General features: G+C 39.4%; 35 protein-coding genes and 3 long non-coding RNA genes across 77 annotated transcripts in view; 19 read left to right on the forward strand and 19 right to left on the reverse strand.

The window, feature by feature from the left end:
- Positions 1–134979, forward strand: part of Nlg3 (Neuroligin 3) — a 266900-nt gene extending 131921 nt beyond the window's left edge. Inside the window, exons 2-11 of one of the 2 annotated variants that reach the window (XM_076539725.1) lie at positions 91248–91406; positions 101753–101950; positions 112093–112208; positions 115885–116117; positions 121358–121570; positions 121717–121855; positions 129382–129533; positions 129621–129733; positions 132044–132174; positions 132296–132461. In XM_076539725.1, coding sequence (XP_076395840.1) covers positions 91248–91406; positions 101753–101950; positions 112093–112208; positions 115885–116117; positions 121358–121570; positions 121717–121855; positions 129382–129533; positions 129621–129733; positions 132044–132174; positions 132296–132316 — 1475 coding nt within the window. In that variant the 3' untranslated portion in view covers positions 132317–132461. Of the gene's footprint in view, positions 1–91247; positions 91407–101752; positions 101951–112092; positions 112209–115884; positions 116118–121357; positions 121571–121716; positions 121856–129381; positions 129534–129620; positions 129734–132043; positions 132175–132295; positions 132462–132583 lie in introns of those variants that run through there. The other variant, XM_076539723.1, reaches the window with a different exon arrangement.
- Positions 134980–136330: 1351 nt separating this feature from the next.
- Rab6 (RAS oncogene family member Rab6) lies at positions 136331–144544 on the reverse strand. Of its 2 annotated transcripts, none has more exons than XM_003699957.3 (6): positions 144282–144544; positions 143604–143662; positions 142805–142964; positions 142526–142731; positions 142383–142449; positions 136331–139816 (listed from the first exon to the last, which is right to left on the reverse strand). In XM_003699957.3, exons 1-6 carry the CDS (start codon positions 144349–144351, stop codon positions 139743–139745), a joined length of 636 nt encoding a protein of 211 aa, XP_003700005.1. In that variant the 5' UTR covers positions 144352–144544; the 3' UTR covers positions 136331–139742. The 2 variants fall into 2 exon arrangements, with proteins under 2 accessions (XP_003700005.1, XP_003700004.1); XM_003699956.3 differs by lacking the exon at positions 136331–139816 and adding an exon at positions 140350–141956 and having other exon boundaries at positions 144282–144540.
- Positions 144545–144855: 311 nt separating this feature from the next.
- LOC143263902 (uncharacterized) lies at positions 144856–147943 on the reverse strand. Its single transcript, XM_076539734.1, has 2 exons — positions 146395–147943; positions 144856–145375 (listed from the first exon to the last, which is right to left on the reverse strand). The coding sequence occupies exons 1-2, from the start codon at positions 146725–146727 to the stop codon at positions 144893–144895; spliced, it is 816 nt and encodes a 271-aa protein (XP_076395849.1). The 5' UTR covers positions 146728–147943; the 3' UTR covers positions 144856–144892.
- Positions 147944–148081: 138 nt separating this feature from the next.
- LOC100875027 (protein FAM8A1) lies at positions 148082–150560 on the reverse strand. Of its 4 annotated transcripts, none has more exons than XM_012295072.2 (6): positions 150423–150560; positions 149593–149804; positions 149329–149475; positions 148962–149082; positions 148767–148890; positions 148082–148706 (listed from the first exon to the last, which is right to left on the reverse strand). In XM_012295072.2, the coding sequence occupies exons 1-6, from the start codon at positions 150452–150454 to the stop codon at positions 148368–148370; spliced, it is 975 nt and encodes a 324-aa protein (XP_012150462.1). In that variant the 5' UTR covers positions 150455–150560; the 3' UTR covers positions 148082–148367. The 4 variants fall into 4 exon arrangements, with proteins under 4 accessions (XP_012150462.1, XP_076395848.1, XP_076395847.1 ...); XM_076539733.1 differs by lacking the exon at positions 150423–150560 and adding an exon at positions 149957–150404; XM_076539732.1 differs by lacking the exon at positions 150423–150560 and adding an exon at positions 149946–150404.
- A 45-nt stretch (positions 150561–150605) lies between these two features.
- On the forward strand, positions 150606–188233 carry krz (beta-arrestin protein kurtz). Of its 5 annotated transcripts, XM_076539730.1 has the most exons (9): positions 172163–172547; positions 173542–173785; positions 174562–174934; positions 175461–175754; positions 177117–177254; positions 179352–179495; positions 182323–182409; positions 182666–182806; positions 183210–188233. In XM_076539730.1, exons 1-9 carry the CDS (start codon positions 172539–172541, stop codon positions 183283–183285), a joined length of 1506 nt encoding a protein of 501 aa, XP_076395845.1. In that variant the 5' UTR covers positions 172163–172538; the 3' UTR covers positions 183286–188233. The 5 variants fall into 5 exon arrangements, with proteins under 5 accessions (XP_012150441.1, XP_076395845.1, XP_076395842.1 ...); XM_012295051.2 differs by lacking the exons at positions 172163–172547; positions 177117–177254 and adding an exon at positions 150606–150815; XM_076539727.1 differs by lacking the exon at positions 177117–177254 and having other exon boundaries at positions 172164–172547.
- A 1325-nt stretch (positions 188234–189558) lies between these two features.
- On the forward strand, positions 189559–216550 carry 5-HT2A (5-hydroxytryptamine receptor 2A). 3 transcript variants are annotated; one of them, XM_076539726.1, is made up of 8 exons: positions 189559–190291; positions 196964–197684; positions 198137–198428; positions 211185–211409; positions 213387–213711; positions 214387–214554; positions 214669–214965; positions 215918–216550. In XM_076539726.1, the coding sequence occupies exons 2-8, from the start codon at positions 197373–197375 to the stop codon at positions 216156–216158; spliced, it is 1860 nt and encodes a 619-aa protein (XP_076395841.1). In that variant the 5' UTR covers positions 189559–190291; positions 196964–197372; the 3' UTR covers positions 216159–216550. The 3 variants fall into 3 exon arrangements, with proteins under 3 accessions (XP_076395841.1, XP_012150423.1, XP_012150430.1); XM_012295033.2 differs by having other exon boundaries at positions 189560–190291; positions 214339–214554; XM_012295040.2 differs by lacking the exon at positions 211185–211409 and having other exon boundaries at positions 189561–190291; positions 214339–214554.
- Positions 216551–218737: 2187 nt separating this feature from the next.
- Positions 218738–283469, reverse strand: LOC105663782 (uncharacterized). 2 transcript variants are annotated; one of them, XR_013040426.1, is made up of 4 exons: positions 283296–283469; positions 282672–282842; positions 281984–282090; positions 218738–218890 (listed from the first exon to the last, which is right to left on the reverse strand). XR_013040426.1 is itself a non-coding variant. In XM_076539493.1 (2 exons), exons 1-2 carry the CDS (start codon positions 221440–221442, stop codon positions 218833–218835), a joined length of 1038 nt encoding a protein of 345 aa, XP_076395608.1. In that variant the 5' UTR covers positions 221443–222201; the 3' UTR covers positions 218738–218832. The 2 variants fall into 2 exon arrangements, 1 of the variants encoding a protein (XP_076395608.1); XM_076539493.1 differs by lacking the exons at positions 281984–282090; positions 282672–282842; positions 283296–283469 and adding an exon at positions 220463–222201.
- LOC143265751 (uncharacterized) lies at positions 233618–269443 on the reverse strand. Its single transcript, XR_013040427.1, has 3 exons — positions 269157–269443; positions 266519–266590; positions 233618–234564 (listed from the first exon to the last, which is right to left on the reverse strand). It is a non-coding gene; the product is annotated as an uncharacterized LOC143265751 (long non-coding RNA).
- Jra (Jun-related antigen) lies at positions 272936–281040 on the reverse strand. Its single transcript, XM_012295090.2, has one exon. It carries the CDS (start codon positions 280475–280477, stop codon positions 279662–279664), a length of 816 nt encoding a protein of 271 aa, XP_012150480.1. The 5' UTR covers positions 280478–281040; the 3' UTR covers positions 272936–279661.
- Positions 283470–283613: 144 nt separating the features above from the next.
- Positions 283614–287540, reverse strand: LOC100877238 (uncharacterized). 4 transcript variants are annotated; one of them, XM_076539480.1, is made up of 10 exons: positions 287380–287540; positions 286704–286828; positions 286493–286635; positions 286274–286424; positions 285965–286206; positions 285823–285883; positions 285543–285745; positions 284282–285447; positions 284073–284204; positions 283614–284002 (listed from the first exon to the last, which is right to left on the reverse strand). In XM_076539480.1, the coding sequence occupies exons 2-10, from the start codon at positions 286804–286806 to the stop codon at positions 283984–283986; spliced, it is 2220 nt and encodes a 739-aa protein (XP_076395595.1). In that variant the 5' UTR covers positions 286807–286828; positions 287380–287540; the 3' UTR covers positions 283614–283983. The 4 variants fall into 4 exon arrangements, with proteins under 4 accessions (XP_076395595.1, XP_012150500.2, XP_012150493.2 ...); XM_012295110.2 differs by lacking the exon at positions 287380–287540 and adding an exon at positions 287168–287373 and having other exon boundaries at positions 285965–286197; XM_012295103.2 differs by lacking the exon at positions 287380–287540 and adding an exon at positions 287168–287373.
- Positions 287541–288381: 841 nt separating this feature from the next.
- LOC100875363 (lymphotoxin beta receptor inhibitor) lies at positions 288382–289449 on the forward strand. Its single transcript, XM_012295118.2, has 5 exons — positions 288382–288494; positions 288643–288690; positions 288776–288933; positions 289014–289162; positions 289231–289449. The coding sequence occupies exons 1-5, from the start codon at positions 288387–288389 to the stop codon at positions 289407–289409; spliced, it is 642 nt and encodes a 213-aa protein (XP_012150508.1). The 5' UTR covers positions 288382–288386; the 3' UTR covers positions 289410–289449.
- Positions 289450–289694: 245 nt separating this feature from the next.
- Positions 289695–292786, reverse strand: LOC100877350 (uncharacterized). The gene is made up of 9 exons (XM_003700060.3): positions 292491–292786; positions 292215–292381; positions 292047–292156; positions 291521–291979; positions 291389–291449; positions 291146–291320; positions 290917–291088; positions 290584–290846; positions 289695–290331 (listed from the first exon to the last, which is right to left on the reverse strand). Exons 1-8 carry the CDS (start codon positions 292776–292778, stop codon positions 290584–290586), a joined length of 1695 nt encoding a protein of 564 aa, XP_003700108.2. The 5' UTR covers positions 292779–292786; the 3' UTR covers positions 289695–290331.
- LOC100877464 (uncharacterized) lies at positions 292686–307679 on the reverse strand. 7 transcript variants are annotated; one of them, XR_013040424.1, is made up of 5 exons: positions 307040–307679; positions 296732–306642; positions 296423–296662; positions 296196–296324; positions 292686–293158 (listed from the first exon to the last, which is right to left on the reverse strand). XR_013040424.1 is itself a non-coding variant. In XM_012295137.2 (5 exons), the coding sequence occupies exons 3-5, from the start codon at positions 306557–306559 to the stop codon at positions 296271–296273; spliced, it is 10122 nt and encodes a 3373-aa protein (XP_012150527.2). In that variant the 5' UTR covers positions 306560–306642; positions 307040–307180; positions 307398–307679; the 3' UTR covers positions 295944–296270. The 7 variants fall into 7 exon arrangements, 5 of the variants coding, with proteins under 5 accessions (XP_012150527.2, XP_012150521.2, XP_012150536.2 ...); XR_013040423.1 differs by lacking the exon at positions 292686–293158 and adding an exon at positions 293196–295937; XM_012295137.2 differs by lacking the exon at positions 292686–293158 and having other exon boundaries at positions 295944–296324; positions 307040–307180; positions 307398–307679.
- A 420-nt stretch (positions 307680–308099) lies between these two features.
- On the forward strand, positions 308100–310500 carry CSN1b (COP9 signalosome subunit 1b). Its single transcript, XM_012295166.2, has 5 exons — positions 308100–308256; positions 308518–308610; positions 308715–309836; positions 309912–310046; positions 310121–310500. Exons 1-5 carry the CDS (start codon positions 308230–308232, stop codon positions 310175–310177), a joined length of 1434 nt encoding a protein of 477 aa, XP_012150556.1. The 5' UTR covers positions 308100–308229; the 3' UTR covers positions 310178–310500.
- Aldh-III (Aldehyde dehydrogenase type III) lies at positions 310442–321070 on the reverse strand. 10 transcript variants are annotated; one of them, XM_076539486.1, is made up of 13 exons: positions 321004–321066; positions 318920–319043; positions 315623–315660; positions 315382–315525; positions 315213–315308; positions 314865–315086; positions 314612–314775; positions 314305–314535; positions 314028–314228; positions 313555–313670; positions 312384–312519; positions 312100–312301; positions 310442–311532 (listed from the first exon to the last, which is right to left on the reverse strand). In XM_076539486.1, exons 1-12 carry the CDS (start codon positions 321004–321006, stop codon positions 312124–312126), a joined length of 1653 nt encoding a protein of 550 aa, XP_076395601.1. In that variant the 5' UTR covers positions 321007–321066; the 3' UTR covers positions 310442–311532; positions 312100–312123. The 10 variants fall into 10 exon arrangements, 9 of the variants coding, with proteins under 9 accessions (XP_076395601.1, XP_076395602.1, XP_012150567.1 ...); XM_076539487.1 differs by having other exon boundaries at positions 312148–312301; positions 321004–321065; XM_012295177.2 differs by lacking the exons at positions 310442–311532; positions 313555–313670 and adding an exon at positions 312877–312992 and having other exon boundaries at positions 311589–312301; positions 321004–321068.
- Positions 321071–323062: 1992 nt separating this feature from the next.
- Positions 323063–328345, reverse strand: LOC100875588 (glycerol kinase 5). 2 transcript variants are annotated; one of them, XM_012295267.2, is made up of 12 exons: positions 328097–328345; positions 326474–326567; positions 326299–326398; positions 326049–326208; positions 325738–325852; positions 325388–325581; positions 325268–325316; positions 324431–324535; positions 324211–324305; positions 323890–324053; positions 323675–323808; positions 323063–323301 (listed from the first exon to the last, which is right to left on the reverse strand). In XM_012295267.2, exons 1-12 carry the CDS (start codon positions 328190–328192, stop codon positions 323159–323161), a joined length of 1449 nt encoding a protein of 482 aa, XP_012150657.2. In that variant the 5' UTR covers positions 328193–328345; the 3' UTR covers positions 323063–323158. The 2 variants fall into 2 exon arrangements, with proteins under 2 accessions (XP_012150657.2, XP_003700011.2); XM_003699963.3 differs by having other exon boundaries at positions 325190–325316.
- A 959-nt stretch (positions 328346–329304) lies between these two features.
- Positions 329305–331932, forward strand: nAChRa9 (nicotinic acetylcholine receptor alpha9 subunit). The gene is made up of 8 exons (XM_003700065.3): positions 329305–329488; positions 329842–330023; positions 330268–330312; positions 330368–330477; positions 330653–330866; positions 330950–331127; positions 331192–331344; positions 331492–331932. The coding sequence occupies exons 1-8, from the start codon at positions 329434–329436 to the stop codon at positions 331842–331844; spliced, it is 1290 nt and encodes a 429-aa protein (XP_003700113.1). The 5' UTR covers positions 329305–329433; the 3' UTR covers positions 331845–331932.
- A 135-nt stretch (positions 331933–332067) lies between these two features.
- nAChRb2 (nicotinic acetylcholine receptor beta2 subunit) lies at positions 332068–334909 on the forward strand. Its single transcript, XM_012295236.2, has 7 exons — positions 332068–332894; positions 332961–333005; positions 333068–333177; positions 333242–333464; positions 333551–333728; positions 333796–333948; positions 334020–334909. The coding sequence occupies exons 1-7, from the start codon at positions 332661–332663 to the stop codon at positions 334388–334390; spliced, it is 1314 nt and encodes a 437-aa protein (XP_012150626.2). The 5' UTR covers positions 332068–332660; the 3' UTR covers positions 334391–334909.
- On the reverse strand, positions 334644–336663 carry LOC100875776 (neuralized-like protein 2). Of its 2 annotated transcripts, none has more exons than XM_003699965.3 (3): positions 335863–336663; positions 335455–335778; positions 334644–335378 (listed from the first exon to the last, which is right to left on the reverse strand). In XM_003699965.3, exons 1-3 carry the CDS (start codon positions 336206–336208, stop codon positions 335257–335259), a joined length of 792 nt encoding a protein of 263 aa, XP_003700013.1. In that variant the 5' UTR covers positions 336209–336663; the 3' UTR covers positions 334644–335256. The 2 variants fall into 2 exon arrangements, with proteins under 2 accessions (XP_003700013.1, XP_012150618.1); XM_012295228.2 differs by having other exon boundaries at positions 334644–335375; positions 335863–336662.
- Positions 336664–336769: 106 nt separating this feature from the next.
- On the reverse strand, positions 336770–365211 carry LOC100878133 (hydrocephalus-inducing protein homolog). The gene is made up of 76 exons (XM_076539788.1): positions 364779–365211; positions 364582–364720; positions 364367–364494; positions 364106–364307; positions 363794–364007; positions 363611–363735; positions 363455–363548; positions 363100–363323; positions 362969–363036; positions 362457–362749; positions 362160–362399; positions 361867–361994; positions 361603–361789; positions 361248–361486; positions 361071–361190; positions 360933–361016; positions 360685–360866; positions 360234–360472; positions 359979–360176; positions 359767–359920; positions 359510–359709; positions 358872–359081; positions 358071–358307; positions 357741–357896; positions 357617–357683; positions 357226–357408; positions 356782–357038; positions 355821–355960; positions 355182–355335; positions 354902–355119; positions 354251–354795; positions 353974–354138; positions 353736–353917; positions 353230–353705; positions 352678–353113; positions 352072–352255; positions 351749–351799; positions 351624–351704; positions 351453–351545; positions 350507–350625; positions 350127–350319; positions 349978–350073; positions 349442–349887; positions 349125–349225; positions 348614–348740; positions 348436–348546; positions 348078–348320; positions 347799–348022; positions 347620–347740; positions 347424–347560; positions 347015–347255; positions 346635–346970; positions 346210–346470; positions 345482–345806; positions 345120–345401; positions 344808–345052; positions 344236–344532; positions 343816–344092; positions 343504–343732; positions 343122–343349; positions 342616–342920; positions 342246–342405; positions 341887–342082; positions 341021–341254; positions 340643–340812; positions 340387–340591; positions 339287–339858; positions 339059–339194; positions 338590–338970; positions 338317–338529; positions 338147–338257; positions 337856–338089; positions 337537–337764; positions 337320–337465; positions 337077–337260; positions 336770–337018 (listed from the first exon to the last, which is right to left on the reverse strand). Exons 1-76 carry the CDS (start codon positions 364900–364902, stop codon positions 336854–336856), a joined length of 15696 nt encoding a protein of 5231 aa, XP_076395903.1. The 5' UTR covers positions 364903–365211; the 3' UTR covers positions 336770–336853.
- A 635-nt stretch (positions 365212–365846) lies between these two features.
- Positions 365847–366854, reverse strand: LOC105663811 (uncharacterized). Its single transcript, XM_012295280.2, has 2 exons — positions 366544–366854; positions 365847–366329 (listed from the first exon to the last, which is right to left on the reverse strand). Exons 1-2 carry the CDS (start codon positions 366612–366614, stop codon positions 365981–365983), a joined length of 420 nt encoding a protein of 139 aa, XP_012150670.2. The 5' UTR covers positions 366615–366854; the 3' UTR covers positions 365847–365980.
- Positions 366855–367034: 180 nt separating this feature from the next.
- LOC105664107 (uncharacterized) lies at positions 367035–370716 on the reverse strand. The gene is made up of 3 exons (XM_076539478.1): positions 370497–370716; positions 369987–370440; positions 367035–369742 (listed from the first exon to the last, which is right to left on the reverse strand). The coding sequence occupies exons 1-3, from the start codon at positions 370508–370510 to the stop codon at positions 367232–367234; spliced, it is 2979 nt and encodes a 992-aa protein (XP_076395593.1). The 5' UTR covers positions 370511–370716; the 3' UTR covers positions 367035–367231.
- Positions 370717–370973: 257 nt separating this feature from the next.
- LOC100878475 (beta-hexosaminidase subunit alpha) lies at positions 370974–378394 on the reverse strand. Its single transcript, XM_012295291.2, has 11 exons — positions 378121–378394; positions 376843–377065; positions 376188–376309; positions 375583–375955; positions 375045–375337; positions 374467–374726; positions 373412–374205; positions 372649–372778; positions 372181–372385; positions 372035–372111; positions 370974–371880 (listed from the first exon to the last, which is right to left on the reverse strand). The coding sequence occupies exons 1-7, from the start codon at positions 378298–378300 to the stop codon at positions 374028–374030; spliced, it is 1629 nt and encodes a 542-aa protein (XP_012150681.1). The 5' UTR covers positions 378301–378394; the 3' UTR covers positions 370974–371880; positions 372035–372111; positions 372181–372385; positions 372649–372778; positions 373412–374027.
- Positions 378395–382662: 4268 nt separating this feature from the next.
- On the forward strand, positions 382663–438292 carry brp (ELKS/RAB6-interacting/CAST family member bruchpilot). Of its 3 annotated transcripts, XM_076539472.1 has the most exons (19): positions 382663–385228; positions 402208–402357; positions 406294–406390; positions 407937–408064; positions 415065–415253; positions 417676–418623; positions 427365–427532; positions 428010–428177; positions 429792–430055; positions 430310–430699; positions 431377–431679; positions 431831–431983; positions 432250–432438; positions 432509–432648; positions 432771–434988; positions 437134–437391; positions 437470–437657; positions 437730–437787; positions 438154–438292. In XM_076539472.1, the coding sequence occupies exons 1-19, from the start codon at positions 384443–384445 to the stop codon at positions 438187–438189; spliced, it is 6831 nt and encodes a 2276-aa protein (XP_076395587.1). In that variant the 5' UTR covers positions 382663–384442; the 3' UTR covers positions 438190–438292. The 3 variants fall into 3 exon arrangements, with proteins under 3 accessions (XP_076395587.1, XP_076395589.1, XP_076395588.1); XM_076539473.1 differs by lacking the exons at positions 415065–415253; positions 417676–418623 and having other exon boundaries at positions 382671–385228; XM_076539474.1 differs by lacking the exons at positions 437470–437657; positions 437730–437787; positions 438154–438292 and having other exon boundaries at positions 382664–385228; positions 432771–433510; positions 437134–437296.
- Positions 438293–438974: 682 nt separating this feature from the next.
- LOC143265749 (uncharacterized) lies at positions 438975–448832 on the forward strand. The gene is made up of 6 exons (XM_076539481.1): positions 438975–440136; positions 440209–440753; positions 440835–440995; positions 441073–441220; positions 441278–441450; positions 441534–448832. Exons 1-6 carry the CDS (start codon positions 438975–438977, stop codon positions 441556–441558), a joined length of 2214 nt encoding a protein of 737 aa, XP_076395596.1. The 3' UTR covers positions 441559–448832.
- On the reverse strand, positions 448604–449385 carry LOC143265753 (uncharacterized). Its single transcript, XR_013040429.1, has 2 exons — positions 449118–449385; positions 448604–449045 (listed from the first exon to the last, which is right to left on the reverse strand). It is a non-coding gene; the product is annotated as an uncharacterized LOC143265753 (long non-coding RNA).
- A 94-nt stretch (positions 449386–449479) lies between these two features.
- Positions 449480–460852, forward strand: LOC100878991 (adenylate cyclase type 10). The gene is given in 27 exon segments (XM_076539789.1): positions 449480–449640; positions 449702–449977; positions 450112–450235; positions 450513–450706; positions 451563–451697; positions 451759–451978; positions 452351–452654; positions 455172–455293; positions 455361–455519; positions 455575–455680; positions 455788–456204; positions 456449–456540; positions 456594–457075; positions 457129–457269; positions 457365–457514; positions 457575–457656; positions 457721–457947; positions 457949–458149; positions 458227–458342; positions 458399–458722; positions 458894–459030; positions 459089–459378; positions 459446–459644; positions 459738–459877; positions 459948–460059; positions 460116–460254; positions 460307–460852. Coding segments are annotated over 27 exon segments (5184 nt in total). The 5' UTR covers positions 449480–449492; the 3' UTR covers positions 460454–460852.
- A 6785-nt stretch (positions 460853–467637) lies between these two features.
- LOC105661746 (uncharacterized) lies at positions 467638–480100 on the forward strand. Of its 4 annotated transcripts, none has more exons than XM_076539475.1 (4): positions 467638–467714; positions 471979–472061; positions 473162–473252; positions 476535–480100. In XM_076539475.1, exons 1-4 carry the CDS (start codon positions 467638–467640, stop codon positions 479428–479430), a joined length of 3147 nt encoding a protein of 1048 aa, XP_076395590.1. In that variant the 3' UTR covers positions 479431–480100. The 4 variants fall into 4 exon arrangements, with proteins under 4 accessions (XP_076395590.1, XP_076395591.1, XP_012150846.1 ...); XM_076539476.1 differs by having other exon boundaries at positions 473165–473252; XM_012295456.2 differs by lacking the exon at positions 467638–467714 and adding an exon at positions 469428–469695 and having other exon boundaries at positions 473165–473252.
- LOC143265750 (uncharacterized) lies at positions 473265–476525 on the forward strand. Its single transcript, XM_076539482.1, has one exon. The coding sequence runs from the start codon at positions 473656–473658 to the stop codon at positions 475738–475740; it is 2085 nt and encodes a 694-aa protein (XP_076395597.1). The 5' UTR covers positions 473265–473655; the 3' UTR covers positions 475741–476525.
- Positions 480009–483917, reverse strand: LOC100879101 (uncharacterized). 2 transcript variants are annotated; one of them, XM_012295423.2, is made up of 6 exons: positions 483742–483917; positions 482512–483003; positions 482154–482401; positions 481489–482059; positions 480926–481145; positions 480009–480834 (listed from the first exon to the last, which is right to left on the reverse strand). In XM_012295423.2, the coding sequence occupies exons 2-6, from the start codon at positions 483001–483003 to the stop codon at positions 480677–480679; spliced, it is 1689 nt and encodes a 562-aa protein (XP_012150813.1). In that variant the 5' UTR covers positions 483742–483917; the 3' UTR covers positions 480009–480676. The 2 variants fall into 2 exon arrangements, with proteins under 2 accessions (XP_012150813.1, XP_076395599.1); XM_076539484.1 differs by having other exon boundaries at positions 480695–480834; positions 480926–481140.
- Positions 483918–487458: 3541 nt separating this feature from the next.
- LOC100879214 (uncharacterized) lies at positions 487459–491498 on the forward strand. The gene is made up of 4 exons (XM_012295372.2): positions 487459–488573; positions 488907–489011; positions 489167–489346; positions 489615–491498. The coding sequence occupies exons 1-4, from the start codon at positions 487762–487764 to the stop codon at positions 489700–489702; spliced, it is 1185 nt and encodes a 394-aa protein (XP_012150762.2). The 5' UTR covers positions 487459–487761; the 3' UTR covers positions 489703–491498.
- Positions 491499–495890: 4392 nt separating this feature from the next.
- On the forward strand, positions 495891–505119 carry LOC100879326 (uncharacterized). The gene is made up of 4 exons (XM_012295356.2): positions 495891–496148; positions 500018–501027; positions 501256–502782; positions 504178–505119. Exons 1-4 carry the CDS (start codon positions 496134–496136, stop codon positions 504299–504301), a joined length of 2676 nt encoding a protein of 891 aa, XP_012150746.2. The 5' UTR covers positions 495891–496133; the 3' UTR covers positions 504302–505119.
- Positions 505120–505224: 105 nt separating this feature from the next.
- LOC105661759 (odorant receptor 9a-like) lies at positions 505225–508163 on the forward strand. Its single transcript, XM_012295329.2, has 7 exons — positions 505225–505617; positions 506368–506634; positions 506748–507234; positions 507291–507390; positions 507465–507596; positions 507739–507894; positions 508023–508163. The coding sequence occupies exons 1-7, from the start codon at positions 505605–505607 to the stop codon at positions 508098–508100; spliced, it is 1233 nt and encodes a 410-aa protein (XP_012150719.2). The 5' UTR covers positions 505225–505604; the 3' UTR covers positions 508101–508163.
- A 493-nt stretch (positions 508164–508656) lies between these two features.
- On the reverse strand, positions 508657–513046 carry LOC143265752 (uncharacterized). The gene is made up of 6 exons (XR_013040428.1): positions 512980–513046; positions 512701–512809; positions 512480–512595; positions 509252–509361; positions 509097–509163; positions 508657–509016 (listed from the first exon to the last, which is right to left on the reverse strand). It is a non-coding gene; the product is annotated as an uncharacterized LOC143265752 (long non-coding RNA).
- Positions 508688–511204, forward strand: LOC100879440 (odorant receptor 22c-like). The gene is made up of 6 exons (XM_076539496.1): positions 508688–509033; positions 509269–509719; positions 510418–510517; positions 510588–510710; positions 510772–510927; positions 510982–511204. The coding sequence occupies exons 1-6, from the start codon at positions 508688–508690 to the stop codon at positions 511036–511038; spliced, it is 1233 nt and encodes a 410-aa protein (XP_076395611.1). The 3' UTR covers positions 511039–511204.
- LOC100879551 (uncharacterized) lies at positions 511327–512939 on the forward strand. Its single transcript, XM_076539495.1, has 4 exons — positions 511327–512043; positions 512252–512363; positions 512482–512635; positions 512714–512939. Exons 1-4 carry the CDS (start codon positions 511873–511875, stop codon positions 512856–512858), a joined length of 582 nt encoding a protein of 193 aa, XP_076395610.1. The 5' UTR covers positions 511327–511872; the 3' UTR covers positions 512859–512939.
- Positions 513047–513099: 53 nt separating the features above from the next.
- Prosalpha7 (proteasome alpha7 subunit) lies at positions 513100–514433 on the forward strand. The gene is made up of 4 exons (XM_003699967.3): positions 513100–513259; positions 513345–513427; positions 513561–513952; positions 514032–514433. Exons 1-4 carry the CDS (start codon positions 513239–513241, stop codon positions 514298–514300), a joined length of 765 nt encoding a protein of 254 aa, XP_003700015.2. The 5' UTR covers positions 513100–513238; the 3' UTR covers positions 514301–514433.
- Positions 514434–514545: 112 nt separating this feature from the next.
- LOC100879662 (green-sensitive opsin) lies at positions 514546–520613 on the forward strand. Of its 2 annotated transcripts, XM_076539494.1 has the most exons (8): positions 514546–515009; positions 515117–515335; positions 515508–515691; positions 516979–517073; positions 518014–518124; positions 519032–519291; positions 519577–519692; positions 520335–520613. In XM_076539494.1, the coding sequence occupies exons 3-8, from the start codon at positions 515608–515610 to the stop codon at positions 520539–520541; spliced, it is 873 nt and encodes a 290-aa protein (XP_076395609.1). In that variant the 5' UTR covers positions 514546–515009; positions 515117–515335; positions 515508–515607; the 3' UTR covers positions 520542–520613. The 2 variants fall into 2 exon arrangements, with proteins under 2 accessions (XP_076395609.1, XP_003700126.1); XM_003700078.3 differs by lacking the exons at positions 514546–515009; positions 515117–515335 and having other exon boundaries at positions 515353–515691.
- The last annotated feature ends 3091 nt before the right edge of the window (positions 520614–523704 follow it).

The following is a 523704-nucleotide window of genomic DNA, read 5'->3' on the forward strand; positions in this document are numbered from 1 at the left end:
ATTGCAAATAGGGCACGTACATGTTATCTCTTTGAATGTGTCAATTTTATTTTGATGTTAGGCAAGTTTTTTATTAGGAGAATATATTATAGGAAGATTATTATTGTAGGAACTATTATTGTAGAAATATTATTGTAGTTGATATGACATTAAAAGCAAGGATCCAATTTTTAAGATTTGAAGATTATCAAGTTAATTCTTTAATTTTGTTGACAGCCCTAGACAAATTTATGGAAGAACATCATTCAGGAAGTAGAAGATGAATTCTTGATTCTACAAATCCAATTTGTAGATATTATAAGAAATTTCTAAATCAGATTTCTGATTAAGTATTAGATGAAATCCTCAACTCCTGAAATCTCCAAATTCCGAAATTAGTCCGTCGCATCCCTAATTATCAGTCCGTTGATTACTCGTGACTAAATTGAGCACTTTCTCGCAACTTTTTCGATCTGAAAGTTGAGCTCACGTCCCATTTCCATTGAATCCCTCGTGACAAGGGTAAGAAGGCTTTACAAGTGAAATCCATGTTGAATAAGGCCGCATGCCTCGGTAGATACTTCTAATTGGCAGTAGCTACCACTAATTGCGCCGGTTCGAGGTGAAATAAGCCATTAAATTACCGGCAGCGGAAGAACTTCGGAAGGGTGAATGGCAAGGGTGGGTTCGAGCAATGAAAAGCCAGCGTGTCTTCTTCTGAATACCGATAGGAGGCTCGAAACTTTCGAATTATTACGTCACGCACCCTCTTTGCTCGACTCGATGACTCGATCTATTGTACTCGATTGACTGACGCCTTCGGGAAACCTATCGCTCAGTTTCGCTATTGGAGAATTGCGAAGACGTTTATAACTTCTGTTGCTGAGTCAATACTTGTTTCTGTGCTTCCAGCATCTCTGAATATTTAGTTCTACAACCCTTATAGAATGCTACACCAATTTCTGTATATTCTTCAAGTACTGGGACTTCAAGTATTGGCAAATAGACAAACATAATTTCTTCAACCCTTTGCACTCGAAATTTGACTGTTTGCTAACAGCAACTTTAAAACTTAGTTAAAAAATTAAATGAATTCTTTTGAGGTTTTATTATTTCTCTCCGAATAATTTCCACTGTTTGTTTCACTATTTATACGTCACACGTGTCATATTATATCAGTTAAAAAATGCTCATTTCAAATTATTGTATTAAATAAAATGGTGACTGAGAATCACCTCTCGCAAGGGTTAATAATTTTCTGATTTCTTAATCTTCTACTTTTTTAGCAAAGTGTTGCTCCTTAGAGATAAGGATACCATAAGTCCACATTGACCTAAGTTTAAACTTGCTCAGTATTTTCTTAGATCTACATTTGAGTCTACACAGTTTTCTTCACAACTACAAGTAAAGAACTACTTCTTTTTCTTGATGTAGAGGATTCCGGGTCGACAAATCGGATTCTGGTTTTCGAATGTACACCGGAAGAGAAGCATGTACAAAGGAAACGTAGCACGGTGCTGGTCCACCAAGTGTGAAGTTTATGGTTTACAGATAACGGGGGTTAAGTGCACCCTTTCGATCCCGAACTCCACGCTGCACCGACTCCTTTCGCCGTTCTGATTTTATAACCCTTTCAGTTTCTTTTATTTCTTCCGCCCTATTGATTCTCTTTGCCTCTTCCTCGGACCACCTTGCACAATTCACGTGCTTCGCGAGTGTTTGCTCGTTTATCCGGCTGTTGCTTCCCTTTTTCAGAATCTCTTTATTCCACAGAATGAATCACTAGCTTTCAGATAAAATGTTTCTAAATATTTTTCATGTGGATCCTGTATTTTTTTATCGTAGTTTCATAATTTATACTAAAGAAAATATGGGTTCTTAATAAAATTCGAAGGGAATCTGACCCCTACTATTATAAATCCCGGGTTTCCAATCTGGATTGTGGGTCGTGATCTTTGCTGGGGTCGCAAAGTAATCTACGAAGGGTCATCGAGGTTATCTTCACCTGCAATCATTCTTACAAAACGCCTATTTCTTCGAACATTCTCCTACCTTGTGACTTTATCAAATTCCAATGCGGAAATAAAAGTCGTCCCAATTTTTGTTCTAAAGAATAATATTTCTGAGTTACAATTATTTTTACACATCGTTAGCTTAGAAAATTCTGATCGAAGAAGCTCGTACAAAATTGCAAAATCTATTATAGCAAAGGTTACCCTTTTGACGATACACACGTGTCCTACATGATTGACAAAAGCGAGTATTTCCGTTTGCGAAACACTCGAGGATCCGCAAAAGATCCTTGTTTAAAAAAGGAGCTTTAACGACGCACAAATCAACCACTCGAAATACAAAACACGTTTCTTCGTCCTCTCGACGGTTTCAAAGCGACGAAAGGAATTCAATAAATCAGCGAGTTTCCGGTGCTCCACGGATTAAATAAACCACTCTCATAGTTGACTAACTTGCAGCCTTCGTGAAGGGTTCTCACTGTCGATAGGTTTATTTAACGTCGGGGAAGGTGAAAAGATGATTTTGTTAAAACGTAATCTTTGATTATCATCCCATTAAAACGAAACAATGGAAATGGTATTTAACGAAGTAGCGTAAAATGCCTCAAATGGTCGTATTACTCGATGGCCGGTAAAGTTATAATGCATTAATATCAAAGTTTCGAAACGAAATTAAACAGAATTCATTTAAAAAATCCCATCGTATGGTATTTCGTTCTGGCAACTTTCTCGATAACTCTCGGCCAACTTTTAATAGAATAAAATTAGTTTGGAAACCAGAAATGTACTTCGGGTTCCGCTGTTGTTTTTTTCCAAACTTCCGGAAAGTTTTTGAATACAGCGTTGATACTTGTTAAATAATCCGGTTCTCCGAAGGTTTCGTATTTTTAGCTCGTGGCAAAACGTATAGAAAAGGGAGACGCGGGGCAATAAAGTAGAATACAACCGACCAATATCAGCGCGGTACACCATTCTCTCGTAATCCCGCAATCTTTTTCGAGCCGAATAGCCACCCTCCTTTGTCCCGTTACGTCCTCGCGTTTCCCTTCCTGCAATCTATCGATAAGTCGATGAAACGGCAGAATAAACAGGACTTCCTTGGCCCGTGACGAATTATCTTTGATCCTTTTACCAGGGAGATACTTGTTTATTCAGCTCTCGTCTCCGGCAAGATCTGATCTGATCCTGAATAATTAGCAAGCTTAAATTGCCGGAAACACGGGTAATTAATTTCCAAATTTAATCTTTCAATTTACCAACCTCGTACAATAACCTGCTTGTAATATTTTCCCTCTACACTTATTAATTGGCCGATTAAATTTGAAGCACCAGCCACTGATAATTAACGTGTTAAATGATTAGTAATTAATCCCTTTCGACCCCGTTGGGCGAGTTGCATTTATTTCGATAATTAAATTCGGCAACGTACTATTTCGTGGTACGATAAATAAAATTTTATTGTTAGAATATAAAGAGCGTTAAACAGAGGTAAAATAATCGGGCAGAATTAATGGAAGCGGAAGGATATCAAGGATATTCTCGGTGGCCGCGTTAAAAGCGTCCCAAGTGGAATGAATTTAAAGAAGTCAAGAAGAAAAGTAATTTATTCGTGACAAACGGCGAAGATCGTGGCGGGAACGTTATTTACTTTCCCACGAAGTTCGGCGCCGAGTTATTACGGCTGTTTAATAATTCTTAAGCAGAATAAACGGGGATAGTGGATTTAGCTTATTCCATCGACGATTCAACGGCGCGATTTAACGGAGATAATGGTTGCTACGCGTTTTCAAAGTTTTACGGGGAACACGGATTACACCTGTTGTTTCTGCGTGGAATTCTTCTATGTTGCACTGTTTAAAATTTATTGAGAGGTCGGAACTTGGATAAAACTTCGGAAATGGGAAATCTGTAATACAGCCGCAGATTAAGAAAATCTGTTTGGTATCAATTTTCTGTGGAATTACTCGCCTCCCTTATTAACGACTGCGCTTCGCTTTGAAAAATTGCGGCCAGGTAATGGAGAACGGTTTTATTATCAATTTTTCATTTCCGTTTATCATCTGTACGGATTTAGACTACTTGTTAAATCCTCTACAAATTTGCACATTTGTATTATAACTTTGTACGAGTTCTCTTGATTTATATTTGTGAGCTATTCATTTTTTAGTGGACTCCAAAATAAATAATAATATTGCACATTTAAAAATTCAGTGATAATATTCATATCGTCCACTGTGCTTCTCGTAAAAATATCATGTATGTCACTAAAAATGATTTATTACATATGTTATGCAACTGCCAGTATAATATAAGTATTTCCATAATTAAAAAAAAATATAATTAATTGTAGTGAAGTCTATCGAAGACGCACCTGGTGCGTCACTGACTAACACGCATAAAGATCCCTCAACTGATTAAAAACTTGATCAACTTCATTCTCAGACGTCAAGTAATAATTCAGAAAGGGTGATACAGCCTTATGGCCATACTATTTTATCGTACAACCCCAAGATGAAAGAATCTCATCAGGCAGCAACAATTAAACGAACAGTCCCAGAAGTTACATTGCTTGCCGAAATTGAGCCGCAATCGATCGATAGCAATGTTTGCCGGGTAGCAGAAAAGTGGGTGGTACGGGTGGTGTGATTCGAGTTTCCTTCGATCGTTGAAAAATTTGTGGCCCACCCGAATAACCCGTTCAATTAATTGTTCCACCGATTGAAACGTCCCCTCCCATCGAGCTTTCTTCCGCTTGTAAACGCCAGTAGTCGCAGCGAAATCCCCGTCACTGGATATCGATGGACGATAAATCAAGGGCCTGGATAAATCAAAGCTGCGAAGAGAACGATCGGTTCATTGCGGTGCTAGTTCTCGCTCGCGGCGCATTTTTATACGTCGCCAACCGGCTGAATAAAATTCAATCAAACCCTGTTCCCTGACCGAGTGGAACAAAATCATACCTTCGGACGTAACCTATATCTCAGTTATATGAAAAATCGATAAGGTGGAGCGGTGGGTTACCGTCAGAGTAGAAGGACACTAACTGGACTACATATTTTTATTTCCCAAATATTAGATTTTAAGTATTATCTTCTTGTTAAAATGTCGTAGATAAAATTTGACAATAATTGTAACACTGATGTCATTGCACCTCTCGAACCTAACTTACCTAACTCTAACTTAACATAACTCTAACCTAACATAATTCCAATTCTAACCAAACCTAAGTCAAACCTAACCTAACTCCAACATAATGTAACTCTAACCTAACATAACTCTGACTTAACCTAACTCTAACCAAGCCTAAATCTAACGCAAATTAACTCTAACCTAACCAAACTCTAATCTGACATAACTCTAACCTAACCTAACTCCAACATAATGTAACTCTAACCCAACCTAACTCCAACATAATGTAACTCTAACCTAACCTCACTCGGACTTAATCTAACTCTAACCTAGCCTAAATCCCACGTAAACTAACTCTAACCTAACCTAATGCTAACGTGACCTAACTCTAACCTAACCTAACTCCAACATAATGTAACTCTAACCTAACCTAACTCCAACATAATGTAACTCTAACCTAACCTCACTCGGACTTAATCTAACTCTAACCTAGCCTAAATCCAACGTAAACTAACTCTAACCTAACCTAATTCTAACGTGACCTAACTCTAACCTAACCTAACTCCAAGATAACGTAACTGTAACATGACCTCTAACCTAACTCCAAAATAACGTAACTCTAACCTAACATAACTCTGACTTTAACTCTAACCTAGCCTATGTCTAACGTAACCTAACTGTAACCTAACCTAACCTAGCCTCGAAGGGTGTAAAATTAGTGTCTCTCGAGGCAATATTCGCATTGACGAGCAGCGAGAAATGAATTTTTGAAAAATACAGGTAGTGAGAAGAGCAACTATCCGTCAGCAACGTTTCATCGCGCATCAACGACGATTGATTCGCGTGAAACCGCATCGCCTGCCGGATACACGCATGAAACTTCAACCCTTGCATCCGGAAAAAATGAAAACGTCCTCCGGAAACGGAGCTCGTTCACCGGCTGCGAAAAAAAATCTCGAAAAACGATAGAGGGATCGGAGTTCGAAACGAAAAACGACGGCGTGCATCATTAATCAGGTAGAATTACTCGTAATTAGCCGGGGCTTCGTTAAAGCGTCGCTTGTTCAGCTAAACGGTTTAACGGGCTCACCGACGGCCAATTATATTTTACAATTTTACCGATAATGCGATTCCACTGTATTTTCAACGAGTGCTGTTCCTGTTGAAAAGCTCGACAAGGAAATCCCCGTGATAGTGTACCTCTTATCAGGTACAATCGGGTATTAACGGTGACGCGTTAACGTTCTGTTGTTGTTCGCCGTTGATCCTTGAACGAAATGCTCTTTTTCGATCCTCCGGTGTATCGATATGACGCTGTTAACACCTCGAACGCCATTAAAAACTTGCCAAAGGCCATCAGGAAGTTTAAAAGAAAACAGAGAAGATACGCCGGTGTAGAAATTGTACAAGTTTTCAATTAAACTTTAAATCTACAAAGGAGATCTTTGGCTAATTAAATTTGGAGCCTCATGAAATAATAAGTTGAAAGAGCTCGTTCTGGTGCGGGTCGACCCGGGATGGTCTAATACTCTAAAATATGGAGCTGCAGTGGTTACTCCAGGATTCAGAGCAATTAAGGACAATGGACAACCGGACGGTTGTTCTATAGTTTGAGAAAGGTGGAGTTTGCGTGGGACGGTCGAGTTAGGTTTCGCAATTGAATTCCGGCTAATTCAGTCATAAATACATCATAATTCTCCTTTGTGAATGTTGTACATGTTTGAGGATAGTGCATTTCGAATTATGAGAATGTAACTTTATTCTGGAAGCAACTCTGTTAACTCATTCAAATTATTGTAATTCTACTAATTGGAGCTTTTATTATTCACACCAAAGCCCGTCAAAATTCGACGTGACTTTATTTTTCTCTTTCCAAACTATTTGATAATTCTGCTAATTTAAGCTTACGTTGCCACAACCAAACTCTTATCTCCCAATGGAAATTCAACATGACATTTATTGTGCTAACACCAGTTCCAAGTTATACTAAACTCCGGATCTTATTCGAGGCTTTTCGATCAGAGATACAATTCCGAAGTTTGCTCGGTTTGTGGTCAAGGACAGGTGCTCCAATTAGTTCGCATGTTCCAGACAAACACCGGCAATGTATCCGTTTGTTAATATTCGGGAATTCAACGAAGCCTGATCATAATTCTTAAACGAAGAAGACCTTTCAGGACGTCTGTCAGTCGTAAAGCGGACGCAATGGTATGAATACAAAGTGTCTCATTCAAGTATTTACATCAGGGTGCTCGAGAACGGGTCGCCGAGAGAGATAAAACGGGGGAAAAGGGTGAAAACGAAGGAACCAACGAGTTGCGCCCTTGACTCTGACGCTGCAAGCCTGGATTCGAGTCCCGACCCACTTCTTACCACTGCGACCCCATTTTTTTTATAATTCACGACACGTAAATACGATCTTGAAATTTCTACATCCTCGTATACTATAAATTTTGAGACTCTAGCATCTCGTGCTTCTCATTTCCTGCTGTTGACCTTCATTTCCTATTCAAGTTCTCGTAGAACTTTTTTAAAGATAATTCTTCTGCTGGGAGGAGATTGTATCTCGAAAGTTGCGAGAAAAATTTAAACAGTTGTTACAAGAGAAACACTTGTTTTGCAACGTTTGAAGTCCTGTCTGACTAATTTTCTGTTGTACCACTTACTGATTTTGATTATGAATGTTAATTGATTTGTATGATTAAAGATAATTCATCTGCTGGGAGGAGATTGTGTCTCGAAAGTTGCAAGAAGAATTTGAACAGTTGTTACAACATGAACACTTGTTTTGAAGTCCTGTCTGACTATTTTTCTGTTGTACCACTTACTGATTTTGATTATGAATGTTAATTGATTTGTATGATTAAAGATAATTCATCTGCTGGCAGGAGATTGTATTTTGAAAGTTGCAAGAAGAATTTGAACAGTTGTTACAACATTTGAAGTCCTGTCTGACTATTTTTCTGTCATACTACTTACTGATAGATAATTTTGATTACGAACGTCAATTGATTTATATGATACTTGATGAGAACGATTTCGTGAAAATCGGAATATATTTAATGATATCATTATTTGGTTCAAATGAGAATAAAATGAATCCTGTAATTCTATTCCTGTAATAATAATGTAATCACGAAAATATCGATTCGGCGATGAGAGAATGCATCGAATTAATTTATCCATAAGTGCATTCTGTTACAATTATCTAATACAATTAGTATCGATTTCAGCAGAGATAACGAGACAGTATACAAACCTGATTTATTCGGTATTCCTGTAATAATTGTGTATTAATATCGATACTAATTTCGGTCTAAATAACGAGGGAATATCTAAAATAATTTCGTGTTTAATTATAACAATACACCGAGAATTCGTTGAATTTATAAGAAACGAAAGTTGAGCAGAAATCGAAGGCCGATCAATTGAAGCCCGTTTCGTTCAAAGTGGCCTCATTGAAAAGGAAATGGTTGGCACACAGAGACGTATTACGCTAAGCTGTTTCCTGGCACTGCGGCAAAAGCGAGCGAAACAGCGAGGGATCTGAAGGAAAAAAGGGAGAGGGAAACGTCAAGGGGGTTGGCTGACGAGACGTTGGCGAGAGAGGGTTATACTCTCATCGCCAGTTTCCTTGGCGAAAGTCGCGACTGGATACCTCGAACCACGATGACCCAGTTTCCAAGGAGATGCAGGACAAGGGGTGGCAAAGAAGATCCATAGGGAGGACTGCCAGGTCGACCCGTTAACTTGGCGAATAAATTATCCAAAGAGGTCGCGGTGCTATTTATCGTGCGTCGCGAAATCACGACCACCCAGTGTGCGCAGCCACCTCTAAGTAATTAATTTCTCGCTTGACAAGGATCTTCGAAACGGGTGTGGAATCGTTGAGTGGAAAGTTAACGCGTTAACTGTTACATAGAATGCGCCTGTATCGTAACTTGCCAAAATATGTGGATTAATGACACCCATAAACAATGACAATGGTCAAAATTATAACATGCTGCTATTCTTTGCGGTTATGCTTCAAGAATAGTCCAATGGCAACTTTGTCTGTTGTACTTTAAATGATTTTAGTATCAAAGCGCTTGGCTGCAAGAAACGAAGAAGTATGTTTTATGGATCTGGTTTGATAAATGAACTACGACGTTTGCGGAATGACATTGGCGCTAAAAAGTTTGGAGAACACAATTTCAATAGGAATTATGTCCTGTTGGAGTAAATAAATGGCCTGTATGATATGCTTTTTGAATTTCAAACTAGCTTGCATTCAGTAGGAGATAATAAAGAAGAATGTACAGGCGATTCGAACATTTGATGCACATTACGCGAGTCCGTCACCTTTAATTAGCCCATTGTGTTGCTCCGATTAAACTGAACGCTTCCTGAAATTCAGACGTATCCGTTTGTCGTGTATTACTAGCGTAGATTCTCGATCGCTACAAAGCTGGCATCTAGATTATCGTTCTCGATGACTATCGACACAGTTGTAGACATATCTTGGAAACCCATCTAATCCCAGATCTAATCCAGACCTAGCTTCTGATCAAAGGGTGTATGAACAATTCTATTTCACAAGGTACGTAATGCATCGACGTTAGACCGCCACGTGTGAGGCATGTATTAGATTTCAATATGGCAAAGCACATTGCGTGGGACTTACACACATTGGATAATTACGTGTTGGATATTGACGCACTAAATTGCGTTGCATTCCAAGCACTGTAGTCGTAAAGGAACTCTCATATGCCTAATCGCTGCGCGGCGAATATACACGCACTGTATCACCACGCGTTGTAATATCAAGCGCCGTATACCCACGCGCTGTATCCCCACGCGTGGTAGCCTCACGCACCATATCCCCACGCGCCGAATCCCCACGCGCTGTATCCCCACGCGCTGTACTCCCCACGCGTGGTAGCCTCACGCACCATATCCCCACGCGCCGAATCCCCACGCGCTGTATCCCCACGCGCCGAATCCCCACGCGCTGTATCCCCACGCGCTGTACTCCCCACGCGTGGTAGCCTCACGCACCGTATCCCCACGCGCTGTACCCCCCACGCGTCGAATTCCCACGCGCTGTATCCCCACGCGCTGTACTCCCCACGCGTTGTACTCCCCACGCGCTGTATCCCCACGCATGGTAGCCTCACGCACCGTATCCCCACGCGCTGTACCCTCCACGCGTCGAATTCCCACGCGCTGTACCCCCCACGCGTCGAATCCCCACGCACCGTATCCCCACGCGCTATACCCCCCACGCATCGAATCCTCACGCGCTGTATCCCCACGCGTGGTAGCCTCACGCACCGTATCCCCACGCGCTGTATCCCCACGCGCTGTATCCCCACGCGTCGAATCCCCACGCGCCGTAACCCCACGCGCTGTACCCCCCACGCGTCGAATCCCCACGCGCTGTATCCCCATGCGCTGTAACCCCACGCGCCGTATCTCCACGCGCTGTAACCCCACGCGTTGTAATCTCACGCACCGTATTCCCACGCGCCGTATTCCCACGCGTGGTATTCCATCGCGTTAAATTTCTACGCGTTGAATTCCTACGAATTAAATTCCTACGCACTGAATCCCTACGCGTTGTATTCCCACTCATTCCTTGCTCACGCATTAAATTCCTACGCATTTAATCACGACGCACCGAATCACCACTAAGCCCACCTTCCAAATCTCTCATATCGATTTACCAAAATATAACCACCACTTTCATACGTCCCCAAGTCACGTCGAAGTTTTCGTACATTTCCAACTCAAACATTGGTAACAGTGAAATAATAAATTGTTCTTAAAGCAACTTGGAAAGTAAGCTTTGGATAATTTGGTCAACAATTTCTGCCATTATCAGTAGGGCGCAGGTGTTACCAAACGGCGAAGCGTTTAGTTCTCTGTAGAAATTGACTAGCATCGATTTTCCTTCCATGAACTCATGCAATTCACGTACACTGCCAGCTACGTAATGCGATCGTTTTCGAAAGAGTTTATACGCGTTCACATAAACTTCGTGGCCATTCAATGAGGTAAACATGTATTGATTCGAAGGTAACGATACGTTCGCAAGGAATACCGAGTTCATTTAATCAATGGGTACACTTAAATTTTCTTCCCAATTTTCTGTTCTTGTTTCCGGGTAAATTGTTGCCGATAGGATCACGTTTGTGACTTTCGTAACTGAAGCTGTAATCCAACCTTTCATAGTCATTTATTAAAATTGGAACAGTAACGTTGAATGAATATAAACTAATCCTTTACCGAATTGCAATAATTTTGAGTAATAATATCGCGTGTTTTCGTATCCGGACGGAGTTGATCTTTCGTGACAACCGTTCTTAGGTTACGCAAACCCTGGATCCAAACTCGGTCGAAACTTGCTACAGAAACAACAGTTGCTCCGATATCGTAATTTCTGAATCAATGAGTTCCAACAAGTTTTGTTCGGTTGTTCGATCGGGGATTACCCGTTTTCGATCTCGATTGTTTCGAAAATCGGGCGAAAGCTGCGCCGGGGTATTCGGAGGAAGGGCCGGGAACGTAAGCCGCCGGTAAAAGCGACCTATCGTGGTCAATCATCGACGGATTACCGTTTAATTAATCCGTGGAATTCGTTTTTGCGGGATCATCGACGGCACAATGGCGATCAACAATCTCGTTTATCCGCGGTGGAATTATCGACCCCCGGTACGAAACCGCATGTGCACTTGTAATTGCGTGGCCAACGCATTTCTGGCGACACAGTTTTATGGGTTATTACGGGCTTAGTCGCTCGTGATTTGCCGGAAGCGATCCATCATTTCAATTCACGCCACTTTATGGTGTTATACGCTCTTCCTGTTTTATCGACGAAAACCCATTGAATTTAACATTTTGTTACCATTTATGCACGTTCGGTGCATGTTTCTGATGGTTCATTAACTCCTGCAATTTATGTAAGAATACTGATTCAAAATTTTCAGAGTCATCAAAGAACCCATAACCCAAAATTTCAAGTCTCCTAAATTTTTTCAATTTGATAATTTTTTAACCCAAACTGACCAAGAGGTGAAATCTGTTTTCCCAGTGCAAAGGTCGTTAGAGTACAACGCGTTTTACAATCAATTGATCAATAATTAAAGAACGAAAGATTTATATCGACCGTGGGAAGTTTCAATAAGGTATTTTTCGTGGCGGTGGAAAGTTGCTGATATTTATGGGGCTCATATTTCGCCGCTGTGTATCTGAAACGTAAGTGATCGCGCTAAAATAATTCTTCATCACGGAATTTTTCTCGTTCACGATAAAGGAGATGCGGGATTTACGAGCGGCGAAAGGTTGCGTGTTCCAAGACAGCGTTAACCACTTGAGCGTTCGGTTCTTTTTCCTTCGGGAAGACCGATGGCGTTCTTCTAACAACCTTCTTGCATCTCCCAATTAAAAATCCTATTTTTCTTGAATTTTATCTCTGATCCTCACACTTCAGTTTTACTGTTATTCCCATTATTTTTACAATTGCTTAACATAATTATTTTTTAATGTGTCCCATTTTGATGTTTACACATATGTTCACATGTTTGACACACTTGTGCAATTTTACTGATATTTTTATTGCAAGTTCAATATTTGTTAATTTATAGAATGAGTAGAAAATAGTTACACATTTTTAATGTTTGCTTTTTATAATGTTTACACATGTGTTCACCACATGTTTCACATATCATGTGTTCACCACATGTTCCACATACTTCTGCAATTTTACTGTTACTCCTACTGCAAGTTTAATATTTATTACTTTATAAAATGCATAGAAAATGTTACACATTTTCAATGTTCGCTTTTTACAATGTTTACACGTGTGTTCACCACATGTTCCACATACTTGTACAATTTTACTGTTACTCCTACTGTAAGTTTAATATTTATTAATTTATAAAATGCATAGAAAATGTTACACATTTTCAATGTTTGCTTTTTACAATGTGTACACATGTGTTCACCACATGTTCCACATACTTGTACAATTTTACTGATACTCCTACTGCAAGTTTAATATTTATTTATTTATAAAATGCATAGAAAATGTTACACATTTTCAATGTTTGCTTTTTACAATGTTTACACATGTGTTCACCACATGTTCCACATACTTCTGCAATTTTACTGATACTCCTACTGCAAGTTTAATATTTATTAATTTATAAAATACATAGAAATTTGTAAGAAGTAAAATAGTCTCATAATTTTTCTACAAAACAAGAATTTTCTTTTCTCACGAAAACATTCACAGTGCAAGAAACCCGATATATGCGGATGAAACTATTATCCGGATTTAAAAAAAGCAGCGGAATTAAACGGACTATAAAAGAATCTAGCAGTTTACGAGCTCGCCTAAAAAAAACGTAAATTCAACCCCTCGAAGCTTTTGCACTGCTTGCAAGCTCCACGTTCTTCCGGAACAAATTCTCCGCCACCTTTTCGCTGCCTACGCACGAATTCGCGTCTACCCCTTATTTGCCAGCCCGTTTCCGTACGAAACAAGATAGAAGCACCCTTCTTCAACAGCTCCACCCTTAAAACCGTGCTGTTTCAGCTTCGTCCTTACCACCCCTGGTAAGGGGTTATTTTGATCCTGGATTTTCTGCGTCGAAACTTTTCCGACCGTCTACTTTGTAACTGTTGTTTTGCTCTCGTGTTGTGCTCCACCGCTTTTGGGGGTGGAAGTGCACTCACCGGGCTCCGCTTTAGAAAGCTTGTTGTGTGTTCTTGCGACAAGTTTTTGACTTGATGCGAGAGCTTTTGCTCGTCTTTTGATAACTGATTGCTCTTGGTGTTAATTGCGTTGCCTGATTGATCGTTTTATATACAAGTTTCTCCACAAAATTTCCCTTTCTTGTTATTAAATTCAGGATGTAATTTTACAGACTGATTGTAAGATATACAGCGATTACGACGCTGTAATGATTCTGTTTAAAAAAGGGGTTGAAATTTACATAATTGTTTAACATAAAGCCGATCAGCTATAAAATAGCTAATTATTATAATGAAGCGGAAGAATGTTCATAGTTGATTCCCAAAAGAGGCAGCGCGGAATCATCGATGTGTCAACGTCCTCGATCGGCTGGAACAAATCGGTAACTGGAAGACGGGTTCCGCAATTTATTTGTCGATCGAAGCGTCATTAAATCAGCGCACCTGCGCTCGCGAGACGTTAACGAACGAATAACCTTTCACGATGCATCGATGGCCGTGAGCGAACGAACCGGAAAAAAGGAGAAATCCTCCTGGAAAAAGGGATGAAACGAACGGAGGTTCCTGGTTGCCGAGTTTACAGGTCGCGAATTTCCCGGGGCCGTCCATCGGGCCGAGTTGCAATTCCGTTTAAGTGGAAAAACTCTGGCTGCTCGTCGATCACTCGGCCGATAATATTCCGCGAGCCTTGGAAAATCTCGTGAAATTTTCACGACCTACAACTGCTTACCTTTTTCTGAGTTCGACGCTTTCTCGTAAATGATTGCGATAAAGTTACCCATCCGATCGCACCCTTATTATAGTCAAAAACACACCCTAAATGTGAGGCTATACATGAAACTTGATTGACGAGACGCAAAGTGTATTAGTTATCCTTAATTTTCCATTTCAGTGGGTTATGGACGAAGCTGAAAGGATTTTTGAAACGCGGTAATTCAGCAACTTGTCGTTCCATGGCGCAAAATTGAAACAATAAATGAAAGAACAATGGCGAACCCTCGAGATTAGTGGCAGTATAAAAGAGCATCGAAACAAAGGGTAGCAAAGAAACAATGAAGCGTAAAGTTAGGAAAACAGACTGAATTAGTTCATCAGCAACCGCGGAGGACCGTTTCAGTGCCCATTGACTTCCACCCTAGCGAAGAGCCCTTCAAACGTATCCCTAAATCCCATTGAACCTTGAAAGGGAACAAAGCACCGTTTAGTCAGTAGGTAAAAAACGGTCAGAATTTTGTAGAAACCATATCGCTATAGGCCAGGCGTATCTGGTGTACAAAACCCCGGGTGACTACTAATTCGCGACGGCGCGCACGATAAAGTCACCCCCACGGTCACAGTGATTTCCTGCAGCTTAAAACAGCTTTTAAAATCCACCCGAAAGCCTGGCCCGATATCGGAAAATGTAAATACACCCCTTGGTTGGCGTCGCGGCTTGGAGGGTGGGAAAAGGGGGCGAGATCGGTCGGTTCTGTTCACCCCGAACCTCGCCTTTATTTGTTCGGTCCGTGTATCCCCGTGCTCGCAAGTGGATCGTTGCCGATGGTACGCGAAACAAAAGAGAATGAACCAGAGAATATCCGAAAACAATACATTGTGCCCGCGATCGACTGACTACCACACCCCCCTCGGCTTCAACCCCCCCGGAACACGGGCTACATAAATATCTGGATGCCCTGGCTATTCGGCATGATGCACTGCTAGCTTCTGTTGCGGCGAGGATGCTCGTTTCTTCTTGCCAAAATGTCTGCAACGGACCATCCGATTTTTCCATCGGTCATCCCCTAACTCCGCATTGTTTGCGGAAACGGGAAATCGGGGCTGTGTTGATGCTACACGCCAGATTTGCCGAATACGGTAATTCGCTTAGGGTGGACAGTTAGTTAGAATTGCATGAGTTTGATTAGGGGTGGTACAGAGTTTGTCTTGGGGTGAAATAATTGGGAGTCTGTCATCGGATGGCGTGTGCATTTTTCAACCTCGTGCTTTCAATTTTAAATACATTTAGGGGTGGTTAAATACAACAGTTAGGTGATTGAAAAGACTCTTTGTATGACTACTTGATTGGGGAGTTTGTAGAACAAGTAGTGGCTGCTTTATGATTGACTCATACTACTGATTATTGTGTCTATGTTCATTTAAGGTATTCTATCAATTTATATACTTTGTCTAAAGTGTGTTAAGGTTAGGTTGAGTTATACTGAAGTATCATTTGAGAAAATACTGTAAACATTAGCTGACCCATGTCTGACCAATGCTTGACCTATTCTACTGATTAATTCTTCGTTATTAAACCTTCCTCTATTTTTGTTACCAATGTGAACAAGAATTCAGCTCTCACCCCAAGTACTAACATTAAGCTCAACTTCTACAAGTTCAAAAACTACGATCCCTATTATTCTTGAAAACATAATACTTCTACGCAGTCAATATTTACCATCTTCTTCGAATTCAACCGACTGTTGTATAAACGAAAATTTGAAGTTTACTATACGATTTTGCATGATCCGTGCAAACTTCTGTTTGCACAAATCCCAGTCGCGTTGGATATTCTTGCAAAGCGTTCCGAGCGAAATGAAAATCACGAGCCGAGCTATTTATCACGGCAGATGGATAGAAAAGTTGCAAATCGTTCTGCGGTTGAAAGCAAAGTTGGAGACCGCTTTGGTTCGGTTTATTTAAGGCGAACCATCGACTTCCATCGAGTTTCGAGCGTGGATCCGATAACAAGGGATGAAAAGTGTGTAAACAGATAGCAGGTAAGCGGATACGGGATTGACGGCGATATTTATGGGGACTGTTGACAAAAGCGGAACAAAAACGTAGCAAAGTGGAGCAGGAAATTGAAGCGACATATACTTGAGGGTAAAAAGGAGAGACTTGTTTGAGATGCTTTCGGCGATCACCTCGGTAATTGAAGTTCATGAAAAAGAGTCAATTTCTCATTCTCTCAGAATATTTTGCGAAACCCATCTCCATAAATTAGATTCTAACCTCGAGAAGATACAAGTACTTATAAAGAAGGGGTGAATATAATCGCATTCAAAGCAACTTCGACCAAAACGCTGATAGCAAGTCATCAAATCTCCGTAACAATCTCGAGATGGTATCGAGAGCAGCTTAATCCAAGTCGCCAGTTTGTGGACCGCAGTAGTCAGGTGAAACCTCTTCGTGAAGGGTTTCGAGGGTCCAGGAAGACCGTTCCCAGCCACTTATCCGACGTACTTAAAGCGGGCTCCGTGGCACGTCGACGACGAACTCGAAATTACGAGATCGAAACACGAGTCGTGATTCGGTTGCTGTCCACCTGCAATGATCCGAACAACGATTTAGGAAGTTCCTCGTTGCGGTGCGAAGACCGGAGACAGGAAAGCATCGTCAGCCGGAAACTAGACTGTCCGGGACAGAAATCATTTAAGGGGACGTCCAGCAGTGGAGTTCGGACCGAAGTTCAAGGAAAACGACGATAATTTGACGATTTTGTCCTGAAACAGGATTCGTGGGCAGTTTGCAACGTTGATTGATGTAATTTTGGAGGACATTTCAGTTGTAATAATTGGATGTGCAATAGATTTTTGCTGACAAAAAATTAAGTTTGTGATATTATTTCACATCTCCATCTTTTGATTCCACATTAGACTCCACATTTGATGCCACATTTTTTATTCACCACTGATAAAACCCTTCATGAAACATAACTAATGATCTTTTCGTAGGAAGATCTCCACTTTGTCAATTAAAACTTGTCAGTCATATTAATTGCGTACAGAGGCTGTCGCCTACGATTGATCAGCCCCGTCCTATCGCACTCGTTCACAGTGTCAACCGTGACGCGTAAATTTATGCCGCCATGCGTTACACCGTTGCCAGCGTGTTATTTTTAACGAGCTTGAACATTTACACGAGCCAGCCAACGAACCGGGTCCGGTTACGAACTTGAAACGCTTTGCGGTCGCCGCGTTTGACCCGTCCTTTTTCACTCGGCTGACCACCGTGTACTGTTCCCGTGCACCTCGAATTAGACGAACACTTAATTTGCACCGTAACGTTCCGGAAGTTTTAGTTTGCTGATACACCGCGACGGAAGAGTCATGTTTGCCCAGCAAACGACCCTTTGTTACGCTCCTAAGCGGAGGGAATATTAGTATTCTCCCTGGGGTTCTTAACTCGACCTGTTTGCACTGCTATTGCGGTGCAGGGAAGAGTGAAAAAGACCTGTGTAACCTTGATTATAAACCGTGCGACCGACGCGGTCATTTATGGAAAGGGAACTGAAATGGATTCTCACGCGTTTAATTATTACGCGTTGGATCGCTCTTTAGATCGGTACTCGTATTAACGTCGCGTCAAATGTGCTTTAGCCGTGTGTTTAACATGAGGGGATTCACGTGGTGGGTTGCTGTTGCATCGTGAGGTGGACTTTCACGTGGCGACCATGCATTGGATTCTCACACGTTGCATTTCCATGCGTTGCATTCCCACGCGGTGAACTTGTATTTGCTGCACTTTCACGCAGTGGAACTCTACGCGCTGAATTCCTACGCGTTGAGTTCCCACGCGCTGAGTTCCTACGCGTCGAGTTTCTAACGCGCTGAGTCTCTACGCGTCGATCCCCCACGCGCTGAGTTCCTACGCGCCGTACCCCCACGCGTCGAGTTCCTACGCGTTGAGTCTCCACGCACCGATTCCCCACGCGTAGAATCCCCACGCGCTGAATTTCTACGCGCCGTACCCCCACGCGTCGAGTTCCTACGCGTTGAGTCTCCACGCACCGATTCCCCACGCGTAGAATCCCCACGCGCTGAATTTCTACGCGCCGTACCCCCACGCGTCGAGTTCCTACACGTTGAGTCCCCACGCACTGATCCCCCACGCGTAGAATCCCCACGCGCTGAGTTCCTACACGCCGTATTCCCATGTACTGAGTTCCTGCGCGCTGAATCCCCACGCACCGAATTCCTAGGCGTAGAATCCCCACGCGCTGAATCCCCACGCGCCAAATTCCTACGCGTTGAATTCCTGCGCGGTGAACCCCCACGCGTTGAGTTCCTACGCGCCGAACCCCCACGCGTTGCACTCCCAAGCGTTGAATCCCCTCGCGCCAAAATCTAGCACGCTAAATATCCAAGTACTGAATTTAAAATAGAACGTCAAATTTCGAAATAAATCTTGCATCCACAACAATATCTTTGACGAAGATATACCGCATCCAGAAATCCAATACCACCGTTATTAAATATCACGAAGTAAACAAGTAATTTTTGTTCCATTTAATTTTTCCCCGTCCATTTTATTCACCGCGAAACGTTATTACCGACGTATAAAGTAATACAGCGACGTGGTTTGATTAAAGAGGAGAATAAAAAGGGAAGAAAAAGGTGGACGTAATTGATACGAATGAAAATAGAGTATAGTAGGAAATACGGGTGCAAAATGCTCGGAGAATTTGCAACAAAGGTACACGTGAATAATACATGGAAGAAAGTCAACAACAAGTTGCTTGACAAAGTTAAACAGCGAGTGGCGTGCGCCAACACCAGTCCGCGATGTAACACGTGTAGAACTCGTTAAACAAATGAATACGTGCAAACGGAGGAAAAACCGCAGATTTCGCGGTACGCTGCTAAATTCGCGAGCCTGTTTTAAGAGTTTACTAGAACAAATATACTACGGCCAGTGTTTACTTGGAATAATTCGGTTGTGAAACGGGGAATCGAGGTAACCAGAACAACCATGAACGTATTACTTCGACATATATTCCTTTTGTTTATTGATATAACTTTGTTTGTATTTTGGCAAAATAACTTTTCACTTTACTCACTATGTATGGCTAACAAAACTAATTTGCGGTTACCCCGTTAATGAAATCTTAACTACAATTTCCAAAAGCAGCAAATTCTTGGTGCCTTGTTTTAGCGAGTAAATCCGTAAATAAACGCCTCGTATTTTGAACTCGTTTTCACTTTTGTTTGCAAACTGCTGTTCTCCGCATCAATTATTTGCATTAAGCGCAGATTGAAGGTGCAGCGGAATGCGTTGGTCGCCCGAATCGAAGGCAATTAGGCGGACAACTTGTCCACGTCGAGAGGTAAATTTCGAAGCGGCACGTAGCTCTGGTAGGCACGGTCGGATAATAGATCTTGAATTATTAATTAGACGTCAGTGAAGCAGAAATCGAGACGTCGCATTAGCGAATTACATAGGGTGCGCATGCGCGCGAATTAGAGCGTGAAAGGCAGCGTGGATCTCCTGTGCGATCGCGTCCCATCGCGTCCGCCTGTGTCGGATAAATTAGCCGTGTTGTTCCTGCTGTAGCCTAGCTTCTCCGACAAATCACTACGAGCAGTTGTGCGTGTACTGCTATTCTATTATACCGGAAATATACCCGGCTCGTACAATTTAAAATAATTTGTACGGCGGTCACGTTGCTGGCTGCGGTGCAACCATTGACTTATACTACTTGCTGTAGATAAATACTTGGTCAGGCAATGCATTCTCACTTGTATTAGAACTTGTAGCTACCAAACAACCATAAACCACTACTTATAATCATAGAAGCCATAATTTAAATAATTCTTTATTAATTTTTATAAGACATGAAGGGAATCAATTCTGTAAGCGGTGCAAGCATTGACTTATACTACTTGCTGCTGAGTAGGTAAGCAAATACTTGGTCAGGCAACACGTTCTCGCTCATATTAGAACTTGTACCAAATAACCATAAACTTATAATCATAGAAGCCATAATTTAAATAATTCCTTATTAATTTTTCCAAGACAATGAAACGAATTCTGTCTGCACGAACAATGCGGGTTTATTTTCAGAGAATATTTGTCAGCAGAATCTTTCATAAACGCAAAGATGCATCATAAACCCCATAAAGGCGGACGATTATGATGAATAACCGGACCCGTTGACAGGCTGTTCGACGTAGAAAGCAGAGAAATTTATCAACTACGGAAGTTGTGTAGATAGCACTAAACCTTTTCGGGTCGATGAACGGAGGGTTGAAGACGAGCAACCTCGTGTTTTATGCGTGGCTCTGCTCTTTCGCGGCCGGTAAGCCGGGAAAGGGTTCATTTACATCTCGTCGAGCGCGTTATCATCAAATATTGAATGGTTCCCGCAGGATCATGCCTTGGCAAAAGTAGCAGATGCTTTGCCAAGGGTTTCAACTTCCTGAATCTTCGGGCTACCAATTAAGTCAGGCTGCCTGATAATATTGTACACGCCGAAGGGACCCGCTTGAGTGTCGAGTTTATCCCTGTAAGAACTAAGATATACGATGCCTGCTTTTGAAGGGAAACTGGGTTTAGGGGAGGTCTTTGATTATCCCGAGCGTTGGAAATGGCGTTGATGTTCGACTAAATTGTAGGTTTGTTGATGAGTTCCTTTCAGCTGAGACAATGCACGGTTTAGTGTAGCCGCAAATAAACGACCTTATGTTATCAAATTTACTTTGAAACGCGGAGTCACGAAATAATCTTGGAACATAATTAAATTCTTAGATGTCATCTTTCGTCAGATTTCATCGCTTTCAAATTTCCTGTTTTATTGATTAAATTTACTAGCACTACACAACTGAATTCGTACTTTCGTACTGACAGATGGGAAACTCTTAACAGACGTTATGGAAAATATTTAAGGGCTCGTGGAAGATATGCGCAAACGCAACGCGCAAAATTGGAAAATCATTGATCACTGAGGGAGGGGTTTGTAGGAGGGGTGTACGCAATGCGTCATGTCATTTGTCGTTAAAACAATAACACACACCGACCGATACCGATAAACTCAATTTCGGCCGGCGTCACGGGTTGGTTCATATCGACCGGGAACCGGGGATAATGAATTATACCGATCTCTATCTAAAATCTCGACCGCATACGTTAACATAATTAAAAACGAAGCTAGTTTCGGTATACGTATTCGACAGGACAATTAATACGATTTCATGGCTGCTAAGCGATGCACGACCCGATCACGTTAAAACCATTCAAAGAGGACAAATGAACTTCTGAACGACATTACGTGTGTCCACATTTCGATCGAATTTTGGCATAAATTAGCTATGAGAAAGTATCAAGCTTCACTGTTATTAAGTTACAGTTTCATGTTGTTATTAATGGGTGCACCAGTTTATCTGATGAGTTGCTGAATGTTTCTGGACATTAAATATTAGAAACACATATGTGAATACTCACATTAGATACCTGACTGGTATGTTGCTTACTGTGAAATGATCAACTAAAGTCAAAAGACACAAAAGTACCAATCTCTAATGAATTCAGAACATAATTTTCTGCAAACCTAAGATCTCAAAGATCAGAAATTAAAAAATTAAAAAATTCCTAACATCTGAAGGTTCTAAAGTTCCAAAGTCCCAAAGACCTAATCATCGAAGATCTCCCCAAAGACCCAACCTTCAACATAATTTTCTGCAAACCTAAGATCTCAAAGATCACAAATTAAAAAATATAAAAATTCCTAACATCTCAAGGTTCTAAACTTCCAAAGTCCCAAAGACCTAATCATCGAAGATCTCCTCAAAGACCCAACCTTCCAAAAGTCTACCACCTTCCATACTCCAATAACCCCATACGAAACTTTAACTTTGAATGTTGCAAAATCCTAAAATCCTAAAAGAGAAAAAAAGTACGAAGCAAAGAAATTTCATTGAGTAGCGAAGGAAGGTTGCGTCGTTGATTTCCATGTCGATCGAAGTCCCGGTTCGATTTCGACGACCGCACAGAATAGCTTCATGGACGCCTCTGTTAATCCATGCCACGAGGATCTGTCGTGGTCATACGAGCGAGCATTAATGTCACTGGCGGCGCGCTAATTGATGACATCATAATTATTATGCACGATTATGTAGCAGGAGCCGGACCGTGTGCGGCCGAGACATCAAGTTGCGGACTTTGGCAATATACTGCCCCGCCGCCGGTACATGTAGCCCGCATACCAGGTTCCTGGACCAAATTTATACCGGGGCAAATCAAAATTTAGCGCCGGCTAGAGGAACTTCTCCGCGCGGACCGTAACTCAGTCGCGACGATATTGTGGATCTTGCTCGCGGATGAATAGTCTGGTGGCCGGCTGCTGCAACGTAATAAATCGCTCAACCCACTTCGAGACAAGCTGTTTCTGTTCTTTAACGTCCTTTGATATGCTGTGTCTATAAATTTTACTTCTAATCACCTCCATTTGAATATCTTGCTGGACGTTTCATGGATAGAGAGCATAATCAGTTCCATAGGACATAATTTCTACTGGTTGGCTGTTAAATGTTTTTGATTAAAATTGGATCATTGCGAGAATACTATTGAGACCAAAATTTGTAGATAATTGATATTTTATAGATAACTAGCCTTCTAAAAATTGTGAACCATTCAACCTTAAATCATAGCATCTTTGCAATCTAAAAATTGTTCAAAAAATCCGCTGCAGTAAATACACCTTATTTGGAAAATTAGCTTCTTGGGAGTTCTAAAGCTCTTTATCGGATCTTGAATGCCAAGACCCGCAATTTAAAATTCCGCATTCGCAAAATCCACTTCTCGGTAATTATGAAGTTTTCGATTCAAGCTTGAACTCCACCCCACTACAATTTAAGATTCAGAGTTTCGCCGAATACTAAAATCGTGATAAATAAAAATTTTCAACAAAATTCTCTTGCAAAAATTATGGAAATAATGGAATTCTTTTAAAGGTGACGACGTTTCGATTCCGAACGGTTCGATATATCAAGATTCAGCCGTCGTTCGTAGATAATGATTGCGACGTGTGTGGTCGTAGGATGGTGCGCGTGGAACGTGACTGTGACACATTGAGGTATCGTATGTGCGAGACACATTACGCCGTCAGTGCGATCTGAAACCGATCGACTGTGACCTAGAAGGATAGTTAATCCCGAATCGCATGCATAGGATCCAATTAGGAGTTGAACGGAATGTTGCCAGCACGTACAATTCAACACCTTGTACCGTTGCTAACGCGATTACTTCTTTGGTCGCAGTTCAACTGTAAATTTCAGTTCGCTATTACGTCCTCTAGACTTTTCAGTGTCTATGAAAGCAGTGTACCTTTATGTCATCGATTCGTCTTTCAAAAGCAACCATTTGATCCGAAACCTATCATAACCTACCTTGCGCAAGTTCAAACAACCGGCTTTACGGATCAAAGCCTTGCTGATCAAACGAAAAATAGTGAAAGCTCGAACACCAAAATACGAAACTATTTAACCCGGAATCCCAGGTAAACCGAGGAAGTTTCGTCGTCGGGTACACTCGCGTCTAGTTTAAACTAATGGTAATTAAAATGGACGCGGCCGGCCACGTGATTTCCACCTTATTGTTAATTCACAACCGACGGAAAAGTTCTGGCTGAATTCTGCGAGCGGTAGTCCGTCGTTAATTGAATTCCCGGCGTTTCGTTATTTTCCGTGTCGTCCGCGAATTAGGTCGTCCAAGTCACGGCGACCGCTTACGGTCAGTAAACTTTCCGCTTTTGCCTGGGAGCTCGCGTGATCATCTGAACGACGTTTCAAAATTCATTTAATTTCAATTACCGCAAACCACGGTTACGGTTTGTTCTTCGCGCCACTTAACCGAGGTAACAGTAATTAGAACCTACTACTTCCTGTCCTCCCAAAAACGTATACATTTTATAACCGACGATAGAACTTCCTGCGGATTTATGCTACTTTTCATGAATTTTCAAGTTCACAATTCCGAAATGAACAAATTTAGAAAAATAAAGAAGCTTTAACTCAAATTTATCCGAGGCATAATTGTGCCAAAGAAAAATCGACGATTATAATTTACCTGTATAATTAGCGTCGTTCGAAGATTACGTCTAATCGGATTGCTCCGCAAACGAGAACAACGCCGAAAGAAAAACAGGAAGAAAATGGAAAAACGAAGAGAACGCTCTTGACTTAATAATACCGTGGAACGTCGAATAAAAGGCGAACACGCTATTTACATGTAAATTGCAATCATAAACTGAGCGATCAAGCGTGGTCTACATAGAATAGCGATGAGTTCCTAGGAAATGCTTTCAAACAGGTATTGCGATATTCCTCTTCCTTACGTTAAATCAGGGAAAACGATCTTTTCACTCCTGACTTGAGATACAATTTATCGTTACCATTCGCTTTCATGTGCATCGTTAAAACCTGAATCACAGGCAGTTGTAAAAATGTTCATTTTCTAATTCTTATCGTTACGCTGTATTACTGTGCGTTGCGTTACTGACCGCTGGATTAGTGGCCGTTAGGTTACTGCCCGCTGAATTAGTGGCCGTTAGATTACTCGCATCTGTACACGTTAAGCTTGCAGCTGTCGATAAAAGTTTCATTTGCAAAACCGTGGAAGAAGTTCAATCTTCAAAATGAAATAGAAAAGTGATAGCAATAATATAAACTGTAGGTTACGCAAGAATGAGAAAGAATGAGAAGCAGTGTTCGATACGAAATCGTATAACCGAAGAAATTGAAGAATTCCCGTCACAGTTTCTCGCTGAACGATGTAAATTAATACTTCCAACTGGCTGCTTGACGCGAAACAATATTCGTGCTCGAGGGTGAAGGGGGTTGTTACGCGTTTCGACGCTTTGTCACCAAGGAGAAAGCAGGGCAAAGGGGTGAAACGTAGAAAAAAAAAATAGGGAATGAAAGAAAAAGGAGGAGCAACGGGGCGGGAAGAAGGTTGGGGAGAATGAATAAAAGAGAAAGAGTAGCGAAGGCAGAAAGTGAAAAGGGATTAAAAGAAAGGAGAGAGGGGGAAAAGAGGAACCGAGAGAAAAAGGGGCGAGAGAGGTGAGCTTCACCGGGTGAAATAAAAGCATTGTTCCGAATTATTATCGCGAAACAGCGTGGAGCCGGTACACGCGTCTCTGGACGAGTCCTTGAAACACTGAGAGGATATTACCTTCATTATTCGGCTCCCTTTTATTCCTGTGAATATTCTTCTCTCTCGTCGAGAGGCGACGGCATTACACGCTTTATATTTCAACGCGAACCGCGATGACGACTCGATAAACGGGGATTCTAACTAAAGCGAGGAATATTACTCTTGACACCGCGTCTCTCGAGACGCGAACGCGCACAATCGTTTACGGATGCTTAATTATTAAATGGCACATTCTATTCGGTATCGATCTTAATTAAATGAGGCACTGTTTTGATGAAACTATCGCCTCGAAATAAATATCTTCCCCGACCAATTACACGAAATTTGTAAGCATATAACGAGGGAGAATGAACAACGGTCGAAAACAACAGGTAATGAACCGAGAAGCCTGACGATTACGCAAAGGCAGTTGGAAGACGTGGGAGCAACCATGGCGCATGAAAGTTGGGTCAGAATTAATGGCGGGTACAGGATAGAGCATTCCTTATGCTCCTCCACTCCTGGCTCCCCTACTGACAACAGTCCCGGTAACAGCCTTCCTGTACTTCGTCCTTTACCAGCTCTAAGGAATTATCGCTCTCTGCTGTTGCAGCCATCGTGTCTACACGTACACGCTACCTTCGTACACATACACTTCCGGTCAAAAGTTTCCTAACGTTACGTACACTTGGGATGTACGGATTTAGAGGAATCTAGCCATATAGCGATCGAGGATGTAGGGAGGATATGAAGGTTTAGAGTTGTAGATACTTAAGGGATTTATGGTTGCAGTATGAAGATATAGGTTAGAGATACAGAATTATAGGATGTAGTAGGTATAGGACATAGATTTTGGCATTTCAGTATACTCTGGATAGTGATACAGGAATTTAAATATCAATGTGAGGAAATCTAGTAGTATCACACGTTCCACGCATATCGCGCTGTAATTGCATGCGTCCAAATTGCACGCGCTATAATTTCACTCATTGTAATTTCGCGTATTCCACCGCACACATTATCGCATTCCACAAGTTGCATCTCTCTGTAACTCCACATATTATACCAAGTTATTCCACACACTATAATTTCACGCATAATTTCTCGCATGCACTCAGACTGCAACTTGCAGCTAGCCAATTGCATAGCCAAGTATCTGAATATATTTTAACTCCTTGCACTATTTTGACGAGTCAGACTCATGACGCACTCGTACTTCGACCGTGATCAATTTTTAGTACGCTTCAGTTTGAAGTTCAAGTCCAATTATAATTTGCATAGTCAACGATTGCATAGTAACATATTGACATAACATTTCAATTTTTTTGTCTGTATTAATATTGTAGCTTACATTAGTCAGTTCTGACTGACGCACATAGTGCAAGGGGTTTTGATCTGACAATCTGACAATTTGCGGGACAAAGCTTAACATAATATTTTGTTATAAACGAGCAAGTGAACGAAAACTTTTGGCGAGTACTGTATGTGCGGGAGTGTGCGTGCGCATATCGGTGCAACAGAGAGTAGCGTACATGTAGCCAGACATTCCCGTACATGTGTGTCTGCGCACACAGAAAGCGACGAAGCCTCGCGGCGCTATGCGACCGTATATTTAGAGCGGCGTCAGTACTTTGTCTGACCGAATGAATGGCTCTACTACTGGCGGAGTGGCGGATGGCGGGCGTAGCCTGGTGGTATCACTGGCAATAAAGGACAGCCAGGGAAACGTCGACTGCTCGTGGATGCGTACACTCGCGCGAGTAACTGGCCACCAGCGAGGAGGATTAATATTCATTTCGACGAAATACGAGGCCGATGACGTACGTTGATGCATGGTTCGACTGTTTCCGTCCCCGTATAAGGGCCGTCCACGTTTTCACTTTACATCGACGCTGACTACGGCTTCATCCGAGATTGTTCCTCCCTCGTGATGGAAGAGGTTACCTCGAAACACCGGTTCCTGAAACTAGCCTTCGATAGATCTCGGAAATTTGTCAATTTGAGGTCGCTTCTTGTCTTTCCGAATCATTTTATTTCCAAATATTCGAAAGCAGGCTACCTTTAAGTTTGTCACTGTGGATTTCTTCTGCGGGTTTATTTGCGGAATATTCAGAAGTTTGCGAGCCAGACGTATTGGCTCTTCACGCAATTCGGTTTTCCCTCATCAGGCATTCCCTTTGATGTATTTATGGGATCTCGTGGTACGAAGAGCGAATGTACAGTTGAAAGCTCTTTAACCTGTTAACCGAGTTACAGTTGAATTGAGGAGTCGCCTTTCAAAGTGCGGAACTTAATGAAGCCAATTTATGTCGTTTATATATTACAAGTTATTACGAAGTATCTTGTTACTAATTACCGTATAACGTATCGGAGAGCTTTTCCTGGTCGTGTTGTTTAAAACACCTCGCTTGCACGACAGTGGGCATAGAATTTCCAGCTAGCCCATGGCGACACTTTTTCTTTCGTGTTTACCTTTCATTAACTTCGCGCCGTGTTAAAAATGGAGAAACTATGTTTTGCGTCTCGATTACGTAGTCGTGGTTCCCGTTACAGGAGATGGGAACTTTTTCTCGCTGCAGGCGTAGCTCACCTCGCGATCGAGTTAGCCAAGTTTCTTCGCGAAAACAAACGCCTCGGGCTCTCGTCCGCGACTCAACCCTCTCTGCAAGTATGTATTTTATACTGGCTGACTTGCGAAACTTCCGCGATGTGTAACAAACTTTCCTCGTTCCATTGAAATTCACCCGTTAAAAAATATTCCTTTCGCTTCGTCATTTGCCAAATTCGCAAATTATACGTTCGTTTTAAATCGATTACTTTAAATACCTCAGAAATACCTTAGAATGCACTAAAATATTTATCTTAAGAGATTTTGCTATTAGAAAGGTGTTTTTGTAACTGTAGACAAGAATACCAATGTAGATTACCAAGATAGTCTAAACGAGTTTTGCAACCTAACATTCTGACTTAATTTCATGACAGAAAAGTTTAACAGAATAACACTTGTGATATATCAATTTAAAGCTTGAAGTGTAAGGAAAATGACAGTATGTATGCTTCATGGATATTTCTAACACAAAATGCTTAGCCACTGAATCATTCACTAAGGTACAGTGCTGTAACATAGATTAGTCCTTGTTTGCTTCGCTGAAGTGTCAGCCATTTTGTATTTGAATCATCGATAAAACCCTTATGCAGTCATTTTCGTCAAGCTTCAAGCTTTAAATTGATGTATCATAAGTGCCATTTGGTGAAACTTTTCTGTCATGAATTTATATCAGAAGTTTTCGGTTTTGTATTTTGCTACTTGATGCTAATAAAACTACAGGCTGCTTCATTTATAAAGCACCAATTTTTTATTAAAAATATTTATAAGATGTTAAATAGAGATACTATTTTAGAACATTTTTGTGCAAGGTATATTGCAGTATGTTTAAAATTTGTAATTTAACAAAGTAGTCTAATAAATTTTCCAACGTCCTCGAATGGCGAAAATGACGAGCAAGACGGAAGTCGGATAACAATGGAACTCGGTCGTTACTCGACCCGAAATAAAAATTAGACTTTGTCGAATGACTGGGCAATGGCTGAAGCGTCGGATTAAACATTGTCCCTTTGAACTCGCTCGGTTCGTTTGGGCTCTCTTTTCCCGGCAAAGTGGCAGAAACGTACGAAATCTCCAGATTCAGCCATTGTTTCGAGACTCGCCAAGAGCCTCGGAACGTTGGATTACCCGGTTCTGTGACAGTGAAACGAATGAGACCCGAAACTTCAAGATCTGGCGCTGCTAATCCGTCATTTTCAAACGTATCGCTTTTCCTCTAGTGCGGTCCTTTACCGGCCGGTCATTTACCTAGCGTTCACCTCTTGTATTACGCTTTACTGAACATACTAGACGTATAAAATTATTATCTGCTACAATGTGATAACCGATGAATATAATTGAGGTTCCATCGATATTCTGACACTTCGAAAATTATTATTACAAACTGAAAATTTATAAAAAATAAAAATATGAGAAAAGTTGACAATATTTAAATTGCAAGTGCGTCATGTAGGACGTCATAGCGCAAGGTGTTAACAAGAAATAAAGAAAGAAAGGAAGATAGTTTCTGAAAAAATCGTTTTGAACGAATGTGTAAAAAGTCCTGAAGAAGTGGTTGCACAAATGGCGTCACGAGTGTGGCAGAAATTCCCAGAACGTTAAGGGAATAGAAGTTCCATGGCTTCCCGGTTCTAATTAGTGGTAGGAGTTTTGACGTTGATGAAACTCCGGAATCAAATCCTTGGCAGGAGGTTTAAAGCCACGCAGTCAACAATGCCGGGAATTCGGCCTATGTTTAACATTCTCAAGTTTCCGGCAAAATATTCGACCGAACTTGATCCCCTCAGCGGTTCCGTTTCACCAATTTGCGAAACGCGTTGCTCGAAAGCCATCGCGATCCGTCCGAAACTTGCGGGCTTTCTCTTTCGTCTGTAATTTCGCCTATCTGGAGCGATGATGAAAACGGAGCCCCACGGCAACGCGCCGAAGGTGAAATTCTCGAGACCGATTGGTAAAAAACCTCTCCATTTATCGGGTTGCGCCTCCGGTCCTTACCTGAGCGATGCTACGCAAGCTAATCCATTAAGCAGCCCGCGTACAAAAGCCAGCTTTCGAAGCCGATTTTGCACGAGTCTTGTCGATAACGGCTTGGCCGATATCGATCGAGGCGAAAAAGCAGCGGGTCAACGAGCTCCGTTTTCTGTCTTTCTTCGATGTCGTTCTTCAGACATGTTTGCCACTGTAATCTGTCGGAATGATGGATGAAATTCTGCACAGTCGCGTACTTCGATAAGATTGTTTAAAATAGTTGATATGTTCAATCATGCATACACCATGTAATTCGTTTATATACGCTTTTCTGGGTTCGCTATTATTGGTAATTCTATTCTCGCTCATTTAATTGTGCTAAATGGAACTTTTAGTGTCTATCACTGTCGATCATCATTTGATTAAGAATTTATTTTACCGAGAATATGAAGTTACCGGTGGCTGTTTTTAAAATTCCGTTGGGCAGATGTAGTTGTGTAGGTTCAATTTTATTAGCGGATCATTCTGATCTAGGTGTTGATGTAGCTGTGTAGGTTCAATTTTATTAGCGCATCATTCTGATGTAGGGGTAGATGTAGCTGTGTAGGTTCAATTTTATTAGCCGATCATTCTGATCTAGCTGTAGATGTAGCTGTGTAGCTTCAATTTTATTAGCGGATCATTCTGATATAGCTGTAGATGTAGCTGTGTAGCTTCAATTTTATTAACAGATCATTCTGATCTAGCTGTACATGTAGCTGTGTAGGTTCAATTTTATTAACAGATCATTCTGATGTACATGTGGATGTAGCTGTGTAGGTTCAATTTTATTAGCAGATCATTCTGATCCAGCTGTAGATGTAGCTGTGTAGGTTCAATTTTATTAGCAGATCATTCTAATCTAGATGTGGATGTAGCTGTGTAGGTTCAATTTTATTAACAGATCATTTTGATCTAGCTGTAGATGTAGCTGTGTAGGTTCAATTTTATTAGCAGATCATTCTGATCCAGCTGTAGATGTAGCTGTGTAGCTTCAATTTTATTAGCAGATCATTCTGATCCAGCTGTAGATGTAGCTGTGTAGCTTCAATTTTATTAGCAGATCATTCTGATCTAGCTGTAGATGTAGCTGTGTAGCTTCAATTTTATTAGCGGATCATTCTGATCTACGAAGAGCTTCCTTTTTACAAATCAGTGAAAAAGTCAGTTAGCTCAGATTTTACATTGTGTAAATATATTTGACTTAGTCTTTATTTAGAAACGAAAGGTAAAAATCACGGTGAAAATTGGTGAGCGAATTAAAGGGTAACGAAGCCTACGAATCAATTGCTGTGAGCCGTTGAGACCGTTTCAATCGGTTCGAACGCGACGAGGGAGAACCGTGAAAACCCGGGCCAGTGTCAATTTCAATATCGAAAAAATCTCCGTGGACGCGTGCACACGACACGTCCTCGCGGGAACTGTAGGCCGAAGGCCATCTTTGATTTCGAAACTAGCGCAGCTGTCGGTTTCCGTTGTGCTCGTCCCACCGCGAATATTCGATCCGGAAGATTATAACTAGATATTCCTAAATTTGCCGAATGTCCGAGGCTCGAAATTCCCGAATTCCTGGAATCTCTAATTGGTTGAGCCTGCCGTGGTAAACAATCGTGAAAATCCTGAGGTAAACAACAGCGAATTTGATCAGCAACGTGCAATATTGAATTACTAATCCGTTCGCGTACGTCCCGACAGCGGCATAAAGCAGCCATAGCGCGAATATGATTCATAAATTTCAGTTATGGAGGTAAAAAAAACGAAATCCCTTTCTACGCCTGGAGAAAATTAGATCTCGCCGAAACACAACGGCCACGACCGGAGCAACCGGTGAATTTTTTAAAGCCGCAAATGAGCTCCCTTGCTTATCCTCGGCCGCGTTATACCCACAGGGAAAACCCTTCTCCATGATGAAGTATTTACCCGGGGTTAACCCTTTGCGTGAGCCCGGCGTTAAGTGGTACGCTTTTCATCTGGCATTCGTCAGGTAGACTATTCTTGCTTAATCTCGATAATAATGTACGTTAGGTTCCCGCGGACGACGTGGAATTCTCTCCCTGGCGATATTTTTAGAACGTGTTATCTCCAAAGTCAAGTTTCGTTGACGTTGATTAAGAGCTAACATTAATTAGGTACTAATTCTAATACTTGTTAACATGTTAGAGTTCACATGCTTGAGTAAGGATATTCTTCATCATATACGTTCTAGGAAAAGACGTACCACTTGAGAATGTTATTAAGTTCATTTAACCACAGAATTATTAACGTTCATTAGCTGTAATTCTCTGTACCATTAATATGCACCTGAAGTAAGATTGAATCACTTTGAATCAGACTACATCTTGCTTCGTGATTAATTTAAATTTAATAACCAAGAAGGCAATCCATAATGCAACTACAAAGTCTGCTAAAAGTTCACAAAAAGGAAACGCAATCAGTGAGAGTAATTTGCAAAAAGCATCGCTTCTTGCGCTGCTTTATAAACGCACATAGACTGACTGTCATCAAGCGTTTTCAAAAGAACAGCTCGAACACCCCAGAATCGGTACAATCCTTTTACAACGCAATCCTTCCGGCCCTGTGGCTGGTTTTCAACGAGAAATCGACCCGAAATAAAGCCCCGAGCCACGTTTCGAGGCCTTTATCTTCGGGCGTGCCGATCGATCGTTCGAACCACGGTTCTTTCGCCTCGGTTCTTTTCCTCTTGTTTCCGCTGAGCTTTGTTTTCAACTTTTTCATCGCCTGCAAACCATAAAAAAACTGGCCGGGAACTCGAAGGAGGTTCGTCGAGGAAATCTGGGAAATTTCGACGGGGCGTAGGCGTCTAAGTACCTCTTCTAAAGTTTTGCAAAAGAGTTCCGTGTTGTTCTGAATAGTACGGGTATATTCGAGTATTAAAAGTTAGGAGGAGTATATTGTGTGTCGAAGTACGACGAGGCAATTTAGAATACTTGACGATGTAGTACGGTGACGATGTAGTACCGAAGTGTTGTAGTTAGTGAAGCACGATGACATTCATGGATTAATAAATGCGTCGATTACTCAGTACGTCGGCTACTCGGTGAGTAGATTACTCAGCGCGTCGACTACTCCACGCAAGGTTACTCCACGCATCGAGTACTCAGCGCGTAGATCTCCCCACGCGTCGACTACTCCACGCATCGAGAACTCAGCGCGTAGATCTCCCCACGCGTAGACTATTCAGCGCGTAGATCTCCCCACGCGTCGACTAATCAACGCGTAGATCTCCCCACGCGTCGACTACTCCACGCGTAGATCTCCCCACGCGTCGACTACTCAGCGCGTAGATCTCCCCACGCGTCGACTACTCCACGCGTAGATCTCCCCATGCGTCGACTACTCTACGCGTCGACTAATCAGCGCGTAGATCTCCCCACGCGTCGACTACTCAGCGCGTAGATCTCCCCACGCGTCGACTACTCAGCGCGTTGATCTCCCCACGCGTCGACTACTCCACGCGTAGATCTCCCCATGCGTCGACTACTCAGCGCGTAGATCTCCCCACGCATCGACTACTCCACGCGTAGATCTCCCCACGCGTCGACTACTCCACGCGTCGACTAATCAGCGCGTAGATCTCCCCACGCGTCGACTACTCAGCTCGTAGATCTCCCCACGCATCGACTACTCTACGCGTAGATCTCGCCACACGTCGACTACTCCACGCGTCGACTAATCAGCGCGTAGATCTCCCCACGCGTCGACTACTCAGCGCGTAGATCACTCCACGCATCATCCACTCAACGCGTACACCACTCTATACGTCACTTACTTCACGCGTAAATCACTCAACGCGTGTTCAAGTACGATCGCTTTTGAAGTTATCCACTATCGGCCAAAATCGATCAAAAGACCGCGACCACAAAAGTGGGAGCTTAAAAATTCAAATCCAAGCGGCATTATTCAGAGGTATCCATGTCGAAAATCCTTTCAAGAGGTATACGGCTGTTGTAAATCTGCAATGGCTAGCGCAAAAACTATTGACTGTGCCCAGAATACTTTTATCTCCGAGTTCAGCAAGAGATATCTATGGGATCGGAGAAAACTTCAATGAATTTATAGAATGTACATTGTTCGAGCAACGCTGGAACGCAGAATTGTTCGAGGCCGTCACTGGACACGGATGCCCAGCGAGTAATTAAAATTTTTATTCGTAATGTAATTTATTTCTGCGTATTGGTCTGTCATTACACGCGCACAGTTCCCTTGGACATTTTCACGGCTCAACGATCGAGTTTCTACCTTTGTGCTTTCGAATATTTCATTATGAAAAATATTGCCTTTATAAATGCCATCGTAATCGAGTTAGCGTAATTTCCAGATAACTTTGTTATTCGATTAACTTCCATCGTATGGTGTATTCTAACAGCTATGAGTGTTATGAATTGGGTTAATTGTTCAAAGAATGCTACATATTAATGTGATGTTTTTAACTTACAAAGAGATGCGTATTCAAATTGTAACATCCAGCCGGATTAATAATTTGATTCTGAGAGCGCTCCGAATTCTTCTGCTGGAAAATTAAAAATTCCTTTGTTTTGTGCGTCTGAAGAATTTTTACCAAAGAGACATCTCCGAGTTGCTACTTGGCTTATCAATTTAATTAAAAGTCTCCGTGCTGTAAGATCCAGTGATGGATCACGAAGGGCTCGCTTTAAAATTTGAAACTTTTCGGTAGTGTCACTCTCTAAATATTTTTCTAAACTATAAAATTGATGAACAAGAAAATGTCTCCATGATTTTAAATTCTTGAATTTGTAATTTGAGGAGTGTAACTTTGTATGGACATTTACTTGTAACTTTCTATGTACTAATTTATGAAATACATTTCTGTAAATATGAATGGGGGTAAAAATATGAAAAATTCGTAAACGAGGAAATGTAATGATTCCGTTCCTGAATTTTCCAAGCGGCGTGTAAGTTTGGTGAGAGACCACGAACACGTTCGCAATTTGCAACCCTTCCTTTTGCCCACGTCGCCATTCCCTGCGATTCGTTTCCGTGTAGCTGGAAAACGCTCGGCCAGCTTGGAATACGTTACAGAGTGGAAAAACGAGCCGGAGATGAAGGCAAAACAAAGGTGTTTCAGTGACCGGAAGAGGAAATAGCCAGTAAGCCGAGGGGTGGCTGGCGCATCTATTGTCCGAGAATCGAGAAAACGTTTCGAACTCGAGCATTCGAGCATCGATGATGTAGGAACAACTTAGGTGGCGGAAATGGAATCTCGTTTCGGCAAAAAACCTCAGGAAAAGAAAGCCTCGAACAAATCTTACGTATGCGGAAGTACGGAATAAAATAGCCATTCCGAGTAAACATGAGCTACCTTCTAAATTCTAGAAATAACACGAAGTTTGCTTCGCGAGCAAATGGTCTAATTCAAACGCGGAATTTCACGGAGATTAACGTTGGTTAGGCGCCGAATGCGAAGATAAATTTAAATCTCCTTTCTAATCTTCGCGACGGATCTTTTGTGGAACGTTCATTTGCAGTCTTTCAATCTTTCGACGGAAATTGCGAGCTGATTGCCGCATTAAAGGAGGATTTTCGAAGACTAATTTCGTCGATTTTTCCGGATGGATCCGGTAAATTGAGAATTCCATTGCAATAAGGTGATCGGACCACAAAGTCCATCTTGATGTTCAGTTGTCATCAAAATTTAAACAGAAACTCATCTTAAAACTCATCATCATCACTCTTCATATATTGTCAAAATAGCAATTTTTTAGAGAACAGATAAATAAGATATTAAGTTTGAATCTTTTTTACAGAAACAGCAGAATAAAATATCTTGAGATTCGTACAAACAGAATTGAAGAAAGATAAATGGAGATAGGCGATATCTTTTTCCAGGTAGCATTTTTTAAACATATATTTCGATCGATTTTTATAAAATGTAATCCGTTTATACGACGACGAGCTCGCTATCCCAAAGAAAAATCACACCGATTCAATTTGTCGCGAACTTCATCCTCCGTTAAAACACGATTCACACCGAACGAGGATCGAGTAAAAGGGACCAAGGGGTAGGCAGAAGAATGAAAAAAAAAGGAAAAAAAACGATATTCAATCGAGCGAAATTCATTTTTCCACAGGAAACTACTGGGCGCTCGCGACTTCCGGCGTTTATCTTTTAATAGCGTTCACCGGCCGGAGCTAAACGAGAAGCTTTATCGATTCTGTCTCACCTGTCCCTTCGTTACGTCTCGTCGACGACGCGTTGAACACCGGTGCCCCGGTAACAGCTTCGATCCACGTCCTCCGATGGGGATTACCGATGCGTGAATTAAAAATTGAATTCCGCTGGCGAATACGTTTCACGGCTCCACGTTTCCGAGACACTTGAACATGCCTTGTCTTCTATGATAAATTCCAAACTTTTTCATTCTCATGTTTCATATTTTCTGATTTCATTCTTGAATTTCTGGATAATTAAATTTCGCTATTTATTTATTTTTTAATTTTAGATTATGTTAGCTAGTCTAGTTTGAATGGTCGTGTTAGCTAATTCCTGATTTACCAACTTTATAAATTCCCTTTTACAAATACCGAACCTGTAGGGTTGCTGCACGGGACGATGGAACGCGTGATATCACGACGTGTAGAATTACGGTGCGTGAGATTACACCGCGTGCAATTACGGCGCGTGACAGTACAACGCATGGAATTACGGTGCGTGAAAGTGCAACGCGTGGAATTATGGCGCAAGAGATTACACCGGGTGGAATTACGATGCGTGAGATTGCACCGCGTGGAATTATGGCGCGTGAAAGTGCAACGCGTGGAATTAGAATGCGTGAGATTACACCGCGTGGAATTGCAGCGAGTGAAAGTATGGTGCGTGACTATACGTCGCGTGGAATTGCGACGTGTGAGATTACACAGCGTTGATTTATGGCGCGTGGAAGTACGACGCGTGGAATTACGATGCGTGAGATTGCACCGCGTGGAATTACAGCGCGTGAAAGTGCGACGCATGGAATTAGAATGCGCGAGATTACACCGCGTGGAATTGCAGCGAGTGAAAGTATGGTGCGTGACTATACGTCGCGTGGAATTACGACTTGTGAGATTACACAGCGTTGAATTATGGCGCGTAGAAGTACGACGCGTGGAATTACGGTGCGTGAGATAACACCGCGTGAAATTATAACACATCATAGTATCAAATATCCATAAGATCAAAATGTTAAAAATTGAAAGATCCTCTTAACAATAATTCCGAAACTAAAAGTAACAGCGAAGTCTTTTCTCCAGAAAAAAACTTGTTCCGCGATAAATGGAGGGAAAATCCAATGAATAGCTTCGATAAGTGAAGTCACAAGTTGTTCCGAAACATTTGTCAGGGAAAGTTCGATCATAATCCAGCTTGTTCCATGACAAGCGATTTTTCTTGTACCATCAGCTTCGGGAAAAGAAGAGAAAAGTTTTTCGTAAGAAGGGCTAGGTGTCGTCCTCGGACGATGAAAAAAATTTTAATTAAACCAGACGGTTGGTCAACTGAAGCTGACGGTGTTTGCCGTTTCGCGGATTTCCTTCTCTTTTTCTTGACGAAACTTTGCCGCCGGATGCGCTTCTTCGCTTTTATTGGCGAACGCGTTTCGCGAATGTTTGTGGCCTTAATTAATCCGGCCAAACTGGAATTCCGTGCAGGAATTCGGATCGTGAATCCGCCGGTAGTTCGCTCTTTTAACGCGAACCGTTTACCTTTGGAATCGTTTGATGCCGTTTTGGAATTTATTTCGTCGGTGAAAAGAGCGACTTCACTCTTCTTTCATCTAGGAACGCCGGTCATTTTTTGCTACGGCGAACGCATTCAAGGAACATTTAATTAGAATAACGCGAAAAGATCTCTTCTTTCTCAATTACCACCTCTCGGTTTCTCCTGTTAATCCGCTCACGAAATTTAAGGTCCGTTTAGACCCGCTATTCTCAGCTCGGATGAATAAGCTCGGCGTACAGCTGCCACGGAAATTCAAATATTTGAATACTCGCATTTTCAAACATTTGGAAATCAATGATATTGAAGCGATGCTAAAATATTCGAATAACTCAAACAATTCGAACGATCGAAATAACTCAAATAATTGGAATCCAAGCTTTACTTTTCATTACTCGAAAGGTATGCTTCACCGCTTTTCCCTGTCAGGATAAATCCACTGTTTCCAACAAGCCTGGTGCGTATTGATGCTTTAGGTTGAATAAAACTACAGCGAAGACAATGTTGGGGTGAATGGTGTACGGACAAGAGCGAATGAAAGAACCCCCGTTAAGTAGGCAGTAATTGTAAAAGTGGGTGGATTTCTTTCTTCCTCATTTTTGTCTTATTCCTCTCTGTCTTCCACGAAGATGTTCCTAGAATCTCTCTTTTATTCATCTCCGACTTTCTCATTTTTCCGTTGCAGCTGCAGCACGGTTTTCCTCAAAACAATATACCTTCGAAAGGTCGTATTTGCTTTATTTACTACACAAATTTGACAGGATTTGCAAATATATATTTTAGAAATATTTCAACTGCAATGTCGAAGTTTATTTTCCGCATCCAGATATAAAGGACTCGCAATTATCTTGGCTGCCAGTTTTTATTAACCGTGCGGTAAAGTCAAGGATATCTGATCAAAAGTATGCATCGTGTTTCGGTTTCATCCACTGATGGCCCAAGGCGGAAAGCCGGAAAGAAGCCTCGTATTTTATCGTGAAATACCGCCAAGATCAAATATTAATGCTAAGAACGCAATCTCCACGGTTTGAAGAAGGATATCAGGGTCGTTCCGCTCGGTTGGAACTGGGATGATGCTGCTGCACGTAAAATGACGCATCCAACATCTGGAAACGGTATCCGAAAAACGAGGGCTCGTAAAGTTCAACTGTCTCGGTTGGAACCGCTATCCTATCGATCCGTTATCGGACTACTTCTTATTCCTACGCGCCGTAATTCCATGCGTCGCACTTTCACGCACCGTAATTCCGCGAGGTATAATGTCACGCACCGCAGTTCCACGCGTTGTACTTTCACCCGCCGTAATTCCATATGTGGTAATCTCAAGCGCCGTAATTCCACGCGGTGTAATCTCACGCATCGAAATTCCTCGCGTCGCACTTTCACGCACCGTAATTCCACGCGGTGAAATCTCACGCACCGTAATTCCACGCGGTGTACTTTCACGCGCCGTAATTCCACGCGGTGTAATCTCACGCATCGAAATTCCACGCGTCGCACTTTCACGCGCCGTAATTCCACGCGGTGAAATCTCACGCACCGTAATTCCACGCGGTGTACTCTCACGCACCACAGTTCCACGCGTTGTGCTTTCACCCGCCGTAATTCCACACGTGGTAATCTCAAGCGCCGTAATTCCACGCATCGAAATTCCACGCGCTGTAATACCACGCGTCGTAATTCCACGCGTCGCACTTTCACGCACCGTAATTCCACGCGGTATACTCTCACGCACCGCAGTTCCACGCATTGTACTTTCACCCGCCGTAGTTACACACATGGTAATCTCAAGCGCCGTAATACCAACAATTACAATAGTTAAACTGCTGTTGACGAAATTAAAATGCGACCGTGTGATATTTTACAGCGAGGTAGAATTTTTTAAACCGAGACAAAACATGTTTCTAACTGTGCATATTTTAGTGCAGAATATGCAGGCAATATTTTCTTGCAAAATATGTGGAATGAAAGTCTGGTAAGAATTTTGAAATAAATAATAAATTGTATGAATAATTTCGAAATGCTTTCATACGGATAGATTTAATTAAAGTTTGAAAATTCGAGGTTTAATTTTATCGGGCATTTTTGAATACAGTATCATAAATTAGTGGTCGACCGCGATACCGTTGATGCGTGATTTATTTGTTTCATTAAGTAACGCGGGTCGCTTAATGAGATCGTCACAATTACCCGCTACAATGTGGACGCCAAAAACACCGCACAAACGCGTCCAATTTATAGGGACCCTTTTTTTAATCTCTCCACGGTGGACGAGACAAAAATCTCGAATAATAATAATAACCGGCCCTAATGAACTTTCCACCCTAGCTATTGGCGCTTCTCGTTAGCGGCTCTAGGTATTCGCGTTCCTCACTGCGAGACGCATTGATGCTACTCGTTAGCGACTCTAAATTCTCTCGTTTCGGTATATTAAATACCGACGTTTCCAATTAAAAGTATCGTAACACCGTACCCGTCTCCTACTCCTCGTCCCTGTCATTCTGTTAATTAAAACGATGCCACGGAAATAAGGCGGGCTACGTGCTTTCCACGTTGGACGCGATGGAACGTGAAACTGTTATTACTTATCTAGTTAATATTCTTATTTGCTCCTGAAACCTATATTTATCTTCCGACCTCTAAACCTAAAATCCCAAATTTCAACTTTCATTTTACTCGTCCGAAGCTCTAAGTTCTAAATTTTGAGGCCAAGTATCAAATATCCTAAAGTTCCCCAACGTCCAAATATCAATTACATAAACAACGAATTCCTAAATCTTCCAAGTTCTGCTGGAGCATCTCAGGTTTCTGAGAGGCCGAATGAAACATGATACGAACCATGAAGAATCAATTTCACGTGCATAGACCAATTTGTTCCTGTCGCGGCTAGAGCAGTTACCAATAAAAGGCTTTTCTTCCAGCGGATGGATCGTTTCCGCCAAGATTTTTCAGTCTCCGTCTTTTCAACGATCTCTCTCGTGTTCCCCGGTCTGTTTGATGACCGGTGCTCTGGCGGCTGTTTGAACAACGATGCTCGGTGAAATCGGACTTGCTGTTTCAATTACGTTTTCTTTACTCTCGCTGATGTACCCTGTAAAATTCACTAATCATCGAAATTTGAAAACCTGCTTTGAAATGCGAAATAACTTCTGGAAAACTAAAACTAGAATAGAAGATACAAGACTAGAAATAGAAATTAATATCCTACATGATACATTTAATATACGTTTACAGTGCTCATGAAATAAATAATGAAAAGAAGCCATCTCACAAAAGAACGTAAACATCTAACACTTTTACGTCGTAGTTACTTCCAAAAAGCGAAAGGGAAGTTCGAACCGCCTTTAAATCCAAAGAATCCTCTGAACATCCCTCTGGATCTTGCACCACTTCTTCCCTCCCTAAGTAACTCGTTTCTCTTGGAGCAATGAAACCTAATAGCCTTTAGGTTCAAAGTAAACGCTCGTAAAATCTACCAACTTTAATGGCTACCGGAGGGGGGCTATTATTAAATAGAGAGCCGTAATTCATTCTGCCCGTTGGGGTCGAAATAACCCCAGGATCCGAAAAACGTATTATCCGTAAAGTATTTCATTGCTTATGACAATTGTTCGAACATTGAGTCACAATGCGAAAGGGAGATGAGGGGGTGATTCACGTCGTTCTTGATTATTTTCACCCCTCTGATGGATGTCTTTTTGTGTAAAATAATTGAACGATGAAAAGATGTTAATTGGTCGTTGTGAACCACGTTAATGCGACGTAATTCCACGCGGTGTAATATCACGCGCCGTAATTCCATGCGTTGTACTTTCACGCACTGTAACTCCACGCGGTATAATCTCACGCACCGCAGTTCCACGCGTTGTATTTTCATGCACCGTAATTCCATACGTGGTAATCTCAAGCGCCGTAATTCCACGCGGTGTAATCTCACGCATTGAAATTCCACGCGCTGTAATTCCACGCGTCGCACTTTCACGCACCGTAACTCCACGCGGTACAATCTCACGCAACGCAGTTCCACGCGTTGTACTTTCACCCGCCGTAATTCCACACGTGGTAATCTCAATCGCCGTAATTCCACGCGGTGTAATCTCACGCATCGAAAGTTCTCGCGCCGTAACTCCACGCGGTATACTCTCACGCACCGCAGTTCCACGCGTTGTATTTTCATGCACTGTAATTCCACACGTGGTAATCTCAAGCGCCGTAATTCCACGCGGTGTAATCTCACGCATTGAAATTCCACGCGTCGCACTTTCACGCACCGTAACTCCACGCGGTACAATCTCACGCACCGCAGTTCCACGCGTTGTACTTTCACCCGCCGTAATTCCACACGTGGTAATCTCAAGCGCCGTAACTCCACGCGGTACAATCTCACGCAACGCAGTTCCACGCGTTGTACTTTCACGCACCGTAATTCCAAGCGGTGTAATCTCACGCGCCGTAATTCCACGCGGTGTAATCTCACGCACCGTAACTCCACGCGCCGTAATTCCATGTGTAATCCCACGCAACGAACCTGCAACAATCAGTAAATTAAGTAATTTTTTAACCTCCTCGATCCGTTAGTTTTCGAAGATATCGCGGCATCGATTTAGGTTAGATAAGATTGGGTTGTCAGTTTGAAGGGTGGTTATTGGGTAGAGATGATCGAGGGTGATTGAAATCGATTTTCTACGGTGCTTACATGATTTTCGTTGAATTTCTGTATCTTGACAGGTCAACGATACTTTAAAGTGATTTATAGATTCTTCGTTTTTGAAATATGATTCTATTTTCCTCGCGGATTTCGAATGAAATATTCTCGCGCTCACAGATTTAATATCAGGCTGTTGCATATCGAATGGCAGAAACATTGAAAGCCTCACAGAATTTCGCGACATAAAAGCAAAATAGTACTTACGACACGTCAATTTATATTTAAGGGATTTATGGAAGCCATAATTTAAACTTTTCATTCGGTTCTTTTATACAAAATGGCTGTCCCTTTGCAGCAGCAATAGTTTCAAAACACATGTTTCAAAGCATGTTCTGATACGATTTCATGACATAAAAAATAACACATGCGTTGAATTTAAAATTTAAAGTTTAGTGAAAAGAACATATGTGTCCCATATGTGTCATATTCGTATTCCTCACATAAACTGTTGATTCATAGAAGAATTCACAAACAGACAACAATGAATTGTAAATTAACTGCTGCAACATAGATCCAGCCATTTTGCATTAAAAATATCAATGAAATGTTAATGACCATTTAACTGTACATTGATATGCCACAATTTTACATTCCTTTTATGTTACGAAATCCTATCCGACTTTCCACGTTTCGAAACCCTTTGTAGAAGATTGAATAGACTTACGGCTCTCGTTTATTAATGTTTGAGCACCACAAAGCCAACCTTACACGTTCCTAAATATGCAGCCGTTTCTTTCTCTCATAACGCAGTATTTCCGGTAGAGGTTGAAGGAATTCAAATTATTTTAGAATTAACGGGTTCCCGCAATTAGCAGCGCGAAATTTACATTCGCTTACCTTGCCAAAGAGGAGAACGATTTGCATAGATTACCATATATATTACATTACATGTACATATCTCGGCTTACTCTTTTTTTTCTCAGCGATTTTAAATTTTAATTACCTTTGAGTCCCTTCGTTCTTAATGAATGCAATTTTCATTAATCCATCAACCCGAAATCCGGGGACTAAAACATTTTTCCTGTCCGCCCGAAATATGTCGATACTGATCAAAAACAATTACACTATCGACAGACTATCTATCGTTGATAAAACGGGGATTCGAGCCATTTAAAACTCGACAAGTTCGGGAATAGACACCACGAGTTACAGGTCCGCGTGTTGTCGATTAGAGTTGTTTGCAATTATGATTAAAATGCGCGCTTTTAATTAAAATTCTTTCGCATGAAAATCGAAATTAGGTCTGAAACCGAAACTCACCGGAGAAAAAAAGGGAAAGTAGAATTAAATTGCGACGTGGCATCTTTAAATTTGCATGGGAATTTATGGGTAGGAAGATGGCGGCCAGGGACAATGTGCAAGTCCTCCCGTTTTTGCCGGACAACCACGGAAGGAAAAACTGCGGAAGAGGATGAAAAAAGAACGTTTGATGAATAACCATACGATGACGTACAAGGTTCAACGGAGAAAAGAAGCATTACCGTTTACGAGAGGATCCACCTTTTTTTCGACTGCGGACTTTTGCGTAGGATGCCTCGACGATTAATTCGAGCGTTGGGTAAAAGTCGCTCGCGAGTTCTTTTTGTTCAAACCGATTGATTCATTGGCTAATTATGCGGGACTGTCTAATAATTAATTTATCAAGATTTCGCAGATCATGACTTTGAAAGTCTAAGTTTAGAACTTTGGAGTTTGAAATTTTTAGATGTTTGTAACTTTTAGTGATGTGTTTGATTGACTCGAACATGTGTTTGCGTGTAAATCAGTGGCTGATCGTCGAGACTCGCAACCTTCACGCAATGATAATTTACCCTAATCCAACGTCATCCTCAGGATTCTTGGACTGGCACCTTGTGTTCCTGACGCCAATTGCTCTGTTTACGGCTGACAGTTACATCTGCTCATATGTCTGACCCTCGTGCTGCAGCTTGAAACAGTCGCTCGATTAGGGCGCCATTCTTCATCGTCAATTCAATGATCTTAGTGCAACCACTCTATGCTTCAAAGCACTTGCTGTGGTTTCAAATCGCTGAATCTTTTCGTATTAAGTTATTCAAATAAATTGTGCCAACCTATTGCATTTATTTAACTAAATACTTTTTTACTATATTTATCCGGTGATCAGATTTCTAGATATTTTCCTCGTATGTCATATTTTATAGAAAAACACTCGATCATATTTACTAATCGATTTTGCATTCATAAATATATGCACGAAGCGAAAGTTCGTGTGCAGCGAGCGTTTGAAATTTCAATTTAATATCGACGAGAGCAAATTGTATTGGAAGTATACTTGAAATAATATCGCGAGGCAATTTGACGGTGAAGCACGGTAACCATCGGGCATTTTTCAGCGCGCTCAAAATCAACGTATTTCAAAAGAGTTCATTAGTCGCATATATGTTCGTCGCAAAAATATTGTATAAATGTTAATTGAACGTGAAAAAATTTCGTTTCGAGACCGAAGATTAAATTCAAATCAATTATTCAAGAATTTTTCTTTCATAAACCCCGCTTTCGGTAGGATTGAAAAATACCGCGATTCAATGTTCGAACGAATAGAGTCGAATTTCATAATTGCAAACACGAACGAACAAGAGGTCGGTCGAAACAATGGTCGCGATAAGTTAACAATTTCAAACTCGAACGATGTCGTCGTAGCCGAGTACTTTAAGATCGTAACATTTGTCACCGTCACTTTTAAGAAGTCCTGACTTAATTACATTTTTAGTAGGTTGTTCGTCATCCCTGTCAGGAAAGTATCTTCAGCATCGACCTCTTCACGAACGTAAATTAATCTCAATTATCGTTACGTAACTTCTGGAACGTAATTATTGCTAAGCCAGGAGGTGCTTTGTTCGGAAAATAGGTTCGTGCTGAAGTTTGGAAGAGTACGTGGAACTTGATGGGATTACCTTTTATATCATTCAACGTTAGTTTTCAAGAAACTTTTGCCGCAGCTCTGTAAATCGAAAATGCTTAATAATTTGTTAAATTATGCTCTGAAGCAATTATGGAAGTAGTGACACTGTAAGTAACAACTAAATGTAAGAAAAAATTCATTAAAAATTAAATTGACTGGAAGTGATCTGTTGGTACGTTTCGATCATCAGGTGCAGCAACATCGGCCGCGATGTACACTTGGGATGGGTGCACGTTTTTTTCGGACGATCAATACTTCATCCAAATACAAATTTTTCGTTGTTTCTTTGGATACAAATGTTGCATGATCAAAGCGTTGTCAATGCAACACAACGTTTGGTGATACAACACGTGGAAATACAACATTGTTAGGAGTACAAACGTGTTGTGGAAAGTGCCATAGGTGGGTGGAATCTACGGTGTTTGGGGATTATACACAACGCTGTAGAGAGAATCCCAACAGCACCTCTGAAGTTGTATTCGAAATACAACATGGTGTAGAATTTGTACAACGTTGTTTGAATACAACACAATGGTGAAACAGCACCATATAGGAATTCTAAGGATATACAAGGTGTAAGGATAATACAGTGCGTTGTACAACTCGTAGAGACGGATCCACACATGAACACAACATGGCTATGAAAAATCATTAGAACCAAAATACAAGAAAATCTATACTAACGTCTCTACACAGTATTACTTGAAATCTCGTATACTTTTTCTGTTTAATTAGTCAGCCATGTTAACTCCGCTCCACAATAGATTCACCGTCGTACTACTTCATGTTTCAGTTAATAACTTACTGAAACCCAAAAGTTCGTTAATAGGTATTGCGATTGTGTTGGTTTCGTGTCTATTAAATGAGGTATTAGGATGACAAGGGTCCGTTCGTACGAAAACAACAGGCAACAAACGTCAATTACAGCGTGGACCGAAACCAAGCGATACAAGCACACCACGCGTTGTAATAGAAAATATTAATATTCGCTCGTTAACGTCCACGGTCAATCGATATTTTGTGGATACATGTAGCGTGGAAAATGGTGAGCACCAGACACGTACTAACACGTATTCCCAAATGTTCCGGTTCAGCAGCGAAACCAAACATAGCTTTTATTCATTACATAACTGATGTCCACTTCCATATTCTGATTAAAATTCCTTTTGCAATTTAATCTAGAAACACTATTATAGTATTTTTAATCTAGTTAATGTAAAATATTTTTAATACGTTCTTCCAATTTATGATTCATCAAGAGTATATTTTTTAACTCCGTATATTTTTTTCCTCAAATTAGAAGCTTGATGTCGATCAAAGCAGTGAAACTAATTTGTCACTTTAATCACCTTCTTCCCCTCAGTGCGTTGTCAGCTAATTTCTCAGACTATGCTAGAATCGATTCAGCCAGCCGATTACGAAGCCACGGAGCCCGCTGCCATTCGCAAATTATCATTGCCTCTATTGGTGTCTGTCGGCGTCAAACCGCACCGTGCCGCGCCGATATTCATGCAAATCCGAGGAAAGTTCGCAACAGTGGAAGGCTCGAGCCAGGACTTGGCTACGAGCCTTGCTAATAGCGGAAATCGTGCGAAAATCGCGAGACCCTTGGAAATCGTCTGCGAACTTCGACAGCGTTTTGTTAATGCAGTATGCGCTCGTCCCCCTTCAATCGAGTTATCCGACCGAACCGGCGACTGACTTCTGTCTACTTCCGTGAAATTCGATTCGATCCCCTCTATTTCGTCGCCTCCAATTCTTGTCTTTCTTGCACGCTCTGTATCCGTCCGAGTTTATCGAGATAATTTCATATATTGGGATTTGGTAATACAAGAACGCTCGGATTTGCAAGATCGCAAATTTGGGAAAAATTTGACAACGTAAGGACTTCTGGGTGCAAATTTGACACTTTAAGATATTTTATAACCCTTAGGTCTGGAGGTAGATTTGGAGAGGGTAATTTGAAGTTTGTGAACATGGAAGAGCAAAAATTTAGAAATTTGAAAATTTACAAGCTTCGAAATTAAAAATTTTCTGTACTAAAAAACTCCTAAATAAGATTCTCCATTTTAATCTTATTTGTCTACCCAAATTCCTGTATTTGAATTCATGATTCTCTCTGAGAAACAGATTGGTCGACCGGTCTAAGGCTGACAGTCGCAATGCACGTGATTAATAGACATCGATATGCGCGACAATGTTGCACGGAAATTCTGGTGATTCGTGGTTGAACCCCGAAAGCAAGCGGACTACGTCCGGCAATATGTCTGTAAATAAAGTGTGTCTCTCTTCTGGCTGGATGATCCTTACTGCACGTTTCGGTCGAATTATCGAACGCTAAATTATTCCTGTGTTCGTGCGCGTGACATCGATGCTGTTTGCGACGCGACCGAAATGTGCATTAAACGCAGCAATCGCTTGAATTATTAATTTAAACATTTACCTCGATCACCTGTGATATACGCTCGTTAATCGTGACGAGCTTGATTGCCCTTCGATTGACTGTCCAGGATCCATATCTCCCATCGTCCATTTACTTTTTGATCGCGACTTTTTAACTGTAATTTCGCACGATAATTACATATGCTTTTAAATGATTACCTGCGTAAATGGACGTTTCAACGGACGTCCAGATATTTCTGGAATCAGTGAAAGTCACTTTATTTAATGGTAGAGTTTTCGATTTTTAAGAGTAGAATATTATGATCCCTGAAATTCATTTTTAATTCAAATGTACCGACTAAATGCCTTCCGCTTTAGATATTCAGTTTAATGAAGAGATATTTGCTGAAAAAAAAGCGTCAGATTATATTCCGGTAGAGTCAAAAACGGGAAAGCCTCGCGCAGGAAATTTCCATGACTAGTTGGAAAAATGATTCTAGGTCCAGCAAACTTTCTCAACGCTGGAAGCCTTTCGCTCTTTTTTTTTACGTTGAACTGCCGCGTTATTTGATATTAGCCTCTGGTCCGTGCAGGATTAAATTTTTCACGGAGCTTACGTCAATCCTCGACAACGGGTTTTTACGAATGGACCGCGGTAAGGAAAAAGCGAAGAAGACGGACGGCGTAAAAAGAAGAAAAATGAAGCTGGAGATGGAAAGAACCTAGAGAAGAGAGTTAGATTAAATGACAGGACGAGAGAACGAGAGATGTGGATGGATTCTGGCGGGGTTAGAAAGCGGCCAAAGTGGGATGGGAATCGAAGAGAGAAACGGATGAGGCAAATGGGGCGGTAAAAGAACAAAGGAGGAAGTGTGTTAAGAGGAAAACTAAAGGAAGAGGAAGGCAAAGTTCAGGAAAAAGAGTCGAACAGGAAAACCAAGGGATACAGTTACGGAACAAAAGTGAAACTGGGTGAGGAGGGAGACGGGGGAACCGAGTTTCATTAAATGACAAGATCAGAAGGCGTGAAACGTGAGGAAAGATTCAAAGAAGCAAAGGAGATAGAGGGATGAATTAAAATGGGAAGAGCGTCTCGATGTTGTAAAGGAACGAGAAAGTGTGTCAAAGCTGTTTCTTACCGGCTAACTGAATCGGTGTGACGCGGAAAACGATCCTCTCCGATAACGCTAATTATTATCCAGATTATGCTACAAGCATAAAATTTTTACGTGACAGTTTCACTGACAATTTTCAATTTTCAAAAGTTTTCATTTAAAATTACCCATCTTTCAAATTTGCAAATCACATCCTAAAACCTCTCACTTCACAAATTTTTAAATTTTAGATTACGTTACCTAGTCAAGTTCGAATGGTCGTGTTAGCTAATTCCTGATTTACCAACTTTATAAATTCCCTTTTATAAATACGGAACGCGTAGGGTTGCAGCACGTGACGATGGAACGCGTGGTATCACGACGTGTAGAATTACGGTGCGTGAGATTACACCGCGTGGAATTACGACGCGTGAAAGTGCAACGCGTGGAACTACGGTGCGCGAGATTACACCGCATGGAATTACGGCGCGTGACAGTACAACGCGTGGAATTACGACGCGTGAAAGTGCAACGCGTGGAACTACGGTGCGCGAGATTACACCGCGTGGAATTACGGCGCGTGACAGTACAACGCGTGGAATTACGGCGCGTGACAGTACAACGCGTGGAACTACAGCGCGTGAGATTACACCGCATGGAATTACGGCGCGTGACAGTACAACGCGTGGAATTACGACGCGTGAAAGTGCAACGCGTGGAACTACGGCGCGTGAGATTATACCGCGTGGAATTACGGCGCGTGACAGTACAACGCATGGAATTACGACGCGTGAAAGTGCAACGCGTGGAACTACGGCGCGTGAGATTACACCGCATGGAATTACGACGCGTGACAGTACAACGTGTGGAATTACGACGCGTGAAAGTGCAACGCGTGGAACTACGGCGCGTGAGATTATACCGCGTGGAATTACGGCGCGTGACAATACAACGCGTGGAACTACGGCGCGTGAGATTACACCGCATGGAATTACGGGGCGTCACAATCTAAACTCCTAACTTAAATTCCCAAACCCCTAAATTACCAAACTCTCTAGCCCTGCTCCTCCAATACCCCTGAATCCTACCAGGACATCACCGATCCACAAATGCAGAAATATATGTCTCCACACACCCACGTTACACAGCAGAAAAGCAGCAGCAGAATAAAAGAGGAGGAAAGACGAGAAAAGCGGGTTAACGGGCGACAACACGAGCAGGTAGCTGCATAATTTGTCTAACTGTGCTCGCACGGTCTGATGGTCAACGGGATTGCCGTGGGTGTAATTCGGTAACAGCTTGTAGTGGTTCCGACTCCTATTGCCTGGTCGTGTACTATTGCCTGTCCATCCCCCAACCCCTGCACACTGACTGACCGCTCGTATTACACCGTGGTATAGCTAATAATCGTTAGACGACAGAGACATCGAGGACCCAGTGTGTCACGGAGGCTGGCTAATTAACGACTCCAACAGAGCGTGGACGGGAAAAAGGACCGGCCAAATATCTGACGGGCAAGGAAGTTTTATTTTCAAACGGTGGACGTTAATTGACCGACAAATGTCAAGTCGAATTGACGTCAGTTTTGGCCGCGGAACCATTTGGGAACATCTGATAGTGCGGCCTGACTTTGATGTACGAGGCATTTAATGCAAAAGTGGTGCAAGTATTAATCATTGAAGGATAAATTGAAAACGTTCTGGATGCTCTGGTATTAGGATCTTGGAATGTGTGTTCGATAAAGTAGAAGAAAATGGTATTTTGCGAACAAAAAGTCTCGTTCAAAAATCACAGCGAAAAAGAGGTTTGCCTATGTAAAAGGACACGTTCCAAGTTTTGTGCAAATAAACGTTACTTAGCGTCGTCGAGGAAACACGAAATATCTCTCGTGGGAATTTCTTTCCTTGATTATAGCAGAAGGAGGGAGAGTGCTTTTATTCCGGGAGAAGTAAAAAGCCGGACCAGAATGCGCGAGATTTTTAAGTCGCTGGATTACAAACGTATATGAGAAAAATCTGCTCTATGTGTTCCCCCCCTTTTAAATGAAACGGGCCGTTGTATTTCGTTGTAAAAGGGAAAAAGAATTCTACTAAAAATTCTGGGTTCGATCGCCGAATATCCTGGAGCAAACGGAAAATTGATAAGTGTACTCGGTGGAAGTTGTAATTTCGTCCAATTTGCTGATAAAATTTCAAAAGAAATCGATGTAAACGAGGAAGAAACCGAGAAGGGTCCGAGGATATTGCCTGATACTTAAAAACATTAAGGCAGAGCTGCTCGGAAGTGCTGTTCGGAAAAGTTTAAATTAACAAACTTACCGGCGAATGTACAGCAATTATTTAGAGTGCTCTAACGTCTCGGTAGGTTTAATTAAATGAAAACGAACGAATTACCGTAGTGATTATCGATCACACGGAAAAATTCGTATCTCAACAGGTGGAGCAATAAACGCTGTTTATAGATAACAAGAAAAAGGAAAAGTTATCGAACTTCGTAATAGCTTTAATTCTAGACTGCTGAATAGAAATGTGAAAACGTTTGCGGATGCATCGTCAGTGGTTTTGCAGCGAAACAATTTCGTAGTCACGTTCAAACATCATACTCCCCGCAGGGTTAATTACACCAATGTAAATATCAATACACGTGTGCTACGTTATTCAACGATTAACATGCGGCTGTTAAAAGGCTGCGATATAACATTGTTCCTTCCTGGAAATTTTGGACGTAGACAAACATTTAACGTGGTACAATGCTTGACAATTCTGTTCGCCCGTGGTAATATTATGCTGAGAGACAAAATATGTGGCAATTCGACACGCGGTAATTCGGCACGTAGTAATTTGACACTTGGTAATTTGATACGCGACGATACTACGCGTGGTAAGTCGATACGTGACGATACAATGCGCGGTAATTCGATACGTGATGATGCAACGAGTGGTAATTCGATACGTGGTAATTCGACGCGCTGTAATTCGATACGTGGTAATTCGACGCGTAGGAGTCTCACGCTTGGTAATTCGATACCATGTAATTCGACGCGTGGCAATTCGATGCGTGGTAATTCGATACGCTTAGGAGTTCAACGCGTGGTAATTCGATGCGTGGTAATTCGATACGCTTAGGAGTCCAACGCGTGGTAATTCGATGCGTGGTAATTCAATATGCTTAGGAGTCCGACGCGTGGTAATTCGATGCGTGGTAATTCGATACGCTGAGGAGTCCAACGCGTGGTAATTCGATGCGTGGTAATTCAATATGCTTAGGAGTCCGACGCGTGGTAATTCGATGCGTGGTAATTCGATACGCTGAGGAGTCCAACGCGTGGTAATTCGATGCGTGGTAATTCGATACGCTGAGGAGTCCAACGCGTGGTAATTCGATGCGTGGTAATTCGATACGCTGAGGAGTCCAACGCGTGGTAATTTGATACGTGAGGATACCACGCGTGGTAATTTGATACATGATGATACCACGCGTGGTGATTCGACACGTGATGATACCACGCGTGATAATTCGATGCGTGGCAATGCTATGCGTGGTATTCCTACACTCAGTAATTTACTGCTTGATATTTCAATACGTAGTGACGCTACACATGATAATTCTACGCATGGTAGTCCTACTCGTAACAATTTCTACTGTAAACGTGTTCGACAATATTCTAAAAAGTAAAGCACCCTAAATAACATTCCCAAGTTCCACCATATCATGAAGCCAGTAAATTAAAAGACCCGACCTCCATCATTTAGACAGCCTCGTACCATTGTTAATAATCTTGGGTCGATCTTCCCACAAACGAGCCACTATCTCAAAATTCAACTTCCCTACAATGGGTTGAAGTTACTTCCCCTATAAATTCGCCGTTGTTCGAATAATTATACGCTACGGCGTTCCATGTAGTGGGTTGCATCCAGTTTTCTGGAGGACGCAGTTCCGCAGTGCGGAATTTTAAAGGAGTGGGGTGTTTCCCTCGACTTGCATCGGGTCATTGGTTCGCCAAGATAAACAAGATAATTAAAAGATAATTAACGGAGAACAGGAACGTACGTGACCATGCCAATCCTGGAGAGATAATCTTGCTCGCCTTTCATCGGAGTCTGGAAGGGACGGATAAAACCGGTTGAACAAGATACGGAGATAAAGGCGAAAGGGGTGGACAGGTAGATGAGGGTGGATAAGAATCGAGGGAGGAACCGGCGAGAAACAGATGGAGATTAAAATGGCGAACAAGGGAGAATAGAAGGCGATCGGTTTTGGGTTTTCAGGGAGAAGTAAAATCAGCAATGTGTAGGTAGAAATAGATCAAGAATAATTGAGATGGGAAACACATAAATCATTTGGCATAGCTTTCAATTAAACTTCCGATTTTTGTCAGTGTTAAAAATTTATTCAGAATATAACTACTTTTATGTGTGTACTTTAATAATGCTTTCCTTGTAAATTTTCAACTTCAGCTAATAATTATAAATTACGGTGGTATATAAATTAGAGTGTAAGTAGTATGTACAGGGTGTAAGTGGTAGAGGATCGTTATTAGTCAGACGCGAGAGAGTGGCAGTAGAAGTACCCTTGTTTAACTCCGACATACTATATGGATCCCACAGTTTGCTTTATATTATTATTATAATTTTGGTGATATTTAGAACAACCTAAAGTCTTCCTTCCTTAATTATATATAAAGTGTGCAATTTAGCATCCCCTTTGTAACATTTTTCACAATATTTTTTAAAATGTTTGAAGCACAAGAAAAGTCTCTGTCTTCCACCTGCAGTAAAAGAACTTTTGTAAAAATGTAACAATGGTGGGCACTTGCATTGTTCTACAATTTTTGTAAACTTTTCTGCTATTTCTGATGCTGCTCACAATGTTTTCCTCCGGCAAAGCAGCTGTAAATCCTCGCGTTAAAAATAGAAGATCAAGTAGAAAGAAGTTCGATTGGCCATAAAGATGAAGCCAAGCAAAAAGAAACGCAGTGGAAATTAAGTGTAATAAATTGCCGCGAAACAGGGCGGAAAGAGGGGTCGTGTCGATAAAACGGTTTCGAGTGACCATTTCGACAATCACAAGCGAGAAGCAATGAAACGAACGGACGGAATGGAAGTTCGATGTTTTTCGTAGAGGTAAGCGGAACTCAGCTTCTCATTTCCGTCGCGAGCTCTCGCAGGCAAGCAGGATCTGCGACGGTGTAAAACGATGCAAAGAAGATCGTCGAACGGAAACGATGCTTGGAGGAAGTTTCGCAAGCCACGCTCCCTTTATACAGCTATTCGATTAAGCTTATACCGGGAACTTCGATTCGATCACGACTTCGTAGCGCCTTTCTACGATCCCCATTGTTGTTAGACGAGTATGGAACAGCGTGGAAGGCTCGATTCCTTCCTTTTTATTCGATTAGATCGAACATCCCGTCTCGATGGAACAGAGACGAGAGCTTTAAGAGGGTTTTCATCCTTTCTCTACCTTTCATCAATGACTTCTGATTTGTAAATAAAAAATTGGAGCACGAATCATTCAATACAACTTAGATTAAAATTTATTTGGACCCAATATTTTTATAGGTGATGATACTATGCGAGGTAATTCCATACGTGACGATACCACGCGTGGTAATTCGATAGGTGACGATACCACGCGTGGTAGTTCGACGCGTGGTAATTCCATACGTGACGATACCACGCGTGGTAATTCAACGCGTGGTAATTCGATACGTGACGATACCACGCGTGGTAATTCTACGCGTGGTAATTCGACACGTGGTAATTCGACGCGTGGTAATTCTACGCGTGGTAATTCGATACGTGACGATACCACGCGTGGTAATTCTACGCGTGGTAATTCGATACGTGACGATACCACGCGTGGTAATTCGACGCGTGGTAATTCTACGCGTGGTAATTCGATACGTGACGATACCACGCGTAGTAATTTGACGCGTGGTAATTCTACGCGTGGTAATTCGATACGTGACGATACCACGCGTGGTAATTCAACGCGTGGTAATTCTACGCGTGGTAATTCGACGCGTGGTAATTCGACACGTGGTAATTTGATACGTTGCGATACCAAGCGTGATAATTCGATACTTGACGATGCAACGCGTGGTAATTCGATACTTACTAATTCAACACCTAGTAACTTGACACATGACGATACAAACCCTCCACTTTTTTCCCAGTTTTTACACAAGTATTTTTCAACGAATTCGATGTAAATGCAGAGTAGTATCGGACGTCCAAAGGGGTTGAAAATCGTGATTTTCTGGATCGTCACGTTCGATGGGGCCGTAAATCAGAGTTTACAAGTTCACCGGGCAGCCCTCAAGCCCGATAAATCGTGGCCCTTCGTCGGATTCAGTGTCAGCAAGATGACGCACCGACGTGGAGCCAACATCGCGGGGGATGATGAATTTCGGCAATCAACCCCCACGGCGACGGGACGAAAGAGCGAGCCGCGTGTCGGCCATTTCGCAAAACACGCTCGAACGGTCCGGCGAAATATGTATTCAACGCGAAAACATCCTGCGACACGTTCTACCACGTGAAAAAGATCCGTGACGCATCGTTAAGCTCCGTGTCGCTTCATCCGCGAAACAACTTGGTCCGCGCGAATTTTTCGAGGATCGTAGACGATTTTGTTCGTCGCGTCTATGAATAAATGCGAGTACAGTTCACGAGTTTTCAACACAGTTGACAATTATTCAATTGCAAAACCCATAAACTGTAATTAATTATGGCATTTAATTTGGAGTTTATTCAGTGTCCATATTAATGATTGAACTGAGTAATTATTTAACTAGTTAATTAATAATTAACAGCAAAAGAGTTGACTTAATTACACATTACATTATTTAACAAATATTTACGAGAAACCTGTAATTAATTAACACAACTCAAACGTTCATAATTCTCCAGTTTGTATTTTATATTTTTACTCAACGTTTTACAGCCATGAAATGAAGAGGTATTCGCGTTTCACAAACATTTAAATCTGAAATTCGAGATCCATGTAATATTTAAAATAATGCTAGCAGGATTTTTCTATATTTGCGTTTCGGTTTTTAAGGACTATCCAAAATTTAATATGTATAAATGATTGATGGAAACTTTCCTCCGACGAAATAATTGCGTTTTTAAATTTTTATCCTCTGGTGTTTGAAATTCTGTGCACGCTGAAAAATACATTCTTTATGTGTGCACAACAGTGCTCGGAAAAAAAATAGCAAACAAATAAACTCTCGACCTTTGCAACAATTAAAAACAGGAACGAGTTTTGCGAGTAAAAAAGTTGCCATAAAACTGCATTCACCTGTATTGAACAACGTAAACGATGAATGCATGCTGCTAATAATTTCAGTTTTAAATTCTCATGAGAGCCACCGGTTTTGATTAAAAATTATATTTTAACATTATCCTATTCATAGCTGATAGATCAATTTTTGAACACGGTATAAAATACACAATTTTCTTTAATGACACTGTTTTTATTTTTCACGTAGATTGAGTTTCCAAAGCACTCAGAATAAAAAAATATTTCGATAGTACGTTAAATAAAACAACGATCCGTGAGGTATTCCAAATTTTCGACACGAAACACCGCCTCGCAAATTGTTATATGTTTTAAAATCAAACCCAAACACTTTTTTGTGCAAAATGTTTGGAAAAATCGATTCGCGCAAACAAAAATATACAGTTCTATTAAAAAAGTGCTACCTCGCTATTCGTGCAGTATTCACACTCGTTCAGCAGTTTCTTTCGATCATTAAATTCTCACATAAACTATGTACAATAAAAATTCAATAACCACGTCAAAAGTGACCACAGTGTCGTCCTGCAGGATTATTCGTTTCAATTAGTCGGAAAATAAACTCGTGTATTTTTATTAACAGAATAACGATATCTACAAAGAAGACAATTTCGCGAAATATAACGCGCTGAAAAACCGTGTTACAAGCTCCAATTAAATTACAATATTTCCCGCAGCCGGTGTTTTGCTTACCCGATCCCCGATGAACGTTCCGGGAACGCGTTTGTCAGTGACGTCGCCGTGCGCCACTGAAACCACAGCCCTCTATTTAAATTTAAACACAGTTTATTAACCTGTCTCACGGGTGCAGTGGCGGACAATGGAAACACCGGTAGCTTGCCGGCGCAGTTTCGCAGAATCGATTTCGAAGTTGCTCGCTGACAATCAACAACCTCTGTATTTTCCACCTGCGACGAGATCAGAGATTCGAACTGCTTTGCTTCGTCCAAACGGAAGATTCACTCGACTGCAAGTTTCGATTCGAAGTCTTGATTAAAGATGAACAGTCGAACTATAGTAGACTCACGTTATATTGCCACCTTTGTCCTTGCAACGTTTGGTAGCTATTAGAGGGTTGTATTTGCGATGCGTTGAGTTAGCGATGCCTCTGCAACGCGTTGAGTTAATGACGCTGCAAGTTAGAGGCGCGTTGAAATTGCGCATTCAATTTGCGACGCGTAGAAATAGCGCGGTGAGTTAGTGACGCGTCAAATTTGCGGCGCGGTGAATTAACGGTGCATCGAATTTGTAACGCGACGAATCTGCGATATGTTGGAAAACGGCGCATTGAGTTAGTGGCGCGTTGAACTACTGGTGCGTTAAATTTGCGGCGCGTTGAATTAACGGTGCGTTGAATTAGTGGCGCGTTGAATTAGTGGAGCGTTGAATTAGCGACGCATTGAGTTAGTGGCGCGTCAAATTACTGGCGCATCGAATTACCAACGCGTTGAGTTAGTGGCGCATCGAATTACCAAGACGTTGAGTTAGTGGCGTGTCGAATTACCAGCGCGTTGAGTTAGTGGCGCGTCGAATTACCAGCGCGTAGAGTTACTGGCGGGTCGAATTACCAGCGCATCGAATTACCAGCGCGTTGGGTTAGTGGCGCGTCGAATTACCAGCGCGTAGAGTTACTGGCGGGTCGAATTACCAGCGCGTTGGGTTAGTGGCGCGTCGAATTACCAGCGCGTTGAGTTACTGGCGGGTCGAATTACCAGCGCGTAGAGTCAGTGGCGCATCGAATTACCAGCGCGTTGAGTTACTGGCGTGTCAAATTACCAGCGCATCGAATTACCAGCGCGTTGAGTTAGTGGCGCGTCGAATTACCAGCGCGTAGAGTTACTGGCGGGTCGAATTACCAGCGCATCGAATTACCAGCGCGTTGGGTTAGTGGCGCGTCGAATTACCAGCGCGTTGAGTTAGTGGCGTGTCGAATTACCAGCGTGTAGAGTCAGTGGCGCATCGAATTACCAGCGCGTTGAGTTACTGGCGTGTCAAATTACCAGCGCATCGAATTACCAGCGCGTTGAGTTAGTAGAGCGTCGAATTACCAGCGCGTAGAGTTACTGTCGGGTCGAATTACCAGCGCGTTGAGTTAGTGACGCGTCGAATTACCAGCGCGTAGAGTCAGTGGCGCATCGAATTACCAGCGCGTAGAGTCAGTGGCGCATCGAATTTCCAGCGCATTGAGTTACTGGCGTGTCAAATTACCAGCGCATCGAATTACCAGCGCGTTGAGTTAGTACCGCGTCGAATTACTATCGCGTTGAATTACCAGCGCTATATTTGCAACGCACTGAGCAACACATCGAATTAGTAGCACACCAAGTTATCGGCACGATGAATTACAGACGTGTTGATTTAGCGGCGCTGAACTACCATCGCGTTGCATTGTACTTCCACACAATGTTACCAATTGTTCACGTTACATTGGCCAACACGTACATCCTCGCCACAATGCAGCACGTCCTGAAATAAAAGTAGATACCAACAGGAGATTGAAGGCTACTCGACAACCGCAGGAACCAATCTTATAAATCACTCTTCGACAACAGCTTCCACTGTGGTTCTACCATAGCCACAAAGTTACCTTGCCAAATACGTCTCTTGTTCGGCAGCCACGATCGGGGTTATAACTCACTAACAGTTCACGAAATCAGACCGGTGAAGTCGCTATTTGCGTTCGTTTCACGTATGACACGTCGGCTGGTTCAATCTACTCTCGCAAAAAGAGATCGAACCTGGCTTCCGGATCCCGTTGACCCGGTATCTCGGATCGTCGAGCGATCTCCTCCAGTAGCCGTAGATAGGCGACGTAGATTTGCTGGAACGAGGAATTGTCCTCGGGAAATCAGAAGAAAGGAAAAATGAACCTGTCCTGACACCTCACATGCCAGCGTTGCCTATCCACAACCTGAAAGCTTCCACTTTGGAAGGATAAACTTTGTCGTTCCCGACAATTTTCGTCGATAGGAGAGGTTGAGAGCTGTTGTGAGCTCTGATGTCGAGTCTTAAGTTACTCTGAAAGTTTTGAGAATTTGTGAATAAAGTGATACAGGCTGCTTTACTGCGATAACGAAATAGATGTGTGGAAAACTGGAGTGTAAGCTTCGTGTACTAGCAAGTCGTTAAACGACATCTTGAGAAAAGTCTGTCGTTCAGAATCGAACCGGATCGAGTCCTCGATTTCTCGGCTCAACGCAGTACTCTCGGTAAGCTCAGGAAACCCTCGAGGGTACTTGGCGATGTTTATCGTTCGAAAAACGCTTCGACAAGCTCCGATGTAAATTTACTGATAAAATACGATAATTCGTGATTCGTTCGAGCGATCAGCTCGTTGCGGGATAATCTTTTATTCATTTATTTATGTATGATAAAACGTTGTAAGATGGAACTTTCAAGCAGCTATTATTTATGCTAAGATCCCATAATTCTATTTTATTCATTCATCCATTCGATGGGAATCATCTCCTTTGTAAATGCGACTAGGAGTATTGCCATTTCATTTTGTATTCCCAACAAAAACATAGTTTAAGAAATGATTTTTTATTTATCAGAAGAAATAAGCTCGTTTTATTAGGGGTATAGTAAAACGTCGCTTTCACGTACCATCAATTTAAATCCCAGTCTCCTGACCGTCGTTAATACTTAACTATCCGAACGCAATTTCTTCTAGCGTGAAAGGGGGTTGGAGACGGTCTATTAAGGCTCCTTCGTTAATCAACCCGTTGACGAAGGGTTGGAAAGCAACTACGACGATCGAAGGTAGCCCGATAAGGTAATATCCACGGCTTGTTACGCGTCGACAGTAAAATTGCCCTTCGTTTTCTTCGATCGAGGGGTGGTTCGCAGGGGGGTGAACTGGCCGTGGGATATAGTTCGATTCAGCAAGCGCGAGGGATTATTCGATTGAATAATATTGAAATTCCACAGCCAGTGGTCGCTGCAGAACGCTCGGATGGAATTTCATCCCTCTGTTAACCCTCTTGACGTCTCGCCCCTTCCGTGGAAGACGCCGCGAGCAAAAAGGAGCAGCCACGATGGAATTGGTCCGAAAGACTGTGTAACCTTTATCTACCAAGGGTGGTCGACCTTTGTACAGTCTTTGCTCGATCAACCCTTCTCTGTCTACCCTTTTCTTTCTCCACGGAATCTTTCGGTCCACTGAAATCTTTGCAAATAATCAAATACCGTCTGGACAGATTACTGAAATTACGAGATAACGGGATGAAGGGGTGCAATTACGGCAAGCCGTGTTTACTTGCTCGAAGATTTTAATCGATGGAAGTTCGAGAAAACTTACAGGGGTTGTATAATTCATTCCTTTCTAGAAGCATAACTTCCGTTCTCTTATTTTCCTCGTTCCGCTCCGCGTTTGTATTTTCATTCGAGTAATCCTTCACACTGAGTCTCGCAATTTTAACCCCTGAATGTTAATTCCAAACGGAATAACCCCTTTGATATTAAGGAAATATCACGAGAAATTCTGTTGTGCTCCAGCGTTTGTAATTTCTAATCTTCAAATATTAACCCCAAAGAAAAATATTCAACCTTACACAAGAATTAATCATATTACCAGTATTGTAACTTCAACGTGAAAATTGAAACGTAAAACAACGTGTTGGCGTTCGTCAACAATTCACTTCCGTTCAAATGTTGATTTTAATGTAAAAATCAATATCCAACGCCCCCTTAATTACATCATACCCCATCGCGACCCGCTCCCCTATCATTTGCAACGTTACATTTTGAACCTCCGAATATTGACTCTGACGGGAAAATAAACGTCCAACCCTCGCTTTAAGTTGCATGAAACTTCGCCGTCGATGTCTGTAAACTTTCACAAAGCTACGCTTCCGACGTTCCCGGCGATATTCACCCTCCTTTCGCGACGTGCAGCGACATTCTCGATTGTCGTACCGATAACAACGTCTGCATCCACGGAAGAAGGGATGAAACAGCGGACAGAGGGGTGAGCAACCGGACGGCGCGATTCGATTCGACGACATATAACAATGTTATCGCTGCGTCAGACAGTTATGTGGAATTTACGCGAGGCAAACAGGGCTCGGAGACACGATCGTGTAAGTGAAATATACCTCAGCCACCCTGCACCAGGCATCCTGATGCCGCATCATGCTCTATTTTAATTTCTGTCGATGCTGATTTAACGCTACTCAAAACGACTATCTCTGAATATCTTGCTGTACATAATACACATTTTCGCATATGACTTTAGCTAAGAGTTTTGTGATCACATGATTGAATCACAGCACATTGAATAATAATATCAAACAATCGATGACCCCAACTAATCAAAGCAGACTAATATAACAGATCGTGTGAATATTTTACGTATTCCAGTAACTACCCATTTCTTACACAAACAGTAAGTCCCTTGTCACATGTTTCAAGCTAACAATTGCAAAGCTGGCTCGGGTTCTACCTAAAAGCTGTTCGCAAGTTCGAGTAGTTTTTCACAGAGGAATACCCGCTATCTTCCAATGGTGTCCGTCTACGGAATCCGTAATACGCGATTGTTATTCATCGTTCGTTTCGAAACGTCTACCGCTATTAAACTCTAGGACGGCCAGTTTAGAAGTGAATCCCGGCTAAGAATATTATATTAGGTCGTACGTTATCTGGCCGTCCGATTTCCGACTGTTCTATCTACGAGTCTGTCAACCCCTATATCTTCAGGATTATCCTGTGTGGACGCGTGCCGGTTTGTAATTCGCATTCGGTTTTAATTTGGGTTAATTAACAAGTTGGTACATGAAGGCATGACTGTACAGTAATTATACTATTTGACGTTTAACGAATATCAGTTTGCAACAAATTCTTGTTATGTTTCATAAAAAAAGACCGCGGTCAGTGGACGTCTACGAAGGTCTCTCGTTTAGAATGCAAACGACCAGGCTCCTTCGGCCGATTGTAAATCCTTCAGGCTTAAGCAACGGGCGTCGTTCGCACGCGGACTCTAAATTGCTCGATTCTGCTCGCGCGGAATTTTCCGACGGATTTATTCGCGCATTATGTTGAAAGCGGTGGAAGTTTCGTGAAACTAACGAGTGCCCATTCTTTCGGCGTGCCGATTATATCTTCACCCTCTTCGATCTCGTACGCTTTCTTTAGCTTTACGCTTCATTTCGTCCTGCGGAATGATTCGGTACATTTGCACGTGAAATTTAGTGATCAACTGGTCATTATAGAATGTTGGAGAGAACTAAGAAATGTGTAAACGATTCACCCTGCATAATTTTAATGTAGAAGCGTCAGTAAATAAAGATCGATCCAAATTTATCTGTCAGATTAGAAGTATATAAATAAGCTTCCTTCGATCAATTCGGAAACACAATTTCGGCCACATCGAGATAGAAGTTTGTCTTTCATCCCCTCGTGCAACAACAATCACGAGAGCGAGGGTGGACGAGGGTGGTACGTTTTATCCCGTGCGGTTAGCCTCGACGACCCACCGGCGGCGATAAACCAAAATTCCGAGGTAATCCCGTCTGTGTCGCGATTCTAGATACCCATCTCTGGCACAGCGGACGTGGCGGGTGATTCGAATTTTCATCGGGGCTACAGGGATTTCGACTGCGATTGCGCCTCCCTCGTTTTCACGCACCTGTCTGGTCTCGATTGGGTAGGGGGATGTAGAGTCGTTGTTGCGAGGGCTCGAGTATTTTGATTGCGATATTTTAGTTATTCGTGAAAAATGGAGATTGAAAGAGCAGAAATCGAAACATGGCTTTTTGCGCTGCAGCTGTTACGTTAGGTCAAATAACTCGACACAGTTTACACTCTTTTATTATCAACTTGCAAAAAACGTTACTGTGATCACTTTTCGTTTTGCAATGTTCATATTGTTCACATTTCATGATGTTCATAATGTTCACATTTTATAATGTTCACAATGTTCAAGTTTCATAATGTTCATAATGTTCATAATGTTCAAAAATGTTCATAGCTCATAATGTTCATAATGTTCACATTTCATTAGGTTCATACTGTTTATAATGTTCATAATGTTCATAATGTTCATAGTTCATAATGTTCATAATATTCACAGTTCATGATGTTCATATTGTTCATAATGTTCATAATGTTCATAATGTTCATAATGTTCATAATGTTCATAATGTTCATAATGTTCATAGTTCATAATGTTCATAATGTTCACATGTCATGATGTTCATGCTGTTCATAATGTTCATAATGTTCACATTTCATGATCTCCATAATGTTCACATTTCATGATGTTCATACTGTTCATAATGTTTATAATGTTCATAATGTTCACAGTTCATGATGTTCATATTGTTCATAATGTTCATAATGTTCATAATGTTCATAATGTTCATAATGTTCACATTTCATGATCTCCATAATGTTCACATTTCATGATGTTCATACTGTTCATAATGTTTATAATGTTCATAATGTTCATAATGTTCATAATGTTCATAATGTTCATAATGTTCATAGTTCATAATGTTCATAATGTTCACAGTTCACAATGTTCATAATGTTCACATTTCATGATGTTCATAGTTTATAATGTTCATAATGTTCATGTTTCATAATGTTTAATATTTTTAAACTGCGTGATACGAAAGGAAAATAAAAGTTACAGTAAAGGTAAGTGACAGCAATGAAGCAGAATTGGCAAAAAACAATTTTTGCGCACTCTCTACAATCTGCAGATCACGCCAGTAGTTCTTAGCGAAGAGTACACGTACGAGCTGAAAGACGAAAGAGTCGCTTTGAAGTCCTGCGACAGAATATTCCCGAGATATTTGAATAAAATCCTGAGAAAATGAACATCCACCGGTGACACCGGCGTGAATATAAAAGAAAGAGGCACCGAGAGATGAAATATACGAAGGTAGGGAAAAACTTAAAGAGTGTAATGCCGCAGCCACGTCAGGAAGGTACATGTTACTTCGGGGGAATAGAACGAATGTGAAATACGGTGAACATGTAGATTATGTGGAGACAAAGGAACGAAAATATGCACCTATAGAAAATAACAGGGCAAATAAGACCAGGTTGAAATGAAAGGAGAAATAAGGGTGAAATTCACAAGTTGTAAATTTGAGAGGAGAAAAAGGAAACGAGATCAAAAGCATTTTTGATGCCATCAATACACCTTTAATTACATTACGGCTTGCAAAAGACTCCCCGAGTATGGTTAAAAATTTCAATCACTTTGTGTACTCTAACACTGTTGCTACATGTTTCGTGGCAATGAATTAATTGAAAGCTTTACGTCCAGCTATTCAAGTTGCAAACGCTGTTTGCGAAACTTGAGTATACTTCACAGCTCCGAATTTAAAGTTCACAGGTCGATGCAACGTCATAAGTTAGGGAACTTCAGAAATACTTGATTACATTATTGTCCATTGAGAATTTACAAGGGATGTATTACATGGTGAGTGATTTGCAACATTGTTAGAACTTCAAGCACACTTGGCTGCTTAGCAGTTCGCGATTATTACAGCGGAAGTTCACTGATACAGTGTAATATATGGTACATTGTTGCAACTTGCCGCAACATATTGCAGTTTTGGCGCAACATATCGGGGCTTGGAAGTGTACAACAATATTACAGTGTGGATTGATTCGCAACGTTAATGGAAACTTCAAAACCTTAACTGGAAATTTACCAACCGTTTTGCACATTGTTGCACACTGTGCAGCTGCAGAATATTTGAGCACACAAATATTTTATACCAGTCGAAGCTTATGGGATCTGCAGTACCAACGTTGCAAGCTGGTTTAGACTTTATGACATTAATCCAGTGACATTGCAGCTCCAGGGATTATCTGCAGCATCGGTTTGCAACATTACAGCTTCTAGACTTATAATTAAATACGAGAATTTTCGTGGCAGGATTCTAACGTTGCTGTAAAGATGTCGTTCGGATCTTTAGAATATAATATTGCCAGGATTCCGAAGCTTCTTGGGTGATTTCCAACATCCTGACAAGTTGAGAAGGTATCAGAGCTTAGAAATATGTGACATCAAAATGGTAGCTTTTGGACACCGTCCAAATGTTAGTGTGTGTTTTTCAACGCTGTTGCTGGAAACCTTTGAAATATATAATTCTACATATCTGCTCGAAATTTAATTACGTGTTCTGCAGCGTTGTCAAAAATCAAATTGAAAATAAATAGATATAGTTGCAAATATTGACACTAGTGTTAGGACTTTGATCATTTCTGGAGCTCTGCAGTTGCACGTCAATTTTTAACACAATGATTTTTAAGCTTATTATATTATCCAACATCTTACGTGCTGCTATAATAACATTACCTGGTTCAATATTCTCTGACACCCTCTTTGAAACATTGTGGAATTTTAAGGAAGCAGAAATATTTGAGATGGTATATAATATTGTTAGCAACAAATTTGGTATTCCACGCAAATCCGTTTCGTCTAATGCCCAGATACGTGTGAACCGACGGTAACAAAGAAGAATAACGATTTCACAGGTGACAGATATCAACAGTATTCTGTTGGATTTGTTTGGCAGATTTCTCAGCGCCAGATGTGTCCAACCGTCGTTTTATATCTTCGATACGAGCAAACACGTCGACCTCCCAAATCTGGCTGAAAATCTCGCTCGCACTGGTAATTGAGAAATTTTCAGAATCTCCTCGTTCGCGAACTAGCGAGCTCATTATAATCGCGTTTAATGAAGTCTCATCGACGTCCGTAACAACGTTGCAAGTTTAAGCAGCCTTTCTAAATGAAGTAACACTCGCGACCGGGAACTTAGAAACACGACTGGAATTACAAGTTTCAGCCGAAGTTCGTTGTAACTTCGTTGTCACCCCTTTAAACGGGCAGCAAGTCAAACAGAAATACGTTTACTGAATCCTAGTACAAGCGTCCGAACTTGTGCCGGACTGCAGAATTGATTTAAAAGTTTTAGCGCGAGAAGCTTGGACGTCTGGATGGAAAAATACTGCAGTAATTACCCGGTTTTCAAATATCTATTAGGTTATTTAGATTGTGTGAATAGTCCACTGGGACGAGGAAGTTCCACTCGATACGTGACGATACCACGCGTGGTAATTCCATACGTGAGGATACCACGCGTGGTAATTCGACGCGTGGTAATTCCATACGTGACGATACCACGCGTGGTAATTCCATACGTGACGATACCACGCGTGGTAATTCGACGCGTGGTAATTCGACGCGTAGTAATTCGATACGTGGCGATACCACGCGTGGTAATTCGACGCGTGGTAATTCGATACGTGGTAATTCGACGCATGGTAATTCGATACGTGGTAATTCGACGCGTGGTAATTCGACACGTGGTAATTCGATACGTGGCGATACCACGCGTGGTAATTCGACGCGTGGTAATTCCATACGTGGCGACACCACGCGTGGTAATTCGACGCGTGGTAATTCCATACGTGGCGATACCACGCGTGGTAATTCGACGAGTGGTAATTCGACGCGTAGTAATTCGATACGTGGCGATACCACGCGTGGTAATTCGACGCGTGGTAATTCGATACGTGGTAATTCGACGCATGGTAATTCGATACGTGGTAATTCGACGCGTGGTAATTCGATACGTGGTAATTCGACGCGTGGTAATTCGATACGTGGTAATTCTACACGTGATTCATTCAAGATCCTTTTCGTAGGGGCACAAATGACGCAGGGGTTAATCGACGTTCCTTACAATTAACCCTGTCCAACATTTTCGACCCAATTTACCCTCTTCCGATAGCCAGCGACAGACTTTCTCGAGGGAGTCACAATAGATCGTTTAAGGAAACCACCCCTAAGGATGAACGAAAAGGTAGCCCTCGGTTGACTCGAATCGCGATTAAAATCGATGTCTGATCCGATCATAGAAACCCTCCACTGTCATCTGGGACGATTATCGGCGAGTTTACGGCAGCCCGGTTTCCTCGAAGCGGCCAAGGGGTGTGGCCACGTAAAAAGTTAATGGAGATTCCGGTTGAAAGTTTACTGGGGACGATATTGCGTTATTTTAACAGAAAGTATACATCACAGAATGAAAACAGTAAATGAATTTGAAAGATAGGGTTTGAATGATCGAATTATGTATCGGAGAAGTGATTTCCAACCCTTCAACGTTATCCACGGTGTAATGTGATCATAAAGAAAAAGGGATAAGGTTGATTGACTGAAAGTTTCTTTTCTTTCTGACCCACCTACTTCACGGTTCGCTTGTTACCCTCCGATGACTTTCATCCGACAACCCTCGAGTATAAGGGAATTACGTAATTCGAGTTTGGGGGATGAGTAATCGGTAAGTTAAAATCTGAAATACAGCGGTCTGACGCCTCAATTTGTTAATGCGTTGGAAAGTATTTTAGACGTCTTAGCTTTTCACAGCTGTTTCATTTTCAATTTTCTGAGAGAGGAGGAAATTACTCAGAGGGCAAATGACTGTCATTTTGTGAAGGGGGTTATTTGATCATCGTGATCAGCAACGAAATTAATAGTCACACTAATTCAAAGGTAAAAAAATAAGTAGTTATACATGTACACATGAGTACACATATGAGTACACATATGAGCACACGTGTACTGCAATGAGTACAGATGAGTTCACATATGAGTACACATGTATTGCAATGAGTATACATGAGTACACATATGAGCACACATGTACTGCAATGAGTATACATGAGTACACATATGAGTACATATATGAGCACACATGTACTGCAATGAGTACACATGAGTACACATATGAGCACACATGTACTGCAATGAGTATACACGAGTACACATATGAGTACACATGTACTGCAATAAATACATGTATATGTAATTTATGTATATGCAGTTTTACTGTTGATTTATGTTTTAACAACACAGCAAATTATATGATAGTATCCACCCCTTGAGGTAATAGCCAAAAATTGCTTCAACGTCACTCTCGACCAAAAACGTCAATTTCAACGTGTAATGTGCTCTAACATTTACTCTGTACACATGCCTACAGCGTTTGCATACCGCACATTTACCTGCGTTCCGCACATACTCAAACTTCCTCATTTCTTAACGCGTTGACATGCCCTGGGGATCATTAGTATCTAGCATTACAAATTAACGGTGAGGAAATATTGTCTTAAGCGTTGCTATTGCAATAACACGCTACCACAAATTCAAATTTCACGTTTGGTAATTGCGTATGCTTTCGCCTGACAATTGCAATTTTAGTATATGTAGGACGGTACATTTAAAAATTCCTAAACATACATTCAAAAAGATCCTCAAATACTTAAATCACCAAATAAAATAAGTTCTATTAATTTTTATCTGTATTTCTATTGTTTTAACAATATAGGAGGTTGAAGATTTCAGTCTCTAAGTTTATCGATCGAGTGACCTGACCACTCATTGCTGGAACAATCGCTTTCCAATAATTTCGCAGTATTCTATGAAAGCAGCGATACACAACAATTCCCATAACAATTCGAAGATCGAACGCCCCGTGAAATCGAGATCGTTTCATCATAAGACGGTAAATCTTCGAATGATCCTCCTGTGGCCAGCCTATCTTTCGAGCCACAGTCTCACCCCTCCTGGGTATGGAAGGAGAACGTAATCTTCTTAAGAGCGTGCCGATCGACCGGACCTGATCCACATTTTTCCGGTTGCTTGTCTCCTTGAATTTCCACTTGTCTGCAATCCTGTCGGTTCACAGTCATCGAGCTTCTCCGATATGACGTTTCTGGTCTCCGTTTCACCACCCCTTGAATATTCTTCTGACGTCGAATTGCTGATATTTAGGTATTGGCAAATTTACGAAACAGCAGAAATGCTACTGAATCTTTCAAGCTTTCGAATTACTATTTCAGACTTTTCTCAATTTTTGAATATTTAGAATTCACATCTGTAGTCCACCTGACATAAAAATCAGTCACGAAACAAGGGTAGAAAAGTTCGATTGAAATCCGACTATTCGCAAACACGAAGTGTTCTTGGAGTCGAGTATCCGACGAGGGGTTGAAAGTTTCCCTTTGAATTCTAGACACTTAACGCCTGGCCCATTCGTCAGTCTCGAAATGTTTCGACCCATCCACTTTCGTAATACCTTTATTCAACCGTTCTCTGTACGAGAAACGATGAGAGAGCAGAAACGTTTCATCCCCTCGGTGTCTGTGAATTTACAAGATAATTTGAAAGTCAAGAAACGCTGAACGAACCATCGGTTCGGTAAAAATCAATGAAGCCCCCTGTTGTCTTTCTCCCTTTTTTTTATTAATAAAACTCTATGGACGTTATAACTCAATTTAAATCACTAAATCCCGCGTTACGAGTCGAACTTGATTCGATGGTTGCGACTGTGCGGATAAGCTTCCGGGACGGCTATCTCTAACGAACTCGTTATTTTTAACGGCCTCTTTCGCTGTCTGCCTCTGGTTTGTTTTTCCTTTTTTATTAGTCCCTCTATTTGCCGTGACGTATTTTTCTGATGTTAGAAACTCGTGCAGAAATGGGGCTTGTTTATGGGTTATCGCGGGTCAACAGAATGTTTAACAATTTTCCCTCCGACGGTTTGCGGTGTATCGATTGTGCGAAACGCACGTATTGTCTCGTCGGTTATTGAACAAAGGAAAATTCGATATCGAACGGGACAGAGGCAGCGGTAATTAAAAGCACTCTGAAAAATCAGAATTCCCAGACATGCGACATATTAAAGTAAGCTGATAACGAAGACCGATATTCAAAACGTAGATTCAATATGATCAGAGAGAAACCAAAAAAGAATAAATTCATTTCGTGACACGGATTGAAATGTGTAGTGATTAATAGAGGACCTTCCAACTCTGGAAACAAAGAAGATTGGATAAAACCCATCGACGCGAAGGAATGTAAAATATTTGATGCCAATACATTTAATCAATGTATACTATCAATCCGTGTTCGACAATATCGATGAGAAAAGAAATTTAATATCATGTTTTATGTCGCAGGGTTGATTCTTTGTTGGACACATCAAACTGGAAGAATATGGATTCAATAAATTCCTAACTAGCCATGAAAATAGCTTTCGAATATAACAATTCCGTAGGGAATACGAGGACAAACGTTCCGATACTGTAATTAAATTTGACTCAATCTTCCATCTGGGACTGCGTTTGTAATCGATGATAAAATGTAATTTTCGAATGTGGGTGTTCGGACATTTTGCAGAGCAGATCAACAGTGATCTTTGAGACAAAGTTAGCTTATGTACATGTCGCTATTCGGTGGGTTGCTACTAATACGCTCTCTAGTAATATTCACAGCTACTACTACGCTCCCCACTACTACTCAAAGCTACTACTACGCTCCCACTACTACTCACAGGTACTACTACGCTCCCCACTACTACTCACAGCTATTACTACGCTCCCCACTACCACTCACAGCTACTACTACGCTCCCCACTGCCACTCACAGCTACTACTACGCTCCCACTACTACTCACAGGTACTACTACGCTCCCCGCTACTACTCACAGCTATTACTACGCTCCCCACTACCACTCACAGCTACTACTACGCTCCCCACTACCACTCACAGCTGCTACTACGCTTCCACTACTACTCACCGCTACTACTACGCTCCCCACTACCACTCACAACTACTACTACGCTCCCCACTGCCACTCACAGCTGCTACTACGCTTCCACTACTACTCACCGCTACTACTACGCTCCCCACTACTACTCGCAGCTACTACTACGCTCCCACTACTACTCGCAGCTACTACTACGCTCCCACTACTACTCACAGCTACTACTACGCTCCCCACTACTACTCACTGCTACTACTGCGCTCCCCACTACTACTCACAGCTACTACTACGCTTATGGTACCCTAAACCTAACCTCTGTTTATGAAATATGAGAATAAATTGGACGGGGTGTCCATTATCAGACCTGGAGCATTTAGTCCATGGTAAAATTGTGAAACAGAGAAGGTAGAATGTCCGGCGATCCCTCGGGACCCCGAAGACCAAGGGTGGTTAAGTAACGACGCTCTTCGTAGCATCGTAACAACGTCGACTCTCGGCCGTTGCGAAGGCAGCGCCAATTATATCGAAGTGTTATCCGATTACAAATTTCCCCTCAGCCTGCTGCAGGCGTTGCGGCAATCTCGTGTTTATACGCGCACCAACGGTAGACAGACAGACAGACAGAGACAGGAGCAAGAGAGATAGAGCCGGAGGATTCTATCCAGGGCTGGCTGCTCCTTTGAGCCTCTCCAGAGACGCAGCCTCGGAATTTAATAGGCTTCACTTTGAAACTACAGCGAAATTGATCTCTCCGCGCGTCCCAGCCGAAATTTTCCCTTAGCCAGAAGCGAGTACGCTCCATCCCGCTTGGGAGCTGGCCGACTAATTTTATTTAAGGCTTCTAAGCCGGTAATATCCGACCTCTCCCCACTCCAGCAGTTTACGCTTTATTGCATGGTGTCGTTCGATCCCCCAACGTTGGATACACTTCCCAAACCCGACCGAAACCGGGTCATCTCGAACTGATGGCTGTTGCTCAGGTATGCGATGCGTTTGGCTGATTTTATCGAGGTGCCGTGAAACTTCTAAGTTGCTCCACGCTGATGAAAGTGGGATAAATTGGAGTGGCGAAATAGTTAGATTGAGAAGCGGAGTGAATTGTTGCGATGAAGGTTACTTTGAAAGTTTTGGGAATGCTGGATAACATGTATTCGCACTATCAAGTCGAAACTCGTGTGGATTACGAACTTTCCATATGTGTGAATCTCTACACCTTCAGATCCTGGCTTCTCAGATTACTGGACCTAGCCCCTAGTTCCTAGATTTCCATCCACATATCCTTAGGATCATCAAATTTCCATGCTCTCATATCTCTGTATACTTCCAGATCTTTGTCGTCAGATTCCTACATGCACTTGCATACCTCTAGATCCCTATATCTGCCACGTTCATATGTTCCCAGATGCTCATTACTTCAAATGTCTTTAATGACTCCTTAAATTATCCGAGGCTCCTTCTCTAAATCGTTCGAAGTTAGAGACGATTTTAACCAAAAAAATGTTATTTTATCTCCAGCCAATAGGCTTTGAAATAAAGATTCGTACAAAAATAAAGTTTCAAACAAAACTGGTATAAAAGTAGAATTTTTTGGTTTTAACGGAACAATACGCTGTTCCGTAGTTTTTCAACGAAGCGGTTCAGTCGCGTGCCGAATTTCAAGTACCGTTTCGCAAACTGGACCCTCATTCTCATTTCCCTTCCACTTTCACAATTACCCGAAACAACTGCCGGCACAACAGCACTTCCAAACAGCCCACGGTTCAACGATTATCAAACAACTTCTCGTTCTTCAATTTCCGTTCGCAACTTGATTTCACCCTGCTAACCTAATCGCTTCGTATTGTGTACATTCGCGTAGATAATAAAATGGAAGGGTACAGAAGATTACTCTTAGCGTAATTAACAGAGATCAAAAGAGCGGTATGCAACGGTGTCACGAAAGTTAGCCCGTGTTTCGAAGACATAGTCTGACATAGCCAGGTTTAGCATGCAATAAGTGTATCCACGTGGCGTCTACAGGTTGCACACATTGCATATGGATATCGTTATCGATCCTGCAAATTGCATCGGAGATGTTAAACGCCCGTGGCATGTCGAAATTCCTTCTATCATTTGGATTTGAATTCCATAATATCCGAATTGTGAATACTACATCCTGCCGGTTAAAATTAACGCGTGTTACGTCAAACGCCTCGATGTAAATGGATGTATACAACAAGACGAGATATAATTGCGTAATGTGCAATTATTCCAACACGTGATAATAACGAAAAAGTTCTGAATTTTCATGAGGTATTATGAACTTCTGCTTTTGTTTGTAATGAACGGGTGATGTGAAGCGTGGAAACAATATGTTGCTGTTAATACGAATATGTGATGCTACATGTGGGCGCAGCTGCTATTACTACGGGTTGGTATACGTGCCGCTACAGTGATACATTGCTGCTACTTAGTGCTATTATTACGTACTGACGCTAGTATATGTCGCTGTTCTGTAGGTTGACACTGCTGAGCTCCCACTACTGCTCACAGCTACTAGTACGCTCCCCACTACTACTCACAGCGACTACTAGACTCCCCACTACCACTCACAGGTGCTACTACGCTCCCTACTACTACTCACAGGTACTACTAGGCTCCCCACTACCACTCACAGCTACTACTAGGCTCCCCACTACCACTCACAGCTACTACAACGCTCCCCTACTACTCACAGCGACTACTACGCTCCCTACTACTACTCACGGTTACTACTATGCTCCCCACTACTACTCACTGCTACTACTACGCTCCCCACTACCACTCACAGCTAATACTACGCTCCCCACTACTACTCACAGCTACTACTAGGCTCCCCACTACTACTCACAGCTACTACTACGCTCGCTACTACTACTCACAGCTACTATTACGCTCCCTACTACTACTCACAGCTCCTACTACGCTTCCCTACTACTCACAGCTAGCACTACGGGTAGATACTGCTACGCGTCGATATTACTGCTTACTGAAACTATTTCGCATCGATACTACTACTCACAGCTGCTAGTAGGTACTGATACTACTACTCACAGCTGTTGCTACGCGTCGATACTACTATCCACAGCCGCTAATGAGCACTGATTCTACTATTCTTAGCCACTATTACATTCTAATATTACTACTAGCAGCATTACTACGTGCTGACATTAATATACGCTACTATTTCTACACGTTGATATACATCATACCAAAAGGGTGACCCGCGAACAGGTTAGTGTGCGACAAAATGGTCTCACCAAATTTTCGATGTCTCTCCGAGATAGTTACGGCTTGGTTTCCCGCGATTCGTCACGTTCGGACAATAAAACGTTTCCCTTCGTTCCCTCACGGCTCTCTTATATTTCAATTTCGACGCGGCAAATTGTTTGCGGTGTATTTAAACGAGTCGTTCAGCGTTTTAACACGAGCTCCTGCCTGTATTTCGCAATTTCCAGTTAATCAAACCTGATGGAAACTTTTATCCCCGTAAACAAACATAAAAATTGTCACGATATCCATCTAATTGAACTTCATTCCATTTTATGCGTATCATGCGTAACGAATGAAATATCAAACACTGTGACCCTTTCGATGTATATCAATTAGTTTAAAATACAACTCGACAGAATATCAAATAATACAAAATCATTCGATACAGTATAAATTGAAATAACATTTCCTGTCGTCGAATTAAAGAATTATTCTTCATCCAAGTCAATTAAGAAATGCGTCCATTGGAAGATAAACTTTTGAATCGCGGTTAAATCGATGTAAGGAAAAAGTGGATTGATTGCGCCAGCAAGAGTGCCGCGGAGCATAAGGACAGCCAGGTGATAATCAACGATTTGGTATTCAAATCCTCAAGCATCCTGCTTAACGAGACCGAGATCCGCCTCAGGATCTCATAGATCTTACGCTCGCAAATTTCGACGAATGTAGAGGACCCACGACTTTGGCTTAAATTCCTGCGGTTAACCGGTTTAAACGTTTAAACCACCCGCTAAATCGTAAGGGAGCAGATAAACGTGTATGTTATGGGGATCTCTTTTGCTTAGTTAAGAACCAGATTTCCCATCAAGAAGGTTAATCTTCAGAATTGTTCATAAATTTTTATCTTGAGTTCGCGACTGACTCGTACTTCGACTGTAGACAATTTTACTGCAATTTTTTTGTTGTCTTTAATATTGCAGCTGTTCTGACGTACCTGATAGGTCATACAAGGGGCTGAGATTAAATCTAGTTATATTGCCGGTTCTCAATTTTTCAAAATAAACGAATTGCACGAACTTGTATGGTGTCTATAATGAATTTACCGAAATAAAAGTGTATGGAATTGATGAAATTTGGTGTATTTGCTTTTCATAGCTCATATTTCCGGCGAGAGGCTTACGACGAAACAGGTTAAGCGTGTTCCCTCTCACAGTATCACAAACCCTCTTGATCCGCCTCTCTCCGCTCTGCTTTATTGTTTACGTTTCTCTGTTCTCGCCGTCTGCATCGCTTACCATCCCTTTTCCTGTCGTCTTCCTTTGGGAAAAGGCGCATGGTCGAAATGCAGCGCAGCTACGCGACAAATGGAGATTATTCGTTGGCGGAGAACAAGGACGCGACGATTCCTTACGATTTTCCGAGTCGTTGCCGTTTTCCCGCCGAGATAATCTTTTCGCTCGATCTCAGGGATTACCGTTAACGCTGCGACGCTCCTGCAGTTTAAGACGCCGGCGAAATACTCGAAACACGGCTGCGAACGGATGAAACTCCTTCTACGCATTTCTTCCGAGTGAAATTTAGATACCGGTCACATATCTTTTGCTTAACCGAATTTTATGGGGTTGTTAAAAATAGATATATGTACAATAGATAGATAATTAGATATACTATAGATGGAAAAGTCAAAATTATAGTAAATATTTGACCAGAAATTTAATAAAAATTTGAAGTTATTTCTGCTATCCAGTTTGCCTTGGGTCTCGAAAATAATTTAAGAAAGTGCAGAAGCGGGTGATTTAGTCTGCATAAATCATGAGGGGTCGTTGGTGGTCCGTTTGCCCGATAAATTATTTAATTTAACACTAGAAAGGCAGTTCGGGGCCAAGAGAGGCTCGAGCGTGAAGTACGCGAGCGGAAGAGAGACAGCCATAACAGGGTCGGACGTATGGCACCTCCCTTGGCGTGTACCGTATTAAATTTATGCCACTCGTATAGCTTTCCAGAGTCTGCAAGACAGAGAGGTTATGCACGCTCGTGCAAATGAGAGGACGAGGGGGTAGGTCGAAGGAGGTCTCCTTCAACCCCTGCCAGAGACGTGTACCTTAATTCGTTCAATTTCGTGGCTCCTGCAAGAGTAATCGCGGCAGATTGGATGGCATTACTGGATCATAAAGGCCCCTAAGGCAGGACAATTATGATAAGAAAAGTAGGCCAGCGTTGCTGATGGCAGCCACGCACGAAGATACGTTGAAAACACGGAAAACGAGGGCCATTCGATTCGAGATTGGCCAGACCCCGATATAATTACGTGCAGACCGTTTTATGGATGGGATGATCGGGCGGTGTAGCTAATTCTTAACGTTGGAATGGTTTATGGTCCTCGCGAAGTGGTTTTACGATAAGGACTTGCAAATGTATCTTCCCTGTTTTGTTGGCGCCAGCAAATACTGCTTTTAAATCTTCTCTGCTGAAGATGTGTCTTGTTCAAACTTAACGTTTCAGATTAACACTTTATAATAGATTTTCCAACTTTGGTGTTCTGAAATCTTGTTCAAGACAATAACAATCGTCGGGCTTAGTATTAATCATAATACAGATCAATTATTCTTTAATTATTGCCTTCTGTTGCATTCCTAAAAGTAATTTCAACTTCAAGATTTCTGGATAGAGTTCCACACTCCTCGTGTACTTTGCTTCCATTCTTCTTTCTGCTTCGCAGATTACCAGAAGTGTTTCCTCAGGAAGGAGAAATTAATCTTCATTTGAGACAGCTAGGTTTCCAAACTTCCGGTTGCCAGAACGAAAACAGCGTATTTCAGCTCTGAAGTTCTTACCACTTGCATTACTTATTTATTTATTACATCAAATGAATCAAGTGTGGGATTAAATTTCTACAAGTCTGCATCTTTCATCAGCAAGATCGAATTCAATAATTTTTACTATCAAATGACCGCTGCACAAGTTCCTTATTATAAGCTACTCGTTTCGTTAAAATACATTCTTTGAAATCATAATTAATTTTCATCAAGCTAAAGAACAAATGTGTGTACTAATTTATGCTTTGTCGTTTGTATATTTATTTTTTAACTCGAAATTAAGTACACATTATATGCCGGTAAGTTTAATTAACTTTCTGCCGAGCTCAATCAACGAAGCGATTCTTTGATAAAGATTAGTGGGAAGTGCCAATAAAGGGGTTGAAATTATAGAAAAGTAACAAAGAACGTACAGGTAGCAATAGCGGTACAGGCAGGATTTAAAAGAGGGTACGAAGGATGTTCGCGATGTAATTTCAGCTGGTTGGTAGTCACGGCTTCCTATTTAATTCCCGGACTCCTTTCGCTGCGGTGAAATTAAAATACACGTGGAAATGGGAACGAACAGGGTACCGGTAACTCGCGGCAATTGATATCGCGTTCCCGCGCTGGGTAACTGTTACCAGGAAATTTAATTTCATTACCGGTCCTTTTCCGGTTTACTTTTTTCCTCCTGGACGGCTAAAAATATCGACCAGCAAGGAAATTCTTCCGCGTAATTTCTACGGGGCTTTTTTTCGCGTCGATCCGTTGTTGTCGTTTTTAAGTTTAATTGAGTTTAATGACCGTGTACGTGCATCTTCCTACATTTTTCCAACTTCTTTCTTTCATTAAACTTGATTAACTTTCCTTCGTATATCAGCGTATACTTCGGAACCGATAGTTTAGAACTTTTAATTAATTTTTTAATCCGATGGGTCTAAATATACAGTGTAACGCGTCGAACTCGAGTGGTTCAATTATTACTCGGTGTTCTATCTTCATCTCGCAATTAAACAGGGTTTACCTCAAAGCGAAGAACGTCGATAAATATTAATCGCTCGAACCACTTAAAATCGAGAGCTCGATCGACAGCCATTATACCACGAGAATTCCTTGTGTTGCCTCGCAAACAAAGTAGAAGCTGGTTTTTTTTTTCGTTTATTCCTTTCGTCGTGGTTTCTCGGTTTAATTAGCATAAGTCTGACCGAGTCTAGTTGCCGGAGAATAGGAAAGGTTCCTATCCTCGGGGAAATTACCGCGATTGCTGTGAAAATGCGCACCCTAGAAAACTCGTCGTTCCTTTGCTCTTCTTTCATCTTCCTAAGGCCACGAGAGCCGTTGTTGTCGAGTCTGATGCTTACTAGATGAAAGAGGAAATGGACTGATTATACGTTGGAATCATGAATGAATCAACAAATTCTCTGTTTCAAATTTTATTCATTCTCAAACTTATTTGTTTTACTTTTCTAGTTTTTAATTCTACATTTTGTATAGAATTTAGATTAATAATACAACCACGAAACGAAAAACGTGAATCCTATTTAGGTCTTTTATAGATCTGAACGTTCAAACAAAGAGTATCCTTTTTATTGTAAAATCGATACGATCGTTTGGAGACCAGTTTATTCAATTTTTGTATTCAACGTTCACCAATTGTAAATCTTACTGTCCCGTATTTCATGCGATCGTCAATTGGCTTCGATCCAAATTTCAAACTCCATCGATTCCTTTATTCGTGCCAGCCTTTTGTGGGCTCGGGCGAATTTCACAGTGATATATCATGGTATAATTTTGAGCTGTATTCGTGGATTTCGGTTTCTATAACTATCGTTCGTTTGCACAAATTTTACCAAGTTATTGTTCTTTGCTCCTCTTCAAATAGTGTGACAATAAAAAATATTTTAGTTGCAAACAATTTAAATGAAACATTTTATGTTCTTTGCAAACCTTTTGAAACGTCTAATACTACGATACGGGCATTGAGAACAATGTGCTTTCCTAGAAAATCTGCAGTGATATGGAGCTAATTGCGTCACTAGCCATTGCTATCTGTTGCCATTGTTATTTCTACCCACCGTCATCATCATGTCCGTCGTTATCAACACACATCGCTGTTTGCATTCACTGTTAGCCTATCATTAATTATGTCCATAATTTTCTGCACCCACTGGTTATACCCATCACTCTCAGCCATCACTCCTTGCACTCATCATTCTTAACACCCATCATTCTCAACTCTACACATATTGATCATTCCCTGCACTCATTAATTCTTGCATCCGTCACATCCTGCAGTCATCATTCTCTGCACCCATCCTTGCAGTCATCATTCTCAGCTCATCATTTTCTGCGTCCTTCTGCACCTACATTCTGCATTAATCATTCCATGCATTCAGTAATTCTTGCATCACTTCCTGGTACTGCACCTATCATTCTCTGCAGCCATCAGTTGGTGTAGACATCACTCTCAGCGGTCATCAGTACGCCCACTATTCTCTGTGCTGGTCATTCCGTGTATTCGTGCACTGTGCTACGGTTAATTCTTGCATTTGTCACTTCCTATAGCCATTATTCCTTAAACGTATTATTTGCTGCGGTGATATCTCTTTGTGCCCATCACTACTGTGTCCACTTGCGGCGTGTAGCCATCACTACCAGTGCCATTTGCAACGTGTAGCCATCACTACCAGTGCCACTTGCAACGTGTAGCCATCACTACCAGTGCCATCTGCAACGTATATCCATCACTACCAGTGCCACCTGCAACGTATACCCATCACTACCAGTGCCACCTGTAACGTATACCCATCACTACCATATCCACTTGCAAGGTGTACCCATCACTACCATATCCACTTGCAAGGTGTACCCATCACTACCAGTGCCACCTGCAACGTATACCCATCACTACCATATCCACTTGCAAGGTGTACCCATCACTACCATATCCACTTGCAAGGTGTACCCATCACTACCAGTGCCACCTGCAACGTATACCATCACTACCATATCCACTTGCAAGGTGCACCCATCACTACCAGTGCCACCTGCAACGTATACCCATTACTACCACATCCACTTGCAAGGTGTACCCATCACTACCAGTATCACCTGCAACATACACCCATCACTACCAATATGACCTGCAACGTATACCCATCACTATCAGTATGAACTGCAACGTATACCCATCACCAGTACCACCTGCAACATACACCCATCACTACCAGTATGACTTGCAACCTATACCCATCACTACCAATACCACCTGCAACGTATACTAGCTTGGTATCACCACCCATCACAATTTATACCCTTCGCTACACTCATCCGTACACCATGACCTACACGAAGCAGTAGTGCTGACGTCATTCACCGCGTCACTGTTATTTTTACCGGCGTAACAACAACGACCAGGCTTATCTCGTTTAGCATAGCGCTTCTCTCCCATGCATGGAGCGATCGCAGGTCCGATAAGCGGCACCGTCATCATCCTTATCTGCACGCCATAATCCTGGGTCGTGTCACGGCGTGGCGTTGCACTACGAGCACAACGGGGGCTTGTTGCTTCGCGGGTCGTTATCCGGTTAAACCTAGCGTTAACCGCACTCCTCGACGGTGTTCGAGCTCGCGAGGCAAAGCGGAGAAGTCGCGGGGAGTCGCCACTTTGAAAAGGAGCCACGATAGAGGCCGTCCTGCAGGAAAAGGGGATCTCGTTGCGCAGAGAGTTAATTAATGGCTGGAGTGTGCTCGAGGATAAACGAGGTCCTTCAGTCCCTTTGCCCGTGGAATTCTTCGGACCCGTTCTCGAGCTGCCAGGCGGTGACGGTGGTTTTTGGTCGAGGATGGTTTCAGCGTGTTTGAATGGGCTTGAATCAGTCTGCTACGATACGAACTTGTCGTTGGTGGTTGTGGCTTATTGTGGAATTAATGGGAAGCCTGAAAGGAGACGGAGAAAGTGGATCTTGAGCTCGTTTGCCCGGGTTGGAACATGTTTGAGCGTTTAACGAGGAACGATCTTGTTCGGGTGATTGTTAATTGTGTTGCACAGTTATTTCTTACGCGTATAATTGGGGAACTGGAATGTTTACGGCGAAGATTCCGTGGTGAACCAACTACGAAACTATTCGGTCCAATGACATTCAATGCAACTTGATCCGAATTAGACGCGATTAAATTTCGCCTTAATTGCAATTTCGCGTGATTCGAATTTGATATGGATTAAACCGAGTTCGAATTCGGAGCTTCAATTCGATCCAAACTCAACCCGATTTAATTTGACCCAGCCTGGCCTATATCCGAACAACCTTTATGCGATTTAACGATCAATTGTCCAGAAACCATTTTTATAATTACCGCTATGTAACCATTACCTGATTCTTTCCGCAAACATTGCACTTTTTTGTTACGAACTCGCGCCGTTGTATAACCACATTTATATTCAATTTATTTTACATTTGTATTTTCAGCCGCATTTTCACGCAGTCGCAATTCAGTATAAAATTTGTTGCAGTTTGTTTTATGGCACACACGAGCAAGCTTTTTTTCCACAACTGTGTTCTCTCGGGAACCATATTTTAAATCGTAAAACAAACAACTACCTGAGTATTGATGGGAAAATAAATAAAGGGAAAAAAATCAAATAGAAATTGGTACCATTTCGTTGCTGTATTAATAACCTTTCTTTCATCTCCGTTCGACGTAAACAATTGGGAAATATTCCGTATAAATTATCGAAAGAAATCGGAGTCGTAATGAGTGGACGAATGGCGCTAGAATTAATGAAGGCATTTACCCCCGTGACCACAAAACGTCGAACAACTTTCTTCAACCCTTCCACACGATCGATCAAAGTTCATGTTCCCGCGATCTTGCTCCTTTCCCGTGGAGAAGATGAGACCGTGGGTAACAGATGGTGGCCCATCAGGGTTAAATGAGCGTTCAAAAGAGAATGGAATGGAAACAACGTTGCGCGTGGAATTTTGTTCGGGGATGGTTGTTGACGAGAACAGAACGACTCGGTGCCTTCCGTCTCTTCGGTTTTCGAGCTTACGGTGAAATAAGAAGGGACAAAAAGGCAAGCAAAAAGGCCCCGAGGAAATGTCAACTTTTTTATTAAATATCTCGCGCACCGACGCCCAAGGAAACTGGATGGGGAAGAAGCAAAACGAATTGGATCCGCTTCTACCCCTCGCCAGTCAATCGAGTTTCACGTTCACGCCATCCCTTCTGTACCTTCACGTCGACGTCGCGACGTCTGGCCTTCGATTTAACGATACATCGACCAAGGTAACTCCTTCAGTCTCTCGCACCACTTTTTTTTTGTTTTCCTTCGTATCGCAAGCTGAAATTGCATTTTTGTCTTCGTGCGAGAAGGATTTTCTTTTAAATTGATTTCCCCGTGAGGGGAATAGACGCTACAGACACAGATTTGCAGCTGAGTTTTGCGGAGTTATAATCGAATTACTGAGAATTCGGGTCGAGGGAAATTCGGGTTGCGAATCGGGTCAAGTGCAAGTCGAGATATCGGGTAATATTGTGCTTGAGATGTGCCGAATTCGGATCGGATTCAGGTCGCGTTGATTTCGGGTGATATTGACATGCGTTAAATTTGGAACGACCCGAATTCAGAACGCGGTGAATTCGGGTCGTGTCAAATTCGGGACGTGTCCAATTCAGGGTGTGTCAAGTTTGGGACGTGTCGAATTCGGGGCGTGTCGAATTCGGGGCGTGTCAAGTTCGGGGCGTGTCGAATTCGGGACGTGTCAAGTTCGGGGCGTGTCAAGTTCGGGGCGTGTCAAGTTCGGGGCGTGTCAAGTTCGGAACGTGTGGAATTCGGGGCGTGTCAAGTTAGGGGCGTGTCAGGTTCGGGGCGTGTCAAGTTCGGAACGTATGGAATTCGGGGCGTGTCAAGTTCGGAACGTGTGGAATTCGGGGCGTGTCAAGTTCGGAACGTGTGGAATTCGGGGCGTGTCAAGTTCGGGGCGTATCAAATTCGGGGCGTGTCAAGTTCAGGACGTGTCGAATTCGGGGCGTGTCAAGTTCGGAACGTGTCGAATTCGAGGCGTGTCAAGTTCGAGTCGTGCCGAATTCTGCACTTGCAGTATTCATTCACATCAAATTCAGGTCGTATGAAATTCAAACGAAGTCGAATTGAGTCACTTCAAGTTCGTGTCGAATAACAATCTCGTCGATGTCAAGTCTAAATAAATCCCATCTTCACCTGCAATTCGAATCTAATAAAATGAAATCTGCAGAAAGATTTCAATCCCCAATTAGCAGAAAAATTCGCAAACAACCCGAAAAGTTCGTGAACTTTTCTTATCGTGTGAAGCAGCATATCGCGAAGAGGCATGAGAAGTAGGATTAGAAGGCGAATGAAAGGGGTGGAATAACGCGGAACAGTTTCAGATTGTTTCCTGGATAAGGGTGGCCACCCTCCGCTCGGACTTACGGGCGAACATGCAGTTAGCATGCTAAGCAGAATTACACCGTGTTAGTCCAGTTTATATCTCGTAATATTCCCGGCAACTACGTTGTCGCAACTGTGTAGCCTGCTCGGTGGAAAGGACGCGTCGATGAAAACGGAGCTTGCTGGTTGCATACGAAACCGGATTGTTCGACGGATGTAACAGGTCTGTCGTCGGATAGTTTGGTATCGGATGAACAACTGGAATATTCCTGTTCTGCGACAATTGTTCACGCCATTTGTACGACGTGTTTAGTGCGATGAAATTGTTTAGGTAAAGGTCTAACCTCAATCAACGAGCACGTAATTGTCAACTCGAATTATACATCTCTGAATTGTTGTTAATATGTTGTGTGGTTTAATTTGGGGTATGAAATTGACTTCAAATGTAGTTGGAATTCACTTATGAAATCAAATTTTGGTTTGGACAATGATGTGGATATGTGGACAGTATGTGGACAATATGTGGATGTTGATTAAAAATATCAGAGGATGATGACTGTTAGCTTTAGGATTATTTTTAAGCAACACTTACAAAGATGCAAATTTGTTGTGGACAATGATGTGGATCATATGTGGACCATATGTGGATACTAATAAAATTGACAAAGGATTATGGCTGTTAATTTTAGTCTTCTTTTTTAAGGAACACTTACAAAGATGCAAATTTGGTGTGGACAATGATGTGGATCATATGTGGACCATATGTGGATACTAATAAAATTGACAAAGGATTATGGCTGTTAATTTTAATCTTCTTTTTTGAGGAACACTTACAAAGATGCAAATTTGGTATGGACAATGAAGTGGATCATATGTGAACCATATGTGGATCCTAATAAAATTGACAGAGGATGATGACTGTTAATTTTAAACCTTTTTTTAAAGAAGGATCACACCAGGATATAGTTAGCTAGCAATTTGCCCAAAACTACCGTATAATTTTCGTGGCTCCGTCTTCCACACGAGTTACCAAAGGGCCCCAGGTAACGCGAACTTCCCCAACTTCACTAACAGCCAATTCTTGAAACTAGTCCCAAATGTTTTGAAATCCTCACCGGTTAGATAAGCTCCGTTGACAAGTTTATGATACTCCACAGCCTTCAGCACATTTTACTCCACATATCAAAATCATCTTCTCACGATCATATTTATAAAGAGATAAATTGCAGACCCTAAAAGGAAATTTTTGAAGCACCCTGCGAGAAAATTTGCTCGTAAAGATGTCTCAAGGATGTTGTCTCATGAAGGGGTGTCTGAAGGCGATTACAGTGGGTCTAAGGATTTGACGAATTTTGAAATTCAATTGAAAGGTTATAAAAGTTTGCGTCATTCTAGCAGTTTTGCAGTTACGCGGTCTAGGTGAGGGGTTCGTAGACTTTAAAACGACGGAAACGCACGAAGGATCGTCACGTTCGGTGCTTTCGGTCCATCGTAAAGAATAAACCCGTCTGTGACGATGGTTGTTCCTCCAGCGTTACTCGTATAGATGGCCTCGTAAATATGGGTCAGGCTACGTGATCGAGCAAAGGAACACGGAAAAACTACGTTCTCCCAGAAATAAGATGTGTATCTCGCAAAAATAGACGATTCGTTGATCTGCTCTCTTATTTCTTCACTGTCTGGGGAGGAATGGATGATATATCAACCCCTTTTATACTCGCGTGACACGGGAAATTTTATTTTTCCCCCGCTGTTTGGACAACGAACTCTTTCGTGTGCAGCGTATGCGCTCGCCATAAATTACTTCTCAAATTGCAAGGATCATTTTCTACACTTTCCGTTTCGGGAACCTTTAAGCAAATCTTTTTGGAAGTTCCATTTTATCAGGAAACACAGTCTCGGGGGAGGTTCGCGAGACTTTAAACGAAATGGAAGGAAGGTACTTTTGCATTCTGAAATGTCTGTTCTTGGAAGCGACTTTGCGGACACTTACAGCGAACAAAGTGAACTACTCTATCTTTTTGAAAGGTAGAAACTTTCTAAGATAACTTAATGAACAATGCAATCGTGTTTCATTCTACATTGTGTACGTTTCATTTCAAACGCAAACAGCCCTTTGATGACCTTGACTGACCTTGGTATCGAATATGCACTAGGTTCATGCGCAGTAAAGTGCATTCGATCAATACACTGCAATAGAGTCTAACTTTATAAAAATCTTTTATACAATTATATTTTTATATCCCTATTCCTGTTTGCTTTAAATGTGAACAATTTTAGTGACTTCACTAGACTTACAAATGAATAATGTTCACTTACGAAATTAAAAATGATGTGCAATAAATAAACGAGTATACACATTGACTTTTAATTTTGAACATCAACATAGTCTTCACTTACGAAATTAAAAATGATGTGCAATAAATAAACGAATATACACATTGACTTTTTATTTTGAACATCAACATAGTCTTCACTTACGAAATTAAAAATGATGTGCAATAAATAAATGAGTATACACATTAATTTTTAATTTTGAACATCAACATAGTCTTCACTTACGAAATTAAAAATGATGTGCAATAAATAAACGAGTATACACATTGACTTTTAATTTTGAACATCAACATAGTCTTCACTTACGAAATTAAAAATGATGTGCAATAAATAAACGAATATACACATTGACTTTTTATTTTGAACATCAACATAGTCTTCACTTACGAAATTAAAAATGATGTGCAATAAATAAACGAGTATACACATTGACTTTTAATTTTGAACATCAACATAGACTTCACTTACGAAATTAAAAATGATGTGCAATAAATAAATGAGTATACACATTAATTTTTAATTTTGAACATCAACATAGACTTCACTTACGAAATTAAAAATGATGTGCAATAAATAAACGAGTATACACATTAATTTTTAATTTTAAACATCAACATAGTCTTCACTTACGAAATTAAAAATGATGTGCAATAAATAAACGAGTATACACATTGACTTTTTATTTTGAACGTCAACACAGACTTCACCAAATGAACAAATTATATAAAAATGAAGAACTTATTCAAAATAAAAAAGTTACAAAATGGTTCGTAAAATTTTAATTGATCAGCAAGTGATAATCCGAAAGCGAAGAAGCGAAAGACGCAGAAAATAAAGCGATTCCGACAGGATGCACCCGTAAGGTTGGTCGTCGTTTACCATCCGCGATCAAAGTGCGGAGCACGGCTTTATGAATATGTAAAGTCCGTTAGAGGCGTTTCCAGCACACGAAACTGTTTGCACAACGTATCAAATATTGACAGTGCTCCGGCAAATTTATTCGCCGGCTGAAATAATGTATCGTGCACGGCCGATAAAATCGAATGTCCCACGCGCGCCTTAACGCCAACCTCCGCGTCGATCCACCAACCCCTGTGCGTTGAATTTATCATCGTCGATCGCCGCCTGTCGTTCTGCCCGTATATTGCGATCCAGTAAATTTGCTAGCCGATTAAAACTCTCCTTCGAACGTCGATCTTACGCGTGCTTGTGTCCCGCGATAACAAACCGAATTTCCTCTTTAAGTGACGTTCGGAGAGTCTGACGATTTTGTGAGGGAGATTGAGTGGTTTTGAGGAAGTTATTTTGGATATGGCTTGAAGGAATAATGAGGATTTGGAATTTAAATTGGGGGTTGTTTGCAAATGGGTGTAGGGAGTGTATCGAATTGGGAAGTGTAATTGTTAGTATGGGAGGCTTGGAAGTCTCTGTGTACCAAACTTGTCACGTACTGAGTTCACAGGTGTGCGAATCCACACGTCCGGAGTCCACACATGACCAAATCCATACGTCCCGAGTCCACACATGACCAAATCCACACGTTCCTAATTTGACTCGCCCCGAACTTGACACGCCCCGAATTCAACAAATCTCGAACTTGACACGCCCCGAATTCGACACGTCCCAAACTTGACACGCCCCGAATTCCACACGTCCCGAACTTGACACGCCCCGAATTCGACACATCCCAAACTTGACACGCCCCGAATTCCACACGCCCCGAATTCCACACGCCCCGAATTCAACACGTCCCAAACTTGACACGCCCCGAATTCCACACGTCCCGAATTCGACACGTCCCAAACTTGACACGCCCCGAATTCGACACGTCCCAAATTTGACACGCCCCGAATTCCACACGTCCCAAACTTGACACGCCCCGAATTCCACGCGCCCCGAATTCGACACGTCCCAAACTTGACACGCCCCGAATTCCACACGTCCCGAACTTGACACGCCCCGAATTCCACACGTCCCGAACTTGACACGCCCCGAATTCGACACATCCCTAACTCCTCACATCCCCAAGTTCCCACATCTCCAACTTCTCACATCTCCAAAATCTAAAATTTCCACATCTCCAAATCCCAAAAATTTGAAATCCCGAAATTGAGTCAGCAAAAATAATGATATTACAAATTGCCTATTAAACTCCCGCTTATCGAGCAATCGTATCCGACTTTCGAGAAAGCTTTCCCAAGCTATCCCGCAGAAACTCGGAGTAACAGACAAGAAACGGGAGCTCCGTTTCCAATAAAATGGACGAGATAGAATTACGAGAGGACATATTTCTCGCAAAGCTTCGCGGTTCATTTTGCCAAGATATTTCGAAAGCGTTGGAGGTTAGGTTGAAAGAACGTCGCGCAATAAAGGGACGGAGACAACGGTCGATCTTAAAAGGCAAGATAGTGAAAACAGAGGAAACAAGATCAAAGGAGATCTGTCGGAAACGGAGGAACAATCAAAAGAAAATACACTCGGAAAAAGGAGCGGCGATGGAAAGTGAGGAAGTGGCGGCAATAAGAAATGTACAATTACAGATGCGAAAGTCGAGTTTTCACGGAAATCTGTATTCCATTAAAGACTGTTGTTTACGTGAAAATAATCCTTCACGACGGTTCTCTTTCCCATGCCATTGTACGGTTTTCTTTCTTCTTTCCCTCCTTGAATTATCACCTTTTCATTTTCCTGCTTTTGAACTTTGTATTTTTGCTACAAACAATAGCTTTTAATTCCCCTGAAGATGTTTTTCTTCGTCATTAGATCCTTTCATCACCAAAGGACATTATTGAATTTCTTTGTTACGAATACTTGTTTCTTCCCACCTGAATGGCGAAGCAATTTGTTTTTACGGTTTTTCGAACCCAGAATATAATTGTCATTTATAACTGAAATTTTATTGGATTTCTATTCGAAGGAAAACGTTCTCTTTTCATTAGAAGAGTGCCGCTTTGGTTTTCCGCGAAATTTAATAAATCGAGCACAGAGGATTGATCAAATATTAATTAAACTTTCTGTATTTTCCGAGAAGATTATAAATTAACACAAATACGTATTTGATCCTGTTGCTGATATTTCAATTCACATTAAATTATTTAGAATACGTATTAATTTATACTCGCATATTTACCTCAGACCATTTTATTCTCCGAAGCAATTTTTTAATCCACGCACATTGAATTCCCTTTTAAACCACTTTCTACAGAGAACAGCGTTTTCCAATCTGGAAATTTTCGAACGCCCATTCAGATATTCTGATTTTCCCGGCGGAAGTGGGCGCAGGTAAACGGTGATTCCAACGAAGGGAAACGGCGCGAACTGCTCGCAGGAGTATGGTGACGCGTGATTTGTTGAATTATGACCGAGGCTGACACTCGCCGCAACGATCATGCTCACATGTGTCCCAGACCCTGTATTAGCATACTAAATCCGATTGACGTACTCGGCTCGCATGAGCTTCTCGTTTTAATTACCTCAAACGCGATACGTCGCGTGTCGTCGAACAGATAACGCTCCGCGAGTCCTGTTCAAAGGATTTCACAGGAAAACCAGCTTGTTTGAACTGCGCCGGTGTCAGCTGCGATTGGAACACTTCGACGTTCCATATTTGCAAATACTCCTTGTTTGCCTTGAATTTCAAGATCAAATCCGGGAATTGTAAATACCAGACGCTGATATTTACGCTTATATTCTCCATGTGTGATTTCGGGAGATCCATTTTCAAGTTGATTTGCTGATAAGAAGCTAATGATTTGCTCCTTCAAATTGTTTTTTATTTAAATTTGTTTAAATGCGTAATATTGGTTCCCTTTTAAATATTGAGTGAAGTTTGAATTCACATATTCTAGCTTGAATTTAAATATTCTACCCTGAACCTTTGGGTTTCCTCAAACATCTCAAGCATGTGTGATTTCGAGAGATCCAATCAATTTGGTGATCATAAGAATAATGATTTGTTTCTTTAAAAATTTTTTTATTTAAATTCATTTAAATGCATAATATTGGTTCCCTTTTAAATATGATCATATTGAGTGAAGTTTGAATTCACATATTCTACCTTGTATTTAAATATTCGATGCCTTGAACTGAACGTCTTGATCCTGAACATTTTAACGCTACCTTAAGTTTAAGATAGAGTTTTTTATTTAAGGTAAAGTTACTCCACAAGTGTCTGATTACAAAATACACATTTTGTTAAAAATTCCTTGAAATGTTGCATTGATTTTCATCAAGATAAAAGATAAACATATGTTCTATTTTATGTTTCGTCGTTTGTTTATTTATTTATTAACTTCATTTTTAATATCAAATTAAGTGTACACTATATACCTAGCTTCAGTGTTTGAATTCACATTCTAGCTTGAATTTTAAATATTCTTAAAATATCTACTTTAAATATCTTCCAAAAATAATGTATTTCTTATATAAACATTAAGTCTCTCGTTGTAAATAGTTTATCGAAAATCAATTCAGTACCCACAGCAATTAACCCTGACGTGTTCATTACTCCGGTAAACTCGAATAATAGCCCTCAGCCTTTTATATAAAAAACGCCGACGAAAGCAAAGTCTCGATCTTGAAACCCGAGTACCCTTAATGACCAATAGAGAGAACGGCGCGTAAAGAGACACTCAAAGAGAAAAATCAAAGAGCCTTAATAACTATTGTCACGACGTGGCCACTTTTGCCTCTGTCTAGGGTGCCGCGAAATATAAATCGACATCAGACGAACAGTCGATAAATCGAAGCTTCAGCCGGGATGGAAAGGGTTGGATATAGGGTGGCGAAAAGCCCGTCCGCTTGTGAAATGTTAATTCTCTGTCTACGGAATGATCGAATCATTTTTAAACTTCATTTTCTGCTTATTTGACACTGCGATATTTCGATCTACTTTTGAACGTGGGACTGTTTATCCTTGAATTTTTGTATTATTTCAAAATGGTGGACTGTTGGACTCAGATTCTAGGATCCCTTAATAGTGAAAACACTCTAAGTTCTTCCTAGACTTTTCCAAAGAGGGAACTCATCCAAATTTGAACTCTTAATCCTCAGATTCCGATATTCTTAGTTTCTCCCAAACTCTAAACTCCCTTGGTATCCCTAAACCCCCAAACTTCAAATCCTAAACTCTGTCATATCATTAAGATCTCCATAAATTGAGGATCACCATAAAGACAATCAAGAAATCTTGCAAGTTAGTATCCATTTGTTAGGGAAATGGGTAGACTATCACACGTCAGTATAATCACGCCTGAACTAACTGATAATCTTTTACTACCCCGTCAGAACTTCACAGAACACCGCTGATAAATGACCGTTTAAAGATGCTAGACGTAAACTATCGAGTGTCAACGTAGCTGATCGATCATGAGGATAATTTTATTGATTACAGCCGGCTCGAGGGATAGCGGAGGAAGAAGGTATCCAGTGATCGTTTTCGTCCACGGAGAGAGCTACGAATGGAGCAGCGGCAACCCCTACGATGGCAGCGTCCTTGCCAGCTACGGGGGTGTCGTCGTCGTCACCATAAATTACAGACTAGGCATTCTGGGTGAGTGATTCCATATTTCTTCTATACTGCTGCTTTCTGTCATAATATTTCCAACTTTATTATCGAAAGCTTCATCCTTTATGATTTATGGCGTGTTTAAGGGACTTTATTTTTCTGACACTTTTATGATGATTCGTGGTCACTTGGATCAAGTGTTCAAGTGGTCAATCAACTTGGATCAACTCCTTGTCAGGTGACACGTGTGACTCATATTTTCATACGTGTCAGAATTCACGTGTCACATAGAATTTTGGGATCTGAGGGCTAACATTTTTTCTTCAGCTGTCTTTGCGTTGGAGGATTAGCTAGAAGGCAACTGTTCAGTTATCTCAACTGCACAACGAACTTATGTTTTTAATTTGTACCGAACCCCACAATTCCTTAGATACCTAGCTCCATATTCCCAATTCCCTGTGTCCACATCCTTACATCTCCAATTACCCATACTCTGAGTCACTACATACCCAATTCTCTATGTCCCCAATTCTCCACATTCCCAATTCCCTATACTCCCAAACTCCCACATTCCCAATTTCCTAAACTCCCATCAAGCACCCGGACCTCCAAATCTTCAGATCTTCAAATTCTCAAATTTCTGACCCTCCAAGTTTCCCAACATAGGCCAACATAGGCTTTATGTCCCTAATTCTCCACATTCCCAATTCCCTATACCCCCAAACTCCCACATTCCCAATTTCCTAAACTCCCATCGAAGCACCCAGATCTCCAAGTCTTCAGATCTTCAAATTCTCAAACTTCTGACCCTCCAAGTTTCCCAACATGGGCCAAAATTTCCAAAACAAGTCTCCAACTGACCAGATCTCCAAATCTGCCGACCTCCAAGTTCCCTAACCTCCAAATTCCCTACCCTAAAAATTTCCACGTAAACAACGTCTCACTGACCCAGTTAAATCTTAATATTCCAGTTCCAGTTTTTCCCAGTACCGTCCTAACAGAAACGAATAACTAGTTTCGTGTACCAGTCGCCATGCTAATGACTCAGGTCTGATCGGGAAGGGTTGTAACCGGCGTTCGCACCCCTGCAGAAGTTCACGCACGTAATTAAGGCGGCGTTCGAGGCGCTAACGATCGGCTTCTGTGTCGTTCGCCGGATGTAGAATTTCCAGAAACTGGGTGACAAAGTTTAAACTCGCTGCCAGCTCGTCAAGGGGATCGGAATTAATTCGACCCCGTAGACATTGTCTGTTACCGAGGGGGGGCTGAAATCGAATTTTCTACGGAGACGGTGTGCCTCGTGAAATTCCTCGGCCGGGGGGGTTGATGAACCCCCGGTTGAACGGCCGCGGTGAAACCGGGGCGTCAGAGAGGTATAATGGGTCCGCTTATTTTGTCGCCTGGGCGAAGAAAACGCGTGAGAATTTAATTACGTCGACGTGGAATTTGATGGAATTTTCTTGAAGCTTAATCTCAGTCCTGAAACAATCTGTAGCGGGAAAATTGTGTAAGCCTCTTAGGCATTAACGTCCGCTATAAAAGGATCTTTAATCCGGGGAAACTGATGGCCCGGGAATAAATTAATTTCAGTTTTCGTCTTATTTCGTTTGTTAAGCCTTTTAAGAGATCGGTAAGTTAGCCTTCGAGATACAAGTTCCATCAATTGTCACAAAATGTGGATTCAAACTCCGCACAGAAGCATATACAGGTTATCTCACAATTAGTGTAGGCCCTTTATCTTCATTCACTCAACTTATGTCGTAGACTTAGAAAGATTCTTCTAATTTCACCTCACAATTAAGTGAAAGATGTCTTAGAAATCAAATTGTCGAAGGTTCACATGAAATACAGAAACTGAGTAAACGTGAGATTTGAAAAAGATGAAGTCCCCGGTGAACGAAATCTAATAGGAAACTCATTACTAGGTCTTCCGTTTTGCGAAACTAAATTCTTGAGTCTTCGTTTCCGAGAGAGGCGGCTTTGACGATATACGCTGCACGTTATGATATTCGAGCAACGTCAGCGCGATTCTTCGACGCTCAATGAGGACTCCGACGACAGAGCACGTACTCCTGGTGACGGACGTCTACGGAGATTAATCGCAGTTTTACGCGAGCCATCGTCGGTTAACTTCTTGCAATTTATTCTTCGATTTGATAGTAGTTTGACAAAATTTTATTTGACGCGCGGTTCAGTTTGAACTCGATTCAAGTTTGATTCAATCTGGCAAATAAAAAGTTAGGCAACAGACGATATGAACGATTTGACGAACACAAAGGTCCGATGCAATAATGACAGATGGTGAAATATCCTCTGCAATTTGAATATAAATGAAACTTGAACAATCCTTTTGTAGAGTAAAATAAATTGCGCCCATTCGAAAACTCATTTCCGTAGCGCGTTATAAATGCGCGAAAACAAAGCTGAAAAATATTACAATATTACAGGAAGCCTCTGTCGAAATAATATCGAGTGAAATCACCACGTGCAGGTTTTTATTGTTACCGCGCAGATTAAATATTTTCGTTCCACTTGTCAAGTTGCAGAAAGAATAATTGGAGGGATATTCAACTCTTCGGGCAAACAGATTCCAGCGGAAACCAGCTGGACGGCATAAACCCGAATTTTTAAGCTTGGCCAGCGTTAATTTTCCATGGAAATGAAGCGGAATCCAGTTTCGCAATGTCACGAACGCGTTTCCTTTTTTTTCATTACCGTTTCTCTGCTGTCCCTTGAAGTGACGTGGCTCCGCGTGTTACACGCCGCATGCGGCGCACGCTGTAACAAGGTTCCGTTTCTTGAATTACATTCCAACCGTTTTTGTACATCACTGGGATTTTCGTTTAACGCTGAATATTGTCACGAGAAATTTAAACCTCCATTACAATTTTTACCGAGAAATTTTCACTTTACAAAATATCTCTGTCGAGCTTTTGTTTAAATAATGAGGTTGTTTAAAATCGAAATTGACTAATTATTTATTGGGTAGGTTTTTGTGGAATGAAGATAAAAGGTGAGAACGATAAAATTTCATTGGTTAATTCAGATGTCTCTCGAACGCCTTAGTTCACGTATTGAACGCTAGATGTCTCTGCACGTCGTGTTTCTCGCAAGTGCTCCATTCGAAGATTGTCACCCAGCAACACAACAGTCTAAGACAATTCTCGTTGCATCAATCTATTGACAGAGTGCTTCGACAATTCTCAATTCAATAGGTTTCATGCTTTGTGACTCGTTCCAATTCAACTCGATTAAATTTAATTGCAATTTGATTAGAAATCCCATTCGACAATTACTCAAGTTTCAAATATTTGCAAGTTTCAATCTGACTTGATGTTCAACATTCAAGTTTTATTGAAATCTTCAGCCATGTTTGAATGCAAGCTTTTTTAATTCAATTCTGTATTTTATTTCCCTTTGAAATTGCAAAAATTAAAAAAGGTTTGAAAATGTTTTCCGACTATCAACTCTTCAATTTCCGATTGTCTCTGTTTTTAACTGGAATGAAAGAGGGTAATAAAACGAACATTCGTAACAGAAAAAGCGATGGATTCGTTTGGTGCAGGCGAGGCTGAAAAGTAGCATTGCGTGTCAGCCGTAAAATAAAGAAATTTCGTAGTTTGAAAATATTGCATTGAAATGGAACGTGCTATGAGTTAGGGGAACGAAATTTCGTTCGATGAAAAAGTAACGGGTGGCAGTGCGAATTGCTGCGTTCCATTATGCCACTTGCGAAACTAATAAACCAAATTTTGGAAACACAATCGACCCGTTTGTTGAATGACAAACATTCAATCGCGACCTTACATTATTGAAATGATACTGTTATACAAAACTTGAAGCACGAACCACTATAGCACGTTAAAAAAGAGGAAACCACTTGAAACCCATAACTCATCGAGTACATGTCGTTCGATGAAAAAAAATTGGCCAACTGGTCTTCAAAGGATCACACTCGAACAGTATGAAAAAAAAGGGAGTAAGGGATTGGAGTCGCGTAAAATATCGAAATTTGATTCCATCGTTGCTCTGTTCAAACGGAAGAGGGCTCGGTTTCAGGAAGCACATTCCTCTCGCGGCCGCAATTTTCACTGTTCATTTTTCTCGTTTTTCTTCGGCCGGCAAAAGTGACGCGGCGCTTTGTACCGAATGGGGAGCGACGCTGGGAGGGATGGAAAAACGGGGGGGTGCGATATCCAACAGCCGCGGCTATGCACACCCATGTACCGGAAAATTTAAATCAACGAGTAACGTTCAGCAGTTCCATTGTAACGAGAAGAATAGGAGACACGGAAGTGCAGCGCGACAGATACGCCGGAGGTTGAATATCAAATGGGATATGACCAGTGGTTTATTTCTATTCTAGTTTCACGCGTATCGCCCACCATCCCCCTCCAGTTTACCCTCCCTGATAAGCAGTGCCTTTTTCAATCCCGGTATTTATTCCCTTTCTGTATTTTCGTCGGAAGATCTGTTCAAGTCTCTACCATCTTCTTTTTTTATTTTTACAAGCGCTGAGTACTTTGAGCGGTAAGGATTCCACGCGCTGAGTATACTAAGCGCTAAGTATTCCACGCGCTGAGTACTCTAACCGCTAAGTATTCCACGCGCTGAGTACTCTAAGCGCTAAGTATTCCACGCGCTGAGTACTCTAAGCGCTTAGTATTCCACGCGCTGAGTACTCTAAGCGCTAACTATTCCACGCGCTGAGTACTCTAAGCGCTAAGTATTCCACGCGCTGAGTACTCTAAGCGCTAAGTATTCCATGCGCTGAGTACTCTAAGCGCTAACTATTCCACGCGCTGAGTACTCTAAGCGCTAAATATTCCACGCGCTGAGTACTCTAAGCGCTAACTATTCCACGCGCTGAGTACTCTAACCGCTAAGTATTCCACGCGCTGAGTACTCTAAGCGCTAAGTATTCCACGCGCTGAGTACTCTAAGCGCTTAGTATTCCACGCGCTGAGTACTCTAAGCGCTAACTATTCCACGCGCTGAGTACTCTAAGCGCTAAATATTCCACGCGCTGAGTACTCTAAGCGCTAACTATTCCACGCGCTGAGTACTCTAACCGCTAAGTATTCCACGCGCTGAGTACTCTAAGCGCTAAGTATTCCACGCGCTGAGTACTCTAAGCGCTATGTATCCTACGCGCTGAGTACTCTAAGCGCTAAGTATTCCACGCGCTGAGTACTCCAAGCGCTAAGTATTCCACGCGCTGAGTACTCTATGCGCTAAGTATTCCACGCGCTGAGTACTCTAAGCGCTAACTATTCCACGCGCTGAGTGCTCTAACGTGGGTATCCCAAGCGTTGAGTACTCTAAGCGCCAAATATTCCATGCGTTGAGTACTCTAACGTGAATATCCCAAGCGCTGAGTGCTCTAAGCGTTAATTCTACCTATTACAAGTAATAAGTCCTAAGTATTAAATGTAACTCTATAATCCCTCCTTCGTTCCTTACTTTTCAAAGACACAATTGAGAACATAAAGTACTTGTTTCTTCAATGTTCTTTCGCTTCCCGCGCATTTTCCTTCTAATTAGCCTTGAGCCTCTTATTATCAAAGTCCTTTTGCTTCATTCCTTCAATCGGTAATGCTTGTAAATTATGGAAAACGAAGTTCCGCTTTTTTTCCACCCTCGTCTTCCCTAAGAAACTTCTCATTTTGCACTCAAGAGTGACTACAGGTTCAAGAAAACGCTGTTTAATATTCTCCTAATAAATTTTCATGTATTCCCTTATCAAAATCTTGCAATTTTATTTTTCACCACAAAATGTAGATCTAAGAGCCTTTTGGGCGACCCTATATTATTCTTCCCGCGCTTTCTAACCTCATTTACATCTTCCATAAAACTCGCGATTTTTTTCAATCCTGTTATTGCAGTCTTCCCCTTTCGCTAAAAATTGAAGGAAATGTTTCTCCCCTTTGTTTCTCCACGCCACGGAATTTCGTTGTATTTTTTAATTTCGAACGAAGTTTGGATCTTTGTGCTTCTTTTTTTGTGGCTACAATTGACTGAAGATTGAAGAAGAAGATTTAGTGTTCTCTCTCAGCACGCTACTTTCTCGAGTATTATCGTAATTTATTCTCCCTGCTTTTCATCCGAAATTAACTTCAGATTGAACGAAGACTCTTTCGATTTCTTTTCTTTCGGAACGATGCGTTCGCGTGACGGAGGCTCGCGTGCATTTGGCGATCCACCCGAGCCACGATATCGCCGGAAACATTGCAAACACGATTGTATCATTAGTATTTTATGCGTACGAATAGTCCCGTGTGTCGGAAGTGTAATTAGGGGTGGCTCAGATCCGGTCATCAAAGCGCTCATAATTCGTCCCGCAAGATAAACGCGCAACAGTTTAGAAACACACCACCGATCTTGCTTTTAATTTCAAACTTATTTCTCAGAAGAACCATTATCTCGCGATGCATGAAATGAAGATTTTAAAATGCAATCGTACAAAATACGTTTCATAACGCTTACGGAAGCGTCATCGATCAAATGTAACGCGGCGAAGCGTACAGGAAGCTTAGAAAATCGCGATGCAATATATTATCACGGGAAATTGAGAATCGCGCATGCATATTCAACAAGGATTGTTTAGGACGTATGCGCTGCTTTATATCTCGTTTTCATCGATCATTTTACAACTCTACGGATTCATCATACACGTCAGAAGCATTTGTTAACGTCTCTATGTTAACGAATGAACACTTTCTTTGGTCATTTGTTAAGTCGTTTTGTTATGCTCCGTTATCTACGCTTGTCATTTATCAAATGCTGAAACTGGGACAACTTTGTTTCAGCGAGAGCTTATTTTATTTGTGACTTTATTTCGGACTGGAAATTTGGCGCTTGGAATAGTTTAGAGCATGTTGCGATTGGAGTGCGTGAAATTAAATTGGTGTAAAGCACTCAGCGTTTAGAATACTTAACGCTTAGAGCACTCAGCGCTTAGGAGGACCACGTTAGAGTACTTAACGCGTGGAATACTTAACGCTTGGAGCACTCAGCGCTTGGGATACCCACATTAGAGTACTCAGCGCGTAGAATATTTAACGCTTGGAACACTCAGCGCTTGGGATACCCACGTTAGAGTACTCAGCGCGTAGAGTACTTAACGCTTGGAGCACTCAGCGCTTAGGAGGTCCACGCTAGAGTACTCAACGCGTAGAATACTTAACGCTTGGAGCACTCAGCGCTTGGGATACCCACATTAGAGTACTCAGCGCGTAGAATATTTAACGCTTGGAGCACTCAGCGCTTGGGATACCCACGCTAGAGTACTCAACGCGTAGAATATTTAACGCTTGGAGCACTCAGCGCTTGGGATACCCACGCTAGAGTACTCAACGCGTAGAATATTTAACGCTTGGAGCACTCAGCGCTTGGAATACCCACGCTAGAGTACTCAACGCGTAGAATATTTAACGCTTGGAGCACTCGGCGCTTGGGATACTCACGTTAGAGTACTCAGCGCGTAGAATATTTAACGCTTGGAGCACTCAGCGCTTGGGATACCCACGTTAGAGTACTCAACGCATAGAATACTTAGCGCTTAGAGCACTCAGCGCTTAGAATACCCACGTTGGAGCACTCAGCGCTTGGAATACCCACGTTGGAGTACTCAACGCGTAGAATACTTAACGCTTAGAGCACTCAACGCTTGGAATACCCACGTTGGAGCACTCAGCGCTTGGAATACCCACGTTGGAGTTCCCTACGCAAAGAATATTTAACACTTAGAGCACTCGACGCTTGAAATACCCACGATAGAGTACTCAGCGCCTCTAACACTTAGCGTTCAAAGCACTCAGCGCCTAAGATACCCAAATTATCATAGTCCACGCGTCGAGTACTTAACACCTAGAGTTCGCAGCGCTTAGAATACCCGAGCTAGAGTACTCAACGCACAGAATACTTAGCACTTTGAGTACTCAGCGCTTTGGGAGCTTAGCAAATACAGTATCTACTGCTTAGAACATCCTGCGTTTATAATAACTAATTTTGTAACTGCATCCACAGTGCTTATACTACACAATTTCTGAATTCATGATGCTTAAAGAGTTGAAATATAAAGTACAATGCTAATAAGGAATTAAAATGAAATGCTCAAGGTAAATACATTATTATAGATCTTAGTTGCTTTGAAAGTTAAAATTGCTCAAGTCTTCGGTTCTTAAGTGTTCAGCTTATAGTATCAAACTCATTAAACTCTTTATAGCGTACGCGTTGCAACAGATGTCTGAAGTCATCAGAGCGAAGTTGAAACTCGATATACGTAATTGAACTGTTATAAAATCGTGAATGTATAATACGAGAGAAGTTAGTTTTCCTAGCTTTGAAAAGCTACACCGCTTGTGTACCGAAAAAAGAGAACTTTCGAAATTACCATACCATTATTCCGCACGGTGTTTTTATCTTGAACGTTTTATCCGGGGAAAAAAACCACGCAATTCGTAATAATGCCTTTCCTAGAACGATGTACCACTATGAATTTGGTCCACGTTTTCCGAGCAACCGAAACAAAACGTTTTGTTTGCTACGAACGACACCCAAAGCGACATAAAAAATTCCATCGACAATAGCGGCAGAATGACGCGTTCGTTAATAGTTGCGAAAACCATTTCCGTTCCAACGAGGGGAAAAATCGCGGGAAAATTCTGGGGACCGTCGGGTCCAATTAAACAACGATGAATCCGGAACGCGATGTTCGTCGATCAAATAATCGAACGATTTATTCGCTGCTACCATCGCAGACGTGTTCTATTTTACATATCGTTCGATCGTTAGACGTATCAGTCTGGACCACTCTAACCGTATTTATGGCACACGGAAACGCGGAGGACGATGAGTTTGGATCGATATCTAGGCTTAAGATTTATGCTTCGATGCTGTTGGCTCATGTGCATTCACATACCATTGTCTATCATTACAGTACTTTATTTTAAATTTAATTATCATCTTATGCATGTAAGGGTATTTTTGGATTCTGCTTTGTAAGTTCGAGATTTGAAGGTATTTTCAGGATACCGAAATCAAATTTCACAAATTCCCAAGGCACAGAATGTTAAAGCTTGCAAGTTTCATGACTAAGGTCCTAAGTCTGAACGTCTAAAAATTTCTAAGTCCCAAACTTCCATGGTCCTACCAATACTCTCACAAATTCGAACCTTTACAAGTTCCAAAGCTATCAAATTTCAAACCTTCACGAGTTCCAAAGCTATCAAGTTTCAAACCTTCACGAGTTCCAAAGGTATCAAATTTCAAACCTTCACGAGTTCCAAAGGTATCAAATTTCAAACCTTCACGAGTTCCAAAGCTATCAGATTTCAAACCTTCACGAGTTCCAAAGGTATCAAATTTCAAACCTTCACGAGTTCCAAAGGTATCAAATTTCAAACCTTCACGAGTTCCAAAGGTATCAAATTTCAAACCTTCACGAGTTCCAAAGCTATCAGATTTCAAACCTTCACAAGTTCCAAAGCTATCAAGTTTCAAACCTTCACAAGTTCCAAAGCTATCAAGTTTCAAACCTTCACGAGTTCCAAAGCTATCAAGTTTCAAACCTTCACGAGTTCCAAAGGTATCAAATTTCAAACCTTCACGAGTTCCAAAGGTATCAAATTTCAAACCTTCACGAGTTCCAAAGCTATCAAGTTTCAAACCTTCACGAATTCCAAAGCTATCAAATTCAAATCTCCCCAAGTTCCAAAGCTATCAAATTTCAAACCTTCACAATTTCCAAAGCTATCAAGTTTCAAACCTTCACAAGTTCCAAAGCTATCGAATTCAAACCTTCACAAATTCCAAAGCTATCAAATTTCAAACCTTCACAAATTCCAAAGCTATCAAGTTTCAAACCTTCACGAGTTCCAAAGCTATCAAGTTTCAAACCTTCACAAGTTCCAAAGCTATCAAGTTTCAAACCTTCACGAGTTCCAAAGCTATCAAGTTTCAAACCTTCACAAGTTCCAAAGCTATCAAATTTCAAACCTTCACGAGTTCCAAAGCTATCAAATTCAAACCTTCACGAGTTCCAAAGCTATCAAGTTTCAAACCTTCACAAATTCCAAAGCTATCAAATTCAAATCTCCCCAAGTTCCAAAGCTATCAAATTCAAACCTTCACAAATCCAAAATCCCAAAAATCCCGAATTCCCAAAATCCCAAAAATTGAAGTCCTCAAGTTCCCAAAATTCCAACCCTCCAAAGTTCCCGAAGTCTACCTCGAATATTTAATTAAAAACAGAATTGTGCGATTGTGGCAATTCACGACGGTGCAATTTGAGTTAAGCGTAATTAGTATGGGGTTGTGGTAATTTCGGTAGCGGTAACAAGCCTCCCTTCGGACGACAGCGGCCATAAGCGAGCTTGTTTTCATTACAGGCTTTCTAAACGCCAACACGGATTCGCACTTACGGTCTCCGGCGAATTACGGGCTGATGGATCAGATCGCGGCGTTGCACTGGGTGCAGGAGAACATCGGCTACTTCGGTGGTGATCCTAGGAACGTGACGTTGATCGGCCATGGGACTGGTGCCGCTTGTGTCAACTTCCTGATGACCAGTCACGCTGTGCCTGATGGTGAGCCTTCTTCTTTTCCTTTACTGTTATTCTGTTCATTCTTTGCCTGTCAAGATTAAAAGCTTTAGACTAAGGCTAAAATTCTATAGACTCAGAGAATTCGAGACAGAATGCTTTTATCAGGAAAATTTGTGGAAGACAAGATAAGTTGCAAATCTTAAATTATAGTTTTATTAATTATGGAGGAATTGTACATTTTAGACTGAAATTATATATTTCTATATTTAATATGTACCAGATACTTAATCGTTCTTTAATTGATTAAGTGACGTTCCTTAATAGTCTTAATATTTTAATAATTTTACAAGGAACAATTGATAAATATATATTGAAGGTACTATTAAATTTATGCAAAATGGCATTCATGTGATTTGGTCGATGACTCATGAGAGAATATAATGTACAAGTTTATTATACGTTCCCATACTCATATTAATTTGGACCACATCAGAATCTTCGCAGCATCAAAGAGTTCAATACATTTATGCAGGATCGATCGCTATCGACGAGCAACTCCCAAGTACTAATTAGAATTTGAAGTTTCCTTGCTCCACAAAGTTGAATTGGAAAAGTGAGCCAGTTCTTAATCTCAGAAACAGCAAAACTTCCCCGCTGAACCCAGTTCACTTGGCAGACCATTAAGTCATTCCATCAATGATATTTAAAAGAAAAACTTGTCCACTAATGAAAACTTTTGCTCTCGATCTCCATTAAACTGTCCATCTGTACCACGATCGCTTCCATCTTGTTAACCATGAATCAACACTCGAAACTTCAATCATATCGATTGAATAACCACCTTACGATAAAACTTACAGGCTAAAATTTTCTTAAAATCTCACATCGCACAGACTTAGGTATTTATCTGAAAAATATTTGCAACCCATACGCAATTAAATTGCACAAAGGCGTAAAAGAAGCTTTCGACAAATACAGATGGAAACACGGAGGCGGATCAAAAGAATTTCTCCGGTCAAGGAGTCGCGTCTCTTTAATCGAGTTACAGGTAATTCACCCCTCCGGAGCGTGTCGGTGGCAGGGACGGTCGTGTATTTTATTTCTGTCGTGCTCTGGGCTCTTGGAATAATTAACGTCGGCACACGCTAACCCTTTTAACATGCCTCGTCTAGAAATAACTGACGGAATATTCAAGATTAAAGCGTTAGATGTAAACGAGGGTCGAAGGCGGAGGGGGTGGTCAGACGACCAGCCATAAAAACTGTCGCCAGCTTCCGGCTGACGTTTCGAACACGATTTACCCTTGCTTGGATTCGTCGACAAAGGGGTTGTTCGACGAAAATTTGAAAGCTCCTCCTCAAATGTTCATCCCTTTATCGTGATTACGGTTACCTTCGGTTGGCTTCGTGAAAGATGCCCGGGCTTTTTGGAGCCTTTGATTCCACCTATGATCATGATCATGGAAGCAAATTCGGTGTTAAATTCTTAAATCTAGTACGATGGTTTTTTTAACAAAGCTTCTACATTATTTCTTTGTCAGTTTAAAATTTTTGTATAATTATGAGAACAGATGTTTGTTTGAAATAATTTTCAAATATATTTTGAGAACTATTTTATATTTTTTTAAAGAGAAAGTTATGCAAAGGCTTGTTCTTTGTGATTGAAAATAGAAAACATCGTGTTTGGAGTAAATATGGAGTTCACATTGGTTACTGCATATCGGGTACCGTTCTTAGGGTGATTTACCACCCGCGATAAATTAGGGAATGAATCAACCGACCTAACCCCTCATTGACAGTTCCCAGCTGTAGTGAATTATCGTTCGGTCGGGTTAATGATATGCTGGAACCCTCAAGCAGATTACTTTGTTTTTCTCTACCCACAGAAGATCGATCTCCTTCATGCACCGAAACACCACCCTTTCTCGCTCACGCGATCGTCTCGAGGAAAACACCTGAGAAATAATTTTCATAGGGGTTTCGTTATTAATTTCAGCCCGCGATACGGCTCTGCGTAAGTCGTGTTCGAAAGAAATTTATGAGCTGCGAGATGGTGTTCGAGGAAAATCAACCATATCGACCCAAACGAACCCGAGATTAAGAGTAGTGTTAGCCTTTGAGATAACAAATAATTGCATAATTTATTCCTGCAAACTCTGATGCTTACAGAGAAAGAATCGGAGAATTATTCATATGGCTGTTACTCGTAATCGGATTATTCAATTTCTACCGGGAGTTATTAATCCTAGTCTTGCATGACAGATCTTATTTTGTCGTTTCATTAATCTTATTTAATATGGATTGCTATGGTACTCGATAATTTTACTTATGCATTTCTCTAAAAATAAGGAAATTTAAGTGATAGAATCATGAGAGCCAATTCGAGAGCTGATATTCTAGACCTAATGAATTTTTTCCTCAAAAAGCCAATCCGTAACCGCACCACATTTCCAGCACGTGTATTCGTATCCCCGCAATTTCGTGGCTTTATCGAAATTCATTATAAACTTACAAGTATCCGAGGTATTCGGTCGCAATTACGAAAATGCCACGATGAAACGTTACCGTAGCCGTTCGAGCGACCAATTCGAAATCGGCAGCCCACCCTCTCTGTTAGAGGGGCGTCGCCCTCCTTTAACCCGGCCGTGCTCTGATGGGATCTAATCCGTCGAATTTAATCTACGCGGAACGACGGATCCGAATGGATAATGCCCGCGGTTAGGAACTCTCTATCAGGTGGCAGACCAAACAGAATCAGTATCAGCTACGACCCGCCAAAGGGGACCTCTCTCTCGTCTCGGCTCTACATAAATACTCGGCCGGCATCGGTGCCATTCACACGAAGTTTCTACGTCCGAAGCGGATTTTCACCATGCAATTAACCGCTTGTTTTTAACGCGAGACATTTAATCGTTCATTAAAATTTAATTGTTTGGTAAATATTTGATGGGGCAGATGGGACATGTGTTGGATTTGAAGCTGGAGTTGGTAGATGTGGGGTGTGGACATTTGGTGGGGAAATGTAAGAGCTTGTGGGTGATGTGGAGCTGTAGGGATATGTGGGTGTAATAGATCTGGAGATTTGGGGAACTGGAGATGTGGAGATGTAGAGATATGGAGATGTACAGGTGTAGATGTACACATGTGAAGATGTACACGTGTGGAGATGTGCAGATGTAGGAGATGTACACATGTGGAGATGTAGAGATGTGGAGAGGTGGGAGATGTACACATGTGAAGATGTACACATGTGGAGATGTGGAGACGTGGGAGATGTACACATGTGAAGATGTACACATGTGGAGATATGGAGATGTGGAGATGTGGGAGATATACACATGTGGACATGTGGAGATGTGGAGATGTGGAGATGTATACATGTGGAGATATGAAGATGTGGAGATGTGGAGATGTGGAAGATGTACACATGTGGAGATATAGAGATGTGGAGATGTGGAGATGTAGAAGATATACACATGTGGAGATGTGGAGATGTGGAGATGTACACATGTGGAGATATGAAGATGTGGAGATATGGAAATGTGGGAGATGTACACATGTGGAGATGTGGAGATGTGGGAGATGTACACATGTGGAGATGTGGAGATGTACAGATGTACAGATGTGAAGATGTACACATGTGGAGATATGGAGATGTACAAATGTAGATATATGAATATGTAAAGATGTACAAATATAAACATGTGCAGATATAGAAATATGGATATCAAATTTCTGATAATAACATCGGTATCTAAGAACACATCAACCTGAACATCCACAAACCTAAGAGTTATTGCAACCAGAAAATATGTATCCTATCATCTACAATCCTGACCACCCAAGAATCTAAATATCTATCTAGACACCTAGATACTTGATTAATTTCCCCGAGTGATTAGTGTCCCACAGAAGTACACAATTTACGATCCCCACTATCCAAAGTTCCCGAAGAAGAGGGTTAATCGAGGGACATGAAACTGGGCCGATAACATCGATTCCTGTATACCTCATGTTTTATTGAATACGCTCGTTGGCCTACCTCCTCTTCAACCCTCTCGAGCCGGCACTCAAGCAAGAAAGAAATCATTTGGTCGTCGACTCTCACGGTCAGAAGCGCACCACGAAATGACCTCGTTAGGTCTGCGATTCCATTCCCGCCTTTGTCATGTTCGTTTTGGCTGGCTCTTTAATCCGCGGATTCTTTTACCTCGAACAGGAGACTCAAGTGCCTTCTGAAATTTGATGCTTATGTTTTGTGTCTCTTACCCTAAACTCATCTGAATGATGTTGAAGACTTTTTGAAAAAAATTCACACGTTAATTTTGGGGATTTAAAGTATTTCAGAGGGAAACTTGTTGAATTAGGATTTGTAAGTTTGAAAGCTTACGAAAGATTATCTGAAAGTTTGAGTGGCATTTTTTTTACGATCCCTTCACCCGATCCGATCTAAATTTTTATTGTATCGAGAAGTTCTTTTTTCGAGCGTTAGCGTTCACCGTCACAGGCGAGTAGGAGAGTTGAGCGTTAGTTGGCGTGCAATGAGGCCAGATGTCATCTAACTTTCCGATCGAGTTGCAAATTCGCTGGTAACTTCCTTTGAAATTTAGTGGCTGGGAGAGCAGGACGACATTGTTACGAGTTCATTCGTACACCTTCCGGTAAATTGGAAAATACATGGCTGCTCTGAAATCCATTGAAAATCGTATTCTTTCAGCGACTCGAAGAATTCACTTAAAATTCGCCGCAATAAACATTTCACACAGATTTCACGTATTTTTATTGCTAGAATATCGAAGTTTCAGGAAGATAATCTGATGTTGTAATTTGGCTGACGATGGAATCACGTGCTAAGTTGCATTCTAGACACCATTTTGTAACTACTGATTCTCAAAATGGCGGAGTTGATGAGGGTCTCCATCAAGGGTACAATAAAGCAATAGATTTAATAATAAAAAGAAACATCAGAGAGTTTGTTCATTTTCGCATGAGCAAATTTTATAGCTGAATTTTAAGAACATAGCAAAAGTGGAGTTTAAGATATTTAGGATTTTGAATACCCAGTATCTTCAGTTCTTACATTTCACAACATACTTAGAGCTTAAAGAACATGGCATATGGAATAGTCACTATCGAATAGAATAATATGGAATAGAGGAGTATGAAATAGTCAACGTATAAAATAGTTAATATGAAATAGAATAGTATGGACTAGTCAATGTATAAAATAGTAAATATGGAGTAGAATAGTATGGAATAGTCAACGTATAAAATTGTCAATATGGAATAGAATAATATGGAATAGTCAACGTATAAAATAATCAATACGGAATAGAATAGTATGGGATAGTCAATGTATAAAATAGTAAATATGAAATAGAAGAGTATGGGATAGTCAACGTATAAAATAGTCAATATGGAATAGAATAATATGGAATAGTCAACGTATAAAATAGTCAATATGGAATAGAATAGTATGGGATAGTCAATGTATAAAATAGTAAATATGAAATAGAAGAGTATGGGATAGTCAACGTATAAAATAGTCAATATGGAATAGAATAGTATGGAATAGTCAACGTATAAAATAGTCAACATGGAATAGAATAATATGGAATAGTGAACGTATAAAATAGTCAATACGGAATAGAATAGTATGGGATAGTCAATGTATAAAATAGTAAATATGAAATAGAAGAGTATGGATTAGTCAACGTATAAAATACTGAACGTTCATAACTCTCAGCACTAGTCAGACACTTAAAGTCCAGATGTGCTCAGCCATAAAATCGCAGCACTTCAATTAAGAATATTTGAACGTCGCATTTCGTTAATTTAAAGTCCCCATACAAGGGCGTTGAAACAGCGCAGAGGGAGAGAAAGGGCGTAGAGTTAACGACGCGCCTGTATGAAAGAGGGTGATCGTAGTGAAAAAAAAAGTTTCGAGGCGGCATCGCGACGCCTGGCCGCGGGCACTTTCAAAGAGGAAAAGGCAGCAGGATGGAAGACGCAGAGGAAACGATGGATCGATATTGCTTTATAACGTTTGGCTGCCCATTACCGTGCTGCGAAATGACGTATAGCTGCCAGCGAAGCAGCAAACGCACACTCGGGTACCTCTGCAATAATCATGTGTGCACACGCCGTGTGTATCGATTGCAACATTGTCTGATAGACTCTTTAAGGTCGTCGTTAACGAATCTCTGTTACTAATGGTTCCCTGTGAACCGACTAGTTATGCGCGAGCTACCATTGCGATCGAAGTGTTTAACGAGGAAGGTAAATTGTTTCTGAATACGAAAACTCTGCCATACGTGTGTCAAATGTATGACCTGTAAATTTCGAGACAGTGGAATATCGTATTTAGAAGAAAAACTTGGGTAATTTAAATATAGACCGCATAAACATTGCAGCGGGAAGGTAAGCCGCTTGCAACTTATGAATATTACCGAGCTTAAGCTTCTGCTTCCTCCGCGTATTTCCGTCAGGAAAACATCCTTGATATTGATACATGCGTTAGCGAGAAAAAAGAATTGAGTACCTAACGAGTTGTAATTGGAATTCGATTAATCAGCCATTATTTCTTTTGTTGCAAATATGACGTTGAAAGCATTATTCCGTGAAATGTATTGTCTCGAATTTTTATTCGGAGACAGTTGAGGAAAGAAGAGCGATTCGAAGTAGGCGTAATAATGGCACGCGTTACGTCGCTCGTAACTCGCACGCTCGCATTTTTCTGTGTCATGTAGGTTATCAGGATAATGTATACCACGGAAACTGGTTATGAAGTGTCACGGCTTCCTTTTCTCTCTGTTTATGTACACGCTCGGAATTTCAACAAAAGAGCGGATCAATTTATGCCTACGGCTTTAATGTTAACGACTGTAATAAAAACTCGGGAGATTTTATAATGCCCGGGGATGAAAACTTAAGACAAATAAAAGACATAATCTGACAAATAGACTCTCTTCGTTTTAATTAAATATGAAAGGTTCTTCAGGATACTCGAGCTTTATTACGGCTTCTTTACGCTCCTTCCAAGTAGTACAAATCAATAATTATGACACCGTCCGTGTTGACGCGGTCTTTTGAGAAACTTTGCGAGTAAAATATGTCGTAAAACGTGGATTTACTTCGTTAGATTCATGGAGGACTTTTACAAAGTTGAAGAATACAGCAAATCTGTTTAACTTTCTTCTGATCGAATATTAATGACCGAGTTTTACCGAACCTTCAAATAACTGTATCTTTACCGAACAAGTAGTATAAGTAAATAATTATGTAAACAAGGTTTCTGTTTTATTCAATTTTGAATCGATATTCCAAAATTTGGTATACACTTAAGTGACGGATGCAGTGCGCCATCTTGCCAGGAACCTAACGGGACACATGCATATTAATGGGTGAGTTGACAGGTTAATTTTCCCATGACTGGATATCGAGCAGCTACAGCCCGTAATAGCATCCCGGCGAATATTACAAAACAGAATCTTTACCTTCACGGCTATGAAAATGAAAACTGTCGAGAGCATTTTTCCACGGTATTAAATACGGTATTAATTTTCTCAGTTTGACGACAAGTTAGTGGAAAAGCTTATGGAGCTCTTTAACACAGAAAAATGGAGTTGCGAAATTTTTCGTGTTAGCAACCTTATGTTTGTTCGTTTAATCGTTACACTGTTAGACTGCTACATAATAATTTAACACTGTTAATAATTTTATATAATGAATTTGATCAACCTAACCTAACCTAACCTTATGTTTATTCGTTTAACCATTACGTTGCTACGTAATAATTTAACACAGCTACATAATAATTTAACAGTGTTAACAATTTGATATAATGAATTTGATCAACTTATGATATAAAAGTAGAATACTTATGAATATTGTTAAGATCACATTAATAATGTGAAATAGTTCACAATTACTCAAGAGTTGCTCAGATTGTATCAAGAGTACAATTTTGGAGAACTTGAGGACTCTGATGATAAGAAAGAACTTGAGGACTCTAATAAATCTAACAATGAGGTCATTGAAGTAGATTATTCATTTAACGTTCAATTTTCTTAAGAGTACAATTTTTTGGAGAACCTGAGGACTCTGATGACAAGAAAGAACTTGAGGACTCTAACAAATGTGAGGTCACTGAAATGGATTATTTATTTAGCGTTAAATTTTGGAGAACCTGAGGACTCTGATGACAAGAAAGAACTTGAGGACTCTAACAAATATGAGGTCACTGAAATGGATTATTTATTTAGCGTTAAATTTTAGAGAACCTGAAGACTCTGATGACAAGAAAGAACTTGAGGACTCTAACAAATGTGAGGGCATTGAAATGGATTATTTATTTAGCGTTAAATTTTGGAGAACCTGAGGACTCTGATGACAAGAAAGAACTTGAGGACTCTAATAAGTCTGACAATGAAGTCATTGAAATAGATTATTTATTTAACATTCATCTTTTCCAAGAGTAGAATTTTTTTAAGAACCTGAAGGCTCTAATAACAAGAAAAAACTTGAGGACTCTAATAAATCTGAGGTCATCAAAGTGGACTATTCATTTAGCGTTAAATTTTGAAGAACCTGAAGACTCTAATAACAAGAATAAACTTGAGAACTCTAATAAATCTGAGGTCATTGTGAATTATTCATTTAGCGTTCAATTTTGAAGAACCAGAAGACTGACAATAATAAAGAACTTGAAATCTGAGACCATCGAAGCCTATTTATCTAGCGCATAGCCGTCAGAACAATGTATGCAAATAAGAGAAATGTGTACGTACTAAGAGAAACCGTCAGTCACCGTCAGCCACTTGACTGACGGACACTGACGCTGCAAAGGGACGTCTAAGCTGCTTGAACGTAGACATTGATGATAGCTTAAGCTAATGGGATAGTGGATCTTGACTGGCGATAAGTAGCATATTCGAGTAAGGTTCTCGAACGCGTATCGACAGGTTTCACCGATTCCATGAAATCGTTCATACAGACTGTCATCGAGGATCATGATCGTTATCCTCGATACATTAAGGTCCTTAGCTATACCGTTTAATCTGTGTGTTTGATACGCTTCGGCTGTTGACTTCGCACTCTCTGTTATCTCGGATTAAAAAGTTTATTATTCTACTTTCCTATTCGTTAAGTTTCGCGAGTGTTCTCATTTCTTCTTGGCGAGTTTAATATCAACTTTGTTTGTCTCCGCTGTTCTAGATTCTCTTCGTGATAGCAGTTCTGTGACTCTTGTGCTTCAATTTGTAGTTCTGTTTTCGGACTCGAATTGAAGTTTTAAACTTGTTAATTAACAAAGCTTGAAATAGGTAAATTAACAGATCGAGTCACATTTCCTACCAATTTTTGAGACCTCCAGATCTCTAAATGTTTAAATTTCTATATGAACTTTGCACCACCACAGAGTTAAATTTGAAAAATGTATACATTTGTAAAGTTCCACCCCCAATTTTGAATCCTAAGTGAATCGTAGATAGGCAAAAGTGTTATGGCGTTGAATCCTTTGACCGGATATGAAGATTAACGACTCCGAAGTTTCCGTTTAAACAACCGGAGGGGTTGAAGCTTTTGTTCGTAACAACGTTATCGCGATCGTCTAACGAAGCCAGCCGAAACCGCGATAACCGGCTTATCCTGAAAACACTCAAAGCCTGGTATCGAAGCTTCGAAAGAACGGGAATCACGGGCTCTCTTCTTGATAATGATGTATCTTCGCTAACTGTCGCGATAGGATTACTTCGTGCTCGACGAAACACCATTTTGCCGATGTACGAAGATTAACGATGCCCGAGATTTAAGTGACTCCGGGAAGAAATCCTGGATGGAATGGTTATCGGCTTGCCAACGTCGGCTTCGTGAAAAATAGCGTTTGATCAGTTTCCGCTGATGAAAACGCTATTTCTCACGGAATTGATCGATCTATTTAGATTTTCGAATTTGAACAAGTTTGCTGTTTGGCAAGCAAATTCGAGTGGTTTTCGCATAACCGTTTAAAACATTCGTAAACTGAAACGTATGCCACTTCCATGCCAAGAACGCGATAGTTGGCTCCAGTACTTGATTTTTCTGCGATAATAGCATATATCACATTTTTTGATGCGATTATTTGACGCGTTGCTTTAATCAAACGTAAGTTATGACCGTGGGCTTATTACTTTTCAATTGTTTCAGGTCTACTATTTCATCGCAGTGTTCTAATGTCTGGCAGTGCGCTTTCTCCATGGGCACTGGTGAGAGGAGCCGCAAATTACGCTCTGCAAGTTGCCAAACACCTAAATTGCTCGTGGGTGAGTACCGCCTGGAGTGCATTACATTAAGGTCTCCAGTTCGGTGACAACTCCGCGGCGAATAAACCGCCGGCAGGCTTCTCCTGCAAGGGAAACAATTTCCCTGCTACCTTGCTTAACGCTCTGAACGATATTTCACTTCTTTCAAAACTTGCGCCGACTTTGTTTAAGAAACTCGCCGGCAAAATTGTTTACAAAATTAGAGGAAAATTAGATTACACTATGAATTGAAGATGTTGAAAAATTTAGAAAAAGAAACTGAGTTTGAAAGATATTGAAAGTAACTAATATTGGAAGACTAAGGTAAATTAAAAATATGTAAAATGTGGAGGGTTTTATTTAAAAGCGTCAGGTGTTAAACTATACTATAAATTGAAGATGTTGAAAAATTTAGAAAGAGAAACTGAGTTTGAAAGATATAGGAAGTAACTAATATTGGAAGACTAAGTAAATTAAAAATATGTAAAATGTGGAAGGTTTTATTTAAAAGCGTCAGGTATTAAACTATACTATAAATAGAAGATGTTGAAAAATTTAGAAAAAGAAACTGAATTTGAAAGACATTAGCAGTAACTAATATTGGAAGACTAAGTAAATTAAAAATATGTAAAATGTGAAGGGTTTTAATTAAAAGCGTCAGGTATTATTTCATATATTCAAACATCGTTTCCAGTTTAATTGTATAGGACAGGAAGTTATATCTAGTGTTGTATCACTCGCGTTAAAACGTGCAACGCGACAAACTCCCAACGGGCGAGTCGCGCGATGTCCAGAGCGTATATTAGCTTAATTGAAACGCGTCGTTAATATAATTGGTAGTGTACAACTAACGGACACAAAAACAGTCGTTCAGTCGGCTTCATTTGATAGTTTAATTTATATCTACGTTTTCCCATGTGTAATTCGATTCGTCCATTTACGATCATTCCAAGTGTAACTTGCACTCGTTCTTCAATTTTACTCGAATTTTTAAAATGAAGTCCAAAATCGACTACCATAACATTTAATAATGTAATATTTTGTTACACTGAAACATGAAACTTTCTTTGTGATATGATTAGTTCATACAGCAAGAAAATTAACCCCTTGTACTATGATGTTTTTGTCAAGTGCGTCAGTCATAACTAATTTCAGCTATAACATGAAAACAGTCACAGAAACTTGAAATGTTATGTGAACTTGGTATCATGCAGTTGACTATGCAAATTATAGTTGGACTTGAACTCCAAATTGAAATGTATTCAAAATTCGAGTAAAATTGGTCACAGTCAAAATATAAGTGCGTCAGTCTCGTCCAAATAGTGTAAGATGTTAAGTAAATTCTTGAATTCATAAGACGATCGATAAATTTACTCTGAACACATGAATAATATCTGCTAATTAAATAACGAAAAGCAGGGTAATAAAAAGCGCAGTTCAAATTTACAGAGTTTTTAAAAAGTTAACAGCAGCTTGTAACGGGGCTCGCTTTTTAAAAATTAAAAGCATTTCAAGCAGAGGTAATTTAATTTCAGTTTATTTTAATTTTGTAAGACGACGCTTTAACGGAAGTATTCTGTACAATTTTAATTTCATTTCCTTTTAGCAAACGTTGGATTTAATTTCCTTTATGATAATTGATGAAATAACTGTAATGAAAGTTTGTAAGAGTTCTTTTGTAAATGAGTATCATTTGGAGAAACGTTCGAAGCTAAGGAATTCTTGCTGGAGCTATCAAGTCGTTCTACTTTTTAATTAGTCTCTAATGTTTTAATTGCGCGTTATAACTTGTTCACTAATCACTTCTCACAATCTTTATGTTCAAATTTATCAATTTCGAAACCTTTCCTGTCTCCCAAATCCGAATTACTCTCTCAGATTTGTTCAGCAATTTCCCTGAAACTCGATTCTGCAACGGTGTATGTATCTCGAAAGAATCGCGATTTTATCGAACGCTATCGAGAGGCAATAGCAGCGTGGCACGGATACTTGCAACCACTTTGCTGTTATCCAGAAAACACCGTTCCAGATAGGCGAGCCTAAACAGCCTCTCGATTTTCAGCCGATTGAAAATAACGATTAAACGCGAAATCGGGATAAGCGGGCTCGTGGATTGTTTTCCAGACCACTCCTCCGACTCTGGCCACCCTCGTCTCTTGTTTCAGGTCGAGTAGGGGAAACAAACACAAAAAAAAGAATGAAATCGCGATGGACGAAATGGAAAACGGTACGGGATTATGTTATGCCAGTCGATACCCTCGCTGGAATTGATTGAATTTGTCGCCGGGAAAAATGACGAAATTAATTTCGTTCCGGGATTTGAACGACTGGTCGACGCAGTTTTAGAAATCGTTTCATTGTAAGCGGTGCTTTGAATTTAGGTCGATGATCGCGTTACGGGGACTTCTGCAGGAAATATTAGTATGGTCTTTGTGAAATTTTCAACGGGAAAACTATGGACTTTGATCAGATTTTGAGATCTAGTAGAACGGATTTGATTTTGCTCTTCCGGAGCGCTGCTAGTAGTACAAGTCAACGGTTATGCCGACATTCGAAAAATCAAGAATAAGTGAACTTGCATTATTTACATATGAAAAGTTAATCTTAAATATGGTTTAGCTTTGGTACACGAACAGCCATGATCTTAACAAGCATTGAAGGTACCACTGGTAATAAAGAAAATTTTGTATTAATAATCTAATGTAATTTCGCTTTCCTTTGACGTTGTGCGCGATCGAAGTAAGGACAGTGAATCGATTGATCTGTCTAAAAATCTCGGGTAGCTGACGCGTTCTCGGAAACGCATTAGCGAATCAGGGTAAATGGGAGTTAGCGTGACGCAATCGCGTCGTTCCAAAGCGACGATTCACTTTAATTCGGCTGCACGCAAATGAATTGCTTTAGCGTCCGCCCTGTAATCGCCTTTGGAAATCCTGCTCGAGGCGGATCGCCGCAATCGAATGTCGAGCCGAGCTGTCGCGTCGTGGAAATTCGTCAGGGAAAACGGCGTTACCCTCTCTGCGATCACAGCTAGCAGCGTGTGAGAGGGTGCAATCGGCCACGCGAGCGATTCGTTCGCTTAACGAATTTAATCGGCGGCTTAATATGGTCGAGCACGCTAGCCGGAAACACCGATTCCGCGGAAGAGTTTCCAATTTTCGATTGAACACTGTTGGTACAGAAGAGAGGAAGGGTGAGGCTTGACAATTTCGTTGGAAAACCCTCTCTCTCGCTCCCCTTTTTTTTTGGAGGGGTTGAAGCGGCCTCGTTTCGCGCTTCCCGATTGGTATTCTCTCGCCTGCAGCCCTCGCACAGCCTCTCCAGCAACTAAACCGTTAAATTAGACTTTTGTTGGAGCTCCTTTTTTGTTTGAGTTGCTGGAGTGCTGTTCGTTCTTCTCTCTCTTTTTTTTTCGTTTTTCTGTTTTCTGGTTTTTGGTACTTTTGTGAGGTGGTTTTTGAACATTGCAGTATGCTACGAAATTCTACAGGATGTAGAACTTTCGGGTTTCCGCTGGTGGAAAAATTGGAACGACTACTTTATTGATCCGAACTACGGTTTTTATGCTTTCTTCTCTGCTATGATATTTTTGTATATACATTTTCAAATTCTGGGGTCCTCAAACTTCGCATGGGGTCGCACTAGAAGCTCAAAGATCTCTCGCAATCGATATAACTCATTAAAATTTCCTTTTCAGGCGGCGGGAAATTCGCAAGCGTTACTCAGGTGTCTGCGAGAGGTGCCACTGAACGCCCTGGTGTCGGTGCCGGTGAAGGGGTTGGAGTTCGCCCCTGCGTTCGGTCCCAGCATAGACGGGGTCGTGATAGATCCAGGAGATCCCGAGGATCAGGACTTCACCCTGCAGGTCGACACGATCAATACGTTAAACAACATTCTGCTACGGAAGGACGTCGTGGCCAAGCTCTCAAGGTATTTCCGCACCCTCTTTTCACCGTTTCCACCCTCGTATTTTCTCTCGATCAACGGTTCGTTCCGTCGGAGGAGTACCACCCTTCTTTCGCTGCCAAGTTATCGATTTTTCCGGCTGTACAGCGAGTTGAACAAGAAACGGAACATTCTTTTTACTTCCTTTTTCTTTCGTTGCACGAATGCGTTCGCTGCTTTACGCGCCCCTTCAGTGATATCGTTTACTTGTCTGACAGAGATTAGACGGTTTAACACCTTCATTTTTCTCTCTTAAATTTTTATTAACAAGATTCATTTGAAGTTCACGTGAGGGATGAAGTAGTTCTTAATTATTAAATGAAAGTTGTAACCATTTGGAATATTTAATTATCTAAGCTTAATTATCAAAGCTAAAAGCATCGAAAGCTGTCAGGTTTCCCGTCGTGCATCAACGTCAGAAATTTAGTACGTATCATCTCTCAACAACCCCTTTACTTCTCCGTTTCACCGTCAATCGCACCGCGGAACGCAATAAACGCTCGAAAGGAAGCAATTTCTCCCGCGGCGACCGCTGAAACCAGCCACGAACAAAACGAAAAGAAACGACTCGTTTCGCGAGAACGAAGATAGACCGATTGAATCAGCGAACTGTTCGCGAAACCTCTAATTCCCCGACGAATTTCGTGCACCGCCATTCGATACCTCACGTCGAGGAGCTGGCTTTACGACGCAACATTTCGCTTCCACTCTTCTTAACCAAACATTCGTTTATTATAAAATTCCACATCGATACACGTTTATTTTATAGTAACATTTAACCTGGAGTCTTTATATTCCCAACCGCAAAATTTGTGGAGACTCGAGTACCTTAGGAACCTGGAGTCTTTATATTCCTAACCTCAAAATTTATGAAGACTCGAGTATCTTAGGAACCTGGAGTAGTGTTTGTATTCTTAACCTCAAAATTTGTGAAGTAACTTGACAGTGACTCGATAGAAATTATTTCGTTAGGCTTATTTGAAGAATATTCGTGAACTATAACCTTTTCACCCCTTTTTCATCTCCAGTTTTGACGCGCGCGTGCCCCATTTCCTTTTTTGTCGTTTCATCTCGACTGTCTTAGGGAATCTCGGAGTCTCTCTCCTTCTTTATCGCCTTCCGTGACCGTGTACTTTTCTGCTGTCTCTTTTTTTGTCTTTCTGTAACGTTTATTCTGGCCTGTTCTCTCACGTTCCTCCATCGTTGCGCCAGATTACGACTCTTTCCGTGACAGTTTTTATGACTCTTTGTCTCTAACAATTTCCTCTGTCCGTCAATTTTCCATAGGCACAAAGAATGAAATTAAACAACGCAAAGAGAGTCATTCTATTTACGATCTTCTTTGTCCACGATTTTATTTCCAATTAGTTCCATTTCGGTGGCAACTTTTTTGTCCTGCCGGAATATTTTACGCGGACAGTTCCCGGTAACGAAGCACCACGCAATGAAATCCAGATTTTTCCCCGACTTTTCCAACTACCTTATCTCGGTGGCTTTCCCCGCCAGAACTTTGTTACCTCCGACAATTTTCACCGACGTGTCCAAACTCCTCCGGGAGAAAGAAATTCTCTCAGTTAAATTTCCCGTTTAACGAAATTTCTCCGCTGAATCAAAATGTCGATCCTACACGTGGACAATTTTCGGCGCGGAAAGAAGTCGCGAAAAACCGAGGGAAGATCGGTTTACGCCCGCTGAAAACTCATTACTGGACTCTGGTTAAGGGAGGATTCCAGAGGGGTTGTTCTTTCACGACTGTGATAAATAGAACGTTTTTTCGCGAGCGTCACTCTATGGATTTCTTCGTTTCACCCTCGACTTCTCCATTTTCTACTTTGCAACCTGCTCTCACCCCCTCGCACCACTGTTTCATCCCTTCGAATACATTGTCCTTTGGTCTCCTCCCTCTTTTTTCTCTTCCTTTATCTGTTGAACTCTTTGTCCTCACCCTTGGTCCCGTTTTTCGCTCGTCATTTTTCTTTTCATTCGAAGACTCGTTTTATCATTCCTATTCGTTTGCTCTTACAATTCCACCTCGATTTTCAATTTTTAATCAATAATCTCTTAACATTCTTATTCTATTTACTTTTTTCTTTCGTTTTTAATACGGTTAATGTTACGTTAGCAACCTTATAATGTTTTCACAGTAATAATTTCTCTATTATATTTCTATTACATTTCTATCAACATCATTTCTGTTATAATACTTGCGTTATTATTATAATACTTCAATCATCCAATTGCATGATCAATTAATTATTCAGAACATCATTTCTGTTATAAATAATAAATTTAGAACATAATTTTTATTATAAATTATCTTCAGAACATCATTTCTATTATAATACTTGTGTTATTATTATAATACTTCATTCAATCATCCAATTGCATGATCAATTAATTATTCAGAACATCATTTCTGTTATAAATAATAAATTTAGAACATAATTTTTATTATAAATTATCTTCAGAACATCATTTCTATTATAATACTTGTGTTATTATTACAATACTTCATTTAATCATCCAATTGCACAATAAATTGATTATTAAGAATTTTTTTTAAATTGTTACCTGTCCCATGATAAATTTTAAATTATTATTTAAATAATAGACCATAATTCCCAGAAACAGTGATTCTATAAGTCCAACAAGAAGCGTAATCAAAATCGTTTGGGTACACGCTCGCTTAATTACTGTTTTTCCGTGTAGCATAGGCATTCCGAAAACACCATTTCGCTTGCTAAGGTAATTCAACAATGGCGTCCGTGCTTGGCAATTTAACGTGGCAAGACTGAATTCGAGTATTTACGGAGCACCGTGCTGCCAAAGAAAAATGTTTTCGCTCGCGAGAAAAAGGGAAAGGAAAAACAGAGAACTCGCACACATAAAGGCAAACGTGGCCTGTGATGAACATAGAAAGTTAAACACCGTTCGAGATTTAATTTCGCGAATATCTAGCGACAGCGGCGATGCTTGAAAAAAGTCTCTTTGCGGAGATTCGTAAGAGAAAAGAGTCTGCGGTATAAAATCATTTCGGTGCTCACGAAATTTGAATACCTCTAAATTCTGCTTTTTATCGTCACAAAATGTTACGCTTCAAAAATGCATTTTTATATCCTACATTCGAGCACAACATATTTTTGTATTCTTCTTATCTCACATGTTGTGCAAATGACATTAATATCATAAAATATATTTTTGTATATATTCCTTTTATATAGCAAGCCATGCAAATAACATTAACATCACGAATTAAATAAATGAAATAACTTGTTCGAGCAATTCATCCTAACATTAAACTTGCAGATGTTTTTACGTTTACATTCCTGAAGACAATTGAATTCCATGAATACCCCATGGCCGAATTTGCCTGGAAGGGGTCGAACGAGTGAAAAATGCACGTCACGAAGCGGGTGGCAAGTTAAATTTTCATTTTCCCGGAGACGAGCGAGACGAGACTCTCAACACTAGGATGACCGCCTTTAATTCAAAAACGCGCCACGCTCTCCACCTGAAGTCCGTGCCGGCCAACTTGGATACCCTTGTTTTTCCATTGAAAGGATACACGGTGTACGAAAGCACTTAACAAAATGGAATTAGAGAAGCCTTTCAAGTTTGCAAAACGGCACCCCTGTGAATTGCGTAAAGTGTTACGAGACTCGTGAAAAGAATTCGAGAGTGTTAATGCATCGCTTGCAGCATCGAAACGTGCGAATTATTAAAATTTGTGGTAGGGAACGATTTCTTTATTTTAGGCGGAAGTAAGAAATTGTGAACTTGGTGGTATTTCCACGCGTAGTATTTTCACGCGTGGTATTCTCACGCGTCGTATCTCCATGCGTAGTATTATCACGCGTCATATCTCCACGCGTAGTATTTTCACGCGTGATATCTCCACGCATGGTATTTCCACGCGTGGTATTTCCACGCGTGAGATCTCCACGCGTGGTATCTCCACGCATGGTATTTCCACGCGTGAGATCTCTACGCGTGGTATCTCCACGCATGGTATTTCCACGCATAGTATCTCCACGCATGGTATCTCCACGCGTGAGATCTCCACGCGTGGTATCTCCACGCATGGTATCTCCACGCGTGAGATCTCCACGCGTGGTATCTCCACGCATGGTATTTCCACGCGTGAGATCTCCACGCGTGGTATCTCCACGCATGGTATCTCCACGCGTAGTATTTCCACACGTCATATCTCCACGCGTCGAATCTCCACGCGTAGTATTTCCACGCGTGGTATCTCCACGCGTCGTATCTCCCACGCATTGTATCTCCACGCGTCGTATCTCCCACGCATTGTATCTCCACGCGTAGTATTTCCACGCGTCGTATCTCCACGCGTCCTACCGTCCCACCGTCCCGCCCTATATTCCCATAATCCTCAGAACGTCCTCTCCTATTTCCCGCGAAAGAAATTGTGAACTTGCAAAAAGCATGGTGTCTTGAATTTTGAAAAAGAATGCACCTAATCAAAAGAGCGATTAAAAAATCTGAACATCGTTTTGAACGACCTTCGGTGTCCCAGAGTTTTTTCTGTTCGGCTCATCCTTTGTCAGGGTAACCCTTTGTTCCTTTGTCATCGCGTTTCTTTTCGATTCTCTCTCGTCCTTTGATTCGTTCCCTCCAGCATCCACGGATTCTCTTCTTCGCTGCACTTTGCAGCCCCTTTGGCCCTGTTCCCACGATAAATGAATGCTCCGCCGGGGTTTAACGCGACCAGACGCGTAACGACGATGTTTAAAGGGGAATGGAAATCGTCGACGAGCGTTCTTTGCACAGACGTCCTTGAATGCCTCGCGAATCTCAATTCCCCAGGAACCGATGAATGCTGGATGTTAATTTGTCGCGAATAGACTGTCTGCGGTGAATGTTTGCCGAAGAATTGCGGGGGAAATAGAAGGCTGAACCTCCCTGTAAGACTACGTATGTACGCGTGTGTAATTACGTTGTGAAGTTAATGAAGGATCGAGTGCAGCGAAGAGAACACAATATACTTTGATGAACACTCTGTGTACCTTGTTTCTGTTAAGATATTAAATCTCAAACGAGACTTTCATCAACGGCGGACCGGATTTATCCCTCTGTGATCATTACGTGTTCCACTTTCTGTTCGCACGGGGTTACACGAATTCGAGCTTAATATGCTCAATTTATATGACATTGCGTTCACAATTTATATAAATTTTTTATCGAACTTTTGTCCTGTGTTAAAGGTACGATCTGATGATTGGTGTGGTGCGATCAGAGGCGTATTTCGCTTTGACGGCAGACGATGCACAATATGGGATCGAAGCCGACAGGAGGACAAAGATTCTGAGGGAATTCGTGCGAAACACCTACACGTATCATCAGGCGGAAATTCTGGCGACGATAATTAACGAGTACACGGACTGGGAACGACCCGTGCAACATCCAGTCAACATAAAGTGAGCTTCTGAAATAATCTCGCACTATTTTTAATTTACACATTACAATAAAATCTTCCTAACTTAAATCTATATATTGTCCTCAAAAAGTATTCGATTTTGAATTTAAAATATTTGAATCGCCAAAAAAATGTGAACTTGTTCAGGGACGAAACCTTGGAGGCGTTAGGGGATGCAAACACGGTGGCGCCAGCAACGAGAACAGCGGACCTACACAGTCAATCGCATAAAAACTCTTACCTGTATGTGTTCGATTATCAGACGAAGTTCGGGGACTACCCTCAGGTAAGTTTACCAGTAAAATAAATATAAGCGTAAAAGGCTGTGAAAATAATTCGTAATGTAATCACGAGGCTGTCATTAACCCACATTTCGCATATTTTATTGCTAACGATGATACATTACGCTGTTTCATCGTACATTCACCGCGCACCCTCGTTCATTCAAATTTAAATCCCATTCTTCATCCCCGTACATCCGTTTCCACCCTGACGTTTCCTACCTTGGCGAAAGACGTTCTCTATTGTTGGAACGTGAACCATGAAATTAAGGAAAAATTGTCGTATATTGATGGCAGTTCGATCCTTTCAAATTTATTTCATTTTTTTTGTTCCTTGTATGGTGGTGAAATCTGCTGTGAAACTTTTGAATGTTTTGTTTGAAGATCTTGCAATTTCTACAACATTTCCACTGCTTCGTTATATTACTGCTTCAAGCAATTAAGTATTTCGACTCAAGGGGTGTTTAAATAAGAACTCGCGCTTCTGTGAAAAATTTACTCGTTATCGTAAATACGAAGTTCGTTTAAGGTAATATAAATTAAAGGTACAGGATTTAAATTAACAGTTTTTCCTTCGTTTAATAAATCTGTTCACCAGCGTAGACATCGTAATGCAGGAAAATAAGGAAACATGGAGGGTATTTTTCAACCGAAAGCAAATCTTTCCATGAAGAAATAACGTAGGAAATCGTAGAATTTTTAATGAAAATGTGAAAGGGTTCTCTCATTTCCAGAGTTTCACAACTTTCGTAAATTTTCATGTAAAATTTTATCTCCATTACATTCTTTATTGTCGAATAAAATTGTCGCTTTTATTTCGCCGCAGAGATGAATATATCATCTTGTAAAATTTTTTTACCATAAATAAAAACCTCCATTTCCCTCCTGATTCCAAGCACAATTTGCATACAGAAAACGACGAAAAAACCTTCCATTTTTTCGGGAAAGAAAATTCGTTATTAATTTAGCACGTTATTTCTCTCGTCGTCCAATCTATTTTACAATATCCGAGACAAAAAATTGTTTCCTTTCTCCCGAAGCAGGGTTGCCTCCTTATTACCAGATGTTGATTATTAAGCGCGACACAATTTGTTTGCCTCCTGAGGCAGGTAATTTTGTGGCCGACAGCTCGAAGCCATTTCAAAAATGAGCCCTGCAATGGGTGAGGAAAGGTAAGGTCGACGGGGGTAAGTCGTTCGAGGATTCGTGGCAATTTTCTGAAAGGGTGGCTGCGCCACTTACGCATCCAATATGCCGCGGGGCGTATGTTCTCCACGAAACTGTGACCGCGGAGCAAATTTTTCGCCGGGTGTCTGGTTATTTTCCGTCTAATTACCTCGTTGCCGCGGATAAAGTGTCGCGAGGGGGGTGTAAGGCGAATTTTCGACATCCCCGAGCTAATTTTTCCTCGATGTAAACTTCGGATGGGATAGAACGTTCTGAAGGTTGTGAGCGTAGATGGCGGGACGGTGGGACACGGGGGAATAGAGGGCGTGACGGTGGGACGCGTGGAGATAGAACGCGTGACAGTGGGATACGTAGAGATACTACGCGTGGAGATACCACGCGTGGAGATACCACGCATGGAGATCTCACGCGTGGAAATACCATGCGTGGAGATACCACGCGTGGAGATACTACGCGTGGAGATACCATACGTGGAAATACCACGCGTGGAGATACCATGCGTGGAGATACCACGCGTGGAGATCTCACGCGTGGAAATACCATGCGTGGAGACACCACGCGTGGAGATCTCACGCGTGGAAATACCATGCGTGGAGATACCACGCGTGGAGATACCATGCGTGGAGATACCATGCGTGGAGATACCATGCGTGGAGATACCATGCGTGGAGATACGACGCGTGGAGATACACCGCGTGATAATAGGACGCGTATATGTAGAGTATGTTCTTCGATCATAATCTTAATTATCCACGAATTTGTATATTATGATAAAAGTGATAGAAGACGAGTGTTAAAGAACGTGTTATCTCATAGTAGTCGGAATAAATCCGTGAGTGACGTTAAGATGGTGTCCAGTTGCATTTACGCGACTAAAAGGATTACGTTCACGTCGTCGTGCACGATGACCTCGTTAAAACGACGAGCAACGGTCGGAAAGGTTGTTAATTTTTTTCCTGATTACGTTATGCCTCGTGTTATACCTCTGGTCGTTACGATAATTAAGTTTATTGTCCTCGTTATCGTTACTTTCAGCGAATCTCGCGAAACGCACCTCTTCGGTTGCAGACCTTCCTGGGTATCTTCGATGTTTTTAATCGTCCACTTTCGTGAAACCTCGTTTCTTCCTTTCCTTTTTTTTTCCTCTTTATTTTTAACGTTCTTAGAGACGAAAGTTTCGCTTTGAAAGGCGATCAAACTCTACAGCTGCATCGGGGCCTTTTAAGTTTTCAAACTTTTACCGAGGCTACACGCGATGTAAAAGATTTGCTTTGCCCGTTCAAAGTTAATTTCAGTTTGGGGGAAAAAGGAGAGGTAAATGGGATTTCTGACGCTGAAAGGATTCCGCGATCGATGCATTTTTCGATCAACCGTTGTGTAAGCTTTTTTGAAAGCATTCGTTGCAAATAAATGAAATATTTTGCAAGAATACCGAAATTGCCGTGTTAAAAGAAGTCTAAATTAAATTTCGCAATTTATAGAAATCGTTTGTTAATTTGTCCTCCGGTTTTTGTTATCATTGAAATTCGTAATAATTATCGGGACACGGAATCGTTAATGTATTCCGGCAACGTATTTAATCCTGCTTATCGGTTTCAAAATTGATCAGCGCATCGTTACTAAATAATCTGTGAAACGAGCGTGGCGTCCGTTCCTTTTTTCCTGCAATTTTAATCCGTTACGATAACACAGGAAATCACGAATTATAGATGCAAATTGTTCGTCGAGCTGCGACCTGCAATATTCATCAGGAGGATTTCCGTTTATTAATTATTCGTTTTCGGAATTCATTGACGCGTCCGATACGTTCGAAAAAAAAGGGATCGATCATTATCGGTCCGTCAGCTTTCCCGTGAATCCCTTAATCTGTAGAAATAATTCTTCGTACACTTCCGGCGAAATCAAACACCAGAAGATTTCTCGATAGCAAAACGCTCGCAACGAGAATGGCCGGCAACTTCTCGAGAAGTTTAAATTCAGCCCCTCCCTCGATCGTCGCTGATTTTCCTTCCCTCTCTATCTCCCCACTTCCTGTTTCCTGTTTTCCTTTTAAACTCCTTAATCTTGAAAAATAATCCCCGCGCTGCGGAGAAACTAAAGCGATAAAAATCTTGCCGTAACAAAATGTTTTCAAACCGGGAAATCTCGAAACTTTCGAACAAGTCAAATCTCGCTCTTTCTTCCAGCGCAACTAAGATCTTAACTTTCTGTTTCGTCCTTAGGCTCTCTTTTTTTAAACATTTATCACCGAGCTACAACGTTTAGAAACGTCCTTTCAAAGGGACGAAGAATAACGAGCTTTCTGAACAGCTACATTTTCACGCGCGCACGTATCGATTTTCTGAAGCTTTTCGTTTCTTCCTTTCTCTTTTTTTAAGGTTACGTCGAGCGCAATCGTTCGCGTTTCACACGCGCGAATCTCGGAACTTTTCGGTTCTTTTCAATTACCGCACCCTTTAAGCCATTTGTGTACTGGGGCGATCGGGGAATAAAAATTGAATCTATATTGTATCGTCGCATGTAGTATCTCCACGCGTGGTATCCCCACGCCTCGTACCTCCACGCGTCGTATCTCCACGCGTGAGATCTCCACGCATGGTATCTCCACGCATGGTATCTCCACGCGTGGTATCTCCACGCGTGAGATCTCCACGCATGGTATCTCCACGCGTGAGATCTCTACGCGTGGTATCCCCACGCATGGTATCTCCACGCGTGGTATCTCCACGCGTGAGATCTCCACGCGTGGTATCTCCACGCAAGGTATTTCCACGCGTGGTATCTCCACGCGTGAGATCTCTACGCATGGTATCTCCACGCATGGTATCTCCACGCATGGTATCTCCACGCGTGAGATCTCTACGCGTGGTATCTCCACGCATGGTATTTCCACGCGTGGTATCTCCACGCGTGAGATCTCTACGCATGGTCTCTCCACGCATGGTATCTCTACGCGTGAGATCTCTACGCGTGATATGTCCACGCGTGGTATCTCCACGCGTCGAATCCCCACGCGTGGTATCTCCACGCATACTACCTCCGCGCGTAGTATCTCCACGCGTCGTTCCTCCACGCGTGGTATCTCCACGCGTCGAATCCCCACGCGTGGTATCTCCATGCGTAGTACCTCCACGCATCGTATCTCCACGCGTCCTACCATCACGCCCTCTATCCCGCGTCCCACCACCCCGCCATCTATCCCCATAACCTTCAGAACGTCCTCTCCTATTCCCCGCGAAAATAATAATCGTTAACCTCGCTGATAAACCAACATCCGCCGGCGAACCGAGACGGAAACGCCGAGTTCTAACGTGACACATAACCGATCACGTTACTCGTTGCATCCCTCCAGCAAACTCCTAGTAATTTTACAATTTCCCCTAGCGCATCCGTTTCCTGCGCGAGAAGCGACGCGACCAAGATTTACCGCGCGATGTACACTCGTGTACCACCAGGGGTGGCAATAATCGTTCCCGGAAATTCATCTCCCCAGTTTGAAACTGTTCCTCTTTTGGGATGGGGTGTGTAGTTTCAGACGTCAGATACGTAAGGGGCGTGTCAACGGTGTCAGCGTCTAGGAAGAGCTTGAATTATTACACGGAAAACTTTCTTGGAATTCTTGGAGACGTGAAGAAAAGCGTCAGGTTGACAATTTTTGTCGTTGTTTTGACGTTGGAATGTTTTAGACCGTTCCGGGAATTTGTGAAGTTTATTAGATTTTTGGGGAAGTTACGGGCGAACGTTTGTAACGCGATAACGTATAATAGTGGAGTATTAAAATGATAATAAAGGAGCAATATAATGTGATGTAATAACATTACGTGGTACAATAACATAGCGTGATGAAATAATTGAATGCATTATGAAAATATATGAATTGGGATAGAGAGAATTAAGAGTATTAAATTTTGTTTGTAATTATGCATATTTTAACACGGTGCAATGTATTAATTATGTTTAATAGATTTTAATGTATTCCCAAAAAAGGGAATGTGTTATAATTAAATTGTAACAGAAATCGCAAACAGCAAAGTTTAGAATCGAAAGATGATTAACGGAGTTGATATAAACTCTTTCAGCGTAGATTATCCGCTTTTATATGAGGGTGTTAATGCTCTTCTCTATGGTTATTGCTCGAACGCTCGAGGCGGCGTTCAATCGATGATCTAAATTTAAATTTAAACACGCTCCCGCTCGCCTTTGATGTTCCCTCGCTCTCGTAACACGATCATCTTGCACGTTTTTTCACCGTTTTTCTTGTTCTTCTGCCCTTTTGTCGAGCGCCAAAAAATTCCTTTCGTTTTAACGACGGCTGATTGTTTGGATAAAAATAACTTTCAAAGCGATCGCCTTTTCTCTCGAATCCTCTCATTATCGAGATCAATTACCGACGGTTGAAATTTCGTCAGAGGTTTCAGATTTACTGCATCTGCCTCGGATATTATTTCTCGCGAATAAAATATCAAATTATATGACACCTCTCTATTCTGCGATTTAAAGAACTGCATTCATTGAAACGACAAAGGATATCGATAAAACTGCTCAAATAATTAAAAGTAGCATATTGGTTCAATTAAAAACATTTGAATATTCGTTGAAATAAGAGAAAATGGAATTGTAAGTAGTCGAGGTAAACGATTAAGTCTCACTTTAAATTTATAACTGACAAAAAAGATTAAGCTGCTAAATTAAATGATCATTCATTCTCGTTACGTGGCTACATTTCCACAGTTGCGGCTCATGTTTGAAATAATTATCCACGACAATTTACCTTCATTATTTATGAGTTTATAATTTGCAATGAAACGAAGATTACCTTGTTGCGCTGCTAATTTAAACAATTACGTTAAATTTAATTGCTAATGCAATGTGTCTATACAGCTTCGCTAGCCAGCAAATATACGTGAAGCCTGTGTAATGATTTAATTAAAAATTATATTCCTTATTTATTCAAGAGTTAAATATTCAGGAACATGAATTGAAAAGTGAAGATTATTTTAACAAAACCATTGTGAATGTATAATATTGAGATAATAATCCATCAGAAATTTCCTTCCTGAATCTGTGTAGTAATTTACAAAGGATGTTTGCAAACATCCATTTTGACTCGGGGTAACAGTTTCAGTAGTAAAATCGATATGTCCTCCGGACACGTCGATATCCTCGATGATCGAGGCGTCCTCGCCATTACAGATGTCTCTTCCGGAGTAGCAGCTGTTAGAGCGAACTCTGTTCAACTTTCGAAGCAGTTCCGCCAACTTTCATCCCCTGGTGCGGCTTAAGATCGATCAGCGTGCAGTTTCGAAGCAGGTGTACACACGATCCTCGCGTTCCTCCCAATCCGCGAGGACAGGTCTCATCCACATCTCTGTTCTTTTAGATCGCTTTCAAATTTCCTTAAAAATCTCGTCTGAAAATCGAGCTTCATCAACTTTCATCTGGATAACTTTGCTAATAAACATTGTCACGTTACTATGTAAATATGATTCACATATGTATAACATATGATTCACATATGTGATACATTTCAACTTGAGAATTATTTTATTACACCATTGCTGTAATTACAGTCTTCTACCAATCTCTAATAACATTTATTAGAGATCCTAATAAATGTTATCCACACTAATTTTATTAACACTAATTTTATTGACAGTAATTTATCACACAAACGTTGCAATAAAATTAGTAACATTCCTATAAAAAAATGTGAGAAGATAAAAAATTGCAAAAGTCTATAAGAAGCAACGTCAACCAATTGCTACAAAGAGTTGTTTCCGTCAGAAGGTTGATTTTCCCCACGGAAAGGTTTCGTGTTATTAAATAATCTTACGTACCCTTTCTTCGCCGGTTTTCACGGACCGGTTGCTTAATTATATTTCGCGAAACAGGCCGGGTTCTTCTATTTACCCCGCAGCTTTCATCCACGCTCGCCACTCTGTATTTCTTCGTCCGTTTTAATTACGAATCGCCATTGTTTACCGCGGCCCGGGCTTTACCAGATTAAATTTATTCTTCGGCTCACCTGACCCACTACAGACTATTTGCTTGCCGCCAGCTAACATTGTACTCTTCGTCCGTGAAGATTCGATTCTCAATCTTTTATGAGGTTGTTTCTAGCCCTTCACGGATACTGCCTCTTGTTAGCTCTCGGCTTTAAATCGATACCCGTCCGCTACGATTCGTTGCACGCTCAAATAAGAACTGAAATTGAATCTTCAGGTTAGAGATATGTGTTTTAGTCATTTTATGATGTTCGAAAATTTTGAGGTTATTCGAAGATTTGCGAATTTGTGAATTTGTACTTAAAAATCTATCAAAGTAAATCATTTAAAAATTGCAGAAGCCAGGCTGCATCCACGGAGAGGATCTGCCATATTTTTTTGGAGCACCCTTAGTAGGAGGTTTGTCTCACTGGCCGAAAAATTACACCCGAGCGGAAATAGCACTGTCCGAGAGTGTGATTCTCTACTTAACGAACTTCGCACGCACCGGGTGAGTCATTGAACAGCAATTTTATCGCTGGATATTGGAAACTACGGTCCGATAAGAAACTAACGATTATCCATGGTGTCTCGACAGGAATCCAAACGAGGGTACACCGGATGTCGGACCTCTCAGACCCGAGAGAACGAAGTCGAAGAACATCGAATGGATCGCTTACGAGGCGGTGCACAAGAAATACCTAAGTATAGGTGAGTCCTTAGAAAATAGTTTTTAGACTGAAGTTGAAAAGAGCTTTTCGATCTACTAGAAATCTTCTCGAAGTTCTACAAACAAGAATGTTCAATTTTTTTTATAAAAAGTAGACGTTTAAAAAAAATATTTTTGCTAAAATTAAATCATTTTTTGTTAGAAGACCAATGTCGTTCTGAAAACCTCAGTTAATTTTCCTCTCCAGTTTGCCTTCGAATTTATGGTGATTTCATTCAAGAAGAAAATTTCCCACATAAAGTCGCATGATTTTGCAACGTACGATAAAAGCTTTTCGTAGGAAAATCAATTTAGTGTGATGAAGACGTGTCACCCTTCAAACAATTCCATTACAATTTCTCCCATCTCCATTTCCAACATTTTGTGCTGATTTAACGCGACATTTTGTATACGTAATTATGCATAAATAAGCAGCAACTTTCGCAAAGTCTCTTGATAGTGTTAGATCTGAAATATCCTGTTAGGTGTAAAGGTCTGAGCTAATAAAGTTAAGCAGTAAACTTCGAGCTTACCAGCGTAAGTCTTTAAAAGCTCCGCTTAATGAAAGATATTGATTTTTACCCTTCAAACGTGAAGCTTCGGAAGTGGTTATACTCATAATTTATGGATCAAACACGTTGCTACATTCGCCTTATGCAAACTCTGGCTGCTATCATACTTAATCAACTTCTACCGCTGGTACTCCATATTTCGATTCCCATGATGCCCTTCTACCGTCTGCAGTTTCAAACTCGTTCCATTTCAGAAATGTACGATACGTCTGCTCAAAATGGGAACTGCGCCCTTTATAATCATGTAGCTATTCAATGCGTAGCAATTTAACACGTGGTGATTCGACGAGTAACGATTAGAAGGTGTGGCTACGCGGCGCGTGAAATTGCAATACATATTACACCGCGTAGAATTTTGTAATGGCCGGAATGTCGCGTGGAATTTTGCACCTGGATCTCGTGGATTTGCAACGGAATTTTATAAACGAAATTATTATTAATGGACGGAATTCTTGCGCATTACGAATGAAATTTTATAACCGGGATTATAAGACAAAATTACGATGCGACCTAAACCGGGAAATTACAACGCGTGGTCTTACAAACCGTGAAATTACGAAGCACGAAATTAAGAAACTTAACTGCGATAACTTAAAGGCTAATAATGAGATTAAATTCGAAAAAATGCTATTTCCTCCGGCAACGTTTCGCAAGAAGATCTTGCAGGGTCTGAACCGGAAGCAGGAATCATGATTTAATCCGATTACCGTCTAAAGTGTGTATAATGAAGTGAGTCTCAGGTATACGGGCACGCACTTCGTATATGTGTAACTAAGAGGATCAGCCATGATTTATTTGCATAATTCTCGTTCTCGACGAGGAACGAGAATGGCAGTCCGTCACTAACAAGCCCCCAGTAACCGAGAAGTTCACTTTCGCACTGAATTTCATGCTGCTCTTCAAATTGCATCCATAACTTTGAAATGAAAAGGCGACGATCTAGCGTCACCTGTGTCCCCGTGGATTTCTCGTAATCTTTCGGCAATCTGAACCCTTCCTCTTCGTCGAACCCCTATTTCCGTTCCCGGAGACCCAGGGAAAAGATCGATAGAAAACGTTTAGCGAGTTATTACCCTTCAAAATTGAAAGCACGTAAATTCACGAGACATTTTTATAATTTTAATCACCCTATTCTAATCTGGATTTTGACTTACAAACCTACGTTTCCAAAATTAAATCCAATCCCGAAACAATAGAATCGTAACATGGCGACAAGAGTATCGCAGTTAGGTTTTCGCGTGGTTCCATCTGCGTCGAAATCGCGTGTCGCGTTAGCAAGAACAAGCGAGAAAGAAAAGTCTGGCAGGAGAATCAGCAAGCCGAGAGAGGAATAGCGTCGGTTGCAGGGAAGTTGGCTGATGCTCGAGCTCAGTGCGGCTCAAACTATGCCACGGTGTGACCGCAAGTAGAAAAGTCGACGCAAAGCCAGACCGGAAGTGGGGTAACCGGTGCCTTCTCTAAGCTTGTCTGCTCCCGTGGCGTACAGAGTCGACAGTTTCGAACTTTGAGGCGCACTGGCTAACGAAGCTGCCTTCTGTACGAGATTACCACGCGACAATAATTAATTACCCCGCTGTTAATATGAAAGGGCTCCGCTGGCAAAGCGGCTTTTCGAGGTTACCCTGCGACTAGGTTGACCCGGTACGATTTGCTGGCACGATTCCCACGAAGAAAAGAGACGTTTCTTCTCGTTTTCCTGCCTCTTTCGCGAAATCCAATTGAGACTCTTCCTGCTTACAGAGCTCAAGTCGAAACTGAAGAACCACTATAGGGCGCACAGGCTCTCCTTTTGGCTCAACCTGGTGCCTGACCTCCACAAACCTGGATCCGACGATGTTCCCAGGTCACATCATCTTCTTGACACTGAACAGGTAAATTTTCATAGATATATTTCAGAAATTTCACGAGAAGCAAGATTATTCAGGATAATTCTGTTGATATTTGCCGGGGAAGATATGTTTATGAAGTTCCAACATTGTTCTGACGTTGCAGCTATCTCCGTCAAGGATCTGAAGACTGACAGAGCTAACTCTCCGTCTTCAAGTCCTTTATGTAACCTACATTGCTGACGAATCTCATCTCCACAGAGACCCTTTCAACGATTAACCGACATTCTGTACATTCATAGCTCACAGTAACATCTTCCCAGAGAAGCATAATTTGTAAATTTCAAACATTTTAAGTTCACATTGAATTCAAGTTCCTTCAAGCTGCCTTGGTCTACCTCGGTTTATGTTTGACAAACTCCAAATGAATGTCCTTAACTCCTCCGTATTGCAGGTGCCGCCCAGGTTCATCCAGAGGATACCAACGACAACCCGGATGACCACAGCGGAGGTGACGCTGACGGAGCGTCCCCAGAACGCAACAACCGCTATACCGAGTGAGTTGGCGTTCGAAGACTCCACTGCCCAACCCGAAGACGGCTTCGCGGCTTACTCCACGGCCCTCAGCGTGACGATAGCGATAGGCTGCAGTCTCCTGATCCTAAACGTGCTGATATTCGCCGGAGTGTACTACCAGCGCGACAAGAGTAATCAGCACAACTGTTCGAAGAAGCGGCAGGAGAACGGGCAGATGCCGAACAACATCTGCGGCGACCTGGACACGAAGACCGCCGAGAGGCACCACATACAACACATTCCCCCACCGGAGTTCGCTGATCTGCAGAACAACAGTTGTCACGTGCCCATGCCACCGCCCCCGCCGAAGAACACGAAGCCCGGGAAGCCCGGGCAGAACCTGATCATGAGTCCCAACCAGCTTCAGCAGGAGAGCATGGCGATGACCGGTACGGGCACCCTGAAGAAGGGGCATAATCATCAGCAGCAGGTGATGGACGAGCTGAGGGTCTGACTCCACGAGTACCTCGCAGTTGACGCCGGGTCGTGGACCTTCGGTGAAAAACTGGTCAAGGTGCTGCGAAGTGCGTCGTTTTGATCGTGTACGCGAGGCTGACCTTGAGCCTTTGTCGTGAACTTCTTGGCAGCTGTGGAACGAATCGGTTATTTTGTAGCCGGATCATTGGATATCGAAATTTATCCCGGAGGATGCTTCGAAATTAGCGGAACTCGAGGCAGGTTTTTCTTTCGGTTCTCGTCGTTGAAATTGATGTTGTATTTAATGTAATCATTCGTTGAATTTGTATCGCTGTCAACGAGACACGGAGCCAATGTGTTCATTCACGACAAGGACGAAATCGATCGCGTTCTTGACGATTCTTGACGATTCACGAGAGATCCTTGAAAGTCATCAAGAACGTTCGTTGGAATTCGAAAATGATAGGAAGCCCTTCGCGAACGGACTCACTCGTACGAAGTGAAAGTGCCGCCTAATTTGTCAGACGTTATCGTTTTCTACTCACCGCCAGATACAGAATGCATTGCGACCAACTGCCGACAAATCGCGTAACCGTGTTGTAGCCAGATTTATGTAGAACCTTCTCGAGATAACGCAGAATATATTTTCCAACGATCGCCTAATCGATTTGCCAAACGTTTTCCAGAAGAGCGTAAGTCAAACACTCGAGACTGCACCTTTTGTAGTACCCTTTGTGGTCCAATCATTCTTTTCCGTTTATGTTCTTACTGAATTATACACACTATTTAACACGTTGGATCTATACAACAAAAATACAAATATAATAGGTACTGAAAATGGTAGGCTTGTCTGAAGAAAATGGCGATATAGAGAAAGTGAAACGTGAAAGATTTAAAAATTTAGGAATCGAAGAAATGTAAAAAATTTGAGAATTGAAAAATGAAACAAAATTTTGACTTGAACGCTGTCCAACGTGTTAAATATAAAAAACAAGGAACTAGACCTTCCAATAATTGCGTTCATAGAATAAATCTACATATGGAGTCAGATCAATTACAAAACGCACTCTTTGGACAAAGAGTGTGATTGGTCCCGTTTCCAATAAACCCCTATTGAATTCCCATCAAGCGATTTACAAAAGCGTTCTATTTTCAACAAATCTCTCCATGTACATTTGTTCAAGCGTTGACGGTTCTTTCAGAAAAAAATGCTCAATAAATAAAATAAAAAACAGAGACGAACGAAGAAGCAAATAAGAGAAAGTTCATCGACGAAATTGTATAATTGAGAACTCGAATCGAATGACACCGGGTACAGTTTTTTAAACCCAGAAAGGATTGTAGCAGATGAAACAGCGAGATCAGTTTGCGATTTATCATTAAAAAAATAAACAACATATACTGCCAAACGAATGGAACGGTCACTTTTAGCTGACTACGTGAAATCAATACGAAGCAGCGTAGCTACTTCGACAGCGAGAATCGATTAATCGATTGCGTGTATAGGTTGTGGTTCAAAAGAGTGGATGAAGAAAAAACGAATGAATCGTTTTTAGAAAGGTTTCTTTTTTTCTAAGAGTGAAATGTTGGACGAGCGAGAGAGAGATTGAATGAGAGAGAGGGAGCCATGAACTCTTGACTGAAGAATGAGTTTAGACTGTAAATAATGAATAATTTAAAACTTAGTGGTTCGTCGAGTCGCTGATATTGAAAGGAGGAGCAAGGGAGAATGGAAAATCCGATTGTAACTGCACTTGTCGAGTAACGTGGTGGTGTGACAGCGTAGAAGCACTGGACGTAATTTTAAATTTGTATATAATTGACATTACAATAAACCATGTAAACAATTACTATCAACCACAGCGTTGTAAATTCTTAGCAGACAAATTTTCATCCCCTACCTCTTGGTGTTTTCACCAATTTACCTTCACCTTACCTTCACAGTTTTTTACCCAAATTTATTTATAAAACTACATTTAGAATCTTAATAAATTTATCTCCCCAGTTATTAAATTTCTAAATGTTTCCTAAGTTGTGAACCTTCTGAACTTTCAGAGTTGAAAATCTCTAAATGTTACGTAAGTAGATTTCCTTGTCTTGGAACTTTAAAGAATTCCCTGACTTTTCAGCTTGATACTAGAATCAAAATCCCTGTGCATATTTAAAATGTTCTTCCAGTTTTTCGACGAAATTTCTGTGTCAGGAATTAGCAAGTCAAAGTATAGTTTGACTGTGGCCTCTTAAAATACTCTTGTTCGCCTCTTGATATGAAAGCTGCCTCTAAAAATTCAGAACGCTATTCTAGTCTCGGGATATAATTAAGTTTGAGGATACTTTATCCTCTAGGAGAGATAAGAATTTTATGAAAATCGTAATTGGATGAAAGGCGGTACGCAGATGGTTCGTCAAAGAACCATGAGGAAAATGCAAAAATAGCAACGATAACTCGTTTCGTCTTTCTGCATGCACTTTTTAAATCATCCATAAGATATCTCGGTTTAAAATAAAAATCTCCCGAATCGACAAGAATAAACACAACCACGGTATCAATATTCGACGATAAATTAATCAGACTCGGGATCAATATTTTATTCGTTTATTTATTTAGACGTATCGGGTCAAGATGTATTGATTAACGCGGTACAATTATTTGAAATTTCAAGTGTCAGGAAATGAAAAATTCAAGAAAAATGTAGGAACTGCAACTGAAAGAAATGTAGAAATGGTTAAGAAAATAACAGTTCAGTAGTACAGGTCAGACACAGTAGAATAGTTCATGGTCAGACTAATACCGTACGTCGGTAAGTGATCAGATGAGTAGATGATCAGACTACTAAGCATTTGCAAATGACCCGACAAGTAATCGGGCTAGTAAATGTCAGTCGATTATCAGACAGGTAGGGAACGTTTATAGACTAATCAGTAGATAATCAGATCAACAGATAATACTGGAAGATTAGCTATTGGTTAGACTTAGAATACACCCACCAGGATAATAGCATCCCAGAGGTATTCAAACTAGTAGCCACTATTGAACAGACAGTAGAGCAGGATAGTATGTGGTCAGACATGTTTAATTTTAATTTAGAACTCCCTTAGGATCTCCCAAGCTCTCCCTACTTTCTAAATTGTTTCTAAAAGTAACCTATGTTGTAACTAAATGTAAAAATATTAAGGGTGTTCTGATTTTTAAATGAAGTCACAGATGTTTGTTTTCAATTATATTTCTGCAAGATCTCGTTTGATCACGTTAAACAAAAGCGTACATTAGTTCCTATTTTATTATAATGTATCGGAAACTTAAAGCCTTGGTACTTAACCCTTCGAGAGGTGAATTCCTTCGTCGAATCGAAACACGATAAATCGAGACGGCTACGGAAAACGATACGAATCATTGTATAAAAAGTGAGAAAATGAACACGCAAGAAAGTACATACCGTAAAAGCTTGCCTTTCCAATGTATATATTAAAAGCTACGTAACAAGTTATGAAATTGAGCTAGGCTACGAGATAAGAATCGAGGAATCTCCACGAGTCGAAGGGTCAACGTTACAATCAATAAATATCGCACCCTACTGCTACGTTAAGTTTGACAATTGAATTGCAAAGAGACGATACAGCGAATACCTCTATTTAACTAAGAAACATCGGCTACGATAAATTTAGCCACGGAACGCGGCTGCCTTGCAAATTACATTCACAAGAGTCCTTTGAAATGCTACAAATCATCGGTCGCTACACGACTATCGAATCTCCGCTAACCCTTTCGCCACGAAGAGCTTGCTTCCCGAACCGACTCAACAAAATTATTGCTCTTTTCTTAACATATTAACTTATCGTTAAATATTCCCCTACAAACAATTACATTGTCAAATGAACATTAGGTTTCTGAAATTAAAGGTTTAGATAAGTAATCAAATTACTAGAAAAGCAGTGAGACAAGTGATCACACAAAATGTCTCACACCTGTCTGACTACCTGCCTAACTACTTCACTAGCTACTTGTCTTCTCTAAACGCACCCTAAATGTACACTACAAGCTTATCACTAAAACTGAGCTCAATAAATATCAATATAAGAGTACCGTACCTAACAGGAAAAGTCTAATCATAAAAAAATTTGACCTACCCTACCGTGACGAAAGGGTGACTTGAAACCGAAACACTGTCAATCCCACCGCGCCCCCGAAAAGCAAGCACCGTGGATCACCGAACGATCATCGCATCGTCCCGACTAGATCAGCGTATTTCAATTTATCCTATCTTCGCCAGAACGGAGGAGACACCGCTCGCATCTTGTGTGATGAAAGATGATTCTCATTTAGGCGTGAGCTTTGCAATTCAATGCGGAGAAATGATGAAATATCACGAGTCACGAATGCGAAGAAAATGCGAAGAAGTGTCTCCTCCGCTCGCGAGGTCGAAAAGAAAATATACGCTTCGTGTACGCGATTAAAATTTGTGATTCACATTGTTCTCGAGGCTTTGAACGTAACGGGAGGACTTTGAAGCGTTCAGCGATACGAGGTCATTTCGTTCGAAAGCTTTTTGCAGTCTACGAACTCTGTAGAGCTCTGCAAAATGTGGGACTCAGGGGATTTTGGAAGTTTTGGAACTTTGGGGAATTGGAACTTGGAATTTTGGGAATTTGAAACTTTTCCTAACTCTTCCCCCTCTCTAGCTAATGTTCTCTCAAAAAGTGCTTACCCATCACAATATCAATTACGCAACTTAGAGAACTAGCTTAGACTCGTATCAGTGAAGCTTCAAAGTCCCCAAGCGCAGCGCACGATACATAATGGCGCGAATCGACGCTACACGACACGTTATACGAAAGGGGTTGCGCTAGAGAGACAGTTGAACGTTGAGAAAATGGTGCTAGGGCACGTAGAGCTCGCATTAAGCACGGCGGATTAATGAGTTACAACGCACGACTCAACTTCTGTTCCGTTTTCCCGAGGAATAAGAAGCCTTATCACATCAAATGTACAACGACGACACCGGAGAAACCTGCGCCCGTCTCGCAACACGTCGACGAGCGAAGCTTTCTCGTCCTCGCGTTCTCTCCTTCGCACGCGTCTACGGATTTTCTTGTTTTATCTTTTCTCTAAGTTCTAACATAGCAGGTGCAAAATTGGCCCGCTTCTCTCGTGGCACTCTTCTCACCCCCGTTTGCACAACTCGACCGCTCAAACCCTCCTCTCTCGATTTCGTCGCATTTTTAAAAAGACGTTCGCTCGCAGTACGTTCTTATGGGCCGCTAAAGTTTCTTTGATTCGTTCGTTGGATAGTTTTAAATTAGCACTCAGTCGGTCGACCCGTCCACGCACTCCTTCGCTACTGTTTCTCGAATTTCGTAGAAAGAAGACGCGTCCGACTTCCGCCTAAATTAACTAACAATTTCCCTTTCGATAAACGCTTACAAAAGTGCGTGACCGCAAAAAATGAAATTCGCTACGAATTACAACAGATTGAGCATAGTTCCGTTCTGAAAGTAATCTGGGGTCACTTTTGCTCTCCTAAGCGCGTCTCCTTTCTCGACTTCGGCACGTATCGAGTCGGTCGCTTATTTTTAATCAAGAGATATCGAAAAACGTCTATAAATATCGTTTAATTACGAGTACAGTATCATACATCCGTCAAACGATTTCGCCGTCGAACAGATTCGTCGATAAAACTCGTTCTACGCGAATTACAATATTACGTGGTTCGCAACTGATCAGAAATAGGTCGTTCGATCGTGTTCCTCGACTACCGGTGGGCTACTAAACACGTTTTTTTACTTTCAGTCGTTTCACGTTTACTCCTAGGTTCTCGTGTGTTCCTAAAGTATCTCGTCTAAAGCATTTCTCGGTGTCTTGTGCGTGTTGGGTAGAGATCTTCGCGATCAAACGAACGATGATAGGATGAGGCGAGACTGGTCTATTCGGCAACATCGATCTTCATCGAATCGAATGAAAACCGATGTCATCATCGCGATATCGGTATGAGAATTATGCTTGAAAGGTTCGCCACATCGGAAATGGTGATATGTCAGAAAAAGCTGTTGCGTATTGCTTCGTTTGCCCAAGAACACGGGTACAAAGATGTCCTGAAGGAAAGGCCACCCTATCATCGTGACAGAAAGTTTGACATTAATGCATGAACAACGCTCATTAATTTTAGAACAACGATTTCCGGTTCACACAGTGAATGACAGAAGAATCGGTAGCTCTCGTTGAAAAGAGTATTTCTCGGCAGATACAAGAACGTAACTATACGCACTATATAAAACGCACGAAGCTGTTCGTTATCGTTATATAACAATGATTAACATGAAAACGCAGCAACGTATCACACGCTACAATAAAGACGACGTTAAAACGAGACTGGATTCAGGGGCAGAAGTAGTCGGTGAGAAACGGTGTCGATGAGACGTGTGTGTTGTTGTTCGTGTCCTCCATCTTGCGAGTAACTTATTTGGGCCACGATGTAGACATCAGAAGAAGCCAGCATCCCGTTAATAGTACTTGTGATGAATTTCTTTTTTTCTTTTTGTTTCTTTCTTTCTTTTTGGTTCGTATCTGAGAATGTCTCAAGAAGTTTAGCATTAATTAGCTGCACTGATTATTAACCACCTTCCTAGCAGATGCAGCCGCTCTCTCCCTCCGACTCGGAGCCGTTCTGCATCGGTGATTGATTCTGCAAATCGACAGCTGCTTTCGTGTGTTAAGGCGTTATCACAGTAACCATTTTGATTGGGCTTCAAGGATTCGCGGGTTTACAGTTACCGCTCCATAAACACCTGCTAGCTAAATACGCGTTACAATCTTCCCTCTTGAAATTTAGAAATTTGTGAATTTAAATATATATATTCGTCGTTCGAGGTTTCCGTGTAGCTACACAACACGCTACATTGCAATTAACAGTAATATGTGGCAATATAGATTGCAGGTATTTATCAAACGGTTACTGTACATCTTCCAATAAAATCGCTAACGTTCCCACTAATCAGACTTCGTTCAAACATTCGTTGCATCGAACAATTTGTGTGGACTTCTGGACTTATCCGCGTAATATTAATAAAAGATTCATTAACGTTACAATGTAAAAAGAATGTATTAGGCCTTAAAAATTGTAGTATATAAAGTCGAATTGTTTAAGCAGCATAAAAAAACTCACAACTACTCCTTAAATGTAATTAATCTTTAATTTAGTCCCATTACGTTTGAGTAGAAAATAAGTACGATTTCAATTATTATTCTTTATTCTTTTTTGGCTTTTTCAAAGCTAGAATAGCTGTGTAATTAAAAAAGCGTATAAAATTTAAACGGTTCAAAAAACGGGACGGACCGTTCGCTCGTGTTTAATTGTAAGTGAAATGTTTTACAGCCACGAAGCACCTTAATTAAAATTATACAACGAGTGCTGTCTGTCACATTCATACAATATGATACAGAGTATTTGTATACGTATAAATCTTAATTAAAACATATTACACGGACGAAATGAAATCTTGAAAACATTCATGAAACTAGGAAACGCGTGTAACAAGGAGAAATGGCAAGAAAAAAAAATTATGGTTTTCACAAAAAAATCAATATATAAAAAAAAATTAAAAAATGCTATTTAAGATTTTTTATATAAATTAAAATATTACAATAATTATTAACAAAAATGTCATAATATTAGGTATAATAGCATTCTGTCTATCCACATCCCAAAATTTTAAGTTAATATATACAGTCGAAATTTTTTAAGTATATCTTTTTCCTTTTTGCTGACTACTTGCTCTATCTATGTTTTTTCTTTTTGTCTTTACGAATGAAAAAGTCACTTCGAAATATATAAATAATACTTCCACAGGAAATGCAATGTGTTAATTTATGCAATGGTTGTTCCGATTTGCGGAAAACCTTAATGCAATGAGCAATGTATGTTCTTAAAGTAATCAGTTTTGTAAATTAGACAATGTTATCTGCTGATTTTGCATTGTTGTGATTCTGTTTCTCTCTTTTCCTATGTTATTAGCACGCACGCAGGTACATTTCGTACAAGTTCTCTTCTTTAGTGTACCGATTCGAATTTAATTTTAATAAACGTACAAAATTCTTATTGCTCGTATTTACGATCAGTTCGAATGAATAAAGAATTATAGCTGACTAATATTTTGACTGCATTTACGCAACACGTAATTTCACGTATTTCCGTAATCTGACGGTTTATCTCGTCGCAACTTATATATATACATGACTATAAATATATATAAGTGCACCATATCATGCAGTTGCAGCACTGATCATGCATAGGACTAGTATCTCGGTCGATGTTGTTTCTTTTCTTTAGAATGCAAAACACAGAAAGTCTCATTACTTGTAATAAGTACACGCGATAAATAAAATGTTTCTTATGAAAATGTTTATTTTACAGTCAAAAAAAGAGGATCATAGCACTATCTAGAATGACAATCCATTAGCCATTGACATATTAAAAAGCAAGCAGCTCCAATGCAATTTGCGAGATTAAATAATTTAGATTATGTTGATGCTGTAACTTACTAATACATATAAACACGTTATTGTGTAAAAGCAGTCCGCTTAAACTACCGTGTGATATTTATTTTTCATGAAGGAAAAAGAAATTATAGCTATCTAATACAGTGCTGATACTTTTCACGTTGTAAATTGTGGAAAAGACACGGACTGTAGGTCACTGTCCTAGCATTGAGAGTTTAATTTATAATTTAACTTAAATCAGTGTCTTATCTACCGTTAGGCTGATCGGTGGTTTAACATGCACAACTGCTCTCCGATGCTTTCAGTTCAATTGGTGTATCCTTGAGAACTACTTCTTGCACTACAGGTTTAGCAACACATTAAGGAAAACACAAAAGATAACGGAAACAACTTAAGTTGTTAATAATGTTAAATAATAATATTAAAAATAACATATTCGAAATGATATTCAAAGGATGAATAACAGCTATAAAAAATTTGAAAGATATATAGAAATATATAAAAGTGATAATATGATATGTTTGAGAATGATTTTGCTGTAAGAAATGTTTCAAAGTTAAATGATCAATAATCCTTTCTAGAAGATAAGCTGAAATCAGAAAAGAATTAATAAGTTTCAGATTATGTAACAAACATAACTGTAGTCAAAATTGAGGATGTAGGATCTGGTTCTTATCACTACTTTCGAAGAAAGAAAACCTGAAACATGATTCTGTGTATATATAACATGCAAAAGTGTGCATTATGTATCTTACTGAAAGGATACTGTCTTCAGGAGGTTTATTTTCAGTGGAATCCATGCCTGGTAAAGCTGCTGCTACTCTTCTAAATAGCTGAAGAAACAGATAAAATATGTTTATTATTATGTTAAGATTTTTAAAAGTAGCAATCAATACTAAGGTAGTATACCTGCTTCACATTATATCCAGCTTTAGCACTAGTTTCAATAAACATTACATTTAATTCTTTAGCTTTTCGTTCACCTTCTTCCATTGATACCTGCCTTTTATCACTCAAATCTGTCTTATTACCCACTAACATAATAATTACATCACTTCCTCTTTCAGTCCGTACATCATCAATCCACTTTGATGTTTGATGAAAAGAATTTGGATCTGTATAAACATTCTGTCTGAGCTTTCCATAATTACCAGATAACACAACACTTTCAATTCAAATTAAACTTACTAGTAATATCATATACAACAACTGCTACCGTCGAATCTCTGATGTAACTAGGTATCAAAGATCTAAACCGCTCTTGACCCGCAGTGTCCCATAGCTGTAATCTTACAGTTCTATCCTCCAGATACATAGTTTTGCTTAAAAAATCTATACCTATTGTAGCCTGCAACAAATAATAATATGCCTCATTGCTACTTTGCACATGAAACATACTCCATATGTTGAGACTTATTTAATGAACTTCAATTTGAATAAAAAACATCACTGAATCATTGTATTTATAATATTCTAAATGTTGAGATTCTGTTCAAGGAATAAAATAGAGCAATGTAATCAATATTCTCAAGTAATTTTACAATGTTGTTTGTTTGATTCTGTCTATTAAGAAAAGTCAATATCTTGACCTCTCTACTATCTCTCCTGCTAGCATCTACCCTAACAGCTGATGTTGACCATTTTAGATAATAAAACTGTATCTTAGCTTAAAATTATTAGTAAATTCAAAGGGAGTAAATAGAACAATGGATGAAACACAAAAACTTGCTATGTCTTCATATGGTAATTGGAAAGTGTGTCATTGAAATATGGATGATGTCAGAAATTCAAGGTGTGGGTTTAATGCATAATAAAGAAGGTAAATAACAATATAGTCAAGTTGTTACAAAAAACAATAAAAATGTGATGACATACATTATTGAAGTAGGACATTTGGCTTAAACTGTAATACTTAACTATGAGCAAACTTAAATTTTTAAGTTACATATACGTATATGCATATACCACGAAACCATTAGCTTCATACCTGATAAGTGTTGTCAAAGCTGTCATACATAAACCGTGTGATAAGAGACGTTTTTCCAACTGCAACATCAAATCACACGATTAATGCAAAAAAAATTGATCAATTTATAAAAAAATATTAAAATCAAAAGCAGCAGAGTATTACAATTCTGAATGATTTTATAGAAAATTTAAATAAATACATATTCATAATGAAACAATCATTTTCTTTATTTGTGCAATTTATTTAAGTACATTTTTCATGACTACATTTTATAATTGGATTATACCGATTAGTTCCGCGATCTTTCGAAAACGGGAAACAAATATAACGGAGAGAGACGTACGAAGGTGGGTGCATAAATTATGAATTTTAATGGTTAATAAATATTTCTGCGAATACTGATGAGAAAAAGGTAGATTTCTACAACGAAACATAGACAAAATCACAGAAATTAGTAGAATTGAATGTAACAATAGGACGGTGACAACAAGAACGACGCCGAATTCGATCGCACCGATAAAGTTGCACGGTGACCAGAAATATTGATCTAGAACCTAGAATGGTTATTGGTACTGATACGTGTCATTAAAATTCTGATGTTCGATGCAGAAGAAATCATCATTAATGGAAAAGCAACAACGCGCAATGCCGATATTGATCGAAAATCAACGGAAGTATGTGCGGACAAATACTTACCGCTCTGTTCACCGAGAAAGACAAGCTTGAATTTACGCAACGGGTTTCCGAAATCACCCGAAGACGACATTTTTCGTGTCTGACAGACCTACTGCACGATGAGTAATCGATTATAAGCACACGGCAACAACTTAATCAATGCGACGAGTCATTAATTTTCACAAAGATATCACTTAATTTGACAGATCGCTAAGCCACTCCTTCGTTCGCTCGCAAGGCAGCCACGTTTAACTGGGAAGTGACGTCATTGGTTAGTTGCTAGTCTTGTGAATTTCTGATAGTATTCCTCTAGATGGCGCTTGAAAACTTCAAATACATTACCACAGACGAGAATATAGGATATAGACCACTCACACAATGCATTTTTATGTCACACGATTAGGGGAACTACGCAGACCCAACCTAACCTTGCCCTCTTACCATTTTCAGGTCACGTTCTACTGTATCGATCGAGACTCGAATCGCAACAGCGCCTTTGGCGGCAAAAATTCAAATTGAAATCATTTTCCGCGCGAAAATTTGAAGTTCAATAACTTTCTTTTTTAATTTAGAGATTTTCAGTAAAATGAATAGGTTCAAATAGGTATAGTTTTATTCATAAGATATAGCCATCAATTAGAAAGGTAATCTTGTACATCTAAATTTTCTTGTTTAATATTCGTTTGCGTATTACAATTTTCTATCGTGGATTGCGGGGAAGTTCGAGGGGTGTTGGAATCAGACGAAGATCGGAATGAAGTGTTTGTAGGAACTGTCTTATTATTTCGGAGGTAGCTTAGGCGGGTGTTAGAAATAAGGGATTGAATGTCCGTTTGCAATTGCAACGCCATTTCTAAGGGAAGACTTTGCAATTGAAAAGCAATCGAATTTCCAAACGCGATGAATTCGTTATGTACGAACGACACGACGTGCGCCCTGTGAAGTGTGGCTCCATTTTCTGGGTGTCCTACATTGAACTTTTTCGTTGGATGAGGACCTGTCACAGGATTGCTGTACTGTGCAATCTCATCATTTGACTCTTGCGAGTTGCTATACGTATCAATGTCTGAAGTTATTATTTCATGTTGACTTGCATCTTGGGAATCTTCTACTTCCTGTAACGAAATATTAGAGGGATCACCTTGGTAGTTCAACCAAATTGGCGCCAATTTTTGGTTAAATTAATTTGAACAATTTATCATGTTACAATGAAAGTAAGGGAGATCTCTTTGTAGTTTCTGATAAGCGAAACGGTAACGTGTTAAGAAATCGCGAACCGTTTGAAACTACCCGATCAGATTTAAACTTGCAGTAGGTACTTGCACACTATTAATATTGACCGTGACACGGGATCATATCAAGTCACCTATCAAGGGAGGTAAAAGTGGTTCCAAGAAATCTCCAATGAACGTTTCTTCTCCGTTGCGTGCAAGTAAAAAGGAACCCACAAGAAGTGACACCGGGTGATGTCGGACCCGCGCACTATATGTATAGCGGTACCGATTGATGTAGCCGCAGACAGGGCCGTATCATCTTGTTTTTATGTATATCTTGCATCCATATTCTACTAATCATACGTAATTTCTTTTTAATCTCGGTAACAGGAATTAAAATAAAATTCGGACGTCAAGGGAAAGGAAATGGAACCCTAAGAGAGCATAAATTCTAAAAGTCACATCAATGGTCCCTTTTTAATAGTTCAATTTACGACTCGGGCTTATCATGTTAGTCCTGAATCAAATGTGTTAATGTGTTAGGGTGGGAAGTGAGAGAATTCTCTTTCGTACAGAGACACCAGAGCGCGTACGGTCCTGAGTGACGTTACATCAATCGGTGCCGCTATGTGACTCGGCGCCTCTTCTTCAGGGTTGTTTTTCATTCGTGTGCAACAGAAAAGGAACATGTACCGATGTAGGGCCGTCATTACAGTTTGTAGAGCCCGGACCAAATACCCGGTACCCTTAGTTTAATTTTAGTCCCAAACAAGGCAACATTTAAAAAAACAATTATAAAAATTATTCATAAAATAAACTTGAGATAAATGAAATGATAAATTATTTAGAGGATTTTCTGAAACATTTTATTGCTTAATACATATAACAATTCACTTCCACAACATAGATGTTTACTTTACCCAATTTGTTTCGGCGTACAGTTCCGTCATCGGTCTCAAGAACTTATCCGCCGTTTCGAACCAGATAAGTCTGGGTTTGTATATCTTTTTGCCATTCTTTATCGAGTTTCTTATTCTCCTTATTTCCGTGTTATAAGTACCGCGAATACTCCTCATTTTCTTTTTAAGGAATTTTAAATTGTCGATGCCAGTTTTGCGCATTAGGACCTCTTCTGCTTGGTTCCTCATTTGTCTGTCTTTATAATGCACATGGCCCTTATCCCAAAGACACGGGTGTTGTTTGTATTCTTTTAAAAAACCCTCCACGTCAAAGCGTTCCACTTCGTGTTCCATGTTTTTTGAACCGCGTATACTACGAGGATTGTACGCACTAGAAAATATCTAGAAACCTAACGCACGCACATTTAAAAATTACCTAGGTACACTGTAAACAAGTTGGAAAGCAATGATTTCGCGAAGACGATACAGTTAACTGTTCGCTGTACAGCGAAGGAAAGAACCCTTGGATTCTACAGTTTCGCTTTATATACGTTCACACCGTTAAAACACACACCAACACGAATCCCCAGCTATCGTGTAGCACGTGCATTCTCGGGGATCGCGGTCACCCGAAAGGTACGTTTTCACGTGACAGTAAATCGCGACTTTTATTGCCGCAGCACGAAATGCCATGACTTGCATCGCGAAAAGCAGAAAGACGCTGTCACGATATTGGATTTACGCGTCGCGACTTCCACGCAATCAAATCTTTCATGTTACATTGTCACGATACGAGATGTCGTGACATTTGTCATCGTGATAACTATTCACAAATAAATGTTGCGCTATCGAGATTTTGATTTCTAATGTCACCGGATGGTGTACATGTAAGAATATGTACGTCTTTTTTCAGAAACAAACCTTGAATGTCACAGTATTACAACGGCAAAATGTCGTGACTTTTAGTATCGCAAAGGTACAACTGCGGGCAGGCGTTTGAAAAAATGTCACGCCAGTAGAAGTCTCAACTTTTGATCGCGGCGCTTTCGATGAAATGTGAAAACATACCTTAATGTCGCGACACGAAATGCAATATCGTGACAACGCGATATTGCAGGTCCCAGGTTTTACAACATAAAGGTTATGACATTTCGTGACTTAGCGATAATGCCACGCAAAAATTCACGATATTAATTACCGGATATGCAACAACACATTCGTTTGACTTAATCTCTTGACATTTACTTATAATGTTAATAGTATTCTCAGATAATGTTCGATTCGTTTGAAGCGCTAAAATCGATAATTTAAAAAATTGAACTTCGCGGGTGTCTAAAGCGCTACCGTCTAGCGCAGTGACGTACGAATGGCGCGCTTTTGTGGGTGTTGATGGGTAATTTTTCTGCATTTGAAAATTTAAAGTTCCGCTGCGTACCCTGTGCACGCTAGTGTCCCTAAAATCTAGGGCAGATATTTTATTTATCCCTCACTAATACAGTAATAGCTGGAAGAAATTAATTGAAATCTAGGTTAACATTCCCGCCACTTCATACTTGATTTTATAGCTTGTACTCAATAGATCTTATACCCATCGCTAGATAGCGCTAATAGTTCCATTCTCACAAATATTTTTATCTACACCAATACTATAAATGTACCCACAATTAGGGTAACATATTATAAAAAATTTTAAGAGTTTTAATGCAAATAAATTATAAAATGATTTATTAATAACTGCAATAGTCAGATTTTGTACAGTTTGTATCATAGTGATGAAGTGTGCCTTTTTAAACAACCTGTAAATACCTATTTCAATAAGCTGAATAATTTGTCTTGTTACATTGTTACACATACAAATCAGAGTGTACCATAGAAAAATATTTTGTAACAGTGTTATATTCAATTTAAACACTTATGTACATATTATATACGCCCGCGCACACATACAACATAACTTAAATTCAACCCTTTTTTTTCCAAATTTATAAAACAAATTACTGTTGATGGAGTCTATTATTATTTAAATTTCTGTAGGGATCCTCGACCACGATAGAATTACAGATAAGATCATAAACAGTTCTGTTAAATCTGAAGAAATATAATGCGAAACATAATGGAAACAAAAATGCTAGAATTATGTTTTTCACTACCGATCGTCCAAGCGCAAGTGGTAAGCCTAAATCTGTTCCTGGAGAAACAAGTACAACGTCAGGATCATCGGGTCGATCGACGGGTGTAACGCTACGACATTGGACGACTCGTAATCCCATCATAGATTTTCCTGGCGTTGTACCACCGATACGACCATTCACGCCATGCTGGAGCCAAAATGCCTAAAATATTTCTCCATTAGACAAAACATCTATCAAAGTTACTTATAAAGTTACACTTACTTCAAAAATGCACACTATCAAACGATGAATGATGTCTAATACTAATATTCCATATGTCATTTCTAAAGCCATCTTGTAATCGATACGAAAATTGGCTCTTACCAGATCTAGTTCATCTATGTCTCTGAAATAAAAATCAATGGTAATAAATATAAAAAAAGAAAACACGTGTTATAAGTCACTGAGTTTACATACATGAAATCAAAAACATCAATTGCAATGAAAGTAATGCACAATTTTAACAGAAACAACATTGTTGAATCTATAAGTTCTGCAGCAAATCTTTTCCATATTGGAGGTATACGATATTCAAAACCTAAAAGAATTATTTCTTTACATTTCGCTAAATAAAGTTACTGCTTAATCAGATGATAATGGTGAAAATGTACACTTCAAAAATATTGCACTTATAAAATCTAATTCAAGAATACAGATAAATTAGCTGAATGCTGAGATAATAATCTTATAAAGTGCAATACTTTTGCGTCAGAAGCACATATAGTACTAATTGAACCTCTCTTGGAATGTGATGAACACAGGAGTTATCGTTATGACCTTCTACCTTCAGCTCCAGGAGGTTGGAACGGGGTTCCTACGGTATCTTGGGCCCTTCTCTGTCTGAGCTGATCATTTTCCTGACTGTTCGTATTGATAATTAACCTATGCGGATTTGTCACATTCGGTATTTGTGACGGGAATGGTGGCACACCTACAATTATTCTATTATATAGAATGATTTTATTACACTAAGAAAATACCACAAGCAGTATGTAAACTAAATGCAAAATATAAATAAATAAAAAACAAAATACAGCAGAATTCTTACCAGTAGTTGGATTTATTATTTGGCCAGACATAAGGTAGTACGGAAACATTGCAGCTACACTCTGCCAAGCATAAGCTTCGTGTAACCATTTTTCTAATTTTTTGAAATATTCTGATCGTTCTTCTGCAGCTGTCATCTTTGAGTGATTTTCATTCTCATTAGATTTCTCTGCTTTCGTATCGTCGCTTTTATCATTTACCATATTGCTGTTTCTAATAATTGGAATTAAAATTAATGTCTTTAAAATAATAAATAGGAGTATTTGATTGCGACAATTCTTAAGAATCGAAATATAAATAAATTAAACAATCACTGTTATTTACAATTAATGGGCAAAACAATCGTGTAATTACGTCTGCCGTACATCCACGCAGTGAATTCTCCTTTTGGAACCTAAGTGCTTAAAACTGACGTGGGCAATAACATACAGGTACTCATTGATTTTCCATAAATTTCACCAGTAATATCAAGCAAAATTTATCACAACAATTTTGTAATACTTTTCCGAAGACTATAGGAAACGTACTGTTCAAAAATATGCTATAGGCTAATTTATCTGAGTAAAACATACAGAGGCACCAATAAATTACGACGAAATGAAATGCACAAACACACAGATGCAATTTTATATTATTTTCTTTATATAACAAAGCGATATAAATTTATATACGAATACATAAAATACATGAAACAATTTCGTTTTGCTTGAAAATGCAGCTTGAGATAAACTTGAGAGTCGCAGTTAGGACGTTCGTGAACGATCCGTATTCGTAATCAAATTTGTTCTGTAAAATGAAATGAAAACAAATTAAATCGAAAAAAATACCAACCCGTCGATCAAAGAAGATTGACACGGGATCATTGAATAAATGAACGAATGTAAACAAAATGTGACCGTGTATTGGTACTGTTGAATTGCAGTAACGAAAAAACCCTAGCGCCTCCACTACCCAGGTGGCAGCGTGCGGTAGTTCACGTTGCGGCGCTAGTTTCTCAGGACATGACGTACTCGAGGCATTCGCGCAGTAATCACAGTCGGAGGACGTTTCTGACCACTCGTCTCCTCGTACTTTTCGCGTTTTCGTAATAAATAGAAGCGAAACTGTAGGTGTGGTGAAGCAGTGTGTCGTGCCGCGAATCCGTGCGCGATCCAAGGCATTCCGAGTGACAGTTTCAGATAGTCTTGAAAAGGGTGTGGGCCACGACGCCAGAAGAAACATTAGGTAAGATCAAATCTCCTTCGATCGCGAAATAACATTTTTGTCGGTCGTATTCTCGACAATTCGGTCGAGAAACGATTCCCTCGACGAGATAGCCATCGGTTTCGTTCGAATACCTGCAATTTTTACGCGCGAAAATCCAACCGCAAGTTTCTCGCGGACGCGCGTCAATGCGATGGAATGTCGCGCTAGAATTCTGAGAATACCGACGGATCCGTTGCGTTTAAAAATCGAATCTCCCTCTTCGCCGTAAACAATTGCCTCGATATACGCGAATTTCATTTTACGGTTGAACACGCGCCTGTCCGATCTTCGATCGGTTATGCACCGACGGCTACTCTCGGCGAGTTCAATTAGTGCGCGAAATTCGGAGCTCGATTTTCCGTGCCATTCAAAAACTTAGGTTAGGTTGCCAAGTTTTTGAGTGGTTCCTTTCATTCAAAATATTATTTCTGTAACTTCTTGGTGCATGTATCGCGTTACGAACACGCCTTTGCGATACATCGAAACGGAGCATTCGATACGTGTCAGGTTAAACGATATACGATCGAAACGAGCCGTACTACTATACACAGCGATTTCGCGGTCCACGTGCCGTCGAGATATGTATACGTACTATACGGGTGCATGTCCTTTAAAGAGCAAATAAAAAATCGTTTGTAAACGAGCCTAACGTTGATCCGTCGGACGCGACGTAGCCTCGACGTTTCGAGGGAAAATTGCTTGGTCGAGATTTAGCCGGCGTTGTTGAGGATCACTTAAATCCCCTTGCGAGTTGAAACGAACGCACGCATGGTCTACCATAGCGATCGATCCGCTTCTCGAAAGCCCGGTATCTGTGGGAATCTCGACGAGTAATGCGAGAGCGTGCTCCGACTGACCGATCCCGCGTGAAAAATACGAGAAAGAGAGATTCGTTTGTAAAGGAGGCGATACCAATTAACGAACGTTCATTCGATACTCTCGGGAACTAATTTTCGAGTAATTCAATCGGTATAGAATTGCGAATCGAAACAATTAATATTTCTTATGGAATCTCTTGAGGCATTGTTCTAGTATTGATTATTTGCAGAATTGTTTATAATATATTGTTATATAGGTAAATGTTTATTAGCAGTAGGATGTTATCGTGCAGTTTATAAATGAATATTAATTAGATGTAAGCATATGAATGAAACGGGTGAATTATTCTTATTTCATAAGAGTATGAGGTCAAGCCAAATTAGCCGCGATTAGTTTTTAGGATGGGTGACCGCGGTACTGCTGACACGTTACGGTTTTTTTAAAAGTAATAACCAAACGTTCCAATTATAATTACGTTGTTTAATTTCGAACACAAATTATTCGATAAAACAATCTAATATTGAGAAATAAATTGAAATTTGTTGAATTCGATCTACGAGTCGAGTTCTGAATCGTGTGAAATTAGAGCACACGAATTGCTCCGAATTCTCGATCAGTTCGAATTGAATCAATTCGAGTTAAATTGCCCCAAATTGAAAACAGGGGTTGAGTTCCTAAATCGAATTTCGTCGAGTTGTAATTAACTCTTCCAGAAACGAATGTTCACGCAGTATCGCGTGCACGGTCGACAACACTTGAACTGTTTGGTAGAATGCGTACGAATAAAAGCTAAGCTTTCCCCCAAATCGTGAGGAAGGTGAATGGCCGCGACTATACAGAGTCCCATTCACGTGTTGTAGCTCCTCTACGTTTTCGGAACCGGTTGCACGAAATCTATGGGAAAATGGCCGAGCACCGTGGGAGCCTGTACGTCTCGTGTGGCTTTTCTCAGCCTGTTCTTTCGTTCATTTAATTTGACGTGGTCGAACGTGGACTACGCCGCGGTGCACCGAGTCGCATACTAATTTCGCGGTGACCAAGTTCGAATTAAATACGAAACACTTTTAGTTCCCTTCATTTATTTTATTTCTCTGCGCTTCTAAAATTTTTATCGATCGGTTCATGATTTAACACCGTATTTTTCTACGAAAGAGGGCAATTTTGTATCCGACAGAATGTTTCTCCTTTGAAAGTAACAGAGATAACTTCTCCTCGTAGATGATCATAATTCTTCCGATATTACCGTGGTATTAGTTTTCAGGTATCCGAGTAAACGAGTTCAGTCATGATATCTTTTATAAGGAGAGAAATTTTTCATCCTGGCTACCGATACACCTCTTATTACTACCTTAATCCTGCAGATCCTTTTTCCTTTATTTCCTACATCGCTTTCCTGCTAGAATATCAATACACTTCAACTTGTTTATTCCTCTGAATATTCCCCTGTGACTAATATTCTTATCTACTTGATATGTAGATGGCTTGTTGGGTCACTTTGTTTTTATTGTTTGCCGCTGCTAAGCTAAGGCTTTACAAGTCGCGAGAATTGAGACGGTGGAAGGTTTAAAGATTTGAGGTGGTTTGGAAATTTTGGAGGTAGAGAATTTAGAGGACTTCCACCTTCTCAAATTCCCACCTTTCCAAATTTGTAGACACCCCAAATTCCAACCTTCTCAAATTCCTAGACCCCCAAATTCCCATCTCCCTAAATTTCTAGACTCCCCAAATTTCCACCTTTCCAAATTCCTAGACCCCCAAGTTCCCATTTTCCCAAATTTCCACCTTCCCAAATTCCTAGACCCCCAAATTCCCACCTCCCCAAATTTCTAGACCCCCCAAATTTCCACCTTCCCAAACTCCCACCTTCCCAAATTCCTAGACCCCCAAATTTCCACTTCCCCAAATTCCCACCTCCCCAAATTTCTAGACCCCCAAATTCCCACCTTCCCAAATTCCCTCCTTCCCAAATTCCTAGACCCCCAAATTTCCAAACCCCCCAAAATTCCACCTTCCCAAATTCCTAGACCCCCAAATTTCCACCTCTCCAAATTCCTAGACCCCCAAGTTTCCACCTTCCCAAATTCCTAAACCCCCAAATTTCCATCTTCCCAATTTCCCAGACCCTCAAATTCCACCTTCCCAAGTCCCTACAGTTCTCCAAGAAGAACATAATTCAATAATGCATTACCAGAAGATTGAAACTTAGATCAGACTCAATTTGATGCACCGTCTATTTGCACAGACTATCGATTCGGGTATGCTAACTTTGACACTATTATCGACAACTTCGGTGCAAGGATAAGTTCAAAGCTATAGCCCCGATTCATCATTTGTCGTTCAAGTTTCGTATAAACGGAGCAGTTGATTAATTTTTAAGCGACCATTAACTTTTACCATGAGAACTACCAAGGAAATAGTGTATAGACTAAACTAGGGTTACGGTTCTTGTATGAAAAAATCCTCGCGAAATCACTTAACTAAATTACCGGTGTTGAATAAAAATTTGACCCTTAATGGGTCAAACTCTGATGGTTATTCATTATCGTAAAAGCTACCTCCGGTTATCGCAAGCTTTTTATTTCGAAAAGTGGAACAATCGATAACCGTAATGTAGCAAAAACGTAGCGCACGAATTATAAATAAACCACTTTACGAATTCTTCGGTATCTTTTTCGAGGGGAATCTGGTTTAATTAACGAGAGAAAAATTGATCCCCGTGAATAAGAAAAGGTGCACGATCATCGAGTGATTTTGAGTTTGAGCATTGATTTGCATGCGCTGTTCAACGAGCGAAACGAATGAATTACGGACGCAGAGTTTATTATCGAAACGAGAAGCGTCTGTCCGCAAATCGAGCAGAACGATGGAAGTATTAATTCGTGATTAAATTGGCCGGTTATAGCGAGTACTGTCACTCCGCCATCCGGACCGGTTATTAATAATCGACGATCGCAAATAATCGTGCAGTTTCATCCTCGTCACGATTAATATGGAAATATACATATAATAGCATTTCGAAATGGGCAACATGCTGATATGAATTTAACAATTATACGAATGACTGCGTTCTGAACGTTTATGCTAATGCCTTTTGTTGGAAAATGCGGTTGAAAAGGATTTTTCATGTCATCTTCTGGAGCTGAAACTTTACGAGTTGCAAGAATTGGAGACGGGGGAAGGTTTAAAGATTTGAGGTAGTTTGGAAATTTTGGAGGTAGAGAGTTTGGAGATCTCCCACCTTCCCAAATTCCTAGACTCCCAAATTCCCACATTTCCAAATTTCTAAACCCCCCAAATTCTGACCTTCCCAAATTCCTAGACCCCCCAATTCCCATCTCCCCAAATTTCCACCTTTTCAAATTCCAACTTTCTCAAATTCCCACCTTTCCAAATTCCAACCTTCTCAAATTCCTAGACCCCCAAATTCCCACCTCCCCAAATTTCTAGACCTCCCAAATTTCCACCTTTTCAAATTCCAACTTTCTCAAATTTCCACCTTTCCAAATTCCAACCTTCCCAAATTCCTAGACCCCCAAATTCCCACCTCCCCAAATTTCTAGACCCCCAAATTCCAACTTTCCCAAATTCCCACCTTCCCAAATTTCCACCTTTCCAAATTCCAACCTTCCCAAATTCCTAGACCCCCAAATTCCCACCTCCCCAAATTTCTAGACCCCCCAAATTCCAACTTTCCCAAATTCCCACCTTTCCAAATTCCTAGACTCCCAAATTCCCACTTCCCCAAATTTCTAGATCCCCCAAATTTCCACCTTCCTACATTCCTAGACCCCCAAATTCCCACCTCCCCAAATTTCTAGATCCCCCAAATTTCCACCTTCCTAAATTCCTAGACCTCCAAATTCCCACCTCCCCAAATTCCCACCTCCCCTTGAAGAAATTACAAAAATTGTAACAAAATAAAGAAAGTAAAAATCAAAGAATCTATAAAATTGTACAAACCCACTAAAAATTGAAAAAATAGTAGAAACTAAAATTGAAAAAAAAAAAGAAGCTAGAGAAGTGTTTGAGTTAAAAAAGCAGTCCATAAAATTGACAAAAGTGGGCCTATTGAAGACATGAAAATTCATCGCAAACAAACGTTCACTTTCTATCGAGGTTCTTCCCCGTTACGTCAGAAGGTTTTTATTTTCCCCGGAGAGGTCGGCATTCCTGAAATGCCTGTCAATTAACGAATGAATCACACGCTTCGCGATGCAGATCGCTGTTCCTTGCGTCAGCTGAACAGTGCATATCTCGAGATCGACGCATCTTCAAGGATCCATGGATCGTCGATTGCGCACACAATGCATCCACGATGCTATTGTACGATCGAGATATCCTCGATTCCAGTCGTCGATAAAGTCAAGAACCATCTGTTTAGGAAGTGCATTCTTTCCGGGTGAAAACGCTGCTGGGCTCAATTTTAATTGTCTTCTATTTTTTCAATTTTTACTGGGTTTTACAATTTGATAGATTTTTTCTTTCTTTAGTTTGATTCAGTTTTTTTACTTTCTTCGAGGCTTCTCAATTTTAATAATTTCTTTTATTTTTTCAATTTTTACTGGGTTTGTATAATTTGATAGACTCTTTGATTTTTTCCTTCTTTAGTTTGATTCAGTTTTTTTACTTTCTTCGAGGCTCCTCAATTTTAATGGTTTCTTCTATTTTTTCAATTTTTACTGGGTTTATACAATTTGATAGACTCTTTGATTTTTTCCTTCTTTAGTTTGATTCGGATTTTTTACTTTCTTCGAGGTTTCTCAATTGTAATAGTTTCTTCTATTTCCTCAATTTTTACTGTGTTTGTACAACTTTAATATACCTTCATTGATTTCCACAAGCTTCTTTACTTTGTATCAATGTTTTACTTTCTTCAAGTTTCCTCAATTTTAATAATTTCTTCAAATTTTTCAATTTACACAAAGTTTGAACAATTTTATTATAAGTGAAGTGTAAACTAAAACATCATTAATCAAGTTTGTAAAAATTCTTCTTGTAACCAAAGAACAAAAATATAAATCATCTCAAAGCAATAGCAAAATCAATCTTACATTCTCTAAAACAGTCACAAAGTAATGAAACTAATAGTCGATAATTAAAATTGCTTGAAAGAGATCATCAATTTTCGATGAGGAAATCGTTTATCGTCGATGACGCCGGTGGCCTCTTGAACCACAAAATTCTCTATTTAATTTGATTTATCGTTTGCGTAATGTCTGACGTATCGCAGATCGACGAACGGCCGATCGCAATGGCGGGCAGAATAGTCGAAAAACGTTTACAAAATGATTCATCAAGTTCGAACGGACAGGTGACGAAGTAGTTTCGCGATTTAATCGAATCATGACGTCTGCCGTCATTATCTGCTGTATTTGCTCAATCGATATATCATATTGCGATACAAATATCGAGGGGAACGATGGCACAAATCGAGAAATAACAGCAGCGTGTATTGATAAACGTTTGTATTTTGTTAAACTCTTGTGCTACCCCGTTCTGTTGGCCAGTGTAATATCAAAATTGTTATATAAAAATTGGATTGTTAAATTAAATTGTTTGATAAATTAAAATTATTTATTAATAATAGTTATAGCTCTTAAATATATTGGTACACTTATGTTAACAAGAAGATCACATTTATATTTGTTATAGTCACATTTATATTTTTTATAAATCTTGTTTTATCACAGAATTATTTTATCATAAAAACAGAAGGTTTTCTTATTAAAAAATTTCTCGCTTAAGAGTGTGTCCAGAAAACAAAAAGCAATTATCGAAGGACACGAAGATAATTTTCTGCACGTGTGTAATATGCGGAAAATATTTCCTTCGTGCGTTAAAATGCAAATTTCCCGGGTTATTTTATTGATCGTAAAGCAAAGGAAAATGCCTCTCAGTAGACTCGCAAAATAAAAGCATTTTTACGAGATGAAACCAATAACACTTCCGTCGCCATGTTGCAATGAAAATACATATTTTTTGTTCTATAATTTTTATAACAGAGATCTTTTATCCTAAAGCCATCATCGTTTCAAAAACGAGTTCTCCGAAAGAGTCATAGAAAAAAATTGCACGGTCATGCACACCAAGTGGAAGCTTTCAGCCCGTTTATTTCAGAATTTCCTATTTACTTTGTCGTGTGACTGTCAGAAGCAAACTCGAACAGTACACGTAGATCGCAGACGTTGCGGCGCAATAAACGAGCGGGGAATTTTGCTTCTCCCGATGGCGAGCAGAAACCTTCCAGCCACGTCGTTTCCTGTTTCCAGCAACAAAGGGAAGCCAACTCGGCTCATTTCTCCAAGGAATTCCGTAGATACTCGTTTTCACCAGTCGATTTCGACACCCGACAACCTCTGTGCTTGTGGAACGCTCGGCGAATATTGCGAATCGTTTGAACATTGAATACCTACTTTGACTATGGCGAGTGTGGGATACGAAGTTTAGCGAATTTTTATAGATTTCGATTCTTGTATTTGGGAATTTTTGGGTGGGGGGATTTGGAGATGAATTAGTGAACTTTCGAATTGGGGGATGGTGGAATTTTTTAATTTTGGAATTTCAAGGTTTGCGGATTTTTGTATTTTTGAATTTCTACTCTTTCGAATTACTACTCTTTCGAATTTCTACTCTTTCGAATTCCCACTCTTCTGAATTTTCACTCTTCTAAATTCCCAGTTGGTGGAATTCCTAAATTTCCAAATTCCTACTCTACCGAATTTCTACTCTTCCGAATTTCCACCCTCTCGAATTTCTACTCTTCCGAATTCCCACTCTTCCGAATTCTCAGTTGGTGGAATTCCTAAATTTCCAAATTCCTACTCTTCCGAATTTCCACTCTCCCAAATTCCCACTTTCCCAAATTTCTACTCTTCCGAATTCCCACTCCCCCGAATTCCTAATCGGTGGAATTCCTAAATTTCCAAATTCTTACTCTCCCGAATTTCTACTCTTCCGAATTTCCACCCTCCCGAATTTCTACTCTTCCGAATTCCCACTCCCCCGAATTCCCAATCGGTGGAATTCCTAAATTTCCAAATTCCTACTCTCCCGAATTTCCACTCCCCCGAATTCCCACTCTCCCGAATTTCTACTCTGCCAAATTCCTATTTCCCCCAATTTCTAATTAATAGAATTCCTAGACACCCAAATTTCCACCTTCCCAAAATCCTACATCCCCAAAACCCTAACCCCCCAAATCTCTACTCTCCCAAATTCTCACCTTCCCAAATTCCCAAAGCTCCAAAACCCTAAACCCCCAAATTCCAACCTTCCCAAATCCCCAAACCTCCAAATACCAAACTCCCCGAAAAGATACACATCTCCAATCTGTCCCCACATATCGCCCCACAATTACACCCTGTCCATATTAAATCCATACGAGACATCTTTCTTCAGGTTTTAATTTGTTTTCGGGGATTCCTGAAAAGGGGATGATAGCCATGACACGCATGCGCGTTTGGAACGTATCATAAACTGGGACAGATAACGAGACAGCGCTGTTATCGTGGCACAGCCTGAAGGCGCCTAGTTCCAGATAAAGCTCATTCATTGGTTCCCGTTACGTTTCACGATGTTCCTGGATTCTACGATTCCGCGATCGTATCGCACCCACGATTTATGAATTGCTTATTCAGCTTTGCTATCGACGATCGATTGCTTTTCTACGGGCTCTTTTTAACGATACTGGGTTTGTTTTGGATGGGGATGAAATAGTGATTGCCTTTTCATAGCTGCATTTCTTCTCTCAACAATGATTTTATTTATTGGGATTCTTAGGGAGGATAGTTCAGACATGTTCAAACATTTGAATATAATTTTAAAGACATTTTTAAAGTGACATTTTTTACAATTTTAGTTAATTGGTTAAACATTTTCTTTACATAAGTTTGAACCCTTTGCACTTCATTATTTTATCTGACAAAATGTCTGCAATACTGAAACAAAATCTTGAGGTACAAAGAGTTAAATTGTTCATCTAAATATTACTCTTATTTTTTTAATAAATTTGCTCCAGGATTTGTGACTATAAATTCAACAATTTTTCTACATAAATGTTCTCTGTTCAACTTTACAAAATTTTTCAATCGATGCTTCGATATCGAGACAAAATATAAAATGCTTATTTGTTCGAATTTCTCGAACTGTTTGCACCAGTTACATTTTTCTTCCAAACTTTTCCGCTGCACAAATACTAACTTCTGACAAAGAAAAACTTTAATCAAGAATGATGCGTGAGAAAGTACAACGAAAGCTGTTCTTTTTTCGTACATGAAGAATATTCCTTGGATATTACATTGTTCTTCGGTTGATGTCGTAAAGTTTTAATGAAAAGTCCGAGGGTTGGAACACCCTTGAGCTGCGATTCGAAGGAAACGACATCGCCGCTTCCATATTCCTTCAACGATCCTGGGAAACGAGCTGTGTCGTTTTACGATCGTTTCGCTTCGTTTGCCCCTCGAAATTCTATCAAAATGAAGGCTTGTGTGGTCAATTTTAACGATTGTATAGAGTGCTGCTATTTTTGGGGCTGTATTTCGGTTTTTTAAAGGGAGGCACTTCACATTTTTAGATTTGTTGGCTGTTAGTTTAACAAATTTATAAATTTGCAAGTTTTTTTATTTTTGAATGTTGAGATTTTCAAATTCTCACATTTTCAAATTTTCATATTCCCAAATTTTTATGATTCCAAATTCTCACATTTCCTAATTCTCACATTTCCTAATTCTCACATTTCCTAATTCCCACATTTCCAAATTGTCACACTCCCTAATTCCCACATTTCCATATTCTCACACTTCTTAATTCCTACATCCCCAAATTCTCACATTTCCAAATTCTCACATTTCCTAATTCTCACATTTCCAAATTCTCACGCTTCCTAATTCTCACATTTCCAAATTCCCACATTCCCAATTTCTCACATTTCCAAATTCCTACATTCCCAAATTCCCACATATCCAAAATTCCCACATTCCCAACTTCTCACACTCCCCAATTCTACATTTCCCAAATTCCTAAGCGTCCCTATCCTTGCATCCCCAATTCCAAAATTTCCAAACCATATATAAGAATTCCAAAGTGTCCAACCCAAATTCCCCAAATTCCTCAACCTTCTAAACCAAAAACAACCCAAAAATTCCACAGTTCCCCTCAAAATTAAGACAACTCCAAAGAGAATCCTTTAACAAATCCTTTAAGTAACTTGTGGATAATAAGGCAGCAAGATCGATCCACGATTATCACGGAACAAAGGCAGCAACGAAAGAGGGTATTAAAGTGACGGAGACTGTTTTTTTCTATTCCCCTCAATCGACTCGACAGAATAATTTCATCCTAATTAATTGCACCGCCTTTCACGTACCCCTTCCGGTGCTGATGAACCTTCCGGTCAGATTGACGATCGCCTCTCGGTCTACTGACTCCTTGAATAAAGAGCAGACCGAGAGGCACGGAAACAGGTGGTGTTCCGTCAGAGGATGATGAACGATACGCAACCAACTGTGGCCCGAGAACCAGCAGCGCGAAAATTCATCTCGAATCCACCAGAGACACTAGATCTCCCACGGCTATCGGTTGTTTGATCCTTTCCGGGTTACGTGTTCCGACAAAAACACCGATTTCATGGTGTCTTAGTTTTAATCCGATATTCTACGGGCAGTGATAATTAATACGTTCTGCCGTGTGGTGGAGTATGGATATGATTATTAGATGACATGGTTAATGTCATCATTTCAATTTTAATCTCTTCGAGGCGATTGCAATTTTATTGGAGTATTCATTGCGTTGTGTGTTACTATGTGTAGTTACAATTGTTAGAGGATATGGTTAATGTGATCACTTCAATTTTTAATCTCTTCGAGGTGGCTGCAATTTTTCTGGAGTATTAATCATTAGGTTGTGCGTTGCTATGTGTAGTTACAATTGTTAGAGAATATGGTTAATGTGATCACTTCAATTTTTAGTCTCTTTGAGGTGACTGCAATTTTTCTGCAGTATTAATCATTAGGTTGTGTGTTGCTATAGTTACAATTATTAGAGGATATGGTCAACATGATCACTTAAGTTTGTAATCTGTTTTTTGAGGTCACAATATTTTGTAATGACACTACAGGTGCAGTTTATTTGATATGATCGTTTGAAGAGAACATATTAATATAGTAATTGTGACGCATTGGAATCATAACATATGGATGCACAGAAGATGCACCGCGAATTATAATGATTTAAATTACAACGCGTAGAATTTCAATGCGTGGAATGGTAATGCGCCGAGTTACAATGCATAGAAATTGCAATGTGTCGAATTAGGAGACATAGAAATTGCAGCGTGGCGAATAACGATGCATAGAAATTACAGGGCATAGATGTTACTATGCATAGGTATTGCTGCGCGTAGAAGTAATAACTCGTGGAAATTTCGGTGTAAGGGAATTATGACGCGTGGGATTACGATGCGTGGAAGTTGCAGCGCGTGGAAATTACAACGCGTCGAATTACAACGCGTGGAGATTACAACGCGTCGAGTTACCACGCGTGGGAATTACAACGCGTCGAGTTACCACGCGTGGAAATTACAACGCGTGGAGATTACAACGCGTCGAGTTACCACGCGTGGGAATTACAACGTATCGAGTTGCCACGCGTAGAAATTACAACGCGTCGAGTTACCACGCGTGGAAATTACAACGCGTCGAGTTACCACGCGTGGAAATTACAACGCGTCGAATTACAACGCGAGGAGATTACAACGCGTCGAGTTACCACGCGTGGGAATTACAACGCGTCAAGTTGCCACGCGTGGAAATTACAACGCGTCGAGTTACAGCGCATAGAAATTACAACGCGTCGAGTTGCCACGCGTGGAAATTACAATGCGTCGAATTACTACGCGTGTCTCATTACACCCCGCAGGAATTGCAAAGCGCTGAAATTACAACGCGTATCACAACGCTTTGAAATTACCGCTCAAATAAGAGTGCATCATAATTGCAACGCGTCGAAATTGCAGCTTGGTCAAATAACGCGTGGGAATATAACGAGACTACATTTCCACACATTCTATTTTAAGACCCCTAAACCACGTACCATCAAAAACTTTCCACAAAAGAATTCGCCTTCATTTCGAAACCTAAAAATTAACTAAAAGCGACGTAATTCTAAATTTCAGTGAATTCCTCTTCAAAAATCGCATCCCGACTTTAATTACCGAGCAGTAATTACGCAAGCTATCAATCTGCTGAAATTGAAAACTCACACGCGGAATAATTGCAATTTCCAGCGCGTCGATCAACGCGTTACATTTTTCTAATCCGCGGTTTCGAATTAATATTGTAATCCTATTTATTTATTTAATCGTATTCGCTCGCTTTTGTCGGTATTACCGTTCCAGTTTCCCGCGGTAATGGGAAAAGTGTTGGAAAAATCCCTCGTGACCCGGTCAACCTGTTTGCAATGCAAAGCAATACCGATTTGTCGATCTACATGGAAACTACCAACCTGCGATTTTTTACATGCCTGAATTGCACGCGATTTCTATTTTACAGCTTTCGATGGCTCTAGACGAATCGATTAACCTCATTTTCGAACGTTTCTACTCATTTTTTATTTACAGGCTTTTAATCTCATTTTCTGTGTTTTTGCTGGACTGTGGATGTTGAGGTTTTTAATTAATTATGTTAGGGTGGTTTTTACATGGTTGTGGATGTAGGGTGGTTTTTACATGGTAGTGGATTTTAAGGTGGTTTCTACATAGTTGTGGATGTTAGGGTGGTTTCTACATGGTTGTGGATGTTAGGGTTATTCTTACTTAATTGTGGATATTTGGTTCAACTCTACTTGAAGTTAGACTCCACACTTGATTATGAATGTTTCTTATTTGATATGTTAGGGTGTTGTTAGAGTCCTTCACCTAACTAGTTAAGACTACGCAAACATCCACAGCCTAACCACCCTTAATTTGATTTTTGACATTAAGGTTCGTCAAATATTGATCGATCGATTAATTTGACAGGAAACAACAAGCAGCGGAAATAAGCACTAGATGCGAGTGTCTGTTCTATTTCAGCGTCGTCTAGACCTAGAATAGCTTAGACACCAAGTACTCTCAACGGAGACAAGCTGTCTCTCGTACTCATCTTCTTGGTTGGTGGCTAGAATCTTGGCAAACTCTTGTTTCGAAGTTCATGCAACGAGATACAACACGCTATGACTCTATTAATATTTTTTATCTCGGAAGAACTGTCTTTTATTCGCGAACGAGAACACTCTTTTTAACTTGGGCCAAGTCTTTCCTGGGAACGTTGTTTATTTAGAGAGAATGCTGCGAATTCCCATTGTTTGAATTTTTGTGAAAACTTTTCGAATTTAAAATTTCATAGAAAAATACAAAGGGCATGTTCTGATGAACCAGAGGTAGTGATCAAATTTATTATTCGTCCAATTCGCTCCTATGGAACTTTCCCCCTCATATGGAACTTTCATTAAAATATCACATGCAATGTAATAAAAAATATTGTACGATTCTATTGAATTTACTTAAAAAATCATGATACTTAATAAACTGAAATTTTATTCAACTTTAACATTTCATCCAAAGTACACTCGCAGTGATATTAAATAAAATACTGCATCGGATGCAATATCTCGATTAATTTCACAGTACAGAATTAACAATAACATCAATAACAATACACAGAGATATTAAAATGCATCCAATAACGAAGAATCCAATAAGAGATCCGTCGAAGCTGTTTAATAATAAACGACAATGTGTCGGGACGAAAAATACACGTCGTTCAAAGGCGAAGTCTACATCCTAAAGAATTCATGTCGTCGAACAATCTGTTCTCCACGTTCCCTTTGGAGGTCCAACTTCTGAACACGTTAGCGGGTGAAAATTTTAATAGCGAACCGAAAATAACCCCGGCATAACGAGCCGGTATTCCGACCGCCGCATGTTTAACGTTCAAATCCGCCGTTAAGATTCTTGGAAGTATTCCTGCTATGAATATAACAGGCGTACCTTTCGGTTGCGTCACGACAAAAGCACGAAACCATGGCCTTTAACGTAAATTCAATTTTTTGGTTGCTTCTCAAATATTTTTGCAGATTGATTTTATGCTGGATGACTGATATGTGGATATGGGTTGGAGATTTTTGGTTTGGGGAGTTTGAGGACTTGAGGATTTAGGATTTGAGGTTTGAAGATTTGGGGATTTGGTAATTTGGAGAATTTGGGGATTTGGAGATTTGAGGATTTGGCAATTTGGGGCATTGGGGTTTGGGGATTTGGAGATTTGAGGATTTGGGGTTTGAGGATTTGGAGATATGAAGATTTGGCAATTTGTGGATTTAGGGTTTGAGGATTTGGAGATTTAGGATTTGGAGATTTGAGGATTTAGGATTTAGGGTTGGAAGATGTGGAGATTTGGTTATTTGGGGAATTTGGGGATTTGGAGATTTGAGGATTTGGCAATTTGGGACATTGGGGTTTGGGGATTTGGAGATTTAGGATTTGGGGTTTGAGGATTTGGGGATATGAAAATTTGGAAATTTAGGTTTTGGAGTTTGTGGACTTAGAGATTTAGGATTTGCAGATTTGAGGACTTGTGGTGTGAAGTTTTGGAGATGAGAGGATTAGGACATTTAGGGAATTGGAGGTTTAGAACTTGGTCTTCTGGAATTTTAAGATTTGAAGATTATGGGACTTGGTACTTTGACTATTCAAGGTTTGGTGACTTGGTAATCTAACACTTTCAAGATTGGAGACTCAAGAATCCTTAATTCAAGGATTGCATACTTATAAATCTTGCAATTGAGCAATTTAAGGATTTGGATTTAAATAAAGTTAGGAATATGAACATTTGGAGACTTGAACATTTGTGTTCTGATCTATCTGGTCACATAAGAATCTAGCACTTAGGGAGTCCATTGAACATCATCATCTTTAAAACCTTTTTCTTAGAAACCTTCATACAAAAACTAATTTAGAAATTCAACTCAGCATAAGCTCAATCAACGCCAGCAATTAATTTCCAGTACAGCAAGAAAGGCTGCACCACAAAAGTAGCTCCAAAGACAATCAATAACAATTTATCGGCAATTGAAATCCCTCGAAGCGAAAGGCTACAGTACATGTAAATCGTTTGAATCGCAACAACGTCAATAACAATAATTTCCCGTACAATTAATTTTCTCGTCGCATGGAAATCATATCTGGAACAATGAGTCGGTAACAAAGGTGGCAGACAATCGATGACGATTTATCGTTCAGGTGCTTTCAAGCGAAAAACAATGACGTAATATGTATAAATCGACTCGATCACAATATGTATCAATGAGAATGATTTTCTGAGAAGCATACAGACAATTCCGAGAGAATTTCTTTGATCCGGTTACGTGTCCGAGTCAGTCATCGAATACCCGCTAATTCAAGGCCGGTCGGTTCGCGGAGCCAGCGGTCCTTGATCGATTTTGCAACTTTCTCGTATCCGCGAAAGCGAATTTTTCGGTCATCGAGCGTTCGATGATTCACGATTCGACATTTTTTTTTTAAATTAAGATAAATGAAGCAATTAGATCCTTCGTTTTTTATCGAGCGGAATTCGAAGTCTACTAAACGCTATCGATCAAAATAATCGGTCTCCATCGATTATTATCATTGTGTCTTTATCACGTCGTTAAATCGTTGCAAAACAAAGAAATAAAACCGGAATGATCAATAAAATTGCGTATCCGTGATCTTTGGTATTCATGTCAATTTACAATACGAATTTTTGTAATGGATATTTAAGAAATTGGGAACATTAAAAATATGTTAAGGCAGGTAATTGAAATAATTTCGAAAGTGGATCACAACCTTGAAGCATGATCTACCGATGCAAATGAAATTCAGGAATACACGTTTTTTACCTCAAGTCTTCCACGAATCCGAACGTTCGAACCATTTCGTTAATTATATGCACAAACGATCTTTGTTCTCGCGATTAAATGCTTAATTACGCTCCAGCGAGCCCATGTGCACACGCGAAATCGAGCCACTTTTTGCACGCGATGTTACATGCAATCGTGTTAGTTTTCTCGTTAATTAGCGTGGAAAAGTAAAAACGAACTAATACCTATTATAGCCATATTTTTTAGCGTTTAAAATTACGTCAGTGAACTGTGACTTCAACTTTGAATTAGACTGCAATTTCTGCTGGGTACATAACCTAGTACATAACGCATATTATACGGTGCATAATAAGATATACAGGTATACATAAGAACAAATAAGATAAATAAGGAGACACATAACAAGATACATAATACAGATTATATGCTACAAGATGTACATGTACTGTAAAATAAATAAACACCTATTTAAATGTGTATAATCTTCATACTCATCCGAGGACCACATGCAAGTCCACATGTGGCACACATCGCAACTCAAATCTGAAGTAAATGAATTCTAAAACCATAATTCAGTTTCACAGTTTTCGAACAGCTTTGCAGGGATATACCGGATAAAGAGTTTCGAGTTTCGTCTTGTTTTCCGTAATTTGCAATTCACTTCGTCCTAAGTGAAACTTTGGCAACGCTTTGATCGCTCGCTCCTTTGGTCGACATTTTTGTTAGCTCTTTTTGCTCAACAAAGCGGAAGAACTCGGTGGAAATTAAAGGCAGGTCACGGAGTCACAAGTTAAAAGATCGAAAGCCCGATAGCTCGATATAATGTTTGAAAGAGTTACACCTGTTTGCAAGAATTTTTACAAAGCTTTTCAATAGCGAATTTGATTTATAGAACAAGCAAACTTATTTTAATTTTTGTAGCTGCTCTTGCAACAGTTTAATTTGTCAAACTTATAGTTGAAGAATAAACAAGCTTATTTTAATTTTATTTTGCAATTGTTCTTGCAATTGTTTAATTTGACAAACGTGTAGTTGATGAATAATTTGCAAGCTTTTTTATTTTGATTTTATTTTGACTGTTCTTGCAATAGTTTAATTTGACAAACATATATTTGATGAATAATTTGCAAGCTTTTTTATTTTGATTTTATTTTGATTGTTCTTGCAGTAGCTTAATTTGACAAACATATATTTGATGAATAATTTGCAAGCATTTTTATTTTGATTTTATTTTGCATTTTTATTGATTGCTTCTGCAATAGTTTAATTTGACAAACATGTAGTTGATGAATAATTTGCAAGCTTTTTTATTTTGATTTTATTTTGATTGTTCTTGCAATAGTTTAATTTGACAAACATATATTTGATGAATAATTTGCAAGCTTTTTTATTTTGATTTTATTTTGACTGTTCTTGCAATAGTTTAATTCGACAAACATGTAGTTGATGAATAATTTGCAAGCATTTTTATTTTGATTTTATTTTGCATTTTTATTGATTGCTTCTGCAATAGTTTAATTTGACAAACATGTAGTTGATGAATAATTTGCAAGCTTTTTTATTTTGATTTTATTTTGATTGTTCTTGCAATAGTTTAATTTGACAAACATATATTTGATGAATAATTTACAAGTTTTTTTATTTTGATTTTATTTTGCATTTTTACTTTGATTTTTCTTGCAATAGTTTAATTCGACAAACATATAGTTGCTGAATAATTTACAAGTTTTTTTATTTTGATTTTATTTTGCATTTTTATTTTGATCGTTTTTGCAATAGTTTGTAAGAAATAAAGTTTTCAAACTTCCACAAAGTAGATCTTCAATAATGCGGAGAAACATCGAAGCAATTTAATCTTCCCGAGTCAGCTTTTGTGATCGTTCCACGAACGATGCGTGCAAGCTCGTGCATATTCCCGACAATAACTAATAAATTTTGCAATTTACTACAGTGGGACGTCCATTACCTCTGCACCCTCGTTCGGTGCACGTGCACAAAGTGTCGTCGTGTAATCGTCGTGCAAACTCTAACCGTATCAAAGCAGCGGAAAATAAACGTTCCTTTCCAGACAAAATTGCGACAATGTTATTAATGCGCGCGTCGTCCCGTTTTTACATAACAATAACAAAAAATTTCTACGGCTCTTGAAATTCTGCAATTTTTCAAACTGACGTAGTTGCAAATGCGAGGTACTATTTCTGTACGTCGTTCCAACTGCATTTTACAACACTTGTTACTAAGAATAGACTCGCTTTGTCGCCAAAGCAAACATTGCTTTTTTACTTTTTTCAAGAATGTCTTTCGTGCTTGTTACTTTTGAGCAATTTTGGGATTTAGGGGAGTGGAAGTTTGTGAATTTTGGAGTCGAGAATTTGGGGTTCGAGGATTTGAAAAATTTAGATATTGGGGATTTTAGAATTTGGGGTCTGAGGATTTGGAGAATTGGAAATTTGGGGTTTGAGGATTTGGAGAATCGAGAATTTGGGGTTTGAGGATTTGGGATTTGAGGATTTGGGGTTTGAGGATTTGGAGAATTGAGAATTTGGGGTTTGAGGATTTGGAGAATTGAGAATTTGGGAATTTTAAAATTTGGGGTTTGAGGATTTGAAGAATTTGGAATTTGGGGATTTTAGAATTTGGGGTTTGAGGATTTGGAGAATTGAAAATTTGGAAATTTTAGAATTTGGGGTTTGAGGATTTGAAACCTTCAGAAATTGTGGATTTTAGAATTTGGGGTTCGAGGATTTGAAACCTTCAGAAATTGGAAATTTTAAAATTTGGGGTCTGAGGATTTGAAACCTTCAGAAATTGGAAATTTTAGAATTTGGGGTTTGAGAATTAGAAACCTTCAGAAATTAGAAATTTTAGAATTTGGACTTTCACAAATTTAAAGAATTGAGAATTTGGAAGTGTTCAACACCCCCTAGGTCCACATCTCTCCACCGAAACATACTTAACACCCCACTGCACATTTCTTGTTCGCCGACTTCCACGCAGAAAAATTTTTCCGTGGAAATTGTAGGATTTATCAGTTTTACGTATTTCCCGACTGGCGGTTCCTCTTGGCGCTAATTTCATTTCTGCTCGACTCGTCAGGCGATTGAATTGTGCAGCGACGTTCACGAAGAAGCAACTTTCATCTCCTGTGGTTTCTTGCCTTCGTGTTCCGCGAAACGTCGTTTCTCGCGGAATAATTTGCCGCTCCTTGTGACGTAACGTTGGAAAATTTCAGAAATCGATAAAACCTCGTGCACACAAACCGAACAGTTTCTGTTCCTCGGAAAATCGAAGCTGAAATTGAACCTGACAGGTAATAATAATGCTGATAGCGTTGTGATGGAATCTGACTGGCCGAGACAACGAATTTGATCGAACAAATGGATACAGATGTTCGTTGAAGGAGACAGATATTTCTGAATAAATAACTTCCCCCTTTTCCAACTTAAAAATTGGGTTAAAATTAACATTTCTGTTGTACACTGAATTACGTAATCACATCTTTTGTTCTATTTTTATTCATTAATTTTCTGGGTGAAGGCACATTTCATTTCCATGAACTGTTCTGGACTTTGACTGTTTTGTTCAGAGTTTTCCATATTGAAGCAACATAAACACTGTAACAACTATTCTTGAATAAAAATTATGTTAACAGGACCATAATTTATTTCAACCCAGTTGCTGTTTAATTCTGAAGTCTCCATGTCTATGTAGAAAGTAGAAGTTGAAAATGGACTGGCAACATGTAGGTCCGATGTTAAAGAATTTCTTCGATTTTCTAAACCTGGTTGAACACGTAACATTCAATCTCGAAACAGTGGTCTTTAGAGCACTCACGTGTTGCAGAATGTGTTCGAATCAACGGTCGTTTAATCCTAGCCGGCCTTAAATCTATTGTGCCATTGTACCGTAATAGTCCTCTGGAGAATCGCTTGAAAGTACCATTGGAACTTGAAAGACTTACACACGTTGCGGTTGTCGGAAACGGTTTATCCCTTTGCAAGCTTTACGTGTTCATTTCTGATTTATGACTGATTTATCGATTCTGAGTTGACGAGTTTAATCACCAACCCAGAGGGTTCTACCACAAGTAGAATGATACACTCACTGATTGGTTAAATAAGATTTCAGTCACTGTCAAATTAAGACTCGACTATCAAAGTAGGAATTTAATCAGAACCAAAATATCACTATCATGTTTTCTATTACACTCAGCAATTTTAACCTACTTGAATGATAATGTAAAAGATAAGTTATTAATCTACTTTCACGAGTACTAGATAGAACGTTCATTTGCAAGTTCTAAAAACAGACTTAAAGAATGTACCTCCGGTCCTGGCAAAGGGTGGTATTATTCGTTGACCTAGTACCAGGACGACAGGTATGCACGCAATGCGAGTTTGCATCATTCGCGTGTTCCAGAATGTGTGCTCGATTCATCGGAACAGGTGTGCACGGATGCGTTGTTGCGCAAACAAATAGATAAATATAAATAATTGGAGAATTTTTCTGATCAACGCTTATTAGTCAAATCATTCGGTGGATAAGAATGATGATTCGGTATTCTTACTTAGCTATGTGTGAAATGTTTCTCAGAGCAACTTGCGTGCCGATATGTTCGATCATACATTGCGTGACGATACATTGCATGGCAATATAACGCTTAGTTGTACTAATGGCGATACAATGAATCGTAAATGTAAGATGTTGTGATCTAACGCGTTGTAATGCAACGTGCAGTAATCTGAGAACGCGTGGTAATTTAACGCGTTGTAAAGCAACGTGCAGTAATCTGAGAATGCGTGGTAATCTAACGCGTTGTAATGCAACGTACAGCAATCTGAGAACGCGTGGTAATTTAACGCGTTGTAATGCAACGCGTGGTACTCTAACGCGTTGTAATGCAACGCGTGATACTCTAACGCGTTGTAATGCAACGTGCAGTAATCTGACAATGCGTGATAATCTAACGCGTTGTAATGCAACGCGCAGTAATCTGACAATGCGTGGTAATCTAACGCGTTGTAGTGCAACGCGCAGTAATCTGACAACGCGTGGTAATCTAACGCGTTGTAATGCAACGCGTGGTATTCTAACGCGTTGTAATGCAACGTGCAGTAATCTGACAATGCGTGGTAATCTAACACGTTGTAGTGCAACGCACAGTAATCTGACAACGCGTGGTAATCTAACGCGTTGTAATGCAACGCGTGGTATTCTAACGCGTTGTAATGTAACGTGCAGTAATCTGACAATGCGTGATAATCTAACGTGTTGTAATGCAACGTGCAGTAATCTGAGAACGCGTGGTAATCTAACGCGTTGTAATGCAACGCGTGGTAATCTAACGTGATTTACCACGCGAATCAAACTCACAGTTGCAATTAATATCCAGCGTTCTAATTCCTAAGACAAAATCAAAGATCTCGATTGTACTAGAGACCAAATTGCACTTGCAATTCATATGCAATTTGCAACCGATCTGCCCGCGCACTCGCGTGCCTCAACGAGCAGAAATCATTCCGTAGATCACATTAAGAATTATACCAGCGTCGATTGAAATTGACATCCATTTGTCAAGGCCCGTCTAGTCTGTGCTCGACACTCGCGAGGGTTGTAGCTTCTCTTGTCTACCATTCTTCGATCGAACTTTACATCCACGTCTACCAAACTATTTTAACTCTTTTCATCCAGAAAATTAGAACGGAAACAGTGATTTTATCTGAAGTTTGTAGACGGTTCGGGAAACGTCGAACGGTAAAATAAAAGTCGTGTTGAGTAATCGTGAGTTCACGGAACGTGAAATCAGCGGAGAAACGTGCTGATAATAATCGGATTATCCAGCAGGCTTTAACGAAGTTTGCAGGTTTTAAAACGCGATTACTTAGTCGCCTTCTTGCGATTAGATTATTTATCGCGCCGACGCTGCGGATTCTTCACGGTTTGAAGAGGGAAAACACCTGTACGCCTGAGAAAGCGGCGAATTCGAGCATGACGAAGGTGAAAACTTAAGCAATTTTTTATACGTTTCAAAAAAACAGATTCTGTAGTAAATTATTGCAAGTTCACAATTATTTTTATTAAAAAATGAGAACAGACATTCAGAAATTTATACATTTCAAATTTTCTGCAAGTTTCCAAATATCCAAGCAAACGCGATATATTCTCTGTAAGATCAGAAACACATCCATTCTTCCGTCACGAAATTGTTTAAATTCTCTCTCGGGACTTCTCGAACCGTATCCCGGAATCCGGCAACTATTGTCGAAGAGATTCAACTCGACGTACAGAATGAAACTTCCGTTTGAATATATCCGTCGCAACAAAACACCGCGTCAGAGTGCATCACCAAGTTCTCCGAAATGTAAGCTGCACGACACCCTCCGCCAAATGAAGTACTCACGGTTCAAAAGCTTCTGCCGTTGAAGAGGGAACGAAATAAATGTATCGAAATGTGTACGGTCGACAACGTTTCCTCTCGACGTTCTCTTTGCTCGTTCTTTGACGCTGCTTCGATCAAAGGGCCGTTTTTTTACGCGCGAATACGTGCGTCGGGAACGATGATGCATGTCCTTTTTGGCGGGCATTACGTTTCACGGTATGCAGCAGTTGGCTTTGTTGATTCACAATGCGTGCGTGATGCGTGTTCGAGCAGAGACGAATGCCAATGTTGAGACAACGTCAGACGAAATACGTGGCCATATTTCGCTTGAAAGTTTGCTAACTTGAAGGTGTGGGTTCGTTTCGTTCTGTTTCTACTTCCGTTCGATTTCGCTGCCGGACTATAGATTAGGCACTGAGAATTCGTTCATCAAGATTATAAGAGAATAACTACATATCTAGTCATTATTCTTAATGCAAAATGTTATTAATGTTACGCAGACTAGTGTAACATACATGTTACACAAACACATAGTTATGTATGTAGTATAAGTCAGTACTTATATGATAATTGTGATTTAATGACTGATCTAACGATGAAATTTTTGTGCAGTGGGACAGTTCAGAATCCGAGTGCTCAGAGGCTGAAGACTCAAATGAGTTAGGGGCCACAGTCAGCCCCGAGATCTGCGCGATGGACACTGTGGACAGTGCCAGCAAACGGTCTGGAAGCCATAGCGGCCAGAAGGTTGTTCCAGCTACTCGAGTCTTCAAGAAATCCAGTCAGAATGGAAAGATCACGGTGTACCTTGCTAAAAGAGATTTCGTCGATCACATAACCCACGTTGATCCCATCGGTAAGTTAACTTCTAACTTATTAACTCAGGGCATCAGTTCCTAACTTCCCACTTGTGAAGTTCGAAGTACCAGATTTCACTTCAGGATTCCTTAACATCTATCTATGAAACTTGTAGAGGTCTAAGTTTTAATGTTTCCAGGTGAAAAGTTCTTAGAACCTACTGGTTTGTAATTTCGAAGTAAATGATGTCCATGAAATTATTATGTTCTTCAAATAATACTCAAGTTCCACTATAATTACCTTCGTTAATCTCCCTGTGGACCTGAAATTATTCCAGTACTCATTACAGCATCTCTTTGAAGATTAATCCTTAATTCCAGTGTAACGTTCCAAAGTGCACTTTGTTGTCCATGACATTAATTATTAGGTGTTCAAGTGATCCTTAGTGTTCCTTTCTAATTATCTTCATTAAACCGCTTGTGAAATTTCAAGCATACCAGAACAGAGTTTCGCGCGTTGCTACAGTATCCTTAACATCAGTGTAACGATCCAAACTTCGCTTTGATGTTAGTGAAACTGATAATTACGTTCCTCAGTTAGTAGGTATCGAACTGATCCCCGATGTTCGCGTCTAATTATCTTTAATAGCCTACCCGTGAAGTTTCCGATACCCTTAAACCGTGGTTCCCATTCAGAAGTAAATCCCCAGCGTAACGTTCATCGAAGTTAGCTAACTGGCCTCCGATTGGAAAATTCGATTTACTTAACCAGTCCAGTTAATCTGAAGCGTCAAGGCCACTTAAAGGCTCACCGATCGCCGTTCGATCATTACAGACGGGGTCGTGCTGATTGACCCGAACTACGTGAAGGATCGCAAGGTCTTCGGCCACGTTCTGGCCGCCTTCAAGTATGGCAGAGAGGATCTGGACGTTCTGGGTCTAACCTTTCGCAAGGACCTTTTCCTGGCCGCCGATCAGATATACCCAGTGGTATCTGGCTCACAGCGTCGGGAATTGACTCGATTGCAAGAGAGGCTCATCAAGAAGCTAGGGAATAATGCTTATCCTTTCTACTTCGAACTACCGCCACATTGTCCTGCCTCGGTCACGCTGCAACCGGCGCCTGGCGACACTGGAAAACCCTGCGGTGTCGACTACGAATTGAAGGCGTTCGTAGGTGAGACGCAGGACGACAAACCTCACAAACGGTACGTGACTTCATTTATGCAATTTAGGGAAAATTTTGGGCCATTAGGAAATTCAGGTTTGGGACGAGGTTTTTGGTAGAAGGGTATATCGATGCAGATGGGCATGTGAGCTTGGGGTCTAGGGTATGGGGATTTGTCACATTGTAGACGTGGTGATTTAAAGCGTGGTGATTCCACACGTTGGTCAATCGATACGTGATAGTTCACCACGTTCCATACGTAAAAATTTTATCCTGGTGATCGCACAGTAATTTCACGCACCATCAATTCAACGCATGGTTCCAGACATTGGTAATCCAATGCATGGGAATTCGACACGTGGTGATCTAACGCGTTAATTTCACATCTAGACGATCTAATACGCGTTAATTCCATATGTAGCCTATCTAACACGTTGATTTCACATTTACGTCCTCCATCTGGGTAATCTAACGCATAACATTCCCACGCGTGTGATCAAATAACGTACATCACGTACGATGCTAAATTTCTTAATACCGAAATATTAATGGAGCATGAATTGCAGGGACTCCGTTAGACTAGCGATACGGAAGATCATGTACGCGCCATCGAAGCAAGGTGAACAACCGTCCGTCGAAGTGAGCAAAGAGTTCGTGATGTCGCCGAACAAGCTGTTCCTGGAGGTGTCCCTCGACAAGCAGCTGTACCATCACGGTGAGAATATCGCTGTGAACGTGCACATCGCGAACAATAGCAACCGGACAGTGAAAAAGATCAAAGTGTCCGTGAGGCAGTTCGCGGACATTTGTTTGTTCTCCACCGCGCAGTACAAGTGTACGGTCGCTGAGGCAGAGAGCGAGTGAGTATCATTCAATGCACACTATTATTTCGAACCGCGTTAAATTTCCGTCGGTTGGGTGCTGCGAACTGCGTGGTCGTAAATGGATTCTCTACAATGTTGTGACGCAGATCGGATACCAACATGTTTGGTAATCGATGAAAGTTGCGCGTAGATGTAACACGATTGTCTGGGGAGTTTCAAATATTCTGTCTGGAAACTTTAGAGATAGGTGACGTGTTTATCAATGTTGTAAGAAGATTGAAAATGAAATAATTACACAGTTATCTACATACATTCTGACACGATTTCATAAAAGTCTCATATTGCATATTAATTCAAAGCTTGAAGCTTAATAAAAGTATCTATGTATGCATCATGTTGGTATAAATATAAATATTGAATAATTGAATCCATTTATCGTACAACGTTCGCAGAATCCATTTCGAGTTTTCCTGAACAAAAATAAATGTACCTGACGCGTCACCAAATTCAGTCAATCAAAATGACAGTCACGTGTTTGGTCAGCGTTAATCAATCGATATCGAACACCTGGAAGACGTGCCCCAGAAATTGTTGTCCATCTTTCCGACTGACATCCCTAAATAACAGGCGGATACTTTATACGCCGTTGCGTTGCTTACGGAAAATTTACGAGTAACAGATTGTACAACGTGACCAGACACGGGACTGCTCGAGATCTATCGACTGTAGCGCAGGAAAGCATAAATTGCTACGTGCTGTAATAAATTTCAATCTTACCCGAGAAAATTTGCATCGTGCCGAATTAATACGTATCAACGATAATTTGCATTGGTCTGCGCGTCCCTCAATTGAAAAAATTCACGGAATAAAAATGAACATTTAAGGAAAATCGACGAGCGTTACGGGTTTTGTATTTTCATGAATTTTACATGTTTTTGGAATCGAGGGAAAGCTCTTTTCATTTACGATTATTTTAATTTTTCAAGTTTCTAAATTTGTGATTTTCTAAATTTCTGGATTCTGAAGTCCTTTGTGAATCGAAGATCTCGCTCCAGTTTGCTGAATTAAGTTCTCAAACCCCCAAATCTCTTAATTTCCTTTCCAAGTCAAATTTAAATTTTCAAGTTTTACGTGAACGTACAAGAACCCAACATTCGCTCGATTTTCTCCCCGACTCGCCGAAAAGAAGCTCGAGAATTGAGAAGGTCCCATCCCAGTACCAAACTCGAAGTAGAATAGTTAAAACGCGAAAAAAATAAATCACAAGAAGAAAGGAGACGCACTACATGAGACTGTCCCGATTAGTATTAACGCTAGGTGTACAATGATATGAACGCGATACATGCCGAATGGAATTGTGACATGACGAAACGGAAAATAAGATGATTGCACTGGCAGTATAGGGGTAGCGCCAGGATTCACCCTGAGCAAGGTCTTTTCTCTAAGGCCGACGCTTGCTGACAACAAAGACAAGCGAGGTCTTGCTCTAGACGGTCAGCTTAAACACGAGGACACCAATCTAGCATCTAGCACAATGTGAGTGCTCAAACCATTGGACGCGTGCTACTTTCTTTCCATCTTTTTTTTTCTTTCCTTTACATCAAGTTCGATAATGAAGATTGCGAACGGGCCAAATAATACGTGGATTGTTCTTCATATCTGTGTGGACATTTGGGGTGGAGGGTGTAATTCGATGCTCATTGATTTTCCTCATTGTGAATTTCCTCTTCGACTGATGGACTGTTTGAAAAGGATGCACGATGTAATATCATAAATTTAGATGAAAATTTTCACTGAATGGCTGTGTTAAGTCAATGCAGACGTGTACCAAAATTTGATGCTGGCAGAAATGACTTTTATTTTTAATGAATTACTTGAACTGATATATTAGTAATGTATATGTTTGATGTGATAGTTTGGAATACTGTTCCAATAAAAAGATGGAATGCAAAAGTATGATCGAATAAAACGATCGCCATTATTCCGGGCAAACAATGCACCCTCCAGAATCTCGCCATTTTTCCCCGATTTCAAGATTATCGAGGTTTCACGAGAAACGAAGGCAGTCGATATATCGAGGCCCGTTTGCAGTCTTCGAGAACGCGTTGTTGAAAACGGAGTACGATATTGTATGGGAACATCGTTCCAAAGTGGAATGCCAGTATTTTCCTTGATGGCCTTTTTTTGCTGGGGACTTTTATGGATATGGAATTTCATCGGTGGTGGTCTACTTTCCTGTACACAGGTCACGTCCCTCTCTCTCTAACTCCTACCACCCTCTTCACTTTCTGTTATCTCCACTTTTTTGTCATTTCACAATTGATACATGCTGATCGATCAAACGACATCTGTCCTTCCATTTTTCTCTTAACGTAGCCTGTATCGCAGTGTGACGCACAAGCTAATGTTTCATGTACATGCACTAGTCTATTCAAGTTATACGATTCACTACTTTTTTCATACGGAGATACTCTCGTTATATTGCCACGCATTGCTATGTTGGAGCTATTGAGTTGCCTTCATTTACAGCGCTTTCGCGTTGAAATTGCAGCGCGTTGACTCACAGTGCTTTGAATTACCATGTTAGTATCTCGACGCATTGGAACGTGTCAAAATAGAGACACGTTAATATTTTGGCGCGTTGAAACAGTGCGTTGATTCGCAACACGATACAGCGGTGCCACGCGTTGATTCGTCACGCATTAATATTTCAGTGCGTTAATTCGCTGCGGGTTGATATAGCCATGCGTTGACACCCGTCACATCTCCACGCATCGCTCCCTGTGAATACACCACCTATCCACGGCAATATAACGAGAGTGCATCGAAAACATCACATCTCTTGGGCAGACTATGTCACATGTACATGTACATTTACAGTAGAGCTGTCAATTTACAAAACGCCATCTGGCCCAGGTACTTTGGGTATCTGGTTCAGAATCATATGATAGCTTATCGTTTCTAATTTTTCTCGTGATCGACTATTTGTCGATCCACGAAACGTTTGGCTTCTTCGAGAAGGGATGATACTATCACGCGGATGTTACGCATCACCGGGAAGTCAGCAGAGCTATTTTCGCGATATTTCGAGCACATTGATCCGCGGTTTCGTTTCGTTTTATTTCGTTCTCTGGTTGGAGGGAAACCGTGCGGTGTACAGCGTCGAACCGTGCTTGTCGTTTTATTTGGAAATAATATTTGCTCGATTCCACGATTGCTATCGAGTGATTCTCTTTGGCGGAAATAAACGATGAATTTTTGTTTTCTGTTTTTTCTGCAAAATACGTTGCTTTTTTGACCGTCGAACAGTAACGTGGTGACACCGGATGTATTTCGTTCGAACATATATCTTTTCATATTTAGTTCGTCAAATTATTCTGCATACAAAAGTTCGCGGTTCCTCACGAAATGAAGGTACCTTCTCACGAGGTACGTTTGTCATGAGGCACAAAAATAATAAATTTTATGTAAACTGATTGTACTGTGGACTCAGGAATCGTTATAGCGAAATTACTTTTTGAATTTTACGACCAAAGTATTGTATCGTTGTCGATCAATCGAGCCCGACAGTGTCCGGATGTATTAAAGTCCCCGACCACGTTTACCCTCACACTTTTGCTACGTGTTTATCAGGGAAGGGTGCCCGGTGGGGCCAGGTTTCACGCTGAGCAAAGTGTTCTCTCTGACACCGCTTCTCGCCAACAACAGATATAAATGGGGTCTTGCCCTCGATGGCCAGATCAGAGACGGGGACACCAATCTGGCGTCCAGCACCCTGTAAGAATATCGCCGCTTCTCTCATGGAATTCAATACACAATTCTGGATATGTTAAGCCCAAAACAATTCTTTAAAAAAACCAGAACGTGGTCCGAGAAAATCCAGACAGTCGGGTCAAATTAGGATCCATCGAATTAACCTTTTCAAACTTGCTAAATTAAATAAGCAGAAACAGCACATCCGAATTCGTCAATATTATATTTAAGACTGTTCAGGTTAAATTGATGATAAGTTTCTTTAACGCGTTCCAGCCTGTGATAACAGGTGCAGAGGCTGTCATTCTGAAATGTGAAATATTGATCGAAAGCGTTACAGCTACCACGTTCTGCTCGTTTTTCTCTGTTTTGAGCTTAACATACATATTTATTGAAACGTCGTTCCGAAGTTTGGGTGCAGTTGCAATTTACAATGTTTGTATTATTTATATATTTTTTACCTTTCTGGATTCTGTGCGTTCGTTTTTATCAATTTTCGAATCACAAATTGTGTGATACATCTGTTATAGAACACCGAAAATGTATTCCAATTTTACAACAATTAATTGGTATATTAAAGTCACTTTGGCAAGTTCAATTTTGGGATTGTAGTTGTCTCAGTGTGTATCTGAAAGTACCTCACTGAAACTTTCACAATAATGTTGAAATTCATCAAATAAAAATTGTACCAAAAAATGCAGAATCTCAATAATTATTTTTGCGATTTCGATAAAAGAAAACATTATAATAATTTTGTATACCTGTGCGTAAGGTAATTAATCGCGATACGAGCAATAAAATTGCGCCCAAACTTTCAATCAACCACGTGTACGTGCCTCTGTATCTCTCTCTCTTTCTTCTTTCTTTCTCTGTTTATACACGAGCATCAAACGGCTGATCACGCGTGCAATCACGACTTCTCTCTGTTTGCGAAGCTGCGCGTGTACGAAAATTGCGGTCACGTGCGTCAGAGAACCTGTAGCTTTGCGAAACAAGGCCTGTTTCGATGTTATCGATCGATCGTCGAGCTGTCAGGGGCCGTTTCAGCTGTCTACTATATCCCTCCTCTAACATCCGATCAATGCTGACGTTTCGATGTTTCCTTGTTTGTTCGAAGAATAATGTACACATACAGGAAGCAATATTTTATCCGATTGGAGCTGCGTCAACTTAGGCTTTTATCTTACTTGCAATTGGAGATGTTCAATCGACTCTTCATTCATTTCGTTAATTCGGAATATTTCATCTTGATAAGGGAAGTACTTAAATTTGGATTTTATGTATTTCAAGACAATTAATGTATTAAAGAAATTATCAAAATTAAGTTCCCATAATTTGTACAATTTTGCTTCTAAAGTGTCCTTCTACATAAAAAAAATTCTGTAACTATTTCCTCTTCCCAAATAAAATAACATTTCAGCGTTTCGATATTTTCTTCTCGTGCAGCTCCCGTTCTGAACGTAAACCGTGTTCATCATTTATAAACCAACGTTTCGTTGCAGTTTCATTGATGTCAGAGAAGGCATTGATAGTGATTAACGTTTGTGAACGTTGGCAGACCACGAGGTTCCATGTGTTTCAATATCCTGAAACCGATAGCTGTTTTCGTCTTTTGGAACGAATCTCGACTATTCTTTTGGATAACCGAAGTACACGCACGATTATTGATCTTACGCAACGAGACTTCTAGCAGGATTTTCTCGTACGATACCGCCGAACGCGGTTCTACGATTATTTTGAATGGTTTTGCTCGATCGAAAATAGCGTTACTCTGGCTCGTTTTCATCGCCTCTTCCGTTTGCACGGTTATATTCAGAACGCGTTTTCTTTCGTTTTCTGGATTTCACCGTCTTGCAACTTCGCACTCTTCTATTTTAGAAGATGTAAATTTTGTCCTATTTTGGAAGATGTAATTTTCTATTGAAGATTTCTGTTAAAGAAAATAATACGTAATGTAAAAATGTGTGTTCCTTGTTATTGTAATAATTCCCAATGTAGAACATTCCGAAGTGAAATTTTTAATATAAACAGAACCGTAAAATGAAATTGTAATTTAAAAGATCCAACGTTCCATGAAATAACGCGTAATTATGCGAACATGAGCGAGAAGTCGTGAAAACGCCAACGATGCGTGCTCTTCCGGTGGCTCTGTACTTCCGACGATTTTCTCTTCAAAAAATATGGCTGACTGGCGATGGTAGCGGACTGGCACGTTTTTTATTTTCCTTAGATTCACGAAACGGAACTTAGGTATCATCACGTTAGCTGCTTCGTAGAACACTAGTGCGAATTTCTTTTACACTGCGAAACAGTGGTCGTTCTAGAAGATAATTCGATTTTTTCCCGCGTTAGAGAATCTCTGCTTCGTCGACACTGCTGCGAATCCTCGACACCCCGATTGAGAAGCGTTTACATCCAGAGGATTGTCAAATATTTTTCTTTATGCGAAAATCGAGTACAAGCTCTTTCGTTTCGATATAAACTCGATCCGTTTATTTGACACTCCCCTATCACCTGCATTCCTCGCTTTCATACGGATTCCAAACGCGTAAGCAACGATGCTTAAATCAATACCCTACTCCTCCGCTTCTTGAATGGTTGTCGCTTTGCACTTGTTGCTTCCGAATTGCACGATCCTATGTTTTTTTATTTACGGAGCATCGTGCTGTTTTGCCTGTCTGTCTGCGTTTGACAAGCTTTTGGTGTTCATTGAATGTTTACCGCTCGTGCAAAGGACTTCCCGGTGAAACCGCGTATGTGTGTGTGTGTTGTTCTAACGGTGCATGCACGGCTTGGTAATTAGAAGATAAGAAGAGAACCGGAAATCGATGGTGATTATGTTGTTTCGCAGCGTGGTGGATCCCTCGCAACGTGAGAACCTGGGAATTATCGTTCAGTACAAGGTGAAAGTGAAACTTTGCCTCGGTGCTCTCGGAGGGTAAGTCAATCCTTTGTATCTATTTGGAGAAATATCATAGAAACCCTCAAATAATTCGAGAAGTCATTTCACTAAAATCCACGTAATAATTATTCAGTAAAAAAATAATTTCAGTACTAGTTTTTATAGGTCACTGTAAAAACTAATTTCGAACGAAATTTCCACCGGGTTACCTATTTTATTTCTCCAAACTCGCAGTGACAAAGTCGGGAAGTTCGAGGAAACGAATTTAAAATTTCATTGTGTACCGACACAGAGAACTGGCGGCGGAGCTGCCATTCACCCTGATGCACCCGAAACCGGAAGAAGAGGAGCCAGCACCACCCACTGCACCACCGACGCAGAAAGCGGAGAACGATGAAATAGCGCTCAACACGAACCTCATTCAATTGGACACGTACGTGGTCAATATTTCAGTATCCCCTGCATCTCGTACTATTTTCACCAGGCGAAAACAGTTCGATCTATTCGCTTCCCCGAAATCGATTGTTCATTCGCTTGCGTCAATGATTCTTTCATTCGATCTGTTTCGTTGGATTTAAACACTCGCAGTACGAGTACATATGTAGATAGATGATTCTTGGAAATTGATAATTGGATACGACGCAACGTAATTGGAGAATTCATGGGTCAATTGTTTGGAGCAATATTACTGCTTGCACATTTCTGTGACAAGCTTCCTGTTTAATAGAAGCAAAAAATATTTTGTCCCGAAATATCTAATTGGATTAATTAATCTATCTACGTGAAATTTCACGTTGATTACGGAAATGAGTCTTCACAGTGAATGTTTGTTGCAGGGAGGTCGACGGCGACGACGACATAATCTTCGAGGACTTTGCCCGCCTAAGGCTGAAGGGCGAAACGGATGCCTGACCACGTTGTTCGAACATCGTCAACCTGTACGACACAGCGAAACGTCCGATATACGAGAACGTCGTCGCGTCATCGACGAAAAACGCGAGCCAGTTGATTCTGTAACCAGTTTCGACGAAGATGGACCTTTTTTTGTGGAAAAAAAAAGAAAACGCGAACCACCAAGTGTCGCGTTCGGAAACGACTCGAGCCACAATGAGAGAAGTCTGCGAGTTATCGACCGACGATCATCGGAACGATGTTTCTCTTCCTCGAGATGTATTTGCTGTCCGATTTGAAAGGGGACACCTCTGGAATGGTACTAACTTGCTGCACAGAGAATCAAGGATGCACTCTAAGAAGATTGCGGGAGAACGGATCGTCAAGGGATCGCGAATAACGTTTATGGGAATGATGAAGAAACTTACGAGACATCAATGGATGAATAAATACCTAAATGATCTTTCGCCGATGTATTTATCGATCGCTTTGATCGACGACGGATACTTTTTTTTTTATCGGAGACCGAGGTCTCTTTATCAAGACTATACTAACAGATTTTTAATACAGATTTGTTTTCTGTAAGCTTAGTCACATGGCCAGTATGCAATGCAGTCAGTATGTTTCGCGTTGATTCGCGCTAAATTCTGTTTGCCGGAAATATGTTTCGAGTGCACGTGGGGAGAAATTTGCGTCCGTTTTTATCGCACACCGTTGTTTATTCGATTTTACCCTTTTGACTCACTATTTTACGCTTTGGCTAATAAAAGTTTCATCGCAAAGCGCTTTGATCTTCATATTTGCAGCATTTCATCGTGGTTGATGTTGGTAAAAGGGGTGCATTTTCAATTCTCTAAACTTCAAAATAGTAATATATGGTACAGTGTACCGATACTGAGTCAGAAGGGTATTTTAATGATTTTAAAAATAATTGGTCTAGATTGCTGTTTGTGCAAAATTATATTTACGAAAACTATCAAAGGGAGACGTCAAAAGTTCCCTTCCTTTACAAAAGAATTTTTTGATAAGTGAAGCGTATATATAAATGTTGAATTTCTAACATGGCAATGCCTACGTCAGAGACTTGGATGTGAAATTAAAACTTGTATAAGGAGTTAGAAAACACGGTGTGTTACAAGATTAAACGATTTACCGTTGTATAAGGATGTTTGTTTTCTGTGTAATCGAACGGGATTTCCTTAAGAAGCATCGCAACAAATTCAACGAATCCTAACCCTTGTGTTAATAACCAAGATGTTCACAGTTGTTCTAAGTATTTTAAATCTAATGAAACACGGACATTAAAATGTCTAAAGTTAAAATCTAGAGCGATTTGAAAGTTTTAAATTCTCTTTAATATTAATATTGAAATGGATATCTGAGTACCTGGGTATTGATGCAAGGGTCAAAATGTTACAAGTATACAAATATATAGATTTAAATATAGATATGTATACACGTATGTGGAAAATTTTACTCACTTAACCCTTTCGTTATGACGTTTCTATGCAAGTGACAAAATAATTATTTATTGAACGATTCATCGAGTTTTATTTGGCACAAGTTTTTTCTTTCGAATTGTTCTCTGGAAAGTTTCAAATATTTTACATCCGACGATTATATAGACTATAGTCCATTATAGCGAAAGGGTTATCGAATTAACTCTAGAAAGACAAAACCATTCATTCTTCTTTTTATTTAATTCCTTTACTGAACCTCTTCTTCATTACTTCGAATAATAATTAAAAATTATTAATTTTCCTAAACGAAGAAGGCAATGTAGTTTTAATATTTTTTAATTAATGGTCTTGAGCTCCCTCTTAGTCTTTCTAGGGTTAAAGGGTTTCAAACGAACATTAGAATTTCAAGGTTTTAGCTTTTACACGTTTTATATCGAGATCGAGAAGGTATTTGGATTTTTTGCGAATCGAACGAACAATCTAATCGTACGATTTTCTATTCCTTTTTTTACGCGTCACGTTTTTTACCGAACGAAATATATGTATAGTGCCATCCTGACCACACCCCGTCGAGGATTCTTGTTCCATTTTTCTGTTTCGAAAAAAAATAAATCGTGGACGAAGATTCAATTTTATTATCGTTCATCAGACGTATCGAAGACTGTTTTTCGCGAAATCGTACCACCAATTCCTGCGATAAGCATCGATCTCGAAATCACGAGTTTATCGTTGGGTCCTTTTGGCGATTTTTCATTTCAACGTTCATCGTTGATTCTCTTACAATGAGACGAATTAAAGAACGAACTTGTCGAAGAATTCCAAACGCGATCGAGAGAATGGAATCATTCCAGGTGCACGTGGTTAATCTGTATTCCTGCGGGAGCTAACGTGGAATAACAAGTATTCTTTGAGTGGCAGGATCAGAGTACAGTGTTTTTGAATCCAAAACATTCGATGAATTGTACTTGCTGGATTACGTTTTTTATTGTTACATCGAGAAATAAAGAGTTCACATTATGGACATTAATTAATACTTCACATAATTATTTTCTTCAAACTTTATTTCATTAAAATTGGTCAGCCATTTTGTATCAAATGAAAGCTCTGTACATTTCTGTCTTTAAGCTTTAAATTGATGTAGGTGCTACTTTGAAATACTTTCTTCAAATAGCCTAGTTTGTCGAGTATAAAGTTCCATTCATTAATATTTTTAATTTTCAAAAAATAATTTGGTTTACTTCGAGTATTGGATTTAAAAACATTGTTCGAAGTCTGCAACTTAGGAAGCACATTCAGTGTGTGTGTATGTGTGCGTGTGTGTTACGTTAGCACGATTCGAACATTAAGGCGTCCGCTGTCAATTAATCTAATTTACTCTGTTCGACGTCGACGGTGTTCACGAGGGCGCCGTGACGACAGCGAGCGCGTTAATTCTAATGCAACCTCTGCGTGTCGACGAGTGTAATTTGCGTGCAAAATAAAAAGATAACAAATAAAGTTAGCGTTCAAATTCGATGTCTCAAATGGCTCAAAACTGAAGAGATCAAACCTGCTTATAGCCGTTTTACGTCGTCCAATCTGTACGAAAAAATTCTGTTCCCGTAACACGAAGTCAATTCGAAAAGGTTGAAACGGCAGGTTTATAAGATCACTGACTCACAATTTTAATATTATATATAATTTAGTCAACTAAACGATGGTAGTTCATTGAACTTGCACATCCCTCAACGGCCATATAACGAGAGTACATCAACAGCAATTAAAAAAGTATTTTATCGAATTGTATACGATATTAAAATGGCGTGTCGCTTGTTAATTCTTCAAGTTTGAGCCACAAACACTTTGGCCAGGGCAACGTCGATCGTGCCCGGCCTTTTGTAATCGTGCACACGTGTATGTATATAGGAGGCAAGGAGAAATAGTATTTTTTATCGATTTAGCATTTACAGAGTGTATTTAGGAGAGACTACGATTATACCAAAGCCAGCAATCTCTCTCTATCTCTCTCTCTGTTCAGTGTTTCGCTTCTCGACGAACCGAGGAACACTGTTTACCTCTAGACAAATTGTTCGGCGAAGCAATTATCGAGCCCGTATTAAGTAATTGTAAATGTCGAGTTAATGTTTCAGCTATCTAAGAGTAATTGAATGTATCGATCATAAGTTTGGGGTCACTGTTCCAAATTATCCTCGTTCATAATTTTATGAAGACAAACTTTATCATCGGCGAATGTTGAATGGAACATTTTATTAAGTATTGATACTCGCATCAATAACTTGAATTATTTACGCACAAAGGTCAGTGTTCAGCATGAAAGTTTCGAGTAATGGTTTGCATTCTCGACCCCAAACTTGTGCGCACAACCCTAGAAAAATGACGAAGGAACGCAGGCTTGTACAATACGCGCGAGAGTATATTTTGTATCGGAGCGCGCGGGTGCGCGCCAGTATTTTTTGTATCATATTGAGAATCAGACATCACTGTATTAAACGAGTAGGTACAAGAACAAGGGATGGAAAGGATCGTTGCAGTACAGAAATAATGGCAATGCAACGCGTTGCTTCCACAGTCAATAAACAAGAAAACGGGTAATAACTACCCGACCTGTGTTAGATATCGCTAAGATAACATCATTAACCCTTTGCGATTATTTTCCACGTAATCATAGAATTTTATGGCGGAATTTTACGTTGGATTTGAGAGCCTTGTAAAATATTTGTCGTGACTGGATTAAGTGTTGAAACGGTCAAAGTAAAACTGTGACCACAAAGGGTTAAACGGAGGAGCTATCACTGGGTGATAAGGCAAAGGTACTTGCGGTAAACCTTTAGATCACACAGGGAATAGTTAGCGATTAAGTAAAAGAACATGTCCAGGTCTTAGCAGCTAATAGATTACGCTAATTGCTAAGCGTTCGATCTCGTGTACACTCAATGTTGACTTTCTTTGGTTAAGTTGGAGGAATATTTATCCAAGTTAATTAATTCCAACTTAAATAATTCCGTAAACTTCTCCAATTTCTAAATCCCGAAATTCTCAATTATCCAAATCCCAGAATCCCCGAATTCTCAACTATTCAAATGTCCAATTTCGCGAATTTATGTAGAAATCCCCGAGTGCCCAAATCCCTAAATTCCCAAACACCTAAATAATCGTAAACATGCAGTAAAACCTCCCTCCGTTAACCAAAGGAGCCTACGTTATATCCGATTACGAGTGTACGGTTTGTAACGAAAGAGGAAATTAGAACACAGTTGACGGTATTGTTGCGTGTAAATTGCGTTTTCGGTGGTTTAATTTATTCATCGTAGGAAAACGTTTCGTTTCGTGAGAGAATGGGTTACGCGAGTTTAAAGGAGGCATAATTGGTGGAGCGTGTATAAAAAGAGAAGAGAAATGGAAGAGGAGAGTAAATAGCGAGATACGTAATATATTATAATGTACATGTAAAAATTGTGTATTCTCATATAATAATAGCTGTAATAATTTAATAAATCTTGTATATCGGACCTTCGTTCATGATATTTTAACCCTAAAATTAGTCAACTCCAATGTGTCCTTCATATTTCACCTCCCTGTTAATATTCAGTAATCGAAATTGCAGAATTTTTAATTTACAGATTCCACATTTGCATAATCTGCTAAATTATTTTGATGATATTCAGATAGCCTGAATTTCGCTGGAAATAACGCAACCAGCAATATTAATGATGCTGTTTACTAATTAAACACCATCTGGCTATGATCGTTTTTAATTTTTCAATATCCGCTTAATTAAAACTTGATGATTAATGAAAACACAAGGGACTTCGACTATTTATCTTTACATATGTTTCGTAAAATGATCGATTGCGAAAGCGGAGGCAATATTCCGAAAACGTTTTGTGTAATATTCCCTTATTTAATCAGTCTTAATTGTCGGAGCAGTTTTCAGCATTCTTCCTTTCTCGGTTAAATGCTTCTTCATTTTTTAAGACATCAAAGTCCCTCTTTTTATACCCCACTGAAACTGTTTAATTAAACCCGACGTTCGAACAATAGGAAGTGCATCAAGGTTTCATTCCACGGACAAAGGAACAAAAGGTGAATCTTTTCCCTGGAATTACAAGTTGCAGCAAGCACGCAGAACGTCGTCATTTATCATCGGACCGTAGAAATTCCCGACGTGGCTAACGAGTTGCTCACGATTCAAATTTCCACGAAAATTTATCGCATTCGATTAAGTTACAAATGATACTTTACACCAAAATTTACAAATGAAAGGTCTTTGCATAAAAACCGTAATTCAATAAAGACTGCAAAATATTTCATTGGATGTTTCAACTATTGTGACAGATAATAATCGACCTTTTATCGGTTTTACAAAAACTAGACGCAAGAAATATGTTCGTTAATTACGAAATGGCTAAGATATTGCGGGGAAATCAAACATGAAATATTTGTACAGTAGGGGAAATTGTAACGTGTTTGCAGAAGTGAAAGATAAATTATACGTGTAATAATTAAATAACACTTTTTATGAAAACATGTCGTAGGAAAAAAACACCACCAAAAAATATACTCCAGTAAATTATATGAGTACACGTTACAAAATTGCAGGACATACCCTTTTATGTTATGCAAACATTGCTTTAGAAAAAGAGCAGAAAGTGTTAGAAGCTTGTTACAGGCTTGTTATTACAGCGCTGAGTCTTGTAAAAAATTGTGGAAGTATAATAAAATTGTAAGACATGCATAGTTCATTCGATATGTCTAAAAAACAAAGACGATTTGGCGCGCATTGTAGATATTTGTCTTTGTCGCTCTCATGCGATAGCGCCATAACATCTGGACCGGTCGTCAGTTCGAACCACGCGGCCGAACCGCGAGGATGTATCCTAAGGGTAGTTTGTGTCTTTTTATTCGACATTACAAATAACTTTCACTGCACAAAATGCTCTTCCTCATCTAATTATCGCCTTATAATTTAAATTAATTCAAATTTTGTACAAATTCGTGCCAGTGACTATGTAAAATTCAGTGACAACTATTAGTTTTGAGACTTCTAATTTATGCTAATATTTTTAGAACAATTACAATTCAAGAAACATTCGAAACGACCTCTGGCGATTTATTTCCCGCGAAAAATTTACTGCACAATTTTCGCAGTCGATTTATCCTCTGATTCGATTAAAATTAATTCGAATTCTGATCAACAGTTCTATAAACATTGATGCACCGACTCGACGAAGAATCGATTACAATAATCGTTCCACTTTTCGATTACCCGTTTATGTTCTCCGCTTTGTCACGGTTTAAAATTTGAAACGTCATTGTTGCAAGAAGATCATTTGTCACTCGATGTTGCTCGTGCAAGAAACTCCAAACGCGGTTATCGTGTAAACTATTTGACTATCGATTATCGATCAGCGATTTTTCGCGGTGAAGTCGTGACAGTGCAGTGACGATGCAACAAGCTTTTGGAAGAATCGTGTGAAGTGCGATGAAGGAGATGAAGTTTCAAGATCAAGAATGGATGCAGAAAGAAAGATACTGGAACATGGAGATATTTGCAGTAAACGTTTTGGGTTAGAAAATTATTTTACCTTGTTTAACAAACGTTTATTATAAATAAAAATTCATTGTCACATTTTTATATTTATAAACATATATCTTACATTATATTTATTATTACATATATGTTATATTTTTTTGAAATATCACAGCACGTGTATGTACCTCATTTTTCTTATGTCTTAATTTTTTCTCATTTTCTGCTCCTTTAATTGATATTAATTTTACAAGAAAAATGTTGCAACTTTTTCAGAAAATCAACTCTGAGGAAATAAAACAAAATTGACAATGTCCACATTTTTTACTTGTTAACAATTTTTTACAAATATTTTGTTAAATATTTGTTCAAAATATTTTTACAAAACGAACATCTATGTGTAATTAAAACATTTCCAAAAAAGCACAAAGAGCATTTTTTAAAAAGTGTAAACATTTCGAACACGGTTTCAACATCGAATCGGAAATGTGCGCAGGTGTAACTTAACGAAAAATATTTCTAGGTGGAAATCATGAATCGAATTATTCTACCGTGTTTGCAGAGCTTTTAAAGGAGATTTATATTCGAGAGCCACTGGCATTGTCGAGCGCTTTTAAAACGATGCGAATTAAATTGACCAAACTACTATTGCGTGAAACCGTATTATTTTTTCGCTAAATGCTAAATAAAACCGCTCTTTTTCCAAAGTATTATTTGCAGGACCATGCGGTTACGACTGTACTACAAAATGTACAAATGCATTTGTTTTGATTGCATTTTTAAAAAATCAAGATATCCAATATAAAATTGTTCATTTCGTACAAGCATTTTTTGTACAACTTTTTTCTTTGCTGAATTATTAATTAATTAGCCCCTTTAAATTCGATTCCGAGTTCTAATTAAAAGTCCGTCTGAAATAACTTTTTATCGAATTTTGAAGTCTGAAATGTTTGCGTCTAAACTATCCCGCACAAAGTTATCGAAAAAAAGCACAACTTCCGTAATGAAAAAAAGAACTTGACCCGCGGGCTTGTTGATTAATCAGCACCGTCTTTTCGCAGGAAATTCGATCAATTTAAATTTCAATCGGAATATCGCAATTTAAAGTCCATCTAAAGTATCTTTATTTAATTTAAAGTTCGTTCGAAAGTATCTTTTTATTCGGCGTCGTGTAATATTGTAGATTCTATCATAACGAAGTGCAGCGTCGTGAAAACGAATCTGTTGCCCCTTTATAACCCAATCTGGCCCGGAAGTACAAGCAATTTATACCATCCCGTCGTTTATTCCTTTTTTGTACTCTTGTTATCGATGGAAATGCATCCTCGTCGAATATGACGCATCTCCATGGGCAATTTTACGAAAATCTTGTTTTAATTACCGCTCTTAATTTCTTTTCTTTGATGAGACCCGCCTCTAGTTTAATTAAACTATGATTGGAACTTCATCAGACGTTTTTTAAAGTATGATTGGATCTTACTCGCACATTGCTAACTTAATTATTCGATCGATTTCTACATTTTTACGATACAAACTTTTGTAGGACGAGGTACATTAAACGAGAGCGATGCTGGGTCTGTAGGGACAATTTTAAAGGGGGCTGAAGAGTGGGCAGTGCCACTGGGTTTTTAATTTATGGGGTGGATGTTTGACGGTGATGGAAATTTTATAATTTGGGGATTTTGGAAATTGGGGTGTTGGGATTTGGGGGTGTAGAAATTTGGGATTTTAGAAATTTGAGGTGTTGGGATTTGGGGGTGTAGAAATTTGGGAATGTAGGGATTCGGGGGCGTAGGAATTTTAAAAGTTTGAAATTTGGGGGTGTTGGAATTTGGGGATGTAGAAATTTGGGGGCGTAGGAATTTGAAAATTTAGAAATTGGGGGCGTAGGAATTGGGGGGAGTAGAAATTTGGGAGCGTAGGAATTTGGGGACGTAGGAATTTGAAAAATTAGAAATTTGGGAGCGTAGGAATTTGGAAATGTAGAAATTTGAGAGCGTAGAAATTTGGGGGTGTAGGAATTTGATAAATTAGAAATTTGAGTGCGTAGGAATTTGGAAATGTAGAAATTTGGGGGCGTAGGAATTGGGGGGAGTAGAAATTTGGGAGCGTAGGAATTTGGGGGCGTAGGAATTTGAAAAATTAGAAATTTGGGTGCGTAGGAATTTGAAAAATTAGAAATTTGGGAGCGTAGAAATTTGGGGGTGTAGGAATTTGAAAAATTAGAAATTTGGGTGCGAAGGAATTTGGAAAAGCAGAAATTTGGGGGTGTAGAAAACTGAGGATGCAGAAATTGAAGACACAAAAATTCCAAAATTCCAAAATTCACGAATTTATATAACAACGTGATACTGAAAATTCCCAAATTTTCACACATCCCCAAATTGCAAACCATCACACTACTAATTATCTGCAGCTCGCTCCCAAAAAAAGTGCAGTAGTCGCAAAAGTACATTTACATATTCTGAAAATTAAAACCCACCCTCTCCACTGTTAATTAAAATCTTAATACACAAATTGGCGGTTTTAATTTACGCGATTATTTTTGGTTTTCCTGTTGGACGAAAAAAGGGAAGTACTTTGGAATGAACGACTTATTCAACACAAGGCAACCACTCGTTTCTCTTTTTTATTTTGTATGCTCTCCAAACCATAGAAAAAAATTGTGCTTTGAAGTTCATTCGTTTACCACAAGCTTCTCATCGTTCTAATATTTCTTTCGACTTTTCGACCACAATACTCTTATATTAATAATTAAAAAGTTTATTGAGAAGATTTAACTGTTTATCTATCTGGGAACAGAATTGGAGCAACGAGGTAAACATTTGTTTTCTGCGGAAGCTAAAATCTCGAGTGAAAATTAATTAAAAAACGTAATCATTTCTACAAATATGGTCCTGGAGATTTAGGTCGAAATTTAAAATTCTCTGTAAATGATGAATATATCAAAATCCTCTGAAATTCGCAGGAAATGAAAAATTGATCGGTTTCGCCTTCAAGAAGCTCTGTACAATCCAGTTTCTCCATTAATCTCTTGCGATCCATTTATTCCGTATAGCCAGCTGTCAATGGATCATTATTTCAACCCATGCACCAGGTCAACTACTTCTGAATCTATTGTATCAAAAGAATGTCTATTGCAAAATCAGTTTCTTGCACTTTATGGAATTACAGCTTTAATCACTTTCAAATTTATTTCGGAGTCCTTAAATTCCAAGTTCAACAAATTCTCAAATACCTAAGTCAAATCCCCAAATTCCACGTTGAAGTAACATCGAAATTCCCAAATTCCACCGTCTCTAAATTTGAACCTCTAATGCAAAATCTCCACAAATTTTAAGTTGAGGAGTTACAAATATGTAGCTCAAAAATTGTGAAACTAACTATTAAGAAATTGACTTGAACAAAAAAAGAAATTAGAGAATTTATTGTATAAATTATTGGCCTTAGTGCATCCACGTATGTATCGGTGGTATTATTTTCGTAGCAGGTCCGTTAACAAATTACATCCGTATCTCGTTGCCATCGGTCGATGTCCAATCAGCTAAATCCAAGCTTTATCCCACCGTGACACCGGCCAATGCTCTCTGACCGTGATTACCCTTGCGTCTAATTCGAAGATACCAGTGAAATCGTCCCTTAAGAAATTTGCATGAACAAGTTATCCGAAATTTCTAAGATGCTATCGTGAAACGGATGATCTCGCGGCAGACTGGAACGATTTGTCGTCGGTAGCGGACCGTAATTCTTCCGACATTCGTCCCGGGTTACGCGGAAATGAAAAATGGCGCGAATGTAGGGGGAATAGGGAAAGAAGCTGGAACACAATGTACTCTTCCGGTGATATCGATAAGACCGAACGAAGGTCGTAAAGTTCAAACAGTTCTAAAGAACGATTCTTTTGGATTTACAGACAACAATCTTCTCTGATTCTTCTCGTGGTTAAATTGTTCTCTCAGACGTTTCTACGTATTCGAGAGACAAAGTAATTTTTCCTTTCTTTCGCTGAAACGATCTCGTGACATTCTTTTACTTCTGTCTTTTGGTCGCTTTTATATATTCACGTTCTTACATTTCAATATTTGGTATATTTTTAGCATTCTCGTATAGTTTCTTAAACCTAATTCGATCAAGTATTTTTATTTTTTGTTAAGCACCTAAATAACTCAACCTGTAATTTGTGATATTCGCAATTGAAAAATTGTCACAAAAATACAGCCACTCTGAAAATTCTCTTCACGACGTTATCAGAGAAATGAATAAAATATAATAGCGAAATTTAATGTCAGATAATCGATGTATTGTCAGATTCGAGACTAATACAATTAGCACTTTGTACGTCAATCAAGCTTCCTATAAACGATTTTACTACGACACAGATTTGCGCGGATTGCAGGAGAGCTTCTGCTGAATCTGATCGCATTAATTATCAGAGGATGCAACAGATTACTAATTTACGTAATGAAATGAACCCGCGATATGCTGAATAGGAGAGAACGAGGAGGGCTGAATAGACTGGTTCGTGAATGGATAAATAGAAGAAACGTTATATAATTCTGGTAGCTCGTCTCGTATGCTTAATTCAATTAAGCTCGCGTCCACCGTAAAAAGCTTTAATCACTGAATTGTTCGACACTCTTTAAATTCGGAGATTTAACTTCTGCGTTCAAATTTTCGGATCACAAATTTAGGGTTTCAGGAATAAGGTTCTGGGACTTCAGTATTTTAAAACTTTCGGACTTCTGTATTTTAAAACTTTAGAAGTTTGGGACTTCGGTCACGTCTTGATTTTATAATTTTTAATCTTAATTTTAAAACTTCAGAAATTCGCTGTCTTAAGACATTTCCGAATTTGTAAAATACACCGCGAACAAGTGGGACACAAAAAGCCATCATCTCCAGAAGTGGCTTCCGACGACACGGTAAGGGGTTGAGATTGACATCCGATTAGAGTTAATCCAAATTTTATTCCCGGATAACGGCGACTGATAGCAGAGGGTAGCAAAGTATCTGTCAGAGGGGACGATAAATCATTCGATGATTCGGGGAAGCAAGTGTGACACACCCTTGAGGAGTTTCATTATCTAGGTGACTAGCATCACCAAGCACAAGACATTATAGAGAAGGAAGTCCATGTCGTTCCATAAAACAAATTACCTTCTTGTTCAAATGTGGCCCTTGAAACTCCATTTTAAACGTGTTATAAATGCGTGTATTAAAGAGTATTTACGTACATGTGGATATTTATGGAGATAGTTACGTCTGGTATTCGTATCGTTATTAAACTTCATAGGGAAGAACGTAAAAGAATATTCCGACTATTTTACCCAGTTATTTTCGTAATTTCCGACTCGATCGATTTCTGTGAATCAACGGAAGTTTTTAATAATTACGCGTTAATTATTTGAGACATTTGACGATTGCTCGAGTCAAGTTTAACTAGTTTCGCGTGGTCGCAAACAGTGATTATTTCGCCCTTTAGACGATGAATATTACAACGAGCATTAATTACAAACTGTTCACGCGCTATAGTTGATTCGCCGTGAATGCAATATCCTGAAGTTAGAGGCTCTGTTGCTTTTAATGAAGTTCGCTATTGTTCTGCTGGGAATATGTTTATCAATGATACAATGAATAATATGTATCATTGGATTAATCGTTTAATTACACGCGAATTAATTTATGTTAACATTTGCATTTTAATATCTTGGACATTCATACACGTTGAATATTTAATATTAATCATTTACATTTTGTTTTTATATTTGGTTGAATATATTGATTATTTGTGTATTCGTTAATAATTTATTATTATCAGTACACACTTACTGATACATTTGATCGTATATTTGCGAAGGGATCTTCTTTTGATACTACTATGTATTTAGTCATGAATCAAGAAAATCCATAAATAGGGCGATTTTTTGTGTCTATCGTCGAGTCTCAGGGTGGCCGTGATTTATCGAGATGCTTTCGGGGGTTATATATCGACAGCGATGTCACTTTAAGCTCGCCTTACTCCTGATCGATGCAATATTATTATATCTTCGATCCATCGTTGACACGTCCTGAATAAAATATATGTTGTTCCTTCTCTATTTCCACGTTTCCTGGAAAACTCTCTTTCAATATTAATGACAAATTGCTGGGGTGTGTCGAAGCTTCGGAATTTAGGGGAATTTAAAAACTTCTTGCGGAGGACTGGGAATTTAAACATTGATACCATTTAAAATTTCGACCATAGAAACTTGATAATGGCGTACTTCAAAGAAACGATCCATTTTCATAGCGATTCAAGGGAAGCACCCGAATCGTGAGGTATTCAGTGATCCGTAAAATAATTCAATTCGTATCCGCCCTCCCATCCATTCAAATCAAAGTTCCCTCACAGCGCATCAAGAGAAAGAAGTAACATTCGAAACAGCAGTGAAATAAAAAAGGAGTATAGGACATCCAATTTAAAAGCATCTCCGAAACGACAAAGGTCTCGGTGTCCCAGCGGATCAATGTCTAGAAACAGTATTCCAGTTTCTTCAACGATCCCCGATCTAATCTTTCCTCTTGGTCGAAGATTTTTTACAGTTTCTAGCTCTGTTGATGGGTGACTCGCAGGATTTTTCGTCCAGCTAACTGAGAGGCTAATAATGCCCTCCGCGAAATAAATCGATTCCCTCAGGGGAGAAGTTGAAACTGTCATCGTTTGTTCCAGATGGAGGCGAAGAGGTCGTTGTCTGAACCTGGTCGTAAAGTCGAACCCGAGGAATCCATAAACTGGTCGGGCAACGGTGATATCGTGCTGATGTCGTAGCTGCTATCGAATTAAACGCACCCTTCTTATCCTGATCGTACCCTGTTCCTGGTCCCTGGTCGATTTGGAAACGATGCTGGCAATAGAACCCTTTTACGAGCCATCGTGCTCCCCGTTACTCGACAATCCGTTACACCATCTTCCTCTCGTCGATTTGCCTAACGAACACTCCTGGGTCCATTTCGTCCCGCCTGACGTGCCCGGTGACTCGGATCGATGACTATGACAAACAAAAGACAAGTTTCCTTTGTGGACAAAGTGTCGTAATCCAGTGCAAATGTAGATCAGAAATGCTCTGAAGAGATAGTCCATGGGAACCATGGATGGAAATCTGACGAGCTTTTGGACGGGTAATCTGACTGCTGTGCTGCATCAGTTACCCTGCAATGATAGCCTCGTCGGATGTGTCGACCAGTGCGCGATGGATCTCGGATTCGATCATCTATGCACCGTCGACAAACCTACCTCGATGACCCTCTTTTGTACACCGTGCGATTACTCTCGCTGCGACGTTAACGTCTCCTTGGTCGTCGGAGGACTCGACAGCTTCGAGGGCGTCTTCCTCTCTAGGATACCCAGGTTCAGGTGCAATGGGACTCTGGATACTAATCTAGAGGATCAGGTGAGGTCTGGATAGCAATTTCATTCTCCTACATTTTTGTTACCTTCTTAGATTTTAGGGACTCAAACACACTGGTAGATACTTTGGTACAGCCTATTACTCTACTACTCTTACTCTCCTACTCTGTTACTCTTACTATTACTCTATACTCCATTACTCTTCTTATACCGCCTCATCAATGTACCCTCTATGTACCCTCTAACAGTACACCACATAACTTCCTATATTAGCTACAATTCATATCTACAATTTCATCAAACACACCTACAATTTCATAATCCCCAAGAAGTAATCTTCCACAAATAAAAAATCCTCAGTAATAAATCAAACTGTATCCCTCTCAAAAATGTACCTCTTGGATGAGTCGTCAGTCATCAGTGATTTGATCATAAAATTAAAAGTGATAAGATTCGAATCATTTACAGTGTCCTTTTGTGTGATTGATTTAATAGATCCTAGAGTGCACTCCATCAGAGAATTCGACGACAGAGGACCTGACGATCTCTTGTTCGCACCGTGCGAAATTGAATTCAGCGACGAGAGGTCGTCGTTTCGACTGGGGCTTCCTCTTCGTGGCGGTGTTCATCGTGGCAGGTGGTTTGGGCAATATACTGGTCTGCCTGGCGGTCGGACTCGACAGAAGGCTGCACAATGTCACGAATTACTTCCTTCTGTCACTGGCCGTCGCTGATCTGCTCGTCAGCCTTTTTGTGATGCCTCTGGGCGCCATCCCGGGCTTTTTGGGTGAGTTTTCGAAAGTAACGGGAGCTTCGCTTAATCCTGCAGTAATTATATCCGTACGTTATTCGTTTTAAAATAAAATCTCGCAGGAAAATTCTCGTTGGATTATTATGAAATTTAGTGTAGATATTTGTAATTTTATACGTGAACGGACATATTTGACCACAAGGGTTTTATATGGTCAATAAAACAGAAGCCTAATCGAAAATTTATCCCACAGACCCGGAAATGGTACACGATTGTGCCATTTCATCTTTTCACCGCCTTCCTTCCGGCAAGCAATAGAATTCGTACGACGGACACTGATGGTTTGGAATAATGCCAGCTCGACGAAAACAAGAGCTCGATTAAATCGAACTAATTAGACCTCTAATAAAGTTTCGCAATTTGCTGATTCCCACAAAATTTTCAAGTTTTAATTGCTCTAATTAGAGGCATTTCTTCGGACGAAAGCGTAAATCGTTCGGAAGAAATTTTTATAAGTCGCAAATTATAGCTTTTGTATGAACTTGTCATTGTCCGATCAGCTCGAAAGTTTGCCGCTAAGAGTGGCGACTTTTGAGGAGCAAAGAAAATTATAAAGCGGCGCGCGTGGTTCGAAGACGATAAAGTTCTCCAAGAAAACTCGATGCGGTGGAACTTTTCGCATTTTCGACCGTGTGCGTTTACGGTATCGTTTCCGTTTTATCCGATAATCGCAATCCTAAACGAAAACTTGTCCAAAGTTCCCACTTGAAAATAAACCTCTGCAAAATCATCGAAACCTTCCACTTAAGATTATATTCAAAACTGAAGTTTGTCAAGAGTACCGCAGGTATCGATCGTTCCTAATTAAGCAGATAATTTGACGTTCGAAATTATCTCGACAAAGCATTTCATTCTGTTCAAGTTAAGATTGATTGCCACTGTTTCGCTTTGATGTAAGGAGATTACACGTTTACCTCTGATTTGGTGGGAATCGTTTGTCAGCAGTTTGAGAAACAGGAACTGATCAGGAATTCATCGCCTCACCTTTGATATTTTCCAACCACCTTGAGACTGGCGTTTCCTTGATTTCTCTGTTCCACCACTTTTTATGGATGAAGTTCGATGAGTTTGATACGTAATTTCTTACTCCATCATTCTTCATCCTATTTACATGGGCTGGCATCAAATTGAAGTTCTGCACGAAATTTCAGTATTGCAGATACTTTATCAAATTTTATATAAAATACATATGTTACTAATAAGACATGCATGTTAGGAATGGAACATTTTTGGTCAGTGATCAAATGAACACATAATGACACATATGTAACATGTAGGTCACTAGTAGGACATGTGTACGTACAGGTCACTAATAAGATACATATGAGTACATATATGTCACTCATAAAATACACATATGGTTTAATAGTAGAACATAGACATTTTTTTATGTAGCATATATAAAATTTTTATAGTAAAGTATGTTTGATGTATTAACACGTAATCCAATGTATGAGGAACATGTCACGCGTGATCACATATGAGAGGTCACATGGTATACTTAACACACGAGCTTGTGAGTAACATGTGAGAAATCAGTCACATGGGGTAACACATTAGAAAACAGAGATACCTAACACATGAAGAATCACATGTGATATTCCACACATGAGCACATGTAGCAACGTATGGAAAATCTAACACGTGGAAGAGCACACGCGAAATCTAATGCATGAAATTTATAATAAACCTAGCGGAAAATGATTAACCTGGTGGAAAATCTCTTATGAACACAACGCAGTGTTTCCACAACCAAAACGTAATTAAAATTCCCAAAGATACCCAAGATAATTTCCAGCACGTTGAAATTTACTTGGAACGTCAAAGATATCGGTTGAGTTATAAGCTTCCCCAAGGTATTTGTACTTTTGAGAAACGGCGAAAAGTTCCATAGCTAGGGGCCTCGATAAACGTTAGAACGAATAGGTACAGTTCGTCACGGGGTTACGGCTCCTATACGGTGTTGTTCCTTATGATTGAACGGGCTTCGTTGGGTACACGAAGAAATCCAGCTTGAGAAATAGCTCGGGAAACGAAGTTTACCAAAGCGAACTTTAAATGGGACACACACGGCCGAATGTAATCGCACTCGCCCGTATACAGTGTTTCGTGAACTTGCTATTCGTGTGTACGTCGATTTACCGCGGAATTTACTTCATTCTCGATTTGTTTGTTTAATTTAACGTCCGCCGGAGTTCGCTGTTTGTATGCGGCGCTGAAATTATGGCCCTAGTCATAGCCGTCTGGGGAAATTCGGGATGGATAGCGTGTCACGCTCGACTAATTGCTTTTATTTTATACAAACAGCTTTATTATGCTAAATTGTTTACGCTTCATTCAATTCATTTTTGCTATTTATGGCTCCTTTGATATCTCAATATTCTGCTGTCTTCATTTTACGCTCTGATCATTCTTTTGCTATTGGTTGATTATGCTGACTTGTGCTTCAATTTATATAACTATACGAAATTATAACATATAACCATATGAAATCTATTTAAAATTACATGTGAGTAGATTATACAAGAATTGTAAAATTTGATCACGTTAGAATTTGTTAACCAAGCAAAAATGTACCGAGACAACTTTTATCGACCTAACCCAGTAAGTTAAGTGGAGTTTACGTTAACTGGATTATGTTCGATACAAAGTAAACCCGCAGCAAAGTTGTTTTTGATAGAATTCAGCACTCGTATTAAAGAACCTCGACTAGGTATTTTGATTTTGAACGTGGTGCAATTTTGCAGCAATTTCTAAACGTTAATTAACACCCACTGTTGCTTGCCCGCTCGTAAACACTCTAATGTCCTGTCTCCATAAACTTTCCTAGTTTCCCTGCGCAAAAGCGATTTCGCTTAGTTTCGATGGAAACACCATAACGACCGAGTATAGAATAAATGTTGCTTCGGAATTCGGGTCATAGTGCTTTGCCTCACCTGCACTGTGTTGCAATTAAGCACGTTCATCGATTCCACGTACTTCTCTTCTTACAAACTTTCTTTTTCTCTTTTAGTAAGTATTATTACTTCGAATTTAACACGTGTTCAAGTTAATTTGAAATTATATTTATGTTATGTGCAGTGTGGCTCATATTTGTCTTAGACCTTCTAGGTAGTTCAGATGAATAGATTGGTTGAATATATTTTTATATTTACTACTTATAATGTTGTGTGGAGTGTGGCTCACATTTGTCTTAGACCTTCTAGGTAGTTTAGATGAATAGATTGGTTGAATATATTTTTATATTTACTACTTATAATGTTGTGTGGAGTGTGGCTCACATCTGTCTTAGACCTTCTAGGTAGTTTAGATGAATAGATTGGTTGAGTATATTTTTATATTTACTACTTATAATGTTATATGCAATGTGGCTCACATTTGTCTTAGACCTTCTAGGTAGTTTAGATGAATAGATTGGTTGAATATATTTTTATATTTACTACTTATAATGTTATGTGGAGTGTGGCTCACATTGGTCTTAGACCTAAATAGTTCAGATGAGTAGATTGCTTGAATATATTTTTATATTTACTACTTATAAGGTTATGTGGAGTGTGGCTCACATCTGTCTTAGACCTAAATAGTTCAGATGAGTAGATTGCTTGAATATATTTTTATATTACTACTTATAATCTTATATCAAGTGTAACTCACATCTGTCTTAGATCTTCCAAATAATTCAGATAAATATATTGGTTGTATATTTTCATATTTACCAGTTATATTAAATGAAAAATGTATTTATCGCATAGTCCTGCAATTTTAGAACCTCTGATTTTATAAATAAAGTTGATGAAAGAACGAGGTTTGAAAAATGGCTTTTCCATGAAATTTGCATATGTGACAGTGTTAAACAGTGCGACTACCGATCGTTATAACGCAGAATTAATGCATCCATTAGTATCTGTGTTCCGCCGACCACAACAATTTAATGTTTCCGCGGAATTCGCGGATCCGCGAAGAGGAACTTGATAAATGGGCTTGTCGAAAAAAAAAAAGAGTTACACCGTGGCCAAAGCGACAGCTGCGATGGCCGCAATTGAGATATATTTCGTTTTTATAGGCGGACAGTCGGCCAATACAGCGAGGTTCGGTTTTTGTGCTTGTCAAAAATGGAAATTCGTTTTGGCCAACCGGTAAAAAAGTCAGCTCTGCCTGCCACACTGGATTTCTCTCGGCTTGATAATTAATTTTTTCGCGCTATATGGACGTTCCGCTGCGGGGCTTCGTTTGTACGTTGACTTTACTGATTGTTGCAAAAGAATTTTAGATAAATTCGTGCTCCGATATTTCTAATTCATTTTTCCATGTTTGCACTTTTATACCTTTCAAGCTTCGTATTATAATCGACTGCATATTTCTTTACTTTCATATTTTTTTAAATATGTAGTTTCAGAGTTTGTCAAATATAAGCTATCTTGCTCTACTATATTTTTATTCACTCTGATTCTATTTTATATTTTATTAATTACAATAGTAGACTTGTTTAATATTTTCAGAAATATAAACCATAACTGCTGTCCCATGGAAGCTCTACAATTATTCTAAACTTTGTACTAGAGATTTTTTAAAATATACTCGATTATTCAATCAAGAGAAGCTTGCAATTTGAGTACCATTTGAGTGCAAGTTCGAACACACGTGACAAAAAATTGTGGTTAGAAGATTGATAGTGTAAGTTAGAAGTTTGAAGGATTGATAATTGGTGAAAATAGTTGGACTCCGATTCGGAATGCCAATAACGAGCCAAGCAATGTTCCCAAGCGTAAATTCGGACCTCTCGCATTAGTGTGCAATTTCACGATAGACAGCCGTCACTTGGTTTCACTCGAGATATTTGCTTGTCATCTGTGTTGGATGCTCTCTGATGCCGGTGTCTGCGTATACTTCCCCTTTGGCCAATTTCAGCTTCGAACGAATACTCGGATAATGAATATTTGTTAACGATACATTGGCTGTCGATCGATACTCTTATTTCTAATTAAATGCGTTCGTAATAAATTTACTGCTCTTTATATCAGACTGATGCTCAGACAAATTATATATACATACAGACAGATAATATATACATACGTACATGCAGAAAAATAATATATACATACATACATGGAGACAAATAATATATGCATGCATACATGTAGACAAATAATATATGCATGCACATGGACAAATAATATTATACATACAGACAGACAAATAATATATGCATACATGTAGACAAATAATTTTATACATACAGATAGACAAATAATATATGCATACATGTAGACAAATAATTTTATACATACAGACAGACAAATAATATCTACATACATATAGACAAATAATATTATACATACAGATAGACAAATAATATATGCATACATGTAGACAAATAATATTATACATACAGACAGACATACAATATATGCATACATATAGACAAATAATATATACATACAGACAGACAAGTAATGTATTCTTTAACTAACTGCAATTTTAATAAATATTTGTCTATGTCGATGAAGTCAAACATTTCTGACCTATCTTCTCAAAGTCTGAAGGATAAAAGCATAAGAAACAAATACTATATGTACATCAATTAAGTAAAACATTTGTGCTCTTAAAGGAGAGTTTCAGAATTGAAAGGAGTTGCGTACAGTTTATCGAATTCCTACAATAAGGACATCGTTATGTCGAAAGCAATATCTGAGTGAATTCGATGCATTCGCAGACTTTGTTTCTACTTCGTTTGAGTACGGTTCGCGGTATGATTAAATGACCCAGTTCGAAAAAAAGTTCTGCATCTCCCATGTTTCTGATCCGACGATGATGCATTTCTCGAGTTCCGTTTGCGAAGAATATTTGCTCGTAACTTTATTGACAAAAGGTACGACTTGCGAAATTTTATAAAGAGTCTAATTTTGAAACCGTCACTAAATATTTCGTGTATTTTAATCAAGAATTTTTACCTATAAAATATAACGGGTCGAAGATATTTTAACGCAGAGAACAAATTTACTAAATTTGTTTATCCGTTGACGAATTCCGAAATTGCGATGCATCGTGTTTGCGCGTGTATCGGATTCTGCATGAAAAAAACACTCGCAATCCTGCAATCGATTGTTTGTAAATATACAGATAGTCCCAAACCTGTTCACAAAACCTTTTGTGCGAGCAAACAGGAAACACAAGAAACCGTGTTTGCTCGGTGGAGAGCAATTTTTCAGACTAATCGAAGAAATCATTTTTATGGATAAATAACATTTACGAATTTTATTGCTCTACTTTCAAAAATTCATGCGACTTGTCAACTTTTGGATTTTAAAAGTTTGGACCGGTGGAAAGTTCAGACAGTCATATATCTCTGCTGTAAACTTCGCAAATATTTTTTCGTCACGCTAACGAGCCATTTTTACTCATTCTTCAGGTGTTCATTAAATAGCGTTCTAGGCAAACCGTTCACATTTACATCCACAACTTTCGCGACAGAATTCATTGAGAAATTGCAAACTTGTTCTCTAAATTTCACTTTCAAAGTTTCATCTTGGTTTCTAATTTTCTGTCACGTTTCCAAAGTTTATATAAAAAAAATTAAGTTTTTGTTCATATAATAAATTGTAGCAGTGAAAGTACAATTTGTATCCAAAAATACACCTCTTCAAATGTATACACATAGAATATGTATCTCAAACTACACCTCTTAAAATGCACATACCACAATGTGTGTATAAAAAAAAAAATTAAAAATACATATATCAGAAAATAAATAAAAAAAAGTGTGGCACATCGAAGCATACAGTAAATACGCACCATTAAGCTCCGAAACTCTAAATTAAGCTCGAAGCGTTTGCTGATGGTGGAAATGAGGGTTGCTCGTTAAAAAATCGAGTGGTGACGAGTGGAAGTCGAGGCTGACGATGGCTGAACATTTCAGCGAGTCGAACGAATAGACTTTTAAAGTGTTTCCTTGCCTCTTTCAGCAAACTCGTCCTGCCACTTACCGGGACTTTCGTCGAATGTAACGGCAGTATAGAGTAGCGAAGTATAATGGGCACGGTTAATGGGGTCTCGAAAGCAGGGATGGCACAGGGTTGATTGAAATCGTGTCACCTTTGAGAGACTGCAATTTTTAAGCGTCGAAAAATATATACGCGTTGCTCGAGAGGACTTCGAGTAATATTTGGTAGCCGATTTTTTGTTCTGTGTCTTTTCTTCGGAGAGTTAGGTTAATTCTCTGGGGGGTCCGCCATGTTTATTGCCTTGTGGAAGCTATTGCTAACTGGAGGATTATACTTGCAGTGTCTTTGTTTTATTCTAGAGTTGAAGTTGGTTTCATTCTAGAGTTGGTTTCATTCTTTAGTTCATTTACTGTGGACTCAAATTTAAATATATTCTATTGCCTGCAATATTATATTAAATATGCGAGTTCCTAAGTTTTCTAAGTTCCTAAGTTCCTCCAGTTTTCACAATTATTTCCTGTTAGAGGTCTAACTTACGCAAGTATATAAATTTACAAGATACATTTACGTGGTGAAATTTTTTATGATAAAAATTTGATAGGTAACGGGTTAATTTTCTTATTATAGTTTATATATTTTCCTAAATTACCAAGTTCTCAGAGCCTGAAATTTTTTCATTCTGAAAGTGCTGTTATATAGAGCAATATTTGCAGAGGAAGCTATCGAGCTAACTAGTGTAACATCATCTAACTGCATCAGAGAATGGCCTGATTCCCCTTGTCTGACCACATACGGACTCATACTACTTGCTCCACAAGACTGCTATTTGTCTTACTCGCTTCCATGAAATTTATAAAATACTTCCGTCTCAAAAATGGAGCAAATGCGAGCAGAATACATTACACTGCGTCCTAACAGTATTTTTCATACTAATCTGACTTAGGATTACCACCTTTGCTACATTAAGATTGCTTACGTACGACTTTTACAATTAACCCTCTCATTTTTACGTTGTGTTACAAGGAAAAATGAGTGTGTTTTAACATGTGTGTCGTTTATAAACTCCTATATACCGACTGCTTAATTTTCAAAGTTGTCAAGTTCCTAAATTCATAATATTCCAAAAATTAGATCACCAAATCATTAAATTCTGACACTTCCATATTCAGGTCAAATCCACATCCATATTAGCAGATCAAAATTTTTACAAAGTCTAAATCTTCCAAATTCTCAAGTCCCCAATTCCATGCATCTTAAAATTAAAAATTACCCAAATTCCAAATGTCCCAAATCACCAAATCCCCAAATTCTGACACTTCCACTTTCAGGTCAAATCCACATCCACATCACTAGATTAAAAATTTCCCAAATTCCAAATCTTCCAAACTCTCAAGCCCCCAAATCCATGCACCTCAAAATTAAAAATTACCCAAATTCCAAATGTCCCAAATCACCAAATCCCCAAATTCTGACACTTCCACATCCAGATCAAATCCACATCCACATCACCAGATCAAAAATTCCCAAATTCCAAATCTTCCAAACTCTCAAGCCCCCAACTCTCCTCATCTCCAAATAAAAAATGATCCAACTCCCAATCACCAAATCCCAACTCCACAAATTTGCAATTAGCACATCATCCCCCAACGTCCTCACGCCTCCAATTTCTAAATTTCCAATTCTGACATCTCGCCAAATTCCCGAATCCCTAAATTCTAATTTCGAAGCGTCTTCCACTCGAAAGTTCCCTGAAATTCCACCCGTACGAACTATGTTTCATCCGCGAAGCATGCCGTTTACCAAAATTCGCAAGCCCCCACAAAGATTAAATTTCGCAGTTTTCCGACAAACTTTCCAATCTCGATGCACAAAGGCTTCGCGCCGATAAAAATCGTCCGGATGCAACTTCTCGTCCCACTTCAGGATTATAACACAGCCATCGGAATTTTCTACGAATCTCGTTAATCGAGCGAAATTTTCACCCTCCATTTTCTCTGATCGCTGCCAGTAGATCGGACAATCTCGTTTACCCTACGATCAACGATTCTTTGCGCTTGTAGATTGTCGCATGAATTATTTATAAATCCGGGAAGATCGGTTCTGGGAAAAAAGGAAGATCCTTCGCGATAACGCGATAAGCTCTCGCGAAAGCAAACGTGTAAATCCAAGGGTGCGTTTGTTTCGCATTTTCGAGATTGTTTGTTCTGTGTTCCGGGATATAAGGTTTATTGGATGGATCAAACAATGTGCTAAACGGTACCTTTTCTTTGCTGTTTTACGGTCAAAGAAACGTTCTTTCGGATATTAGATTTTAAGCCGTACGTAAATATAATTTAAGTGAACTTCCTATGTATCGTACTATGTATATGATGTATGTACTTTATGTATGAGGGAGTTTAACCTCTTACTGTACTTTGACGAGACGGTATCGTGAGGCACTCAATGTTCAATGTAGGAATTTGCAAATGTAATTATTTAAAAATTTAGACATTTGGGAAGGTAGAAATTTGCAAATATAATAATTTAGAAATTTGGAAATTTGAGAGAGTAGAAATTTGCAAATATAATAATTTGGAAATTTGGAAATTTGAGAGTGTAGAAATTTGCAAATATAATAATTTAAAAATATGAAAATGTGAGTGTAGAAATTTGCAAATATAATAATTCAAAAATTTGGAAATTTGAGAGTGTAGAAATTTGCAAATATAATAGCTAAAAAATTTGGAAACTTGAGAGAGTAGAAATTTACAAATATAATAATTTAGAAATTTGGAAATTTGAGAGTGTAGAAATTTGCAAATCTAATTATTTAAAAATTTGTAAATTTGGGAAGGTAGAAATTTGCAAATACAATAATTCAAAAATTTGGAAATCTGAAAGTTTAAAAACTTACAAGTCCACCACTTTATAAATATACGAGCTCACTAAAGCAAAGACCTGACCACATAACAGCTCTGAATAGCAGCTAATTAAATAATATCCCGATTAGCGCGTTATTTGCCCACAACTGACTCGATCCAATTATCGGCTAAAGTCGCTAATCTATCAAATTGGATTTCATCGATTCCGTCAGCAACGCTGTGAAACGATCGCATTCAGAAGCAAATCGATGTAAACATACGTTGGTAACATTGATGTTCTTTGATCTGCTTCGTTTTCATATGGTTCATACCGAATTGACGGATTTCCGTGTTGCGTTTCGTAACACCGCCTAAATTCATGAGATAGACGCGCGAATGAACATGTTGTTTGCCAGCGAACAGCGGGAAACAAAACGTTCGTCGAAACCGATCGATCATATCGATTCACGAAAATAATGAAGCATCGAAATGCTCTCGGCTTCTACACGTGCGGCGTGGAATAACAAGCAGCGGTCGTGTAAACCGATCAAATAGAAACCTTGTCTACAATTTTACTTTGCATTTGCGTTTTGTATTCCAACACGTTTCGCTGTTGTTTGCGACACGTTTGTCAAGTTTCATAGTTCACTGTTTTATCGCGTTCTTTTAATTGCTTTTTCCATTACACCAGTTTCGTTCTGTACTCTTGAAATATTGCTCTATTTTGCAAACTTCAAAATAAAGTGCATTCAAAATTTGAGTATAATTGATTATAGTCAGACGAATGTATCACTCATGTGTCACGAGTCAGACAAGTGCGTCATGAGTTAGACAAATGCGTCACGAGTCAGACAAGTGCGTCACGAGTTAGACAAGTGCATCACAAGTCAGACAAGTACATCACGAGTCAGACAAGTGCGTCAAGAATTAGACAAGTGCGTCAAGAGTCAGACAAGTGCGTCAAGAGTCAGACAGGTGCGTCACGAGTCAGACAAGTGCGTCAAGAGTCAGACAGGTGCGTCACGAGTCAGACAAGTGCGTCAAGAGTCAGACAGGTGCGTTACGAGTCAGACAAGTGCGTCAAGAGTCAGACAGGTGCGTCACGAGTCAGACAAGTACATCACGAGTCAGACAGGTGCATCAAGAATTAGACAAGTGCGTCAAGAATTAGACAAGTGCGTCAAGAGTCAGACAAGTGCGTCAAGAATCAGACAAGTCCGTCACGAGTCAAACAAGTGCGTCACGAATGCGTCACGAGTCAGACTCACTAAAAGGACTAATCCCTTGCACTAATACATTTAAAACATTTAAATACATTTAATCTATATATCTCATTCCTGTTCCACTTAAATGTCTACAGTACTTTAATCTTTGAATACACATTTGAACTTACATGACGCACCAGGTGCGTACAAGGTAAACAGTAACAATGTGCGCCATAGCAAAGGAATGCGATTGAACCAAAACGTTCCAGAGACAAAAGTTAGAATTCGGTTGAACGCATTCGGACCGTGTTACTCGCAGATAGCAAGCCATTCAAAGTAATCCGGTTAATAATAGGTTCAACCTGAACCTAAGGAGTTTCGTAGCGAATAGGTCAGACAGGTTGATATCGTAACGAACAGTGAAGGTAGTCAAGCCTGAAGACAGAACGAGCTTCCTTCGGTAAAATTTAATTAAACGTTTTCAGAAATTCTTGCTCTTTACGGCAGCGTATCCCGATTCAACGGATCCTCTCGGATTTTCAATGGAACTGCTTTTATGAATTTAATGGCGCAATTTTATGATATCGTTCCACCTCCGCGATTCCGGACCACTCTAACATCTTCGATTCTATTTTATTAGGAAAACTTTCCCATTTATTTTAGTGGACGATAATAGATTTTTTGGATTATGTTCGATCCTGGATTAGGTGGAATTATTGCTTTCCGTTAGCGCGATGATTGTTCGGGTATCTGAGAATTTGTGCGTTTGGGGATTTATGGAGCTGAGGATTTGGGGATTTGGGAAATTTGGGGGAGGGGAATTTGGCAATTTTAGATGGTGGCAAATAGGGAATTTGGGGAGCTGAGAATTTGGGAAATAGGGGATTTGGAAATTTTGGAATTTGGGATGTGGGGAATTTGGGCGCTTGAGAATTTGGGAAATAGGGAATTCGGGCGCTTGAGAATTTGGGAAATATGGAATTCGGGCGCTTGAGAATTCGGGGAAATAGGGAATTCGGGCGCTTGAGAATTTGGGGAATATGGAATTTGGGCGCTTGAGAATTCGGGAAATAAGGAATTTGGAAGCTTGAGAATTTGGGAAATATGGAATTTGGGCGCTTGAGAATTCGGGAAATATGGAATTTGGGTGCTTGAGAATTTGGGAAATATGGAATTTGGGCGCTTGAGAATTCGGGAAATATGGAATTCGGGCGCTTGAGAATTTGGGGAATATGGAATTTTGAAGCTTGAGAATTTGGGAAATATGGAATTCGGGCGCTTGAGAATTTGGGAAATATGGAATTTGGGCGCTTGAGAATTTGGGTATATGGAATTTGGGCGCTTGAGAATTTGGAAAATATAGAATTCGGACGCTTGAGAATTTGGGAAATATGGAATTTGGGCGCTTGAGAATTTGGGAAATATGGAATTCGGGCGCTTGAGAATTTGGGGAATATGGAATTTGGGAAATAGGGAAGTTGGACGCTTGAAAATTTGAGAAATATGGAATTTGAATGCTTGAGAATTCGGGAACTATAAAATTTGGGTGCTTGAGAATTTAGAGAATAGGGAATTAGGAAATTTGAGAATTCGGTACACAGAGACCTTACCCTTATCAGGTCAAGAAACAGTAATAATCCCTTCCTAAAATTGTGACCCAATTTCCACCACTAAATATCCGAAAATGTCAGCCTATAAGGTTAATGATGGCGCACCATTTAACAAGTCTCCTTCTGCCTGTTCCAGGATACTGGCCATTCGGTGTTCTCTGGTGTAACGTTTACGTGACCTGCGACGTGTTGGCGTGTTCTGCGAGTATCATGCACATGTGTTTCATCTCGCTTGGTCGTTATTTGGGCATCCGTAACCCGCTGAGAACACGGCACACCTCCACTAAACGAATGGTCGGTTTCAAGATCGCGGCTGTTTGGCTGCTCGCCATGTTGGTTTCCAGTTCTATTACAGTATTAGGTAACGAGCATATTATTTCTTGCGAAAATATAATACTCCCTTGTTTTCCTTTCGTGCATCCCTTCGAAACAACTTATTTTGACGGGAAATCCGGATGGTTTATATCGTCGTCATTCGTGAAACATTTATGTAGTTATTTTTATCAAACTTCGAGCTGCGGGTTCGTGTTGCATGAGCGCCATTTTGTGAGACTCTTCTGTCATACGGTGGACGAAACGCGGTTGGAAATAGATTGAGTAAAATTAGTTGGCAGCCATTTTTTATAAGGAATATCAAATATATTTTTATGTAGGTGCTTTTGTGGATCTTTAAGCTTTAAAATGATGTATTACAAGTACTATTTTAAGATACTTTTCTGTCATAAAACTGTGTCGGACTTTATCGTTTGGAAATTGGTTCACTGCTCGCTGAAATTAATTGTCAGCCATTTTGTGGTTGGAATATCAACGAAATCTTTACGTAGTATTTTTCCTTGGTCTTTAAGCTTTAAAATGATGTATCATAAGTACTATTTTAAGATACTTTTCTGTCATGAATTTGTATCACACTTTCCCCATTAGAATTTTGGTCCACTGTTCTCTAAGATTAATTGTCAGCCATTTTGTGTCCCGAATATCAACGAAACCTTTATGCAGTATTGTTCCTTGGTCTTCAAGCTTTAAAACGATGTATCATAAGTACTATTTCAAGATACTTTTCTGTCATGAATTTGTGTCAGACCTTGTCTTTAACAACCCAGTTAGTTACATAAAATGCAATTGCAACAAAAGTTTCTTGAAATACCTTTCATACGTCCCTGACAAAAATCCGAAACTACTAAAATAGTGAAACTTTCCAAAAAAAGTTCGAAAAAGAAATAAACTTAAGAAGTTTGTCGTTGATCGTTGCGATGCAAACAGTTTCGAGAAAGCCGAATCAGGATCAATCGTATCGGGGAAATTGATTTCCGGACTAGGAATAGCAGTTCCTTTTTTTTCGTGTCGCTTCCGGTCCAACGACAGGGTAAACGGGAAAGTTGCGCGTACTGGGCTTCTTGCCTTCGATATTCGAAACTATTCCCGATACTGTGACCCAGGTCGATAAGTGATTACGTTTTTGCACGAATCCACGAGTTGTCTGTGCTCGTTCTCGGAATCAAATAATCCAGTTGAATAAAAAAAGTAGGCTGCATCGTGATTGTGCTGTGATTACTCTACGGACATTCTATTTCGTTGCATCTTTTTTGAACAGACTTCCTTATCATTCATTTTGTTTTTCTACTCTTCTAATTTTACACTTTACTGCTCAATTTTATAGTTTTATAGTGAGTTGGTTTTGGAGACGTTCGATTTTATTTTTTATAGTTATACATTTTTGGAGGTGTTCCATTTTATTTATTTTTTTTTTTATTGTAGCCCATTGCAGGTATGCAATTTTATAGTTTTATAGTTACGCTCTTTTGGGGGTGTTCAATTTTATTATTTTATTATTGTAGGCCTTTGCAGGTATGCAATTTTAGCTTCATGATTATTCAAGTTTAGTATTGTTCAGTTTTATAATTTTGTTACTGTACACCTTTACAAGTATAATTTTATAATACTACATCTTTAAAATTGTTCAATTTTATAATTAAACATCTTCAATGTTGTTCAATTTTATAATTGTACATCTTTAAAGTTGTCCAATTTTATAATTTCAACATTATACACCTTTACAGGTATGCAATTTTACAATTTTATAGTTGAACATCCTCAGTGTTATTCAATTTTATAATTTTGTTATTATACATCTTTAAACCTATGCAATTTTACAATTTTATAATAGTGCATTTTTAAAATTGTTCAATTTTATAATTTCATCACTGTACACCTTTACAAATGTACAATTTATTAACTCCATAATTGTACTCCTCTACAATTATACAATTTTAGAATTGTTCAACTACATTGTTTTACAGTATCAGAGTTTGTAGAGAATTTCATAAAATCCTCCTTGCAGGTATAATAAATCCATCGAATATAATGCCACGACCGGGTGCGTGCGTGATCAACAACAGAGCTTTCTTCGTGTTCGGCTCGCTGATCGCTTTCTACATCCCCATGATCGTGATGGTAGCCACGTATGTGCTGACGGTGCAACTGCTACGACAGAAAGCTCGTTTCGTAGCGGAATACCCTGAGAGAGATCAATTTCGCAGACTAGGTGGCAGATACTCTTCGACGGCGAAAACCTCCTCGACGTCGACGACAGGAACTACTACCACGGCGTCGTTATCCACTCGACACGCCTGGAGGACTTCCGGTACCGGTCTTGCTACCGATAGGTAACAATTCGCTATTCAGACTTTCCTTACCACTCCATTCTTGCTTTGCAATTTATTCTCGAGCACTCTCCTTCACATACGCAGTCTTTTTTTATTAACGTTTCGCTTAGAGACGTTTCACTTAGAGAATTTCACTCAGAATTGTTTTAACGAAGTGGAGGAATTAATACTAGAGGATCTATATTAATAATAGCAGTTGATATTGTTCATGGTAACCCTTTGCAAACTTGTTAATTTCCTTCACTTAATTTATAAAATTGTTTTGACGAAGTGTAGGAATTAATAGTAGAGGATCTATATTAATAATAGCAGTTGATATTGTTCATGGTAACCCTTTGGAAACTTGTTAATTTCCTTCACTTAATAAACTTGCAAATGTAGTTATAAACGTTGTACAAAACATTTGCAGAGTCGTTAAAATTGCAAATACGTAAATGTGATAATACTCTGCTAGAATTAAATCGAAATTGCAAGTTGGCAAATTGTAGCTTCGACTCCGAGCGTGTTAAGAATCGCGTGTTATTAATTAACGGCGTCGTGCGTCGGATTCGAAGGTGCATGTCTGTGTAAAGCAACGGTGGGTTTAACAGAGTTATATACAGTGCACCGTCGGTGTAAATATCGCAGATGCAAGGGTGCAAGAACGGGCAAGCAGCAACCGCAGTTGAATTTCAGCGTGAACGGGGCGGGCAGTCCGACCGGAAGCACCGTCGGGGCGAAACAGGGCTCGAAAGTGGATCAGGCCACTCAAACGCCTGAGAACATTGCCCGCGAAACAAGAAACTTCACTCTGAGAGCTTTGAAGCTGCAATTGAACGTCACGCCTACTACCCTCAATCTCAGGTGAATTTTTACCAGACTCGTTTATCCTTTTATCTCATCCTACGACTTTAAGTCTTGCACTATTCGACTCACTGTACTTTTCTTTCACAATAAAACTGATGGATTTGTTTACAGGTTTCTAGCTGGTCGCACGAAGAGGAGATCCATGGCTGCCAACGCTGTGGCGACGGAACAGAAAGCTAGCAAGGTGTTGGGCTTAGTCTTCTTCACTTTCGTGCTCTGCTGGGCGCCATTTTTTCTTCTGAACATCTTCTTCGCCGCTTGCCCTGAGTGCTCGGTGCCCGTGCACGTGGTGGACACGTGTTTATGGCTCGGATACATGTCCTCCACTATTAACCCCGTTATTTATACCATATTCAATAAAACGTTCAGGGCTGCGTTCATCAGGTTGCTGAAGTGCAAGTGTTCTAGGTGAGATATGGTACTCTGAGGTACTTAGGTTTGGTGTAGGGCTTTGAGAATGTAATGAGTTACAAATTTAAGGATGTGGAGTTTAGAATATGTTGAGATTTGAGGTTTGAACAGATCAGATTGTTAAGATTTCATGTTTGAAAATGTATAATTAAGTTCCAAACTTGTAAGTCTTAATTCTGCATTCAATTTGTACCAATGTTACACTGTAATGTTAAGATTTGATGTTTGAACATGTACAACTAAGTTTCCAACTTGTGAGTCACTGTTCTGCATCCACTTTGTACCAATGTTACATTCTAATGTTAAGATTTGATGTTTGAACATGTACAACTAAGTTCCCAACTTGTGAGTCTCTGATCTGCATCCAGTTTGTACCAATATTACATTCTAATGTTAAGATTTGATGTTTGAACATGTACAACTAAGTTCCCAACTTGTGAGTCTCTGTTCTGCATCCAGTTTGTACCAATGTTACATTCTAATGTTAAGATTTGATGTTTGAACATGTACAACTAAGTTCCCAACTTGTGAGTCACTGTTCTGCATCCACTTTGTACCAATGTTACATTCTAATGTTAAGATTTGATGTTTGAACATGTACAACTAAGTTCCCAACTTGTGAGTCTCTGATCTGCATCCAGTTTGTACCAATGTTACATTCTAATGTTAAGATTTGATGTTTGAACATGTACAACTAAGTTCCCAACTTGTGAGTCTCTGTTCTGCATCCAGTTTGTACCAATGTTACATTCTAATGTTAAGATTTGATGTTTGAACATGTAGAACTAAGTTCCCAACTTGTGAGACTCTGTTCTGCATCCAATTTGTACCAATGTTACATTCCAATCAATGTATCTCACACAATATATCTCACACAATGTATCTCATACATTAATTATTAAACATTAACAAATAACCTTGAAGGTTCTAATGATCAAATGTTTCCTAGATCGGCAAGGCCAACAAGATATCGTTCAGTGACAGAAGGTGGACGTAACGCGATGAGTCTGTGCACGCCAACAGCGCTTCCATTGGCCATTAGTCTTCAGGGAACGCCATTGTTGACCCCGACAACGAATCCCGCAGCAACCCCGGCTTCAGGAAGCTCGTACATGACGATGATGCATCGCACCCCCAGCTCCCTGTACCGTGACACCTTCCGTCAAGTCGAGCATGATCAGAATTGCTGAAAAGCCCGAGTGATTTTACCATGTAACGGATCTTGAATGTTTGTAGAGAGGAGATTTGTATTTTCTTGTGGTCGAATGATCGAAACTAAAGATTATCGTTAAAGAAACCCCGTAGCAATGTGGCTGTTATAAAAAGAATAGAGGTCAAAGTTTATGATTGCATGAAATAAACCAAAGAATAGAGTATACTGTTTCCCACCGTGAAATCATGTTGAACTTTCCTCGCTAACCTCCAGTAACTATTGTCTGTGATATCGACAAAACAACTCCCTAAGTTTATCTACCATTGTCTGTCATGGTGTACATTGTTGAAGATCATATGGCATTATTATAAAAAAGTAACGAACGTTGATACACATGATACATGAAATAAAATAGTAATTTAAATATTATTGTGGATTATGGACTATTTCTTCCTTTCAATTAATTGTAAACTTTTATATCTTATCGTTTGAGGGTTTTTAAAAAATATCTAGTAAGTATTAAATGTAATATAGGAATATATTAAAAAATAAAGTATTAATTGTGTATGTGTTTTGTGTTTAGGTATGGAAAGAGTTGAAGAATCAAAGGAAAACTTGTGGAAGAGGATACATTAGTTTTTAATTAATTAATCTTTAATTATTGTAAATTAAAAATGTGGTGTATACTTGACGTACAATATTTCAAGTGTAAAAACTGTGTACATCGTATTTTATATTAATATTATAAGCTGTGTTAATTATTTACAACTTAAATTACACTATTTAATGTAGAAAAACAATAAAAATATGAAATAAAGGTAGAATATGCTTGTATATTTATTTAAAAGCACCTCTAACAAAAATAAATTTCGTAAACTGAACATTAGTAACATTCAAATTTTCGCGCGACTCTCAGAAATACAAAATTGCATTTTTTTTTTAAATGAGGGATTTCTGCGCTATACTGACGTTAGAATAGTGTTCTCTGATGAAAATGCAATAAAAGTAATGCTGCAAAATTGTTCAGGAGGCCCTAGAATCAATAATTAAAATTTAAAGCATTTCATGGACTAAAAAATTGCCGTCCATCTAGCGGTGAAAGTTGGAACTAACGAAACAGAAAATTTCGATTTTCTCGAAAACTAGGGACTTTTCCGAAATTCTGAGATATACAAATTGTTCCTGGTCGCCTACCGAATCGAACGAATCTAATTATAGCCCGCTAGGATTATTATTAAAGAAAATAGAAAAATAGCCCATTTCATGGACTAAAAAATTGCCGTCCATCTAGCGGCGAAAGTTGGAACTACAAAAATAGAAAATCTTGATTTTCTCGAAAACTGGGGACTTTTCCGAAATTCTGAGATATACAAATTTTTCCTTGTCGCCTACCGAATCGAACGAATCTAATTATAGCACGCTAGGACCATTATTAAGGAAAATAGAAAAATAGCCCATTTCATGGACTAAAAATTTGCCGTCCATCTAGCGGTGAAAGTTGGAACTAACGAAACAGAAAATTTCGATTTTCTCGAAAACTAAGGACTTTTTCGAAATTCTGAGATATACAAATTGTTCCTGATCGCCTAACGAATCCAACGAGTATAATTATAACCCTCTAGGACGACCAGGAAAGAAAATAGAATTTAATGCATTTTATGGACTTTTTCGCGGTTTAGTTCCAGCTTTCACCGCTAGATGGCGATGCGAAAAAAAGTCCATAAAATGCATTAAATTCTATTTTCTTTCCTGGTGGTCCTAGAGGGTTATAATTATACTCGTTGGATTCGTTAGGCGATCAGGAACAATTTGTATATCTCAGAATTTCGGAGAAGTCCCTAGTTTTCGAGAAAATCGAAATTTTCTATTTCGTTAGTTCCAACTTTCACCGCTAGATGGACGGCAAATTTTTAGTCCATGAAATGGACCTTTTTTCTAATTTCTTTCCTAGTGGTCCTAGAGGGTTATAATTATACTCGTTCGATTCGTTAGGCGACCAGGAACAATTTGTATATCTCAGAATTTCAGAAAAGTCCCTAGTTTTCGAGAAAATCGAAATTTTCTGTTTCGTTAGTTCCAACTTTCACCGCTAGATGGACGGCAAATTTTTAGTCCATGAAATGCATTAAAATTCTATTTTCTTTCCTAGTGATCGTAGAGGGTTATAATTATACTTGTTCGATTCGGTAGGCGACCAGGAACAATTTGTATATCTCAGAATTTCGGAAAAGTCCCTAGTTTTCGAGAAAATCGAAATTTTCTGTTCCGTTAGTTCCAACTTTCACCGCTAGATGGACGCCAATTTTGTAGTCCATGAAATGCATTAAATTTTAATTATCGATTCTAGCGCTTCCAGAACAATTTTGCAGCATTATTTCTATTGCATTTTCATCAGAGAACACTATTCTAACGTCAGTATAGCACAGAAATCCTTTATTTTTCCAAAAAATGCAATTTGCTCTTGTCGAGCGACGCGCGAAAATTTGAATATTACTAAAGCTACATTTTCAGTTTACGTAAGTTATTTCTTTTCAGAGATGCTGTTAAATGAATATACAATTATGTTCTATGCTTTATCTTTATTTTATCCCTTCTGAACAACATGTAACAACATAATTTATATCTTAATTACTTTATTTACAATTAATATACATCAGAACTTATTCTATTTTCACAATTGTCACAATATTACAAATAATACACTATTAATTTTAATTTAAATTGCACAGGAACTTCAAGGGACGTCCACTTCCTTCCCCATCTCTTAATCTATAACAAATAAATTAAATATATATTAATAAAATGGAATAATAGCAAAGGAAACATTGATTTTATTTATCATACGTCGATAAGAGAGCTATCTGCTTTGTATTTTCATAGTATTTTTATTTTAAAAATTAATTTAATGGCAGAGCAAGTATTTGATGCTGAAGATTAAAAAATTAAAAGTGTCTTCAAAATATTTGAGTTTCAAAATATAGTAAGAATAGTTATTTAATAGTTTTTATCTACTGACTGTCGGTATGTCAGAGAGATGATGCTGTTCAACAACAGATGGTACCATATCATATTGAAATCCTATTTATAAAGTAACATGAAACTTTGATACCAATATATATCTTCCTTTGTTAAATTGATACCCTATCAATTACTACACGTGCACATTTTGTGAAGTCTGAAACACCCATCAAAATATTCAATTACCTCTCCCTATCAACAACCACATCAAAATTTCAACATTCACAAATCACAAAACAGAAATCACAGCATCTTTTCCTAAAACGTTTGAACATTTTTAATAAAGTTGCTTTACTATCTCCTTTATTCAATGTTTAATTCTCCAAACAAGAATTCCAAAGCAGAGGAAAAAAAGCGGTATTTACAATGGTGGGAGGGAGATCACAGGCTCTATTCTTCCGTGTCGTCACTCGTTTCATAATTATTTTAAAATCAAGGGAGCTACCCTTATTTACACGGTGCGTTAACCCTCTCGCTATCCCCTCGATCGCGACAAAAATTTCAATGCACCCTTAATGACGTTTTGCGTCGGTCAAAGTACTCGAATTATAATAATCTTTGTTTATGAAGTATCAATAGAAAACGAGATCCATCATAAAACTTATATAAAAAATGCCTGTATAAAGCTGTTGAAGAATTGAACAGTGACAATTCAATTTTATATACTGTGACAGATTCAATTCTGTATAATTAAATAATTGGGTTCATTTGTATATATGATTGTAAATAAATAATTATGTTCATGTCCATATAATTGAAAATAAATAATTACTTAAAAAGAAATGACATAGAATTGAATTTTGAATTGAATCAAGTACTGTCAGAATTTTGTAGAAGCAATTTTGTATAGTTGAATGTTGTACAAATTGAAACTCATTAAAATTGAAACTTGTGTATCAAGTCTACTCATGAGGAATTGAAATGTGTAGAATTGAACGTTCTGGAATTGAATTGTATCAAATTGAATCATGTTGCAATTAAATCAAGTGGAACTGTCACTTGTGGACATTAATTGTGTGGAACTGAATCACATGGGCTCTTGTGGAAATTAATTGCATGGAATTGAAATGTGTCAAGTCAAATGGAAGCACATTGAATTGCGTGGAATTGAACTTTGTGGAATTGAACATTGTAGAGGTGGACTGTGTGGAACTGAATTTTGTGCAATTCAACCTTGCACAATTAAAACTTGTGGAATTGAATCTTGTGGACTTGAATTTCTTGGAATTGAACATTGTGGGAATGGACCATGTGGAATTGAACGTTGTAGAAGTAGACTGAGTGGAATTGAACCATGTGGAATAGAACTTTGTGAAATTATACCTTGTGAAATTGAAGCTTGTGGAACTGAACCTTGTGGAATTGAACCTTGTGGAAGTAAATCTTGTGGAATTGAAGCTTGTGAGATTGAAGCTTGTGGAATTGAAGTGTGTGGAATAGAACTTTGTGGAATTGAAGCTTGTGGAATTAAACCCTGTGGAATTGAAGTGCGTGGAATAGAACTTTGTTGAATTGAACCTTGTGCAAGTAAATCTCGTGGAATTGAAGCTTGTGAAATTGAAGCTTGTGGAATTGAAGTGTGTGGAATAGAACTTTGTGGAATTGAAGCTTGTGGAATTGAAGCTTGTGGAATTGAACCTTGTGGAATTGAAATGTGTGGAATTGAAGCCTGTGGAATTGGAGCTTGTGGAATTGAAGTGTATGGAAGTGGAGCTTGTGGAATTGAACCCTGTGGAATTGAAGTGTATGGAAGTGGAGCTTGTGAAATTGAACCCTGTGGAATTGAAGTGTGTGGAATTGGAGCTTGTGGAATTAAACCCTGTGGAATTGAAGTGTGTGGAATTGGAGCTTGTGGAATTGAAGTGTATGGAAGTGGAGCTTGTGGAATTGAATCCTGTGGAATTGAAGTGTGTGGAATTGGAGCTTGTGGAATTAAACCCTGTGGAATTGAAGTGTGTGGAATTGGAGCTTGTGGAATTGAAGTGTATGGAAGTGGAGCTTGTGGAATTGAACCCTGTGGAATTGAAGTGTGTGGAATTGGAGCTTGTGGAATTGAACCCTGTGGAATTGAACCTTGTGGAAGTAAATCTTATGGAATTGAAGCTTGTGGAATTGAACCTTGTGGAATTGAAGTGTGTGGAATTGAAGCCTGTGGAATTGAACCCTCTGGAATTGACGCTTGTGGCACTGACTCTTGTGGAATTGAATTCTGTGGAATCGAACCTTGTAAAATTGAACCCTGCGAAATTGAACCCTGTGGAATTGAACCCTGTGGAATTAAATTTTGTGGAATTGAATCTCATGGAATTAAACCTTGTAAAATTGAACCTCACGGAAATTAACCCCGTAAAAATATACCAAATCAAATTGAACCCAGCAAAACTTACTCATATAAAATTGCAGTAAATAGAAAAATTGAATGCAATACTCTGCATCCAACAAGCTTCAAGTACCAGTCTTTCAAGTACCCCAGATAATTGGGATGCCAAAGGTCCATCGATCCTGTCGTTTCAGCGAATTACAAAGAGCGTCCGTTTTAACTTGTTTTTTCGCTGACTGATTCTTCAAGGGACGCCCACGTTGTACCATTTCAGAGATATCGATTTACCATGAACAAGTGATACCGTTTGTCTCGCAGAAAACAACCCTGTAATTGCTCCATTATGCTTTCAGTCGATTGAACGTCGATTCAGAGGATCGTGTGATTGGATATCTTTAATTGATCCATTGATTAATTAGAGATCGGATATGACCGCTTGATTAGTCGATCAGGGTAATAATGCTTTATCAAAGGATTCAGGTTTAGAATCGTAACGAGATAAGTGTCGTTCAGAAATCATTACTTTAAATTACACGTTAAATCAATGAGCAATTGATCACAATATCGATTAGGGATAACATCGTTTGAGAGTTGTAATAAATTAGCTTCGGGAGTAGAGTTCAATTTAAATCAGGACTAACTTGAGTCAGGTCTAAATTGATATCTGACTTACACTAATTATTAACAAATTAAGTTGTCATCAAAATAGGTGACACTAATTATTTAAAATTAAGTTCAACTTCATATTATAATATAATTCGAATTACATAAAAATTTCTATGTAATCTAATATAAATTAAAAAGTCAATCAAGAAGTTAATCTTAACAAGATTAATATTAACAGCAAGATAAGAAGTTGAAATTTCACTTCAAGAAATGCTTGATTACCTTCGCTCTCTTCAAGTACCAAAAGTACAAAAGCAACGCAAAATCGTGCATTTAAACCCACCATAAAATCCTCCAAATGTCTTCAAGTCTTTCTGAACCTCCCCTATTCAAACATTTCCCCCCAGCATCCTTTTTCCTTTTCAGCTGGTTTTTCTGTAAGCATAGAACGGAGTCTGCGAAAACGACGAGCTAGGTGGGCGGATCGATGACCTTGAATCTCGGTGGAGCGACCATGAGTCACACTGCGGATCTCGTGTTTCCAGGAAAATTTTCCTGTAAACGCGACAATCGATGCAACCGACTTCCTGCAAGGGATCCCGCTGCTCGCTCATAATTTATCTGACTCATCGCCACGAGATACGTGCTCCTTTCGAAAGTTTGCCAATTTTCGTTTATCTACTTATACTAGCTGACATTATGCTTACATGTGCACATGTGATACAGAGGGAGAAGCTGATGATGGTACGTAGATGAAGATGGTATAATGGACGAATCTCTCAGAGTTCCAATTATCTCAAAGTCCTAATCTTGCAAAGTCCCAATCTCCCAGAGTCTCAATCTCTCAGAGTTCCAATCTCCCAAGGTCCCAATCTCTCAGAGTTCCAACCTTCCAAAGTCCCAATCTCTCAGAGTTCCAACCTTCCAAAGTCCCAATCTCTCAGAGTTCCAATCTCCCAAGGTCCCAATCTCTCAGAGTTCCAATCTCCCAAAGTCCCAATCTCTCAGAGTTCCAATCTTCCAAAGTCCCAATCTCTCAGAGTTCCAATCTTGCAAAGTCCCAATCTCCCAAAGTCCCAATCTACCAGAGTCCCAATCTCTCAGAGTTCCAATCTCCCAAAATCCCAATCTCCCAAAGTCCCAATCTCTCAGAGTTCCAATCTCTCAGACTTCCAATCTCCCAGAGTCCCAATCTCCCATAGTCCCAATCTCTCAGAGTTCCAATCTCCCAAAGTCCCAATCTCTCAGAGTTCCAATCTTCCAAAGTCCCAATCTCTCAGAGTTCCAATCTCTCAAAGTCCCAATCTCCCAAAGTCCCAATCTCTCAGAGTCCCAATCTCCCAAAGTCCCAATCTCTCAGAGTTCCAATCTCCCAAAGTCCCAATCTCTCAGACTTCCAATCTCCCAGAGTCCCAATCTCCCAAAGTCCCAATCTCTCAGAGTTCCAATCTCCCAAAGTCCCAATCTCTCAGAGTTCCAATCTTCCAAAGTCCCAATCTCTCAGAGTTCCAATCTCTCAAAGTCCCAATCTCCCAAAGTCCCAATCTCTCAGAGTCCCAATCTCCCAAAGTCCCAATCTCTCAGAGTTCCAATCTCCCAAAGTCCCAATCTCTCAGAGTTCCAATCTTGCAAAGTTCCAATCTCCCAAAGTCCCAATCTCTCAGAGTTCCAATCTCCCAAAGTCCCAATCTCCCAAAGTCCCAATCTCTCAAAGTTCCAATCTCTCAGAGTTCCAATCTCCCAAAGTCCCAATCTCTCAAAGTTCCAAACTCCCAATCCCCCAAACTTCCAAAGTCCCAACATCCCAAATATCAGCACCCAATTTCTACACAAGATACAACACACCACTCAGCGGAATGCACCAAAAGTTCCACTATTGTCCCACAATAGTTTGGGGCATTCCCTGTCTACTGATCCCTCCACAATCTTTCCCAACTGTTCTCACACCAGGAAAGGTAAAACAGAAATGAAGGTTAGTTCGAAATAGGCGAACGGTATCAATTTGTACAAGAGCAACAAATGTTTTATCAGTAGGACATTATACATGGTACCGTCTTATCGGCCTAAACGTGGTATTTAGGACGTTGCTACAGGCTGCTTCAAAACTGAACGACTCCAAAAAATTCCACTCAAAATATTCCATCATACTTAAGCCTTGCAACTAAATATCCCCGTATAATTCTTTCTCTTTCACTGTAACCTAACTTAGGTATAATTCTTTCTCTTTCCTGAAGTAACCTAACTTAGGTTAGGTTTACCATAATTATTTCACTAATCGTAACTGATACAGTGAACAACCGATACATTGAGTCTGAACTCGTTCGGATGTAGATTAAACAAATCGATCTGTATCTTTACGCTACTATTTGTATTGCGATAGCCGTTCGGATTCATTGAAAGGAAAATACAAAGTGTTCTCGGTAGCCCGATAATTCGATTCTAAATACAGGTCCGTATTGTCAGGATAATGTTGATACGGTTGATCGCGAGTGACGCGTTTGATACGGTTATCAATCTGACAGAGTATCATTATTTAATGGTAGATATAACAGTATAGTTACGAGCTATGGTATGCAACGCATAAGAGAACGATAAGAGCAGCATTCCTCTCTCGGGCAATCGACGCGATTAGAGAATGGTAATGGCATTTAACGCCTCTCTTCTTTCTTAATTGCCAAACGGCTTTCGCCATTTTACACATCGATTTTCTCTACAGATAATTCGCCTAATTAACTCCGTTTGCGGCGACTGTTGATATAGATGCGGCTGATAAATCGATAATAGAGTACGACGTTTGCTGATAACTTTGAGTGGCGGATATTTTCCATCTACTTCTGATAGATCTGTCAATTTAACTTTTTTATTAGAGAATATATATAATGATTAACATTTTCATCTGTGACTGATCAAGCTTCCATCTACTTCTGATAGATCTGTCAATTTAACTTTTTTATTAGAGAATATATATAATGATTAACATTTTTATCTATGACTGAGACGATCAAGCTTCCATCTACTTCTGATAGATCTGTCAATTTAACTTTTTTATTAGAGAATATATATAATGATTAACATTTTTATCTATGACTGAGACGATCAAGTTTTCATCTACTTCTGATAGATCTGCCAATTAAACTTTTTTATTGGAGAATGTGTATAATGATTAACATTTTCATCTGTGACTGAAACGATCAAGCTTCCATCTACTTCTGACAGATCTGCCAATTAAACTTTTTTATTGGAAAATGTGTATAATGATTAACATTTTTATCTATGACTGAGACGATCAAGCTTCCATCTACTTCTGACAGATCTGCCAATTAAACTTTTTTATTGGAAAATGTGTATAATGATTAACATTTTTATCTATGACTGAAACGATCAAGTTTCCATCTACTTCTGATAGATCTGCCAATTAAACTTTTTTATTGGAGAACATAAATAATGATTAACATTTTCATCTGTGATTAAAACGATCAAGTTTGTTGATCACATAAAATGCAGTACGCAATGTAAAATATATAAAGTTTACATTAAAAGAGTATGAACACACTTAGCGATAAAACAGTCTCACTGAAGAATCTCAAAAATGTTCTTCCACCTTGCAAGAATAACTACATTTCTTGATAACATAAAACATAATAGAACACCGTCAAATTATTAACACGCCTAACCCGAAGCATCCCCTATTCACAAAAGCAATGAATATTTCCTCCAACAATCCACAATCAAGAAAGAAAAAAATTGCTCCATTCAGAGATGAAAGATTCTTGTCCTAATCCATCGAGCATAATCCAAACGTCCATTCACGTAATAGATGCATTTTAAAGGGACAATCGATCCAAAGGAATCGAAAGGTCCGATGTGTCAGAGAAGGTTGGTCGCGAGCCAGTGTCCGTTGAATGAACAGCTCTGAAAAAGAAACTGGATCCTCGACGTGTGTTTCCTCAGGTGTAAGAATGCACGTATCGTTGTGTAAGTGGAATGTGAGTCATCCAGGTAAAGACGCCGCTGCAAAGGGGAAGAGGGATCGAGAGGAACGATCAACATTCCCGGAGTTACCCCATGAGTCACCGACTCGTCATCCCCTGTTGGCTACCTGCAGCCACCTGTTGCATACACTTTCTGGGTCGTGTACGACAGTTCAACCCCCTCTTGCGTTCCTTAGCCTCTGGATTTCCTCTTTACAAAGTGAAATTTCAACGCGGACATTCAGAAAAGTTTTACTGCAGCCATTTGCTGTTTTATTTCTTTTGATTATTTATTTGAGTTATAGATGAGTGTGGATGAGTTATAGATGATTTCTGATTAGAATTTCAGTGTTTAATGTGGCATGGAAGTTTTTATTTACATATCTACGAGAGGAAGGCTTTAATATATTTACGCGCCAAATTTGAAAGATTTCTTGCGCGCCATTTTTGGAACTGGCGCGTCAATCTATCACGCAATTCAAATTCTACGCATAGGTACATTATCACATGTAAACTCTGCAACATAGTTGTATAAATTTTTAATTCAACACATTACAATTTCTCGCATAAAAATATCCACATGCCTAATTTAAAAAATTACCAATTTTGATGAGTAATGTTTTAACTATTAAATATAGCACAAGCGGAAAAATAAGCGATAATCTATCGATCGGTGTTTCCGGTATCGATTCGAGATCGACGTCGCACGATACGCGTAACTAGACTCAGTTCAAATATTATCGAAAACACTTGATCTATCGTGGAACATTGTTTACCCAATTGGCGAGTACCTGAGTCACGTATCTATGCTATAGAATCGATACATACCATCAGGTACGAATCACTTACGTGATTCTCAGCGAAGCGACCTGCGGTCTGCGATTGGCGTTAGAACAGTCCTCGTAACAGAAGCACGAAAGTATCGTTAAGTATGTTAATTGAACAGGTCGAAGTTGCGGTGCTTACATTTCTTTTTTATTTCGGGTTTTCCCTGCGAATTAAACAGTTCCCGCGAATTGCGAATGTAAATCTTTTGAGACAAGATAAGAATTCGAGAACGAATTTCTTGGAATTTGTTCTTTAACTCTGCCTGAAAAGTTCCAAATAATTTCTTTTGATTTTATGTATGAACGTTCTTTAATTCAATAATTTTAAAGCTTTTTATTATAAAAACGTGACTATTCTGTATTAGAATTATGAAAATTTCTGATTAGAAATATAGAATGATTTTTCAAATTTATTTATATTCAATGGAATTAAATATAAGAAGATGATAAGGAGTTTAAAGGAAACAGGTTGAGGTCGATAAAGAACGTTCATTTTCCTTGAAGTGCGGTAGAGTTGAGGAAAAAGGCGGGAAAATACCGATCAACTAGGTTAGGTTACATTACAACTCACTTTACTGTTATAAAGTTATTACAGGTATTTCTTTACAAGTTTCCAATTAACCAGAAACATTCAACGATCTTTGAATTTCGATTGCATTCAACGAATCGAACTATTATCGGGTCTTAAAAATGTCAAGGAAGTCGGTAGATATAAAATTTCCTCGAAGCGCGAAGTAAAAAAGGGCGGGAAATCGATGGTTGAATAGGTTCTCGGAAGAAGCGATTTCTGAATGGGTCAGGAAGTCCATAGACAGGAATTCGTGGCGTGAATCATCGCGAGAGAAACCGGAACTGTGCTCGATGCGGCTTTGCCGTAAATCGTGCGACCGATTCTCAATGAAATTTTCTCGGAACTCGGAACACGTCGGTTGCGTACTACTACCGCATCGCGTTTCTTTCATTCCAGTCGAGTTCTACGAAAATTCTAGACACTGGCCATTCGTTACGTACAAACCTGACGTGAATGGGTTTCACGATCAACGTTATTGTCTTCGGGATAATGGGAATCGATTTACGCACACTGTATCGATTATTAAAAATTATTAAACCGATGAATTTCGTTGATTCATAAGTTTCTATAGGAAATAGACGGTGAAATAAAATAATACTGAGTTATGTTTTAAGAGAAACTTTTATTTAAATTGGGAAACTCAGAAAGCACATCTTTACTGGTCAAGGAGAAAAGTCGTCGAAGGAAAATTCGTCACGAGTCTATAGACTCTATGGGTCCTATAGTTAAAATAAACATCTGCATCCTCTTTGAGTCGAACCTTCAATGATTGTGAAAGTTTACGATCCGATGATTTTTGTAGAAAGACACACTCAGTTTCTGTTAAATAAATCTAACAGTTTCAAATTTAGTGGAGTGGTGTGTTGAAAGGATTAAAGTTAGTAGAAATTCATAAAGAGCAAGTTTGGTGCGTTTGTGTATTAAAGTTTCTTTCAAAGGGTACATCTACGCCGAATTTGAAGTGTACGATACACCTTCGCACCAAATCTGAAATGCATGGTACATCTACGCGACAAATTTGAAGCATAAAACATACCTACGTGCCAAGTTTGAAGGTTAGGATACACCTACGCGTAAAATTTGAAATGCATGGTACACCTACGCACTGTATTTGAAGCGTGCGATACACCTACGCGTGAAAGTTCAGGCGTAGGGTACACCTACGCGCCAAATTTGAAATGTACAGTACACCCACGCACCGAATTTGGAACCTTCGATACACCTACGTGCCAAATTTGAAGTTTAGGATATACCACGCACCAAATTTAAATGCATGGTACACCTACGCACCGAATTTGAAGCGTGTGATACACCTACGCATCAAAGTTCAGGCGTAGGGTACATCCACGCGCCAAATTTGAAACCTTCGATACACCTACGTGCCAAATTTGAAGTCTAGGATATACCACGCGCCAAATTTGAAGCGTACGATACACCTATACATCAAATTTGAAATGCATGGTACACCTACGCACCGAATTTGAAACGTGCGATACACCTACGCGTCAAAGTTCAAGCGTAGAGTACATCCACGCGCCAAATTTGAAAGGTACAGTACACCCACGCGCCAAATTTGAAAGGTACAGTACACCCACGCGCCAAATTTGAAACCTTCGATACTCCTACGCGCCAAATTTGAAACGACCGATACTCCTGCGCGCCAAATTTGAAACGCACAGTGCGCCAACGCGCCAAATTTAAAATTCACGACACCTACATACCAAATTCGAACCTCCAAATATACTTACACAAAAAATTTAAAGCCCCCAACCGCATCAAATCTAAAATTTACAAGTATAAACACTTGTAAAACGATGCGATAAGAAATGTGCAAGTCACGAGTAAATGCACTCGTGCGGTATAATTTGACAATTAAACTGTCTGTTTAAACCTTCTTCAAAAGTGTTCGCAATTTGTTTATCAACGCGATAACGCTGCCACGAAGAAAATTATTTATCTGGAAGTCCATGACGCGTAAAGGAATTCTTCGATACGAAGACATTGATGTATCGCATTTCGGCTGTAATAAGAATTTCGTGCGATAAGGAATTTGAAAAAATTGGAGCACAGAGTGCAATGCTTCTACGCCGCGCTGAAGGAAAATAAAATGAAAAGAACAAGAATTCCAATTATCTGTTCCTGTTGCGGGACAAATGTTCGCTGTTATCAGCACGATTCGCTATCGTTATCAGTTGACTGATTACATGGTAATCGTAGACTCCATTGCACGACCTTGTTTCCCTCTTAGTTACTATTTCATAACGTTGCAGCAATTTTTCTGAAGTTAATTAATCTTTGTAAATAGATGTGACATTGCAAAACAAAATACTGCAATGTAATAAACAAGATTGCGAGTTCAAAGCCTCGGCAACGTACACAACATCAGGGATTTATCAAGATTTTACTTCTGAATAATAATGTTCTGACTGCTATTGACAGTCGTTTCTGTACAAATACTCCGTTCATAAACAAAAAACAATTGTCTAAAAATAACGTACATAATCTTTTATTTTCTCTCGGGTTAAAAAACAATTCGATTAACAAGATAAGGGAACTCGAAATAAAAGCGATGGAGGGAAACTGTAGTTAGCCGATTTAATGAGCAATTAATGCACTTTCGCTGTTTGGCAAACGGTTGAAAAAAGAAAAGAGGAATCGTTTGTTTCGTTAACGAAGCGTTTGTACCTTGGAAATCCATCACGTTTCTATAGCGTAACGATTACGACACCCGAACCGACTAAGCATAAATCCTTACGTCACGGTTCTTGCGCGTACTTTCGCGTAATTGACGCAAAAAGACGAACTTTTGCTGTCGCGACATGACACTGTCATATTCAAGTATCCGTGACTGTTGCGGAACCTTGGAACCTGCGATTTTCTTCCACTTGTTTCGATTATTTCTGTTCGATTGTATTGAGGGAGATAAGAGTGGAATTGGTACGAGTATTCGAGTATTCGAGTATTCCAGTACTCAAATTTTCAAGCATTCGAGTATTCAAGTATTCAAATTTTCAAGCATTCGAGTATTCAAGTATTCGAATTTCAAGTATTCAAGTATTCGAGTAGTCAAGTATTCTAGTATTCGAGTATTCGAGTATTAAAATTTTCAAGCATTCGAGTATTCAAGTATTCGAGTATTCGAGTTTTCAAGTTTTCGAGAATTCGAGTTTCAAGTATTCGAGTATTCAAGCATTCGAGTTTCAAGTATTCGAGTATTCAAATATTCGAGTATTCAAGCATTCAAGTATTCGAGTATTCAAGTTTCAAGTACTCGAGTATTCAAGTATTCAATTTAATCAGATTTGTATCGAATTCAGTTCAACGTTGAATTGAATCTCCCCAAGTTCACTTATCCCAAATTGAATCGTATCGAATTTAATTGCCTTGAAGTAAAATTCCTCAACTACTAAATTGCTCCGAATTGAATTTCCCCAAATTGAACCGCGTCGAATTCCACCGCTTCGAATCGAATCGCGTCAAATTCACTCGCCCCATATCGAATTGTCCCAAATTCAATCGTATCGAATTAAATCTCCTCGAATTCAATCGTTCTAAATTAAATTCCCCCAAATGAAATTGCCCCGAATTGAACCACTCCAATTTAAATTTCACCGAATTGAAACTGTCCACCTTGAATCTATCCAAACAGTCCCTAACTTAAATCTCCCCAAGTTAAATGTCCCCAAATTGCAACTCGAATCTCCCCAAATGTCCCCAAATTGAATCTCTCCGAACCTCCTCCGAATTGCACCGAATAAAATAGTAATTAAAAAATTTGTATGCACTATGAGAGTACTAATAATACTAATAGGTGATATACTAATACTCTTCCTCGAATGTTGACCGGCGGGCACGCGGTCTACAGCCGTGCGCAGAACGTCAACAAAATGGCCACGTGGGGATTACGTAACGGAAACGCATCGCATTCTAGCGAGGTGGATAACTGACCTACGTCACCATAATAAACACAGTCAGTCAGACAGACAGACAGACAGAGAGGCTAGTCGCGTCATGCACCTTGCAACTGCAACCAGCTGAAGTTTCCCCGCGTTTTGCTCGTTTTCACTGCATACTTCTCTTCTCGAGTTACGTGCAACCATTACGTATCAACGGCTACGTCATCATGGTGATTCACGCTCGTTGAAACCCGCGCGATCATTGCAAATGATCAGCGGGGTAATTGCAACGAACACTGTACACACGCGAGAATGAGACCGTGAAAAGGTTGCTAGAGAGAGGATCTATCGCTTCGGTTATTAGAATCGATTGAAATTTAAACGGCTTTTATATGCAACAGGAAATGTCGAATGATTTTAACCTGTTTTAATATATAGGACTTTCACCGGGGCTGCCAAAATTGGTGGGTGGACAATAATAATAGAAATCTCACCTCTCTTTGGAGAAAGTGTCACAATTTATAGGGGTACGTGTGTGAGTGAGTGTGTGGGTGTGGCCGCAAACTGGTTATACCCTGATCGAAATACGAATGTTAATCTCTGGCTTTTCGGATACCGAATACATTGGAAGAAATATCTTGACTTTTCACTTTGTTGTTCAAAACTAACATCGTACGAATACAATAAAAATTTTATTCTTCATGTGTTGACTGACTAAAATTTAATAACCGTCTTTAATGACCCCAGAACCTCGCAACAGCCATTAAATATAGCAAATGCATTTAGCTACCGCATCCTATTAAAATACAGTCCATAAATGCCAAACTCAGAGACAGACAACATTAAAAAAGAAATATTGTTACGAAAGTTCTTTTGCACAATCATTATTCTTGCGATTAATCCGATTCACAAGAAGGGCAAAGATAAATGCAGCCTCTCCCTCTTGTTCAGAAAACAAGAACATGTAGACACTTTCTTGGGAGGGGAATCTTACTGTGCAAGGTTGGAACGTTGTGACCGTTGTAAAATACCAATTTAACAGACCGATAACGGCCGTTAAAGTATCTGATGGCAAGGCGAACAGGATCAAGGAGGAGTAGGGTGCCGATAAAATAAATTATCCCGGCGAAAATGGCGGAATGTAAATTTCGACAGGATATCTCGAGGAGGACACGATGCTCGATTTGGTCAGAAGACAAGAGGCTGCATCGTATTCTCATGGGTCTCGTGGGCGAACTGGTATACCATCGATCGGGTTCGCGCTATTGATACCAACTTTCATTTTTATAGATATTTTTGCAGAACTTTGTTGAGCTTTGCAAAATTTGACACGCGAAATTTGGAGAGGGTGAGTTACACCCTTTTTATGAAATTGGGAGTGGTGGAATTTTGGTGGAATTTTGGTGGAATTCTGGTGGAATCTGGGTGGAATTTGGAGTCTGTGAATTCTTACGCATCAAAGGTGGAGTCTGTGAACTTTGCGCGCGAAATTTGAAACGTCGAAAATTTGTTACGAATGAAAAGCCAGAGTGGTGTTCCGCTATGAATCAAACGTGTTGCAACGATGAGACGAGCACCGAATTCGGTTTATTCGGTAGGTGTGCAATTGTTGCGTTCGCAGAACGTGTCGAACTACAAGATCCGTGCTCAGGTTGCGATTTGTCGCGTATGAATCGATTTATAGCGTTCGCAGAATTCGATGATCCCTTTGGCAGCCGAACCGAGCGTTTTCTCGGAGGCGCTGGCGCTAAATCCTGGCCTAGATGCACCGTGTGCCAAGCCGACGTTACGCTTTCGCGAACTGCTAGGACGAAGGGTCGATGGGTCAAGCAGGTCGAATTCTGTACAGTGTCACACTGCCTAGTGTGCACCGATGCACGTATAGTCAGACGATATGTGCGTGGTCTGGGAAGATATTCGAATGTTGCTTGTTTATAAACATGTCTCACGAGATAGTCATGTGGACGATATAACGACAGGCTATTGTATTTGAACATCAAAGTGCACTTTGGCAAGTTTTTTTTAAGAAAGACATAGATATAATGATACATTAATTGTACATATCAAATTAACATGAATATGCATATATAATTGTACATAGATGAGATTGTAGTATCATACATTTGATTGTAAAATTATATGTAATGAATGTAAATAAACATGTGTAACATATACACATGTGAACGTACATGTATGAACATACATACAGTGAACACAAACATACATTCATACATACATATATAGATACATACATACATACATAATATATATAATTAATTGTATACTAACAGAACAGATTGAGAAAGATTAATTTCTGGTTTCCATAGAAAATATGATGCTGAAACCTGTATGCTACCTGCAAACGAATGAGTCACGGAGAAAGGTGCATAAACACGAAATAGAAATGAAAAATAAAAGATTTCCTGCGCGAAGGAAACGTGTAGAACGATTCAAGTTCAGCAAAATAGAACAGTTAGCTTGAAAACATTATGGTACGGGAGTAGGGGATCGCCTACTCGATTGACGCAATCGATATTTTCAAAACTACCGGCCCAACCAAAACATTCGTTCCGTTTCTTGCGTATTATTCATTTTTTAAACACCAGACATCTATCATAAAGATCTCTTGATACTGTCATGCACTGTAGATCTATCTGGTAATGTACTTCGAAAATGACTGGAGAAATATTGTGGAAAAAAATTATAGAATGAGGGAGAGAATGTCTACTTGAAATGTGAAAGATGTGAAATTAAATTTAAACTAAATTACAATTTAGATATTATTTATTTCACAGATGTTTTATTTGTTTGATGTTCTAATGAAGATTGTTGAAGATATTCGTCTGAAAAGTATACTGGTTGAAATATTTTAGCCAGGTGTTTTTGAGAAGACGTGGGGGACGATGTCCGATGGGACGATCCTGGACACGATGCCAGCAGGAAACCCCTTGGTCTCGTGGTTTACGAACAGGGGGTCCCGTATTGATTTTCGCGTTGCTTCTCTCCCCCCTCAGAAAAAAGCGAACGGAAGGGGCCATTTGCTCACTTCGTCGAATTACTCGCCCGAAAGAATTGCATTACCAGATTATCAAGCTTAAGTGCCCCCGTCTCGATCGTTCTATCCTTCGACTCCATTTTACTTCGAAATTCAGAATGGATATTGCGGAACTTCTCGAACTCCATTTGATCACATTTAGCTTTTGCTTTCCTTTGCAACTTCTCCGATAAGGAATTCTATCGACAGTGAATTTTATTAAGATATAGTTCACTTTCAAATTTTCTAATTTTAAATTATTAAGTTTTTGAATGCAGGTTTCGAGTTTAGGTACTTGGAAGTTTCCTAATTTTCAAATTACCAAATTCCACCTCTTCAACTTTATTTTTGCAAATTTCTAAATTCCCAAGTGTCCACACACTCAAATCCCCAATCTCCAAATGTCCACATACTCAAATCCCCACATCTCAAATCTCCACACACTCAAATCCCCACTTCTCACATATCCAAATCCTCAAAACCCAAAATTCTAAAACTCCCAAATCCCCAAATACTGCAGTCCAAGAATTCCCAAATCCCCAACTCCAAAGCTCCCTTAAGAAAAAGCAATTTCCCCAAAACCGAAAGCATCTAAAGGGTTAAGAGTCCGCTAGCTACGATCCTGAAAGCAACCTTGGGGTCGGAATCGACGAAACCCAGACCCCCCGTGGAGAACAGGGGCGTAGGTGTATTGGAGGGACAAAAAGTCTAACCCAGAAGAATCGTCTAGAAGCTGTTGAGCATATCGCGAACGGCATGTCACGTTCTAGTGATCCATAGATCGCGATTGATATTCCAGGCGTGCAGCACGGTGTCGCATTATACCGAGGCGTGCACGCCGTCTGAATAAAATATCGGTGCACCTTACGTGATATACTAGCGATTTGTCGGCGAATTTGTCGATACCGATTGCACTGCACTCTCGAACGACCCGACCACGCGCTCGGGTCACGGTCGACTTGCAAATTCGTCGTTCCGATGGAATAATGTATTATAGGGTTGCTGAATTAACCGGAGAGACGGTGCGGATTACGTAATTCTATGCTTTTGCGGAATTTAAATAAACACCTATACTTCTTCGTTGTTTTTTCATTATTCCATTTACGTGTGGATTGTTTCTGTATAGATAACCGGGAAATACGCCTCACTGCCGACAAACGTGAGCGAAATATTTTACTTAATATTCTATCGCTTTCAGACTTGTTCCAGACTTGTTCCACAACTTATCTTGAAACTTTCAAGACTTGTATTGAACTTGCAAACCTTTTGAGTTAGTATGGACTACATAATTTGAACTACTACTTCATAATTTTAACTCATAAACCATTTTTCTGAAATATTGTTTAAAATATAACACTGTACAATTATCAACATCGTAACTATGATTTTTATATACAAAATTAATGACTGATACATGTGACCCACTTTGCAGCCAAACTTGCAATGTCTGCAACATATTGCCTATGTATCTATATGTATTTGTATGTAATTGTGTGTACTCATATGTACTTGTATGCCTCATTTAAGTGAAATGATATTTATGAATGGTTTTACCAGGACATTGGTCTGTCACCACGAAACAAAAGCCGAAATTTCAAAGTCAAGTGGCATGGAAGCAGAAACCTTTCGAGTGCGTTGACCCTATACCACAGAGCCACCATGGTTCCCTTCGTTAAATATCCCCATCCCATCGATCAGTCTTTTTTTCCTCGTGCCCCGTGTAACCCCTATTGCCAAGACAGCTGGTCGCGTGCTGACCCCCATGGCGGTGCATACAGATACGAGTTTCTCCATCTACAGGGTGTTCTGTTTCAATTTTTTTTGGTGGTTCAAGTTTCGGTGAAAGTGCGTATTTTTAAAATACGTGGTATCTGCTGGTCTATGTGACGTATTCTAAACTTTACTAAATTCTAAAATCCAAGCCAATGGATTCCTAAATCCCAAAGTGCTCAAATTTCCAGATCCTAAAGTCGACTTCCAAATCCCAAAGTTGACAAGTCGTCAAATCCATGTACTTTCTAATTAGGAAACTGACAAACTTGCAGATCCCAAAGTTGACAAGTCATCAAATCCATATACTTCCTAGTTAAAAAATTGATAAACTTGCAAATCCTAAAGTTGACAAGTCGTCAAATATTCCCCCATTCCAGACTCCCCAAGTCCTCAACCAAGAATTCTCCCAATATCCCAATCTCCCAATCTCCCAAATCCCCAAACCACAAAATTTTGAGCATAAAAAAGTTCCACCAAGACTGAAACTATATCGATTTCCCCGAAAAGGGTGATGCTGCGTTATTGCATCGATCAGAGCGACTATTTAACTCCGTACAAGGGGTTAATGAATAAATCGGTGCACGGGGTGACCCGATTAAAAGCTTCACGGTCGCGCGAGCATCGAGCAGTTGCATAACGTTGTGTCATTAGACTTTCCTCGAAAAGCAACGGGTCCATAAATCCCTTGTAGTTGTTGACACCGCGTGGTACTGTAACAGCAACAGCGGAGCAGGTCTTATTCACCGGTTTATTTTTAAGCGTGCTATTCCCCTCTTGTCGGCGTGAATTACGTAAGGAGCTCGTTTGAAGGGTGAAACGACGCGGAGAAGGGTGTCTTTCGCGCTCTGCAAATCTTCTCGCGATGGAACCAGGCCAGTCCACGATGTTTCAACCCTGAGGCCATCATTTATTTTCACCGGCCATCTTCTATGCTATCTCGCCTGCTTATTTTTCTCCGCGCTTTAGCGCTCGTGCGTTCTCGTAAAATGTAATTAACCCCTTCTTTCGCTTTCGTAATTAATTTCCACCAGCCTTGCATGTTACGATTACTGAGACCTTAGGTACAAGTTTGTACGCCATTGCAGAGCTTTATACTTGTAATACGTCATTGCACATGTGTGTATGTTACCCTTCAATGTGTTGCAAATATGAAGCACAGAAAGTATTTGAACTGTTCAAGAATCCTTTTTAATTGTAAAAATTGTGTAACAAAGGATCACTTTACTACAATTTTTATTTTTTTAATCGTGCTTCCTCAAACCGAGCATCGATCATCCAAGGTAAACAAGATCGATTCTCCATTTCGGAGAACCGATATATCGCATAATCCACACGATAAGATTACCCGGGAATTTCTGAAGAAATTACAGAGTCACGTGAAACGAGGTTCAGAACGAAAAGTCGTAGATGGAAAGAACGCATACAGATCAGAAAATAGGATCTATTTAAAATTATTGCGTTAGAAGCTCCCTCGAACATAAACACAGTTAATTATCGCACGTATACGGAATTAAAAGTGACGAACACTTGGTTGACCCTCGTTTCATCAGCCATTACAATCATCGTCTGATTCAATGGCGTTTACATGCATTTGCATACAACTGCGCATCTATTCTCGGTCCAGTCTCAGATTCATTATTTGCCGAAGGTTATTTTTTTGATGCCTTTCGAAACGAACAGTACTAAGTTTGCAACTTTGGGACTTTCACATTTTTGAATATTGCAAATTAATTTAACGAGTTCGGAATATAAGACCAAGTTTCAAGAGTGCACTGTGTCAAACTTGTCAAGTTGCAATTCCAAAGTGACGTATCTATGAAGAGAAAATGCAAGAAAAGAATAGATGTGTTATCAGTGTCCGTAATTTGGTCGAATAAAGTTAACTGGACAGGTGTGATGCAAACCGAGAAAGGGAAAAGAAGAGAAACGAAGGATGCTGTAGCATCGTCGACTACGAGGCAACATCGATTGCGACATCGAGTCCAGAGAGTGTTTACGAGGCGAAGCGAAGGTTCCTCGGTTAAAAGGGTCAGTGAGCCAGGGTCACCGTTTCGAATCTACGAGTCTTCGTGTAAAATGTAAACGCACGCGTTCTGCTTGCCGCATAATGCGAAGGCCAACCAAAGAATGGGGTGAACGCGTTTCCCGACCAATCAAACCATCCATCGAGGTTACAACAAACGATCCTCTCGAACCTACCATCGCAATTTACTTCTCACTGACATTTCATCGTTTATGTTGAAACGATGGGACTATTGTAGGATGAGTAGATAGCGTTCATTTTAGTAATAATTATTATGATGTTTAAATATGACTTTTACATTTTGAAGCTATTACATTTCTAATTATACTAGTATTATACAAAAATGATACTAATTTATCAAATTGTAGATTCATAAATTCTCACATGTTGCTAGCTTCCTGAGTCCCTACATTCTGAATCCCCAAATTCTCAAATTCTTCAAACCTCAGAACTCCAAATCCTCAAACGTCAAGTCCCAGAATTTCCTAAATCTCCAAATTTCCCAACAAGCAAGTTAAAATGTAAAACGATGAAATGAAACAGCCGAGAAGCGATAAGCAGACTCTTCAGCAATTATCCCCGCCATTTGTCTCGCAAGAACCGTGTTCTCCCGCGTGGAAAACCATAAATCATTTTCCCGCGACTCTAATTCAGACGACATCAAAAGAACAACGATAACCCCACTGAACAACTATAAGAACGAACAAAAACAGAACAGACGCCATGAGCCTCGTTACTACATTCTCCATCGTTCGATGGAAAAAAGAGTTATTCCCTGTGGAGAATCATAAATTATCTGCCTATGAGCATGATTCTCACGGTATCATTGCTGAGGAGAAAAAGATGGAGCTGTGTGGGAGAGCAAATAGCGATTAGGTCTTCTGTTACCCAATAACAATTTTGTCATTATTTGTTTAAACGATTTGGATGTAAAAATTATATTTTGTAAGGGACTTGATGACTGTGAGGTTCATGGACTAACAGTTATCATTTTTCTGTAAGAGCACGGTTCTCCCAAATTTCTATAAGTTAATACATTTTTCATAATGAAATTCTTACATTTAAAAATCTCCCACTTTTCTTATATCCTCAAATCTTCAAAATCTCTCAAATCTTGAAATGACAGAATTTCCCAAATTTTCAAATCTTCAAATCCTTAAGTTTGGAAGATAGAAAATTAGCTAAAGAGTCAGTGACAACCTCCCTCAACCTCCCCTAACAACCTCCCCCAACACGTATAAAACCTTCTGCAATTCAGTTCCTCTTTAATTATAATTCCCTCCAGTCAAGAGGTGATAAAACGATTAAGTTCCGTTGCAAAAGGGTTAAATTCCCCAGCGAGCATCCCTCGCAAGAGATAAAACGAACGAGTTGAAATTCGTTTCCTCGCGTCGTGTAACGCGTCGAAAGAAGCGTGGAAGGAAACCCTTCGGCAGGGCTCAGGAAATTCGGCAACTCGCCAATTTTCCAAATCCGTAACGATGACTAAGAGAGCGAAGCGTGTTGCAGCCAATCGCGTGCTGCGCTCAATTTTAGCACCGCCAATCGGCCGCCACCTGCTTCGGGAATCGCCACCCCGACTGTCAACAACGATTCCCGTCTCCCTCTTTCTCTCCTCGTTTTCACCTTTCATCTCTTTCATTTTCTTCTGATTGCGAGCCAGCTTAGCGAACCTCGAGCTTGTTTACGAGCGATCGAGAGATCGAGCACCTACGTTCTACGTTTGACCTTAACCCTACGAGGGTGCGGAGGGCTTATTCGAGGAAATAAGGATCATTTTTTAGTACATTTATTGCAATAACTTTGTTATGAAGGGGGTGCAACTGGTGTGTAAAATGGAAGGGTTAAGAAGTCTTAAATTTGAGAAAATAAAAATGGGGAAGTAGTAGTGATACTTGCTTAATTTATTCATTATTAATAATATTATCAAAGAGTCAAGATAAGATTCTTCATAAGATTCTACTTTAAATGCCTTTAAACAAGTGCAATGACGTAGCCCGCCATTTTGTGTCTCTTGTTTTCTTGCAGCTTCCTCCAAGTACCATAAAAGTGATCCCATCACAATCCTGCAAATCTATAAACTTGAACACAGCTGACCTTTTAAGATCATAAAATGCAATCGAAAATAACTTTGCGATAAAATATTTAATCGCAGAATTGCATTAGTGGCTCCGAATATACCAAAGGTTACAGTAAAAGACATTTTGGGAATAAAAAATTAAGTGTCCTCTCTAAAAGTGGACAGAGTTCATAAAAAACGAAGATGAATAAAATTTTGTACCGTGAGACTTTTCGATAGTTCAACGAGATTTGGTTCGCAAACAGCGAGTTTCTATATGTCCGCCCACTTATCGGATTTGATGTGCGACCGTACACACAAATAAGCCCACGTAATGCGATTAATTCACCACGAAATCCGAACCGTGGATTGACAACGCATGGATCGTGTTTGCGTTCCACTTTCGCAGCTTATAATGAAGATGATGAACAGACACTCGGTCGGCAAACGACCGAATCGAATCGACTAAATTATCCATCGTAAAGAACTTAATGACTAAACCGGTAGACATTAAACGAGAAACCTTTCCAAATAGTCGCGCAGCGTTGGAAGCTGGGAGGTTATGTTTGCTGCGAACGTTTGATACACAGCTGTGAATTTTGGTACTTTTTGGCTGTGGAAAATTGATTTAATAAGTTAAAAATCTGGAGTAAGAGATGGAGTCAGAGATTTAGAAAATGCACTAAAAACTTGAGTCGCCATTTTTTTTATTTAACTTGCTTCAACTTGAAAATCTCTAAAACCCAAGGATTTGAAAGTTGAAAGCCTAATTTAGAGGCATAAAAACTTAGATCCACAGCAACTTAAAAGCTTGATAACCTGTAAATTTTACAATTAAAAAGCGTTGATAGTTCAAAGCTTGCAAGTTCCCCAGAGACTGCCAGATCAGGTAAACTAAATATAGTAATCGCTGTTAAAACAAAAGAAATGTGAGACAAAAGACCTTTCCCGACTGTTCATTTCCCAGCTTCAGATATCAAGAGAAATTTATTCAGTTAACGAACGCAATCTCGGTACGAGCTATGAATAGGTAAGGGCCGGTGCTTAAGAAGCCAGAAACAAATCGTTCCTCCTTCTTCTGGCCTCGCTCTCGAGTCCTTCCTCGAAAAAGTGGGCGCGATTCATATTGTAATTTCGAAAGCAGGATCCATTTATCTTGCCGGGAGGGAATTTTACAGGAGATTCGTTATCCTCCGTCGTCCGGGAATAGCAACGAGGAGAAAAATAAGACGAGAAAAGAAAAAAAAGGAAAAGAAAGAGCGGTGCTGGCCGTGCTCGCCGACTCGTGACCACAATGAAACGCTTCCGTAGCAATCAAACTAAACGTTGTTTAATTTGTATAAAGACCACCTTTCAGCTCTTTGTTTCCGTTCCTTTTCTTCGTGAATCTTCTGCTACATTGTATACGAGTGATTTTTATCACGCAACTTCGGAAAGCTCCATTCTTCTTCAATAATTGGCCCTAGGCTCATAAGGCAATTATAAAAATTTACATGTTCTTAAATCTCTTTTTAGGTTTCAATCTTTTCCTCATTTTTTAAGCACTGTTTTGAGCAAAAGTTACTGAAATTCTTTTCAAGTTTTTGAACTGTAGTTTTCAAAGCTGCAGAGCTCTTTCAAGAGTTGAAGGTCCCTAAGTTTTTCACCCTTGCAAGTTCTGAAACTTTTAAATGTTGGTTTCTAAGTTTTCATGCTTATAAAAAATTCTTTCCCGAGTATTTCTATTCCGAAGAAAAACTAGAAACAGTCGGTATGATCTCAGTAGACCTCGCCCAGGATCACGAAAATAGACGTGAAATAACAGCGATTAAACCGTGAACGATCCTTTGATCGTTGTCTAGATTCACGCTTATTGTCGCCTCGTAGATAATTGACACTTTGTCGTACGCAGTACTTCTCTCTCTCTTGCGCAACGTGATTGTATGCGTTTGCATAACGAGACTCCATTTTTACACTTTGTCGAGGCACGTGTGTTTCATCAGGTTCAAACGTTTCCTATCTAAGAGTGCCATTAGACTTAGGCACAGCTGAACTCTAGTATTTTGACAAATGTTAAATGAGCGATAGAAATGTTATCTCTACATGAAAGCGGCTAATTGCTTTGCACTTTTCGTATCGTGCCTCGAGTTGGAGAACGTATGAACGCGAGTTTATGTGAGATGCTGATATAAAAAGGAGGAAGTGACTCAGCTCGGTTGTTTTAGCGCGATCGTCGAGCAGAAAAGTGTATGCGAGAACGAATCACATTATCACATTTGTGGCGATTTGGGAGCTTCTGTAAACAGAAGTAAATGTTTTATTAAAGATTATCGATTCTTTGATGTTGCAAAGAAATTTTGTTCCGTCTTGACAAATTATAAGCTTGTAAATTTCCATCGATCGGAAGTTTCCAAACCGAATAGCTTTGTGACAATCGTAACCCTGAAGTATAATGGTTCAGGTCTGTATCGAAGTTGGATCTATACTTTCTCTACGTGCTATGCATAGTTTTACGACTATAGGTCTGTGTATAGTACCAACGATCGAGGAAATTGGTGGAAAATTCCGAGCACCTTCTACTTTCCAGGTGATCGCAATGGCTGGATTGCAAAAGGAATTGTCGTGGCGAAGAGAATGGCGGGGGAGAGTCACGGTTCGCACCCACTGCCAGCCAGGTGTTCGACATTAATAGAAACAATTCGATCAGGCTAACCAAAAGGATACAATTCTTCCTTCCTCTTCCATTCCTTTGTTCCTTATTCCATTGCGTGAAATACCATTTTATTTAACTCTTTATCATTCATATTCTTTTGTATCTGTCGAGTAAACGGAGCTGAATATATTATTCGGAGGCTTTTAATAAATTCCATCGATAAATATTGTGTAACATAAATTCAACCTCGAGTTTCTTTTAAAAATTATTAAACAGTACAAGAGACAACTGTGATCATCAGCGTAAAACTTGTGCAGCAACAAATGTGTATTAAATTCGAAGGAATTTATGATACAATTCGTTATTTCAAGTAATTAATTCGAAAGGCCCAGATTGGGTATCGAGGTAGAAACTTCTTCAGGATGTTCTATTTGGTGCATTCGGTGCACGATCTACTTTCGACCGATAGAATCGTATAGAAAGGCTGGAAATAGCCGGGCGAACAGCTGTTCCGATCTTCATGGTCCGTTCAGCGAATCCGTGGTCGAAATCGGTTTATTTGCCGAGGGAATCGTGGAAATAAAACACTCGCCGCGTTCGGACCGCCTAAATATTTATGCGACGTGCCCCTCCATGAAAAGACACTTGGCGTCGAGGAACGTTTAAGGGCCATGCACGTGTGTGTTCTAATCGTGCTTTAACATCATTGAACGAACTGTTGGTTCTCTGTTTTAGAGTCACTTTCCATCCCTGAATGCGTTTCGAATCCGACATACATTCATTTATTAATTGCTTTACACTTCATTTATATCGCTGAACGTTTGGAAGAGTATTAATGACTTTAAAATATTTTACAGTCATTAGTTTGAACTATGGATGAGGTTTATGTTCGCGCTGTTTTTTCGGGTGTTCATTAAAGAATGGCCGGGACATGCGCGCGCATCTCCGCGCGCAGTTTAAATCAACACAAGAATAAAAGTAACAAATTTGAGAATTTGATAGAAGTTACTATAAAGAAATAATATATTAATGTAAGGATTCCACTTGTCAATTGAAATATGCAACCGCTCATCGCGATCTTGATCCCTTCGATCGATCGATCATTATCTCGAACAATCGTCGGTGAGTCAATCGGGTGGAATGCTTAGAGCTTGCCGATCCTAACGATTTGCATAAGATCCGCCCAGATCACAAATTACAATGACGAGTGGCAGGAGTCGTACGAGACCAGATGACTTTCCATCGAGTTCCTATCGATGAGCCGAATGACTTCACACGCAAGGTGCGCCCCTTCACGAGGGTACAGCGGAAAAAATTAGCGAATAATAAGGGCAAATGTGCTTCTTCGAAAGCTGACGAATAGTAATGGTGTATAATTACACTCGGATCAAATCGATCGATGATCTAATCGATAATTTACATGCTTGCTGCAGACTCCAGAGAAAGTACCGATGCAGTTGGTTAAACATTTTATAAATTAAATTTAACGATACAATTTATCTAAATTGTCTCGATAAGCGATGATCGATAATTGTGTGTTGAACTTCGTATATTTTGAAAATGTTCAATTAAAGTAATTACATCGATTAAAAATTGGTTCGAGCCATTCATGCAAATGAATGCATTCTCTTCGCGAATCGACCATTTGTGCACATTCCGCGTTACTGAATCATCGATACAATTTTTTCGAAAAAGGAGATAACGATCGCATCTGGACAGAGAATGTGTTGTATAACGCGTGACTAATTCCATGAAAGGAAATTAATGGGTATTTATAAATGAGTGAGTAAGCTCGCAGAAAAAGAAATTTGAATGAACTGTGCACTCCAGTTACGCCATCGTGCCACATAATTCACTAATTATCTAAATGTAACTGCGTATATTATCGATAGCCCTAATTTAAAAAGAAGATAAAAAGCGAGAACCAAGTAAACGAGGAAACAACGTGGTCTTCCTCGTGTAGTAAACATCCTAACACGAAAACAATCTCCTACGACGCCATGATTGCGCAATTGGATGCATAATGCGTGCTGGAACGTGCAAAGACCGTGAAAACGAATCACCGATAACCCAGACTGGGTATAGTCAGTTATATTAATTATAGCGACCCGTCGGAAGGCGAGGTGCAACGAAGAATAACGTGATCATCGTTGATCGGTCTCTTCTTCCTCCGACTGTACGGCTGGCGCCGTCAACCACGTCCGCATGTAAATTAATAAACGACGGACCATCCCGGAGAACGTCGCGCGGTCATCACTGTCCTTGGCACGTTTCTTTTAAGGACCAGCCAGCCAGTTAAGGTTGCCGCCTCGAAGAGTACCGTTCTTCCACGAAATCGAGATCGTTCTGCTTCAGTGCGTACCATTTAACACGCTTTATATCGACGACGCATTTTGTATGCCTTGTGAACACCGTTGACGCACCCGGTGTGTACTATGCTAGATGGTACCAACTGATGACGCACCTGGTGCGTCTCATCTATAAGTGACGCACCATATGTGTCTTATATTATTAAAACCAAATATGTATATATGGTTTATGAAAATTTATGAATATACTGAATATCTCATACATCCTCATAGTCCAATTGAAGACACGTATGTCTCAAAAAATAAAATGGCTGGACATATAAATATTAGCTAACTGTTTTTTCTGATATTACAAAGGTCTTGCAAAGTTCACACTTTTTTCCTCCTTCGTTTCTGTTTCTTTTTTAACGCTTTATAGATATCCTACGAGGAAAACGCATGCCAGAAATCAAGGTGAAGCTCCAAAACGTACGAGCAGAAAAAAATTATGCAAATGAAGAAATCGTCGAGGAAGAGTCGACTAGTTTCGAGGAGAGAAAAAAAAGATCCTCGAACTACGTCGGTGACTGGTAGATAATTTCTCAGTGGGATTTAAAAGCGTGGGTAGATGATTTTTCTCGACAGTAATTATTGCTCGTAATTACGACTGAATAGCGTGACGAGCATAAACGCGATAGCTTTTTTTTTCTCCTATTTCCATTAATTTCTTATCTTGTGAATACGTGATTAAAACCACAAAATGTATCCATTGCCATGAAGATATACAAGTATTTTTGATGTAGAGAATCGATGTAGAGAAACTTCATTATTATAGAAAGACACAAGTGTATTAAAATTCTTAAAATTTAGATGTAGTGAATATTTTAGACAGACACCTAACAGTAACTTTTCACCAAAATTTTGCTGCAAAGCAGGTACACATATGCTCAGTACCATGTACTAAAAATTGTAACCTATTTACAGCAGTATAAAAGGTAAAAGCTTGAATAAAATTCATGAAGACTAAAGGACGAAACTTTCGATTATTTCACCAGTGTATAGCCTCAAGGTTGTAAAAAATTCTTTCGGATGAGAACCACTGGTTCAGTCGGCAGGATGTGGGAGGCGAATGTCAAGGCTAAACACTCGTAACCCGTGCCCCTCGGTTCCCTCTCGTCCAGCACTCATCTGATTCTGTTTGTACTCCGATTTTCGCCTTCTTTTTAACAGGCCTCCCCCTTCGCCTCTCCGAACGTCGCGTCGACCGGCAGAAAATAATTTACGAAACACGGCTGGCTGTTGTTCCGACTGTTTCGCGAAGGACTTCATAAAAATCGTGCCACGCGCATTTACGCGCGACATTCCGTTTCGTTTCGTTTGCCTTCGTTCTCAAGATTTATCGTTTATCGCGTGCGAATATCGCGTTATTGCGACTTCGTAACACTTTGCTTCGAGGTTAACCGCCATGGTGATATAGTGAGATCGTATAATTGGTGTTCTTCATTTTGGAAGGAAGGTTTTGAATATTGTGCTGTGGTTAATTACGATTTAGACAGTTTTATTTTTTAGAATTGATGTGTTACTCTCGGACAGCTTTCTGATGTCAATTGATACTTTGGATACCTACTGTCAATATTTTTAGTAAACTCGAAGAGTTCGAAACTTATAGAGAGTTGGAAAGTTGGGAATTTCGAAGGGTCGGAAACTAGGAAAGTTGCAAAGCGATAATTACGACAGCCACTCGCAAACGCGACAATTATGGGGTTCCTTATAGTGCGTCGTCATGGAAACCCTGTGTACAGCAGACAAGTTTCTCGCTGCATTTCTTCCCCTATTGTCGTCGTGAATGGACCGTTCTCGGCGCTGGAAATTGCTCTAATAAACTTAGCCGCACTTACATGACCCTAACGGCGTTCACCGAAGAGAAACCGAGAGAGAAAGAAAGGGAGATTTATCTTGGCTAAGAAATCGTAGCCGGTCGCGTGATTGCCCTCCGTTTCTTTCGATGAATCGACCGATGACCCCGTTAATTACTCGACCTTATCCTCATCAATTATTTTCCCTAACTGCCCTTCAGGAAACGCTCTCCATTTCATGAGATATCGAAACCAGTGGGGAAAAAGAGTCTGAAACTCTTCGGGGTATTTAAAGTGTTGCAGCAGACTGTAACGAAACGGTTAAGCTTAACCGGACCTCACGGTCGACGCTGCAATTTAACGAACAGGCTAAAATCACGGATGAACAACGTAAAAGCTGATTGAAGTTACGCAACGTTTCCTGCCTCCAAGTTCTCTTCCTGCTACGAAGAAAGTGAAACGGATGCCGCCTACGGGGCGCGAACCACGCGGAATCGGTTAGAGTGTAATATAACCACGTGCAATTTCCAGTAAAATCCACACGTATTTCCTTACACTGCAAGCAATGAATACTTGCAAGTATTCTCCAACTTTTTGAACACTCCATCTCAACCAATTCTATCTTCCCGAGGTTTTAAAACACATTGCAAGCTTAAGCATTTACAAATTTAAAAATTAAAAATTTAGTAATTTGAAGATTTGGGAATCCAGGTATTTGGGAAGTTGAGAATTTGGAAACTTATTATGGAAAGTGACTTTGGATAATTATCTGCGCCGCAATTAGATGTGGAACCTCCACCATAAATTCCACGAGGGATTCTGAGGGCTCGGCAGATATTAAATTACGTTTAATAACATTCAGAAGTTGTGAGGCAGTCGCGGGAACGGGGTGAAAGCGATTATCCTTTGTTAGGGGAGTCAGCTCTATGTTAATTGCAATGGCGTAACTCACACGCGAGATCAACATGCCCCCACGTGTGGGTGCATGTGTATGGAGCTGCACACGCCACTTTACGCGATCTTTTCATTAATTAAGAGCGCCACTAAATGGCACTACGTTGACGCGATCAGTCAGGCGAGTACTTCGAGCCTTCTTCAAGTCTACAATATCATTGTTTTAAACGATCTTCAGGAAACACAGTGTCATCGAGTTCTTTTTATACTTCTGAGAGTTGGTGAAAAATTGGATGACGAGTGGATTTTTAATACTTGACATTTTATTTGGAGAAGATAAGTATTACGTGCTATATTGATATTTATCGACGGTGTTTGCGAAAGTGACAATATACGATCCCTCTATTTACTGATCCTACAACCCATATTTCTTGATACATCCAACACATCTAACATCGTACTCGACTTTCGCATTAACTGTATTAAGGATAAAAATTAATTTGGATGAAGTTAATGGAAGAACCCATAAAATATCTGCGTTAGACCATAAACTCGTGGCGTTTTAACCATAAGGGACTGTCATCTACGACGTTAGAGCATAACGACAGTATAATGACACGGTGGGTTTCTAAAGGCACAAAAGGCCACGTTTAACTGTACTACGGTAATCTCACCCGACTTCCTTTTATCGCTGGCCATTTATCAAGGCGACGAAATTTACGAGTATTTCGGCAGAGAGCCCGTACTGTGAACGAAAAAAACAATTTTAACAATTGCTTTTTCCTTTTGACCTATGTTGTCTATTTTTACCGATACGATACATTCTATTTTTACCAGCACAATTCTGTGAAATAGTAGAATGCAGAAGTTTTTTAAAAATTTCAACATTCAAAGACGATTAATATTGTTTGTGGGTTAGTGCATGAACCGATAGAAAACAGTGATAACACGAAGGAGACTAATCGGCACTAAACGGTTCTCTGGAAGGCGCCATTAAGGAGAACCCACAAAGACCGATTACTTTTGTGGTAATGCACGAACGCTTTCTTGCATCCAACCGGATTAAGGCTGCATCTGCGTAACTTTTAACCAGGTGACCAACACTGATGAGGGTTAAGTACCCTTCGGGAAGGTCCATTAAGCCAGGTTTTCAGTTTCCACGGTAGCGACGTTGCTCTCTTGCGGTTCAACCTCGCAACGGCAGTCTACATGGTGTCTCGCAACTACTTGTAATACGTCTTTCACAAAAAAATATCCATTCAAACTTTTTATGTAAAAATACATCGACTCGAAAAGACACTATTTATTAATCTTATGAATCTTAAAATATTTCAACGTTACAATTGATAATGTATTTTAAGGAGGAAAGAATCTAAAAATAAAGAAAAGTAATTCTGTGTAAAAGGATGTGTAACAATTCTTCAATTTTAGAGACAAGTCAAAAGTGACTTATGACCTTTACAGCTGCGTTTTTGAAGTTCGGGTCTATGATTTTTGAATAGCCTACATACGGGACTTAAGAATGTGTTGGCCATTCGAATGGAAGAAGAGAGTTCCACCACTGAAATGGTAAGAGCTTTGAGAACGAGTAGGTTAAAGTGTTAATGCTGTATGATTGCCGACGAGGCTCCGGGTCGACGGGGAATAAGTAGCTTTCCTGCGTTAAACCGGCCGTGCAATATATCGGGTGACCAACAAAATTACAGCAATTTTTCTTCAACTTCTCTTCTATTTTATTTAAATCTGTCACTGTTCACCGAAATCCACGAATTTTTAACCGCAACAAAAAACGATAGCAAAGAACATTCAAGCTCCGAAAACAATTTATCGAAACGTCGCCATGGGGGAATGAAGCCAATGCAAATTAAAATGAGTTTCAGTGAATTTCAGTTGCAGCAAATTACCGCGCTGCGCCTGCGGGGTTCTGGAATATTTATGCGTCGGTGTGTACTTACAGTTTGTGATCTCGCGTTAAATTGCCGCGCGTAACTCTTGCGAACGTATAGTATGTACAGATGTGCGATATTTGCTCGAAGGTCCTAACTTTCCAGCCGGGTTCCACTACCGAGACGCGTCCATCTTGTTGCAAAATACCATCGCAATTTTATCTCTCGAATATTCTTCGAATCAAGGAAATACTTGCTTGGAATTGATTAAAATTTCAGCGGAGAGGAAACATCATGCAGATTCAAAAATTTACTCGTACGATTCGTGACTACGTGATAAACCTACTGATTCAGTATACACCTATACTATTCATTATATGTATAATAATAAACAGTAACAGTATAATACATGACAATAAATAACTATACAGATCTACTTGCACATAAATTAGAGACTATATCAGTCAACAGTATCTAACAGTGCAGCAATAAGTTAAGCACATAAAGTGCGAGCAGAAACAATGTTGCCAGAGACAAGTCATAATTCATTCCCAAAAGCGTGAGTCCAAGTCGCAACAAACGGAACTGGCGCCAAGTAAAAAAGAAACTGTAAAATTATATCGCTTACGATGCCCGAACAACGATAAGGTACATAAACGAAACGGGAGAGTCCGCGTCGCGATCCGCTCCTGAATTTCCAAGGCTCCGCGGGTGGCGAGGGTGCAGGGGCGTACAGACGTGGCGCCGGGCGTCCCGACGCCTAGACTGGTAGGGGCCGCACGCACGTTGACCGTGAAACCGGAGGCGACTGAATATACATGTATCGCTAACTCCTCCGTTTATACAGCTTGACCTATCAATTATCATTTTTTCATCGCCAATTGTTTCTTGGAATTCTGCTTTCTTCGATCAGCTTTCAATTTTTTATGATTTTCGATGGAGACAGGGGAGAGTCAAGGTTCATTTTTTAACAGTTTTTTGTGATACGTAAATTACAGAATCTCACTGCGACCCATTTTCTATTTACATAAAAATTTTCATCACGTAAATTGAGTCGTAAAGAACCCCTCGTAAGGTTATTAAAAGAATTAAAAAATGGAGATGGGAGTTCCAGCATCATATCCATTTGATTTTCATTTACGAGCAATAGTGGGGAATCGAGGGACATTTTGGTTCGATGGAGAGGTTGCGATTCGTGGATCGGTTGGTTCGCACCTCTTACCACCGTTTTATGTCGTCGTGTTTCGAGAGGGTGAAAGTCCAGACGGCGCCTCGAGGACTAGCCACCCTTCTATCCGTGTCTGACAACCACCTTCCCGCTAATCCGACGGACACTCGCCTCCCTTTTTATCCCTTTTAGGTTTCTTCCGCCGACAGCTCTGTCTTTGAGCAGAAAAACAAACGGAAGTATCGTTTCTATCCGAGGAAATGAAGTTGACGTTGTTGGGTCTCCTTTAAAGGGTACTTTTACGACAAAATTAATTCACAGTAGTACGATTAAAAATTCCCACTTCTAAATATTTAAAAATTAACTAATGTCTAAGTCTACTTATAACACCAGTTGCAAAGATCACCCTGTACAATGTGAGAGCGTAAATTCCTCGAATAAAGCTTCACCCCCAAAATGATAGGACAAAGAGTTTGAAAGAACGACGGTGTCCGCAAGAATTCTCGAAAGGTATTGGTTTAAAAACAAAAGGGAACGCAGGGTTCCTCCAGCGACAGGGGTCGCTCCATTTCCGTATCCACCCTCTCTTCTGGTCTACACCACAGGAACACGAAGATCGATAAAGTTCGAAGGTTCCATGCATTTACCCACCCTGTTCCACCCCCTACGGTATGGAATTGGGAATTCTTACATAGAGGGGTGCCGTACGCGATATTTATTCCGTGGTTCGGGGGTGCCTCCCTTTTTCATTCGCCCTCCAGGAACAGCAATATCCGCGGGGGTCATCGAATCGCCCTGGCAACACAACGTGAGATTGTAGATTGTAGAACGCCTGTGTGTAGACCGATCAAAATTTCAACCCTCCCTTTTATTCCGAGTGTCGCCGATAAATTGGCGACCCTCTGACATAGCTAGATGCATCGTACAGATAGTTTCTTTTGTCTGAAAACTTCACTTTCGTTCAGCTTGCTATTGTGCAGTTTAGTTTTGAGGGGTTCCGATTCGTTATAGATCAATTTTGGATGCGTTTGGACATTTAGGAAGTTGACGAAGGTTCATCACTTTAAAATTTGACAATTGTAAAGATTTAAATGCTGTAAATTGTAAAGATTTAAAGTCTAAGACAATTTTTTCGCCACCCAAAATTAGCCCAGATCATAGCGAATATTTTTAGTGTCGCATGTAGAATCGCGTCGCCGAGTCTAGAGATTTATTTCGCAAAAAGTGATTCACTTGACGGCGCCAAATGATCAAACCTTATCTCTTTTTCGTCACTTCCTTTCTCGTCCTTCGTCCCTGCTCTTCGCTCGAACTTCGTCCCGCGTTATCACTTATCCGGGATAGTACCAACTGATAATCAAACATATAAAAGGGGGAGTATAGTACACTCAAAACAACGTTTTTACACATCGAACATATGCTTGATCTATGAGAGATACATAAAATTTTGATGGAACTTGAACATTGTACTCTGAAGAGTTTTTCGAATGTTTAACTTGTTTGTGGCAACTCCATTGATTTATGCACATGTCTTCTCGTGTGACGATCGATCAGTGAAACGTAAAGATAACCTTATCGATAAACATTCTTTGTTTGTCCAGGCAATTATTCTAGATTAAATATTACACAAGATATTGGAAGCAAAATATCCTGTTGCAATATTTATCGTATGGCCTTGATATTCAAAGATAACGCAAACGTGACTGAAATTGAACTACACATCAACCTTTTATACCGCAGCAAATATAAATCAACTTTAATATTAGGTTGTTAAACGAGGAACATGACAAATGACACAAACTTTGACGTTTATTCGCGCCAAATTTCAACGTTAGAAACTTTTACCTTAACGATTTATTTACCCTGTTTGTTTACTGCAGCATAAATAATCTCTGAACTATAATAATTATCTAAAACCATCGGTAAAAAATGACCGGAGGTTAATTTGACTCGATTTTCAATTTTCGTAATCTGTTCACGGTATCTCGGGTCACGGACGGCCCGACAAATTGCAGTTCAATGAAGATCACGTTTCGGGGTCAAAAGTCAATCACGCTGGCTCGAAAAACGAAAAAATATATATAGATGGTCCACCGGTCTCTAATTTCCGACAACGTTTCAAAGCAGAGTTCTCAGATGGTGGCCAACAGGAAGTCGCTGAAAGCCCGCCACCGTGTCTGTTGTTTTTATTGGCGATCGACCGATAAACATTTACATCGAGAGTCGAAAACAGCTCGACGTCCCATTTTCCGAATCTGAGAAGTCGAATTTCCTCCTGCATCGAAAGTTACGGCCACCAAATTAACTGCTCTGCTTGTAGAGAAATTTCCTAGTGACCCACTAACCACCAGCAGAGCTAAAAGAGACCAAAAGAAGTTGTAGCGTTCTCTTTTTATTTTCCCAAAATTAATGGTACGAAAAGTGATGGGAATTTTGGCAACGACCTGAAATGACCAGTCGATGAGAATTTAATGTGACAGTCACAGTAATGAGTTATCTATGCATCCGAGCATATGTTTGAACAATTTGAATTATACCCGCATAATTTACACGGTGTAATATGCCCGAAGCAAAGCCACGTGAAATGTACACAGAACGAAATTGCTTTCACGAGGATACGTCAGGGCTTATCCCATTTGGACAGCTGCCAATGTACCGATAGGCCAACTAGCGAGATGCGCCGAAAATAACGAAGCCTAGCAAGCAAAAGTTTCAATGTACAAGAGCTGTCAATTAAGTGACAGCCGGTCGTTCGTTAGAGAGAGGAAACAGACCACTCGATTCCTTTTACCGTCTACCGCTTATCAGCTTTATTATTAATCGACCTGTTCGATTACGTCTTTCTATTACTCTCGAATAGCCCTTTCCTCATTGCTTCTCTGTGTTCAGATATCACATTGTACACGAATGCTGAACAAATTAAATCTTTTCTCAATCTGCATCTTCATATATGCATTAGATTGTATGTTAATTTTTGAACTTGTCTGAATAAAATTCATATCAATAATTAACTTTAACAACAAGATCCACTAAGACTGCGTTTATTTCTGCGATTTCTGCAATGGTTGCATTCAGAGCTCACTGACCATAATCGCAGAGCGCTTGCAAAATCGCAGCAGAAAAAACGCAACATAATCCAGAATTACAAAAGAGAGTACAATCGTATCTCTAAGTTACAATACATTTGCGAGCCGCCCGAGGGCAACACGCTCGCGAGAACAGGATAACCGGAGTGGAGGGAGTTTAACACCGTGGAAGGAAGCCAGAAACGCGTTGTGCAGACCCGTTCGTTTTTTTCCCCTGTCCGAGCTTTGAGCGGTGGCTTTGAGCCTCGAAACACAAAGTTTCAAACGGCGAGAACAGCAGCCTCTATTAATAGTCGTTCGCTCGAATAAAAAGGAGCGCTGGCGTAGGCGGGCGTGAGAACGCGTGGGCGTTCGAAGGTCCTGCACAGCCGTTGAAAACGCGGGGCAACAAAATCGAAATATCCTGCAGATCCTTCGTTACCTTATTTCACTGATTCTTGCGTAATCGATCCTTCGTGAATCTTTGCTGATCTCGCGACCTCTTGGCAACTTTCTGATCGAACCGTACGCTTTACATAACAATTATGCCGCGCCAGCAGTATCGAATGATCAAGAAGGTTTACGGAATACGGTCAATTCAAAGGCAAAAAATTAAGAAGCTTCATAGTGAAGTAAAAGTATGACGCACCAGGTGTGTCCTGTACTCTTCATTCAATCAATGACGCACTAGGTGTGTCCTATACTGTTCATTCAATCAATGACGCACTAGGTGTGTCCTATACTGTTCATTCAATCGATGACGCACCAGGTGTGTCCTATACTCTTTATTCAATCAATGACGCACTAGGTGTGTCCTATGCTCTTAATTCAATCAATGACGCACCTGGTGTGTCTTACACTCTTCATCCAATCGATGACGCACTAGGTGTGTCTTATACTCTTCATTCAATTAATGACGCACTAGGTGTGTCCTATACTCTTCATTCAATCCATGACGCACCTGGTGTGTCTTACACTCTTCATCCAATCGATGACGCACCAGGTGTGTCCTATACTCTTCGCTCAATCAACGACGCACCTTATGCGTCCTATGTTAATTATCCTAGATAGACACACCAGGTGCATCCATATCTATATCTGCTGAAAACTATCTACCAGTTCAGATCTGACAAATGACACACCATGTGCGTCCTCTCCCCTCTGATGCAAACGATAATGTCTAATTAATTACGAAAGATTAATATATAAAAGACGTCCCCTAAAAAATAACCTTTGAAATACACGTTCGTTAATTGTCCGCTTGAAACTTTTCTCCGTAAATTCGAAGCGAAGACAAATCGAGGAAACAGAGAACAACGGAAGAAGAAGAAAGAAAGAAAAGGAGTAAATCAACGTCCACCTGAGCCAACAAGCCCGCCTCTAATCTCTCGTATTCGCTGACTGTATTGGAAACTCCACAAACGTGTGCGTGCATGTAAATTCAGCAGGCCTTCGACGAGAGGAAACGAAGCAACATCGCGCAGTTTAAGGCTCCATTTACATTAATTACACGATCGCTGTGCGCTGTGGGAGCCTTATCAGATTCGACGGAGTCAAGGTTTCATTAATCGTTCCTTAAGCGAGTCGCGGCTCGATTAAAATCGATCAATGTCACGGTGAATCCCTGTTTTATCCGGTCGTATGTTTTTTTAATTTGATTCCCTTTAGGGAAAAATGTGGGGCAGGGGCTTAAGAAAGACACAGTGTGAAATATTTGTACCAACATAGTTTGGAGGATGCAGAATTGGGAATCCTCCACTATTATCTATATAATTAGAGTAAACGTTTGCCAAGTGGCTTAAATAATATTTGGAAAGCGATATGCAAACACTGCTTACATAAATCAAGACTAACTTTCTGAAAAGTACTAAATAACACTACAATGTACACAAATTGAATGCTGATTTGAACAATTCCCCATGAATTAAATTCCATCAACGAACTTTCAATAATAATTCAAACATAATTCTCTTCGCATACAAAAATCTGATAAAAAATCCTCTTCGCTACAAATTCAACTAAACCTAAAAAAATTTACAACAGCTAAAATTAATTGAAACACTGCCAAAAATTCTCGAGTCAACTATGACACATAATCTTTCACACATTTCCTCACCATACCAGTTCACCTACGCTCTAAATACCTTGGTATTACATAAAATTTAAGATGAGAAACTGGAGGATGTTCCCGGAAAATTTGCAGAAATATTTCAGCAATGGGAAAATATTCGAACAGGGAACAGCCTTCGAAGCGTGTTGATACGCGAAATTTTATTCGATCCGTTGGACGGCTCGCGAAAATTTGGCAAGCCTCGCGGATATTTGCGTGCAACGAAACAAAGATCGTCAACGTTACAGCGCGCACATGCGATTTCGCAAAATCGCTGTTACACGCCTCCGACGATGAAAAGATATAAATACGAGCTGTTCAAAGAATCGCGAACGCGTGCTCGTTAAACCAACGCAATGTGCGTTTTCGCTGCAAATTATCGCCTAAAAATTCGCCGCGACATTGGTCGCGCAATTATCTAATACGCGATAAACGGACTTTTACACACATTGGATAAGAGTAAAAACATTTTGTTCACTTACACTTTTATTAATCATATTGTACCTTTGTACTTTTAATATATGACCTACCCTTATATTCATTCTTAATGATATTATACCTTTACATTAATTTTTATTAATCTTCCACTGCACCTACCTTTCCTCTGAATATCACGTTGACCTTTACAATCAATTCCATTTCATTTATACTCATTTCTATAAATGTTCACCTATCATATTTTCTTAAAACCTTAGTATTTTTCTGGCAATTAGCACTCGCATCAGAAAGCACTCTAAAGATAAGTGTAAAGATTGGTGAAAACATTGACAAATCATGGTTGCAGTATCAAGCGGCAGAAAAATTTCGCGAAGCGTACAGCGATAAGGATAATCGCGGCCAGGAAAGCATCTCCCTACGTCATCGTCCGATAGATTGCGGTGAAGAGTGGCCGAGACAGCACTTATCGCTGTTTCGAGCCGCAGAAATCATGCTTACGCGGGTCTAACTTGATCCGACAGTGCTGCACATGCATCTACCACGTGCAACGCTCAGAAATGACCACCTGCACCGAAACGATCTTTGTCAAGAAACAGTCAACGTGAGCCGGCACTGTGGCTACCGTTTCACGTTCGCTTGTTATACCGCAATTCGTAGGCTACTTTTATGAGACACCGTAAAAATATCCGGGTACTCGAATTTCTTAGTTCTTTTGAATCGTTGTATTATTATGTTCCTGTTGCACTAAATTTCTGTAGCAAGTTTCGAGATGAGTACTGGATTTGTATGAGGTTCTTGATGAACCTTGGAGTTCCATGTGATGAACTCAGGTCGTCAATTTCTGTAGGAAGTTTCAGGATGAGTACCAAATTTCTATGAAGTTCTTGATGAACCTTGAATTTCCATATGATGAACTTCTCAGGTCCTCAATTTCTGTAGGAAGTTTCAGGATGATTATCAAATTTCTATGAAGATCTTGATGAACCTTGAATTTCCATATGATGAATTTTTCATGTCCTCAAGTTCCTACGTCCTCAAAATTTCTGTGACCCCGAATTCTCATGATCTCAAACTACATCCCCAAATTTCCATATCCTCAAATTCCCACATCCTCACTTTCTTACATCCCCAAATTCCTGTGACCCCAAACTCTCATGTTCTGAAACTACATCCCTAAATTTCCACATCCCCAAATCCCCACATCCTCACTTTCCTACCTTCCCGAATTTTCATGTCCTCAAATGTCCACATCCCCAAATTTCCACATCCCCAAATTGCTATAAACCCAACTCTCTAAATTTGAGGAGTTCCAAACCTCCAACAACCCAACTCCCAAATTCTGAAATCCTCAAGGACCTAAACCCCCAATTCATCCCTCAACTATCTAACTCCCCAAATCTCCAAATCCTCAAACTCCAAAACACTATAATTTCCAAACATCCAAACGTCCAAATTTACCAAGTAACTTGCATCCAACCAAAGGAATGCTCTCTCATTCAATTCCGCAATAATCTTGTAACAGTCCGATGCACGACCACGGTCAAAGGTAATCGTCCACCATTTTTCAGCGTAATCAGTGCTTTCCAGTATTAATAATTCATTGAATTCTCGGTAATGCGGCACAGCGATTACGAGACGAACTGTCAAAGCCACAAGATACGTGTACGTGCTGGCAGGGGTATTCGAGGAAGACACGAGGCACACGCCGGACTTTCATCGCGATTAGTCACGCGTTTGGCAAAATACTATATCGCCGGATTAGAAAAGGCGGTCAACGATTTCACGGAGAGTTACTTGGCATCGTGAGAGCTTAGTCAAAGAGGAAGTAACCGAGGAATTAGAACAGGGACGCTGGATAATGTCACGGGGATTTCCTACCCTTATTTTAACTTCTAAAGAAACACCTTTCAATCTTTTTTAAAAATCTTTTTTATGCAATTCCTTTCTTTAGAATTTTTTACTGCGAGATATCATGCTTTGTAATCTTTTAATTATGCAAGATGTTCTTTGAAATTACTCAATTATGACTTTTATCACTGACGAAGTTTATTGCACAATTAAATTCGATTTGTTGAAATGTAAAACATAGTTTACGAACTTGCTAATTAATTCAGAAGGTATCTACGATTTCAACAATTGCATGACTTTCATTTTTTTTTACCACTAATTTTGCAATTGACTTCGTAATTAAGTTACGCTTGTACAATTACAAGAATTAATTAGATATCTACTGTCACAGAATTGGAAGTCATCGAAGTTTGTCGAGCAAGGAAAATTGACCCTTGGCTTTCCAATAATTATGCAACCAAATAATTCGTTTTTTCAGCCCATTTTTTTGTGCATGAATTCTTTGAAAATAATTGCCACGCGTCTGTTCGCAGCAGTTACTTAACGCTTGGACAAAAAAACTCTGAGAACGAAAACGAAACGCTACGAGCGCGCAAATAAATTGTCGATTGCGTAACGACCACGCTATCAACAGGCTTAACGCGTGAAAATTTATTCGCGGCGGTGGGCAATTAAACTTAATGACCGAAATTCCTGTCCGTACCGAACGAACGTTTCCTTTCCATTGTGATCAACCGGGAACCTTCCACAAATCCTGCCAATTGTTTTCGTCCATATTTAAAACGATCGATCGACATTGGACAATTTTAATCGCTTTGACTTTTAATTAACTTTTCTAGCGATTTGCAATTTCAAGTAATCTTTGAGGTATTCAGTCGCTTTAATTTCTTAATCGTCTCGAATTGCATTTGCAGTGTCATTTATTGCATGATTGTATGCTGGAGAAGACATGACAGAATTTATATTTATAGGAAAAATATTTAATTAAAATTCTCTTAATTAATCACCAATCTCCCCAATTCCTAATTATCCCAATTCCAATCACCCCAATTTCTAATTATCCCAATTCCAATCACCCCAATTTCCAAATTTCCCAATTCCAATCACCCCAATTTCCAAATCTCCCAATTCCCAATCACCTCGATTCCTAATTACCCCAATTCCAATCACCCCAATTTCCAAATCTCCCAATTCCCAATCACCCCAATTCCTAATTACCCCAATTCCAATCACCCCAATTTCCAAATCTCCCAATTCCCAATCACCCCAATTTCCAAATTTCCCAATTCCAATTACCCCAATTTCCAAATCTCCCAATTCCCAATCACCCCAATTTCCAAATCTCCCAATTCCCAATCACCCCAATTCCTAATTACCCCAATTTCCAAATTTCCCAATTCCAATTACCCCAATTTCCAAATCTCCCAATTCCCAATCACCCCAATTCTCAAATTCCCCAATTCCCAAATGTCCCACTCCCCCAGTCTCCCAATCTCCAAATATCCCACTCCCAAATTCCCCAATTCCTCCTACAAAAACCACCAATATGAAAAATATTTAATAATAAAAATAAATAAAATTTCTGTGACCCTTTAAAAAATAAAAACTACCAAGAACGACTAGAAATTTTGACTAAAAAAAAATTGATGAAACTGCAAATTAAAATAAGAAGAGAAATTCTGAACGGTGGATCGATAATTCAAGCAGCGCAGGAATCTATTTTTTTCTCTTCCGCTCGCAAATCTTCGGAGGTCGTAAAAAAATTTACGAGATGTACCGAGATGGTATATGACCCCTCGAAAAGAGAATATCTTCCTCTCCGTCTTCTGGACCGTTATTACGAAACTTTCATGCACCATAAAAAAGTGTAATTGTTCGACGGAAATGATGTCTAAAAATTCGATTCGTGTCGATATGATAATAAAATTCTATTTATATAACGCTACTGACGAGGTCGTTAAAAAATCCATTATCCGTCGATTAGTCGAGGGATAATCAAGGATTAGGTTTAAATTAATATCGAACGGAGAAAGAAGATATTTGCCTCGCATGAAACTTGGTTATTAAGAATAATTGCAACGAGGAAGATTATTATTCTAAGATACACGATTGCACAACAGGAAACTTTTTTTAGGAATGTTCTCGGAAATTATGGTCATTACGAGGATTACATTAAGGTACGAAATCCTTGGCGGACCTTGTACTCTCCATTAGCTAATTTGTGCTTTACACTTTTACAAATTGCCTAATTTTAATTAAAATTCCCGATCCCGTTTAGAAAGCGGAAAATCATATACGATATTTCAATTATTGCAATTTGACAAACATGAACCTTAAACGCTATATAAATCATACATAAAATAAGAGATTAAAGTTGCAAATTGCAATACATAAAAGATGAGACCCTACATATAGGTCGTGCAACATTAAATTTTCGAACCAACAAAAATTACAAAAAGAATATTTTTAAAAATCTGTAAGTGTGCAATTTCGATGGTATCGTACAGGTACCGTTAAACGATTATCCATCGATCGAGGATTGCACGGTGGCCGAAAATGGCGGTGTCGTTTCTTCGCGGCAGCTTCAGGATCGTAAAGTTCGCAAGGATATTGCGGGTGTTTCGCTGCCGCTTTATTTTCGTCGTCCCGAAAGCCGTGCGTCGTTTCGTGGAAGGAGAACCGGTCGTTTCGAAATCCGCTAGCAGTATGCCCGGCGACCGGATAAAGAAACTGGTCCAGAGGAGAGAAGCCGGTGGTGTTTGGCCCCGCTCCAAGTTTCGCGAGGACCACGGATTTACCGACAGAAAACACCAGCTTGATCTCGGTGATGGGAAAACATTACTGATTATGGGTTAAGTTAGGTTACTTCGCACAATTATTATTTAGGAAGCATTGTCAATTTTTTGGGTCTTCTGAAAAATTATAAATTTCTGGATCAAATTTTCCAGTACTCAAATTTCCAATTTCCAAATTTTCTAAGTCTCAAATTTTCCAATTCCCAAATTTTTCAATTCCAATCACCCCAATTTCCAAATTTCCCAATTTCCAATTACCCCAATTTCCAAATTTCCCAATTCCCAATTACCCCAATTCCAATCACCCCAATTCCCAATTCCCCCAATTCCAATCACCCCAATTTCCAAATTTTCCAATTCCAATTACCTCAATTCCAATCACCCCAATTCCCAAATTTCCCAATTCCAATTTCCCCAATTCCAATCACCCCAATTTCCAAATTTCCCAATTCCAATTACCCCAATTCCAATCACCCCAATTTCCAAATTTCCCAATTCCAATTACCCCAATTCCAATCACCCCAATTTCCAAATTTCCCAATTCCAATTACCCCAATTTCCAAATCTCCCAATTCCCAATTACCCCCATTCCAATCACCCCAATTTCCAAATTTCCCAATTCCAATTACCCCAATTCTCAAATTCCCCAATTCCCAAATGTCCCATTCCCCAAATCTCCGAATCTCCAAATATCCCAAATTCCCCAATTCCCCCTAGAAAAACCACCAACATAACATCCTACAAACCCTCAAACTGAAAGCATCCCATCTCGCAGAAAAATGAAGAACGAAAAGACCGGGAAAATGGATGGAATAGCATTGGATCAGAAGTAACGCAGATAGTCGGTTCTTGAACCTTGATCGCGTCCACGTCATTCCGTTAAAAGCCGTTAGATATCCGATCGTTTCGCAAGAGGCAGACCATTGGGTGCCATCGAGCGACCTTGATCACCCATCGTAACACAGAGCACCGGGTCTTACAAGAATTCTTGCTCCGACTCCGGAATAAGAGGGAGAACGGCACGTTTTCTTCGGCCTTGAACGTCAGACATTCGTCAGACCCGGAGGAAGCGTCGGCCACAAAGATCCAGCACGATGGAGAAGTAAAATGAACGATATGCACCCAGGTCACGTTCGACGTTCGTGTCCGTCGAGCTTCCACGTACGATTTTCTACGTGTCTCCGTCGTCGTTTCGTCTTGCGGGAACGAAATTTCTTTTCGAACTACGGACTTATAATTCACACTCGTTTTAATTCTCATATGGTCCTCAGAGATTGTACAATAAATACAGATTATCTTTTTGTTGTTATCTTTTAGTTAATAAATTTTTGCTATGAAATGTTATATGTACTTCATAAAGTTATGTATGATATACGTGCAATTAATATGTTAATCAAAAATGAATAATTCAGTGAGCATGCGTACACACATCTACATATACATGTTGTATAATTGAATTAAATATTTATTATTGATTAACATGTAAATTACACATATCTTAACCGAATCTTCACATAAATCAACAGGTACCTCTATGACAGAAAATGTACAAATTAGTGAGTAGCAGCAATTAGTGTACTTTTGGTTGGCGAAAAGAGAGGAAAACGCGTTCGAGAATAGTCGAACAACAAACATGGAGAAGGTAGTGGCACGTGTGCGCGTACGAGTGTCAAGCCGGAATTACCCAATGTATTTTGCACGCTGTCGCCTCGGTTTCGGGCATTGTGCGCGTTTGACCTAGCCATCGCCACCACGTGCTGCCTCTTCGTTCTATATCCCTTCTTCTTCTTATCCTCCTTCCTCCACACCCCCGCGATTCTCTTATCTTTCACCGAGATTAGCCCGCTGCGCAGTTCGCACGCGTGCAAACGCGATGCAACGCGAGGAACAAAGAACGATCGCGGGAAAACGTGCTCTATGCCTCATCCCTTTTGCTTTATTTGTACTGAAGAATGTTCGCAAACAGTGGGATTTTTTCTATAGTATTTGCTACCGTATTCGGGTTAACCTAATTGATAATAGTATCAAGTATGTGGATTATGGATATGTAGAGGAAAAAGTACCTTTTGAATAAAAAGGAATGGGGTTAATTAAGGTGGACTTGTTCGTGTGCTCCATTTTTGCTCATATGGAAAATGCACTCTGGGACCAGCGCTAATAATGTGCTTACATACCCTACTGTTCCACTTTTGGAAGTGTTAAATCTAGTTTACATTGGTAGAATAAACGCTGCTGTATACAAACGTTAATATCTTGCTTGCATGCCCTACTATTCCACTTCTGCAAAATTTTAGATACCGGCGTAAAGAGTTTAGAACCTTTCAAAGTTTGGTAATTCGATCATTTAGAAGTTGAAGTCTTGCAGAAGTTTGAAGAATTTGAACTGATTTGAAAATTGCACGATGGACTTTGAAAATCACGGGTCCTATATTAGCAAATTAAAAAAATGTAAGACTTAGAAAGTTAAGATTTGCAAATATAAAAATGTTAAATAACGAAGGTTGCATGATTGACCGATAAGAAACAAGTTTCCCCCGGTATTCGTCTGAGAATATACCCTTCACGAATGGTTCGCAGTATTGTGCGCAGTCGAGGACTTTCCAGTTAAAACGTGCAAATAAACAGCGGGAGTGGCTGGAATTAAGCACGGCTCCCGCGGAGGGCGAGAAGAGCGAGGGAAAAGGGAGTAAAAAGGCCGTGGAAAAGGAGAAACCCAAAGGGGAGGCGAACGAAACAGGAACAAGAAGAAAATTACTGCCAGAACCGGGCAGAAAGAGAAGATGGACGAGTGACACAAGGTGGTTGTGTGCTCGCTTTAGACTAGCGATGGCGTCAAAACCCTTCTGTTTCTTACACACAACTTCATTGTTACAGTAATTACCAAGCTTCTGGTATTTAATTTACAGGACGCCTTTTTTAAATCCAGGTTGCAGTGGTAATACGTGGCGATTTAATGTATGGGGATATGCAATATAATGCGTGACGTAGTGGAGGTACAACACGTGACGAATACAATGAATCGGTAATAGGACAACGAATACCGCGTGTGCCGAATACAACACGTGAGAAATACAACATATGATAATTGGAACATATGTGACGATATAATGTGTGAGAAGTACAACGTGTGGCGATATAATGTGCGAGAAGTACAACGTGTGGCGATATAATGTGTGAGAAATACAACACGTAGCGATATAATGTGTGAGAAATACAACGTGTGGCGATATAATGTGTGAAAACTACAACGTGTGGCGATACAACACATAGCAGATACAATGCGTAACTACTTAATTCTTGATGAATACAGCACACGGTCATAAAACTGATGGAAATGTAACGAGTAGCGAATAGAATGAGTATCGAACAGAATGTGTGGCGATACAAGAGGTGGTGTATCAAGTAAGGTGTTAGTTTCCGAGACTGGGCAGGGCTCGGTGCCATCGCTACTTTTCCAGGGCATCCCCAAGATAAACTCAAAACAAAGCGCCGTGGGATAACACTAATATAACGAACGGCCAGGGCACCAACACGAAAGTGAGGACAACGAACTTGCCCCGTAATACTTGCTGCGCATATAATCGCGATTCTGGGTTAAGCGCCCCGAGAAGCTCTTCTGCTGCGCAGAATGTCACGTGTGTATATTTATTACGGGAGAAATTGCAAGTGAGCGTCCGTACAAACGGCCCGTTAAAATCGCACGCTCGTGGAAACACCTTTCGCGCCATAAATCCTGCCAGCTGATTTCCATGAAGAGATTTTTTCAACGAAAATTTCTTAAAACTCAACGCATCATGATGTTAACAAATCTGTCAGCAGTTCAGTTTAAAAACTGAATAATGGGACAATTGCTATTTTTGCATCTCTGCACTTTCTGTGGAATGAAAGACGTATAGTCAGCAGTAGAATGGTTAAAAGAATGAGAAATGATAAAGAACAGCAGTGAACAAAGAAGTGGCCCATTTCTGACCCGTTCCCCGAAGAAGCCCACTAAGGAGTCACGAGTATATAAACGCAGAAACAAAGAATCTGAAGTGTTAGATACGCAGCTCGAAACTTTAGAACGAGGAAGTGGTTCACAGAGGATATTCGGCGGTTTTGTTTTTTATCGTGCATTCCCAGCGAGCCTTTGAAACCACGGGTCCAGAAGGGTCCGCATGACCTTGCTCGATTCTTTGAACAGAGCCTCGTGCCACGCTCTTCAGGGTTCTATTCATTAACTTCGCTCCAAACCGTGTAATATAATGAGTAACTCATCCTGAAACGTCTACTTATTTAACCAAATTCTATGATTCTGTAATTTGTACATTTGTGAATTTGCAAATTTGATAGGTTAAAAAATTGCAAATTGTCCTAAATTTTGTAGAATTGTTATATGCAGCAATTTGAGTTTTGAAATGAATAATGGTGCGTTGGTACAGGGCGCCATATTGCGATCCTTTGTTTGCTTCTTTAAGGTATTCCCAGTAATTGGCTCCGTTCGATAGTGCGCAACCCGAGATTAAACAGGAAAAGCATGTGTTTCCTGCAGTTTCCCGCGCGTTTCTTTGTTCTACAAACAAGAATCGACCAAGGCCTTCGAACTATCCCCTTATCGCGAAGTCCACTGTTAGCTACGCATAATCTGGATCTTTGTCAGCGATTTCAAACAAAGCGCTCGAAATCTCCGTTCGCTCGAACAGGCACGCAACTGCTCCTTATCTAATGTAAACTTTGCTTTTCCTTGTGGCCGAGAACCAACCATTTCAAAGAATTCTTTCATATTTAAAGAACGAAAACCTGGTCAGATATTGGTGTTCCCCGAATCCCATCCCCGATTCAGAATAAACAACTTTTATTCAAGTTCAGAAACGCTCTTCTGATAAAATGCTAAGTATGCCATAAATCAAATGTACAATTAACACATCAGTGAGATTTACGATATTTTCTTGGGCGTTCGAAAACTTAGAACTAGTATCTGAATGTTTAAGGACAGGATTAAGTAACCGATGATTAATTAACGATTATAATTAACCGGAGCCGTTATTCGTTAGAAGCGCGACGTATCTGTGTTTGAAATTTCCTCGACGACCGCTATTCGTCCGAGTTAAATACGTCAGTGACGTTCTCCGAAATCTATTGGCTTGTTAGCCAGTCACGTGACAAATTGGTACATTGCCAATCGCTACGATTCTGGCAATATGCCATTTGTTTACCAAACGTTTAAACGACTATATACATCTATGTGCATTACATATATCGGTTTCTGATTTAAAGAGGCTTACGGCTTATGCGATTGGCCTCTTTTCGTCAGGTGATCATTTCTTTTAATTAACTTACTTTTATCGATCCGCGCCGAAACCTGTCCCGATGCGATTCACGCTTTCCCTTTTTAGCCGGCAAATTGCGAGCCTGTAAATCACGAAGAAATTAATTAATTTCAATTAATTTTGAAATTTATGGACAAGGGACAAATTTGGGTAATAATTGTAAGATATGAAATGAAATATTTATTCCTGGGTATCGTTTGCAAATTTTAAGCATGGAAGTTCATTTGAATATCTCTCGATCGTTAAACTATTAATTGTCCCTAAAAAAGCTGATTAAACGTTTCATCACAATCGTCGACAGTTTGCATTCGATCTAAAACGAATTTCAGAGCCGGAGAACAAAAGACCCCGGCTCGGTATTGTCATTCAAATCCGACGGTTGTTCGCGAGTATTTTGCAACTAGCAGGATTCGTGACTCGATTTTGAAAGAAACGCGATCCTACCCTGTTGCAAATGCACAGAAACGTGAAGCGAATTAAACGCATCTCTCGCGCGCACCCACAGCCTGTTTTAAAAAGGAATTCCATCGAATGGAGGCCGCCTCGAAATTAGCATAAGAAAATTGGAAGCCCACTTTCGTGTCGTATATTTCGGACGGTCGACGTATCAACGTACAAGGAACACACAGGCATTATGCACCCACAGCTCTCCATTTACATTCGAATGATTCTTTCGAAACGTGTCCGGGTCACATTTTTTCTCTCTTTTTTCGTCGATAGCGTACGATTTTTGATATATTACTGATATGATTTATATGAAAATTTTTTTTATTCCTACACAGTTGCTTATTTTTGCTGTGGACTGTTATTAATGTCATTTGACAGAATAAAATTAAGTATGTTATTATTCTTTTTTGGTGAAGAGTTGTTAGAGTAAGAGGACTTGTGAATGATTTTTTACCTATTCACCTGTAAAATCACAATAATTTAAAATACATACATAACGAATAATTTTAAGTCTCAAAAATGTGGTAATATTAGAAAAATGTGATTAAAAGATATTGCTGTATAAGAGCGTGAATGTTTAAATGTGAGTAACAGCGAGAATCAGCTGATCAAGCCTAAGTGCGTGTTCCACTTTAGCAAGCTACCGGTTGCATTTCCTCGAAATTCGATTTGAAGGCGGAGGAAACTCACGAGACGCGTTATCTGGACGCTCCTCGCGTTATTAAGCGTCGAGGCGCGGAATAAGTAGGCCAACTTCGCGGCGACGCTTTGTGATGTAGATAACTCGCGCCTAATGCAAATGCATTCGCACGCACGCGCGTCCGCTCGCGATGTGTTAGGCCTACGATGGAATGCGCGGGTAAACAAAGGGTATAGGCGATTTCACGAGCACGTGAACTTCGTCGATTTTCGCTACGAAGGAGCGATTATTTAACGGTGAATTAAGTGGCGGTGACTTAGCAAGACAACTACAACTTAAATATGATTGGAACTCTTTCATCTTAAACAATATCTTACTCTTCTTCTAATAATGGAAATTGGTTTCGTTACATGTCTGAAGTTTACAGTGAAGTGAAATGCCTGCAGATGATTCTAACAGCTATGTTAAAAAGATAAATATGTGAACATAAGTTCGAGACCATCAAAGGGACCTTTGTCTCCGTTAATTGTAACGCGTTAATGAATTAATGGAGCCTTGAATTGTTCCATTGCTTTCTAATTATTCGAGAGCCCGTATCACGGGACAAAGGAAATCTACATTGAATCGCGATGGTCCGTGTCGGTGGAAAGCGGGCTTAAAGGCCAGCAGATTAGTCGTTGAGCCAAGAGCATGGCACGTACATGTGTAAGTCGTGATAATAATACCATAATTCCTGAAAGGGATAATAGAGTATACCAGTGACCTAGTGTCGCAACAAACTGCGAGCAAAACGACGTTTTCGATAGCGCAGCTGCGTTAAAATCATTGCAAAGTAGATTATTCTTGTATCGCACCTACGCTCCCTCTGCGTTCGTGTTTAAATCCTACGTTTAATTATAATTCATTATCACGATTATAATTTTATAGCTTTACTCCATAAATAATACAGCGGCAAATGATTTTCACCTTCGTTTACAGAAATGGAAGCTTAATTAGCTATCAAGGATCCTTTAATTAGCACGAATCTCGGAATATGGCGCTTTAAACACATGGTTCAAAGATCTGCCAGATGTACGAATACCCGCGAAAAAAATATTTGCGCTGAACTACGTCGAAAGCTCTCTACAACGAAAATATTTGAACACCTGATTCCCAAACGTGGATACACGATATTTTTCAAGTTTACGATGCGAATAAACAATTTACGTATAACAAATATACTGTGCAAGTTAAAAAATATTTATATTAGCATTTTGTTCTATAATTGGAAAGCTAACTATCAGCTATCACAATTTCAAACGTGACTAGAAAATAAAATTTCCCCGATAACAACAGTGATATTTGTACTATTAAGATAGTTTCACAGTACAAAAATTGAAAGTTTAATTCAGTATTGTATCTGATAATCCCCGTTATCGACCGACAAGAATTCTATCATCGAAAACACTAAATGATAAGAACATTTTTCTGCGACCTTGGAGATCGATGATCGTTCATCGATTATTCGTTCGCATTATCGTGTGGGAAACGTTATCGCGTTAATTCTTGGTCACGTACTTACCTCCATTAAACGATTCAGCACAAGTATTGTTAATTAACGGTAATTGAACGTTTTACGAGAGCATCGATCTAATATTTGCACGAACGCGATCGCGATGTTTAACCACCTAATCTTGGGACACGACTGAGGTAAATATGGGAAAGTGGTCGATTTTCGAAGCGCTCTGTTTACATTGACGTTCGAAATTCTTTTCATTCTCTGAAATTTTTTATAAATTCTAGTGAAATTTTTTCTTTTGATTCTTACGAGGAACTGCATGAATTTTTTTTTTAATTTTCAGCAATCAATTAGGATTTTTTTTTAGTAAATATCCTGTTGGATTTATAGGGAGATGGTAATATTACTAGTTATCATTATTCAGATTTATAAAAGTTAAATAAAAAATAAAATCTGATGATTTCGTACCCGTCCACTCTAATAGTTAGTTATCTACACATATTATGCAATAAATTGTTAATTTAATCACGCCAGTTTCGAGTCTATATATAATTCCTTATCTCCTTGACGTTATTCGATGAGATTTCTCAAGGTTTATTTACGTTGCCATACTAAAATTATTATACACGTTTTCTGATTGTACGCATTCATTTTTTGAAACAGTGTATACATCATCGGATTACTTGTACGCTTATTTCTTAAAGCCTCAATGAACGTTAATTATGATAAATGCATAAACTGCAGCTTTATAAAAACACAGAACCGGATTTCCATTGCTACATTTTGCAACGTGTCGTTTCATGGTAGAAAAAGCCTTGCAACGAAAAAAAACCTCTACATTGCGATGATGCAATTAATCAAAGTGTCAGAAAGCAAAAATAAATCCTTCGCTTTGTTGTTTTGGTTGATGCGAATTTTATTCATGTGTTTTGCAATTTTTGTGCTGGGGAACTCGAGGTTTTTGATTTCTAAATTGGAGGGAGAATTGGGGAATTTTCAGATGGGGAAATTTTCAGATTGGGGAATTTTTAAATTGGGGGATTTTCAGATGGGGAAATTTTCGAATTGGGGAATTTTCAAATTGGGGAATTTGCAGATGGGGAAATTTTCAAATTGGGGGATTTTCTAGTTGGGGAATTGTCAAATTGGGGAATTTTCAGATGGGAAAATTTTCAAATTGGGGAATTTTCAGATGGGAAAATTTTCAAATTGGGGAATTTTCTAGTTAGGGAATTTTCAAATTGGGGAATTATCAGATTGGGGGATATTCAAATTAGGGAATTTTCAAATTGGGGAATTGTCAAATTGGGGAATTTGCAGATGGGGAAATTTTCAAATTGGGGGATTTTTTAGTTAGGGAATTTTCAAATTGGGGAATTATCAGATTGGGGGATATTCAAATTAGGGAATTTTCAAATTGGGGAATTTCCAAATTGGGAAATTGTCAGATTGGAAGATATTCAAATTGGGAAATTGTCAAATTAGAAAATTTTCAAATTAGGTAATTTACAAATACTCGAATAAATTTCAAGATTAAAATGTCTCCAAACCTACACCCAATCTCCAAAATCCAGAAAATCCATAATTACGCTAATAACAGTATTGACAGTGAACACAGTTTCGGTCATATGACTTCAGTTCCGCCCGGGGCCATATAGCGAACGCACGGTACCGATAGAAACGTGGCCAACGTTTCTCGGTCGATCGAGACTTCAATTAATCCACATCGAGCTCGATTACGCTCCGAACGGCTCTCGGCCGCTCCGAATGGATAATTCGACTCGAAGGTCGCTCGCGGTGCAGAAGGTTGAACGCGTCTAGATCTCCTTAACTGATGCAACACGCTTTGCTAAGATGGTGAAAAATGCGAGGACGATCGCAGATACCCGTACATAGCTACTAGCCGGGAGCTAGCTTGCTATTATCGCGAATTCTCTACACACTGTTGCAACTCTGTCGTTATTCAACGTCTCGTGCTTCGTATCCTTGAGTTTCCTTTTATTTTCTTCCGTTCGAATTATGAACGTCTCTTCGCTGGGTTTTGATACTCCCTTACGCGCCTTTTATCTCAAAAATCGAGTCTTAATCACTTACACGTCTCTAGAAATTTGAAGTTTGATATGAAGAAGCTTGATAAGTAGTTTGATACTGGTAACAAAGGAAATATTGACTCGGAAAACTTCTATTGGAAATGAACAAAGGAAAGTTATGAAATGATGTGTACTTTCCTACTATTACTCTACTTGAAATAAATATTCAATAACACAGTACTTTAACACAAACCAACATGGGTTTCTCCTAAACCTTTACATAAGCAACACATCACACACGCACACACATGAAAATTCTTAATCGTGCAGGATTTGAAGACTTACAATTAACCGAGGGTTCTACCAAAAGTTTGTTCTATTCCCAAATTGCGTATCGAGGAAAATAATCGAACACAAGGAAAAATCGAAGGCGGAGGAAATTCAGTGGCCGGTTATTGTTTTTCTGCAACGGGCACCGTTCTCCGACAAGGCTATTTCTGCCTCCTCGTATTTCAACTCGAAACCGGACTCGTGGCACTAATGAATCGCGGTTCTCTTGGTATTGCATAAGCCTATCTTTTACTTGCGTTTTATACGACCATCGATTCATGCGCGCGCGTGCAATTTGTATTTATTGTACGCAACGAACGCCTTTACGAGAGATTTTGATCCTTCGATCTTGCAGCGGGACTCATTAATCTTACCTATCTTTTTTTATCGTTGCGAGGTTTTTTAAAACTGTCCTCTTTTCGTTCGCAAATTTTTTATCGTCTCGTTTATTGCTTTGAAAGTGCGATACAATTTAGGAGTCTTGCAAATGATGGGAGCCTTTGAAATAATCGAACAATTTATTTTTTTAACACTAAAAGTACCAATGTGATCAAAAGATCACTTCATAAGTATCTTATTATGAGATACATATTTTGTTGAAGTGCATTCTTTGAAGTCAGTATGAATTTTCATCAAGGTAAAGAATAAATGTCTACTAATTTATGTTTCATCGTCTGTTTTATTTTTTAACTTGATTTTTAATTTGAAACTAAGTACATTATATGTGGGTAGGTTTAGTGTAAAATAATTATGGAGTTCCTTTGGTGCAAATCGCAGCATGAAAGACGCGAACGATAATCGTTAAATTTAACCATCACTTTCGACACGGAATGCGACGAGAATTGGCTTGACCTACAGAGCTCTGTTTCATATTTATCGACAATGTTCGCGGTAACGTACCATAAATGATCGTCGAGAAATGCGCGCTATTTAGCTCGTTCTATTAAGCCTGCCAACGTGAATACGAGGATGAATACCATTTTTACGAAGAAATACAGAGTGAAAATTATCACGGTGAGGTTGACATTTGACCCTGCTGCATATATATTTTCTCTAAATTTGTTAATGCATCAAAAAGAATGAATGAATGATTGTTATTCAACTATCGTTTTATCGAAATTTCTATGGAATAAAATATCGATGAAGAGTGAAGAATCCTAGGGATACTCTTTCACCGTTTGCGTTCACGGCCACGGTGTGTACATAAACGCGTCGTAATTAAGAGTAAATCGCATTGGAATCGCGCATTAAGCGTATCTATGCGCATACATAAGCATATCCTGCAAAGGACAAAGCGCTGAAATGCCACAATTACGCGGAAAATCTATAAATATGTACACGGTGTACACCTACCTTATCGCGAAACACTCATTTTCTTTAAAACGTCCTCGAGACACGCTTTCAGGACGATCAAATGCACTCATAGGACAATCGACACAGTTACGGACAAATAATGCAATTACAGGACAATGAAATAATGCATTTACAGATAAATTTTATTTATTGAGAATCTCCAAAGAGGAAAAATATCGATGGTTTTCGATTTTCTTTCGTGACACGAACAATATTCTCTCGTTTGTACAAGCGGCATTTCCATTAAAAAAGAAACCTCTCATGGCTCTTGTCTACAGCCACTTATCTTTACATTCCAACGAAGCCAAGGTTAAACGGACAAGAAAAAAGAGTAATGAACGTTTGTCTTTTTTGAATGGATATGTTTGAACGAAAAATAAATACGATATACTTCGTTTAACCTCGCTCTTGATGTGTCAAAGGGATTTTCTCCGTTGGGCAAAATGAGAGGAACCTCTCGAAAGAGAAAATAAATACAATACAAATTTCTCCATTATCTCTATTAATCTCTTCTGAATAATTAATAAAGAATTTTTAAAATAATATTAATATTACAGTTGGTCTTACACTCTATCTACACTGCAGCACGATTTGAAAAAAGATTCCGCACTTCCAGATGCTCCAAGAGTACCCAAAATAACAATGTAGTCACGATACACCTTGATGAGCGAGTTAATTAAAGTTCGATCAATTAGAGAACGGGGTCGTCCGAATGACTTCGTGGAAATTATGTGATGCTCGTTGGCAATCAATCGATGCTATTACTTCACTATTTGACTTCTTGTAGTTACTAGCCAATCGGATAAAAATACAAGGACGATTTCGATTGGAACGCTTCGACTTCCTCTACAGACGAGATGTTGATCGATGACCGGTCAAATTATGGTAATTCAGTGCATTCATCAATGCCTCGATTCTGTGCAAATTTCTCGGACTCTTACTTTCAGAAATTGAACGTAATATGCTTCAAACTCATATATGCTTCAAAACTAAATGAAAAATTCTGAAATAAAATTCTTAAAGTCAAAAGTTCAATTGGAAGCTGAAAAATCGTAATTGGCAAAATCTATCCGTATGCTACGTTATTTTTCGACAGTCTAATTTGCAGAGTAATTCATCAGATTACCGATATCTGCGGATTAGGAAGCAGAAATTTTCGTTTATTAACGTTGCAACCACAAAGGATCAACGGCTGTTTGCTTTCCTCCGCACGATAAGTTACGTCTGATAACAGCACAGTCCAGCTGATAACGTTCTGATAATATTGACGATAACTCGTCGATATTCCCCGTGCAATATAACGTTTCGTCTGATTTCGATCGGACAATATCAAGGTTGTAGTCTCGAAAGTACCTGATTTTCGACTAAAAGCTTGCAATTTGTCTTGTAACGATAAAACAAAAATCGTGTTAACATCGATGTAAATAATTAATTGAACTTTAATTTAAATCCACTTTCGTTTGAATCTTTTCGCAATAAAAGGAGTAACATCGAGTCGACGCTTAAAAATTGGTAATTTTAAGAACACGAAAAATGAGCAGAAAAGTGAAGTAGAAATTTAACTCGATTCGAATCAACAGAGACGAATGATACAAACGCAAGACCGATTGCCGTGAATAATTCATGAGCCTCATACGTGAACGGTCGTTTCTCATATTCTGAGCGTTCGTTTACGAGCCGCGTTATTCCTGAAAGATCTATGGAGATGAACGACTCGAACAGAGCCTGAATCAACCGATAGAGGCAACATTGTAATTGACTATTAATATAATGCTTTCCATAAATCATGAATTATTTGAAGCCCGTGTTTGCTCGAGTACTTTATTCGATTGAAAAGAAATCGTAAATGTATTAATCACCCCAAACCCCCATCGTTCCAAGATAAAATATCTTAAAAATTGATTGATTGATTACTCGAAAAATATGTACTCTAACACCAAATTAATATCTGAAGACAATTTCGTGATGCAATGAATTTCCAGTTATTCTAGCAGAGTAGTTGGAGGTAAATTCACATATCGCGTTTTAAACGATCGGTTATTGGTCAATTTTTGATTCTACATCGAGATTTGTGAAAGCGTTGCTGTAATCCGCTCGGAACTGACCGCAGAAATTTACGATCGCCGTTGCACCGATCTTAATTTGTACCGAGAACTTTCCCAATTGAGCCAATTAGCCAATTGCGATAATTAACACGGTTCACGATGGGATACGCGAGTTCCAGCTGGAATTCCGGTTTCTCGAGAGAGACTTCGCACCGGAATTCCTTCTGTTTCGAAGAACAAAACCGGAAAATTACACCATTTCGGATTTGATCTCGTCTTAATCTAAGATCAGCGAATAACGCAGGGGGGGACAGGTTTAGAAGAAGTGCTGCATGTTACGTTTAATATAGTGAAATTTTATTTTTTCATCGTATTTCATTCAAAAATAAAATTATTCGTAAAAAAAGATTTCTCCGCTTTCGTTCGTATATATAACATATACATATGTTCATATACTCGTGAATATGTACATATACAAATATATATATCTAACGCTTATATATTTATATACATACATATAAATATATAATATATATTTATCTCCGTAATATTATTACATTACAAATAGCAATATTTACTCTTCATGTATAGGGTTATACGTAACTCTATATATGCGGTGCATATCGTCGTGTCATTATCACCGTTATCACTATCATTTATGTATATATATATCTATCTATATATAATGGGGTTTTCGCTTACTGACTAAATCACATTGTGGTTTTTGCTTTACTTTCATACGTTGTTTGTGCCTTCGATTTTCTCGCTTAACTCGCGGTATTAAATCGTCCCATAAACTCTTGTTTCAGAATCTCCTACTTTCTTTTCAACGAAACTTGGAAAGTGAAGTCTACAAATTTAACGAGTGTGTCGATTGTAAAAGAAGTTACTTATGGAACGATTTAATATACTTATGCTCCTTAACCGCTAAAAAAAGATCCAAAATTTCTCGACGACAAGTGTTCGAAGCACGATTTCGAGAACGAAGAATAAAATCGTGCGGGGAAAACTTGCGATCGCTGTCGATGCGGTATCTCCTTTTCTTTTGATTATTTTTATTACTTTGAGAAAAAGGCACGCCGTACGTGATGGCTGATTCTTGAAACGAACAAGCGTCTCCAAGATTCGTAATTTCTTTCTAGCTTCATTGTGTTTCCATCACAAAAGACCTCGGGACAAAAAAAAGGCACAAAGGAATCAAATTCTTTCCTTTTTACCATTTTTTTCTCTCTACCAAGTAAAAAAGCCTTCGAATACTAAAAAACGCCGAAGAGACCTTTCATCGAGGGAACGCACTCGTAATACAGCGAGGATGATCGCGGAATAAATTAAAAAAAAAGAAAAAGAAATGAGGCTTCGAAGCAAGAGAAAAACGGAGCACGCTTATCTTACAATGTTAAGAGAGATTAATCAGAATGTGACTTAAACGAACGCTTCAATGATTCAATAATTAAGTTATAAAAAAAGAAGATTCTTACGCAATTTCCTACGAGATTGAGAAATAAATAAATCGTAATAAATTATGCTTGATCGTTGAAGCTATCGTGCTAAGTTACATCCTGTAAGAATTGTCAATTGTCGAAAGTCGCTTGTCAAAGGAGCGGAAATTCTCTTAAATCAACTTCGACTTTTAGAGAACAGGAAGACTTAGATCTTTCCAACTTCAAATATTATAAGTTTTACAAACATTGATGGCCATTTTTGTAACTTAAATACAAGTTCGATTAATATGTATAACAGTTAAAAGTCACCCTTGGAATTCGATAAAAACACGGTCATTTTGTAATGCTGAAGACTACAGAAATACTTGCCCGCGCTCTAAAAGTCAACTTCCCTCCTTCGGACAGGTCGTTCCGATGATCCCTTATGCCTTATACGAACGTCCAAAAATAGCGTATCAATAACTATTGCTGTTCTTTCCTCGAATCGCAATCTCCTCGAGTTACATCGAGCTTTTATCAATTAACCTTCTGCGGACCGTTTCTTTCCTTACTGCAACGAGGATGTAGTCAAACGATTAAAAAAGGAAAATACGAAGAGAGAGTCTTCTCTAATAATCGAACGATGGGGAAGCACATTGGACCGCAAAGGATTGCAACGTTCATACAAAAGGTATTTTACAAAATTTTTCTAAAAAAGGCGCGACTTAATTTTCTTACGGTGATTCCGTGCTTAATGGCACTACGGTGACGCTGTGTGTACGATTCGGTTACCACATAACGCGTTGAATACAGCAATCTTTTTAGTTCTAATTCGAGTATTGCACTTGATATCGCTTAGTCCAACGTGAACGGTGCAGATTTCATTAATATTCACCCCTCTGCTTTTAAAATAAAATGTACCAATAACTATCTTAATTTTTCTATAAATTTGTAAACGTTTCTTTTAACCCACTTGTGATCACCAGTTACGTGTTGTGACTTAACATTTCCAATAAATTTAATTACCCCGCCGCATTCAACGCATTGAAAAAGTAAATAAAGAAAAGAAAGCGAAGAAAATGAATCGTTCGGTATTCTCCGAACGTATCCGAACAAAAGAACCCCTCCCTCCAATATCCTTTCTGTTTCCCTTAAATGCATCTTGTGGTCGCATGTGGTAACACAATCGAATCCACGCGTGTATAAGTGTGTACACACGAGTGTGTCCGTGTGTGTGTACATTTTATGCGGATCTGCACGTAGCACGCGGTGCGCATAAGTTACGAGGGCATACTGGACAAGACTAGATGCACATATGACGAAAAGAAGGTTCCAAGATGAATATCCTAGAACCGTGAAAGAAAGAACGACAAAAATGGGGAGCACCGTTTGTTACGCGCAGACCGCGTCTTAAAAACTACTAATAACGTAAGAGAAAGATTTGGGGTATTTTTTTTCGCGAAGTATTAACACCTGATCGACGTATAGTCTCGTTATATTGCCACTAGTTACGTTATTGACCGAGTTTAGAAATTCGAGGACTTGGAGATTTGGGAAATCTTAATTCCTCGGTAAATTGCGTACCGAAACCGTCGATAAGGTGTCAAATACGATATTCGAATGTCCTAATTTCTTCAGGGATGCATCGAAACGCCAAGAATAAAGATCTAATTCGAAACGGTGATTTCAACGCCCGCAATTGCTCCATACGTAACCCTATTTTGTACAGCCTTAAAACAATGGTTGAACTATTATAAAAAAGAACGGGGTTCAACGAGGGTTTTCACCCAGAAAATCGATTGCAATCGAACGAACGGCCGTAAGCCCGCTGTTTTTCAATTTTCAAATAAAGAAAAGGACAAACAGAAGGGTTTGAACAGTATCTACAGCACCTTACAACGATCGTCGTTGATTATCGTATACGCACCGGAAAAATGGAAAAACAGCTCTCCGATTACAATCGATACGAAAGCACTTTGTTACTCGATCGCTTTTCTCGCATCTTTGTTCACGCATCCGACATATTCGTCCCTCTCGAATGAATCTTACAATTATCTTAAGTTTAGTCGTTACTCTGCGCGTGAATACGTACGTAAATAGCGTTTTATTTATTTATATACATTCTACGAGTCTTCTTCGAAAGAAGCTTCTTTTGATTGAATTCAAAATTGCCGCTCATCCAATGGGACAACGAGAAAGAATGAAAAGAAACAATGAACAAAGAGCTGGTTCGCTCTGCAAAAATCTATATCTCGTCAAAGTGTTCAACGTTTAAGAAAAGAGAAAAATTGACAGGAAATCCTGAACAAAGATCGTTCTAAACCAGCGATGGACAACTGAATTTATATTTGCTAACTTCCTAAAATTTCTAGATTTGTAAATTCGAAAATTTAAAATCTTGGAGATCTGAAATTTCTATATTCGCAAATCTGCCCATCGCTGCTCCAGGCCGATTCGAAGATCTCGCGATTAACGACGATCTTACCGACTAATAGCACGCGTTTGTTAAAAAAAGAAACAACGCAAGCGATCACAATCTACGTGGATCGATTACAAAGAATGCAAAGAGGTATTATTTTCCTCGAGAGAAAATGAAACAAAGAACGACGCGATCGAGCCAGCAGAAACAACTAATCGAGACCGTCGCAGCAATTTTGTTCCCCTCGGCGAACATACGTTTACACCGGGCAAACAAATGCACGTTCTACCCCAACTTGGACAAAATTCGATGTTCCTTTCCTTTTACATTTGAATTTTGTCGAGGACGAGGCAGAACGGGCAGCTGTCTGTCCGGTGTAAACGCACCGTTAGAATGGAAAGGTTCTAATGGGAGATTCAAATCTCCCGCCAGTACTCGCGGTTCTCCAAAATGGCCGCGGTTCGAGGTCCCCCTCTCCGCCGCCAGGTCCCACCCACTCCCTCCTGTCACTCGTCCATGCTCGTCGCTCTTCGGCTCCCCACTCTCGCCCAATGATCGTCCACGCTCGTCGCTCCTTAGCGCCTCCCTCTCTCTTCACCGTCCATGCTTGTCGCTCCTCGACTCCCCCCACTCGCTTCCAACGCACCGTTCAAGGTGTTCCCCTCTCTCTATCCTTGTCCTCTCACCGTCGCCCTCCAACACACACGACACGCGTTTCACGTGCGTGAAAACTCGCCACACGCAGAGATACAGATGGTACATTTCATATTTCGTGTCCCTTTTGCAAAGCGCGGCACGTCAAGGCACTCCCTGTTTCTTTCACGTCGTTACACAGGCCAACTCGATCCCGGAAACCGTGAAACGAAAACGACGACACCCGTGAAAAGCTTCCTACGAAGATAGACTTCGACGGGAGCCAGGGTCATCGTCTAACGAAACAAAACACGCTGGAGAGTCCAATGTAAAGGGCTCAAAACTGACCCGACACGGCCATGATCTGGCAACCCGAGTGCACGTGGTCCATCACCTGCTCCTTCAGCCGACACACGTGCTCCTTCAACTTGTGCACGACGGCGCTCAATTCGCTGTTCTCGCCCTTGAGCAGCTTAACCTTGTCCTCGAGCCTGGAGATGCGCTCCAATTTGCGTCTGCGGCACTTGGACGCCGCCACGCGATTCCTCTGACGTTTCCTCTCCAGCTTGATCCTCTCCTGGTTCTCCATGTCGATGGGCGACATCGGAGGCGAGCTCGACACGCTCGGTACCGTTTGTGGTTCATCCTTGATCTGCATGAGACCCTGACTTACCGAAGATTCCGTGCTCTGCACGCTGCTGGGTGGTTCCAGGGTCGTATACGTCGCCCCATGAATACTGCCCGGTTCTTGCGAACTATCCGAATGATGAAGCTCGTTGAGGGCTTCGACGAAACCGCGAGCGTAAAGTTCCTGGGCCTCGGTGACCGCTTTAGGGAACAAGATCTGCGTGGGCGTCGGTAAATTCGACGTCACGAGGGTATCCTGCTGGGCTATGATGAACTTCTCCAGTTCCGGCGAGCCCAGTTTCAACATGTTCAAGTCCGGCGAGCTTAAAATAGGCGTCACGTTGTTGAGCGCCGGTGGCAGAGGCCCGAGTCGCGGCCTTTTCGCCTGCGGACCCTGTCGCTGACATCCGTTCAAGTCTAACGTAAGATTACGTTTCAACTGGCCCACGTTGTTCTCGCGATTCACCACGCCGTAGACGCTCGTCTCCTCGTAGAACGTCTGCTCCATCGTCGAACTTCGCACCATCGATGCCGCGGGACTGATTGCGTGGCCAACCAAAACTTCGGCTCTTGTAGAGCGGCGTTACTTTGCCGTCGCTGGAGAAAACCGCGATCGGTTCGCTCGATTTATCGACCTTCCGTTTCGCACCGAGCACTAACGTGTCTAGTTTTTCACTGTTGTTACATAACCATGCGAGCGAACTGCATTTATTGCACTTTTGCTAGAGCAATTCGTCGACAGATTGTTCCAACTCCGACCGTGTACGCGTTTACGACACTCGCGATCGTCCCGGAGTTGAGACGCAAAAAGGTGGGTTTCGACCACCGCTACGCGGCGACTCGTGTAAACACGACACGTAGAAAAATGCGGAGCTGCTCGTTTCAGAGACCGACGGTGACACGAGGACCGACCTGGTTCAACTGTCAACACAACAATGACTCACGACACGCAATCCGACGAACGTGATGTTCTGCGCGTGTGCACCTCTAGAACAGTCTGCGACGCACGTCGAACGCGGATGTTGCTCAGCCGTACGGCACGATGTCTCGGCAACTTGTGAACACCCAACTAAACGTACTGCCTTATATCCCGTGACTCACGTCCACTAAAAATAGCTCGGTCGTCACCGGGGAGCGCGCCGATTGGCCGGCGCTGGCGTCACTGGCCCATTTCCATTGGTCGAGCAATCGGCGCTACTAGGAAATGGCTCGCGCATGCGAGACGCTGCTTTATCGCTGCCGTGGAGGGAGAGTTTGAACGCCCGGTACGCGCGTTTAAGACACAACTTTTACTTGTTGAAATTCGCGTTATTTTCGAGCCCCGATAATAACGGTGCTCTATAACGTTGCATAAATAATACGAGTGCTATTGAATGGCTAAACTGTCGGTCTTACGCGCCGCTTCGCGGATTTAGTACGCGTTCTAGATTGTAACGAGTTACGATAGTACGCGAGCCTTTTTTATTTTTCGAGTTTACTATTCCGCTCCCACGCTGGTTGGTGTTTTTCGCGTTCTCGCTGCGCGTATTGCAATTATAGCTTGTTTCGTATTCCACGTTCGACGATGCATACGAATTTACCGTGTATTTTTCTCTTCGAAACGAAAGATAACTCGCAAACGACGCCGAGATTTGTAGGAGTAATTCATTGCTTTAAGCTTTAACGTTCTAACTATACCGTGATGATGTTCGCATGAACGAATACGCTAATACAAACATCCATTACATAAACTGGTATCGACGAGCTATAAGTCAATACACCAATCACGATTGTTTCGCGCTATCTTGCATTCACTGAATAATGCTTGTAATTGACTACTAGTATCTTGAGCGAAAGTGTTCCGCAATCTTAATTGATGTTAATTCATTGGTATTCTGTAACTAGGGTTCGACGATGGTTAATTAAAATTGGTTTGTACGTTTGTTAATAAACAATTTCAACTTCGATTGTTAATTTTTACTTTCGTCGAACAGTAAATAATAGTCGAACCCTGTTTACAGAAACAGACGTTGTAAAAGTAGGTGCCACTTACCCTCACGACGATCCGGTTAATTGTTGCATATTCGAGCAGGTAAAGTGTTTACTTTCTTCCGGGTGTCATTAACCTTCAGGTAAATTGTTTACCGACCGCTAAATTGCCTGAAATCAAAAGAATCAAGATTAGTATGATTCATGGGCTTACATGACGTAGAGGAGGAAAAGTAATATATTGTATATTGCAGTATAAATTATCTAATCGCGTTGTACCGCACAGTAATATTATTTCATAGTATGCATAATCGAGATTGTCATAGAACAACCGTTCGTTTCTTTACCTATTTCTTGGAACGGTATTGAAACAGTGACACGAAAACAGCTACATAATACACGTATATTTATTATGCAAATTAAGCATTGACCTCAGGTTTAGGCTTTTAGTAGCAGAAAGTTCCGCGTACGCACACCCACGCCTTAGAATTGATACCAAGTGGCAGTTCAATTAATTTTTCCAGATATACGTCCCTTCCAATTATTTTACGTATCAACTAATTTTTCTAATTTTAAATTAAATAATCTTATCTTACTATTATATCGTCACGCGTTTCATAGCCTTGCGTTATATCGCCATGAATTATAGACACATCCTATATATCCAAGCACTGTATCACTGTGCGGTATATTGTCAAGCGTCGTATTGTGAACTAATCGTGTAAAATTAAAATGTGAATAAACAATATTACCATCAATTATTTCTTCGAAAATGTCATTAAATTGATGAGGGATCGGGAGAAATCAGGAATTGGTGGTTTGTTCGCGTGGGCGAAGCGATGCCAGCTACTTTTTTTCATCTCGAAATTGAACAAACATAATTAATTTCCGCCTCTACGTTGACCACACTATAGACATGTCAGCTGGGGATAGAGAAGGTTAAATCCATTATACATAACACCTCTTGCTTGCTTGAGACCTAACCTTTTTTTTATTTATGCACCGAGGCGACCTCTCTGAATGCAACTGCAAAGATCGATCGTTTTTAAACAATACTTTCAATTATCAAACGCACAAAGAACCGCGCCTTTTTCCCGCGAAAAATTTTCAATCATGTATGACGATTCACTAATACACGATACATTAATAATATATGTATTAATATATATTTTTTCGGTGCATAAATAAAATTCACTACAAGCTCTCTAACTTATTTGATAATTATGTAAATTATGTACAAATAACAATATGTATGATACCCATATAAATTTCCACCATGTTGGATTTCAATATACGACTATTATTAAAGTTTAATTTATCTTACTATACTGCGTAAAATTGAAGTTTAATGATAAAATAAAATAAAGTACACTTACCTTTAAGTAAATTACTGTAAATTTTCTTGAAATTCAATAAATTAACACAGCACTTTATTCACAGTTGTTTGATTTAATTTTATGCACCCTCTCCCTGCAAACGTGTTTGAACTACTAACGGTTTTCGTGCAATTTATCGAAATTACTCTTCGACTATGAATAATCGATTATCGATATATATCAAACGCGGTTAAAAGCGCACGATGTCATTGATTTGAAATTAAAACTGCGAAGCTTGAAAAATTAAATCAGCAAATTATATTAATTAAAATATTAATTAAAATATTTAATTTAAAAATAATTTAAATTAAAAACATATTGCAGGTTTACAAACGTTTGTTTATTATCGCAACAGTAGTTAAGGATACAAAAGGTACGATATATGAACGATACTACTAAAGGAAGCCAAACTTTTAGAACGATGGCTGTGTTAAAGCATGTCGATCTCCTGTAAATAATTAACAGTGAATATAATAAAAATGTGCGCAACGATGGAAGCAGAACAGTTTATATAATGTAAACCTAATTTGTCTCATATTTCTATTCGTTCAATCAAATTGATTCAATTTCTGTATTCTTGATGTATTTAATGAATTCGTCATAATGCATTGATACTTTATGTACATTATTCTGATAATCACACTGTGTTTCAGAAACACATTAATTTTCACTCGTTATTAATGGTACATTAATTCCTCCGTAATTTCCTAAAAAAGGTATCAATTATGATTTAGTGTATAATACAACTATAATTAAACAAAAAAATAAACTACTTACCTCTTTAAGCTTGGTTCATGGAAAGTGGTTGGAGCCCTTTTTCGTCTAGGACGACTAATTGCGTAAATACTACTTGTACTCGTATTACTGTTTTCTGAATCGCTTGAATTTTCTGTTCTTGAACATGGACTTCTGCAAGTAATAATTATAATTTTGAAACTTAAGAGTGGATCCCAGTTGACACAAATTTGGAAAGTCTCTATACTTACAAAGATTTACCCGACTCCTGCGAGTTTGATACTTCAGGAGATGGTGTTCTAGATTTAACGTCAGATTCGTTTAGTTTCTGTAACACTACTTTAACAGCGCTTGGATCCTTATTTCCAGATTGATCTTTTCTTTTTCGACTACTTTTCCTGTTAAGTATTGGTGTACCTTCCACAACGTCTTCCGGACTTACATTCTTAGATTTCTTCTTCTTTTTCTCCTTGTCATCGTTGTTATTTAATAGTGGCAGTTTTACCGTAGATTGATTAAACGTAAATTCGTCTAAACTATTGTTTGCAACAGATGGAAGAGGGCAAATTTGAGTTATTTGTTTAAGATTGGTGGTTACTTCAGGTTCTGTTTCAACTGGAATATTTGTCTTCAGTGCAGACTCTTCTAAAACTGGTAATTTTAAATCGTTTATATCAAAATGCATATTATTTGGTCGCATATACATTAAGGTAAAGTCGTCATCTTCTTCTTCACTTTCGAAACAGCCTCGCCTTTGAGTAATAAAATTTGGGAAGTTCATTGCCAGTTCGTTTTCTACTTTACATTCATTCTCGTTTATGACTGTTGTGTCAGTCGAAGTTGATGCGTTATAAGAAGTATCGTTGTTTTCGTTCGCTTGACCATTTTGATATTCATTTTCGTTATTTATTTGTTGATCCAGTTTAGAATTAGACATACTCCCATCACACTTGCTTGTTGTCGACAATGACGAAGTGTCTTGTGAACTTTTCTCATTGTCCGATTCATCACTTAATTCAGTTACTCTTAAAGTTATATCCATACTATCATCATTAGAAAGGGTATCTTCATCAGTCTTTTTGTCCTTATTTTCAAATGAATTAAACGTATGTCGCATTTTATACTTAAACGAAGGCACAGAACAAGTATTATTAAATAACCAACTTGGTCCTTCAAGAGGATCCTCTATATCCATTGTATTTTGTGTTCCATTCATATTTTCATGCGTCTTTGAAGTATTATTTAAGTCATCATCGTTTTTTTCATTTTCATCTTCAATAGTTGTATCACCATTAGTCTTTGAAACATTAGGAGGTGATAATTCTGGTAGTTTAATACTTGTCTGAGAATCCTCTGGACTTACACTCTCATTACTCTCTAAGCTCTCATTTCCCAGAGTATTTCGATTCTCTGTTAACTGTAAAGAACAAGTAAATTCATTTAAAATGAAAATAAATTTAATCGAACTTTCATGACTTGTATTAAAAAAAAAAGATTTATGAAAACACAAACCTTCCGGATGTTAATGCTTTGGGAATTTTGTAACAATTTTGATACATCGTTAAGTTTTACAGTGGGACTTCCGATGTACTCAAAATTTTCAATGCTATTACGAGTACTGTTACCTCCGGATAATTTCCTCGATTTCGAAATGTTTCCTGACATTCTTCCTGAACGTCTGTTACTCCTTTTACTTAGTCTGCGTTCACTTTCATCTGTAGACACGTGTTATGATATGAAATTAGTCTACACTAAATACGCTATTACAGCTATCAATGTTGAAATATCATACCACTATGTCTTGGTGAAGTGACATTTAATCTTTCAGGCATTCTATACATACGGCCTTCTTCCTATAACATTCAATTGATTTAGACATATGTATACATGTATGTATTTCCACGAGAAGTTGCAAATTTGAACAAAATACGTACGTTTCTACGTTGACTCACATTCAACCGACCAGGCGTCCTTGGACTGTTTAACTCTTGATTCCTAGGGGGTGTTGTTACCTCTTGTATTACGCTTAAGTTTGATGAATTATTAATATGTTGCATATTTACTCTACTTAAATTAATGGTGGGTTTTGTAATGGTGTGACCGCTCACCATAGGCTTCACAACTCCTCTAGTTGGAGATTTTGCTGACAGTCTTCTGTATGAATCTCCTAAAATGACTGCTGGTATTAAATATGATACTTGAAGATAAAAACAGCACATAAAACAATATAAAATATATCTTACTCCCAGTAGAACTAGCAGACATTCTTAAATTACTTGTAGGAGATGCTACAAACTCTTGACACGTAGAGATGGTATTTGTTAAATATCCAGTCATAGTTACTATCATTTTAAGCATCTCCTTCGCATTCTTTAGAATATTGGATATTACAGCCTGAAATATTTTAACATATTATGAAAATGATTAGATTTTATTAAATACCTTACATAAAGTTTACTTACATCACGTTTGTTACATGCTGTACCTAAATCTTGTACTTCCGCAATTAAAGCAACATTCTGGGAAAATAATAACTGACTCTCATGTTTTTCTTTAGACAAAGCTTTTGCTAATGAACAATTATTACTTTTTAATTTTTCACATACTGAAAAAATTAAATTTCATTTTAATAAACACATGGCATGAAGTATATACAATTTGTTTAAAACTTACATGGTTTGTAAGATCTACTTCTTAGATAATTCCTTAAATATTGGGTCTTTTTTATAAGCACTGCAGGCCTTTTAACTTTTCGATGTTTCGGAATCTGAGGCATTTTCCATTTATTATTTGATTTTCTAAAAGTTCCAGAAAGATATTGTCAACAATGTTGTTATATTACCAACTTATTTTTCCAAGAAAATAATATGTAGATACACATATTAGCTATATAATGTTATATAAGGAAAATAAAACACATTATCCTTAATTGCAATAAATGGAGCATATTTAAATATTTGTAGGTCAAAGTTTTAAATTTAGGAAATAATACATAATAGAAATATATATTATTCCACACATTTTTATGCATTCAAATAAAAATAAAGAATTATGAAAACTTCAAAAAGTACGCTTCGAAACTTGTATAAATCTCAAAATTCACTTCAAGTCAACAAATATATAACATTAACATTTACCTGTCAACTAGAACAAATTGTCTCTGAATCGAAAGTTTATTTGTAAACAACGCGTTTTTTCGTTTCAATGCAATAAATTAATATCTTCTTAAAATAATACAGTTGCATCAACGATATGGTATCGGATTTAGCTATGCATTTCCGCCATTGTAAAAGCATAAACTTTACAACCGCGGGTTAAGATCATTGATCAAGATTTCGATATTGCTTACTTGTTATTGGATTTATAGAAATATTGAACGCACTACTTAACGAATCAATATTTTAAATCATTCACAAGGCAATATTTATATTTATTTAATTCAATTGAAAGTTACATAAAAAATACACCAACGTGCGTGGTAGGCTTTCATACGGAAAATGTCTATGTATGGGAGAAAGATCCCACCACTCGTTGGTTTCAAATTTGGACAGTTATCAACTTGGGAATATTAATATTTGAGGATTTAAATATATGAAAATTTAGGAATTTGAAAATTCGAAAGTTAAAAATTTGGAACATTTTGAAATTTTCGAACTTCAAATTTGTGCACTTTTTCTCTCAAAGTCGAAGGCAAGTGGTGAGGGGCTTTCCCACTACATTATTTGATTTGTATTGAAAGGAAAACTATTTTCTTAGGAATTCAATAAATTAAGATCAATGTTCATAATAAGTGTATTTTACAGAAAGAAAAGTATATTTTACAAAATCAATTAGTGAAACTTAATATTTCTGATCTAGGGTTTTAAGATCTCAAAGTAAAATTTTGATCTCTAAATTTATTTTTCATTTATGAAACTATTTTCATAGAGAAAGATAAATGAAAATAAGCTTCTGCACTCAATTAATACTTCCAGATATATTCAAATTTAATCATTACTTTATTCATGATTTATCACACATTGTTAACCCTCTAGCTTGAAATATCATTCAAAGCAATGCTTGCATTGCTTGTAATGTATGTCCACGTCAGTCTACATGACTTTTGTGACATAACCTCGAAATTTCAATCTGGTACTCAGTCTTTCAAATGAATACGTTTGCATACATGTCAATTTTTGTATACATTCCTTAACGTAAACAAGGTATTTAGAAAATTTTGTTTAAACGACATTGTTCTTATAGCCTAAACTACAATAAAACACTTAGAAGAATAACACAAATTTATTATTTATTTAATATAGGTATTATAAATTTGAAATTACATATGTTTGCATATTTCTTGTAGAGTAATTCAAAATGAATTGGACTTTGTGGATATTTGTACTTGGATCTTTTAGTTGTAAATATATACATGCTCAAGTACAAAGAGTTCCACCTGGTGTATCACCCCAACATTATCAACAAGTAAGTATTTCCTTCCAAATGATCAACCATATGGTTGTTACTACATTAAAATTTCTTTGATCTGTTTACAATTATTATAGGGGAATATTAACAAACAGTTTTAATGATTGTTTCATTCATGAATTAATGTATATTTATTTTATTTCAGCCTGCTCAACAAGTACATCAAGTACCACAACAAGTTCCACAACAACAGGTAGATTCCTAGTGTTCAAAGAGATTCATTATATTTGTGCTTGTTCATAATGTCATTGCTAACACTCATGTTAAAACTTACACAGTTTCAGCAAGTACCAGGACAAGTACCTGTGCATCAAGTTCCAGTTCAACAGGTACCTATGCAACAACAATACATGCAACCTCATCAAGTACCAGTACAACCAGGACATGAACATACACAACCCATACTCAATGCTGCCAATATAGTTCATGAAAAGGCGTATGTTCAATAAATTTAAATGCATTAATGTTAGATGTTTAAAAATTTTAATTATTTTTAAACTTTCTTTTTCTATATAGACATATTGCAGAACATATGGAAGTTCCAATAGATACTAGTAAAATGACAGAACAAGAATTACAATTTCATTATTTCAAGATGCATGATGCAGACAATAACAATAAGTTAGATGGTTGTGAACTTATTAAATCCTTGATTCATTGGCATGGTATGTATTAACTAATCTCCTGTAAGTACTTTTGAAAGGCATGTATATAACTACTTTCTTACATTCAGAACAAGGTAACAAAGAAGCAGGTGAATCTAATCCTGTAGAGAAACTATTCAAAGACGAAGAGTTGGTTACTTTAATAGATCCAATACTTTCTATGGATGATACTAATAACGATGGGTATATCGATTATCCCGAATTTATACAAGCACAGCAAAATGCAGCATCTACTGGCAGACAGTAGTTACATAAAATAAACAATATTTTTATTTCATTTTAAACAAGCATGTAGTTTCATTTATAAACATTTTGCGTTTTTCGATTTGTTATTATTACAATATCAGTAATGGTATAGGCCACTACTTTAAATTGAATTGCAATTATTTTTTTTTATTTAATTTTCAAATAAAATTTTTTTAAAACCATTGTTTAAATAATTATGTATAGTTTTTTTGTTTAATTTGCTATTTAACATCCTTAACTTTTACACTTTGTATGTAATATTAATATTTATAAATAATGTAAAAAATTTTCATATATATTTTTTTGGAAATAGATTTATTAATAGCAACATCTTTTTATATCTTAAGTACCTTGTTAATGATTACATAAAATTAATTTTTGGAAACAATGCTATATTCAGCATAAAAGTGCTTGCGCATATAATAACATACCTGTAATAATAACGAATTTTATATGTATAATTATTCTGGATAATATAGATCAGTCAGATTCATGTATATACATCATATGTATTCATCATCTAAAAACACATATTCGCATAAACTGAGCATTGTTTCTCATATAGCCATTCTTCATAAATTAGAGCATATTGGAAAATACTTCCTATTTAACTTTTGATACGATCGAAGTACAAAGACAACAATTTTAACAATTTTATAACTAGTTATTATAATTTTGGAACAATTCTATTATCAAGAATTACATAAACCTATATGTATTATATGGTTGTAAAAATGATATATAAATATAGTTTTGTTACAAATTGGTAGCTTTTTTGCCTTAAACCAATTTATAATCGTATTCATACTTTCTCACATACAATTCAAAACTTTATTCATCAAAAATGCACTTTAAATTATACTGCTTAAGAACGTATAGTTTTGTATTTCTTCCGGTATTGTCAATACTTTACAAGAATAACGCTATAAATTAAAATATAATTCCATAAACATGAATTTATTTAAAAAATTTTTTGAATATTTATAGATATATAAATATACTGATATACATAAGTTCAATACAATTATGCTTACATAAAATTTATCAATACGTTCGAAAACATACATTTTCGTTTTATGTTGAATACAAAATTATTTAAGTGGAACATTTTTTATTATTTAAAATAGTATGAAAATATTACAAGATCTTTTTGGATTAAAGGAGTTCGTACTTACTTAAAGATACATTCCGTTTACTAAATAATCGGCGTCATGAGCGTATGATCCATGCCGTCTTCTACGTCTTCGAACTACCCGTAAACGGCAAGCTATTAACGTAGCTGTAATAGCTGTTATTGTAAGTCCTAAAGCTAACGATATAACAGCTCCTCTAGGTTTCAGAACCTCGATGTCGTTGAGTTGTTTTAGAAAATCCGCTGTAATAGTATTCCTACCATGCTCTGTGCTGTGATCTTTGATAACTATTACGCTTTTATGTTCTACGTAAAAGTAATGTATAAGTAACAATTGCAGAAAACATTTAAAAGACAATATTATTCACCGATGTACCTTTTGGCTCTTTCCCTTTTGCATGATTCAATGTTGGTGTTTCATGTTTTACTGCATGTGATTTGTCATTGTTCTGCTTCATTTCTTTTTCGTGAACAGCATGCTTCTCTTCTTGCTGATGAACTTTTACAATTTCTTTATCTTTTGGTATGTACTTTTGTTCATTTGGTATCTAAAATAATACAGCGTCAGTGTTTACGAGAATAAGAGCCTATAAGGTAAAACTTACATCACAAGGAGGTGCTATTGTACTAGCAACAGTATTTTCTACTTCATCAACTTGTTTTTGTTGCAAATTCGATATTGGAGAAGGAGACGGAAAAATTTGGGTATTTTGCCATGAAGCTCTATTCGGTGATCCATAATGTGAAATATATGGATGTCTTTCTTCTAAATATGCACCACTGATATTCATGAAATTTCAAAGTAAATATAATCCCGTTACACAATTTTTTACATTCAAGAATCTTACCTATCTGTCTCTTTCTCACCCATAACGTTTGGCCCTTTATGGTTAAAACTATGTGGTTGATCTAAAAACAAGAAATTTCATAGATCATTATATGATTAAAAATACATAGTTATTTATAAACATACTACATACGTTCATAACGATTCAAGTTGCTCTGTTCATGAAAAGGGATAACAGGACCATATACATCCTTAGCTTGATCATAAACTGGTTGCAAATTCAACTGATATCTTGGAGTACCAAAGTCTTTGTGAACTGGATATACTTCCATTGGTTGCCCTGGATATGAAATAGGTCGTGGAATCATTTGATGATCTGAATTAGGTAACATCCATGAATTAACTTCTTGATGAGCGTATTGTGGAACTGGAAATTTATTTTGCTCAACCATTTGTTGATATTTTATGTTGTCAATAGGTAAAAGTGGTGGAGGTGGTTGTGCTCCTTGAATAACTGGAGGAAGAGTCGGTCTCTCTGTAGGACAATGATCTTCATCGGATTCGTCCGCGCATTGTGGAATGCCATCACATACATTATACTCTGCTATGCAATCTCCAGAAGAACGACATTCATATTGATAACGACTGCAACCTAATACAATCACATGTTAATGTTGCTTCAATGTGTTTCAGGATCTTTTATATCTATAAATAAATACCTTGCTTGACTGGTGGGGCTGTTGTTAATGGTTTTGGTGCTAAGGTTGCAACTAACTTTGTAGAAGGTTCTGTGAATGAATATTGTGCTGGTGCTGTGTCTGCCAAATTCCTATTTTATGATAAACATTTTATTAAACAATGAAAAATATTATGTAATGCATGCTTACCTAAGGGACTTCAGTTCATGCTCTTGTTGAGAAATTCTAATTCCTTCTTCATTGCTTTGAGTATTGTAATTAATGCGTATTGAACTACTATAATTCGCATGATTAGTGAATTTACATTTAAAATCGTCTAACGGCCCGCATTGGAAGAGATAACAACTTCCAGGTTTCTGAAGATAATTAAGGAATTAATAGAATACATCATCAAATGTAAATATAGTATGTAAATGAAGAAATTTCTTAATAAAGCTAATTACAAACTTATGAAAATAGGTGTACCTTTTCTTCAAAAATAAACACGTCACAATCCTTTGTATCACAACAAAATTGTAAGCACTCGTTTCTGGAATTAACATCAATTTCCTTCAAGTAGGTGGCACCCATACTCCGAGACTCCTGTGTTTGAATAATTTTATTTTCCTGGGTCTTAAAACTATTGAAACACATCTGATAGCCGTTTCTGAATGTCGTTCGTTTCTCATTTTTGTTTAATAAAATTTCACCAGTCACAAAATTCAGGATTACAAAAAGATTAACAAAAATACGCAGAACTTTGTAGGGCAACATTCTCTTACAGAGACGTCTGCGACTCTAAGCAAAACGCGCATGTTTTCCGAGTTTCCACATTTAATCAATAACTTCAAGTGTTATGTGACTAACACAACTATGTAATGTATATGTAATTACACAATGCTAAAAGAGAATTTTATTGTGCAACGAATAATTTAATATAAGTTAAACTCTGCGCAAACTTTATTTTTATACATTTTTTACATTATTGTTAATTGTGGAAATGATGTCGCTGACTCTATCTATCTAGCGGCAAACTACAGTAAAATCGTTGTTATCAAACATTATAAAATCGATAATAATTTTGTTAATTTAATTGAACTAAATACATTTAAATGTCATTGAGTCATCAATTCTAGACATAGGTCAGGACATTGCTGAAAGAAGGAATGTGTAGAAAAATGAATACATGTATAAGTGTTCATTTTCAATATTTATTGTTTCTTTAATACGTCAACTAGAATTTTGCATACACTTCTGTAGCCTAAGTACAATAACAGAAAATAATCTATTGATTCGTACAATTCTTATCTCTATCAATAAAATTTCTTATACTAATTTATGGAATGGTTCTGGTGCTTAGACTTGTAACATTTTTGTAATATTCTTAGCTATCAAATGATCTAGAAATGAATAACTCAGATATAAATTTTGATCAGATGATAAATTGAAATAATTATTGCTAATCGTAGTTTAAATTATTTGAAGTTGTATACGAGTTTCTTCTAAGAATTAATTTATAAGAAATATTAAAATTAAAAAATGCTACAGATCTAAAGCACGCTTGTATCTTATTATAACGTATGTCACACAATTGTTCTATATTAATCACACACTGTGTATAAAACTAGCAGAACTATATGTATATATAAATCGTCTATTTGATTTAGAATTGCACATCTAACAACCGTTTCAATAATTCATATTTTCCGCGGAATGATTAGTTGTAAATGTTGTAAAAATATAATTGCACTTATTTTGTTTTATATAGATCTGCACCTTTCAAATGATGCTACCATATCATTTGTATTTAATGTGCATTATAATGTTTAAATGTATATATAAAAAAAAAATAAATTAACATTTGATAGGCAGATGGGCAATACAAAATTTTATACCGCGAGCATTGACAATAAAACTTGACTAACGATGCTCTGCACATAAAATTTTGTAATTATTTATATTGCAAAGATAGCAAAATATGTCTCAGATGCACCCATCTTAATTAATTCGAATTGTAAATTGATTCTTAATTTGAATAAATCAATATGCATAAAACTGTAACTAGAAATGTTTAGATCAGTGCAATCTTATATTAGTTAATATTAATGGAAGTCAACAATTGAATTTAAAAAAAAGACAATAATTGTATAAATCAAAAATCAACTAAGTATAATTTAATTTTTCAAGAATATCCTGGTCTAATTTGTACAATAAATGGGTTCAATTTGAATGAAAGAATTCAAATATAATATTGAATGATAAAATACTATATATAATTGATTTATATGGATACTGTATACCCATAACTCACATATTTCCCGAAATGTTTTTTCTTAGACTTTTGTGAAGCACAGCACACATGTTACCAAACAGATACAATTTTTCATCACATAATTATCAGTATTTATAAAAAAGATTTCAAATTTCTGTTTCTTTACACAATGTACACGTGATGTATCCCCTCACATTATGTTACAATGTGCATAAGTGTCATTATGCATATTTGAACTTCAGATGCGTATAAATTCCTTAAAATTTAGGCACATAGAACACACAATGATATCATAAAATATGTGCATAACAAAGCTTCAATTATGAGAATACTTGTTTAATGTACACAATATCATTAGCTTGTATAAATAAGAAACTTTAAAGAATCCACTTTTTGAAGCAGTTTCTTTGCTAAAATTACAGTGAATGATACATTTTTAATTATGTATTTTCATAACTGTAGCAAGTGTTATGCATATACTATACAAGAACATTAGAAATTTCTATTCAATCTTATATGATGTATGTATGTATAACACGATACGACAAATACTGTTTAGGTGTATTTTAAGGCACTCGTGCGAATAAAATATGAAACAGTTAAAAGAAACTTATGAAACAAAACATTAAGTGGAATAACAATCGATAGACTTATATATATTATATATTTTTTCTTATTTCAACATAAAACTAACATTTTTCTGTAAAGTGACTTTCACTGTCTTTTTATTCTTTGGAATGTAAACCAGGAAAGAGGAATTATAAAGCGATTGTCAATATAGTCTGTTAACCCTGTATTAGTATAACACCTGTTTTTTAGCCTCTTAAAAAGGAATATATATGTATTCCATTTTTTTCTATAGCCAGGAACTCATTCTTTAAGGACTTTTCCCACCCCCAGTGCACATATATCAATATAATATAATAATAAGAAAACATTTATAACATTTAAAACAATTAAAAACTTTAATATTGTATGAACAATAACTCATTAGGCATATTTAAATAGATTGAATCAAACATAAACATATAACAGGGGAGTGAACAGATATCACTATACAATTTATAAATTTTTGCATGAACTGTGAGATGCTACTTCATATATGAAATATCATCGTAAAACAAATTGAAAGTGATACTAGTAAAAAAATATGTACGACGATCTTTGTAAAATTGATTACAAAACTTGTTTACAAATTGATCAAAAGTAAATGTTTGTTAAAAATAAATATAAAATTATTATTTGTTAATTAGTAACATGTTTAATACTTTTTTTATTAAATATAGAATTTTATTATATTTTGTATACTTGCATCACTTTCAAAATCTTAACATCTCATAGTTCATTTCCTTTATCTTGTAACATATAGAATAGATATTTCTTATTTTGACTACCCCTGTTTAAAATATGTAACTTTATACAAATGTAACTTCATATACTTGTAGGTCTGTTTAACATTGCAAGAGTACATATTTTTTTTAAAACAAGAATAATAAATATACATATGTATTTAGATATTTATATGTATATATGTGTATATTTATACATTGTATATATAAGTCTTTTCACGATATAAATAAAAATTTGTAACGAGCACATTAACTTACTCTATTACTTATCTTTTCATTTGTACAAATAAAAGACTGTGTAGTCCTCGAAAACTATAAATAATATAACATGTACGTTTTTTTTTTTGCTAAAATCTTTGGCTAAATATACAACTACTTAAAATATTTTTTTTCTATTTTCAAGTAACTTTTAACAATTAACATCACTCTGACGTTAATTCTTCTTTTATCATAATAATTGTACAACGGTAATATCATTACCAACATAATGAACATGTACGATTCGATTGAGATTAAAAGTGTTACTCCTTTTTATGTTTATTATTATAGTACTTGTTTAAAGGTACTCACATCATTTGTTCCAGTATAGGTGATCACAGGAAATGCATATATGCAATCAAAATAATTTGTTACAACTCGTTATTATCATTCTTTTGTTTTAAAATCTTGTTGTGTATATTCTACACACTTTGCGATATCCTAAAAAATATAATCGTTAAAATACCATTTATATTTAATGACTAAATGATCAGTATCTGGACTACGATAAACGATTTTAAAATGTTTAGATAGCGTACCTGAACAGCGATTTGTAATGGCGTTAATTCTCCAATAGAACAATCATTCCGAATGACGTTTGCTGGTAAGAGTCGTGGACAAGGTTTACCAGTGAATAGAATGAAAAGTGCGTGAATACTTTTACGTTGTGTCAGTTCCATGTAACGGTGTTGATATCCGGCTAAGTGTCTTCGGTGTCGTGATGTTGTGGGAAACCATCTCTCGCATAAGTTACAATACCTTTTATGTTTTATTGTTGCCTGCAGCATGAAAGTTTTTATTAGACAAAGAAACAAATTTTTATCAACAGAAGAAACAAGTTTCTCTACCTTTTCATGATAAGCTAGTTGCGTTATAATATCAGCAATGGTCATTTCACAATCCTTGTAAGAATCTTTACCCTCTGCTATTTTCTCAATAGGAGCTATCACTTTGTTTTCTATACTCTTTTCACCCGTTGTCGCATTATTAACCTCTTCTTGATTCGTTATTACTGGAGGGGACCTGGAACTATCTCTATCTGAACTGGAATCAAAGTTCAAGGCAAACTCTGGTATTAATAATGGCATATTGTCTTCCTTCGTCTTCGAATCGTTTGAACCCTCCTCTTTTTGACTCTGAGTGCTGTTCGCTTCCTTCTTAGATTTCTCTCCGTGAAATTCTTTTCCATCTTTGAGCTTATCAGTTAATTCCGTAATATCAGTTTCTATCGCAGATACTTCATTCGTTGAATCCTTATCCGATTTCTTAGAAGTCTTCAAAGAAATTGTAGTTGACTCAGGTACATTAGTGCGTCCACACGTAGAAGCTGTAGGACATTCTACAGTGTAAATCATTTCATTCTGTGAATCCTTTGAGATCTCTTTTCCCACAGAGAGATGCTTATTCTGCTTCAAGTATCTTTCTTCAGCTTCTTCAGCGTCTCGACGAGGAGATTTGTGTTCTTTCTTTTCCAAATTCTTAGATTTCCTATGTACCTTTGCATCATCGCCATCATTGCAACCTGCGCATTCAGGTTCACATGACTCTTCAAAACCCTTAAAATTAAAACTTGAACCTTGCTTCTTCTCTGCCATAGTTTTAGGCCTTGACGTCCAGCTTTCCAGATCTTTGTTCTCAGGTCGAGTTAGACATTTCTTCAGAGCCTCTTTGGCAGCTAGCACTTCTTTGACTAACAAATCGGTGCAGTAAAAGTAATCATTTGATGTATTCCTCGAACTCTGTCCATTCTGTTCAAACATGTACTTATTCTGACTGAAAGTATCATCCGAAGAACGTTGGAACTCGCTGAAGTAAGTTTCCCTCGACTTCTCGTTTAGATACTCATTTTTGGAATGTGAAGCATGATCGTTGTCTAACATAAACATACCGGAATGTTGCATTTTATTATCAATGAGCTCTAATTCAAGTTCCAGTTGAGTTGGTATAGCATCCTCCATGTGCAATTTATTAATCCTCTCGAATTCACAATTTTTTTCTGTTTCACCGTCACAGCTATCCGGCGATGCTGGCAAAATTTCTATGGTGGTTTGACTATCATCTGAAGACTCAACTTTGATAATGGAATTATCATTATTGTCGTAGCTGTGTAACCGTGTAATATCAGATTCTAGAAACTTGTTTTCTACGGAAGGTGAGCTTTCCTCAGTCATAAAACACGAATTGTATTCGCCTTTTGTAATCATCAGATCATTATATTCATTTATAAGAAAATTTCTAAAGTTCCTGTCCGTGCTCCTTGACATTTCATCTGACTCATTCTGATTATTTAGATCAGTATTCACTGATTTACTCTGAGAAGACAATCTCTTTCTATTTTTCTTCTTTGCAGTTTCATCGTTGACTAATGTAGAACCAGCTACCCTATCATTGGAACTTCTTGAATTGCTACTGAACTCACTAATTGATTTGGTATCCTTTAAGTAACCAGAATCTGACAATCTCCTCTGTTTACACTTTACAGGAGATAAACTGGATACTGAATTAGACCTAGATAATTTAACTTTACTATTCTGATTTAAATTCTTGTCAGCAACACTGGTACTGCTATCTGTAACAAGAGTTGGCGTGTTGAATATATTCTTTAATGTAATTTTTGATTGCTTCAAATCCTTCACGATATGATCCAAAAGTTCTAGCCTCTGTAGCTTCACCTTTGGTTGCCACTTTGAGGTTTCAGCAACCGAGGCCTTTTTACTTTTGCTAATTTCACATTTAAACTCTGTCCCTATTTGCGTTCTTTTTATAATAACTTTGGGAACTTTCTCAATAATGTATTGTGGAAACTTTTTTCTAAGCTCATCGTCAGCTGCGATGTTGTCCTGCTTCACCGAATGCTTTGCATCTTCTTCCTTCGTTTTCCTGCTTTTCTTTGGGATCACTTTGGAATCTTTTTCTCTTACTTGCTCCGCAGATTTGTCTTCGTCTTGTCTCTTCAGTCTCAGCTTTGGTATCTTTTCTGATTCTGCATCGCTAACCATTGATGCCTGGTGACTCTCGTTTTCAGAATCAGTAGCGTCCGACTCAGAGGTATCCTGTGTTTCATATTTTGAAACATGCTTGACATCTTGATTTTTAAGTTTCTTGATCTTCATTTTTGGAACACTCTTCAAAGCCTTCCGCTTCAAGTACAGCTTCAAATCTTTTGAAGATATATCTTCCAACTTTATCTTCACTTTTGGTACCTTGTTTTTATAGTTGTACTTTAAGGTGTACTGTTCCGAATCGCTGTTATCTACGTTTACATTTACATCGTTGTCCTCTGAAGAATGTTGCGGTGTTCTTTCAGATTTTGCTTTTTCTAAGAGCTCTACAGTGGGAGTTGCTGAACGAGATCTACTCTTCACAATTATCATTTTTGGAATCTTGGGTCGTGTTTCGGGAAGCAGCTTTGCATCGTACATGTCCGAACAATTATCAGTTTCAGTACAGTTTGACAAAGACTCGGGCTTTGTATTTAAAGCATCCTTCTTGATGATGAGCTTTGGTATTGCTTTTACATCCGTATTGCTTTCTGGCGAATGGCTGCAGTTACCATATGGATCAAAAGACAGAGGATCTTGCTTTTCAGTGTCATACTCCGTTCTGTCTATATCGTCAGGATGTTCAACCGGAGAATCATCGATAGTGCAATACTCGTTCAGAACAGGCATCTCTTTTTCTACCGAAGAACTTCTAGTCGAATTGTGTTCAGACATACTCTGCATTTCGTTACAGTGGTCATGCAGATGATCCATCATTTCCTGTTCTTCCACTGATGTGTCTTTTATACTTGATAAAGCCATTTCCATTTCCTCCGCATTAGATGCTTCTAAACTTTCAATGGCATTATCATTTTCATTATAAATAGTATCTTTGGAAAAATCTAATAAATTTGGTTCTTCTTCGTTCTGTCCCATCTGAACAGAAGCAATGACTATATCTTTTTGATTTTCAACAGTTTCAAGCATACCAAAATCTAGATTATTTTGTTGATCAATTGCTGTGTCCATCTGCACTAATTGAGATTCAGAGTTCTCTTGCTCTTCTGACATCTCGTTTACAGCCTCTTTTGGAGAATTACCACCGTTTTCATATACTAATGACTCAACATTCTTTTCAATTTCTTCGCTCATACATTCTTCAGGTTCTTGCTCTTTAGACAAAAGGACTATTTCTTCCGTGAGTTGAATATTCTCTTCTGCACAATCTAAAATATTTTCTTCTGATATTATTGGTGGTTCTTCGTCCACTTTATTGTTAACATTCTCAGATGATTCTTCAGCCATTTTATCAGAGGTGCTTATATATTTTTCAGATTCCAGAAATTCTTCCGAGATCTGCGCAGTTATATTACTAGAGTCCACACGAGACTCTGAACTTTCTGTTGTTGGACAATCTGCCACGTTTATTTCAAATTCTGCTGACTCAGTCTGATGACTTTGCAAATCTTCGGAAGCATCAACTTGTTTTATATTCTCTGCATTATCTACAGAAGGCTGATCATCCACCACTTTTGAACCATCACTTTCCTCTTCTTGTTTATCGAGCTGTGTTGTTTCTGAAAGACAAATTTCGCTGTTCTTGTCTTCTTCAACGTTACTCGATGCATTCTGCTCGTCCTCGTTCATTGATGAAGGAGCTTCATTGAGCAACTCCAAAGCTGAAGATCCATCTGCAGTATTTACAGTTTCTTCTTCATTAGCAGGAACAGTTGAATCTTTGGATTCATCAACAGGCGGTTCAGTACATTCATCGCTTAAATTCTTACTTTCATTTACTTCAAGCTTCTCTGGAGTTAATTCACATAATTCCTCCAATGCTGAACATTCATTTAGATTAGAGTTAGCCTCTTCTTTACCCTGATCTGTTGTTGGCAACGTAGCATCTGTTTGCATAAGAGTAAGATTATCATTTACAATATTATCATTATCTTGACAACTTTCATTACCTGTACCACCATCGAGCGACTGCACCTGAACAGACTGTGATTCTTCTAAGCACGTACTTTTATCTTTACTTAAGCATACATCAGACATATCATCCTCCTTGTTTCTACAGTCCCCATCCAACTCGTCAACGGTAACATGGTTTTTAGGTGATTTGGAGGATACAAGTTTGGTTTCGTGACTCTTTTTAGAACTACTTTCAGCAATGCGACGTTTGATCTCCTCATCCGAGTCGCTGCTACTGTCCATTTTATACTGATCTATCCAGACAGCATTATTATTTTTAATGCTATGCACATAATCCTTGTACCTCGTGTTACTTTTTCCATAAAACTCATCCGAATAATTCCTCTTCCTGTCGTACAGATACTTGGTGCTCTTGAATTCGTATTTCTTTTTCTCGCTGAAAGGATGATGCCGCTTTCTCTTATACAGTTTGCGAAATTTCGAGTTATAATAATTGTTCCAGGTGTCCGCATAATGAGACTTCTTCGCAGAAACACAAGTTTCTCGTTTACGAGCCTCCATCATCAGCTCGTGGTAGGTAAATCTTCGATTAGGGCTGTAGGATATCTTGCCGTCTTTGGTAGTGTATACAGGAACTGTGTGCAAGTCCTCCAGCTTATCTATACTCGAGAAAATAGGATTCACGTAGCCGCTACTACTTTGAAACACATCGCAGTCTTCAAAAATCTGATCGATCTTTGGCTTCTTCCATTTGCCCGGGTAATCGTCGTCCAGCTCGCGTTCGAAGTTCACGTTAGAGTACTTTTTGTAGTCGAAATTAAAATCTAAAGAGTTCAGGGAACTCAGCGATCTGGCTTCGAGACCACTATCTAGTAGTTTCTTCGTGTTTTTCGGCTGATGAGCCGCTTCCTTTTCCTCGTGTCTCTTGAACACTTCCATGGAAGTGTCCACGAAACTCGTGAAAGGTGCTTTTTGTACTTTCACTGTTTCCAAGTTCTTGCTATCCTCTCTGTCGCCTTCGCACTTACTCTTCGCCTTAATTTTATTATTTGCATCGACTATGGCAGTATTGGATATTGCACGCTTCAATTTATCGTCGACGGGATAAATACCCACTGAGTCCGCCTTCAACATTTCTTTGCAACATGCATCGCTACGTGTCGAAGTTAGAACACAAGTGTCTTCGTTAGTTCCCATCGAAGCTCTCCTACGTTTTTTGAAAAAATTCGCATTCGTGTCCACAGTAGTTACCTCAACAGCGTCCACGGGCTTGTCGGTTACTCTGTGAACTTTGTCGGCCGTTCTCGAAGCGTCAACCGTTTCCTGTTCTTTGGCGTGTATTCGACATTGACAGTCTAATGCAGGTGACTCTTCAACTTCGTACAAACCTCTATCGTCGTACAACAACCTTTTCTGCTCCTGTCCCTTTGAGTTTTGATCCGTGCACGATACGTTTATCTGGATCTGGATTCCTTCTAGGGAATCTTTTATCTGTTCTTGGCCTTTCTCCCCCAGAATCAGCTCTTTGCCCATGTCATTGTCTTTGATTTTTAAATTCACGTTCGCCACTTGAATCCCAAAATCAGTGTTCTTGCAGAAGCTTTTCGAACACGCATGTCCCATTTCCTCTCGCGTATCCAGTTTCTTCGCAGTCGACTCGACCACCGACAAATTCTGCTCTGAACATGCTCCATGAAGTTCATTGGACTGTCGTATTTGGGGACATTCGAGTTTACTGCTTCTGGAACGAGACGAGTTCTCGTCGTTCTTCTGGGGCTCTTCTGAAGTTTTAAAGGAATGCTTGGACTTGTCCTGAACTTTTCTTCGCCTATACTCCTTCAACATGCGTATCTCCTCCGCGGTGTACCTAACGTCCCCGTCGACGGGTTTCAGATCTTTCTGCAACAATTCGGATTTTCTTGAACTTTGAACGCTTTCGTGAGTCCTGCCAGAAACGCGTTTCTTAATTTCCATCTCGTCTAAAAACTCTTTGGTATTGTTGCTCGTTCTCGTTTCCGGCGACTTATCGCCGGAAGTCCTGTCTAGGCCACGGCCCGACCGTTTATCGCTTAAAGTAACTTTATCCTTTATCACAGCAACGGAATAATGTTTGTATTGAGAAGTCATATGGCACACAGGGTGCTCCTCGCTTTGGGAGGAACTCGCTTCGTCGAATCTTCTCGCGTCGGAACCTTTTGATTGTCTCAAATGGTCTGTCGTGTCTTTTCTCTGAGATAAACTTCTCTCTGAATATTTATTCGCGCCTTTGTCTTCCAAGTCCATTTTCTCCTTCGCTCTTTTTCTGATATCAACTTCGGAGTTGGTACTGGTGGACACGCTCGAAGTCTTTATTTTTCTCCTTCTGATTTGCGTTTCGTCGTCAGATTCAGCTGGGCTCAAATTTGCATTGATACCTGTGGAAACAACATTCTGAACGATGTTATCCACCGAATCCGTCGATTTCCTGGCGCTTCTGTGTTTCACACAACCAGGAGACGCACGCTCTGAACTTTTCTCATGATCCACTGGCTCTTGTTCAACACCTAGTTCGTACTCGATGGACGTCAAAGCAGCACACGTGTCTGAAATCCTCGTATCAATCTCTCTACCATCTATCAAGAACACCTTCTTTTTTACTGTATTGATCCCCAAACTTTTTACCTGCTTACCTTTAGTTTCAGCTGATTTTACTTTGCAATCACTTGCAAAGTTGAAGTTACCAAGGGTTACTTCTTGATCGTTTGTTTTGTAACTGTTTTGTTTCTGAAATTCCAGCTCCAGCGTGCCAAGAGATCTGTTTTTTGATTTTTCCTCGTTGTTGAGTTGGGTGAAACTGATCACAGGACTGTTCTGCATCACCTCTATCGGGTTTGTCGAGATAGACAGGTCCTCCATGTTCTGTGAGGACTCTTCTGTGTCAGAATGAATAGGAGTGTTCAAGGTAGTAGAGATTGGCGTGCATTCTGATGTTGGTAAATCTGGTAAACTGATATCGTCTGGATTATGGGATTCCTCGCTCGCGAAGCTACTCTGCTTCTTCAAGTCCATGTTGTTAGTAACGTCCAGATTGTTTTTTGTTCTCAACTCTTGGCTGTTTATAGACACAGTACTCGTTCGAACGGGATCAGGATCCTCCATGTTGTCGGTTTTGGTTACATCGTTAAGAGATCCATCATAATTAGTTGATAATACGTCAGTCTCGTTCTTATCTTGCTGCTCAGTGTCTTCCAGAGTCATCGGTTCCGTTTCGTTGTTACTCGTTTCCTTGAAGAAAGATATCGTCTTCTGTTTTTCCAACGTTTGTATGACTTGTTCGCTACACGTGCCTAGAATGTTGCTTATTTCTAAATTATCAACTATATGTATCGTGGGTATTTCGTCAGGACCGTTGCTTATACAGTGTATAATGCTACCAGGTTTTACCACGCCTTCTCTGATCGTTCGTTTGGATGTCTTCGCAATTTCGGTGCTCTCAGACGGCGAGTAAGATATCGTTAAACAATCTTGAGTTGCTATCGCGTTTGTTTCGCCTTCCTTACCATTGTCCAAGTCCGTTTCGTTTGAGCAATAGCTAGTTCTTTTGGATACCTCAGCATCCTGCGGTGTTTTCGGCGATAGATCCACGTTTTCGTAACTTACCACGACAACTGGAGTTGTTTCACTCAAAGCAGTGTCTTGCAAATTCGATGTCGCCCCATCTTCATCGTCGGTTTCGTCCCAGTTGGCCAAAAACTGCCGGACATCGAGCTCTGGTTTATTGGCAAATTCTTTAGAAGCTTTCTGCTGCAACATCGCTGTTTCGTTATTCTTAACAGCGTTTAATGTATCAAAACTATGACTCTCACTCGTTTGTACTTTTAATTGGTTCTGATTAAAATCCTTGCGTATAGGAAACTGATTTTGCTTCTGAAACGTTTCCACGCAAGATGAAGGAATACGCTCGCTTTGTGGAGGGATTATTAACTGTTCTGCTTGCTGCACTTGCTGACGCTTTTCATTGGCAATGGCTATGGCTTGATCCTTAGACTGTTTTTCTATGCTTTCTGATGGTTGTTCTACCGCTGGCGCATGCTGCACTTTACTAAATCCATCAGCGATGTAGCTTGAATTTATCAACATACCATTCTGGTCAAAGTGTAAATTAATCGGTGGTACCGAAGCGTTAACTGGCGTTGCAACGCGTGGGTTCTGTTGAACAGGATTTTGGTAACCAGTTGATTGTTGTAGTTTTAATATTTCCCTGTATCTCAGAACACATTCTTTATATTTTGGGTGAGACTGATAACCAGGTATGTTACTCAATTCCCTAAGGTGATTTTCCATCGCATATTTTTGCATCGCAATTTTATGTTGATACACTTGATGCTGAGAAGGAGTACTATGCATAAACGTGTTCGGTATTCTATTTACAACTGCAGTGCTGTCAGTAGTTTCTTGACATTCGTGATTCATTTCGGTTGTAATGTTTCGTGGAAATTGTGCATTCAAATAAGGATTTTGTGGGGACGACGCCATATTAGTGTTGACGTTTAATGTAGGCACTCCTTTAGGTAGCATATTTCCATTTTGATATTGAAACTGTTTATTGTTAAATTTCTGTTGAGTAATAAAGTTCTGTTCTTGGTGTTTAAGCATTCCTGAATTCGACATATTCATATTATTTGCCTTTGGATGCTCTTTCATAGGATAAGTATATTTCTGATGCTCTGTCGAATAGTTATAATTTTGTACATTATAATTATGAAACATTCCCGAAGACGCTGGATAATTCCTATGTGCTAAATGATCTTTATGATATTTGTAATCAGAATAGTTTCTTCTATGATCTATGGCAGGTGCATTAGGTAATACAGGTCCCATTACTTCTTTACCTTCTAAATTATCCTTTCTAAAATTGCAATTATTTCCAAAATGTCTGTTTTCCATTTGGCAACCAGACAAATGTACATTATCTCTAAAGGGTGCAGCATTTTGATAAGGTCCAAACTTTTCCCACTGTTGATAATTAATATTAGGATTAGAATTACAACAAACACCTTTACAAGGCATAAACGAAGAAGGTCCAGATTTTCCAGAAGATACTGAATTAATATTAGTGCTTCTTGGTCCCAAATTTCCAGACCCTGATCCTGATCCAGGTCCTGGTATAGGTCCATGCCTAGGACCGGGTCCGTACATAGAATTAGGGCCAGGACCATTCCCAGAATTGTTTCCAGAATTAGATCCTGGCCCAGAATTAGTTTGTGGTCCAAATCCTGAACCTGGTCCTGGTCCAGGTCCAGGTATAGGTCCAGATGATGCATTTAAATTACAACTTGGCCCACTTAGATGGCCAATAGGCCCATTAAAAGGCACCTGGTTAGTCCGATATCCTATTTCATCATTTATAGCTCCAACTGTAGCATTTCTAGGATCCACTGAAGTATTTATGTTATCCAACATAGGGTTCCTTGTATTCGTAGAACCATAGTGTCCAATACAGTTTTGCATTTGCACCATGGATGCAAGAGGACTATTATTTGGAATGTTAGGACCATTTGAGACATTGTTGTAAGACTGGTAGTTTCTTGGATTAAAAGTGGCATCACTTTGATGCTTGTTAAGATTCTCTGAGCCAAGACTGAGAGCATTCAAGGTAGAATGATTAACACCAGGAATGAATGCTAAGTGACCAGAATTCACATTTTGAGTAGAAGACGTAACTTCATTTGTTTGAGAAGCATTATATTGGTGCCAATCTGGCATATTTCCACCGTAGTTCATTGTACATTGTTTGACTACAAGTTTTCAATGTTTATCTGATTCCCTTTATTCACAAACGATCGTACTAAAGGCAGGAGCAGAATCTGCAAAAAAATATAAAAATTTTTATTGCAATACAATATCACTATAAAATTTATACCAATTAAAAGAAAGTATCAAACTGATAAAATTCTCGGCTAAAAAAATTTTAATTCGAGATATCAGTTTAAATTATTAATTAGCTATGGGCATTCATATGTGTTGATTCAATATCGTTCATTTATCATTACTATAATTAAAATGAATGTATACAATTATACATATTAATTGATACATAAAAATACTTGTCACACATTGTTGCAAAATGGATATCATGTTTACTTAATATCGTGTTTGAAGATCAATAATAAATAATTTAACAGAAATAATATTTATATAAATCATCATTCCTCCTTGCAATTACACTCTAATTTTTAGAACTATAAAACATTCAACCCAGACCTGCATAACAGTTGCCAACAGCAAACTTTACTGTACAGTAAATATGTTCCTCTAAAATGTTTTTCTTCTTTTGTTCCATGGAAAGTTATTATTCCTTTTTGAATTATTCGGTCGAAAATATATATTCTTCACACGACACACCTGTCATCATAAATGCACCTCACTAAACAGACCTTGAAGGTGCAAAGGTTGACAAAGTTCACATATTTTAAGGGAAAACATGTATTAATATTTAATTTCACGTTTTGCGACAGAAGTTATAGGTTGACATGAAAAGTTACGATTACAAGATGTGTGGACTTTTGTTTTTCAATTTATCTGTCCAATATGGATCGGAAAAAATCGAACAAAGGCTTACCTGCACGTTAATGCAATTCTGAATATACACGCCATATTGGACACGACTACTACACAGATATCACGCGTCTTCTGGAACCAGGTAGCTTAGCTACGTTCCAATATAATCTGTATCGATCACGCTTTTTAAGTTTCCTATGAAGAAATTTAAATATCCAAAAGCGTTTTGATGTCACAGGAATGTTAATCGATGTAAAATTGCGTTTTGCACATGCGATATATAACTCATTCATAATGTATTTAAATGTCTGTGGCAATTATTTTTCATAAATTTGGAAAATTGGAACATTGGGATTTTGTAACTTTGGAACTTTAAAAGTTTAAAACTTTGAAGCTTTGAAGTTTATACATTTAGAATTTTGGAACTTTAGAACTTTGAGATTTGAAATCCAAAAACCCTATGACTCTAAAATTTTTTAATTTTATAACTTTGTATAAAAAAATAATGCATTATAAAGAGAATGGGTCATGAAAAGTACTATTTTTAAAAATGGATCTCAACCTATGAATGTTTGGGAAGCCCTGCTGTAAAGTAATAGCAGAATCATAGTACTATATGGTCAATTACAGATAGTGCAAATGTATAAAATACTTTAAATTTGTTAATAAAATACGTTTTATTAAACAATTATTTAATAATATTCTTGATAATATCATTGATTGAATTCGAACGAAATAACAAATGAGAAATATTTTGCTCTTTTAAATTGCCTGCACTGCACCGGCTATACATGTGTATATTTTAGTACAATTCGTTCTGTATTACATACTCTTCTCCAGAGGTTTTGTTTTCTTTTGTAATACCTCGGGTGAAATTAAGAAAGAATATTGACATGCCGTTGCAAGTTCATGACGTTCAGGTAATTTTTTAAAGCAACAAGTTACGATTGTAAAAATAAATCAAATGTTTCATGTGGATAAGCAGTATAAAGAATATAAAGACTGCTCATTTTCTGTCATGTTTCTCTAAACATTATTTGTTATGTCTATATTGAAGCTCTTATATTATTTTTATACTTTGTTATTGTCTATATTATTATAGATGTTGTATAATACTTTAGAGTGTATTCAGTTCCTCATATAGGCTATAATTTATATTTAATGATATTTTGTGCGTATAGCAAAATGTGGTGGAGCCTATGCAAGTTGATGCTCCTGCAGAAGATAATGACAATGCAGAAGAAGAACCATATATTGTTGAAAACCCAACTCTGGTATGTGCAAGCTCTTATAATTAATAACTGCTACTGTACGGGACTACTTAAATGTTTCAACATAAAATAATGCCTTTATATTACTTGCTTTATTTTTTGTTTAGGATTTGGAAGTATACGCTAATAGCTATACAGGTCTGGCCAAATTATATAGGCTTATATACATAGCTGATCATTGCCCAATGTTGAGGATAGAAGCATTAAAAATGGCTATATCTTATGTGATGACAACATATAATGTCTCACTCTATGTGATACTGCATAAGAAATTAGTGCAAGCTGTAGGAACACCTGGATTACCGGATGTCGCAGCGCAATCAACATCCCAAGATATGTTAACCTTAGACCAAGCTTGGGTTGATTCTCACTCTAAAAAGGCTGCTTTAAAACTAGAAAAATTTGATACAGATCTTAAAAACTATAGAAGTAACTCAATTAAGGAAAGTATAAGAAGAGGTCACGATGACTTAGGAGATCATTATTTGGATTGTGGAGACCTTGTTCATGCCTTAAAATGTTATTCTAGAGCACGGGATTACTGTACAAGTGGTAAACATGTTGTTAATATGTGCCTGAATGTTATCAAAGTTTCTGTTTACTTACAAAATTGGACTCATGTATTAAGTTATGTAACAAAAGCTGAAAGTACACCAGATTTTTCTGATGTTCATGGTAAAGATAATAATCAGTTTATAGTTACAAAGTTAAAAGTTGCTGCTGGTCTAGCAGAATTAGCCACAAGAAAATATAAAATGGCAGCAAGACACTTTCTGCAAGCATCATTAGATCATTGTGATTGTCCTGAGTTGTTATCTCCTGGAAATGTTGCTTTGTATGGTGGACTTTGTGCTTTAGCAACGTTTGATAGACAGGAATTACAAAAACAAGTCATTTTTAATAGTTCTTTTAAATTATTCTTAGAATTAGAACCACAGTTGCGAGATATCATTTTCAAGTTTTATGAATCAAAATATGCATCTTGTTTAAAATTACTGGATGAAATCAAAGATAATATACTCTTGGACATGTATATAGCACCACATGTTAATGTACTGTACACAAAAATACGAAATCGGGCATTAATACAATATTTCAGTCCTTATTTAAGCGCTGATATGAAACGTATGGCAACTGCTTTCAATAGAACAGTTTCAGAATTAGAAGATGAACTTATGCAGTTAATTCTTGATGGCCAAATACAGGCTCGTATTGACTCTCATAATAAGGTAATTAGTTAACTACAAATTGATTCTATACTACATTTACTGTTATCTTCTATGCTACATTACATAAATTTTCAGATCTTATATGCAAAAGATGTTGATCAACGTAGTACAACTTTTGAAAAATCTATGAGTGTTGGAAAAGAATATCAAAGACGTACGCGCATGTTAATTTTAAGAGCCGCTATGTTGAAGCAACAAATTCAAATTAAGGTAGTTCTCAAATTCAAATTAAATATATTTGAATTTTTGCGTTTTACATTTTATTTTTTTTATCAATATTACAGAGTCCACAACGTGACAGTACTCAAGCGGGAGAAATGTCGGTTACCTGGAAGCAATAGTTCAGTGGTAAGAAATTGAACTGTGACTTGTACTAACTTTTTGGTTAATAAGTGAGTTTATTTAGATCACTGTTATGGTCAGTAAAATATGAAAAAGTACTTCTGTACCATGTTGGAAATTTTATTAATATATTTAAGATGCTGATACTAAATTTGATCTTAATAAACATTACGTATCATGTATATATTACAATGTATTATAAGTAAAAGGTTAGTATTTTTTAAAACCGTGTGCTAACTACGCGTATAAATAAATCTTGATAATGCATTATGTACACTAGAAACTTTATTATCAATAAATATATCAACATTTTTTTCACGTATTAACGACATCTTTCATTTTAATATTATCCATTACATTTACTTGTCTAGTATCACTATCTTGTATATTACAATATTAACAATTAATATGTACTTATTTTTTTAATATTAATTATTATATGAAAAAATAATCAGATAATTTTATAGATGAGATCAAAAGATGAGATGTTATGTTAAAAAAGGTACTTTTTCTTTAATTAAATTCTTCTCTATTATGTTCGCATTTATTGCACGTAAAATATATTTTATAAGTATATTATTCACAACATTGTACTATAAACAGTATATAACAGTGATTGTACATTGAAATATAACTATATATAGATTTAGTAATTGCGATGGAATGTTTAAGCTTTTATAAACATTTTGTACATATGTGATAGTCACACATTTTTATACATTTCGTTAAAATTTCGACACGATAAAAAATATATTATAAAAATTCGAACGTTGTAAGTCATAGAACGATATATCGATATATCGCAGAACGATTTTTTTTTATAGACAATCTGTTTTTGTTATTTTTGTACTAAAATATATATATATAATAGCACATTTCTCGCATTTCTGTGCAATATTTATAACATTTGTATTATGTAGAACAGCGATTATCTGAATTTAATACAGATATGAGAACATAACACTAATATCATTTGAATACTGAACAAAACGTACTTTCCTCTAATTATGTTTTAAAACAAATGTTCATATATGGCAACTGAATTTCAATATCTGTTGAAGTCAATTCAATTACATATTTCAATAGGAAATAAATATACATTTACAATCACAATTATTTTCTTCAATTGTTCAAGTAATCGATGTTCCATTAATAAAATACGTTATAAGATACTCATTTTCAATTAAGTATTTTGCAGTAATGTAAAAAAAATTGCGGTACGTTTTTATAAAAGTACCATGAAAGCATACAATTAGATATAAAAATTGTGCACATATTACATGCTTAACACTAATTAATAATAAATCTTTATAACAATATTGTGAAGATTCCTTTAGTAGTTTTCCTCCTGAGCCTGCAAAGATAAATTTATACATAACAAAAGTTGGTCAGTAATTATTACGTATGTAGTACGTTTTATTGCCTTTATTGACTCATCAATTCTCCCATAAAAATGGTACATGAATGTGTAATTATGTTTCTTTCAAATTATAAATTTACCACCATAGTAGCTTTCCTAGGATAACAACTTCAAAATCAAAATGTGATTTCAGCTTCGAAATATTTTAAATGAATACTAACAAATATATATAACATTATTTTTATAACATATACAACACTAAATTACTATGAATTTGGTAATAGCTTACAAAGACTCTTTATACATATTGCACATGTGACAATTCTAAGACTGGCCTGGAATCTAAGTATATCATACTTAGTCATGTTTAAATTATTCTATTCAATGTGCTATATCACCTCAAAGAAATATAAAAAATGCATAGAAAAAAAAATCCGAAAAAAATGTATACATATAATTATAAAATCTTTGTAATATGTACGAAATATGTTTTTAAGTATTACCATGATTTGAAATACATTGTGCGATGATTTGTGCGACATTAGTACTGTCTAAACTTACTGCAAATAAAATTTAGAAGGTGCATTAGAGGTGTTTCGGTTTGTATACCTTTAAAACAGTTGAAAGACCAAGAGTTACAAGAATCCCCAAACCAAATGCTAAAAGATGTGGGATATATTTAATCCCGGGGATGTCGGGTCGTTTTGCAGTCATCATTTCTAAGATGCTCAATTTTCTGTCGGAGTATGGTGGGTAACGACATCTGCAATATTCAAGTCAGCTTGCTGCATAAAACCTCAGTGGATTTGAGTATAATCAGTAAAATTTAACAAAAAATTGCTTACGACGCTATAGATTCTATTAGTCTGTTGTAATCTTTAATAAGACAACCTTTTTTGTGCACAAATGTGTCAAAAGTGTACTTTCCATGGTAAGCTCCCATTCCAGAATACCCAACTCCACCAAATGGTATGGTATCAACTAAAAAACCAATCTTCATGTGTTACCGTATAATATAATATGTACATAAAATAATACGCAAAACGTACACGGTCGAAAAGAAATAATATATTTTATCCATACCCACAAAGTACAAGCAGAATTATTACGATATTACAGAACTAGCATGGAAAACATGCAAGAAGCATATGATATTTTAAAATGTTAATGATTACGTTGAGCGATTGATAAAAGCTTATAATTTAATTTTTATCTAATGTTTCTTGTAAGTGTATTTAAGAGTGTTGAGTGTATTTACATATTTATATAGCGACTTACGTTAAATACCGACTTATATTAAGATAAAGGAAGAATAAAGAAAAATGTAAGAACGTATACCTTGTGCATGCATTATCACATCATTTACACAAACACCACCACTGCTCGTATTTTCAAGAAACAACGATATAGTTTTTTCATCATTGCTAAATAAGTACAACGCTAATGGCTTCTCCCTGTATAAAATATGTAATACCTTTTTTATTATTTAAATGATAAAATAACAAAATATTTTGAACTACTTATAACTTAATATCTGAAAGAAAATATGCTTAAAATATTTTCTTAATAAAATTCTTTTGTGTATGTAGAGAGTTGTATTTTTTGGATAATATTTTAGCATGTTATTAAACTAAACCACCACCATAATCCCAGTAAAAACCAACTATACAATCCTTTAATTAATATCAACACCAACGCAATTCGATAATGCAATAAAAAACCAATACCTTACTTCGTTTCCAGTTAAAAACTTTATTCAATGTAAAGATGTGAATAAAGTTGCATTCGCTATGTTAACTATTTAGTAAGAAAAAAATAATATTCACACAAGAGCATTTTGTTAAATGCTACACTATATGTACAAGAAAATCGATCAAACTACGATTGGAGACTATGAACTACAACACTACAGGAAAGCAATAATGCATTAATTCAAAGATATGAAAACAGGTATTTATTATTTGTATGGTTGCAAGGCATTTAGCAATCATCACTCAATTGTTCTGACTAACTCACCCACAAATTGCATTATCGTATCGTTGACTGCCACACTCCCGCTTTGAGTTTGGCTTATCATTAATTCTTGAACTCGTTTATCCTTGGTAAATATATAAAGTGTAAGTGGAGCATTGCTAAATGTAGGAAATGAAGTGCAATGTTATTTCATAGATAAATATATAGAACTGTACCATTGATACTTCAATATATAATTACAGTTGTTTTACGGTTGTTTTAGGTCACTTTACGATGTAGATAATCAACGAAATTGAATATAAATTTCATAGAAATTGGCAGAATCAAAAAGACAGTGTATACAATAGTATCCTGATTTGCACAATGTATGAATTATATGAAGGAGGTGCAAGTATTATAACAAATATATCATTCACAATTACAGATTTACAAAATTATAGTTTACAAAATTGATTTTTACGTGTAAAAAGATTGTGTTCATGTAACTAATTATAGTTACTATATTAATTACTTACCGGCTATTTATGAATTGAATAGCTTCATAAGCGTTATTTACTTTTATAAAAGGTAATATTGGACCAAATATTTCATCCTGCATTATAGGATCTGTGGGCTTAACATCAACAAGTATAGTTGGTGAGATATACTTTTCAACTGGATCACAGTTACCTCCAATCGCTATTTTACCGTTTCCACTTAAATATTTTACTAAACGTCTATAAAGAATATTATAAAATTTGAAACAATATACAATATTAAGGTATAATAAAAAATTTAGATAACTCTACTAACTGGTAATGATTATCATTAATTATACGGGCTAAGTCTGGACTCTCCTTAGGATTGTCACCATACCATTCCTTCAAAACCTTCTCTGCCTCCTGTACAAATTTTCCTTCAACTTCAGGGGTGCAAAGAACATAGTCTGGTGCAATACATGTCTGTCCAACATTAACAAATTTTCCCCAAAGTATCCTTTTTACAGCTATACTTAAATCTACCGTATTATCTAGATATACAGGGCTATAAATTGTCATGATTTATTCACAGTATATCAATTAGTACATCAAATTATAAAATTAATGAATGTGTACATTACCTTTTTCCACCAAGTTCCAATGTAACAGGTGTTAAATGTTTATTTGCTGCATCACGAATAATTTTTCCGACCGATGTTGAACCCGTATAAAAAATATAATCGAACTTTTGTTTAAGCAATTCTGTAGTTTCAGTAACATTTCCTAACACTACATGAACACATTCCTATCAAAATATAAAATAAATTATAACAAGAAATACTTTCAAACAAAATTTGTTTATGATATTTGTACATCACAAGCTTATTCACTTACAGAGTCTAAATATTTTGGAATAATTTTTGCAAGAACTTGTGACGTAGCTGAAGATATTTCTGATGGCTTAAGAATAACACAATTTCCAGCAGCAATTGCTCCCATTAAAGGAGTTACACATAATTGTAAAGGATAATTCCATGGTCCTATAACAAGAACTACACCATATGGATCCTTTCGAATTTCAACTTTATCGAATAAATTTAGCATTGCTTTTGAAGGCTGAAAAAATTAAAATGTGTAGATAACACGTGCAGATTATTATGTATGCTCTAGTGCAAGGTTAGGCTTTTTTTAAATGAGAATAAATGTAAAATAATTATAATTTTAAGTAAAGTTGGAATATACTTTTTCGTCAGCAGCCCATTCTTTAATATGCATAAGCATGTATTGGATTTCCCCTTCAGAAACTTCTATTTCCATAGCCATAGCTTCAAATTTACACTAAAATAAAAAATATGTAGTATAAATATCTTGATTAATATAAATGGTTAATAAAAGAAATATAATATTATACCCTATGCAAATCAGATGCAAGAGCAGATAGTATTTCTGATTTGCATTCCTTCAGCATCAACAGGGCCTGTTTTAACTGTTTTATTCTCCATTCTAATGGTCTTGTTTTACCAGTTAAAAAAGTGTTTCGTGTTCGTTCAACAAGCTGCAAACAAAAAAATGAATTTTAATACAAAACAATTATTTTTATTACTCTCCCTAATTATTTAGTTAGTTATTTTTTATTAAAAGTTAAAACTTACACTTGCATAGTCTGTTGCCATTTTTCCATTAGAGTGTGCTAAAATGAAAAGATATACAAATAAGAAAAAAAAAAGTATAGATTCCACCACATATAATAAAAGGATTTATCTTGTAGTTCATTGAATAAAACATATAGCTTTAAATACATTATACTTTGAATGTGCACTGTGATAATATATGGAATATATGTGAAAAGAAATTATAAATCTCCATAGGTTCAAATGATTACAGAAACACATTGAAATACAATATACCCTCCTTGAAGTTCAACAGGTTAAATATACATTTAAAATATACAACAATTTTGGATACATGATTCAATTTAAATCTTTATTCATAACATAAATTTAATTAACAATAATCTTTAATTATATACAGTTTTTATTGCTAACATAAAGTGATTATTGATGATTTATAATTATTATACACAATGAAGAGTAAAGTATTCAGCATAATTCATGTGTTTCTATGAATATTAAACGAGCAGTTTTATTGTAGATAAATCAAGCAATTAAAATTTTAATTTATTAACGTGAAATTGTTTCAATACAATTCAATTGTTTAATAAATATAAAGCTTCGGAAAAAATAATAATGTACAGCAGGTGCAAATTATCCATGTAGTAGCCTTAATTAGGTTTTAAATTGCTAACTTTAATACTTACTCAGCATCTGTGTCAAATGGTATGATGAATTGTAATTATTAAAAGATAATGTTAACGTCTATACGAGTAAGATTATTCATCGTTACCAACTTTAAATATGTGAAATGCGAAATACAAGGATTGAACCTTCAGATAATTTGCATTTTTTTTATTACGAAATTATGTAATTGAACAAATAGTGATTCAGTCAGTTGCCATTTCTGCTAAAATATTTTCTGATATTTTCACAGCAATTTATGATAAAATATGGAAATTTTCATAGAATTTCTGGGTGTAATTTTAAATTAGTTTACATTACATATATTTAATTATATTTAAAATAAGATATTGTTGTACTTTTACTTTTGAAATGCTAAATCTTATATTTTACATTTACATAAATGTGAGGAAATATAGTTATCAAGGTCATAGTACATGATAAATGGTAGTATAACAAAAATAAATAATTATTTAAGCATAATAATGAAATATAAGTACTGTGCATATTTCATATAATTAGTACTTGTCAGCCGACAAAAAGAGTAGATTAAAACATATATGTCTGAGCGTATATTTACTATTTATTGCTTTAACAACAAAATGTTAGACGAAATACATGTTAAATTTACAATAAAAGTATTTCAATAATGGAATGAAATTAAAAAAAATGCCGAAACAGTTGGTATCCCTTTCAATAAATTTTGTACGACTAGTCTTACGTACCGACACTTCTTATCTCGAAGAATGTTGGAAAAGAACTAAAAAATATGGTTATCACAAGCTGTCAGAAAGAAAGAGATTGCATACGTATATATATATATATATATATGTACACAGTCTGTCGATTGTCGTGTATAGCATAAAGAAAATGGATATGTAGTGGGAGTGGGTCTCCCACTGATTTTTTGAGCGGTAAAATTTCAAATACAAAAATTTAGAAATTTGGGACTTGGAAATACGAAGCTAAAAGAGCATAGGGGATGTTCAGATTTGAAAATCTGGGAAATTCCGATAACTATCAAAGTTTACATATTAAATTTTCCAAAATTGAAAATAAATGGTAGAAGTACTTGATTATAATAGAATAATTTTGATCGGTAAACTAGAGTAGTTCCGAGTTTCGCCACAGATGTCAGCACCGCCCTGATCTCGAGTAGATTCGACGAGTTCTACGTTAGCGAGTGACAGTAAAGGACGTGTAGTGTTAGTTGTGCGCTTTTAATTGTGATTTTGTGTATAATTTCATCACGTACGAATGCCAGGTAACTAGAATTTTATGAAATAACATATAATAAACGTAATTTGAATTGATAAAATCATATTTCTCTCGCGATATAACTTTAATTGATGTAAACTATATTACCGAGCAAACTGTCAAGGATTTGTGATGTCTGTTTTCAGATTGCTGGGAAGATACCAATCAACTGCAATTTTCAACTACAATTTTCACCGACTGGACATCAGAAAACGTGAGTAACAATGAAAAAAGTATTATTTAACTTGCAAATAATAAAATATTGAAGAATCATAGTATTACTTGCACGAGTTGTCAAGTCCGCTTTCCCGCCTTTTTTGCGCGGGAAACGTCAAATTCTCGATGATCTCAAAACATTGAATATTTTGAAAAATCTAATGAATAAATTATTTTAATCGATAATTATTTGAAAGCAATGAGCCATATACAGTGATTCTTCACATAATTTATTATTTTCATAATCTTTGCATGATTAAATAAATTTGCAAGTGCTTTTGCCACATCCAATATGGCGGAAAATTTCCCGCCAAAATATTGCGTTTAGTCGCAATAGAGTAATAATGTTTTCAAGTAAAAAATGTGCGACATACAAATAAATGTAAATATATTTCACTTTCAAGCAGTGAAATTTAATTCATAAAATTCGTACCATTGTCGTATATTACGTGTGTTGGTTCCACATTAATCTTTACGTGATTCATTTTCAATGTTGTCACTAATCTTGTATAATGTTAGTTATACCTATAAATGCAATACAACTTTACAAAGTAGTCTATATTTTTATGTCCTTTTGAAAACGATTTCACACGAAGTTAAACAGTAACATTAAAATATTATTACTCAATTAAACTTTTATCACCTTTAATAAGCACTTTGAAGCAAAGTGCCTAGTTTTTCTACCACATCCACACACAAACACAGAAACATATAAACATAAATTTAATTTAGTACCTCGTGTTGTATAATATTCAATTTTCTTTATCACTAAATAATTAAATAGCAACTTGTCAAGTTTGTCCTATCGAAGTTCGCGATTTCGCGCGCAAACGAGTTCTCCCGCGAACGCGATCGCGACCGCCGCTTTTTATAGATTCGCTTGCATTTGCTATAGCTATTTCTTACGCTTGCGAGATGTTGAAAATCGAGTCATAACAATTTCCTACTTCGATTAAGTACAACGTATTCGAACTTGTAACTAAACATTATCAAAGAGAACTTCGTTTATATTTCGAATGTTATATTTTGTGTGCAAAACTTTTGTCGAGGTTGCAGCAGGCCCCAGTTATATTCGGCTGGAGAAAGTGTCGATATCGAATGAAACAATATTAAAACCTGTTTGTATAAATAACATACAATATAACTATAATAATTTGTATAATTAATTAGGTCAAAACTCACCCGATTCAGGGGTGTTTAATCCTTCTTGAATGTCGATTCGAACTTCTTCTATGATCGGTATATTTTGTTCCGTCTCGGAAGTCCACTCCTGGTCGTTTTCTGGCATATCAATTGTTACCTCCTCCTGTCAAACATTTACCAAGAAAATTAACATTCCCGTACTGAAACCTGTTGTAACATAGCCCGATTAATTACACTCGCAGAAAAACATAATCATGAATATGGATTCTTTATATTAACTCTAAACAGCTTCTTCGTAATAAATCTGTAATGATGTGCAATGAGTATTGATTGCTTTTGAAACTCTTTCGTCTTCAAAGAAGACTACGTTTTCTTCCATCGCGTTACCTGATCAAGGAATGTAAACTGCATTTACATGCAAACGCGTTAATTTATGCTCATTTTTTGAAGGAGACTTAAGAATGCAGTCTCCGAGTTGAAGACTGTGACTAAAATAATATAACACAGAATTACCGCTGTAATTAATTTTCCATTCGTGTTCTCTGATCGTAAGTTTTTTTAGAATAATTATGAATGCATTTGGTTATAACTGCGTCATGTATTCCGATCTCTAACAACATGGATAACTGGTTGCTAACAAACTATACCTTGCAATCGAAATTTACAGTGTATTTTTCTATAAATCAAATTTTTGTAATTTTCTTGTTAGCGTCTACAACCAACGAAAGATCACTTTGTTCAAATTAAAATTATACTTCGAAAATCACACGAATAGCGTGAAATCGGTACTCGAGACTCATCTCGATCAGCATTATTATGTGATTGTAATACACTTACGTAATGATTAGTGTTTCTGGTTTCTGTTCACGTTGAAATTCGAATGGAAACACGAGGGAAGGAATTCGATAAGCGATCGATATTTCACGAGACGAGAATCGATAGAAAGGACGATGTTGCCTTTCGCTCAGCTGTATCACGACTGAATGTAAAATTGCTTTTTAGAGGAATCAGATAGTTGCAATTAGAAGGAGAAGTCATATGCTTATACTATTCAAATATAACGAGCATATTACCTTTTAATAAGTATACACATATTTACGCGTTCGATTGCGAAATTCTGTATCGGAAGATAGGGTAAATTATGTCTATTAATTTTTCCAACCGAACGTTATCTCATTTAAATGAGATAAATAACATTTTTCTTTACTACATAACATATTTTCAAATACATATTTATTTTTTAACAGAGTACTCTTATACTTCGGAGTATTTTTATAAACTGACCTCCTACACTTTTAATTAATTCCTACATAATCTTTGATGCCTGATTCTTGCTAGCTAGCAAAATCCATAAAATTGCAACGAGTCTCGTTTTTTGATATTTATACCATTAATCGGCTGTCGCCAGACAGACTAACCTTCATACTTTTACTCATAACTACTTTTTACCGAGATGCTTCATTGTAAATCACAATTATAAAATCATAGCCAGTGGTTTCATTAGGTGGGCAAACGTCATTATAATTTTATTTGCTGTTTTATGCAAATTCAGTCACCTTCTTCTTGACGCAAATTAGTACCTAGCGCAGTTGCATCGAATAAATGTCAACGGTGCGATAAAAAAATTCTATTTTGACTTGTTAAGAACCGGTATCGTTCAGTTGCATTAGTATTGACATAAGGAGATACTCTAGGGTCTCGCTATATGGCCGTCGAGGAGTAATTAAATTCGCTTTGAACGCTGAAGATGTAAGAATACTTGCTTTTAAAAATTTGAATATATGAAAACTTGAAAATTTAAACAATCCTGAATTACAAATGATCACAGTGTATCCTAAAGAATTAAGACACATTTTGCGTCACATGTTTTTTCCCCTTCAGGATGATCCTTTGCGAAAAATATCCTTCCTCCACACTCAGAGACCACAAAAAAGATCATCATTCACTTCACTAAAATTTTGTCGCGATCACACTATTTTTCCACGAGAATCAAACCACCAAAACTTTCAGTTTAACAATAGACGTAATGCCTCAAAAGGGGAACCAGTGTTACCACCAAATATTCAAATATCTATCACGAATACGAAGAACGTTATCTTTCGGATATTTGTACGCTGACTCACCATTTTATCAAAAATTCTTTCTAAGCGATCGGTATAGTGCGGTCGATCGATCGACAAGAATTAAAGATCTAGATTCGATGTCGCATCGAACAATGGGGGTTTGCTTAATTTTAGAAACGTCCAGAACGGAAGTAGCTGGCGGGGGAAGTTCATTGTAACTTATTCATGGAGTCAAAAGAGTCGAGGCCGTTGTTTATTTGCATACAAGCGTCTAACATTTCATTCTTTCCTATAAACGTGCATTGTGCACTTCGAATATTCGTCCCTGCACGTTTATTTATTACGATGTTAATATACATTAACATATTAGCTAATATGTAATATTAGCTGACGCTGATAATTGATACTATTGTCACCTAGTGCATTTATCACACCTTATTATTTTATGCAAATATCCACATTTTTTTACGTTAGAATTTTATTTTACGTTACATTGTTACAAACTTGTATTAATATTCGTGTCAGAATGATGAATAATGTATTAGTCAACGTCCACGAAACGTTTTTATTTGAAAATATTTTGCCTGTAGCCGCATAACTAAAAATAAGAAATTCGGGAGAGTAAAGATCACGTCGAATATGTGGAATGTTCCAATGGTGGAATATTTAGGTCGAACAAAGGTCCCGTTTAGAAATCGCGATCAAAATTAAACGATTGAACATTTAAATATCACTCGATGTAACAGAATAATTGTACAAGAGAAAATTTGCATTGAATTATGTGAGCGTGAGATTTTATTCAATATACCGGTGACACACGTAATCGTGAAAGTAATACACGAACAAGAGCAAGATATAATCGTTTGCACGCCTTTCCGTTTCCTTCTTCTACATGTCGTGACTTTCTAGAGTATGGAACTAGTGCTCCATTGATTTTCCTTCAACTTTCTCTTTCGGGAGCAAGATAACATTTCTAAGTCTAAACCGCTTCATTCATCGGCAAAGTGCGATGTAATCGAGAAAGTTCGCTCGTAATATTTATCGTTTATGGGTTTTAATCTCGGGTGATTGACGCTCGTTATGATGGCATGTATGAGGATGTGACGTGTGGTAGTATGGGAAGATGACTTTCTATGCAGTGCTTAGGAAATTTGGGGATTTGGGGGCGTAGGAAGTTGGGGGTTTAGGGATTTGGGAATGTAGAAATTTGGGGGTGTAGGAATTTAGGGGGTGTAGGGATTTGGGGATGTAGGGACTAGGGGATGTAGGGATTAGGAGATGTAGCGAGTTGGGGATGTAGGGATTTGGAGACGTAGGGATTTGGAAATGTAGGAATTTGGGGATGTAGGGATTTGGAGACGTAGGGATTTGGAAATGTAGAAATTTGGGGGTGTGGGGATTTGGGGATGTAAGGATTTGGAAATGTAGAAATTTGGGGGTGTGGGGATTTGGAGATGTAGGGATTTGGAAATGTAGGGATTTGGAAATGTAGAAATTTGGGGGTGTGGGGATTTGGGGATGTAGGGATTTGGAAATGTAGAAATTTGGGGGTGTGGGGATTTGGGAATGTAGAAATTTGGAGACGTAGGGATTTGGAAATGTAGAAATTTGGGGGTGTGGGAATTTGGGGATGTAGAAATTTGAACACGTAGGGATTTGGAAATGTAGAAATTTGGGAATGTAGCAATTTAGGAATGTACGTATTTGAAGATTTACGAATTCCAAATCGCACAACATTGCAAATTTTGAAATTTATAGAGTAAAACCTCAAGAACATATAATCTTGAGGACCTTAAATATTTACAAATTTAATACTTTAATGATTCGCGTACACGATTGCTCTTCAAACGCAGTTACAACGCAGTTTCTTCAGAATTTTCCACCGTTCAATTTTCCAACTTGTCCACGTCAGATTCGAAACTTTTAACTATAGGATGCAACATAGTATTACAGTAAGGATTCTTCCGCAGTCGATTGAAAATGATTGGTAGGATGTCCCCGTTACGAAAGTGTGATATATGATTTTCTTATGTCAATGTCAAGTAAAACAAGACGCAAAAAAAATTCGATTACTCGAGATTTGTTAATGGCTTTGACATTTTATGAAATAGTCCAGATGTATTTAACAAAGGTAACGTTTATTTACAACAATTCTTACAAAATCTTTTATGTAGTAACAATGATATGTTTCTTAGAAATGAAATTTTGTGGCAATTTAGTACCACTGGCGTAGTCTTTGCAAGGCTCGTTTCCATTCTGCAATTATCGGCTGATATCGTAATCTGTTCTCCTCGTTTGGTTCGAATATTGTCTCCGTTTTTCGAAGCTTCAAGATCTCTTCTTTGTTCTCCCAAATTCCTAAACAGAGATTAAAAAATAAGAGAAACTCCTAAAATAGATTGAAATCATTGTTCAATAAAATGGAAAGAAAAGTAGCATAGAATTATTCTGTTCTAGAAAGTGTAGTCAAATAAGTGTAATACTGAAACTTTCCCCATATTAAAACGGGGAAAGTCTGATAAAAACAGTTATTTGGATTATATAATAATACACTGAATATCTGAAGTTGTGTATACGTAAATTAGACATTTCATCAAAATATCACTGTTTTTATAATTGTAGAGTAGCTTCGTTCGAAACGAAAGGTGTCAATGTAACTTATTTCTCATTCTAATACAAACCAGGTCTGTATTGTATTCGTGATAAAAATGCACACGACTAATTTACATACCGCATTGTAAACCAGCTAGGAAAGCTACTCCCAATATAGACATTTCTATGTTTGTGGCGCGTTCCACCTGAAGGCCTGTTAAATCGGCCAATAATTGTAATATGAAATTATTCTTTGACACTCCACCGTCGACTCTGCAATGAAAATATTAATCACTATCCCTCAATGTTCTGTTTATTCAATAAAAACAGAGAGTGATTCTGTAATTCTCTAACCGTATTCTGCTGTATGTGAAGCTTGTTTCTTCGCACAAGGATTCATAAAGGAGCAATATCCTGTAGACGATACTTTCCAGTAACGATCGAACAATGTGTGCCCTCTGGGTCGTTGGTTTTATTCCTATGAAGCCTGTTGCAGCAGTGTAGTCGTTAATTGGCGCCTAAAAATAAATAAATTTATTAACTCAATACTCAGAATATAAAAGAAGAGTTCAATTCCAGAACTTAGATATTGAGGAACTTAAAAAATTCAAGGATTCAGAAGATGAAAAGTTTCAGAATTTAGGGAATTAAGAATTCAAGAATTTGGAGAACTACCTGCAGTCCACTAAATGCAGGAACAAAACACACTCCATCAGAATGATTTACCGAGCTCGCAATGCTGGCCGCTTCATCCGCATGATTAATAATACCTGCAGCAAACTGCATCCTTAAATTGCTAATAATGTGCCGTGACATTTAGCATTTATCGAGATAATGCACACTTTTTTTGCATATCATGGACGTTAATGGGCTAATTGAAGTCTTATTAACTCACCTATTTGTTTTGCCCATTCTATAAGAACTCCTGTATCATTCGATGCACCTTCTGCTGCGTACACTAGCTCATCCTTGATTCGCCAGCCTACTATTGGATATAATCCTGTTGCAAAAAAGAGGGATTTAGTATGAAGAAGGCATTAGTAGCTGCGTTTTTTATTGTGTATTTTATGAGAGTCTTATGGACATTAGGACTTGGTTTAGTGGGAAGGTTGAGGTATGGGGATTTGGAAATTTTAGGTTTTGAGGGGTTGGAAGTTTGAGAGGTTGGAGGTTTGGGATTTGGAAATTTGAGGGGTTGGAAATTTGGGATTTGGAAATTTGAGGGCTTGGAAATTTGAGAGGTTGGAGGTTTGGGATTTGGAAATTTGAGGGGTTGGAAATTTGGGATTTGGAAATTTGAGGGCTTGGAAATTTGAGAGGTTGGAGGTTTGGGATTTGGAAATTTGAGGGGTTGGAAATTTGGGACTTGGAAATTTGAGGACTTGGAAATTTGAGAGGTTGGAGGTTTGGGATTTGGAAATTTGAGGGGTTGGAAGTTTGGGATTTGGAAATTTGGGGTTTTGAAAGTTTGGGATTTGGAAATTGGTTAGACTCGCAAATTCTCAAGTTCCTAATATCCACTCTCTAACGACCTCTAAACCCACTTTCTCAAGTTTAATTCTTCCCCTACATTCCCTACACTACCCCACCACCTCGGTACAAAAAGTACCGCCACCTAAGAGCATTAATTTCATAATTACGTGTATTCCATCACCTGAGATAGACGCATGGGGTTTAGTACCCGTGTTAACGTTCATAAACGTGCCCGTTCCCATAGTTATTTTCAAATCACCTGGTCGAATGGCCGCCGAGCCGAACAGGGAGGCTGATTGATCTGCCATCTACTTTAAATAACAACCAATTAAATTAACGAAACTTATTTCGATATCAACATTTAACGTGTGGTACTTACTGAGCAAAGTATAGGAATTTCAACATCAAATATCTCTTTGAAAGTGACACCGAAGTTTCCTGTCGTGTCCAGCACTTCCGGAAAGATATTGTGCGGAAGTTTCAACAAGTTTATCATCAAGCCGGACCAACTCATCGTGAACGGGTCAAAAAGTCCTGTGGCCGATGCGCTGGATACGTCTGTCACGTGTTTCCCTGCAAAATACATGCATCAAAATCTGAAGTGAACGAATTATTTTTGAGTATCGTCGTTTTGGATTCTTATGAATTTAAACAGTAATTGCAGTATTTGCAGTTATTGCAATTCGTGCTCGCTCGTTTATTCTTAAAGTATAATGTTAAAGTTAATACCGGTGAGTTTATACAAAAGCCAGCAATCAACGCCTCCGAAAACAGCATTTCCGTTATTCGTTGCCTCTTGCAAACCTGGCACGTGTTGTAACACCCATAATAACCTCAGAGTCATCTAAATTTCGGTGTAACACAAACGATGAAAAATAAAGCAGAAGGAAATCAAATCCGTTCATTTACCGAATGGAAAAATACATTTTTTAAAATCCATTGGATTGTAAATCATACTTGAAACGCAAGAATACTGAATTTCTTTCTCGTTCGAAATCTATCAACCCGTTCACTCTCTCGTTCAAAAATGCAGTACGAACCTGTGTGTTCATGAATTTAAAAACACTAGCCGCCAGAAATCGCTTTCTTCTGGTGAGGGTGTACAAACATTGCGATACCAGTCGCAGCCCCTTCATGGTCATCGAGGAGTTCCATTCTTTCACCATGGAATCGGCTCGCACGTCTTTCCATGTTATAAAACTGCAATAGGTCTCATTTAAATCTCATTCCTATTACGAAAACATGGTATCTCACAGTGATAGAATGTATAATGGATTTCATTGTACTAACTTGTGATAGTGTTTTCCGTCTTTCAAATTCCATGTCGTAAAGCTGCCTCGCTGCGTCGATATCCCGAGACAAGCAATTGATTCTGGCTTCACTCCGCTATCTGTAATTAATATACATTAATGATATTGCATATTTTATTTTTGCTGTATATTTTACAAATAGAATGATAAAATACTTTTCAACGCGTTCTTGATTACGTTCACTATGGTCTTCCATAATTCGTCGGGGTCGATCTCCACGTGGCCGGGACTTGGGTACAGTAGTTGGATCTGAAATTTTTTAGGTATTTACTTTTATGCATTTGTGTACTCTTATGCAGCTGTACACATAGCTCTGTTGTATGCATTTATTATTATTTACATTTATAGTGATGTAAGGCTATGTCACGCTGTGGTATATCTTATATGCTGGCTCACTATGTTATTAATGCATTCAGTCTCAGCTTTCGTTTATGTAATTACAAAAGATCGTCGATAAAACAGACGGAAAATATTTTGCTCAGCGACTATTAAAATATTTATCATTGCATTTATTCAAAAACTTAAAAAGACCTTCAGATGAATATCTCCTGCAATCTACTATTTTTAAACAATCACATTCTTACGTCCATCAATTTATGTAAATACTTGCAGAAGAAATGAAGTGTATTAATTCGATTGCAACAGGCGTTGAGTAATCCATGATGACACTTTCTTTGCCAAATGAATTTTAAGCAAACGCGATACGAGGCCGACCATAAGTGGGTCGATTAACAACGGGTTAAGGTGTTTTATTAAATTGCTCTAAACCGTTGGTCCCCATCGTTGCTAATATTTCTCATCCCACGTATACAATAACTACAATGTGTCGGGTTTGAAACCGGTTAAACGAGGAAAGTCGAACGTCTGCTATAATAAAACCATGCAACGGGTTCTGATCCCTGTGTGGGTTAGCGATCGGATGAATCGGGATGAAGTTTTCCTTTAGAACTGCGTAATAACTGATCTTCACTTTATATTTTCTTCAGAAAGTATTTAATTCTACAGATTGTTAGATTTGTACTTGCTTTAATAGATATTTACATCGAGGTTCATCTTAATTTGCCATAATTACACGTAAACCTTTATGGGTCAAGTGGTGTTATGTAAACTGTAGGAAACGTAAATACGCAAAAGTTGGAGCTTCAAGTTTAATAAATCGTCGCTATTTAATGAAAAAAAAAATCGTCGCTGTAATGAATCACTATCGCTATTTTTTTAAAGCAGTATCTTATCAGCAGTTGCACTGTCAGTGCATGTTAAACAAAGCTGAACTTTAGTACACGAGTAGCTGAGTTACTACTTAAAATTGTATCGAGTAATTTTTCAAATTGAATACAAATGGATGTCAATTCTTCAGATTGTTAACAGTGGTATACTACGCTGTATAAATACGTTTAGTTTGACTATAGAGCTAACAAAATATTCATGGAACTTCTGTAACGTGGATATAAGAGATCTCACAATCTCACAGATATCGATTCCATAGTAAAACAATTTGCTGTTCGAAAGTTTTCACAACATGATAAACATATTCCAAGTGTTATTTTAACATAAACTAATTAGATAAAGTCACATTACGATATCGATATGATACGATCTCATTTCACAGATATTCATCTGATGACAGAAGGTCTTTAAAAAACATGGATAACAAAATTATCTCTGATACAGTGAGCCTTTAATCACTTGATAAAATTGCATCTGATTTTCAGCAGGCTTTAAACAATACCCATCACTATTAACATCACAATAAATTTCAAACTTATGAAATTACAAACCTTATCAACAAAAGAAGCGACAGTGTTAATTTGTTCGTCGATGATGTGAAATCGCACGGAGGTGGTCCCAACATCTAGAGCTCCAATATACTTCATTTTCCCCACAAAATAGATTTTTTAAGTTCCTTTCATTCGAGCACTTGTCCCAATCGAACAGACACACGTGTTTTTTAGGAACATTCGCCGCGTGTAGCGGATTGTTCGAAAACAGGCGACAGACTACACTCGTTTATCGCATGCGGTCGGTATTTTAAGTAGAACGTAGCATTACGCATGCTCTGTCAGCGAATTCTTTGAGATTAAATTCACGTAGTACGGCGATGTAGCGATGAATACGTTCTACGAGCGAGTGAGGCTCTTTCATTCTTATCGTGTGTAATCATACCGGATGTCGACATTAAATGATTCGTCGGTAACGATGTTATCCGATAACTAGATTCCATGCTTCAAACGTCTATGTCCGCAGCTTTGAGTAAACGCTTCACGGTTGACCTAGTTGTAGGGCTCTGAAGGGTTTCACATGCTACAAGGTTTTATAAGTTTTAAGTTGAAAGAATTATATGCAGATACATAGCTCTAGATCTATACAAGTTTTACAAAATGTATATGACACTTCACAGTATATTTCTGTCTTCACTTCTATGTAGTTATAGTTCCACAAAGATGTGATTCTTCACCACATAACTCCTTCTAACTTGGTTCACACATAGTTCTGCAAATTCTATCTGATCGTGCTATCACACAGATATCACCAATGTATCATACTCCATACACAAACTGTCTATGCAACTAACACTGTTCGGATGTTAAACCATGCTTCTATCTCATCACGATCGCACAGTAACTTTATAAGAATAGTTCCTATTATGTACCAAAAATGATGACTTATTCATACATGTACGTAAATGTATTTCAATTCAGTCATTCTAATATCCTCGCGTTAATGGAATTAAAACATTAACAAGATTATAGACTTGTAATGAATATTCACTCCTTATAACTTTTTTACTCTGCCTTACATATGTAATTTAAACTCCCTGCTAATATGTTCTTGCCATTCAAGACTGACCTTTGCAAAGTGCAATTTTGCTGTGCAATTTTGTAAATCATTAGCTCGAGGTCTATCGATAGAATTATTGGTCAACCTTTCAATTATTTATACACGAACAGCTAATCGGGTAGCTATCGGAAATACATGAAAAACAAATGCATTCGAGCAGCGTGGGGGCGTCTCGCGTATCTGTAGCTTCGAATTTCATGGGGCGTTCAATAATTGTTGGACCACGAACACGAAATTGGTTCAATCGACTGGTTGCTGTTGGCTCATTTCGATCAGAATGAGAATATCCACGGTGCTCGGTCTTTTCGTCATCTTCTTCCATGATGGTTCTGGTAAAGTGTCAAAGTGTCCACGTGATCTTTTCTCAGATATTTTTTACGATAAGAATCTTTGTTTTAATTGATCATTTTAATTGTGAGATCCTCGCACGGTGAGGATCGCGACTTAGATTTTTGAAACAAGACTAGATTTTGCGTGTCTCCTCTTTTATTTTAATTATTGATTCATTATTATTGAAATTACTCGGAAAAAATGTCGTTTGTTGCGATCTCTAGTCACGTTTTATATATAACGTCAATTGATATTCAGTGTTAATTGAAGAAGTCGGTAATTACCATAAGGCCAGATCGAAGTCTGTACATGTTTTTTTGAATTTCAAACGCATTGAATGCCTGTCGTTTAACAGAATGTATCAGGCCGGAGATCGATTTGTTCCACGACGCGTGCAAAAATTATTTCAATCCGCCACCTATGCTTAACCTGAAGAGGCATCTTTTTTGTCAGTACGATCGCACTATTCGACCAACTCATTCTCAGCTAATCGTCAACAATGTCACCATGAAGATGCTACCCAAAATGCTGGAATTTGTAAGCCTTTATACAAGTATACGTTAGTGATTCATTGCTCGTTCAGTCCTCAGTAATTAGTATTACAAAAGAGTCTTGACATCAATCTCAATAACAAGCAACTCATCTCAGCAACAACATATCTATTTCTAAGATGCATTTTGTTCTTATGCAACGTGTTAGAGTCGATAATACTAATTCTACGAGGAAACAAATAAATAAAAAACTTGATAGATGAAAAATATTGTGAAGCCTTTTTTTGCAGGATGAGTGGAACAGCAGATTGACATTGCACAGTTGGATTTCTCTTGTAAGTGATATCATTAAGGTTTGTCGATAGAAAGGTTCAATAATAATCTTTGCAGACGTGGACCGACTCTCATCTCAATTGGGAACCACATGATTTCGATGGGATCAATTTTATTCACGTAAAAAGCGATGAGATATGGGTGCCTGACTTGTCGGTTTACAACTCGTAAGAATTCCTTCATTTTTCGTGTGAAGTACAAGTCTTTAAACTCTTCGTTTTTAAATTCTAAGATTGTCAGACTTCTAAACTGCTTTAAAAAATTGTTGAATATCAAGGAGATCTCTTCCTGGTTGTTCTTCCTAGGAAAACTAGATATTATACGTTTGCTCCTTCGAAACAGGGGAGACTTAGCGATCGATCAGACAGGGATACCACCGACCACTTGTCTGATCTTCAGTACCGGATCAGTCAGTTGCGTTCCGTCTTTGAGACACACTGCCAAATGCGCGACGAATTTCGCTTCATGGCCCTACGACACTCATCAGTGTCGAATAAATTTCGGCTCGTGGTCTCACTCTGGCGAGGAAGTGAATTTCAATTTAGACAAGAAGCCAGTAAGTCCAATTGTAGCAATGCAGCTGATCGAACAACCTGTGATTTTACATATTTGTTTTTAACTCGTTCTATGATTATATAGTATGATATAGGAGGTTTCATGAACAATAGTCAATGGGATTTCAAAGTGTTGGACGCGTACAAACTTCTGAAGAAGTACAAGTGTTGTCCGAACGACACGTACCCCATAATCGTGTATGAGTTTTCTGTACGTCGACATCATGGGATGTTACATACTACGTATGTTACTCCTGCTATAGGTACGAATACTTCTTGGATTAACAGTCATTTTGAGATTTAGACTACGTTGCTCTTTTACTTCAGCTATGATGCTTCTAACATTGACGGTTCTTTGGTTGGATTCGAGATCGACGGAGAGAATGGCGGTCGCTGGTGTGAATTTAATTTGCCACATGCTCTGCATATTTGATTTGCATTGGCAGTTACCGCATAATGGTACCAATCCACCTAATATATGTAAGTAAATAGGTGGTTCGAAATTTAGTTCCACTCATAGGTTTTGCATTACATAGTTTTATGGGTCAACTAAAGCGACCTATGTCGCTGTATAGTCCTACGTGAACACAGTTTTACGTTAAAATTATTGTAACAAATTTCTTGCAGTACTGTATTATCGAGATTCACTAGTCCTAGCAGTATTCGCGTTACTCTTAACCGCGCTACTTCGCAAAATGCAAGAGATGAGCATCGACGTTCCAAACTGGATCTCCTCAACAACAACATTCGTGCTAAGCAACCGAGCAGGACGTTTCCTCATTCTCGCAGACGATGACTCGAAATTATCCGCGAGTATACTCGAACGAGACGCCGAAGAGAACTCTGATCTACCAAAGTCAGAGGCTAGATCCAAAGACTCCTCGTGGAGACACTTCGCAGCCATCATCGAGTGGTTATCGTTCTTCGCTGTGATTATTGCTTACATCGTCATCTTAACCACTCTTGTACCAGCCACTTGAAAGGACGACTCTTTTTAATTCTACGTTTCATCGATTGTAGATTCTCATTGTCAATAAACGATCATTTATATCGACTTTTCTACTGTAATCTCTGCGTCAAGTTAATTATAGCTGTTCCTTCTCCATAGTAATTATTTCCTTTCATTTTTATTGTAGTAACTGGAATTTAATTGAGACTTTGTAGGGTTTGAAATAAATGACTCAGTGACTAGTATTTTGTCTTCTTGCTTACATTTTTCTTTAACTTTTCTGTAATGATGGAATTGGGATAAGACTCGTAACGTTCATGGTGTTCTTTTTATACGTGACGATCTTATTTAGTTAATGAACGCGATCGTAGATTTCTATTCAATCGTCACGCGTTAATTCGCCACACGCTGTGTTCCTACGTGATTAATTGTTATCTGCGTTTATTGTTATCTGAGTCACTGTTTACCATAATTACTTTGCCTCGTACTAAATCGCCAGGCGTAGAATTACGGGTTGTATCACCCTACGCTACATCTCGTTATATCGCCTCTTAAGTCTTTCGTTCCTGACTGATCCAACGCTGATTAGAAACAAAGACAATAAAAAGGTCATACTTCCATCTTAATATCTCGTATCCCATTTCAATATCTGTATCACTCACTATTTTTAGTCCATTGTAATTATGTAATCGAATGACTTCAAATTTTAACACCGATATGACGTATTCGGAAGGGGGCGGTTTTCTGTGTAGTCGGTTTAACATTTCACTGGGCGTACAACAGATTCTATTCGATCTTTCAATGTGCAGTTATAACACGAGTGCCACATTGATTGGTGCGATTCAAAATGAGAAATATTCTTCTCGCGTTATTCGTAATCCTCCTGCAGGACCATCAGGCTAGTGGGTTCGTTGAGGATCTGCTTCTATCTATGTCCTGCAAGGAGATTATCGACAATTCTCCGTTGCAACAGTTAAAAGAGAATCTGTTCTGTTACTACGACGAACAAGTTAGACCTGTTGAAAATCATAGGAACGTTACTGTCGTTGATTTTGGAATCACCATGCAACATTTCCAAGTCGTAAGTGAAAATTCTTTCTTGCATTCTTCACGTTCATCGTATAAATTACTTGAATTTTATCGTTAGGATGAATTCTCACACACGGTTGACTTTCACGTTTGGGCCAGAATGGTGAGTACAGTTAGTACAGGACAAATGAATATAGGATTCACATGAATTTTGCTCTTTGGCAGATGTGGAAAGATCCAAGTCTTGCATGGACACCATCGCAATATAGTGGTATAGAATGGCTTCAAGTGATGAGCTACGACATTTGGGTACCAGACATAACGTTGCATAGTGTGTGAGTTTCAGCCACCGATTTTATGGCAATATTTTCCAAAATATGAGAAACATTTTTGGAACAGGTCAAACATCGACATCGATATGGAGATGCCACGGGTTATATGTTACTTGCATCATATTGGTAGTGTAATCTGTGTGCCATCGGTGGTGTACACAACGTATTGCGAGTCAGAACACACATGGTGGCCTTACGATTTAATGAAATGTAGTTTGCACATTGCCTCCTGGTCTCATTCCTCTGACGAGATCAAGTTACGTTCTCTGCAGCTCAGTAAAGAAGGTCTAGTGCGTATCATAAATTATGGGTTGTCGCTTAAAAATATTGTATACTCCGACATCCGTTATATAATGAGGATTGTTTTAATTCTCAGCTAACCCAGGATACTTACGACTTAAATTTGGAATGGCAATTAGTGAACATGTCCGAAACGAGCCATATGTATCAATCAAAATTCGACGTGGACTTCTCTAGTAATATGATAACGTATGATATTATCTTGCAAAGATATGCTTCGATGTACACTGCTTCTTTCATGACAGCGATTTTAGGTTTGTGAATGAACTAGAGTTTAACGGACGATTAAATCATGTAGTTTACACGTTTGTTTGTGCATAGTATTAACAGCGATGACGTTGATGACGTTGTGGTTGGACCCAAAATCCACTGAACGTATGGTAGTTGCGAATTGCAATTTCGTTTTGCATTTATTGTGTTTGCAAGATTTGCAATGGAAACTTCCTCACAATGGGACTAATCCTCCCAAATTACGTAAGTGTATAATTGTCATGACGCCAAGTATCAAATATCTTCAACATTGTAACGTGATGAATTCATTTTAGTTCTCTTTTACGAGAATTCGTTAGTTCTGGCTACGTTCTCGTTGATCCTCACCAGCCTTCTTCGTCATATGCAAGAGCTCAATACCGATGCACCTGTGTGGTTATCATCGACTACCGCTACGATTTTAAAAAGCAGAGTAGGCCAGATATTTTTAGTGAGTATCTTGGACCCAAAAGTATCGGCCACAATGGAAATGAACGCCGACGATAACACGAATCTCGTGTCCTATGATAAGAAAGAATCCACTTGGAAGTATACCTCCATTTTGATCGGATGGTTAGCGTTCTTCGCCGTATTGTTCACTTATGTGATCATGATCGCTGTTTTTCTGCCGACAAATAGCAGAGGCAGAAGTGTTTGGGACCATTAATGTAAAAACTATATAAAAGAGAAATTTTTTGTGTAAAACAGATGTTGCCAATTTCCAAGATTTTTCTCCAAATGTCCGATTTTCCATCTTCTCTCGTTGACTCCGAGTTTCTTTTACTCTCAAATTTTCATATCCTAAATCTCCTTCAATCGGCGGAACATTTAATGTCTCATCTAGAATACGGTACAAAAATACACAATGTATAATACTTTAAGAGTTTGGTTTTCATGTGTAAAATCAGTGGATATTTAAGAACTTTTCTATAAATACATTTATTCTGAAAAACATTTCGGATTTAACTGACTACGTCAATTCGATCCGCTTTTGCGTATGTTAACAGTGCGACCCAATTTTACATTACTTCCGGTAAATACAATTAAGTCGTATCGATTAAGAACGAATGTTACACGAATAATTTGCGATCAGATGTTTACATGAACAGTGTGAAATTCAAGTGAATCGTAGAATCGTGTACTATATATAATAGTGTAGTTGCTAATAAACGCTAATGAGAAATGACCGGTGTTCCTCGAGTAATCAGAACTTATTTGGTGCTCTGTCAACAACATCTTACATTATGTACAATTTAAAATTTGGCATTCACGCGAATGACGTTATACTACATATACAGTAAATTATACAAATAAAGGGACTGCTAAGTAGAAAGTTTAATACAATTTCGCGTTCGTTTGAACTATCATTCTACTTCCGTGAGAATATATTGATGAGTAAATGAAAGCACAAATCAAGCAATAAATGTATGATAAGTTGTAGAAAAGTTAAACCGTAAAAATATTATATTAGCATTGAAATTCCTATTCGAGCATGATTTGAGACAGATTAGGTAAAATGGAATGATACAGACTTTACTGTGACTGATACAGTAAATAATCTTTTAGAACCCGTGGAAGTGGAAGCGAATCAACTGCATTCCTTTTGGTATACTGTAGTATAGCATCACGGCAGGCACTTTGTAGGGTAGATACTGCTAAAACATTTTATTGCTATTCAGCATAAAACTTCATCCAAGGTATTTTGAAGAAAGTTAAACAGAGATTACATACCACCATATAACTGCACTATTCTGACTTGTTTTGTAGTACCATATACATCAACTACTGCGTATAAAGGTCCTGCCTTGTAAGGTATGTCTTTCCCACACACACCTTGATCTTCCCCATTTATTATGAAGTGTATCTCAGCCTTGTCCGAGCCAGCCTGTGGCACATACATGATCCCAATACGACTACCAGCATCAGTAGGTAAAATGTACTGGGAAGGATCAATTATATTTGGTCTAAGAGCACTGAATGGTATAACTCCACGAGAAGTTTGCACATTGACCCCATCTGTGATTAGTTTCTTTTCTCCTGACGGTATTCCTTCACCTTGAAACACATGGAAAATACTTGTAAATCATTTAAAGTTTGAATATATTTGCAAGATCATTCCCATAGGGTTGCAATTCTTACCATAGCCTTCAAAGCTATCCCATATAGTGTGACTCCTGGTAATAGCAAATATCCATGTGTTCCCCAATCTGACAAGATCAGGTATAGTAAATTCTGGCAGACTATTGCTCATGGAAGCAGGATCTATAAGAGTAAGTCCCAGTCGCATGTGTCCGCTCCATCCTCCTTCAGTCTTTTCAATCTCCACCAGGAATATCTCACCTGGCTGCAATGGTTTTTCGCTGAAAGCCACTGAGTTTGCGTAGCTTGCAGTACGATATGCCACTGTACTGTCTTCACGAAGCACAATGTTCTCCCCGTGAGTCGGGTGGAATCTAGTAACTATCTTCCTGAATTTCTCGGTCATCGTAGCGTGTAATACGTGGAAGATTTGATTCCGTGTATCGGTATTATGAGTCTTGAGATGTGCCGTTGCAAAGACTCCCTTTCGCGAGAACTTTCATCGAAGAAAACTCGGAGAAGGAAGTTTGAAAAGCTCCCACACTCGGCAGAAAAGAATGTGGATGTACTTTCCGCGCGATCACCTCGATTTGAATGATACATTGGAATGTTTTCGATGATTTACATGGTTGCTTGAGATGCCCGATGGCCGAGAAAACGAGGTTAGGTATTCATCCTGATGATGCTTTCATCGAAATTGATGCCCAACGATCGTATTTTTGCACTATGTTAATATACGCTCTTTAAAAATTCTTATACTATCGAGAGGATGCGTCAATTTTGATTTTTACTCAACAATAAAAGCAGATACGAAAGCAATAATGCTTCACGAATGCTACAACTAGGAGAAACAGCTGATTGGTTGTGTACGACAGTATTGACTATTTGATTTGGAGGACCCCGGTGTTGACTTTAATTATTTATAAAAATGCATGGACGTAACTAGGACTTTAGAACAGGTTCCTCAATCTTAGTAAATATTAAATATGTTTTGGAAATCAGAAAGTAATAAATAATAAAAATCCTCGTTTCAGTGGATCAAATTTTTATTTTATTCAAAAATTCCTTTTAAATAATATATCCAATTAATATGAGAAACTGTAGGATCAGTGCAATACACCATCAATTTTCCCGTAACTGGATATTTTTCTTCCGTCAAAGTATCTCCATTCTCCTTTGGATCTTCTTCTTGAAGGTGTATTTTAACGATGATACTCTTTAAAAGAATTAATATATTAATTCTCATAACATATATAATAATTACGAAACATTACCTCTTTGGATTCTAACGTTGTCGAAGGGGGTTCTATTTTAAAAACGTCAGGCAAATCGACGAGAAACTCGAAAGTTTTTTCTTCTTTGAAAACATTTTTGAATAGTATTGTTGCAGGGAGGTTTCGTTTAATTATATAGGGTCCCATAGGTTTCGGTAAGGAGCAGGTACCAATCAGAGGAAACCTTTAAAATAAATTAATTTATATTTTCCATATGTTATTGTCCTTTATGTTTCTGCTTACACATATTCTCCAGCAGTTTTCGACGACGCCGTCAACGTGGCGACCTCATTTTCCAAGTCACTCGGTTCAAAAATCACTTCAAGTGTTTTATTAAATAATAGTGGAACAATAATACTTCTCTGAGAGGTGAAGCAGTCGTTATCCACCTATAACAAAGCTGTTTGCAAACTTTCTTTTTCCATATTGTACTTTTAACCAGTTCGAAATTGTGCTGTACTTTAATTAAGAACTCGGCGGATTCTGTAGTATAATTGTTGATACGAAGCAGGAATACACAGGAGCTTCCCAAAGTTGCATTCACGCGTGTAACTTTTTCCGGGGGCGGTGACAATGCTTTTAATCGTAATTCGTATGGAAATTGTCCTAACTCTGGGCAATGAATATAAACCATCACGACAGTCTCCTCGGATGGTAGCATCGGATTGTATTGTACGTAAATAAACTCCTGCAAATTTTTAACTTCCTTTGAACCGTATCTTTAATTAGAACTTTTGTGTAAAAATTGGCGTCAAAAATTTGTTGAATAAATGGCTCACGCGTGATAATGGAGCAACAACTTTCGGCAAATCGCGAATAGTGACGAAAGGATGATCCCAATTTGCCGTGTATTCGATCATTTTATTTTTCAAAGGATTTTCCACCTCCAATTCGTGACACACCTGAGTTCTCGTCGAGGTAACTAATTTGATCGATTTGATCACTTCCGGCTCTGTGATCTCGTAGTTTACGTTATAAAATTGATACTCGTTATCGTCGTTGACGAATGACACCTAAATTAAACAGAATCAATGTTATCAAAAGTTCCAACAAAAATACGCAGCAATTACTTTGAAATTAAATGTCGATTTCTCGTAGCAGTAAAAAACAGCACGATAATCTCGTTGGCCATTCGGTGGTACATCGATTTTGCTATTACCCTGGAACTCGTACAGGGTTGTCTGTCGACAAGGAACAAATTTAAAGATCTCTAACTGTGAGATATAATACGTGATCGAACCTCCTCTTGCTCCTCTGCATTCAATAATTCAATTCTGCATAAGAATCGTTGCTGTCTGTCGAGCCAGTTGTGGACAGTGAACGACTCCGTGTATTTCGTCTTCGCAGGGAACTGACGATTAATTTCAGCCACAGCTTCCGGTGGAAGACTTCTTCCCCGAAGAGAATACAACAGTGGCGCATTTTCTTCTGGCAGTCTCAATAATAACGTACCCTATGCAACAGATAAAGCTATCAAGATTTAAATTTGATAAAAATCAACACAATTGTTTACTGTGTGCGGGTTGTCCTCAGAGTTCATAACAAGGGGTGCATATGTAACGACACAGGAACCGAATCCTTTAGCAGCGACGTGCAGGACATCTTCAGCGGAGAAGTAATCCCCAGTTACTTCAGGTTTCACCGTCCAAGGCAAGTGGCTATCGTTCATGACAACAAACGACTGCGTGTGCTTTTTGCGTACCATAGACTCGAAGAACATAGTTTCTGTTGGTTCGGGAAGCTTACAACACCCTCCAGTGAGTTTCATCTTTAAGGAATCATATTTTTCTAGCTCGATTTCTGCCTGAAACATTTGTATTGGTACTAGGGATGGTTTCTGCGAAGGATATAGATTCTGGGAGTATAGGAAGACAGGTTCTAGAGCTACAAGGTTCTACAAGTCCTAACTTGAGAAATCAGTCCTAACTTGAGATGCAGGGATGAATTTAGAATCTCCATTAAAATTTTTTTAAGTAACTCACTTCACCCTCGATTATACTGCTCTGTTCTCGAGGTTGGAAATAGATGACGAACGTAATATCCATACCAGGAGAGCAATAACCGGTCAAAGGAGTGATTGTAAACGCCGTCGGTAACTTCGACATGTTCCACTTGAACCTACATCAATTTCTCTGTCTTAACTAATTCCTTAATCATGAAGCACTTCAATCATCTGAATTATCAGATCCCAAGTAATCACTCGAACCAACCTAGCACCCACATCTCCAGTGTTCATTAAAATCACCCTAGCCTCGCTGGTATAGCCCTGAACAATCGTGCCAAAAGAGACCCGAGCCCTGTTCAGTTGAAACTCCGCTCCAACGCAACTTCCCTGAACAACAAACAACGGCAGGATCGTCGAGGAGGTCTGAAGAGCCACTTTACACAGAAATGGTTTCATTCTGCGCGTAGATTTGAAAGTGACCAACACGTTGGTCCTCTTGTTGGGTCTTAACACCATGTTCATCGACGGTTCCACCCGCAATACCTCCGAAAGTCTAGGTTCTTTAGTCTGGAGTACCACGTCTTGGGTCCAGGATCGTTTCGTTTCCATGATGGACGCTCGTTCTAAGTCGCTTTGTGGCGTATCCAAGTTTCGCGATTTTAAACATCGGAATCGTTCGAGGTGCTCTTCGTAGTTGCTGAGATTCTTCATCAAGTCGAACTTTAAGTCCACGGGCGCCAGTCCTTCGTTTATCACTGGAATTCGCCGGGTGACGGCTTTGGAGATGGGGATGCTGCCCAGATCGACGCATTTGTCGCGGGGATTCACTAGGTGGATCTGAAAACGGGTTAATTTGTGTCAGAAATCTTTGACATTTATTGTCTTAAAATGTCAGGGTTTGAAAATTGTCTTTTAAGATCCTAAAGATCCAACATGTCAAAGTGTCTCAAATTGTCAAAATGTCAAATATGTCAAAGTGTCACAAAGATTAGCAATTTCTAAAATAGCAAGTCTCCAAAAGTCTGAAACCTCAACTGATCGTATTAATCAACCGAGAGCAACAAAATTCCCAGTACCATAAATATCGTTTCCGAAACTCTGCAAAATATGCAAGCAAACAAATATTCCACATTTCGGACCAGCGGTCACTGTCAGTTTTGATTGATATATTGCAAGTATATATCGGAACTAGGTTGAGCACACATAAATCGATACACTTTTGTGGATAGCAATTGCGATTCGGTTGCGAATGACGCATGGAAAATTTATTTTGTCCAAGTTTGTTTCAGCTGGAAGTTTCGATTCGAGAACAGCTTCTCGAAAGTTTTAACGAGTCGATGCTCTTTTATCTGGAAGATAACTCACTTTGTAAGTGATTCCCTCGCCCGAAATCGTTATTTTCTTCTCGTTCGTCGAGTTGATCGTGAACACCAAGCACTCCCTGTATTTGGTTTCCTTCAAAGGTTTAAAAGTGATCGGTATACTAATCGTCGAGTTCGCTGCCAGGGCTTCGGAAATGGAACTCAGATCCACGTGCAGGTGCGGTTGTTCCTCGAATTTACATTCGATTCTGTAAAATTACGAAGCTGGAAAAATTGTTAAGAATTTTGAAGGAACTTACATGAACGCCACGTTCTCAGAATTCTTCACAAGCAGCTCCTTGTTATAAGACATCGCGTTCTTCTCCTGAACGTAACAAGGCCCGAAATCGTAGGAATTGAAGCTGAATTCGATGGCAGGCTTCTTCGAGCAAGCTCTCACCAAGAATCGATAAGTCGGGCCATTTGAAATCTAAAGGAAATTAAAAGGCTCTCTAAGTACCACGAAAGTTACTTTCTTCGTTAAACAGAACGATCAGAATAAAGTTTCCGCAAGTCAAACTACTTTGGGCAGAAGTTAAATTATTTTTCGATGATAGGGTAAATATTTGTGCAACTTTTTTCATTTCTTGTTGATTAAAATATTGTGAAGATGTTTCGTACAAAATTTTTCAACGTACTTTTAAAACGATGCAATGATCTTTAATAGTGGTCTTCCGGAATGTCGTTAACGTCAGACAACAGGTCGATTGAGATTCACTGACCACGTGTCCCTGTTTTTGTGGCATCGTGATGCTGTAAGCGTTTCTGGATGCAATTTCTGGCGTAATACCAAGGTTCCAAGTATAATAAAACGCCACCTTGCCAGAATTTTTCACTTCGAAGTTGATGGTGGTCGGAAACTGGAGCATCAGCTTCAAATCAAAATAAGCGGTTGAAATCAATCATTTTCTATTAAAAATGTCAATCAAAAACTAATTATAGTCATTTTTAAACTCTACACTTTATTCAGAGTTTTCTCATTCGTATTGGATTTAAAACTGCTATAATTGCCAATCATTCTGCGTTAAAAGTATCGAAGCGTTTACGTAGTCGTTTTTAGCCATAAATTGCCATATTGCGACTTATATTTTATCATGCTTTTATGTCATGAATTTCTATTGTACTCCGACACGATCATTGTTTGGTATAATTGGCCCCAGTTATTTTGTATCCAGAATATCGATGAATCACCTACGTGGGCTCCAAGCTTTAAATTGGTATATCGCAAGTGCAGTTTAACGATACTTTCGTGTCACGAATTTCTATCTGCACGTTCCGAAATTGATCATTATTCTGTATAATTACTGTCCAGCCATTTTGGCTGGGAAACGTTTACGTAGCCATTTTCTACGAGTCCGGCGCTATAAACGTTACTTTACTCTTTTGTTCGAAACGGTGTCAGCGGAATGAAAAAGATAATTCCGTTTAATTTCGAACGAGAACGAAATGTAAGCAATAAGGTAATTCGTCTAGAGCGTTTAAGCAATGAAAGGGATTCGTTCACCCTGCCTAGGTCGATGACATTATCTCTGTCTCCAAAAGCCTGCACGGTTTCGCGTCTGTCCGTGGTGTACGAAACCGAAGACACGATGTCGTAAACGATGGCGGTGACGAAAACTGCGAGGGGTCTTTTCATCAGTTTCACGGCGCACTGAATGGAAAAGTAGAATTCACCGACCCGAGTTGGATGGTACTCGACCCTGTGGACGAATTAAAATGTTCACTGAACCGTTCCTTGAACGTGGTTTCTTCAACGAATTTCAGACTGGAAGAATTATTTTACCATAGCTCACACGAATGTTTAATTTGCTTAATTAAGGAAAAATGAAGCATACGGGGTGGAACTGCAATTTCGATAATTACCACAATAACTGTTCATTCTTTGGAATTAGAGATCCAGTCATTGGAGTCACGCTGAGCTTCTGAAATTTCCCCTCGGAGTACAAAGATTCTTCCAGGATCGCAAATGGTAGTTCGAAATCTTCGTTGTTTAACAATCTGATGGGGTCCCGAACGTTGTAGCCTAGATAAAGCAGCACAATGAGAATCTGATCTTCAGCTTTTAGTTTTCTGGTTTTCAAATATCTAAATATTCAACTTATTAAGTTTCCAATTCTTAAATTGTCAAATTCTCACATCGCTAAATTCTGAATTCCCCAAATCACCAAGTCGTAAAATTTTCATTTACCCTTTTCAAAGAAAAGGAAGACAGTAAAGATAGTGGAGACTGAACCTAGGATTGTTGGCTTCAGTTTCACGTGAACCGTGAGGCAGTGCACCGACGGTTCGGTTACGACCCCGACGACCAGAAAAAGGCACTCCAGATTGTATCTCTCGATGGAGAAGAGCCAGAAGGATTCGAAGACGCCGACGTCCTCTGCCAGAAACGTGAAAGCCAGGTCGGTTCGTTTACCGCGTTCGGCGACTCCTTCGATTACTGTGCAATGAAAATTCGATATCTCGTCTACGCTATTTCGTGTTCGATCCTTCCAACAAAAATGATAGTCGTCCGTCGTTGGATTGATCAGATGGAACTTTCTGAAATTATACCTTTAGTGAACTTCAATCAACCTCATTCTCATTCAAACATTACTCTGTTATTTAGAAACCTTTTCTGTCGGTAATAGTCAAGATTTTTGCTTCGGATTATTTGACACATTCAGGCGATATACGTTTCAATCGAGAGTAATTAAGAAGTCGATTAGAATGAACGTTTAGATTGCAACCAGTTACGCTTACTTGACGTGAGTCCCACCGATGCCGACCACTTTAAATTCGATTACCCTGACACTCTGCCACAAAGTCGGATCCTCTATCTCGTATCCCACAGGACCTGGTCGCTTTGGATCCCGTCTACCACTGGTTATATAGTCACTCTCTTGCACGTCGAAATGACAATAGGGTAACAAACTTCTTCCCACAACTGGAATAGTTAGGCTCGGTACATTTGGATTCAGATTTTCTATCCTGTCAAATACAATTTTTATTTTTATATTTTCTCCTCTTCATAATTCAGTTTAGCTAGAATTTCATTATAGTCTATTTACCTCATAAGATTTTTACTTACTACTTTAGTAGATAATTACTTTAGTATAAGTAGAAAATATGAAATGTATTTTACCTGCATATGAGATATGCTTTATAATAAAACACATCCATTGGCGAGAACGAGATGGTGCATTTTACGGACTCTTGAGGCGGTATATTTCCGGTTTCAGGGTTAATAGAAAATGGAAGGTCATCTTCCAACCAACTATCCGCGGTTCTTCCGGACAGACCGGCTGTGCTGCTGAAAAGATCCGATTTTCTTCCGCTGCTTTTAATCGAGAATGATTTTACATCCATATTAGCTGCAATTACAGTGTCATTTTTGTATTCAAGTTACTTTAATAATATCCAAAAGACTTTCTGAAATAAGGAGTCTTAGATTTACCAGATTGCACCGGCGTGCATGGCATAGAAAACAATTTCAGGCCTCCTGTACCGTTCGTCTTGTATTTAGCGAATTTCCCGCTAGGAAACTCATGGATCATGGAATAAATTTTTTTGGAGGACTGTTTCGATTGGGTATCGGCTGTAGCGGTACTTGGTCTGGGATTTATATTGCCTCCTTGCTCCCTCTTCGGGTATTGCTCGTCCATGCTTATTTTCCAAGCGTACGCCGTATTTACAGTTCCCGGATTCGTTAATGTAAACGTGTATTCCCTGGTCTGCAATCAAACTCGTTTTATTCATCGCGTAATTAACTGCAAATACCTCATTTACTCCGTAATAACTTAAATTCACAAGTGTGTTTGTATCAAAGGTCAATCGATATTCCGCCTACACTTTCATCTTTATTAATTTAATTAACCTGGAACATGAGTGTATCCTTGAAACGAATATCTTGGACAGGACATTCATATTCGGAGAACGCAACAGTGACATTCAGCAACAGATGAATGTTGCTGCTGGTTCCAGGTATGATTTCGTGTTGTGGCTCTTCGGTTGGTTGCACGATCTTTTTGGCTATTAGTTCTATTTCGTACTGGTGAGGATCCACGTCTGGGTGCATCCTCTCCCATTTGACTTCGGTCTGTCTATCGTCCCAGGTTTGGTCGTTCTTTTCTTCTACGAGCACTATTTGCACCAAGCTGCATTCTATACGAGTCTGCGATCACGGTTCATTATTTTAAATTAGTTTACGTATTTTATTTATGTGACCCAGCTAAGAAAAGTCTTTCCAATTAACTTGAAATATAATTGATATTAAACGAACAAAACTTCACCATAGGAGCAATAATTTGATGTAGCACCTCGGCGAAAGGATACACGAATATAAATTACATAAATTGCGGTTCGTGAAGCTTACGGTATTACACGAAACGGGAGAATGGAAAATTGATTTTTCTTTTTAAGCCACGGCCCTTTATTGCAGGAACGTACGTTCGTGTGATTTGTAGGTTCCGGTGCCAGGAAAGTAGCAACGATTTCCTTGCACGTTTGATACTTGATGTGTCCAATTGATGGCATGAACACCACGTGAGGATGCACGCTCCATTGGAAACGGAACCATCGATCCGTGGATTTATTGACAATCTTGAAAGTTTTCTTGTACATTTTGCTGACGAAACAGAGACCGTAGTCGAGGTTGTAGGTCAGTGACACTGCTACGGTCGAGCTGGTCGATGCTGCAACAAATAATTTTCACTATAACGAAGTTAATTAATCTTCAAATAACGGAGTTAATTAATTTACCTGAAAGCAAGGTATTTTGTTTCGACGACAGTCTTCGTAATTTGCTGGACTCTCGACTTCTCCTTTTACGCATATTGTCATCGAGCTCCAGACCGTCCAGAACTATCGGTTCCAAGTACGATTCACCCTCCAAATTTATCACCATGTTCTCATAAGGATTATTGACTATGTGCAAACGGAGTTTCGCATTGTATTTTTCAATTTGGGTCGGAGAAAATGTTACTGTGAAACGAGCCACGTTTCCGGGCATCAAAAGAATCACGGTGCATCGGTCATGGGGTTCTACAAGCAAATTTTTCCGGAAAATTCATAACATCCACAAAATTTAAGAATATCGTTATCAATCAATGTTATAAATTTACCGTCGCAATCTTTGTCCCAAATTTGCAAGAAGTTCCTAGTATCGGAGCACGGAGAGAAGGCGAACACGTTGTTCGAATCTTCATCGATCTCCAAAATAACTTTCGCCTTAATTAACCCAATATTTTCCAGGCTAAAGTGTCTGCAATTAGCTTCATTAATCAGAGTACGAGGAAAGTTTAAAGCGGCTGTTTCCCGTTTCCCGTGGGCCGGTTCCACGATTGCCACTTCCGGTACGCAGGATTCTCCTACGAGCTTGATGAACAGCTTCTCTTCCCCCAGATGAATAGGCACCGCTACGATCACTTGTAAACTTCCTTGAAACGTCTGCAAACATTTCCCCACGGAGTTTAATTAATCGTTACTAACACTTCTAAACATCCACCATTTTTTATCATATCGTACATTATTGCTTTTCATTAAATTAATCCTTTGCCGTATATCCTCCTGACTCACATTTCTTAATCTTCACATTTTTAGTACACTTCTCTTAAAATATTGATTGCAGCAAGTATTGATGTATCAAATATAATTATACGAAGTGTAACTGTCGTTAACATAGTCGTATAATTATCTTAACATAGTCTGACTAATTCAGATGATGATGCACTGTCTGTCTAATGCTAACATCTGACTGATGCAGAATCATACGACAAAGGGTTAATAAAATTAACTAGTATTTGAAATTAAAGTTATCTAATATTTGAAAGGATTAAAGAAGTGCTATTACGTCAATGGTAGCAGGTGTGAACGAAACAGTAAAGGTTTTGTGACTCATAGGAGCAATCCTCTCGTTTCGTGGATCCACCAGGAAAGTGTCAGTCTTAGCTGTTTCCGGAATTAAGGACTGTGGTAGGAAAAGCACATCCACGTTAGCGGATACTGTGCCTAGATTGTAGAGTCTGAAACACGTGCTGTGTGTGCTCAGCACCCTGACGTGCCGGAAGTAGAGGGTCGTTTCTTGTCGCGCGAACACCGTATGTGGCCCAATCTACACAGATCGATCTTAATGACCTTTGGAAACTTTTTGGAAAGTGTCATTCGTTTATCCCCACATTTTTATCATTTTCTTTTCAAACCCTTATGCTTCCTTCTAACTTTGTCTTTACGATTGATACATCAAAATCGAATATTAGTTTAAATATTTGTGAAGACCTCTTTGGGACACTCAAAGTCCTGAATCCGATCCACCACGTGATTCTCCTGGAACATGGAGTCAAAGTCGTGGAAGTCGATGTGTGGAATAGCAGACCTCACAGACAAGGCAATCGTTTTTCCATTCCTGTCTTCAGGAACGCTATCGCTGACCAGAACGCAAATATGTTCCTCTTGAGAGCCTACGAACTCAGGGTAGCAACTGATGGCAATGGTGTCCGTTTCACCAGGATTAACGTAGCCATCGGTTTTCGTGACAATCATTGGTCCCACTATTAGTTGTTCCGGTTCCAAATTTGATGATCTATCGATAGGGTAAGATACTTTCACGTTTTTCTATGGCAAAGAGTTCCTTCGGATAATATCCAGTATTACTTGACATCTGTATTATCGCTTCTGGGAGATCTTTTCTTCCTCTTCGACAATTTTCCACTTATGGTGCGCTCGATTTTATCTTTTACCGACTGACTCATGTAGAATACGGACGGATGCTTCAATGGATTGAATATTGTATAGTGAAGCTGATATTTTCCGGTGTTCTCGATGTCGAGGTACATGGTCTTCTCCGTGCATATGGCTAGCGTGCCAAAATCGACCGTGGGGTAGGGAGATACTCGAAATCTGTGAAATAAATGATAAAGTAAGGACAGTAATACATAGTCATTGTCTCTAATTTATGTGAAACGAGCCATTATAAAATTTTGATCATTGTAAGTGACTTTTAAGCGTCATAATAGTCCTCCAATTATAATAGAAAGTGAAAACCGCACGAGATGAAAGATGTAGTACCTCGTGTAATATGCAATAAGCGAAACCGTGAGAGGTATTTCAGCGATTATGGCGGTCTCTTTCTGCATATCCACCAAATGGCACTTTAATATCGGAGCATTTTTCAGAGTCATCTCGCTCTTTGGAACAAAAGTTACCTGTAAAAGCACTTTTATTTTTACCATGCTTCAGTTTCAACGACCCTAAAATTTTAAACCTCTACGACTTCCTCCTTTCTCGGTGGTACAGAGCCACTGACAGGTTCAACCTCGAGATCCTTCTTCAAATTTTTCGATAAATTTAATTCCTCTAGTTTATCCTTATCCTCCAGCATGATCCTATAATAATAAATTACTTAATTCTTTGAAACCACAGAAAAAGTTCATTGGTTCTTACACGTATTTCACCTCGTAATTCCCGCGATTTTTTATGCTGAACGATTTTCTCGCGGGGTAACCCACTTTCACACTTTTTAAATCGATAGGATTCGCGTAATTGATGTCGACCTCGACATCGTAAGTTTCACCGGTCACCAAAATGGTGTCCGTGAAAATTGGTTCCTCTTCGTCTTTCAATAAAAAGGCTTCGAACATCATCGCCTTCTTTTCTATCACACCAACCTATAAGTTATTTGGTGATAAAAGTTTATTTTGCAGTTGGATTCGATGAATTTACCTGTATACCGCGGTGACAGAATTCGATTTTCTGTTCAGCGTGGGGTTCGACCGTTCCTAATGATGGCGCGAAAGTTATCTGGGGTTCAAGAGATTCTTCTGCTTTTAAAGTCCAGAAAATCGGAACTGGCGATTTATTTCGAATCTCTATGGTTTTGTATTCCATTCGGTAGAGCAGCGTGCGATCGAAAGATAATTGCCTCTCCGATAATTCGATGTCCAACTTTGCTCCTTCGTACTGCATCTATAATTTTTCAGACGAAATAGGGTTTCTAATCATTTAGTGGCTGTCACATAAAATATATGGTCATTAAATTATTAGCATACAGTGAATTCACTATTTAATAAAATTAAATTACTTCGATAACTTCGACCTTAGGATTATTCTTCAAGCACAAAAACAATTTTTCCGAAACGATTCCAAGCTTCGTAGCAATCGCGGATAAAAGCACAGTTCCGCAGTTGCCAGGCTGCATAAATTTCGTGTCTCGTTAGAAGGTAGAACGGATAATTAAACGCAAGTTACTGATAACATACAGCGATAAGAAGCTCCTCTGGTTGAACGGAGAAACATTCAGGATTGTTCTTAGCCAGGAAGAAATGAACTTCTACATCCACCTTGGAGATGTTACAGAACTTTAGCTCAACTTCCCGATGGTGAGGTCTGTTCGCAAATAAGGTGTAATTGGATGTGGATTATCTTAGAGTTCAACTTGGACAGTGTTAGTCCTGGAAAATAGCTTTCCAGTTTCGGAACGATTCTTTTAGAGAACTTTCGAAGCAGACTAAAAAATTGATTTTCGATATTCGTAAAAATTGCTGAGATTTCTTTGTAGAAGTTTAATAATAGAATATACAGTCGTTTGGTTTTTTAGTGGAAGATTCTTTGATATTTTACATCACATATAGAGAATGGCTTCTTTAATTTTTCATGTACGAATGATCAAAGACACTTTTAGTTTAAAATGGAAATTTTTTAAATTGTAGACTAACTTTGAGTTACAGTGAAATGGAAATGTCTGTAGTTGACGTAAAAGTTATTAGGAACCTTTTATCTTTTCGGAGAACCAGCATCGTTCCAAAATCAAAAATTCCAGTATCCAAGAAATAAGTGGGGCTGTATATTGCATTCACCTTGCTATTTGCAGTCTGTAATATATTCAAATTATTGGCTACATTATTAATATCGAACATGGATATTTATTCATAACTTCTGAATCCCTCGTTTCAAAAGCAATCTCCATAACAAAAATGTTCTTCTATCTACATGAAATTTTACCCAAACTTCACAAAAAAGTTAGACCTCTTTTTAACCCACACGTTTAATTTTTATCATGAAGAGCTATGATTAAAATTTTGTAATACCGTGTTGAAAATAGTCTCGGGACTCATATCCAGATTCGGCATGTCAGCAACACCGGTGACATTCACTTGGTAAGTGATATTATTCCCGTCGAGGATAGTGAACACGTAAGTTTGCTCATGGAGTCCTATTACCTCTGGTTGGAAGCGAATCTTGAACCTGTGGCTCTCTTTTGGGAACAAGATCCAACGTGGCTTCAAGGGTTCTTCTAAAAACGTCTCCGAAATGGAGACATTATTGGTGTCCTTGCTGTCGATCGAGGACGCGATCAAAGAACGCTCCTCGGCTTTGCTCGATCTTTGCTCTTCCGCTTTCTTCCTCTTTTGTTCACGGCTTGCACGATTTCCTCGATTTTCCGACCGATTTTCTTGCACGCTTAGCTCGCTCTGCATCGATTCGATGAACGCTTGAGTTTCTACTAACTTCATGGCTACCAATTGATAGCTACCTAAATATTAATTCATTCAAAAGAAATCTCTCGTATTTGTATCAGTTTTCGAGCTTCAAATTTTGTAACATATGCAGAATTAACACGTACTATCATGTGTGAAACCATTTCGTATGTCAACATCTCTAGTCTTCAAAATGGAGTAAAGTTTAGGTTCCAGGTCAGGCTTGGGCACAACTTCAATAGCTGCACAAGAAAAGTTAATCAATAAGTAATAAATCAAAACACTCTTTACTTACGGAGAGCAGACTTCGCCAAATTATTTTCACTCATCTGTACAACCACCATGTCGTATATACTCTCTTGCCAAGGGTCACTGGACCTTACGTACCATATATGAAAATTATTCACCGGTACCTGCTCAAAATGTATCATTTTATTTGCTGCGATTGAAAAATTTATTTGAGATAATTGCCTCTTTAGCAGGGTCTCCTATGTCTCTGGATTTTGCGCTTCGTGGCACTCTACTTTTTGCTGTGGAAGGTGCTTCTTGCAACTGAAATAAATTAGCACAATAACTGATATAATGATACAATAATAGTAAGCGATATAATGTACAAATAAGATCGATGATATAATTGATGTTCCTATAACAAATATATAGAATGTATAAGTTTACCACGATCTGCTTAATGGGATCCCAGTTAGAAATAATATTTCTGATGACCAACAGATCTGAATAGTATTCGTCCATGGCTAGCATGATCTCTCTAACTTCCTTTGGAATAACTTCTTTCCCTAGAGTTAACAAATTAAGATATCGAAAATTTCATTAGTAAACACTCTGGAAAAGAACAATCTGCAGCTATAAGAGAAGAGTCTGTCAGATAAAAGAAATTGTTGAAAAGTGAAGATTTCAGTAAGAAATTACTAGCATCAATTTCATCTGCACCGAGTTTAACACTATTCCTACCGACACTTCACGTATACCTATTCCTACCGCGACCGGTCAAATGACCGGTCTTTAGCACAACTTATATGTATTTTTTAGTATAGGATGAAAATAATAGGCAATTTAATAATATAAAAATATAGTTTCTTTTATTTAGAAGTATATACTATGTACTTTATTCGTTTTCACCACATTTTTTGCAAATAGGCCTCTCGATTGTACATTTTCCATATACATACTTTTTACATTGCAGACCAATTTTATTGGTTTTATTATCTTTGCAATATCTAATTTGACATGTTTTACGTTTTTCTGCACTGTCATTTTCAATATAAAAAATTTCCTGATCATTTTCGGTACAGTCTTCATCAATATCATTTATTTTTTCTAATAATGAATTTACACTCTTCAAACTTGACATTTGGGACATGAATATTCAACTGAAAATAAATTTTATTCAAAATAAAAACTAAAATGTATAAATGTAAATCCAAATACATAAAGAAATGAATAAAAGATAAAATGTGAAACTTACGGCGAAATACTGATGATTTTGTCTAGTTTTTTGGAAATGACACTTATAACACATAAAACAACACTTATAACAACATAAAATACAGGTAGAATAATAATAGAATAGAAATACAAAATAATAAAAAACTGCTGAATATACTTCTTGTGACTTTGACGTACTGATGTTCTATGTTCGCGTCGCAAGAGTTTATTGATTTCAATTCATCAAAAAACGTTTGGGCGTCCCCTTCGGCTAAAATTTTATTTATTTTATAATCATAGTAAATGAGACAGTGTTAGAAAATCCCAAGTTCTTGACTGCGTCGAATACCAATCAGGCAAATAAATACCGCGAGACCGATAGGCGAGCGAAAACTATATGTATACGCTTGGAAGGGCCGTAAAGCAGTACCTGGAAGGCATTTTTTGGATAATATCATGCTAAAACTGCATTACCTTTCGTTTGTAACGTATTTATAAGTTCGGAATTGGGCCTCTGAGAGAATACTATTACAAAAAGGTATAAATCGTTCTACCGGTCAAATGACCGGTCGTGGTAGGTAAGACAGACTACTAATTTTTCTCAAAAAATAAACAATAAAAAACGAAATTAATATTGAAAAAAGTATTATATGCATGTTTCAGGAAAAGTCATGAAGTTTAAAGGCGTTTCAATTACGCTTTATACAGGAAATTCTAATCGAAATTTTGAAAACGGTCATTTGACCGGTCGCGGTAGGAATAGTGTTAATCGCGAATAAAATCGCCACCTCAGTTTCATCGCGTCAATTCTTCGCGAATCTCACCTCGTCTCGAGGTATCTCTGCTTCTCGTTGCTTTGCTGCCGCCTGTCTCTCGTTTGCTCGAACCTTTCGAACTCGTGAACTTTTTACTGCCCGTCATCTTGCTTTTTCTCGACCTCGTGCTTCCTTTTACTTTCGGTGTCGAGCTTGCACGAACCTCCTGTTAAACGATAATTTTCCACAACATCAAAGACAATGGCTAATCAAAAAATTTGTGCACTTCTCAACGAATTTGCTGCTGTGGATTTAACGCGATGTTACCATGACAGTTTCATGACAATTTCATTGGTAATTTCATAGACAATTTATGTGATAGTTTGTATGACAATTTGTATGATAATTTATATGACAGTTTATATGATAATTTATATGACACTTTATATGACAATTTGTATGACAATTTATATGACAAAATATCTTTATAAGATTCGTGTTAGAATTTCAAAAATTGTAACATATCTGTCTTTGACTTTGTTCCTTCTTTGTAATAAAAGTTGAATAGTTTTGGGAATATAAGGAGAATTTAATTGTCCCTATGAGAGACATAACAGTAATGTTAAGGGGTCATAAAGAGAGTCAGACCTTCTTCCTTTTACGTTCCGCCATTCGCTCAAGGTATCGAGCTCGCCTCCTCAATGCTTCTTCCCTTCTGACAGGCAAAATTGCATCCACGTACAGCTTCTTATCTTCTTCCGGAAGCAAATCGTATTCGGACAACGACATTTTGTCTATGTCCTGAATTTTCTTGCCGATATCGACCGTCTCCTTCTCTATAAATATTATTTGTATTCTGACAGTGTTTTCCTGAATTCCAAGAGGAGTACCTCGTTCCCGTCGAATTTCCTCCACCTTGCGATTGTAATTATCCATCGAATTAAGGAAAGTAACGAACAGGAGGTACTCCACGTGGCCAACGATTCGTAATAAGTGGAGCAGGAGGTCTACGATGTTATTGCGTAGAAAATTGCTCTGCAAACTCTGTAGAACGAACCCTCCTTTGAAATCCTCCATGGATAATCTACATAGATTAATTCAATGAAGATTAAATCAAAGAAACTCCGATAATTTTCATAGAATCTTCAGCATCTAAATTTTCTTCTTCATCTACACAAAATTTTGTAGAATTTAATATACCGTTCTTGAAGAGCTTCTACGATCAGTTCGACTGGAATTCCAAGAAACGCATCCAGTTTTCCGACCGGACTCGTAATGGCATCGGGATCAAGCATCTTTTCCAGCAGCAAGATCACCTGAATCTTGTATTCGTATCGACTCAAAGGGTCCAGCAGTTCCAGCCCCTCGATTCCAGCTATTTTATTGAATTCTTTCGAAGCATCAGGCTCTGGATGCAGTTTCAGGTAGACTTCTTGCACGTTTGAAGCTTCGGTTGTGATGGATCTACCCGATTTTGCTTTCTTCGCACTTTTTGCGGAATCACTCACTGGACTTCTCGGTGATTTCTTCCGGGGTGTTCCTTCTTTCGGTGATTTTGATTCGACGGTGCCTTCCAAATCATCTTTGTTCTCTTCAGGATTTCTGGTGATATGAAGGTGTAAATAAAAAAATTCGAAAGGAATGATAAATGTCTTTCCAAGAATACACATTCTAATTTTTACTCAAATGAAATTTGTAACTAATCGTAAAGCGTACTGTTGCTTTTCGAAAGCCTCCAAATAATTTTCATACGCCTCATCAATGATTTGTCGCAGTCGAATCGAACATGAGCTCCTTCCAAGTGCCACAACTTCTACGATCGCTTTGTCGACATTAAGCACAGGTATTTGCAACGCCCTCGCACTCTTGCAAGCGGCTTCTTGGTACTCTGAATCAAGCATAAACTTCAGTGTTGTGTAAATTTATCGAGAAAGAAAGAGATACCAGTGAAGGGAGCTCCGTGAAAAATTATGCAAGCCTTTTTCACCGGTTCCAGAGGATCGAGATCGCCCGATGGACATTTCTGTTCCACATCCTTGAATAGATCTTTCACTGGATCTTTTAACTTGCTGAAAATGTCTGGAGTTTCACGTAGAGTGTCTATGTAGCCTTAAAATGAACATTTTATTCGATAATAAAAAAAGCTTCATGCTTTAATATTTTAGCTTTGAGTCGATAGAAATGATTGCAAAGAAAAAATTATTTTTAATTAGAAAATTACAGAAAAGTAATCGTTGAATTTCTTCAGGATCGCTCGTTGGCAAAGTAACAGATTCCAATACAGTTTCATCCAGAACCGAAAACGTCGGACAATCATTTCTGTCGAAATCTATGCTGGAAGCCTCGCTGGTTTCCGTTTTCCTTCCACGACGACTGGATCCGCGAATGCTCGATTTTCTCGTCGTAGATCGTCGAGAAGATACACCGCTTCGTTTTCTTCTCTTCTTCGAAATGTTTAATTTCCTCACCCTTTCTTCTCTATTCTCCTGCTTCCCTACACCTGTCGATAGTTTAAACAATTCACGTTTACAGTTAGATTCTATCAAGGCGAGCTTACTTTCTTTTACATCGTATTCTTCGTCCTGTAAGGTTTCTTCAAATTCCTCCTCCATTATCGAACGAGCCATTTCGTTCACCAGCTCGTTGTAGAATTTGCTAAAAGTCGACGATATCGATTCGCCGGGTCTTCTTGGAGGTAAAAATATTTCCTTCGTTCGGTAATAATACAGCAATACCTTTATGATTCGATTCTCTGTCTCGAACGAACTGTAACACATTAATTATTTTAAATTAGTAGAAACTTTTAAATTAGTTGCATAAATGATTGCGCCTGTATCTAATAAATCTGTTAATTTATAAAAGTTTCATTCACTCGTCTAAATGTTGCCAGAAAACTTCGACCGGATAATCGCAAGGATTTTCAATCGTGAAAATAGCTTCTTGAATTTCAGTAAAAGGCACAGTCGGTAGAAACCGAACATCGGGTTCTATCACATTCAAATATTTCTCAATTCCTCGACCGACCAACGTTATGATCTCAGTTTCGAGACTGTACTGGACAATTATCTTCAACTTAGCCACCGCATAAAACTGTAGACATTAGAACAATTTTTATCGGTTCAGCGATGTTTGTAATGGTCGCAGATTCTTACCGTTTTCACGGGTTTAAAGCTGATACGAATGACTTGTTCGTGACCGGGTGGACTATAGTTAAGTTCGTTCTGCACGTAAAACGGGCATACTTCTTGTTTCTTGCGAGATCCTGATAATCTCGTCTCCCAAGCGCAGTCGATTAATCCCCTGGGAAATTATTTTAGGGATACAATGTTACTGTAGGAATTCTTTATTTTATATAAGGTGTTTTGGATGGGTCAGTTTGACACGATTCAATTCGGGGCGATTATATTTGGGGACAGTTCAATTCAGGACGATTCAATTCGACCAATTTTAATTTAGATGCAGTGAGAGTAAAAAATGGGTGTGTACGCTTATGGCAGAGGGTAAGAAATCTAGAATAAAAGGGGAATACGCCAATGGTTCTCACGACGGGGTAAGCATTTTTTTGCTGCCAGTAGAAAAACTACTCACGTCTACACCCCGTCGAGTCAGCGAATTTTTTTGTCGGCCTAGTACACACGCATTTATAGGAATCTATAGAGGTCACTCGGTCGATCTTCATTCAGTTTCTCTAGTTTTCAATAGGGAGATCGGTTTTGAACGTCGAATTGAATCGCGCGATTTTACACAGGACTTCTCATCAATCTTGGTATTTTTATGGTATCAAATTTTACTCGTTTTTAACTAGGATGCAGAGCACTAGACATTCTCCGACGACGACGTCTTGGAAGTCCAGAAGTTTGGTGTTCACCGTGAGGTATGGGTAGGTTACTATTCCTTGTATCAATATGGGAATCTTGCATCCGTGAACCACCTACAAGTGAGACTTCAAGTATCACAAAATGTTATAAATTGTAGACAATATTATTTAATATGTAACGCATTGTCAAAGTTATATTTGAGATTTAATATGTGTCGTGATATTAATTTTTGAGTAGTGTGATATGTGATATGGAATAGTGTATCACATACTTAGTAGTCTGCATGTGTAACATTATCACATATGTGGTATATTAATGTGATATTAATTTTTGAGCAGTGTATCACATACTCAGTAGTCTGCACATATCATATTATCACATATGTGATATATTAATGTCGTATTAATTTTTGAGCAGTGTATCACATACTCAGTAGTCTGCACATGTAACATTATCACATATGTGATATATTAATGTCGTATTAATTTTTGAGCAGTGTATCACATACTCAGTAGTCTACACATGTAACATTATCACACATGTCATATATTAATGTCGTATTAATTTTTGAGCAGTGTATCACATACTCAGTAGTCTGCACATGTAACATTATCACTCATGTGATATATTAATGTCATATTAATTTTTGAGCAGTGTATCACATACTCAGTAGTCTGCACATGTAACATTATCACATATGTGATATATTAATGTCGTATTAATTTTTGAGTAGTGTATCACATACTCAGTAGTCTACACATGTCACATTATCACACATGTGACATATTAATGTGATATTAATTTTTGAGCAGTGTATCACATACTCAGTAGTCTACACATGTAACATTATCACACATGTGACTTATGAATATGATATTAATTTTTGAGTAGTTATGAATTATCATAGCAACAATGGTAATCACAGTAACAGTACCTCGATGTAAATAGTATGTTGCACTTGCGTGTTTTTTTCGGAGAATCTTTCTCGAGTCGGATGCCAAGTTACATGGAGAACAGCACAATCGTCTACCACTAATTTCGAGTGGTTCTTAAATTGCACTACAATGCCAGATTTCGCGAGCACCTCCTTTCTTCTTGTCTCCTTCATTCTCATCTCCACGACCCACGGGCCGTAATTAATTATCTTCGCGGAATAATGAGCGGCACAGTCGACGATCACGTACTCCATATCTGACAGAAATCATTCAAAAATTACACCCACAACTATCTTCAACCGAATTCAAGCTTCATATGTACACATGTGAGCATTAAATAAAAATACTGGGTGTCTTCGTAAATTTATATTCTTTCGGTATTAAACAATGACATAAAAGTTATTTTATCGAAACACCCAGTGTACACGAAGGATAAGACTCACCAATAATATATTCGCAGGAGAAAAGTTGAGGTATTGGCTCGCGTTTACCAGTGTTGCTATGCTGCATTAAAATGTATGAATTTGCATCGATGAACTTTTTTGCCAAGTGTCTTTCCACCGCCATATCGATATCCATAACGCCAGGAAACGTTTCTTCGTAAGAAATAATGCACCAATCCTCCACTGACATAATACAATAACCAGTAGATACAATGTCTTATTATTAATATTTATGCAAAATCATATATGCATTCAGCGAAACTACTTTATTGAATTTATTACTTCCTTTCGTAATTTTAATAATTCTACGCTGAACATGGTATAAAATATTTGAAATTCCGATATTCAAAATCTTCGAGGTATTTCAATTCGTAGTTCAGTTTTAACTCACCGGTCAGAGCGTCGATATCCTCTTTGGTTAAATCGTCCTTCTTCTCCGAACTTGTGCAATTCAGCTTCTGCGATAGGAGCTTTATGAAAATGGTGTTCAAATGTTTGAATACGCGATTACTTACGCGAATAAAGAATTTATCGGGTAGAGATTGAATGGCGGAATATTCCAATTCGATGGAATGATAGTGGGGTAATTTCCCTTGTGGTATACACGGATAAACTTGGGGAAATCCCCCACAGGCGATCACTTTTATGGTCATTGGCATCAAATGATTAATCTGGAAATTGCAAAAATTTTCAAATCATATTGCGTTTATAAAATTTTTATCCTCTCTGCCATTCAATAAATTAAAATGTTAATTCTTTCTAACAAGTCTTTGTCAACCCACCGATTTATCGAATTGATATCTGATATTTCACCGAGTAAAAATAAATAAACGATCGATTTGTACCTCCAATTGAAATCGATGATGAATCGGGCCAAGAATGTTAGCGCGATGCTCCACACGAAGTTCCACGAATAATTCAGGATCCACGTTACCCGTGTATGGTTCGACTTTTAGCGAATTTATATCGGGACTATCGATTTCTTCGTTGGAACACGGTATCGTGCTATTTATTTTGTACTGGAACGCTGTCGTGCCGAGATTCCGTAAGGTGAAGCGCTTACTAGTGCTATCCAGGAACAGCTGCAGTATGTTTCATGATCAATTCTATCATACTTCAACATTTTTCTCTCATTACAGACATTCAATCGCCTTGTCGAATGGAAACGAATCAGTGATTCCAAACGAAAATAATTTCTTTCGTTCGATCACATTAAAATGTATCGATTAATGTCTTTACGTTTCTTGTATGTTGAAGTCATTATGTGAGTGTCTTTTCATATGTGAATGTGTCAATCAATCAATCAATCAATCAATCAGTCAATCAATCAGTCAATCAATCAGTCAATCAATCAGTCAATCAATCAGTCAATCAATCAGTCAATCAATCAGTCAATCAATCAGTCAATCAATCAGTCAATCAATCAGTCAATCGATCAGTCAATCGATCAGCTAATGAATCAGTCAATCAATCAGTCAATCAATCAATCAGTCAATCAATCAGTCAATCAGTCAATCAATCAGTCAATCAATCAGTCAATCAATCAGTCAATCAATCAATCAATCAATCAGTCAATGCCTAATCTATAAGTAAATAAATTTGTAAATTCGTCAAGAAATAAATGAATGAATAAATAAAAAAGGTACTTGTTGACCAAAATCAATGACGTCAGCGTCAATGGAGAATCGAGTGAGGTCCGCTCGGGCAGTTAGGCGAATTTCCTCGGTAGGTCCTCGAAGAATTTCGAAAACAGCTTTAGCGCGTACTCGAAGACGTTGGAAACCGTGAAATCCCAGGTAAAGATGGTGCACGGAATACGGAGGCACGACTCCCTCCCTAGGTACGATTTTCACCACCTACAGAGCGGCCATTTTATGAGTAGCACGTGAGCAACACATAAACGAGAATATCCTCTCGTTGGAGCAAAACTTTCAAAGTAATATCTAAAAAGCGAGATGCAATATCGCGGAAGAGAAAGGAATAAAAAAACGAACCGCTTCGAATCTTCATTCTGAATGTTGAAGAGAAATCCTGCAGATGTTTCTTCCGGCGGGGATGAAACTTTCGGAGTAATATGTATAAAGCGGTGTGAAATATTTCAGGCAAAAAGGAGAGATGAAGGATGTATTTTGATTGGGTGAAGATGTGGGAATTTTTTTGAGAATGTGGGAATTCGAGAGATTGCAGATTTCGGAAATTTTTGAATTTGGAGATTTGAGAATTAGATTCAGAGTTAGAGCGAATGAGTGAAACTTGAAAGTTTGGAGATTTAAAAATTACTAACTTCGTCGATATAATGGCACTTCCGAGGCTTACTACTCAAATTCTTCAGAACAACGAGATCCTCATCCTCCTCGAAATATTTCCCAACAATGGGTACCAAAAATTTTCTCATCTCCTCCACATCCACCATACAATCACTTGTTTCAGAAAGACTCGTATCCGGACCTTCTGACTTCAATTTGTGTACCTCTGAAATGGGTGCTGTAACAAGTTGACCTTTTAAATAATTTCCAAGTTATTATTATTATATAGAAGTACAATTAGCTGGTGGTTGTATAGACTTCAATGGCCCGTCTCCGCTTCCGTCTTGTCTATCACTTATACAAATTTCAGGTTTCGTAGTTTCAATCGAGTTCTCATTTTCTGTGTGAAAACTCTGTTCTGTCTGCTGCGGCGAGCACCCTGAACATTCCTAAAAAATCAATCTTTCTGTAAACAATTTAGAAGCAAAAATTTCTGAATCAATTTACTTGATCACTGTCCGTGTCTTTATCGATCTCGACAGAATCCATAACCCATAAAAATTTGTACACGACCTTAACCGGGCCGTTATTGGTCAACGTCACCACTTTCTCCGCGCTGCACCCTAATTCGCAATCGATAACAATGTCCCTAGGTTCGACGATCAAATTCGGATAATTCACGTAAGCCGTGCACGAGATTTTATCCTGCAAAAGGAGAAAAAGAGTTTGGTTTCGAGTCCCGAGCAGAGAGATTCAATTTACTTGATTAGGATGTTCCATGTATTCCAGCAGAAGCTGCCCAGTGTACGTTCGCGAGTACAAATCTTTGGGTGAATCATCCATTGCGAAAAATACGCAGATCTCCGTGGTGGCTGTATCGATTAAAACGATTCCCATGCTTTGCACGCGTTCCTTCATGGCGGTCAACAAATAAAACGGACCTTTCACCGACAGCTGGACGTTCAGGTCCAGTCTTGATTGATTGGTTACCAATAACTCATCTATTTCGATAAAACCATCAAAACTATTCAACGACTCTATTTCAAGAATTCAAATTTTGTGCAAGCACAGAAGAGACATTTAGCATAATTCAGTAATGTAGAATCGAATGATTAAAATTACTGTTTGAGAGTTTCAAGATTACGTTCAGATGTTTTCGAATAGTACGAAAGGAGGAAACGTGGAAAAACTGGAGGAAGAAAACTCATCGAACCTCTCTGCTGTAATTTATCACCGTCAGGACAGATGTCGACTCGAAACGTTAGACCTCTTTTACTGAACCAGATCTGCGGTTCGGTTAGAGTCACTTTGAAGGTAGATTTTCCGATCAATTCACGCTTCCCAATTCCTTGTACCATTCCAAAAATATACCAGTCTTCGAGCAGGCACTCGTTTCTGTTACGAGAATTGACTTAAGCTTTTCATTGTTCGAAAAGGACTTCATTTTGTAATAATACTCACACTTTCCAGAACAATTTACACTGCACAACCCTCGTTTGCTCAGGAGGAATATCCACGATGGTAGGGTCCAATTGAAACTTGGTGCTAAATTCAGAAAAGAGTGAACATTCTTTCATTTAAACTTGGCAAAGATTTTACCTATTCGTCTGCAGCATTTTACCACGATAGAACTGCACCTCGGGCTCCGTTGTCCACACTATTTGAATAGTGCGAGTAGCGTAATTTGTCATAGTTATCGATCGATTTATTACATGGTGGCTATAAAGGAATGATGTCTCAGTATGCGACAAAAACGATAAAAAGATCATTTAAAACCTGAAGAGAAGGCCTAGGTCGTAGACGGGAAATATGTTCGGATCGAAAACAACGCTGCATCCGACTCCAATCGCAGTGACTTCGACTGGAATTGTTCTACTGTTCAGAACAGACAACAAAACGGCGTTCTTGACTTTTCCCGTGTCGCGGAGGAATAATTTCACTTTGATTGTCATTCGCTTGTCCGGCTCGAGGTCTCCTGATTCTGGGTCTACGATCCACGATGAGTTCACGTGGTCCTTCAACATCAAAAATTATATAAAATTCAAATTTGTGGTAGGTTCATTAAGCACGATTTTCTGATATATTCAGATGCATTCGGGTGATGAATTATTTATTATAAAAATTGTAATACCAAAGTTATGTTGAAATGAGCAGGTATCGGTGAATCGTTGATCGCCACAAGTTCTGTCGTTTTCTCCTCGAGAACATGAACTTCTCCGAAGTCGAAAGACATTGGTTCCACGGAGATCACCGGTCCTTGTCCGGTACAGGTGATGGCGCAGACGGTACTCGATGATTTCTCGCCCATCGTTAACATACTGCACAATTAATTTTCCATTAATTGCTTATATCATTTATTAGTGGTATTACTTCAGAGTATTATTGGTGGCATTACTTCAGGGTGACTTTCTGTGTTCCCAACACCTTCGTGATAATTGTCACGTTAATTGTTCTCGACTGATTCGCCTTAATGTAGCCTTGGTACGTCGACAGAGAGTAGATCACAGGTGTGTCTTCTGTCACCTATGTAAATTTCAAAATAACATCTGTACGAAGAAATTATGAATAACATTTTTATGTAGACATGAAGAATAACATCTGTATGAAGACATGATAACATCTGTATGATAAACAACACTGAACATTATTAAAAAATGCATTGTTTAAATAATTAAACATGAACCATACTTGTTGCGGTATAATATAGAAGTACCCATCCAGATCGGAGGTATTCTGCACCGTAAAAGACCTCGAATAGGGAAAATTGATAAAGCAAAATCGAATTGTTATTTCCGATGGAATTATCAATAAGGTAGCCACGTGACCAAAGAACTTGACGGGTAGGGTTAATGGATCTAGGTCCGAGTCCTTCATAATGACTTGAATCGTCGTTTGACCAGAACGAGCAAGGTTAGCGATGTAGGTAACCTGTGGAAATTATTTATTTCTAATTGAACTGTGGTTAACGGTAGTCGTGATGCTGACTTTAATTCTGAGGAGGTCTTGAGCTGCAACGACACCTTCTTCGGGTACGACGTAAAACTCTCGAGGATTCGAAGGGAAACTGCTTTTTGTGGGAGCCCTGATGAATTCTTCGTGAGTCAGTGGTGGTTGGTTACCGTCGTTCAGCACGGTTATGGTGAATGCCACTGGCATTAGGGATAAATTATTCAAGTAGACTTCTTGTCGGGCGCTGAACCCTGAAATTCGATTCTTGAATTCGACTATTTGAGGTAATTGGATTCGGAATTTTAAAGGGTAAGTTTGGAATTTTGGGACTTAGGAACTTGAAGACATAGATTTAGATCTACACTTAGATCTAGGGACTTAGAGAAATTCGGTACTTTGAGACTTCAGAATTTTGGAAATTTGGTATTTAGGAATATCGGGATCTCAGCGTCTCTTAGAGCCCCGAAAGCAGGAAATTATCAAGCTACCATTGCAAGGTACACCCCGTTTCGAGAGAAGTACCGAATATTTAAAAAATTGCAATTTACCTAGAGCAGTAGTTCCAAAATCGAGGCTCTCCTTATCAAAGTGCAAAGTCGGGCATACGATACATCCTCTGCAAGAAGCATAAGTTGACATCAAAGAAGAAGCGGTTCGTAAGATGGATCAGACTACGTACTTGATGTGCAAGCTGAGCACTTCAAGGCTCTCTTTCACGACGAAATCGACCCTTTCCACGAAATCTCCCTTGCGATTCGAGGAAAATGACAAATTGAAAGATTTGTGCTCGCTGGGTTGCAACTTGAGACAAACGGGTGTTATTTCAATTGTACCGCCAAAATCGCTCTGTTTCGGTCTGTGAACCAACGTTCCAGGAATGTGGCCTTTGTTCACGGCTACTATCTGAAACAATCTCATTCGATATATTTCGATGGCTGGAGGTAAATTGCAGTTTCAAATACTTTAAAGTTATCAGGATAATTGTAAATTAAAATGATGGTTATCTACAAGTACGCAAAATAATACAAATTCACCTCATAATTATGCACGGAGCACAAATAAATATTTTCTACATTGATTGTGAGCACGTTCAGACGAAGAACAGGTCCCTTTCCAGTTCCATAAAGGCTGTAAAATCAAGCTATATAATTTTCTTTAAATTATTTAACACGTTAGAATTGTTTTTTTACCTCAATGGTACTCTATTCTCTAAGCCTGTTATTTCTAAATAAGCTGTGCTTGTTACTTCCCCTATTTCCATGGCGTAATAAAAGACTGTGACATTGATGGACGATTGTGGCCAAATTTCACCCTCCTAAATTTACAAACAATTTACGTACTCTGCTTCTTATTATTTTTTAATTTAAATTTACCTGTGGTACGATCGTAAAGAATAGGTGTTTGTACGGAAAAGTTTCTTTGGTCAACGATTCCAATTCGTCCGCGTAAATTCGCTGGTAAATCAGTTTGTGAATATCGGGGGTGCACACGTGATAATATTCGAGGTCCGCGTAACGATCCAGGTCCCATTCGTAGACTAAGTGACATAACTTTTTATATCTATAGTAAAAACTTTCTTTTAATATCCTGCGATGTCGACAAATTTTAATGCAAGATTTAATTTTATGACTATAACGATAGTTAAAGTTTAAGAAAGTTTTATTATTTATAAAGATTCTGCTTACTCCTCTTTTTGTTGATTATCCTCTTCCTCGCTCTTAAGCATCATCCACTGATATTTAACTATATAATTACTCCTGTTATGAATCGTGATAATCTTGCTTCTGGACAACCCTAAATCAGTGTCCTCCATTCTGACGCTACCCCTGTCAATTCGAATGGGACAATTTTCTGCAGAACACTGTACATGTATCTCCAGTTTTACTCCTGCAAACATGTCACTCATCAATCGGTTCTAATAATTATTTAGTTGATTCCTCAGTCACCTGCATCGTATTCCAGGAACAATTTCCCTTCAAAGTCCCCAGCTTTCTTAGACATAAAATGTACATTAAATTGCACAGATTCTTCTTCCTCTATTCTGCCCTTCGAGGGCTCGATCCAGAAACGTGGACTGAAATTTTCCACAAATATCATAACTTGTCTTTCAAATTAGCTATTTTTTTATGATTACTGCTGTAAAATAATTTAAGTCGTTTACTCGTCAGAACAAATAGTGAAAACCGCCTCAGCATCCCCAATATTCCTCACAAAAATGGTCTTCGTAGAAACGATCTTCACTGCAGTCGCCGGTATCTCGATTCTATCAGGGAAGTCTAAAATCCCTCTCGATCCAATGGCTAAATCAATTATTTCATATTATGAAAATTCTATTGGAATAGTTCACTAAAATTTTACCTATAACAGGTACGATTAATTCTCCGGTGTCGGTAGCAAATTTTAACTGATATTGGTAGTTTTGTTTCCTCTCGGGTATAAATGTCACGGTGTAAGAATTCGCGAGTCCTGGTGCCAACATCATCGAGTAATAACTTCCGCGGTGCTCGACGGTGAAGAAGGGATGCAATTCACACGACGTTCTTACGTATTTCGGTATCTTTGTTCCCAAAACAAATTACCCTTTATCTTCCTTTTTGATTCTTATTCATTTTTATTTTATATTGAAAAGATATCTATGTAGAATGTTTCAAGTGTTATGTAGGTGTTATTGTGTACGCTTTAATTTTTTAATAAAATACGTTGATATATTGAGATGAGAGAAGGTAAAAATGAAATACAACTCTAAAGAATTGTAACACGAAATGAATTCCCGAGAATAATGTAACTCTAGTTTGTCGATATCTAATAAGGTTTTAATTAGTTGGCTGTTCACCCCGGTCTTGTTTCGAACAGTCACCGTCACGCTGCAAGCATTTCCGGCAGTGAATTGTTGAAAAATAACGACACTAGGAGTGATCTCGAAGTTGCAATCCTCTAGACCCGAAAAAAAGCAATTTAACTTGTGCTTCAACTTGAAGAGATGCCTGGTTCTCTCCTCTGTTGTCATCGACATTTGCCTCATATATTCTGACGGAGATGCACCCTGCTGAATAATTAAAAAATTTTCATCCCTTCATTTTTGTTCGAACTTCTAACTATCAAAATTGCCGTTCTACGCTTTGAATTTCTTCATACGGAAAAAATTCAATATTAACCTCTGCTTCGTCCTCGGTTTTGTATTCCGATTTTTGTAGCAGATGCTGTATAATTTCTGTTACGTTAAACCTTTCTGGTGTTTTACGCAGCTTCTTTTCCTCTTCGTTCATTTTGATCAAATTAGATTCGCTCTTAAATTATATTTTATAGTAATATTTTTTTCGCTCATTGACAGGAAGTATTACAAGTGAATAGCTTCGATACTTCGATAACACATATCGAAGTAATTTACGCACATGTAGACTTTCGTAGAAATAAAGTGACTCAGAATACTGATCTTAGATTCTTTTATTGAACCACTTATACAATTTATTTTCTATTAACACGAATTCGAGTAATTTTGTAATTTTACAACGCTGGAATAAAATATTGAGAAGAGACGTTTGTGAACAATCCTCGATTTTTCAATAAGGGCAACAGGGCATACAACTTGGAAGGCAGGGACTACACGGTGGAGGAGGGCAAGTTGATACTTGCACGTTCCTTCGCGCAGGAACACTGAGTAATAAACGAAGTCGTGCATTCGGTGGTGAAAAACAGGAATCGGGAGGGTAGCCAACTTCTTTGGCGAACGATTGCAAGAAGCATAATGGCGGTACTCGGCAGGGAAGGGGTGGAGGGGGTGCACAACAGGGCATTTTTGATGTGCAGCAAGCATCAGGTATTCCTTCATAGGAACATGCTCCTGGACAGGGACCTCGGGGACATCCTAAGGGTGGACATCTTATGTTGCATATTTCTGGTTCTGGTTGTCTGCGATTAACATTGTTCTATCATCATCTTATCTTTTTATTTGAAACCTTTCTTAAACTTGAGAGAAGGGTAATTCAATTCAATGTTAAGGTCAATAATCTTCGTTTAATTAAATTGAAGTATTTAGAGTTCACAAAGAATTTGTTTAAATCTTAGTTTTTATGGCTAGAGTTAGGTTACTTTAATTTGATTAAAATGTGTATTGAAAACTTACCGACAAACAATTTCGTTAATAATGTCGACTAGTTCATTCATGTAATTACGGTCATTTGTACAGGAACCCATCGTTAAGCTTTAAATTCTTTATAATTTCACGGAGAATTTTGTAATTATCAAGACAAAAATTTTGTGCTACCTTTCAAATAAAAAATAAAATACAATCACCGTCATTGATATATATAGATATGGACAATTCATAAAAAAAATAACGTCGCTTAAGAACGAGTCATTTCGTCGGCGAATGGTATTCTATCGGTAGACAGCAATTTGCTGATGAGGACGAAACGCCGTTGAAATAACGTGGACAATAGAGGAGAAGGAAGAAAAGCAGCAATTCTAGCAATGAGGATGTGCTTGACGTTGACAGGGAACAACCATTGGCGTAGCTAGGATTTTCCCGTTGATCACCATAGATTCTATAGCTACAGATATCACATATATCAGGACAACATATCACCATTTGTGAAATCAACACAGAACATCGAATCATTCTTTCATAAAAATCCAAATATACTTTATTAAAAACACAAAAACTCCAGCCACATTCTTTGAATCCTCAAGATCCACGATCCTCTCGCTTCAAAGAACCCGGCCGGCTACAAATTACATTTTATCAAACCTTCACAATTATACCAAAATATCAAAACGTAAAATCTGAAGTACAAAAAGTCTGGGAGATAAAATCAATAAAGAACAGCGGGTTGTAAATGTCTGCTGGCAATCAGAGTTTCGGGTGACACCATCTGTTGATTGGGCAAGTAGTCCTGTTTCCTGGCGAGATACCTAATCCCTCCGATAGTCTTGGCCTCGTGAATCTGAGGTTGTCCATACTGTGTCCCTTGGAAATGAACTTTGCTCTCCCCCATTTGTCCGTTCATGCTTTCGTAAGCGTCGCCACCGGCTCGTTCGAAGTTGACTTTGCTGGCTTCGATCCTCTGGAGCGTCCCCACGTCGCCTTCCCCGTTGTTTTTGGACAGGTTCCTGGTATTCTGGTAGTACTGTTGCATCTGCTGATAGTGTTGCGGATAGTTCGCGTCAAATTTGAACGGCATAACGTTTCCTCGAGGCATCACGGGGGTCATATTAGCCAAATTTTGGGCTGGAGGTTGAGGATACGCAGATTCGTTAGCCATGGTGCCATTTTCTCTCTCGGCTGGGACGCTGTAGTAGTTCTGCGGTGTCGTGGTTCTCTGTCTCGGATATTCCTTCACGAACTCCTGCTCCAGCTTCTTCACGGTCGCTATGCGCTGAAGAGGAGGGTTGTCAGGGTTTCTAGTGTTCTCCAGACCATTTGCCGATATGGTTTTAGCGGTTGGCTCCGAGTTGAGAACCAGGAGACGCTTCCGGATCTCGGTTTCCGTCTCGCTGCGATCCTGGATGCCGTTCAGTTTCAGCTGAGGCTTCTTAGAGGCGAAACTCGCCAGGTACTCCAGTCCCTTCTTCATCTCAGCGCTGATTCTGAGCTCTTCCAGTTGTTTGCGAGCCACGTCAGGGTCTTGTAGTCCATTGTTGCGTTTTTGAGGCCGTATTTCGTTCAGGTACTGGCGTATTTTGAGCAAACTGGATGGTTCTGCTGGTTGTCTATTCTGTTGGTACCTGGAGGACTCAATCGATTGAGTTTGCTCCTGCTGAGGAACGTACTGGTACTGTTGTTGCTGTTGCTGATGAACATGGTACTGTGGAACACCTTGTTGCTGTTGATGCTGGATGGCAGACGGATTTTGACCTGTATTTATGGGCATTGGAGTTACATACGGATGCTGATACACATTGTTCTGAGCTTGAGCCCCTGTCTGCTGCCAGTTAGCCTGCCATGATTGATAAGCCTGTTGATTCTGCATTTGAAGTGGATTCTGCATCTGAAGCGGATTCGGTTGATTAGCCATTTCGTTCACATTCTGTTGCTGCAATCGTTGAGCTTCCTCTTCCTTCCTCTGTTGATCTCGCAGCCTCTCCATCTCCAGGTACGACATTCTCGACGGAGTCAAATGTGCCATCCACTCAGGTTTCTCGTCGATGTTTCTCTTTCTTCGAGGATTAACCTGCACGCTTTTCACTTCTTCGTTCTCGTCCTGCCGTTGAAGGTGCTCCAGGTATTGCAGGTGCTTCTTCTGTTCGTTCAGCAACATGTCAAACTGTCTCCTCATGACGTCCACGGGTACCCTTTGCTGCTTCATGGTGTTCAGCAACTTCTCCTGGTCCCGTAGCATACCAGCAGTGAACTGCAGGGGCTTCCTGTTACTCTGAGGGTTTTTGTTTTCGGGTGGTTGCGGGTTGAGTGGTTGACTAACAGCCATTTGCTGATCGGCTGGCTGGTGGTACGCCACAGGGGCACCCTGCGCAGTGTTTTTGGGCACTGCTCGATGCTGCAGCATGGGATGATGGTAGGGGTGCACACCATGGCGTGCTTGATTGTTCATTACTTCCACGTTATAAGGCTTCAGCTGAGCCTTGACGCTCGAGTACTCCGCCACCTGGTTGTTCCTAGGCCACCCGTTCTGTTGGTTCATCGAGTACTCCAGGTCCCGTTGGTGCATCTGATTACCCGGTCCAACTGCACGCTGCATGTTCTTCATCTGATCCTGAGGAGATGTCATACCCTGCGGGACATATTTTCCATACTGCTGAGCACCGTAAGCTCCCTGTCCTTGGACCTGCGCCTGGTTACCCGCCATCTGCATCTGGTAGTTCGCAGCCCGCTGCTGCATCTGCATCTGCTGCATGTTCTGCTGCATTTGCTGACAGACATTCTGGGGACTCTGAGCTACATGTTTCGAGTAATGCTGGTCGTGATTGCTGGGCGTCACATTAGACATGTTAGGGTTCATCGATGCCTGTGATTGCGGTTGTAGTTGCTGTCCGGCCATCATTTGCCTGTAATTAGCTGCGTTTCGACCTCCTATCGGCTGCTTCTCGTAGTCAGTCTGTGGCGCTGCAATGGTGGGCTCCTCAGGTTTTCTAGCTTGGTCCATCGTGGGATTTGAAGCCTGATGGACAGGTTGAACTTTCATCGCGCAGGCTGCATCGTGGTAACCCTGATTTTGAACTTTCTGGGGCGAGTGGTCGCGTGGAACAAAAGGACGATGAGTCTGTCCAGCAAGGATCTGTTGCGGTAATATGGACTCTGACTGAGGATTCGTCTGATGAATTGGCTGATGAGGAGCTACCTGTTGCTGGCCCACGCTGTGCACGTGCTGCGGACGATTAATTTATACTTTAACGTGTCGTCGAAGTAGGATCACTTAGGCCATTAAATTGACCCCGAGGATGATCGAACTTATGTCTAACGGATTAACTAGAGAATGTTTAAAGAGGTTCGTGCGCGAAACTTGTCAGAGTTGCAGCTGACCTTGTGCCAGATATCCAACTACTGATCGAAGCTAATATTTCATTCTCAATTGAGATGTTCAAGTTCGATCAGAAACGAAAGATAATTACTTGAGGTGGTCGATGTTGATGCAAAGATTGAGAGGCTGTCGCAGCATCCCCTTGTCCATTGTTCACTTCAGGATTGCCAGCGACGTAATAAACACCAGCTTCATGGGGATTTTGTTGCGCGATCAGTGCACCGATGGGAGTAACCGGAGGACTCTCGAACTTCTTGATTTTCTCTGCCGGGAAATACTTCAGCCTAGGCGAGGAATACGACCTCAACTCTCTGCATCTGTCCTGAGAGTTGAATCTCGTCTTCGGAAGACACGCCTCGACCGCTTTGGTATCTTGCACGGACTGCTGCAAATTTTGTGGTTCCCCGCTTTGGAGAATCTGCGTGGACGGGGATTTTTCGGGCTTCAGCTTTCGATGATTCGCGTTGGACCTCGTGTACAAACTAGACACGCTTGGATGTCGAGAAGAAGCCCTCTGTTTTGCGTTCCGGTCGCCTGAAGTTTTCCTGTAGAAGTTCTTTAATGAGTTTTGTGCCTAGTGGCAGAAATGTGGATTTGTTACTTTTTGTTCATCATCGTTCAGAATTTTGTCCAGAGTCCTGACGATAATTATTGGGTCATAAGGATCCAGGTAATTTTCTAGCTCAAATTCTGCATCACTATCGGAGAAGAAAGATTCCGAAGGACTAAGATATTTTGCACGAAAGTTTTTAAAACCGAGACGAAAAATTAGACAGGCAGGACCGAGTTGCCATGGACACTTGTAGACACTTCTGGCTGGTTTACAATTTCAGGTTGTGTTCTCAATTAATGGACGCTCCATTTTGATTCGTGGATCGAAACGCTATCGTTGCAAATTAATAAATTGGAGATTAAGTAAAAAATGATAGCATAATATACATACAGAATTTACTATGTTTATTCATTTAATTTTGCAGTTAAATTAAATTTGGTAATAATCAAAATTTTAGTGTTTTCTAAAATAAAATTTTTTATGCATCTTATAAGAAATTAATGTTTGAATAAAGAAGCAGGTAACTGGAGTTTGTTATACTATTTTTATTTTCATTCGTTTACATAAAAACACCAATAAGTGTGTTCCGATGATCCTAAATTTTCGCAATGTCAGTTTGTCACTGCCAACAGAATTATGTGCGTCGAATGAAACTCATCCGGAACGTGGTACGACGAAATCAATCATTTCATTGTCGCAATCGTACCAAAATCTTGAAAACGTGACTTGATTCATAAAAAAAATCACTAAAAAAAATTGAATGGTACATGCTTTCTATTGCGAACAACATATTGAAATATTGAAATCCATCGTAATCACGTTCGATCGAACTGATCAATATTCAATTTGTTCGTATACAATCTATATTTTTAATTTCAACAAAAATTTATCTTTCGCACTTTACTTTGCAGTCGTACATATTTTCAGGGGGAAAAAATATGTACCATCGCAACACAAAGCCGCGAAAAATCTTCCAAATTAAAATTTGAAACGAAAAGAAGATTTGGCAGTGGCAAATAAACACTGTCGATTAAATTTTGGAAACGCATCGTCGATTGTCGCAATCGTGCTCCATCGAAATCGATGGTCTTTCAAAATTCAGAAATAAATTTGTCGTTCCGGTAATTCGTCGTTTTAGGAGAGTCTAATCAAAGTCATTCTCGAAATAATCACAGTTCAGTTCCGTCGCAAATAGAGTACTCGAATTAGAATATGTCGAAATTTGTGCTAAGACGCGTTCGTGTTAAATCAAATCTGGGATCGTCTAATAAAGATTATGTCACTGATTCATTAAATTATCGATAATTGGCAATTTGATTCGAATCGTTGCAGTCCTCAATCAGGATTTCGTTGACGCTAATTGGTTCTTCTTCTAAGCAATCTGCAGATTTCTTCGTTGGTGAATTTCCACGTTCGGTTCTTCAATTTGTTCCTGAAAAATATTATTATACATTTTTTTATTCGAATCTTTGTTCCAAATTGCTGATAGGAAAAATGATATATTGCTAAAAATCAAACATGTAGACATCTAAGTGTCCAGATCATCGCATCAGATATAATGAAAAATAAGATGATAAAATTCTCACCAAATAGTTCTAAAATCCTTTGAATAAACACGTTCCCTGAAGAATGATCCGTCACTAGCAAGGCGAGCAATAAGGCACTGTTCAAAAGACAGCGATATAGTACTATAAGATTGATGGGGAATTCAGTTAATTATGGTGTAACTAACTGCAAACTGGTCGACACGGCGAGCAAGGTGGTGGCGTGGGTGGCGGACAAGGCATACAGGGTACCAGTTTCTTGGTGCAAACGTAGGTAATGACTGGCGGCGGTGGTGGACAGGGTGGCGGGGGTGGTGTACACGCGACTATCATCTTTGGCGGGCAAGGAAGCGGGCAACAGGGTGGACAGGGTGGACACGGCCGTAGGTAAACCTAATTTCGAGCGGAGTTATCGAGTTAACTGTGATAACAGCCTCTTGGGATGCTTTATAGATTTGCTCTGTTCTTATGAGTTTACGTGTTTTATTTCCACGTTTCAATTGCTTTTTATTTCAATATATGTTTGGATGGATAAATATTTGGTTACATGATGCTATTACATTGCATATATTTTTCTTGATTATTCTACTCTTTTACTGTAAAGCAAATTAGATTACTTTAGGACAGGTATGCTAATACTTTTCGATGAGTCTCACCGTTGTTCTAGTTGGTTTCGGAGGACATCGAGGAGGGCATGATGGTCTGCATATGATAGTAGGTGAACACGACGAACAGCATGACGATGCACAACAAGACGAGCAATCAGAGATACTTCCGTTGCACCCTCTGTTCAACAAACAAATTCAATCATTTCAATTTTTATCAAAATTTGTAAACTAGCTGGATCGATTTTCGCACAAATTCGATCATGCTTCTCGTTTATCAAGAACAAATTGTCGAGAAAGTTGAAATTAAAGCTGTCAATATGTCGACCACGAAGGGAACTGATGGGCAGCTCATTTATTACAAGCTTCTTTCGGAGATACTTTAAGATCGGATCTTCTGCTCTAATTTAAACTTAATTAAAGAACGTTCGTTTCGTCAAGAATTTTAATATCAATCGTTAATTATCATCCGCGTAATTAAATTCGTGCGAATTTTTATTTATCAGGTTTTATGATAATTTTGTTTTGAAGTTGATAATAAGATTTTACTTTGGTATTTAGATAATTTAGTTTGTTTCGCTAATGAAGTACCCGATAACAAACTGATACGAGTATCATAACAGTTTTATTTTGATGCTGATATGTACAAATTACTTTTATTTTACCGATACCGATAATTGTATTCAAAAACAATTTAATCTGATCAGCGCACTGATAACAGTTTTATCTGATACTTGAATTAATTAATAGTATTTTTATTCGGAAGATCGGTGATTTTTATTTAACAATATAAATAATTTTATAATGGATTTACTTGAGCATCGTTGAGTTAGCTGAATAATGGTAGGCGAGAGGTATTATGCAGACATTTTCGGGAGATTTCAATCACTGTCATTGATCCCCCGATGATGGATGAGCCTCGATCCAACCAGAGACAACGGTGTCGGTGTGCTTCAGGATCATTCAGGGTCACTTGAAATTTTGGCGATGAACGAACGAGAAATGAACCGTCGTGATGGATTCGTTGGTTGTTTCGTTCGTTGCCTAAACGACGCGATTCTCTCCTGTTTACGGCAATCGATTTGTTTTTTCGCGGACAATTCGATTACAAGTTAAATTAGAACGTAATTAAATTAGAGGATAGAATATTAATTAATTATGACCATTAATATATTTCGTAGGCCTTCAAGATTTGTAAGTATTGTACATATTTTAATATTTCATTTCAAGATTTAATATTGTTGTTGAAAAAATTGTTGAATTTTTATATTTTTATATTTGATTTGAATATCACATTCGACTCAGCGTTCAAGGATGAATAAAAAGACACATCGAGGGTGATAAAAATTTATTAAATTCCCTGATACAATGATTCTGTCGTCGCACCCGAGAGTGTCGCGTTGTATAAATGGAAAATGTTTGAAGCGGCACTACGTGAGGCAGAAACCAGGTCCGTTTGGTGGTTGTGACGGAATTCCGCGTCTGTTCATGCGACACGAATGTTCCTCGAGCCTTTGTGCAGCTATGTTCTCGTCTGATTTTACGGTGCTCCAGAGACGTTCAGCTGCTGCACTAGCTCGCGGCCATATCCTCGAGTGTACATTGTTCCTGAAAATGACAGCAACCATAATAAACCAAGAAATTCGATTATATTACTCTTAAGCCTCTTAATTTTCTTATCGTCTTATGCAAATATTAAAAGGGTTCTCTAATAGGACAAAGAGATTTTATGAGAAGGTTTTATAGACAGATTTTCTTACAGGTCTCATAGGTAGATTTTCTGATAGGTGTTCAGAGTTTAATTTGCAATCTTAATTCAAGTACAGGTCAAAGTTCAGAAGGCTATTTAAAGTAAATTTTTTCGCTTACTTGTCAACATATTCTCCCCACATGCAGGCCTCTCCACCGAGCATCAAATGAGTTGCATTCGAAGCGCCAGCGAATGCCATGGGATCACATCTGTAAAACTTCTTCCAGTCTCCTCCTCCAGCAACGTGGTCCAGGTACCAGCAGGCTGAGAGCAACACCGAGTGTCCTGCCTTCGTTGCACCTTCCAGCTCCTTCGCCCAGTTACCGGTCCACACGTGCACCACTGTGTTGTTCGGCATTTTTACTCCATTGTCGAACACCTGTAGCACACCGTAATCAAACTCACAAGCTCAAAGTCCCAAATTTATTTCCTCATTTCTAAATCCTCAAATCATCAGACATTCCAAACGTCCAACAAAATATCTAACGAACCGGCACTAAAATATTCAGCCTCCCAAGGCCCTAGAATTAATGGCGAATGCAATCAGCCCGAAACGAGTTTTCTCGAGACAGATACGGATACGCATTTTTCAGGATCGCCTCATTTGCAACTTTACGTTCGGTGTCGCGATAGCGTTCCTCGAATCCCTCGTTTTATTGCTCGGTCATTTACAGCGATTTATTGGACGGAGACTCACCTCTTGCCATACTATGGTGTTCGCTTCCAACGAATCGGTGATCTGAAGGAGCTTCGCTATGTACTCTCCCTCGAGGAGCGCGTAGTTTTTCGACATGTTTCGATGTTTCATGTAATCGTTGATCTCTGGATTGCTCATCCAGCAACTGAACGGCACCTCGTCGCCTCCTAGATGAACGTATTGATCCGGAAATACCTGCACGATCTCCGCGAACAGGTGACGTAAGAACTCGTACACGTTTGGATTTATCGGATTCATTGGTCCCAGTTTGCCGGTCGTCTTTCCTTCTGCATCTGATGTACAAGGGTACATAAATCTTTCTTTGTATCAAGATTCAGTTCTCAGACTTTTATGGTCTTTGTAATAATTTTGAGATCTGGTCAAATTTTTATGGTACATTTTAGCTTCATTTGGGTCGAAATGGATGTGATAAAAAATCTTTTAATATGGTGAAAAGGTTATCAATATTCTAACAACGTATTTCAAAAGAAATTAAGCTTCATAGATTTTTTTTCTGAAAATTGGGAGTGAGATTTACCGTAGCAAGTGGTCAATAGCTCAGGATAAGCCAAACCCCATGACCTGGTATGTCCAGGGGTATCGAATTCCGGCATGACTCGAATACCCCTTAGCCTAGCGTAGTCTACGATCTTCTGGATATCGTTCAACGTGTAGACCATCGAAGGATGGTACGCTCCTTTGGCGGATAAGTTGGGATATTTCGAGCTCTGGTACGGGAAACTGTTGTCGTCCACGATATGCCAGTGGAGGACGTTCAATTTGTTATAGGACATCGCGTCCAGAGTCAGCAATATGTCGGAGATGGGCAGGTAATGGCGGGACGTGTCCAGCAGGAGACCACGGTGGCGCAGTTTTGGACTATCGTGGATCGTCTGACATTTTATCTTCAGCTACGAAATACATCGCAACAAATACATCCTCAGGAGAAGCAGGCATCAATGGTGAGTTAGTTTTTTAATTTTAGCATGAAGTACATTTTAAGTGAATTTTAACAAAACATATTAAGATGAAATTGTTATTGAATAATAAGTTGACATAGATGTATAGAATTATCTCTAGCAGATGACGTGAATAATTGATCTAGTCTTAAAGAGTCTAATGTCAAGAGTATAGTATACTCACGTTAGAACCATCTCCAGCTGGCGATATCAGCTGTGAGAAGGTCTCGAGACCCCTAAGAATTCCCCACACAGAGTCAGCCACGAGTTTCGCAGCGGTAGACATCTCGTTTATGCTAAGAACATCTGGAAATGTTCAGTTACTTCTAGTTAGAGTCAGCCTACAATTTAATCTAGAACATCTATGCTAGATCCGTGAGGATGCGTGACCCCCGGACGTGTAGTGACACCTGTAGACCCCTATCCAAGTATCAGTTTCGCGAACAAGAGGAAAAGAATTCCGTATCACGTCTGAATGTGCGTATGAATAATTTCTGGAGCTTATTTCTCTTGGTAATCGCTCGGATTGACCTCGAAGTTAAACGCGATAAGAAATGAAGGAAAATCTGGCTTTGTTCAATCGCCTGACTCAAATCTATCTTTACTCTTCGCGTGTTTTGTGCTACTTTCTGCCACCGCATTTTTCATACTTCCAACAGTGCATTAGGATTATGATGTCATTCGACCAATGTCAAACGTCTTTAATGTAAATGACAACTGTTCACAATTAAAGCGATTAAACATCGGTGTAATAAAAAATATTGGCCTTGAATGACTATAATATTGATCTTCATGACTGTTTCACGGAAAGTAGTTTTTTGGGAATGAATATTACTTACACGATTCACTCATCTGCAAGTGAGGCCAGTGGTTGCCATCTTTCTCGCATGGCTCCCCTAAATGGATGTTCAGAGCAGTTAGAGTACCTTTGGAGGTATCGTTTCCCGATGACGATTTTCCATTTCCTTGCGAATGGATCTTCGCTATCTTTGCTTCCTTCAGGATGATTGCTTGATACCTTTCTACTGCATCGGTCACTATATCGCATGTTTCACCAACTACCTACAAAATTCATTTATTTGCATGTTTCAGTAGTAACTTTATCCTTATCGCATCGTATTTATACAATTCCCGGTTGTAATAAATTATATGGTGTATTTAGCTATAATTGCGTGGAAAGATTTAAGTTCATTTCAAAATGGAGCTAATCAAAACGATGAACAATCGAGCAGAGGTTGAGATCATCGTGACACAGGAATCCCAGATTTTACGTTTGTTCTTGCTCGTAAATAAAGCGTCATCGAAAATGACGTACAGATAACGATGGCCATTAACTGTAATTACTATAGCAAATATGAGCCAGATAAAACCGTATAGGAAGTTCAAACAAGATAAAGTAATTAATACTGACAAACGTATCGTGCCAATTTATTTAACGATCAATCGGTCATTCGTTGATGTTTTCAATGGTTTCTCGCGTGCTAACCTTCACGTGAAAACGGAAACCATACAATCTAATTACCAGTTTAAATGCACGGTATCATTGGTCAAGAAAGGAAACATTATAAGCGATAAATATTCCTGTTAAGTATACACAAGTAAGAACCGAAAATACCTTGTTTGAAGTGAAAAGTTAAGTATTCAATTTTTGCTGGCAGCTGAAGATGAAGTTCAAAATTATGCAGAGGTTATTGAAAACTAAACATTGAAGCGAAGAAATTGTCTCTTCTTCTATAAATTATGTACATAAAATTGACACAACTTTTTCAATCTTTGTCTACAGAGATAAGTTTTGGGGTTCTCGCCAGACTTTGAATTAGAGAGTTGGGAGTTGAGGAGATTGGAAATTTGGGAAATTGGGGAAGGAGGGAAGTGGGGAACTGGGAAGGAGAGAGCTAGGTAATTCCGATATTTAGAGAATGAAGATATTGGGAGATTGGCAAATCTTCGAAACTGTACCTTCTCTCTACTTATCCTTAAACCCACAAAAAATCCAAATCAATTCTACAAAACAGGGTTCCCTGGTTCCCAAAGACCTCGAACCCCCATCAACACTTGAATCTCCAATCACCCAAATACTTGAATTACTCAGGTACTCATGCACACGAATCACTCACGTTAAATTGAAAAGTCGAAGCACGCAGCAGGTAGTACGCCTTGTTGACCCGTCTATGTTCAGGATAAGGCCAAGGTTCCCCATGAGTGGGCCGTACCCATGGCCCAAAATCCGGGTTCAGAGCCTGCGTCTGTATTATCAGCGCCAGCAAGAACCAAGATCCCAAAAGCATCGTCCTCATGTTTGGTTGTCAGGTGTTCGAACGTGGAACGATGCGACGCGACGCCAGCGACTGGTCATCGTCTACTGACCGCTGAGAACGATGCGTACGGTAACGAGAGTGGTAACGACCTTAGTCTGCGCCACTTAACTTTCATCACTTTGCCTAAGCGGAGTCTCACGGTCAAGTGGGAACAACCAGTCCACTATTCGACCGTGTCCTTAAACATTCCTCTTTCCGTGAATCTATCTATGGATCTTGAACGTTCTTATATGGCGATGGTGCAATTTATTTGGAGTTGTGTGGGACTTTATTTGTTGAACTTGTGGGATCTGGTAGATGTTTGAAGTTGTTGGAAAGTGTCGATGGTTTTTAATTTTTTTATAATTTTATTGTACTGTTGCCTTTTTGCTGCCTCACTGTTCTGCTGTTTCATTACTTCACTATTATTCTTACATGGCGATGGTGCATTTTACGGAGTTGTGTGGGACTTTATTTGTTGAACTTGTGGGTTCTGGTAGATGTTTGAAGTAGTTGGAAAGTGTCGATGGTTTTTAATTTTTTTATAATTTTATCGTACTGTTGCCTTTTTGCTGCCTCACTGTTCTGCTGTTTCATTACTTCACTATTATTCTTATATGGCGATGGTGCATTTTACGGAGTTGTGTGGGACTTTATTTGTTGAACTTGTGAATTCTGGTAGATGTTTGAAGTTGTTGGAAAGTATCGTATCGATAATTTTTTTATAATTTTATTGTACTGTTGCCATTTTGCTGCCTCACTGCTGTTTCATTACTTCGCTATTCTACCATTCTACCGTTATGCTGGCTCATTTCACCGTATCATACTGCAATTTTCTGTACGTAGAAATGATATGGAATAACAGACCGAGATGTGGAGTGGTTAGGGAGAGAAAGGTGTAAGACGAAGTGGGTTGAAGAAGATAAGAAGATATCCTTGAGAAGCATAAGCACGCGAATATTTGCGTGGAATTAGGAACACGACACCCTGAATGAGACAAGTCGTGTCTAAATTAATTAGAGAATGAAGTTCAGCCGAGCGTGATCCGCTTCGCGATATCGTCGGCCAATATCGAGGCGGAGAGCCAGCGAAGTGCAAAGGTCGACGATCGCTCGAAATTATCGGAGCTGAATGCCGGCTGTAAACTCGATGTTAACTGACGGCACACGAGTTTTTCTCGATTACTCAACCCTTATCAAACTGAAGATTTATGGACGGTTGCTAAATCAGCTCCAATAACGACAGTTTGGTGTAACAAATTGATGTATTCGTTAAACAATGATAAACACCGGCATGAATGGTCAGACGCGAATAAATGAACATTCATAAGGGTTCTTGAAAATGTTCATTTCCATAGTTTGTAGATAAAGAAAGCGATAAATTTCAGATGAAGGTTTGATATTTGCAATCGTTCACCGTGAAAAATATGCTCCACAAAATGTTGCAATGATGCATCGTGAAAGGTTATAAATTCCGGGTAAAATATTGTTACAAATGGATGTTCATTTTTATCGACTGCAATATATTCGAGTGGACACTGTAGAAGGTATTATCCGATGAGCTCGTGCATTGTTTATACGCTGCGCATTACAACACTCATTTTATCGCGGATCAAACAATGTAGAAGCACGCATTTGCATCGAATACGAAATTTCCTACTACCTCTATGCTCGCGTGCACATCGCTAGCATTTCCGTGGAAACAATTACGATCACGAACTTGCAATGACTTTGATTCACTATTTTTAACTATACTATCGTTTCTACCTTCGTACAGTCTATTTCCAGATATGGTTACCCAGTGCAACGCTTTCCATACACTCGATAAGGTATTCGAATTTCTATCAGGATTAATATACGATCGTATGTGTACAGCTTACGTAAAAATTCCATCTTTGGCGATATTAAAGATCCGAAGAATGTTAATCTCCATCAGGGCCGTTTGAATTTATCGGTAGAAACGCAAACTTCTAAGAAACTAATTTTCCATCTAATCCTTGATATAAAACGGACCGCAACAATGTTTCATAAAGGAATGTATGTTAAGAAGCCTGTGTGTATTCGATGGGTTCCTTCGGAGCCCGAAAGCCTTTGGGTCAACACAACTTCGTCAAACGATAAATTCGTAGCCGGTGGTTGCCGGTCCACCCTTCGAAGATTAGAGCGAACGGTGGCGGAATGAAAAACGGGGAACACTTTTCCCCAACGTCTGTGTTATCAAAGAAGCCAGTGGCCGATCGTAAAATACGAGCTTGCGCATTTCCCTTCGTCTTCCGTAAACGCGACAACGATTTCCAGCTTTTCCAACCGCCTCCGACAACGAACGCGGATTTTTCACTCTCCTTTCAAACATCTGGCGATCCAATTAAATTACGATTCATAAATTATTATTGCTGATAGAATTCTTAATTAACTATTCAATCCGAGGAAAGGTAGATCTTACAAATCTGATAAAATTTCTCGAATCTAATACGTTAATTACCTTTTCGTTTAATTGTAAGTTCAGTGGTTTCAGGAGAGATTCTAAATATTTCATCAAGTAGATGTTGAAAGGTGTTTATTCAGAAGTGATTAATTAGCAGTGAATATACATCATTATAGTATTTATATTTAATATATAATATTTACATACGAAACGAATGTTTGCAAAGTTGTGTAAAGACCGACTAATTGGGCTCCGTTTAAAGCTATGTTAAAGGTATTTACAAATTTGAACTTTTATAAAAACAAGGAATTAAAGAACGCAAACTGAGAGCAGACGCAATTGATTTAATCAATTCATTAATTAATTCATTAATGAGCAAGTTCAGTGATGTAATTTGGGTCAAGCACCCCAGGCTTTTCATAATGGTCCGTGCAGAGGAATTAATTTACAGCTTAAAGTTGAAGACATATAATATTAATTTTGCGCTACAACATTAATTATAAACATTCGCTATAAAATATGAAACGATCGAATAATACAGGGAACAAAATAAAAATTTTGTAATAAACTGACTGCGTTCCTAACCGATATATTTTACGAATGTTCATTATTTCTTCATAATGGAAAATTTTTTGGAAATCGGGGGCTGGAAGGACCAGTGATTTTTACGGCACTGCTCGGTGAATCGTAGCTTCATTGATTGCGATGTCGTACGCCGGGTCGACGGACGCCAGAGGGGTGGGACGAGGGGTCCAAAGTGGAACGTGCGTTCAGTAGCGTATCTCCAAACCTAGACTCCACTGTACCAGTCTCCATTGAAAATTTCTCCCCACAAATTTCCCAAAAATTCTGCACACAACCCTTCAACCCTTACCTTCACCCCCCATCTTCTCACTTTAGCAACCCTATACCAAATAAATTACCCAAATCTTCAAACCAGCTATTTCATACCAACTTATACAATCTTCGGAACATGTACTTTTGAGCGTACATTCAATTCAGGTTTATCGATACGGTTTATGAAACGAGGGACTCGTCGAGGAAAATTGGATCTTGATATCGGTATTGCTGTTCGTTTCGAGAAACAGGGCTTTGGATTACTCGAGGCACGTCACTGCGTCTGTCAGCCTTTGACTCTTCATTCACGAACCATTGACAATCGCAACGAAACAAATTCGTGGGGGGTTCGTTTTTCCGGCAGCAAGGGTTGCGTCGATTAACTTGGTAACCCCATTACCGTAACCACGCACAATGCTGTATAATCGCGTTGTTCCTAGCATTGATTTTCATCGTTGTTGCGTGCTCGTTGATGGAAGGTGGGCAGAGATCGTGCGGGTCGTTACAAGCATACGTTCCTTCAACTTCGTGCAACGCGAGACTCCTTTCATCTCGGAATCCTTTATTCGATATGCATGCTATTTCTCGTGTAATTGAAAATCGGAGCATTTCTTTGGTTATTCTGCTTTTTAAATTATGGAATGATTGAATTACTCCAAGTTTGAATTTTTCTGAGCTCTGACTTCTTCGGCTTTCAATTTTGTGCCATCGAATTGAAAGCAAATTTCAAACCATGTAATTAGTTCTCGAATTGCGATACAGATTACCCAAACTTCGAACCACGAAATCCCCAAATATCCCAACTTCCCTAACGCCAGCTTCAGGTATCTAAAATATCCCCAAGTTTGAAAATTGTCCAAAGCGAAAATCCAAATCCCTAGAAGCCCGAAATACCATCGGAATCAACCCCATTCCGAAAAGCGCGAGAGTAGAAGAAAAGCCAGTCGAAAAATCTGCGTTCTCTCTTCTCTCCGTTCCAGCATGGATCCATGCGCGCGCACGTGCGCGAGAAGGAGAGTACCGGTGGCGGTAGGGATGGACTGCCGGCGAGGGGAAACCGGGAAAGAAAATTGTGGGAAAGGGGGGTTGTGCAGGGGAGGGTTGGTGCGCGAGAATCGAGCGAACGGACACGACGCGTCGCGTCGCGTCGCCGGTGTCGTGCTCGCGATAGTAGTAGTCGTCGTAACGACGCCGATGACGTCGACGGAGGGCGCTGGCGACGCGGTCGACTTAATCGCTGGTAGTAGTAGCCGGTGGTGGTGGTGAGGGCGGTGGTGGTGGTCGTAGTGGCGTGCGTACAGGAGGCGGACGCGCTCGTGTTACCGGTTGTAGGGGAGGTTCGTCAGCGTGTACCGTCGAGTGGAGAGAGGAGAGGAGAGCCGGAGCGGGCCGAGAGAGAGAAAGAGTAACCGGCTACGACGAAACGAAAGGGTGTTTCTGCCGGTTACACGGTTAGTCCGTGAGCGAGCGTTGCCCGGTGTGGTGTCGTGGTTGGTCGTTGACGCGGGCTCGGTCGAAGAGGATTTCCCGGCACGTTTCCGGATCTCGCTGGTGTGTGTGCTCGCGCGCGTCCACCAGGGGCAGGGAGGAGGGCGGCTCGGGACCGAGAGAGGCGGCAGCAAGAGGGAGAGACGGGGAACGTAGGTGTCGGTGGCGAAGGTTGGTGGCGGTAGCGGTAGAGTGGTGCACGGAAGTGGCGGTGGCGAGTCGTGGTGGACGGTGGATAGTGGCGGTCCGGGTGGATCGGTCGGTTGATCGTGTTCGAGACGGTGACACGGGGGTCGGTAAACGCGTGGTGAAAGATCGGAGCCAGCCAAAGGAGAGGAGAGGAGCAGAGAGGACGACGACGGATCGGGACCGGAGCGGAGACGCCGAGGATGAGATCGATAAGGAGACGCGGGTTTCACGGAACGGGAACGACGCCGCGCGTGTAGGCACACACGACCGGGTAAACATAGGCGCGTGAAACGCACGCACGCAAGCACGCACGCACGCGCCATCGAGGAGAGGCTTCCTGTCAGAAGTCGGTGATCCCTGGCTGGACACGATCCGGAACGATCGGGGACACTCTCGGTCTCGAGGAGGGCGAGAGAGAGAGGAGAGACCGGAAGAGAGACACGGAGAAGAGAAGGACAGAAGATCCATCGGATCGGAGGAGCCACGGACTCGTCGAGGAAACGGGATCCTCCTCCTCCTCTCTTTCTCTCTCCCCCTCGATCTCTATCCATCTCCACTCGATGGGCTTTGCCGGTGAAAGAAGGTCAAAGATCGATCGTCGAGTACGAGGGTCGTGACCTCACGCACACACGGAGAAAAGCCACGCGTGCAGCACGGCTCTCGACACCGACGAGGTGGATCCTTGCGACGGGAACGGAGGTGGCTCCAGGTGGATCCGAACGATGAAGCCGATCGATCGCCGGGACTCTGGTCGATCGTCGCGTTAGGCGTTGTCGTCGATGCCCGCCGCTCGCCGACGAACGTTCGCGCGTAGAGTAGAAGGATTGGCAGGCCGATTCGTGGCCAAGTGGGAGGATCGGGACTCGTTTCGTCTAAATAAATGGACGATTAGAAGGAGGATCGAGAGGTATCCGGAACGAGGCTGTCCAGGAACGATGAATCCGAAAGGAAATCGAAGAATCGGCCACGGTAGTACACTAGGGAATCGTTAGAGGCGACCAATTTTTCACCGACGCGACACTAGATAATCGTACGAAAGTAGAGACCGAGAAGACTGACCGATCGGACAGGCGTGCCCGTAACTGGTTACCCGTGGAGCAGCGAGCCGGAGACTCGCGAGATCCTCCACGAGAAGGCGGAACAAGCTCGTAGCGACGAAAAGTAAACGCGAACCGGACCCACATAGGGAACATCCCGAGGAAGAATGTCTAGGGACCCGTATTCTAGCGGAAGCGGAGTGGTCGGACCAGGAGGCGGTACCCGTTCGCCCCGAAGCGGTCGTCGCGTGGGCGAGCTACCCACGGTCGACCGTAGCCCCTCGAGGAGCTACGCGAGCGGTCGCGGTAGTCCTTTGGGTCGCAAACGAGGCACCCGTAGCGGGAACAACTCGCCGGAACACCTCGGATACGGCAGCTACCATCACCATCAGCTGGGCAGCCCGTACTACTCCCGCGACGAGGACCTCGCCAGTCCCGTGATGCTCGAGGAGAGGGGCAGGAGTATGTCAACCGGGGGCGGTGGGGGCGGACATCACAGATCCAGAAGCGCCTCGAGACCCGCCATGTCCAGCTCGGCGGGCATGTCGGCGAGGTACACGAGCCTCGATCGGGCATCCGCGGGTATCCTCGATCACGATCGCGAGTTCGTGCCGATACGGGATCCGCGTGAACGTAGCCGCGATCGTGGACTCTACCTGGAGGATGAGCTGTACGGATCCAGATCGGCCAGGCAAAGTCCGAATCCGCACATGCTGCGTGACAGCGGCGGATACATCGGAGAGCTCCAACACCAGAACAACGATCTCCAACGAGAGCTCGGGAACCTCAAGAAGGAGCTCGAGCTGACGAACCAAAAGCTCGGCAGCTCGATGCACAGCATCAAGACCTTCTGGAGTCCCGAGCTTAAGAAGGAGAGAGCGTTGAGGAAAGAGGAGAGCACCAAGTACAGCCTCATCAACGAACAGCTGAAGCTGCTCAACTCGGAGAACCAGGTCAGTCGACTGCGGACCTTTCTTTCTTTAACTTTCAACCTCTCGCGCTGGAATTGCCACCCTTTTACCTTCCATTTCGCCTACGAATAACTCGTCGTACTACCAGATATCTCTTTGTGACCACGAAATTTCGCGAAACGCGGAGATAACGAGTGTACCGTGTCGATCGACCTCGTCGTTTAGACTCGTTTATATTCCTTTTTCATGGAAACGAAATTCGCTGAAAGTGCAGTGGGAATACACGAGAATTTGTACACGTAACCGGAGGTAACTCTCGTGGATCAATTTGCAGCGCCAGAGGTTAATATCGAATTGTCCCAGTTGCATCACGTTCCAATTCCATTTTCTGCAAAAGTTAAGTGTCGAGATCGATGCAATTTGGCAGTCGTTAAAAATAGAAAACCCCGACGAAGGTTACCCCGAGAAGTGTCGAATCTTTTCAATGTTGCATAAAGCGGCGAAAGAAAATTTTTGCTAAAATAACTGGAAGACCTTTCGTCTAACCCATTTACCCAGCTCGGTAATAAATCGTGAGCCCACGACTCCATAATAAACGCTGAAAGTTTGCACGCCAGAACACCCTCGGTGCGTTGGTTACTCGTGACCCGTTTCGATGACGTTCGCGCTTGGAATTTAGGTCGAAGCGATTAGGCTGCTGTCTCCGTACCGTATCGAACTAGAGTTTTTCGCAAAAACCTCCTGCGTCTCGACATCGTCTTTTCATAAATCATTGCAGTGCACGATGCTGAAAAGGCGAAATGTCAGTGGGTTAACCGAAGTAACTGCAGTTGCGTGGGACGAGATACTCGATTGTCTCTGGAGGAACACGTCTATCGATCAACCGAGAATCGCGTAACGCATTCTTCGGCATCTGATCGCTTCTTCTTGCTGCGATAAGACTCGCTATTGATTGGCCAAAAATGCGGCTCGAAGGTGGAGCCACCGATGAAACCGCGTTTTCGAACGGTGCCACTGAACGGCTGTCAAGTTTTTTTCGAATCGATAGAGGATCGATCGTCGCCGGAACCGGGTCTGGGTTAAGGAGGATCTTCTGGCCATTCACAATTGGCATCGCAACAAGTCCGACTTGAAGTTTCGTACGATGCGTTTTCTTCGGACGGGTCATGCACGCATCGTCTTCCTCGAGGACGACGGGTCGGATCAATATGTTCGCTGTTCGCGAAGCCCGTCACGTATTTATATAATGAAGCGTCGTGTCGAGTCGTTAACGAGCTGTACGCCTTTCAAGGGTAGCTTCTTTTTTAGGAATCAGGCTAACTCTGATTGACACGGACTCTGTAATTGTTACGTTGACAGGTTGGACTTCGATCATGATTATGTCACGTGATCGTCTGTAGGTTTATGATTCTTGATTGGCTAATTTAATTCTATCATCGTGAACGACTCACGTTTAGGTGATGAGCAGTGGAAGTTTTATAAATTGTCTCTAGGTCAAGTTTCAGAGCTCTACTAGAGAGATCAAAATTTTGGGATTAAAAAATCATACACTCCATGGTAAATTTAACTCGGTTGTTGTTCATCAATGCTGCCAGTTCGTCAGCATTGGTTGGCCTAGCATATTTTTGGCCGCGGCAAAGACATCGTGGCACATGAGTCATTGCCACCGAGACCAGAAGAATCTCGGGAAGTCAGATTCCCTGGCTGTCTGCCCACATTTATTTATTTCCTTTTTATCCGTGTCTAGGGAGCGATTCTCTCATATGGCGTAGACGCTCAGCCAATGTTTGTAACAGTTTAATCAGCAGTTCCTTCAACAGATCAATCTTTACTTCTATCGTGTATCTTTACGAAGATTGCCAAGTTTCTGAAGTGTAAGTTTCTGAATTCCCAAAATTTCACTGCAGTACTAAAAATTCCTACGTTGCGAAATTCTCGAGTTTCCAAATATCCAAGTTACCAAACTTCACCCCCGAACTCTCAATTTCCCAAATACCCTCGTCCTCCACACAAAACTGAGAACCACCCATCAGACGTGTAAATTACATTATCCGAGAATTACTCAGCGATATCGCGCCATAATAATCAATCTCCTTAACGAACAACGACGCGAATGTAGGAATGGTTGATGTATGACGTTGGATTCGGTGTATTAAAAATTCCGTTTAAAATGCTGTTTGTTTCCGCGGCGAATTGCATGGAATAGCAGTAGCTCGGATCTAATTGCTCACTTGACATGGTTCCTGGTGAATGAAAAATTAGTTGTTGATGGCCACTCTTCTACGTACGGACGACGACGTTTGTCAACGATCGTTAAGCCGCGTTTCCACGCGTACCACATAAGGCTGCTGCAATGATTTCCGAAGGCAGTCTGTTTTCATTTGAAAAAACGAATTCCCGTTATCGAGCTTCTTGCACGAGTGCTTTATTAAACGACGAACAACTCTGACATTTCTATTGTAACGAGTTACAGAAAGAAAAGCTTTTTCATTTACTAATGCTGAGCTACGTTCTTTCGTTAATTTATGGACAAATTTTGATGTTGTGGTTAAATGATATTTTTACACATGACAATGATTAGTAATTTACGAGGATAGTGTTTAAAATATATTTAGGTATAAGACAGAGGCGAAGGTATGTTTAATAAATTATATTAGGGGTGTTGGCTGAGAGAAAATGCGAGGAGAAGACTTTTGAGCAGAAATCGTTTATCTTGCAATTGAGTGTAGTTTCTCAATTCGAGAATCGTTGATCTATCGTCAGCGATCTGCACGAGCACTCTAGAACTCAATTTGTGGTCGCACTCGGTCCGTATCGCATCGCCTGTTCACCTATCGACGGAAAGGGCAGTGCTCGAATCAAATGGACATTGAATGAAAACTAGGTCTTGTGTCATTTGCACTCAAGAACCTGATTGCTTCGGAGATTCGATTGTTATCAAACTTCAATGTATTTCGGGACTGAACCTGCCCTCCACTCTTTCGTTAATATTTTAATCCATAAATATCACATTATATTTAATTGCTATTTTCAGATTATAAACTTGAGTTTAGTTCGTAGTTGCAAACTGTTGAAAATCGTATTCATCTCAAGGAAAGTAGAACGATTTTTAACTATATATGACAGTAGAGTAGCTGAAAATATTTTTATTTTATTATTTACGAACTTTAGAATTACTAGGTGATAATCAATTATGAAGATTATAGTTTAAATGTACAAATGATTTTTATATTGATTTTAACTAAAATATAGCATGGAAGTGAGGTAGGTTATAAAGCATGACGTTAACTCCTGTTCATAACTTAACATAGTTTAAGTGGGCTTTTTAAAGTGGTGCTCTCGTACCATTGCCTCGATTCATCTCAAATGCAGCTGCCGTTCAGTGCCGTATTCACTTAACAAGAAACCTCGACATTCCTCCCGGCATAATCAAATAATTCCTCAGAATTAAACTCGCGTTCCTTCCTATTTTCTCTTCAATTAATTCAACTATCTCCATTTACATCATTCTTTTCGTATTCTACAAAATAACGACCGATACTTAAATAAAACAGCTGAATAATGTTGCACATCTGAGTATGCCCTTTGAAATGTATTTTGTAATAAGTCAGATATTGTAGAAATGCAGATCATGACCTTCGTTTTTAAAAAGAAGCTACAGATATTGTTTCAATTCTTCCACCAAGCTTGATGTATTATTAGGATAATATATTAAAATGTATAACACCATATGTTACATTGTAACTAATTTGAATTTCAATTCACACACATGTCTAGGTCAAACAGTTTTCAGTAAAATATTTTATCGAAAACTGGTTCCCAGGAATAAATGCAGAAGGTGTTCCCAAGACCGTCACCATTCGACCCCTCTATTCAAACTCCCCGAAAGAAGTCTGCGTTCTTTCAAAATCTTCGTGCTTCCACCGAATCTGCTCGTTAGCCACCATTTTACCGACTGTCACCCCATCCAGACGCTTTCGAATTGAATACCGTTGCATTCTGTCCCCTTTGCAAGCCACTGTGCGAAACAATACGGTGTCTAGAAACGAAGATCCACCCTGGGAATATTATCGTTGCATCGTTGTTCGCTTTACCATGGTAATTCCGCTCGAAGCTTTGAGATTTTTCTCCTTTATCACGGTCGTACATCCTTCTAAAAGGATTAAAAGGGAAGTGCAGCCAGTGGTTGTGTTTTACAGAATCGATAACCCAGAAACCTGAATTATTTTTGTGTCGATGTCTGAATTAGGTGGCCCGGCTGTCGCTCACCCGTGTCTTTTTATGTCCTGCTCTCCTGCTTTCGCGATCGTTTCACCCTCCGTTGAGAATCAACAATGCAGCTCTTAGTTTCCATTTTTAAGATCGATACAAATTTTTCGGGGAGGAAATTTACAACTATACTTCGTAGAAGAACAAGTCGGATGGACGAGGAATATTAGGACGAAGGAATTATTAACATTCTTTCAAAAAGTATATAAATTATTTTCCTTAGTGCAAACAATTTTGTGTTACACTTCATCGGAAGTAACTTAACCTTTAATTGTATAATAATCTTACAAAGAACATAAAGGGGTAATAAATACCAGACCAGAGATCTAAAAAGCAGATAACAATGGAAGCTACGTTTAATTAAGAGAAATCTTCATCAAAGGATGTTTCAATGTTTGACTAACTTCTGTGTTCCTCTTTTATCTTCCACTGGCCACATTTCCGCAGGGTAGTGCCGGTGAATGTAACGTGAAGGACTCGAAAGATCTTGATATCCTTTTGTCGACGAAACAGTCTCGAGATTCTGAGACGAAGGAGACTTAAGAACTAATGATTGCAAGATTCCAAAATGTGAGGATTCGAGGATTTATAATTTTGTAAATTTGCAAATTTAAAAATCTAGAATTTAAAAATACAAGAAATCCCAAAAATCAAAAATAAAGAAATTTCAAAGCAGAAGTTCCAATGTCCACGTTTTGCCTTTCGGAAAGTGATCTGAAGAATTAATGGAGCAGAATGGAAATAACATCGAGTAAAGATGGGAGTTTAAACGTGAGGGGTCGAGGGAGTATATTTGAAAGGGTAAAATCGTATACGTAACGCTTATTCCGAGTAGCGAAACAATCATCCCCTAGAGCAGCGAAGGGTTGGTTGCTTGTGAGAGTGGCATACGCGTCGTGTTAAGTATGTACAGCGCACACGTCCCCGTCTATATCGATCGGCCTAAATATATCGAGGCGGATTATTAGCGAGAACCTGTGCCACGCGGTCTAACTATGGCACGACCGCATTGTTCCACGGGGTTACAGAGTAAACGTGTCTCTGGTGGACTTCGAAAATAAATCGATCGAACCTCTGGTGGGAGGTAAACGCGCCCTCGACTCTGACTCTGACTCCGCGTGTTTACCAAAAAATTAATAAAATTTTCAAACATACTCTTGTTTAAAAATGCAGTTCTCGAATTTCATTCGGGTAGGTAATTACACTTAGGATGATAGAATTACCGTGGCTTATTCAATTATCATTTATTAGTATTATAACAGCTATGTGTTGTCTCTCTGAAAATTACTTCAATTGCTCTAATTACGATCCTCGAATATGAGAATGCAGACTAATGTATTTATAATGGGTGTTAACGTTGATATCTTATTAATTATTGCCACCTCTGATGTCAGAGCGCTACAATTTTGAACTTTGAAATTCAGGCGATGTTTCACCACCTGACGCCACCAGTTTCGAGTCAGAATACAACGTAATATCCGTGAATGTGTACGGAGAAACTTTAATATTTCCGAGGACAGGCAACCTGGGCTTTTTCAAACTTTTGTTGCCGAATTCTCTTGGCAAGAATACTCGTTTCCCTTTCGTTCGTGTACTTGAGCTATTTCGTGTACGTTAATGATACTGTGGATACGTTCATGGTCGGAGGGTTAATTAATCGCTAACTGGTGCGCCATTTTGTCACTCTGAAAATACAGACATAATTAAGAATTCAGAAGGAAGTCATATTTATCTGAAAACTAGTTATATTGCATTCGAAGTAAGATTGTCAGGGATTACAGATATTCTTCAATCTGTTAGTATTTTATAAATCAGTAATATTATTAATTATACATACTACACATATTTTACAATACTAGATTTTGAACTATTACCAGAAATGTTTAAGTATGTATTTTAATTTTCCAACGCAACATAAGAGATTGATAACTTCTCGTGCAAAATGAAAATCATGAGTATCCTTCCGTTCTCTTAATGCGCCCCAGCCACGGTGTAATACTCTCCCATAAATCATGCTTTCGTTGCATGTGCGAGTCCACACACACACGAAGCAGCGTCTGGTTAATGAGGAAGTGACTTCCAGCGTGTCACTCGGTGTTATTTGTACACCAGCTTGGCGTCGCGATGCTGGCAGACGCTGGTCTCCTAAAAACACATTCTTAACGCTCGTTGGAATTAATATATCTTTAATTTTATTTCACTCGTATGAATTGGGTTAATACGAGTAGAAGATCAGCAGACAGTGAAGTGATTGATAAATTATTTAAATGATAAATCTATGAATTATTCAGGATTTTAAACGATCGATTAAGGAAATGTTTAACTACGTTCCATTGTACAAGGGAACAAATTAATGTTTGATATGGGACGTTCCCTGGGGATATTCACGGACATAAGTATACAAGTGTAAAATCGATGAATTGTCGCGATCTGTCGGCAGGACATACATTGTTTTTTTAAATGTACTTCCATAATGGCTGCCAGTAGATTTACGACCGATAAAGTGCTCGTAACGACGCAAATGCATTGAATTTAACATTTTATGACGCGTCAGGTTTATCGCCGATCAATTTTAACGATCCGTCGTTCACATTACTTTTATACAACCGTACAAATTGTTTTATGGAGAACGTACCAAAATTTAATCACACGAAATATAGGTTGTACAAAATATGAAAAATACCGAAGGTGTTTTTTCCCTAGCGAGATCAGTGCTTGTTTTTGCTTAGGTACTTCCGTCCTAGTAAAAAGAGTAATACAAGAAAGGAATGAAGAACTTCCGTGGCCCCAGACACGAGAAACACGTCGGAAAATGAGAGTAGCGCGTTACGAACAAAGGGATGTTGTCGAGACGTCTTCATTTGGTTCGCGACGCGACAGTCGTGGCATTCCAGCGAATCTCGAATAAGAGTTCCGAGGCTGTTGCCTCAGTTTGTCATGGTTAATACTATTTCTCGAATGTGCGGAAGAAAAATATTCGCAACTTTTACTCATATCCCCGAAAGAAAAACTGGTGAATTCCACGGGTTGTAATTTCTCGCGTGGTAATTCAGTGGGCTGTGATTCGACGTGTGGGAAACCAATATGTGATAATTCCACGCGTGATAATTCAACGGTTTGTAATTCCATGCGTGGTAATTCAACGGTTGGTAATTCCACGCATGGTAATTCAATGTTTGGTAATTCCTCGCGTGGTAATTCAATGCTTGGTAATTCCACACGTGATACTTCCACGCGTGGTAATTCAGTGCTTGGTAATTCCACGCGTGGTAATTCAATGCTTGGTAATTCCACGCGTGGTAATTCGGTGCTTGGTAATTCCACGCGGGGTAATTCAATGCTTGGTAATTCCATGCGTGGTACTTCTACGCGTGGTAATTCAGTGCTTGGTAATTCTACGCGTGGTAATTCAATGCTTGGTAATTCCACGCGTGGTACTTCCACGCGTGGTAATTCCACACGTGGTACTTCCACGCGTAGTAATTCAATGCTTGGTAATTCCATACGTGGTACTTCCACGCGTGGTAATTCAGTGCTTGGTAACTCCACGCGTGGTAATTCAACGCTTGGTGTATTTTATTCTCATTATATTACCAGAAATGAGAGACAGAAATAATTGAGAGTAACGGGTAGTATAACGAGATTAAACTAGTTGTTAAACGCTCTGCGTGATAGTTCGATGCTAATCTAGCTGCAATTGACAACCTGGTAATTGAACGCGTAATAACTGGTCGTTGGATAACTGCATACGTGAGAATTGGATGCTCGATAATTAAACGCGAGGTAACACCTGCTAATCTAGATAGCCTAAGAATTATCCATCTCGTCTTTTTCCTAAAAAATAATTTTCCTTCCACTTATCGCACAACATATCCCATGTGATTCCACAACAAAGTTCATCGGTTCGTTATTGGAAACGAGTTGCACAGCAAGTGTCTCGCAAAAGGTCAGGCACAAATCGATTCGGCGATTTTATAAATAAATAAATAACGTTATGTTGGAGAATGCGGCGAAAGAAGGACAGTAAGGGACGTGATATCGACGCTGACCGGAGTACACGCGATAAGATCGATCGTGAGATGGACGATCTGCACGAACAATTTTTGCTCGGTTGGACTGGTCGATCGAACGGCTAGATACACCTCTGGCTAGACCATTTTCCAGCAGGCAACATAATTACCGTTGCCACGGTTGATGCATAGCAGCAATTTCTCGGCCGTTGCTGTTGGACGACGCTTTAGGGCTCACAAATTGCTGGTTACCCTCGTGAAATTCGCGATTAAACGAATCATCGAATAGCCTTCCATCTTTATCTGCTTATCAATATTAAATCCTTGTCCACGTTTCCTTATCTGATTAGAGGCCGTATCATTCATTGTTCGGTGATACGGAATTTCATTTCTAATGGTACCTATGACCTTTATAGGATTTGAACAGGTTTTCAAATATTTAATAAAAGTATTATACGATAACCGTCATTGTACCCTTACCAGGAATTAAAGTTTTATACCAAATAATGTTTAAACAAATGGGGTACCACTCTCAATTTCAAAAGCTCAGGGCTGTTGAAGCTTGGTAAAGACAATTGCAGCAAGAGCCAGAAAATTACATGTTATCGATATCCCCCAAATTTTATCCCCTTGTTCGTTTTTCCGATTAACAAGAAACTTTTTTCCCCTCAAGCGAGTCGAACGATATTCTCGGCTGCCAAATTAAAGCTCGACAGGAAACAGGAGGCCAGCCAGCATGAGGTACGATTTTCGTTTCACCACCGTGTGCCACCCCTACTGACTTGTCCCGAGGAAGAATAGGACGTCACCGATAACGTTGGCCGGAAGCATCGATCGTGAAACGCCGAATAAAAGTGGAGTTTATCGTGTGACCCCGACGTAACCCAGATGTTTCACAGGCCGACCCAAATATAGCCACCGAAACGATTCTTCCGTCGTCTTTTCGATTTGCGTCCCGTGTAATCGACTTGATTAATGTTACAGACCTTCCGAATGATATCTGCTGGTGTCTCACCAGGGATACATATCGAGGCATTATACTAATACCGTTGGAATATTGGAACGTGTTACATCCACACGCTATATTGCCAGTTGTTCAAATAATACCGAAGTATACCTTGTCGGAAGAGGTATTAGGTTCATAGGGTGTTGAATTATGCTGGGACCACGTGGTGAGTTACGCATTATTTCCATGCGTTGGACTACCACATATTCCACCTCCACACGTTGAATTACCATATGATGGTGTACCACGTATTTTATTTACACGCGTTAAAGTATCTCGCGCTGAACTACTAATCGTGGATATATCACGCATTCCACCACCATGTGTGGATATTACCATGCGTGGAAGTACCACGTGTGGAATTACCAAGCATTGAATTACCACGCGTGGAATTACCAAGCATTGAATTACCACGCGTGGAAGTACCACGTGTGGAATTACGAAGCATTGAATTACCATGCGTGAAATTACCAAGCAATGAATTACCACGCGTGGAATTACCAAGCACTGAATTACCACGCGTGGAAATACCACGTGTGGAATTACCAAGCACTGAATTACCACGCGTGGAATTACCAAGCATTGAATTACCATGCGTGGAATCACCAAGCACTGAATTACCACGCCTGGAAGTACCACTCGTGGAATTACCAAGCATTGAATTACCACGCGTGGAAGTACCACGCGTGGAATTACCAAGCACTGAATTACCACGCGTGGAATTCCAAACCGTTGAATTATCACGCGTGGATTTATCTCATATTAGTTTCCCACGCGTCGAATTACGCAGCGTCGAACCACAGCCCACTGAATTACCACGCGTGGAATTATGAAATATAGTATAACAACACGTTGAATTGCACCGCGTGGAATTAGCAAGAGCTGAATCAGCCCGCATTGAAATTGTCAAGTTTCCTAGTTAATGGTCCAAGGAGCGTTCAATTACTCGTTACGTCGGAGTGTCAAACAGCTTCGATCGTGGCAGCCCGCAGGGAAGCAGGGGTTAACGAGGCAGTTGAAAGAGGGTGGCTCGTCTCGAATTTTTTAGCAGGGAAATGGGACAACCTCGTCACGACCTCGAAAACCGGCATAACCATGCACGATTTCACACCTGCTCAGAGGGAACCTCGATGGCACACAATTAGGGGATGATTCACGAAGACTCGAACGTAACCCTTCAGTGGTCTTGAACATCGTACTATGAGCGTTCGACCAGTCAGACGAGACGAGGAAAACGCGATAAGAGAGAGGAGAAGTCGGAGGGGTTGAAAAACGACGAAACAAGGGGTTGAAGAGGTTCACTCGACGTAGAAGGAAAGAGGGTGCGTTGCAACCCGTTGGAAAGAAAGAAACGAAAACAGGGTCACGTAGAAACAAGGGAGAATGTGGACAGTGCGAAAGAGAGGAAAAATAGAAGAGGCTGTAGGGGGTGTAACGAGGGGAAAAAAGAGAATGTACAGAAGAGAGAATAGGAGGAACGGGGTAGAATGAAGATAGTAAAAGTTGAACGGAAGAGAAAGAGGGCAAGAGAAGCCGAGTGACACTGGAGAATTTAAGAGAGCAAGAGAGAGAACAGGCAAAGGTGAACGCGGAAGAAACAGAGAGGGAAAATTAGGGAAAGAGTGAGAAATCTGGGAGGGGTGAGTTTCTGCCGCTCGATAACGCTTCTGCTCCGTCATCATTCTCTCTCTTTCTCTTCTTTGTATGCCTTGTGTTTCCTCTTTCCCTTTTTCAAAAATTTTTAACCCCGGTACATTGTGGATCCTTCTTTCCTGAGGTTTTTTGGTATTCGAGGTTTATTATTTCCAGTTAGGATATTTCTGACCTGCGTTGTTTAACGAGTTGAGATTCAATTTGATAATTCGGTGTCATTCAATGCTCAGTAATTCAACACTTGTCCAGACTGATGTAATTCAACGCGTGGTAATTTAATGTGTTGTAACTCCACGCGTGGTAACTCAACGCTAAGTAATGCAACGCTTGGTAATTGAACGATTTGTGAATTAATTCTTGACTCAATCATAATTTTCGATTTCTCCATCGTTCTACAAGAAACTTATTCCAATAAATTCTGTCAAGTAAAGAGCGAAGATTCTAATTTATTCTCATAATAAAATTTGGTGTCAAATGAGAGCCCACATATCAAAGTTTGCTCCAAGTATCTAACATCTATAGACACGACATGAATCGTCCTCGATTATTACATTAATCGGTGATTAGTACCGTGGATTATTATTAGCAGGAGGTTGTAACGAGTTTGCGAAGTAGAGGCAGAAGGACGTAGCATTACTCGAAAGTTGCTGAAACACTGCTTTGAATCATTAAACCGTTTCCACCGCCTTCAAGGCAGAATTAATCCCTGCCTCGATCTAATCTAACTAAACTAAATGGAATTAAATGAAGGGGAGCTTCGTTAAATACTCGTATTGCTGCTTGGAGTAATTGTCTTTTGAGATTACGGTCGAAGCCATTCGTTTGTTATCGGTTCGTGAGGATATGTAACAACTTAACATTCGCTAATTCTAGTATTTAACTTGCACGAAGAGTATAATACTGGATTAGGTTAATGTTATTCACTAGTCATCGATAATTGTCTATTATTTTGATTTATCGTTGTAATTTGTCACATGGTAATTTATTAGTCAGCGTGTCACTCATTACATTACGTTTAGGTGGTTGATCACATGGTTGTCATGTGGTACTCGATCATGTGGTGATTCCACGCGTGGTGATTCATCACGCAGGGATTCAACGCGTGGTAATTCAACGCGCGGCGGTGCGACGTATGGTAACTCAACGCGTGGTGATTCGGCACTTAGGGATACAACGCGTGGTAATTCCACGCGTAGTAATTCCACGCGTGGTGGTGGGATGCGTGGTAACTCAACGCATGGTGATGGGACGCGTGGTAACTCAACGCGTGATAGTTCAGCGCGTGGAAGTGGAATGCGTGGTAATTCAACGCATGGCGGTGGGACGCGTGGAAACTCAACGCGTGGTGGTGGGACGCGTGGTAACTCAACGCGTGATAGTTCAGCGCGTGGAAGTGGAATGCGTGGTAATTCAACGCATGGCGGTGGGACGCGTGGAAACTCAACGCGTGGTGGTGGGACGCGTGGTAACTCAACGCGTGATAGTTCAGCGCGTGGAAGTGGAATGCGTGGTAATTCAACGCATGGCGGTGGGACGCGTGGTAACTCAACGCGTGGTGGTGGGACGCGTGGTAACTCAACGCGTGATAGTTCAGCGCGTGGAAGTGGAATGCGTGGTAATTCAATGCATGGCGGTGGAACGCGTGGTAACTCAACGCGTGATAGTTCAGCGCGTGGAAGTGGAATGCGTAGTAATTCAACGCGTGGTAACTCAACACATGGTAGTTCAACGCATAGTAATTCATCGCATAGTGACACATCATCTAGGAATCCCACACTTGGTAATTTGTCACGTGTGAGAAATCCACGTGTTGAATTCCTCCGTGACAAATTACCACGCGTCGAATTACCCGCTGAATTTCCACATGACGAATCACCACGAATTCTAGTAACATTCCACAAGAAGTTCCTAGAAAAACAGACGTCACCTAAATCGAAACGGATTTCAGGATACGACAAAGGCGTTCCTTATCGATCGATAGCAGTCTCGTTGGCTCGGATAAAAAAGAGGCGGTGCAGGGGGTGAAAAAAGGAGGGGTGTTACGGAGCGAAGGCACTTTGACGAAAGACTTTTCCACGGTGGAACGAGCCACGATAGTCCAAGACTTGCCTACGTAGATGGTTAAAAGCCCAGTTAGGAAAGTTTCGAAAAAGTTTGTAACTCGAGCCACTTCTCGCCTTCGCGTCTTTCTTGTTCCTGTTCCTTTTTTTAAGAATAAATATCAGTTTTCACCGACGTCCTTCATTCTCTTCGGTAAATTTGTCGCGAGATTTCTCTTTCGCTGATGGAGAGATTGTAATGGGGTTACTTTGGCTGAAATTTCATAGTCGAGGTTTCTAGACACTTGAACGATGTTAGAGCTTTTTGTTTTGACAGACACTCTTTCCCTCTGGCTATGTCAAAGAGGTTCCTGGTAATTTGACTCCCTTGGGGATCAATTACCATTAGATACCTTAATTATCTTGCGTTATTAATTCAGAAATTTTTGAAGTCTTTCATGTTTTCTCATTTACTAGTTTACGAGAGTACAAGGTTTTAACATCAGACATTTACCAATTATTAAATACCCAAAATTCTTGATATCAAGTTTACATATTTTTAAGATGAATATAAAATTTCCCTCAAATCTTCACAACCCAGAAATCAGATAATAATATCTAAGAAATATTAACTCCATCAGTTTTACGATACCCAATAAAAATCCTGCTTACGTCAATACCAATTAGCCCCTCGTTTCTTCTCGTTTTTATTCACCGAATAAAACCAGCCCAGCTTTTGTCGCCAATTTATCGAAGACCGAAGCAGTCGATATCTTCACGAGGTCGTTGTACCTGAATCGATCCTTCGACGAAAACTGAGCTTTGCCAGACTGATTCCTCGTAAAGGCAAACTGTTCTGGCACGGAACGTTGGCCGTTTCTTTCGTGACACGGTTGTCTTGTCTTATGGCTGGCTTTTGATAGCTCGCAATCCTACGTTGTCTCAGAAGATCGAATAAATTGACGTTTCCATTCGTCGATGATGAATGAAAGATCAAACGAACTTTTTGTTGTTCCTACATTTTGTAATACATTTAAGGCTACTGGCAGACAAGACAAATATACAGATAAAAATGTAAGAACAAATGTAAGGACATGATTTATGAAAGAACAAGAAGTATGATAAAATTTGATATACAACAAAAATAGTCTTTATTAAATTTATGTACCCTAAAGGTATTTTCTTTGAAACTGCAGCAAATGTGAGATCATGCTCTTGGCAAAAAAATATTCGAATTGTTACAAAATTATCGTGAATCACTATTGCATTTATCTACGCAAACGCATGCTTTCATCCCTTCTCTGTATCTCCGCCAACCCCATAAAATCTTATGCCTCGAGGAAAGGCCATTATTGGTCATTCTTAGAGCAACCATGCAGCCATCAAGGCCGCCATTCTCCGCCAACCCAAGTCACACGGTAAGTTTCATGTACCAGAAACAAAATTATCCTCTTGCTTTCTTTAATATGTATTTAAAATTGATCTGCTTCTTTATAAATCTAATTGTACTTTTACATACTTAATACTATTTAATATTTATCTTTATTTATTCTGTTAAATGTGCCCAACGCATAATAATTTTTATATTTATTATAATTTTAATAGAAAATATTTATGCATTCTCACATACTTGTGGACAAAGTTGAATAATGTTTGTAAAATGGAAAGAGGGTTCAACGACCCAGCGTTTCTTGAGGAGAATTCTTGTTCTTGGAAGACATCGATCCAACGCTAATTCCAGTGGTATCGTTATAATGGGCGTTTTAAATGGAACGCTGACCCACATACGAATACGGAATGGGGTCAGAGAAAATCGCTGGAATTGGGTCAGGGGAATTTGCATGCTCGGGAATGAACGCGTTGCAGTTTTACGTTTCACGTTTGACGTCATCGATCTCGCACATTCGTCGCCTGCGCACGTTTCCCAAAGTCGTTTTATGGAAATCTTATGCAAAAAAGCGGATAGACCTTGAAACAAAAATATGATCGACCTCTTACGTTGAAGCTTAAACATTGGGGTCGAACTTCAACAATATTCACGATCTAAACTCGTAATTTTTTATCATTTTAGTGGTACGGTACCTAAAATATTATTTAGAAGAGTGTGCTTATGTCAAGAGACGTTAGTTAACGAATTTTGTAGCTAAATAAAATACTTCATCCCCTAAATACTTTTCTCCTTAAAGAACTACAGTTACCATAAACTTGTTATCAATCTATAAAATTATTATCGTTCCTTCTTGCATAATAAACGACATCAAACGTTCTTATAGAACTACATCGAATATTAAACCGGCTTAAACTCTCCATAAATCCCAACATCCACGTAAAACTAATAGACTAATAAACAAAAGACAAGTTTGATTTATTACTTATTGACTTTGCCTCAAAGGAACAATGCTCCAAGTAGATTCCGCAATGTCTAAAAATAAAAACAAGCACAGTTGTATCTCACGCGAGAGCACAATGCAACAAAATTTATTTTGTTCCCCGGCGACGACAAAGTTACGAGTTTCCCTCGTATCTTCGTCGCTTAGCAATTACGCGAACGTAAACATGTCGCGTCTAAAAAAAGAGAGCGACTATGTACGATGCATATCACGGTAATATTTATGACGAGGTATTAAAGCCCGAAAAAAAAAGTATTCGAGAGACATGCACGAGCAGCAGGGAACCGGAAGGGATCGATCTATCGTGCAACGACCCCAGAAATATCAAAGAGTTGCTCGTGCAGCTTTGTTTCTTAGTAAAAGCACGCCATGTTTTGTGACCTGCTTTATTTTATATATTCTTGGAAACTTCGCGGTGACAAGCTGCGAAAAGGTCTTCGGAGAAATTCACCTTTCCTTCATAACTCGATTCTGATTTCTTGAGGGTTGTTAGTGGAACAAAAACGTTTGATATCATAGACGATATTTGTCAAAGTTCATACGAATAAAATATGGTTATTAAGTTGACATCAAGTCGTTGGTATTCAGAAATGTCTGTCAGCCATTTTGTGTTATTAAAGAATCTCTGGTACTGTCATTTCACAGGCGCCATGTCACGAAATTGAATACATTAGACACTGTTTGTTTTCGAGTCACAGCTTGCTATAATAGTCCGATTATATATTATGAATGACATTGAAATTTCTATTTTCATCGCGGCAGCTCTAAATCCGCACACTCTATTTTCGGAGCGTATTCGATCAGCACCATAAAGGTACTTATCCGATCAGGTTCCTGATCCTCGGACGAGCCTTCTCGCGTTACATTTTCTTAAAATAACAGTTCCATTAACCCTATCCATTGTTTCCAGCAGAGTGACGGGTCCATTCGACAGGGGGTCGTTTCGGCATCGTCCATTAAGTCGGACACGACCGGTTGTTTTCACGACAGTCTCACGCTCTCTTGTAAGAAGAAACGCCACGAGATAGGGTTTACGTGATCGTTAATAGGATCTCGTCTTAAGGAGGGCTTCGTTTAAACTTTAAACCCCCGTTCGATCCTCCTTCTTTCCTCGTCCTTCCGCGTTCGATCCGCGCGTAAGTGTGTCGATGGACGATACCAATCCACCCCCGTTCAACCTCTCGAGAGATCGGTTTCCGCGTCGAGGGTTAATCGAAGGCTAATCGTTTCGAAAGCGGCACACCCGACACCCTGTCCCTTAAGGGAGCCTTAACATGACGCGATGCGGTTGCCTTTGCAGGAACCGACGTAAATAGATCATCGGGATTATTCGGGGGCCAGCTATGAGATGCAGGAGCATTTTTGTGGGATTCTAGGATCATTTAAGTAGAAACTGGGTTTACTTTGGACCACCTGAGACTTCCGACAGCTCCTGATGGAATTTCAAATTCCTAAATTCTCAAATTAAATCCTTTAATTTTCGAATCCTCAAGTTTCCAAATTCCCAAGTCCTGTAATCCCTAAATTTCAAACTTCCCGAATCCCTAAATCAAAGTTTCAACTCTGCTTAAAAATACCCACCCCTCATTCCTAAAATAATAACCCAACCAACAAATATCCACCTCTCTTAACCAAAAATCTTTTTGTGTTACAGAAACAAAGCATGATGGTGCGTCAGCTGGAAGAGGAGCTAAGAATGAGGATGCGAGGTCCAAGCGTCGAACTGCAGCAACAAATGGAAGTTTTGTACAACGAGAACGAACATTTGACGCGAGAGATCGCCATACTTCGCGACACGATAAAGGTAAAAGATGAAAAACTTAATAAAATTCCTCCCCTTGAAAGCTCTATTTTCCTCGGGACTCTGAAAGGAAATGATAAAACGTTAAACGTAACCTTGAACCTTTAATTCGCCGAAATTAAAATTTCGTTCGCAATCATCTCACCGTTTTTTCTCCTATGAAATTTTCACACGATATCGATAAACGAGCCGGAGTTCGCCTTCCAGCGAAAATAATAGATTTTTCGCGAAGAATGGAGGACCGTTGGCTTTCGTTCAGATTGGAATTCGCGGGAAGAATGGCTGGTTCGCGGGAGGGATCATTATGATCGCGAATAATGGGTATAAAACGCGGGAAATGGGGATGCAGGCAAATCTTCTGGGTCGTATCCTAACTGCAAAAACTTCCAGCCATTCTTCGACCTCGTTTTGTGCCGTTTCAGCCCCTTTGTCGGCCGTACATTCATTGTAAATGATGAATATCAATAGTTATGCGCTTTGATCTTTTAGCTGTGACATTCCGTAATTTGTACTGCAAATATTCTCGCTCAAATCTTCAAACGTAAAAATTTTAGAAAAATGACAAATTGATGACTAAGACACATGTAATATCAACTTGGAGTTCGATCAAAATTACAGTACATTTTCTCACAAAATGGCTGCCTATCAATGCAACAAACTGTGACTAATTTTGTAACATAAAGAATCGGACACTAAATCATGACATAAAAGTATCCGTAAATGGTGCTTGTAGCACATCAATTCAAAGCTTAAAGTTCAATAAAAGTGGCAGTATAAATGCATCGTAGTTATTCTTAATACAAAATGGCCGGTTGCCAGTTGTATCAAATGGTGACCAGTTTCGGGAAGTATAAACTCTGGCAACATTTCCTGACATAATGGCACTTGTGGCACGCCATTTTGGAGCTTAAAGTTCTACAAAATTAGCCAAATTAAGACATTGAAAGATACTTTAACATATTTGACATTTATCTGCCAATCGACAAGTTCCATCAATTTTTTTATTATTTTAACCAGGAATCATTTTGTGAAAAATATCAAGAAACATTGATATTAAAAATTTCCTTGTAATGACGTACTTCTGACGTACAATTAAGAAGTTGATAATTCGAACAGAAAATAGAAGGGTTTCGGTGGATTCGGCTAATCCAAGTGCGGTTTGACGTTTGCCCTGCAACCGAAATAGCCAGCAGGTTTAGGTCTTGTTCGAGGTAAACGACCGATTGTCTGCCAACGGTTCGCGACACTTCCGGAAATCTTGGCAACGGGTATCAGTTCGCCGCAATAACTCCGTTAAGTCTGCCACCAGTGGCGCCGAAAGCGATCTCGTTCCTCCGAATAACGCTGGATCAATAAACTCCGAAGGAACCAGTGCCTTTGCACACCAGATTAGATTCGTTGATGTTAATCTTCCACTTCGCGTGGTTCGATGAAAAAACGCGAAAGTTCATTTTCTTCAGGGAATCGATTTCTGGGACTGCAAACGCGACCGAGTTATTATTTCAAAAGTAGGTACTTGAAATTAAATGATGTTGTTCAAAGATCTCGAGTTTGAAGTATCAGGAATATGAAAAACATTGAGCACCTCGTAATTGCAGTGGATGAGGGAATTTTTCAGATTGCTTAGAATTAATCTGAATTGTCTGCATCTACTGTGATTTTAATCAGATTATTAACACATTCTACTGTCTGTCTTGCTGTCTGGATCTACTGTGACAGTCTGATAACGTGTCTCACTTAATATGTCTGGATCTACTATAGTCGGACAGAATACATATTCCATGTCTTGTCTGTTAAGTATCTACTGTGATAATCGTGCTTTTAACATATTCTGCTGTCTATCTTAGTTAAATGATAAAGTCTATAGCGGAAGTACTTTATTAGTTTATCTAAATCTACTCTGATGGTATACATATTCTACTGTATGTCTGACCTGGTATGTCTGGATCTACTGCGGTAGTACAGACTTCCTACTGTGTCTTACCAGTTATGTCTGGATCTACTGTGGTTAGTCGATACCAGAGCAGCTAAACTTCTCAGAAATATGCAAACCTATCAAATTACTAAAAGTATCAAATCATTGTTCGAACACATGCACTGTTCGCATTTCTCAGTTATTTATGAAGTTAAGCTACGTCTTAGAAACTAAACTCTTTTAAGAGAAATAGAAATTCCAGTGTTGGTTAATGGCGAACGAATCGATCCGTTGCTTATCAAAAGCAGTGTATCGATCGTCGCTTCTAAAAATACCGCCAGCTCGATTAGGCGCGGTCTAGGAAGAAGTTCAAGAACCGAATCGCGGTTTCGACGATTGAAAATCTCGCGGGTTAAACTGGTTCCGGTATCCTCGGCCAAATCGTCTCGCGGATGGGTCAAAACGTGCAACACACTCGAAGCAACTGGTCGCCTTTGGCCAGTGGCCAAATTATGCAGCCGCTTTTTGGCCGCGTACCGGTGGCCTTTATTATCGAATCGCGGTAGGGTCCATCGACACCGTGTCACCTTCCGCTGTTTTTCGCGTGACGAACCGCCATCTCATTTTCTGCAACCATGTCGGATGCTTGCATAATTCTTTGTTTCATACAAAATTCATTTAGGAATAATCCGATCTTGAATAACAGTGTAACTCGAATCACAATATCATTATCCATTAACAGGTACTCTAGGTACTTTAATTTGCCTCTCCACACACATGTTCAATACTTTTAATCACAGTGAAACGTTTATTCTACTTTCAACAAAACAGCACACAGAACATTCAAACCAATGTCTTATAAAAATACGACGTTGAAAAGTACACATCTTGTACCAACATCATGCGAGATAAAATTGAAGTACAAAATATTTCACTTTTATTCCACGTTCCACGATACGAACAAAAGGGACGTGCACATACGAGAACTTTTATAAAAATTGACGATAATACCCGTTACGAATAAAGTCGTATCGTTGAAAAAATCTTCCATTCTGATCTGGAGGCTATTTTGGATGCAGCGTTCGTTTATTGAACTTACGGCATTGAACATCAGGCGTGGTGCATTTATTTTCAGCCGAGCGTTTCGAGAAAGCGAAATGTTCCGACTGAAGCTTCGTTCAATTTCAAATTGTCTTCCATCGGGAGAAAGAAAAATAATTGGACGCAGTGGAACCTGAATTGTTTATTGATTTGGGATTTCTGGAATGCAGCTTGAGAAAGTGCTTTTATGCGTTCTGTGTTCTGCTGCTTTTATTCGCTTTTAATTTTTTTGTGTTTGGTACCTGATACCTGATACTTGATATTTGATATTTAATATTTGATATTTGATACTTGATATTTGATACTTGATATTTGATACTTGATATTTGATACTTGATACCTGACACTTGATATCTGATACTTTACATGTGATACTTGATACTTAGTACCTGATATTTGATACTTTATGCCTGATACTTGATATTTGATACTTAGTACTCGATACACTTAAGAATTACGAATACTGATAACAAAGTACTCAGTACTTAAAGACTTGAACACCCGAGTACATAATTTTAAGTACCTGATGCTGCATATTAGATCGTACATCACAGTTTAATAGTCTCTTTAATAAATAACTGTGATAGAAAAGCGTAGAATTTCGTTGCAAGCACCAGAGGAAAGACACCGACACTTTACTATCCATTGACGATGTCAATTAGAAAAGGACGAGGGTAGACTGACGGGTGTCTAATTCCAGACTAATTGCGTTTCTGTCGTCAAAGAGGCGGTCTAAGTTCGTTACGTAGGCGTCAAGCACCACTAATAGAGCACGTTAACAGAACAAAAAATTCTCTTCACACGTTGTTTTATTTAATTATTTCGAAGTCGATATCGTTTTTAATTGCTACGTAAAACAAGTCGATTTCAATTAATTAAGAAAGTTTCCCTGTTGAATTAACCAAGATTCCTTTTCGTTGCAGGAGCTGGAATTGAGAATAGAAACGCAGAAGCAGACACTGCAGGCTCGTGATGAAAGCATCAAGAAGCTCCTCGAGATGCTCCAAAACAAGGGGATGGGTGAGGCATTCCATTAAAATTATTACCCTTCCACTCGAACGTTATCATTTTACTGACTTACGTGTCATTTAATAGTGAACAAAAATCGGGGCTGAGGCGAATCATCAAATTAACACGTTAATGTATCTCCAGACATTTTATTTATTAAACTAGTCGAGTTAAAAAATATTCTGTTATATCACATCGAGTCGAATATTATATAATTTTAAAGCTTGAATCGAACTGTGTTGAGTCGAGTCGACTCGAATGACTAATTGAATTTCATCGAATACTTCTGAATTGAATAGCAGCTGATTGCGTTGAATTAAGTCGCGTGGAATTGAATCGTGTCTAAGTTGAATCACCCAAAATTAAAACACATCTAACCGTGTAACGTGTTAACTTGAAATTAAATTAATACAATAGCGCAATTAAAATATAATTAAAATTGAAAATTCATACTCTGCTGATTGAAGCATTAATAGCAGTAAAAAATTGCATTCGTTTCAGCTCCGAATCGATCAGTCTCACTCATTAAACCATATTTCATCTTCTAGCAAAGAAAATTCGTTCTCTCCTGTACTCACTCTTCGATATTTCATTCTGCAAATATTTCTTAGTGGATTTGCTGTTATGATAGATAACATTCTAGCAAACAAGTTTTATTAGCAACATTGTTGTTTTATCAAAGTTTGATCCAGTTAACCTTAGAGATCACGACTAGTTCAGCATACAGCGACTTGGCCATTTTCCCCAACGGCGAGAATCGTTTTTTATACAGCGCACGTTCTTCGACGTTTATTTTTTAACCATAATTTATTATACATTCTGTGGACTGTGAGGAAAGAAGCAAACTGTTTTGCCGAAATGAGTTGACGTTCTCCAAAGAAACGTTCTGAAATTTTTTATAACAGATCTTCGTAAGAATTCTTGTTGAAGAGAAATATAGATCGTAGGTTTTTCAAATTTTTAACGCGATTTCGTCAAAGACCTGCGAGTTTTCACGTGAATATCCTTCAAATTTTTCTTCGACTTTTGGAAGATTTCCAATTTCCAAGTATAAATTGTAAGTTAACTACGAGGATTATCAAAAGGTTACCATGATTTTGTTAAAATTAGGTTCCCACAAGATTCTTCTTTTGATCTCCATTGATTTTATTAGGTTAATGCAACAGTAATTGCAATTTTCGCAATCGGCATGTCACCTAATCAAAACGCAAACGATAGAATTAGCCTAAACGTTCTATCGCATGAGAAAGTTCGAAATCAACGGCAAATAGAAATAGTAATTATATTTGCACCGACCTAATAAACATCGTTGAATCCCGTAGTCCAACGTTAGTAAAACGTTGTCCGAGTGGCAGTGTTGAGAAGGGCAGATTTCCCGAAAAAGCTGGAGCCACGGAAGAAGGGCTGAAAATTGTATCAAAAAGCGAATCTCCTCTCGACGCGTTCATCCTTCAGCCTCATAAAAGTCTAGCCAATCATACGTCACATCCTACATGAAATCGACGAGAACCAAGTACCAAGAGAAATAAAAAAATTGATATTAAATCGTGAAACGCAGACAGAGACCGTACGAAAATCTGGACACCGAGCAGACCTCCCAAGAGCTTCTCGTTGCTTTCTGCTGTTCCAGGAAAAGAGGAGGAAAGGATCATGTTCCAGCAGATGCAGTCGATGGCCCAGAAGCAGGTCCTTAAGCTATTTCTACCCATGTCGGCATATTGATCATTTACATTATTAATTACTACTATTCTTATTCTCTCTCTTTCTCTCTCTATATATATATCTGTATCACTATCGACATGATTATCATCATGTTCATCAAAGTGTATATGTACATATCATATATATACATCGTTCTTGTTTGTCAGAGACAGTGTACAAGCGTCCGAATGACTGCACGCGAGTATTCGCCACACGTACTCGCGTGTGTGCGATCGGACGCGTGTACCCCGTTTGCTCATAATTCACGCTGAAAGTTTTGAGAATATATTGACAGATTCTACTTCCATCTTTTCAAATTCTGTCGGTGGGAAGTTAGATCAAATAGTCGAGGGATATTTATTCGATTGCAACTCGTTTCGTTATTTTATTTATCGTTGAGGTTTACTGCAGAGGTAATAACGCGTGGTAATTCAACGCGTGGCGGTGAGACGTATGGTAACTCAACGCGTGGTGATTCGGCACTTAGGGATACAACGCGTGGTAATTCCACGCGTGGTGGTGGGATGCGTGGTAATTCAACGCGTGGTAGTGGGACGCGTGGTAACTCAACGCGTGATAGTTCAGCGCGTGGAAGTGGAATGCGTGGTAATTCAACGCGCGGTAATGGGACGCGTGGTAATTCAACGCGTGGTAGTGGGACGCGTGGTAACTCAACGCGTGATAGTTCAGCGCGTGGTGGTGGGATGCGTGGTAACTCAACGCGTGGTGGTGGGACGCGTGGTAACTCAACGCGTGATAGTTCAGCGCGTGGAAGTGGAACGCGTGGTAGTGGGACGCGTGGTAACTCAACGCGTGATAGTTCAGCGCGTGGTGGTGGGATGCGTGGTAACTCAACGCGTGGTGGTGGGACGCGTGGTAACTTAACGCGTGATAGTTCAGCGCGTGGAAATGGAATGCGTGGTAATTCAACGCGTGGTAATAGGAGTTTCGGAGGTACAGGGAATTGAAGATCTATATTTGGAGACTTAGGACTTGTACTTCAATTTTGACTAATTTTTCCACCGTCCCAAAAAGGGTTTTTTGTGCCCAGAGTAACACATCTAAAAATTCTCAAAACTATCAGAGTGAGTCAGGTGCAGCACGGGTCCAAACATATGTTCTCGATCGCTGCCCACTGTTGTTATGTAGCTGCTTGCAAGTAGAGACTGTTAATTATTGCTCTGCCAGTGGCTTCAGTCATTCTTTGCCCCGCGTCATTTCACGCTTCAGCCCCCGAAATCCTCTCGCGTTATTTACAATCGTAAAGAAAGGGGAAACAAGTGGGTACGATTCTCATCCAACACTCGAGTTAAAAATAATTGCGGAAACGTAAGCTTAAATTGAACTCGAATGATAATACATTTGAGAGCAATCTGACCACAGAACGTAGTATTCAGCTTACCCGAACTTGGGTTTACGAGATCTTTGAGTGCTAAACTACGTTATTCACATTAAGAATTATTAATAGAACCTCGAAGATCCTCGGTACTGCGTTCTGAAGGCTATTGTCTCGAGTTTACGTCAGTAAAATTCGTAAATGGAACAAATAAAGCAACGGAGATTCCGTGTTGATTTCAAAGTGTCTGCCAACTTGTCAGACGTTCGCGACACGCTTCCTCCGTTAAACGTACGAAGCGTATAAAACGCGGGCCGATAATCGTCGATATACCGAGAGAGAACGGAACGTAGAAAATGCGATATATCGAGGTTACGGAAATAACTGGATTCTCGCAGATCGAACTTCCTGTCTCTCGGTGATTTATATTCGAAATGAAAGGAGGCGACTCCTAACCCTATGCTTGAAATAACGAGTCACGTTCAAACACGAACAACACGTGTTCCAGAGGAATACCGACACACGCATACACATGGTTCCATGTCTTTTAGGCACGTGTCACACGCCTAATGCACACGTACCCCTGTCTGCCAACTCGCACACGCGTGCTCTGCACGCTGTTCACCGTGCGTGTCTTTGTCACGACAAAACGTCCAAAAGTTTCGTTAAACTCTTGCTAATCTGCAATAATCGATTACAGATATTTAGAGAAGCGAGAGTCTGCGAATTTATTATTTAAGGGATAGTCGAGGGACATTTATAGGACATCTGCTATCAAATTTATAGGACACGTCACTTCTAGAGGCGACTTGAAGGCTTGTTAGAGAACTGTCAATTATAGAGGCAATATTGCAAGGGTTGTTAGAGAAACATTTATAGGACATGCACTATGAAATTTATGGGACCATGGTCAGTTAGGGACAATGTTGTTAGAGAACATTGTTGTTAGAGAACATTCTATTATAAAGACAACGTTACAAGGTTTGTCACAGAATGGACCACTGAATTCTAATAAGAAAACAAGCTCCTATTGGCATATTAGACTCCTAAAATTGACCAGCACAAGATGTTACGCATCGAAAAAAATATTTATCTACCAAGTAATTTTATTTTGATTAAAAAATTGTTAACACGTTAGGCAAGTAAAATCGATCATCGGTGCTGCGTGCCGTGCGTTTTCCGCGTCGATTGTTTCAGTCATGCGCAATCTTGTCATCCTCTTCTGTGAAAAAAAACCGACTGAAAGTTCCAACGAAAAAATTCTCGTTTGTCGAAGCTCGATTTTCCACGATATCGGATAGAATCAAGAGCTTTTGGACGTTTTCCATCGGTGTCTGACAGCAACGCTTTGTTCTCGTAGCGTTACACTGTTTCCGCTATCACGATCACCCAGCAAATATCTGTATCGTCATTATTATTTATTCACGAGCACCGCCGCCATAACTCACTCACATTCGTGTTAGAAACAGTCGTAGTGGTCCCCAGAATCGTTCACTTGCGTAGCTTTAGCCCCGTGTACGCTGATCTTGGATGCGAACTCACCCTGGACTAAATGAAACATTTTTAACCCACTTCCAAAATTTTATTTAGCGATTTCACAGTTCGCTGATGAATTATACATGAATTTTATATTAATTGAACAATGCTTTTTTATTCCGAAATGTATCGCGGCAGCAAGTAGTATGAGACAGTGATCAGACATAACCCTTTGCACTCGGGCATTCGCATTTATTTTTAAAAATATAAAAATTCAAGGACTAATGTTTGAGATTTTGTTGAACGTCTGAGAAATTTATCTAGGTATCTAGAAAGAAATGAAAAAATGTAGAAATATGAAAATGTATGAAAGTGTTGCAAGAGGTGAAAAGGAACAAATAAAAGCTTGTTTCGCATTTGTAAATTTTTCGTTTGGAGAATACTTTTTTGTGCAGAGAACTGGGAGAAAAACAGCTTGGATGTGCAAAGGGTTAATGAAGCGTCCTACATTCAGAGCCACAGCAAAGGAATCAGTAAGATAAAGTGAAGAAAGGTGGGACGAAGAAGTCGGTAAAACTGGCCATTAGTATTCAGACCGAGCCGCCAGTAGAATAGACGCGGATAAAGTCAGACATGCTTAGCTTTCAGCGTAGTTGCAATGTCCGAATCTCTGAAACGTATTCACTGAAGAAAAACTAGTTGCAACATGCACGCTGCAACAATAACGACCGGCTTACAATATAAAAAAATAATCTTTAATTCTTCAGTTCTTTAATTTCAATTCGTCTGTCGATTTGCACAGTTAAGCAGGGAATATTTTTATCAAACTTAATTATTAATTCAGGGAGATATCGCATCCGGTCGGCTATCCGGTTCTCCTTGCATCTTCGTGTATGTGCCTGTTTAGTTCTAGGTTTTAGGTGAAGTCCACGTGGCTTTTCATAAATTAGGGAAATTTGCGAGGATACGAGAGATGATCATTGTATCGAGTCATTCGTTCTGAATCGGACAGAGAGCACGCATCGACCTCAATCGACGTGATCATTATCATCGTCATCACACTTCTCTTATTCTTTCTTTCTCTCTTTTCTTGCACACTCGTCGAGTCGAGTGAAGAGGGCGTCGAATATAATGCACCAGCACCAGGCCTGTCTCGTCACCGAAATTTTTCGATCGTCAATCTACCAGCACCTTCCCAACCTCGTCCTTCCATTTTCTCCTTGTCTACGAATGACATACTTCATCCTTCGTACGAAAAATAAGCACAGTTTCCCTGAGAGTAAAAATACAGAAGTTGTAAATAATTACCTATTCATACAATTTTATCAACCTTCCATTTGTAAGAACAGTTCAGAGCCAATTGCTTTGAAAACTTTCACTGAAAATTTTCGAAACTGTTCCAATAAATAAATCCCTGTTAAGCCTTTTATTAGAAATTGAGACAAAACATGCCGTGATACGACGCTTTAAGAATTGTTGGAGACTGAGATAACATATCGGTGGAACATATCGAAAATCAATGAAGTATGTCAAACGACGTCTGCATCCTCCAAAGCATGCGACAGGAATCAGTCTCCCAAAAAACCGGAAGTACGAGAGCACAGAGTCTCCTATCTCCAAGAAACCAATAACTCTCCGTCCTCTTTCATTTTCTTTCTGTCTGCCTGTTTCTGTCGCTCTGTCTCTCTCTTTCTCTCTGTCTCTTTCTTCTTGCACCTTGCGGATCGAACGACGACGATACGAGACGTCGACGACGACTATGGAAAAGGGACGGCTGATCGGGGAAACGTGCAAAGAATGAAATCAATGAAATAACGATGATAATAATGAACGATAGATTTAATCGAACGAATGCGATGATAAGTGACGAAGAATATATAACCGAGAAAAAATGTGCTGCGACTGGAATGCGTGGAATGAGCTGCTTTGAATGTGTAGGTGATACAAAAGACGTGTAGCAACCCCTACACACTGGGAAATTATCACGCATCCGCCCTTTCGGTCATTCACCCCGTTTAACAACAACCACAACATTCGATCAACAACACCGTCAGTTTTATGAAATACGTGAAAGTTAGGAGACATGCACGTGACCTCTTCCACCCAGGGAGGACCCAACAGGTACACTCTCTTTCAAAGAGAAACACACACGATCTTGCTACGATTTTTACAGTCGCGTATTTTTCACTTTGAGTTTCTCTTCCGTTTGGCTGCTCTTTGCGTCTGTCCACTTCTGAATGCACTTTTTCGCGGATAGGCCATTTGGGACGTGTTAACTATTCTTAACTGTTTAATTTCATTGTTGAATGTTGTTTAATTTAATTTGGGGAAAACTTGAAGTTAAAAATTCAGAAACTATCGAAACCTGTTATTGTTTCGTAACTCTCTGCAGCAAAAGAGAGCGCAATTTATCCTATTAGTATTATTAATCCTATTTAGTATTAAAGTTCGCGCAAAATCAGCCCCTCGAAATTAGCTCTAAAAATAACAAAATTAGAATTTAAAATGATTCTCTTAAATTCAGCACGAAGTTCGGAAAGCAAGAAAAACTCGATCCAATCCGCAAATACTACAGATGGTTTTCACAGTAAAGATTCTCACTACTTTCGCATCGATCCGAACTCGAACTCCGTGAAATCGGCTCTAGAAAAAACAACAAACGAATGAAAAGTCTAAGTGAAAAGTCGAGTCAGGTCTCAACCCTTCACCTGAATTCTACAGCGTTACATGTTACTGACATTTCAGTGACATAAAACTCCAGCAGAGAGTCATTCGTACAAATATTAATTAAGTACTTCATAATTTTTCTGTTTATTTAATAACCACTTGTGTTCTGAGCTTGTACCTTTTACATATTTTTAACAAACATTTTTTACTAAATGTAAAAAATTATAATTTTAATTTTAAAATTAATTATAATTTTCATATAAAATAAAAGTAGACTCGTAGAAAGAGAAGTGAACCGACGCAACAGACTCAAACGTTTATTTCAAACGGTAGACCCTATATTCACGACCGGAAGCTGAAGGACAGGGGACAGCGAACCATGCGAGACTTTTGATTCTTTCTGTAAGAGAAACATTACATTCATTTTCTCTCAATGTTACATTCTCACGTCATTGCGTACGGTTGCTGGGTTTCGCGGTATTATGCAAATCAATATATCGTACATGATTTATAAGCTCTATGAAATCTAGAGCGAGCAGTAATTTACCTAATCTTTCAATTTTGAACTTACTTTGAATTTAGGTTGCATATCAAATTGTTGAAATACAGTCCCACATTGCGCATATTGATTTAAAGCTTGAAGAGAAGAAGAACCATAGAATATTTTTACTTTAGAATAAGCTACCAAGATCGGTATAATATCTCATAGGTTAATTCGTCGCTAATTCGAACGAAAGGTCAGCCATTTTGTGTTACGAATATCGATGAACCGATTATGCAGTGTCCAGGCTTTTAGCTCTAAATTGATGTACTATAAGTGGCATTTTGCAATACGTTTTTGTCACGAAATCAGATTAAACTTCGTGTATTCTAAAATTAGTAATCGTTTGCTTCGATCAATAATCCGCCCTTTTGTCAGATATATCGATTACCATTTCCAGCGAACTACGACCTTTAAATCGATGAACTATCACTTCGCATTTTATGTCACGAAGTCATATGAAACTTTGTACGTTCCAAAACTGGTTGTTTGCTTTAATCAGCCATGCATTCTGCATGAAAAACATCGACAAGCTATTTCGAGCTTCAGGCTTTAAATTGATATACCATGAGAGCTATTCAGCGATTTTAACCAGTTTCAAACTGATACGCAACAACCTAACCATTCCATAAATTCAGCATTTTGTAATTTCGTGAAACCTGGCCCGTGAAACACTCACACGAATGAATGGCTACTTTTGTACGTGTATATTTTCATACGATACGGAATGTTTGTTCTCCTTTCACAATCACACGTTCACACACCTGTCTATATATATATACAAATATATATATAAAAGTGCACCATTTTATTTTTCTGTGTACATCTACGTAAGTTTCATAGACATAAGTTAAAGTTCATTCTACTATTGATTTTGATCATCGTCACCTGAATGTTCTTTAAATCGGTCACTTTTGTTTTCATATGTATACATTGTACTCTCTTCTCGTTCTTGTACGTCTCAGACACGTTCTTGCCCATCACGACTTACCACTATCATGGCCAATCGTCGTAATCGATGCACGAGCAGCGGGACGGTCCGAAAGTCGTCAAGTCGAGTCAAGGCGAGCCGATCCCAGGCCCAAGGGAGGACTTTGCGACTGTTTGGCACCGACCTGATGCGACATGCGATAATACGACGTCGTACTCCTCGCGTAATTTATTGTCTTATCCTCTATCGTTTTCTACCTATCTTCTGTTTTATCCTAACAGGGTGATCGCACATCGACCACATATCGCTCTATGCTGATGTTACTCACGATCAAGTTCGAAATGGAACGAATTATCTTCAATTACCAAATTCATACAACTATTACTGATAGCCTCATTCTTGGACTCATTGGTGTAACTAGCATTGGTGTAGCTTTTTATTTTCCTATACATACGCCAATGATTCCACTCACTTAACTTGAAGCAACACTACAATTAAATAAATTAATCAAGTTCGGTAAATCAACCGACGACAAATTCAGTGAAATTCTTCAGGGTAGGTCAATGCAGACAGTAAAGTCACGTTAACTGTCCGCTGCTCGGAATAGACGCCGGGCAGTTACCGCGGGCGGTAGTAGTATGAAATCCTCGACGTATGTTTTCTCTAAGCGAGCGAGAGAGAACCATGTAGCGGTACATACGTTTGTTTGTTTTAGATTCGTTACACCGCGCTGGTGGCTCGCTCCTCGTAACCAGTTCCAAGAACTGGTGGGGATAACGGCGATCTCCTACCGAAGACATTTTCCCGGTCAGTTAACGAGACTTTATTGTATCTATAAATTACTCAGAAAGCAATTAGAATAAACGTATTAGCAAAAACTTATACGATCTTGATATCATTTAGAAGTTCCAAATTAAGATGCACAGAAACTTAACTAAACGTGTGATTGCACAGGATATAAAATTAATCTAAAGTTATTAGATCAATAGAAATAACTAAATCGAGTTATCTCGACGGTACAAGATAATTAGAGAATATCCTGCAATCGATCAGCTACGACTGTTTTAGTAGACCAGGCTTTGAACATCGTTTGATGAAGTTAAGCCCAAAGTTGTATCATTATCGATACCACGTTTCGACTGAAATTGCGAGGATAGAGCGTCGCGTCGATTTGCGATCACATTTAGGATTCATCTTACACACATAGTCGCACACTCGCCGTAATGCGTATCCACGAATCGTCTTCCATCGCCTGCAACGTGATCACGTCGATCATTGACCCAGTATCGTGCATCCCTGCACTTTTCTCACTCGCACCAAAGTCCGTTCGATTTTTTGCGAAGTCATTCATCGTCATCGCACGGTCCTCTCGAGTCGTGGATACGCATTCGCGTTTCATCTTGTCCATGCGACGTGGCCGCGTTTCGAGGGTGTGATCTCCCTCGTTGTTAGAATGTCGTGTTCCTCGTGGACGTGGTATGACCGTTCGAAGGAGGATGAGAAATGTCTGGACGCGTCGGCCGAGAGGACAGAGAAAAACGGAGGGCAGAAACGAGAACTTGAAACGAAAACGAGTCGTCGAAACGCCGCGAGCAGAAATATGGACAACGATGTCGGCCGTACGTCGCGGTGGGCGAAAGAACTGCGGCGGCGCCCGGCGTCCGCAAGAGGATCTCGTGGAACGAACATTGTCATCGAGATTAATCGCGAAGGCTCCAGACTAAATTTCATGCGGGAGCCTCCGTTGGTAGAGTGACCTTGCGATCGTGGAGATCGACATATTCGAACGCTGTGGTCCCTGACGATCGTGGATGTCATCGGTGATCGGTGGTGCTCCTGTACCGCCGCATATACAGCAACGTGATTTATTCAAAAATGAGATCGTTCTGTATACGTAGTCGTCGATGATCGAAAAGAAAGATCACTTTGGAAACGATACAGCCTCGTGGGTCATTCGGAGGATCGACTGGATGTGTCAAAGGAAGAAGGAAGCTCGGCGGAACGTCGCTTTTCTTTCGTCAACCGGGACGCTGCCGGTGCCACTTCCGCTTCCTCGAGACTGTCCCGTGTGCTATTCAAAGCTCTTTCAAACGCTGCCCTTTGTTCCCCCACTGCACGCGTGCGCCACATAAAAGTATTACCTCCACAATTCAGAAAGACGAGATTCAATTTAACGTTGCTCATATTTTGTGGGAGTTCGACAAGACTCGACTCGATATAATTAAATTCTTCACGACTTAATTCCGCCCGACTTTAATTACATGAATTTCAATTAGACCCGAGTCAATTAATTTATGAAATGGTTATTTTTGCGGGCACGATTATGCAAGGGCCACTGAATAAATAAAAAAAGTTCAATTCGAGTCCACCAAGATGATCCTCGCGTGCAGTGACACCCCTACGACCATTCGAGCAACTGGTACCAGATAAAGCACGGGACAGGTTCGTTAGCGGAGCCGCACCAAACCACCGTAGAAAATACATCTCTCTTCCACCGAACCACCGCATAAAAAACATCATCACACAAGAAAAAAAACAACCATATAAAAAAAAAGTCCCTCGCACGCTCGCTAGAGAGACACGAGGACAAGAACGGGGAGCATCGACGAGTGTAACCGTTGCCCGTATTGCTTGTTGTTGTAAAGGAGCTCAAAGCCACGAACGAGAGCCTGAAGAGCCTGCAGACGCAGCTGGAGCTGGCATACGCGTCGACAGCGTCTTCCGGTGCAGCGGTGTCCGGCGGATGTCTTGGGCTAGGTAGCGTATCAGATGCGTGCGGCGGTACTGTCCTTGGAGGTAGCGTGGCGGTTCCAGGCGGCGTGCCCGGTAGCACCACCCTGACGGCCATCATGGAAACAAAAGACGCGCGCATACAAACCCTGGAGAAGGAGGTGGCGTTGCTTGAGGCCGAGTTACAACGTATTAAGGAGTGCGGCGGTAAACTAAGGGAGCAGCTGCTGAAAGCGATCGCCGTACCGAGTAGCTGCTGCGGCACACAGCAGCAGCAACAATCGCAACAATCGTCGTTGACGCAACAAACGCAGCAACAACAGCAGCAACAGCAGCAGCTGAATCAGGTTGCTACGGGGGGTGGTGGTATTGAGTCGCAAACGCGACAGGGATTGGTGACGGGCATGGGTGGTGGTCCGCAACAGCCCGGCACGTTGGCCTTGGCCAGGGGACCGTCCGTGATGACCTCGCTGGTACCGTATGGTCACACGTCGTCCACGGCATTAACCAGTTCATTGCTTGCCGGTTCGACAGGTGGGACCATGAGCGGCGGAGGCGGTGGGGGCGGTTCCTCGTGCCTGGCCGGCATCTCGTCGGGCGCTACCACCGGCGTGGTCAATCCCTATACCGATCGTTACGCCGATCATCATCTCCATCAGCTTCATCATCATCATCCTCCCCATCTTCATCATCATCAGCCTCATCACCTCCATCAACAGCAGCAACAGCAGCAGCTGCAGTTGCACCAGCAGCATCACCAGCAAATGCAGCAACATTTGAAACAAATTGAGCCTGCGGCGCAGGGCGCACTGGCGCTCCACGCGCACACCTTCAACAAGCACGACATGAACTTCAAACGGCAAGTAAGTTTCTTCATCAACAACGTGCGCATCGAAAAGAACGACGCCATCTAGGAGTATCTCTGCTCCGTCGCGTGCCACCATGGACCCCTTGCCACGCCGCAGGTTCCCTCTGCGTGAGTACCCCCGCTACCCGATGATCCACAGGTATTCAGAGAAAGGGCTCACCCAGATATATATGTGTATATAATATATAACAAATACCTTGTCTCGTATCGATAACGCATCGCCGAGAGAGAGGCTGAGCGTCTGTTTCCCCCGCTCGACAGCCAAAAACGACGCCGATCGGAGAGACGATCCGGGTCTAGCCTCGGGATCGAGACGTTTATTCGAGTATCAGGAATGCGTGAGTGCTGCGTGGATGAGTTTGCGAGCGAGCCTTCAAGAAAGGGAGGGAATGAGGAGGGAGAAGATGAAACGGTGAAGTCGAGACGCGCGTAGCATCGTACTCGTGTCCTCTACCCAAATCTCCCTGAGAGGAAAGGAAACCGAACGAACGCATCTTCGGGAAACTGTACGCTGAAATCGAAACGTCCCGCGGATCTGTCGATTCCTTTCGTCTTTTCTTCCAAACACCGATCGGATGCCGTTTATACGAGTCCCTGAGAATACAAATGGCGTCGGTTGTCTCCAAACTTGCTCCATCGTGGCGGCATACTGGTGCGGTTATTTCACCGGGGGACCGGTGGGATCTTTCTTCTTCCATGATTCCTGTTTCTCTTCCTTACTCGTTCCGGAAGCTTAATCAGGATTTCGGAGACTTTAGCCGTTCGATCTTCAGGTACTCGTCCGATCATTTTCATCCGAATCACGAACTCATCGAAACACGATCCACGCGAGATTCATATCATGTGGGAGTCGAACCACGTCTTGTCCAAAAAAGCTTTAAGCTCGACTGATTCTTACCGGCTGCCCCGACGACTTCTTATTTATAGCCGCACCCGGTACGCTGTAATTTCTTTGACCAAGACTACAGAAACGCACAATTTTCCCGCAGAAACCGCTCCATTATTGGGTCTAAGGCACGATACGCTTACTTTTTTACGTTCATTTGAATATGTCGCTGATTCGTTGATTCTCAAACAGCAGCATCACCAGTCAATTATTTTCGTTTCTCATCGACTCGTATACCCGTGCACCGGTGCAACACATTAGCGTACCTGTTTTCTTTACCTCTCGACATCCCTTTCTAATCGAATAGCAGAGTTTATATTTTTTGACTCGATTGTACCTGTTTAAGAAGTCGTAGGTTTACGTGAAAACCCGACACCTTGTTCCCCGTGTCCGTGCACCGTACACTGTCGAGCACGTTAGCCTTCTCTAGAGAAAAGACGATATAGCCTTTGTCTCTAGGAAAGACTCTCACGATCGATGTTTCCAAAATTTCCTCTAAGAGGGGTCCCCCAGAAAATTAACCTCGAAATTTTTCCCTGAAGAATTAACCTCTAATTTTCTCCTAAATATATTAATTTCTTCTACGAAATTGTATTACACAGAGCACACTAGCCCTAGGGGAAAAGACAGTGTGGTGTCCGGTTCCCTAACGTCAGCTTTTTCCCTAGGGAAGAGTATCGTGCTCGACGCTGTATATTGATCCTCGAAAAGTTTCCTACGCGATCGTGTAGTAGATTTGGGTCAATCTGATACGGTGGAAAAAGAGGAAATGCACGGGACAAGAGGGAACTTTTGAAAATGGGTTTCGAACAATTCCGAGAGAAAGTCAATGAGAAAGTTACAATTCGGTAGCTACTACGTGTAGAGCCCGAGAGCAACTGTGCGTACCTAATGTCTAGGCCTTAGAGAATCATATTATACGTTGTTGGATTCTAGATTATCTATAGACGTTGACGTTATTAACGTGTAATCCCTCGATTAGAAGAGAGTCTTCTTAGAAGACGCAAGTAATTTCGGTCGAGTTAGGGTCCCTGTATCGTTTTCCTGTGCGTCCTCGTGAAACGTCCGTGATGTGCCTTGCGTTCTCTGGACATTCGAAAACACTCAACACGTAAAGTACAAAGATTTATTCTAAATAGACAAGGATATGTTTAGGGTGTTTCGAAAAAGTGTATATTACATAAAGTATTCAAATGCTTATGTATCAGAATAATTCTGTGTTAAATAATTTTTTGTTCAAATTAATGAACCGATGTTCAACGAAACATCCTATATTTTTTTCGTTCAATTGTAAACCGTTCCATCTAATCTGACCCCAGAAAACGTACAGCCTTACTAAAAGACGTTTCGCGAGAAGACGACGTGCACGCGAAAAACAGTAGGAAAAGCGCGCATAAACGAAAACAGACGCAGAGCCTATGAACCGTATATTTTCGTAGCAGAAAGCGTTTTAGCCCGCCCTGACGCCCTAATGATCATCCTCGAGCTGCTGGTGTTACCCCTAGGGAATTTAGGAATTAGAAACCACGAGTGAAGTTGCTCTGGTTCCATCACGGTCTTCTTGAACACGATTCCCCACGTTTTTGGAGGTCCCCGACAATCTTTATTTTTCTACTTTAGGCTAGAGATAAGTGTCCCCCGTGTCACCATTGAAACGACCCGAGAGAAACGGCCGAGACCCTAGACATTTTCTTTGTAATCGGAGAAATTGCACAGGGTTGCACCAGAGGTCGCAGCTGGGTGTACCCTGAAATGACCCTGATCTTTCCTCCCGGTCTTCCTTTTCCGAGGAATGGAACAGTGGCGACCGAAAATCGACGTGCGTTGCTCTCAAGGACATCCCCGATCTCCGGACATCCTTCCATCTCGACGACGATTTCACGATCTCACGCGTCAGATGTCCTGGAGACGAGTCTCTACGTTCGCAAGGTCCACGAATCGAAAAAAATAATAAAAAAAAAACGAACGCGTGTTCGAGCGTACTACCGATCCTCTTTCGGATCCGTTGACGACAAACGAACGCCCTCGGAGAATACTTGAAGCCTTGGAATTCCGTTTCCACGAGAGAACAATACGACGATCTCGTTCTCACGTAACCGGTCCGACATTGGTGCTACGAAGACAGAACCAAAAAACGAAAAAGAGAGATAACACGTGATTACGAAGCGATCGAAGGAACCTGTCGATAGGTTCGAACGCGTATCGTTTTCGAGATCCTGCTGGATCTCCTTCGTCCTTTCCAGATTTTATCTCTCTCCTGATCTTCCATTTGCAGCTGGTATCCTTGTATCTTTAACTTGTCACGAGACAAGCAATGATAATAAATATAACAGAGAGAAAGAAAGAATGATTCTCTGATCCTTCTCCTGATTCTCCTGTCTGTTCATTCAACGATCCAACAAGGATTCTTGATTGAAACTTTTTCATCATGTTCATCTTCATCATCAGCCTCCGTAATCGTTCAGTTCGAGTCATTTAGGGAATCATGCCTTGTGGCGGTTGATCGAGAAAGGGAAGAAAGCCTAGCGTACATTGGTAGAAACTTGTGGAGATTTGGTGTAGTGGAGCTGTGGTGATGAAATTTAGGTAGAGTTACTTTGCAAGGTCTAAATTAGTACAATTATTTTATTACTCTACTAGCTTTAAACCTAGGTTACATTAGTAAAGTGGTGGGTATACCAGCATTACCTCCGATGTAGCCTAAGCTTCAAGTGCTAGTTAAAGATCTAGCGCTAGTCATGGCTGTGATATAGTTTGCTACCTGTGCTAAAAAGCTTCACATCTCGAGCGTTAAATATTCTACTAATGTAACCTAGGTCTCTAGTGTAAAGGTAGTTACGGTAAAGTAACTCTTTTGCTTAACTTTCATATCTTAAGAGAAACCACGGTACACTCCATCAATAATTTACCTAATATCAGCCTTAACCAATGTAAACTAAGCCCAGCTACCAGTGGACAAATCACCCACAGAACAAAGTCAGAGTTTCGGAAAGCCTAATCACCTATCCATACAGAGCTGACTTGACTCCAGTTATCCCCACATCGAAGGCACGGGTCAATTAGTCCACTGGTAGATCCTCTAATCCTCTCTTTCACCGATCAGTCGCCATAATCTCGTAGCAAAGGAACCAGTTCGTACTCTCACCAAGCCACAATATCGAGACCATCATGTTGTCACCATTCACGCACTGTACCCCCATCTGCAATGTAGTTTGACCCCGTATCATCTCGTTTCATTTGTTCACCCGTAGCCAGTCGCTTAGAACAAACGCAAGATCGCAAACAGGATCGTGTCCTATGACCCTGTCCTTTCTCTCAAAGATCATCAGACATACATCGACTCTCGCGTAAATTTCGAGCAGGATCGAATTGCTTAGAAGAAGAGTATTCGCGATACATTTTGGGAGCCGTACGCGATCACAAGCATTTCTCATCGCACGCTCATCGCTCGCCGTTCTCTCGTCGCGTAGAATTCGAATGCAATACCGGGCATGATGCATGCGTCCAGAGAGTAGGAGTAATCGATTAGGGTACGCGTACATTTCAGAGCGGAATTCGTGTCACTAGCTGTCGAGAGTATTTATCGCGTGTGGACACTACTGTCAGTTGACCAACAATCATTCTCGGCATGGTCTGAATGATTCTCTCAATGATTCACTATCACTCGGAGAGTACACCGCTTCGCGTCACTCTGAGCACACGCTGTCAGAGCGCTGCGAATATCAGCTGACTTGCCACAATATTCACCCAGTGTTCACATTGTGAGTCCGCTGACAGATATAGCTTTCACTCTCAGCACAAACTACTGCTGAACGCTGGTCCTCTCATATCACTCTCAGTGGCTATGTTCAAACTTTTAATCCACGCTGAGATTGATATTAGAGAGGGACTCTGAATGCTCACGTTATGACAGTGCTAATTTTTGCCTAACGTCGCTCTTAGAACCTAACGTCACTCATGAGAGTACTACTAAGAGCGATGTTAGTCATCTACCACTGTCCATAGTGTCCACATGCAAGACTTTCGAGAGTTATAACGCTCTCAAATGAACCTTGCTCACAGCTGTCAGTGAGAATTTGTAGGCACGTTTGAAGATGCGAAATGTTTTGTTGTCGCCTGTCTACGGTCACGTATTAATGATAACGATAAGAAGTGAACTTTGGGGCTTTAATAAATGATCGGGTGACCATCAGGTGGCATCAAGAAGATTGCACTTTTCATGAAGATAGCGAAAGTAGACATTTCTAGGTCGCAGTCTCTCCAATCAAGGTAGAAGTTATTAGATCCCGAATGAAGATCTGATTGATGGGGTTCCTTGAAAAATTCAACGCTCTTGCAGCTACATTAATTTATCATCTAATTTTGCATCGTAACATTTGAAAGTTCAAAGACTAAATTGAAAAAAGTGTCAAGGAATCCCATAGGAAATTGGACAAGCTTGACCATCGAGCTAGATCCCACATTCAATAGGAGTATCACACCGCCTAGAAGATGTAGACAAAGATTATCATGTTCAATGAAGGAACATCGTTTGTTCGTGTTTGATCACGCGATTCGTTCATCGATGACCATGATTTCTAGCGAAAAGCATGCGAGTATCCGGTGTTGTTTGGTCCTGTGTGTACCTTGATGCATGCAGCATGCACGCAGACACCATTCGTATCGTTACCACTCTCGGATGCATCTGTCATCATCTAGTTGATCGATTCGATGCGATCAGGTAAAAGAATCATCAAAGGATCATCATCATCATCTCGAGGCCGAATTCTCCATGTTTCACGGAGACGAAGGGTCGTTCGGTTTAACCACCCTTGTTAATCAGACAGGCAATCTTATATTTTAGTGAAATTTGACAAATAACTACTTTTGGAAATTGACATTTTGTGCTGGACAAAAAGTTTTCTTATCTGTAATATACTGGGAGACCTTCATTAATTTGATTGCATGAAGGCTACAGTATAACAAGTTGCCACTCCTCTTTCAAACTTGTACATGTGAACTGTAAAGTGTTTCTTGAATTCGAAACGAACGGAAGTTTTAATGAGAAAAATTACGGAGTCAGGTGAACCGAACGTGACCCTTCGCGTAGCCATAAGGGATATTATCACTTAAGCTAGAGCTAAGTTAGCGATAAGTCAGCAATGGATGGTGGCCCTCAATTCCGCTGAACTGATCCAACTCCCATCTTTTAATAACAAGTTAATTACCAAACACCTTCGTTTCTATTGAATTGATCAAATCCGATCAGCAGTTATTTTAAGTTGACAAATTTAACCCTCTCGATACTGTTACCCATCATGAAACTGACAGTTGATTCACTTGCTTGGACATTTGCGTAGGGTGTAACGAAAGGGTTAAGAAGCGTGGGATTGTAATATAGGGAAACGGAATTGGGCGGCCTTCGTGGTGAGCGAAGCATTATTAAATGTGGTGCCCCGATATTCTAGCTTTCTGAGGAGGTAAGGATATTCTTCACCCGACAAAGAAGCACTTCCAAGCCAACCACCTATCCTTCGTTTCCATCTACGTGATTACCGTATTATGTAACGGAGTGTTTCGATGTTCCGTAGTAACACTTTCTCTTACACACCGACACACACACACGAACACAACCACTCTCTCTCTATTTCTATTTCTATTTGCGTGGCCAGTAAGTTCCTGGACGACTTCGCTAGGAAATTCGTGAATTTTCAAATCATAATCTTCTCAAAAATATTTATTTCGGTAACTTGAAAATGTAAATCAGAAGGGATTTGATTGTTTCTGCTCCAGTAAGCTGCTGTTTAATTTATTCTTAAACGTGAGCCAGAAATATAGACATTCTCCGTCTGGAATTGACCTCAAGTAAATTAATTTTGGACCTTAGAAATCTCGATTTCATTTCACGAATCTTTAACAGAGGTTTAATACAATTGTTACTAAATTAAAACTCGTCTTATAAATTAAACTCGTCTTGGAACTATCTAGTCACTCTAAACGTCTTTGTCTCTTTCTTTCTCTCTTTCTGTCTCTCTGTCCCTTTCTCTGGTGTGAGTCGTTGATCTAACCGTTCGCGATCAAAAAGCCAAATAAAACGGCGCCGCAGTGTTTTATTCCGAACTGCGACGCAACGAAACTCGAGGAAAGACGCCGCACACCGCTGTTCGAAATTTGCCGCGTAACTGCGCGCGCACCTTCATCTGTGCGCGCGACATTTAAACGACGAATCGTAGATAGTCACAGTAGATCCTTCTGTTGTTTCTTCTTTTTATTTTTTTCTCTCTGTCTCTGTCTCTATCTCTCTTTACTTGTTTCTGTGACTCGTGGCAGTCGGGAAGAAACACCACGGGAACCGGAAACGGCGAGGAATTTTCACGAGCTATCGGCTCGCTTCTACGTAGAACCTGTTGTTCATCACTTTGGCACGATATAGAATGCTGAAGAGAGAGGGGAACGATGATCGATCGTGTTCGATGACCGATCGATCCATCGATCCCTGACGCTTGGGTTTTTTTGGGCTGAGATACGCGCGTGCACGTCCTCTGGTCGATCTGCTCTCTCATCGAAGTATTATAATTTCATGTAGGAAGAAAAAATTCGATTAAAACTTTCTGTCGCTAACTTCCTTATGTTGGAAGTATAAGGTTCTAGTTTGCTTTCTTTCAAGAAGTGATCACTACTCAAAATTTTGACGAACTGTCCAACAAATATTTACTAACATTTGTCTAACAAGTTTCCGATAATTTTTCATTATTAAGCAATTGTGACTGAAAAATATGAAACCTATTTGGAATGAATATTTACTATTTTATTAATACTTCTAATTGGAAAATTTATACAACCTACAATAAAAGAAGTTATCCAGCTTTATTGCTAATATTAAAAAACTAAGATAGAAGATTGAAATTGCGGAGACCAATCAATTAAAAAGTAATACTTCGATCAGTGAGCGTCGGCGAAGAGGACCGCGATATCTCCTCCACGCTGCGTACTCTGCTAGTTGATTAGTTAGTAAATAAAAAAATACATTTAGATGTGTAAACTCTCTGCTTGCGATCCCGAAGCGAGTAGAGCTCGCGACGGGATCCACACGCGGCCTGCCGACACCAGAGTAGATCAGACGAGCGTAGTAGGTACGTACACGAAAATAAAGAGAGAGACACAAATACATAATACGTCCCGATCTGGCTTCCATCACCAATGGTCCAGGTTATCCTCACCCGGTCATCCTGACATTTGTTCGACACGTATAAATGTATCTCTCGTACACGCAGGAGACACTTTGTTTGTAACGTTGTATCGTTGGTTTCTATATTCGCTGCATGCTCAGTATTGACAGTCCTGTCCGAGTACGATGACGAATCTGGCTATATACTTACAAGTTTGTTCCAAGCTTTGCAGTTTGAGGTATCATTTTTTATCTTGACACATTCAGGGTTGATATATTCGCTGGAATTCAACGTTAAATGCTACACGCGAAGTCTATGCAATCAAATTACGATCCTAGCTGGTAAAACGGAAGATAACTGAACATGTCAAGCAAAGAAATATGCTCTAAAACTAGCCGAAACATAACAGCGTGTTAACTCCGGGTCCCTGAGCGGAAATACAGCTCGATTAGCCATGTCGAAAAGTTGTCGAATCGGAACGAAAGACGGAACGGTTGACCCGTTTCACACTCGATTTACGTCTCGACCTAGTAGTTTCTGTCAGAGACATGTAAGTACATACGCGGTAGCTGATCGTCGTCGTATTCGGTCACGACGGAGGGACTCGAGGCCGCGCGCCTTGGTCGCTCGTTGTTTCGTCGTCTTTGATGTTCACACGGAAACACCGACTGATCCTCTTCTGGACGACGAATCTTTTCGCAGCTGGACGAGCTACGAACCGAAGTGCAGCGCAGGGACCAGGAACTACTCGCGATGTCCGCCAAGATGAAGACCCTCGAGGAACAACACCAGGACTATCAGAGACACATCACGGTGCTGAAGGAGTCGTTGTGCGCCAAAGAGGAACATTATAACATGCTACAGGCTGACGTAAGTTTACTTTTCTACTAATCAACAAACATAAAATTGGCCTGCACCTTTATGAGACTCCAATAATAAAAATCTAATGTACTTTTTAAAAATTTGAAGTTTCTTAATTTTAAAATTGGAGATTTCTTCAAAATTCAGTCCCCAATGAAATTTCTTCAGAAGCCGAATCCTTGTTCTAAATTTCCAAATCCCTAACCTGATAAAGTTGCCAAGATCCAAACTCCCAAATTCTGAAGAAAGTTGCAAAGAAACATATCAATGAAACCGTATGCCAAGAACATCTTTAACCCCTTGATAGGGGGATGAATCAGAGTCGAAACCGGAGAAATCGAGTGGAAGGTAGGTCACGGGGGAAAAGAAGGCCGGGCTGCAGGAAACTGGGTCGTGCAGAGCTCTCCTCTTATTCACGTTTCGACTGGCCATTTCGTGTCGCGTGCAATTGAATCTGCAACACCATGACGTTTCACGCGTGTGCAGGTGGAGGAAATGCGGCAGAGGTTGGAGGAAAAGAATCGCATGATCGAAAAGAAGACGCAGGCTGCCATGCAGGCGCAACAGGAACGAAATCGCATGAACACCGAGCTGACTGAGCTGAAGGATCATATGGACATTAAAGACAGGAAGATCAATGTTCTTCAGCGCAAGGTGAGTGCCCTTGAACCTTTTCCTTATTTTAAGAATATTACAGGTCTTTTAGGGAAAGATCGAACATATGTAATTAATCTTTTGCCACCTGAGATGCACTGGTTTCATAGCATGTTCGAGACAATTTATTATTTTTGAAACATACATTCATTTGTAGTAATCATAGATTAAGTAACGAATGTAGTCATTTTTTGAGAAGAATAAATAAGTGAAAGATGAGCTGGAATCAGTCGAAGCTCGAAATAGCGTTTAAAAGTGAATAAATTCAGAAACAAGGTCAGACAGTGTAAAGATCACAGGAACGTTATTGATTATGTGTATCGAATCCATCACTCAAGTTACACATGCTATGATACGTCAGGTATAAAACAGGGTTGAAAAGGTTAATATCCTCTGTTCGATTTTCTCCAACCCTATCCCCAAAGAATCATAGCCTCCTTTTGAACTTTATTTCTGGTATCCCAGTACAACCCATTGAATCAAAATAATGTTTTGTCGCGAAAAAAGAATCATTATCAACCCTTAAATAGAGGGTGGTTTCTATATAATTTTGCACCTTTCAATTTACTAAAATATTTTTCGTTCCATTTTTAATGAAATATATTTTAATGGGGAGTTCGTTTAAAAATTCCAGCGCGTAGTCGTAGGTGTATAAAGTTGGTATTTGCTAAGTATCCGAATGGATTTTCCTGGTAGCCCGTTAATTGAAAGAGAAATTTTCCCCTGGCGATTAATTACGATTAAAGTCGATTACACGATAGAGGAAGCGCACACTTAGCGTAGAGTATTGCCACGATGCGATGCGGCTGTTGGAGTGCGCATGAGTGTGAATCTTGCCGTCGATTGGAATGAGTGAGGTGTGTGCGCACGACACAATTTTTATGCAATAATTTGTCATAGTGTTGTAAAGCCTTGTAGAGAACGTGTACAAACGTGTCACCGTATATCCGTCCTTAAGTTTCGCAACGCACCCCTTTTTTTCGTTCGCTGTTCTTTTTTCGTTTTGTACCGTCATTGTGTTCTGTCGAATAAACTATCATTTTAGAGAAATTATGTTCTGTTTATTTATTATTTTACCTTATATTTATTTGTTGTTCTAGTGACCGATTATAATTATGATCTGATTATCGTCGATTATGACCTCGATTGTAGAGGCAACCTCGCTTTTACGATTATTTTTATCACGTGCCTTGTTTTATTCATACTGCAATCCAGGAATAATTTTGTTCTTTATATTTTTGTTGTCGAACGTTGGTTATTAGATGCTGTCAGTGTAGTTGCGTAAATGTGATGAATGATGTCGGTGAAGATAATAAGACCGCAGGTAAGTGAGAATTTATTATTATTCGCTTTTTACTTGGATTCAAGCTCGTCATTAGAGTCTCGTCATTAAAATTCAACGAAAGTGTTCACCGTGACTCAATTCGTTAGCATGTTTCAATTTAACTCGTATTCAGCGTGAAATTGCAAAACCTTCCGTTTACATCTAACAATTTACCCAAACCTCAACATCCACAATTTCATATCCTCGAAGAATCCATTGTTCAACGTTGACGTGTTGACCGATACTAATCAAAGCAGGAAGTGTTGACAGCACAGTTGTTGTGACTTCAGATCGAAAATCTGGAGGATCTGCTAAAGGAGAAGGACAACCAGGTCGACATGGCCAGGGCTCGTCTAACGGCAATGCAGGCACACCACTGCAGCAGCGAAGGTGCTTTGAGCAGCCTCGAGGAAGCGATAGGCGATAAAGAGAAGCAAATGGCACAATTACGGGAACAGAGAGATCGGGCTGAGCAGGAGAAACAGGAAGAAAGGGACTTACACGAGAGGGAGATCGCTGAATACAAAATGAAGATCCACGCGTTGGAATCGGAAGTGAGTTCCATTCATTATAACAAAATTAACCAAAGATCCTGAATCAATCCATGAAGGTTCAAGTCATCTATCCAAAAATCATCTATCCAGAAAGATCATAATCTCCAAGTAGCCCTCCTAAGAAAACTCTAATATAACTTCCAGTTTCATAAAGAAACCACTCCTCCATAAAACACCCTGACATATCCCGCACGATTGATATTGTTCCAAGTCGTAGCAATACTAGGTTGATACGATTTGGACCCGCTCCACAGGTTGAAAAACTGGGCACCCGTTTGGAGAGAGCGCAAGCAGAAAAAGACCGACTGGAGGCGAAGCTGGAAAGCTCCCAGTCGGAGTTAGGCAAGAGCAAAGCGGAACTCGACAAAGCTGCGTCCGAGGTGGGTCGCAGCGGCGCCGACTGGGAGGCTGCCAAACAAAGGTTGACCAGGTTGGAACTGGAGAACGAGAGGCTCAGGCACGATCTGGAAAGGTCTCAAAGTACATACGGCAGAAGTACTCTGAACTCGACGCAGGAAATGGACAGGATTCAGGAACGGGCTGAGAAAACGGCGGCGGAACTCAGGAGAGCTCAAGCTGAACTCAGGGTCACTCAGGCTGATAACGAAAGAGCCAGGGCTGAGGCTACTGCTCTTCAAGAAAAGGTAAAAATTAGAAGAACAACTTGTGGCCAGATATTCAGAATCTATCTATCTAGCTGGCCTAATAATTTTATTAATCGTTTGGACCTCTCTGTGATGATGATGTTAGTTGAAATCTTGAAAGACCACTTGAAAAGTAATGTTAGCCAGAGTAATAGTCATCTGTCAGCAATTAACCGGTAGATTGATCAGAGACCCAACGAACTGGTTCGAAGAGAAATCGCTTCCTGCGCTGACGAACAAATCGAATCGACCTAAGATCTCGCGTCAAAGGAATGTGCCTTCCGGATGATCAGCCACGGAAATAGTCCCTCGAACCATAATCTGTAGTTGGTCGCGTTTCGTGGCTGTTAATGAGCGATTGGGTCGAGTCGGCAGCTTCGATTCCAGCACCCAAGAACAATCGGCTTTTAATCGCGATCGATTCAACCCAGATCGAGTCTAATTTTCTTCCGACGATAGAGAAACGAACTGGTAACGAAACTGCGGATCAAGTGGTTGCAAAGTTGAATTTCATTCCTTTAATTATTGTTCGACGATTTTGCACAAGATAAATTTTTTGGAAGATTCAATTTGATTTGCAGTTCTATGATCAGAAATCTCAGAGTCACAATTAGTAATACTTTTTGCGTTACGATTTCAATTACAGTATTACTCGAATAATATGTGTATTTTAAAAGGTGGAAAAGAGTCAAGGTGAAGTGTACAGGCTGAAAGCGAGACTGGAAAATGCTCAGGGTGAACAGGAGAGTCTTCGGGACGAGTACGATAGAGCTCAAGCTTCCGTGGCTCGGCTTCATTCAGAACGGGACAAGGCGATCGCGGAACTTGAAAAGACACAAGAGGAACTCGAACGGACCCAGGCTACACTTGGCAAGGCACAACTTCAACAGGATAAGCTGCAGAATCTACTGGACAAATCGCAAAGCGAGGTCGACAAGCTTCAGGAGAAACTCGATAAGACACAGACAGAAATCCGCAGGGTAAATCGAAGCTTATGGAGATTATACGCTGTTTAAACATTGTTGCTTTAAAGATCTTCAGCGATTAATTTCTTCTCTTTGTCTACTCTTCAAACTTGACTGTTCTATTTAATTGCTTCGTGTTAATACCAATTGTTTCTGAAATTGACAGATGCAAATGGAAAGGGAAAAACAGAATTACGACTTCGAGAATCTTCAAAGCCAACTGGACAAAGCCCTCGGACAATCGACTAGAATGCAAAAGGAACGAGAAACAATTCAACTGGAAGTGGATCGTCTTCAGGATAAATACGAAAAGGCTCAGGTGAGATCGGGCGTAATTAATGAAAACAGACGTCCACAGTTCCCCTAGTTGACGTCATAATTTGCTGCCACATTCACTCCTGCTTTATGAAGTCCTCAGAGAACAAAAAGTCCTATTAAATCAACGTCTGTACAGCTACGCTGACAATAGAACGTAGTACTACAAGTACACTTGGGCAAATAATGTCCTCGCACAATAGTAGCTGTACTGGATGTGACATTGATCCCAGAAAGCAGAGTGGTCACGCTCTCTTCTCCTGTCTTCAGATGATAATGCAGCGGCTGCAGAAGGAACGGGACGGTTTCCAGGAAGAAACGGAGAAGCTACACGAGAGGATAGAGTTCCAGCAGAATCAGATAACGAAGCTGCAACGGGAGAAAGAGAACGTGTTGTCGGAGCTTGATCTGGTGAAAGAGAGATGGGAGAAGGTGCACAATTCCCATCAGAAATTAACCGTGAGTACTTGAATTGATATAAAAGGTAAGGAGAACGAGATTGCACAGTGTATGCTCTGTGTCCGGGCAGCTCGAACGCGACGACGCTCTGACCGAAATCGAGATTCTGAAGGAGAAGCTGGACAAGGCTCAGTACTCGATGAACAAGGCTCACGAAGAACGGGAGAACGCGAACAAGGAGTTTGAGAAGATGTTGGAGAAATACGATAGGTAAAATTTAGCTGAACTTGACCTAATATTACCACTTGTTAGTCCCTGACAATATTCTTAGCATGTCTTTAAAATCTAGACTATAAATGATCATCAATGACGAGTTTATTCTGTTCCAACAGAGCCCAGAGCGAAGTGTATCGTCTGCAGAACCGCATCGAGGTGATGGAAGCCGACAAAGACCGACTAGAACTGGAAGCCGAGAAACAGCAAATGTTAGCAGCGAAGAGCCGCGACGAGGCTAGAAAGGCTCAAGAGGAATTGGCTCGCGTGCAGGAAATGTACGACCGAGCCGCGCTTCAGCTGGGCCGCACGAAAGAGCACGAGGAGAAATCGAAGGAGGATCTGGACAGATTGACGGTGGATCTGGAGATGGTGCGCGAACGATACGAGAAGTCTCAGATCGAGATGCGCAGGCTGCAGAACGAGCGCGAGAAGCTGGTCGCGGACAACGAGCGGATCAGCTTCGAGCTGGAACGCGCACATTCCCAGTTGAACAAGGCTCAGGCGGCCACGGAAAAGACGCAAGAGGAATTGACGCGGATGCAGCTGGAGATCGAGAAGATGTACGAGAAGCACGATCGACAGCAGGCCGAAGTGAGGAAGGCGCAAGCGGAGGCGGAACGGCTGCGTGTGGAGGCGGAGAGCTCTCGCGAGGAGTGCGAGAGGTACGCGGCGCGGTTCGGCAAGTATCAGGAAAGCCAAGAACGGCAGAAGGAGGAACACGAGTGGGCGAAGCTGGAGGTGGAGCGGCTCCGCGACCGGCTGGAAAAGGCGCAGACGGAGCTCGAGCGCGCGAGGAAGGCCGAGCAGGACGCCCAGAGGCTTCGCGCCGATTTGGAACGGGCGGAAGGCGTTCGAGGTAAATACCAGTACGAGCAGGAGAAGTGGCAGAGCGAGGGTAGTAGGCTACAGCAGGAGGTGGACAAGCTGCGGGAGCGTCTGGAGGGCCGGGAGTCGGAGCTGAAGAGGATACAGTCGAGCAACGCCGAGCTCGAGGCGAAGCTGCACGAGACGCAGCTTCAGCTCGAGCGGGCGCGAGAGGAGACCAGCAAGACGACCGCGGCGCAGGAACGGAATCGCGGCGAAATCGAGCGCGCTAGAATCGAAACCGAGAAGATACGCGATCGTCACGACAAGGTGAAGGCGAGAGCGGACGCCCTGGAGGCCGACAACGAGAAGCTACGCGTCGAGATTGTCCGGCTCGAGAGACTGATGCAAACCGAGGGTAAGACCAGATCGGAGAGCGCGAGCATCGAGGTCGAGCGGTTGCGCGCCAGCCTGGACAAGGCGATCGTGGCGCGCGACCAAGTGGAGCTCGAGGCGGGCAGACTGGCCAAGGAGCTGGAGAAGGCGCACATGCAAACGGCCAAGTATCAAGAGGCGGCCGAGGCGAACAAGAAGGAGCTGGAAATGTTGGCCGCGGAAATCCAGTTGCTCAGGGACGAACGGGAAGCTCTGAGACAGGAGCTCAGACGGGTGCAACAGCAACAACAGCAACAGATGGCCGGCAGCGAGGAACTGGCCCATATGCAGCAAGAGCTAAAGGTCGCTCAGTTGGAGCGCGACAAGATGGCGGCGATCCTGGAGAATCGGGAGAAACACTCGGAGAAGATCGAGAAGGTGAAGGAGAAGCTGGAGGCGGAGGCGAAGCAGCTGCAAGTCGAGCGGGACCAGCTGGTGATACAGCTGGAGAAGTCGCAGGAGATGCTGGTGAACTTCCAGCAGGAGTTGAACGCGAACGAGGCGGAGCTCGAGCGGCAGCGCGACGAGGTGCGTCGGTTGCAGCAGCTTCAGCAGCAGAGGGCACACGCTCAGACGCCCGACAGAGCCGCGAAGGAGGCCCTCGAGGCACAGATGCGAGAGGTGCATCGGCTGAACCAGCAGGTGCAGACGTTGACGCAGGCACAGACCAAGGAACGACAGAGGGCCGAGCAAGCCGAGAAGAGGGTGCAGGAACTTCAAAAGCAGATCGCGACGAGGGAGTCGTCCGCGGCCGCGGGCGGCGCGAGCGACGCGCAGCTCGAGCAATGGAGGAAGCTCTGCGAGACGGAGAAACAACGGGCGGACGCGGCCGAGAGGCAGGCTGCGGAGCTACAGAAACGCATCCAGACAACAGAGAGGCAGGTGCATGCTCAGCAACAGCAGATCCAGCAGATGCAGCAGACCATGCAGCAGCAACAGCAACAACCGCAGCAGTCACAGCGAAACGGCCAGGAGGCCGCCAGTCTGCGAAAGGAGCTCGAGCGCGCGCGAGAGGAAGTTAAGCAGGCAGCCGTCGAGCGCACGCGGTTCCAGGCGCAGCTCGAAATGCTGTGCCAGGAACTCGAGAAAAATCAGGTTAGCAGCACGACCTGCACTCGCTCGCGCGCTGACCTACACTACTACTACTACTACCACCACCAATACTGCTACTACTACTACTACTACGCCTACATCCGCAATCTCTGTCTGCACTATGTCTGCCTACCGTTGGTCGATCGTTGTCGACCGGCTGCCGACACATCACGCGCCTCTCTCGTCTCTCTATGTCTTCTCATATTTCGACCGCAGCCTCTGCCTTCGTCGTCGACGAAGCAGAACTCGCCCACAGCTCTCATAACACGCCGCAAAAAAAATAAATGTCATATATATATAATATATATGTATGTATATATATTACGGTTCAACGACCCGATGCGTCTATGTGTATATATATATACATACACATGTTTATATACAGAAAACGGAGACGATCTGCACCCGCACATATTTATCATCTTATGTTGCGTACATGTATTATATATATCTCGGGGCGTCCGTCACACTTCACAGCGAAGCGCAACATCGCCTTCACCATATCATCCCCCACGAATTTTTGTTTTACAATAACCCTGATACCCATCAGCCATTAAGCACGGGTTACATTGATAGAGCAAGTGGTAGACTAGCGTTTGGTTACGATAGTTTTAGTTAGTTTTATGGAGTATTGGAGGAAGGTATATTACTCTACAAGTCTTGTTCTATTTAACCAATTACTTTGATTATTTCTGAAGCAGGTCATGGTAGACTTATGCAAGTAAATTAGATTGATGGAGTAAGACTAATGATAGGGTTACTCTATGCAATGATATCCTACTTTACTCCACCTATTAGCTTTAAGTCTGACAAGTTGTGCTGTTAGAGTAATACTGTGATAACTTTAACGGTACTACCCTATCGGTTCTACTAGCATAGTTTTAATGTCTGAATATAGTAAATGGATGTGATTAGTACACTATCATTTACTCTCCCAATGTAACCTGTGCTTTACTACTTGATCAACCACTTTACCAATGTAAGGTAGGCTTTATCGCGATTACCTTCAAGCATTGGTGTAACTTGGGAGCGGGAACTTCTAAAATATGCTAAGGAATAAGTTCCTAAATTTCCACATCTCCAAATCCTCAAATTCCCAAAAGCTCTTGATCTGATATGGTATCCTTATCCTAGTTACATCAATGCCTTCAAGCACGGCCGATCGCGCATTGCTCTTTCTTTTTGAATATGTTCGATGGTTATGCCGTTTTTTATCCTTATGTTTATCGTTGTTACGTGAGTCACTCTGAAACTTTTGAGAATCTGTCGTACAAGGTAAAAGCTTCGGGTAATTTGTGATTGTCAAAATTTTTAAAGTGATCCACCATCATCAGCGACGGCAAGGAGACGATCGTAGTGATTGTATATCGCGTTTAATCGATTCCAAAGGCACAATGAAGAGATATTACGATCGTGTCTTTGCTCGATATATTTGACACGTTGTTATTGCTGCAGTTCTGTTGCGCGACTTCGCAACGATTGAGTAACCTTCACGAATATCACATTTTTGGTTTTCCTGTTTTCGTTTGGTCAGCATGCCTACTGTATCGAATGCCAGAGATAGAAAATGGTTCTATTGTAAGCACAGCGATGCGTGAATTTGCGTGAAATGATGACAAAAACGAAGGGAAAGGCGCTTCCTGTTTACCCTCACCTTCACATTTTTTATCTCGACGCATACGTATATTTTTGATATGTATTTGTACATACAATTTATATATTATACATTTTATAATTGCCTATGAACGTCTGGCTAGAATCGCGAGAGAGTCGTTTCTCTCACCAGCGCGAATTTAATTATTTTTCGATTGCGTTCCATGCATCCGTTTACTTACCTGCGCCGTGACCATAGCCACACCGATCAGACTCGCGTGAAAATTTGTTGTACACCCTCTGTGAACGCTTGGGAATTTGTTAAACACTGTGAACGCTTTGTGAAACTCGTTGTTCGATTTGCACTTTGGCATCGAACGGATTCGAAGGCACCCACTTGCATTTTTCGTTCGAAGCACGTCACTCGATGTCAAAGCGCGAACAAGATGGTCGCGGTTCTTAAGTAACGCGGCTTTCATCTGCCTAGCTGTAGCGTCGAGTTTCTGCATGCGATCGTCTAACGAATGATAATTGACACGAGTCGTTTCGATGCAGGTGGACTTGCACGAGGCGAACAAGAAACTCCAAGCTGGCGCCGGGAAACCTGGTACCGACACTACTCAAGAGAGAAGACAACTGGAGGATCAGAAACGACAGCTGGAAGAACAGAGAAGACAGACGGAAGAACGAGCCAAGTCCGTAGAACAGAAAGTTAGAACGATAGAGGAGAAGGAGAGGTCGCTCCAAAGTCTCGAACAGGACCTGAAGAAACGAAAAGCGAAAATGGACCAGCTGGAGCAACAATTGCAAAGGGTGGGCTAACTTTTCATATCCTGTTTTTAAACATCCCATTAATGATTGCAAGGGTATACATTAAAATTGTTTGTACAGAGCGGTGGCTCGCCGGACAAAAGATTGGCAGAAATGCAGAAGGCTCTGGAAACCGCCGAGAAGGAGATGGAAAAAGCGAAAGAAGAGTCGACCAGAAGCGCTGCAGAGACCGAGAGGTTACTGCAGCTGATGCAGATGACTCAGGAAGAGCAGAACACCAAGGAAAGACAAATCAGAGAACTTCAAGAGTAAGTAGACCTATTATGATCGATAAGTGTTGATGTACAATTTTTATTAACAATTTTCTTATTTTATTACAGTGCACTCAAAGCCGCACAAGCAAAGTTGAAACAAGCCGCAACTGCACAGCAACAAGAGGTCAGTATGCAACTTGTGTTCAACTTACAAACTAGATTCCGAGTATATTAAATCGTATTGCGCAAAGAGATTCCATCTAACTTTGATTACAAAAGTCTTTGCGTGACTCGATCTACGTTTAACAATTCTGAAGCTAATATCGATAAAGCACTAACCACCTGATTTCTTAAATTTTCACGCTGACCCTGGACACGACTCGTACACGTACGGACCACGTGTTCTTTTGCTTGCTTGATTATCGTATTTGCTTTGTGTATATGTTTGTTCATCAATGTTATCCTACCCACGCGTTCGATTATCGTGCAACGACTAAAAATTATTAAAAAAACGACGTGTCCGAATGACTTGAAATCGATGCAAAAACAGGCGGGTCCCGCCGGATTCCTAAAAAGCTTGTTCTAAGGTCGATTTTCGTTGGGGACGCCTTCTCCGTTCTTTTTAGTACAATTTGCATATTAAGCGAACTTTACAAGTACACACACGAACTTATAAATTAAATACGAGAGCAATTCGGACGAATGGATCTCGTATCGATTCCGCCAATGGACAAACACACTTGTCAAGATGTATAATTATTTTACGTAAAAGAAGAAACAAGAATAAAAAAATGAAACACAAGAAAAAAGAGCTGCGACCATTGTTAACGTATTTAATAAATCGATAGCGGGAAGATAATGACGATAATAACAATAATTAATTGATATACATATATAAATATATAAATATAAATATAATTATAAATATAAATATAAATAATAAATGTAAAGGTGATAAGAGAGAGAGAGCGCGCGAGAGAGAGAGAGAGATGACAACGGCAACAATAACTGTTAATTAATATATTACCAGAGATACGCGAACCGGTATGTATATACATATATAAATATATATACACGTATTAACGCAGCTGAAGTGTGAGACAAAATGCAACGCATGTATGTAAATGTACATGTGTATATATACATACATATATACACGTGCACCGCAGAGATATACGTATGTAGATATATAAATATAAATATATATTGATTAATTGAAGCAAAAATGGTGTAAATGGTGTGAGGCCAAGGCAGAGAGAACGACGAGAAAGAGAACATAGTTAAAAAAAGAAGACTTTTCATGTCGTAGACGAAGATTTTTCGAACCAGAGTCATATAGAAAAGAGAATCACGAGAAGAGACCAAACAAAGATGGCGACCGGAAGTCCTTCCATGTTGCAGTCATTCGGAGACGCACCGTTTAACGTCGTTCAAGCACGAAAATCGTTCGACGCACACGGGTTTTCGACCCTGCGTTTCCTTTTCACTTTTTTCCTTCACTTTTTCGTTCTTTTTTTTTGCGTTCACGACCCAACCTTCGCACACGACGATGCACGCACACAGCAAGCCGAGCGCCCCGAGGACAGCCCCGAGGACGCGAGAGAAGACGCCAGAAGAATCGAGCAGGAGGCGAAAGACAAGCGCATAAGCGAGTTGGAGGCGAAAGCGTCCTCGTTGGAGAAGAAGTTGTTGCTGAAGGAGCAATCCGGGTACTCGAAGAAGATCAAGGACGCGAGGAACAGTATGGAGGACAACGAAGGATGGAAGAAGGAGCTTGAGCTGAAGAACAGACGAATCGCCGAGTTGGAGGACGAATTGGTCGAATGCAAAAGCGAGAAGAACAGCAACAACGAGTACACGCAGAGCCTGAAGCTGTTGGACGAGCTGAAGGAGGAGAAAGACTCGTGGAAAAAGGAAATGGAGGTGAAAACAAGGCGCATAGAACAGCTGGAAGATGAAATAGAGCGTCTGAAGGTACTACTAGACGAGAACGGGCAAACGTTCAAGGACGACGAGACGAAGGCCCATGACGATGACGAGCTCTGGAAGCTGGAAATAGAGGCGAAGAATCGAAGGATCGTCGAGTTGGAGCAGGAAATGGTGTCTCTGGAAAACTTTCTCAGGGAACACGCTGATACAGAGAGTGTACGAGACCTGGAGATCATGATCGAGAGGAAGGTGAGGAGGATCGAGGAACTGGAGGACACTGTGGCGGAATTCGAAGACTTTCTCAAGCAAAATCCAGATGTTAAGGAGCTGCATGATCTACGTTGCCAAGTGACCGCAGGAAATAGGAGGATACAGGAGCTGGAGAGGTGGATTCAGAAGAACGGGGATAATAGGGAGAAGAGGATCGATCAGGAGAGGGTCGTCGAATTGGAGAAGATGGTCACGCAGTTGGAGGAATACGTGAAGGAGCATAATGTTGATGTGCTGAAGAGGAAGCTGCAGGATCGTGAATGCAGGATCGATCAACTTCAGGAGCGAGTTGGCTGCTTGGAAAAGGAGCTGTTGAAGATTAAAGGAAGTCAAGGTAAGTGGAACATTCAGATTATTTCAGATCTTTTACCTTCATATTTACCGATCGAGTTGATAAAACTTTCAGGAAATGCTTCGAAAGATTACCAAGACAAAGGAACATCCGCAAAGCCAGAAGACCTTGCCAGCGACCATGCCGAAGAAAATGTGAACGAGTTACATGAGAAGATGAAGAGAATGGAACACACGCTATCCGAAAAGGATAACAAGATCCAAGAATATGAACAGCAAATTGTCGAGAACAAGGAAGAGATAACGAAGCTCAAGAAGGAGACAGCTATGTTGAAAAAGGAGCTCAGCGAATACGATGACATTGGTGTCTTAAAGGAGGAGATCAGAGTGAGAGATGAAAGGATTCAGCAGCTCGAGGATGAGCTGGACTCTCTGGAACGAGCCTTCAGCGAGAGAATCGATTTAGAGCAGATCGAAGAGCTTGTAAACGTGATCAAAGAGAAGGAGGACAAGGAGAAACAGTTGTCGAAGGATTTGCTGGAGAAGAGAAATAAAATTGAGGAGCTGAGCGAAGCTCTTCGGGAAAGTGTCGTTATTGCGAGCGATGGGGAGAGGAAGCTGAAGAACGAGGAGAAGTTGAGGAAGGACGCTCTTCAGAGAGTGAGTTGTATATAAAATTCAGCTTAATTTTTATACTCTGTTCAGTGACCACTTCATCATCTACAAATTGTTTTCTTAAAGGTAGCTAAGTTGGAGCAGAGAATCGCATCGATGCAGACAGCTTCAGCCCTAAAGTGCAGCACCTGTCAGCCACTTCTTTCCAAGCTGCACAACTACGAAAAGAAGCTGGAACGTTTGACCGAAGAGAGAACCGTACAGCTCGAAGATCTTCATCAAATGAAGTACTTATTTACACAAATAACTTCGTGTCCTAAATAGCCCTCATGGTCTTCACTGTCTACTTCATTTTTCTCTACAGACGCGAAGCTCTGAAAGCTGCAGTCTCTGAAAAGGACGCTCATCTGGCGCTGCTGGAGCTTTCAGGAATAAAAACTGTCGCTCAGTCTGAGCAAGCAGAGCAATTGAAGGCAGATAGGAAGAGGCTACTGGACATGCTGAAGAAAGAGGTGAGTAAATAGCGAAATGGGGAATGAAGATTTTTATTAATAACATTAAATGTGCAGGACGAGAAAAGCATAAATTCGACAGAACAGCCCGTTTCGAACGATTCGGAGGGAACACCACAGTTACTGACGAAGCTTTTGGAAACGTCTGACGAGGAAGAAATTCTGAATGAACATAGTGATTCGAGTTCGCCGAGACCAGCCACAAGAAATGGCGACAGCTGCAGTCATTCGTGAGTTCACATAATCTTTTATTGTTGTCTGCAATTAAAGTCACACTGAATAAGTTCATGCAATTGTAATTATTTGTTTGCAGAAAGAAGACGTCGAAGGGATCGTAGAGAAGAAAATAAAATCAGCGGGAACATCAGGACAGCAGATAAGTACACGAGGCCTCGTACGGTCACAATTGGTTATTGAACACGAAATCAAGCTATTGGTCTCTTCGTTTCTTCGATGTTGTCATTGTGCACATACACGCAACCGTAGAAGCAATCTAGAGCATCGACAACGACGACACCAACAGACAGCATCCCGTCATTCCATCATTCATCTCGCATCATCATTATCATCATCATCACATCATTCTTTCACCTTCATCATGGTATCCTTCGCGAATTCCCATGGAACCTGAAGAGAATCGTTCGGAGACACCAACAGTCTCCAAACCGATCTGCGATTTTCACCAGAATTTTCTGGCGAAGAAAGATACAAGGATATTATAGCTGGAAATTGCGCGAAAGTTTGCTGTTGTTGCGAACTATTTGATCGTTGATTCTTAAAATAAATGGAAACGCAGGTGTTAACGAAACTCGACAGAATTATCAAGTTGTTCGATTGTGAAAATTGTCGAAACAGAACTTCAGGGTGGGTACATTTGTTACGATAGAATCTAGCTAGTTTCTTTTTCCGTAGACCAGTTGGTTGCATGTCTCAGGATCCTCCTTGGATGCTCTGTTTCCGATCGTGTTGTTCGATGTCGAGTTTCGTTCGTTGTTTAAAAAGGTATAACCACCAAAGATAAATTGTTCCTTCGAGATCGCTGAACATTGCTGAAAGACTCTGGAAACGTCGTACTCCCTCCCGCCATATTTAATTCAATCTTTCTCCGTCGTCCACGATTCGAGAGGAGCAACGATCGATCGCTCGAAGGAGACTCCTCCTTGTACTTTTGTTTGGATTTCTGGTCACGGGTCCAAAGATCGTCGTTATTTAACGAACGCTAGAGCTCTAGTCAAAGGAAACCGAACATAACGAGAGCGAAGTAGCAGGATCGTTGTGTATCCTGTCAGCTATCAACGAATACTTGAAGTGTTTGCTTGTTTTGGAATTGATCAAGTAAGTGGAAGGGGAACCTCGAGTCGTGGTGCTGATTAGCTTTCAAGATGACAATAAACGAACGTTTTCATGATCTTGCGAATGGACGCACGAAAAAAACGCACCCCCTTACAATCGATCGATGCGTCGATTAAAATTTGTTCGTTTAGGATATCAACCCTGAAGATATTCTGGAATTCAGATATTGAAGATGGGTAATATTGACTGATTGATATTCTTTCAATTCACGGTAGTCGAGGATGTTATCTAAAGATACATTCCATTTTGAAATTCTAATTGTCAAGCGAAGGTTACTTCCATTACAAATTAAGTGAATTGTGCAAGTAATATTTAATCAAAATTAGTGTTAGTATAATTTCCTTGTATATGCTAGTTTACGATAAAATTCATAAAATCATTTAATAGTAATTATCAGTCAATATCGAACACTTCGATACAATGAAATTCTCATCGAATGAACGATAACGGAATGTGTGCTGTACATAAAATCGCGAAGAACGTTATAAACACGCGTGTACACAGTTGTAGCATATTAATTATATTATATAGACGCGATTATCGTTCGTACATTAACCGAGCTACGATTATTATTATTATTATTATATATTGAACGACTTCCATATAGTTTCTCAGCCCCATTCACTTGGTACATGTCTATTTTTACGTTGACAGCTGGTGCAGATGTTTATGGAAATTGTTGGCGAACTACGAAGTAAATTGTTACGAAATCTTTACGCGTGTAAATATTCCTATTACGATATTAGAGGTTTAGAGATATTTATCAAACGCTGCGATTCGTTTTTAATTGCAAACTATTTCATTTTTTAGCCCTGGTATGTTCGAAAATTGTTTTAAGTCCTAATTCAAATTTAAATCCTAATTGTTTCAATTCCTTTCGCAAATTTGGAACGTATGTTTTAAAATATGTGAGATAGCAGCTAAAATTGTCAGAAACGAATCGCCGCGTACGCCGAATGATTCTAGATTAATTACTACGAAATTCCTAAGCGTTTTCTTCGTGCGTCGAGAACTCCAGGACGATCGTCCTGATGAGGGGAGACGATCGAGAGGAAAGCTCGTTGTTCGCCAAGTCTCCGTCTCTAAAGATCTTCATTGTAGACCATCGAGACAAAATCCTTTGGATCGATAAATTCTCGATGATAATAAAAATGTTCAATATCACTCGACCTTTCAAACGTTCAGAATTCGTGCGAAAGAAAAATGTTTTCATTCTAGCAAAGGTTCAAGCTTCAGTCTTATTGCACGAATTCCTCACGTTTGATCGTGCAGTGACATCGAACGTTATCGATATTAAATTCTCGAGTGCGTTGTGGATTAAACCGACGATCGACAAGTTTCAAAAGGATTTTACGAAGAGTATTATTTTCTCTGGGAGAGATAGAAAACCCGAGGCACTAAGAATAAGACAAGAAAATAACTAGAGAGTTTGTACATAGTCGATGTTTCTTCGATTAGTCCTGCTAGCGGTGATACGCGTCCATCTGTGTGCTGCTCTGAATCCTGGTTTAGGATAACCCATTCCCAAAGCATTCAACTAGTTTAGAATACCTGTACTACGTGTGTATACATAGTTATATCTCGGTGAACGAATTTGTCGAGCATTAACCCGGGATTTCACGAGAACAACGCTGATACAACACTGGTGCACGAGTTTAAAGACTGTTGTTAATTGTTGATGAAGAACGAGCATCAACACTCTGTATTCCGGGTCACCATTGCAGATCACTGTAGGTCACTGCAGGTCACTGTAAAGTTTGAACATTTAACCCTTTGATAGTTCTGTCTAAGCAATCTTTAAAAAATTATCTACTTTGTATCAGATCAATTTTTTCTGACATTACAGAATAGAGTCTGCAAGTAATTTATATTTAAAATTGTTTTATCATATTTCTTTGCATACTTCAACATGTTAAAATTGTTCAGTAGAAACGTATAGCAATTTCAAAATATAAATGTATCGTATGTATGGCAAAATTATTTGATGAATTTTTATTGAACTGTCAGAGGGTTGAAATTGTTTCATATTCGATGAAAGAACAGTCTACGTCCGACACTCGTTCGTCGTATATATATATAAATATATAAATATACAGATATATTGTCGTGTCTACCCTAACGAAGAGTTAAATGACATGTTGAAAGTGTAAAATTTTATCGTTAATACTTTAACAGATGCTCTCTTTGCTGGTACACATACCTTTTCCCATTTCGATCTCCCTCTGCAACGAATCTTTCCACCCCCTCTTAAAGACTTCTTCTCACTTCTAACGATTCTAGGAGCTAGATTGCCGAAATCGAAACGTATAATACTGAGAAATGTGGTAATAGATTCTCTGCCCTGTGTGTAATCTGATCAGAGTACTCTTTCATTTCTTCTCTCGACTCGAACTTAGAATTACACGAAAATATCATTAAAATGTAAGTTCGAATTGTGACTGGAATTTTGTTATTTGTTATGGAATATCGGAAGGATTAGTCAGTGAATCTTGTAAAGTTAGGGTTAGTTATTCAAGGAATTTGTTTACTCAAAATTTAGACAGATTCTACAAAAATTTCTAACAACCCTGATTTCAGTTCTTCCAAACATAATCGAAAAAATTACTAATCAACTTTTGACAATCCGCTATCCCGTGATAATCAAATCCTATCAGTTTTGATCTTTCACATATCCTCATTTACCCTAGCTAGCTTTTATAAAAAATGGAAATTAAAAAATATTTGTTCCTAGCGTTCGAGTCGAGGATGGATGAAAAGGGTGTAAGAAAAACGAAACAAAATGGAAATAAAAGGTGTGCCACCGTCATATCAAGCCTATATCACCATGTTACATTATATACATATATATATATACATACATATATATATATAACTAAGCAGAAAATTAATATTATCGTTAATTGACACAATTGTTAACGTGGAGTGACTGCGTTTCGTGTGAATGAATTTCGAAACAGAAATAAATAAGTCTTTCTTTCGATCGCTCGAGAATTCCAGAGATTTTTTCTTATCAAAGCTCATTGAATAAACAGGTTGTAATCGTAGAATAATCGCTTTGAATCTTGAATTTTAAGACTGTCATAAAATCGCAGAAGCGACGTTTCGGACTCTGTCAGAAATTTTTTTGAAAGGATTTGTTAATTGACTCGAGTGATCTTAAGCCGAGACTGTTCGTGGAACACGAGTGAAAATGCGAAACGAGAAAAAGCGAGTATCGTGTGAACGAGGCCGTCTCGATATTATTTTTCGACTCGACTGTTTAGTATATCTACGACGAAAAGGAAAAAGCAAAAAAAACGTTTTTATGTGAATACTGCGTAAGGAAGGCCGTGGGTCGTGGCGTTCACCCAAGTTGGATACACGATTCTCGTACAACGAAATCTTTTCAGTTGTCAAAAATTTGCTTACGCCGTTTACAATTCGCAACAATCGCTAAATTGTACGAACGCCGATCGTGAATCCAAAACGAGATGCCGCGGCCGTTGTGGCTTCTCCCAGCCCCCTTTTTTTATTCTCCAATTTCTACGTGTTTAAACGTTAAGCGGAAACGTCAGAAAGAAAATAGCGGATAGAGTTTGCGGGGATGAAAGGTATCGATTAACACGTTCAATGACTATGATCGTAAATTGTTCGAAAATCGTTTTATAAGAAACTCAGATATTATTTACAGGGTTTTAACTAAAAATAATTTCTTCTTTTCGACTAGAAACTTATTTATCTATCAGTGAAATTTAGAGGAACCTAACCTCCAAGTCACCTACCCCGACGCCATTTGCAATTTTACGAAATTGAACAAGTATTTCGATAGACTTTTCTTATATTATGCTTGAATCACGCCATTTAGCGTGTTAAATTAATTCGGTTTTGACGTGTACATACTTGAAAGAAAAGGAGAACGAAAAGAAGAGAAAGAAATAGAAAGATACGAAGCGAATTATTGTGTTAAGCCTAGTCTTTACGACGCTTAATTAATCGAACGATCGACGATCGACGATCGAGAGATCTTCTCGAAAGATACCGCTTCTTTTAGCCTTTTTTTATCGTTTTTTTTCAACGAAGGATCCTCGATCGAGCAGAGTCGATGAATAGGAGAGAAACGACGAGGCTAGCGTTAAGTTTAACGAGTAAGATAAGTTAAGTTATTAATGAAAAGATAAAAAAAAGTAAACAGTTTATTGAAGTACATTGTTGCAACTGCCATGCTGTGTGCCATTATATAACACGAGTCACGTTTGTCGTAAAAAGTTAAAACAACAAAAAAATGTGTAACATATGTGAAAGGAAAATCTCTTGTGCGCGTTCCCGTCTGTCTTCTTCGTTACACGCCCTTTGTCCTCTGTCTGCGATCGAAATTTTTCATTATCAATTAATTTAGGTGCAAAATATTGGTGTACAATTTTTTATTTTTTTCAAGTTTCAATTCTTGTCAAAATAATATTTTTGTAACGTTGATAATTGCTAGAATTTTTCATATTTTTTACTTAAACTTCGCATCAAAAATTTGTAGTCGTAAAAAATTTCAAGTTTCTTAAATTCCAAACTCTCAAAATCTCAAGTTCTAAATTACTGAATCTCCAAATTTTCAAGCTTCAATTCCTAGAGGATTCCACATACAAAAATCCTAATATTAAATAATCTTGATATCTCATAAAATTACTAGCGATTTTCTGTACTACATAATACGAAAATTAATACTTGAAATATGTTACCAAAAAATAATTAAAATTGTGTCAATATTCAAAGTACTTTTCAAGATAATTTTTCTTCGATAAAGTCTTCAGGGATTCGCGTACACTTGCTCGCACGAAGCATGTACATTATAGCAGAAATCGAAGCACCGTATTATAAGTATAACGATTAAATGTATACATATGTTACCGCGTGCGAGCACGTGTACGATGTTTCCAAATTTCGTCGCAGACACCGTCTAAAATTAGGGCGTACAAAACGTGTATGCAATTCATTTGGAGGGACACGTGAGAAGAAAAAAAAAGATATAGAAATATTTTTTTTGTCCGCCGTCGATGTACAATTAATCGCATGCACGTTTCGAGTATCGATGTAACGTTAAACGACGATTCAGAATAATACCGCCTTTCGGTGGATCGATATTTTTATCGACTAACGTTTCAAATCATTGATAAACGAATAGATGCGATCGTCAAATTTTGTAGACGGTTTTTCGTAATTCTTGTATCGTTTTAGGAAATTCGCCATTTTGGGAGTCCAGTTCCTATCCGCGTTCGCGAAAGAATTCAAATATTTTTTGGAGGGATCCGCAAAATTATTGGCGATATTAATACTGATAAATGTTAAATATTACTGATATTAATATTTAATAATATCGATATTTTGTAATATTAATATTTCTCAATGTTAGTATCTAGAATATTAATGTTCCGATATTAATATTTAGTATCTTCCAATATTTCTCAAATTCCTAATATTAAACCCTGTTTCCCAATTTTAATATTACCTAGTAACATTTAATATTGCCCAAGTCATTTAATATTTCGAATATTCTTCGATATTCCAATACTACTCTTCCCCGATTTATCATAGTATTAATACTTCCCGATATTTACCAATTTTAATATCCGCCAATATTCCCATAAACATATCCTATTATTTAAAACTCTTTTCCGAGCTTCACGCGGATATGGACTGGGCTTTAACTTGCAACCCCAACCCCCACAAATGTTCCAATTTTGAATATTCGAGCGGAAATTGCTGTCTACCGTTCGACATCTGTACATATTAATTTCATCGTGTCATCGGTGGTTGCGAGTTAACAAAAACGATGTAAATGTTTTATGTACACGTAAAGTAATTTTTTGTCCTTGAGGAAAACACACGCATACACGTACACAAACACGACGTAAGACTAATGTGTTCATCACGTTACTCGGATATGTGTTGTGCGAAAGAGAACACGAGCAAGAGAGAATACGTTATCTTCTCGAGACGATTTTGCGAGAAACATTTCTTGCGAGAAGAAGAAACTAGCGAGTATAATCGAATTGTTAGATGACGGTGTAAAAGGGAAAGAAAGAAAAAAAAAGAAAAATGGACAGATTTAATTATTGTAAACCAAAGATGACGTCGACCCATCATAGATTCAAGCACAATAAGGAACTAAGTAGGGCCAGGCACAATAAAATTCGGCCGTCACGTTGTAGGCAGCGATCTGTTAGAGCGACAAGTCATATAAGTATCTATATAGCGAGACTATTAAATAAACACATATTGTCTATTGTCACGAGAAGTGTATTCATTGTTGAACGCTAAACGAATCTCCCTCAAGTTTTTCTCCATCATTCGGATTAGAGCATTCGGTTAAATAAAATATACTTATGGAACACTGTTTACGTTTTACTTATTCATCCCTTGTTCGTTCTTTCAGTCAACGAGGAGTAAGTTTAAGGGGTACGTAAGACATTCAATTTTTATATGATACATAAAGCTGTTGTCACTAAAAAAAATTATGTACGTAGATCAAAAGGTTGATCGTAAGATAATGAATATTTTTATATGTGCTTTGTACCTGTGTTTTAAACATGAACTTGTTTCTGCGTACAACTCGATTGTGTATTATAGCGAAGTTCGTTCTGTAACAGTTAGTCAGAAATATTTATCAAGGTTATTGTAAATTAACTCTGTAGAAATCGAGATATAATTTGTTATCGAGCTAGAAAATGATAAATATAACTGGGCATATAAATAATCCTGCTAGGGAAGCTTGGAGGAATAAACGTAAAAAGACGATTTTCGATGGTGAGTTATTATATATATACATGTTGCAGCCAACAAAATTCAATCTTCCTATGAGCTTCCTATAATTTAGTTAATTTATAAATAACCTTCGATCTAAACCGTGATTACTTTAATAATTTATCAAGGAGGCAAGTCGAAATCCCTAATGGCACACAAATCGAAGGCAGCACAATTGAGACTGGAGTACCACACGAAAATATTTGCCTCGATGTGTCCTGACGAGATCTTAGATCACTATGACGACTACCAAACTAGGATGTACTATACCACTCTGATGCTAGGGGACGTGTCAGGTAAAAATCGTTGCATGATTACCAATTATTACCAAATCGAGATGAAAGATATGGGTGTAAGGTTTCACGGACCTCGCCGAGAAGTACACGAAAACCGGAAAGGGTGGTCCATCGAAGTTGACGGAGACTTTGAACAGTTATATCGGAGCGATGGTGCAGGAGATACTTTCTCACAATGGCGACGTGTTGAAGTTTTCTGGAGACGCTTTTATAGTGATGTGGAAGCTTCACGAAGGGATGATGATGAGGGATCTGGCTATTGAAGCCATGCAGACCGCTTGTATCATTCAGAAACATTTTGGGACTTATGAGACGGATGTTGGAGTTGTTCTTAAGGGTAATATTTATTGGGATAGTTTGTAGAAATAAATATTGAGACTCATTGATGGATATTTAAGTCGTAATCAATATAACAACATTGAGATTCTGTTGTTTTCTTTGAGAGTACTTTGAGAGTAATTTTCTTGCTAGTAAAATTGGCGATTGCCTCTGGGAAGACGTACTTCACTTCCATTGGGAACCCAGACACCAGGTCTCATTACATCATCACGGGACAACCGGTGTGGGATGTTAAGTTCGCGGAAGGCCTCTGCAAGTAATGATTTTAATTATTTAAGCAGACAAGCTATACCAGCTACAGGAGTCCTTGTACTCTGAAAACTTGTAATAAGAAGTTTATAGCAATTTTTGCTATATCAATCAACTTGAACAGCTGTTACATCATCTTGTGTAACTTTCTCCTGTACTCCTAGTACATCTACTCCCTAATACTGCAGTCTATTGTCTCCTACAGTTCTCCTATACTCCTGTACATTACTCCTAATAATTTCTCCCAGCAAATTAAACTTGTGCGTTAAATATAATCTCCACAGGGGTGGAGATATCCTAGTGGCCCCCAGTAGCTGGCAATGGGTGAATCCGAACGAGTTCATCCACGAAAAGCTTCCAGACGGCGTACACACTCTGATACTCGCGTGCACCACCATGTGGTACCAGCCTAAAGAGGATGATATACCCATAGGTTCCTCCGAAGGTACAACTCTATTGAAAATCAAATTCAATAAATAACTACTTCACTACTCGTTCACTACTCGTTTACTATTCGTTTACTATTCGTTCACTACTCGTTCTGTACTCGTTTACTACTCGTTCACTACTCGTTCACTACTCCTTGACTACTCCTTGACTACTCCTTGACTACTCGTTCACTACTCGTTCATTACTCGTTCTGTACTCGTTCTGTACTCGTTCACTACTCCTTGACTACTCCTTGACTACTCGTTCACTACTCGTTCATTACTCGTTCTGTACTCGTTCTGTACTCGTTCACTACTCGTTCTATACTCGTTCACTACTCCTTGACTACTCATTCACTATTCGTTCACTACTTGTTCACTACTCGTTCACTACTCGTTCACTACTCCTTGACTACTCCTTGACTACTCGTTCTATACTCGTTCACTACTCCTTGACTACTCATTCACTATTCGTTCACTACTTGTTCACTACTCGTTCACTACTCGTTCACTACTCCTTGACTACTCCTTGACTACTCCTTGACTACTCGTTCACTACTCGTTCATTACTCGTTCTGTACTCGTTCACTACTCCTTGACTACTCATTCACTATTCGTTCACTACTTGTTCACTACTCGTTCACTACTCGTTCACTACTCCTTGACTACTCGTTCACTACTCGTTCATTACTCGTTCTGTACTCGTTCACTACTCCTTGACTACTCATTCACTATTCGTTCACTACTTGTTCACTACTCGTTCACTACTTGTTCACTACTCGTTCACTACTCGTTCACTACTTGTTCACTACTCGTTCACTACTCGTTCACTACTCGTTCACTACTCCTTGGCTACTCTTTCACTACTCATTCACTACTCCCTCACTTCTCCTTTACTTCACACAGACGAAGATACAGAATTCTACGCCGACACCGAAGACTCCCTGTTCATCTCCAGTACAACGGTCGATCCTCTATCCAAGACACTCGTCTCCGGCGGTAGTTACAACAGCCAAATTTTCAAGCAGGTCGACTACAGCTGTAAGTTAGATAAATTACAAGGATAGAGAGATGGTAGTTACAAAGAAGGTATGTCGTTTAGTACGTCCGAAAGTTGTGAAGATAGCAAGAGCTCGGTTGAAGGACGCTCTCAGAAGTTACATGCTGAGGCCTGTTGTGAGGTCCGTGGAGATGGACGAACCTTTAGAGTACCTAACCGAAATGAGGCAGGTGGTGATACTGTTCATTAATGTCATCACGTCGAATGTTGGGAAGAGGACACTCATTGCTTTGGTTAACGCCACGTACAAACAAGTCTGCCAGTATGTACTTCTGTTATTGTAATTGGTTTGAATGGACACTTGAGTAGAGGGCTTTTGTGGAGGATTTTTTAGGAATTTAGGAGAATGTAGAGAGTGGGAAAAGTTAGCTAGAAGTTTTAAACTTATAGGGAGTTTAGTAATTTAGGTGATGCCAATTTACACAGTTTGAAAGTTAAGAGAAGTGTAGTATTTAAGGGAAATTGGGACCAGAGAAAATTAAGATGTTGAGTGACCTTAGGAGTTAGGAAGAATATAGATCATAAGGGACCTGGATCTTAAGCTTGGGGCCTAGAAGAGTATCCTACACCTACTCTTAGTCGTATCCTAGAATCTGAGATAGTCAAACACATAACAGTCGCATCTTTCGAGCAGAATTGTGGACGAAATGCACGGGTGCGTAAACAAAACCTCCCTCTTCGACAAGGATCTGATGTTCCTCTGCATCTTCGGTCTGAGAGGCGACAAACACGAGCTGGAGTCCCAGATAGGTCTCAGATGTGCTTCCAAGGTTCGGAGTACCTTAGTAGAAGTGGATAATGTCAAGTCAGTGACTGTAGGTGTCACAACAGGGATGACGTACTGTGGAGTTGTGGGTCATATCTTAAGGAGAGAGTACACTGTCATTGGAATGTCGGTGAACAAGGCTGCAAGACTCATGGTGGCGTATCGAGACAAGGTAAGTAGCTTTAGGATTCATATTTTCGCGGTTTGAAAGAGCGCATACGTCAGCGGTGAAGTTTGAAATTGGTGAAAGAAGAAATTGTTTTTTTCGATAAATTAGATATTTCTGTGTTCTGCCAATGGTTGCAAATTGTTTTGTAGACGTAATAAGAGTAGATAAGTAGAGTTTTAGAACGCTGAAAGCTCTAGAAAGGAAAATAAAAATATAATGCAAAACATGGACTGAAAAATTGCCGTCCATCTAGCGGTGAAAGTTGGAACTACGAAAATATAAAATTGCGATTTCCGTAAAAATTAGCAAGTTTCAAGTACTTCTGACGCTTGAAAAGTATTATATGATTGTATTAGAAAGGAAATAATGCAATAACAGCTTCCTACAAGCTGTAGAAAAGAAAATAAACAATAGTGCAGAACATGGACCAAAAAATTGCCGTCCATCTAGCGGCGAAACGGGTGAACTAAATCTGAAAAATGAGGGTCTGAACACGCATATAAGGAAAATAAAAAAATTAATATTTCGGCACTTTGACGACGTAGTATTCTTCCTGAGGCATATAGAAACAGATTTCTATTAGGGTTTGATGCGTTTTGATGCGTAGTAAAGCCAGAAAATCAATTTTTGTCGAATTTGCTTCAAAACGGTACAGGTGGCGCCATCTAGCGGTGAACAGTGGAACTACAAAAATAGAAAATCTCGATTTTCTCGAAAACTAGAGACTTTTCCGAAATTCTGAGATATACAAATTGTTCCTTGTCGCCTACGGAATCGAACGAATGTAATTATAGCCTGCTAGGGCAATTATTAAGGAAAATAGAAAAATAGCCCATTTCATGGACTAAAAAATTGCCGTCCATCTAGCGGCGAAAGTTGGAACTACAAAAATAGAAAATCTCGATTTTCTCGAAAACTAGGGACTTTTCCGAAATTCTGAGATATACAAATTGTTCCTTGTCGCCTACGGAATCGAACGAATCTAATTATATCCCGCTAGGACCATTATTAAAGAAAATAGAAAAATAGCCCATTTCATGGACTAAAAAATTGGCGTCCATCTAGCGGCGAAAGTTGGAACTACAAAAATAGAAAATCTCGATTTTCTCGGAAACTAGGGACTTTTCCGAAATTCTGAGATATACAAATTTTTCCTTGTCGCCTACGGAATCGAACGACTCTAATTATAGCCCGCTAGGGCCATTATTAAAGAAAATAGAAAAAATGTCATTTTATGGAGAAAATTTGTGGCGCCATCTAGCGGCGAAACTGCGAACTAAACTGAAAAAACGTATGTCCGAACACGCAGTAAAGGGGTCAAATAAAAATTGATTTTCTGGGCTTAATAGGCAAAAAAATGCATAACTTATTAAACAAAAATTGCTTTCGAATGTATACGGAATCTTACTACGTCGTCAAAGTTCCGAAATATTACTTTTTATATTTTTCCTTAACGCGTGTACGGGCACACGTTTTTTCAATTTAGTTCGCAGTTTCGCCGCTAGATGGCGCCACAAATTTTCTCCATAAAATGACATTTTTTTTATTTTCTTTATTAAAGGTTCTAGGAACCTTTTATTGCATTCTTTTCCTTCTAATGCGATCACATAACACTTTTCCAGCCTTAGAAGTGCGCAAAATTCGCTAATTTTCGAGAAAATCGCATTTTTATATTTTTGTAGTTCGAACTTTCGCCGCTAGATGGACGCCAATTTTGTAGTCCATGAAATGGGCTATTTTTCTATTTTCCTTAATAATGGTCCCAGCGGGCTATAATTAGATTCGTTCGATTCCGTAGGCGACAAGGAACAATTCGTATATCTCAGAATTTCGGAAAAGTCCCTAGTTTCCGAGAAAATCGAGATTTTCTATTTTTGTAGTTCGAACTTTCGCCGCTAGATGGACGCCAATTTTGTAGTCCATGAAATGGGCTATTTTTCTATTTTCCTTAATAATTGTCCTAGCTGGCTATAATTAGATTCGTTCGATTCCGTAGGCGACAAGGAACAATTTGTATATTTCAGAATTTCGGAAAAGTCCCTAGTTTTCGAGAAAATCGAGATTTTCTATTTTCGTAGTTCCGCCGCTCACCGCTAGATGGCGCCACCTGTACCGTTTTGGAGCAAATTCGACAAAAATCGATTTTCTGGCTTTATTAGGCATCAAAACGCATCAAACCCTTATAGAAATTTGTTTCTAAATGCCTCAGGAAGAATACTACGTCGTCAAAGTCCCAAAATATTCATGTTTTTATTTTCCATATATGCGTGTTCGGACATACTGCACAGTTTACAATAAAACCCCACAAAAAATACGATTTTCTTTAAAAACCATCCCTCTAAAACTAAAAAATAATTAAGTTAAATGTAAAAGACTGTCTTCTGAAGCTATACTAATTATATTAATTAAATTTCTCTTTATATAGGCCTCATACTCTTATTTATTTTGCAAAGTAACACCCTTATGCTCCACCTAGTACTTCAAAAAATGATACAACTAAAAATTGCATGACTTTTTCAGGTTGTTTGCGATCGAGAAAGTTTTCTGCATTCCCATTTAGAAGCCAGGCACTTCATTCTGCAGGAACCGAGGTATCTGAAAGGAATCACGAACATCGGTCCCATATACGAGTTCCAGGAACAGCCGAAGTACGTTTCCCTTATTGCTGGCTGCAACTTCAAAGTCTGAACTAAATTTGATATAAAATAGATACACCGTGTCGGATCTGGTTTGGAACAAGTACCCCTTGCTAGGTCGAGACACAGAAATTAAGATATTCAGAAGTATGCTGGTAAAACTGATAGAGTACGCGAAGCTGAGAGACAAGGAAGACACTGCCAGGCCAAAATACAACACCTTAATTATAAAGTAAGTAATTTTCAAGCTATGATATATAAAGAATTTAAGGTGCGTTTATTTTCAGAGGTGAACCACGAATTGGGAAGACAAGAATACTAGACGAGTTTACGCAGAACATTCCTCTGGGAATTCGCTGTAATTACATTTCCTTGCACACGGAAGACACCAAGGTTGACTTATGCTTCCCCAAATAATTAATATGAATAATTCTTATTTCAATTTTGCATGAATCTAGCCATCAATCAAATTATTAAAATGATCACGTATCTCAGTGCAGGCCCCACACAGCTTGGCGCACCTAATATTCGCCGTGCCCCTCGGTTTCACCGTCACATCCACCCGAAAAGAGCGCGAAGACAAGCTACTTTCCCAACTAGGCAAAGTGAAGCGTCCCCACTACCTCTGCGCCCTGAATCAACCCTTCAACGTGCGTTTCTCGGTCAGCCGTCGATACAATTCGCTGACGGCATTCGAGAAGCAGAAGGTTCTACGGAAATTCTTGTCGAGACTGATGAGGAGAAGCTTCACGGACCTTTGGATCGTCATCATCGACGACGCGGAGTACAGCGATCGAGAGTCCTTGATGATCTTCGACGTTTTTACCAGAAGAGACAACGTGTTCTTTGTGCTGGCTATTGGAATGAAGCTCAGCAGCGAGTTCAAGATGAATTCTGAGCTTCTGAGCAGAGCTAAGGTTAAATAAAGTGATAATACTTCTTAAATACTGTTAAATACATTGCTAGTGCTTTTTAAATAATCATCCACATTTTATTTCAACTTGAAAGCATACATTTCTATTTGCGAAGGTCATTGAACTTCCTGGGATAGTTGGTACTTTGTTAAATACATTCCTAGTATCTCTTAAATACTCATCCATTTCTTACTCATTCAATTTAATACTCATTTCAACTTGAAAGCACACATCTCTGTTTGCAAAGGTCATCGAACTTCCGGGGATCGACAGATGGTACCACGCTGGCCTAGCCTGCCAGATCCTCGACGTGACCGGCATCCCAGCAGAGCTAGAAAAGTAAATGCTCCACTTAAAATTTATAACAATATACTACAGAAATTCTATTTAAGACTCATACAAGAGAGGAGCTTCGGAAATCCAGGCTGGATCGAAAGCTACCTGGTGAGCCTCCTCCAAGTCGGAGGACTGGAGATAATAAACATCAGCAAGAAGGAGGCGAATATAAAGGGCTACGTATTACCTCCCATAACGATGCTAAAAAGGTACACATTCACATCAAATAATTTCTTTAATAATAGTTATAAATCCAATAGATTCATGTCGCAAATGATGCCTGACCTGGGAGAAGACCGAGACGACAGGTGGCAGATGTACAGAACGAGCTTCAAAGTTTGTTATTTATTAACACTTCGTTTTTATGGTTGCTATTTTCGTTCGTTTCTTCAGGACAGCGTAATTTCCTTGATGGAGTATAATACTACTATGCCGACATCTAGAACTGATAGAGAAAATGACGAGGCGATAATCGCGGTCTGTAATTTGTCAGAGAATTTCACTTACGACGATGTTAATCCGGAGATCACCATGGATGGTAAAGATTGGTGTACAAATTGAGAAGGTGATGCTAATTAGTTTTGTTGGCAGTGATGATCTTGAAGCTGTTCGACTCCTTGACTCCTCTTGATCAGCTGCTTCTGAAGTGTGCCTCCGTCATTGGGGAAACCGTGAACAGACACATGCTGGAGCACCTGATGTCTGTTACCTCTAAAAGAGAAGTTGGACTTGGTAAAACGTTACTCAACTCAAGATGCTTTAACTTAAAATTAGTTTTAGTTCAAAATGACATCATGAGGAATTAAAAATTTACTTCACTTTGCAAGCTGTTCTGAAGCTGTTCGAGATACGAGTGTTTGGCTGCGCAATCGGAGACTTCTCCAGGAACACCGGTCCAATAATCTTCATCAGAAACATGCGGAATCCCAGTTCAGAGATAGACGTCTTCTGCAACTGCATTGGCCTCAACATTCCAGGTGATCACACCTAAATATAGGGATCTTCATTTAAAAGAATAAAGTATTGTGGTTCTTCAGAGGAACTGGAAGACTTACCAAGATATGCGTCTTGTGGTCTGATGAGGTTCAAGATGACGATGTTTAGAGACACCACATATCGGTTAGCATCGATCTACCATACGACAAATCACAATATAACCTCGCAATATTAATTATTATGCAAGATTACTCACGGAGAATCAAAAGATGGAGCTCCACAGTCAGGCACTGAAATACCTCCAACAGTATACGAGACGTTGTGTGTCCTGCGGCGAAGGACAGTTCGCGAAACTGCTGGGAAAGATATCTAAAAAAGAAGAACGAAGGAAGAGAACCACGAACATAGACGATATATTCGGAACAGTGAGGTTCGACGAGGAGCCCATCACCAAAAAAGAGAAGAAAGGTGAGTTAAATTGAGATTGCTCCAAGATGTAATTACAGTTTGATAATTATAACAGAACAGAAGCCATTCCTCTCCTGCTTGAACATCTTCCGACGCGTAGAAAAGAAGCCTACGGTTACGTTTTCAGACGTGGACTTCACAGATTGCCAGTGTCATCTGATACTTATGACAGTGTATACCCAAATACTGGAACACTGTCGAGGAATTGGTAAACTACACAAATATTCTTCTTTACCTTAACACAAATACTTTAACTTAACACACTCTTTACTTTGATCATCTTAGGAAACACTGAGATGACACTAACCGCCATTTTGGAGTTCGTCGAAATCTGCCTGGTAAACTATAACATACCGCAAGCTCGAAAGCTTCTCACAGAAGGAGAGACAGTTCTGAGCGAGGTAAAATAATTTTAAATAGCTGTAAAGAAGAAACATAAAGTTATGATCGTTGTCAGCTGTTCAAGTCCAAAGAGGATGAAATGGTGCTGCTACCTTACTTCACCGCCAAGATTCAAACTCTTCAAGGTCAGTGTTTCCTTGAGACCGGTTCCATATTCGAGGCGGAGCATATCCTGGAATTGGCGCTGGAAAATTTGGGATACAAGTTCCCCAGGATCGAGGTGGTGATCGACATGAATTCGATGATGCAGCTGACTAAGCTTAAGATGAACCTTGCGTACACGAAGGATTGGAATATGGACACCGATGAGGAGGCGGCGAGCAGCGAGTACACGGAACAGCTGGCTGTGTGCTTGGCTCGCATGTTTGATCTCTTCAGGGTAACTAGAGATAGATAAGTAGAGATAGACAACTTAGTTACAAAGTAACGGTTACGTAAGGTAGCCTAATTTAGGCTAGTAAGGTATATGGAACTCTATATTAGTTGTACTATACTTCTATACAAGTACTTATGCAAGTATCATTAAATTCTATGCTTGGTAATTCTCCAGATCAAAGGTATGAAGAAGCACGCACGTCTGGCATCGATCTGGAGCCTGAACGCCGCTCTGGCATCCAACAGAAACCTCTTCGTCCTCTCAACCTCCTACAAAAACATGCTGATCACCGCCCACATGTACCAAGACAGGTGACGCATAAAAGATATTTCAATATTATGTCACTCATAATAATTGAAATATGAGTAGATCCGTGATACCACACCTGGAGCAAAGAAGCATCAACATCTGCAGCGAAAGCAAAGAAGCTCTCGAAGCGCAGGAATTGAACATGGTAGCCGAACTGTACACAGGAATATTCTTCTCACGCTGGGTCAGAGGACAGATATCGAAGGCCACCCGAATAGGCTTCATCTGCAGCAGAATAGCCACCGCCATCGGCTCCATGTATCTGCAACTGCTGATTTTTCCTAGGCTGGCGCATCTTCTGATGGTCTCATGCCGGCACCCTGAAGTGGTCACTCAGCTCCGTGAATTAGGTACTCGGTTTTACCTAATAATGACTCGGTTTTAATTAATACAGTTGTACATTTGGTGAAATTTTAGAGTTTGTGTCGAGAAATGATCTGGACAAGTCAGCGCGTACCTGGTACTACGCACTGTGCGCTGATGTTCACTTGGACACGGGGTTGACGGTTCTGTCCTTCCAGTCTTGCGAGAAGTATTTTCTGCGGGAGGGTGAGCAGATGATTAGTCTGCACGACCCGGAGGCGGAGAGGCGGTACTTTATTTCCATGTGGCTCTGGTAGGTTCGATTGAGAAGGTTAATGAGACAATTTGAGATAACTAAGAACTACCATAACTCTACGAAAATTACAATACTACTATGATGTATTAGGTGTGTCAGGACCGAACAGTGGGAGGCTGCTAGAGTCTGGAGTGGAAGGAGCGTGGACAGTGCACCCATCATGGACGAGCACACAGTGGCAGCAACGATTACATCCTGTAAAAAGCTTGAGGGTCTACTAATTTTGTATGGTACATTTCTATGGTACATCAACTTCCATTTGACAAAGTTAAGAACTGTTTTTGATGTAACATCTTCTAGTTCACAGAGTAAACAGCAGAAACGCTGCCGCCACTGCAACCATGACGGAAATAAAAGCCTTGTTAAAAGAAATAAAAGACGTCGTCAAGATTGTTCGAATAGCGATTCCCAGGTATGTCTCCTAACCCTGGTAGATCAATACAAATTGAAATCGATTTGAAATCACAGGTACATGTTAATGAAAGCGTACTACTACATGATACAATTCCACAAGAGCACAGCATTGAGCTTGCTGAGGAGGTTGAAGAAAGTGTGTCTGAAGGTGGAGAACAAAATGATACACGTGTGGGCGATGCATTGTGAAAAGGTTTTATTTTACTAACTTGCTGTGTTTTTTGGTTAATAAAAATTGTTCGTAGGCGTGGTCGGGTGGAATATCTCCTGTTCAGCAGGATATGTGGAACGAAAATGCGAAGAGTCCGGTGGACGTCGAGTGGGATGAAATTAACGTGAACGAGTCGACGATGGTTTCCTTCACTTTCCCTCTACCTAAATATCGCAATTAAAATAAATTGATACTCTTCAATATTTGTTGCAAAAAACGATCGAAGTTCAGTAGATATTGTAATTTGCGATTCGTGAATCCCTTCTCGATGCGTTACGCTACAGATGCCTCTAACCACCTAAGAAATCTGGGCTACGCACGTGCAAATGTACCGTAATAATAATTGTTGCCTTAATTATAGACGTGGTTTATGCGTAGATACAGCGTGCTCATCACGCTTTTTACGTGAAGCGAGAGCGGTTCCTTCGAAAGCATCCTGCGAGGATAATGGGCCGCCATTGTTCGAAGATGACGCCTCCGAGCGTCATTAGCGAATTTTTAGCCTGAAGCTGCTGGCTAAACTGTAATCTGTTCCCGTTTAATAATCATTAACATCATTAAATCATCGTGGAATGTTTAATCGAGGTTGCATTTTACATAAAATTTAATTAAGTTGGATTTAATTGAAAACAGTGTTCGCGAAGAATGCAGAATAATTTTAAATTTATTCGAAGTTAGAGACATGAAGATTCGATATTCTGATGAAATCGTAACACCTTAAATCACGGCATTTAGCTCGTAATGGAATTCCATCTCACGCTCATTGATCGTTCCGCACCATTTATCCTACGCGATTGTTGTTGCGATCTTGATAAGATCATCGCGATAGTCACAGACGAACGCCGACAAATTAATTGTGCAGCAAAAAGTAAACAATTTATTATGCATATGAAATGCTCCCGTGCCTCGAATCGCTCGTGCCTAGAATCAAAGGGGAATTCTTAAAAGATATTAAAACGGGACGAACAATTTCGAGGAAAAAAGTCATGCGTTGAAATTCATGGTGCTCCGTGCACGCGATCATCATGAATTCTTTTCCGAGATTCCGGGTCAATAATTGGTGAATTATTCATTCTTAAATTATGTACTTGGAATTTATACTGTATTGGAAATAGTTTGAGGATATTAGAGATTGGGAGCATATTAATTTTTTAAAGGAAATTCTTTCAAGTTAGGAATTTTTTTATTCTTAAACTTTCAAGGTTTGAGTCCTATATATTTCCAAATCTCCGAATAAGTCCACTTTCCTAATTCTTTATTCTCCAATGATCTTCCTACCTATTATACTATCTCTTCAGATCATAATCCCATTAAACCCGAAAGAGTTGAAAGACACAAAATTTCCATTAACCCAAAAATCGTCAAAGGCACCGACCAACGAGTTCCATTTGTTCCAACTTACAATTATCTCTGGTCCCCAAGCATGTAACCGGAAGAAAGTTCAGCGGACCGTCTCCCAAAAATCAGCAGCTGAGTCGAAAAGTATCACGGAAGGACGACATCAAAACGAAGGTACACCAAACGAACGTACACCCACATCCCAAAAATGCTCCACCGGAAAGGAAGAAACAAAGGGACCTAACTCGGCCGACTTTGAATATCGACACGAATCTCCACTTTCGAGGAGCGGTACCATTATTCGCGAGAATGGTGTTACCGGTTAAACGTGAGAATCGTGAGAACGGGATGAGCAACGAGGATGAAGCTCGTAGACGACGAGGAAGAGGAGCACAACCGGTAGGCCGAAGATCTGCGGTGCAACGACGAGGATATCACGATCGCGAACAGCAAGGACACGAAGAGAGTCGCTTCCCGAGCGAAAGAAGGGATATCCGAGTCCCCACTATTAAATGGCTCGACTTCGACGCGGAAAGGAGAAGCTTCATCGGGGGCGGTGGAACACTATCCAGCCTCAGTGCAATTTCGACACTCGTCTGGCTGTCTGCTTATCAGGAATTGATTAACGTGAACTACGTGCACTTGCTACAGGACACATTCTCCAGGGGATTTTTGAGAAGACCTTTGAGATCAAACTACGGTATTTGTAGAGAGACTGCTCTTCAGCGTCATTAGGACATGTAGTGGTTGAATGTGATTTTTGAAGGAAGAAAACGGTCTTTTACGAAGAGTTGGCTGAATGGGGATCATAGTCGGGGACCATCATCTATCTGTTTGAAATATTTAGTCTGTCAAGGCTGTTCAAACATGACATTTGAGATAATTGCAGAGAAGTATCTTTCGTCAAGGATTTGTGGTCCATGGAGAATGTGAAGAATTAGGACCAGAATTGTTAGATGATTGACTCCTTAGAGGTTGTTGAACATGACAAAGTTTGTTGTAATAATTAAAAGAAGATGAATCTATGTGGAGGTTAAGACAGCTCATGAACGATAAAGTACTATTTTGACAATTGGTTAAATATTGAGTCCTTGAAGATTGAGTTGGATGAACATTGAGCTTGAGGAACTTTGAACCTTGATGGTCGAAGAGTTAAATGATTGCAAGGTTCCTTTGTGTAATTCTTTGAAAGAATGATTACATGACTTTGCAATGAACCTTAAGGATTGATGCAGCAGTGACTGACATTTGACAGAACTGCATCAAACTATTAATAAAGAAACCGCATGAAGTGTCAAGTAATAAATGAATGAAAGGAGCAGAGCTTCCCTGAAGAACCATCTTCCAGATATCGATTCATCGAAAGTGTCAGTACAGATCAGAAGCATCCAGAAAGGGAAGCGTATTTTCCATAAAGAGGAAAAGTAATTGCCGAAGAGATGGACTTAAACTCTCGTTCTGAGTGCGTTAACTGCCCACAAAAGAACCAGTTCTGATGAAACGAGTTAATTTCTCGAAGATCGAGACTGGAAGTCGCGCGAGGAACATCGAAGAAACAAAAACGAACGATAAAGGAAGAACCTAGATAAAGAAACTAGAAAGCTTCTGGAATAGAAAATTCTTAAACAACGAACTTCCTTGGATTAGAGGTTTCCGGTGATATTTGTGGAGCACGAACATTCTTGACATGCAAAGTTTCTTCGATACACGCAATGACACAAACCGGCTAGTTATTACTTTGTCAATTAGTCCCAGGAAGTGAAACCGGAAGTTTAAACACGGTAATTCATCCGGTGGGAGAAACAGGGTTACAAGGACAGTCCTTTGATTGCTTTTAGAGAGATGCCGGTCTGTTAATGAATCTTGCGGTTGACAAAAGCTCGGAGACTAATTCAGGAAGTGGAGGAGAGGAAGAAAGCGAAGATCAAAGCGGCGAAAGCGGAGAAGAAAGGAAGAATCGATCGTTTTAAGAAATTTTATGAGCCGTGAAATTCTTCGAATGTTCGCAGAGGATTTTCTGCGCGACGTGGGAAGAAGAGAAGAAAATCTTGAGATTTTATGAGGGAGGAGAAAATCTTGAGACTTTATGAGGGAGGAGGAAATCTTGAGATTGCACGAGGAAGATGTTAACGATCTCACCGAAGAAAATATACAGTTTTCTTCTTTTACGAAGGCTCGGGTTTCGAAGGTAAGAGATACTTGTGCGAATGTCTTGTGCGGTGAGGATTTGAAGAACAGCTCGAGAAGAGATTAATCTTCGCGGAGGATACGGAAGAAATATTGCAGGTCTTCTTCTGAGAAGAGCCTTGAACATGAAGAAACTTTTCTTACGTGAAGAAAACTTTCGCGAAAAAGAAACAGACTGAGGTGCGAAGAATATCTTGTGAAGAAGAAAGCGGAGAACACTCTGAAGGACTTTGATTGACAGGTTCAGAGAAGAATATTTCACCTTTGGAACACGGACTTTCAAAGGTACGAGTTTGTTCTAATTTTAAGTAATTTATTACTGCAGAGACTTACATTTGCTATATGGAAATTTTCTCACTAGATAAATTATCACACCTTTCTTTGAAATAATATTAACATTTTATAGATATAAGGACACTTAAAAAAGCGATCTGAAAGTTTCTATTCCTAGAAACGTGTCCTCGTTGCATTAAATTACAATAAACAGTATTACTTCGAGTGAAGAACAAGATTAATGCCAAATATAAGCACTCTGAATATGTTACCAGATTCGTAAAATAAACCATTCGCTACCGATATTACCGAAGTTGTAAACTAGAACCTGATAACGCATTGGTGGAGGCACCTAGTTTTATTCGATACGAATCGATAAAATGTCGAATAGAAAGTTGTACGAACAGGAAGCTCTAAAGTTCGCTTATTTATAGTCTTCCAAAGAAAGGTAGTTGTAAAAGTAAAAACGGAAATGAGTCGGAGAATTATGCATATTATTAGAATGTGGTAGACTCTCGTTATATTGCCGTTGAGGAAGTTATTGAGAGTTAACTAAAAAATATTCTAGCGATGACATAACGTGTGTAATTTGTAAAAATATTGTGTGTGGAATTAGGTTGCGTAGAGTTGTAACGTGTGGCGATAAAACGCGTGGCAATATAACGCGTAGAAATTTACCAAGTGATCAAATTTCCAACTTGAAAATTTTTAATAAAATTTAACTCCGAAAGTTAGAAGTCTAAACTTTGTGGAATTAGGTTGCGTAGAGTTGCAACGTATGGCGATATAACGCGTGGCAATATAACGCGCAGAAATTTACCAAGTGATCAAATTTCCAACTTGAAATTTTCCAATAAAATTTAACTCCGAAAATTAAAAGTCTAAACTTTGTAGAATTAGATTGCGTAGAGTTGCAACGTATGGCGATATAACGCATGGCAATATAACACGTAGAAATTTATCAAGTGATCAAATTTCCAACTTGAAAATTTTCAATAAAATTTAACTCCGAAAGTTAGAAGTCTAAACTTTGTAGAATTAGCTCGCGTAGAGTTGCAACGTGCGGCGATATAACGCGTGGCAATATAACGCACAGAAATTTATCAAGTGATCAAATTTCCAGCTTAAAACTTCCCAATAAAATTGAACCTCGAAAGTCTAAACTTCGTACTAAAAATTTCTTCACAAACTTCACTTCATTCTTCTTTTCATCACCCAACAATAAAATGTCATTAACGAAACGAAAAGCAAAGCAAGTCGGTAAATGATCACGGGAACCGGTGTTAACGAGCAAATTATTTCATCAGCGTTTTTGCTGCTCAGGAAAGTGCGTGTTAATTGCACCTCCATTAATTACATCGTGTCTAGAAAAAAGGAGTGTTTGTAAACATCTTCACTACAGCCATTCACCGATCATTTCTTCCGTGAAATTCCGATTAACTCGCTATAATTCTTCCACGGAATATCCACGATAGTTTCATGCGTGGTAGAACCGTGACTCGATCGATCGCATTGAAGATGATCGAGAAGTCAATTTTGAAGATGGTTCAGTTTCACCTGTCAATTATAATATCTGTGTCAATGTTTTTTGCAATTCTCTTGTTTGTTTTAAGAGGTTCTTTATTTGGCCTTTTACCGAGGAGGCTCGTTAATGATGACAAAGAATAAAACTTGCGAGAAAGCTGATGACGATTGCAGAACGGTATTTTTCTTTCTTGGAAGAGATCAAGTGAGGAGATTTAGGTAGTGATTGATTCTATCAATTTAGTTGATGGAAGATGGAAATGTAGATATGTTCTGGTTTCTACGGTGGAAATAGATTTAGAATCTATTTGAAGAGAAACTGGGACTATTGAAATGTAGGAATCGAGGGACTCAGTGTTCTAGAAATACTGGGATCCATCTAGGAACCTAGTAATATATATAGGAATCTAGGGACCTAGTAATACAGGGATCTAGGAATTTAGAACATAACAATTTACACACGTTCCATTATTATCACAAATGCAGATTTATTAATTTCTTCTAATTCCTTCTAATAAAATATCAAATCGTTAGTAATTAAAATTGGTTAAATTCGAATAAAATTTATAACTAAGATCGATCACATTAAAGTAAATTGCTTTATTGTCAGAAAATTCGTGGGAACAGCCTTGAATAATGGTTGTGTAATACAAGCAGTATGTACGTACGCATTCACACCTTTTTCGTGCTGGTTAATTATCACGATGAAGTTAATTGGTATCATTCCACGGAGTCAATGTCACTTTTTCCTTCTTCGGCGTTTACGCTTCCTCGAAACTTTCGTTCTCTTCTCGACCAATGACCCCTCATATGTTCTTTTATTCTTCTCATGCCTCTTTTTCAAACTTCATTTTCTAACTCGTTAAAAATGAGTCTTCTTCTCATAAAAAATTTTCTAATTACTATAACTTATCAACTTTCCGTTAGTTTATTATTAAACTTCTCTTCTTCGTACACAGAATATTTTTGCAATTACCATAACTAACGGGACTCCATCGCATCCCCTGCATATCTAAGAATTTTTCTTCCTTACATTTCGCATTTCCATCTTAATCAGTTCCATGCATTAATTGCAAGAAATCTTAGTCCGAGACCAAACCAAGATAGCAAGTTACAACCGGATGTTGTTGTATTTTCTTTGCCTCCTCTTCACAGTCTTAAACCAGTGATTCTAATTAATCTTGCATCTATTTAACGAATCTGCTCTGCTTTTCTTGCGTGATATTCGAAGCGCGAATCGATAATCAATTTAATAAATCGCCGAGTGTTTCGGTCGATAACGGTGCTCGCTGCGGAAGCGCTCCCGTTCCTCGATAAGCGGATGTTGCTTCGTAATTATTCATTACGACACGGTGACGTAACGTGATCGATTGTAGGTTAATCGACGGAGAATATCTGATACGATTTTTTCAAGAAAATATTCTGATGTTGGCCTTCTTTGGTTACAAAATTTTATCTCTTCAGACGTTCATTCTTATACTTGTTGTCTTTGAGGAATTTTCTTTAAGAAAATTCATTACATTAAGGTACACTTGAATTTGTTAACAAAGTTCTTATCTTCTTGTATGCTTGTACATGATCAACTAACAATTCAATCTATCAAAATAAAATATAAATGATCACCTAATAATTTAGAGAATATAAATGAAACTTGAATGATCAGCTAATAATTCAATGAACGCAACTGAAACTAAACAATCACCTAATAATTTAATGAATACAAATGAAAACTGAATGATCATCTAATAATTCAAAGAACGTAAATGAAATCTAAACGCATACCTAATAATTCAATAAACGCAACTGAAATCACGAACTAATAACTCAATCGATGAAAGCCTGAAGTAAATGCAAATTGAATATGAGTACATTCACGAAAGGTAATATAGAAATGCATAGAAGAGAAATTTCCAGAAGCGACATTAAGAAGAATGGAGGGTATTAATCAACGGTGTACCCTTTTTCCTTTTTCAGTGATGGAACACACGTCGAAATTGCTCGGACGACATTAACGTCGACAAGCGTCGCGTCGTTTGGCAGCAGATGGGAAAGGTATCTATGGCGGTAAGAAGTGCCGCTATGTCCTACATAGAACCATGGCTGCCCACGATTCTGGGACGGTAAGCACGTTCTCCTATTATAATACATATATCGTACACCATCCGGGAGGTGGTCCCTGAGAATTGACTTTTTTCACCCTTGCATACACCGTCCGCCATGTACGTCTAACGTCCTTCTCTTCTTACCAACCTTCTCGTTATTCTTTACTTGGAACTAGTTTCTTCGTTTGTTCCTCTAATTATAGTACTTGGAATTTATCGCTCGACTTCCGTACTTCTTTCTTATTTGGGATATGATTGCTATTGTCGTTTTAATCGGGGACTCCACGTTTCTGCTTTTTTATTTGGGAATGGTTATTGCAATTTTAATTAGTGGTTTGGGTAGGGTGGGTTTGGAACAGCAGAGAGTTGGGAATATTTCGTTGGAATTTTGTTAGTACTTTGTTAGCACTTTGTTAATACTTTGTTAATACTTTGTTAATACTTTGTTAGTACTTGTTAGTACTTTGTTAGTACCTTGTTAATACCTCGTTAGGACCTTGTTAATACACTAATAATTTATGTAGAATGCGTAATATTTAATCCACATCCCCTTCTAATAACATCACAACTATACCATAAATCTCCTTCCTTCTCCAGTCCCACTAATCACTCTCCTAATTCCCCTTTTTCCGTATTTCACGGATTAAAATGTTCTTCTAATCATCAACACCGCTAATCGCATTAAACAGGTGCATTTAATCCCTGAATCCTGTTGTAATTATTTTATCTCCAACGCAGGAAGCATGTTACGTTATCTACATACATTAACTTCTTTTTGTACTTTGTGATATCATCGATGCTATAAAAGAAAATTGATCCACCGCTTCCTGAAAGTATTAATACATGGAATGTTTGCATCGTAATCGAACGGCGAGGACAGTCTGTGTCTTCATTGCTACCGGAAGTCCACGTTCGCGCGCTTACTGCGACAGTTTCGTTTCGATTGAATGCCTCTCATTCAGAACAAGTTTCTCCTTGTACCAAGTGAAATTGCATCAACGTTCGAAGTATCATCTCGTATCGCTTATTATCTCACTGTCTTCTATTTCTTGGAGACATCATTAATCGATTTACAGATTCTTCGGAAATTATCTACGTTTGATATGAGAATCGAGAAATTCCCATAGTCAAGTAAATTAATTCGCTATTTAAATATCTCGGATACTGTTATCCGTGTTCATGTAACTCTCATATCTTGTGCGCATAATTTAAGTTGTTTCCATGGATTGGTATGACAAAGATCATGTGGATGTCTGATAGGGAATTGGGGACATATTTGGCTACTTTGGAATTTCAGAACTTAGGAAGATTGGAACCTTGAGATTTGGTTGTGTAGGAAATTGAGGACATTGGGGTACCTTGACAATTCGCAACTTTGGAACGTCGGAACCTAGGAATGATCCAGATAGAATAGAATTTTGCACTCTAACTAAGAAAATTGTGGAATTCAGCAAAGTTCACAGGAAGTACTGCAACGAAGCTTCCGAATGTCGGCCAGCATTTTTCTATCAAAACGATTACGTCACTCAGGCATCCAGGTGTCCCAGGACGTTCAGATTCACCCAGTTCCCGAGGTGATCGGCCAAGGTAGTCACGAACACGCTTTAGCATACACATATTATGGCGGCGAAGGTTATTCAACCCGAGCAGGATCTCGTTCGTAAGCAACGGAGTAACGGGTTCCCGATGACTCGTGCATGGAGGCGCCTCTCCACCTTGGTGGATTACCCGGTGGCCAGCTGCGTGCACGCGGCTAGCCTTCTCCAACCTTCTCCTCGAGGATTCAGTCAGCCGTGCACCATTGTCGAAAGATCGTCCACCACGACACTCGGTTCCCTTAACTTCTTATCGTGTACACCCTCGCGAATTTTTTCTTGTGAACTCTAGCTCGTTTTCTTCTTTCAGTGCTCTTTCTTCTTTAGTGCTATTATTTCTTCTTTTCGGTAATCGCGTGTGATTGGTGATTTAATGCGGCTTCCAGAACGTGTCTGAAGATCAGGTAAGATTTTGGGCTCTTCCATGAAGGTTTTTTTCTGGTCCGAAGAAATCTTCCTTAAAATTTGTCATGTAGGATTTTGTTTTCTGGATTTGATTGTTGAGAGGTTATGGAGATTTCACGGAAGTTCATTCTGGGTCTTTCTGATGGATTGAGAAGTCAGATGTTGAAGAAATATTTCTTCCCAATTATGTTGGTCAAATAAAAAATTTCCAAAGAAAATTCTAATGATACTCTGAACGTGTTGGTAGAAGTAGAACATGTCTTCTGACGTGAGTCCTCTGTCTTCAGTATCTATTCAGAAGTTCCTCGTATACTAAAGAAATATTTCTGCCCTACTCTACTCTTCGATTAAATATCCAAAGAAAATTATCAAAGTATAAACATCTTGAAAAAAATTCCTTCCCAATTTTCAGCATCAAATGTTCCTTAGACACTGAAGAATCCTTTCTTCCCAATTGTACCTCCATCTTTCTTCCTACTCCAAGTTCTCCATTTAACGGAACACATTGTCTAATACGAATTAAAAGATCGAGGAACCTCAAAGGCGACCTAGAAATTCAATAGCCCAAAAACCGCGACGATAGTTTGATACGCTGAAGACGGTCCATCAGAAGAAGACAGCGTGACGGGCCATACATGATTGTGATCAACGATTGTTGAAACGGGCCTTGTTTATCGTTATTCGGAATACATATTAAATATGCTGTAACGGTATGTTGACTGTGATAGGCAGACACACATACTCGGGGTCATAATCTCACGTTGTGGTCTCAGATGGTGGATAAACTTATGGCATAAATTGGATTTCAGTGGGAACAATCTTCGTATTACTTACAAGTTCACTAATTTATATCTGTTACAACTATCGATTATAAATTGTCAATCAGGTATCATTAGGTACCAATTGCATCTTTCAGTTATGAGCACAGTTACAAAGTACTGATTAATGAAGTATTTTCCCTGTTGATACTTATTGATTACCAATGAATGAGCGACACATAAAACATACCTTAACGGTAGTTAAATAGTTAGTATATCAAAGCGTATGCAAACGAGCACCTAAGGAAAGACCGATACATACGGTACCGTTATTGGACATCAATATGACCGAAAAAGAAAAATGCAACGGTAAAAAAGTATGCTTTTACGGCGTTGTGTAAAAACTGACGGCGATTAAATTGGAATGTCAGTGAGCTTCGATGTCCGCTATACGCCCGAAATTATACCGCGTGGTGATATAGCAGTAATAAATTTGATATAATCGCATATATTTGACCCCACAGTCGTTCCGCGTCATAAAAGATCGTAAAGCAATTATCGATTCGACCGACATCGCAGAAGGAACAATCGGTCTATGAGAATCGAATACGAACGATCACCTCGATCAAGACCTTGGCTACGGAAATCCTCGATAAAATATTCGTCGCGTGTTGCTCTTGAAAACAACCTAAGCTCATTGCGTCATTCCTTCATGATTTATCTCCTGTTATATGTTAATTTCATACTGTTTTAGGGTGCACTATTCATTAACACGTTGGTCGTGTTTTTATTACAGTCAATTTTTATTCAAATCTGTTTTCGATAAAAGAATCTCTTCCTGTATAAAAATTTTATAGAGTATAACATTATTGATCCTTCAGAATGTGAAAGAATTTTTCATTTTGGAAAACGAGAAGATTTTTAATATCGTCCTCCGTACGTCGTCTTTACGCAACCTTCTTTCGCGAACTCGCTTCACCTTGGCCGGAGGTCAAGGTCGTTTTTTTCGCAAAATAGCAGACCAGTTTGCTGGTTCACTGCTCTGTCATTCCATTCTCGATCTAAATCGTCGATCGAGATCAGGTTCGGATCACTGGGTCGAGGAGAAACGTGCTTCTTTTCTTTCTGCTCCATAACTTTTTCATCTTGCGCTTGCTGATCTATGAACACATTCTGCTTTCAAATTTATTGTTCAATTTCTATCAAAAATTATTTGCGTTTATATGAGGAGTATTGTTTAACCCCTTATCTCTTATGAGAACTTTTGTCTTGCTTGAAAAAAATATTCTTCATTAACCAAACATAATCTCACAGTCTACCATTTCTTGACAAAATATTATAATTTTCTGAGATGTCAAAATTTATATTTATTGAAATAGTATCAACATCAAATTAATTATTTTTGTTCTTTTAATATTTTTATTCTTTAAATAGTGATTCAGACGAGACACCCTGTACATACAATTTCATAAGCAGGAATAATATTCTCTTTAAGAATAATTAATCGTTTTTGTTCTGTTCCAGTGGGAAAATGCGGATGAAGTTGTTGAAGGTTGTGGTGGTTCTGCTCCTGTCAGGCTCAGGAGATGGCAGGCCACAGAAAACCGGTAAGATTTGCAATTTTTTGCAAGTATAAACGTTCAAGAAGCAAATGCGAACGTCGTAGGATGCGTTCATCGAGGAAATGATCGGGAAAAAAGAATGGAAAGGAAGGGGCGGTCCTTCTCTTGAAAATTAGATGCCTTGATCGAGGAATAATCATCGCAACGACACTGTATTTATTTTGTTGCAAATCAGTTAATGAGAACGTTGTTCGCTTCCGTGAAAGTTTCGGTCAATGGGATGACCTGTTTCTAATTCTCGATCAATCGATATGGAATACCTCACAGAAATTAAAAATTATTTAGTTACATTTCCCAAATTTTTAAATCTTGAAACTTAAAACTCTTGCGTGCATCAAGAAGATTGCTTCCTGTCGTGAAAATAATGTTGGATCAATAAAATTTTACGTTCGAGAAATGCATTGCGTAGCATTGACAAAGAGTGCACGCAAATTGCACGTTGCAACATTTCATACAATTTCATCGCCAATTTCTTAAACGATCAATTTCTGACCTGGTATGCATCGACTCCACATTTAACGTTGCAATATTTGGTTTCATAAAGAGAAAGTTACTTCTTTCTTTTATTGTTCTAAGATTCCTTGTTTTAGTAAATTATCTGTCGTTGTATCGATAACAAATTGTTATGAAATTATAATCGGAGCAATAAAATGAAAAAGTTCCTCATGAAATTTTTCTGATAAGTGCAACGATAAACGTAACGCAATTAGTGCAATTAAATATTTTATCAATTGTATTAATTTCATTACAAATATTTACTGTTCCTTACGTCTCTACATAATCGTTCTTCCAATCTTTCTCAATCATAATTATAATTTTAATTACACTCATTTCGAACAAACTCTTAATTAAATTTAATGATAACCAGTGAGAATGATTCTATATAAAAATAATTCAACAGTTTCAGCAGAAATGAATGAATTAATTTACTGTATCAAGGAAGTGATTCAATCAAAATTAATTAAAATTAATTACGTACTAATTCATTTGATATACACGACGTTAATTGCGCAATATATCGTAACAGACATTAATCATTTATGAACTGTTTAATACATATTGATGAATATGTTAATTTGTTCCAGAAGAGTCCATTCAGCTTCATCGAACAAAATCAAGCATGGAGGAATGGCGACCTCGATCCTCCAGCATCCAAAACATTCCAGAAGATAGCAGGTATACGTGGAATTCCGGAAGTAGTAAATTTCCATACACTAATTACCGCTCTGCTATCAATCCCCTTACCAATCGTAATAACCCGATCAAAACTAGTATACCAAGGGTCTCGAATTTTCGGAATTCGCAAAGATCTAAACATCCGCCATTTTCTCTCGGTAGAATAAATAATCCACGTGTTGTCGATAAAGTAAGATCGAGAGAGCCCATTGAAATTCCCCTTCAGCGTTCTATTCTGAACGAACAAATAATTGTGAACAATAGGTCTAGAAATGTATTTCACAAAATTCCAAGAATCAAGAGTACACCCTCTTCTAATAAGAGTCTGATAGACTCGAAATTGAATTCAAACGCGACTAGAGTTCCTTCGTCGAGAGTCGTTAAATTAGGTGGACCATCGACCATGACAATTTCCTCGAGAGATTTCCGTAATTCGAATGACAAGACGAGGACGAGCGAGATTGTGAATAATTCAGGGTCCAGCGTATCCTTGGTCCACAATTCAGAACTGTCGGAGAAGCCAGAATTTTCGACCGATTTCGACAGAAACTTCAAGGTCGAGTCGACAACTCAGTTCGATCACGTCGCGGCCATCAAAAAGATCACCAGCGCACTGACTCACGGGAATGCCAAAAATACTGACGATTTAACCGTACCTCAAAGCCCACCCACCGATTCTAACCGTCGCTGGATCTCGAAGAACAAAACGAAACGTAGACCGGTATCGAAAAGACCCCAAAACAAGAACGATCCGAACCTGAAGAACTGGCCTAATGGAGCCATCGAGAACGCCGAAGACTTCCACTATTACGACACGTACACTTCTTTGGACGATGATCTGAAGGCTGAAGAGATGGTGGAGAGACCTGTCTGGAAAAAGAACTCCTCTTTCGTGCCGGTCTCGAAACCCAGTCTTCAGGAAATCGTTCACTGGCTAAAGATCCCTGCGTTCATGACCAATGGTAGCCATATCATCGAGAGTGATCAAAGTAACGGTCCTATCAGCGTTGCATTTGATCCTGTTTATCAGAATCTTGAACCTAACAGACCTGCCAAACCTCAAAATGTTCAAACGTTTGATCCTGGATACCTTTATCCCGTTTATTTACGTCCTGACACCACGGAGGCTCCGAGCTGGATGCTGTTGAAGAATAAGACTGTTCACAATCCTCAGACCCAGGTGTCACAGAACACCGTGGTGCATTTGATTAATATGGATTCGGGGAAGATTAATAGGACTAAAGTGCCTGATGGGTCTGGTAGACCTGTAAGCTCTGATAAACCTTTAGGGTCAGGAGGAGCTTTGGGTTCTAATAGACCTTCAGGCCCTGGGAGACCTTCAGGTAACAAACCTTCCTTTGGTAAACCTTCCTCAGGCTCTAACAGACCTTCAAGTTCCAACAGACCTTCAAGTTCCAACAGACCTTCAAGTTCTAATAGACCTTCAAGTTCCAACAGACCTTCAGGTTCTAACAGACCTTCAAGTTCTAACAGACCTTCTAGTTCCAACAAACCTTCAAGTTCTAGACCTTCAAATGCTACCAAACCTTCAGGGTCTGACGCCGCTACTTCAACCTCAAAGCCAGGTCCAAATGTCCACATAGGTTTCACGTCATACGACGAAAACAAGGTCCCCGAAGAAAAACCCCAGACTCCCATGGTGACTTATGACCACAAGTGTCCCACAATCCTCATCAACTCCTACACAAGAATCAACAACACCATTCAGAGTAAAGAAGGTTGCACAGACCTGAATATCATCATCAACTCTCAAGTGTTCAATACTAACACCTACCAAACTACTTCCTCGCCTTTGGCTGACCAAACTTATGAAGACACTGGGTCTAATTATCGACCTGCTTCTTATTTGCCCCAGAACGATTACAATCCTCCGAAAGATACACAAGTTCCCCAGCAAGTGGAGGTTGTACAGGACACTCATATCAGTATTTCAAGTCCAAGTGCAGCGAACGAAGCTTTAGAGGATAGTGCAGGTTCGGTTGGTGACTCGGAAACCGGTCAGACAGGAAGTTCTTCAGGTTCGAACACTTTAGTGAGACCAGCAACGGACACGGGTGTTCCTGATCCGAGTCCTAGCGCTTCTCCATCCTCTTCGCCGACGTTGTCCTCGGCGTCCTTGCCGTCGACGTCTTTGTCCGACGACGACGACGATGACGATTACGATTTGACCCCTGGTGGCATCATGGAGTCCATAGCTTCCGTTTTCACGTACTTCACGTTCATTAATCCTTTGCATTATGGATTCTTCAGCATAGCAGCCGCACCCTTCACTGCTATGGCCGCTGGAGTTCTTGGTATAGCCACGTTTCTTTATCCCTGGTTGTTTCCCAGCTCGTTCGGCTTCAGAGCCAATAACGATGTTGTGGATAACTTGTGGTCGAACCTTGAAGAGGTGGTCAAACAGTCGATGCATAAGTATGGAGGGTTGAACGAGTGGAAGAGTAAGAGGAAGAAGAGGAAGAGATGAAAGTAGGATGTTTGACTTCTTCTTGGATTCTTGGAATTTTGGAAAAGTACAAGTTGAGGGGCTGATACGTGGAGTTACAGGGTTATTTGACGAATTAAGTGACATTTAATAAGAATTGAAGAGGTAGTGCACTATGTTGTATTTAACTCTTCAGGGCTTGGTGGGAAGATTTATATTATAGAAAATGTGACATATTATTGAACCACCCTGTATATATATTTTCTAACAGCAATATTTTCCATATTGTTATTAGACGTAGATGTGTAATGTCTCGAAGCAGTCGAATTGTAAGATTTTATTCATCTTATTAACGCGAAAGGTAAGGGGATAAATAGTAGACAAATAATCTAATTTCTAGAAGATAAAGTTTAACCTCGCCAATAGTAGCTTTAATACTAAGTAAGTATGAACAGTATTACGAACTCACATTGTAACAATATTTATACCTTATAGTTATTATAAAATCAACTTATAAGTTAAACTATCAACGCATGAATTTTAAGTTAGTTTTAGGGCATTGATAGCGCTTGTGCCAATCGATGATTGTACTTGAAATAAACCATTCAAACGAACAAATTTGTATTCTTATTTTTTATTATTGTATTAGTTTATTGTCATAGTAGAATAGATTTGTCCCCATATATCCTATCCCAATGTCCTAATTAAAATAATCGAACAAATTTTCAAACTTCCAAGTTGACATAAAGGTAAGGACCAATCCTAACCTAAATCTTGATGTCAATCAAACATGTTCCTAAGTTCCACACCAACTAAAATGACGGATCTTCTTTCAGTTCGCAACTCAACGGTACGCAGCGTCACCTGAAGGACCTGCAGAAGATAGATCAGTCCTTGAGAACAGTCGCCACTCAGTTGCTCAACGTGACGAACCCTGAAGAGCCCGCCAAAGTGCTCGACAACGTCATCAAGAAACCTAACACTCCGAAACCGTCTAACAAGAGCGACAGACCGGTCGAAGAGATACCACCCAGTAATGTGCAGTCCATGACCATAGGTTTTGGCAGACCCATCAACTCGAAGTTCAGCTACTTCGAGTCGGGTCATCCAGGTCAAGCGATGGCCATGACGGAGGAGGAGCTCGAACGAGAGATGAGTTCGACGCGTCTCATGTCTGCGTACAAGACCCACCCAACGACCACCGGCGGAATTTCGACGTGGATCCTGCTGAATCCTCCGTCGACCACTGTGAAGTCGACAGAGGTGGACAAAAAGAAGCAGCCGTTCGAGAACGAAATACGAGTCGAGAAGCCAACAACCCTGATGGAGAAGGTGGAGACCACCGAAAGAGTTACTGAGAAGTTCACGATACCTGTTACCACCGTCACAGTCGTCGAAGAAGCATCCACGAAGACCATCTCGACCACGAAGAAAACGACAGAAAAGGTTCACAAAGAGGAACCTCTTCAGAGCACCACCAAGATGCCTCAAACTACAACGAGCATTCCGGAAAGCAAAGAAGCTGGCACCACCACCACGAAGAAGATTCAGCACGTGAGAACGACACCCAAACCCAAGATCGCTACCATGAAGACCACCGTATTATCGAAACCTGCGGGTTCGAAGACGTCCAGGCCAAATCAGCAGGCCAGACCCAAACCCGCGAACAGAAGGACCACCATTAAGCCGGACATGAAAAACGACAACTCATCGACTGCGAAGGTTGAGAAGGTGACGTTCAGGCCCATACAGATGATCACCATCCCGAAGACCAAAGTGGAGAGCACCGAGAAGCCCATGTTCGTCACGAAGATCAAAGCCTCGGTCCTGATGGACCAAAAGACCACCACGTCGCCTTCGGTGTCCTCCACGACGAGCCTCGATGTGACCACCACCTCGAAGACGGCTTCACCCAGCGTGGAGCTCGTCGAGGTGACGATGAAGCCTAAGGTTGGCTCGAAGGTCAGCAACGTGCTGAAGGTGCAGCTGAAGAAGCCGGTGAACGAGTCGAAGATCGAGGAGCCCAAAGTTAACGCACCGGCGGTAGAGAAGGTTCAGAACGTGAAGGATGAAGTGAAGAACGATACCGATAGTTTGGACGCTAGTAGGATAGATCTAATGAAGTTTGATTTTAACCCTGAGCTGACGAAGATCAATACCAGCAGCGAGAGTGTTACACCTGCCACGACTACTACGTCCACCACCAAGAGACCCAGGAACAGCTCGAAGAGGAAGAAGAACAAGGTCAGACGACGAAAACCGGCTACTGCAGCTACTTCTACGACCACGGTTTCGACAACGTCGACGGAGAGCGAGTTGATAGTGGAAGACCCGATCGTCGAGAACGGAATACAGGAGTCGAAGATCGTTCCCGAGACCAAGGTGGCTACCAACTCCACCAAGACCAAGAAGAAACCTCCCTCACCACCATTCGGCATGCAGATCTACAACTTCTTAAGCCGTGAAGTGATGCCTAGCTTCGGTGTGATGTCCCTGGTTGGACTAGGGTTAGGTCTGGCCTCGTACTTCCTGTATCCGTTCGGGGGAACCATAGCTAGAAGGAATTACGAGGTTGAGCCGAAGTACAAGTACAATTTTGACGAGTACGGAGGAAATTATGGACAGAGCGAGGAGGAGGTTCTGGCTAAGGTTCTTCAGGGTATGACTCCAGAAGACAACAAGTACCCTGGCTCTAAGGACTACGATAATTACTATCGGTACCAGCAGTATGACGGATATGAAACTCAGACCAAGAAGACTGATCAGAGACACCCTTCTGGTTCTCCTATTTACCGACCTGAGAACACTGCGTCGATCTTGAAGTATAGGAACACGGATTACAGGTACCCCGAACCGCAGAGTACTCCGATATACTATGACAGATCTAAACCGGAGTATGTGGGGGGACAATCCGACCCGGCGAATCGGCAGTTCGTTGTGGGAAGTGTCCCCAAAGAGTACCCACCCTACAACGACAAACCCGTGTCACCTACGCCAGGTCAGTTGGCCAACAGCTACGAGCCTACCGAAAGCAGTCAGATGTTCGAGCATGACTTAACGCAGAACTTCAACTTCCCTGTGAACCCTGTCCAGAATTATGGGCAGGTTCAGACAGCCAGGCCTGAAGAGACGTACGAAGAAGTGGAGATCACGCCCACTGCGGTAGCTGTGGAGCATGGACCAAGATCTTTGAAGGTTGAGCATTCCAGAAGGAAAAGGGATTCTGTGATTCAAGTGATTCCTTCGAAGAGGGAACTTGAAGAGGAGGAGAAGGAAGATCTGAGTAACGAGATCCTCAACATCATTGACTCTGCGTTGCCCGAAGAGGACGAACTTAGTAAGAAGAAGAGTGGGCATCCAGACTTCGGGAATCAAAAGAAGAGACAGAATGAAGAAGAGTCCACCACGAAGAGTGAGGCTACGAAAACTAGTACGACGGTGAATGTAGATACTACTGCTTCAACAGCTAAAGTCACAGAGCCCTCTACTTCGTCGACGACAGAAATCGCTGATGATACAATGACGAGTCCCAAAACAACCGAGCAGAGCAGCACGGAGACTGATTCGACCACGAACAAGCCGGACGAGCAGAACGGTTTCACTATCTTCAACTTCGTGAAGAAGATCGCTGAGATAAAGTTCAGACTCGGTTTGACGCTTCTCAAACACGCCAGCGAGAGCTTCGCCAGATATTTGGGCCAGGTGCAGAAGAGGATCAACGGGGACGAGTGAAGAGTCTCTTCAGAGATTGTTATAATGGACTGATGCGACGATTGCTCCGTCGCTTCTTGACAGATGCTGAAATATCTTCGCGTCTTTCAAGAATTCTCGAAGGATAGGTCTTTGCGCGTTGAAGACTTTGTGAGAGTCTGGACACCTGAAATATCTTCCTTGTTTTTGGTGAAGAAAATCTTGATTAGGATGCATATTGGATTGTACACATCTTGCAATGTTTTCTCGAAGAAAAGATGATGTTATTTGAGAATTATTAGGAATTTTAGAATTATTTATTTTAAATTTTCTTCGATGTAAATTTGTTTCCTAATAGCAAGGATTTCTTTCTTATAAAAATAACGAAGATATTTTAGCTTAAGGTACAGACTCATTAACAATTATAATACTCGGATTAAAAAACTCTCTTCATATTTTTTGAACAGTTAACCTCAACATGTTGGACAGATAAAATTTTGGTTCATAAAAAATTATTTCGTTATAAAATAATTTTTTAACCAGGATAAAAATGGGAAGAGGGTTTTGAAAAGACTTCCAGCGAAAAGTTTTATTTTACTCGTCGACGTAACTCCTTTGAATATCCTTCGTTGATACTTATGCTTTTATTTAAGTATTTAAGCGAACGAAATGTAAAGTATATTATAAATAAACGTATAAATAAATAAATAAATAGGTTGTCAACATAGTACCCTGACATATATGTAAATATATGCATGATCAAAATTAAACAATATTTTCTCTATTCCCTATAGGAAGACGTCTGTTCAATAGAATGTAAATTACTACTAATTATAAATAAGTGTCATACTTGTCTCTGTTAATTATATAACATCTCTAAGTTTACTATAAACAAAGAGCAATGAACATTTCATATTTGCAAACTGAAATTTGTTAAATTATTTAAGCGATTCTGTTGTCAATTAGTGACAGTGAAAAAGATGGCATTGTCTTGCTAATTTGCAGTCTGTGAAAATGTGTTTCCCAAGCACAGAATAATTAAACTATAATCTTGATATCTATCATAATAAATTTATCTGCATAATATTTCTTCTTGAATTTTGGTTCATTGCTCAAAGTATCTAAAGATAAAATATTACTATACCTAAAGTGTTCTTCAACTTCAATTAACATTCACTGTACGAAGCTTCAAGTTTCTAAATTCTCTTCGATCATTCACCTTCATTTTTCTATTTTTCACCATATTCTCACGAATTATCGAAGACTTTCTCTTTCCACATTAATTTCTCTATCTTAGCCTGGTATCGTGGGCTTGACTCGTGGGACCATGAATATTCATTACTGAATCATCATAATTGAGTAATCTTGATTGGGAAGCTTGTAAACCCCTCTTTCGACGGCCGAGAATCATTGGAATCATCATCGCCATAGTTGCCGGTAATATTCCTGAAAGAATTAATACAAATCCTCAATATCAATCTTCCTACTTGACACTTTCTAAAATCTTAAAAAAAAAATATGGAAAAGTAAAATTAACCTGCGCTAACGGCAGCCAAGACAGCAGAATTAGACGCTTGATTTCCCAGAGTGTTTCTGATGGGTCGCTTCTTCAGGATCACCGGCAGAGTTTGCTTCTTCATCTCGTACTCCTTTTGACTCTGATCCACGCTCTTGAAGGTTTTCTCGACTTCCAGAAGACCGCCGTGCGATGTCGTCGTGTTCGTGCCGTTGATTGACGGTAACACCGTCAATCTGACCTAGGGAAACGATATTTCATCAAGGCACTGGGTCTTCTAGGCATAATTAATCCCCACGATATTACTAAGGATTAATTATTACTAAGGAAAATAGTCTCAGACAAGTCTCTCCAGAGATTTTTTCAAAACCAAATGCAACAGAATAACAAGATTTGTTCGCTAGAATTTTTTTTTGCACGTGCTGTAATTCCCTTACGCAACATCCCTCTCTACATCAGTTACATCACTATTATCAAATTACGTAACATTCATCTACGAGATAATTGGACAACTAAAATCCTACCCGACTAAAAATCCATAGAAACTACAATGAACTTCAACTTCTTTGATCATCTAGCCTAACCTGTCTCTTTGAGGTCATCACGGTGATCGCAGGATCAGGCTCCTCTCCCTTTACTCGTACGACCCTGCTGCCATTCTGTATCGGATTGGTAGTATCGATCTTCATCGACCTCTGCCTAGACTTCGAGTAACCTCTGTTCGTGGATAAAAGCACCCACTGACCGTCGCTGTTCCCAGGATAACTCTGAGGATGATTGTTCACGTACTGATACTGAGAGAATCCTGGCCTCTCTGTGGTGGGTCGTAGACGGTCGTCGTATCTTGTAGGGAAATCGTGCCAGTCGTTCTTGTTCTCTTCTGCTTGGTTCTTGTCAGGGTATCTGTCGAGGTACTGATAACCTGGTTTCGCTGTTTGGGGTCTGTTCCAATTGCTGGGGAAATTAGCTGGACGGTTGTCGGTGATTATGTCGCTGTTGGGACGGTCCGTGTACTTGTTCCATGATGGCCTCTCTGGCGGCCATTTTTGAGCCTGATTCTCATCAGGCTTCTCTGGATAATACGATGGCCGAGGTGTAGGCTTCTGCCAGGGCTTCTCGTTATTCTCTGGCCAGTTCGGTTTTGGCTTGTCGTACCTGTAGTTATGTGGTTTTAATGATAATGAAGGTTTGGAGATATTAGGGTGTTAAATAATACACCTAGATTTCTATGCTCATTCTACATGCGTACCATGGTTTATTGTTTTCGTAGATCGGTCTGACAGAGTAATCCGAAGCCCACGGTTTCGCCATACTCGGTTTCTCCCATGGTTTCACTTCCGGCCAAGGTTGTTGTGTACTGGGAGTCGCCTGCCATTTTGAAATCTTGCTCTTGGACCATGGAATTGCCTCTAACGTAACCCAGCCATTTCTGTCCTCGTACGAATTTGCTCCGTAATATTTGTTCCTCTTCAGGGTGTCGTTTAAAGTATCGCTTATCTGAAATAAATAAGATGTACCTAGAATTCTACCAAGTAGTTCTAACTCAACCAGGTAGTCCATTAGTTCTACCAAGTAGCCTTTAATCCTAATATCCTAAGAAATCTCACCTCTTCTTCAGACAAAGTAGCATTAGTAGTATCCTCTTCAATTTTATCCCCCTGCGCATATGTAGTGCTACTCGGACGAGTAGTTTGAACATCCACCTCCAGGCCAATGGCCTCCGAAGGTTTGATGATCCTGAACGGATGTTTCTGATACTTCTCGGTGCTGCCCTTGATCTTGTTCGCATACTCCTCCAAGAATTTATTCAGCACATCAGGATTGAACGTGGAGGTCTCGAACGTGTTCCTGGACTCTTCCTCCATTCTCGGAAACTCTTTCATCATTCTCTGAGCATCGTTTTCGAAATGACTTCTCGTCTCATCTTGCAGAGGACTCGTTGTGGCGATAGGCTGCTCGAGTACTCTGGAGTTGTCTGCCCTGGTTTTGAATGAATCCGAAGAGTTCGTTCTCATCTTCACGAAGAACCTGGTGCTGCACTGGCTTCCGCTGAAGGTCAAGGTGACCAGCAGCAGGAAGATCGCTCCTCTCGGCGCCATCTGAAATGGACGAAAGTGTACACTTGCACTTTCGTAACCTGTTCACGTTTCGGGAGGTGAACGGCCACTTCTCGGGTCACTGTACAGGCTGCTCCAAAATTTTCAAAGTATTCAAAGAGATTTTCTTTTTATTATTATTGGAGTGTCAATTTTAACAGACTATTAAGGCGAGATGTAACCCATTTTTTGAAAAGACGTTGACCGCCATTTGGATGACACTCAAGTTTACTTATGCCAGTCATCCACTTTATACTGAAGGATAAACAATTTTGTTGAGTAGCTAAAATTAAGGTAATTAAATCTGATAAAAATAAAGTAATTATTCTTCAAGATTTCTGAAAAGATTAATTCTCTTGCAAACATGCTGTGTAATAGTTACATTGTTGCAGTTTATCAAACGTCAGAATAATATATTTCACAATTACCTTTCTAATTATCTAATTTCTTATCTTTCATAATTACAGTCTTCTGCACTTTCTTGTAATGATGTAAACACTTGTTACTTCATTATTATTTAACCTTATTAAACCATTTTGTGCCAATAATAAATTATTTAACACAAGGTCTACCTTATAAAATATTTTGTGGACAAAAACTTTATACTAACACGTATTAAAAGCTATGCAATCTGATGAATTTGTCATGATCGACTCGAAGCGATCTTTGCAGTATAAAATCGTTCATCGAGAGAAAAATGCATTGTAAAGCTCAAAAGAAGTCACATAACGCGGCACTGACCGTCAAACAGCTCCTTTGTCCTTTGGCGACTTTCGATTACGCCAACACGAAGAATCGTCCAGTTGCAACGGAAATCCGTTAGAAAAGCACCGAACGACCAATGAACCGGAGAACACGTCGACTCGTTCTCGACCTCCACTCTTCAAGGTCTGAGATGGCTCTGTCGCCGAGACGTTGCCCTCGTTTGCTTTTAATCCAGGTCCCCACTTCCTGCTCGCTTGGTCCATTTTCTATCTTTCTCCTAGCCTCACGTTGCACACGTTGTTCACGCTTTGCACACCTTGGTCACCTGGAGAACGGACGCGGTCTGCGTTCTTCTATCGACAAGATCTCTTCTTGTTTCTTCCTTCGTGATAATTGTCCTGAGATCAACTTCGTTCATTTGGATACGGAATTGCCATACATCCACATTTACATCTTTTTCTCTGAGATGCTGATTTTAGAAGAATATGATGATCTTTATATTCTTTCTTGTGGGAAATTATGGATGCTCCATTATTTATTATTTTCTGTACAGACAAATATCTGCACTAATATTCGAGATGTATAAAATTAAAAATCGTTGAGGTTGCTCAAGTTTCATAAATGAAACTTCATAAACTTCTTCAACTCTGACATCTTTCAAGTTTTATCAAATTTTACGTGCTTCAAATTTGTCAAATTTACTCAATGTTTGTCGTACGACATTTTCCAATCTTAAGATGTACAAATACATGTATGCACAAATGTGTGTATGATTGTGATAATGTTATTTCTGCTTGAGTGTAATTTTTTAGAAAATAGAAGTCCAGGAGTTCAAGGATTTGGAGTGCCACCAAAAAAGAGAAGAATGTGATCTTCCCGTTTCTGCTGAAGACTATGAAATAGTCGGGATTCGTCATGCACTAATTGTTACAGCGTGGACAACAGCGTGAACAGCTACCTCGCACCATGCTTTTTCTCCCTGGTTCTGATATGAAATAGTTGTAAACCTTTTTGATCGACCAGCAATTCGCATCGATTTTTCCGTACCGTTTGAATCGATCTAAGACGACGTTTAATCAACGACTGATCCTCGAAACCGGTTTCTTCGAGTTGACACTTACTTTCAAGTTCCTCCACGTTCATTGCTATCGATTCGTACACTGCTAATTAAAGCTTATTTAACCCAAATTTCTTCTTCTCTTTTATTATTACGCACGAAATTTATGAGAACCTGCGATAACTGTGTCCAATTAATTTCTTGCGTATTTTGCTTTTTGCTTATGGCTTTTAGACGTTATCTGCAATCGCTCGATATCAGAAATAAAATATTTCTAGCTATTTATGCTTGAAGAATTTTCGATATTAAAATTTACTGTTACTTGACAGATTTATATTAATTCTTATTCAACGAAATTCTAATTCTATTAAATTGTTATAAGCTTTTGTCTGAAGATTTTAATGCGTCCTACAAGAAATGCAAACGCAGTCTGGAAATCTCGCCGTCTCATCGCGTTTCTAATCGCAAATTGCTCGGGAACACAATTGTACAATTATCTCGAGATCTCAGCGAAGGACCTTCTATTGTTGCAGGAAATTTATTGCCTATTTCGTCCATTAAGGACACCCGGCAAAAAGACGTTGATCCAGTGGTCAACGATCGACCGAGGATCGTTTCGTGATTTTTGCGCTTTCTTGGCCCAGAAACCTGCGGTTCGTTTTTCCCCCTTGCCGTGAAATTTTACGTTTCCGTTTTACGACTTCCGATCCTTGGATCCTCATTTTTGCATCCTCGACCTAGAAACCCCTCGAGAACTGCTTCTCGTTCCATTGTTATTCAAATGGTATTCGAACCATGCATTTCTAAATAAAATTAAGGCTATACAAATCTATTTTAATGGTAGAAATAGGTAAGATCAAAAATCACAAAATATAAAGGATAGATTAAATTTACTGACAGGTAAAAACCTTCGATATTAGCTGCAGATGAAAGATTATGAAAAGACTTAGCAAAGGAGGATTATTTTAATCGTTTGAATAATCCTGAGTGCACAGGGCAATTTCCGTTTTAACTGTTGCAAGATTTTTCTCTTCCGATTCCGGTCTGGCGGTCGGTTGGCCTACTCGAAACCGGAATTAGGTCATTCGAGGCGTAGATAACCGCAAAAAAGAGCATCAGGACTCGTTAGTAAAAAGGAAAAAACAGAAAACGGCTGTCGAGTACAGGGAACGTCTACTTTCGTTGTCGGCTAACTCAAACGGAAGGGGAACACCACGACTAGCGAGTAGGCTTTCCTACGTTAGTAGAAGTCCTTATTCTTCCCAGATTTCTGTTTCATCCTTCAATTATTTAATTAATAGATTTAAAAAATTTGAGAATGTGTACATTTACAAATTTATGAATTTCAGTGCTTAACGAGCAGTTATCTAGCGTCCAGTAACCCAACGAGCACTTATCTAGCGTCCAACAATATAAAGAGTAATGCAACTTAACGTGTTATAATCTATCGTGCTATTATTTCGATTCGCAGCTAATATTTTCAGCGAACTTGCCGTCGAAAGTTCCATGAATCCCGAAGAAAAGTGCGAGGCAAAAAAGATGGCGGTCATCGGGAAATGCGTGTTACAGTTTTTCCTTTTTAACGAGGTAATATTAGCGTGAAAAGTGTCCCAGAATTAGATGAGAAATCTGGTTGAAAACGCGTGTCTGTCACTGATACATCTTCGTGATCCGAAGTGTTCAGCGAGCCATTCCGACACGTTCTCGACAGTAAAAACGTTTCATTATTCCGAAGTGTACTTTCCTTGGAAACTGGTTGTCGATGCGTGAATATCGTCCTGACATCTAGGCTATCCCCTTTCGCGGTTGTCCTTTCTTCCTTATTTTTCCGGCCACTTTCGTTCTGACCGTGACAAGATCGTCCTAATCTTGACATCTTGACACGGTGCTGACAGCTGAGTTCAATGGTGCATGCACATTATCGCATATTACGTTTATTCGAAGCTGGAGGATCTGATTCAGAGGTCAATGATTAAGTTGGAAGCTCCAGAATTAAGTTGAAAGATCAGGGATTGAACATGAAGGTTAAGAATGAAGTTCAAAGTCGAAGGTTTAAGTTTGAAGAATCAGAATAAAGTTCTAAGGTCCAGATTAAATTTAAAGATCAGAAATTAAATTCAAAGACGTACATTTTATTCTGAGGATCAAGAATTAGGTTGAAAGATAAAAGAGTTTAAGAATCAAAGATTAAGTCCAAAGATGAAAATCATGAAATCGTTTAAAACTTTAATAGCAGCATAAAGGAGAGAATCACTTTGAGGATTATTGTTCTAACACACAACATATATTTTTATTTTCACCGCGCCATTAAACACGTTAATTGCAGGCTTGTCTAAAGAGAAGTTGTAGAAATGATTTATCTTACATCTAACGTGCTAGGCATCCTCTAGTTCTCCACATGACCTCCGCCAGAAAACAGGGTCAGACTCTCGCCGCTCGCTGATAAAACACGGCATAGAAAGTTTTTTCACCCCTTTCCGTTCTTTGCTCACGTGCCATGAAACGACGCATAAGACGTTTTTCTTGCAACTCGAAAGAAAAGGGGATTTCACCATTGCCATGAGCAGGTTCTGTTTGGAAGTCTCTCAAATTTCATTTTTAAATCTAAGGTCTCAAATTCTTAAGTCTCCACATTCACAAATGCACAAACCCTTAACTCTCACGTTTTACTATTTCCAAGAGGTACATTAAATCTCTAATCGCTAAAGAACCAAGATGCAGCCTACGTAAGCAATAATCTTCACGTTGCAGCAATTTAACATCCGTCCGAATGCAATAGCCAAAAGAATCTGAAGAAATCCCGAAATGGCGAAAGCATATGATGGAACTAAACGTAGCGTTTGTCAACGGCAATTGGAGTGAGGCCTGGCGATTAGCAGACGAAATCTTCACGCTTTTTAGAAAACCCGTCTCGAGTTAAAGGTGTCCATTCGCCAAAGCGACTGTTTAGTCCAACAAAAACATCAGGATGGAAACAATCACTCCAAACTAGCTTCAAAATGTTCACACTGAAACTTCTACTCTTCGCTCTTTCGTCGAGCTTCTTAGAAGCCAATTTGGACCTTGAAGAAAATCCTACCGAGGACTCTATAAAGTTCTTCGAGGACGATCAATTTTCCGTACAGTCGACAACCACGGAGTCCACAACCATAGAAGCCTACAAGTTGACAGTGTCCATAACGGACAACAACGTCTCCAGAGAGTTTAAGCCTAGTATACACCTGGGTGAAATCAAGGAGTCTCGGATCAGTCCCTTCAACAACCTCCATCACATCAGGTTCGATAACGAGGTGGATCCCACGTCCTATCACCAAGTGAACAGCCTTGGGGTCGTCTACCAACCCGAATACCCGACCCAGGTTCATCAGGTGTCTCTCCAGGGTTCGTCAGAAGCCTCGGACGAAGACAGAAGACAAGTGCACGTGAAGTTCCAGGATTACCCTGCAAATGTACCCAAGGTTTATTACGGGGACTTAGTTCAGAACCAAGGATATCAGCTGCCTGGGAATGTGGGCTACGATCTCGTGGATCAACAGGTGTTTCAGAATGTGGAGAAGCCAGATCAGAACTCGAACTATAAACCTTCGAAGCAGGAGTTTCAGGGATTTTCGAATGATCCACTGAGGATGCAGTATGGATACCAGGATCAGGCTTATGAGGGTCTCAACGCGATTAGGAAACCGTTCGATGGGGCTGTTTATGTTCAGGAGGCGTCGTTTGTTAGGACCAAGAAGTTTCCGTATCCTTTTCTACACCCACCTGTTGGATATCAGGAGGTCGAACAGCATTCGAGCTATCCTGTTAGAGAAAGGTGATTTCTGTAGCTTTTCATTTTTTGCTTCGTGGAATTTTAGTGGATTCTATTTTTTTGTAGTTCATTCTGTGAGGCGAAATCTTTAGTATAATTAATCTAAGATTCTAGAAATTGAAGTATTTTATACTTTAACTAAATTGTATACAATATATACATTTTATAAACACTAAAAAAGTAAAAGTTATTTTATACTTTCAACGATATTAAGCTCTCAGTATCAACATACACTGCTGAACGCTAATAGTCACTTTCGACATAAAAAGAGTCGGACAAACAATGGAAGTCAATTAGCACCAATTGCCTGACTAATTACTCTGGGCTGGTTTCCAGAGTTTCACCATGGAAAAAGATTCTCCATCTCATCGGTGCTTTTTTACCCATCGGTTTATTGGTCGCTGCTTTAACTCCAAGTATCGTCAAAGTGAACAACACAACGTGAGTATTGCTAATTAAAAATTGCACCGCAAAATTCTTTCTAAATATATCTTAAATATGTTTCGAAATATCGAAAGACATGAACGGTGTCATTTTATATATCTGCAATTTTCGAAGTGTTCGAACATTAACGGTAAATAAATGGGTCTCCGCAGGGATCCTAATATCGTTTTATCCAAGTGGAGAGTTGCTGACTTACCTGTGGAACATAAGCAGGCACGATTCAGCGATTCATCGATCATTTGCGAGGAGAGATCGATTTGCGATGTGATCCTGGCTGGAGGAGAAGCTGGGTCCAACGCGTTGCAGAACATCCTTTGGAACATAGCGACGAGGTAATTAATATTCTGCGACTCGATTTTTTACATGATGTTCGATTATAAAAATGACTTAAGCAATGTTTAAAATTATTGATTGGTTGTTCTTCAGTTCTTCAAAAAAATGTCAAAGAAATCATTTTAACATTACTCAAATATAAAGAGCACCTCACTTACTGTACCTTTCTCAATTATCTTATTTGAAAGCAGCATATAAAAATCATAAATACATATGTCCATGTTTAATCATAATGCACATGTTAACAGCATATTGTTTTATTGTCAGAACATCGACAACAATAGCAAAGGAATGCGGTCTCCAAGAAATTTTCGAGGCGGTGAAGAAAAAGGACTGCACGAGCATCGTTTGTTGAGTTCCGAAAACTAGAAAAGTCTTTATCCGTCAAATCCGATAAAAATTCCCACGGTGAAAAATTGAAACCTGCCAACTTTCTCCGATCGTGTGATAAAAGGTAGTAAAACGGTCTCATAGAAACTCGACAGAAAGTAGTTGCACCTTCACCCATATCCGCATTACTCTTATCGAATCAATTATAGTAGAAAAATTGTATTTCTTGAACGAGTGGGAAATGATCAAAGTGATGACTTAAACTATCCCTAATTTTTCGTGGACAACAAAATACAGTAAGCTTGTAATACAATAACTGAATAATTTTGATGAGTACAGGAATGTAATGCAGTGCAAGAATAATGTAATGTGCAAGGATAATGTAAGGCAATGCAAGGATAATGTAAGGCAATGAAAAAATAATGTAATGAAATGCAAGAATAATGTAATGAATTTCACAGCACTTTGCGTAATGCAAACTATTATATTGTGGATATGGATTGTATCCTATTATTATTATTTGGGATCTTGGATAAATTATAAAAGCGGTGTGTCAAATGTAGGGATCGACCACGTGTTACCATATTGTTCGACCGTCGAAAGTAACCGAAAGTTGATCGAACGGGCCAGACACCGTGGAATTATTCGGGAATCGTTGAGAGCGTTGCAGCAAGTGAAAGTAGTCGTATAAGTGGGTCGATGTATTCTATGCCAATTTGACCCAGGAATTTATGTCTCCGTGACGAGATACGGGTTATCGGTGACTGCAACGAGCTTTCACGTGGCATCCGAACACCCGTTGCATCCGCGAAATACAAGTATGATAAATGAAGAAATTTCATACGGGTATTGAGAATATTTTTCAGAAAGTATGTCATTTGGTATTCTATTATTGCTACTTCGATTACGGTTTTTCACACGGTTTTTTTAATATTTTTTTTAGTTTCATTTAGTCAGTTTTTCTCTTCTTCCACTTTCACGCTTCTGCGTTTTTGTCTATTTGTTCGACGTTGTCGATTTTCATGTTTCATCACTTTTCCATTTTCAGGCTTCTGCTTTCTCTGTTCTTTCATTTTACTATTTTAGTTCTATCAATTTCACTTTTCCCACTTTCCTCTGCAAGCTTGTTTTATTTTTCCAAATTCCACGCTTTCGTTTTACGTATTCTCTTTCCATGTGGTCCTATCTTTCCATTTTCTGTGCTGTCACTCATCCTATTCTATTATTTTTCATGCTTTCACTCTCTGTTTTTTTCAATTGATTTAACCATTGTCTCTCTTCTATTTTTTACTTCATCTCTCACAATAGCTCCATTGTATTTTATCTATGAATACCTCGAAATCGAGCGATTTAAAATCCGAAGAACGATCGATACGCGATTTAAATATTCATTCGATAGAGAGTTTCCAACGATGGTGTCAGAAGTTCGAAATAATATCAGCTACACAACATGAATGCATTATGTATGAATTAAAAAAAAGATGGAGAAAGTGAAACGTGTCATACAGTAATTTTACAAATTTTTAACAACATTCCATAGTGATGTAACAAAAATTCAATTTATTCGTTTTCTCAATGAACATCGAGGTGTTTATAATTTACAACTTCTTTTACTGAATACCGGAAATGATCTAAAGAGGTAGATACCAGTCAAAATTTCGGGTCAATCTCCATTTTCACTCGAGGAATTTAAGGACCGTCGGTCACCGATTGATTAATGACCCGCTACTTAATTCGCTGCAACACCAAATTTCTTTCCGTTTCTTGCAATTAAACGCGTCTGTTTCATCCGGTAACATCAGACAACTAATTAGTACGGGTTACCAGCAAAATGTTGTAATTGGCTGCTTTCATTTCCGACCGCTAATTAGCATATTCAGTTGGCGGAAAATTAAGCTAATTTAGTAATTTGGTATGGTTTAACATTGATTCAGGGACTTTTATCTTCAGAGTCTGTAAATTGGGAAATTTATAAAATATTAAACTTCCAAGCCTCAGATTCCTAAGTCGCAAATCTCCCTAGTCCCAAGTCTCCCAAATTCTAAATTTCCCAAATCCCAGATCTTCCAAATTCCAAATTTCTCAAATTCTAAATTTCCCTAGTTCCAAATTTCCCAAATTCCAAATTTCCAAAATTCCAAATTTCCCAAATTCCAAATTTCCCAAATTCCAAATTTCCCAAATTCCAAATTTCCCAAATTCCAAATTTCCCAAATTCCAAATTTCCCAAATTCCAAATTTCCCAAATTCCAAGTTTCCCAAATTCCAAGTTTCCCAAATTCCAAATTTCCCAAATTCCAAATTTCCCAAATTCCAAATCTCCCTAGTCCCAAATTTCCCAAATCCCAGATCTCCCAAATCCCAGATCTCCCAAATCCCAGATCTCCCAAATTCCAAATCTCCCAAATTCCAAATCTCCCAAATCCCAAATCTCCCAAATCCCAGATCTCCCAAATTCCAAATCTCCCAAATCCCAAATCTCCCAAATCCCAAATCTCCCAAATCCCAAATCTTCTAAATCCCAAATCTCTCAAATCCCAAATCTCCCTAGTCCCAAATCTCCTAAATCCCAGATCTCCCAAATCCCAAATCTCCCAAATCCCCCAAATTCCAAATCCCCCAAATCCCAAATCTCCCAGCCCCCCAATCCAAAATTCCCCATAATTTGCAGCTCACAATTACTCCACTAACCACATCACTAGAATAAACGAACTTCGAGAAACGTAGAATTCGTCGTATTTAGGATTCTCAAACGAGGACAGCTGAAACGAGTTTGAATTTACAGAGGAATACTGTTGTAAAGAAAGTTCAAGCAATTATGCCTACTTATCTCCAATTAGCTCGATCTCTTTCCTAATAAACACACTTTCGCGAAAACGTTGCTAACCCGACGTTTACAACGCGAGATCGAACGGCAACGAAAGTGAGCCACTTTTTGTTCACCGTGGTTCTACTTTTGCCGTTTAAGCATCGTGAACGATGGATCGCTCGTAAAACGGAAGAATAGCTCACGGTTTCCGGTCAGCGCGACAGATGCTGCACGCAATTTTACGATTTTTTTGTCTCCTTCGAGGAACTGTGCCAAGATGGCTTCGACTTTTCAACGGAAAACGAATGAAACGGATGAACAATGCTCGACAGCCCTGATTAGGGTTTCCGGGACACGGACATAAATCTTTTTCTTACATTTTGCCTGTTCCGATCTTTTAGCCAGCGTGGAAGATGAACTTATTGATCATTTATTTATTGACTAAACTTTGATGGGTTGCTAACTTTGCTATTTATTTAGCTTTAGTTTAAATTAATTGCCAATACAAATGTCCACTGCAAAAGATACTTCTACATTATTATTAAAAAGTTAACAAAGAAAGGAATGTAAGACCCTGGCAGGTCAGAGGCCTCCACACTAGTCCTACATTCGACTGTCAAATAATTCGACACTTTCACTCTTCATCTAACGTTAACTTTCTCCGCACAGCATAATTAAAACGACCCAACGACCCCTGGAATTCGGTACGAAATTAATGGTTATCATCGAGAAAGCAAACAGAGTATATTTATACTATTATAGATATATCTGTGGATGTAATATAGATACTATAGTGCATCCATACTGTAGATCAACGTGGGTCGATCGTCGTGGGTTCTTCGAGGTATGTCAAGGAAAACGAGTGTGCAACGGACGTCGAACGATATTGGAAAACGTTGAGGCCTTCGTGATCGTGTGTGAACACAATGGGCCGCGTACGTGTTCATAATTTTTAATCGGGCGAGTCACGAGGCCGTCGAATTCTAGCGAAGGACGTTGATCTACCCACATCGCCTATGAGCAATTATAGGGATGTGGAAATACAAAAATATTATCATTCATGAGGAAATGAGTATGCACAGTGCACATAATGTATCACACAAATAGTTAACCAATGAACAATTATATAGATAACCTAACCTAACAATTATAGCCTAACCTAACAATTATAGCCTAAGCTAACAATTACAGTACACTTTCTTCCCCTGTGCCACATGTTCGCCCTTGAGCAGCGAAAGTCGAGAGCCTAACTGTCCCAATGGGTCACCGTAGCGCGAAATCACTTCCCATAACATGGAGCTAAGGTCGAGAAAGGTCGCGACACGGTGTATTCAGCGATACTTTCTTTTTCTTGGAAATGCCGTTTTCAATGTATGCCACCAGGCGAGGATAATTCGTTCACTTTCGACAATTTTTTCATGGATACCATGTACGTGCATGGACGCTCACGTGTAAGTTGTATGGTTAGGTTAGGCGAACGGGAGAATCTTGTTTCTCTTTCGTCGTGATTCTGGTTCTGCAGGGTGTGAAAAAAAGTTGTCTTTACTTGGAGGAAAACGCGGTGGCTCGATGGGAATCGCTTTCTTTCGGGATTACTGAAATTCCTATTATATTTATTTATTGATGATACTACTATTGGTCTTGCAATTATAATTGCTGTATCGTGTACAATGTGGCAATAGTTACATGGCCTTGATGTTACCCAATCCTAATATGTCCATAAATACTATTGCATCTATTGCTACATGCTACTGTTAATATTACAGCCATTGCTGTTGTCACAGTTTAGATATTACCAAATCTAGTATATCCATCGTGAATATAAATTATACCTATCGATAGGTATTGCTGGTAGTAGCATGACACTGCTACTAATATTAGTACAATTATAACTATTGTCAGATAGTCCTGATATCACCAAACTATGACTACATCCGTGAACACCAATCGTACCTATCGGTACACAGCACCGCCATAATTAAGAACATCGGTGCAATTACAGCAAATACCGGTGCATAGCACCATAATTACTGCAGGTTCCGTGACAGTGGTATCGGTATAGAAAAAGAGCGTGTAACCGAAGATGTGGTGCAGGCAGAGCAAGAAATTACGGCGGTTGTGCATCGTCGTTGTCGTCGAGAGCCGATAGACTTTCACTGGCAGGTCCTTGAACCCGATGTACTGGCACCTTAACCGCCTCTTCCGGTTCAGCCCCACCGGGTCGTCGTTCGTGAACTTGAAAACCGGACCACTCGCCGTCTCAAAGTTTCGCGAACTCTCGTTTCTCGAGAACCGTGTGCGTCACCCCCTTCGAAAGCTTGCACAGCTGTTGCGAGAAAGTGGCGTACCAAATCGAAATGAAAAAGTGATTTTCCTACGGCGATGGTTCGAAGAATATTGTTGGGTATTGGGGACGTATTTTGGGAGTTGGGAAGGCTGAGGAGTTTGGGACTTGGGAATTTGGGGATTTGGGGATTTGGGGATTTGGGGATTTGGGGATTTGGGAATTGGAGGATGTGGGAATTTGGGGATTTGGGAATTGGAGAATGTGGGAATTGGGGGACTTGGGAATTGGGGGATTTGGGAATTGGAGGATGTGGGAATTGGGGGACTTGGGAATTGGGGGACTCGGGAATTGGGGGATTTGGGAATTGGAGGATGTGGGAATTTGGAGATTTGGGAATTGGAGGATGTGGGAATTAGGGGACTTGGGAATTGGGGGATTTGGGAATTGGAGTATGTGGGAATTTGGGGATTTGGGAATTGGAGAATATGGGAATTGGGGGACTTGGGAATTTGGAGATTTGGAAATTGGAAGATGTGGGAATTTGGGGATTTGGGAATTGGAGGATATGGGAATTTGGAGATTTGGGAATTTGAAGATTTCGGAATTTAAAGATTTGAGGATTCGGGGATTTGGGTACTTAGAACTTTGTCAAATTAAAAATGTAGAAATTGTAAAATTGGGAAACTTGGGACTTAAGGATTCAGAAAGTTTCGAATTTCTAAGTTTAGCAATTTGGCATTTGGGAATTTAGAAAGTGTGAAATTTGAATGTTCACTAACTCAAGACTTAGAGATTCAGACTAATTCATAGCTTTGGTACTTAGAAAATATAGTACTCCACTCGGGTTTCAAAATTCTATACAATTCTATACAAAATTCTATAACAATTCCAAAGTTTGATAATACAGTAATTTGAAGAAGTCTGAGGACCCAATAATTTGGGAATAGGGTAGCAATGTAATAACCTAAACGTGGTAATTTGGGAATTTAGCAATGAATTTGCTAATTTGGGATTCGGTAATAGTGGGATTTAGTATCGGAAATGTTCCGATTAATCGACGAGGATGCCGAACGTCGCGGCGCGACGGAAGAAGGCGAAGGCGAGCACGGGAAGTAGGTCGTAGAGAAAGAAGTGTCGGTCCTTCGTCGGAGACACGAGGAGCCGCTGACTGAGCGCCTTCGTCAGTCTCGCCAAGATATTCCGGGAGTCAACAGGTGCGTAACAGTGGGTCTCTGCACGCCGAAATCTCTTTCCTTTTTTCTTCCCTTAATTCTTCCAATCGATTGCTTCGTATCATGCGGATTTGAGACAAGAAACCACGCGATTCTTTTCCCTTTGGACAACTGCCTAATCGGAAAAAATGGACAAGATGCAGGTACTTATCACATTTAATATCTTTAAGTACAATTTTTTATTTTATACCATTTTTGAAGAGGTTTCAAAGATCAGGAGTCAGGCTTTAAATTTTCCTCTTCTTTTTCTCTTCCATCTTAGATGTCAATTATGACTCTAATCGTGTGTCAATTACGTATACCTTGAGACATTGAGACAATAGTCGTATTGTTCCACAGTCGAAACAATCAAATCTACCTCGCAATTTACATTGTTTTTTTGTCACGATGTTTACTGCAACGTGTAATTAAATGGACAGTTAGCTGCAGTGGCTGAAAGCCTAACTGTTCTCTTAGTACGAACATAATTGTAACAAGTGAAAAAAGTATCAAGTTTTACGGAAACTGTGATCGGGAATAACGGAATGTATAATTTAGTGTAATCGATTAACTTATACTTCTTTCAATCGTGTTTAATTTTGTTTCAAAAAGTTGTAATAAGAGTATGAAATTGTGACTGTTAATAAGAAATTAATTGAAGGCAATTAATTTGTTTCCTCTCAGAGAGGATTTTATAAAATACTGATAGCAATTTTTGTTACCACGTCAGATTTATGGTCCTTTTTGTCTTCATTCAGATTTTGGTCGTTCCAACAAATTATGATCCTTCTTCGAATGCTTCGAGCCTGATTTTTGACCATTTGCGTAATTTCAGGCAATTTATTTCTGGTTTCCTTTTTTCTTTATAATAGTCTCTTCTGCATTCTTCCTTTTTTCTCCGGATTTTTCTGCATAGGTAATTGTGGAAGATTAAAGGTGCCTCTGAAAAACAACCTTCTGTTTTTATATAACTATAAAATATGTTTTTCTTCATGGTCAGGTTCCTCTTGGATTCTTCGGCTGTTAGAACATCTTCCTTCGGTTACTCAACACATTCCTTCCGTTTACTTTCTCGGGAGTCGGACAATTTTTGTTGAATAACATTTCGACGGATTTGTAAAACGTTTGACCTGTTACGTTATTACTTCGTACTTCCGTACGTTTCTAATCGAAGTTATTGACAATTCAGATTTTACGATGAATCTCTGACACATGTTTTACAAAACATTTCTACATCTTCGATGTTCATTTTTAATCTTCTGTCTTCAATGATACAATCATGGCAGAAAAAATTTTTTAAAATAAAACAAATTTTTAGAAAAATTATAATGAAAGTCACATAAGTAATTATAAAAAGATGCAGTGAAAATTTGAAAAAAATTAATGATGCAGACGATCAAAATATTTATACAGAAATTATTAGAAAGCTTCCAACAGTAATAATATTTGCGTAAATATTATCAGAAAATTTATAGTGGAAATCGCAAAAAAATTTGCAATGAAAATCGCAGAGCTCGAGAAAATTTCAGTGAAAATATTTACGAAGTTACAAGGAAGATTGCAGTAAAAAATTAACAAGTGCATAGAATAATTCTTAAATAAAGTTACAACGAAAGTCGCAAAGAAAGTTCTCGTAAGAAAATTTCTAAAGAAACCGCGACTTAGCAATGCAAATGCGACCTACAAGGAAAGTTTCAAAGTAAAAAATTGCAGCGATTGCGCCGAAACGAAAAAACCATAAGTGTCTCCGGAACAGAAAAAGATGGACAGCAACGACGTTAATTGCAAGAGAATGAACGCGTGTCCGCAAGCTTTCTGGAGCGGAAATGCAATGGGACACGGATCGGGGCCATCGTAGTCCGCGTGGATCATGCACTTCCGTCGATAAAACGCCCATTAATCGCGTATCGTTCATTAGTTCGACCGACCTTACAGTTTTCATGTTCCCATAAGCCTAGTAATTCACGAATCACGTCCGACTTTATGCTTCAACTACTCCTTTACGAGCTCGCGATTAAACCTACGCTCATCTTAAGATCAAGATTTCTTATCCATTTTTTGTTGAATTGGAGTGGAAAGGACCCTTTAGGGGAAGCCTTGGTCAATTTGGAAAGTTAAGATTTGGATCCTGGAATTTATCGTGCATTTTTTCTTTCGATGTGAAATGATTTAGTGGACTATTATGAGAATTTTTGGGATTCGTTTTTTGGAAGCCTGAGGATTTGCAATTCAGAGTTTTGAAATCACAGTCTCCATTAATACAAATGATTAAATGTATAATTTGTACATCTTTCATCTATTTAGAGAATTGTCAATTTTTGTTCCATGTCATAATTTTGCAGCTGAGTTCACTAATTTGTTCTTTTAAAAATTTCAAGTTATGCTATGAGTTTGAAAGTTTCATATTTCAAAATTTCAAAATTTGTAACTTTGTAAGCATTCGAATTACCAAGCTTCCACATCGTGAATTAATCTTGATTCACACGCTGCACTTATGCCCATGATCGACAGGCATCCATCAAAGGTCTGGACCAATAATCGAGTTCCATGAACAAGTGAAATGGAACGACATGCTTTCCCCGGACTCCAGTTTACATTCGTATTCGAAACGATCCACTTTTTCCATTCTAGTGACTTTCGATCAACCGGTAATGTCCGATGAGAAAATAGACCTTGATTGTTCGTCTTATCGCGTTCACGGAAACCCCCTTTCCTCTTCTTGTGAGAGGAAAACTAATCAGCTGAAAACTAATACTGACAATTTTCAATATTCAAAATAACGAAAGAAAAATTTTGGAGGCAATCGAAACATATTGCAGCCATTTTGAAGACTTCCTTCGATCGCAATGAATAATAGGAGTCTTAATAATAGAAAGTATCTAGTCACACGGTTACTGCATCGCTATTTTCTAATCCCGGTAAAGAATGCCGGCAATTTCTTCGAGCTATTAAATTTCTCTCGCCATGGAATCTCTCGATTCCTCCCATCGTTTCCTGCATCCTAAGTGCTTACAAGTTAAAAATCTGCTGGAATCAGAAATTCGTAACAGTAGTAACTTGTATTTTACAAGTTTCATATTATACACTGCAGCGTTCAATTATGGATGGATTTTTATTATCATTAATTTGCCTCTAAAAGTAGGCTAAAAACCGATCATCAGGTTCAATTTAGATACAGCTACGGTTTCTAAAACCGTGTAATAAAAATAATTAACATGAGATTATGGATAGGATGTTACGAGCTAATGTAGATATCTCCGATCATTATTGAACTTTAAGTGTAATTAATTTGAAAGTAACTCTGGATGAATCTGAAGACTTCCACAGAAATCGTACCCATAGTCCACTTTAAATTTAAGTCAAATTTCAGATTTAATTTCATTATTTAATTCATTTCAAGTTAATCACTCAATTCCAAACTAAAATCGAAAAATTAAATGCAGATACTTTTTAGGTTATGTAACACCGAAAGTGCTAAAGATTTTACTGCAGTAATAATTTAATAAAAAAATTGATCAGTTTACTAATTTAAAATCGTTAAAATAATGCACGATGTATCTTCTTCCTCGGTGACAGCACTTGAAGGATTTTTAGGGTCACTTTCACTTTTGCCGTAGCACCGAATAAATTACCGACGTGAAATTCGATCGAGGAATTTGAGCTTCAGAACGATAAGGTAAAATATTCGTCCTACCAAAGTAGAATTTAAACGTCGAATGAAATTGTAACAGCGTAGCAATTTGCGAAGCACGCAAATAAATTTGAATAAAAATTCAGATGTAGTCGTGAGCTGCATAATATTGTCGTCAGACGTTGAGGTATTTTTCAGTCGTCAAAAATGTTTTTCTTACTTGGGAGCTGGGCAGGAATTTATTCAAAAGAGAACCTGTTCTTTGCGGTCTTTGTGTTTTTCTTTCTGAATTAATAATAGTGAGTCTGACCTACAATCTCGAGTACTAAGATACTGCAAATAGTTAAGTACGTTAAATTTGATGCATCAAATAAATATTTAACGTCCATTCATTTCTTCCAGGTAATATTTTCCCTGGCACTGCTAGTGGTCCTCTGCAGCATCAGCAGCGCAGACCTCCCCAAGCCTAGTTACACCAGAACGATGCTAAAAGTCTCCAGAAGTCTTCCAGGAGAGACAGAAGAGCTAAAAGTCAGAACGAGCGAAGGAAACGTAGCGACGCTCATCGTCAAAAGACGAGACAGGGCCAACTCCGAAGAGTCCCAGAAGCACGTCGAAGAAACGAAGAATATCTCAGACTCGAACGCAAGTAGAAACGAGTCAAAGACAAAAGAGGAGATCCGAAAACTCGAAGAAGCTCACGTAGAGCAACTCCGAGTCAAGTTATCCGAATCCGACACCCAAAGAGACTTCACGAAAATTGCAAATATGTCTACGAACGAGAAGGTTGACGCGAATGATCGATCTACCAGCGACAAGAACATCGATTACGGGAACTGGACGCCTCTCGGTATCGATGGAAGAGCTGTCCAGTTGCAGGAATCGACTACCGAAGAGTACCAAAGCTGGAAACCTCTTCCTAGCGACCCGAAGACCATGGAACGACCGAATTACTCCAGGTTCGACTCCTTACCAGCCGGTACTCTTCTGCTGCCACGACATTTCCAAGACAGGTCGCAGAGAAAACTGAGCGACGAAAGCGACGAGAAGCTCTTCGCGTTCTTGCCTCATCAGTCTACGAGGACGAATATCGGCGCGAATCTGTCGAAGAACAGAAACGCGAAGAACGTGCCGCCAGAAGTGATCGTCAGGTCGGAGATTAATGTTAAATCGAGTCAGAAGAGGTCACCGATGACGATGGACAGGGATGGGACACCTGTGATCCATGGGCAGAGGGTGCCTGATGAACCTATTGATCAAATTCAGACTTGGAGAAACGCTAGGGTGATCAATAATAAGTTGGTAGCAGATAGGGGGTCTGGAAGTGATGTGGATGTGTCATCCAATTTCTTTCCCAGCGAGAACGCGGACAGGCAGAGGTTCGAGAGGTTCTTCAAGAACGTTAATCGAAGGTAGGAGGTTATAAAAATTACTTATGTATTACTAAAATTACTTATGTATTACTTATGTATTACTGCATGTTAATTAACTACCATACAGTAATTGTTAACTACATCTCAAGTACCTTATAAAGACCTTACAAACTTACCTTATAAAGAACCAAGTACTAATCAACTACTAACTATCAATTGACATCATCGAACTATCAAGCGACCAATACTAATAGCAATTGAACACAGGTATGGCAAGGACAGCGAGGAGGAGGGCAAGAACGTGTTCTTCGAGTGGGACCCCAAGAACTACAAGAACGAGGCCCTGAAGGCGGAAGTGTACGAATCCAGGAGCGACAACTTCCGAGCCAGCACTCACAAGAGGATGCTGCACCCAGACGGAGTGACCGTGTACCCAGTGTCCCAGCTCTACACTCCAGAAAGTCAAAAAATCGCGCCAGTAGCGCTGAAACCAGGTGCCAGAGCACCCGTCCTGCAATACGCCCACCCAGAACTGGGTGTCCAACCCGCGAAAATCGTGAAGAACGAGAAGAGACGACCGGACAACTTCCCGGAGAATCAGTACTCCTTCACGGAACAGAGGCAGAAGAAGAAGTACGTCCTCAACGACAAGAATATTGTAGATACTTACACTACAAAGAACTACTACCCGAATCAGCATTTTTATGGTCTGAAGAGACCGAACGACGCGCCATTTTGGGTGAAAATCTCTGAAAACCTGAAGAGTCAGTTCTCTAACGGTGTGGAGAAGGTGTCTCAGTTTACTAGGCCCGTTATTGACCCTCTGGTGGAAGCTACGCACAAGATCTCGCAAAATCTGGGGCTGTCCAAGGGCAAGGAGGCTCAGGACAAGTTCGACACCGTCGCTTCAGGAAGTAGTATTCTCATTCCGGCGTTGGGACTCGTGGCTTCCGGTGCGGCTCTCGGAATAGGAGCTGTGGCAGTCGGAAGGTACCTGGATGTGGACGTTCTCAAGCGATCTGGCGAAGGTCTGTCAACGGAAGTGGAGTACCAAAGGTCTCTAGACGCTGCACCACTTGTGAAGGCACTGAACGAGCAGGGAGACGGGACAGTGTACTTTCTGGAGAAGATGGAGCCACAAGATCAGAGAGACAAATCGAACGGTGTTGTGATGATCGTCCAAGACCAGAAACACGAGGATAAAACGGGTCAAATAGCGAATAACAGAAGAAAACGAAGCGTGGACTACCTGGACATCTTCCAGGCGGAGAGTAACCTGAAGAACTTGGTGAGGAACAAGCGTCTACAGCGAAAAGGGGCGGATTCGATCAGTGAGATCGTGGAGATCGACCTTCCAGCTCGGCCAGAGGGTCACATCGACATCACAGAGTTCCTGATCCCTAGAAAAAACCAAGGACACAAGAATGGAGATATTCTGATCGTGGAGGATGGATCGAAACCCTTTGAACTGTTAGAAAAGAAGCTAGCCCCTGACGTGGTTGATAAAAACAAACTTGAAGATGCGTCCACATCAACAAAAGATTCGATAGTGGACGGAACGAAGAACTCCGTGGATGGAAGGGACGAGAGACGAAAAAGGAGCATCGAGATCGACCAAGAACTCGAAGACGCTCTTCAGAACTTGGAGAACTCGGAGGTGGCCGAAGTGGCCCACACCGATGGCGACTGGACGAACACACCGTGTGCTAAAAGGCTATTCTGCGACGCTATGATCGAAAGGGGACCAGACGCGGTTACGTTTATGGAGAAGAAAATGGCCGCTCTTCTGGGTCTGTGAGTATCGACCGTGTGGGAATAGTTTTTGCCGAGTGGAAAATAGATTCGCCAAATGGGGGATGCGTTACAAAATAACAGGAAGACCGTTGTTGCGTTCACTAATGATATAACGACACCTAGTTAGCATACGGTTATGTAGCTGACTATGTTTGGATAATGGGCTTTCGTTTTCGCGGATGAGGAAATGGTGAGGAAAAGTCGTGCGAGACGGATTTGGTGTTGGAAATGCTGAGGAGTGTTATGAAAGGTTTTGGACTACGAAACAATCTTGATACTTTACCAATTAGCACCAATTAGTTACCGTTAACTAGTACTAATTACTAGGCATCGAGTTGCATAGTTCCAACTATGTAATATTGTCCTAGTAAGTTGTGAAGTACTAATTGTGAGTTAAAAATGATCAATTACTTAGTAACAAGTTTGACAATTCTCAATAAGCAATTACCAAATCAATTAGAAATTATCGATTACTAAATACCAACCATCAACTATGATTGTATGTTAATTTTCAATCATCGATACATTGTCAGCAATCAAATTGACATAATCATTAACAATGAATGCCATCGACACTGACGAATTAGAATTAGAAAATCGATTAGGAGAAAGGCGATCGTTTGATCAGGCCATTGATTTTCTATCGGGCCGATGTACTCTCAAATTTTTCTCAGCACCCATGCCTCGTAACGAAGCGTACATGTGTACACACGAGTGTGTGTATGCACAAAGTGAAACTGTGCTAAGAGGTAAAAGTCGAATCAGTCAGTAGGACGTCGCCGGCGAAAGCTGGAAGAAAGTTATCTGTTTCTCGCTATGGTTCCGTCCAGACTGGTCGAAATGTTCTTTGACTTTTGTCAAAGAAATGTTCTCTGACTGTGTTTCACCCTTTGACTATCATGCAACCATCTATACTGAAATGTTCGAAATCTTTTCCAGTATTATTACTGATAGTACAAAATTGATAATCTAATTTTAGATAGCAAAATTGATAAACACAGTTGGAGTTAAAAATGTATGTTTATGGTATACGGTGCACTTTAGAAAGAGTTACACTGTTAGAATATGTAGAGAACAAAGAACTGTTACTTCCTAGTGACTGGTGATTCATCGCGCACATCATTCCAATTTTTTTCACCTCATGATTCAACTTTCAAGTTCCAAACCAATTACCATAGACCGTTAGTCATCAATTATCGATACAAGCCTTTCTAATCAATTGCTGTCACTGACTCTTTAATTGGGAGATCGCTATAATAAATCAAACCATAATTTGTACATGAACTGTTACACTTTTTAACATTTGTACTGAACATAAAAATTCACCATTATATTCACAAATGTCGAAATTCCCAACTTTCCACAAGGTCTACACATCCTCTCGTTACATTGCAGGATTCAACCCGGAGCAGCCGTCCAAGTGTCCAGTCATTTCCAACAGGTGATGGACGCCGTAAGAAGACACGACTGTTCAAACTTTTTGTGTCCCCAGGCCAGGCCAGGCAACGTCTTTTTCTGAGTTGAAAGGATTCATCCTAGCTTTCCTGTGCTTCGAGGAAAGCGGAACTGATAAATCAGCGTTGATTTCACAAGCGGTGAAAGCGTTCGCAGCTCGAGCTGCTCGGTGCTTTCGTTTCGATTCGCCTAATGTTGTGATTAATATTGCTAATACTGCGATTAATATCGCAGCTGGTTATCGATATTCTGTCGATCATGACTCCAGGAAATATTACCGTAGTTATTAAATTTCCTGACATTGAGTTATACTTCAAATATTTGGAAATTAATTAAAAATTAACCTTACTTGTAATTTTTTCAACACGATAATTAGTATAGTAAAGCAGCGAATCAAACGAAATCCGATTTCCCGCCAAAACTTTGTACATATCAACCTATTTAACGCGCAAAAAATCTGTACTTTAAGACACTAGGTTTAGGCGTAGTTGTAAGTGATTAGTCTAAACGAATTTGCACTAATTTCCAGTTTTCTTCTCGAATATTTTTTCATTCCTTTTTATTCAACCACCGAATTGAAAGAACGAGTCTATTTAATCGGTTCGAATCAAATATTCGATTTATCAACGCGTGCTATTTAAGGATATTTATTTAGTTCTTTAGTTGTTAATTGCGAGGACATGAGGTATACGATATCAATGTATAATCGTACGTGTACATTGCTAATAAATGTTGTGTTTGTTTTCACAGTATTTCACGGGACCACTTAATCCTATCATTGTAAATAAATTATACAACAGTTACATGATGTATGCGAGAGAAGAATTTTGTCATGTTTTGTACACAATTTAATGTTAATGAACTAATTTATCCAATCAAAAATGTATCTTCTTTTCCTCCTTTAATAATTTTGTCTTAAGGAAATTGTAGATATACTCACAGAATTTAATTCCATAAAAATTTTTCCTTTTTAAAAATTACTCTGAACGTAGAGAACATCGGAAGCCACAGAAAGTAACAAGTGATAACTACTGACAAGTAACAAAGTTTCAACCACCCTCTTAAACGCAAACGACCCCTCTAATTCGCTAAGCAGCGTGAATTATTCACCGAATGAAACAGAAATGTTCTCCATACGATAAACTTAACTACACTTAGCAAATCGATAAAAAAGAAAAAAGGGAACAATTGTTCCACTTGTTATGAATGTATAACTACGTCCATCGTCCCTTCTTAACTTTCAAACATTTCATGTGGAGGAGGGGTGGTCTCTGACTTTTTTAAAGCATACACTTCCCTCCCTAGAAGAGTTTCATGGAAATTTTTAACTGCCATTTGATCGTGTGGTGCGAGTGGATGAAGAACAAATGGACGATCAGGGTACGAAAAGAAAAGATATTCTGGATACTCAAGTTCCCAAATTTCTACATTCTTAATTTTTCAAATTACCAAATTAGTATATTTCAAATTCTTAATTTTGCAAATTTTTAGATACGCAACTTCTCCAATCCCCAAATTCCTAAATTCCAAATTTCTCAAATTCCCAACTTCTCAAATCCCCAATTCCTCAAATTCCCAACTCCCAAAATCCCCAAATTCCTAAATTCCAAATTTCTCAAATTCCCAACTTCTCAAATCCCCAATTCCTCAAATTCCCAACTCCCAAAATCCCCAAATTCCTAAATTCCAAATTTCTCAAATTCCCAACTTCTCAAATCCCCAACTTCTCAAATCCCCAACTCCTCAAATCCCCAAATTCCTAAATTCCAAATTTCTCAAATTCCCAACTTCTCAAATCCCCAACTCCTCAAATCCCCAACTCCTCAAATTCCCAACTTCTCAAATCCCCAACTCCTCAAATCCCCAAATTCCTAAATTCCAAATTTCTCAAATTCCCAACTTCTCAAATCCCCAACTCCTCAAATCCCCAACTCCTCAAATTCCCAACTTCTCAAATTCCCAACTCCTCAAATCCCCAACTCCTCAAATCCCCAACTTCTCAAATCCCCAACTCCTCAAATCCCCAAATTCCTAAATTCCAAATTTCTCAAATCCCCAAATTCCTAAATCCCCAACTTACTATCCACATCATCACCCTTCAAGATCGTAATCCATCAAATTTTCTTCAAGATCTGAAAGTGGCTCTGGGATGGAACCAGAGGAACATGAATGTAATTGGTATTTGGCCAGATCCGTTCACCGCAAGAAAACATTGGGACATGTGCAAGGTTCTTGCAGCTATACTCATCACTGTCTTTTTCGGAGTTGGTCCTCAAAGTGCCAATTTGTTTTTCATTTGGGGAGACATTGAGTTAGTTACTGAGAACCTCTCGACAGCTAATATCCCTGGTATCAACGTCATACTGAAGCTGTCCTTCGCTTGGTATCACAAAGACAGTACGTACAAAATACCTTCACATGTACAAAATCTGATACCTTCACAAAATACACACTTGAATATTTTTAGTACTTAATATTTATAATTATATAATAATTAAACCTTCTCAAAGCTTTCAAACCAGTCATAAAGCACTTCTACGACGACTGGAACGCCCCAAAAACGGAAGAAGAAAGGGCGACCATGAGGACGTACGCGAAATCGAGTAACATGATATCGATTTATGGATCCATACTAACGTTCACGATGGAGACGGTGTTTCTCAGTGTACGACTGATCACGATCATGCTCTCCGATAAAAATCAGACGAGTCAAGATCATCTTGCGATCTACCCCGGATATTTTCCATATGACCTTCGTCGAACGTCGAATTTCGTGTTCACTACCGTGGGTCAAGTGGCTGCTGGATATTTGGCCACCATCGCGTATACCACCGTGGACACCTTCATTGCGATGCTAGTGATACACCTGTGTGGACAATTTAAGATCTTGAAGACGAAGTTGAAGAGACTCATGGGCGATCCGGACTGTGGGAAAGACGCTGATTTGATACAAAAGGAACTGGCGGACATTGTGAAGAAACATGAATACTTGAACGAGTGAGTGATAGCAAAATTTATATTTATATTTTATAGTTAATTAAATTGTATTTTAGATTTGCTGCAAAGATCGAGGAGTGTTTCAACATGCTGTTACTCATGCAGATGTTGCTCTGCACGATAGAATTCTGTTTTCAAGGCTTTCTTTTCTTCGATGTGAGTCACTTGAGATTTTTCATGGAAAGGATACATTTTCAGAATAAATTGTGTTATTGAATTAATATGGACAGGTGTTGTTGAAAGGTGGAGCTGGAATGTACAACTCGCAATGGCTATTTTTTGTGTTCTTCGTGCTACTGGTGCTATTTGTTCTTGTTCATATATATATTTATTGTTATATAGGAGAGATGATTCTTGTTCAAGCAAGTATACTTATAAATATTTTTTAGCTTTGGACATTTTTTTTGGGATAAGTTTTGTATGAAGTGAAACAATTCTAACAAGTTACAATTTAGTCTAACTAGAAAATTAGTCAGACAAGTATATTATAGAAGAATATTGCAGAATATGGAAATGAGCAATGCTGCATACGAATCGAATTGGTTTAACGTCTCGCCACGGGAAGCTAGGTGTCTTTTATTTATCATGAATAGATCTCATCGACCTCTTTGTTTGACAGCTGGAAAATTTAGCACTTTCTCTATGGAATTATTCAGTACCGTAAGTAACACTTTCGATTTTATGCTTATATTAACAAAAATAAAAATGAAAGAGTATTGCCACAGAATAATTTATGGTGCATATTACAACAGGTATTAAAATAAAGAGATATAATTAACTCGTTTTAGATTCTGAAAACAGCAATGGGTTACCTTTCAGTTTTACTAACAGTGGCGAGCAGCGATCAGGTCACCTCGTTAGAGTGACTCCTCTAGTCTATAATGAGTATTCATCTTAAAATATCGAATGAAACATTTACAGTAGTTATGTCACACCATAATGTTACTATTGAACGTTCACCGAATCCCCACGTGCACAGTCTAGCATTAAACGTTTTTCACAAATTTCAGTCTCAGATTATTTAATGCACTATCCCCTAATATAATTAACTAATAAATTTCTTTAATACTAACGTGGTAAAAATAATCTACTTAGCAACAAACGTAATATATTTTTACAAATTGCTTCTGCAAGTCTACATTCTTCTGCACCAACAAAGTGCACTCATAAATAAATATTTATCCAGATAAAATTTAGCCAAGGAGTAAAGAACAAAGCTATCGTATTCTCGATCAGATAAATAATTCGAGAATCGATGATAGACTGCAATCGCATGTTCAAACGTGTAACTTGATGTCGATGAATAATTGAATCTATTGCGTGTTTCGAATGCGCGAACGGAGCATGAGTTCAGAGCAAAGAACATCTTCGAAAAAAGACAGTTAGACAGTTTATAGAAACAAGCTATAATGAAAGTCTCGGTGGATACTGAAGCCGGTAATTTGTTATATTAATGAATAAGAATCGAGTATTAACTTATACGCTACTATTACACTATTGTACAGTGTTTTATGCTAACTTGTTTTACATGGTAGACTTAAAGTACGTGTACGGTTGGAATCAGTATACGATGAAGTTTCTCGGTATATGGCCAGAAGAAAGAAAATGGAATCGACCCTCAAGCTATCTGGTATTTGTATCAGTCTTAATGATGTCGTGCTTCATTACTATTCCACAGACGATCAATTTTCCATTGATTTGGGGTGACATGGACTTGGTGGTCGAAAATTTATCAATGGCGAATGTCACATTCACTATTTGCATTCTGAAAGCCATCGCCTTCTGGAACAATGGAAAATGTAAATATTATTTTGTTTCACAATTTTATTATAAAATGCAATTGTACACAAAACATTACTTACACAATGTATTACTTTAAATATTTAATATCACATCTGAAGTATTCACTGCATACAAACTTCATCCAAACTGCAACAAAATTTCATCAAAATTAAATAACAAAACTAAGAAATTAAAGAGTAGCTTTTAAAAAAATGTATAATAAAGAATAAATTACCTTATCCTTTTCATAAGCGTTGAAGTCTCTGCTAGAGTGCATGGCCATAGACTGGAGCACAACAAAGTCACCAGAGCAGCGTGAGACGATGAAAATAATCGCGAAAACCACTAGAACAATGGTAATGAAAAGCACCATAATGTGCAGCACAGTGGTGTTTGTCTACGTCTTTCTCCGATGTTTGACAATGAAGTACAACGACAGCAAATTGTTCTTCCGTGCCTATTTCCCATACGACGTCAACGTCAGCCCGAATTTTCAGCTGACCATGTTCGCCCAGTTCGTGGCCGCTATGTACGGAGCGATCACTTATACAGCGGTCGACACTTTCGTCGCTATGCTGATATTGCACGTTTGTGGACAGTTGGAGAACTTGCATGGAGATATTAAGAGACTTTTGTCGTCTCAGGAGAAACATTTCGAAGTGGAAGTGGGGAAAATTGTTCGGAAACACGAGTATCTGAATAGGTAATCTTGTTATATCGTTGAGTGGTAAATTTTCGTAATTCTAGGCTTCGGAATTATGGTGTAGTTCCATGTGGTGTAATTCCATGCGTTGTAATTCCACTTGTGGTAATTTCATGCTTTGTAATTCCACTTGTGGTAATTCCATGCTTTGTAATTTTACTCGCATTGTAATTTCACGCATTGTGGTTCCACGTATTGTAATTCCATGCGTAATAATTTCACGCGCTGGAATTCCACGCATTATAATTCCATGCGTGATAATTCCACGCGCAGTAATTATTACGCCCCGTAACTCTACGCGCTGGAATTCCACGCGTAGTAATTATTACGCCCCATAACTCTACGCGCTGGAATTCCACGCATTATAATTCCACGCGTGATAATTCCGCGCGCGATAATTCCACGCGTGATAATCTCACGCGCTGTAGTTATTACGCCCTGTAACTCTACGCATTGCAATTCCACGCATTATAATTCCACGCGTGATAATCTCACGCGCTGTAATTATTACGCCCTGTAACTCTACGCATTGCAATTCCACGCATTATAATTGCACGCGTGATAATCTCACGCGCAATAATTATTACGCCCCGTAACTCCACGCGCGATAATTGCTACGTGCTGCAATTACCACATGAAACTCCACGCTTTATATATTTGAAACTCCTCTTTTAATTATCTCTAATTTTTTCCCCAAGATTTGCAGTAACGATAAAAGATTGTTTCAACATGATGCTCCTATTTCAAATGATTGGGTGTACAACTCAATTATGCTTTCAATGTTTCCAAGTTATCATGGTAGATACTTTGATACTTTGATAAGGATATGTGTTAAGATGGATTCAGATTGACGTAATTTTATGTACAGTCATTTGACGTCCAAGAAAAGGAGTATCTGATCATACAAATTAGTTTTCTGATGATTTATGTGATTTATGTAATGTTGCATCTGTACTTGTACTGTTACGTCGGTGAGAAGCTTAGAGCTGAGGTATATCTTTTTATCACTTTTATTTAGTAAACATCCTGTTCTAATTTGTTACTTTTCTCAGAGTCTGGACATAGCTAATGCAGTATACAATTCCAATTGGTATAATTTACCAGCGAAAAATGCGAAACTGCTTATACTAATCATATGTCGATCAAAAAATCCGTTGCAAATCACTGCAGGAGGATTTTGCTCCTTCACGTTGGAACTCTACTCCCAGGTGCGTAATTGATATACGAAAAATTCATATTTTTGAGCCACCTTCGTGTTGCAGATTTTGAAAACCTCCATGGGTTATATTTCCGTTCTGTACGCGATGAAAGAAAAATAGATAAAACTGCAGATTTCGATTCTTTAAATTGTACAGAAGCTACTTCGTATTAAAATGTATATTCGAAAGTATAGATGTTTCTATAACTCTGTATCTTTCAAAAAATTGAATAGGTAAAGGGAGAAATTCGACAATGGGGAAAGTAATAAAAGTGTAGATTCTTAAATTATGCAACGACTGCTTGCGAGACATTTTTTTTTCTCTCGTAGTTTCATCCCCTTTGCAGAACTTTGGGTGCATAATTGAATAGCTTTCGATTTTAGTACTTATAAGACACGCGAGCTCCATTCGATAAACTATGGTTGATCTACCACTTACTTTTCTTACAAATTTTCTGTATGTACAATTCCCGTAATTTTAACTAACTAAAAAACAAAAATATAGTGAAAATAGAGTAAAAATCTTAAATGTAAGTATACTTCTTGTTGAATGTTTATCAGTGGTTCTGAAATTCTTGGTTCGAGTAAAAGTTCAGGGGCTTTCACCGCTTATTTCCGTCAACGAAGAAAGAAAGTGCGACGATGCATCGAGCAACGGTTAATAAATGTTATTAACAATCGTGTACGAAGTGACGTTACAATGGGAGAAAACATAGAAGACATTGACCATCTTCGGTTTGATGCACACGGGTAAAAACGAGCTGGCTTTACGCTTTGCTGGCAAGACAAAACGTAGCCTTATAAAAATCACCGTTTCTCATCGGACCCGACCTCACTCTTCTTTCAGTGACAAAACAAGCGACTTCTCCTACGAAATTATTTATTCCGAGACTACTTATAGCGTGATCTATTTCGTTTTATTTGTTGAGTACTTTCGTATTATTTAATTGATACGATGTGGAAAGTGCAGTTTTTATTTGTTATGGCGTTCGTGAGTTATGCGGTTCTGGCACGAAGCGCGAACGACGACCGTGACTTCGGTAAAGAAACGAACAAGAAACATGGTGGTTCTATGTTAATGGAAATTGCTAAGGAACTTGTGCAAAGATCGTCTAGCAGCAGTCAAGTAAGTATATTTTCATTTATTGATTACAAGAACACAAAATATCACATAGGTCGTTCTTTGAAATTTTATTATTAAAAATAACAGGGTAGACTCTTGTCATATTGTCACTTGAGTGAACAGTGACGTCACCATTGACAATGTAACATGTCTACTTAAATACATTCTTATTTTCTAATGTATGAACTCATAATTACTTTCTATTTTACAGGTTTTAAATCTAAACTTGTCAAATTTGCTACTGCTTTTAGTGCTCAAAGCAGTTGTATTTAGCGCAGGATACTTGGGACACCATGGTTATAAAGCGCGGGAATTAGAACAAGGTTAACTACTTATCCTTAGTTAAAACGTTTTCAAATAAATTTTAAAAAACTATCTGAATATAGTATGTACGCCACCACTTGTATACGATTAGGTATTAAAAGGATTAAACACTTACAGAAAACGTGGTGTCTGAAGGAGAGGTTGCTTTGGCTTTAGGATATTTAATGGGTGACAAGTGTTTGTACAGGGCAGCTTGTGAAGAACCCCATGTTGCACGAGAATATTTGGAAGCTGCAGAAATGATCATTGAAACGATGAAATTATTGCCTCAGTCAGTAATAATACTATTATTACTGCAATTGTTTATTATTTACTAAATATTTTCTAATTACTCACTGCACGTTCACAGAGGACCGCCAATTGAAGGGAAGTACGAACAAACACTAGCTGACTTCCGGAAGGCCATCGAATATGGATTCAAAGATGGCTGCCCGCCTGAATACACCTGTAAGAAAGAAAACATCAAGAACTTTCTAACAGAAGAACGAAAATAATTGCGAATTTAGTATTTAAAATATTTGTAACACTAAGTCGTTATACGAAATAAATTATGGATCACTGTTACTCTTGCACTTTCAATTTACAACCCATTAATTTGTTCAATATTATATTTACCATTTTTATTGTTATTTTATTATAACTTTTGAAAAACTGAGCACTCACGATGACGTTCGTTTAAAAGTTAACATAACTTTCTAACGACCCGTCAGATGTCAGTTCGATGTTTGACACCTAACCTAAACCGAGAACACAAGCGGCGGTGACTGGCGCTGACGATCAAGTTTTGATTTTCGCCTATTCACGCCTGTGAAGTGTATAAACAATTTTTCTTGCAACAAATACTTCAGTATTTATATTTTTGAACGAGTGAAGAATGAGTTCCATAGGCACAGGGGTAAATATCTTATGTATCAATGAGATATGAACATTAAAAAACGAGGGATGAGCAATAACATCGATCTAACCTCTTAAAATTTCAGTATGACTTGTCTGCGTCTCAATTTTCACCGGACGGACGTGTGTTTCAAGTGGAATATGCTAAAAAAGCCGTCGAGAATGGAGGGTGAATATTAAATTGACTTTATCTAAAGTTTCTCTTTAAAATATCATTCAAACATTGTAACCCTCTTGCAAACGCCAGAAACATTTATCTACTAGTGTTCATGATAATTGCATGTATACAATTTTATTTACAGGACTGTGATTGGATTAAGAGGAAAAGATGGGGTTGTATTCGCAGTTGAAAAAATTGTTACATCAAAGCTGTATGAGCCTAGCACCAACAAAAGAATATTTAACGTAGACCAACATGTTGGCATGGCTGTTTCTGGCTTGATCTCTGATGCAAGGCGGATTGTAGAGGTTGCCAGATCCGAAGCAGCCAGTTACAAGTCTGAATATGGAGTTGGTATTCCGTTGAAGTATTTGAATGAAAGAGTTTCCATGTACATGCATGCATACACCTTATATTCAGCGGTCAGGCCATACGGCTGTTCAGTAATTCTTAGTGCTTATGAACATGATGGACCTGCTATGTACATGATAGATCCTTCTGCAGTATCATTTGGATACTATGGCTGTGCTGTTGGTATGTTGATACAACTTACATTTTGTGAGACTGTACAATTTATATGATAGTTAAGCATGCTTAATGTATTGATCCACAGGTAAAGCAAAGCAGTCTGCAAAAACAGAAATTGAAAAGTTGAAGTTATCAGACATGACCTGCAATGATTTAGTCAAAGAGGCAGCACGTATTATCTATCTTGTCCATGATGAATTAAAAGACAAGCAGTTTAAACTTGAAATGAGCTGGGTAGGCAAACATACAAATGGAAGGCATGAATCTGTGCCAGCAGACATAAAAGCTGATGCTGAGGCAAAGGCCAAGCAGGCAATGGCAGAAGATTCAGACAGCGACACAGAGGATATGTAACTGCATTTGAAATAGCTATAAAAGTATTTTATATTGTAAATTATAATTTAAATACGTCAAAATTCTTGCTACACAAATCTTCTCTATTAACGAATGTAATGAATAAAGGATGCTGCCTGTTGTTTACAAAATATTTAGTTCTTGTTGCTTTTAAATTCTCTGGACAACTTGTCAAGTTACTTTGATCATACAAAAAATCGTTACGTATACGCTGAATTTTTATACCGATCGAATAACGTAACCCTTCGATCCACAAAGAAAAACTCTTGCTTTATTGCATGGTTACCCTTTGTAGAACCCATTTGTTTAATAGCGAGTTGCGACGACTATCCTTCGTGATAATCCACGAGTAATGAGTGTGATCCCTGGAACCATTAATAGGATTAGAGAACTTCGTTCTTTTTCCGTAACGAACGAATCGTTGAAATCGATAGGACCTTATGATTTCGTCGAAATACTAGGTGGACAAAAATAAATATATAAAAAATACGTGTTATATTTATATTAATTCTGACGTTATGGACTGAGGGTTGTAAAGGTTCTTAATCATTATTGATATATTGATAAAAGCGACCAAAGAATTTACACGCGTGGTAACAGTATGTGTAGAATTCCTGAGCGTGGTGATTACAGTGCGCTGAATTACCAAGCGCGGTATTGCAGTATGTAGAATTCCCACACGTGGTGATACAACGCGTGGCGATCTAATGTAAGCATGCAAGGGTTCTTATTTCCTACTTTATCTCCATACATTTTCTGCACCAATGTCCCACTCTACTCCCCGAAAAAAAATAACTCAAAAATCTAATTTCACAGACATTAAAAAACGAAAGTTACGGGGACAAGTCCCTAATCAAATTGCCTCATGATCATGAAGGTAATGGTACATTTACCACAGGGTTAATAGTTCACGGTGTAGCAGCTGATCTCGCGCATGCTGTTTTTCACCAGGGGGGTTGTATCCACACCGAGTGGAGTGATATACTAGGTATAGAAAGAGGAGAGAGGGTAGTTTCATCCGGGCTTTATATAAGGGTAGGTAGACTTTCAAACTTTGCCACTGGTTTTGATTGATGCACGCGATCAACTTTTCGTATCCTTGCCACGTGGAGCGAAAAGGAAATTGTGTCGCTCCACCGCGTGGTGGATTTTGTTTCGCGTTTGCATTCAAATAAGGAAAATAAAAAACGATGTCTTTGAATCGTAGTACCGCGGTGTTTGAAGATAATATCGAGGATCAAATCAGTCCTGTGGTGTACGTGGGTGCCGCTATTGTTCTTGGTTTCATCGGGTTCTTTGGATTCACCATGAATCTTTTGGTGGGACTGGTGATCGTCAAGGATGCACAGATCCTTTGGACACCCGTCAACGTAATCCTTGTTAATCTTATCGTAAGTGTTATTTCACGTTTTATTTTATAAAACATCGTGTGACTATGCAACTTTTTTTGTGGCAATGACAAACGAAATTTTAAGGGTGACTGCAAAACGGAGGCTAGTCAGAAGCAACAGTTTTATTAAATTTGACAAGGAGTCGCAACTAGTTGCAATTGAATCATGTCTTCACACGTTGCTCATTAGAATGAGAATCACGCGTGATACGTGGAATCCTGATTTTGTAATAGCCACGGAAAATGTTAGGGTTCACGTACTTGGATATTTCACACGTGATAAGCCATTTGCTATTGAAGATATGTGCGTAAATGATCATTGCATTCCATGTAGTATTCAGTAGGCGCTGATATTATTTAAATTCCTGCTGAAGGAATGTGGATTCACTGAATGGGGTAACGTTGCCCATAGCATTCAGACTCGTGCAATTTTTCATTATATTTAATATTAAAAGGCAATACCATTGGTCACATGACAAGTTTATATTAATTTGACAGAAAACGAAATGTGATGTACAATGCACGACGCACCTGGTGCGTTCTAATCTGGTTAATAGAATTCAACCTACGACGCAGCAGGTGCGTCCTGAACAAATTATCGAATGAACCTTAGTGGACTTAAAACATCAAGATTACTTGCGTGAAATAATTGTAGACTAATTGGAAACGGTGATAGATTCGATCCACGATTTAGGTTTAATTGCAGTGTTTGAACAGGGTCAAGTTAGATTTGGTATTAAAAGGGACTCGACCTAAATCCAGCTTCAAGTTTAATAATTCAAAACTTCCGTCTCGTCGCATTTTGTACATTGTACTTGTGACAGATATAAGCGCAGCGTACTTATTTATTTATTTCTCAACGTGAAGTTGACAACGTAAAGAAAGAACGTCGGCTTTTAAATAAATTGCAAATGTCAGTCACATTAAATTACTTCCACCAAGTTTAATTATATATTGCATATCAGAGTAATTTACAAAATGTTTTATTAGAAAGTTTCGAGACTTGTACAAACGTTTGAAAACTGAAGACTTGTTGCGTCTGTCTTCATTCAATACTTACATCACAAATAAAAAATTAAAGTTTCTGAAGTTGACACCTGCGTTCCAATTACTTCTTTTGTCAAATAAATTGGTATTTGCTGTTGCAAGTCTGATGCTTGATCAATAAGCGAGTTTTCTCGTTTCTTTCAATATTTGCCGCATAATTTTGCAAGAAAAAAATGAAGGAACAATCTGTTAATGACCGTAAGCTTTTGAAAAGAAAGGGTTTAATCGCGATTCTTTTTAGGTAGGAGATTTTATGGTGGCAGCTCTTGGAAATCCCGTAGCCATGGTTTCAGCGATCACTGGAGGATGGTACTGGGGCTACAAAGTGTGTCTCTGGTATAATTTATGATTCATTAAACTAATACCACAAGAATTCTCTTTATTTTTCCCCGTTCCCTTTTATCGTCGACAAATCCTTTCGCTGCTTCACCGAAGTTTTCCTTTTTCTTCATATTGTTATACCTTCTTGTCGGTTTACGTTCTCTTTGTACGACTTATGCTTGTCAGCCATTTTTTTACTTTAAACATAATAGGAGTCCCCTTTTTTCCATAAAATTTCTACCATTTCACAACCTTTCTTTGCTTCCAAGAATTAATCAAACACGATCGTTACAGCTGCACTTTTCTTTTTGCAAATACTGTTTTTACCACTGATCAGTTAGTGTACCTTTCTCTGCACCAATTTGTCCCCTTTATGCTTCACTGATCTATTATTTTTTCTTTTAATTGGACTCACGTTTATATTTTTCATTATCAATTAGTCTTCTCTCCACCCTTTTTGTCTCCTTCTTAATTAATTTCGACCCTGTTCGAATTCATCAATCAATTTTCAGTGTTTGACTGAAGTTCTACTTTTCAGTACAATTTCAAACACAAGATAGCAAACTTTCAAATTTCTATTAGTTCGTATTATTTCATTTCAGCACTTTACGTAACTATTTTGTGCGTACTTCTCACCTAGTAATTTTAAGCACGAAGAAGATGGAACTTCATCGCATATTGTATATCAAAGTATAACTTTTCCAATATCTCGATACCTACCTATTGAACCTTAATTTTCAATTAATCTCCAGCGTATCGTGTTGAAACGAGAACAACATGATTTCCCGGGAGACTCCCGCGTTCAGTATCGCTGATAGCATGTGTTTTTCCATTTTTCCCCGGAGCAGCATTCTAGTCATCCACATTTGTGAATTATTATTTTTATGCAATTTCCTAGACCAACATTTTTAGATTTTCAAATTCCAGAAAATAATTGATCAATTTTTGTTCGAAGGTACGCCTGGTTCATGTCCACATTGGGATTCGCTAGCATCGGGAATTTGACGGTGATGGCTGTTGAAAGGTGGCTGCTGGTGGCCAAGCCGATGAACGCTTTGTCCATAAGGTAAGGAATGTCGTAGTTTCATTTTTCGACAATTTGTGTGTCGAAAGAGCTGTCACCTCGTGAAAGCAAAAGTAAGAAATGAGGATCGTCCACTCGGTCAGTTGAGTCGTGAAACGGTCAGGTGTTCCGCTCCAAAAATCTCGAGTAGAAGTCGCGCATGCATGAAAAAAATGATAAGAGAAATGGATCGTAACTCGATCCTTGATCCTGTGATTTTGATAAAAATTCGAAAAATTCAGCCCTTGTCCAAGACAATAACTTATAAAGAAAACGTTTAATGGCGATTAAAAGTTAACGTCGAATAACTGTCTACACTGATCGCAATTAAAATCTTCCAAAGAGAAACTCCCGTTAAAAATGTTTTTGTAAATGCTTCTCGTTGCAATTAACTCTGGATCATTCTAATCCTTCTATCCTCCTTTTCGCAAAACTAGAGATTATACATCCTTTGACAGGATTTTAATTGCGCATAAAATACAATAAGATTATTAATGCGAGGAGAAAGGATATTGCAAAATGTATTTTTTGAATTTCTACTTTATGACAGACTGTGGCCGCAAATCACAATAATTCCAGCCGCAAATAAAACTGCGCTTCGCCGAGTAAAATTTGTTCACCGCAAATTGTAAAGTCTGACCGTAGCTACAATTTTTACAATTTAGTGTTCTATTTCGCATTCACTGAAAATTGTCTCGTTTCGACTCGAAATTCAAACTTTATTTTGGACTGTAATTTTTGAGAAGACCAATCGACTAATTTAATATAATTCAAGTTGACAAATAAAGAAAATTAACTACAAGTGTCAGACATTAAACACTGCATCTATCCAATTGCAATGAATAAATCATCTAAGAGTAATTTATTATTTTATTTCTCCAAACTGTTCCTAATTATCTTTCTTCACCAGGCACGCTGTGATACTAGGTTTCTTCGTATGGGTCTACGCTCTTTGTCTTTCGGTGCCGCCACTTTTTGGATGGGGAAGCTACGGCCCCGAAGCCGGAAACGTATCCTGCAGCGTCTCCTGGGAAATCCATGATCCAGTTACAAAAAGCGATAGTTACATAGGCTTCATCTTCACATTTGGCCTGGTGATACCTGTTCTGGTGATCACGACCAGTTACGTGGCGATTGTATTGACTTTGAGGAAAGTGAGGAAGAGAGCAGGTAACATTGTCAATATTACTGGTCCAGAAATAAGTCCTCTTTGATATTAAGTATTTTATTAGATAAATCTTCAGCAGTGTGTTCACTATATTGCCCACAGTTACTGATTTAATTTAAAATATTTAACTTAGACCTGTCAGACTTAGACCTATCTTAGACCTACCGAAATTTGTAAGAAAATATTTTACGTTCAGGATCAAAGATCCATTCTTTTACTTTCTAAACCCCGGGCTCAGAGCGTAACAGGTAATTTCCCCGGCAGGTTTCATATTTTTTATAATTTAGGTGCTAGCGGAAGACGCGAGGCGAAAATTACGAAAATGGTTGCGTTAATGATCACGGCTTTCCTGCTCGCTTGGTCCCCGTACGCGGCTCTTGCACTCGCCGCACAATATTTCGACGTAAGTACGCGGATTTGTGTTCATCCTCTGATACGATTTCCCGGAGAAACGAACCGGGAACGCGGGACATCGCGTTAAAATTGCGACTCGCTTCGACGCGTGCAACCGCCCCGTAATCACTACGTTATGAAGCAAAATAAAACGAGATATCGTATTTGAAATTCTATCATTTTAAAAAGAAAGCTCCTTTCATTCTTCATTTATTTCAAATTTATTTGGGAGAGTTTTAGGAGTTTTTTATTTGTGACATTGCTTCATATTTGTAAAATATTTTGAAATAGTTGTGGAATGAGGAACTCAAATCTCTTCACTTGCTTTTATTCAGCCGACTATCGCGACACCCGGTATAAACATAGTTGCACGCAAAATAACTCGAACCCCTTTCGTGAATGCTTTCTGCATTATAAACAGTTTAATCTTATGCATGCGCAGTGAAAGTATTCTTATAATTTCCCGTTAGCGGAGTATCATTATCGCATGCAATGGCATGACGATCATGGCTAAGCTTCAGTAATAAAAAACTATCTTAACCTCTGAAATCATACTACAATGCATCCATATTTCGACTACTGTATAATTAAATGGATTGTTTTGGTCATTGACCCAACCGATTGTCACTGACCTAAACTTGGGGTTTTATAGGCAAAGCCCTCGGCATCGGTGGCAGTTCTACCTGCGTTATTAGCCAAGTCCTCAATTTGCTACAACCCCATCATCTACGCGGGTCTGAACAGTCAGTTCCCTCGCTCCTTGAAGAAGATATTTGACGTTCGACCTGCGAGAAGTTCGGTACCAGGCAGTCAAAACACTGCACTAACGACTTTGAACAAACAAGAACAAAAAAACTGAAGATCGAACTGATATCGGGAGCAAAATGTTTGAAGAGCATCGAATTTTGTGAAAATAAATTTAATATATCTACTGGACAGTGAAACGTAATTCTTTGTACCTGACCACTTCACGCCTCATGCGCGAGACTCTTTTCGTTATTGATTTATTTGTCGAAGAAACGGAGAGATTTTAGCGCCTCCATTGTTCGAAAATTTGAATGCGAAGAAAAACAAGTACTCTTTCCACTCCCTTTCCGGTGTTTTTTACGCTCGCCGGCTTGAAGAGATTTTGTTGCGTGTTAATTAACTCCTGTTTCTTTAGGAATACTGGCGTGACGCTTTAACTCGAACCTAACGCTGTGAGCAAATGTAGAATGTAGGTAATTTAAGTGCTTACAGGGAATCTTCAATTATAGAGAGATTGAATTCGAATTGTGTAAGTCAAGAAGTCAAGTATTCGGAATTGTATACCTAGTGATTACCGATTAAAGTTATATGAAATATGAAGAGCATAGAACGATAAAATTTCTCCGCGCAATACGTTTATAGAATAGAAATGCTATAACGTTCTCTCCGTTTCACAGCACTTACGACTCCATCCGCGACGCCATTATAGCGCACGGATGACCCCACGATTTTTTACGATTCGTAACACGCGCGATTATGCCACGATAGCGAAAGTGAAATCGCGAAGAAAACTCCGCGTCGCAATTCCCGCCGATCAAATTGTTTCTAATATTAAAGAAATTTTCCAGCGAGCGATCGAGTTTCCTTACCTGTTCTAAATATTATTCCGCAGTCCATGCTCTGTTAAACGAAACGATCTTATCTCATTAATCGGTGAATTTCGAAAGAAGGTGCAAAGTACGTAGAGAAAAAAAGAAACACGTGATAAATTAAACGTCTTGCAATTTTTCAGGACACGCTCGTTGGCGAATGATCCCACGTGTTATGCAATCACGATCGGCCGTTCGCGCCAGCGAAAAATCGGTCGAGTCGATTGACCGCGATACAGCATTCGAGTAAAAGCAAAACGGCACACGGTTAAATGGGTCATCTTCGCTCTTTTTCCTTTTCTACTCTTAACGTTTATGATCGATTAATTCTTCGAGCGAGATAAATGCATATTCCACGCGTACAAGAGGAATAAGGAAAATAGTAATTACAGAGGTAATGAGCGAAACGTTATTATTTGTTCTACTTGCGTTTAGAATATGATCTCAAAAGCTTATGACTTTCTTTTTAACATTGTTTTAATTATTGAGGAAATCGGTGCAGGTGTACAGGACGCACACGGTGAGTCATCGGTACTGCGGTACCGTAAGACACGTGAGATCAAGATTACAATAAAACGGAAATTTATAGGTGCGTTTCATAATATATGACGGTACGCACCAGGTGCGTCATTCCAAAATACATCACAGTACGCACCAGGTGCGTCATTCCATGTTACATCACAGTACGCACCAGGTGCGTCATTCCCTAATAAAGTAAAAAGTTTAGAAAATGTCTGACACATGAATTCCATCGATTCTTATCTTTATTGCAGTACACGACACCGTCCTCAAATTTATCCTTCGGCCGTTTCTGGAACACGAAATTACCTATTCTCCGCGGAGACATCGCGAACCGGAGCAACAACATTTTGCGAAATCGTGAAATTGCAGGCTCGTTGCGATTGCGCGTTGCCATTAAACGGGATTCGAATGCAAACGAAGCCTGAATGCGTGGAAAAAATGAATCCTGGCTTTGAAACGCGTAACCACGTGTTTACAATGTGCCTGCACCGGTTCAAATGTTGTTTCGTTGCCTGTCTATAGCTCTCGAAACTTGTTTCTCTATCTTTACAAACACAACGGACTTCAGGGTGGATTTATCGAGTTCGCGGCCTGTGAAAGGTATCGGCTCGCGATCGATCGGGAACGGCGTAATTCAATTCGCATGACACGCTGAAATTATTGCGTCTATATTATCGTGAATAACAGTCATCGTGGGTCAATTGGGCCCACTTGAAATTAATCTTGAATCTTGTATGTCTCTTGCGAGCTGCCGCAATCGGACGCACCATGTGCGTCTTGTGTTATAATGACGCACCTCATGTGTCATATTGGGTTTCGTTATTACGACGCACCTTGTGCGGCATATATTAATAACATTGTGACACACCTTGTGCGTCTTATGTTATTCACATTCATTATAGAGGTGACGCACCATGTGTGTCTTGTGTTATAATAACGCACCACATGTGTCACATTGGGTTTCGTTATTACGACGCACCTGGTGCGACATATATTACTATCATTGTGACACACCCTGTGCGTCTTATGTTATAGAGTTTTATTATAGAGGTGACGCACCAGGTGTGTCATGTCCTATTAGGTTTCGAACTAAAGATCATCTTAAAGACTCTGAATCTCTTTTGTAGATGTTGAAAACAGTGCAACGACATAATAAGGTGGCTGACAGTGAATTATGGGACTTCGAACAATTATTATAGTACCAGACAGCAACTTTTCAAGTTTCTTTAAAATTGTATACAATATTTAAAACAAGTTACCATGAAATTTCTGTTCTAAGGTATTTTGAAGCTGAGTTCTTTCTTGTTTTCGTCACGCATTTTAAATATTTCTTAAAAATTTTAAATCAGCTAACTTGCTATATGAAAAATATTAAAAATCACAGTAGCTGAAAATAAATTCAACGACTCTGTCTAAAAATATCTTACAGCAAACACGAGTCCAAAAATGTCCACAAGAGACTGAACAAGAATAATTACAGCGAGGGGGAAAAAGTAAAGGTAAATTTACATGGGATTCAACCTGTTCACAATTTTTCCTTGTCCGAATTCTTGAAATTTATGGGGACCGTTAATGGACCTCGATGCAGGCGTAAAATCTTCATCCAAGAATTTTACTGATTACAACATCGAGGTGGAAAGAAATCGAAATAACGCGGTTGGTTCGATATCGAAAGGTGCAACGAACTGTTCCGATAGTAAATCGTTCGCGAAGAAATAACGGTACCGAACCAGTGAAATTTGTCCCAATTCTTCATTTCATTGCTATTTACAAAAGACAATCTCTCGGAAGGTCGTAAAATTATTTTGTGACACTTAGATTATTTCGAACCCGTAATACTTTGACTGCTTTTTTCATCGATTACGTTGCTAATTTGCGAGATTG

This window comes from Megachile rotundata, chromosome 14 (genome assembly GCF_050947335.1).
Source record: "Megachile rotundata isolate GNS110a chromosome 14, iyMegRotu1, whole genome shotgun sequence".
Classification (NCBI taxonomy): Eukaryota; Metazoa; Arthropoda; class Insecta; order Hymenoptera; family Megachilidae; genus Megachile; species Megachile rotundata.

Excerpts from the sequence above, each read along its gene's own strand:
- Rab6 (XM_003699957.3), bottom strand. The coding sequence starts at position 144,351 with ATGTCGTCTTCGGGTGATTTCGGAAACCCGTTGCGTAAATTCAAGCTT. Across the intron at positions 142,732-142,804 it reads TGTTGTATATGATATTACTA|ATCCAAATTCTTTTCATCAA; the intron begins GTAAGTTTAATT and ends ATGTTTATACAG. Across the intron at positions 139,817-142,382 it reads AAATAAACCTCCTGAAGACA|CTGTCGATTTGCAGAATCAA; the intron begins GTATCCTTTCAG and ends ACACGAAAGCAG.
- LOC143263902 (XM_076539734.1), bottom strand. The coding sequence starts at position 146,727 with ATGGAACACGAAGTGGAACGCTTTGACGTGGAGGGTTTTTTAAAAGAA. Across the intron at positions 145,376-146,394 it reads TGTACGCCGAAACAAATTGG|GAAGTAGAAGATTCCCAAGA; the intron begins GTAAAGTAAACA and ends ATTTCGTTACAG.
- LOC100875027 (XM_012295072.2), bottom strand. The coding sequence starts at position 150,454 with ATGATCCCGTGTCAATCTTCTTTGATCGACGG. Across the intron at positions 149,805-150,422 it reads CAATCTTCTTTGATCGACGG|AAACAGCAATATGGTAAATG; the intron begins GTTGGTATTTTT and ends TCCAATTATTAG. Across the intron at positions 148,891-148,961 it reads ATTGATGTTTTTGATTTCAT|AGACATAGATGAACTAGATC; the intron begins GTATGTAAACTC and ends TTTTTATTTCAG.
- krz (XM_076539730.1), top strand. Across the intron at positions 179,496-182,322 it reads AATCTGGCGTCCAGCACCCT|CGTGGTGGATCCCTCGCAAC; the intron begins GTAAGAATATCG and ends GTTGTTTCGCAG. Across the intron at positions 182,807-183,209 it reads AACCTCATTCAATTGGACAC|GGAGGTCGACGGCGACGACG; the intron begins GTACGTGGTCAA and ends TGTTTGTTGCAG.
- 5-HT2A (XM_012295033.2), top strand. The coding sequence starts at position 197,373 with ATGGGAACCATGGATGGAAATCTGACGAGCTTTTGGACGGGTAATCTG. Across the intron at positions 197,685-198,136 it reads ATACTAATCTAGAGGATCAG|ATCCTAGAGTGCACTCCATC; the intron begins GTGAGGTCTGGA and ends TTGATTTAATAG. Across the intron at positions 198,429-211,184 it reads CGCCATCCCGGGCTTTTTGG|GATACTGGCCATTCGGTGTT; the intron begins GTGAGTTTTCGA and ends TGCCTGTTCCAG.
- LOC105663782 (XM_076539493.1), bottom strand. The coding sequence starts at position 221,442 with ATGAGATTCAATTCCACAAAATTTAATTCCACAGGGTTCAATTCCACA. Across the intron at positions 218,891-220,462 it reads ACAAGCTTCAATTTCACAAG|ATTAAGAGATGGGGAAGGAA; the intron begins GTATAATTTCAC and ends TATTTGTTATAG.
- Jra (XM_012295090.2), bottom strand. The coding sequence starts at position 280,477 with ATGGTGCGAAGTTCGACGATGGAGCAGACGTTCTACGAGGAGACGAGC.
- LOC100877238 (XM_076539480.1), bottom strand. The coding sequence starts at position 286,806 with ATGCCTCAGATTCCGAAACATCGAAAAGTTAAAAGGCCTGCAGTGCTT. Across the intron at positions 285,448-285,542 it reads AAAGCATTAACATCCGGAAG|TTAACAGAGAATCGAAATAC; the intron begins GTTTGTGTTTTC and ends TGTTCTTTACAG. Across the intron at positions 284,205-284,281 it reads CAGGAGTCGGGTAAATCTTT|AAGTCCATGTTCAAGAACAG; the intron begins GTAAGTATAGAG and ends TATTACTTGCAG.
- LOC100875363 (XM_012295118.2), top strand. The coding sequence starts at position 288,387 with ATGAATTGGACTTTGTGGATATTTGTACTTGGATCTTTTAGTTGTAAA. Across the intron at positions 288,691-288,775 it reads AACAAGTTCCACAACAACAG|TTTCAGCAAGTACCAGGACA; the intron begins GTAGATTCCTAG and ends AAACTTACACAG. Across the intron at positions 289,163-289,230 it reads ATCCTTGATTCATTGGCATG|AACAAGGTAACAAAGAAGCA; the intron begins GTATGTATTAAC and ends TCTTACATTCAG.
- LOC100877350 (XM_003700060.3), bottom strand. The coding sequence starts at position 292,778 with ATGTTGCCCTACAAAGTTCTGCGTATTTTTGTTAATCTTTTTGTAATC. Across the intron at positions 291,450-291,520 it reads CAACTTGAATCGTTATGAAC|ATCAACCACATAGTTTTAAC; the intron begins GTATGTAGTATG and ends TCTTGTTTTTAG. Across the intron at positions 291,321-291,388 it reads GGTGAGAAAGAGACAGATAG|TGGTGCATATTTAGAAGAAA; the intron begins GTAAGATTCTTG and ends CATGAATATCAG.
- LOC100877464 (XM_012295143.2), bottom strand. The coding sequence starts at position 306,559 with ATGAACTACGGTGGAAATATGCCAGATTGGCACCAATATAATGCTTCT. Across the intron at positions 296,663-296,731 it reads AACTAGCTTATCATGAAAAG|GCAACAATAAAACATAAAAG; the intron begins GTAGAGAAACTT and ends TTCATGCTGCAG. Across the intron at positions 296,325-296,422 it reads CATTACAAATCGCTGTTCAG|GATATCGCAAAGTGTGTAGA; the intron begins GTACGCTATCTA and ends TATATTTTTTAG.
- CSN1b (XM_012295166.2), top strand. The coding sequence starts at position 308,230 with ATGCCGTTGCAAGTTCATGACGTTCAG. Across the intron at positions 308,611-308,714 it reads TTGTTGAAAACCCAACTCTG|GATTTGGAAGTATACGCTAA; the intron begins GTATGTGCAAGC and ends TTTTTTGTTTAG. Across the intron at positions 309,837-309,911 it reads GTATTGACTCTCATAATAAG|ATCTTATATGCAAAAGATGT; the intron begins GTAATTAGTTAA and ends ATAAATTTTCAG.
- Aldh-III (XM_076539486.1), bottom strand. Across the intron at positions 314,536-314,611 it reads TTGGAACTTGGTGGAAAAAG|CCCTGTATATCTAGATAATA; the intron begins GTAATGTACACA and ends GACAATTTATAG. Across the intron at positions 313,671-314,027 it reads ATTCAATTCATAAATAGCCG|CAATGCTCCACTTACACTTT; the intron begins GTAAGTAATTAA and ends TCCTACATTTAG.
- LOC100875588 (XM_003699963.3), bottom strand. The coding sequence starts at position 328,192 with ATGAAGTATATTGGAGCTCTAGATGTTGGGACCACCTCCGTGCGATTT. Across the intron at positions 325,582-325,737 it reads GCTTTTGTATAAACTCACCG|GGAAACACGTGACAGACGTA; the intron begins GTATTAACTTTA and ends TGTATTTTGCAG. Across the intron at positions 325,317-325,387 it reads AAATTCCTATACTTTGCTCA|ATGGCAGATCAATCAGCCTC; the intron begins GTAAGTACCACA and ends TATTTAAAGTAG.
- nAChRa9 (XM_003700065.3), top strand. The coding sequence starts at position 329,434 with ATGAGAATATCCACGGTGCTCGGTCTTTTCGTCATCTTCTTCCATGAT. Across the intron at positions 330,313-330,367 it reads TGCACAGTTGGATTTCTCTT|ACGTGGACCGACTCTCATCT; the intron begins GTAAGTGATATC and ends TAATCTTTGCAG. Across the intron at positions 330,867-330,949 it reads TCAATTTAGACAAGAAGCCA|TATGATATAGGAGGTTTCAT; the intron begins GTAAGTCCAATT and ends ATGATTATATAG.
- nAChRb2 (XM_012295236.2), top strand. The coding sequence starts at position 332,661 with ATGAGAAATATTCTTCTCGCGTTATTCGTAATCCTCCTGCAGGACCAT. Across the intron at positions 332,895-332,960 it reads CCATGCAACATTTCCAAGTC|GATGAATTCTCACACACGGT; the intron begins GTAAGTGAAAAT and ends TTTTATCGTTAG. Across the intron at positions 333,729-333,795 it reads TTTCATGACAGCGATTTTAG|TATTAACAGCGATGACGTTG; the intron begins GTTTGTGAATGA and ends GTTTGTGCATAG.
- LOC100875776 (XM_003699965.3), bottom strand. The coding sequence starts at position 336,208 with ATGACCGAGAAATTCAGGAAGATAGTTACTAGATTCCACCCGACTCAC. Across the intron at positions 335,779-335,862 it reads GGATAGCTTTGAAGGCTATG|GTGAAGGAATACCGTCAGGA; the intron begins GTAAGAATTGCA and ends ATGTGTTTCAAG. Across the intron at positions 335,379-335,454 it reads AATAGTGCAGTTATATGGTG|CAGTATCTACCCTACAAAGT; the intron begins GTATGTAATCTC and ends AAAATGTTTTAG.
- LOC100878133 (XM_076539788.1), bottom strand. The coding sequence starts at position 364,902 with ATGATGTTGGCACCAGGACTCGCGAATTCTTACACCGTGACATTTATA. Across the intron at positions 364,495-364,581 it reads TTCACTATTTGTTCTGACGA|TCCACGTTTCTGGATCGAGC; the intron begins GTAAACGACTTA and ends GGAAAATTTCAG. Across the intron at positions 359,710-359,766 it reads TATACAACCACCAGCTAATT|CACCCATTTCAGAGGTACAC; the intron begins GTACTTCTATAT and ends AACTTGTTACAG.
- LOC105663811 (XM_012295280.2), bottom strand. The coding sequence starts at position 366,614 with ATGGGTTCCTGTACAAATGACCGTAATTACATGAATGAACTAGTCGAC. Across the intron at positions 366,330-366,543 it reads ATTAACGAAATTGTTTGTCG|ACAACCAGAACCAGAAATAT; the intron begins GTAAGTTTTCAA and ends TGTTAATCGCAG.
- LOC105664107 (XM_076539478.1), bottom strand. Across the intron at positions 369,743-369,986 it reads ATCAACATCGACCACCTCAA|CACGTGCACAGCGTGGGCCA; the intron begins GTAATTATCTTT and ends AATCGTCCGCAG.
- LOC100878475 (XM_012295291.2), bottom strand. The coding sequence starts at position 378,300 with ATGAGGACGATGCTTTTGGGATCTTGGTTCTTGCTGGCGCTGATAATA. Across the intron at positions 377,066-378,120 it reads CTTCGACTTTTCAATTTAAC|GTAGTTGGTGAAACATGCGA; the intron begins GTGAGTGATTCG and ends TGAATTTTGTAG. Across the intron at positions 374,206-374,466 it reads TGGGGAGAATATGTTGACAA|GAACAATGTACACTCGAGGA; the intron begins GTAAGCGAAAAA and ends TGTCATTTTCAG.
- brp (XM_076539472.1), top strand. The coding sequence starts at position 384,443 with ATGTCTAGGGACCCGTATTCTAGCGGAAGCGGAGTGGTCGGACCAGGA. Across the intron at positions 418,624-427,364 it reads ACATGAACTTCAAACGGCAA|CTGGACGAGCTACGAACCGA; the intron begins GTAAGTTTCTTC and ends ATCTTTTCGCAG. Across the intron at positions 432,649-432,770 it reads ATGTTGGAGAAATACGATAG|AGCCCAGAGCGAAGTGTATC; the intron begins GTAAAATTTAGC and ends CTGTTCCAACAG.
- LOC143265749 (XM_076539481.1), top strand. The coding sequence starts at position 438,975 with ATGGCGACCGGAAGTCCTTCCATGTTGCAGTCATTCGGAGACGCACCG. Across the intron at positions 440,996-441,072 it reads GAAGATCTTCATCAAATGAA|ACGCGAAGCTCTGAAAGCTG; the intron begins GTACTTATTTAC and ends TTTTCTCTACAG. Across the intron at positions 441,451-441,533 it reads GGCGACAGCTGCAGTCATTC|AAAGAAGACGTCGAAGGGAT; the intron begins GTGAGTTCACAT and ends ATTTGTTTGCAG.
- LOC105661746 (XM_076539475.1), top strand. The coding sequence starts at position 467,638 with ATGGGAAAGGTATCTATGGCGGTAAGAAGTGCCGCTATGTCCTACATA. Across the intron at positions 472,062-473,161 it reads TGGCAGGCCACAGAAAACCG|AAGAGTCCATTCAGCTTCAT; the intron begins GTAAGATTTGCA and ends AATTTGTTCCAG. Across the intron at positions 473,253-476,534 it reads AACATTCCAGAAGATAGCAG|TTCGCAACTCAACGGTACGC; the intron begins GTATACGTGGAA and ends ATCTTCTTTCAG.
- LOC143265750 (XM_076539482.1), top strand. The coding sequence starts at position 473,656 with ATGACAATTTCCTCGAGAGATTTCCGTAATTCGAATGACAAGACGAGG.
- LOC100879101 (XM_012295423.2), bottom strand. The coding sequence starts at position 483,003 with ATGGCGCCGAGAGGAGCGATCTTCCTGCTGCTGGTCACCTTGACCTTC. Across the intron at positions 482,402-482,511 it reads CTACTTTGTCTGAAGAAGAG|ATAAGCGATACTTTAAACGA; the intron begins GTGAGATTTCTT and ends TATTTATTTCAG. Across the intron at positions 482,060-482,153 it reads TACGAAAACAATAAACCATG|GTACGACAAGCCAAAACCGA; the intron begins GTACGCATGTAG and ends ACATAACTACAG.
- LOC100879214 (XM_012295372.2), top strand. The coding sequence starts at position 487,762 with ATGTTCACACTGAAACTTCTACTCTTCGCTCTTTCGTCGAGCTTCTTA. Across the intron at positions 488,574-488,906 it reads AGCTATCCTGTTAGAGAAAG|AGTTTCACCATGGAAAAAGA; the intron begins GTGATTTCTGTA and ends GCTGGTTTCCAG. Across the intron at positions 489,012-489,166 it reads GTCAAAGTGAACAACACAAC|GGATCCTAATATCGTTTTAT; the intron begins GTGAGTATTGCT and ends GGGTCTCCGCAG.
- LOC100879326 (XM_012295356.2), top strand. Across the intron at positions 501,028-501,255 it reads TTCAAGAACGTTAATCGAAG|GTATGGCAAGGACAGCGAGG; the intron begins GTAGGAGGTTAT and ends AATTGAACACAG. Across the intron at positions 502,783-504,177 it reads ATGGCCGCTCTTCTGGGTCT|GATTCAACCCGGAGCAGCCG; the intron begins GTGAGTATCGAC and ends GTTACATTGCAG.
- LOC105661759 (XM_012295329.2), top strand. Across the intron at positions 506,635-506,747 it reads CGCTTGGTATCACAAAGACA|CTTTCAAACCAGTCATAAAG; the intron begins GTACGTACAAAA and ends ACCTTCTCAAAG. Across the intron at positions 507,391-507,464 it reads AAGGCTTTCTTTTCTTCGAT|GTGTTGTTGAAAGGTGGAGC; the intron begins GTGAGTCACTTG and ends TAATATGGACAG.
- LOC100879440 (XM_076539496.1), top strand. The coding sequence starts at position 508,688 with ATGAATAAGAATCGAGTATTAACTTATACGCTACTATTACACTATTGT. Across the intron at positions 509,034-509,268 it reads CTTCTGGAACAATGGAAAAT|CGTTGAAGTCTCTGCTAGAG; the intron begins GTAAATATTATT and ends CCTTTTCATAAG. Across the intron at positions 510,928-510,981 it reads CGTTGGAACTCTACTCCCAG|ATTTTGAAAACCTCCATGGG; the intron begins GTGCGTAATTGA and ends TTCGTGTTGCAG.
- LOC100879551 (XM_076539495.1), top strand. The coding sequence starts at position 511,873 with ATGTGGAAAGTGCAGTTTTTATTTGTTATGGCGTTCGTGAGTTATGCG. Across the intron at positions 512,044-512,251 it reads GATCGTCTAGCAGCAGTCAA|GTTTTAAATCTAAACTTGTC; the intron begins GTAAGTATATTT and ends TCTATTTTACAG. Across the intron at positions 512,364-512,481 it reads AGCGCGGGAATTAGAACAAG|AAAACGTGGTGTCTGAAGGA; the intron begins GTTAACTACTTA and ends AAACACTTACAG.
- Prosalpha7 (XM_003699967.3), top strand. The coding sequence starts at position 513,239 with ATGAGTTCCATAGGCACAGGG. Across the intron at positions 513,260-513,344 it reads TGAGTTCCATAGGCACAGGG|TATGACTTGTCTGCGTCTCA; the intron begins GTAAATATCTTA and ends TTAAAATTTCAG. Across the intron at positions 513,953-514,031 it reads ATACTATGGCTGTGCTGTTG|GTAAAGCAAAGCAGTCTGCA; the intron begins GTATGTTGATAC and ends ATTGATCCACAG.
- LOC100879662 (XM_003700078.3), top strand. The coding sequence starts at position 515,491 with ATGTCTTTGAATCGTAGTACCGCGGTGTTTGAAGATAATATCGAGGAT. Across the intron at positions 515,692-516,978 it reads TAATCCTTGTTAATCTTATC|GTAGGAGATTTTATGGTGGC; the intron begins GTAAGTGTTATT and ends GATTCTTTTTAG. Across the intron at positions 518,125-519,031 it reads ATGAACGCTTTGTCCATAAG|GCACGCTGTGATACTAGGTT; the intron begins GTAAGGAATGTC and ends TTTCTTCACCAG.